At 39.9% G+C, this 536,434-nt stretch overlaps 2 protein-coding genes across 9 annotated transcripts; both read right to left on the bottom strand.

The window, feature by feature from the left end:
• Positions 1 to 65,744: 65,744 nt before the first annotated feature.
• Positions 65,745 to 185,822, bottom strand: PTN (pleiotrophin). 3 transcript variants are annotated; one of them, XM_067469255.1, is made up of 6 exons: positions 185,479 to 185,822; positions 135,860 to 135,897; positions 92,820 to 92,929; positions 88,372 to 88,545; positions 85,743 to 85,904; positions 65,745 to 66,577 (listed from the first exon to the last, which is right to left on the bottom strand). In XM_067469255.1, the coding sequence occupies exons 3-6, from the start codon at positions 92,926 to 92,928 to the stop codon at positions 66,525 to 66,527; spliced, it is 498 nt and encodes a 165-aa protein (XP_067325356.1). In that variant the 5' UTR covers position 92,929; positions 135,860 to 135,897; positions 185,479 to 185,822; the 3' UTR covers positions 65,745 to 66,524. The 3 variants fall into 3 exon arrangements, with proteins under 3 accessions (XP_067325356.1, XP_067325355.1, XP_067325357.1); XM_067469254.1 differs by lacking the exon at positions 135,860 to 135,897 and having other exon boundaries at positions 185,479 to 185,820; XM_067469256.1 differs by lacking the exons at positions 135,860 to 135,897; positions 185,479 to 185,822 and adding an exon at positions 135,767 to 135,785.
• A 39,422-nt stretch (positions 185,823 to 225,244) lies between these two features.
• On the bottom strand, positions 225,245 to 528,866 carry DGKI (diacylglycerol kinase iota). 6 transcript variants are annotated; one of them, XM_060776823.2, is made up of 34 exons: positions 528,387 to 528,866; positions 389,736 to 389,844; positions 380,766 to 380,861; positions 377,709 to 377,783; positions 373,626 to 373,682; positions 371,573 to 371,638; positions 365,469 to 365,540; positions 364,590 to 364,706; positions 360,520 to 360,594; positions 359,218 to 359,313; positions 357,854 to 357,936; positions 354,958 to 355,018; positions 352,246 to 352,359; positions 351,676 to 351,813; positions 346,563 to 346,641; positions 342,993 to 343,048; positions 341,444 to 341,506; positions 338,989 to 339,062; positions 337,836 to 337,947; positions 336,878 to 337,077; positions 323,626 to 323,688; positions 305,174 to 305,274; positions 295,782 to 295,861; positions 293,730 to 293,774; positions 283,701 to 283,770; positions 283,076 to 283,116; positions 279,635 to 279,762; positions 278,310 to 278,435; positions 259,581 to 259,606; positions 244,197 to 244,234; positions 240,181 to 240,301; positions 235,688 to 235,724; positions 234,944 to 235,043; positions 225,245 to 232,505 (listed from the first exon to the last, which is right to left on the bottom strand). In XM_060776823.2, exons 1-34 carry the CDS (start codon positions 528,599 to 528,601, stop codon positions 232,389 to 232,391), a joined length of 3,051 nt encoding a protein of 1,016 aa, XP_060632806.2. In that variant the 5' UTR covers positions 528,602 to 528,866; the 3' UTR covers positions 225,245 to 232,388. The 6 variants fall into 6 exon arrangements, 5 of the variants coding, with proteins under 5 accessions (XP_060632806.2, XP_067325351.1, XP_067325353.1 ...); XM_067469250.1 differs by having other exon boundaries at positions 364,605 to 364,706; positions 528,387 to 528,837; XM_067469252.1 differs by lacking the exon at positions 528,387 to 528,866 and adding an exon at positions 438,284 to 438,700.
• Positions 528,867 to 536,434: the final 7,568 nt, after the last annotated feature.

Here is a 536,434-nt window from a genome sequence, read left to right as displayed (position 1 = left end):
GTAAATTCAACATTTGATTTTGTGGAAAAAATAACCTACGGGGTGTAAATATGTTCTGCTCATGGTTTTCAAGAAATTCCACAGATAAAAAAGAAAAAAAATGCATTAGATGGAATTTTATATGGCAATACAGCTAATAATTAATCACTTCCCACAGACTTACCATTAAAATGCTGCCCCTCCCCGCACAAGTGCACATACACATGGCCATTTTTGAATACTGGAAAGCAGGGGGTGCATACAAGTGTCTACATCTAACCTTCTAGCCAAACAGGAAATGATCATATCATCCACTAAGGTTTGCCAGAGTTTTTTGGAAGTCGCTGTGGACAATGTGTGAATACAAGGCAAGAGCTACATGGAAATATTCATTTTCTTCTCAGCAGGGAGACACTGTGGAAATTTTTTGTCCTCTCTTGCAGGGATGACAGGGTTTGATATTAAAATCTTTATGCAGTGTCCACAGTTGCTAGAGAGGAAAGGATTTTTACCACAAAAAAATGTATTGTTATGAACTATCCCTATGTAATTTGAAGTATTTTAGGATGATTTGAGCTGTGCCTAATGAGCCCAGTAAAATAGACACAACTTGCAACTGCTGTAAAGAGTCCAGATGATGTAGGAGCAGAAGTGCTCCTTCCAGCTGTTATTCCTGCACAAGTTTCCAGGAAGCTTTAGAGTGAGCCCAGTATTTTGGAGATGTGGACACTACTGACACATCAAGCAGATTCACCTCCATGTCACTGGCTAGAGTAGACATGGGCAAACTTTGACCCTCCAGGGGTTTTGGACTTCAATTCTCACAATTTCTAACAACCAGTGGGCTGTTAGGAATTGTGGGAGTTGAAGTTCAAAACACCTGGAGGGCTGAAGTTTCCCCATGCCTGGACTAGAGGCAGCTGTTGTGACCTTATCAGTATTGATGACACCATAAAGTCTCTGTGTGGCAGCTGCTTTTGGGTAAACAGTGGCTGTGTTGGTGTCAATCCTAATGCACATTCAGCCTACCTGTCCATCTGGATAGCAAAAGGCTCTATGAATGCTCCATACTGCATACAGGGAGCTCTATAACACGGTACTCTAAATGATTTTGTTAGGAGTAGATGCAAACCTGGTCCTGAGGTGGTAAGACTCATTCTCTTTCAAAAGACCTATTTATTTATTTATTTATTTATTTATTTATTTAGAAGTTTTATATACCGGTCTTCTCACCTCCAAGGAGGGACTCAGGCCAGTTCACAACATGTGTTCATATACAATAATATACAAAAACAACACAGTGCATCATCATTACACATTAAAATATAAGTACAATAGAAACATTATCATCACATTATACAAGCCAAGTCGTCAATACAGTCACAGTCACAGTTCATCCTCCTCCTTCCATGTGGACAAAGGTTATTGACTCAATCCTCAAATGCCACATTCCAAAGCCAGGTTTTTGTTAGTTTCCTGAAGGTCTGAAGGGAGGGAGCAGTTCTAATCTCTAGTGGGAGGGAGTTCCAAAGCCGAGGAGCCACCACTGAGAAGGCCCTGTCCCTCGTTCCCACCAAACACGATTGTGAAGGTGGTAGGACCGAGAGCAGGGCCCCTCCAGAAGATCTTAAAAACCTTGATGGTTCATAGGGGAGAATCCATTCGGACACCTACACCTGGTAGAGTTGGATACTTAAAACGCTTTAGATCAGTGGTTCCCAACCCATGGTCTCTTGACCACCAGTGGTCTGTAAGAATGAAAATATGGTCTGTGGCCTCATCATTACTACACAATTGCCTTGAAACCACATGGCAACAAGTGCGACTGGTCTCACAAAACACTCATATAGGGCAAGGATAATGGGGGTGTCAGGAGGGGAGAGGCTGGCTACCCATGAAAGATTACTACTACCACATCAGTTCTAGATTATTTAATATAGTTTTCGGTGGGCGAGCAGATGACAACTACTGGGTGGCATATGTTCTGTGCCTGAAACTAGAGCTGCTGTCGTCTATCCAATGCAGTTTTCTCAATCGGTACCCCAAATAACCAAACTGAATCTAAAGTTGACCAAAAACGTATTTGTAACCCTTTTGGTACTAACGTTGGAGAGTGGTCCCTGGTCAAAGTGGTTCCTGGTCAAGTAGTTCCTGGTTTTAAAAAAGGTTGGGAACCACTGCTTTAGATCATCACGCATCAATACCATTGATATAAAAAGTGTCCTAGTGAGTATCTACATTTTCATATGTGCTCCCACCCACTCATTCATTGCTTCTTTTGGGATGAACCAGTATAAGTAAAAAAATTCTCATGTCATCAGAAAGCACTGCAGAGAGGGATGAATGTATTACTTTTATCCTAGCACCACATTGTTCTGTTTTATTTCACATTTCTTGCAACAGGTTCTTCATTGTTCACTCACTCATTTAAAAAAAAACGCAAAAGGTCACAGAATAAATTGGAGGAAAGCAGAGCTTTTGGGCAGACAGAATCTGGTAATTGGGTTTTAAGACCTCGCTTTAAAATGTTTAATGTGATATTCATTTTGATTGAATTAAACAGCCTAAGCTACAAATCACTTCCTTGAAGAAATGCAACAAATGTGTGCTCTCAGAGGTCATTTGACTCAGCTAGTATGCACAACCAAGACCTTCTGCAACATGTTTCCAAACTATTTTAGCTCCCTTAAAATCTCTGAGAGGCATTTCGTTTGAACTGAACACAACAAATTTGTATCAAATTCCCCTTTAGATGACAGCTAGAGAAAAGTCTAATGCTAGGGGATGTGTCAGGCTTTTCCTGGCCTAAGTAGTTAGCCTTGGGAGTGGAGTGAAGAAGTTACTGAAATGCCTCTGGCTGGTTCTGAAAGAAAGGAACTGGGAGAAGAAGCTGCAAGACAGAAGAACAGGTGCAGGTGCCTTCACTGTAAGAGTATGAAGGACGGCGGACAAGAAATTGTGTTACAAGAAATTGTGTTACAAATGTCTCTTGGTGGAAGCCAAGAGACATTTAGAGGGAACTGGAAGATGAGCCTTCTACTAAGAGGGAAAGCTGGGTAAGCTGTCAAGGTAAAGAGAGAGGTGTAGGGTGGCTGATTTTTGGCAATGCAGTGAGCTTTTTGGATCCAAAGATTCTGTATCCACAGATTCGGTATCCATAGATTCAACCAGCATTAACCTGGAAAATATCACCTCAAAATCCCAACAACAAGCTTTTTTTTTCTACATCCTTGTATAGAATGAGACTTGAACATCCTTGGATTGCTATCCACAGGTCCTGGAGCCAAATCTCAGCAGCTACCAAGCATCCACTGTACCTTCTCTTTATTGTTTGAATTTTGTTTGCTCCTGGGTTCCTCATCTGGTGGCAACTATCTGAATCCTACCAAAGTCTTTATCCCAAAATCAGCATTCTGCATCTTATTCTACAACTACTTTCATGGGTAAATTGTCCAACAGTCCATCAGGTTACTTTAAATAAAAACTGTTTTCACAATGTGAGTGACACTATATTTGTTTAAAAGGTAATACAAGCTGCAGAATTTAATATACTTCTTCACATGGAGGTTTTGATTTCTATGAAAGACGGTCCAAGGGCAGAGATAGTCCCCTACCTTTGTTTCCTTTTTCCACATGAGAAATAAACTGCCATTTTATGGGATCCCAGGCTTTGTAGTCTCATGAGGTTTTTAGAATTCTCTGTCAGAGAGTTCTGGTACATTCCCAAACTCTGAGTCCTGGGATCCTATGAGATAACAACCATAGCAGTTAAAGTGGAATTAAAGAATTGTAATGATGCAGTAACTGGGGAGAAATGAGCCCCAAAAGTGAGCAACTCAAGTTCTTCAGATTATAACCTGCAACTCCAAGAATTCCTCACTGTATCTTATTCTGACAATGGGTTATGGGAGTTTTAGGTGAAAAATATCTGGAAAGATGTAGTTTCCAACTTCTACTGTGCATTCTCATATCTCTTTTATTGTGTTTTGACTGGTGCTCCATACATATATTAATTTTCTCAAATTTTAGGTTCTCCCTATAACTTATGCCTTCTTTTTCTATTTTTTGCCCATGGAATGTCCATGTTTTGGTGTCAGTTAGCACACTGCAAAGGGCAGTCCGATCCTAGAAAGAGAACTATTAAGCCCCAGCCATCCCACAAAAATGTTCACCAGGATATTTATTTGAGTGAAAAAAGAGCAACTTGAAATCACTCTTAAAGTTTAATTGGATTTTATGCAAGTTTTCTGATACAAGGAGTGATGTTTGATGTAAGGATTAACTATTAGTGAATTCTATTTGCAACGTCCTTTGAAGACACTGTGAAATACTGCCTTGAGAGGCTCCCTGGTTAGCAAGAAACAGTGCTTTATTATTAATGTTTGGAGAGAATTTTTTTTATAAACACTCTCAATAAATGAGCTGAATTGGACTAACAGTAAACGTGGTTTTAAGACTGTTGTCCTTCACCTATGAGTGCAAAGAAAAAATTGCACGCACACACATACACACATGGAGTACAACATTCTCCTTCTAGTTATTACTTAGAAAGCCATGGTGATATTTTGTGATCCACTCATCCTCTCCTAGTTTTTGACCAAGAGTTCTTCACCTCTTGCCTTTCAGAAGTTTTAAATCTCAGCTTCCAAAACCTTAATGGTTGAATCATGTTGCTACAACTCCTGGTAGCTGAGATCTGAAACATCTAAAGAATCAAGGGTTATTAATACTGCTCTACACAGATGCCTGGAGTCAATTATGTCCTCTTGTTCCAGCAGCATCAAACACTTACTGAGTTTACTATCTGAACTGTATTATATGGAATTGGGGAACCAAGGTATTGAATTTTCATGAAGAATTCAATAGATGGAAGATCAAAATGGCAAACAATCCTCTCTGTTCATCCTGCCGGGCTAAGACATTTTACAAGGTTTATATAACAGATACAGAGACATTCCTTGGCACACAGTTTTTGGAAAGTACAGTATGACCCCTTATCTACAGATTCAATATCCATGGTTTACTTACCCATGCTCCAAAAAATATTAACCCCAGAAGGGTGTATCTACATCATATAATTAATGCAGTTTGACCCCACTTCAAGTGTCATGGCTCAATGCTATGGAATCATGGGAGTTGTAATTTTACAGTCTATAGCCTTCATTGCCAAAAAAGTGGTGGTGACCAAATTACGATTTCTATAATTCCATAGCACTGAGCCATAGCAGTTAAAGTGGTTTCAAACTGCATTAATTATATGATGTAGATGCAGCATAGTTTTCCTATGCAATTCTATTAGCAATAGAATCATTTCCAGCCCAAGTAAAATACTTAGAGTTCACTATTATCCACAGTTGTAGTTACCCACAGGAGATCTTAGAATGTATCCCCATGTATACAGGAGTCCTACTGCATACTCTGAAGTGGTTTTAAAGATGGCTGACATCAATGAAGGCAAATGAAGCACATCTTTCTGGGGCATTGACCTCCCCCTCAAATACCTCACTTTAAATCAAATATAGCATACAAGAAAGTAGTCACCAAATCTTGCTTTTCTCATCGTACAGTTAGTTTTAGTAAATAAACAGAAAACTCCCAGTAAGGTACAATGAGGAGAATCTTGCCATTGACCCATGACAACCATCTTTCTTGTTCAGGTGAGATATACAGTGAAATATGGCAGGTGGCTCATCATCACTCATGGCAAGTCTAACCTGAGCTGGGGATGTTATTTGCAGTGCTAATGCAGTCTGACAGTCCTTTCACATTAGCTCCTCTCCATCACTCTGCATTACCATTTGAGTTAGCTAATATACTATGAAAGTCACTTTCCAATAATATTACTGCTCCTGAATACTAACCTGAAATGATATGAGGCATACAAAAGAGAGGGACTGCTAATCTGATTGGATTGCTTAATATGACAGGCCCCTTAAGGGAAAATATCTGGCAGCCTATAGTTTCAGTGTATAGTTTCACCCATTCCTTTTGCATCCTGGTCACAACTGACAAAAATAATGGACATGAAATGATCAAATTCTACATTTAGATGCTCTTTTCTTTCCATCTTGCCATGAGCAAAAAGCTGACTCACTGATTAACTTTCCATTATTCTCGAAACTGCTCTTGTTTTGAAATAGGATTCCCTGGTTTAAGTCCCAAAACTAAAGTTTGGAAATTTCAGTTTTGATTTATATATCCCAAAATCTCTCAGTCAGAATGTTAATATCCATGATTACTGGAGGATCCTAATCAAAACTGGAATTTTTCCAAGTACTGAGCATTAAACATCTGCCAATGGGATTTTGGAGTTTCAGAACCTGAAATTAAGTTTTTCTAAGGACCTTCTCCCACACAATTCATAAGCGCCTAGGGACTTGCCTTGCCGTGTAAGAAGATGGAAGTAAATCCTCCCCCATTGGACCATACATATCTCAACATTTTTAAGCATTTGAAATCACATTCTTTCCCATCACACACTAAGAGCCTGTCTCTTCTCATTCTGTCAGATAGGTTGTGCATGTGATGCTTTAAAAAAAAATCCAAGAAAGCACATTAAAATGAAATTACATTTTCGCACAGAAAAGAGTAAACATAATTCCGGGAGCGTGTTTCTCAGTAGCAAGTTCTCAGTTCACCAGAATTTTTTCTTAAAGGAAGATGGATACCATGTGCCTTATTCTTTTTTGCTGCAAAACTGCTCTGTACCTTCAAAAGGTATAGCACCAAGAAAGGAGAAGAAGAGCCATGCAGGTCCTTTCCTTCCCTGCTGCTGGCTACAGTGGTAATGGCAGGGGACAGTATACAGGAAGAGAAAAAAGGTACCAACTGGAGATCACCCATAAGTACATGTCATTCTGACGACAAAGACAGGAACACATCAGGAACTCATAATTAAAGGTTATTTCCCGATCCTATGACAAAGAAAAGAGTGATGATGCACTCCAAAGATTCAATTCGTTAGCGTGTTCTTCTGCACCACTCTTCCAAGCGAGAAGGAGACTTCTGGGAATGTGCAGAGTGCAAAGCTATTTGCCAGCCCAAATAACTTCACTGAAATTGAATGTAATCTTTAGATTATTCAACCTCAATCTAAACAGTCAATATAATATATTCAGTTACTTAGATACCCAAAGTCCACTTTCACACACTGCCAGTTCCTTTCACCCCTCAGTTCCTTCCTGTGAATTTGCCAGAAACATTGACTTGTCACAATGAGCATTGATCCATACAACAGAGTTCTGCTTCACACAATCCACATTTTCCCTATGAAGTCCCAGCTGGAAATCAATTAAGTAACAACCAGGAGAGTGCTAAGAAGGACCATCAGTGGTAAAAACTCATTACGCTCACAGGATGTTACATTGAAACCTCTCACAGTAGACAACCACCAATTGCTTCAAAAGCAGCTATCTGCATTGGCAATAAAAGTATTTTGTTTGAGGAAGAACCGATGGGGGCCACCTATCTCCTTGGTCTTCTAATCACTTCCTCAGCCATAAACACATTTATTGTGGCTGTGGCCCAGTAGTCCCATGCACAGCACTGTAAATTTGTATATTAAATCTACCTTTAAATAAAAAACAATCCCATTTTGCCATATTTTAATAGGTAATTTTTATTGATGCCAAAAGCTAGAGACACTAGCTTGTTTTGGCCTGGTCAGGATCAACCAGTACTTGAAGCAGGAACTTCTCTGCAAAACATTAATTAAATATAGGTTCAAGCATTCCCCCATTCTCCACAAAATTATTATTATGTGCCATCATGTTAGCTTCAACTTATGCTTCCCTGTGAAGAGTTCCTCTTTTTAATCTTTTTGCTCTGGTCTTGTGAAATTAGGGTCATGGCTTTAAAAAAAATCATTTCCCATAGCTATAATTTTTCAAAAAATACTCTTGTGTGCCCATTTCTGGAAGGGTTCAACAGTTTACATTTTACATACAGTTGTATACTGAGGGTGAATGTAGAATGCAATTTGATACCAATTTAATTGCTCTGGCTCAATGCTAATAAATCACATGGGTTATAGTTTGGGGTGATACCAATACTCTTTGGCAGAGAAGCCTCAAGTCTTTGTAAAAATACCATCACCATGATCCCACAGCATTGAGCCAGGGCAGTTAAAGTGGTAATGGAGTACTGTATATTGGTTCTACAATGTAGATGCACTCCTCGTTATCTCTTTTATATACCAGAGTGCTGATAGCCACTGTTCTGTTGTACAAAATATATTCCTCCCATCAACATTTGTTTTGCTGCACAAGGCATCAGAACAGATAAGCATTTGACCCATACAATATTTCTTTTCCACTATTTTCATGAGCTCATACCTATGCTAGGCATTCTGCCTAATGATCAAGCCAGTTAAAACAGAAAGCCTGGTGCAGAATAAAATATGAAATGGAGTAACACTGCAGATGATGAAAAATAAATAACCTTGCAACACACATTGCTAAACCAGCCATGCAAATTAGTCACTGAAATCAATAACCCAGGAATATTAGGAATATTTATGAGAAAGTTTTACAAGAACTTTGTAACTGGGTATGGTTTGCTGACCATACCCAGTTAAGTTATGTTCTGACCGCTCTTTTTATTGTCCCCCACCCCCAGCAATCCACCTGCAACAATATCACATTAAATAGTTAACAATATCACTATGTAATTTTGTGTAACCCCAAATTTGGCTGTAACAGCCTCCTCACTCTGATAGTCTCTCCTGGCATTTCGCCTGCATCTATGGCAAGCATCCTCATTCTAGAACATGGCCATATAGCCGGAAAAACCTACAGTGATTCCAGCCATGAAAGCCTTCAACAATGCATTGCTCAATTTGTTGTTGTTAATGGCTACCGAGTCAACTTCAACTTATGGAAACCCTATGAATAAGAGACTCCAAGGTTACCCTATTCATCAATAGCCCTGTCCATTTCCTAAAGGTCCTAAAGGTCCTTGAAAGGGTCTATACACCTGGAATGTGGTCTTTCTCTTTTTTATTGTCCACCAAGCATTATCAACTCTTTTAATAGATCATGGCATATCATGATAGGTTCAAAATATGATATCCAGTTTGATCATTTGTGTTTCAGTTGTGTTTCACATTTTAACTGCCCATATCCTCATTTCTGTAACGTGTGGTATATAGCTCTCTTCTCCAGCACATTTCAAATGAGTTGGTTCTCTTCTGGTTGATTTGTGTAGCATCCAGTTTTCACAATCATACACAGAAATCTTTGAAATATGATCCCCCAGCAAAAAAACAAACACATTGGTATCCTTAATGTTTGAAGTGCTCTCTTCTGGCAACCCACACAACATGTTGCACCTGTCATGTGGAAATATTTATTGTACCTACACTGAGAAGTGCCATTTTCATTACTCCTGCATGCCAAAAAAAAATCCTGCTATTATTAATAGTATCATCCCACACTCCCACTGTGCTTCTGGCTGCCCTTGGCACAGTATGTTTAGGGAGAACTTTATAAGCAGTTGTTCAGTTTATGTCTTCTCTCTCAGCAGTAACAGTCTGCAACAGCTCAAGGGAACTTAACATGGGTTGTCATTGTGCTCTGTGAATGTGTCCTGACTGGTGGAGAGACGTGGGCACATCTTCCCCCAAACTTGGATTGATAACCCACTCATATTAATCATTTTTGACATAAGATTTGTTACATTTTTAGTGGATATACACATCTCAAAATACCCCCACTGACTTAGACTGATGTTGTGCTTCTCTGGATTTTATTTCAGAGCAATATATATATATATATATATATATATATATATATATATATATGGGGCCACACCTACACTGCAATTATGATGCAGATTGAACTGCATTATATGTTCAGTGTAAACTTATAGAATGCAGTTTGATTGCATTGAACTGGATTATATGAATCTACACTGACCATATAATGCAATTCAATATGCATTATAATGGCAGTGTGCTGGCCCAAATTTGCATGAAATTGGTGTATAAAACATCAGTTTCATGCAAATTTGGAGGGCCAAAACCCTGCCTTTTTTGCAAGGGGCTGTCCAGGCACCCACCCATGCCAAGCCAGGGTCAGCATGGGTGGGCTCAGCAATCTGACCCCTTCCCCTCTCTCCCTTTCTTGACTTTGAAATGTTTCTAAAAACCACCTTACCAAGCCTGGAGGTTTCTAAGGGCTCCACTTTGGGTCTAAATGACATGATGGAATTCTGGAGAAGGAAAGGAGAATTTCCCTGTCAAGAGATCTGTGCATCATTTAGATGTGACATGGAGCTTTTAGAAGCCTCCAGGCTTGTTAGGGACACTTTTTTACTGTCTTAAAGTCAGGAAAAGAAGTGAGTGAGAGGAGGATGGCACTGCCATCCCTCCTCCACCAGCTGCCTGAGCCCATGGAGGCAGGATCACTGTGGAAACTGCTCCTGAGATCACGGATGGCAATCTTTTGGGAAAAGGATGACCTTTGAAATAATAACCTTTTGAAAAACCAGAATCTCCAAAGTCTTTTGGAAGCATGACCTTTTGGAGATTAATTGGCATTCATACCATTTGGAATAATAATAATCTTTTTGTAAAGTATGATCTTCCTGAAAAAAGCTAAAAACTCATTTGAGTGAATCTTCTCTTTAGTGGTAAATATCAGCTAGTATTCATGAAAGGCAAATTAGTTTTCTCAGTTGTTAGACTGATATACCTGGTTATCTCTTTGAAGTGGAAAGATCAAAGATTATGCATTGCACAAAATATATAGCAGATCTTCAGAAATGTTATTTCAGTTGCCCAAAAATCTACTTTCCCATAAAATATATTTGGTTTAAAATCATGTTCTCAAGAGACAAAAATAAGTAGTCCTCATTAAAAATAACATAGTCGGTTTACTTTCAGACTTCATTTATTCAGCATACAAGTACATTGCTTATCAGTTGAAAGTTTAAACAGTAAGTTCTCTAAGGCATTCTGTTGCAGTCTCTTCTCTGTCTTATGTCTAATGCATAACAAACACTGATTATACAAAACAATGCACAACACAACATTGACTATATAATAAAATGCAATTGCATACTGAATTGACTGATCTCTGAACTGTACTGACTTCTAAAATGGAGTCTCAGTATGAATAGTCCCAGATCTGGTCACATGATCTGCAGTTCCTCCCACAATTATATACATAAAAATAACTAGTATAGGAAGCCGGTAGAAAGTTGTTATTTCCCACACAATTTCAGGAGGACTCTCCACAAGCCCCACACCTCCAAAGATGCTGATCTCACTCAAAAGTCTGGATCTTTGAAAGTGTGATTTTAACCCAGAATAAACACAGATTTCCAGGTATATTCCGGGTTAATGTGCATTGTCATGAGGCATCATTTGGACATCTCATGTTCATGTGCCTCCTATATTGCATTTTAGTGCAGTGTAGATGGGTCTAAGACTCAGTAATGTACTCATGTGAAAATGTCTGCAGTTTTAATCTTCTGTCCTTTTTATTTTCAGTGATTTTAAAATGTTCCAGGTTTTTCAGCTCCTCCCATTTTCTCCCTTTGTTTTCAGCCATTTGCAGTTGCTACCAACTGAAGTATTAAAGTAGTTTGCACAGGTAACTCACCAAATGGGAAATGAAATGGGAACTTTCTCCTTCTAGTAAGTTCAGGTAAAAGTGTACTGTTGCAGCCTCTCCTTGTTTGTGTGCACTTCTTTATTAATAACTTTCGTCATTATGACCACACTTTGTTTTTGGTTGACTAATTCTGGTTTTCGTCTGTGAAATATTGGAGGACATGACAAACTCACCCAGTGAGACTGATGAAGAACTACCTTACCCTTGGGTGAAGTAAAGCATATTTTTCTGGCAACAGAATGCTAGGAACTGTGCACTGTAGTGAATCTTGTCATTCTGCTTTCCAGGTGGTCCTTACTATGAGTGGTGCTCTAAAGAACAAGGCTCGCCAGAGTTGATCATGCCCAAATGCCCTGCATCTAAGGGAAATTTTTCAGATACGCATTTCTGTGTATTTGCCTCTATGAGAATCCAAAATACTGTTCTCTACTAGGCATAACCATGCTATGTCTTCTTATCCAAGCAATAAGGAAGCCATGTGGCAACATGATGAGAAATCAAGAGTGGCCACTGTGGGACAGGCCTGCACATCTTGTGGCCCACAGGCCAAATACAGCCTGCAAAGAGCTTCCCTGCAGCCCATGGGTGGGACTTCACCTTTGACAGGCAGCCCTTTGCCTGCCTGCCTGACCAGGCATATGGCTTGTGAAGAGGTGGGGCTTCCCCTTTGCCAGTCACTGTGGGCCACTCCTCCCTCCTTCCCTTTCTGGTCAGGGAGACACTTAGAGAGGAGGAGTGGCCTGCCAAATTTTTAAAATTTGGCCCTTCACAAGAGATGATTTGTGCAAGCCTGCTATGGAGTGAAATCGTGGCAGTAGCAGCATTTTTCTTCTTCCTCAGGCAGCAAGAGAACCTCCGCCACCATTGGCTTCATTGTAATATGATAGTTTGAATCTTAATTCAGCATTCTGACCACTGAACCATAGCAGCTTTCAATCCAAGCCTTCATCTTTCACACCATCAAACTATTCCACAACTGTATGCAGATGTAAAGTTAGCGCTCATGAGACCTAAAATTGGGGACGAGACATCAACATGAAAACCCAGCTTCCATGGTTCTTTTGCTTTATGCGCCTTCTTGAGCTTTAAGAACCTCATAAAATCATTAAGATGCTTGTGGGGGTCCTTTCTGTCAGTCCTAATACCACCCAATATGTTTGGTGAAAACATAGAAAGATGTGGAAATCATTTCTGAGTCTCAACTGAATCCCATCTGCGTTTTATTCTCATCAGTATTATGTATTAGCTTGTGAGACTGTTCTTCGCACACTGAAATGTATGCACTTTTAAGGCATTTTCTTAATGTGTGGTGTTTATTTACGCAATTTATCTAATTTGCACAACTTTCCCCATGACCAAAGTGGGTTTGTGTGTATTTTCCCCATAATTATGTGATTTTAAGCTAATCATATTTTAAAATATGCACACCATGTTTTCCACAATTTATTTCTCAGAAGGCCATACAAATATGTGAGGTGAGGTGAGGTGAACTGCATTGAATTCTGTAGTTCTGAATTTGGACTGCATGGATTCATCTTGTAAAAATGCAGAGAGTTTTAACCAATTTTTCTTAGTGGGCTGAAATGCAACCTTTTAGTTAGAAGTGAAAGCAATCTTCCAAAGAAGTGTTCTCTATTGAATTCCTAAAAAGTATGGGGAAGGAAAGGAAGACAGTGTCAAGATTCTGCGTATTTTTATCCATAGTCCTACTTCCGCTATGCTAATCTGCAGCAACCACCACCACACAAAAAGTCTTGTTATAACTTCATTTACTTGCCAGTCTAAAGAAAATCCATCAATTACTTTGGCAGATTGGCAGCTGCCATCACTACTTCTATTCTGTAGAATGTCCCACATTTGCATACTTTTCTGGTCCCTTTATACTACACCGCTGAACCTGGTTCTCCCTAATTCTAGTTCAAACCCACTTACCATCTACACCACATTGACGTAGTTGAAATTAACCATTAGTTTTGTGAATGAAAAATACACAAAAACCTAAATATACAGAATATTTCTTGGTCCTCATAATGAATCTCTGTAAATTTGTGCATTGTGTATTTGCGTATAAAGATGGTCCTCCATATCCACAGATTCTGCATCCATGGCTTGAAGCAAATGCAAAAAACATTCCAGAGAGCATTTTGCCATTTTAAATCAGGAACAACATTTTACTGCACCACTGTATGCAGTGGGACTTCAGATTTTTAGTATCCCTGGAAAGTCCTGGAACTAAACCCTAGGAGATACCAAGGTCCCACTCTAAATAATAAGCACTATGCAGATTTTCTTTCACATTTTGGCAAATTCTTAGAGGAGACAAAGTGTTATAAACTTGGCACTCATCCCTGCTCTCAAATAATGTTGACAGTTAATTATAAAACGAACAGGATTACTGCTCATGGGTTATTCTGCTGTGTTCATGAATTCACTCTCAATCCTCCAGGTTGAAGCACCACACTCTGTTGCCACACAGTTATATTGAAGATCCATCACATCTGACAGAGGGAAGACAATTGGTGTCCCAACAGATTAACATAAACCCCCTTTTGTTTCCAGATCAGGGAATTTCTTGATTATCGTGAGCCTCAACCTCATTAAAATATCACAAGACAGCATATTTCTGGAATTACTAACTCTCACCTCCCCACTCTCCCCCGCTTCCACCACTGCCCACCCTAAACTTGATTATCATTACTAGGAGTCATTTTCAGCAATGTAGGAGGACAGCACATTTTAGCCAGAAGCAGTTTTTCAAAGGTGAACAGTTTTATTCTAGTGCTCCTTCAAGGTAAGGGTTCAAGCCTATACCTCAGACTATCTTCAATTACAGCAAAATTGCCGCCAGAAGCGAGTGCCTCTTAGAGATATCTACAAAGCTGAACATCCACAGTTGAGCATAGTGAGAATACACAGTTGGGCATAGTGAGAATAGGGCTTTGAAAAGTTACTTTTTTGACCACAGCTCCCTGCTAGTGCAAAAAGAGGAAACCACATGGAACTTTCTATGAGGGGTATTAAATTCAAAATGGAAAAAAACCTAGGTTGTTTTTGTTATTATTTGCTGCCAAGTCAGCTTCAACTTATGGTGATCCTTTCAATAAAAGATTTCTAAAAACCATAACCATCAACAGCCCTGTTCTGGTCTTGCACACTTAGGGCTATGGCTTCATGGATTGATTCAATTCATCGATGTGATCCTTCTCTTTTCCTACTAATTTCCATGTTTTTCAGCAGCAGCATTTTTTCCTAATGAGTTGTGCCATTACATGAAACTTCTGTTTCATTATTTCTGCTTCTGGTGAGAATTCAGGCCTCAGTTGACTTTTTGGATGTCCAGGATATTCCCAAGACTCTTCCACACCATCAAATTCGACATGAGTTGGATCTTTTTTCTGACATTTTCCTTTACTGCTCAGCTTTTACAACCATATATAGAAATCAGAAATGCTATGGTTTGGGTGCTTCTGATTTTGTTATTTAATGATATACATACCTTTACACTTGAGGATGTTATCAGCTCACACCCACACACAGAATTGTTGAATAATGCAACCAAACATCATTGTTTTCCAATAGAAGTTGAATGCCAGAGGAATACTGTAACACTCAAATACTGTAGTCTTAAATAATTCAAATCAGGTACTTGTATGAATAAAGGGTCAGATATTTAAGCATTTTCTTTTCTTAGTCATTCTAGCTAAAGCAAAAATGATGCTATCCATCAGAGTGTAAGGCTGGAGCTGTGTGTTCAACCAGAGCCAACTCTACCACTGGGTGGAATGAGGCCCCATCTGGATTTTGTGTAAAATGAAATTGCAGTAAATTATTAACTGTTCAATTTCTCATCTTATTTTATTTCCAGGCAGAGGTACCTGCAGGAGTATTTATTTCAAACACGAACAGCTTTGTGTAATATTTACCTTGACTTTGTTGTTCATTTGTTCAGTCGTCTCCGACTCTTCGTGACCTCATGGACCAGCCCACACCAGAGCTCCCTGTCGGCCATCACCACCCCCAGCTCCTTCAAGGTCAGTCCAGTCACTTCAAGGATGCCATCCATCCATCTTGCCCTTGGTCGGCCCCTCTTCCTTTTTCCTTCTACTTTCCCCAGCATAATTGTCTTCTCTAGGCTTTGCTGTCTCCTCATGATGTGGCCAAAGTACTTCAACTTTGTCTCTAGTATGCTTCCCTCCAGTGAGCAGTCGGGCTTTATTTCCTGGAGGATGGACTGGTTGGATCTTCTCGCAGTCCAAGGCACTCTCAGAACTTTCCTCCAACACCTTGACTTAGGAATAGATAAGGCCTTGTGCCATTTCATGTCACTTAGCATAATAGCCTGAGTTCAACATCTTTTCCTAGTGCCAACTGACCTCACAACTTCTGAGGATGGCCGCCATACGTGCAGTTGAAACATCAGGAGAGAATTCAGGCCATACAGCCTGAAAAACTTACAGCAACCCAGTGATTCTGGCCATGAAATCCTTCGACATACATTATTTTTAATTCCTTGAATCATTCAAGCTACAGCAACAGCAACAACTCTGTTCAAACTAAACTTAGAATTCTGGATTTTTTTTTAATTGTGGTGAAGTTATACAGTTATACTGGGCCTTCTCAGTGGTGGTCCCTTGGTTTTGGTACTCCTTCTCTAGCGACATCAGATCACCCCCCCCCTCCCTACTAGCCTTCAGGAAAAGAGTCAAAACCTGGCTCTGGGAGCAGTCTTTTGAAAACTAGGGCAATCCAGTATGCCAAATATAGAATTATATGCAATTAGACTTTGGAATGGCCTTAGGCCTTGAACTCTGGATGGTGTGTTTTTAACTTTGAATGTATTTTGACCATGTCTAATATGTTTAATTTTAAACTATTTTAGGTGAATTTGTTGTTTTGAGGCACTGTGTATGTGCCATTGTAAGCTGCCTTGAGTCCTCCTGCTAGGGTAAATGAAGGCAAGGTATAAATGTGCTTAATTAATTAATTAAACACAATTGACTTCAATCCCATTGTAGGTCCTGACTAGAGTAGAACTGCTGAATTATCGGGTTTTGCCAACACAGCATTCAACTCAGCATTCAGCATTTGATTCAGTGGGTCTACTCCAGCTGCGATGAAACATTAGGATTACAGCAATTTGTTTCCATATTAATGTTTACAAATTAAGAGCCTTGCTTTTTTGATCTATACTGAGCTTTGCTTCTTAAAAAAATAAAAATAAAGGAGAAACCAAATTCAATAAATATGACTTCATTTCACATTGTTTCAAGTATTTTCTTTTAATTAATTAACACAGGCAAGCATCACTTTGACAAATATTATGCATTATTTCATTTGCTTTCTGTGTACCTCTTATTTTGAGTTATTCAAAATATCACAAATCATCAAAGACATATGTCCCCTTGGGGATCATTTGCAGTTTTGTTGGCTGAAGCAAACAATCGAACAACAAAATGAGGTACAAAAATTCATGAGAAAATCTGTTAATGAAGACACTTCCTTCACAAGAGCAGACATGCTTTCATAATAGTTGGTTGTTGAATTAATATGCATGAAAATTTACATGTATTGAAATTGTAGCTCTTTGATAGCTTTTGCTGGCTTTGCTTTCGTCTCTATTAAACAGTCATAGAGTTTGAGTTTTACATAACCAGTCCATTAATTAGCTAGCATTGCATTTCAAAATATTTTTCACAGTTTTGGCTATGTGGCCATTATCATCATCAATCAAACATATAATTTTTGCAAAGTTCAGAAAGATTTCACACCTTCACAATCACACATACAACAGACTTGTAGGGCGAGTCATTAATCCTATCTTCATGCTGATGGCAAGTAAAGCAGACTCACTGAATCGATGAGGACTTTGTAAAATATATAATAAACCCTAAACCTAGATCAAAGTATTTTGGGCTTCAGCTTCCATCATACTTCCTTCTTGGCCGTGCTGCCTAGAATTGGTGGAAACTGTAAATTAAAAACAATCACTGTATTTTATAAATGATAACTAATAATTGATATGAAGTTAATTGTATGGATGCAATTAGCATGCACATTGGAAATGTATGAATCTCCAAAATATGATGTGCTCTCTTCAAGATCGAGTCTCAACAGGCGTGAAATGGATTTCTCCATAGGAAAATGCTAATATAATAATAATAATAATAATAATAATAATAATAATAATAATCGTTATTTGTATCCACCCTATCTCCCCGAGGGGACTCAGGGCAGTTTCCAACAAAACAGGAAAACATTCCATGCCTATGAAACAAAAACCCGAGAGATAATTTAAACATAAAACAACACTAAACATTATACAACAAATTAAAATACACAATTTACATCCAATAAATACAATTGAAAAGCCAGCCTAGGTAGAGTGTCATACCAGTTCCATTTCCATTCCACTTAGTCCATACTACAGTTTTTATATCTCTTCCTTATTGTATGCTTACGAGCATAAAAAAGTTTAAGCTATTTTTTTAAAAGGAGAGTAAGAAGGGGGCCATTTTGATCTCCTTGGGGAGTGAGTTCCAAAGACAGGGGAGACCTTGGAGAAGACCCCCTCTCTCATTCCCACCAGCTGTGCTTGAGATGAGGGTGGGACCAGGAGTAGGGCCTTCTCTGCCGATTGATGGTCCCAGGCAGGCTTGTAGAAAGAGGTGCAGTTAGTTAGATAGTCTGGGTCCAAACTGCTCAGGGCTTTAAAGGTAATAACTAGCACTTTTTTATTTAAAGTTATTTAAAGGTAATAAGTAGCCCAGAAGCGAACTGGAGGTCAGTGGAGCTGCCGCAACATGGGAGGAGTTCTCTCCCTGTGTGGAGCCCCAGTTTGTAATCTGGCTGCTGATCTCTATACCAGTTGAAACTCCTGGACTATCTTCAAAAGCAGCCCCATGTAGAGTGTGTTGTAGTAATCCAAACAGGATGCAACTAAGGTGTGGACTACCATGGGCAGATCTGGTGCTTCAAGATAAGGGCACAGCTGGCGTACAAGTTTTCATTGTGCAAAGGCACTCCTGGCCACAGCCAACACCTGAGTCTCCAGAGTCAATGGTTAATCCAGGATCAACCCCAAAGTGCAAACCTGTGCCTTCAGGAGAAGTGTATCCCTATCCAGCACAGGCTGTAACCCTATACCCTGATCTGCCTCACAACTGACCAGGAGCGCCTCTGTCTTGCCAGGATTCTATTTCAATTTGTTAGCCCTCATTCAGTCCATTTCTGATGACAGGCACCAGTTTAGGGTCAGGGCAACATCCTTGGCATTTGGTGGAAAGGAGTAATAAAGTTGGGTGTCATCTGCCTAAATATGACATCTAATTCCAAAACTCTGGATAATCTCACTCAGCAGTTTCATGTAGATATTAAGCAACATAGAGGACAAGATAGAATCTTGTGGGACTCCACAAGCCACAGGCCAAGAGGATGAACAGGATTTCTCCAGCATCACCTTCTGAGTCTGGTCTTCTAGGATGGACCACTCTAAAACAATGGTCACTCTAAAACAAAGAGTCACTCTAAAACAATGCCTCCTAATCCCATCTCGGAAAGACGGCTCAGAAGGATACAGTGGTTGACAGAATCACCTACCGAAGTGGCAGGAAATTCCCCAAGAGTTATCAGGAATCCATCTGGATTAATAAGCCTTCTGGGGCAGACCTTCCCAATTGGTCGCCCAACCCTGCAGATGTTCAGAGCCCCAGTGAGTCTAAACCTGATCAGGTAGTGATTGGTCCATGACAAAGGAATTGAGGACAGTTCCTCCACTATACCATCACCCTCACCTCACCCAATACAGAAGACCAGGTCTAGTGTATGTCCAGCACTATGGGTGGGACCAGAAACTATTTGGAACAAACCTAACAAACAAATGGAACAATAGTATTTAATGCCCATAACTACTACCCAAATCCATTATAAGATTCTCTCAGCATATTTATTTAATGCTTATCATATATCATATATATTGCTTGGACTTGTGCAATTTCAAGCTACAGTAAAGCTTGTGGAGGAAAGAAACTTTCAAAGACAAAGACGAATGATGTTGTGACACATTCCTTAATAACTGCATTAGACACTGGAGCTGCTGTGGCATCTTATGATATCTTGTGACATACACCAGTAATTACAGCAATTTTGCTAAAGCTAATGAAATAAGTCTCCCAAATGAGAAGTTGACACATGTCTCTAAAACAATGAAGTGAACAGCCTATCTATAATGAAGACCAACTACAGTACTTGGATTAGAAAAAATCAGACATCCCTAAAGGGGCAAGCCAAAGCTGGAAATGTGATACAAAAACTAATGAAGCAAATACATAGCTGCTAGAGTTGTGTATTGGCCACAATATTTTATTCAGAACATAATCCACTGTTTCAGAAAATGTGGTTGTTTTTACTAGCTCAAAATCGTTCTCTTCAACCTGTATTCTAAAACAAAGATGAGATTTCGAAATTTGAATTTTGATGCTATTCATTGGGAACCACTGAAAAAGAAGAACAACTAATCATAATTGGATGAAATTTTAGTCATAAGACCTTCATGTAGAGAGAGAGAGCCCAATATATGAAGATATTGGACACGTATCTATATTGGCAGTATAATCTGGCAAGAATCAGCCTCATGCCATCCCCATGACATGTCGGCCATTCTTGCCCTCAAAGTGGAAGAAGGCCACTTAATATAGTTTTATCCTGCAGTTGGCAAGTTCAGGGAATACTACAGAAATTCTGTAAAGCTCTGAGGCAGTTCTGCCTGTAGGCGTAGTGTAAACAGGTGAGCTAGTTCTGATTCGGAACTGGACCCACTGTTCACATGGCCATCCTACTTTCTCCAGACTCTAACCATAGGCACAGTGTGATGGCACCTATTTTGGTGGTCCTGTCACCAATGTTAAAGTGAGTCATGGAGCTCCAAAGGGATCCTGACCATCTCTGGGCACTATCACTGATGTCTGCAATGGCATCCTTGCAACTCAGAGAGGGCGGGGGGATTACCCCTTCCTTTCCTCCCTTCCCTCTCAGACTTGTACAAACACTCCTGCAAATGTTAGCAACAGTGCCCAGGGATGGTCAGGAGGCCTTTAGAACATCATGAACAAGGTGACAACAGTGACAGAACCTGCAAAGTAGGGTGGCTATCTATCAAGGCTAAACCAGTGGGATGAAAGTTGGCATTGTAGCCATCCTAGTGCAAAGTACTAATTATTTATGCACCCATTGTGTCTTCCAGTCTTCGCAGTCTATCAGGTGTTACTGTTTGAAATCTTGGGCCACCAGTGATTTGAATTATGTTCAAGACTAAAGGAATCAATGTTGTGTGTTTGAATAATATGACATGTTCCACCTTTGCAGAACTCCAAGAAGCATAGGAAACTACTCAGAAATGTTTCTCATTTATCAAAAGTTGAAATCTCTTCTCTGCAGTCTACCAGAGCCCACGAGGAAGAAGTTCTAATTGTTCAAGAAACATATTTCCCCCAATGCCTTAAGGAGGAGTTGATGCCATTCTTTCATTTCCTGTTATCCCAAATTTGTTTCTCATTTTGCTAAGAGGTTCGGAAAACACAGAAAAGTTAACATCATTGCAGTTAATTATTACTAAGCAAAAGCACATCACACTCTTTAGCTAGACAGAAATATTCCCAATAGAACTGTCTTCTACCGGCAGAAGAGAATGATTTTTTAAAAACAATCATGCTCAGATCTACTGTCAGAAGGCAATTAAGGTTGTCTAGCAGCACTAAAAAGCAAACAGTGGCATAATTGATGAATCACACATTTGAAATAAACTCAGCAAGACGTGCAAAAATTCATATAATGGCCACCCTACCATTTCACAGAAGAAAACCAGAGTACATGTCACAAAGCAATATCATGTATTGTCAAGATGACAAAAGTTATTAATGATGGAGAACACATAAGCTAGGAGATGCTGCAGTAGCTTGCTTTTGCCAAAGCCTACTGGGAAGGGCAAGATCCGACCCTCTTCTTACACTGAATTAACTGAGTATGAGCTACTTTTGCCTTTTAAAGTTACTTTGAAACAAAAAAAGAAAGAATATATATATATATATATATATATATATATATATATATATATGACATTTTAAAAACATCTGGAAAAGTAGAATGGCAGGAGTTAATCAGGACTGTGACTTCCAAATCAGGCCCAAATCTCTACATCCCAAGATTTCATTTATAGACTCTTTCCAAGGTTGATAAGACTCTGGTTAATTACTCTCTGGTAGACCTCCTTCTCCCATAGAAAGTCCTGGACACCCTACCTAATGGTGCTAGACCACCAGAGCTATGTTGAAAACAACACAGTGAGATCTAGCCAACACTAGCATTTCTCATAATGGCCTAGTGCAATCCTATACTGGAAGCACTATGGAAAATCAAACTGACAGCTAAATCATACTGACTATTGCTGTTAAGAATGCTGGGGTGGAGGTAAGAATAAGAGGTACTGAAGAACTATAGTCCTAAACAAAGCTTGGAAAATCTACAGTTCCTAGAATTCCTTATTAAAAAGGAATTCCACTGGACATTCCACTAGTGAGCTGATCATTATTGTTGTGTGCCTTCATGTACTTTCCAAATTATGGTGAACTTATCATAGGGCTTTCTGGAGTTAAGAGTATGTGACTCGTTCAAGTTCACCCAATTGATTTCCCTGACCGATGGGAAATAGAGCCTTTGTCTGCAGAGTTGTTATCCAATACTCAAATAACTATGCCATAATGTCTGGTCATATCCTTATTTATTTATTTATTTATTTATTTAGAAGATTTATATACCGGCCTTCTCCACCTCGATGAGGGACTCAGGTCGGTTTACAGAGCATAACAAATACAATCATATAAAACAACAATTACAGATCAATACGTATTAAAATAGTACAACTTAGTACAATAAAAACATCATCATTACATCATTACAATATGCCAAATCGTCACTCCAGTCGTAGTCAAAACAAATTCATAGTCACAGTTCATCATGGGTCATCACAGGGAAGGTTCTAGGTTCAGTCTTCGAATGCCACCCTCCAGAGCCATGTTTTTAGCGATTTCCTGAATGTCAGGAGGGAGGGGGCAGATCTAACCTCTGGTGGGAGGGAGTTCCAAAGCCGGGGAGCCACCACAGAGAAGGCCCTGTCCCTCGTCCCCACCAACCTCGATTGTGAAGGTGGTGGAACCGAGAGCAGGGCCCCCCCAGAAGATCTTAGTAGCCTTGATGGTTCATAGGGGAGAATCCGTTCGGACAGGTAAACTGGGCCGGCGCCGTTTAGGGCTTTATAGGTCAACACCAGCACTTTGAATTGTGCCCGGAAGCTGATAGGCAGCCAGTGGAGCTGGCGTAGCAGAGGGGTCGTATGATCTCTGTACCCTGCTCCTGTTAGCAATCTGGCTGCCGCGCGTTGGACTGATTGAAGCTTCCGGGCAGTCTTCAGAGGCAACCCCACGTAGAGAGCGTTGCAGTAGTCTAAACGGGATGTAACCAGAGCGTGGACTACCGTGGCCAAGTCAGACTTCCCAAGGTACGGGCGCAGCTGGCGCACAAGTTTTAATTGTGCAAAAGCTCCCCTGACCACCGCCGAGACCTGGGGCTCCAGGCTCAGCGATGAGTCCAGGGTCACTCCCAGGCTGCGAACCTGCGCCTTCAGGGGGAGTGTAACCCCGTCCAGCACAGGCTGTAACCCTATACCCTGTTCGGCCTTTCAACTGACCAGGAGTACCTCTGTCTTGTCTGGATTTAGTTTCAATCTGTTGTCCCTCATCCAGTCCGTTACAGCGGCCAAGCACCGGTTCAGGACTTCAACAGCCTCCTTAGTAGCAGGTGGAAAGGAGTGACAGAGTTGGACATCATCTGCGTACAGATGACACCGTACCCCGAAACTCCGGATGATCTCTCCCAATGGCTTCATGTATATGTTAAACAACATAGGGGACAGTACAGAACCCTGCGGGACCCCACAGTGCAATGGCTGCGGAGTCGAGCAGGTGTCCCCTAGTGACACCATCTGGGAGCGCCCCTCGAGAAAGGACTGGAGCCACTGCAGAGCAGTACCCCCAAGACCCATTCCCGCGAGTCGTCCCAGAAGGATACCGTGATCGACGGTATCGAAGGCCGAAGAGAGGTCCAGCAGAACCAACAGGGACACACTCCCCCTGTCCAGTTCCCTGCGCAGATCATCCACTAAGGCGACCAAGGCTGTCTCCGTACCATGCCCCGGCCTAAAACCAGACTGCGCAGGATCTAGATACTCCGTGTCTACCAGGAACTCCTGGAGTTGCGAGGCCACCACATGTTCCAGGACTTTGCCCAAAAAGGGGAGATTGGATACTGGCCGATAGTTGACGAATTGAGTGGGGTCCAGTGATGGTTTTTTCAACAGCGGTTTTATAACAGCTTGTTTTAAGCTGGCTGGAATGATGCCTTCCCGAAGGGAGGCATTAACCACCACCTTTACCCACTCTGCCAAACCCCCTCTGGCTTCCTTTACCAGCCAGGATGGGCAGGGGTCTAGGATGCATGTGGTTGGCCTCGCCTCCCCAAGAATCCTGTCGACATCCTCGAGTTGAACAGATTGAAACGAATCCATCAAAATTGGACAAGCAGGTGCTCGTGTTACATCCTCAGAGTCTGCCGTTAATATAGCGTCAAAGCCCGAACGGATCAAAGCGACTTTGTCCGCAAAGTACTGAGCAAATGCTTCACAGCGCACTGCCGAGTTGTCAGGGGACCCACTCGAGGTGGGGTTCAACAGCCCTCTGACTACTCGAAACAGCTCTGCCGGACGGTTCTTTGCGGACGCAATATTGGCTGAATAGAAGGACTTTTGAGCAGCCTCTATTGCCGCGCCATATGCCCTTAAATAAAGGCATAGGCGTGTTCGGTTTGACTCGTTAGGCTTTTTCCGCCACATGCTCTCTAGCCACCTCTTCATTCGCTTCCTTGCCGCCAACTCCTCAGTGAACCAAGGAGATGGTTTAGCTCGGTTGCTTAGGAGGGGGCGCTCCGGAGCGATCGTGTCTATTGCCCTAGTCAGCTCACTATTCCAGTGAGCGACCAGAGCATCGACAGAATCACCTACCAAGGTAGCGGGAATCTCCCCAAGAGCCGTCAGGAGTCCATCAGGATCCATAAGCCTCCTGGGGCGGACCATCCTAATGGGTCCACCACCCCTGCGAAGGTTAGGAGTTGCAGCCAGTCTAAACCTGATCAGGTGGTGGTCAGTCCATGGCAAAGGGGTGATAGACAGCTCCTCCACACCGCCACTGTCTTCCCAACCCTGACAGAAAACCAAGTCAAGTGTGTGTCCAGCACAGTGGGTAGGGCCAGATATTCGTTGGGACAGCCCCATGTTTGCCATGGTAGCCATGAAGTCCTGAGCCGCTCCTGAAAGAGTGGTCTCTGCATGGACATTGAAGTCCCCCAGCACTATAAGCCGCTGGGACTCCAATGCCAGGCCCGAGACCAACCCTGCTAGCTCAGGTAGGGCATCAGAGGTGCCGCGGGGTGGTCGGTACACCAACAAAAGCCCTATCCTGTCCCGGTCTCCTAGCCTCAGGTGGACACATTCAAGCAAGGTTGATTGTAGGGTAGGGCACCTGACCAAGGAGATGGCATCTTTATAGACTACTGCAACACCGCCTCCCCGCCCTCCTGATCTCGGCTGGTGCTGCACAGAGTAGCCTGGCGGGCAAAGCTGGGTAAGGTTGACCCCTCCAGCCTCGTCCAGCCAGGTCTCTGTAATGCACGCCAGGTCTGCCTTTTCATCGGAGATTAAATCCCGAATAGTTGATGTTTTTCCTTCCCAGTTCCTCTCATTTATCTAGCCCAATATCTATTTAGTGCTCTTAACTATTCATTTTGGTTGAGGAGTGTCTCTTGTCAAGATAAAATATAGATGAATCCAAGTAATCATTCTGATGGGGAAAACAAATGACTGGAAATGAGTAGGAATACTTCACAATTTTGTTCAGTCTGCATTTTAGTAAACAGAACTGATTTGCATTTTCTCGACTAATAAATGGATCGACCTGCAATAATAATTTAATTTCTGCACTTTCCACCTTTTGGCTCAAAAATATACCAAAATACACAAAATGCATATTTTAAGATGAATTGATATGTGGGGCATATATTCAGGGTAAAATGAATACAAAATGCTTAACGAATTACATTTCATCTTGAAAAAAAATAGATTTCATCAAACTGGGAATTGAAAGAACTTGAGATTTTAGATATTCTTGTGTAGGAGAAACTGAAACAGAGACCTTTGTTCAGTTCAGAGCCTTTATTCTTTAAGTCTGGGTTTGAAACTTTCTTCCTCCATGTATATCCTGAACCAAGGTTTTCGTCTCTTTTTATGAAATTAAAATTTACCCCAAAAACCTGAGTTTGTTTAACCATGGCTCAATTTAATTACTGAACATTGAGTCCTACCAAAAATGAATCCTCCCCTGCTTTGAGGCCCCTTCCACACAGCTGAATAAAATCCCACATTATCTGCTTTGAACTGGAATATATGGCAGTGTGGACTCAGATATCCCAGTTCAAAGCAGATATTGTGAGATTTTCTGCCTTGATGTTCTGGGTTATTTGGCTGTGTGGAAGGGGCCTACATAGAGGTCTGAAAGGCAAAAGTTCAGTTCATCTCATGAGAACCTAAAAGGATTATTGACTTTCACCACCTGCTCAGAGAAGAGGATGATTCCTTTTTTGATAAGAGTTTATAGTGTGCCTTAAATAATAATAATAATAATAATAATAATAATATGTTGTTGTTGTTGTTGTTGTTGTTGTTGTTGTTTATTTGTTCAGTTGCTTCTGGCTCTTTGTGACATCATGGACCAGCCCACATCAGAGCTCCCTGTCAGCCTTGGCCACCCCCAGTTGAGCCAGTCACTTCAAGGATACCATCCATCCATCTTGCCCTTGGTCGGCCCCTCTTCCTTTTTCTTTCCATTTTCCCCAGCATCATTGTCTTCTCCAAGCTTTCCTGTCTTCTCATTAGGTGGTCAAAGTACTTCATATTTGCCTCTACTATCCCTCCCTGCAATGAGCAGTCGGGCTTTATTTCCTGGAGTATGGATTGGTTTGATCTTCTTGCGGTCCAAGGCACTCTCAGAATTTTCCTCCAGCACCACAGTTCAAAGGCGTCTATTTTCCTTAACTGAGCCTTCCTTATGGTCCAGCTCTCACATCCATAGGTTGCTATGAGGAATACCATTGCTTTAACTATGTGGATCTTCTTTGCCAGTGTGATGTCTCTTCACTATTTTATCAAGATTGGTCATTGCTCTCATCCCAAGAAGTAAATGTCTTCTGATTTCCTGGCTGCAGTCTGCATCTGCAGTAATCTTCACATCTAGAAATACAAAGTCTGTCACTGTCTCCACATTTTCTCCCTCTATTTGCCAATTATCAATCAGTCTGGCTGCCCTAATCTTGTTTTTTTATGTTTAACTGTAACCCAGCTTTTGCACCTTGGTTAGAAGGCTCCTCAGCTCCTCATGGTTTTCGGCCATCAAAGTGGTATCATCTGCATATCTAAGATAGTTAATGTTTCTTACAGTAATTTTAACTCCAGCCCTCAATTTGTTAAGCCCCACATGACAGACGATAAAATAATAACTTTATTTTTGTACCTCACCTCCATCTCCCCAAAGGGAGTCAGGGAAGTTTACATGTTTTAACTTCTATATAAAAAACCAGCCTTTTCCAAATGGTGAAAGATCTTTTTGAATATCTGAGCAGGAAAATGGCATTAGCGGCAGTTAGGGGAAACTGGGCTGCTGAGGTGGTGCTGGCATTATCCCCTGTTTGCAGAAGGATCCTTGATTTATCCATGAGTCATATTAAAATAAATACACCCCCCCCCCATTCCACCCTCAACAGATACATGAGGTTGATATATATATGGACGTATACTGTATGTACAGCATATGTCACTAAAATAATTCCACCCAGAATTCCTCTTACTTGTTTCTAATGAATTCCTTACAGTGCATTTCCAAGTGACACAAAAGCCACCAACCTGATGTTGCTAGAACAAGTGAGCTATCTCTTTGTTTTGTAAATAGTGTGTCTTCTAAGGAGTTGGTGAGAGCTAAAATAATGAAAGATAGCTCACTATACGATCAATTTGTGCATAGCAGCTGATCTAATCTTTCCAATGTGATGGTATGTTCGAAAAACCAGACTGACAGTTTGATGGGTTACCATGGAACCTGCCAGAGTGACACAAGTAAACTTGCCAACTCCTTGTTATTGATCCGGTGGAGGGAGAAAAAGGCTTGTGTTAAATGATGGAAACATATGAGAAAAAGAGAGAGGTTTGAAATAGAGACTACAGTCCTATAAATTCAGGAGACGTAAATGGGAAGCAGAATCAGGATGAACCCAAAATATATTGTTGCCTGAAGCAAAAAAGAAGGTGCTGCCCCTTCCTTCACAAAGACAGCAAATGAACTGCCTGTTGATCTTACACCTAAATCCTACTATTAGTCCTGATTCATGTAGAGCCATTGAATCAATTGGATTCAGTTATGCATTGCTTCACCAATCAACTGCAACTGGTACTAACCAACAAGATTCTAGTCAGCATCCTCCCCCAGATCTTGCTTTAGGAGCTCAAAACATGTCATAGGGCACACACAACTCTCTCCCACCAACAAAAAATAATGTGCCCTCTCCACTCCACAATGTGCCATGTGAGGCCATTGCCTTACACAGTGGTATCATTAGAGGGGTGTAGAGGGTGCATCTCAGAGCAGGTGCCACCAAATGACTTGTCTGTTTTTGTTTTGTGTGTGTGTGTGCACAGTGTTTCTATTAGATAGAACCACAAAACATTTTTTGTAAGCCCAGCTTACATATTTACCTATATACCTACAATGTATTTATTTATGACATTTTTTTCTTTTTTTATGACATTTATATTCCACCCTTCTCACCCCAAATGGTCTCGGAGCAGCTTACATGAGAGACATTATTCCATGTCCAAATAACAACCACAATTAAAAGCAATCAAACAGCAATTTTAAACAACATTAAAATAACATATGTAAACATTAGACAACTATTGTGCATAGATCCAAAGCCAAATAATCAGATAATAATATTCATAAATCCAAGGTCAATTCCAACTGTATTGCACAGATAACTATACTGTGCCAAATGCTTGCTCCCAAAGCCAAGTTTTCACTTGTTTGTGAAATGACAGAGGGAAGGGTGCAATCGAAACCCACTAAGGAGGGAGTTCCACAGGCAAGGGGGCTCCACTGAGAAGGCCCTGTCTCTCATCCTCACCAGTCGCACCTGTGAAGGTGGTGGGACCAAGACCAGGGGTTCCCTAGAGGATTTTAACCTCCATGATGGTTCATAGAGGGAGATGTGTTTGGACAGGTAAATTGGGCCAGGGCCATCCAGGGCTTTATAGGCCAAAGCCAACACTTTGAATTATGCTCGGTAGCAAACCAGCAGCCAGTGGAGCTAACACAACAGGGGAGTTGTGTGCTCCCTGTACACCACTCTCATTAGCAATCTGGCTGCCACACGTTGGACTAGTTGAAGCTTCCAAACAGTCTTGAAAGGCAACCCAGGCTAAATAATGTGCATGTGCTCCAGTCAGAGATGTATGTTATTATTATTAACTCATGACAATGATGCTCCAAATAATGTGGTGATTTCTGATAGAAGTGCACATTTTTGTTTTTGTTGCTGTCTTTTTAAAAAAAGAATAACATATTTTGTTAAATTTCCTATTTTACCTAAAATATTGTGCTATAGTCTGGTCTAGGAGGAGGTCCATGGAAGTGGTACCATAAGTTATCGCAGTGGGATACACCAACCATAGTGACACTTCTGGTCTTACTCTACCTAATGATAGGGACATCAATGAGTGGAAAGTACAAAACAAAACAAAAATAATATGAAATGTTAGGTAAGCAGACAAAAGCAGACACAGTTACACTAATACACACAAACATCTTGGCTGGAAGGATTTGATTTCCAAAAACTCAGGCCTCCAACCTGGCTGGATGAAAAGATCTGAATGTTTTGTTTGTAAGGCTACAAACTTCACGGCCTAAAGCAAAGTAGTTGGGGCAAGAGAAGAGCATGGCAGATTTCTAAAAAACACAACATTTAAACACCAGGAGGATACAGAGAGCAGGATGTTACTATCCGGAGACCCTTAAGCAGAGTAGAATTACTTTGATGCCGGTGGTGCACCACTGGTGGCAGGTGCATTCTCTTTTCTCTGCCGCCAGTGCTTTTGCGTATTTGACTTTCAGTGAAATTATAGCTGAATTACTTATTACATTCTGCACTGGTGTTGTGACCCTTTAGGTTCTGATCATTGATTCTCTTTGTATAAAAGTGTTAAATAATGCCCAGAGGTTGTTCAGGGAAAGTTATAATTCTACTGTAACTTCTAAAGGGAAATTAGAAATATCTGAGTTGCACTGCACTCACTGCTCCATTCAAAGAATGAATACCAAAATATGTGCTTTGATAAAGAGAAATTGTGCACATAATGCATAGACAACTAAAATAATGGATACACATGTATTATGTTGAGCAATGAGGGATTTGGAAGCTGCTATTTTAATTCCTTTTGAGAAGGAAGAACATGAAGAATCCTAAGGGTAGCTAATAGAGATGTGTGGTCCATTAAAAATGGTTCAAAAGTCATTACCGGACTTGGGGGGGGGGGGGGTTGCTGGCATTTCATTTCTATAGTGTTTCTAAAGGGTAGTTAGTGAAAAATTTGTTACTATAATGAGAGTAATGAAATTATTATATCACTATATTACTATAATTACTATAGAAATTACTAAATTACTATATTGCAATAACTGAGGATACATCAAGGACTCCTTTCTCCCCCATGTTTAAAGCTATTGGAGTGAAACTTGCGGCAATGGTAGAACACATTTACCACTATTAGCCCACCAAATTTCACTTATCCATGGATCTTAGGGGAATTTTCAAAGTTTTTATAAACAACTTTAACAAAACCTATAAGAGTTATCTCCTTGGATTTTCCATACCGTGACAGGAAATAATAGGGGATCACCCCCCACCCCACCCCAACTTTCAGAAATATTCATACATATACTGATTTTAGGGATTTAAAAAAAGATTTGATGTTTTGTTGTAAGCCGCCCCAAGTCTGTTGTAAACCACCCAAGTCCCTTTTGGAAGATGGGGTGGCATGCAAATAAAGTTATTATTATTATTATTATTATTATTATTATTATTATTGACAACAACTGCTATCTCATTGAATGTCTCTCATATTAACCAAAACAAACCAATATTAACCAAGTCTACATTTTAGTAGAATCCTAGAGTTGATGGGGACCTCCAAGAGCCATCAAGTCCAATCCCCTTCGTTCAGGCTGAAAGGCACCATCAAAGCTCTACTGACAGATGACCATCCAGCCTCTAAATTAATTAAAATGCTTCCTCTAAAGGATTAGCCATCCATTTAGGGATTTCTTCCCAGCCCAGCACAGAGATTTACTTACTAGAAATATCCATCAGTCCTCCTCTTTGCAGGTTCACCATTCATTGGAACTCCAGCTGACTGTTGTTACCCTGATTGGTGCTTTCTGATGCTGATGCATTCTGGGAATGTTTTGTGTGTCAGGAGAAACTTGAAAAATTGCGAGTCACTTCTGGTGTGAGAAAATTGGCCATCTGCAAGGACGTTGCCCAGGGCACGCCCGGATGTTTGATGTTTTGCCATCCATGAGGGAAGCTTCTCTTATGTCCCCACATGGGGAGCTGGAGCTGACAGAGGGAGTTCAACCTTCTCTCCTCATATTTGAACCACTGACCTATCGGTTTGCAGTTCTGCCGGAACAAGGGTTTATTCCATTGCACCACCAGAGACTTCTGGGAAATGTAGTTTAGAGAAGGGCCTTTTGAATTCTTTGGTTTAGAGCTCCTCCCTTCCCAAACTACATTTTCCAGAATTCTGTGCTGTTCCCAGCAAACACTGCTCCCTCTTTTCCCCGCTCCTAATGTCAAGAGTCCATTAATTTAGAGAAAAGGCAAGGCAAGTCACTAAGGCAGCCTTTTTGGCTTTGCTTGGCTTCCTTGTGCTGTAAAGGAAACTGACTTTGGGAACCTTTCGAGATTTGCAAAACTAAAACAAAAAAATGTATGGGGTAAGTTTCTATTCTTAAATTTTTGGTGCAGATTGCGCCTATGTATCGGATATTGCCTCGTAAGTACAAAATTTAATAAATTTGATCCGAATTATGAGATGCACACCTCTAGTAGCTAACTAGTGAAGTTGTCATGGGGTGTCTTAAAAATATAGTTTTAATTATATTTCTAACAAACATATTATACTTTTAAAGGTGATTTTCCATGTTTTGAGCAAGGCATCCAGGATGATTACTATTTTTATTGTACCTTCTTATTGTATTAATAAACCTCTTTATTGTATTTCAACAATATTGCAACCTGCATCTCATTTTCTACTTTCATATGCAAAGATCATTTACTAAACTGTGGAAGAAAAAACAAAATCTTACACACATATGTGTAAAATGAATTGTGAATTAACTGACTGTATATAATGTTCAGGATTTGTTTCCCTTTTCTGTCTATCATGGTTAGAGGGGGGGGGGGGTTTCACTCTCTTCCTCTTTCTTCTTTCTTCTATGACATTAATTTTGCTCCTGGCTTGCTGTAATTCATTATTGATACAGAGATTAAAGCCTGAGTAGATATCAAACAAAAAGGTGAAAGAACATGAACTCTGTTATTCTTACTGGCATGAAACTATTGAAGTTGCAGCAAAGTAAACTGAGCAACATGTTGTGTGCATGGAGATAATGTTCCATGTCAAAGACTCACATTGTTAGGGCACATGCCTTATATTGCAGGGTAAAAGAAGATGGATTTATCCTTCTGCTGTTTGTAAATGCATATATCAAGAATAAATCCAAAGCACATTTTATTTATTTAATTTTTTTTTCATTGCCAAATAATTCCCAAGTTCATAAATTTAGCATATTGCAGTGGTTACAGTCCTGGGGCTTGTCTACCGGAATTTAAAAAACCCAAACTTACCTAGTGTTCAAAGTCTTCCCAATGCACAGGGACATCCATTAAGTACCTTGAGTTTTTGCTCTTATCCTGGTTTTTCCTACTCAGAGCAAAATTGGCTGAGATTTTGGAGTTCTTGGAAAACTGTGGAGTACCCTAGGGCTTAGTAGCTGTTTGGGCAGCTGGATCAAATCTGTCTTTGCACAATGTTCATATGTACGGAAATTCTACTCTCAAATTTACCAGTATTCTGTGCGCATTAGGATATTTAATACAAGGCAGTGTATTAAATACAAGGCAGTGTTGTTGGGTTTTCAATTTATCAATAAGGGAGAGTTGAAATTCATGACATGAAGAATTGACATTCAGAAAATAGCTATTCACAAGTTTGTGCACCACATAAATCCTACATGAAAATATTGATTTCGGTTAACACAGCCATGTCAAGTGTTTCTTTGTAAAATTAATAGGGGTGTGCACAATGCCCCAAAACAATACAATTTTTGGTTCCATTTTCGGCTGCCCTTGTTCTGTTTACTGGGAGAATACCAAACTCAGGAGGGGGGAATGCCATTTTTGTTCTGTAAGATTCATTCCATTGGTGCCAATCGGGAAAATTTAGAAGCTTGCTTCTCTGTTATTTCAGGCCTATTGCGGTGAAACTTGCCTTAGTTGTAGGCCACATTTATGACTGCAACCAAGTTTCAGAACGTTTCACTAATCCACTGATTTTTGGAATTTTTTAGTGTACCATAACATTTTTTAAAAAAACACAAGACAGGGTTCTGGGAAATTAAGTCCCAACCAGTGTACACCAAAAGAGGGGAGGAGAATAGACAGTCAACCAGGCCTCTGATTGGCTAAAAAAGAAAGATGAGAGACAGAGAGAAAAATCTCAACTCTCATACCCTGGGAGGAAGTGCAGAGTTTCCTTCAGTGCCCACACTGTGCAAAGTGCTGCTAGGAAAGCAAGTTCCCAGCAGGGCCCCCTCTGGAGGAGACACCTAGGGAAACCTTTCCTGCCTTTCTCTCTCTTTCTCTCTCTCTTTTTCCAGCCTTATTTGCTGGGGTGGGGTGGGGTAGGGACTTCAGGAAGGGATGGAGGAGGCTCCCGGGGAAGAAGGGATGTGCCACTGCCTGGTACCCATTCTTGCTTGATTTGCAAAGCAGTCCACACTTTGTGGCCTCTGCTTCAGGGAGAGTGCTGCTCAGCCCCATCACCCCCATTACCCAAAAGATTTGGCTGCTCATGACCTGTTCTGGTCAAGGCTTTGTATGGGTTCTGCCTGGTCTGTTTGACAAATTGCAAATTGCCAAACAGAATTCTGCACACCCTTAAAATTAACGTATTAAAAGAAGGAAGGCAAGACTTTTCAAACACATACAGGAATGTGGGATTCCCTAAGCTTAGCCCTATCTCTGACTAGCTACCTTTTTGATTACTCAAAATGCTATTGTCTCAAAGCCATGTCCAATGAATTCCCAACCTGGCTGAATTGGCTGCTAACCATCCCTGGATTCAGCATGGATTCACTGAATCCAGAGCTGCTCTGTGGCAAATGTATAGCAGAATAACCTGTATAGCTGCAACTTGGCATTGCTTTTTTTCTGTAGGGAGGACTGTAACTAGTATGAAAAAAAGAAGTTGAAAATGTTAAACTGCCATTCTTCAAAACTACCGGTCGACATGGGCAATTTTTCAAGCCATTCCTTCCCAAAGTGTCCTGCTCAAAGTCAGGCATCCAAGAAATAGATGGATTGCATCTGGCCACCTCCTTTTCCTTGCTGCCACTTGTTTTTTTCCATATTTTTTCTTCTTTCTTTCTGTGTAATTATGCTAGTGGAGATATAGGATCCTGTCCAAAGAACCTAGTGATCAAAAATACTGTTTCTATAGTATATGAAAACACTGAAGTTTAGCATTCAGTAATAATAAATGTGTCCTAGTATTCCGTAGCTGACATATAATAAGAATATCTTTGCAAGAGCCAATAAACAAGTAGCATTTTTTTCATTTCAGAGCATACTGTTGATAATGTGAAATTATTCCAAATGCATAGTAGTTGACACTGCATAAAACCTCATAATTGAAGCTGAACAAAATCACCACGGCCAGGAGATGCTGGTCCATCTAAACAATTTGAATTCAAATGTCAAAACTAAAGCCTCACAACATGCAGTATAATCTTTTAAAAAATGTTCAAAATGTCGCATTCAGAAATGTTACTGTCAGATTTGGACAGTGCATCCAAATTTGACTCTTTGAGAAGACTCACTGCAGGGCTACCATGTTCTACCTGTCAGAAAACCCTTAAGAGCTTCCTGCAAATATTTAGAAACAACAGGCTGTGAAAATTAAAGTGGAAATACAGCAAGACTCTTTTGGAAATTGCTTTCTACATTTCCAGCCCATTAGCCAACAAATTGGGTAATTAATATTAATAATTGTAAAAAGAATGAATATTGATTAGGCTATTACTTTGATGAGTGCCTGAAAACCTTGCAAGAAAATTGCAATGAGCCCCTTAAGATTCTTAGAGCAAAAAATAAGCCTACGTCAGCGGCAAACTACCAAGATATTAGCAAGAAATTAATGGTGTGACTGCATTACTAACATGAACAAATGTATGGAATGCCCAGGGCAAGTTAGCAATGATTTGCCAGGAGGCAAGCATAGCCTATGTTACTTTGTCTACTATAGCATTATCTCTTGAAGGATTGCTGGAGGATCCAGTCATAGGGATTGATTAATTTTTATTTGTTATCTTAATGAAGGTTTTCAGATTTGTTTACATATCCAGGTCAAGAAGAAAAGCGTTGCACAAAAGAGCTCCCAGCTCCCAATAAACTTTAATCTCTGCTTTCATTCACAAGTTCATTAGGGCTCTGCATTGGGGCAATGGAGACAATACTCACTGTGCCAAAGCACTAGAACTTGGTTCACTGCACACATTATGATATCCTTTGCTACCCCAAATCCACCTGCTTTGCTTCCTCTGAGTTTACCTTCAACTTTCATAATTCCAAAGGGAGAAATTGATTTTTCCAGCAGCAATATATTGCTGTGAGCCCTGTTGAAATGCAAAACATTTGGAGTGCATCAACACTATAGAATCAGTACAGTTTGACACAACTTTAACTGCCATGACTCAGTGCTATGGAATGCTGGGATTTGTTGTTTGGTGAGGCATCAGAACTCCTTGGCAGAAAAGGCTAAATAACCGTGATTCCATACTATTGCACCATGGCAATTAAAGTGGAGTCAAACTGCCTTAATTCTACAGTGTAGATGCACCCCACATCACATTAATAGATAAGCTCAATTTACTTTATAAAAGACCTTTTCTTGATGGAGGCATAAAAACTTCCTTGTAATCAAGACAATTAAAATGAAATCTGAAATAAGAAACATTTTTTGAAAGTTATGGGAAAGGATACAATTTTAGAATTACGTAGTCTGTGGCATGTAGAAACATCATCCACAGTTTCCCAAAACATCTCAACCTCACAGTTTTGAAAGTTAGCTAATGCTCAAAATATACAATTTATATGAGGTGTAGCATTGAATATGCACCTTCTGGACTTTGTAAACATAATGTGGACACTTTTCATGAAGAGCTTGCAGCACTGTCACATAAATTGAAACTGAAATGCGCTGACCCAACTAATAAAACATCTGTTCTTTCCCTTTCTTTCTTTCTTTCTTTCTTTCTTTCTTTCTTTCTTTCTTTCTTCTGAGAACAATTTATACAACACAACATTAAAAGAAATAAATGTGTCAGGAAAGCCTACCCTGCTCTGTGCAGTGAGAATTACGAGATCCTATAAAAAACTATTTTATTTCCTCACAGGTGTTCATGTAGCAGAGTCCACTTTAAGAAAGATAGTGATCAGATGGTGTCAGAGAAGGGGAAAACAGAAATGTTAATGAGGAAGGCCACAATCTTTTGTTCTTTAGCCATGATCCATCTTCCACAGCTTATTCATGGAGGTACAAATCATCAGCAAACAGCTATCATCATGACCAAAGTATGTTGTCTCATATAAAGGAAAGAGAGGGTGAAAGATGAGACCATAATTATCATCAACGCCTGGATTTTCTCAGTTTCATTATACTCTAAAGCATATTATATAATAATTACAAGCAGGAACTGTCTTTGGCCTTCTGTTGTGTTTTAAACAACCAGAGGTTGCAAACTTGCCATTTTTGAAAAGTTGCTAGTAGTTTCTGCTAAAGTTTCAAGACCCAGTTAATGACCTCATTATGTGGCGGTGGCCGGTACTGGCAGCACTCCAGTTTATATAGGGGCATGGGGAATCTGGTGCCCCATGCTGTGCATCACTTGAATCCAAGTGAGGGCAATCACATGGGGGGGGGGAGCACGAGCGTACATGGTGTGCATGGCTTTTCCTCATAGATTGTATGGCAACACAGAAGCTCTCCCATGTCACCCTGCCGGCATGCACCGGCTCCTCCTTCCTTCATCTATGGAGCCGCTGCCGATTTTAGCCCTTTGTGATGAGGTGCTTAACTAGCCACCCTTATACAAGTTGAGCATTCCTCATCCAAAATGCTTGGAACCAGAAGTGTCTGGATTTCAGTTTTTTTCAGTATTTGGTATCCCAATTTTTGCATATACATACATGACATCCTATCTTAGAGTTAGAATCTAAGTGTAAACATAATTTTTTGTATATGCACCTTATGCACAAATGCTAAATGTAAGTATATAACTATCTCAGCCACACAAGTGGGCAATTTTGTTTTGAAGTATGTTGGATTTCAGCATTCCAGATAAAGGATGTTCAACCAGTATCTACAAAGCCATTTCCAATTGGCTTCCACTGTCCTATAAAACAACAGAAGTAGAATCAAGATGGCGATAAAATATGTGCGCACACCACTTCTGTTTGGGGCTGATTGTGACTTCTTTGGGGTGGAGGGAGAAAGATGTTTCACAGTCATCAGTACCAGAGGATCTGACATATCTGTCCAACTCAGAACTACATACTTGACAGAATGCTTCTGCTATCAGGAGCTACCCATTCACCAACAGACGTTCAGAGATATAAGGAGAGGGTCTTATAGACTGCTCTCCTCAGGGAGACCTGCCTGAATCCAATATTATTGTCTCTTTGATTCCTAATTAGGTCATTTCTCTTTTCCCAGGTATTTTGTGAGATATGATTGACTAGTTTAAAGCACTGATTCTAGCTGAAGTAGCATTCTCTATTATTCATTCATGATAAGAGATGGTACTAGGAAGCAAGGTAGGTTATGCTTGTTAAAAACTCTTTTATAGTATCTCTAGGTTGATTCATCATCTAACTGTGCATTCAATGTGTCTCTTCTAGTTTGACCTAACCAATAGGATTTATCTATAAGATACCTCATATCTCTTTTAAGAAAAACAAAAGCCTATGAAATGAAAATTACGAGAAGGAGAAAGGAAAGCAGTAATTTTAATCAAATAGATAATCAACATCTGGGTAATATGGATGTAAGGATACTGGCTCATTGGATAATGGCCAGCCAATGCCTGAAACAAGTGCAATATAAGCACTGAACACTTATTTCCATGTTAGCTGGGGCATATTGGCCCAGATTCAACAAATAATTTGCCAAGAACCCCAGGGCACTGCAAATATTTCACACACCTCTGCATGTCCTTCCTCTGGCAGTTGGGATTATTTTATTAACATAATCAAAGGTTGTCAAAGGCTACCAAGTTCCTATAGAGCGCTAATTGAGACAAATGGGCAGCTTGGCAAAGATTTGTTTGATGCACTGACCACTTGGAAAGGCAGAGTTACACCAGTTTACAACTCATTATTACTTCGTCTGAATGCAAGGAAGGGTTAGAATTAATTTCCAAGAAAAAGAAGATGCTTAAATGTCCCTTTTAAAATGATTAGAGGAAAACAGACTAAGAAGGGTGAGGATTACATTTTATGTTGTTGTTTTTTTCATGAAACGAATACAGTTCACACATTTCTGCAAAATAAGGATGAGGGAAATTTGCTACGTTTGCAAATAGTAAATCATGAATGATGTAGTTTAAAGGGTCTTTAGCCTTCTCTGCCAAAATGTGGTGCCTCACCAAACTACAACTCCCAGAATGCGATCCCTTTGATCATCCGGAGAGGCCCTTCTCTCACTCCCACCCTCTTTGCAGGTGTGACTTGTGGGGACGAGGGAGAGGGCCTTTTCTGTGGTGGCCCCTCAACTCTGGAACTCACTCCCCAAAGATATTAGGCAAGCCCCCTCATTGGCAGTCTTTAGGGGGAGCTTGGAAACTTGGTTGTTCCAATGTGCCTTCCCTGAATGAAAGATTAATAATTCCCTGATCTGACCAATTTTCTGCAAAATGTCCTCGGAATCACTTTATTCTACCTGTTGGGGCAATCAACCCTACACTATTCTACCCTATAAAACCCCTTTTCAGACACATTTCACTGCTGTCACACCCAGTGTTTTAAATTTTTAATCTAGTAGAATTGGCCCTGCCCACTGTGTTGGATCCTTCTGTATTAAAATGTTGTGTTTTATTGCTGATACATTATTTATAATGGTTTTGTATTGTATTGTATTTTTTTTTGTTTTATCTTATTGCTGTGTTGGTTTATTCTGATGTATGTTATTGTCGGGCTTGCCCTCTTGTAAGCTGCCCCAAGTCCCCTTGGGGAGAGGGTATAAAGTATTATATTATTATTATTATTATTATTATTATTATTATTATTCAGTTCTTGTGGGTTTTTTCGGGCTATATGGCCATGTTCTAGAGGCATTTCTCCTGACGTTTCGCCTGCATCTATGGCAAGCATCCTCAGAGGGTGAGGTCTGCTAGAGCTGGGAAAAAAGGGGGTTTATATATCTGTGGAATGACCAGGGTGAGACAAAAGGCTTTTGTAAGTTGGGCTAGGTGTGAATCTTTTCAACTGACCACCTTGATTAGCATACAATGGGCTGACTGTGCCTGGAGCAAACTCTTCTTGAAAGGTGATTAGATGTCCCTGCCTGTTTTTCTCTCTGCTGTTTTAATTTTAGAATTTTTTAATACTGGTAGCCAGACTTTGTTCATTTTCATGGTTTCTTCCTTTCTGTTGAAATTGTCCACATGTTTGTGGATTTCAATGGCTTCTCTGTGTAGTCTGACATGGTGGTTGTGAGAGTGGTCCAGCATTTTTGTGTTCTCAAATAAAATTCTGTGTCCAGGTTGGTTCATCAGGTGCTCTGCTATGGCTGATTTCTCTGGTTGGAGTAGTCTGCAGTGCCTTTCATGTTCCTGGATTCTTGTTTGGGTGCTGCGTTTGGTGGTCCCTATGTAGACTTGTCCACAGCTGCATGGTATTGCCAATGTCGAATCAGCAATTTACCGCCTCCCAGAGGAGGAAGCAGAAGAAGTACGAGCGGAAGCAACAAGGATCCTGAAAAAGGCAAAACTCCCCTCCAGTAACATTACTAGGAAAGAAAGAGAAGCCATTAGAGACCTAAATTCAGATCCTGATATCCTCATTCTGCCAGCAGACAAGGGGAATGCCACAGTCATCATGCATACAGAGCAATACAAGGAGAAGATCAGAAAACTCCTGGACCCTACTATATACAGAAAACTTAAGCAAGACCCAACTTCCAAAATAACCAGAAAAACCAACACTCTAATTAAAAACTCCTCAATCAACTTCGACATACGACAGCAGCTATGTAAATCGGAAGCCCTTCCACCCAGGCTTTATGGACTCCCCAAAATCCATAAGGACTCCACCCCACTCAGACCAATCGTGAGTGCCATTGGGTCCCCCACATATGACTTAGCCAAATTTCTTGCTGCACAGTTACAAAGCCACATTGGGCTCACAACACACTACATCAAGGACTCAGCCCACTTCATTGAAAAAATCAGCAATCTCAAGTTAAATACAAATGACAAACTGATCAGCTTCGATGTGGTGTCTCTATTTACCATGGTCCCAGTTGCAGACACCATGGCACTCATCAACCAGAGGTTCCCAGAAGACATCACGGCGCTGTTTCACCATTGCCTCACCACCAGCTATTTTCAGTGGGACAATGAATTCTACGAACAGAAAGATGGAGTAGCTATGGGGAGCCCTCTCAGCCCAGTCATAGCTAACTTCTACATGGAACAATTTGAAAAACAAGCTCTTGAAACAGCAACCAAAAAGCCCATTATATGGTTCAGATATGTGGATGACACTTTCACCATTTGGAGCCATGGAGAAGAAGAACTCAACAGGTTCCTGGAACATCTTAACAGCATCCACCCTAACATCCAGTTCACTATGGAAAAAGAAAAGGAAGGAAGACTGCCTTTTCTAGATGTCCTAGTCATCCGCAAACCAGATCAACAATTGGGTCACACCGTTTACAGAAAACACACACACACAGATAGATATCTACATAAAAACTCCAACCATCACCCAAGTCAAAAAAGAAGCACCATTAAAGCCTTGGCAGACCGTGCAAAAAGAATCTGTGAACCCCACCTCCTCCAAGATGAACTGAACCACCTCAACTGGGCTCTCCAGGCCAATGGATACTCCACCTCAGACATCAGAAGAGCTGCAAGACCAAGAACAAGCCACAAGAGTAAAGATGAAGATCCACCCAGAGGAAAAGTGTTCCTGCCATACATCAAGGGAACCACTGATCGCATAGGGAAGCTGATGAGGAAACACAACATACAAACAATCTACAAACCCACCAAGAAAATCCAACAAATGCTACGTTCAGCAAAGGACAAGAGGGATCCTCTCACCTCTGCAGGAGTCTACCGTATACCATGCAGCTGTGGACAAGTCTACATAGGGACCACCAAACGCAGCGCCCAAACAAGAATCCAGGAACATGAAAGGCACTGCAGACTACTCCAACCAGAGAAATCAGCCATAGCAGAGCACCTGATGAACCAACCTGGACACAGCATTTTATTTGAGAACACAAAAATGCTGGACCACTCTCACAACCACCATGTCAGACTACACAGAGAAGCCATTGAAATCCACAAACATGTGGACAATTTCAACAGAAAGGAAGAAACCATGAAAATGAATAAAGTCTGGCTACCAGTATTAAAAAATTCTAAAATTAAAACAGCAGAGAGAAAAACAGGCAGGGACATCTAATCACCTTTCAAGAAGAGTTTGCTCCAGGCACAGTCAGCCCATTGTATGCTAATCAAGGTGGTCAGTTGAAAAGATTCACACCTAGCCCAACTTACAAAAGCCTTTTGTCTCACCCTGGTCATTCCACAGATATATAAACCCCCTTTTTTCCCAGCTCTAGCAGACCTCACCCTCTGAGGATGCTTGCCATAGATGCAGGCGAAACATCAGGAGAAATGCCTCTAGAACATGGCCATATAGCCCGAAAAAACCCACAAGAACTGAGTGATTCCGGCCATGAAACCCTTCGACAATACATTATTATTATTATTATTATTATTATTATTATTATTATTATTAAAATGGTGCCAAACTGCATGAATTCTATACTGTAGATGTGCCAGCTGCAATGCATTGTAGTAGTCAGGTCACAAAATGACTCCATGTTACTTTCTGTTAGAGAGATCAGAGACTGATGGTGGAGATTTACTCAGGCAAAGCATGTGTTTTATCTTCATCTTTCTTCTTATGCATTTTGAGGTACATAGTGGTTTGAGCATTAGACTAGAGTTCTGAAAACCAGGGCTTGAATCTGCTGGGCCATAGAAACTAACTGGATGCAAATCAGGCTTCTCTGAACACAGCTTAAGGGTTATTCTAAATCAGAAACAACTAGCATTCCACAACAACAAAAACAACAACAACAACAACAACAGATATGAGAACACACCCAACTCAAACTCAAAATGTTTCAGATTTCTTTTTTAGAAAACCTTGTGGACATACTTATATTTTTTCTAACCCTAAACTTTCATTGTCATCCCAAATGTTCATGTTAGGCAAAATTCTGTGGGAACTAACCTTGCCCACAGCCATGAGTCTTTTTTTGGGTTTTCTTCAAGATGTTGTAGGCTGAAGTGTGAGAGTGGGCTGAGATGGGTGGATATTTATATCTCCCCAACCTTCTTTCTTGAAGTATTTGTCAAATCTTAGTTGTTAAGACCTGTTAGATTCCAAAGGGGCCTTGATAGTGTGGTTTGAAAGAAAGCAGGCATACAGTATTAAGCCAAAGGGTTTCTTTTGAAAGCCTTCCTCCTCCCTTTTGTCAGGTTGAGCATTTCATAAGAGAGTGGATAAATGGTGTGCAGGGAATAATTACTCCTCAGGGGGGAAACATATCCAAGAAAGAGAAGCAGGGCTTTGATAATTGAAAACTGAGCAAAGTGTCATTTTGGATGTCCATCTTCAAATTCTCTTCTTTCATGGTTCCATTTAGAGATATCTTCCTTTAGTTATGCTGTTGGTAAGTTTAGGGGAAAAAACCTTTTTCTAATACAAAAAAAAATGGACTTAGGTTTCATTTACAGTAAAGCTGGAGCAATTCTGAGGAGGCATTAGCCTCTTCCATTTTTCCAAAATTTAGACTCAGAAGTGAAGATGGGAGGAAAATAATGCAGAGGTGTATTCCAAGAGCTTCCATGATGTCCCCTAACCTCATAAACAAACATTTTCTAGTACAAAGCAAAACAGGACAAGATATTTGTCAGTGAAATATGGTAAAGTTCCATGGAGATACTAAAATGTGCCTCTTCTCTCTCCTTCCACTGGACTATCTTCTGTTAGGCCTCCTTCACAGTAGCTAATGAAGAGCAAAAAGTGCCTACAACCAGATGCAGAAAATATCTTTGGAGGACCTTTAGGAGATCGCAGATTATGTTTTCATCACCCTCTATCTGGCAACAGGAACATACCAAGTTGCTTCTCTGGTGCTTTCTGTACCCCTATTTCCCATCAGCTAAAAATGGCTAGAGGCACAGAAGGAAGGAAAAACTTGTGGGAAACTAGGGTATTGTGTGAGGGGTAAAATGTATCTATAATAATAATTTTAAAAATCAACAATGCAGGTAATTTTCGGTTATGCCTGTGTATGTCACTAACATGATTATAGCTTTAGATTCTAGCTTCCAGCTCTTCAACCCAGCCTTTCCCCAACTCTGGTGTCCTCCAAAACTTTTGGATTTCATGGTTCCACAACATTGGCTATATTAGCTGGATCTCATGGGATTAGCACTCCAGAACATCCTGAGGTCTTTGTACATGTTTGATGTGAGAAGGAGGACATCTCATCCCTACAGTTTGTGATAGGATACCCTACCTGTTATGATCACAAACTGCTTACAAAAATTAGGCTGGTGAAAGATGTACAAAGTCACTATTGCACCCATAAGGAAATGTCAGAAAAATGCTGGTGATTCAATCAAGGAGGAAGTTTATGAACAAAGCTCTTCAGCAGAGAAGATGGAGTGACTGCACCCACCCCCCACCCCGGTTGGCCTGAACCAAGTACAGCCTTCAAGATGCCAAAGATGGGAAAGCCTCTATACATCTGTCTATGTACAGTTGTCTGTCTGTCATAACGGCATTGAATGTTGCCGTATATGTGTTCTGTGATCTGCCCTAAATAAATAAATAAATAAATTTCTTGAAACACCATATACATATATAGAGGTCTGTGCCTATTAGCTGTCTTCACCAAGTATTTCAGATACCAAAGAGAAACAAATGAACTACAGGTAGGAAACTGCTGTTTTCTTTCCTCACACACTGTCAGTCAAAGCAGTGAAATAGGCAGAATGACAGTAGCATTAATGGAAAGAGATAGGTGAACAATGCAAAGCTAGACAATTCTGTCAAGTTGCCACATTTAGCTAGTCTATTGCTACAAGTTTCTGAAAAGGTTAATTCAAATGGGGTCTTGAGGGCAGTGATAAGAGAAGCTGCTGTGTCAAAGTTCCTTGTAATCTAAGATGTTGGCTTCTCCATCTTTCACTATTCAATCTTCTCCCCTTTATATCAAACAATGAAGGGCTGATCTCAGGAAGAAATGGACGGCTGGAAGAGAAGTTCTTTCACAGTTCCTTTTGTGTGAAGTGTTACTCCAATGTTTGCTTTGTGCAAAGGGCATGCAGAAAGAAAGTTAGGCAATTTATGGCTTTCAGATATCAGTTAGAGTTTTTCCCTGTGGGAGGAGAAATGTACACTTACCTACCAAGCATAGACAAAAGTGATGGGTAGACAGGTAGCCTCTGGTCAAATGGCCACCAGTTAAATGGCTTCTAGCAGGAAAAATAAATGGGGAATTGAGAAATAAGCAGTCACAGACCAATACCAACAGTGTCAGGAAAGTTTGGTGTGCCAAATTCAGAGGAACTGCATTCTTCAGGAAGCAGCCATTAAACTCAGTGGTAAAATGATAGGCTAGTTAAGAAAGATCAACATACATGAGCTTATTGACCTGAGGTTTAATCTCAAAGGATAGAAAAGCTGAATGTGTTAGTGCTGACAATGTACTGGATATATGCTACCATTAGCAGAGTTTGGGTATCACAACTTGTAACAATCCAAAATGTGTAATTAGTTGTTTCTCCTATAGCTTTATAATGACTTTATGAGTAGTCTTTAAGGAGGACTAACTTCACTCTTTTCTAGTGTAACTATACCTTTCAGTAACTGTTCATGTGTGTGTATGATTTCAAAGCAAACATATTGGCTCCCCCTACTATTACCACCACTTCATTGGAGTTTGCTCCTTTTTTTATAAAGCAGATGATACAGTTGACCAACTTTAGTACTGCCCCTTTGCAAATTCACACCCTCTGCCTGCTATGGGTGTAGGACAAGGGAAGGACAGCACCAACATTGAAAGATCTAGTACCTCCTCGCATGAGACTGTCTGGACCCCAGGAGTATCAAGAAAAACTCACCTTTAAATCCTACCATCTCCAGACTTAACAGATTGTGGATACGTTAGAAAGGGCCTTCTCACTAATGGAACCTAGGATCTGTAATTCTCTATATAATGTGACTTAAATGACTCCCTCACTCGCTATCTTTTTATCTAGCAAGCCAAGATATATTTTTGTCTGATGTTTTTTTTAGAACTGAAAGTTTCATGTCTTAAGGAAGGAACTTTTAAAAGAGGTGCTCCACATTTGTGGATTTGGCATTTTTAGCTTTGATTACTCATGAATTTGATTAAATTGTTCTCCTTGGGAATTTTTAGGTCCCCTACAGTCAACTTCCACCATTAGAGACATTGGAGATGCATACAGACAATGCCTCTCTAAGAATCTCTAGTTCTCTGGTTAAGATTGACCTTAAAAGTCATGCTAGGGGACCTAGAGATTCCTAGAAAGATGTTTTCTGGCCTTGATGCCCAGGAGACCTGTCCACCCCATACTGGACTCTGTTCCCCCTGCAATGGAAAGTTACTAGTTTTATTTATTTACTGTATTTTTACTCCGCTCTTTCTTAGCCCCAAAGGGCACTCTAGTTCTAGCCCTAGGACTTTATGGCATCAAAACAAGGGATAACAGAGGAGTTTAAAAAGACTTGATTGGATTACATTAATGTGTGTCCTCCAAAAATGGACTGCAACTCCCAGCATTCCTCGTCATTACTGTCTGTGACTGATAACAGTTGCTGTCCAGAAAAAACTGAAAGGCTGCGTTTTGTCCACCCCTTGAGGGAGGGAGAGACAGAAACATAGACAGAAGCCCCTTCCACATACCTCAATAAGATCCCACATTATCTGCTTTGAACTGGAATATATGGCAGTGTGGACTCAGTTCAAAGCAAATACTGAACCCAGTTCAAAGCAAATGTTGTGGGATTTTCTGCCTTGATATTCTGGGTTATATGGTTGTGTGGAAGGCCCCAGAGAGGAGGGAAGGAATTAGCAATCAAAAGGTTCATAAGACTTTTTTTAAAAGCCATGTCTCTATTTTATACATCACTTACTCTTTCTGATCCCGTACTGCAGGGAAAGATGTTGCTTGTTATTTTGATTACCCAATAATCCCACTGTATAAGATGATACTTTATAAAAAGAAAGAAGCAGAATGTAGGGATTTGCTACCTTGATCACATCATATTCACTGTTTGAAAAGGAGCCAAGCTATTTTGACTGTTGGGCATGGACTGCAGGCAGCCTATTGTTAGCTAACATTTAAGGTAAGCATGAGGTGTTCCTTTAACAGAAGGTTGGCATGAGGTAATTTCCTGCTGGTGGTGGAGCAACAAAATGTCTATTTGACCCTCAAATAAAGATGGGTAAGTCCCAAGCCTGGCCAAGTTATTTTAGTACTTGAGATTCAAAACCCTGTGGTGAAGCAACAAATGCTGCCTTACTCTCAAGTAAAGATGAAAAATACCCAAACCTGGCCAAGCTATTTAAACACCTCAGGAAGGAAATCTCAGAAATGTTTATTCCTTCCCTCGGACTGTAAATTAAATAGTTCACGCACTTTCATGACAATGCAAATCAGCAAAGTAAGTCCATTGCTGATACTTGCATTGATTTGATTGTTGGTTTGGGCTTTTATCTGCTCCACTCATCTGATGTTAACAATACAGTCATCTCAAACTCAATTTTATTTCCTTAATACTTTTCCTAACAATCTACCTGTGTCGTTAAATACCTGAAGCATCTAATTCATTTACGAATTGAAGGATTCAAATGGCAATACAAGTATTGTCAAGTTTTCATCTTTCCCCCAAAAGCTCTTGTTGAGAAATGTGAACGATAGTACTAAATCTTTCAAGCAGAGTAATGAAATTGGCAAGGTGTGGAGATGAACAAGTGCCTCACATATGAAGTTCACAGCAGAGAAAATATATGACTATTTTTTTGTTGTTGCTGTTGTGGTGGTTGTAGTTGTTTCTGAATATCTTCAAGTAATTTCAAACCTATGGTGACCCTAAGACAAACCTATTTTAGCAAAATTTGTCCAGACAAAGTTTACTTTTGTGTTCCTCTGAGGCTGAATGAGTGTGACTTACCCATGGTCATTTTAGTGTTTTCCATGGCGGAATGGAGATTTTAACCTTAGTCTCTTATGTTGAAGTTCAATATTCAAAAACTACTGTGGCTCTCAATACAATATGTAAAAGTGCTTCTACTTACAAATTAAGTGTGCATGATAAAATACACTGTTTGAGGGTACAGGAGAGAGAAGAAGAAATAAAATAAATAAGAAGACAAGGTGGTTGCAGATTTAAGAGTTGCGCTGAGTGTGTGTTTGGGGGGAAGGGAGCTTCTAATAAACAGAAAGTTTAATTGTGCATAAACATCTAGAGACTGAGTGAGATGAAAACTAACAATTACTGACTATAGGTCTGCAAGGGTTGCTAACTCTAACAGATCTGATGTGCACTGCATATGTGTGTGTGTTTCTAATTAAAGGAATTAGTTCATGAGCTGTTGAAATGAGCTGCTGTCCAGGAAAACTCATGCTGTCATGAGTGTGTTAAAGGTGCCACTGGACGCTGTTGTTTTTTCTGCAACCGACTAGCACAGCTATCCTTTGGAAGTTGTTACAAAGATCTGAATGGCTGAAGAAAATAAGCAGATTGCTAATGCAAATATAATGAGCTGGTGAAGTAAGACTAGAGGGAGGGAAAATATCTGAATAAATGTGGAAGAGTCAGGGATCTTTTAATATTTTAAGGCATGACTAAAAGAGTCCAGTTTCCACAATGGAATATGGCTCTCTCTAAAACAAGTTGAGTGCTAGGGATGCCTGCCAAGATGCCTGGAAAGCTAAGCCGTTAATTATGCTTGCAGCTGGTAGCAACAATGCAAAGCGGCCCCTCCATCATCTCATTGACAGTGCTGCTAATTTCTATTCCAGGCAGATTTGCTGTAAGGATGTGGTTCTGTTATGTTGATGCCTAGCACAAGTTCTTGGTTCCACCTGCTCAACTATTTTGGCCAGCCAAAACCCGAAGTCAGAGCCATTTGGGCTCCTTGTTCTAATGATACAGACAGCTCTCACAAAGGCGCTAACTGAATAATGAAAAACTGCCTGCACAAATAATTCATTTGCCATCTGACAAAGTACTATACAGAGATTCCCCTGCACAATGGTGCATGGCTACTTTTTTTTAAAAAAAATGGCATAAAATATCAGTGCATAGCAGAATGATAAAAGACAGAGAATTCATTATTTAAGGCCTTGTTCCAGTCTAGACCACTGCAGATCAACATGGAGTCTTGACCACTGCATATCAACATCAGCGTCCCTAGCACTCCTTTGATGGTCGTTCAGAAGCTTTTACTCATAACGTAAGGAAGATAACCTTCAGTCTTCCAGCCTAATCCATAAAAATGGTGAAGGAGTGGGATCAGATGATTTCAGGGACAGTCCTTCTCCCACCCTGTCCCATGTCATCCAGTTCACCAATTTTATGATGTGGTTCTTCAGGAACATATTATCCCATAGCCTCTCAATTCATTTTTCAGATTCAGTTATAAAATAGGCTTACAACTTATAACTGTAGCCAATTCATACATGCAACCATGTATTTGTTATTTATGGTTGTGGCACTATTTCATAACCTCCTCCCTACCTACTTTACCAGGCATCAACTGCATGGGGAGAAAGAAGAGAGGTGACTTAGTTAAGTATGATCCCTGTATCACCAGGAGATATATTCCTAAACAGTAAACCATGGAAACAGTAAGCTGTGGATAAGAGCAAACCCTACTGACTTCTGCCAAAAGTTTCCATAGAGGTGCTTTGAAGAATCCAGAAAAGTCCTGAGTCGTATACGTTCTAGAAAATTTCTAAGTGACATGACACTATGGTAACTTCCAGAAGAACATACTACAGAATTGCATTGGAGACCTAAAATTCAAGAGAATGAGATATATTTTGTCAAATCTGTGTAGGTGAGACTGTATTTGCTAGATATATAGTGATAAGTAAGCAATGCTCTGTGTTTCTTGAATTATTTATCATGGAGAACTCTACCAGTTTGCTCAACCATGGGAAATCATTCCAAACTTAACTTGTGGCTCATACTGCCAATCCAAACTGGATTCCACTGGGAGAATGACTGCATCTCATTTCCTAAAGCCCAAGAGCCCTCCAATCTTCTTATTTCTCTCTTTTTTTCATTGCTCTTCTTTTGGAGTTCATGATCTCCTTTGGCAATAAAGCAGCTGCACCATAGTAAAATTTTATTGTCAAGCTCACTGGGTTGTAAAAGTCTGTTTATTTTTGGGACTGCTATAGCAGGGCTATACACAATACGGATTTTTAAAACCAAAAACAAAACAAAATCAAAAAGATATCAAGTTGGCTCTGTGAGCTAAAACAGACCCAAGAATTGTTATTCTTCCATAATAATTTTTTCACTGTTGCCATTTCAAATGGCCAACTGCATTTAACAATGGGACATGATGCCATAGCATCCCTTTTCACACCTCAGGAAGATAAACCTATGTAAACCACATGGGTTTCATCTGAGACCTTTTTTTTTCCATTTCCAACTTCCAATAGGGTTACCAGATCTCTAGCTCTGAGTCTGCAATCTTCATATATCATCTCCAGACAGGAGACAAAGAGCAAATTCTCTAGTTTTTGGGAGTTGGTACTAAAAGCACGATGGTTAAAAATATCAACCAGAGGTCTCCGGTTTTGGCCCAGAAATTCCAGGGCATGAGATGATCCTGAACTCGCAACCCTATGAGCAGTATTACCACAGCACTTAGAAAAGTTATTAGTTAGACTAAACCAGGGGTTCTCAAACTAAGGCCAGCAGGCCAGATGTGGCTCACCAAAGTCATTTATTCGGCCCTTGGTCTAAACTTGAGACTTAGGGTCATCCTATGTCTGAAACAACATCAAGTCACACAACAACAACAACAACAACAACAACAACAACAACAACAACAACCTGAATTAACTTGACTATCTGATCAGCCAAAAGCAGGCCTAACATTTCCATTGAAATACCAGCAAGTTCGTGTTGGTTAAAATTGTACATCATTTTAAATACTGTATTGTTCTTTCATGTTTTTTGCAGTACAAATAATACTTTACTTACTTACTTAGGCAATCCCTCATTATCCAAGAAAGATTGTCCTCCAAGTTCGGTGTCCTGCCGGTGGGTCCGTAGGTGACTGTGGAGCCCTATTCTTGACCTGCATGTTCTCCTGCTGTGAGGGCATCGGTTTCCAGGTGGAAGGTGGTCCAGTCGGGGTTGGCTTGACAAGCCTTCCTCTTGGCACATTTCTCTCTTTCATCCTCCATTCATGCCTCTTCAAATTCTACAGCACTGCTGGCCACAGCTGATCTCCAGCTGGAACACACTCAAGGGCCAGGGCTTTCCAGTTCTCGGTGTCTATGCCAGCGTTTTTAAGGTTGGCTTTGAGCCCATCTTTAAATGTCTTTTCCTGTCCTCCAACATTCCATTTTCCATTCTTGAGTTTGGAGTAGAACAACTGCTTTGGGAGACAATGATTGGGCATTTGAAGAACGTGGCTAGTCCAGTGGAGTTGATGGCAGAGGACCATTGCTTCAATGCTGGTGGTATTTACTTCTTCCACTATGCTGACATTTGTCTGCCAGTCTTCCAAGAGATTTGCAGAATTTTTCAGATGCAACGCTGATGGAATTGTTCCAGGAGTTTCATGTGACGTCTCTAGATAGTCCATGTTTCACAGGCGTATAGCAGGGTTGGGAGGACAATAGCTTTCATAGAATCATAGAATCAAAGAGTTGGAAGAGACCTCATGGGCCATCCAGTCCAACCCCCTCCCAAGAAGCAGGAATATTGCATTCAAATCACCCCTGACAGATGGCCATCCAGCCTCTGTTTAAAAGCTTCCAAAGAAGGAGCCTCCACCACACTCCGGGGCAAAGAGTTCCACTGCTGAACGGCTCTCACAGTCAGGAAGTTCTTCCTTATGTTCAGATGGACATAAGGATAAACAAGCACCTTGGTATCCCTACGGATGACCCGGTCCTTAAACACTCTGTGCTTCATTCAGAAAAATGCTGCACTCGCAGAGCTCAAGAGGTGTTGTATTCAGTATCAATGTTGACTTTGGTGGAAAGGTGGCTCCCAAGGTAACAAAAATGTTCAATATGTTTTAATGTTACACTATTAAGCTGTATTTCTGGCATTACAGATGGGTTGCTGAGTGACTGCTGGAAGAGCACTTTGGTTTTCTCGATGCTCAGTGACAAATAATATATCTGCAGTGTGCATAGGAATTTGTCCATGTTTTTCTCAAGATATAGTCCCAACAATTTGAGGGACAGTGAACCAGCCCTCTGCTTTAAAAGTCTGAGGACCCCTGGGCTACACCATCCCAAATTCCACTGCTGTAGCCGTTCTGGAAGTTGTATTTCAAAAAACCAACCTCTCAAAATACTGACTTACATTTCCAAAGGACCGTAATCATTTTTAAAGGCATTGCACATTCAAACAGACAGTGTTTCCTCCAGAAACCCCAGCTGAAAAATGTACAAAAACGGTGGGAGGGAAATTCAAGGCAGGTTCATTTGAAAGCAGTTTGAAAATTCTGAAAAGAACTCCTATGCTCAGTTTCAGTGATTACTTGGGCAATCCTATGCCTGCCTAGTCAGAAACAAAGCCTAGAGTTCGGTGGGACTCATTCCCAAGGAAACATGCCATGAAATCAATGAAAAAAGTCAGGTGGGCAACCTGTAATAGAAACCGTCTCTTTTTGATTTACTGTCCATTTCATGAACTTATGATTGAATCACTGTTCCCTATCAGCTTTGGAGATAATATTTTAAGTCACAGCACCTCAATCTGTTGAATGTCCTTGCCAATAACCAGAGGTCAAATTGGATGCTTCTTTTATAACAGGTTGCATTTTGGTATGTAATCCGTGCCTTGATTATGGTTTTATTGGTTTTGTTGAATTTTATAGCATTGTTTTAATGGCTGATGCTTCGTTTAACTTTTCTCTCCCAGTGTATTATATACCGTTAATGTTTTTATTAATTCAGCAGACTGCTTTCAAAGACTTAAGTCACCAGAGCTATTCCCTTATCAAAGAAGTTGGCCCTGCAAACATTCCTCATGTATATTTGCAGAAACTAAACAAAAACATTTTCCATCATGCATTAAAGGACTAATTATGGAGAAACTGTTATGGTAAAGGTTACCGATAAACATTGGTAACCCGAATACTTTAATCGTTGACATACACTTTCCTATTCAGAGCAGTTTTTTTTTTTGTGAACCACTACACAGCATATAAGTATCTTTGATGGGCAACATCTTAGCTGGACATGCAAGGAGAAAGTGGGAGAGTTGCTTGAGGGTTTTTGGGGGGTTTTTTGGCAGGATTTCTGCTCTCAAGAATGCATGTGGCAGTACTCACAGGGTAATAGACCACTGCTTCAAAATCTTTTCTATTGCCAAAGGAAAAAAAAAACAATAGGAAGACAAGTAGGTAAAACACGCTGATGGATGGTGTGTGTGAGAAAAAGCCATCCTTTTAAATAGATAAATAAGTTGTAGGAGTATATAATGTATTTTTATACATTGATTATTTTACATTATTATATCTGTATTTGTTGTTGAATTGAGGCATCAAATGTTTACCTTTTTGTTGTTGGAATCTTTGTTGTTGAGTCGCCTAAGGGCTGAGAAAGGCTGTATACAAATACAGTAAATAAATAAATAAATAAATAAATAAATCTGCCCTGAGGCCTCCTGGGGAGATAGGACAGAATATAAACAAAAGTTTATTGTGTGGATGTTTGGATGTGGATACATACAAATAGCAGATAAGTAGATGATAGATAGAGAGATAGATAGAATAGATCACTAGTTCTCAACCTTTCTAATGCTGTGACCCCTTAATACAATTCTTCATGTTGAGCTGACCCCCAACCATAAAATTATTTTCATTGCTACTTCGTAACTGTCATTTTGCTACTGTTAGGAATAATAATATAAATATCCAATATGGAAGATGTATTTTCATTCACTGGACAACATTTAGCACAAATACCTTATATGCCCCAATTTGAATATTGCTGGAATGGGGGGTGGGGTTGATTTTGTCATTTGGAAGTTGTAGTTGCTGGGTTTTATAGTTAACCTAAAATCAAAAAGAATTCTGAACTTCATGAATGATAGAATTGAACCAGACTTGGCACATAGATCTCTCATGACCAACAAAAAATACTGGAAGGGTCTGGTGGGCATTGTTCTTGAGTTTTGGAGTTGTAGTTCACCTACATCCAGAGAGTAGTGTGGACTCAAACAATGATGGATCTGGAGTAAACTTGGCATGAATGCTCAATATGCCCAAATGTCAACACTGGTAGAGTTTGGGGAAAACATAACTTAACATTTGGGAATTGTAGTTGCTGGGATTTATAGTTCACCTATAATCAAAAAGTATTCTGAACCCCATCAATAAAAGAATTGGGCCAAACTTTCCACATACTGTGTTTTCCGATGGTCATTGGTGACCCCTCTGACAACCCTCATGACCCCCCCCCCCCCCGGGAGTACCGACCCCCAAATTGAGAAACACTGTGATAGATAGACAGATAGGTGATATGTCATACATTAATCCATACATATAGATTAATTGGGAGATAGATACAGAAAGAGATATTGAGATCCTTCCTGATAAATGGATACATGGATGGATCAATTGATACTGTTAAAGACACAGATATGGAAGTTAAAATACATCCTTTTCATATGTTACTAAAACTTCCCCTTCATCCTGGAAAGAAGTGACCTGTTAGGTGCCACAGGGTTCCGTCCTGGGCATGGTTCTGTTCAACATCTTTATTTATAATTCAGATGAAAGGCATGGTCATCAAGTTTGCAGAGGACACCAAATTGGGAGGGATAGCTAATACACCAGAAGACAGGAGCAGAATTCAAAACAATCTTAACAGATTAGAGAGATGGACCAAAACGAACAACATGAAGTTTAACAGAGACAAATCCAAGATATCGCACTTAGGCTGAAAAAATAAAATGCAAAGATGCAGAATGGGGGAAGCCTGGCTCAACAGCAGTACATGTAAAAAAGATCTTGGAGTCCTCATGGACAACAAGTTAAACATGAACCAACAATGTCATGCAGCAGCTAAAAAAGCCAATGGGATTTTAACCTCTAGAAATGGGAGTATAGTGTCTAGATCCAGGAAAGTCATGATACCCCTTTATCCTGCCTTGGTCAGACCACACTTGGAATACTGTGTCCAATTCTGGGAGCTGCAATTGAAGGGAATTGTATCTAGAGGAGGGTGACTAAAATGATCAAGTCCTATGGGAAGTGGCTTAAAGAGCTGGACATGTTTAGCCAGAAGAAAAAAAGAATGAGAGGAGACATGATATGTGAGGTGAAGTCATAAGGAGGAGAAGGCAAGCTTGTTTTCTGTTGCCCTGGAGACTAGGATGTGGAACAATAGCTTCAGACCACAGGAAAGAAGATTCCACCTGAACATTAGAAATAACTTCCTAATTGTGAGAGCTGTTCAGCAGTGAAACTCTCTGCTCCAGAGTGTGGTGGAGACTCCTTCTTTGGAGGCTGGGTTGCCATCTGTCAGGGGTGCTTTGAACGTGATTTTCCTGCTTCTTGTCAGGGGGTTGGCTTGGATGGCCAATGAGTTCTAATTCTAGGATTCTATAATTGTAATCCAGAGAAGTAATGCATACAAATGGGGTGGGGGTTACACAGGAACTACTAATTCATCCTCTCAGTCCGTACTCTGTCCATTTCTGGGCACCTCAACTCAAAAAGAATATTGACAAACTGGAATGTGTCCAGAAAAGGGCCACCAAAAATGCTAAAAGGTCTGGAAGCCAAGCTCCTATGAGGATCAGCTTAGGGAGCTGGGTATGTTTAGCCAGGAAAAAGGAAAGTGAAGAGTCATGTTTAAATATTTCAAAGAACGTCATTTTGAAGAGGGGGCAAGCTTGTTTCTTGGTGCTAACACGAGCATAATGAAATACACTGCCCCAGAAAGTGGAAAAGTCTCCTTTGTTGGTGGTTTTTAAATAGTGACTAGATGGCCATCTGTCAGGAGAGCTTTGATTGTGTATTCCTCCATGGCTGAGAATGCACAATCTGGATGGATGGCTCTTCTAATCTCTTCCAACTCTATAATTCTATGGCCTCATCTATACTGCCATATAGTCATATAATGAAATTTCAGAATGCAGTTTATATGGCAGTGCAGATGGAGCCTAAGCTCACTATTGTGGGTTTTCCCTGACCAGCAAAAGCAGCTTTTGGTTGAATGGGGGCAACGGAAACAAATTAAACCTATTTTATTCTTATAGCAATCATGCAGGTCAAGCTAAGAGCCAACTGGCCACCCAATGTTGTGCTTTGAGCTTCAGACTTGAGTGAGCGCTATCATCTTCCTCTCCTGAGTGGCAAACAATCTGTACTCTACAATGGTTATCAAGTTCCTGTTATTGGATCACCAATTTACCAACAAAGTAGAAGGGGTGGCAAGTCAGCATCATCAATCCCACCCCTGCAACCAGGGTCATTTAGCCACATTTAGGGTCATTTAGCCACATTTCCTGCTTATCAGCACTCTTTAGGGGTTATCACTTGGGACTGGTAATTGTGGCATTCATGATATGCCAGAAATGATCCATTCCAACAATGCCTCTAATTACATCAACATGGCGAGAAACACTTGGCCATAGACTTTCCACATTTAGACATATCGTAATCCTAGAATGTTTCTGTTTAGAAAATTATTGGTGTGTGTAATGGGATGTGCAAAAGCTTTAAAATCTCTCCTCTGCATTCTTCTAGGAGCCTGCAAAAAAAGATCATAAAGTAAGTTTGGGCAGTATTGGACTTTATAGAAAGCAATGTTCTCGGAACTGAGGTGAAGCATTTATTTGAAGTATATGTTTATTCTCTTCATAACTGAAGACAGTCTGGGGGCTTCTTGAGATGATATCTCACCAAGGATCGCAAAGTCAAATTCCACTTTCTCTTGGATAAGGCAGCTGGCTTACTCGCTAGTTGTCATGGCATGCAAGAGGATAATAATAGAAAATGCAGTGTTTATTTCATTGCACAGGTTGTATGTTTTCCATCTTCCCATACATCAATCTCTCCTGAATTTATGAGCTTTTCTTTCCTTGGCAGCAAAAGCTATCCAGAATTTTTACAGGACCTTGTTCTTAAGGCCAAATAGCAATAAAATAAAATATTTTAAAATATCATCCCATTTTGGCTGGTGAAAAATAATTCCTATCTGGACTACTAAGATGTCAAGTTCGGGCCAAAGGAGAGATTATAGGGGGGTTTAAAGAACACCATGTTGCTTTATCTGAAGGTTCACTGGGCCTGTTCTTAGAGCTGAAGCTGAAATTCATAGCTAACTCTCAGGAACAGACAGACTTCCCACTAAACAGAATGGCTTTTTATTCTCTTTACTGAAAAGCCAAAAGAGCTGCTTATTATTGTGAATAATAATAATAATAATAATAATAATAATAATAATAATAATAATAAACAGGAGTCCCCAGTGATGCAATGGATTAAACTCTTGTATCAGTGGGACTGCCAACCGATTTATTTATTTATTTACAGTATTTATATTCCTCTGTTCTCACCCCGCAGGGGATTCAGGGCAGATTACAATGTACATATGCAATGCCATAGACACACAGCATATATAGACAGACACATAGAGGCTATTTAACATTCCAGCTTTTTCATGAGGGTATTCTGGCCACCAGGGGAGCTGTCATTTCACCGTCCATTTCTGACACTGATGAAGTATTCCTCATTCTTTGCATGCTCGCTGGAGATTTTTATGGCATCATAAATTAGCCTCCCCGCATAAGCGGTACCTAAATTTCCTACTTGACAGATGCAACTGTCTTTCGGGCTGCAAAGGTCGACAGCAAGCTACACAAATTGGTCGGAAGCTCACTCCGACCCATTCTGGCTTTGAACTCATGACCTTTTGGTCAGTAGTGATCTTAATGCAGCTGACTCCCAGCCAGCTGCACCACAGTCCCAGTGATAAGTCATCGGTTTGATAAGTGATAAGTCAGCAGTCTAAATCTGGGAAGAGCGGGTTAAGCTCCCTCTGTCAGCTCCAGTTTCCCATGAGGGGATATGAGAGAAGCCTCCCACATGGATGGTAAATATCGAAACATCCCAGCGTCTCCTGGGCAATGTCCTTGCAGACAGCCAATTCTCTCACACCAGAAGTGGCTTGCAGTTTCTCAAGTCTTTCTTGACATGGAAAAAAACCCAAATAAATAAATAAAATTTTAAAACCATGGCAATTCTGCCCAGATCACATGCAAACCATTCTTTATCGCAGATGCTTGTGTATCTTTTTCCTTTCATCCTGGCTCCCAAGGCTGTCATGCATCACAACCAAAAGTATAAAACACTATTGATAACAGCAGCAGAGAAGTGAAAAGGACAACAGGAAAAGCAAAACTGTGAAAGTTTTCTGGGAACCTGGGAGCTTTACAGTTTAAAAACAGGGAAGTCCATAGCACAGAAGAAGTCTAGGTTAAGGCACAATTTCCTTTTAAAATTCCAACTTCCAAAATGGAAGAACTTTCCCTAGTATTCCCAGGTTGCCTCTGTGATAATTTTAAAACTGTGAAATAATAAACTTCTGCAACAGTATTAACAGAGATAGCATAACTCCAAAGAAATACCAACTGCATATATCCAAAAGCGAGAGCCATTTTTCCTGGGATTTATAGTTTGGTAGGACACCAGCTCTCTTTGGCAGAGAACATTAAAAGCCTTGTGAAAGGACAACTCTTATGATTCCATTACACAGAACCTTGGCAGATAAAGTGCTGTCACACTGCATTAATTCTACAGTATGGTTGCACCCTTCGAGCACATTCTGGATCTGTCAATGAATTAATTGATTGATCTTGAGTCAATCATTTGTCTGATCAAGCACACCTTGCAGGGTTATAAAAAGGATGAGGTATGAGGAAAATGAGTCAAATATAGAGTGTCATAGTGCTCTGACAGGGAAAAAAAGTCTTTGAACTGGACTTTCCTGAGTCTTTCCTCCTGCCTTTCCTATTCCATCATTCACAGCTTTTGGCAGCTATTGATCAGGCCACAGACAGAGACACAACAGCTCAGGACATCAACATCATACCAGAGTCTTAAATGCAGCAGTCAAACATCTTCCCTGAGACTGCACAGGGACTCTTTCTCCAGGATTCTCAGCTAGCAGGTGACAGGAAGGATAATCTGTTTCCTTGTGCAGAAAAATTTAGAAGGCATTTTGTCATTGCACTCCTGAGATATGCTCATGGGAAAAAGTTTGGCCTCCTTTCTTCAAATGTCAAGCAGCAGTTATAATCCCAACAGGATCTCTGAATCATTTCCATCTGACTAGGCATTACAGTATGACTCCCATATCCTCAGGGGACGTGCGGATTTGAAATCATAGATGGTAGTGAACCCTATTGAAATAAGTGGCTTCCAGTAGAAACATACATACCATAGAATTGCCCAGGAGGATGTAGAAAATGCTTAGAGAGAATATTTATCTAGCATTTATAGATCCTCCAGTGTGATCATGGTCAACTTTCAGTGTAAGATTACCATGGAATTGAACTAGAGAACATAAAAAAGCAAGAGCAAGGGAAATTGCAGGTGTTGGTCCCAAGAATACAGGAACCATAGTGTATACTAGTGAACTTAATATTTTTCCTTCTCCTTTCCCATATTTTATAACCAGTTCAGGTGGTAAGTCTAAGGAACAGTGTTATACTACTTACCTAAAAAGGTAAAGGTTGTCCCCTGACAGAAAGTCCAGTCATGTCTGACTCTGGGGTGTGCTCATCTCCATTTCTAAGCCGAAGAGCTGGCGTTGCCCATAGACACCTCCAAGGTCATGTGGCCAGCATGACTGCATGGAGCGCCTTCCCGCCGGAGCGGTACCTATTGATCTACTCACATTTGCATGTTTTTGAACTGCTAGGTTGGCAGAAGCTAGGGCTGACAGCGGAAGTTAACGCCGCTCCCCAGAATTGAACCTGCGACTTTTCGGTCAACAAGCTCAGCAGCTCAGTGCTTTAACCCACTGTGCCACCGGGGGCTCCTACTTACCTAGGACAATATTTATTTTCAACTTCAAATATGAATAAAAGTAATAGCAATCTCTATTGGGTGTTCTTTCATTGCCATAAACATATAGTAGAAGAAGTCTTATCTTCCTCACCTCCCATTCCTAAGAAGTAGAACTTACCTTTAGTCGAAGCTGCAACTTTGAAAGTATTTCTGTCTGATTGACTGATTGTCCAGTGCAGTATTAATGGCACGAGGGTGAGGTTATGACTCTGGATCTCAGAATTCAACCCCCAACTGAGCCATGCAATCTGACTGGTTGATCTTGAGCAAACCACACTGACTCAACCTCAGAGGAAGGCAAAGACAAACCGTCTCTGAAAAACCCTTACCAAGGAAACCTGATAACACAGCCCAACCAAAAGCATTCTTGGTGTCTTGGTTTTTAGGCCAGTTTCTATGGTTATTTGGGATGGTGATTCAGCAAATTGCATTGGATGGACAGCATCAGCTCTAGCTTTTTAAAAAAAGATATGGTTATCATGATTTTCTATGGCTAAGGTGATGACGGCTGATCTGGCCGGGGTGGTCCATGCCTTGGTCACCTCTAGACTGGATTACTGCAACGCGCTATACGTGGGGCTGCCCTTGAAAATGGCTCGGAAATTCCAGCTGGTCCAACGGGCAGCAGCCAGGATGTTAACCGGGGCTCATTACAGAGAGAGGTCAACCCTCCTGTTTAAGGAGCTCCACTGGCTGCCATTTATTTTCCGAGCCCAATTTAAGGTGCAGGTGCTTACCTACAAAGCCCTGAATGGTTTGGGACCACCCTGCCTGCGTGACCGTATCGCTGTCTACGAACCCACACGCTCACTCCGGTCATCTGGAGAGGCCCTGCTCGTGATACCGCCCGCGTCGCAAGCGCGCTTGGTGGGGACGCGAGACAGGGCCTTTTCTGTGGTAGCCCCCCAACTCTGGAACGCCCTCCCGAAAGATCTCAGACAAGCCCCTACATTGGCAGTCTTCAGGAAGGAATTGAAAACCTGGCTGTTCCGATGTGCCTTTTCAGATTAGGAACCTCCAGCACCAAATCCTAGAAGCACCTTAGTAGAACCAAGATCACTGCACACTGCACACCGCACTTATATTATAATCCCACATCCCTCCTGCCACATCAGCACTTTTAACCCTGTACCCCTACTCCGGCCGGCCCAGTTTTAATAGTGTCTTGTTGTATTGTTACTGTTATTGTTTTCCTGCTTAACTGTTTTTAATTTGCTTTGGGTATTGTATTGTTGTATTGTGTTTTTGGGGCTTCGGCCTGTGTAAGCCGCATCGAATCCTTTGGGAGATGCTAGCGGGGTACAAATAAAGTAATAATAATAATAATAATATATGGCATATGTTCTGTACCTTAAAAACTACTGCTGATAGGCAAACACTGATACTATTTTTGGAATTAGCAGATCAAATATATCAAGAAACAGGTCTAACATTTGACGCACCAAAAGGTGTGTTGGCAAGTGATAGCTTAGGTTCACATTTGGATCACCACAGGTCAGATGTGACTGGAATCTACTAGGGCTGGGCAATTCGTTTCGTTAATTCGTAATTCGTTAAAAAATTCATTAATTTTTGAATTACGAAACGATTACAAAACTTTTTTTTTAACCTGGAAGTGTTTTTAAATATCGAAACGGCAGGCGCCAAAAAATTTTGTATTTCCGTCCATTTCGGAAATACGTAAGATGGCCGCCTGCCGATGCTTGCTGAGAGGGCGAGCTTTTACTTTTCCTTGGAAGGGAGAGGGGTGAGCGAGCGGCGAGCGAAAGGGCCCGCCAGAGTGAGTGCCGGCCTTCCCTCCTTAATAATAATTTTAATTTCTCCTCCCTAGTCTACTAAATTAGTAATTAAATTTAAAAAATATTTTTAAAATATTGAAAAAAAAGGGCGCCATCTTTACAAAATGTTTTGTAAATATTTACAAAATTTCGTAAATACCGAACTTTTTTTTTGGAAAATTTTGTAATTATTTTAAATATCGAAACAAAAAAAAAACCCAATTACAAATCGATTTTAGAAACAAATTTTTGCGTTGTTACCCAGGCCTAGAATCTACACAACATCTGTCCATGTATCTCTCTTTTTCTCTCTCATCTGTAATATTTACAAGAATGCAACACAGGAGTGAACTAAAAATAGCACTAAATCCATATTGCATTCATGTTTTAACAAATGTACATAACAGCTGATGGGGAGTTCTGAAAGTTACCAGGATTTCAGCAGTCATCTATTCCTCCCCTGCTGCTGACCTGATGAAAAATGCTCCTCTGAAGCACATATGTTCTATGATAGGAGAATTCTACTTGTCAGCAATGCAAATCAGCAATTTGAAAGGCATGTTCTTTTCCTACATGGCAGGCAGTTGGACTAGGTGGCCTAACTCTATTATTCTTCCACCTCTATTATTCTATGAATTTATGAAAAGATAAAGAAGTTGTTACACTTATTCTTCCACAAATATTCTAATAGGTATCCCACGTCTATACACATACACACACATACCTGCCTTTTGCTACCCAATGATCTTGGATGAGTTAGGGACCAGAATGCATATAACACCATACTGTCAATTTTCTCTGCCTTTTTCAAGTGAAAATGTGCTTGCCAAAGAGCTTGCAGCACAATGAGAGCTTCCATATTACAGGGAAACCATCAGGGACATGTGATACTCCTCCTGAACTGCTTTCCTTGAGAAGCTGTCTCTCTGTTTTGTGTTAAATCATCTTTCCTCAGAAGTAGTGTCCAAGACTCAGTGCTCTGGGGAATTCTTGGATCTAATAGAATTGTGCCTGTGAAGCTAAAGATGATGGGATTTGTTTCTTATAGACAGAACAATGCTAGGCAAGCCAAGAGCATATCCTTTGGGGCTGTGATTTACTGAGTGGGTGACTTTCGCACTCTTTGAAACCTTTACTTGCTTGGACTGTGTAAAGTCAAAATGTCTGTGGAAGTGGCTTTTGTGAACAAAAACACATGCTGGCAGCCACTTTGATGATTTTTTTTTCATCGTCTAAGAGTAAGCACTGGCTCAATGCAACAGAGGCATTTTACGGGCCAATAGCATTCACAGGCATCAAAGGCTGTCAAATGATCCAGTGACATTGATTTATCTGCAGACCAACATGTGCAATGAGAAAACTGGAAAGCATTTCATGGAATGAAAACCTAGAATAATTTTCTCCAATCTGGACTCCTCAAGATGGACCTGCTAAATATGACGACCAAGGATGATGGGATTTGAAGGATAATGTATCTGAAGGGTAAGACACACTTTGCATTTAACATGAAGAACACTTTTTTTTGTTCCTCAAGTCAACTCGCATTTATGGCAACCCTCTCTGGGATAATGATGGCAAAATTACCTTCCTCTGCCTTCATCCAAGGCTAAGAATGTGTAACTTTCCCAAGGTCTGCCAGTGAGTTCCCATATCTGAGTGGGAATTCAAGCCCTGGTTTTTCAGAAGCCTAATCCAACATTGTACCAGTTTTCATTAGGGAGAGGCAAATCAATACCTTAGATATGGATATGTCACTTTATTGTGTTCTCATCCATATAAATTCTTTTTTACTGATTTAATTGGTGCATTTTAATATTCATACAAATGTTCACTTTTAAAAGCATTTTCAAACATGTTCCTTTGAAGAATAGCAATTTGTTTCCATTCATATCCTGCCCTTTGGCTAGTGAGCTATTCTCCACCTTGTGATCACAATAACCCTCTGATGAGATTGTAATGCCAGCACCTCCTGTACTATTATGGTGAAGATATTATAGGTTCAAAGTGTAACTACAAAGCACACTTCAAGGCAGAAACTGTTTGGCTGTAGAGAAATGGTGTATTGAGATAGTTTCAGGACATTGTTAACAATCTTTGAGAGTACTTTTGCAGCTATTTTCAAAAACCAAGGTACATTTTCTTAGAAATGTAATTCAACATTTGGCTGGAAAGACAACTTCATTGACAGTGCCATGACGAGAAAGTCTACATGTTTTCAGAAACCGTCAGAAAAACCCAGTAGCCCAGTGCTACTCAGTGGTCAGTGGATAACCACTGGTCCACAAGTCATCAGCTACTGGGAAACACTGAGGTTCAGGGGAAAAAACAGACAGTAAGGGCAATATGCTACAGTCCCTAATATGTTAGAGAAAGTAATAGGAATAGCAAAAATATTCCAAAATTTTGAAAAAGAAATAAAAAATACAGTAATGGAAAGAATCCCAAACTGACATGCTTTCATGGTTGAAGGAATTTTCTGTGTAAAGTCTCACATGGTATATTTGCACAAAAATAGCATTTTCTTTGCAAACATATTCTCTCCTGTGCAGAAAATGCTTTGTCTTCTACTAAAAGTAGCACTTTTGTGAAAACCACCATGAGCAGATTTTCTGTCCAGAATATTCTGTTTTCTGTTCAAAAATAGAACACAGGAACTTTTTGCAAAATAAGTCCCAAAGTGCAAATAGCCTTCAAAGAAACTATGCACTATTTAAAGACTTTCTCTCAGTGGGAAAAATGCGAAAGGTATTGCTTGTTGCCTTCAAGAACAATATTAGAGAAGCACACCCCTAAAAATAACATACTGTTTTGCCACAACAGACAAGCACTGATGTAGCCGACCTGAAAAAAAATGGTTTGCCTTATGTTCTTTCATGCGAGGTAGGCCTGTCTTATGTAGAACCCTGTTGTTTTGTTCTGAAATGTCAGCTGCCATCAATATTTCAGCAGAAGACACTGGAGAGGCTTTACATAAGTCAATGCAGGGCAGAGCTATTCCAGCATGCATTGTTTTAAAGGCAAAACCAATGCAATGGCAATTCCAACCAACAGGAAATAGCTATCCCAATCATGACCTTCTACTTGTAATTACTAGTTGAAATGAAAAGTCAGATGGTCTCCTGGTAGTCCAAAGGTCAAGAGTCAAGCTATTAGTCAGAAAAGGGGAACCAAATCAAGCAGGGGTATGTGCAGAAGAGATTCAGGAACTGGACCAAGTGTCTGAGCTGGCTTGGATGTTGTCCATGGAGTGGGTGAATAATATTGTTTCTAGTAGTTGTACAGCATTTGCTGCCTGCTTTATCTATGGAGTCTGGTTGTTCTATGCAAACAGCTGGGGCCATGCTAACTGAGTTGCATGTATGTCAAGCTTCCCTGCAAACACTAAGTTGAGGGCATGTTTTGTGGCCAAAGTTGTGGATTTCCATGTGGCTAAAACAAAAGTCATTCTACAGAGAGGGGAATACACAAATGCCACCTTAGGGGGCCACCTTCCCCTGGCCACTACCACCATTTCTCTACCTAGGCATTCGAAAAGGCTAAAAGCAACATGATGACAGAAATAATAAAAATAATAATAATAATAATAATTATAATAATAATAATAATAATAATAATTATTATTATTATTATTATTATTTAATTTCTCCTGGAACAGACTAAGTTCTTGCCTTTCACCACTCTACTCAGAGAAGAGGATCATTCCTCTCTTTTTTTTTACAAAAAAGGGTTATGGTACAGTTACGCATAGACCAAGTTGACCCTTGTTTGTGGGGTTGATTTTTGACTAAAATCTCTAGACACATACATGAGTATATAGAGGTCTACAGCTATTGTCAAATAGTACCGACATGGAATGACAGCAGCCTGGTAACATGTCTGACACCAAATCATGCCAACTTTAGAAATGACGTTCTATAGTTTTGGTTACAAATTTTATCATGTTATAATGCAAAGTCTTTGGTACGAAGACACTTGCAAACCGTACAATTGCCATATTTGTGTGGTTTCACTTCTGGGATGCACCACAAATACAAAAAACATGAGTGTTCACACCTCATATTAAATGGTGAATGCATTCATTTCAGCGTGTCCATATCCATGTCACTGCCATTTACTAACATGAGGCATGACAATACACTGTTACTGGAAATCATGCTGAATGAAAATATGTTCAGGAAACACATAAGAAGCATTATAGACTAGAGCCTTAAATTGTTTTATTAAAAGGTGTAAATTTCAGCCAAGTTAGTTATTTCAGTGCAGATACAATCTGGAGATAGTGACCCACACTTGCTATTAAAAAAACATAAAAAGGGGTGGGAAAATCTGTTTCACACATAGGATGGCCAAGCTGTTCAGCATCTAGACAGGTCATAATGACATCAAAGAACCTTGATAGAATACAACTTGGGAGTTCATTGTAGGTCACCAACCCTGTCCTTAGCATGCAAACCCAGGCCTTAGAAGAATGGATTTTGAGAGAAGGAATGGGGATTTGGGAATGAATCTACACTTTTTCCATTTACCAAAGCACTTGTGTTCTACATGACACTACTGCCTTTTACTGCAAACTTCTACAAAGGTTAAGAGTATATACTGAAAAAAACTAGGGCAGCCTTCCATGATCCAGCACCTTCTAAATGTGCTGTACTACAAATTCCTTTATTCATGTGTTTGTTTGCTGCATTTGTATACCACCTTTCTCCCAGAGCAGGATCCAAAGTGGATTATTCCCAGCCAACAGTCTGGGAATGGTAGGAACTGTAATCTTACCCAATTGAAGAGTGCCAAATTAGGAGAGGCTGTACTAAGAATAAAAAAATAAAAGAAGAAAGAGAGTGTATTTGCATGTTTATTTCCTCCTACTGTACAATTAAGCTATAAATAACTTCTGGATAAAATGCCTAGGTGTCAATGAAACTTGTGTTAACTGATTACATTCGAGGAAATCTCAATCCCATGCCACTTGTCATAGCTTTCTTATTCCAGTGTCTTTTCCTGTTTCTTGCCTTCTTTTTTCTTTTTCTTGGGTTCTGTTGAGACAAAAAAGACCAAGAAAAGCATTACAAGTGCATCAGAAATAGGGTTGGCTCTAGAGGATGGGAAAGTTGGCATTTACCACTCTTTTAAGACTTCCAGGAATTCCTAGGAACTATCTTTGCATAGAGTGTCCAGGAATAGGAGCAAAAGCAGGGGCTTTAGCAGTCTTTCTTTTCCCATTTTCAGGGAATTATGATGACTTTCTGGATGTGGGTAGAGCTGTGACCACTCTTTTGGATTACTCAGAATGCTTCACTTAAAGGAGCATTTGGGTGAGAAATGGTAACCACCACAAAAATATGATGAATACCAGACTGGTAGAACTTTAAAGAGCTATGATAAGCTTCACACATTTCCTCCTTCTGCCCTCTTCAAACTGACGAAAAGATCCTAAAAGCATAGAATCATAAAGTTGGAAGGGATCGCATGGGCCACTGAAATTCAGCCTTCTGCTCAATGTATGATCTCTGCCTAAAGCAGTCCCATTCTAGTTTCTTTGTAAAGCCCTCTACCTCTCTAAACAATTGGTTCAGTTGCTGGACAGCTTATATTGTCAAGATGTTCCTTCTAATTTCAATTTAAAAAATACCATCCTGTAAATTCAAAGCATTTGACCTGGTCTTATCTTTTGGGACAGCAAAGAACAAATATGCCCCCTCTCTATAACAGCCCTTAAAGCAGTGGCTCTCAACCTGTGGGTCCCCAGATGTTTTGGCCTTCAACTCCCAGAAAGCCTAACAGCTGGTAAACTGGCTGGGATTTCTGGGAGTTGTAGTCCAAAACACCTGGGGACCCACAAGTTGAAAGCCACTGCCTTAAAGTGTTAAATAGTGCCCTCAGATTCGTTTTTATCAAGCTGAACATGTCCAGCTCCGTCAACCTTTTTTCATATGTTTTATACTTCATATCTTTTATCATCCTTGGTGCCATTCAATTAACCCATATCAACTTGTCTATATTCTTTTTTAAAATGAGACCTTCTGCTTTGATTTCCTGCATTTGTGGTACCTCAGGCATTGGTAGGGCATTTCAGCCCAGCACTGGAAGAACCAGCTGCTATAGGTCTGCATGACTCCCCTTGTTTCATCCATCTCTTCTGATTACAGGAAGGAAAATGACTGTCTGAGACAGAGACACAATTGGCAAACTCCTTGTTTCTAATTCTGTTGTGCCTTTGCAGCCAGAGAGGCTGAATGGTGCCATCAATCAGAAAGACCCAACAGAATTACCAGGCACCTGAAGAGGCTGATTAGAAAGTGGAAATCCATAGTTGTGAATCATACAGGCATTCAGCTGGGCAGCTTCTTGAGTTGAGTGGGTGTTCATATTGTTCCAGTGCTTTCCACAGTGTGCAATTTGGGAAAGTGAGCAAGTGAACAAACGAGGACAGCATCAAGGCTTAGAATAGCTGGTCACCAACTAATGATTCCCACCACCACTGAAGTTCCTAGATCTGCTGCTGCTTCTTTTTACTTGCACAACTACCACTGCAAGTACATTAATGATAATTGGTTAGTGACAGGCCCATAGCCAGAATTTTGATTCGGGGGGGGGGGGGGCTGAGTCTGAGTGAAAGAGGTTCTACCCTAGCAAACCTTTTGTATCATTACCCCAATACCCCCATGCATATGGGATACATTGAGTATGGTGATCAGATCATGATAGGAATAAACATAACAGTTTAAATAATGCACCAGTATTTTTCGTGGACCACCATGAGAATTTGAGGGGGGGCTGAAGCCCCTCAAGCCCCCCCCCCCCCCCCCGGCTACATGCCTGGTTAGTGATTGTTGTCTGAAGACAAGATGATGTTATTCCCATTCCATATGCAAATATTGATTGAATTGGCAATTCCGTCTTAATTCAGCAAAATAGTTTCTTCTAACTAATGGGTTGGCAGGGAGACATACTTATGACCTTGGTTCCCATGTTGAAAGAAAGATGAGATAAAAATAAAATTAATAAAACAGAATAGTAACTTGCCAAGCTTTAGATAGGAATAAGGAGAATTAGCTAAAGTAACACTGACCCACCATATTATCTCCTAATGGACAGTGGTGCCCACAGATACAGAGCAAGAAAATAGCAGCAATGTTCGGCTTCAGCTTACTCTCTAGATACATATTCTCCAAATATCCCAGTCTTGATTAGTTGTCAGAATCTCACTTTTAAAATGTTCCAATTTCTCTCTCCTCTTCCTATTTCCCACTTTGTTTTCTGTTTATTTTAATTTTATATATTTATGGTTTTATGTTTCAGCATTGAATGTTTGCTGTATATATGTTGTGCTCCACCCTGAGTCCCCTGCAGGTTGAGAAGGGTGAAATATAAATGTTTTAAATAATAAATAATAAAAATAAATAATTGCTACAAACTGAATATAAAGTGCAAGCGTAGATGCCCTTCCCAGTAGGCTCAGTCAGAAGCAAACGGCTGCAGCCTCTCCTAGCTTGCCTATTCTTCCTCATTCATAACATTTGCCATCCTGACCATACTCTGATATTGCTTGAACATCTCTAAACTATTAGAAGGCAGGAAGATGTTTTATGCAGCAACACCCTCCACTTAAAAAAAGACCAAAAAACCTCCAAATTTTGGAACTAGTACTGAACACAACCCATTTTTGGAATAATATGAGTTAGAAAAACAAAAGCAACTCTCTCCCCTGTGTGCATTTGACACTGCCTTCCTAGCAGGCAAACGCTGCTTCTTAAAAGAAAGAACACAAAATGAAAAGAGTCGGAATGGGTTTGAAAGCAACCAGGGTGTGCGTATCAGCAGGGAGAGGGGAGGGATTGTGATTCAGGCAAAATCTTTCCTATCTCAAGAACCAGCTCTATTTGGCATGCAAGCTATTGTCTCAGGGACTCGCTTAGAGAGAAAGAAAGAGAAAGTGTGTGTGGGGGGGGGGGGGGGGAGAAAAATCCTGAAAATAGCAGGCAGCTCCTGAAGAAAGCAGGTCATGGCTCAGTGGAAAGCATGTGAAAGAATTTTATACATATGTCTCTAAACATACAAATGTTGCTAAGACACCTCTCACCTTTGCTTTCTTATTTATTGGGGAATCTTTGGGGTTTTCAGAGAATGAACTTGACTCTGGAGGTGGGTGAGAGGGCTCCCTCACCTCATGCTGCCCCCTTTTCTCTCCCCCCCCCCTCCTCAGCGGCTGACAGTGTTTACTCTTTCAGCTAAGGACAGAGTATTGAAGGGGAAAGAAGAAGAAAGAGCAACAACAGATAATGGCTACCAAGAAACACAAAGGCAGTGAAATTAGGAAACAAAATCAAAGTCAGTGAAGATGGAAAACAATACTATTGAAAGTCCAAACTGGACATTTTAGGGGCTAGACCTGTCCAAGTGAAATTCTTTTTTAAAAGAGCAAAAAACAACAATATAACCATCCATAACACATCAACACACTCACCCACAAATACATTCTCTCCAGCCTCTCATCAGACCAATATTTAGCATGCATTCAAGTAGAATTTGAGGTGAAAGTTGTCACATCTCTTGCCCCTTCTCCATGGCAGCTCTTGGTTCTGCATCACTGCTCCAGGTTTTCATCTGAATTCATTTAAAGAGTTATCTAAAGTTGTTGGTGATGATTGCGAATTCAAGACATTTCTGACCTCTGCCAACGTTAAGATGAACATGTTCTGGAGTTCCTTTTTGAAAGGTTTGTTAGGATAGGAATCACCAGGCTAAGAAGGTATGACTTGTCCAACTCACAGAGATCTGACCCTTGGTTTCAAAGAGTCCTAATCCAGTATTCAAATCACTATACCATGTTGGCTTTCTTATCTAAAGTGTTAAACCAATGGGGTGAATGGATTAAAGATTCAACACCTTGGATAGCCCATTTCAAGTGTGGGCTGGAGCCAAAACAGGATGAATTCAGTTCCTCACTGACATGGAAGCCAAATCCTGCCTCAGCTCTACTCTCTAGCAATGCTTCTGGCCAAATCAAACCCGGTAGCATTCACACAATAAATTAATCTGTGTATACTTGTTTGTTTGTTTGTTTAGTAACAGCTAATGTGGCACACTAATAGGAAGATTTATCCCAAGTCTGTTACTCGGAGCTATGCATCAATGGCCTCTTGACACTACCTGCTCTGCTTACAGGACAAGAAGTTGGAAAGGCAGCATTTCACTGAATTTCTTGAATGGAAGAGAAATGTCATGTGGGGCTCATCACCGGGAGCCTCCGGTGGCACAATGTGCTGGCAGGACTGCTGACTGATAGGTCAGTGGTTTGAATGTGGCAAGAGCGGATTGAGCTCCCTCTGTCAGCTCCAGCTTCTCATACAGACAGATGAGAGAAGCCTCCCACGAGGATGGTGAAACATCAAAAACATCCAGGTGTCCCCTGGGCAACGTCATTGCAGACAGTCAATTCTCTCACACCAGAAACAACTTGCAGTTTCTCAAGTCGTTCCTGACATGAAAAAAAAATCATTAGCCTTAGCACAGTTTGTTGCTTCATGAAAGGTTTCCTCTATCTTCCCTTGTCTGTGTAATTTTTGGGTGCCTAATCCCACAGAGAGCTCAATGTCATGGCAACAGGGAATCGGCTTCAGGTTTTAGTCTGAACTTTTTTTGATGCTAAAAAAAATCTCTCTTTTTGGTTAGAAAAATGAGAATTGATTTCAAAACTGCTCTGTCTTTATATTGTTTATATATTGCATAATATATTGTTTATACCTATAGTATACAATTCATATATAAACAACAGAGATAGTTAGACAGGTGATCAATAAAAGGAAACATAGATAGCTATAGATGATAGAGAGATAGCGATATAGATATTGTCTATATATTTTAGTAGTCTTGACTTTAAAAGACACATGCAAGCTGCAGAACCTCAAAATAAGTTCAGCATCTATATAGTTCAGACTGAAATCTGCAACAAACACCAGTCACCAGTCACCAGAGGCAGTGAAGGGGAAGTTTTGAGGTCATTCTCTGTCTTGCAAAGTCAGGCTTTATTCCTATGCTTGGTAGTTTAACATGGTATTTTATAGCCTCTGAGATGTTTTCACATGGATCATAGGACTGTGATATTAGTATATTTTTTTTTAAAAAAATCCTCCCTAGGAACTTTTTCTGAAGGGCAGTATATACTTATGTGAAATAAAGAAATAAACACATTTTGATGTTTACAGAAAATTCAACAGACAACACAAAAAACTAGGTGTAAATATCTATTTTCCCAAGGTTAAAAAGGGACTTCTTTGAATGAAGATGTTAGTGATTTGCAGAAAGCACTGCCCCCCACACACAGAGGAAGAGACACTTCATAAAACAGCAGTAAGGAATTTTATGTCATGCAGCCTGACCTCAACCCAGAGATAATTTAAAACAAGAAATGCAGCTCTGCTTTTATTATTCCACAGGTGAGAGACCTGCCTCCTAAAGTTTATTTGGCATACTTAAACAAGGAAAGGTACAGAATGAAGGAGATGAGAAGGGAGAAAGTAAACAGAACGGGGGATTTGAAGCAAGCAGAAAGAAAATGGAAGAGAAAGGGGGAAAGGATGGTATAACAGAAAAAAGGAAATAATTTACCTGTTTGAAATAGAAATAGGAATAAACATTTGTTTATACTGTATCCTTTTAAAAAATGTGATAAGCATAATAGCTTCGGGCATTTTCACTGCTGATGGGAGCTGAAAAATACCCAAACCAGAGTTGAGGTGAAATTTCTCAAAAAAATCTCCTTCCCAAGAATTTTCTCCTCTTAGGCAAACTGGCTGGGCAGTGTGGCAATCCCAGCACCCTGCCTGGCCCACACCAATTCTTCCCCATCATACGTGGAGAAGTGTTGCTGCACGGCTCCCCCCCCCCCCCAGTAGCCCCATTATTCCTAATGGAACATGAAGTGGCTACCATGGTGAGCAAGTGAGCCCTGACAGAAATGAGGCTACATTGTGTGATGGGCAGTATGGACCTCAGTTGCTCAACCGGGTCAGAAGGATCCTAGGACACTAAAAGGTTCTTCATGTGATGAGGTCCTATGTTTGTCAGTGTTGGGAAACTATGGCAGGAAGAATTCTGGACTGATAATAATATTTCCAGTTCTGGACTTAATCTGTGTAAAACACACACATAGTTGTTTTAGGTGGGAAAGGACATTTTCTACAGTAGTATTCTTTCCTGCACAGGAAATGCTACAATTAGGAGTTTATTCTGTTAAAAATGTGTGTGGTTCATTTGCATTAAAAAGCAGCAGGAAACATAATTTGCACAGGAAATTATGTTTCTGTTTAGAAGTAATATTCTCTGCATAGGAATTGCAGTTTCTTGCATGTACCGTAAGATGCTGTTTTCTGCTCAACAGAATCACATGCAAAATTTTACAAAATAAGTGCTATCAGTCTTATTTTATGAAACAAGTAGACAGAGCCAGCTTGGTGTAGTGGTTTGAGCATTGGATAAGGCACGGGCAAGAAATCACCACTCGGCCATGGAAACCCATTGGGTGGCTTTAGTCAACTCACACTTTCACAGTCTCAGAGGAAAACAAAGGCAAAAACTTCTCTGAAAAAAAATTGCCACAAAAGCCCCATCATTGGTTTGAATCCGGGGAGAGCGTGGATGAACTCCCTCTGTCAGCTCCAGCTCCTCATGTGGAGACATGAGGGAAGCCTCCCACAAGGATGATAAAAAATGCTCTCTGGAGGTCTCAGGTTCATTGCCAATAAGGTCCCCAAAGGCCTGGTGATGGGCTCCTTTCCCACCTCCTGCCTGGTGGCTGCTCAGTCAGGGAGCAGCCACCGAAGGAACACCCCCATGCAGCCCCTGCACCCTCCGGCTGAGAACAAGTGGAGGTTTATGGCAGAGGATCTACAGCAGATACAGTACTATCTAAAAGAAGAGAAGCTTCCAACAGACACTGCCAGCTATCTCAGCCGCAGCTCTTCTGCTTGAGATGCCAAGGCCACCACTTTCCAGAGCAGCCAGAACCTGCCCACCTCTGCCTCCACCACCAACTCAGTTGTGGCACTCTCCGCCCACTCCCTCAGCAACTGCAACTTACAGAGCAAGCCCTGGAGAAAGCCGGTGTCGTCCCCCCCCCCTCCCCTCGTTGAATAAGAGAGAGCTCTGCCCCTGGGGCTCTTTGATCACTAAAAAAAAAAATTGAAACATCCGGGCAATGTCCTGCAGACAGCCATTTCTCTCAGACCAGAAGTGACTTACAGCTTCTCAAGTCACTCCACTCCACACACACACACACACACACACACACACACAATTGGTTCGCCTTCATTCAGAAATGGCTTAAAACCACACAGTAACAACAAATGTGGACAGAACAGGTTTTCTGAGCCATTAACACAACTAAGACATTTTAGCAATGCAACACTTGTTGTAAAACTAAGCTCTGATTGACAAATTAGTCCAAAAGATATGTATCTAGGCAGTTTATGTTGAAATTTATAATAATAAAATTTCTCAAGCATGCCTTCTGCAGTTTTTGATGGAAGATTTACTTATTGCTGTCTATTTGTGGGTATGTAAATGTCGCTCATATATGTACAAAAGAGACTGCTCCTTTATCCAGCTGTTTGCCCATATAAAATCCCTAAATCCTTAATTGCATTTATTTCTCTGCCTTCATAATTGCTAATGAATATGATACCTGCTTGCGCACGTTTTTAATGAACTACATTAAAGTCTGAGAAGCACAGCAGTCACAGAGGAAGATAATAGGAATAAAAATAGCAGATGAAAGGTGATCTTACATCTTTTAGAAAAACAATTTTCTGATTATATTAAAGCCTTTAATGAAACCAATAAATGTTTTAAACTGCCAAGTTTTCAAGGTGCTGTATCTAAACATATTTGCATATTACCAAAACCTTAGTTTGGAAAGGGATATTGAAAGAAAGGAATAATTTTCCTTAATGATTAAATATGCTGAAAAATAAAAAAAAACAGTGCTGATTAAATCATTATGTGAAGCAAATGCTGCCTGTGATGCAGACATTCAAATTTTCTACAATTTGGATGTCTGCAACACAGAATGCTGAGCTATATGCAGTGATAGATGACCAAGTGTCCATGTCTTCCTGCTTCCCTTACCACACTGCAGTGGTTTGTGCCCACAAAAGTTTTTCCGAAAACTAGTGGTATCTCAGGAACAGGCAAGGCCTCAATATGATGTGGTCCATAATGTGGGAAACAGGAAAATTCTAAAACATTGGGGCAGTTGAACAGAAGTTGTTGTTTTGATTTAAAACCAGATTACCAGTTCAGTAATTATGTATTTGCTCAAGTCCTGCAAACTCAGGGCTGTGATTTTTTATTTCTTCCATGTCTCAAAGGAGAGGGGGAGACAGGCAGGTTAGCTCTCAATTTCTCATTCAAAGGTTTGCACCTATTGCTATGTCATATCATATCACCTTCAGTACATTGAGGGTTCCTACACAACTTGGAAACATGCTCTTCTAGGTTTCAAAATTACAGAGAAAGACTCCATGGGTAGATATGTGGAAAGTAACAAAGCTAAGGAGATGAACACAAGGTAATTTTTGAGGATGGGAGGGCAGAAGACAAGCTCTGGATTGCGTGACTGCCTACTTGTTTATGCTACATGTATAATTCTTTGAGTAATTCTAGTCACCCCATCTCAGAAAGAGAAGTGTTGATTTGGGAAAAGTTCAAAAAGGGAAAGCAAGATGACCAAGGGATTGGAAACACTGTCTGAGGAGGAAAGATGAAAGTGTGTGTGAAACTGTCAAATCTAGAAAGAAGATGAGTAAGTCAAGATACAATAGAAATGTGTATGATTATACATAATGTTCAGGAAGTAGTTAAGAGAGGTTTTGTACTCCAATCATAATCTTAAGAGCCCAGAGTTGTTTTCCAGTAGCTACATAGTGGAAGATTCAAGACAGATAAAAGGACAATGCATTTTCAACACAAATAGTGAAACTGTAGCAGCCACCGTCACAAAATGTAGTGATGGCTACTAACCTGGATAGTTTTTGGACTGTATGTATTCATTCACTCATTCACTAAACATTCTTTGTAACTTGGCCTCTTTTGAGCTCTATTACACATGGTGCCTAACAAAAACAAAATAATAAAATTCCCATCACACCTTTCGGATCACAATAGTGTAAAGAATATACTAAGGAGGCAGTAGTAAGATTTTCTAGGATTCTTCTAAAACTTGAATGACAAGGGCAAACCATCCGTTTTGGCAACAGATGTCTGAAGTATTTCACCATCAGGTGAATGAGCCAAAGAATTGTAAACAGATGGACTGGGACACATTCCAAAAAGGGGATCTGCTTCTGGTTTGACGACTGTCCATAAATGAAGTAACTAAGAGGTAATGTTGATAGAATGTGCCATCTTGTTTGCATTAGCTGGTTTGATGTGTCATAAAGGAGAAAAGAACAAACAATCAAGTTTAGGTGTATGTCTGTCACACAGAAGATGGAGGCTGTCCATAGAATTTTCTCTCTAGTGAAACACCCGGAGTTGAATATTTGTAACATGCACAAAATTGATTTGAGGGATGTCCCTGAAATTAGTCAGAAATCAGTATGGTACAATTCTAAGTGCTGGCTAGAGCAAATGCATTTCCAAGATACGTGGAAGATTTCAGTTTGCTTTGAAAATGTTTTAGTTGTAGCTGCCTCATTCACCAGCAATGAAGCAACTGCACATTGGCAATATCTGAGAATGAAATATAGTATCCCAGATTTCCATGAGCATCCCCAGGTATCACCAAGATACTATTTTATGTGCATCAGTTGCATTCACTCTTGCAGGTAAACAATAAAAAGCACACTCATTGCCCAAACCAGAAAGCTGTAGAATAGAAGATGGCCTCCCAGAGCAAACTGAGAATGATTTTCAAACCTTGGTAGAAGCTAGTTTATATGCTCCCAACCAACTATGTGCAAAGATGTCTGCTTGGCAACTTTGGGAATACACAAAACGCACTTCAAAATCCATTCCCACTCCTGCAATTCAAATTTGGGGTTGGGATAAGCACAATAGCTAAGAAAAGTTCATGGAGAGGAACCACTTGGTATGTCTTCTTTTTATTAGATTGAAGTGCAAAACTGTGGACTCTTCAGTTGGCTACATTTATTCAGACTTTCTGGGAGATTGTTTTAAAATGCGTCCTTTGGTACTACACTTCCCATGATTTGTTATTATTGGAAGTATCAAAACTGAATTAAAACCTTTAGAGGCCTTAAGCACTTAAACGATTTTGGTGTCCTCCATATCTATCTAATTCAAAATATAAACAATAATAAAATAAATTATTTTATTTTTTTGAAATGAACCAAATTTACAGAAAGATGGAAAACAATATTTTGCATACTTCCACTTTATATTTGAAAGATTTATCCTATTTTTTTTTCCAATTGCAGCTTTTTATTATGGAAGTCTCTTTTTGAGGAACCTGGTTTTGAGGAACTCGTGGTCCATGGCAAATCTGGCAATGGAAAATTCCTGTGGTGCCTCTTCTCTTGATGCCCTAAATACATGTTTATTTTGTTTAATGGTTAATATAACTCTGATGGAGCTAAAGACAGCCATAAACCATATTGTGGATTAAAGGTTGCCTATCCCTACTCCTATGGAAACTCGTTAAATAAGTAAGCTCTATTATACAAATAACTATTCAGCTGAATAACAGCCATACACAAAACGTAAAATCCTGTCACTTTCAGAATAATGTCACCATTCAGAAAAGGCAATTTCAGGTGCTCAAAGTTGAGAAAGGAAAATCTCTGCAAATAATCAATATGTACACTTTTCTCCTTCTCACCGTTTACTTGCATTTCAGAGCAGACATTTGCAGTCTCTATTTTTAAACAAGCACCTGTGTTTAGATGTGGGCTGTTTTATATTTGGGGGTTTTGTAGTTGGTCTTGATTGGCACACTGCTGTACCTTGGAGAAGGAGACTCGACAGCAAATAGCAGCATCTGGTGATAGAACACAGCACTGCAGACCACACCATTAACTTTCTTCACACTTAAGGGAGAAACCAACCCACAAGAAGAACATAAAGAGATTGCAGAGGGAAAGCCTCCCTTCCCCATTTTGTTCAATTTACAGATCATCCTTCCTCATAACAATTCAGGCAAACTCATACGGATGCTCTTCCAAAAATGATCAATGGAGGAAACCCTCTTGAGGCCCTTAGTACCAGAGGGAATATAAGCAATGCTGAAGAGTTTGTAAAAGCAAAAAAAGTGTCTTTCTCATGCTACCTGACCACTGCAATGGAATCATCCTATGGAATACAGCAGTTTGTAGTAAAAGGAAGAGCATTTACAATTTTCCACCAGAGAGCTCTAGCGTCTCACCAAAACTGCAAATACCAAGAGTTCATAGAATGCAGCCAGGGTAAGAAAGTAGGATCATAGTGCTATAACTGGGTCATGTCAAGTGTTATCTGTGGTGTTATCTGTGGTGAAACTGAAGCAAGCATGATAAGGGTTAGAAACTACCTTAGGTACATGTGTGTGCTCCCATTAGCCATCATGTGCTGATATACACTGAGGGGCAGGAGTGGAACCTGCAGCTACCCCTATCTATGTATTATTCCTACAAGGAGACTACTATCTGAAAGGGACATATTTATTTCAGTGATTTTTTCCCAGTGCAACAACTAGAGGTCTACAACCCTTTGCAAAGAAAGGATCTTCTGGAATTAATAACATTAATTTCAGATGGTGTTAATTAATTTAACCATAGCAATGACTTTCTCACTTTATAGCACATAGCTGCTTTCCAATAAATTCAAAACCACAGTTTGTTGACTCTTTGGAACGCCCTCTCTTACATAATTTAGCAAGCAGCATGAACAATGAAATGATGCTGAAGCATTCAACATATCTTCCTAATTAAGTAATTGTCTTTTAAACAAAACTTTGTCAACACATCTGCCTAAAGCTTCTCTATGTTGCATTATAATTTCAACAAATACACAAATCTGCAGATCTATCATTGGTCAGATTTTGTGCACAGAACAACATGTTATTCAATAACTTAAAAATCACTGCCTATCCTTCCTTATGGGACATTATCAGCTTTCTCTTGAGTCACTTTCGTTGTAAGTGTGAATACCTGAGAGCCAGCATGGTATAAGAGATGTAGTGTATACATCATTGATCCTCAACACTGGTTTTCAAATTGTGCTCCTGGGAAAAATGGGAGATTCTTAACATACCACCGAGGTTCCTTAAGAAGATTTATAGCACCCAACAAGCTGCCCAAAAAACTTATAGTGCAGTGCAGGATCACCTTTTGCAATAAGTATTTATCAAGACACGACAACAACCTAATAGGATCCAGGAAACAAACAGTAATAAGAAACCAAAAGCAGGAGGCTCAGAATTCAAAGGCAAACTTGGAGGCAAAGATGAGGAGATGTATGGGTGCAAAGTGGTATAGTGAAAAAAAGCTGACAGGAAGAAAATCAACTCATTTGAAATGTACTTAAGAGTCCCTTGGCTATCATGGACTTCTAAAAAGTCAAATTGAATTGGTCTTTGAGCAAAATAAGTCTGAACTCTCATGAGAAGTAGACTGAATTATGGTTGTTGTGCTTTGGACGTATCATAAGACAATGTGACTTGTTAGAAAAGATGAAAATGCTTGTTAAAGTGGAATGCAGAAGGAAAAGTGAGAGACTGAACAAGAGGGAGTTTGATTTAATCAAGGAAGTGACAACCCTGAGTTTGCATAAATCTGGACTGACTTTATGGCAAATCACAACAATGTAGAGGAGTAATCTAGAGAAATAATCATGAATACAGGAAATAATTCAGAAAGCCCTTCTTATGCATACAAGGTTCAGCTGGGAAAACTAGATATTTCTTTCTCTCTAGCAGAATTCATTGATTAATGTACAAATTAGCCAAGGTAGGTGCAGCCAATCTAAGGCCAGAGTGGCAATTATGAGTCTCCCCAGATGCTGCTGTATTGCAGTGCCAAGCACTACATGCCAATGCCTATGTTGGCTATAGCCATAAGGCATTGTACTCCAAAAACATCTGGAGGGACACATGATTTCCACTACTGATCTACAGCCAGAGGCTATTCTACTGGGAAGCAAGCATGTGCAGTTCTGTAGGTGACCACATGAGGTTGCTGTCCACTAATCACCGCTGTGATGTGCAGACCCTAAACAATAATATTGGATACAGTCTGTTCACCATGGTGCTATGGTGATTTCTTACCTCCCATATTTTTAACAACACACAGGAGTAGCTGAGAACACAAAAATGCACAATATAAACAGTAGATCCATCAGGGAAGAACTTAGGAGCAGAAAGACAGAAGCTCCATTCAGGCAGATGGGGAAAGGATGGTTTCCCACATTTTGAAGTAAGAGACGTTATGCTCAATTCCCATTTTAATGGTTGGAGGGCATATAAAACCATAGAACATAGAGTTAAAAGTTGTGTGACAGCACCACAGGGTGTGGAATATCTTCCCTGAAGATAGAAAATAATTTTCATTTATTTTTTGTCTCATTAGCCAAAGCAAGTAAATCAAAAGAAGCCCCTGGCATTTGATTAGGCTCTTCTGCTTTTCAGGTAAAAGCAGCAATTCAGGGCTCGAAGTAAGCAGCTGAGCATTGTGTTTTTTGTCTCCGGCACAGCGGTATACCTCCCAGCCTCGCCTCCCGCTATCAGTGTCTGTGCGCATAAAGCACCTGGTGCAGCTGCAAGGTTCATTAGAAGTCTCCATTAATTAGAACACATATATACACAAAACCATATTTATCTTGGGCTGACACAGGTATGCCTTGGTGGAGCAAGTCTCTCTGCGTGTGCCAGGACTCTGTTTTGCAAATTATTATTTAGATGAAGCACAGACTCGTCTAAGTGCCTATTGTTCTTACTTTGCCTCTCTTGCCACCTGTCATATCACACTGGAAGATAGTGTGGGAAGCACTCCCTGGCTTTTTTTACTTCTTTTTTTGAATATGCTGCCTGCCAGGAAGAAGAAGGGCTATATTCACACATCCACCTCCACAAAAAGGATGTTTTGCATCTATGTATGAACAGTTTCTGTACATCTGGAGGTCTCCTAAACTATATGCATACAGTTAGGAAAAGCTCCTAACTGTACTTTGGGGTACTTTGATTATGCTTTTCCTGCATGGCAGGGGGTTGGATTAGATGGCCCACATGCCATCTTCCAACTCTATTACTCTATGTTTCTATGATTCTTCACTCATTGTGTTCCGGGTCAGGGGAGAATCTATTTTCAGTGTCACATACTCAGGTTGATATAAATCTTGCACATTAAACTTCCATTCAGGCAAATAAAAACCCTTACACAACTAAAAACACTTAAGGTGAGAGATTGATTATATCCATTGGCATTATGTGGGAAATATCTGGAAATATTACTTCTCGAGCTACAATTCCTAGAGTACTCCAACTACTGTGATCTTGGGTGTCAATTTCTTCAAATGATTTGAAACTGAGGCAGTCAGATTTGTCCACTCAGCTCCAGGGATTTAACTCTTGAAAGGCAGTGCTTGAAATAATATTGACATGATTCGACATCACAGAAGAACCCATGCATGTTCCTCTCAGTAGATGTACCTCACAATGTATGGGCATGCGGGAGAGCTAATTGTGGCACAGTAGCACAGTACTTATAGTCTAACAAGTTATTTAGGCATTTTAGATAGAAGATTCCTTGATTCTCTCTCTTTTTTGGCAGGGAAAAACCCATCAACTTAAAGACTTTGCAGACAGAACACATGCAGACATGGTATCTTAAACCAGATGCATTAGGAGACAATCTCATTGTGCCTAATGACAGGGCTGGTTAGTATCTGTAAGCTCTCAAAAGATACTAACCAATAAAATGCCAGACATTATATTAAAAAGGAAATGTATGCAAACACTGCATACTAGGAAAGGTTTGTGTAAAATATGAACATTACAGGAAATTAACCCAAAATGTGTCCATTTAAAAAAAATAGGAGCAACTGTTTGCTAAATATACCTGCATTCAAAGACTGATACAAATATAGGTGGAAATGAACATTCAGCTGAAATGATAAAAAATTAATCAAAACGAAAATAGATTTGTCCATCCCAAAATTCAACAGACATCAATCAATATCTACCAGTACCTAAGGCAGTGCAGAGCCAACATGATATAGTGGTTTGGCCATTGGCTGATGACAAGGGTTCAAGTCCCTACTCAACTCATGGAAACACACTGGGTGACTTTGGAGAAATAGCACTCTCCCAATGACCCTCTGAATGTTGCCAAAGAAACCCAAAGGCATAAATGACTTGAAGGCCCACAGTAACAACAACCAGATGGAGCATATGCTGGTTCCTGGGGAAAGATATGCAAGAGAATGAAATCCTGCTCATAACACCCTGGCAGACTATGAAGTGAATTGAATCCTACTTCTGCCTTTGGTCCAATACAGGATAGCTCATCAGATATTTTTAAGAGAGAAGAAAGCAAATAATGAGAAACCTGAGAAAAGGGAATTGGGTTCCGAACCAAAAAAATGGAACAGCTTGTGAATGCATAGATACAGCGCTAAATAAAAAGCTTTTTAATTTTAAAAAAGAGAACAGCAAGGAAAGGTAACATCCTTCATATTATGAGATCATTCTAAATATAACTCAAGTGTAAATTAAGCAAACAGATTTATCAGAACATTTGTCATTCTGGTATATTAAAAGAAACAGCACCTTTTTCTCCAGGTGTGTTTTTCTGAACCTCTCAGAGTCAAATGAAGATCTTTTCCTACTCAGAAATAATATGGCATCTCCCTCCATGCCACAGGAAGAACATGGAGCACTGAACCACATGTCACTTCTAGCAAAAGAAAAGGGTCTCTACCACATTTGAAAACTGCAGATTAGTTTGGGATGGTTTGACAGCTGATCCTGAACACACAGAACTCTGCCCTGGAAGAAAGGCTAGTAGCAGGAGGAAGAAGAGGAACATCTGAGATGTGGATATTGCTCTCCCTCCAGAATTTTCCATCTGAGACAGATATATCACTCTGCAACTGGCCTTAGTTTGGAGGCTATTTTGACTCTCATGTATTAAAGGGAAACAAAAAAAAAATCCTTTGTTTCCAACAAAGACTTGTGGGTTTTGCTTATTTAAACTATCAAAAAGGCACCTTTTTAGGTAATCATTATACAGTTTACACTGAGTAAGTACAAGTACATTTTGATACCTCCAATTATATTTATGCTTACTGAATCAATTGAAATTCTTGGAATCAGATAACTGATTCATTAAAATATTTTCATTGGTTAGCAGCCACTATCACAAAAATGAAAGTGTCAGTATTACACTACCTGATCCAAATCTCTGATGCAACTACATCTAGACTGTACACCAAACCTGACAAATATTGTACAGTAGTATTTACTGATCTAGATAATCAGTGTCTACCAAGAACCCCTGGAGTTGCGAAGCCACCATATGTTCCATGACTTTGCCCAAGTGGGGAAGATTGGAAACTGGCCGATAGTTGACGAATTGAGTGGGGTCAAGTGATGGTTTTTTCAACAGCGGTTTTATAACAGCCTGTTTTAGGCTGGCTGGAATCTTGCCCTCCTGTAAGGAGGCATTAACCACCACCTTAACCCACTCTGCCAAACTCCCTCTGGCTTCTTTGATCAGTCAGGATGGGCAGGGGTCTAGGATGCATGTGGTAGGCCTCGCTTCTCCAAGGATCTTATCCACATCCTTGAGCTGAACCAATTGAAAAGAATCCATTAAAACTGGACAAGCAGGTGCTCGTGTTACAATCTCAGAGGCTGCTATTAATGTGGCGTCAAAGTCGGAATGGATCAGTGCAACTTTGTCCACAAAGAACCTAGCAAATGCTTCACAGCGATCTGCTGAGTTGTCAGGGATCTCGCTCTGAGGCGGATTTAATAGTCCTCTGACAACTCAGAACAACTCAGCCGGATGGTTCTTGGTGGATACAATATTGGCTGTAAGGAATGTTTTTTGTGCAGCCGCTATGCTTCCGTCACCGCATGCACTCTAGCTACCTATTCTTTCGCTTCATCACTGCCAGCTCCTCAGTGAACCAAGGAGCTGGTTGAGCTCAGTTACTTGAGAGGGGGCGTTCTGGAGCAATTGTGTCTATAGCCCTGGTCATCTCCCTGTCCCAGAGAGAGACCAGAGCCTCGACAGGGTCACTTATCAAGGAGGTGGGAAATTCCCCAAGAGCTGTCAGAAAACCATTTGGATCCATAAGTCTCCTGGGGCAGACCATTTTAATGGGTCCACCACACCTGCGGAGGTAGGTAGGCATAATAAGTCTAAACCTGATCAGGTGGTGGTCGGTCCATGGCAATGGAGTGATGGTCAGCTCCTCCACCCCACCACCTTCTTCCCATCCCTGGCAGAAGACCAAATCCAGCGTATATCCAGCACTGTGGGTGGGACCAGATACTAATTGGGACAAGCCCATGGTTGCCATGGCTGACATGAAGTTCTGAGCCGCTCCTGACAGAGTGGTCTCGGCATAGACATTGAAGTCCCTCAGCACAATGAGCCGTTGGGACTCCAAGGCCAGGCCTGAGACCACTCCGGCTAGCTCAGGTAGGGAGACTGTAGTGCAGTGGGGTGGTCGGTACATCAACAGAATCCCTATCCTGTTCCAGTCACCGACTCTCAGGCCGACACACTCAAATGTGGGAGACTGCGGGATGGGGCACCTGGTCAGGGGGATGGTATCCTTATAGACAATTGCGACACCCCTCTCTGCCCTCTAGATCTTGACTGGTTCTGAATGGAGTAGCCTGGTGGACAAAGCTGGGAGAGATTAAGTCCCCCCCCCCCCCAGCCAGGTCTTCGTTATACAAGCCAGTAGGCTTGGGCGGTTTTGTTCGTTAATTTCGTAATTCGTTATTAATTCATATTTAAATTAGCTTACGATCCAATATTGAGCCATGCAGGAATAGTGTGAGGAGTAAATTAGATTCGAAACAATTTTTTCAATTTATTTCGTAATTATTTTGTAATTATTTTGTAATTATTCCGTAATTATTTTGTAATTATTTTCGCATGTCTGGTGCAAGTTTTATAGTTGTTGTTTGTTTTATCACACCAACAGTCAACAACAGAAGGAGAGGGAAGCTTCAGAAGTTCCCCCTGTCCCATTTGGAGGTTTTTTTTAGCATATTGCGCAATTGCGTCCGCCATTAACGAATCGATTCGTAATTATACGAAATTTCGTATATTTCGACATTTTTAAAAGGAACATTTCGGAATTATTAAAAAAAACGAAACGCAAGGGCCCCCTAAAAACAAAACGAGTTTAGAACCAAATTTTTCCGTGGTTACCCAAGCCTACAAGCCAGGTCAACATGTTCTTCAAGGATTAGATCCTAAATAATAGATTTTTTTTTCCATTCCATTCAAACAAAGAATGATCAAAGTCACTTCTGAGAAACAGTTATAACATTTAGCTTTTAAAAAATAAGAAAGAGAAACTCTTGTCTTCAGTTTGCAGCAATCAAAGCTCAGTACTCAATAGCAGGATAGGTTAAAGGAAGCATTACTTCATACAATACAAAGAATTCATCACCAGAAGACCTAGTGATGGGCCATCAATAGGTACAAGTCATGATGGTTTTATATTGCCTCAAAGGTAGTCTCTTCCAACAATGTGATTCTAATATGAGCCCAACCCACTGCTATTTCCTGCATAGCAGTGGGTTGAACTAGGTGGCACTTGTGGTCTCTTCCAACTCTGTGATTTAAATATCAGCAGCATTGTGTCTATCAAATGATGTGAAGCACATGCCTTTTGGTATTATTATCTTCATGCTGGACTTCCTAGTTAATGGAACCATTAAGGGAACAGAATGATGGAATAAGCAAGACTTTAATCTGCTCCACTGTAATGTAGACCTTTTTATGCTGCTGGCAATTTAGATCAATTATTATCTACTTTGACTGGCAGCAAGTCATCAGACCTCCTTCTTCCCCCATTTTGCATCCATTAATGAGAGATGCTGAGAATTAAGCTATAGACCACAGAAGTCCCATGTTCTAATTAAGATCATGGTATTTTTCTGACAAGACAAGGAATTGAACATGCTTTAGAGCCATGCTAGGATAGAGCCCACAGCAATGACTTCCAAAGCAGTGTTACCTTGAGGTTTGGGTTTGGTAAGCTTTCCGCAGGGTTTTGAGATGGTGACAGTCTTCTGGCAGTCCGCATTGTGTAGGGCTCGCTTTAGATTCCCAGTTCGAGTCTTCAAGGCAGTATTTAGGTCACACTCTCCCCATGCCTGGAATTGGTATTTACATTCTGCTGCAAAGAAGAGGTGAGCATACAGCATTTTATTACCAGGAACTGAAAAAGGAGTTTAAAATAGTTACTTAACATTACAGTGGGTCCTTGGTATCTAGAGTTTGATTCCAGGATCTCTGCAAATACCAACGGCTATGGATACTCGAATCTGTTTATATACAGTGGCATACCAATGTGATGTCCCTTATATAAACTGGCGAATAAAAAGTTTTCTTTGGGATGTTATCTTAATATTTTCATGCCATGGATGGTTGAATCCATGGATACAGAATCCATTAATATGGAGAGCCAACTACACTGCAAATATCTATAATATATAATCTACAGAACCCACACAATTTACAGAATATGGGCAGAACTACACTGGCTGAGGTGCTTCAGACTGGCCCTCGAGACAATCACATCCATCCTGCAAAACCAACTGTGGCTCAGAGTTGGCATTCACATGGCCTGGCTGGGCCAAGACAATATCTGTCCTATTGGACTGTCACCTTACCTTCCATGTCAACATCACTGAACTTTGAGTGAGATCCTGGCCAACACGAGCACCTGTTTGACATCAGCAGAGGCACTAACATGACCATAAAGAATGAGAGGACCAATCTCTCCGCTTCCTTCTTAGTTACACCGGTGCCTTTGCTGATGTCAGAATAGAGTTTACGCAGTGAGCAGGAACTTGCATAGAGCTGTGAGAATGGTTACAAAAAGCAGTAGCAATGGCATCAGCACTATTTGTCCACATCAACACATGGAAAGGGTAATGGCAATGGTGCCCTATGTGGACAGCAGACAAATCAGACTTAATCCAGATGTCCACACTGACCCAAATCTGTGGGATCCTCTGTAGTCTCAAGCAAACTCCACAGTATCCCCTAACTTTGTCTGAAGTGGGACATCATTTCCCTTGATGTTCTTCCCCTACAGTCAGAATGCCATTTGGTAAAGGCTATTCCTGAAGTGTCAGACAACATGTCATTATTCCTTACCCGCTCTTAGTACATTAGTCCCTGTGAAGTATTAAAAATAATCACAACAAATGCTCTTGAAAAGACTGAAGAGCCAGACTTCGAACCTTGGTGTGAACATTTTCTCTACCCTCTTCCATGCACCATATGTTCAGTTGTTCATCTGTAAGCTACTTAAAATGTAATATTATACCAATGGTTTTTTTTCTTTTAAAGACATGGATGTGAAGCTGAATTTATTATCTGGCAATCCACTTACTAGGAATATCGTTTTCACCAGCTTTTCCCCAATGTTGTATCCCACAGTAACTAAGAGATCCATGAAGTGTAATCAGGACAGAAGACAAATGCCTGCTTTAATAGGATCACATGCTGATAACTTCAGCAAATAAAGGCAACAGAATGTTGCTTCTAATTATCATTTTACCCTTGCTGTACCTTTTAGCTCTCTCATCCTAGAGACTCCCTGTTGTTCAACATTTCCCTTTGTCCTGGAGACTTTGATGAGCTAATTAACCCACTCAGCCTGACATGACCATCTTTTTGCTTTTGCTCTGATCACTTCTTCAGCTCCTAGAGAGACTAACAGAGCTTCCAAACTTCAAAACTCACTGGGATGTTGTAATATCACTGGAAATATGACCTCAAGCCCTTGTGATCTCCTCCATCTACCATTCTGTGAAGTCAATAAGGCTTTAAGGAAGCAATCCTACATCCACTTTCCAGGGCATAAGCCATACTCAATCGAGTCAACTTGTATAGGGTTCCATTGTTTACCAAAGAAATTGATTTTAAGTAGTGTTCATGGATAGAAAGTCCATAGGGATGACAAGTTTCATTTCCCTGTATCTCTAGTTAGAGAAATTAACATCAGGGCAAGGAACACGAATGTTTTAAGCATTAAATGGCTTTTGAACCTGGACAGCCATTTCCAGCTAGTATCCCTACTCACTCTCAGCATTTCTATGTGTGTTGTGATTTTCAGGAGAAGTAGAAGAAACTGGAAAGACAGTTGGTGAGTAGTATGTTTTTTGCTCAAGGAGGATTAGGATGACTCATTGTTTTACTGTATATATACACGTATGCAAGCCTCTACATTTTTGGGTTTAACTTTTACAAATTTGATTATTCATGAACTTGGTGAATATGTTCTTTTAAGGAATATCAAACTTTTCCAGGGTGACTCCATGATCAACTTTTGCTGTAGAACCTAGAGATTCCTTGAGAAAATTGACCATAGAATCACTGACGAGAACCTAGAGATTCCTAGAAATATATTCTCTCAAGTTTTTTTTAAAAAAACTTTCTTTTATTTGTTCCACTGTCACAGGGGTCCTATGCCATGAAATCCCTCCCTCCCAAAATGGAAGGCCTAGTGTTGTCTGATTAATATTTCAGTAGTATTTGATAGTCTTCAATTGTGGGACCTAGGAAGTTAAATCATTACCAGTTACAATCCTACTTCTAAGTGAAATAGTCAACCTAGATCCTGACAACCTTACCTCCAAATTGCTTCTTCCAATTGCAAGGGATCTTACACCTCTGTGTTTTCATTGTCTGCTTACAATCAACTCCACTCCGAGTGCCCTCACGGGTCCCTAGCCCACAGTCTCCAGTAGTAGGGACACATACACTCCACTGCCATTCCCCACAGTCAGATTTCTTCAACTTCTTCTCTGGAAAGAATCACAAGAAAAATCCAGAGAACATAAAGTTATGCAGACAATGAAAAGTCCTTGATAAATGCTCTGCATGCACAAAATGTAAGGTAGTAGGGAAAGTGATCTCTTGGGGACAAAGCAGTAAATATTCATTACCTTTGTTTTACATTATAACTTTTGACAGTGAACACATTATTAGCAAAAGCAACAACAAAAACTCCTCTGCTGACAGCATAAGCCCATGAGTACTGTAAGAATAGTGACAGCTACAGTTCTTAGGATTTTGGAATCCCATTAGCCCATCTGCAAGCAAAAGAATACCATTAGTCCATTTGCAAGCAGGATGTAGAGACAACAACAGCTGTGGTGCGGTGAGATTGCCTAACAAAAACAGAGTCTAAAATATTCTCCCTGTTTTAGATTTTATCAACTCCTGGCAAAAAATTTGTAGAAAAATGAGAAGGGCAGGAAACATTTGGGTTGTACCCAGATTTAGGCATATGAATGTAAAGGGGGTGGAAGGAGGCTACTCCTCTAGCTCATTGCAAATGTTAGATGGAACATTGGGGGCCCTGTTGAACTACATTTCTGGAGATCCTTGGAAATTGGATGGAGGCATCTATTGTGATTAATGCCCTTATGCCAAAAGGAGACAGGTACTGGGTGTGTCTGTTTTCAAGTCACCTGTTGACTTATGATGACCCTATGTATTTCATATAATTATCTAGGGCAAGGAGGACTCAGAAATGGCTTTGCCAGTTCCTTCCTCTGAAATATAGCCTACGGCAGTGGTTCTCAACCTGGGGTCCCCAGATGTTTTTGGCCTTCAACTCCCAGAAATCCTAACAGCTGGTAAACTGGCTGGGATTTCTGGGAGTTGTAGGCCAAAAACATCTGGGGACCCCAGGTTGAGAACCACTGGCCTACGGCATTTGGTATTCATTGGCAGTTTCCCATCCAAGATCAGATTGGATTCTTTGCCTTAATGGAAATCCAACCATCAAATATTTGTTTCCCATTCTCATCCCCCACCCCCAAATTTTTATATTAAACTCGAGGAAAACATTTTGAGGACTTCTGAGCAAGGCATAGGTTCCCCAGCTAGTCAGGGCCCCAAACTGTTCTTTGATCATTTTTATAACTGATATATAAATATTTAGTGCTGTGTCTTTTCTACAATGGACAAGATCTTACACCAAGAAAGTAAAATGCATTACTTTACCTATGCCTTCTCCTTATCTCTGCCACTGTAAAACCACTATTGCTGCTTAACAGTGGGCAGAATTAGAAAGCCGGTTTACATGATGAAGAATGTACTCACAGATGAAAGGCACCCTCCTTTCCCCCACAATCTAGATCAGCATTATCGTCATCATCTCAACATTTCCTCACTCACTCCCTTCCTCCCTAGCAAACATGTGGTGCTTAATGACTAATGGGGTAGGAGGCTTGGTGTAATGATAATAATAAATAATAACTTTATTTTTATACCCTGCCTCCATCTTCCCGAAAGGGCTCAGGGCGGCTTACATGGGACCAAGCCCAATCAACAATGTTTAAAATATAACACATTAAAATGCATGATATTAATTTAAAACAGCACTAAAACAACACTATTACAATATATAAAACAAGCATTGAAACCAACAACAATGGTATAATTCAAGTCTCAATATGGGAGGGTGGATTGGTGCACCGTAGTTCAGAGGATAGGGCTGGTGGGTAAAGTGCACAGGTAGTGTTGCAGCCTCGAGGATAAGAGCAATAAAGTAGGGTCATTCTAGGTTTGGATGAGTTCAAAGGGATAGAAAAATGCTCCCTGAATCCCATAAAAAATGTTTTGTTGTTGTTGTGTGTCTTCAAGTCATTTTCAACTTATGATAACCCTAAGGTGACCCTATCACAGGATTTTCTGGAGTTGACCTACCCAGAATCACCAGTAGTTTTTTATTGCCAAGTGGGGAATTGAACTGTTATCTCCAGCATAGTCTAATGGCTCAAACCACTACACTATTCTGTAAGACACCCCCCAAAAATAGAAATTAATTGCTGCATTTTGCTTTGTCCATGAGCAAGAAAAGAAGAATTCTTTTTCTGGTTTCTTATTATGTTTGTTTGCTTGCTTGCACATAAAATGCATTTTGCATAAATTGCAATGCTTTTACACAAAAACATATTCTGCAGGAAATACAATGCTTTGCAAATTGCAAAGTTTTTATGTAGATACATTTTTTGTCACAAAGCCTTGAAATCTGAATAGTCAGCAAAAGAAAAATACATCTTTCCTAATCTTATCAGGTGGAAGGAAAACATTTCAGATTTTTCAATCCCCCATATAGGAAAAAAAGAGTGAAGAGTTACATTCCTGCTATAGCTGTCAGTTTCAACTTTTCTTATTCCTCCACAGCCATTTGCAATAAAACACAATATTGGCATTTTGTCACTCCAGCAAGTCTCCAGACTCTTTGTCAAAAAAGGTAATAGTTTTTCTGTATTTCATATTAAAGCATAACTCTCTTGCCATTCTTACATCTGTTGAATTTAACTCATGGGAGTAGACAGAATGAATCAACTTACGTAGCAAAACCTTTCTATTTGGATTTATGGATTTGAACTAGGCACAAAGCAAGTTTTCATGAACCTTAAAACTCCACCATACTGCCAGTCTGTTGCTCTGTGTGATTTGGCCATCCTTAAATGAGTCCAAACCAATTCAGTAGATTTTGATTCTTAGCATAGATTTTGATTCTTAGCAAACAAACATGATTCCTATTGCTGATGTCAAAACGTGGCACCTGCATGACCAGTGAAGGGAAAGGGTGATGGTGGCCATGTTGACAGAGGATTGGATCAAAATGGACTCATTCCAGCTGTCTAGACTGTTGTGAAGCCCCATGGTACTCCAGAGTTTCCTGAACACTTTGCCTGGTCAGGTTTAAGCCAGAAACCCCAGGATATTACCTGGAGGTCCTTGTGCATCTTGGAGAGAGACAGTAGTGGATCTGAGGTGAGTATCAGTTCTCTGGTTAGCATATAAGTGCTCTGTGCTATCAGTACAGGTTCTGGAAATGTCCCTGGCCCAAACATTTATGAAATTTAATCTTTCCTCAAAAACATAGCTGTTGACAGCAAATTCTAAAAATAGATATATCTTTTTCAAAGGACCTTTGGGATAATTTCCTCAGGTCAGCAGCAGTACATTATGTATGAAGATCTATAGATCGCATAATTCCAATGTATTGTGCTCATCCTAACAATTATGACAGATTTCAAAGGAAACTCCCTCTTCCATGAATTCTGATGCCTGAGATGTTATGGTGGCCATATTGAACATTTAAATTAATTAAACTGAAAGGATTTCCAAATATATTTTCCTCCTATAAATTTAGGAGTGACTATAATTGGTAGGGCAATAATGGACCAAGCCTGGATTCTGGAGGTATATTGGCTTATCTCATGATAATTTTTTCTAATGGCATCCAGTGCAGTGAAGATATTTTACCTGTAAAAATTCTGTTTTGGGTCTTTCTTGATATCGTTGGAGAGAGTGTCTGATGCAGTGATTATAATCTATTAGATGTTAACTATCAAATCTATCTGTAATTAACACCTGTTGAGTTTTAATGAACTTATTCCCAGATAGGTATACATAAAAGCAGCTATTCCCTTGAAGGCTTAAATTTTATATTATACCTGTGTGGCACATTGTCTTTTAACAACGTTGAACTCTTATGCCAGGTTGAACTCTTGTTTGGGTGGCATATCAATAGTCATGCCTGACTGTAAAGTGGGGAAGAAGGAATTACAGCCTCTGTCCTGTGTGTGGTTCTCTGAGGGCTTTTGTTTTCCCTCAGACTCCCCCTCCTCCACCAGGTTCTCCCTGAACCCCAAATGCCCCCTTTTGCTCCCAAATGGTGAGAAGCCATTCCTGGAGTTCTCCAATTGCTACCTCATCACATCCACTTTAAATCTGGTTTCTGCCTCCTGCAGAATCCTGGGGTTTGTAGTTTAGTGAGGCTATTAAAGGCTCCTCCCTAAATTACAAACCCCAGAATTCTGCAGGAGGCAGTAACTGGATTTAAAGTGGATCCATTCTCTAGTGTGACAAAGTAGCCAAAGTCGTGTAACACAATACACAAAACTGGTTACAAATGGCCGAAAACAGAAATTACAACTTCTGTTTCGTTGTAAATAAGGATATTTTTCAGGTGTAGAAAGGCCATGGAAAGAGAAGTAAGTCTTTTTCAGTCTTTATAAATGTCTTGTAATAGAATTAATAGCACTGTTACCTGGTTTTTCTTTTTTGCCAGCCTCAGTAGTGCTCACAGCTGCGAGCAGGAAAATAAATGCGAAGAGGACAGCTGTAAATATCTGACACCGTTCTTGCTGTTTCTGCATTCTGGGAAATAACAAGTAAAAAGGAAGAAAAAAAAAACAGCTAACATGAAATTTCACCTAAGCTTAAGAAGTGTTAGAGCACCTAGCTACAGATCAGTGTAAACAGACCAAATGATGTTAATGCACTAGAAGATCAAACCTTTTAGCAAACTGCAGAATCAGCTCATTAAGGGAGCCTCTTGTAATTCTATAAAAAGGCACTGGTAATCCAGATATATGAGGCTCCATTACCATTTCTGTTATAAAAACCATGTCTGGGTTAGAAAACCCCATTATAACACTGGTATTATATTCATCAGCCTTCCACATTTGTATCATTACCCACTCCACACAACAAATATGCATATGCTATCCATAGAGGTAGGGTAATAATTCTCAAAATCCCCAACCACCTACGCTGGGGAGAATCTTGGGCTTGTAGTCCAACACATGCAAAAGCACCCCTGTTTTTTATGTTTAATTGCATAGTTATTATTAATTGTCATCCATTTGACTTGGACTCATGGTGACCCCATTAATTTCATGAGCTTTTCCCATCAAGGAGTACTCAGACATGGTTTATGATTTTCTTCATCTGCAATATAGTCTGTACCATCTGGTATTCTTTGACAGTCTCCCCTCCAAGTTAAAGCCAGAGCTAAGCTTATTTAGCATCAAAACCAAAGAGGATCTGGGGCCTTCGAAGTATTTAAGCCTTTGGTTGGAATATTAGTAGGTTCACAAGTGTCAACATCATTGACAAAGGGGTGTATTAATCAATATCAACAAACTAAGCAGATTCCACTGGGCATCAAGCAAAAACGCTTTTAAAACAATCAATCTGATAAGTCTTGGTATGCACTGCAGTTTAATTCCAGGGCTGTGGATAGTGAGGACGGCTGAATCTGTGGAAACAGAATCCATAGAAACAGCGGGCTGTATTGTCAAAGGCTTTCACTGCCAGAATCACGAAGGGGTTATGTGGTTTCTGGGCTGTATGGCCGTGTTCTACCAACATTTTCTCCTGACATTTCACCTGCATCTGTGGGTGGCATCTTCAGAGGATCCTTCTTTTGTATGATTCTCTGAAGATGTCAGCCATAGATGCAGGCAAAAATCACAAGAAAATGCTGCTTGAACACAGCCATACAGCCTGGAAACGACACGACACCCCAGAGGGCTGTGTCACTATAAAATGAAAACAGTTATAAATAATATGGAGATCTCACAAATAAAAAAAACTACCCCTAGAAACAAAGTATAAAGTGGTGAGAGATTATGAGGATATGTAGGTAACAATAAGAGCCTATTTATTCTTTGGAAAAAAAAACCTAACTTGATTAGGAAGATGATACATTTGATAAAATAAATTCCTTCACATTCTGTTCTGCATTAACATATATTTTGTGTGCAAACCTGATCTAAAGATTTCCCACATTATTTGCTTATATGAATTATTTATATGCTTCTATTCCATATCAAACATTCAAAGTTATTTTCATTTTTTAAAAATTCATATAAACAGCAGAATAAAAAAAACAAAATATCTTAAACAGTTGCTCAGAGAAACAAAGCAAACACAAATTAAATTAGAACAAGTAGGAAGATCCAGGGCTGAGATCAGCCATAAAAAAACTTTTAAGAATTAACTTCACCAGTAATAAAAGTAGTAAAAGTGAGAGTCCATCCTATCCCTACCTAGGGAAGATATTATCTAGGGAAAATATACATAAACGTGGTGCTGCCTTCTAATAAGTCTCCACCTGCTTATTCTGTGAGTATTGTACCCAATGTTATGTTGGAGGAAACACAAGAGATGATTTTATTTTTGTTGCAGTTGCACAACTACTAGTTGCACAACTACTAATGAGGACAACTACTGCAAGTGAAACCTGACTTAATGAAATTGTAATGGGTTATTCAATTCCTGTGGAATGGTTTATGGAATACCTTGTGGGATAGCTTACGTAACCATTTCTGTACCACCTGGTGTAACGGTTTTGTAGAATGCCTTGTATAAGGAGGATCAGAGTTTGGGATCTGAAAAATGTGGAAAGATTTTTAAAAATAGGATCCAAGAATGTATCTACACTGGCTGGTAAATCTGGAAGTGGCCATACGCATCCTATGGAGCTCACTGCAATGGTGAGTTGGCATCCACATGTTCCAGGTTGTGGAGACTACATCAGCTCTGATAGATTGTTGCTTTAATATCTGTGTCACTGCTACCACTGCCAGACAGTGGCAGAGGTCCATGTTAACCTCCCTTCTTTCTTTATAGTTATGTGGGCATCTCTGCTAATGTCAGAACAAGATGCCCATGAAGCTCACACAGTGCTCTGCAGTCATCCAGGAGCAGCAATGGCAGTGACACAGACATGGTCCATCTCCTTTTCTGTGTGCTGATAAACACCAGGAAAAGATGGTAGTTATGGTGTCCTGTGTGGACAGTGGATGAGTCCAAATTAGAGCAGATACAGCTGTTTACCCTTCTCCAAGCCATGGGATACTGTGGAGCACATTCCTTGCAGCACATTCCTTGACCATGCCTGAAGCAGAGCAAAGCCGGTTAAACCTGGTATAACCCATGATACTTAATGGAAGTTCAGGAACACCATGAAGACAGCCTAGATCCAACTCAAGGTGCGTTTAGGTTTTTTATGTTGACATGTGAAAGATCCTGCATCACAGAGGTAACTACAATTTCATAGCAATCCTCCCATCTTCCAATTCAACTCCATAACCTGACCTTAAAAGTCATGCTGAGATACGAGCTTTGTGATGCTGAAAGGTGGGACACTGAAGGATGCCACATTCATCCCATAGACATATCATCCTTCAGCACCTGCTCAACAGCACTATAAAACTCCCTCCTTCAATATGACTGCCTGCATTTCAAGGTGGGCATTTGTGGTCATGGCAATGGTGTTACAATCATCAACATGAATACCAAACAGTTATGAGGTCACAAGCCTAGTTTGCAACATCCTGAGTAACAGACACGTGCTGGGTTTTATTTCAGCAGTAGAGGATTTGTGCCACTGCAGACAAAAGTGGAGATGAATATATATCATGAGACTGGGATGGGATTTTTCTTCTCCAAAACAAATCTAATGCTTTAGGCAGGATGAAACAGAAAACTGACTTTCATAGCCTTTATTTTTACACAATAAAAAAGCAGCCCTCAGTTTGGAAAACCGAGGGTTTTAAGTTCATATTGAAAGAAAAGTGAAAGGACTCTGTCTCTAATCTGACAAGAGAAGAAACAATTCTCACCATGAAATGTGTCTGAAAATGTCATTTGGCACTTTTAAGAGCCTCCTGCTGGTAGCCATCTTGCTGCAAAGTCACATAATTGCTATTGATGTGCACAACTGGGTAGGGAAGCCCCATTTTGGGGAGAATAAAGCACTCACTTGTTCAGAATCTATTTTTAATGAATACAAATGAAGCACCTGGTTGTAACCAAGTTTATTGTGTGGCTGAAATGTGACAACTGCAGTCATGTGTGGCAGAGGGGAAGGGGAAGGGAGGAGGAGGAGGAATAAGAAGGAGAAGATACATTTAAATTATACAAATTTATCCACCTAATTCAACTATTAATAAAATTAAAACCAGCTAAAATATAGCCATTAAACAAAAAAGAACAAATAGCCCATATCTTATATTGTGCCTTCTGCCAAGCAGTCATATTTAAAAGACCTGCTGAAACAGACAAATAAAAAATCTTCACCTGCTAGACAACAATAGCAAGAAATGTGCCAGTCTAGCTTCTCTAAAAAGGGAGTTCCAGGCCTTGGGGCCACTACTGAGAAGGTCCTGTCCTATGTACTTTCAGTTGTAGCTGTGAGGTGACAGAGAGAAGGGACTACATAGAACATATCAGCTACCCACAGAGTCCTTCAGATATCTTAGACCTGAGCTGTTTATGGCTGTGAAGATGTAATCATATCACCAACCAGTGACTGCCAATACATTGAACTTATGTGTGTGAAATGGTAGAGGCCTATGCTGGACGGGGTTACACTCTCCCTGAAGGCACAGGTTCGCAGCTTGGGTGTGATCCTGGACTCATTGCCTAGCCTGGAATCTCAGGTTTCAGTGGTGACCAGAGGGGCATTTGCATAGTTAAAACTTGTGCGCCAGCTGTGCCCATACCTTGGGAAGCCTGACTTGGCCATGGTAGTCCACACTATGGTTACATCCTGTATAGACTACAACAATGCATTCTATGTGGGGTTGCCTTTGAAGATTGTCCAGAAGCTTCAATTGGTCCAATGGACAGCAGTCAGATTGCTAACAGGAGCGGTGCTCAGGAAGCATACAACGCCTCTGCTGTGCCAGCTCCATTGGCTGCCAGTCTGCTACTGGGCACAATTCAAAGTGCTGGCTTTAGCCTATAAAGCCCTAAATGGTTCTGCCCCAACTTACCTGTTTGAACAGATCTCTCCTTATGAACCTTCCAAGACTTTAAGATCATCTGGGGAGGCCCTGCTCTCAATCCCGCCTTCGTCACAAGTATGGCTGGTGGAAACAAGAGACAGGGCCTTCTCAGTGGCTATGGAATGCCCTCCCTAGGGATATCAGATTGCCCCCCTCCCTTTTAACATTCCAGAAAAGTGTCAAGACTTGGCTTTTTGAGCAGGCGTTTGCAAACACAGTGTAACAGACATAGGAAAATGGAATGGTTGGACAATGTGATTGGACAATGTATTAACAAGGAGACCCTAATGATATATGTTTTATTGACTATGTTATGGTTTCATATTAACTTAATGTTTTCAATTGTATTGTAACTGTATTTTATGGTCTTCGTAATGACTGTAAACCGCCCCGAGTTGCCTGTGGGTTGAGAGGGATGGTATATAAATGTAGTAAATAAATAAATAAAAAATAAGATGGTATAAAGAGAAAAATAAAATATAACTGGAAGTTTTAGGTAAGATTAAAGAAAAGGAAAGAATAAGAGAATCATAATTCAAAAAGAGGGAAAATACAACAAAGATTGTATGATTTACAACTGAAATATGAATTATTAATTGCAAATGAGGTAGAAAAGAAATTATGTACAGACATAACTTTTTGAAAGCACAAATAAACCAGGGAAATTGTTAGTGTGGCAATTGAAGAAGAGTATGAAACAATAACAAATTGTTAAAATAAGAAATAAGGCAGAAACAATTATGGATATCAAGATTATTCACAAGATTTTCGAGGATTATTACAAGAATTTATACCCAAAACTCTCATATTGATCCTAAGAAGATAGCGCAATAGCTGGATGAATTGAAGTATACAAAGTTATCAGAAGAAATGAACTCAGAATTAGACAGAGCATTCATGATGGAGGAATTAGGCTGGGCTACTGATAAAACTAAATTAAATACAGTTCCTGGTCCAGATGGGTTTTCAGCCAAGTATTATGGGGAATATAAAGAAGAATTGGCTCCAAATCTGTTATCAGGAATGAATAAAGTGCTGCAGAAAGGTAAGATTCTGGACTCTTGAGTGGAGGCAAATATAGGGCTTATTGTAAACAAGATAGAGATTTGGAACAAGTGAAGAACTATTACCTATCTCGCTATTAAATTGTGATTATAAATTATTTGCAGAAATCCTTGCAAACAGATTAAAAAGAATTCTGGCTAAAATTATAGATGATGATTAAGTAAGCTTCCTCCCAGGGAGACAGTTAAATCAGAATGTAAGAATGATATTAAATATAATAGAGGTAGCCGAGAGCTCATATTGTTATTTATTGATGCTGAGAAAGTGTTTGACAATATTTGTTGGGAGTTTATGGAAAAAGTATTGATTCAATACGGGGTGGGCCAAGAATTTAGAAATGCAGTGGGTGCAATCTATTCTAACCAAAATGCGAAACTAAGGATAAGTGGCCAACTGACAAACTGGATAGAAATACAAAAAGGAACAAGACAAGGTGCCCACTTTCTCCCCTCTTATTTATATGTTAGAAGTACTAAATATCAAGATTAGGTACGGGAAGGCCAAGACAGAGAAAAACTTTGGCAACCATTTTGTAAGGTCGGCCATATTTAAAATATGGGAAAAATATAAGTGAAAACTATATGAAAAAACACCAATGTGGCTTTCCCCATTCAAAGCCTCCCAAAGAAGGATATTAGGATGGCCAAACTACAAAGATATACTGAGAAAAGAAGAAGGGGAAATAACTTAAAAATCTTTCAGAAAACAATACCTATAAACTGGAGAGCCAATAAGCAAAGAAGATCACAAGGAAAGTTAAGTAGTTAGGAATATGGATAACTAATAAAAAATAATCTTTTTCAAGACAATTATGGGAAGGCATAAAAGTAGATCAAATATGAACTGGGAAGATGGCAAAAAATCCAATTATCCTGGTTGGGAAGAATATAATCACTAAAAATTGTCATTTTACCAAAAAAAATCTGTTTTTATTTCAAAATTTACAAATTATCAAGGGAGTGAAGGTCTTTGATAAATGGAGAAAGGATTTGGTCAAATTTATATGGAACAGAAAAAAAAAAGCTATAATGCGTATAGAGATCTAATAAATACCAAAGACAGAGGAAGAGTATCTTAAATATTACTATGAAGCTGCAGGCTTTAGTTGGTTAAAGGACAGGATAAAGTTAGGAAATCATGCTTGACTCAGAGGGGTATAATTTAAGATTCTGCTGACAGGCCTATTTATGGTATGGAAAGGATAAGGCTAACAAAGATTTTAATAAGCATCTGATTAGAATGAATGCAAGATCTGGGTAACCTGCATGCTGTCAGAAGTGTTAATGACCAAGAATTAGCTATTTCACATTCTCTTCCAAATATTCTTCTGGTAGAATGGAAAGCTAGCAATTCAGAAGACAATTAAACCCTTCTGTGCTTGCTGAGTAGAAGGAAACAATCTGTCAAAATTAAATGCATTTCGTGGGAGAACACAGTAGTTCCAGAAAACAGGAGACATGATAGAAATTGGTCTTTCTAGAAATTCATTCAAAAATCATACATGCTGAACTCTGCATGGAAATATGATTATTTTTATTTTATGTTCATACTGATGTGCATGAGAAATCTGCAGAAAAATATGCTTGTTTTTTCCCTGTATGTGCAAATTTAAGTTTGATATATGATGTAAAAGTCTAAAGAAAATAGGTAGTTCAAGTGAGTATCTTAACTACCTATTTTCTTTAGACTTTTACATCATATATCAAAATGATCAAGGGAACAGTTAAGTTACTGCAATGTTAGAAATTTGCAGCTGCTTACTTATTTGGGGTATCATTGCTCTCTCATTCTGCTCCCCCTTCCTGCTCCACTCCTCCTCCAATGGTATAGAATGATATGAAATGTGAGGAAATAGTTATTGGGTTCATTACTGTTGTGCTGTTATTGTTGGGGATGGAAAGCAGCACTCATGGAATTTTCTGACAAACGACTAGCTTTTGGTACTGTAAAGGTAGGACGCCATTTGTTGTTCTGCCTTGGGCAGCAAAACGGAGCTGGCCTAAGGCAGTGGCTAGCTAGTGGACTGGCTGACATGCCCCATTTTGGTCTGATCTGATTTAACTTGAATGTTCAGTGAAGCATATGTTTCCCATAAGAGACAATATTTGGACCCGTGAATATAACTCATCCTCGTGATAATGCATAAAGCATCAGATTAAATTAAGTGTTGATATGCCTTGTGGGGAACACTGTGACCAAGCAAGCCAGAAACTGGAGTTATTTTGAGGAAGCCACATCCAACAAAATGTGAGTCATACAAATATGTGTGAAATTTGGTAATGATGCTTTCTCATTTGTTAAAATTAAAAATGTGGAGATGTAAACATGGGGGATGGAACACAGATCTTCATCTGCTCCAAGTAGGAAGGAAAAAATGGAGGCTACAGATATGGAATGCAGATGCCTAAGAATCTAGTGTAAATCCCAATAATTTCTATCATGTATAACCTAAAGCTAAATCAGTCTGGATCCCACCCTTTGATTTTATGTCATGGTCTGTAAGAGGGGTGGAGCAATTTTGTTGAGGTCAGGACCCACATTCCCACCAGAACTGTATTTTTCTGTGGGTTTTTTTCATTTCTTTTTTTAAAAATCGCACAAAAAAAAACCAATAAAAATCACACCCTTCAAAAACTCCATTAAATATCATTAAACAAGAGAAAAGTAATAGGATATTATTGTTGTTATTGTTGTTGTTGTTTATTTATACTCCGTTTTTTTCTCCATAAGGACATTCAAAGTGGCTTACATTAAAAGCATTTGAATACAATTTAAAATCTATAACAGTTTTCCTCTCCCCAAGAAATGGGGAGAGAAAAAACATTTGTCTGCCTCACACGAGGCAGGGAGGAGTTCTGGAGGAACCCTCCAGAACATCTGGGGGCGTGGCCTTCTAGCACAGGCCAGGCCCTCCCAGGCTCATTCCGTGCCTGGAAGTTGGGGAGAGAGGTTGCAGAGAAGAGTGAAGACAAGAAGTCTGAAGAGGTTCAGCAAAGAAGAGAAGAAAAGAGGTTAAGGGGATAAGAAGAGCATCTACAGGTCTGTACAGGGGTCCTGGGGGAGGGAGGCTTCACCCACCCACCCCCCTCCCGGACTAAGGCTGGGCCCTTCAGGGCCCTTCACAGAGGCCTTGGTTATGGCAAACAAGGGCACATGTGGCCAGGGGCCTGGAGCTGGGCGGCTTGGCAGGCGGCTAGCTGGCCATCGACATTCCCTGGCGCATGGTCACCATGGCCTAGGATTGGGCCCGGCCTCGAGCTACCTGAGGGTTCTGGCAATAGGGTTCGTGTTGAATTGGCATCCGTCACTGCCGGGGCCCGCAGCGTCAATTTTGGTTGCCGTCCGGGCCGTTGATGGAGGCCATTGTGGGAGATGGGGCGGCTGCCATTTTAGGATAGGCCCAGTTTCGTTTGCCACATGGGGCAAAATGAAAGTGAAAGGTATTTCAATTACTTTATTTTGGGCCGGATGCGTGTTATATGTAGTAGGTATGATGTTAAATATACAACGTTACACAGGTAATAGGGGAGTTATACCCTTGGCTACAGAGGTTGCTGGCCTAAGGTCGATAGTTCTTATTCGGGAGCGGAGCGAGCTTCCGATGTTAGCCACAGCTCCCAAAAAAAATGGATCAGGGAGAGAGCTCCTGCTGTTAGATCCAGCTTCTGATACCAACATATATATTATTTTAAATAGGATCAGAGGGGGAGCTCCTGCTGTTTGATCCAGCTTCTGATAGCAAAAAAAAATGGAGCAGGGAGAGAGCTCCTGCTGCTAGATCCAGCTTCTGATACACCCCAAATAATATTATTATTTTAAATAGGATCAGAGGGGGAGCTCCTGCTGTTTGATCCAGCTTCTGATACCACAAAAAATTATAATAATTAAATAGGATCGGAGGGGGAGCTCCTGCTGTTTGATCCAGCTTCTGATACCAAAAAAAAAAATTAAATAGGATCAGAGGGGGAGCTCCTGCTGTTTGATCCAGCTTCTGATACCAATATATATATATATATTATTTTAAATAGGATCAGAGGGGGAGCTCCTGCTGTTAGATCCAGCTTCTGATACCCAATAAATAAATAAATAATATTATTATTTTAAATAGGATCAGAGGGGGAGCTCCTGCTGTTTGATCCAGCTTCTGATACCAAAAAAAAAATTATAATAATTAAATAGGATCGGAGGGGGAGCTCCTGCTGTTTGATCCAGCTTCTGATACCAAAAAAAAAAATTAAATAGGATCAGAGGGGGAGCTCTTGCTGTTTGATCCAGCTTCTGATACCAATATATATATATATATATATTATTTTAAATAGGATCAGAGGGGGAGCTCCTGCTGTTTGATCCAGCTTCTGATACCAATATATATATATATATATATATATTATTTTAAATAGGATCAGAGGGGGAGCTCCTGCTGTTAGATCCAGCTTCTGATACCCAATAAATAAATAAATAATATTATTATTTTAAATAGGATCAGAGGGGGAGCTCCTGCTGTTTGATCCAGCTTCGGATAGCAAAAAAAAAAAAAAAAAAAGGTTAAAGAGAGAGAGAGATAAGAAAGAATTATGTCTGAAAGAGAGCTCCTGCGGTTAGTTCCAGCTTCTGCTAAAATAATAGAAAAATGAATAAAATTATATATATATATATATATATATATATATATATATAAAACAGGGATGCCTTTGCGATATGCAAATCTGAGCAGATCAATAGCCCCCATTCGTCAGCGACAGTTCATCAGGCGGAACACATGTGCATAGGGCTTGCTTAAGACGAATCAGGTTCATAGTCGGTTTACTAATGATATGGGGTCATGGGGCGATTTCAAGTAGAAGTGAGCTTCTGAGGTTAGCTCCAGCTGGAACTGATGACATTTGAGAGGGAACCAGCATTCTTTGCTATATTTGACGGAGCGACATCAATTTTTCTTTCAGGACGGTGCCAAAGAGGAACATAGGCAGCCCCTAAGGGAAAGGAGCCGGCCAAGAAGGGGCCGGCGAAACGCCCCCCCCCCCCCTCCTTAATGGCCAGAATGGATAAGTTGAGAGGGAGAGGGGTTTGCCAGTAAGGGAGCCTGGCTCGACGGGCTATTAATAAGCTAATCTTTAAGAGTTTGCTTTCTCCCATGTCTGCACAGAGTCTGCTAAGAAAGCTGGGACCCAAAAAGGAGAGCGGGCCATCCAGCCACAGTCCGACCAGGCCCCGGCGGTCCCCCAGCCTCAACCAGTTATTGTTGAGGTATAGCCTGCGAAGACAGCGGCATCATCGGCCTCCATACCAGCTGATCCAGTCAGGGCATCTCCTTCGGTGGCACCGGCGGGGTCAGAGTCGGCGGCAGCGAGACAACCTTCTATACAAACCGTCGTCATGGATGGGCCGTCAACATCCGCAGGTAATAACACCACACTGGTCTGGCCATGGGGCCTGAGCCAGGCGCAAAACACTACACCTACTCTCCTGAGTTCGGCCCTGGTTACAACAGGAACTTCAGTCGCTAAGGCTGGTCCTCAATTTCCTTCGGTTGCCCCTATAACCTTAGAAATGGCCAGGACGGGGGATGACAACCAGTATTGGGGAACAGATAAATGGGTTTTACCGATAGTTCCCACAGCAGCCTCAGCCTCTTTGGGGGCTCATTTGTCGCAAAAGACCATAGACAAGATACTCAGAAATGAGTATGTGGATTTATTTTCATTGTACTTTAGAGAGTTGGATAAGAAGGAAAAGGAGGATTTAGACGAAGAACGTAAAGAGAGGCTAAAGAAAAGGCGGGTTGAACAAAATTGGGAAAATTGGATAGCTTGTTACACCATATATGCATCCCTGCTAGTTGAAGCTCATCCTTACAGGGCCAAGGCCTTGTTTAAATATCAAAATATAATATATGGGGCATATGTCAACTACACTGGTCAGGCGTGGCTGGTTTACGATAGTCGCTTTCGTTCTGAGGCCGCCACGATGCCTAACAAGAGATGGGACCTCATTGACAGTCAATTGTGGATGGAAGTAATGAATACAACCAGAGCAGTCTCTGGTGAGAAGGCTGATAGCGGCCACACTATACAGAACGATACGGGGAGTCAGCCCTTTTGGCAGGGAGTCCCAGCACAACAGCCGCAAAGACAGAAGAGTATGTGCTGGGAATACGCGGCCCAGGGAGCTTGCGCCCGCGAAGACTGTAAATATCAGCACGCCTGTACAATATGCCAGGGTAACCACGCAACCAATAGTTGTTACAAGGGAAAACCCACAAGAATTGGGCCAAGAGGCGCTCAGTTCAATAGTAAAAACCCAGGACAGGTGAATGTTCAAAGGGGGCCCCAGCCCAATCAAGGCGGGTCCGCTTAGTTGCTGGCCGGAAAGATAGCCTTACAGAGCTGCAGCAAATTACTTGCTTCGCGGCTTTAGGAGGGTTTTCAGATCCCTGCCCGTGGGCCACGTTCCCCCCCCCCCACCTTTTGTAGCATCCAATTTAAAAATCGGTTATAGGCCTAGAAGCTGGGGTCATGAAAAAGATATATAAGGAGATTAAGGAAGGCAAGGTTTTGGGCTTTGGTGCGTTAATAGGGCCACAGTACGGTCGTTAACGCTCGGGACTTAAGCAACTATGGCCCAGCCTGTGCACATCATATTATGAACAGGTTTTATATCATGCGGCGGCGTGGACTGCATGTTTTGCAGCTACGCGTGAGTGAATTGGTGACATTAGCCAATAACGATACCTCACACCGCGCACTTTTGGTTTCCGACTTCAAAGTTTTTCAAGATAGTGTGGAAATCAGAATTAGAACTTCCAAAACAGACCAGAAGTTACGTACGGTCCGTTTCAGCCTAGTTATCATTATCGTCACAGGCCACGCAGGGCTGGCACATAGAAGAAGGGTCCTGGTCTGCGGACAGTTATGTCTTCTGGGCAGTGAGAGAGGCCCACAAGACTGCCTATGGCCAGCACTTGGGTCTCTCTTCCATGGCAACGGTGGAACGGAGAGGCACGAGAAGCCTGCGTTGGGACGGTTTGTGCCCTTTGTTGTTTGATGCCGGGAGTGGTTTTCCTCCTGATGTGTTGGTTATCCACCTCGGTGGTAACGATTTGGGCCTGTTAACAGGCAAAGCCCTCTTTTTGCAAGCACGGGCGGACATTTGAAGGATTTGGTGGTCATGGCCCAGGGTGCACGTCGTTTGGTCTGCTATCATACCTCGTCGCAAGTGCAGAGGCGACGTGGGAAGGCTTGAGGAAGCCAGAAAACGAGTGACTCAGGCCATGTGATTATCATACCTCGTCGCAAGTGCAGAGGCGACGTGGGAAGGCTTGAGGAAGCCAGAAAACGAGTGACTCAGGCCATGTGATTATCATACCTCGTCGCAAGTGCAGAGGCGACATGGGAAGGCTTGAGAGAGCTATGAAACGAGTGACTCGGGACATGTGATTGTTCTGATCCATCAGAGGGGTCGTTACATTGAGCACCCAAACATCACTCGTGACGACGAGAGGTTGTAGCGGGGTGTTGGAATACATCTTTCGGAATTGGGCAACCAACGATTTCGGTTAGATTTACAGGAAGGTATTTTAGGGGTGTTAGAGGAATTGGTGGGGGATGGGGGCGAAATGGACATTTGCCCCCAATCCGTGGCGTAAATAGATAGGGAAATTCCTTTAGTCGGTGTGCACCTAGGGCACCCCTTTAAGGGGTGAAAGGCCCTTAAGTTAAACACTCACCTACAGTTTAAAGGGGTGAGGTGTAGTTAATGGCCTTTAATGGGAAGGAGTCTCGATACAAGAGCTCTGGAAGAGACTCCTCATTCCTTTCCCTTGATGGGGATACGGTTTGATTACCGAAACCCAGGTGCTTCGCCCGGAAATTGTTATTATCGGGTAGTGATACTACCTGGGTTAGGTGACACCAGTTCCTTACACCCTTGAGTTAAGTTAAGAACTTAAATAGGTAACGTTAAATAAAAGTTGCCCAATTTGAATCCAAAGCATTGGTGTTGTGTCTTTTATTCTCGCGTGTTTCTTCGTGGGTTGGCAGACAACAGTTTTCCTCTCCCCAAGAAATGGGGAGAGAAAAAACATTTGTCTGCCTCACACGAGGCAGGGAGGAGTTCTGGAGGAACCCTCCAGAACATCTGGGGGCGTGGCCTTCTAGCACAGGCCAGGCCCTCCCAGGCTCATTCCGTGCCTGGAAGTTGGCCCACCACTCCCGCCCATTAACAGTATATCTTGTGGTTGCCTGCGGAACCGGGTAGGAATTTTTTCCTCTTCTTGTTTTATAGGGGTTTTTTTTTTTTGCCTACCCTATACTGTTTAGGGGCTAGATAGAGGAAGTGGGCTACGCTTTAAATAGGCCAGACGTAAATAGATAGGGAAATTCCTTTAGTCGGTGTGCACCTAGGGCACCCCTTTAAGGGGTGAAAGGCCCTTAAGTTAAACACTCACCTACAGTTTAAAGGGGTGAGGTGTAGTTAATGGCCTTTAATGGGAAGGAGTCTCGATACAAGAGCTCTGGAAGAGACTCCTCATTCCTTTCCCTTGATGGGGATACGGTTTGATTACCGAAACCCAGGTGCTTCGCCCGGAAATTGTTATTATCGGGTAGTGATACTACCTGGGTTAGGTGACACCAGTTCCTTACACCCTTGAGTTAAGTTAAGAACTTAAATAGGTAACGTTAAATAAAAGTTGCCCAATTTGAATCCAAAGCATTGGTGTTGTGTCTTTTATTCTCGCGTGTTTCTTCGTGGGTTGGCAGACAAATATACAATCATTAAAAATAATTAAATATCATCGGTATTTTTAAAAATCAGTTAAAATCCTTAAACACATATTCAAAACTAAAAACCACAGCAGCCCCTGACTTGATCTTAAAAACCACAGCAGTCCCTGACTTGATCTTAAAAACCTTCTTCTTTAAAAGCCTGACTGAATAAAAAGGAATGTAGTGGCAAATAAAATTAAAATAATGCTTTGTATCCATTTATTGATTGTTTTGGTTCCACCTAGGAGCCATCATAATGTGGTGGTTTGACTGTTGGGCTATGACTCTGGATACCACTGTTTGAATCCCAACCAACTACCGTAAGTGACCTTGGACAGGTTACACTCTTCCCAGCTTCATATGGCAAACCTCTTCTGAACCATGATGCATATTGTTGTATTCAATGTGCTGCTGACAATGTAAATTTAGTCTACAATGGATGCACTGAAATTAATGGAATTTATCAGTCCCAATTAACCACACTGATTTTAATGAGTCTAGGTAGTACAAACGTCAGATTTAGTGCAGAGATGGAAACTGTGCAATCCTTCAAATATTGCTGGACTGAAATTGCCAGCATTCCTCACCATTGCCTATGCATACTGACAGCTGAAATCTAACAATATCTTAAGAGCTGCATAGTTCTAATCTTAATTTGACTAATTGGAAGAGGAAAATCTCCAGGATCCCAGACAAGGGATCTTCCATCAGAGATTGTAGAGTTTGACCTTGGAAATTTCTCTTTGCAAAGTGTGTGCTCTACAATTGAGGAATGGTCCTTCCCACTCCCCAAGTCATCCAGTTCTAGAGTCTTGGAAAGGATGACTCATCTGCTACATTACATTTTTCAGTCTTGACTGGCTTAATTAGTTCCTGCTGTGATTCAGAAGTGTCATGACCCTGGTTAAAATATCGGTGTTTTATTCTGTTCCTGTTTCTGGAATAGATGAGCTTGATGCTAATTCATGACTGAATAATCTAATATAGGGGCCCAAGCCAAAGCTATTCAACATGCTATTGATAAATTTCACTTTAGATGTACAATCAATGGAAAATAATGTGCGAAGTTCAGATGCAATATTAGAAAAATATTAATGGCCCAAAGCAGGGTGGAGCTCATGCAGTAAATGCATTGATCTGCACTTAATATGAACCAGTTTTGTTCACATTGCCCATACGAATAAATGAATTATATTTTGTTTTTCTCATTTCTTAGAATTCTGCAATGCAGTTATCAGATCAAAAAAATTAAAGTGCACGCATGTGTCTAGGGAACGTTGCCCATAAAATGCAGACTTGGAAAATAATCCAGATTCTTTCTCATTGCCAACTTTCCATTTTTGTTCCTCAGTTGCTGAAAATTGATTCTAAGGTGGGAGAGTAGTTTGCATTCAGTTAATCCAGCAGGGGAATGGGGAAAATTGGGTGGGGGGGGGGGGGAATCCTGTCCTTCCCAGTAGGCTCTCACCAAAGCAAACTGCTGCAGCCTTTCCTAGCTTGGATGCATTCTTCATCTATCTATACACATAATAAAAGTGAAAAATGTGTATGTGTATGTGGCGGAGGCATCCATTTAGACAGACAGCCTCCTGCCTCCAAAAAGAGGCTATAGTTCCAAGTGCTGAGAAGCCTCCAAAGGCACTCCCTCAACTGACATTACAGGTTATAGTGAGTGCTGTGAACATGTAGCCCAGATGCTGCCAATGTCCTCCCAAACACTACGGCCCATCACCCAAGGAATACTTTCATTCTGGGAGAATTTCTTCCTAGATTTAATGGGTTTCCTCCACCAGAGGCAGGCATCCCAGGGTTCCTTGTATGGAATCTGCATGACCCCACCCACTAGCTCTCCCTTAACCCTATCCTACCGTTTCCTATGGCACACAGTAAACACAGAGGAATTGATCAGCAACTGAACAGATTGGAGTAGTTTGGGGAACTGAGGCCAACTGCAAATACTGGCAGGATTTGAGGGTGATTGCCCTTGGCATATGGGAGTTGTAGTTCACCCTTATCTAGAGAGCACTGAACCCAGCTGATGATAGATCTGGACCAAACTTGGCACACACACCCAACATGGAAAACTGTGCATATAGGCCTGGTTTGGGGAGGATTGACCCACGAGCCTGGGAATTGTAGTTCACCCACATCTCTATATATTTTCTAATGGCAGCATTAATAAAAAAAACAAAATCACATTCTGGCTTTTTCCTAATAAATAGTGTTACTAATTAACTAAATGATATGACCTAACACCCCAAAACAAACAATGCCTTTTTCAAATAACCCAGACACTGCTGGGTACCCAAGCTAGTCATTAATAGATCTTGCTATTTTGACCACCCTTTTATATTGCATGACCATACGTGGAATGTTGAAGGGTATAATACTTGAATGAATATACATTAAAATCAAAGTTTTTCTGAGCAATATGTCAGGCTCATCCATGACTCCAGAGAGAGATCTTTCCTATCAGTGAGCTAGGGCAAAATCAAAGTTTTCCTGAGCCAAAAGAAGAAATACTGGGTGTAAAGACCAGTAGTCTAACTTCATTCAAGGCTGCATCTTTTGTTCAGGGCTATATAAGGCATGAGGCGGCCTTGAAAGGAAGAGGCAAATAAGCTTTGGCAAATGCACCAGAAATCCAGATAAATGGAGCAGGGGATTCAGAACCATTTAAACGGGCGAATGGAGCTCACAAGACAGTTAAATATAAGAAGCAGGGAATAAAATGAGAAGGACCAGCAGTTAATAAGAGTTCAACAGTTGGAGCTAAAAAGTGTGAGACACATAATGAGAAAAAAAGAGGCAGCTTTCAGGCAAGTGCACTGTAGCAAGTTTCTTCTCCAGAGGAGCGTGAGGGACAGGCATTACTGAGATGTAATGGTTCATTTCACCATTGATCCCTAGAGGGAAAAAGGAAATAAAAGAAAGGGGAAATAAGAATGAGGTGATCAGCAGAAGTTTTTTGAGTTAGCTGAGTTTATGAGCTGGTTTGTAATAAGAACCTAGGATCACTTCAGACAGAACAGAGATGCTTTTCTTTTTCTAAAACATTGCATGTATATCCTCCTTGTCCTATAAGGAGCTCAGAATGACAAACATGGAGTCGCTCCCATGAGTGTTGGCCTGGGACCAGGGAAATACACATTCAAAACATTCAGAATCACAACCTCTGAGGATGCTTGCCATATGATGCAGGCGAAACATCAGGAGAGAATGCCTCTAGAACATGGCCATATAGCCCAAAAAACCTAAAGCAACCCAACATTCAGAATTTTTCATCATATCACAGAAAGACATGACTCCCTAGAAAAAAAAATACTAGTAGAGATAATATCATAGTAATTCACTGTTCTCTATTGCTCACAGTGGGATACCTGTTCAGAACTGTCCTTGGTACTGAATTACAGGGGATGCCCGAAACACATAAATCAGTGGTTCTCAACCTTCCTAATGCCATGACCCCTTAATACAGTTCCTTATGTTGTGGTGACCACTAACTATAACATTATTTTTATGCTACCCCACAACTGTAATTTAGCTATATTTAGCTAAATTATATATATATTGATATGCAGTATGTATTTTCATTCACTGGACCAAATTTGGCACAATACCTGATACGCCCAAATTTGAATACTGGTGTGGTTGGGGAAGGGGGATTGATGTTGCCATTTGGGAATTGTAGTTGCTGGAATTTGTAGTTCACTTACAATCAAAGAGCATTCTGAATGCCACCAATGGTGAAATTGACAACTTGGCACATAGAACTCCCATGACCAACAGTAAATACTGGAAGGGTTTGGTGGGCATTGGCCCTGAGTTTTGGAGTTGTAGTTCACCTACATCCAGAAAGCACTGTGGACCCAAACAATGATGGATATGGACCAAACTTGGAACAAATACAATATGCCCAAATATGAACACTGGTGGAGTTTGGGGAAAATAGACCTTGACATTTGGAAGTTGTAATTGCTGGGATTTATAGCTCACCTACAAACAAAGAGCATTCTGAACCCCACCAATGATAGACTTGGGCCAAACTTCCCACACAAAACCCCCAATGACTAACAGAAAATACTGTGTTTTCAGATGGTCTTTGGCGACCCCTCTACACCCCCTTACGACACCCCCCCCCCCCCGGGGTCCCAACTCCCAGGCTGAGAAACACTGACATAAATGTATGTTGAGGAATTAATCTTGTTGGACTATATTTTATCTGCTGTGCTGTACATTTTGAGATATCCTGTCTTCTAGATTTTTGTCAATGCAATCATATGGAGAATTATTATTAATAACAATTTAAAATAATTGCAATTATTGATTTGTTGATGTTGCTATTGTTGTTATTCCTACATCCAGTATTCAGCAAAAATGGACGAGTCCTTTATTTAGTGTCTGTACATTTGCCTCTGAGTTGTTCAATTTTTATTGTTTATTCACTCCTTTCTACACTATTTTTTCACAAAGATTCTCCTCCTTGGGGCCCTTTGGAGAACAGCAACTGCCAACAAGTAAATACCAAATATAATTGATATTCAATTCGATTTTCCATGCTACAATCCTTTAAAAATTGAATACAGACATCAGCTCCGAGAATGGAACTCCAAAAAATGTCTAACAATGCTGACTATTTCTGTTCTGTTATCTCTCCCTCCCTCCCTCCCTCCCTCCCCCCTGCTCTCTCTCTATATATATGAAAAGGGGCAAACTACTTGAGAAGAAATAGTAAGAAGAAATGCATATTGCAAAAAAAAGCTCTCTCATTTTCACTTAAACTAGACAATCACTAAGTGGGTGCTTGTACCCGGGATTGCGGTGCAGCTGGCTGAGTGTCAGCTGCATTAAGATCACTCTGACCAAAGGTCATGAGTTCGAAGCCATCCCCGGGTTGGAGTGGGCTTCCAACCAATTGTGTAGCCTGTTGTCAACCTTTGCAACCCGAAAGACAGTTGCATCTGTCAAGTAGGAAAATTAGGTACCACCTTGTGTGGGGAGGCTAAATTAACTAATTTATGAGGCCATAAAAAAGACTCCAGCAAAGCACTCCAGCAAAAACATGCGGGGAATGCGGAAGTACTTCATCAGTGTCGCAGATGGACGATGAAAGCAACAGCTCCCCTGGCGGCCAGAAAAAGTTAAATAGCCTCTGTGTATGTCTGTATACATTGTATGTCAAATTGGCATTGAATGTTTGCCATATATGTGTACACTGTAATCCACCCTGAGTCCCCTGCGGGGTGAGAAGGGCAGAATATAAATACTGTAAATAAATAAATAAATAAACAACTGGAGGTGTTTTAAAAGGAACTCTCTGCTCTTTTATGGTGATGATAGTGGTGATGATGATGACTATCAGAAATGAAAGTCCCGAAACCTTCTTCCCGCATACCTTCTGGAGGAGGTGGTTCAAAGGTGTGCCAGTAGAGCAGTGGTTCTCAACCTTTTTTGACCAGGGACCATTTTGACCAGGGACCACTCTCCAACGTTAGTACCAAAAGGATTATGAATTGTTTTTTGGTCAGCTTTAGATTTGGTTTGGTTATTTTGGGTGCTGAATCAGAACACTGCATTTCAGAAAATTGCCATGGGGTGAGTCTTCTCCACCTTGGCCTGGGAAGCCTCATAAAGCCAAGAAAGTGCTGGCGAAGGCAACATACTGGCAACTCCTTCCTTCCTTCTCTCCCTCTCCTCCTCTCTCACTCTCCTCCAACCGTGGGACACACTCCCAGAACTAATTTTCCCCGCATGTCTCACAGCCCTTATTTTAGGTCTCGCGGTCCACAGATTGGGAACCACTGCACTAGAGGCTTATAGTGGTCATAATTTGAGATTCAACTGCATACCTTTCAACTGTCCTGAATTACCAGGAGCTGTCTCAATTAATCATCCTTTTTCTACTTTTCCAATGCTCTTTAAAAGTCTAAGTATCTCTCTGTATTCTACCCAATTTCCTCCTTTTTCACCAGCTTGCTTCATTCGCTGCAAACTGAGTACAAATGAGAAAGTATTTTGCATTCAGTTAACTCAGCAGAATGGAGAAGAAAGCGGGGTGGAGTTCTGCCTTTTCCAGTAGGATCAGGCAAAAACAAACTGCTGCAGCTTCTCTTAATTTATATGTTCTTCCTCGATAATTACTTTTGCCATGTTGCCCATATTCTGACTGGCTTGACCATGTTGGAGACTATGCAGCCGCTCTTTTGGATTATTCTGAGAATTGTAAACCAAAAAAAGTCACTTTTTATAGATATATAAGAGAACTGTTTGAGAGGAGCTTTCAGAGCAATGTTTGCTGCCCTGATCTTGATGCCATCATTCAGAGATTGCTGCACTGGTCAATTCTGATTAGTGGCTACACATTAGTAGAAATTCCTCTGTTGTCTACCAAAGTTCATAGAACCCCATCATTATTTGTTTTTAGTTAAATTCTTCCCAAAAAAATCTTTTTAAAAAAAATTCCAGGGGCCTCAGTGGCACAGTGGCTTAAACCGCTATGGTGCAAACCCTGCTGTCCAGAAGGTTAATAGGTTGAATCCATGGAGCAGGGTGAGCCCCCATTGTTAGTTCCAGCTTCTGCCAACCTAGCAGTTTGAAAACATCAAATATGAGTAAATCAATAGATACCACTTCGGTAAGGAAGGTAACGGCACTCCATGCAGTCATGCCAGCAACATGACCTAGGAGGCGTGTACAGACAACGCTGGCTCTTCAGGTTAGAAATGGAGATAAGCACCCCCTTCCGAGAGTCAGATTCGACTAGACTTAATGACAAGGGGAAACCTTTAACTTTACTTTATATCAGATTGTTAGGAAATTTAAGTACATGCAATAAATCAAGAAGAAATTTATAAAGAACAAAGATATATATATATATATATATATATATATATATATATATATATATATATTTGTTCTTTATAAATTTCTTCTTGATATATAGAGTATCTGAAAGGAAAAATCATACCAAAGCAGTATATAATCATCTCAGGTTCATAATGTTATACTTAGTGTTTTCATTTTTGGAGTCATACACACACACACACATCACACATACACATACCAGAATAATTGTCAGCCAAATATCAACATGGGAAAACATCTGGTAAATTCCTACTTGGATCTACACACAAGTATTTTGGACTTTAATTGTAGTTAATTTTATGATGTTTTACCGTGTAGTGTTGTTGTTAGAGGATGATAAATTTTATATGTATTGATTTTATGTGTTTGCATTTGAGGTGGATTATTGAATGGCATTAGAGTGTGCCATATGTTAGCTGCTATGAGTCCCTCAATGAGGGAGAGAGGACGGGATATAAAACAAAGTAAAATAAATAAATACACCATTAATTTCAGAGTCAGATATGCAATACTATAATACTGTATAAGGTATATATGAAACATGAATGAATATTGTGTTTTGACTGGGGTCCTATCTCCAAGATATTTCGCTATGTATATGAATATATTCAAAATTGAATCCTGCCCCCCACATCAAATCTGAAACTGCAAACATTTCTGGGCCAAAGCATTTTGTAAAAGGTTAATGCAATAATTTAAATGTTGTGTTTGCATAATCTGTGATTTGATCCATTGCTTTCACAATTATATAACCAGTGACTATTACATCCGTAGCTTCTGCTAAATGGATTGACAATTCACATCATATTGAACAATAAAATTCCTCCAACTTTCTTTGCTGAGGTTCATAAAGTCCTGGGTCCAATCCTGTCACTGAAGATTCTGCACTCAATGGCGTGATAAATTTTATTCAGGTGAATGAATACAAAAAAAAAAAAATACAAAACCAATGGAAAATTCACTTTGGTTGCTGCAGAGTCCTTAATATACAGCTGTGCATTGATTTTTGAGAGTTTTCTATTTTGTTTTATCAATAGCTAGTGCACTGGAGAACAGCAACTTTCATATATAGATATAGATATACACACACATAAATACACACATACAGAGAAAGAAGGAGGTAGAAAGGAAAATAAACCCTATCCTCTAGTCTCACTGCTCTGTTGTATCAGTGGGTTTTTGTTACAACAGTTTGAACTATGATCACATTGAGGCAAATAGGCGACTTACTCACTTGCCCTTTAAAAGGATTAAAACATTCCTAGGGTGAAACTTTTGTCCTTCACAACTTCAATAAGACTGAAAAGAAAACCTTATGGGAATGTAGGATCATTTGTTGTGTGGGTTCAGGAGATTTCATCCTTATTTTGATCCTAAGGTAATGGTTCTCATCCTGTGGGTCCCCAGGTGTTTTTGGCGCACAGTTCCCAGAAATCCCAGCCAGTTTACCAGCTATTTCTGGGAGTTGAAGGCAAAACATCTGGAGACCCGCAGGTTGAGAACCACTGCCCTAAGGGGACCCTAAGGTAAACCTATTATGGGGTTTTCGAGGGTTGACTGTGACCTGCCCAAGATCACTCAGTGGGTTTCCATGATAGAATGGTTTCCAGAGTGTTAGGGTGCATCTACACTATGGAATTAATATAATTTGAACATTTTGGCTCAATGCTATGGAATCAAGGGAGTCGAAGTTCACCCCAGAAAGAGTGTTGGTGCTTCATCAAACTAGAAATCCCAGCTTTTTTATTATTATTTTGTAAACTCTCAGGTACACAGCCAGCCCTTTGAATCCATGGATTCAACCTTCCATGTCCTGAAAATATTCAACCACCACTCCATTCCAACAATCAAATCTTGATTTAATAATTTTACAAAAGGGACACCATTTTACTATGCCATTGTATATAACTGGACTTTAGTATCCACAGGGAATCCTGCTATCAAACCCCTGTATTTAGCAAAGGCCCACTGTACTACGGGAAATGAAAGTCTATTTTTTGTTTAGTTCCTTAATTCATGCCTTCTATATCTTTTAGCCATTTGCTTGATTCACTTGTAAATGCACAAAACTATTTAAAAGCTGAATGCTTACGACCTTTCACCTCTGCCCTCTATTAATCTTTCCAAAAATATACAAATAATTCTCTTTCATGGAGAAAATTGCTTCCTTCTTCAAAAATTAAAAAAAAATCAGAAAAACTATCAGAGCTAGAAGGAATAAAAGAATTGTCAAGAAATGAAAAAGATTAATTCATCCAAAACAAATGTATTGTTCCAAATTACTTTTGTTTTTCACTCATGATGTGATTGCAATGACAAAAGAATAGAACTGGCTGTTTAAGAACTTTCTGTCTAAGTAATTAATTTCATCCCCACAGCCCCTTCACTAAAGAAGTGAACCTCTACAAAAGACCTTTCCTTTCCTGTAAGAAGTAAAAAAATCATTTGCAATAATGCATGCCATGCTGTGCTTTGGTAATGCTCTCCTGTGTTAGGCATATTTTTAAAGTTCTTGATTGTTCTCATTCATGTGCAAAGAGTGATTCCAAACAGGAGTGCCTGATCCATGGCTTCATCAATGGGATATCAAACCAGAGAGTCTGCCATACATTTGAACTGGGGCTTGGTTTTTTTTTTGGGGGGGGGGGGAATTGATTCTTCACATGCCCCACTTGTAAAATAGAAATAATAGAAACTTTAGAAGTGAAATGCTGTCATTTTTTAAAAAAAATACATCAAAAACTGACACAGAAGCCTAGATATGTTAGAATACTGGGTGGGATAGTAAACCTACATGAATTGCAAGCCTCTGACATTTTCAGCAGTTGAGGGTAAACCTTTTCCCCTGCTGGTTTGCTATGAGTTTTTCGGGCTGTATAGTCATATTCCGGCAGCATTTTCACATAAGGTTTTGCCTGTATCTATGGCTGGCATCTTCGAATTATAATTCCCTATGTCTCTTTCATTCTACCTGGCTTTTAATATAAGTAGACATTTTTATGGACTCGGTTAATGAATCGGCTCTTTATGCCTGCTTCAGATAAAGAAATTCTCTCCTGATTTATGTGTGTGAGAGAGAGGTTTGGGAGACTTGTCTAAACTAATAAACATCCCATGCTCACACTCAATCCAGCATTGACAGTCTTCACAATGCACAGAAGCTTTTGATAAGCATCCAGAGTATTTGGCCATAACACAACTTCATCCACACTAAGGACCTCATCACATAAAAGAGGAGGGAACTGTCTTCTTTTGTTTCCTACTGTCAAGGACCCATGCATTTCCAAGTTCAGGGATGGCAGCCAACCCACGTCCTTTCCCCACCTTTCTCACTTCTTCCCAGCTTCTCTCTGGCTTCTGTTGTTGTGAGTTGGGTAGTATCCAACTCATGAAAATAAAAATCTTCATTTCATTTCCCTTTGCTGTGCAATGGAATTCTATGGGCAACCACTGGAAGTAGCCTTGCATCATGTGATGGCTTCCATGGGACTCTGTTTAGGCAGCATAGAGAAACAGGAAGAAGATGGAGAAGGCTTCATCTGATGAGTTCCTAAAACAAGTCAAGGGACACTCCACAGTTTGCAGTAAACTCTTGAGTATCATTGAGCTGTGCAGCTGTCTGGACAACAGGTTTGGGGCCATTGTAGCCCAATCAGTTGTTCACACACCACACTCACTCCTTCCCTATGCTGACTGGCCATATATTTTATGTCCCATTTCTTAAAATATGTGAAGATTCCTATCTGGCTTTGCATAGTAGTAGCAGTTCTGACTAGTTACATATAGTTTGACACTAATCAGTATTAGGTCTGTAAATCACTATTTGCACATTTCATTAATTTTTATGGGTTTTCTGTCTTTACAAGTGTGCTGCTTTATACTTTACCTTTAGCATCTAAGAGCAGAGATTAGCTATGACATAATATCAAAATAAATCAATTACATTAAAAGGGCATAGGAGCCCGGGTGGAGCTGTAGCCTTTGAGTAACTTGGCCTATTATGATGGCAATATGTTATTCTCTGCAGAGATTAGTCCTCTGTTTAAAGGTGCCCTTGATTCAAAAGGCTACGCAGCCTTTGTTACTCCCTCTAAACAAATACCATCATGAAAACTCTGTCTCCATATGTTCACCTTAGGGCCATCATAAGTCATAAATAACTTGAAAGCACACAACAACAACACAGCAGCCAATGTTAAGCTCAGGGGAAAAAATCTGAGGGAGTTATGAGACTGCTCATCTACAATTACCTCCTGGACCACAGACTGAGCAGATACATATGTCACTTGGTCACTGATTCCCATCCCCACCACAATGAGACCTACTTCATTTTCTATATAAATGACAATATAAATTATCCATAAATTTACATCTCTATCCCTCCTGTGAGGATTGTGTGCTCCAGTGGAGCAAGGGGCTATGGTGATAGTAACACTGCTGCTTTTAATCTCTCCAGATTTGCACCTTAGTGAAACTACAGTAGAAGATATATACAATTCATTAGAAGTCCTGTACAATAGACAATATTGCCTATATTCAAATAAAGTCTGGGACAATCTCCTTTTTATAGGTCATTCTAAAACTGAGTACATAAAATAGAAATAATCAATCTAAGCAGGGACTTCTAAAATTCAATGATTATAAAGCCATCTATTCTATTTTTAAAAAAGCACTGTCCTCCCTTTCTTTCTTTCTTTCTTTCCGCCTCCTCCTCTTTCTTCTGGGGAATAGCCATATAATTGGGAGTTCTGTCAGCCCATAATTACGTGCTGACATGCTGTACTGTCTTTTTTTCAATATGAAGAAACTGTCAAGTAGAGAAAGTAGTCTCTTGGCAACAAATTCACATAGAGGTCATGTCAACCAATAACCATTTGCTACCTTCCACAGACCTTCCATTATTTCAACAAGTCCATTTGGTCCAATTCCAGATCAAGATCTTTTGGAACTTCTATTCAAGGGGCTCTCCTATTCTGAAGATGTACAAACTCCATCAGTTAGGGTTTCTGCCCAGCTGAGAATTGGCATTCCTAAATTCAACTCAAATCATGAAAAAAATAATTTTAGCACTGATGGAACAAAGGGAGCTTGTTTAAATTCACAATACTGAGAAATAAAAGTACAAAATATATCCTGTTTAGTCATCCACAGAGCATTTGTGGTGTGCTGACACTCTGCTCCAGATAAATTTGGAAATCATGTACTGAAGGCTTTTCTAGAGCCAATAATAATAGAAATCTAATAAAAGCTTGCTGCCTTCTATACATTCTAGCAAGGTGTTTAAAATCTAAATCAAGATATATTATTAGGTAGCTAGCAGGTGTATGCATGTTCTCCATGTTCATCATTTAACCAACATACTTATGTATACGTTTAGAAATTTCAGTAAAAAATCAACCACCCAAAATTGTGTTGACTTATCTACCTTAACCCTTAACAAAAAGGGAACATTTCTTTTCTCTTAATAGAGTTAGGGATGTGCAGATATCCATTTTGCTTCAGGAAGTTCTGGAAGTTTGGCTAATTCAGCATTTGGAACAGCCGAAATGGATTGGGGAGATCCACCCAAAGCCTAACCGAATGGGGGCTGAGCCGCTCTAGCAGAACTCTACCTTCTTTCTCTTCCTTTTCTTCTTCGATTAATGGGGAGGGGGGTTTCTCCTTTCCTTCCATTTCTCTTTACTTCTTTAAAAGACAAAGGTGAGCACTTCCCAGGCTCCTTCACAAAGGCCCATCCCTGGCAGATGGGCCTTTATAAGCTTGTTTCTAATTCATTTTTAGGCATATCAGGAGGAAACTTTCTTCCTTTGTAGGCCACATGTATGGCTGCAAAGTAGCTGCCAACTTTCTGAACATTTCACCGATCCACTAATTTGGGGGAATTTTAAAAAAGGTTTTACCATAGCTACAAGAGGGTTATGGGAATTATAGTTGCTGCTGCTGTGTCCATTCTTAGCCAATCGGAGATCGCATGATCTCCGATTTTTCTCTCTGTTTCTCAAGTTCCTTTCTCAGCTAATCAGCGCTGGTTATGTCCATTCTCTGGTCGGCTGAGAATGGACACAAGCAGCACTGATCTCCGATTGGCTAAGAATGGACACAAGCAGCAGCAACTATAATTCCCATAACCCTCTTGTAGCTATGGTAAAACCTTTTTTTAAATTCCCCTAAATTAGTGGATTGGTGAAATGTTCTGAAAGTTGGCAGCTATTTTGCAGTCATACATGTGGCCTACAAAGGAAGAAGGTTTCCTCCTGATATGCCTAAAAATGACTGAGAAACAAGCTTATAAAGTTCCACCATTGTCTCCAATAGGAAAATGGCACACCACTCCCTATTTCGGCAATGGCTCAGAAAACAAAATGGAAGGGGAACCGAAAACAGATCCGAAAACAGTAAGGTTTTGGGATATTACACACATCCCTAAGTAGAGCAGCAAAGGGCAAGAGTTTAGTCCATCCCAGAAGAACCTAAAAGAAGCACGGATCCCCTGTACTCTCTATGTCTTCTGACCTTTTTGCTTCTTTTGGTTTTTTTTACGTCTGATGTGTTTGGAAACAGGAGGAAGTATTTAAAAGCACATGGGATGTGATCTGCCAGATTCACTCATGTCATTTCAGTTCAGTGACGAGGAGCAATGGCTGTTCCTACAGGCAGTCTTCTGGTGAGCATTGAAACTCCAATTCTTATCCCAAGTCCTTCTGTATGAGCCTGGACCTTTTTTTAAAAAAATCACTAGAAGAAATTGTGCAATTGAAAGATATAACCACTGTGCTATATCTGTATTTTCTCCCTTGGTAATATGCTGTGCTTTCACAATAGAACTATTTTTTGTACCCACTGCTGTCACTTCAAAGGTTAGCAATCATTACTATCAACTTTATATTTATTCCCTATAAATGTTCTTTTTACCTTGGTGCTCAAAAGTATTATTTTAAAATGGATACTTACATTCTTTTTATGTATTTGAAATCTAATATATACAGTCTTTATATTGGAAATCATTAGTAATAGAATTAAAATGAGTTCCTCCCTTGAACTGTAAAGTTCTTCCATTTTTAAAAGAAACTTTCAATTTTTAAAAATGCAATCATTGTGAAGCTATCTTTATTTAGAATGAAACACCACACTTGTTTTTAACTTTGCAATTATAATCCATTTCTTATGCTTTACAAAACTGGGGTGTTCATGCATTAGTTGATCTATCAGAGAAAAAGGGGGAGATGTGTGATAAAGGAGGCATATAACAACACGTGCCAGAGACCGCCATGACGTGTTTCTCACATGAGCCATGACAGGTGCTGCTGACTGCTGGACTGACCACAGGCTAATCCGATCCACGATGGCTATCAAGATTGCCCCCAAGCACAGACTCCAAGGAAGAAAGACAAGATGCAAAATGAACACCCAAGCCCTTCAGGAGCCCTGAAAATGAGCCCTTCTCCAAACAGCACTCAAGGACCATCTACCCGTAGAACTCCCCAAAAATGTTGAGGAATACTGGAACAAACTGAAGACCTCCATCATCACAGCCTGCGAAGAAACTATTGGATATCAAACCAAGAAACATCAAGATTGGTTTGACGAAAATGACGAGATCCAACAGCTAATTGACAAGAAAAGGAAAGCCTTCCAAACATGGCAGAGAGACATCAACTGTGCTGCTAAGAAAAAGATCTACACCAGTGCAAAAGCTGAGGTCCAAAGAAGAACAAGAGAACTCAAGAACATCTGATGGACAAAGAAGGCTAAAGAAATCCAACACCTGACAGATGCCCATGATGCTCAGGGATTTTTCAAAGTCACAAAGGTTATCTATGGACCAAGAAACCATGGCACACAGCCTCTATGCTCATCAGATGGAACCAAACTCCTGAAGGACCAAAAATCAATTGCACTACGTTGGAAACAACACTACCAAAGCCTCCTCAATCGCAGCTCCAATGTGGCCGAAGAGGTTCTCTCACAAATCCCGCAACAACAAACCAGGGATAAGCTTGCAGCACTGCCTAGTTTGGAAGAAGTCAGCAATGCCATCAACCAACAAAAAAATAACAAAGCCAGAAGACCTGATGGGATCCCTGCTGAAATCTTTAAAGAGGGAGGACCTGAGCTCACACAACAACTCCACCAGCTCATAGAAAAAGTGTGGGTGCCCGAGAAAATCCCAGCAGATTTCAAGGATGCCACCATCATCACCCTCTTCAAAAAAGGGGAAAGAACAGACTGCAGAAACTATCGAGGTATCTCCCTTCTAACCTCTGCTGGGAAAATCCTCACAAGAATCCTTGCAAACCGCCTTCTGCCCCTCTCAGAAGACACCCTCCCAGAATCCCAGAACGGCTTCCGCCCCTCCAGAGGAACAGTGGACATGATCTTCACTGCACGACAGCTGCAAGAAAAATTCAGGGAACAAAATCAACCTCTGTACATGGCATTCATTGACCTTGCAAAGGCATTCGACACAGTGAATCGCAGTGCTCTCTGGACCATCCTCCAAAAAATCAGGTGCCCTGACAAATCTGTGAACATTCTGCGGCTCCTCCATGATGGCAACAGTCTTGAACAGCAATGGCTCCCAAAGTGACCCATTTAAGGTGGAATCAGGTGTCAAACAGAGATGTGTTATTGCCCCAACCTTATTTTCCATCTTCATCACTATGATACTTCATCTTGTTGATGGGAAGCTTCCCACTGGAGTGGAAATCATCTATCAGACAGATGGCAAGCTGTTTAACCTCAACAGACTGAAAGTCAAAACCAAGGTTACAAGAACATCTGTTATAGAACCCCAGTATGCTGATGACAATGTCGTCTGTGCACATTCAGAAGATATACAAGCCACTCTAAACACCTTTGCAGAAGCATACGAGAAGCTCGGCCTGTCATTGAACATCAAGAAAACCAAAGTGCTGTTCCAGCAGTCACCAGTCCATCCCTCTCCAATGCCAGAGATACAGCTTAATGGTGTATTATTAAAAAATGTTGACCATTTCCTTGGCAGCCACCTCTCCACCAAAGTCAACATTGACACTGAAATACAACACCGCCTGAGCTCTGCGAGTGCAGCATTTTTCTGAATGAAGCAGAGAGTGTTTGAGGACCGGACATCCGTAGGGATACCAAGGTGCTTGTTTATAAAGTTATTGTCCTCCCAACCCTGCTATACGCCTGTGAGACGTGGACTGTCTACAGACGTCACATGCAACTCCTGGAATGATTCCATCAGCGCTGCCTCCAGAAAGTCCTGCCAATTTCTTGGGAATACAGGCTGACAAATGTCAGCGTGGTAGAAGAAGCAAAGACCACCAGCATTGAAGCGATGGTCCTCTGCCATCAGCTCCGCTGGACCAGTCACGTTGTCTGGATGCCCGACCACTGTCTCCCAAAGCAGTTGCTCTACTCTGAACTCAAGAACAGAAAACGGAATGTTGAAGGACAGGAAAAGAGACTTAAAGATGGGCTCAAAACCAACCTTTAAAACTCTGGCATAGACACTGAGAACTGGGAAGCCCTGGCCCTTGACCGCTCCAGCTGGAGGTCAGCTGTGACCAGCAGTGATGCAGAATTTGAAGAGGCACAAATGGAGGGCGAAAGAGAGAAATGTGCCAAGAGGAAGGCGCGTCAAGCTAACCACGACCAAGACCACCTTCCACCTGGAAACCAATGCCCTCACTGCGGGAGAAGATGCAGATCAAGAATAGGGCTCCACAGTCACCTACGGATCCACCAGAACACTGATCCTGGAAGACTATCCTACTCGGCCAATGAGGAATCGCCTAAGTAAGTAATATAACTACAGTCTAACATTAGAATTCAATACACACCTGCTTGCTATTTATGTAAGTCCCTGCTTACATGGATTTGCTGTTGCTGTCATATGAAAGCTACCAGCCACCACTGCCTTCTCTTCTCTTTGGTCCCATCTACATTGCCATATAATGCAGTTCAAGTCAGTTAAACTGTATTGTGAAACTGCATCATATGGAAGTGTAAATGGGTCCATTGGCTTGATCCACACTACTGTATCATATTGGTCTTCACTGACCATATAATGCAGTTCAGCTGCATTATATGGCAGTGTAGATCCAGTCTTTGATGTACTCCAAGGTTAGGAAGCACTTCTGCACTTAACACACACATCAGTCCAAGGTAAAATAGCAAGCAGTTTTTTTTGAAGAACATATAACAAATAATTCATCAAAATAGTATCAGAAACCAAAGTCCAATAATCCAAACAAAACAAGATATATGAGTAGCATCCAAAAGCCATAAATACAAGAGCAGAATAAATCCAAAACATATAATTCATGTCAGTCCTCAGCACTTGGAAACAGGAACAAACAGGAGAACATGGCACTAGAAAATCCCTTGACTGGACAGGAGTTTTATCCTCAGTTTCCAACGTTGCTTCCACTGACCAAAGATTCAGTTGGCCTAGCTAATATGGAGAAAAAAATGTGCCTTTTCCCTTGGGATTTGACCTTCGGACTTTTTCATGTGAAAGTCTGTGTTGATGAAACATAAATCTTCTATCTAATTGCTCATTAATCTGACCACTTGGACTTTCACTATCATCCTCTTCTGTTGGAATGGGCCCTTCAGCCAGAGACCACTCACTTTCAGTCTCTAAAATCTCTAGCTGTTCCTGCTGACTTGCCTGCAGACTTGCAGACCGAGAATCCCTAGTGTCAACAGGCTGACTAACAGGACCAAGAATCCTTTATGTCAACAGGTTGACCAACAGGCCCAGAAACCCCAGAATCCCCAGAGATATCAGGTGCAGGCACAATCAAAGGCTGAACTACAACAGTCTTTCCCTCCTCTCCCTTTCTTTTCTATGTCTTTGTCTAGTTACTTTGTAAACCTCCTAGCAGAGCTTTTCTCCCTCCCTCTCTCTTTTATTGTGTCTCTTTGGGGATCATAATCATAACTGAAATTGTCAGAGCAATAATTGTCTGCAAAGTAGGAATGAAAAATACAGTAAATAAGAAATACATACTCTGTTTTCCCATAGTCCCTATTGCATTTACTGACACCTGGCAGTGTAGATGGAGTGCTCTTACCACCTGGTGTGACCAGATGGGCTGTCTTGATAGGGTTGCATCAAGGTTTTGTCATACAGGGAAAACCTGCAATCGCTTGGCATTGTTTTCCAGCAGTGACAATCCAAGGCTTATGCCAACTACCTGCGCCTAGAGAACATGACTGATGTTTGCCATCATTTTGTGCTTTTCAGTTTGGCATATCCTGCCCACATTACCCTAAAGAATATGGCAAAATAGTGTCATTGAACATGGCAGATTGAAGATATATTGCCCATTCAACCAAATCATGTTAAGAATCCACTGTGAGTATACTATACATTACACATTTAAGGACATCAACTGCTAAATTCCAGATCTGGGGTTCCATTTTTTAAAAACAAATGCATTTCGTTGTAAATTAATTCTCGCTTGTTAGGAGTTGCTGTGATCAATTCTTTAAAGCTACTTCTCTCTAACACCATTTACAGCTAAAGAAAACAACTCTAATTCATACAACATAGTTTTCAAGTTCTAGTAGAAATCACAAAGCCACGATGTACGGTTCAAATGCTTACCCAATACAGCAGAGTCACTACAGGTTGAGTATCCCTTGACTGAAAAGCTTAGTAGTGGAAATGTTTTGGATTTGAAAAAAATATTTTGGAATACCTGAGATATCTTGGAGATGGAATCTGAATCAAAACATGAAATTCATGTGTGTTTCATATATACCTTAAGTATGTAGCCTGACAGTACTTTTATATACAATAATTTTAATAATGTTGAGCATGAAACAAATTTTACGTAACTTGAACCATCAGAAAGCAAAAGGTATTACTATCTCCACCATCAGGCATGTAGCCGGGGGGGGGGGGGGCTACAAGCTGCGGGGGGGGGGGGCTTAAAGGGCTTCAGCCCCCCCCCCCGAAATTCTCAGGGTGGTCCGCAAGAAGGCCTTACTGGTACATTATTTAAACTGTTATGTTTATTCATACCATTATCTGATCGCCATGCTCAATATATCCCATATGTATGGGGGTACTGGGATAACAATAAAAAAGGTTTGCTAGGGTAGATTTTCAGCCCTCCCTGAACCAAACTCAGCCCCCCCCCCCCCCCCCCCCCCGAATCAAAATCCTGGCTACGGGCCGGTCCACCATATAGACAATTTGTGATTTTGGAGTACAGTATTTCAAATTTCTGGATAAGGGATGCTCGATCTGTACAACCTGCATAGTTTGCAACTTTTATGGTGAAACAATTATTTAATTTAGACCAGTATTCAAAAATGTTATTTGAAAATACTAGATTTTCTCCAGCAATGAGGCCTTCAAAACAAGTTATGTAGTGATTCAGTTTAAATATAAAATACAAGATATTCTGCTAACTCAGTTTTATTGATTTCAAAGAAAGAATGCTTTTTTCCTCCTGTGTCCAATACAAAGAGCAAACTTTGCCCATGATAAGGTCTCAATTTTTTCAGTGACAATATATAGAGTTGGGCTTTTCCATGTGCTGAACAAGCCTCCATAAAGCAGACTGATACTTCAAATTAACTATTTAAGAATTAAACCATGATTATTCTTAAAGGCAGTCATCCTTTTGTAGTTCTTTATTGCCATCTGCGGCAGGATCCTCAACCAGTGAAAATAAAGCCGAATGATTTCCATCAAGTGTTGGTTGTCCTGTAGATTGCCAATATTTTCTTACAATATGATGGTTACTGTCAAGGCCAGAGATGGTAACAAGCAGAAACAAAATAATTTTCAGCTGTTGTGAACCGTAACAATGGCTTCCATCCACATAAATGCAAAAGAATAAAATCATGTTAATTGGATATTAGAGGAATCCCTATCCACAACAAACAATTAAGAAGGACAAAACCAGATGGCAAAAAAGGACATGAGCATAAATATGATTCTGGTGGAGTTTAGCCAATGCTAGGACACTACCAGAAATGAAGCTATCTTTTCCATAAACCATCTGCTATTTGTCTGAAAGCAGAAAAAGAGTATGTGGCTGGGACAAGACAGGTGCCAATTCCAGTCCCTGCTGAGACATGAAGTTCCTTAAGTGATCTTGGATATGCCATTCTCCATCATAGCCTAACTTATTTCACAGGGTTCTTTTAAAGAAAAAGAATCAAAAGGAGAGTTATGTAGGCTACTTTTACTTAACTGTAGGTAACTGATGTAAAACAAATACATTCAGCCCTTCTATGGGCCCATCCAGACAGTACCTTTATTGCAGTATCTACCGCAATAAAGGAGGGGCTGTCCAGACCCATTATCTAATTAATTTCCTACAAACCAGGGTTTTCCTGGTTTGTAGCAAATTAATTAGATAATGGGTTTATTCCACACCTTCTTGGAAGGCACATGATAAAGCCACTTTTTCTAGTTCTGGACTGCAGAACACTGCAGTCCAGATAGTATTCCCACAGTTTATCAGTGAAATAAGCCCGGTAAACTGTGGGAATACCCACCCCTTCCCTTTTCTAAGGGGTCTGGGGGCTTGGGGGGAGGGGCAGAGCCTCTAGACATATTCTCGAGAGAATGTCTGGACACCCACCCAAGAGACTGTGTGCTTTCTGGGGTGGGGGTAGACAGCCTCCCAGAAACATCATCATTTTTTAAACGTGGATGCTTCTGGTATAAAAGATTGTCTGGATCTGCCCTTTGTTACTTGGATTAGGAGCACAATCTTTAACCTAAGTGTACATCTCTTTAGGTGTGACTCTATGGTCAATGCCTAGCAGAGGTTGAGCATAGAGTAGCACTGGAGGCTAGAGTTTCCCAGAGAGATCATATCCATCAAATCTTCAAGCAATCACATTTGCAAACCATCACAGAACAAAATAATGTATATTCTTCTTATTTTATTTTATTGCAAAAATGGCTGACATTCATGCCTCCCTAACAAAAAGTGTGATTTTATCTGATAGGTTAGCGACTAGACAACTGTCAAAAAAATAGAATTGGCTAAAAATGGAACCTACTCTTTTAGCATGTAGATTTAAAGCCTAATACTAGATTGTCCCGAGTCAACCAACAGGTTAAAAAACAGCATGCCACAAAAGCAGTAGCAGTGGTCAAAAGGGCTGACCAGGGATCAAAATATAGCTATGATTTAGATCTCTCAAAACAGTGGAACATTCAAAACCAAAAATGTGGAATACTTGTATTAAGATCAAATAGATAGAATTTTCTCTATTTATGAGGGAAAAAATTGAGGGAAGCATTTCATGTATTGAAATTAGGGAAAGCATCCTCCAGCAGAGAAGAAATTCTCCAATTGCTCATCACAGATTTGATTCACACTTTGTTTCCCCAAGAGGATTTTTTGTCCTGCTTATTTGTTACTGCCACAAGTAGCAATAGCGGTGTTTACATGGGCAGGTCACTATTTTGCACATTCTAGTGTTCCAAACATCAGCTCAAATATTAGCTCAAATATTCCAAACTGTGGGAAGGGGAGATTCAGATATCATGCTGGAATGCAATCTTTTTGTAAGGGGGTGGGGAGAGAAACCTCCCTCTCCTCCAACAGTGGGACACACTCCCAGCACCAATTTCCCCCTCATGTCTCAGAGCCCTTATTTTAGGTCTCATGGCCCACAGGTTGGGAACCACTGCACTAGAGGCTTATAGTGGTCATAATTTGTGATTCAATTGCATACCTTTCAACTGTCCTGAATTACCAGGAGCTGTCTCAATTAATCATTAGGGTTGGGCGGTTTTGTTCGTTAATTTCGTAATTCGTTATTAATTCGTATTTAAATTAGCTTACGATCTGATATTGAGCCATGCAGGAGTAATTAAAAATCGAAACGATTTTTTTCAATTTGTTTCGTAATTGTTTCGGAATCGTTTCGTAATTGTTTTGAAATCGTTTCGTAATTGTTTCGTAATTGTTTCCATTTTTTCATAAGGGGGCGGGGAGAGAAACCTCAGTATTTTTTCTCCCAAAAACATTGCAAGAGATATTGGTTGAACTCTGTTCAAAACTGTGGAAGCACAGTCACTCATCTCTACTGGTTTTCCACTCTCTTTTGAAGAATTGTGCTCTTTGGCTGAGACTCACAGGAGAAGTGACAGGAGTCTGATTTAAGTAAGGGTATTTGAGGCAAAGTCTCAGCAAGCCAGGTCATAAAAGGTAAAGTCCCAGTAAGCAGGGTCACACGAGGTAAAGTCGGGTTCTGGAAGATGTAAGATTTGGATCAATGTTTCGTATACAGTCATGGTCACAGAAAATACTCACTGAGCTCTACTGTGTGTTCTTTTCCCCTATTCTCATACCCTCCAACATTTCACAGATTAAAATAGGGACACGTGTGTCCACGTAAAATCACAGTATGAAACACAGTAATAGAATCATAAAGTTGGAAGGGATCTCATGGGCCATTGGGTCCAACTCCATGCTTGATGCAGGATCTCCAGCTAAAGCATCTCCAGCAGGTGGCTGCCCAGCCTCTTTTAAAGATGTCCAGAGACTAGACTGTCTAGGTAATGAGTTCCATTGCTCAATCATTTTACTGTGAAGACTGATCTGTACTTTGAACTCAATTTGCAGCACGAGAAGTATGCAGAGAACAAGGGAGAAGGAAAAAGGAGGAGAGAGAAACTGGGATTCTTTAAAAGCAGCTGAAGAAGTGGGGAAACCAGGACAGTTGAAGAGTATATATTCCAGTCAAAAGAGGTATGTTGTGTCTTCAGGATGCCTGGTTATGCCTGAAGCACTAAGGTCTGTTTTGCATTTGATTTCATCTCCCTAAGAACAAGTCTCATTCCTTAAATTAGTCTTTAAATATCATCAGTTCCTGGCTTTATAGGCTGAGGAGATGGAGAGATTGCTGAGGGATTCTCTAAGCCCACAGATAATGAAATTATTACTTCTTCTGGCTGGGATGTTATGGAACGACGTCTCGTCTTCAGCTGTCCTATGGCATCTCAATGGCACAGTTTCAGGGTACCTTTATTTTCAGAGCTGACATCTAACCTGCCAAGCTGATGTTTGCAGGAGAAAATCTCGGGAGAACAAGTATTTTGCATTGCTTTTATCTGCTGTCACTGTGTCTTTTATAAAATGTTTAAGTGTTTATTCTCTTCCTAGGCTTCTTTGAATATCTGTTGTAAGCTGCTTGAGCATTTTGTGTTTTTAATTACTAGCAAAAAATACTCAGCTTGCCTTGGGTTGGAGTAACTCTTCATTTGATAGACCAGTGGGATCCACTGCTCTATACCAAAGCCTTTGGAATTAGACAGCTGTCATTGATGAAGACATTGTGTCCACCCTGTAACTGTGATGGGAAATAACAGGAGGGATTTTAGTACTGCTGCTTAGCTTTTCTTTTCTCAAACTTTTTAGAATGGGGTGAAGCTCATTCTTCCACAACAGGGATTATTTTGTTTAAACTTTGATTATACAATCAGCTCTCTGTGTTTGCTCAAGTTAAGGGCACAGGACTCCTGTAAAAATGGAAAACTATAAATAAATCCACTGGGGTCTTTTTTAACCTGAGGGGCATCTTTCTGCGAATCTCTAGGTCATCAGACATGACTCTATGCCCAACTTTCAGCAGAAGCATAACATAGAATTGCCCAGAGAGCTTTAAAAATGCCTTTCAAGGTCAAAAGCTTGCCACAGAGTTGCACTGAAAGACCCAAGGATTCCTAGAGAAAACATATTAATCAAATTCACAAATGATCCAATCTACTGATCCTATAAATATGAAGGGTACACCGTATACATCTGTCGAGTATATAGGTGCATTTGCTCACAAATGCTTTATGACCCTATGAGATATATCTCAAGTACCTGGTTAAGTTTCTTTTAGGTACCGAGATATAGATAGATAGATAGATAGATAGATAGATAGATAGATAGACAGATTTCTTAAAATCTTTGTCCTAGCCTTGGTGTGTTTTTTATCCCATTTGTATTGTTTTAAACAAATTCAGACAAACACATTCAATCAAACAATCTTTAGATTTCATTCTAAATATTGTTTAGAGTTCATTAAATTTTGAATGTTCTCAAGTCTGCTAATTTCTTCTTTGATAATGAATTTTGACTACACAAGCATTTTGCTGTTTTTCAGAAATAGAGAGAATTAAGATGTACATAGCATTTGTAACACCATGTTTCTCATTTTTCTCTCTTTTTTGTGTTTCATGTTTCTTAGATTGAAATCAGAGGTATGTATGAAATATGAAAAACTGTGGAGGTGGGGAAGATGAAATGGAGAATCCTGGAAGAAGACATGGATGGCTGGCACATTGAACTGGGGAACTCTGTACTGTAACATGTTGTTACAGACCCTGTTTCTATTTAATAGAATTATGATCAAAGAGTAAGCCAAATTACTAAGACAAAATATTTGGTCAATATTATCAAGAGATTGGGGGCCTATGATAAGTAAGGGAATAAATTTCAGAAATGCTTCAGGAATCACGAAGGGAGTCAAAAAGATCCTTATAGGAAATTTTACATTTTAAAAATGGTACTTTTGTACTTGGTTACCTGAGGCTACAGGAGAGGGACAGCCAGATGGGGTAGTGTAGAAGGAATAAAGTCAGACATACACAGTCCAAATATATGTGTTTATATGTGTCTTCAAGTCATCTATTCATCTATGGAAACCCCATGGATTTCATATGGTCTTCTTAGGCAAGGAACTCTGGATGTTTAAATAACTCAGGATTTGCAACAGCTCCTGTGAATAGGGCGTTTTCTTTATTTCTGATGTTTGAAGGACTCCTTGTGGAATCAGAAAGATTTCTCATTTTGCTGTAAGTTCAAGCCACCTCCAAAACACCAATCTCCTCTTCTTTCCAATATACTTTTCATTGAAATATATGGCAACATAGAAATACTGCATCTATATATTTTTCTTTTGCTTGCATAAAGTATCACTTTTCAAGAATATGATAATTCTAACCGAGTAAAATAGAGTTTATGAAAGTGTATGTTTAAAACATCAGGGTTAGGAATTAAGAAGGGATGTTATATAGCATTGGAATACCTTAATAGAGTGAAGTCTTAGGCATCCCATGCTATGTTTTAAAGCTGGAACAGTTTGGTTTTTGAGAGCAGTTGAAACAAAAATAGAGGAAACCTGTTTCCACAGAGTGTAGAAGGAGTGTTGGGCACTGTTCATCCTGAGTCTTAGCTATTTACTAGGGCTGGGCAATTCGTTTCGTTAATTCGTAATTCGTTAAAAAATTCGTTAATTTTTGAATTACGAAACGATTACAAAACTTTTTTTTTAACCTGGAAGTGTTTTTAAATATCGAAACGGCAGGCGCCAAAAAATTTTGTATTTCCGTCCATTTCGGAAATACGTAAGATGGCCGCCTGCCGATGCTTGCTGAGAGGGCGAGCTTTTACTTTTCCTTGGAAGGGAGAGAGGCGAACTTGGGGATATGATTGGGAATATGGGTAATGCAGCTTTATGTAAATGTTCTAATGTGTTCCAATTGTGAAGAGGGTTCTTAATACATTTAGCTGATTTGTTAAATCTCCCTTCAAATCTTTATGTCCAAAAGCCAGGAAATCATGGTAGCTAGTGAGAGGAAGCCACAGGGAGGAGGGAGCAAGCTTGTTTTCTGCGAGCGGCGAGCGAGAGGGGCGAGTGAGCGGCGAGCGAAAGGGCCCGCCAGAGTGAGTGCCTGCCTTCCCTCCTTAATAATAATTTTAATTTCTCCTCCCTATTCTACTAAATTAATAATTAAATTTAAAAAATATTTAAAAATATTGAAAAAAAAGGGCGCCATCTTTACAAAATGTTTTGTAAATATTTACGAAATTTCGTAAATACCGAACTTTTTTTTTGGAAAATTTTGTAATTATTTTAAATATCGAAACAAAAAAAAAACCCCCAATTACAAATCGATTTTAAAAACAAATTTTTGCGTTGTTACCCAGGCCTACTATTTACCCCTCATTCAGGAAGAAATGCTCATAGTATATGTATATGCAAAAGGGAGATCTGAATTGGCACCAACACCTCTTGATGTCTATAGGCAGAACAGTTGTTATAAGAAAAGAAGGTACACTATCAGAGATAATAAGCAAACTCCACTGGGTTTTTAGTTTAGCAATCTCACATTTGTTAATTTTATTCTCATGGTAAAAGAAATAAATATTTAAATCAGCAATTTCCCCATTGCACTATTTTGAGGACTCTTTTTAATGTGAGATTTGTAATCACATACCTTCATGTTGTTTCCAACCCATGACCTAAGGCCATTGGGTTGGAAACTTTATCACCTTAGGGTTTCCATAGGTTGGAAATATGGGGATTTCTTGACAAGATTTATTCAAGGGGGAGGGGGATTGCCATTGTCTTCCTAAAGTTGGGGGCCCTTCTACACAGACCCTAAAATGCAGAAGAAACCAGGATAAAAGATGGGGTGGCTAAATGACGCTTGCCAAAATTGTGCATTTGATTGCATTAACGGCCAAAAACACATGTTAAAAAAGGTGCCCTTAAACCCCGATTTTTGCTGGAAAATGCACATATATTTGCATGACTATATATCCCTGCACTCAAAGAAAACACATTACTTTGTTCCTATACACTGGTGTGGACTGCTCCAGCGCATGTCTGCATTTGACAATCTCAAAACAGCTGATGAAGGCTATAAACAAATGGAGCCATGGGCACACAGGTGGCTAAATGGAAGCACAATTGGAAAGCAGTTCTCATGAGAAATTCCTATATTCATTCCTTTTTTCTGATGTTCATTAAACAGAGCTTGAATTTATATAGTGGGTACCAGTATGGCAGGCAAATGGCCCCAAAGAGAAACAGGGTATATGAGGGGGAAAAGTAAAGGCAGCAAGTGGGTAAGAAGAGAAAATGACAAGAAATCTGCTTGTGTGAATATTCAGGTATTCACACCAGCACTTAAGAGGTCCAGCACATATCAGAGGGTCAATTAAAAAAATTCAAAGTAAACTTCCAGCAGATGTCCCCCGGCCATCTTGCGGATTTCTTAAATCTGTTATAAATGAACATGTCAGGATGGTGGGAGGAGCATTCACCAGGAGTAACAACTCTGTCTTTGGATTTGTTGTCAGGTACCATGATTTTTTGCCCCACTTATTTGTCCCAGATTATGAGGCTGTCAGGAAGTGCACTGAGACTGTGAAACTTGCCTAAGGCTGGGCTGTGAATTTCCATTGTCTCTGTGTCTTTTGCTTTGCAAAAAGGAAAGACCATTGTTGAATGCAGAGATTTTTTAAATAAATAACTGAAATGTTTATGGGGAAAATGATTTCTCCTTGCCTGATTCTCATGCTGGATGCAAGCATTCCCATAGAGACTGATAGACTCTTGATAACCATCTCTTAACAAGTATGAATATATATATATATATATATATATATATATATATATATATATATGTCTCTCTGGTCCCATTGCCAAATTGCTCTTATTGTCAAGTAGTTATTTCTAATATTGAAGACTCTTTGGAGGATGTTAACTGATTATGGAGCACATGTATTGCTATCCTTTGTTAAGATGCAACATGGAAAGGATATAAATAAAATACATTATATATAAAATCAGAAAAAAATAAAGAGAACAAAAGAGAGATTGAACCAGAGAGGGAGAAGAAGAAGATTTAAAAAAATTGTTGTATTTGCCTTCAATGATATAGAAAACTAAAGCTTTAATCTGCTTTAGTTTTCTATATCATTGAAGGCAAATACTACAACCTTTTTGCCTTTAAAGAGCTACCTGCAACTAATCCACTATCGGAGCCTAGTCTGTGCTAATTGCTGATCTGGCAAAACAAGAGACAACAGGCCATTTTAAATTGTGTGGCTTGATATTGAGCAGGATGGGATGACAGCCAAGAAATCAGGACATCTGGTAATTCAGCTATCATAAAGAAGTCCTTGGGGACTGGGAAAGAGTCTTAATTGAACAAGAAGCCCTTCTATTTTTGCATTAACCTATTATTATATTCACTGAGAAGGCCTGATTTGTTCAATTCTCTCCTTCCTACTCTCCAGGCACAATTTCATCATCCTAAATTATCCACAAAACTGACAATAATACAAAACTTCTTTTTCAAGTGGCACACCAATACATAAAGAATAAATGGGTGAGAGCAATAGTTTAATGAGTGAGTGGGAACTTTGTGCTCTGTAATTTTACTGGAAGAGAGGATCAAGGAAGTAGGAAGTCACTGTCTTGCATTCATTTAAAAATATTTATTTCAGTATTGCATTTTCATCATTTCTGTTATAAAGTTGAGAGAAATTAAAAAAATCATACCTTCCCCTAGGGCTAGAATAAGCTTACGTGTCTTTGAGAGTCCCACCTACATTTACTGTTGAGGTATACACAAATCTCAAAATATAAAGTACACAAAAATTTTCATAATGTTCCTCAGCAAGGAGACTTTTTTCATTCATTTGCTTGTTTTAATTTTAGTCATATATTACTTTGATTAAATTCCACTCTCATTGTGTGGAATTTGATGCACTGGTGTCATCACTGTGTTATGAAAAAGGGCTTCCATTCTCGCCCACCATTATCCTTAGAACCTTTGCCTCTTCATCACTTTATCAGCCATTTTATGGTAGTTTGAAACCATTTTCAAGTCAAGAGCAACCACAATAAGAACTAATAATATCTACACAACCTAATATTTCAGGGGAAAGAAATGGTAAAACTACCTCTGATTGTTCTTTGCTTAATAAAACTCTATGAAATCAATGCAGTCATCATAAGCTGACAGTAGCTTGAAGGCACAAACCCACATGCAATACCTGAATGGGGGCAGCCAAGGGGACAATGGGAGATAGATCTGTAAGGGAAGAGAAATCAGTCATCAAAATTGTGGCTGGAAATGTGAAACTACATGTCCTTAAATAACTAAACAACTTCAGCAGATTTACATAGTCACAGTTTATGCAGATCGCTGAATGTGAAGAGTGCATGCCATGAGCGCAGAGATTACAAAATTAAAACTCTGGCCACTTAACCATTAATTGGTCTTGGGTAACCCTATATATCAGAATGCAAATTATTCTTTCTTATACAGGCTTGTCAGTTGTTCTTTATTATAACAGATATCCCTCATTTGAAGGCTGGACAGCTTGTCCCTTTGAGACTAGCAGCTGGTCATTATTATAAGGAATTTCCCATATTTGAGGTTTGGAAAGCTTTTCCTGTTGCATAAACTGAAAAAGATGTCTCAAAATACAGTATTTTGATGCCCTTCATCAAAACAGAAATGTTGACATCATAGTCCCCGGTGGCACGAGGGTTAAACCCTTGTGCCGGCAGGACTACTGACCAACAGATCAGCGGTTTGAATCCAGGGAGAACAGGTTGAACTCCCTCTGTCAGCTCCAGCCCCCCATGTAGGCACATGACAGAAACCTCCCACAAGGATGGTAAAACATCAAAGCATCCGGGCATCTCCCGGGCAATGTCCTTGCAGACAGCCAATTCTCTCACACAAGAAGCAACTTGCAGTTTCTCAAGTCAATCCTGACACCAAAAACACTTATGAATGTGGAAAATAATATTACTCACCATGGCATTATCTTTCCACAGTGATGGGATTTTGTGCTCCCATGAAGCAAGAGGCTATATTGATGGCAACAGTGCTATTGGTAAGCACCTTTTTAGACAAACTTTTGCTGACATGGGAGCAAACTATATGTGCCAAACAGCAGCAGTAGTGGAGAGTGACACTGGCAGAAGATTTCTCAGAGACAACAGTCGTAGAACAATATCTAAGACTTGTTAGTACAATGCACAAGGTGGAATGGTAAATCTCCTTTTGAAGATGTTTCAACATGAACACTCCATGATGAGACAATCCAAAATGAAACAAGAAATAGTGCCAGAAGATAAAATTACCAGATCGAATGGAACACAACAAGCCTGCTGAGTACAGCAGAGTGCAACTACTGAAGCACTGTGGATAATGATGCAAATGGAACAAGGCAACAATATATTGTTGAAATGCTCATAGGTGAAAAGATATTCTGAAACTACACAACACATATTATATGGACATGGAATATGAGAAACATGAATTAGGGAGTTTTAGTCATAATAAAACAAGCAATGGAAGTGATGAAGGTTGAAATACTTGGGATAAGTAAGCTAAAATGGACAGGATCTAAGAAGATATGGGGTGACATTAATAGTAAGGAAAATGTAGCAGCAGCAGTGAAAGGATATACTGCAGTCTAACCAAATCATATCAATAAGAAATCAGGGAAAACCCATCAATATTCGTATAAATCAAGTTTATGCTCCAACTGCAGAAACATAAGTGGAAACAGAAACAGAAGCAGAAGAAGAAATGGAAAGATTCTGTTCTGGAGTCCAGAAGGACATTGATCATAAAGCAAAGTAATTAATCATAGGTAACTAGAATGCAAGTAGGAAACAAAGCAAAATTAAAAATTGCAAAGAAATTTGGCCCAGGATCCAGAAAGGAAATAGGAAACCAACTGACTGACTTTGCAAGTCTAACAGTTTGTGAATTATAAACACATCAGTTAAACATCCAAAGAGGCAACTCTATACATGGATTTCACTTGATGGTATATACAGAAATCAAACTGACAAAATAATCAGAAGAAGAAATAGAGAAACTCAATTTTTTTCTGGAAAAAAAAAAACAAGACCAGGAGAAGATTATGGCACAGACTATGAACTTATAATAGCATTAGGGACAAATGAATCACCAGGAGCAAAGGGCATAACCATTGAACTGCATCAAGCTACAGAGACAGAATCTGGCCTTGTTCTAACATAATCTGTAAACATATACAGAAAAAGAAATAATAGCCCGGACTGGAAATATAACAAAAAAAAAAACCCCTACAGATGATTAACATAAAATGAAGACATTGAAATAGTTCAAAATTTGCCATACCATGATTCAGTCATTAATCAGATTGCAATCAAGAAATAAAAAGAAGACTAATACTTGGAAGGGTAGCTATTAGGCCTGGGTAACAACGCAAAAATTTGTTTCTAAAATCGATTTGTAATTGGGGTTTTTTTTTTGTTTCGATATTTAAAATAATTACAAAATTTTCCCAAAAAAAAGTTCGGTATTTATGAAATTTCGTAAATATTTACAAAACATTTTGTAAAGATGGCGCCCTTTTTTTTTCAATATTTTTAAAATATTTTTTAAATTTAATTATTAATTTAGTAGAATAGGGAGGAGAAATTAAAATTATTATTAAGGAGGGAAGGCAGGCACTCACTCTGGCGGGCCCTCTCGCTCGCCGCTCGCTCGCCCCTCTCGCTCGCCGCTCGCCCGCCCCTCTCGCTCGCCGCTCGCTCGCTCGCCCACCCCTCTCGCTCGCCGCTCACTCGCCCCTCTCGCTCACCCTCTCGCTCGCTTGCTCAGCCGGCGCCGAGAGAGGAGAGCTCCCAGCAAGCATCGGCAGGCGGCCATCTTACGTATTTCCGAAATGGACGGAAATACAAAAAATTTTGGCGCCTGCCGTTTTGATATTTAAAAACACTTCCAGGTTAAAAAAAAAGTTTTGTAATCGTTTCGTAATTCAAAAATTAACGAATTTTTTAACGAATTACGAATTAACGAAACGAATTGACCAGCCCTAGTAGCTATGAAAGAACTAGACTATATTCTGAAATGCAATATAATTTAATACTAAAGTTAGCATTGCCATGCTATTGCATTCCTAATTTCTATGTATGGTTGTAAAAGTTGCTCAGTGAAGATAACTGGTTTAAAGTGCTCTTGAGCAGGCAAGTGCCTATGTGGCAAATGTAAAGTGCGCTTGAGGACATGTAGTTTACTTGAACTGTTCATTCTAGACATTGAGGACCAATCAAGGAAGCCAAAGCAGTAAGTTGAAGTAGAGAACCATTCTTTATGAGACAACATCTAACCCTGTCTTTATTTTTATACTCCTTTCCTTTAAAAGAGGCACAAAACGGCACCTTCTGGAATGTATGCCAGAAGAGCGGGAGAGTATTTCTGCAGGTAATTAACTTCGGCTGCTAATCATATCAGCCAAAGATGATGAGCAAATTAAAACTTCAGCTGAGCAGTTAGTAGGGAGCTTTACTCCGGAGTCCCAGAGCAGCAGAGCTGGTTACTGAGAAGCTCTGATCTGTGAATCAGAGCAATGGAAAGAGATCAGTCCTATGTTCCCCCTGGAATTCAGGAGCTGGCTGTAGATCTGGATTGACAACATGCAAACTCCAAAATGAGGAGTTGTGTGTATAATTGGGGATAGCTATGCTCCATCTGTTAGCAATAGACCCAGAATGTAAAATCTAATTCCAAACAGAAGCAGGAGTAAGAAGCTAGATGTAGTGTTTTACTACTAGTTATTTTCTTTCTTGGCACCAGAGATATAACTGTATTACAAGTATAATTACATTTAACTATGCAATATTTTAAAAAGGAGATATCCTCATCCTGTTTGTGTGTATCGAGCATTTAAGTTGTCTTTATTACCTTTACCATCGGAAAAGTATGTCTTCATTAAATAGGAGAGGAGGGATAGCAAATGGTTCAAGATCTGGCTTAAAGTGAAGCCTGTGGTCCTAATAGTAGGGTTGTAACTGTAAATATTGCTAGTTACTTCTGTAAAAGACACTTCTCAAACTCTAGTTCTCAACTTAAAATAACTACCTGTTTAGTAGATGCAGCTGTAAATAAAAATCAAACGTATCTTGGGCAGGGGGGGACAAGCAATCAATCCACCCACTGCCCAGCAGTGTAAAGATGTTAATGTTCAGCTGGACACTACTTTAACAAGGATAAAATGGCTGTGACGAAGGGGGAAAGACTCTCTTATCCCACCTCAGTATTACTATTAAGTGACCAACTGTATTAACATTGTTAATGACCGATGTATTTGGTAGATTCGCCGCCACCACCTCAAATAATGTCTGAGGAAAACATGAGTGTGAATGTGAAATTGGTAAAGTTTGTTCAAGCCTTTGGTTCTTCTGTAACGACTGCTTCCCTTGCTGATCTTTACTAATGGAGTGAAGATGGGAGAGGCAAACAAATTGTGATTGAGTCATATCTTTCTTGTTGTAACTAAACATTTACATTGGTTGGAAGGCCACTGAAGAAATGGCTGTACACATTTAACATAAAAGAAGTGAAATGTGTGGCGCCTGCTATGAGATCTGTGATACATACTGTCCTATGTTTTCTTCTCCCCCAACTATTTATGGATTCCTCTCTCCTTCACAAGTCAGGCTTGTAAGAAGATTTCTGCCAAAACAAATTCTGATGATTAAGCTAACGACATCATAAGGCTCAAGGCTTATACTCCTTCCCCCATTTACTATTCCAGAAATAGCTCAGAAAAATTAATTTAGAGTTAAGCTTGATATGCAAAAGGATAGTAGGAAAAGAGGTGGGAAAGAATTTCACTTCCACTTTTTCTTGAAGACGTGACCATATTGTTGTTGTATGAAAGCACCGTACAGAAAATGGGTAGAATATGTCCATGCCATGAAAGATAGCATTTTACAAACTTGACTACTTTATATACACATGTGTAAGTCTAGAAATGTTTCAACAAAAATCGACCTAATAAACCTGGATCAACTAAACCTGGGCCAATGTACATACTGTACTCTTATCAAACTTAGAAAAAAGTGGCCAAAGGCAAGAGTTTTAGTCCATCCCAGAAGAATCTTTTAAAAGCACTGATCTTTCTCTACCCTCCACTATGACATTGTTTGGGGCATTTTTGAATGCTTGGGAATAAAAATGGCAGCAGTGACTAAGAGTTGCTGTCTGTCTGATGGGTCATTAGTCCCGTCCTCAGTTCACAGAATGACCCCTGACATATGCAAGTGCCATGTCAAAATCCATAGTTTTGGGCCCAAAATCTGCCATTGATTATGGACTTAATCAGACAGATGGCAGGATAGCAGGGGAAAGTGGGGGAAAACATTGGGGAGAATGGGGATACATCTTACTCTGATTTCTCCCAGGGAAGTCCATCTTCTGGAATAGCCAGCCATTCTATGTCCTTTCCCTGTCTTCTGCCCACTTCCCCCCACTTCCCCCTGCTTTCTTGACAGATTTCCACAGGTGGCTACCAGAAGTGGTGTGCTTCATGGGATGGCCTCCATTGGACTGTGTTTTAACAGCATGCTTATTTATTTGTTGTGTCAGGGCAACCAGTCAATTGTATTACATTTCTAACAGAACAAAACAAACAAACAAACAAAATACAAAATTTGCAAGTTTGGTAGTTGAAACAGCATTCTAAAATGGAGGAAAACTTATACATGAGTAAGTTTAATATTTTAATATTTATTTAAGTGTATGTTGTGTTTTAAGGCATCAGATTGTTGCCTGTATGTGAAGCCACCTTGAGTCCCCTTCGGGGTGAGAAAGGTGGGGCAGAAATGTCATAAATAAATAAGTGCCAGCAACCCAACTTTTTCTCCAATATTTCAGACACTGGAAAGGTTATATTACAAATATAGTACAATTGCCATATCCATGGGGGATATGCTTCAACATACACACACCTGTGGATACCTGAAAACATGGATAATAGTGAATCTTTTATTTTAACTATACTTGGGCAAGGAGCATTTAAGGAGAGGAGGGATATCTTTTGGAATGGGATAAATTAATCCCTGGCTAAGAGAGTCATACTGTACAATGGAGTACTTTGTGGCTGTGTTCTATGGCAGCCTGTTCAGCTTGTGATTGTGTCTGATGTTTATGTTGATGTTCATAATGGGAATGGGGATGATGTTCCGGTTGCTGGGCCAGGGTCTGTTGGCACTGGGGATGAGGGATTGCTTGGTCCTGAGCTAAGATCAGAAGAGAGGCCTGAGCTATCTTAGGAAGATTTACAAGGCTACATACCTGAGAGTGGCTGCTTCTGTATGTGTCCAGCCCTTTGTTCTCCATTTCATGTTGCATTTCACTGAACAGGCAGTGCCCAAGTTACCAATAAAATAGGTTCTGTAGGTCTGTGTTAAATATTGATTTGTATGTAAGTCAGAACAGGTACATTTTAAGTGTAACTCCAGATATCTCTCTCTCTCTCTCTCTGTGTGTGTGTGTGTGTGTGTGTCTCATTTTGGGTAGCATAGGGAAGTATTAACACGACTGTGTGTTTGTTTTGCTGCCTGTCCCCTGTTCAGAAGATTTCACTTTACTTTCTGTTCCTGTGATATTGGATTTCGAAAAAAAATCTTTCTTGTGGGAAACAAGGATTGGTGATAAAGCTTCAGTTGAGATACCTTTTCTCCATGAGAACTCTTACAAGAGTGAATCTCCCTTCCAAGCAGTAGATTTCCCTCACTTCCTGTTGTTTTGCCCCATAACTATGGGTTGCTTGTAAGTCGAATGTTTGTAACTCGAAGTCTGCCTGTAATTGTCTTACTGAGGCAGAATAATTCTACTCCTCACCTGAAGTGACCAAGCTCAGCTTCTATTTTTAATCACCTGCCTCTTAACTGCTTTCCTGTTCGAAGATACTGAAGACTCATAATTTCTCCACCCTGTAACAGGGAAAGAGTGGGTGGATTTCCTAGCCCTGTCTCTTTCATTGTATGTCTAACAACTAAGTCCCTCTTCCTGCAGTAAAATAACATTCTAGTATAGAAGGAGCACTCTGCTTATATAGGACAGTTGTGTGATTTAGAGCCCCTGCGATAACAGTTATCCTGCTTCAGGTATTTAAGACCAAAGCATGGAGGTGGAACAGTTAGAGAATACATACCCATTCTCTCACCTTGACACTTGGAAATGGCACTCATGGGGGATGCCTACCAGAAATTGTTTCATCATGTGTTCCTGAATGAGCAGGAAGCACTTGTGCTTGTACATATGAGGCAGAAATGTTTGCCTATCTCCTGCTCTATCCCCTGTCCCATGAATTGAAAAGAAAGAACAATAGAGTCCTCAGGAACCCACCTGAGGATAAAGGGAAACCTTTCAGCCAATATAGGGAACACTAGAAAATATTCCTGGACAACAGAATTGTCATTTTGATATTTTAAAAATTCTCTAGAACTACAACAAATACTACAACCTCTGCATGCATTCGCTCCATCTCAAAGAACCCATAGTCAGGCATATGCTAAGAAGAAGATGAAAAAAAGGTTAACCCCCCCCCCCTCCCTTTCACTTTCTTGCTTTCTCGCTCTGGTGCAGCAAGGACCATTAAAGATATCCAGCAAACAGCCATTTCCTTGTAGCTATTGGCCCCTGCTTGGATAATGCCACAATGAATCAGTGTTATATACACATTGCAGGACATTGTTTTCCCTCCAGTGTGCTGTCCCCTGCTGCCCTGCTCTTCTACAGCTCACTTTCAATTCCATCATAAGGCATCCTCTCGTTGCCAGAAGACGTTTTGTCTTCCAGTCACCAAATGCAGGGAAAGGGTGAATCAACATTACAGTGTGCTTTGTAGAATAGGTAAATTATGCATGTAATGCCAGCTCCCAGTTGGCCATAACCAGCAGTGTCACCTGAATAAAGTAATCTTTAGCTCTTTAAACATGTTTGACATATGGAATCCTTGTCTCTGGCAGGATCAGCTCTGGGTTCGCAAAGTTTGAATACACAAAAACTGTAGACATATGGTCTCTGTGTACTGAGTAGCTCAGTAAATGTTTGGTGAGATGATACCATAGAGTTGAATATTCCTCATCCAAAATGTTTTGGACTAAAAGTGTTTTGGATTTTGGATCCCCCTCCCCCCCCCCCGGGTTTTTGGAATCCCTGTATTTCCATATAGGTCCATAATGGCATGTATTGGAAATGGAACCCAAGTATAAACATAAAAATAATTTATGTTCCATACATACCTTAGATACACAGATTGAAGGTAATTTTATACACAATATTTTTGAATAATTTTGTGCATGAAAAAAAGTTTATGTACATTGAACATTCAAAAATGAAGGTGTTATTATGGTGCCTTCATATATATGCATTTTAAATAATTAATTCAATATCCAATTTTTACTGCATAAAATAAAATTTTTTGCAAAGGACAAGTTTTTGTTGTTTATTTAAAATATTTATCAATTGGTTTTCTGACCACTAGGGGTCTCAAAACAATACACAATTTAAAACAATACAGCAACACAGTAAAATCACTATAGAATAGCAACAAAAGAAAAGTTATTATTTAAATAATAAAATAAGCTATATTAAAAACTACCTAAGTTTGGCAAAAAGAATGCAGTTTCTACTGCTTATCTGAAACACAGATCTAATTCTAACTTCCCTCAGGAGAGATGTTTGTAACTCAGAGCCCATCCAGACAATACCTTTATTCCAGAAGCTCCCGCATCAAACAGGAGGGTGGCCAGATGCCGTTCCCTGTAAATTTGGAAGCAATAACTACAAATGGCAAAAAACTCAAAATTATCCCAGTTCTGAGCCGAAAATCCGCATCTTTGAATGTCTGTATGTCTCTGCACTCCGAAGTCACAGGATTGTTTTATCTGGGTTTGTTCCTGGGTTTTAGATATATGTTCCTAAAAAGAAGGTGGCAGTTGAGTAGAATGAAGAAGCTTTGTTTGTGTGCCAGAAACTTCAAGAAATGTGTTGTCAGGACAAAGTTGTGGCCCCCTTATCAATGTTGTACATCTTTTCACAATAAGAGCTATCAGGAACACGCATGTATAACCCAGGAACAACGCCCTCTCTACATAGATGACCCTACAGCTTAAATAACTCAGGAACAGAACTTATACAATGATGCGCATCTTTGCATCTTGTTTTTTTAAAAAAAAAATTCCGGCAGATGTCCTGTGGTGGCCATCTTGGGTTCCTCTAAATCTCTCAACAAAGCATCAAATCTGGACAATGGAGGTAGAAATCTCAGAGCCAAAATGTCTGTATATGGACTTCTTCTGAAGTCCCAGGGGATTTGCTTCTGTTTCAAAACCGTGATATAGTGCTGTCTGTAAGTGCCCTGAGCAGGGGTTAGCCCTTTTTAGTACTTTGATGGGAGAATTCTAACAAATACCAGGTGCTGTAGGCAATATTTCAAAGGAAGAATTGACAAAACCACTTCTCACCATGGTGGAGTCTATCATGGCTCCGTTTTGTTCCCCATTATGTTTAATATATACATGGGAGAGGTCATCCTGTGTTTTGGAGTGCAGTGTCATCCACGGTATCCTTCTGGAACGTCTTGCGGGGATGGGTCTCGGGGGCACTGTTTTACAGCGGCTTCGGTCATTCCTGGAGGGTCAGTCCCAGAAGGTGTTATTGGGGGACACCTGTTCAACCTCACAACCCTTGTCGTGTGGGGTTCCTCAGGGCTCTATACTGTCCCCCATGCTGTTTAATATCTACATGAAGCCGCTGGGTGAGATCATCCGGAGTTTCGGGGTACAGTGTCATCTGTACGCAGATGATGCCCAACTCTGTCACTCCTTTCCACCTGCTACTAAGGAGGCTGTCGAGGTCCTGAACCGGTGCCTGGCCGCTGTAACGGTCTGGATGAGGGCGAACAAATTGAAATTGAATCCAGACAAGACAGAGGTACTCCTGGTCAGTCGCAAGGCCGAACAGGGTATAGGGTTACAGCCTGTGCTGGATGGGGTCGCACTCCCCTTGAAGGCGCAGGTTCGCAGCTTGGGTGTGATCCTGGATTCATCGCTGAGCCTGGAGCCCCAGGTCTTGGCGGTGACCAGGGGAGCATTTGCACAGCTTAGGCTCATGCGCCAGCTGTGCCCGTATCTTGGGAAGTCTGACTTGGCCATGGTAGTCCACGCTGTGGTTACATCCCGTTTAGACTACTGCAACGCTCTCTACGTGGGGTTGCCCTTGAAGACGGCTCGGAAGCTCCAATTGGTCCAACGTGCGGCAGCCATGATACTAACAGGAGCAGGGCGCAGGGAGCATACAACCCCCCTGCTGTACCAGCTCCACTGGCTGTCGATCTGCTACCGGGCTCAATTCAAGGTGCTGGCATTGGCCTATAAAGCCCTAAACGGTTCCGGCCCAAGATACCTAACTCACCGCCTCTCGGCCTATGAGCCCACGAGGACTTTGAGATCTTCCGGGGAGGCCCTGCTCTCGATCCCACCTTCGTCACAGGCACGGCTGGCGGGGACGAGAGATAGGGCCTTCTCGGTGGTGGCTCCTCGGCTGTGGAACACCCTTCCCGCAGACATCAGGCTAGCCCCCTCCCTGTTGATATTCCGCAGGAAGCGAAAGACCTGGTTGTTTGAGAAGGCATTTGAATACTAGTGCAATGACGGGTAACTCGACCATAGGAATGGAACAACGGAAATGGTATTGGATTGTGAACTTGACGATGGGACGACTCGGAATGGCTTGTAGTTATATTGATGTTTTTGATGTGATGTTTTGATAATGATGTACTATGGATTATTTTTTGTATGTTGTATTTTGCACCTGTTTTTTATGTTGTACACTGCAATGAGTTGCCATTAGGCTGAGAATTGCGGTATATAAGCGAAGTAATAAATAAATAAATAAATAAATAAATAAATAAATAAATATGCAGAGGAGACCCAACTTTATTATTCCTTTCCACATAAAACCCAGGAAGCAATCCTCACCCTAAACCAATCTGTCATTAGTAAAGGACTGGGTGAGGACACACAAATTGAAACCGAATTCAAACTAGATAGGGGTGCTCCTGGTCAGTTGGAAGGCAAATCAGGGAATGAGGATTCAGCCTGTGATGGATGGGTTACACTCCCATGAAGACACTGGTTCACAGTTTTGGGGTCCTCCTGGACTCAGCATTGAACCTGGAGGCTCAGCTAACTGCAGTGACCAGGAGTACCTTTGCACATTTAGAACTTGTGCACCAACTGCACCTGTACCTCGAGATGCTGGGATACATGCATTAGTTACATCCTGTCTAGATTAGTGCCTTTGAAGAGTGTTAAAAAAAACTCTGTTGGTTCAAAGAGATGCTGTCAAGTTGCTCACAGGGGCTGGCTATAGGTAGTGGACAACCCCACTCTTGCAGCAGCTCCACAGGTTGTCACTTTGTTTCTGGGCACAATTCAAAGTGTTGGTTATGACTGTTAAAGCTATATACAGCTCAGGTCCAGGCAATTGGGCTGACTGCATCTCCCTATATGAATCTGACTGGGCCCTGCCTCAATTGCAAGTTCGGTTGGTGGGAACAAGAGAGTGGGCTTCTTGATTCTGGGACCCTCTTCTTCCCAGGGAAGCCAATGGCCTTCTGGTGGCAGGCTGAGATCTTTTTCAGGCAGACTTTTAAAGAAGGAAGTTTTTAAGATCAAGTCAGGGGTGCTGTGGTTTTAAGGCTTTTACTTTTTATTCTTTAATACTGTTAAATGTTTAATTCTCTTTAAATGTTTGTATATTTTAGGTCTTAAATTATATTGTATTGGTTTTATTGCAAGTTGTTTGAGCCACCATTTTAGAGAGATAATGTGGTATACAAAGGAGGAGGAGGAACATTCATTGCTTAAGAAACCCCCGTGAAAACCATAAATCAACAAGAGACTTGACCCACCATCCACACACGCACAAGCCAGAGAGAGAAGAGGTGCCACACTGTAGCTAATGATCAACACCAATCTTCTCAAGCTTAAACCAACACAGAAAATGAGGACATACCCTCCAGCATTTCAGAAATGAAAACCAGGAAATACAATGTCAGAGTGTGGTCAAGAAAATAAAAAAATTATGGAAAATTATACATAGCTAGGAGGAACTACAGCAATTTGCCTTGCTGGAGCCTACAGAGAAGGGCAATATCCCCCCCCCCCCTCCTCCGTACCATGCTTTTACAGTTTGTAATCAGTTTGCAGCAACTAAAGCAAGCTGAGGATAACAGGAACAATGGGAGGAGACAAAAAAAATGGAATTTAAAACAGCAGTTGAAAAAGTGGAACAGCAAAGGATTAATCAGGACTACCTCTGCCTACTCAGGAGAGGTGGAGGATTAGCAAGTGATATGGCCTAAAAGCATCTTTGAATAACCACAGTCACATGACCAGTTTTCAGCCAAATTGGATGGAAAACTTGCTATTTTCAGCACATAAGTGAAGGAATACTTAGGGAGCTGGACTGTTGACACTTTTCCAAGAGGTAAGACTGAATGGGAAGATGAGAAATGAGAAGTAATTCCTTTTTATGATGCGAGGTGCTTGGGGTGTATGAGAACAATTCCAGAGAAGAGGTCATTGACTCTGGGAAACAAGATGTCATTTTAAGAAGCAAGCATTCCCACATCTATGACAAAAATATGTTCTTTTTCACCATGTGCCTGACCTCTTAAATCCAGGGTTCCTCTAAAACAGCCTCTGGTGCAGTTCTTAATGCACAGGAAATACCCTGTGGAAAATAAGCTCCATAAAATGCCTGAGGCTAGTTCTGATTAGAAAATATTTTACCAACTTTGTGAAAGCTTGTGTCTTTGGTTGCAAAGGTAATCAGGTGATTTTTGCTGTAGATATTCCTGTAAACAATCTATTTCTCCAGTTTTGCTCATGTGTGCCTCATTCATCAAATCTCCCCCCTAGCAATTAGTATATTCCCTAACTCTGCACGGGCAACAAATAATTCAGATACTTCTATTCTTTGGCCCCTTCCTCACAGTTGAATAAAATCCACATTGAACTGGATTATATGGTAGTGTGGATGCCGATAATCCAGTTCAAAGCAGATATTGTGGATTATCTGCCTTGATATACTGTGTTATATGGTTGTGTGGAAGGGCCCTTTGAAGGCTTTTTTGTTTACTTAGGAAAGAATGAACAAACACACAAACTTTACTTAAAATTAAATAAATACAACTTTGATTTCCTAGAGAAGGGAAAATGAAATGGGGTCACTTCCTAATGAGTGCATTACAAACGCCTATACATACATGCACATGTGCATGCATACACAGAACTAACCACCAGCAAAATTAAAGTCTGGGGAATGAATGAACCATAAGTGCCTTTTACAAAATGGGAATGAGTGCAAGAAAAAGAGAAAGCACAAAAATTGAAATCACGTCATGCTATGTCACACAATAGACTTGTAATTAAACACTTCTCTCTTCTATCTACAGTGAACGAAGATGAAAGTGAATGTTCACAGATATTTTAATTACATTATATCTCACATCTAAAGCACAGAAGCTTGAGAAGACCTCCAAAACTATATATTTCCCATATGCATTTGTCTTCTTACAAGCAGCAACTGCTAACCTTTTCAGTTGGCTATTTCTTACATGTAGCACAGACACAACTGCAGTCAATGCCATTTTGTACAAAACGCCTCTCCAACTCTGCAGAACACAGGCCCAACTATGGGCTTCTTTAAGTTGAGCTGCTTATGTTATCTGTGCTGGAACCAAACTGAACTTGTTCACATCGCTCCATCTCTATTACTCTTCACTGAGAGAAGCAGGACTCCTTAGCAATGCTGATGAATAATTCTCCATTACATGTGAACACACTTGAGAGTGCATCCACAGAAACATGGCGCATGGCGACACAAATGAATCACCACTCTATTAAGTCACCAAATGTAATCCTGACAGAGATGGCAAGAGCTTACACTCTCTCACACTGATCTCGTCCCTACTTTGTCTCCTCCCTCCCTCTTTGCTTTGATTCCTTTGACAGCCAATTTCTTGGAGAGTTACTCTAAGTTCCATTGTGCCGCCTCTAATGGAATTCAAAGCTTTAATTCAGAAAGTGGCCACTCTTGACCTCTGAACCCACTGCCACCCAGTCCGCCACCCCCTTCTATCTCCGTCACCATGGAAATGAATACTGGGCTTACAAAAATGGGAGCAAGCGAAGTCTAAAGCTTTTCACAAACTCCAGAGAGAAAGATGAATGAAACTCATTCATCACCGAGTGAGAGACCTCGAGAGAGAAATGCTACGGGAAAAGCCGGCCATAAGCAAAGGCAATGGAAAAGAGAGAACAGTGAGAAAGGATGACTTCATGCAGGAAGTTATGTGATTTGGAAAACAAAAGCAAAAGGAGATCAGAGAGTATATAGACTACTATTTTTAAAACAAGCATTTCATTTAACAGCCAGTAAAGATGGTGCTTTAATTTCCTCAACAAAAGCATGTTATCTTGGAGGAGGAGCAGGAAATAAGGGGGTGTTCAGAGCATTAATTCAATTAAGCATTTGGGATGCTCACATCATTTAAGGAAAACTGAGAGATTGAGGGAAGATGAAGTCTGGCTCTGGAACTCTTTTCATGTACACCCAACTAGTTATGAAGCCCTTTTGTTTTAAAGTGGGGAATGGGGTAAAAATGAAATAATGGAATTTGATTTGTGTGTGTGTGTGTGTGTGTGTGTGTCAGGAACAACTTGAGAAAATGCAAGTTGCTTCTGGTGTGAGAGAACTGGCCGTCTGCAAGGACATTGCCCAGGGGATGCCTGAATGTTTTGATGTTTTACCATCCTTGTGGGAGGCTTCCCTCATGTCCCTGCATGGGGAGCTGGAGCTGACAGAGGGAGCTCATCAGCTCTCTCCCAGATTCTAACCTCCGACCTGTCGGTCTTCAGTCCTGCCAGCACAAGGGTTAACCCAATGCACCACAGGGGGATCCATTGATGAAAATGTATTACAGTCAGTCCACCATTTTCATGAGTGAAAGTGGGAAATATGAAAATAAAGAAAAATAATGAATGCTATTTTTCAACCAAGAGAACGCTTTTCTAGGAATCTCTAGGTCCTCCAGAGAATTTTCATGGCCAGCTTCTGGCAGAACCCAATCATACAATTGCATTGAAGGACACACAGAAGTTGTCTCGTCACGTAATAAAATATATAGTGTTCACTATTTTTACACCCATGTATGCTTAACCACAAAACGTGGGGTGATGAATGTAGATAAAATATTTATGAAACATTTATGAAAAATTAAAAATTTGTCTCAGGGTAAATTCACACCAAACCTTTCAATTGCCTGGCTAATTAAAGTGGACTTGAAGGAAATCTTCCAGTCACATAAAAATACTTTGATTGGAGCTGCTAAACAAAGCTGCTCTATTTGCCTGAAGAACATGGGGGGTGCCAGCACTTGTGTTTGGACTGTGCAAGACTGGCCAGGTCACCTTCAGAACTTTCAAAGGCCATGATTTGGCAGTACCAGTTAATTCTCTGTTGCCTCACGTTTTCAGCTGCCTTTGATTTGTCCTAATAAATCTTTCTGCCTTCCACCTTTCCCCTCTGTCTTTGAGTTAGTACAAGCTGAATTCAAAGTGCACAAGTAGTTTATATTCAATAACTCCGCAGAGAAGGAAAGAGAATCGTGCCCTTCCCAGGAGCATCAGGCAAAGGTAAATTGCTGTAGCATCTCCTAACTTGGTATGTTCCTCCTTATTTATACATTTTGCTATCCTGACCACACTGATATTGCTTGGCCAATGACTGCATGCATTCTGGTTTTCATCTGTGTAATATTGAGAGCAGGCATGTAATTGAGTGGGGAAGGGGGCTTCTCGGGGTGGTCTGCGAGAAGGCCTTACTGGTACATTATTTAAACTGTTATGTTTATTCATTCATATCATGATCTGATCACCATGCTCAATATATCCCATATGCATGGGGGTATTGGGATAACAATACAAAAGGTTTGCTAGGGTAGATCCTCACCTCCCCCCCCCCAAATCAAAATCACCCCCCACCCCCGAATCAAAACCCAGGCTACCGGCCTGGTTGAGATGGTATATGATTCATTGATATCCTCCTCTATAAGGCAAGTACAAAAACTGGCACCATTTCATACAAAGGGGATATTGGAGTAAGTTTTTGGGAGGAACTCTCAGTGTGTGTGTGTGTGTGTGTGTTGACCAAATTCAAAGAACACTTCAGGTAATGCCGATTGTGATTTAAGTATCATCAATGAAGGGCCTCCTGATGGCGCAGCTAGTTAACCCACTAAGCTGCTGAACTTGCTGACCAAAACGTTGGTGGTTCAAATCTAGGGAGCAAGGTGAGCTCCCGCTGTTAGACCCAGCTTCTGCCAATCTAGCAGTTTGAAAACATGCAAATGACGATGTCATTATTGGGGGGGGGGGGGGGTAGGGGAACATGACATTCTAGCCTAATTTCCATAGAAGAAACCTGTTTAATGATAAGCTCTCTATTACAAATATTTTTCCTCACATTTGAATTTAGAAATTGGGAAGCCTCTTCAGACACTCTCACACACTGCTAGAATATGTAAGGATTTACCCCAGCATAAAGCTGTGAGGACAGTGAAAAAATGTGATGCCATAGGAGAACTCTGTGGATTTCATGGACTGCCAAAAAGACAAATAATTTTTTCCAAGCACATGTCAAGCCTGAACACACCCTAGAAACCAAAATGGTCAAGTTAGAAGTTTTGAACTTTGGCGATATCATGAGAAAATATGCACCATTAGAATAGTGCTTGGTAAGATAGAGAGCAGTAGCAAAAGAGGAGGACTACATTGCAGATGAATTGGAAAGATTTGCCCATGGAAGCCATGTCCTCAAGTCTGCAAATCTTTAGCAGGGATATCAATTACAGGATGTAATGGAGATCTCCCATGTGTCGGTTGAAGTCATAGGTTGAAATCTTGATAACAATTAGCAACAATACCACAAGGCAATTAGGGTTTTGCTACACACAGAATTGCTAGTGTTAGCACAAACCAGTCCTTGAGGTTTCCTGCCATTGACAAAAGACTACTCTCAAAATTGAAGGCTCTTCCTAAGCAGAGACACTAATGGACTCTCCATACTCATTCATTTTAAATAGGAATTATGTTCCAAATGAGGATGTATATCTTGAAAAATCTTCCCCCTACACTCACTTGCACCATGGACACTTAGAACATTGTATAATTTTCACCCACAAAGTCCTTCACATCTTCCTTTTTTTGTAATACTTGTTAGCCAGATAATTGGATTGTGCTGGGTTGAAGAACAAACTTTTTTTCTGTGCCTGATAGACCATCTTAAGAAGCTTTTAGACAGAATGCTGTGAATGGAATCTGGACTAGTATTGTCACCACTACATGATATATTTATTTTTAAAAAATCCACAAATCCTTCCAAAAGTTAACTGGATAATTAGAAATTGTTAGGATCTCATAATACTGGCATTTTTAGATTGAGGAGATGGTGGAACTTGGTTAGTACTTAATTGAACTTAATAAAATATGGCATAAATAAACATAAATTATTCAATGTATTTTTACTCACTAATAAGTTTGACGGAATATAATGGGACCTCCTGGCTAGTACAAATATTAAAATTAGAACTGCCTCTACTTTCCTTTTCCTTGGGGCCTGATTTGTCAATTTGCATTTGACTCTGATTTATTTCTGTGCTGCTCATTGAATCATAGAGTCATAGAGTTAGAAGAGACCACAAGGGATATCCAGTCAAACCCCCTGCCATGCAGGAAAAGTACAAATAAAGCATCCCCAACAGATGGCTATCCAGCCTCTGCTTGAAAACCTCCCATTTCATACTCCATGGAAACCAAACATGGCCATATTTTTTGTCATATAAGTGCATTCATTGGACAGTACTGTAGCCACTTCAGAGGGGAAACCTTGACAGATTTTGAATGAAAATATCCAGGGCTTTCTATCCAAGCTACCATTACAGTTTCCTGTAACATGTTTAAAGTTTGCAAATGCATGCTCCTGTTCTGCATTGTAGCAGCTTCTGTAATATATGTCTGCTACTAATGGAATAAACATCCCATTAGTGTTATATGCAGGAGTAACTCAGCCTTGTACCTGAGCATGTCTTTTGTCAACTATTTTAGAGGTTGGTATTCCATTCATCCCTCCACACCAACAAAAGCCCCTTCCCAGCTTAGCCTAGAGACACTGCAGCCAGTGGTGAGCTTAGGATTGGTGATACTCAGCGTGATAACTCATGGTGTCACCTCTCCTCCAGGAGAGACCTGGACATAGTTCCAGTTGGAGTTATTTCCAGTGGGGTGTGGCTGGCGTAGCATGCAGCCCACCCCTAGAGCCCATTCTGAGCTTGACACTGACCCATCCTTCTACTCACTTAATAATTATATGGTTGCCTCTGGGAAGTGTTTCCTCTCTATGTTCTTGTGGGTGGGGGATCACCTAGCCCAACGGTTCTCAACCTGTGGGTCCCCAGGTGTTTTGGCCTACAACTCCCAGAAATCCCAGCCAGTTTACCAGCTGTTAGGATTTCTGGGAATTGAAGACCAAAACATCTGGGTACCCACAGGTTGAGAAGCACTGACATAGCCCATACTGTTTTCAAAGGGCAGATTGGGATTGTGGGTTTTAAATAGGCCATCATATGGAAAACAGCGATGGGTTGACATTTTGGTGTACACCTAAGGCACCTCTTTCTGATGTAGGTCAAGGTGTGGGCGAACGGAAATGGCCATTAATGGCTTTAATAAATATTACTGAGTTGGGTCAGAATTCCCTGATCCACCTCCCTGGAAACAGTACAGTTTATTACATCCAGGGACCCAGATGTTTTGGCCAAGTTAGCTGAGGAGTAGGTCTTAGATAGCCACTGCCTCAGCTTAATCCACACCAAGTTCCTACCCCCTTTTAGAAATGTTTGCAAGTCACAAGCGGTTAAATAGATAACATTAATAAAAGTTGCTCATAGTTAAACCCATATTGCTGTGTGGTCTTGTTATTTTGGGGGTTAGATGGTAATATAAACTATGCACTTTGGCACTTAAGTGTTTCATGGTTGTCCTGTGGTGTGATCCACATGCAGTGTAATGCAGTAATGATTATTTCTGCAGAGTAAATGAAATTATTTTCTTAAATTAAGCTGAAGAGCTGAAGCAGCCTCTGATAAATGTAGAAGTTTGGTATTCTGGAACTTAAACACAGCATCAGTGGTTCTCTCAGTAATGTGAAAACAATATCCCTGTCACATCGGCATAAAGTCAATAAACTGTGCAAATGTGTGGCAGATAAGAGGAAAAGGTATTGAACACAATTCAATTTCTGTTATAATTTTAGCACCTGGTTACCATGAATAGTTTTATAATAACAAGCAATGTAAAAAAAAAACTGTAATAGATGTCAGGTCTGACTGAAGGCTAAGATTAAAAGAGCACTTGTTTGAGAAATTTACTCATGTGATACTTATGAGGCACAGAGCCAAGCTAGAAATTAGTAAGGAAGTGCTCTGGAACATATGGATAAAGATGTACCATTTTTGATATTTTATATAACTTTTGAGAAGAGAAGGTGGGTTAAAAATAAAGTATTATCATTATTTCATATGTTTTTAATTTTTTTTAATTTTTTTACATTGTGCACTATGTGTTTTTATCTCATTTTTTTTGGAAACCACCTTGCATCCTATTCTGGAAGACAAGTGGAATGTAAATTAGATTAAAAAAATAAAGAACATTTTACATTTAAAATCATTTTCACAAATCATTTCTTCTGGAAAAATTTATAATTCAGTTCTTTGTTTACTTAATATTCTACTTTAAACACAATATAACTTTTGGATTTCAGTCATGAAAACAACTGATAACTAGTCGCTATTGTCCTTTCTTGCATCCTGAAAGGCTTGAGTATCTCACTAGTCTGGTAGATATTGTAAATCTTCCCTTTCTGCCCAGTTTTTAGCAAAATTGTTTTGAATTAAAAATACATAATAGAACTCCAGACTACATTACGTATTAATTTTGAATTCCTAGTTTAATGAAATTCATATTTATTAAATCTGAATAAAAATTGAATGTTGAACTTCTATATTTTATTTATTTTACTCTCCGTTTGTCTACCTGCACCTTCAAGTTTGCCTATTGATTTGCATCAATCCTATGAATATCATAGGGTTTCCTAAGGTAAGAAATGCTGAGAAATTTTGTTTTGTTTTGCTTTTTACATATAAGTGGTTGCTTTCTGCATACATGAAGAAATGCAAGCTTTGCCCAGGATAAATCCCAAACTGAAAATTCTCATTGATCCATTTTTCTTCTCAGCAGTTTCTGAAAATTTGAAAAACATGTTTTTTTTTACAACTTTTTAAATATTTGTGAAAATTCTTTCTGTCTTTATTTGTCATCCCATTGTCTATCTAGCCCAGTAGTTTTAGCTCTGATTGGTAGTGGTTCTCCAGTGTTTCAGGTAGGATTTTTCCTTGTTATTCTCTGAAATTTTCCCAGCCAGAAGTAACCAGGCCTAGCCCTACTAAGCTTCCAAATTTAGATGTGTTCTGATGTGCTCAGTGTGGTGTGATGGTCCTAGTTGGATTACGCCAGATGAGATGTTAAAACTTCCCTCCCAAAGTATTGCAGATCTAACTAAAATTCACCCACCCTACCTAGCATTGATATTTCTATTTTTAAAGAAAAGTAGTTGTCAGCTATGTGGTTAGAGTAATATCCAGTTCTGAGTCCTCGGCTAAACCTTCACAGTGGAGATGTTGGAATCAATGACTTCAGAATAACTTTAACACAAGTCAGGGATAAAATGTTACAAAGATTAAGCCCCAGAAACCTATCCTGAAGGTTTTCAAATAGCATCTTAATTCAGTCAAGAAACCTGCACATACCTCCTCAAAAGCAGAAAGCGTGTTGAAAAAACCCTACAGTATGAATATATACCAGAATGTATGCAGGCAAAGAACGTCCCCATATAAAGAAGAAATTGGATATCCAGGCCAAATGACAATAATAGAAAGGAGCAACTTTGGCAGGCAAGATGTAAATTAGAGATTTAAAAGAGGCCTAGGAGCAAATTTGAAGAACGAAGAGACAAATGCATGCTGACAAGCCATAAGGATTTCTTTAAGTACATCAGATCTAGGATGCCTAGTGGGAAAATTGGTGGACGTAGAAGAAAACTAAGCTATGGAAGGGACAATCAGATAGAATAAAGAGATTGTCCAGAATCTAAATGATTTATTTAAAGCAGCTCTATATTTATTTAATATGTGACTAGCTTTTGATATTACATATAGATGAAAAAGCAAAAAAAAGGTGGTCACATTCAATAGCAGTGAAGACTTGATAAAATTTTAAATTTCATATTGGCTTTGTTTAGTGCTTCTATCAAGCAAATTGGACAAATTTCAAATATATATATTTTCAACATCGTGATCAGTGTGTGTGTTTGTGTGTGTGTGCCTTCAAATCACCTTGTAATTTACACCAGCTCCATTAATTTCATAAGGTTTTCTTAGGGAAGGAGTACTCAGAGTGGGTTTTGCCAGTTCCTTCCTCTGAAATATACCTTACAGCACATGAAATATAGCCTACCATCTCCCATCCAAGGGTGACCTGGCATCTTTAAGTTGTCTAGGTTTGTAATAATCCCTAGCAAAGGTAAATTATTATTATTAAAGAAGTAAGAACTAACGGTGAATAGATCTGATAGCTTCCATTTCTCCCTCTCATTTTTCTCAATAAATTCCCTCTCTACATCAGTTTGCAACTGCTAAGAAGTCCACCAGAAGCATAAATTAGACTGAGTTCCTATATTGTGTTTACATAATGTAAAGTAACAATCATGTAAGTACATTTTAGTCAAACTACATCACTCTTCTGCTGGATACAAGCATTGTGCAGCACATTGCATATCTCCCTGTGTGCTTTCTTATTGTCCTATTGCAAAATAGCAAAGACATGATGGCTCTGGTGAATCAAGCAGTAGATTCTAACTAGTTGCACAAAGCAAGGCAAAGTATTTCAAATGAAAATAATCTATGCTTTATAGATAACAAAAAAGCCTTTGATTGTGTCAATCATGTAAAACTCTGGTCGCTGTTAAAGAAATGAGTGTGCCACAGGTTGTCCTGATGCATAACCTGCACTCTGGATAAGACGTTACTGTGAAGATACAATTGGAGAAATTGAATGGTGCCAGTTGCCAAAAGGTTTCATTAAAGCTGCATTTTTGTCTTGTTTGACTTGTGCCCTGATCATATCATTAAAAACAGGAAGACCTAGGCATGAAAATTGGATGCAGAAATAACAAGAACTGAAGATATGTAGATGACACCATACTATTAGTAGAAAATGACAAATACTTGGAACAATTACTGAAAAAACTCAGAGAAGCAAGTGCAAAAATGGGTTTACAAGTGATCATTAAGAAAGCAAAAATAATGACCACAGATTATTTACATCACTTTAAAGGAATGAAGACACTGAAATAGTTCAAGATTTTCTAGGCTTTGCCTGCTGTTGGTCAGAATGGAATTTTCAGTCAAGAAATCAGAATAAGATGTATCTACACAGGCAGTATAATTCAGGGCAAGTGAGAATCAGCCTTGTGGCGTCCACATGATACATGGGCCCTTCTTGCCCCCAATGAGAACAAAGCTGTTTAACGCAGTTCTGGCCAACATTAGTCAAAGTCGAAATTCAGAGGAGTTCCACATTTTGAGAAGTACCCTTGCACCATGGAAGATGCATGGGGTGGCTCATGGCACCCCCCAAGTCCTCCCTTCTTCCCTCGTCATACAGTGGAGACGAGACAGAGCTACACCCTTTCCCTCCCATCAAATGGCAGAAAGGGCAACAATGTGTAGTGAGCACTGCCCCACCACCCTTAATGCCATCACATGGCAAAAAGAGGAGGAAAGTGCAGTTAGCTGCATCAGTGCTATCCAAACAACAATTTCCTGTAGTGGAGGAGAAAGCACCTTTCAGCACTTCCCCTCCTCTTTGGAAGGAATGTGGGAGGGGTCTGCCATGTGTCATCATGTGATGGCGCACAGCAGTCCCCACACAAAAATGCTCCATGCAAAGAGGACCTTGACCTAGGCAGAAAAAAGGGCTGTCTATAGCTCTAATGACCCTTGGGCATGGTTAATATGGGAGGGGAATTTGGCAATTCTTTTTGCAGCCCATCTTTTGGCTCTGTTATTTAGGTAACATCAAAGATTCATGTTCCCTTTTAGATGGCTTCATTATTAGTACCAAAGAGTAGAAAACACTAACTGATTCATTGCCCTATGACCATGGCACATTGACTCAGCTCCAAAGCCTGCATTATGAGAGAGGTCGGGGGAGACACCTCCTAACCATGCTTTCAGAAGAAAGGAGATAATAAATCTAATCCACTCTTTTAAAGCTTTATATACAGAGAAACCTCACAATGGCAAAGAGCAGATTTAGTAAAAATTACTAATAGAGAACATTTAGTAGAAAGAGCAAATCCATCTAACTAACAGAAAACTGTTCTGATTGCAGTGTTACTCAGTGAATATTACAAGAATTTAGGTTAGAATGTAATGTTTTCTTTCTCTGGTCCATTCTGTCTCTTTTATAATAAGCTTGAATGTTTATGGAGTAGAGTACGATCTTTATATTCCAAAACACACACACACACATACCCACTCACACATGCCACCACCACCCCACGAACACCTGAAACTGTAAATAATAGCGAAACCTATACAGTATTTTTATTATACTTGGGCTGGAAGAATACCACAGAATCACACTGGCACACCTAGAGAGAACCACAATAATTAAGGAAGTATATTTTTGGCGCATAGATAAGTGAAACAATGGATAAGAGGGGGTACTGTACTCCACAGGTAAGGGGATCATACTATAAAGAAAATTATAAATTCCTGATAAATAACAAAAGACTATAAGTGTTGGAGCTCAGCCTGTTATTGTGTTCCAAGATCAGGGTGCTTTGATTGTGGGAAGTGATGTCAATTAGTTTCAAGATGACAATGGTTTGGTCAGTGATACTGATGCAGAGAATAACCAGAAGATCCCTGTTCAAAGTGTAGTTTCCCATGAGAATGTCCCTGAGGGGCGTGGGGATGATGGTGTGCTTTCTGAATTGTTACCAGAGAGTTCCCATGATAGGGAACATGAAAACAGCTCGGCATCTGGCCCAGCTGCAGGAATTAATGAGGAAATAGATACTGAGCAAATAGAGAGACGCAAGGAGATTAGTCAAAACAGGAGAGCCGAACAATGGCTTCAGTGGTCTGCCAGGTTCCGAGGAAAAAAAGATAAGAAATTCTCAATTTCTGAATGCTAGAGACTTAGCTAATGAGGAGTTAAAAGTCCCAAGTACAAGATATGTAGTCAGATAAAGCATCGTTTGGAATCAAGACAAGTTCTCGTTCTTGTTCATGGAAGTTTTGCTTGGGAAATTCATGTTTTAAGTTCCTTTGTTTCATTGTTTTGATTCTTGGATTTCATGCTTCTATATTCATGCCTTGGGTTCATGTTTCCTGATTTTTTGCATTATCTTTGGGAGGTTTTGACTTTGTTTTTATGGACTTTGCTGGGCTATCACTCTGGACTACTTTGTTCCTGCTTTTCTTCCTACCTAATTGGATTTACCTATTTCTTTAAAGTGTTTTTTACTGTACTGCTTTTTAATTATCTACAATAAAATGATTGTTTTCCATCCAACATTGTGCTCTTTAAAGTCAGAGGGCTTTTCCTGTCCTGGAGTGCAACAACAAGTGTCTGAAACAGTAAAGTGATTTTGTCTGTCCTGAATATTATACAACCGTCTCAATCTGACAGGGCAGATTAATCTCTGCTGTCCAATTCTTTCAGCTGCTTATAAAATGTCCCAGACTCTATCTACATAGGCCTGAAAATCTGGAAGTAATTGGGATAAAAGGGGGTGTCCAGAAAATGCAGACCCCTCATGCACATTGGAGCTCACATTTAGCCTGATACAGCTCATTTAAAAAAACTCTCTGCAAAATCAGCAATAAAATATGCTGCAGCTGAGCAGTGTATGGTCACTGCAAAGCAGGAATTTGGGAACAACCGGTGAAGTGCTTGTGGAAGCAGCACAACCACTGCAATACAGGATCTGAATATGACATTCTCAGAAAGGTAACAAACACCTTTCTCCTGAGAGGGAATCACTTTCCTTTTTTGTTTCCTCTTACCTTGATTGCCATCACTGATTCTCACCCAATGAGTTGCTTCTGCTCAAAGGGAAAAGATTTTTTAACTGTTGGATTGAGGGGAATTTTGTGAAATCCGCATGAGCTTCTTTATAGTTTTTGAGTGCCTGTGGAAACTCTCTGGAGTGGAACTGGATCTCTTTAATCCACATTCTAATCTGGATTAAGTGGCTGTGTATAAGCAGCCCCAGTTTCTTTCTCCTGCTGCTGCTGCTGCTTTCCATGTCCTTGGGTTATTTCCACTACTACAAAATGACTTCAAAATGTTGATATAGGTTGTACACATTTAACAACAAAAAAGGAGAGAAGAAAGAAAGGTATGTAATCGAGGCCATCCCAGTAAACTGAGGCAAATGCAAACTATTGTACTAGCTTCTATGTTCTTCTTCATTAACCTGTATAATCTTGCCACAATCAGGTGGCTGTATGTATCCCAGTTTCCATCTGTGAAATGTTGGGGGGCATGGCCATGCAACCAAGGTTACATAAAACAAATCATTCACTCCATTACGTCACAGTATATCAATCTGACCAGAGAGTGTGGTAATCGATCAATCAGATAAACAACAAAGTACAATGTGTGCTGAATTTGTCACATAGCCAGGGCCTAATCTTGGTCATATGAACTGTTCCTGACAATGTCCTAATAATATCAGGTTATTAATAGTGCAATCAAATGCATGTTTAGGAAGCCTCTTTGAATTCAATGAGACTGACTCACAAGTTATTTAGTACTACAGTCTAAACTGGTCTGAAATTCTGTGCAGAATTTTACAAGGTGTCCCATGCCTGAGCAGAATATCAAATGATTTGGATCAGCATATAAATCTAGTACTAGCTTAGCATCAAAATTAACAATAACTCCTTAGAAATTCATAATTTCTATCTAACAACCTGTTTCATGTTCACTCCATATGTACCCACAGCACAGTTATTTTCTGCTTCCATAAGCAGAAAGAACTACCCTAACTTACAGGAATTAACCAACTGCATAAAGCATCAAGGGATATTCTTAACTGCCCAAAGCATGTTGTGTTCCAGGCAAACACCAGCCTAACTTCTCTTCAGATTAATGGTCCCAATAGTTAAGTGTAGCTAGACAAGGTAGTCAAATTTGGATAATTAGGAAGTGTAGTGGCAGGGCACATGGTTCATATGCTAATAGTTTTGTGTGCACTATATTTATTTCTCTGTATGCATAATTGAACTTCCTTGATGAGATGTGTGGAAGACAGACAACAAGATGTAGCTCTACACAGCAGCCAAGAAATGAGATTAGATCTCTACATAATCAAAAGGCATGGGAACTCTCAGATATAGCCTCCCTTCTCCTCCATTCTCCACCTTTGTTTTGTCCAGCAAATTCATACTAATCTGTCATCCCAACTTTCAGATTTAAAATGTCCCACAGTCCCTTTTCCTCCTCCCACTTTCCTTCTCAGTTTACTTCAATTGCTGCAAACCAAATTCAAAGTACAAAAATAATTTGTACTCGGTTTACTCAGCAATGGGAGAGGAGAGGAGGAAGAGAATCTTGTCCTTCCCAGTTGGTTGAGGCAAAAAGCAAACTCCTGCATCCTCTTGTATGTTCTTGATCATTGAGACCTTTTTGCTTTCTTGGCCACATTCCGATGCTATTTGGCCATATGTTGTGGGTTTCATCTGTAAAATATTGGAGGAAATGCAAACAGCCAAGTGAGCAACTCTGGCCTCCCATGCACTTTACATCTCCACCTTAACTTTCTATTATTCCTCAGTCCACCATGGTCTCTCCAAGAAGCCTTGGGGTAATTCCAGACAGGGCTCAAATTCATGTCAAGTGGGTTTAAGAAACCTCCTTTGGCATAGGTTTAAGTCCCCACATCTATCCAAAATCTGGGCTTTTCTGGTGGGGTGTCCCCATGCCATCCTTGTAACTTCCAGAATGACATGGGGCCACCCCCCCCGAAGCCTAAAGAGGTCTCCTGACACAAATAAATGATGTGCCAGAAGGTGGGGGACATGAGCAAAATTGCTTCTACCCCTCCTCCACCCAACCCTGCCTCCTGCCACATCATTTCAACACACCAGGAGGCCTGCTGTAGCAGTGTGATGGTAGCCTGGTAAGTTTTTACTTTTAAGGCAAGACTGGGGGTGGGGTGGGGTTCTCTGGGTCATGGAGCCCCAAAAAAACTGAGAGGGCTGTGGGGACTGACCCCCAGAACCACCCGGGAATCAGTCTTTCAGGGAAGTCTTTCAGGAAAGCCTGGGTCTAATGGGGTATTTAATTAATTTAGAGTTTTTAATTAATACTCTTGTACTGGAGGCACTGTTTGGATGCCTCTGGTAAAAGTCCAACAGATCCCACATTTTGGGGCCTGTCTGAAAGGGCTCTTAGCTGTCTACAACATGGCTCATATCAAGTCATCATTTCCTTTAAAAAGGCAGTTAAACCTATTTTCCTTCAATCTTTCAGGTGGGATTTTATTGCTCACATCAGCATAGTGGTGTATATTCAGCTACATCACAAAAATTATGCAGGTTGTGATTTCAGAGCTGTTTGGAATGCACAACACTGGAAACAAGATTTAAAAGATAACACATGATACACAGTGGCATTTTCTCACAACATTCTCCCTCATAAGTCATCATGTAAAGTTCCATGCTGACATAAGAAGGGGAGGGTGATAAGGAAATAGACTTGAAATGAACAATGAAGGAACGGAAAACTTAGACAATGAGTAAAGCTGTCAGAGATGATAAAGCTCCACATCCAGCAAAAAGGGGGCATTAAAAGCAAATAGTACATGAAGGGTGTGAATTCCTAATAGTATACCCTTCAGCATTTCACAGATGAAAATTAGGAGAGTCATGATATAATATATAAATAAATATATAAATAAAACTTTATTTATACCTGGCCACCATCTCCCCTAAGGACTTGGGGTAGCTCACAAAAAGCACACAATAACTCTGCAACAAAACAGCATACATTTAAATAAACAACATTATGTTTGCATAAAAACAACATACAAGAGATCTAAAGTTATCAATGAGGCAAGAACACAGAAGTTAGGCGAGGTTGCAGAAGTTTGCTATTGCTTCAATCACTGCTGAATTAACTGAATGAAAACTATTTCTGTACTTTGAACTCAGTTTGAAGCATGAAGCAAACCAGGATGAACGGGGAGGGGGGGGGGGAGAGAAAAGGTGAGAAAATATAGGACATCTTAAAAGCTGATGGAAATGTGGGAGGACAGAGAATTAATTGGGATTCTTCCTGTCAGCTCAGAACAATTGTAGGATATGTGACAGAGGTACATAGTGCAAGCAAGAGGAACATTTGGAGAAGGAAATCTGGAGAGGAAAGGTGAACTGAGACTGGATAAAATGTCAAGAATATAAATGGCACATTACAACAGTGTGTGGAAAGTGACATTTCAAACTGATCCATCTGGTCTCCCTCACAGTATAATGTTCACTCCAAATCACTGGAGTTGGAAACAGAATTATCCAGAGTGTTGATGCCTTATTCCCAAATCTCTTATAGACTGAACAACACCTCTCATCCAGAATTCTGAAATCTGAAATACTTTGTCCACATGGATGACTAAGGCTGAATCTACACAGCCCTTTAATGCAGAGCAGGAAATGGATTAGCCTGAAGTATCCAAATGAAACCTCAAGATAACCCAATTTAATCCAGAGTAAACCTGGAAATCCAGGTTTTCTCCAAGTTAAGCAAATACCTTGGAAGATGTGGACCTTCCAGGAAAGATGGGGTCTTGGCCAGTCATCTGGCCTGGAGAAGCAATATAGAAGCAGCCTAAGATTGTGATGTTTTAGTTTTCTGGTAGTGCAATTTGTTTCATGCTCAAAATTATTATTAATAATAATTAGTTTGTTTCATGCTCAAAATTATTATTAAAAATAAAATGGCATTCAGGCTATGTTTATAAGTTGTATATGAAACATAAATTAATTTTGTGTTTAGATTTGGGCCCCACCTCCACCTTATCTCATTATGTATGCATATACAATAACAAGTTTTGAAAATCCAGGAAAAATCCAAACTCCAAAACACTTCTGGTCCCAAGCAATTTGGATAAGGGATACCCACTCTCTAGTTCTTTTACTTATGAGTTTTCTGGAAGTATTTCCAGCATGCATTTAACCACATCTTTTCATCTTAAAGCCTTAATGGAATGCACATTCAGAAACGCACACCATTGACCAATCCATGTATTAAAATCCAGTAATTAGAGCTTCATGGAAATTCTACCTGCCCCACAAGTTTCCCACAAAGAGGCCAGTAGTATATGAGATAGCAGTGTACAGCCAGTCTTATCAGCAGTCCACTTGGGTTTCCACACTTTTCTTAAAATGGCCCTTCAGCAAAACTAGCTCTGAGCTTGGAAAATTGCTTTTAAACAGGAATCGTTACTCATGCCCATTGCAATTGGAAGAGGTAACTTGTTACAGGTTTTTGTTTTGTTTTGTTTTAATTAACTCGGCACCCTGGTTGTTTTATTGTTTCTCATTTTGTCATTTATGCTAGCTTGGTTTCTGGGAAAAAATGTCACCTAAAACACACACAGAGTTGGAAACTACCTTAAAATCCTCCCAAATGTATTTTTCCCTCCTCCCCAAAATATGACTAAAACTAACACAGAGATATTAGTGTAAGGTGTTGCATCAAAAATATTATTAACTGTGATTGCATTGTTTTCAAAAGAAAAATGGTTACCTTGCAAAGAATAACTTTCTAGGCAAAGTTATCACATCTGCTAAGACAGTGACAAAGCTCCTGCATCAAGACAGACATGGCATACAATAACACTCAAGTAGAACTACACTGTATCTCCCCACTTGCAAGTGTCACCTTGCTTCTCTGCCTCCCATAGTCATTTAGTGAACATTGGAGAGAGAGGGCAGTGGACAAGGATCTAGCTATCTTCCTATAGTGAGATGAGCACATGTGATAAAGTAGAAGGTTGCCTTAGACCCCCAGGAGACCTTGATGGGCCACATTCTATTGCTGCACTTATTTCTGGAAACAAAGGCATTCCATTTTTGCCACAACCCCCATTACAAAAAAAATCTCCATTTTTGAGCTCTTTTAATCTTTTTTTAGACCAAGCAGAGAAATTTTGTAACAACAAAAGGTGAGTAGAATTCACTTATTTTCTTTCTGCTTTGTAAAAAGCCCTTCCTGGGTCTAAATTTGCTCCTTGAGAGCCAAAATGTGTTGGAAATGCCCTCCACACTCCCAAATATTTTTGAAAACCTCTGAAACATTTTTGTTTGACCCCCTCGGGGAAGCCTGGGGACTTTTAAGCATAGTGGAAATGCTCCTCCCCAAACGCGAGAAGGATAGATTAGAGCAAAAATAAAATTATCCCAGAAAAGGGGTGGGGCTCTGTGTCCGCCAAAACAGTCTTAGAGGCTGCATGGGATCAATGGTCCACACTTTCCCCACTTGTGCCCTATAGCTAAATGCACAATAGTAAAATTGTCATTTGGAACCCATATCCGACCCCTACAAAGTATAGGGGGATGCTCTCTAGCTGTGGAGACATAACTCAATGCTTTTTTTCTTTTTTTTCTTTTTTTTCTTTTTTTTTTTTTTTGGTATTCCACTCATCACTAAATAGACAAGGAGAAGGGCCTCCACAGAAAAAAGAAGGCCTTCAATAATACATTGAAAAACTAAGGGTTTTGGGGGTTCATTCCATGAGTGAGGTATTGATTCCTCCCTCCACCATTAAAAGTCCAAATTGACCAGGCATAATTAACCAGGCCTACTTATGTCACACAAATAAGTTGCCAGCCAGTGTTCTCAAATTCTGAACTGCAAACCATGTCCTATGTCGAGCAGATAATTTAGGGATAAATGGAAACAGATAGATAACACAAATAAATGGATAGCCCATTTTGAAATGTACATCCATTTTAGTACTGTCTGAGTACAGTACTAAATAACAATAACAGCAACTCTTATATGAAATGCGATCAAAGATACATCCTGTGATCGGATGCTTTGTGTCATCATACAGGTAGAACCAAAAAAGTGAAGAGCAAGATATTACTGTAACTTAAATTGTCCTTTCTGCTAGGTATATGGTAGATGGGTTATCCCTGTAATTTCATTTTAATGATAAAAAATGCTCAAGCCAGAGCTAAGCACTTAAAGGCTCATCTGTCTCAATGGGAGAAAGAAGTATCGGCTTAAATCTCTGCCAGTAAAATTAATGGGATTTAAGACATCTTCCAACATTTCTTTAATAGCATCCAAGCCAGAGAAGCATAGCTCCTCCCTTTGACAATCGGAAATGCTGGACAGCTTATGTGGATCTATACTATGCTGAAGTTGTGAAGGGTAACGGAGAGCTGAAGAGCTAGCCTATCACATATAAGAGCCTCACAGAAACTGTGTGGTCATCCATAGAAATTACTTTTTCTCACTATTATCCATCTCCTTTTACTAAGCAAGGACACATCACTTGGCTACAGGCTATATAGGCTATTGATTCATAAGATAAAAGAAAAAGAGGAATCATCCTTCAAAAGACAGAAATTAGCCATAATTTAGATAAGTTTTCCAAATCTCAAGTTCTTCCACCTTTTTCTTCCCCAGACTGGCATATTATTTCGACTATGACTTCCATGATCCCAATCAACAAGGACAAACTCATAGATTACATATTGAGGAAGGCTGCTTTGTATGGTGCATCCACATTCTGAATAAATGAATATATGTTTACATTACATGCTTGAAGCTAGCTGATTTAGATGGAGGTTCAAGTGTCTACCAATGGTATTACCTTTCCACAGTGACAGGACTTCGTGTTCTTGTGAGGCAAGAAGTTATGCTTATGGAAATAAATATATTGCACCCAAAACTATTAGCATATGAACCATGTACCTTGCCACTCAGCTACTACACTTCCTAATTATCCAAATTTGCCTATCTTCCTTAATTTATTCCAGGTTTCTTTGAACAAAGGTTTGACTGTCTAGCCACACTCAACTATTGTGATCATTAATCTGAAGAGAAGTAAGGCTGATGCTTACCTGGAACACAATATGCTTTGGGCAGTTAAGAATATCTCTTGATGCTTTAAGCAGCTGGTTAATTCCTGTAAGTTAAGGTAGTTCTTTCCACTTATGGAAGCAGAAAATAATTGTACTGTGGATGTATATGGAGTGAACATGAACAGGTTGTTAGATAGTACTTAAGAATCTCTAGTAGGGTCTCCCATATCAGGCAAGCTTTTACTGCAGAATTAAAAGATATGGACCACATTTCTGATGGATAGAATCAGTTCAGGGAGCCACAGCCCTGGGTTTATAGGACCTGAGTAAAGTTGTTGATGGTAGGAAGGTCTCTCATGTATAGGGTCACCATATATTAAAGAAAACTTGATATCAGTTAACAACATCAATAAAGTGTACTTACATGTTGAATTGTGGTGAAGACTGCATGAGTGGCATGTGTGCGTATTCTACATACAGAACATGCTCCAAGACGTCTGCAGGGAAATGATGCTAAGAATTGGAATAGCAAGGCAATAAAAACCTTGAACACTAGGTAACATGCACACATTGGCGAGAGAGGGAAACTGAAGCAGGATTTTTATTTTTAGTTAACCTTGCTTTTGTTCCTACTTCAGGCTCAGCTGTACTCAGACATGTTGTTAATGGCTGTGAGCAAGAAGCTCTCACACAAAACAAACACTGTTGTGACCTCTGGGAACAAAGCAATCCAAACAACTAAGCCAGGTGACTACTGGGAGACAATCAGGGCATCTCAGAGGTTTTCCTTTGGTAAGTATAAGGGCTTTTAGCCTGAGGACAAATGGAACTTGCCCTCCCCCCCACTCTTGAGTCAAAACAAACAATAAAAAACAAAACCCTCATGTCACCAGGTTGTAGTGACTATGATGCAGACTGAAAGACTCAAAAGGTAGCAGAATATGAACAGATCTCTTTTGATTGGTTAATAAGTGCCAGCCAACAGACATTTTCAGTATTCACAGATCGACATTTCAGTGCTCTGAAGACCCCTTATCCCCTAACTTCAAAGTTATGCTTCTTCAGAAGAATTTTGAAGATAGCGTTGTAGCCAGAGCAAGATAGAGAGGGAGCTTTGCTATCTGAATATACTTTCTGAAATACTTAGAAAGAAATTGAGGTTTACAATATCCTCTGGAAACATTTTCAAATGAACACTGTTTTAAGAACCAGTAAGAAGGAAGGTGGCTCCAAGCTAACAAAACAGTAGGCAGTTGATTGATTCCTTACAGATTGCCCATGGAAGTTTTTTTTTGTTCTTATTACTAACTACATTATAATGGAAATAAAGATAGTGAAAGATCACTGATAAGCACATAATTTTGCAAGTTTTGATAAGAATCATCTGAGTCTAAAAGAAGATCAAAATGATCTTCCAATTCATTTGTAACACTATTTATTGGCTTCCATCAAAATCCCTGTTTATAGTAGGCATACTATTACCTACACAGTACACCCATAGCCACTCGGTCACAATCCGCCTGATGTTTGAGTAATCAGAGTAAAAGAGGTAATGGTCAAAGTTTTGGACTAGAAAACATGGCTCCCAAAGTTCTTTGTGCATGTCACTAACAGGTTCTCAGCCAATATATGCAGTATAACTATTATCACGATTGTTCACAAGGTTTTGCATTTGTCAAATGTTTCTAGGTTTCAGTCAGCAAATAGAAATCAATAGTAAAATTAACCAAAAATTTGTCAAGACTCAGGCACTGATACCAGCCCATCCACCAGGAGTAATGCTAGATATCCACCTGCATGCTGCAAAGAGTAACTTGTTTATCTTTCTGTTCATATACAAAAGCTCACTGAATTGGCATGTCAAATGTATTTTATTTTACTCTTTACTGCACTTGACAACAGTGTTTTATTTTAAAGGACCAGGATAGATAGTGTGGAGAGATTTTTTGATACAGTAGAGTCTCGCTTATCCAACATAAACGGACTGGCAGAATGTTGGATAAGCAAAAATGTTGGATAATAAGGATGGATTAAGCGAAAGCCTATTAAACGTCAAATTATGTTATGATTTTACAAATTAAGCACCAAAGCATCATGTTTTACAACAAATCAACAGAAAAAACAGTTCAATACATGGTAACATGTAGTAATTACTGTATTTACGAATTTAACACCAAAACATCGCAATGTATTGAAACAGCTGTGGATCCGGGTGGGAGGCAGACTGCATTGGATAATATAGAACATTGGGTAAGTGAAGGTTAGATAAGCAAGACTCTACTATACTCAATAGCTGTCCAGGATTTTCCTACCTGGAAATGCTAGTACCTACACCTACAACCTTTCTGTACACAACCATGTGCTCTGTGGCCTTTCCCTCGTAATGAAGAGTGAGCAGAAACACGCTATTCTAACAGTTTCAAAAATGATGCTTCATAATAGAATTGTGCATTTGGGGTAAACCCTGACCCATTTCATCTCCCAGCTTTCAGTGGGGGGCCCAATCCATTTTTGGGAGCCTCCCAAAATCGGGAGGGCAGATATTTGTTTTTCTATTGACCCATTATGGGGGGGGGGGTCCCTTTCCCAGGCTCCCTTTTCCAGTGGACACTTTAAGGAGGCTTCTTCTTACCTGCTGTTTCTACTGTAGAGGAGGTGCTCAGCTGCAGGCCTTGGCAGGCACAGGCACTGTGGGCCTGCAAGCCACACACACACACTTTCCAAGGAAAGTGCATGTGTGGCATGCAGGGACACCTGTGCCTGCCAGGGCCTGCAGCCAAGCGCCTCTTACTCTGTAATGCCAAAAAGCAGGCTAGGAGCAAGGACCCATCCTGCCTGCTTTCGTGTCAAGCTGATTTTCATAGTGGGAGGGACTTTCCTGTGCTCCCACAAAAATGAAGGAAATGGGAGAATCGAATTCCGTGCACAATTCTACTAGATAAGCTAAAACCTTTCTGCAAAGATCATACTTCTGTTTGTAGTATATTACTTGCCTATGGTCAGCTCACACCTTTCACAAGTAAGCCTGTCCTTTCAAAAGAATCCATGGTTGTTGGAGAATTCTAGGAGCTCTAGATAAAGAAATAAATTTCCGAAGTTCTGGAATATGTTGTGTACCGAGGCATAGACTTTTGAAGTGAAAAATAGTACATGAAACGGGTCCAGTATATATTTTTGCCCTCCACACTAAATGAAAAAATCCATTCTGTATATTTTATAGAACTATCCAATTAACTCATTCTATTTTCATCATCAAAAATCCACCCTTTTTAGGGTTGTCAGGTCACATTGGGTCCTGAGGTATCCAGGCAAAAAGCAGAAATAAGCTGAGACCTCCTTAAGTATTATCCATTAAGTATCAACCACAGTTGCTCACACCTTGTCTTTTAAATATGGGGTTGGGGAGGGGAGAAAAATAAGATTCTCCATTTTAAATTTAAGACTTTTACTTAAGAAAACCACTGTGTTATATTAATTTGGGCATCAGAACATGACTCTGGAAGCCAGGGCTCAAATGCCCACCAACCATGGAAACCCACTAAGTGACTTCAGGTAAATCGGACTCTCTCACCTTCAGAAGGCGGCAAATACAAAGGCACTTTTGAAAAAATCTGGCCAAGAAAACCGTGTGATACGTTCAACTTGGAGATGCCATAACTTGAAGGCACACAACAATAACAAAGAGGCTATTCTTAAGGAGGTTATTTACTCTAGGCTATTTGCCATGATGTAAAATGACTAGAAGGGAAAGAGGTAGTTAAGTAAGTACTTGGAGTCCTAGACAGCATTCGGCTGGGACTGTGAAATCATCATGGAAACATGGGGTGCTTCCAGACAACAGCAAGTTGTGGATTTTAATCAGGGGCAAAAAATTCTGGGACTTTAGAAGAGGTCCACTTACAGACCTGTTGATCCCAGGATTTCTGCCTCCATCATCCACACTTGCTGCTTCATTGCAGGATTTAGAGGCTTCCAAGATGGCTGCCATGGGACATCTGTGATGTGAATCACTGTATAAGTTCCATTCCTGGGGTATATAAGCTGCAGGGCCATATGTGCAGACAGGGTGTTGTTCCTGGGATATACATGTCTGTCTCCAATTGCTTTTATTGTTAAAAGATGTATAACATTGACTAGGGGGGCACAACTTATGTTATGTCTGTTTTGTTGATCTGTCTTGTTGATTGTTAACTGTTGTGGATTGATGCTGTTGATCCTGTTTGTTGCATTGTTATGTTTTAATTGCACTGACACTGTTTGATAATTGTACCATGTAAACCACATTGAGTCGCCTGTTAAGGGCTGAAAAATGTGGTATAGAAATAAAGCAAATAATAATAATAATAATAATAATAATAATAATAATAATAATAACTTTGCCCTGGCCAGAGGAAAATGTGCCCTCCACACATTTCATGAAGTTTCTGGCACACAAACAAAGTTTTCACATTCTACTCAACTGTCAACTTTTTTTTAGGAACCGAGTAATCAGGAACTAACATCTAAAACCCAGGAACAAACCTAGATTAAAAAGAATTACATGATTTACGAGGGCAGGGACATACAGACATTCAAACATGTGGATTTTCGGCTCAGGATGGGGATATTCCCACACCTGAAAATCTTGCAATTTTTTGCCATTTGTAGTGATTGTTTCCACATGTACAGGGAATGGCCTCTGGACAACCTCCTGTTTGCTGCGGAAGCTCCTGGGATAAAACTACTTCTGGACAGGCCCTAGGTCTACATGGATGTATAATACTTTGATTTTTCATAAACAAATACTTTTAAAAAGTAGTAATTGCTTGGTATCTGTTCATACCCTCTTTCTATAGCAAGGAGGATAAAAAGTCAAGAGGTGGTGTGAATTGTGCTTATTAAACTTTGACAGTGTTAATGAACTGTTAAGAACTGTTCCTTGAAAGCCAGAAGGCATCTGAGGAGGAGGTGGGAAGAGAGACATCAATCACTCATGTCACTTGAACTTCTCACACCACCCCCACATTGTTTTCAAAGACCCACTGCAACACAGAAGTGCGGTTTTCAAGGGCAGCAATGCGTCACAAAACAAAACCATCCCAGAATCAATGTATTGATTTTTATCATCAAAGTACCATTTCTACAAAGTACCATTTCTACCAAGTAAACTGCAACACAAAGCAAGAGCAGTTTCAAAGTTTTATTGTCACAAAATGAAGTCAAACACCACAGTTCATGGCAACTATAGATTTCAATTCCATAGAGTCTTCCTTTTCTTTTTCCTCTTCAAAAATCACCCAAAGCTGTCTTAGCAAGCATCGAGATCACAGCTGCAATTATACCAGCCTGCAGCACAATTACAAATGTCAACTATACATTGTGTGTGCAGCCAACCACATGGAACTGTGTAAACTGCACGTGTTGGATGTGCATCCACCATGCAGTGTGGCCTAAGTAATTGCACTAAATTTGGATACAACAATTGTAAAAATAGGAAAGGAGAGGACAGCATACACAAAACTAAACTCCATATCAAGACAAGTGACAGGAAATGGGACAAAAGGAAATGTGAGTTGGAAAATACATTTAAAGATGGTTTGAGATTTCATCTGGATTGCATCTTTCTCATTAGGCTCTATGTTTTGGAGTATCATATCTGCAAGCGAAAAGGACAATACCCTCAAAAGTGACAGTTGATCTCTCATAATTTAAAATTAAAATTAATTTTAAATTACCTTCCAAACATATGAAATTCTATTTAGAAACTATTTTCACTATTCATCAGGAGAAGGAGACATCAATAAGCAAAGAATGCTCTCCTGCTTTTGTGGTCAGGTGTCAAAGGTTGCATATGGGAATGGAGGTATGTCAACCAGTTCTGGGCAGGGTTGGGAGTGCTCCTGGATCCGTCTCTCCAAATGTCAGCCCAGGTAAATGAGATGATCAGGGGTGCTTACTGTGTGAACAAGCCTGGAAACATTTGCTGAAAGACAGTGCATAAAGACCTATAATAAATTAGAAATATATTAATATATTAATGTGGCAGTGCACCTTCATCTCAGAAAATAAGATCAATAAAAGAACTTGAAAGAACAGCAGAAATTCAGTCACATAAAAACATGGCTGCATGACCAAAAGTGACAGAGACATGCTTTGATATAATCTGGAAGGTGGCTAGAAGATGACCAGAATGGAAGGTGATCATGAGACTGGTTTCAAAGCATATGCTCTTTGTGAAGAAGGAAGATATAGTCAAAGGCAATTACACAAAAGATCTGGGTCAAACTAAAGCAGGGCATTGGAGTCCCCTGAGAAATTATGTGTACGTGCTGCTGGCGAGAGTGACCTGGTTTCATATAGTTGCATATTGATTGCCATACAGGTTTGTTTTGTCTTGCTTTTGAAGGATAAAAGAGAGAGATGTAAAAAGAATTCCAGCAATTAAACGTATGCCAAAGTCAAGCTAACATTTCCCAAAAGGCATTTTTTCTCTCAGAAAGCCTGGCTGATATTTCTTTTTTCTTGTCTATCCATTTTTACCTAGGCCCCAAACGGTTCCTTTGCAGAATATTTCTTCAAGTGCGAAATAAGGTAGACAGCTGAGACATCTGATCAACACATTCAACATGGAGGTAAAGATCATGCTAGTATCAGAATTAAAAATGACAGGATTCCTTAAGTGTCCTTTTTTAATTGCAGAGTTCGACAAAATGCTTGTAATATCTGCATATAATATTATACAACATTCCTGTCTGGCAAGATTCATTAATATAGTATCTCCCCCACTACCACCACCATACACCTTTCATAATGGTTGGGAATATAGGACCCCTGAGAAAGTGAAAAAAAGCAATAGTTTTTTAAAAAAACTTAAAGAACATCTAAGAATCTCTAGGTCCTTCAAGATAGTGCTAACCATCTTCTGCTGGAAGCTAACCCCAAGGACATAGAAATTCCTAGAAAAATACTGTATTTCTTCCATTCAAAAATGCACTATTTTCTCCATATGAACACCTCTAAAAATGGGGTTCTTCCTAGAATTGCAGATAGATAGATAGATAGATAGATAGATAGATATAATATATAACTTTTTTTCTATTAGTGGTACTAAAACCAGTGTATGTTTTTCAATTTTACGATGCCACGGATTGATGATGTTGTAGAATCAAATAAATTCAATATTTTTTCTACGTGTACCTAGGTTGTCCAGCATGGCTCCATGTTCACCTTCCATAGAATCTGATCACAGAGTTACCCTGGAGGACCTAGACAGAACATTTCAATTAAACTCATAAAAGTTAAACCTGTAAAAGTGAAAGGTTGACTGTATATTGTTTAAGACACAGCATAAATATCACTTCTCTTTTTTTGTTAGGGTTACAAGCTTGATAAATGCAAAGAATGCTGTGGATGTAGCATATCTTGATTTCAGTAAGGCATTAAACAAAGTTCCTCATGATCTTCTTGCAAAAAAAACCTAGTAAAATGTGGGGTAGATGATACTTCTGTTAGGTGGATTTGTAATTGGTTAAGCGACTGAACCCAAAGTGTGCTGACCAATGGTTCCTCTTCATCCTGGAAAGAAGTGACAAGTGGAGTGCCTCAGCTTTCGGGCTTGGGCCCAGTTCTGTTAAACATCTTTATTAATGACTTGGATGAAGGTTTGGAGGGCATGCTTATCAAGTTTGCAGATGACACAAAATTTGAAGGGATAGTTAATATTCCAGAAGACAGGATCTGAATTCAAAACAACCACAACAAATTAGAAAGTTGGGCCAAAACTAACCAAATTAGTTTCAACAAGGAGAAGTGTAGGCTACTTCATTTAGGCAGAAAAAATGAAATGTGCAGATACATGGTGGGTGACACCTGGTACATCTGAAAAAGATCTTGGAGGCTTAGTGGACAACAAGTTAAACATGAGCCAACAGTGTGATGCAGCAGCTTAAAAAGCCAATGGGATTTTGGTCTGCATCAAAAGAAGTATAGTGTCTACTAGGCCTGGGCGGTTTCGTTTCGTTAATTCGTAATTCGTTAATAATTCGTTAATTTTTCCAATTACAAAACGATAACGAACCATTCTGGAGCAATTATTAAAAAAACAAATTTTTATATACGTTTTGTAAATGCTTCGTATTTCGTTATTGTATTTGTTTCGTTATTGTTCTGAGGTCGTTTCGTTATTATTTCCGCATGTCTGGGCCAGTTTTATGGTTTAATTAGTGAAAAAAAATTATAATATCACACCAACAGTCAAGAACAGAGGGAGAGGGAAGCTTCAGAAATTTTTGGAGGTTTTTTAGCGTATTTCGCGGTCGCGTCCGCCATTAACGAATCGATTCGTTATTGTTTTGGAAATCGATTCATTAATTTTTTACCACTTACGAAATTTCGTAAATATTGAACTTTTTAAAAGGAAATTTTTGTAATTATTTTAAATAACGAAACGCAAAAACCCCCAAAGAACGAATCGATTTTAGAAACAAATTTTTCCGTTGTTACCCAGGCCTAGTGTCTACATCAATGGAAGTGGAAGTAATTGTGCCTCTCTATTCTGCTTTGGTCAGACCTCACCTGTGTCCTATTCTGGGCATCAAAATTGAAGAGAGATATTGATGAGCTGGAATGTGTCCAAAGGAGAGTGACTAAAATGATCAAGAGTCTGGAGACCATGCCAAATGAGGAGCATCTTAAAGCGAAAGTTGAGAGGAAATATGATCACCATATTTAAATGTTTGATAGGCTGTCATAAGGAAGAGGAAATGAGTTTGTATTTTGCTGCCCTAGAAACTAGGAATCAGAACATTGGGTTCAATTATAGAAAGGTGATTTCACTTGAACATTAGGAAGAACTTCCTGACCGTAAGAAGAGCTATTCAATAGCCATCTGTTGGGGGTGCTTTGATTGTGCTTTTCCTACATGGCAGAGGGTTGGAATAGATGGCACATGTGGTCTCTTTTAACTCTATTATTCTATGATTCTAAAAGTAAAGAAATGCTTAAGACCAGTGATGGTTCATACAACTTTTGGTATTTTTTTCTGTGGTTGCACCTAAGAACATAATTTACTCCTCATAACTGTCCATATACAAATGTCAAAATTTAACTGCTCAACAGAAATATCAAAACGTGCAAATAATAATCTATTTATCATTTAATAACTATAATGTATCGCTTTAGGTCACATAAAGGGAACTCTAACCTTCTTTACAGATGACAGAATTTGACCCTAATTGGTTGTGATTATGGCCAGGCATCTTCCGGACCCCACAGCTGTTTCTGGGTTATGCCTTCTGGATTCAAACTGCTGCCTTTCTGTTTCCTGAATACACTTTCCATCCTCAGAAAGGTCCAGACAGAAACCCAATACTTCTCTCTCCATTTCCCCTATTTCCTCAAAGCTTTTTAATATTTATCCTTATTGATCCACCATGATTTCAAAGTGATGTTATTACCAAAGGCTAAATGGAGCTCTCTGCTCTTTCATCAAATCCACACTTAGCTGAGATCATGGAACTTGCTCCATTATCCTATTAGCCTTCAGAAGTAATCCCTGGGGCTTTCCTGCCTCCTCTTTGCTCCTCCAGAGTCTGGCAAAGGAGGAAAACAGCCTGTAGAGTCAGCCACAGATGAAAGTGGAGCAGAGGGAATTTCCCTTCAGACATCTCAAATGCAGAAATCAGCATCTCTGAGATTAGTTTTACTGATGCAGAGGTGGAAAAGAAGTCTGTTCCCATGCACTAACTCTTTTCAGTCTTGTGAGTAGAGCAGAGACAAATCTTCTATTGTTTTGCCTGGCTGTGGTTCATTACCCCAGTGGCTTACTTTCCATAATAGCACTTCTTTCATCAAGAGTTCCTAAATTGTATCTAGCACTGTGTCTAGATCTATTTCATGCCAAATGCACTTCGTATGTGATGTGAGGGAAAGGGGGAATTAGAAATGCACTGAATCTCTGTGCAGCTCCATTTTCACTGTGATTTAAAAGTTGCTGTCTTGCACATTTTTCAAACCAGTTACTGATTTTCTAATCTACTGTTGCTTTGAGGAAGCGGACAGCAAACATACATGCAAAAGTATTAAGCATGCAATTAGGCCCATGCCCATTACTTTATCATGCTGCACTGGTCATTTATGTTCCCACATGTGCTCTGTAGTACAACTTTCGCTCTAGTTCAGCTCCCATTGCACAGAATTATGCTATAGGACTACCTGGTGCAAAAATGTGCCTTGTGGTCCTCACTTTCATGTGCTTCCCCATGTTTATGCCACTGAAATCTGACAACGCTTGCATATTGTTAAGCCACATTACACACCCACCCAAACATGGATTTCTAGGCACATTATGCCCCAATTAATCAACTAAGCAAGTTTGAATTAAGGCAAGAGAGGATGAATTTTGTTGCTCTGCAGCAGGGATGTGTTTTCACAGATGCCACCCATTGCAGATAGTTTTACACTCCTTTCATGAAATGGTGCATAATAGCCCAGCTAGCACTTGGGCAATGTATGTGTTTAGAAATCACAAAATGGTTTCACAGAAAAGACCATTTGGTGATTGTGGTTTATCCTTAGTGTTGAAATATAGTGATCAAATAGATGTTATTTCCATAAAAGATAGAGATGACAAAATCACAAGCCCTCTCATATCTTGCTTGTAATTTGACTAGTAGAGTACATGTTGAGCATCCCTTCTTTAGAATTCTGAAATCCAAAATCCTCCAAAATAAAAACATGGCACTTGTAGGTGGGTAAGATGGTGACTTCTTTGCTTTCTGATGGTTCAAGGTACTTTTTCAGGCACAAAATAATTTAAAAGTATTGTGCATAAAGTGATCTTAAGACTATATATATATATATAGAGAGAGAGAGAGAGAGAGAGAGAGGGAGTAAGTATATATGAAACATCAATGAATTTTATGTTTAGACTTGGATTCCATTTCCAAGGTATCTCAAGTGTAGGTATATGCAAATAAAAATATTCCAACATATGGGGGGGGGGGGGGATCCAAACTCCAAAATTTTTGGATAAGGGACACTCAATCTAAAATGTATGTGCAGAGTATAAAATCTAATGTAGAGTACATGCTTTGTCTTGCAAGATCCAAGTTCGAATCTGTGGAATGTCTGCTTAAATCTACCAAACAGCAGGACTGAGATAGTGTTCCTCCCAAAAGGAATCTTTGCCATCTGCTTCCAGTCAATGTGGAACTTCTGTGTAAGGCAGTTTCAGAGACACGTGCCTGGCAATTTTTCCCATCTAGCAGGTCTTTCTTTTCATACTTGGAATGAATTTTCAAGTTGTTCACACCAATCATAGCCAGTGCCACAGTTGTCCACTTTTGATGTATGGAGCAGAACCAAATTTGACTGAAAATACTTAGATATAGGCAGGCTTCAGAATGGCAAGATCTTTGGTGGTTTTAACAAGAACTCCACAATCCACCGAATAAACACACTTGCCACATTCAAAAATTGAAATAAGAATATAGGTTTTTGCTTTTTTCATTTCTTTTTTATTATTATTTACCCATTAGTTGATAGTATTATATATAAAGACAATATTATCATCGGCCAGTAATCTCTACCAGTTACTTACTTAAGTATACTTAGTCCTGGTTCAACTTCCAAAAACCTGATGAAAATATCATTCCAATGGCTAGCAGAACTGACTTTCTTCCCATGCAGTTAATGCTCAATAATGTAGGTTGGGGAGAGTTGTGATGGTGGCAATACTTTCACAACTGTGATCATGAATACAGAATAGTTACACATCTGTAACTATTCCATATTCACAATTGCGAATTACAGCCTTATCAGATGCAATATTTCTGTGTCTTCTCCCACTTTCTCCATGTTGTCGAAAAAGAGTCCTGTGGAGCCCATCATATGGCAGGACTCAGTGGAACTCTGTTTTGGCAACATGGAGAAACAAAGCCCAGAGTGGCTTTGGAGAACATGAAGAGGAAACCGGGAAATAATGAGGAAAGGACATGAAGCCACATGGGGTGGGAGGCCATCTTACATGACAGGGAAAGATGGTAGGGAAAGAAAAAGGACAGTTCGCACTGCTTTCCCCTGATTTCCCCCTGCCCAGCTGATGGGGTCCTCAGTCATGATTGTGACAGTACTGCCACAATCATAATTCCCCTCTCGACCTACTTTGCTGGCACCAGCTGCAGAGGGAGAAGGAGGCCCCGTCTACCAACAATAGGCATACAGGTGAATGGTGTTTCCATTACATTTGTAGGATGTCAAACTGATAGATAATACTGACATTAGTAAGAATGCATCTAGGAAGGGGGAAATCGTGGTAAGTACTATAGACTGAAGGAAGGCACCCTTTCACATACCTGATAAACTAGCAGCTACTTTTTCTCACATGTTTTATTACTAAAGATCAAATTATAAACTGAAGCACATATTTAATGATAATAAACATGCCCCTGTCATGTTTCCCAGTAGCATTTAACTAAGGGCCTGTCCAGACAGAACCCAAAATCCAAACAATGCCTCTAGTAAAAGCAAATTAATTTGAGGCAATGCAGGACAAGCCTGCTTTATCCCGAATTAATTAGATAGCCCATTAGATCCGGGTCTTTCAGAAAGACCCAGTTCTAATGGGCTATGGGCCCTGTGGTGACAGACTCAGGGGTCCATCCACACACCCATCTCACACTTTTTGGGCTTCTGGATCCCAAAGATGCAAGATGGCACCCAGAGGCAGCCCTAGGTAATTTTTAACAGTAAGTAAACAGCATTTTGGTGGCCGCCCCCCCCCCCCCCAACAAATCAATCACTGATATATATTTTCTGTTTGTCGTGGGAGTTCTGTGTGCCATATTTGATTCAATTCCATCATTGGTGGAGTTCAGAATGCTCTTTGATTGTAGGCGAGCTATACATCCCAGTAACTACAACTCGCATATATCAAGGTCTATTTCCCCCCAAGAGCGCCTCAAGAGCGCCCTTGGGCAAAATCAACTATACTGCAAATGGTTACTTTGCGTAATGGGTTGAGCCACCCCTGATGGCACCAATCTCCTTCCCACCCACCCCCATCCCCAAACAAAGCCTTAAAAATAAAGAAACTTTACTGGGCTGCCATTAGGTCTCTCTGCAGGCTCCTGGAATGTATCAATGATGCACCAGGAAGCATTTGGGGCACAGATCACTCCTCTTTCCCCTTCCTAGCATGTCATTGGTATATTCCAGTAGCCTACAGAGAGGCCTAAAGGCAGCCCAGTAAGGATTTTTTTAAAAAAAAATTTAGGGCATTTAGAGTGGGATTTGGGGTGGCTACAATGCATTGTGAAAGTTAGCCATCTGCAATGGGAAAAACCCACAGGAAAGCCCATCCCCCCCCCCCCCCCCCCCAGGTTCGGAGCAGGTATCTTAAACTCTCTCAGAAGCAGCTTAATCTATATGAAAGCGCCCTAAGATATTAGGAAGGCTCAATATCACTGTATTATTCACTTTTAAGAACTCCTTATCAATTACTGCCACTTGCAGCAGGAGGTCATAATGTCAAACTTTGCTTTAACTAAGGGCTTATTTACACTGGCCCCAAACCCCATATTCACTGCAAATGGACTACAGACTATCTCCTCAATGCATACCAACTTGCAGTGAGTATCATGGATTTTGTTTCTCATTTAAACCTAATCAGAGGATATGCTAGAGTTTGCTAGAAACTCCCAACTATCCTGGAGCTTTGGGACAATCTGGACAGCAGGGCCAGATCTGATTCAGCTCAATCTTCTTTCCAGATAGCAATCCCACACCATCATTTGTGCTTATCACTCTTGAATGGATTATGCCTGTGCTGCTGCCACTGTTAGACATACAGAGAGCTCTGTGACTGGCTAGGGCTGATGAGCCCAGCAAAGTGGATTATTTATTATTATTATTAAACTTTATTTGTATCCCGCTATCATCTCCCAAAGGGATTCAATGCAGCTTACAACAGGCCGGAGCCCAGCACAACACAATACAACAATACAACAATACAATACATAGCAAATAAAACAGTTTAAGCAGAAAACAATGGCAATAAACAATACAACGGGACATATTAAAAAACTGAGCCGGCTGGAGTGGGGTACAGGGTTAAAAGTGCTGAAAAAGTGTCGGGGGGATATGAGATTAAAGTATAAGTGCGGTGTGTGTTGAGAGTGGTCTTGACTCTACTAAAGTGCTTCTGAGCTTTGATAGTGGGGTTCCTAATCTGAGAAGGCCCGTTGGAATAGCCAGGTTTTCAGGTTTTTTCTAAAAACCGCCAAGGTGGGGGCCTGTCTGAGATCTTTCGGGAGGGCATTCCAGAGGCGGGGGGCCACCACAGAGAAGGCCCTGTCCCGCGTCCCCACCAAACGCGCCTGCGAGGTGGGTGGGATCACGAGCAGGGCCTCTCCTGATGACCGGAGCGAGCGTGTGGGTTCGTAGACTGTGATGCGGTCTCGAAGGTAGGATGGTCCCAAACCGTTCAGGGCTTTGTAGGTAAGCACCTGCACCTTAAATTGGATGTGGTTCTGGGCCATCTGAAAAACAGCCTCAGGATATGTGCTGGATCAAATGTGCTGGATCTGGAAATGCTCTGGGACAGATTTACACCAAGCTAAACTACCCAATGTAAATGAACCCTATGTCCAGACTTTTGAAGGGGACAGGAGGCAAATATATTGGTCTTGTTCCAAATGTCCTCAGAGGCCTGCTCTCCCCTTGTAGTCATTTGTTGGAATGTAAGAATTTTATTTGCCCTTTGAGTTTTCATAAGAACTTGCAATTTAAAAAAATCTACATACATTGGTCAGGAAAAAATAAAGTTACATAATGCTCAGCACAAGAGAAGGTAAAACTGACAGAATTTCATATTTAACTAGGGCTCTGGATGTTTAAATCTTATAACTTATATAGTTTTTAATCACTGTGTATTGAATCACATTTGTGTACTAAATTAGGTACACCACCACTGTTTGTCCTGATTCATTCTTTATCTTTAACGGATACATACCAGGCAGAAATGATACACTCTTCTCCTGTTGAATTTGGCCAGTACAGATAGCTGATCATTGCATTTGTTTCATTCCTGGCAAGTTCTTACAAAGAATTTGAGATTTAAAACATCTGAAAGTGGGAAATAGCAGCAGATTTTCATTTCTAGTTTTTTCTTCTTCTCTGAATGTAGGAGCCATGTATGCATGCCCTAATTGTTGCAACCCTAATTTTAAAACATCAAACCAGATTTTAATTGAACTCTGTGATGTGCTCTGAAATCAGAGTACCAATGATGAAACAGAATCCCTGAAAAACAACATCCTGATTTGGCTGTTCAGTTCCAAGAAAGGGGGTAATACCCAGAATGCAACAATAGTGGGCAGGAAATGCATGCCAATATTTTCTTTTAACTGTTTCCAAGTGTGGGGGTTGATGAGGACTGGTTGGGGCAATTGCAGTTGCAACTGCTTCCAGACCAAATTGGACAGTTTTTGGATAAGAAAGCTTGAATCCATTATTCAAACTTCAGATATTTGATCTTTCCAGGAACCAGTCCACTTTAATTAACATGAATGCCACAGCGTGGGTGGGTAATTTGACTGGTTTTGATTGATGCTTTTCAAGAATACTACTACACAAAATCTTGAGGCTTGTTAAAGAATCCACAAAGCCAGTTGGTTCACAAAATTCTGGATAAAATCACCTTTAGTTGACTTTCTCATTCAAATCATTTTGTTCTTCCTATAATTCTTTAACTGCATGGAGACCCATGGCAGGACAAACTACATTCTGTGACTACTCTGTAATGTTTTTCATAGTATTCCAGAAGTACTCGGCCTTAAACTCCCAGATGGTCTTTACACAACAGGATGGTAACAGTAAGAAAAAAGAACAGTTCACAACTTTTTATGTAGTGTTTTCACACTGGAACCCAGGAGACTCAACTTTAGCCTTTAATATTGTTGACGTTGTTTATAACTTTTTAGCCACTCCATTCTCCCTTCCTTCATGCTATTTCCACAACTTCTGAGAAACAATATATAACTTCCTTCGTGTAACTTTCTGTTCCCAGAGCATCACCTGAAAGTACCTGCAGCTACCACCCTAAGGCTAGCAGGCCTGAAGCTAGTTAATGCCCTGGATAGGAGAGTGCTTGGAATATCCATATTAGCCATCTTGAATTCTATGGGAAAAGGGGAAGTGTGTGTGTTTGTGTGTGTGTGGAAGGGGAAGGCAAGAAAGTTTACAAATATGCTTTTGATCTCTAGTATGTATATACATACGCTCACCTGAGCTATTTCCAAGAAGCTTGAGATATGAACAGGAAAGAAAAACCTGTTACAGTAAATTTCTGGCCTTCATACCAATAATAGCATTGCACTATATAAACTTTCTTGTCAAGTTAGATTCAGAAGTAGAACCAAAGAAGCAGAACATTATGATTTAACATTGCTACACCAGAAAAACTCATTCTGAGTCCAATACTCTGTAAGCATGTTGTCATCAGCCTATAAATGTCAATGCATCCAGCAGAGCAGAAGGAAAAGTAACCAACACGAGCTGGTACTGATGACAGTAAGGAAAGCTCCACCCTCTGCTTAAGGCTGGGCACAAGGACATACACTCTTCCAAATTAAGAGTTGAGGAGAAACAGGTTCTTCTACACATCACTCAACTCTTTACCCTATCCAATGATACCAACAAGGCTCAAAATATACTGATTTTTGGGGGGGTTAGGTAGATTTTTAGATAGATCTTTAGATTTCTTTTGCAATGTTCTCATAACAAACAGACAGAAGAGAGAAAGAACTAAAGAAGGGTACTTACATTCCTGCCTCATGTGACTCCTTTTGAGTTGATACAAACCAGTACTTCTAGTAGGTGTACTATCCTAATACAAATTGAGTAAATTTTATTCCAATGTTTGGAACTAATGTTTTCAATTTTGGTATAGCCATTTTGCATATATATACATAATGAAGTATCTTGGAGACTAGATGTGCATATAAATACAAAAATAATTTACATTTCATTGTACCATATAGACATAGCAGTAAAGTAATTTGATATAATATATTGTTAACAATGTTGCATATGAAACAAAGGTTGTGTATGTTGAACTATCAAAAACTATCTGTCATCCATGTGGACAATTTCAGATTTTGGAGGATTTTAGGATTCCAGATAAGGAACGCTCAAACCATATTCAGTTTTCCTCAAATGAAGAATGAATTGCATGCTATATGGCATTCAGAGCTTTGCAAGTCTTTTTTTTTTTCGGAGGATGCCAACCACTCCCATCATTAGACAGAAGAGCACCATTCAAAAAACACATCTTCAAGTAACTCAAAGTGTCTTTCACTCGATCAACTTCCTCCACCCATGAAAACCTTTTAAGCTAAAATAGTATCACAAAAGAAAAATCAACCTGGCGTTAACTTAGCATCTCTGCCCAACTTTCTCATTTTTGGTTGGGGTGGAGATGGATGGTAGGAGGGCTAGTAAATGCCAGACTTTAATAAGCCAAACCAATGTGTACTTACTTTGAGTAGCAAGAAAATCTCCCGTCTCTGTCCAACTATCTTCTGCTCTCAGCGATGAGTCCTGAGCTTTGGTGCACCTTGGCTCTGTGAGAGAGGTGGTTTGCCACTTCTTTTTTCTTGCCCTCCTTGAAACGATGGACTCTTTTCCTCCCACACTGAGCTTTGGATCTTCCTCTACTCCTTCTCAATGCACCTGCTCTTCCCTTTGAATTTTCTCACCAAGAATGTTTATAGTCAAGGCAGAGAATCTGATCCTTGCTTTTGACTATAGAGAAAGCAGGCAGCGAGAGAGTGAGTGAAAGAGAGAGCCAGCCAGTGAGAGAAAAGAAAGGGAGGGAGGGGAGAAAGAGCACGGTTCACTCATGTGATCTGACTGGGAAGCTTATCAAAAGCAGGTCACTCAAGGGGCAGTCTCTCCCACCAAGACCCAAGGCAAAGCAGGAAAGGGGGAGGAATGGAAGAGGAACTCTCTGTCTTCTTCTTTTTCCAGGCAGTACTATGGAAAAGTAAAATTCAGCAGCTAAATAAACAAACAACTTGAGATTCTGCATGCATCCAATCAGCTACTGAACTTTTTTTTGTCAATGAATACCTACTATCACCTTTCACAAACAGCGACCTAATGGCAGATTTGCCACTCTGAGAAGTATTTCTAGCATTTCAGAGAGTGATCATGGTTAATACCTATCTTTTGCCATGTTTGTATTAACTTGTTAACTTTGTGTGCCCGGTTTTTTCTTTGGACACTTGAAATAAAATTTCTAAAGGCTCAGTGGACAGTTGAAATTCCTACAATGCTAAAAGTTTGGAGACTGAAATAATGTTTTCGTGGGTGAATGAGAAATTTTTATTTGGAGAGCAATGTCTTCATCCCTGCATTTGCTACACTTTTGTTCTCAAGCCATATTGAAACTCAAAATGTCTCTTTCTCAACAGCTAATTTGCATGTATTTTGCCAAAGCCTCTTCCCACCAGTCTCAGATCAAGACTGTCTATTCAGGTAAACACTATAACAGCTGAGGAACCCTACCAAAAACATCACAAAGTTCACAATGGTGCTCAAAATCCATTAGTGCTCACAATACATCCAGTGCTCACAATGCATCTGTTGCATCAAAATATTAACAATGGGGGGAAAGCTCTTTAGTTAGACTCTGAGAACCAAGAGAATCTTATTGGGATAGAAAACAGATGCATTTCTCTTCAGCCAAATTTTGAGCCCAATTTCACTCTGTTGCATTCTTTATTATGTGCTGAAGAAAATAATACAGTCCAATTTTACTGCTGTATTTTTTGTTCAACAGGATTCTGACCATAATTTCTTCTTTGCCCTCTTTACCACATCTCTGCTTCCACTAGAGGTGTAAATATACTGGGAGTGTGCGATTCATTAAAAAAAATCCCATTTCTGGTCCCGTTTTCTGCCCTTCTCCCATTTATTGGGAAAATCCCAAATTCGGGAGTGAGGAAATAATGTTTCCTGATTAGTCATCCAAAAGTTCTGTTTTCACTCTGGGAATATTTGGCTGCCCTCACCCACCCCATTTCTGGGGATTTTGCTGTCAATTCGACCAAATTCCCCAATATGGAACAGCAACCTGATATCATGCAGACCCCTAAAATAAATGCACACGTATTTTCCTTTTCATGACAAGAAAGGGTACCTCAACAAATTGAAAAATATTTGTTGTTGTGTGTCCTCAAACCATTTCTGACTTACGGGAGTTTGTTTGGCTAAGAACATGTGATTTGCTCAGTTACCTAGTGGGTTTTCATGACTGAGAGGAGATTCAAAAGCTGGCCACTAGAGTCATAGTCCTATGGTCAAACCTCTACACTATGCTGACTCTTTTGAAACACATATCTCTTTTGAAACTGACCATATCTTCATGATATGGTCAGTTGGTCACCACTTCTGGAATCTAAAGTTCCTGTGCCTTTAATGGTTTTATAGAAAAGGGAATTTCAGAAGGTGTTGCTTATGACAAGCAGTAGGTGCTAAAATTATCTCCTAGCACAACCATTAAAGGTAGAGGAGCATCTCCAGTTTTCCTTCTGTCAACTTTAAAAAAGATCATAATTTGGGACTTTTGGTGAAAAAGCAAACATTTGTTATGACTCTTTTAGTTTTTTATATAGAAAATAGTTTTGTACAGAAAATGGCATATTGTATGCAAAAGACATTGTCTTCTGTAGGAAAGCCAAGTTTGGCACAAAAACCCAAGATATTTAGCCAACTAATGTTTCACAGAATGCCCTGGAAAAGAAAATATCATTTGAAAATGTGCAAAACCTTTCATAAATTTATCCAATTAGAATTGCCAGACTGAAAAGTAGAGATGGCTCCGACACTTTTAATGATGTGTAATGAAGGGCGTTTCAGCAGGTGTTGCTTATCGCACAATCAGGTAAAAGCAACACCTGCTGAAATTTCCTCTTCTATACTAAAGGTATAGAAGCCCTCTTCAGTTCTGACTGTGGCAAACCTACACCCAAGCAAGATAACATTTTTCTTTGAAAATATCATTTCTTGTGTGGAGGATTTTTTTTTTCATGTCAGGGGCAACTTGAGAAACTGCAAGTCGCTTCTGGTGTGAGAGAATTGGCCATCTGCAAGAACACTGCCCCAGGGATGCCCGGATGTTCCAATTTTTTACCATCCTTGTGGGAGGCTTCTTTCATGGGGAGGAGCTGACAGAGGGAGCTCATCCACACTCTCCCCAGATTCGATTCTACCGGCACAAGGGTTTAACCCACTGTGCCACCAGGGGCTCCTGTGTGGCAGAATGAAATAAGTGAATATTTCCATCCCAATCTTCTACACTCATCTTTCATGTCATATGATACTATTTCATCTACTCATTTGGCTACTTCTTTGGCTCTGTTCCTAGCAATGTGGGATGAAAAAAATTAAAATAGAAAAATATGAAGTAGTAGGAGCTGGAAGGCTGAAAGATGAAAGCCTCCAGCCAGAGATGCCTCATCCTTTTATGGACTAGGAAGGCAACAAACTTCAGTTTCTAGATGAACAACTGCACTGAGAATGGCAGCCAACTTCCTCCCCATCCCTATTTGGCCACTGTGTTAAATTCCTTATGATTCAGAAATTGTTTCTCTAGATTCCAAGAGTACAGGAACTTGGCTCCCAATGGAGTAGTTGTTTTAAATATTTATGTTATATTTGTAAATAGGGTTTTATTGCTGACTGTTTTAGATCAGATTGCTATAAGGAATTTTTTGAGTTTTAATCTGTTTTAATTTTTACTTTGTATGTTCTTATTGTATTGTTAGTGGCTTTGAGTCTCGCCTTGCTGCAGGAGAAAAGTGGGGCTAAAATTGACTCAGATAAATAAATAAATAAATTTGATTTCAGCCAACTTTGTGTTATTTGTCCAGGTTGGGAAGGATGGTCACTGATGGGCAAATTATTCCAAGCTGCCACGTTGTAGTACATTTTGATGGTGGGTTGGGAAATATACACTTTTTAAAAATTACACTGGGGGAAGGGGCATTTGGGGACTTTGAATTGTCCAGAGGTCTTCAAGGATACAAAAAGGGGCCACTTGCTGCCTATGGGTTGAAGGCTGCCCATTTGTGTTCTCGTATGCTTATTAGGCTTCTGCATTTGGGATAAACCTTGACCCATTTCATGCCCCGGCTTTTGTTGGGGGCCCCAATCCATTTTTGAGAGCCTCCCGAAATCAGGAGGGCAGATATATGTTTTCACTCTGGGGTGCTGAAAGATCGATTTTCTATTGGCCCATTATGGGGGTGGGGACTTCCTAGGATCCCCTTTCCATCCTTTTCAGCAGTTAAGTTGTTTCACACTAGAGGACAGGTGCTAAGCTGCAGGCAGGTGCATGCTTTAAGGAGGCTTCTTACCTATTTCTACTCTAGAGGAGAGGTGCTCAGCTGCAGGCAGGCATGCACATTTTTTCTCCTGGGCCTGTACACCACACGCATGCTCTTTCCAAGGCAAGGAGGCAAGTCCTGTTTCTTACTCTAGAGGAGGCACTTGACTACAGGTAGACATATGCACTTTCTGGGCCTGAATGCCACACATGCACTCTTTCTAAGGCATGGAGTGCCACATGCTCATGAAAAGCAGGTGAGGAGCTGGGATCATCTCCCACCTGCTTTCGTATCGAGCTGATTTTTATAGCGGAAGGGGCCTTCTGTTACATGCTCTCGAAGATAACAAAAGTAATGAAAGAACAGATGTACCGAAGGAAAATAGTTCCGTGAACAACTCTAATGCTTATCTCCACACTGATTTAGGGTGCCACATGGAATTTGGAACAGTACTATTGTAACTTTCATGCTCTACAAAACCTCAAAAATATCTGGTACCAGAAAGCTCCATGAAGCGAAGTTATGTCAAGCAGGTTTCACCTGCAGTTGTCCCCTTCCAACACATTGGTTCCCTTGTGGGAGGAAAACAAAGAAAATAGCAAAGCAAAGTGCCCAAATCTAAGTCTGTCTTCAGATGCTCCTCCAATGCACATGATTCTCTACTATAGTGAGGCAATAGCCATGTTTGAAATTGATAGCTATCTTGATATTTGGAAGGTCAAGGAGGTTAAGTTGGTCATCTTCTGAGCCTTCATTGTATTCTATCCTTTTTCTTCAGGATTAAACTTGTAAAAGCCCTGTACTATATACAATCTACAACTACAGCTTGTGTATCCTTTATCCAGAAATCCAAAATACTTCACAATTGTCTACATTGGTGCCACCCTTGCTTTCTGATGGCTCAGTGTATACAAACTTTGTTTCATGCACAAAATTATTAAAAATATTGTGTATAAAATTACCTTCAGGCTCTGCATGTGTCTATATGAAACATAAATATGAAAAGAAAATCCAAAATCTAAAACACTTCTAGTTCAAACTATTTCAAATAAGGGATACTTAATCTGTACTGACCTTTCTGTATGGTCCTTTTTTCGAAACACCATTTCAGTCTTACACTAATTATTTTTCTAATTATGGGTGGTCTGCAATCTATCAAGATACTTTTTTCCTATTTAAATCAAAATACTTGGCTTTGCAAGTTGGCAGAAGTAGCACCTCATATTAATCTCAAATAGTAGCATAGTAACGGATGCTGTTGAGAGGCCTTGCTATATTCTCTGGAGAGAATCTTGTGCAGTTTGGTATCATGAAGAATGTCAATGGAAAGGGATTTATTGAAACCCAATGTATACAGTATATTCCTCTTAATATGGAACCTGTGTGGTAAATTATTATTGTCATTTGAACTTCCCAGGTTGCCTTTTAAAAATATGGACTACAATCCTGTTGATGCCAAACTTGATGTTTAGACATTGCACAAGAAATATATAAAGGTAAAACACTCTGACCCTGACCGTATTCAGATCCCAGGGTTGCAATTTATAAGGAGCTGGGAGAATGACCTAATCCCCATCCCAGCTGCAGCCAGGTACCTGATCCCCAAAACTGCCCAATTCCTAGGGCTTGAAAACTACGTTCTGGGATGGGAGCTGTGCAACTGTATATGTAAAACATTAAGTGTGGATGTTCTGATGCAGAAGTTCAACCAATGTTACAATGTGTGCAGTATTTTAGGGAATAGTCTGTTGCTTAATGGTAAAGCACAACCATGCATGCCAAAGCCTCCATTCCATAATCCCAAAAAGATTTTTTTAAAAAAACAGGGTTCCTCTGGATCCATGGAATCTGGTTTCAAAGGCTACAGATCCATGGTTTCCAGTGACTGTAGTTTGCTGTATTTGTAAATGGCAGTGAAATGAACACATTGAAGTGTGTGATTGTCGGTGGGTTTTCTGTATGCATGGCAGGAACAGAACCAAACCCCACTCTAACAGGAAGCAAGCAGCCTCTGTCTGAGGCCTAATTCAAAAGAGGGAAGTTTCTGGAAGTATTGCATTTCCAGTTATTTTCCGTTTTATTTTACTTGCACATTTCCACATTTGAGGCCAAACTCTTTCTCAAAATATCACAGATTTTCCTCCCTCCTTTGTATTCTTCCTCCTCCTACTGATCAGATGTCACATATATCCTCATGCAACATTTCAGAAAATGATTTTCAACTATTTCCATTGAGCTTTCTTTATTATTCAGCAGTTATAATCATTTAATAATATTATACTAATCAAACCTTAGGAGCATTTTGTTTTTCTGCAAACATTCCTCTTTCCTTCACTAAATCTCTGTTGAATCTGGGACCTGGAAACAATAGCTGTGTTTAATGGTGATAGCCAACACAGCTAGTTCTAGGATAATACAAACAGACAGCCAAGTAGGGATAAATTTTATTCGACAAAAAACTGGATCAATTTAAATTATCCCGGGAAGTAGGAATGGAAAGTCCTTGGTAATGTTTGGAGTTCCCAAGAAATAATGTGAGATGACAGAGCCATAATGTGGATTTCCAAAATAAAATTGGTTTGTGCAGGGGGAAAAACTGACTTTCAAAGCCTTTTTTCTCATCTGAAGGGCCTCAGATTCTGGCCTTGTTGACATGGCCAAAGGATAGTGGACTCGCTTACTAAATGTTGCAGGGAGTCCAATGACGAATGGCTCAATTCACAGCCAACTGCTGCATCACACCATTAATGCAGGTCAGTAGAACACAGGATTTATTCTGGAGCTTCTTAAAAGCTCTAGAGTTATCCTGGGGTTTTGGAGGTGTGGAGAACTGAATCAAGCTGGATTCAGCCTAATCCACTGCCCACACCTCCCACAGAATCACTGCCACATCACTGCCTGCAACCAGTTCCCTTCCAGAGGCTTCCTGGTGAGGTGGCAGTTCTGCTGATATGCCCTTGGCCTGGCTGGCCAGATGAATGGCTCCAGGGATGCCTTTGGGCTACAATGGACAAGCTCCAAAGCATTTGAAACCAGATTAATCTGGTCAGTGTACACACAAACTTAGTTAAATGGCTATCTATTAAAATAAGTAATATTGGACTATTAGTTTCGCCAAGTAAATGACTGTATCCTATGGACCTGCATACCATAGACATTCCTTTCTTCCATAACTGTCTACATTATAGATATAATATGAAAATGCTGTATTAGTTTGGATAGCAACAATTTGACACAACCAGATCCACAGTGACAGAAATCTGCCTGGGCTACATTTTGTAAACCACATGTTTCAAAAGCCTGTAATGCCTGGTCCATATTTGTCAATATGTGGTCCTCTAAATGTTGAATCACAATTCACATCATCCCTCAGCCTGTGGCTGAAGGGAGCTGCTATCCACACAACAACTAGGAGGTAAATCCCAGGAAAGAAAAATAAAATGCATATAGTAGTACAGGCAAACAAAATATGCATAGGGGCCTCTGGCAGTGTATATAGTAGCAAATGGTTTGTGTACAGACTTTCAGAGATATATGACATTCTGTTTTCATCAGCAAATTCCTGAAAGCAACCAGTAGATCTTGGGAGTATTGCAAAAAAGAACTTGAATCCCAAATTAGCTTATAAAAGAATAAACAACTTTTCAAAGTCAGTTCCCCTACCCAAAGCTGTATTTATAATGTGTGGAGTTGCAAAGTAGGGTGCCAAATGGCCAGGGGGAAAGATCAAGACTCCTTGTGGTGCAACTAATAGCTGTTTAACTAACAGAAATCGGTTTGCTTTGCAGAGTTTTCTAAACTCTTTAAAGTCCTTTGAATTCCATCAAAAATAGACATATTTAGGTAATTCTGGCAAGAATGAATAAGCATTTACCCTTCCTGCAATTAATTCAGAGAATTCTTAAACAGAGAAAGAAGCAAAAAAGGGAAAATTACAGCCTAGCAATATTCCGTTCTGAGTCATCTAACATGGGACAATCTTCGAGATAAATTTCCACCATCTGGCTTATTATAGGTGGTAATGATGGCAAATGGGGAGTCTCCTCCTTTGTCCCACACTTTTGGTTCTTCCAACACTTTCATCTCATGTAAGACAAAGTAGGGTCTTTTTCATATCATCAATATTATCTGTCCCGTGGTTACAGAAATGTTGCTGAATGTAGTTTCATTTCCCCTGAAACCAAAAGCTGTGATTCTCAACTTAAAACAGAAGTCTGGACCACCCAGAGAAGTTCTCTTCTTTTACGCAAAAGCTTCTCATCCTTCCACTTTAGCATTTTATCCTGACACAGGAAAATCCAAAAATAAACACTGGTGTAAATCCAGTTACTAGCTTTCAATTTGAAGAGACCCACTGGATCCATAGAAAATTAATAAATCAAAGTCTCTATAGTTTGAATGGTTCAGTCATACTCTCCAACCTTTTACAGATGAAAGGTGGAGTGTGCATGGCCAAGCAACATCAGAGCATGATCAAGGTGGCAATATGATTTAAGAAGGAAGAACACAAAATGAGAAGTTTCAGCAGTTTTCTTTTGCCTGCACCTTCTTAGAAAGACAAGCTTTTCCTCTCCTTTCTTCTGACTAAGTAAATTCGGTGTCAACAGATTTTCCACTATGAATTCTATATATAGCTATTGAAGTAAAATGAGGACAATGGAGAAAGTGGAGTAAGGAGAAACTGGGACATTTTAAAGCAACTGAAAAATGGGATGACAGAGGATTCATCAGGATTATCCATACCAAAGGACAGTTTGGGGGGTATGGTTCAGTGGTTCTTCACTACTGGGAATGAGGCCATTGCATTAAAACAGATATAAAAATACTAACATTTGCCCAAAGCATTACTGTTTTCTGTGTGGGTAAAACTCCTTCCTTCAAACATACTAGAGTTATTACAAAAGAATACCCCCCCTCCCCCCAAAATCATGGTAAATGTTTTAGTAAATGCACATGTATGAAACTTACATCAATGTGAAGGGGAAATCTTCAAGTTTTTTTTCCACACTCAAAGATGTCCAATATGCCACCAGTCACGCAGCACACATCTAAATGGTAGTCCAGCTCCTGCCACATACATTGCAACACGTTGCGGTCAATGGCACTTACAGCTCCAGTGATTTGTCTCTTTAGCATATTGATGGTCACTGGCAGAGGTGGCAAATACACCACCTCTTTAACATAACCCCACAAGAAAAAGTCGAAGGGAGTTAGCTCAGGGGAACAAGGGGGCTAAGGGAGAAGATTTCTCATTCTGTGTTGCACAACCGATCCAACAATGTTGTAGGTTTTTGTTCAGTTAGTCATGGACTAAGAGCCCCCGGTGGCGCAGTGGGTTAAAGCACTGAGCTGCTGAGCTTGTTGATCAAAAGTTCGCAGGTTCGATTCCGGGGAGCGGCGTGAGCTTCCGCTGTCAGCCCTAGCTTCTGCCAACATAGCAGTTCGAAAACATGCAAATGTGAGTAGATCAATAGGTACTACTCCGGCGGGAAGGTAACGGTGCTCCATGCAGTCATGCCGGCCACATGACCTTGGAGGTGTCTATGGACAACGCTGGCTCTTCAGCTTAGAAATGGAGATGAGCACCACACCCCAGAGTCAGACATGACTGGACTTAATGTCAGGGGACTACCTTTACCTTTACCTTAGTCATGGACTGCACAGTGAAAATGGGTGGTGTGCCATCCTGTTCACAGACAAACATGTGGGAGTCTCCCATCTGTTGCAGCATTAAACCGCTGCTCGTACATGTCCAGGTATGACCTCCCGGTAACACTGGTTTCCACAAAAAAGAACAGTTTTCCTCTCCCCAAGAAATGGGGAGAGAAAAAACATTTGTCTGCCTCACACGAGGCAGGGAGGAGTTCTGGAGGAACCCTCCAGAACATCCGGGGGCGTGGCCTGCTAGCACAGGCCAGGCCCTCCCAGGCTCATTCCGCGCCTGGAAGTTGGGGAGAGAGGTTGCAGAGAAGAGCGGAGACAAGAAGTCTGAAGAGGTTCAGCAAAGAAGAGAAGAAAAGAGGTTAAGGGGATAAGAAGAGCATCTACAGGTCTGTACAGGGGTCCTGGGGGAGGGAGGCTTCACCCACCCACCCCCCCTCCCGGACGAAGGCTGGGCCCTTCAGGGCCCTTCACAGAGGCCTTGGTTATGGCAAACAAGGGCACATGTGGCCAGGGGCCTGGAGCTGGGCGGCTTGGCAGGCGGCTAGCTCGCAGCGTCAATTTTGGGCACCGTCCAGGCCGTTGATGGAGGCCATTGTGGGAGATGGGGCGGCCGCCATTTTAGGATAGGCCCAATTTCGTTTGCCACATGGGGCAAAATGAAAGTGAAAGTTATTTCAATTACTTTATTTTGGGCCGGATGCGTGTTATATGTAGTAGGTATGATGTTAAATATACACAGGTAATAGGGGAGTTATACCCTTGGCTACAGAGGTTGCTGACCTAAGGTCGATAGTTCTTATTTGGGAGCAGAGCGAGCTCCCGATGTTAGCCACAGCTCCCAAAAAATGGATCAGGGAGAGAGCTCCTGCTGTTAGATCCAGCTTTTGATACCAAAAAAAAATGGATCAGGGAGAGAGCTCCTGCTGTTAGATCCAGCTTCTGATACCAAAAAATTAAAATAAAATAAAATAAAAATTATTAGTTTAAATAGGATCAGAGGGGGAGCTCCTGCTGTTTGATCCAGCTTCTGATACAAAAAAAATGGATCAGGGAGAGAGCTCCTGCTGTTAGATCCAGCTTTTGATACCAAATAAAATAAAATAAAAATTATTATTTTAAATAGGATCAGAGGGGGAGCTCCTGCTGTTTGATCCAGCTTCTGATACCAAAAATAATAATAATAAAATAAAATAAAAATTATTATTTTAAATAGGATCAGAGGGGGAGCTCCTGCTGTTTGATCCAGCTTCTGATACCAAAATAAATAAATAAATAAATAAATATTATTATTTTAAATAGGATCAGAGAGGGAGCTCCTGCTGTTTGGTCCAGCTTCTGATACAAAAAAAAATGGATCAGGGAGAGAGCTCCTGCTGTTAGATCCAGCTTTTGATACCAAATAAAATAAAATAAAAATTATTATTTTAAATAGGATCAGAGGGGGAGCTCCTGCTGTTTGATCCAGCTTCTGATACCAAAAATAATAATAATAAAATAAAATAAAAATTATTATTTTAAATAGGATCAGAGGGGGAGCTCCTGCTGTTTGATCCAGCTTCTGATACCAAAATAAATAAATAAATAAATAAATATTATTATTTTAAATAGGATCAGAGGGGGAGCTCCTGCTGTTAGATCCAGCTTCTGATACCAAAAAATAAAAATTATTATTTTAAATAGGATCAGAGGGGGAGCTCCTGCTGTTTAATCCAGCTTCTGATACCAAAAAAAAAAATGGATCAGGGAGAGAGCTCCTGCTGTTAGATCCAGCAATGAAGTCAAATGGGAAGGGATCAATAAGCCCTGTCACGGGCCCTGGCCATAAGTATTGCAAGCTCCCGATGGGAGCCTTAACTTATGTGACCTCCCAATGGTACAGTCTTTGCCAGTTGCTACAGGTGAGCTCCCTTGGTTAGCCCCAAATTAGGTTGGCCTTACAGTCGGCCTGTATACTCAAAAAGGAAAATGACTAGAGCAATAAGCCCAGTGGCAGGCCTGGGTTGGTATAGGGGGGCGAGCTCCCGCGGTTAGCCTCTACTTATGTAAACCTTATAGTGGGACTAATTGCAAATGTGAGTAGATCAATAGGCCCCAACGATAGGCTCTGGCTACTGGGGTGCGGGTGAGCTCCGGTTGTCAGCCCCAACTTGTGATAACCTCACAGCAAGACTCAATGCAAATGGGAGTAGATCAATAGGCCCAATGGTAGGCTCCGGCTACTTGGGTGCGGGGCGAGCTCCTGATGTCAGCTCCAACTTGTGATAACCTTACAGCAAGACTCAATGCAAACGTGTTGCCCTATATGTTTAGATATATATAAGGGACAAAGTCTTCGTCAATTTGTTATACTGGCGCTATATACTTATTGACACAGTCACTGGTTATTTTTCTTTCAGGATGGCGCCGAAGAAGAATGTGGGCGGCCCTAAAGTATTACAGGGCCAAGGCCTTGTTTAAATATCAAAATATAATATATGGGGCATATGTCAACTACACTGGTCAGGCGTGGCTTGTTTACGATAGCCGCTTTCGTTCTGAGGCTGCCATGATGCCTAACAAGCGATGGGACCTCATCGACAGTCAATTGTGGATGGAGGTAATGAATACAACCAGAGCAGTTTCTGGTGAGAAGGCCGATAGCGGCCATACTATACAAAACACTAAAGAGAGTCAGCCCTTTCGACAGGGAGGCCCAGCACAACAGCTGCAAAGACAAAAGGGTATGTGCTGGGAATACGCGGCCCAGGGGGCTTGCGCCCGCGAGGACTGTAATTATCAGTATGGGGCATATGTCAACTACACTGGTCAGGCGTGGCTGGTTTACGATAGTCGCTTTCGTTCTGAGGCCGCCACGATGCCTAACAAGAGATGGGACCTCATTGACAGTCAATTGTGGATGGAAGTAATGAATACAACCAGAGCAGTCTCTGGTGAGAAGGCTGATAGCGGCCACACTATACAGAACGATACGGGGAGTCAGCCCTTTTGGCAGGGAGTCCCAGCACAACAGCCGCAAAGACAGAAGAGTATGTGCTGGGAATATGCGGCCCAGGGAGCTTGCGCCCGCGAAGACTGTAAATATCAGCACGCCTGTACAATATGCCAGGGTAACCACGCAACCAATAGTTGTTACAAGGGAAAACCCACAAGAATTGGGCCAAGAGGCGCTCAGTTCAATAGTAAAAACCCAGGACAGGTGAATGTTCAAAGGGGGCCCCAGCCCAATCAAGGCGGGTCCGCTTAGTTGCTGGCCGGAAAGATAGCCTTACAGAGCTGCAGCAAATTACTTGCTTCGCGGCTTTAGGAGGGTTTTCAGATCCCGGCCCGTGGGCCACGTTCCCCCCCCCCCAACTTTTGTAGCATCCAATTTAAAAATCGGTTATAGGCCTAGAAGCTGGGGTCATGAAAAAGATAGATAAGGAGATTAAGGAAGGCAGGGTTTTGGGCTTTGGTGCGTTAATAGGGCCACAGTACGGTCGTTAACGCTCGGGACTTAAGCAACTATGGCCCAGCCTGTGCACATCATATTATGAACAGGTTTTATATCATGCGGCGGCGTGGACTGCATGTTTTGCAACTACACGTGAGTGAATTGGTGACATTAGCCAATAACGATACCTCACACCGCGCACTTTTGGTTTCCGACTTCAAAGTTTTTCAAGATAGTGTGGAAATAAGAATTAGAACTTCCAAAACAGACCAGAAGTTACGTACGGTCAGTTTCAGCCTAGTTATCATTATCGTCACAGGCCACGCAGGGCTGGCACATAGAAGAAGGGTCCTGGTCTGCGGACAGTTATGTCTTCTGGGCAGTGAGAGAGGCCCACAAGACTGCCTATGGCCAGCACTTGGGTCTCTCTTCCACAGCAACGGTGGAACGGAGAGGCACGAGAAGCCTGCGTTGGGACGGTTTGTGCCCTTTGTTGTTTGATGCCGGGAGTGGTTCTCCTCCTGATGTGTTGGTTATCCACCTCGGTGGTAACGATTTGGGCCTGTTAACAGGCAAAGCCCTCTTTTTGCAAGCACGGGCGGACATTCGAAGGATTTGGTGGTCATGGCCCAGGGTGCACGTCGTTTGGTCTGCTATCATACCTCGTCGCAAGTGCAGAGGCGACGTGGGAAGGCTTGAGGAAGCCAGAAAACGAGTGACTCAGGCCATGTGATTATCATACCTCGTCGCAAGTGCAGAGGCGACATGGGAAGGCTTGAGGAAGCCAGAAAACGAGTGACTCAGGCCATGTGATTATCATACCTCGTCGCAAGTGCAGAGGCGACGTGGGAAGGCTTGAGGAAGCCAGAAAACGAGTGACTCAGGCCATGTGATTATCATACCTCGTCGCAAGTGCAGAGGCGACATGGGAAGGCTTGAGAGAGCCATGAAACGAGTGACTCGGGACATGTGATTGTTCTGATCCATCAGAGGGGTCGTTACATTGAGCACCCAAACAGCACTCGTGACGACGAGAGGTTGTATCGGGGTTTTGGAGTACATCTTTCGGAATTGGGCAACCAACGGTTTCGGCTAGATTTACAGGAAGGTATTTTAGGGGTGTTGGAGGAATTGGTGGGGGATGGGGGCGAAATGGACATTTGCCCCCAATCCGTGGCGTAAATAGATAGGGAAATTCCTTTAGTCGGTGTGCACCTAGGGCACCCCTTTAAGGGGTGAAAGGCCCTTAAGTTAAACACTCACCTACAGTTTAAAGGGGTGAGGTGTAGTTAATGGCCTTTAATGGGAAGGAGTCTCGATACAAGAGCTCTGAAAGAGACTCCTCATTCCTTTCCCTTGATGGTGATACGGTTTGATTACCGAAACCCAGGTGCTTCGCCCGGAAATTGTTATTACGGGTAGTGATACTACCTGGGTTAGGTTACACCAGTTCCTTACACCCTTGAGTTAAGTTAAGAACTTAAATAGGTAACGTTAAATAAAAGTTGCCCAATTTGAATCCAAAGCATTGGTGTTGTGTCTTTTATTCTCGTGTGTTTCTTCGTGGGTTGGCAGACAAAAGCCATACACCTTCATGCAAGAGAGGGCACAAAACATTCACTTTCATTGAATCACACTGATTCATTTAAACTAGCATTTTGCTGATATGAACTATTTTAATATGTGGCAAAAGTATGATAGCTGAGAGGCTATGCTGGTTGCACACTGTGGGTCAGAATTCATGAAGGGAAGATGTGCATGAGACATCGCAGTGAGTCAAGGATGCAGCTGCAAAGGAGGGAGGGAGGAGGGGGTATACAGCTCACATGTCCTACCCTCCCGGAGCCCTGGCTCCACCACTGTCAGAAAGCAGGTGGGGAAAAGCAGGAGAAGGGGGGAATCCCGTTCCTGCTGCTCTGTTCCCACTAGGGCATTGTAAAAACTTTCCCCGGCCGCCAGCATACTTTCCGCCCTTCGAAGAAAGCAGCCCCAGCAGCTGGGAACAATCCAAGCAGACTTCTCTTCATTAATTCTGATATGCATCATACAACCAATGTTGGGTCCCAGCTATCATACTTTTGTCTAATATGTTATAATCTCATTTTATGTCCTTTAATATTTGTGTTTTAATTGTTTTATGCATGATATATGTTTTTTTTAACTGTGTAATCCCCCCCCCCCCAAAAAAAAGGCTTGAGGACAGGCAATTAAGATATTGTGGTTGTTGTTGAGTTGTAGCACCCAGAAACAGACACAGTATTTCAGATGTCTGGCTAAAGTAGAATGGAGTGGTACTATTATTTCCCTCTATCTAGACACTATGATACTACTATTGATGCAGTTTAGAATTGCATTGCTTTTTTTAGCTGCCACATCACACTCCTTTGCTTAGGTTTTGATCCTTACCCTCAGGGTTTGCTTCAAGCACTTCAATTTCCTATGGATTATATATAAAGAAGAAAGATGTTTTTAAAATGAAAAAAGAAAACTGTGGTGATAAAAACTTACAGAAGTCAAAACTTACTTTGAAACAGACTGAGAAAACAACCTGCAGAGGATAATGAAAAAGGAAGGCAGAATACGACAGACAGAAGCGATGACTGGAAATCTCCATAGACAAAAAGACTTGGAGTTGCCTGAAGCAATTCACTCAAGCTGGATCTATGCTATCCTATATCCCAGAATACAATCCCAGATCACCTGTTTTGAACTGGATTATATGAGTCCACACTGCCAGACAATCTCATGTAAGATGATAATCTGGGATCCTGAGATACAGAGCAGTGTAGATCCAGCCTGTGTATAGAGTTCCAGAAGGATAATACTTTGAAAAATGAACCACAATAAGCTGGTCTCAAATCTAGAATTACTTTTGAGGTATCATAGAATCATAGAATCATAGAATCATAGAATCAAAGAGTTGGAAGAGACCTCATGGGCCATCCAGTCCAACCCCCTGCCAAGAAGCAGGAATATTGCATTCAAATCACCCCTGACAAATGGCCATCCAGCCTCTGTTTAAAAGCTTCCAAAGAAGGAGCCTCCACCACATTCCGGGGCAGAGAGTTCCACTGCTGAACGGCTCTCACAGTCAGGAAGTTCTTCCTCATGTTCAGATGGAATCTCCTCTCTTGTAGTTTGAAGCCATTGTTCCGCGTCCTAGTCTCCAAGGAAGCAGAAAACAAGCTTGCTCCCTCCTCCCTGTGGCTTCCTCTCACATATTTATACATGGCTATCATATCTCCTCTCAGCCTTCTCTTCTTCAGGCTAAACATGCCCAGTTCCCTAAGCCGCTCCTCATAGGGCTTGTTCTCCAGACCCTTGATCATTTTAGTCGCCCTCCTCTGGACACATTCCAGCTTGTCCATATCTCTCTTGAATTGTGGTGCCCAGAATTGGACACAATATTCCAGGTGTGGTCTAACCAGAGCAGAATAGAGGGGTAGCATTACTTCCTTAGATCTAGACACTATGCCCCTCTTGATGCAGGCCAAAATCCCATTGGCTTTTTTTGCCGCCACGTCACTTTGTTGGCTCATGTTTAACTTGTTGTCCACGAGGACTCCAAGATCTTTTTCACACGTACTGCTCTCGAGCCAGGCGTCACCCATTCTGTATCTTTGCATTTCGTTTTTTCTGCCAAAGTGGAGTATCTTGCATTTGTCACTGTTGAACTTCATTTTGTTAGTTTTGGCCCATCTCTCTAATCTGTCAAGATCGTTTTGAATTCTGCTCCTGTCCTCTGGACTATTGGCTATCCCTCCCAATTTGGTGTCGTCTGCAAACTTGATGATCATGCCTTCTAGCCCTTCATCTAAGTCATTAATAAAGATGTTGAACAGGACCGGGCCCAGGACGGAACCCTGCGGCACTCCACTTGTCACTTCTTTCCAAGATGAAGAGGAAGCATTAGTGAGCACTCTCTGTGTTCGTCCACTTAACCAATTCCAGATCCACCTCACCGTAGTTTTGCCTAGCCCACATTGGACTAGTTTCCTTGCCAGAAGGTCATGGGGGACCTTGTCGAAGGCCTTACTGAAATCCAGGTACGCTACATCCACGGCATTCCCTGCATCTACCCAGCTTGTAGCTCTATCGAAGAAAGAGATCAGATTAGTCTGACATGACTTGTTTTTGATAAATCCATGTTGACTATTAGCGATGACTGCTTTTGTTTCTAAGTGTTTGCAGACCACTTCCTTAACGATCTTTTCCAGAATCTTGCCCGGTATCGACGTGAGGCTGACCGGACGGTAGTTGTTTGGGTCATCCTTTTTTCCCTTCTTGAAGATTGGGACCACATTGGCCCTCCTCCAATCTGCTGGAACTTCTCCTGTTCTCCAAGAACTCTCGAAGATGGTTGCCAATGGTTCCGAAATGACTTCCGCTAGTTCCTTCAATACTCTGGGGTGTAGTTGATCTGGCCCTGGGGACTTGAACTCATTAAGAGCGGCCAGGTATTCCTGAACGACTTCTTTCCCAATTTGGGGTTGGATGTCCTCCAAACCCTCATCCACTCCATCTTGCTGAGGTTGAAGACTCTCTTTTTGTGAGAAGACCGAGGCAAAGAAGGCATTAAGTAGTTCTGCCTTTTCCCTATCCCCTGTCAGCATTGCCCCATCTTCTCCTCGAAGAGGTCCTATCGCCTCCTTGTTTTTCCTTTTTCTACTGACATAAGAATAGAAGCCCTTTTTATTGTTTTTAATGTCCCTGGCAAGTCTGAGCTCGTTTTTTGCTTTAGCCTTGCGGACCTTTTCCCTACAGGTGTTGGCTATTTGTTTGAATTCTTCTTTGGTGATTTCTCCCTTTTTCCACTTCTTGTGCATGTCTCTTTTGTGTCTTAGCACAGTTAGAAGTTCTTTGGACATCCATTCTGGCTTCTTTGCACTTGTCCTATTTTTTCTCTTTGTTGGCACAGTTTGCAATTGCGCCTTGAGTATTTCACTCTTGAGAAATTCCCATCCATCCGTAACTCCCTTGTCTTTTAGTATCTGTGTCCACGGAATGCTGCTCAGCGTTTCCTTCATTTTTTGGAAATCAGCTCTCCTAAAGTCCAAAATGCGGGTTTGACTTGTCTTAGTTTCGGCCTTCCTTTGTACCTCAAATTGCAGGAGCACATGGTCACTTGCCCCTAAGGATCCTACCACTTCGACCGCATCGATCAGGTCCTCCGCATTTGTTAAGATGAGATCAAGAGTAGTCAATCCCCTTGTTGCTTCTTCTACCTTCTGGACCATGAAATTGTCTGCAAGGCAAGCGAGAAATTTGTTGGACCTTGTACTCTTGGCCGAGTTTGTTTTCCAGCAAATATCGGGATAGTTGAAATCGCCCATGACTACTACATCTCTTCTCTGTGCCTGTTTGGTCAACTGTTGGCAGAAGACTTCATCAAGTTCTTCCTCCTGGCTTGGGGGTCTGTAGTAGACGCCTACAACGACATCTTTTTGAGTCCCAGTTCCCTTGATTCTTATCCAGATGATTTCAAGCTGGTATCAGTACCTGACAGTATCTTCATTAAGAAGCTGGTATCAGTACCTGACAGTATATGAGGGAAATAGGTGACATCTCCATCTGAGATCACTTGCAGGAAGGGGGTGGAAACATCAGATTGCTTCACCCTGATAGGCAAGGGAACAGACCTCTGTTACTCACAAAGACTGCTGCCCAGAAAAGCAAAATTGGGAGGCACTACTTAGCTATGTAAATGGCTAGTCTAGAATTTAATATAGTTCTACCTTATTGAAATGATTTCTGTTTTTAATCTGGAAATTGTTTTATATGGCACATTATCCTATGATCCTGTGATAAAGGGCAAGATACATTATTTAATTAATTAATTGGCTTTAATTAACTAATGAATTAAAACAATTTACCTCTCCCAGGTTGAAAATTCGCACACAGATCCTAGAGTTCATCTTGCTCAAGAACTACCATGAGTGGCATGACTGAGACCTGGGAACTTTGGCACTAGCTGCAGTTGTTTGGGTAACAACTCAGCCCCTGGATGCCCTCCCTCCTCCCTCTCTTTCCTTCCCTTTTTCTTTCTTTCCATCCTTCTTTCCCCCATCCTTCTTTTCTTCCTCCCTTTCTTTCTGTCTTCCTTTTTCCTTTCCTTCCCTCTTTCTTTCTTGCCCTCCTTCTTTCCTCACTTCCTTGCTTCCTTCTTTCTTGAACTCCTTCTTCCCCCCTCACTCTCCTTTCATTCTTTCCTCCCCTCCTCTCTTTCCTTCCCCTTGTCTTTCCTTCCATCCTTCTTTCCATCCTTCCTTCTTTTCTTCCTTCCTTCCTTTCCTCCTTCCCTCTTTTTTTCTTGCCTTCCTTCTTTCCTAGCTTTCTTCTTTCTTGTACTTATTCTTTCTTCCCTTCCTCCCTTATCTTTCTTTTGCATTACAAACAAGATATGTGTAGTGTGCATAGGAATTTATTCATGTCATTTTTCAATTAGTTTACACAAACATTCTCCATCCATCTGCCACTGGCTCAACCCATCTGTCCAATTTTAAAATACAGTGTGGCGCATGTGTCCAAACATTTCTTGGGGCTCCACAATAAACTTTTCCTTCAAAAAGGGCTCTGTGGCTGTAAAAGTTTGGGAACTCCTGCCATCGGTCATTATAAAGGGCAAAAAAGAATGAAACAAGGCTATGCCAGGCTATGAAAATCTTGCTGATTCTAACAAAAAGAGTTATTTCTCACAAAGTAGACTATCAGCAGATCAACTTGTCTAGATCCTATTACTTTGCTCCATATGGCCTAGACATATCAATTTCTTTCTTTCATCCTTTCCAACCTTCAGCTCTAGTCACAAATCTGAACTATGAGGGAAAGAGTAATACAATTCCAGGAAAACAAAAAGGAGTGAAAAGGGAGGGAGAACATGTGAGCACTCTAAAGATTTCTTTTCACCTTCTGCTCCACTGTTGCTTTCAAAGCTATTGAGTTGCTAAATATCAGCACTGAGTGCCCACAGCTGCCACCTCATCTACTATGATCAGTTTGCCATTAGTAATGCTGAATTATTTAACAGAAATATTGAATAGTGGTGTTCTGTTACCTTTCAGTCTACATTATGCCTGGCCCAAGACGAGAAAAGACAAGATATGTCTTTCAAGAAACAAGCCACTCTGCATTTTGAGGAATATGTTATGTGCATGTTTACTGGTGGCGAGAATGCATGAAGGTTTAAACAGAATACAACATACAGCCACAGTAATTATTATTTTTTAAAAAACCCTATGAACAAGCTTTTTAGATATATAAACTACCAAAATTACACAACTATATACTGTCCACTACAGCTAAACTACAACTGAATGAGTATTTTTTTAAAAAACCAAAGAAAGGCACACACAGAAGTACTACAAATTTCCCACTCTAATAGTAGTTATCCCTAATTGATCTACTTCCTTGAAATAATATTGTAATTATACTTCTACTTTTGGCAACACTACTATTTCATAAATCATGCAGTTGATTGATGCCCATCATTGTTGTGAAGCAGGCCCCAATATTTCCTAAAATTTCTCAAGATTTCTCCTCATTCAGGATAGTCAATTTGTCCATCTCAGCCATTTCAAATATCCTCTTCAGTCACACTCCATGTGTTGAGATAACTGGAGACACCTTGTGGGAACAGGAGAGAGCCTTCTTGGTTGCTGCTTCCAGACTCTGGAACTCCCTTCCTAGGGTGCTTCTACACAGCGCATTATCCCAAGAGCATGCGCATTTGAAAACACTGATGTTCCAGGGTCCCTATCCACACACACCTCAAAAGTGCATGCTTGCTGGGGTGGGTGTCCAGATGTTCTCACAGAATTATTTGGGAGAACACCCAAACACTCCACAAAAGACCCCAAAATCATTGTAAAAAAAACAAAAGAATTTACCCGGCCTCCATTAGAAGGCTGCCAGTGCTCTTGGTGTGTCATTTGTATGTGTCAGGAGAGCTCCAACAGCCCTCTAATGGAGGCTAGATAAGTTCTTCCACTTTTTTACAGTGATTTTGGGGTCTTTTGGGGAAGGGTTGGTATTCTCAGAGTTTTCTGGGCTAATTTAGCCCAGAAAATCATGGTAATACTGTCTGGACTGCAGACAGAATTACTGTCTGGACTGCAGTCCAGACACCAGAAGTAGTGTGGTTATCCCTCACCTTCCAAGAAGGCATGGAATAAACCCATTAAATTAATTTGGGTTTGTCTAGGATGTCATCTGGACAGTCCCATTTTTAATTGCGGTAATTCCCTCATTAAAGGGGCTATCTGGATGCACCCCTAGGTAGGCTTGGCTGACAATTTTCTTCTTATCCTTCTGTAGGCAGGTGAATATATATATATATATATATATATATATATATATATATATATATATTGTTTTGGCAGGAAGAATCACTTCTCACAGAAAAAAATCTTTAAAAATGTGCTGTATTGTTTGTGTTTGTTACTCTTCTATTTTAGACATGTTTAAATTGTGTTTAATTCTATTGATAGTTTCACGATAGTATATGAGCAGGAAGAAATAATAGTTGAGGAAAGTATGATAATTTGGATCATCCTTCCTGTTATGATATGAACAGGAAGGAATATTGGTTGAGGAAAGTACAATGTTGTGGATCCATCTTCTGTATTTCCACAACTGAAGAAAATAATTTCTTCATCTCAGGAAAGTGTTGGCTGAGCCTCATTCAGTATTGTGTGATTTTTCCCTACCTCCATGCTACTCACTGGTTTTATATTTTGGAAGAAATTGAGCGAAGGATGAAGTTAAATGTAGGCTAGCTAATAAATATTAAGAAACCATAAAAATAAGGGGCATGACATTCCTCAGAATCAACTATTTGCTACAAGGTCTAGAATAGTAGACCTTCCTGATGTTGGGTGAATTCCCTTTTGCTCAGTTCAGAATTGAATTCTGATCCTGTCCTCTGGAGTATTAGCTATCCCTCCTAATTTGGTGTTCAGTCGCTTAATCAATTATAGAGCCACCTAATAGTAGTATTGCCTAGCCCACATTTGACTAGTTTGCAATATTGATGGGACAATAATTGCTGAAAACCTTCTCAAGAGAATTGACTGACCCAAATGGAATACGCAGTGACAAAAATGTGCTTGATTAAATGATCTATTTGTAAATTGTACAACAGTGATAGTTACATTATGTAAAAAGCTATTAACAATGAAGAAAGTTTGTTCATGTGCTTATAAAGTAGCTGTGTCTAGTTCTGTAATTTTCAACAATCAGCCAAAGTTGCATTGGTGGAAGAGAATATCATTAAAGGACATTATGCATGTACAAAACAGATGGCTTTAAGTGCCTGGTCTATGGGGTGGTGATTATGCATCATCAGAATTTCATTTAACACTCCAAGCCAAAGGAGAAATTAGAGAATTTGAAGATGGACACATTTGTAGGCTTCCCCTTCCTCAGCTATTTTTTGCTTTCAGCAAATGTGCTGAGAAATCAAGATGGGACTTTGGTCTGCATCAGGGGCACACATTAGATTAAGGTTTTGAAGCTGTTTTCTATATAAAATAAAAGTGGCTACTTTTTTAAAAGAAGGAGAAAAGGAATGTGGCAAACATTCATTTTCAATGTAAAAGCTGCTAGCATGTCTGCTGAGACAAAAGATGCTATTTACAAGGTAGCATCTTTTCTGCAGCACTCTCTTGAACTCAATTAGCGTCAGATTTTGGACCCTTTCACACAGCCCTAAATCCCAGAATATCAAGGCAAGAAATCCCACATTATCTGAGTGTGGACTCAGGACTCGTCCAGACAGCCCTGTTATTGCGGAAACTTCTGCAATAAAAAGGGGGCTGTCCAGATGATGTTCTGGCCAATTCACAATTAATTCGGCACAAACTGGAAAACTCCTTGTTTGTGCTGAATTAATTAGATAGTGGATTTATTCTATGCCTTCTTGGAAGGTGTGGGATAAATCCACTATTTCCAGTGTCTGGACTACAATCCAGACACCATTCCCACAGTTTACTGGGCTAAATAAAACCGGTAAACTGTGGGAATCCCACCACCCACCCCCATATATATATATATATATATATATATATATATATATATATATATAAACATTTATATTCCACCATTCTCAACCTGAAGGGGACTCAGGCTGGAGCACAACATATAAATGGCACACATTCAATGCCAAAACACACATACAAAAACATTAAAATCACTTATCTTGATGTTAAAATCCTCTAGTTAAAACTGTCTCAACAACCATATCAAATTTGGTTGGCATACTAAAATGACACACCAGAAGAGTGAGGGGGGAGGGTCGCTCCTCTCTCCCATTCTCCTGTTGCGTCATTTTTATGTGCCAGAAGAGCTTCAGGAAGACTCTAATGAAGGGTGGGAAAGTTTATTTCACTTTTTAAAGTGGTTTGGGGTCTTTGGGGGAGAGGGTAGGGTCCCCAGATATTCTGCTGGGTCAGACCTGGCAGAACATCTGGACACCCACCCCAGAAAGCATGCACTTTCCAGAGCAGATGTAGACAGTCTCCCATAAACATCTGCATTTTTAACGTGAATGCTTGTGGGATAAAAGGCTGTCTGGACCCGCCCTCAAATAACTCAGTTCAAAGCAGATATTGTGGGATTTTCTGCCTTGATATTCTGGGATATAGGGCTGTGTGGAAGGGCCCTTCCACATTTGTAGGTTTAACTTTTGTGGATTATCTGCAGATTATCTGTTGATTTGATTGATATGTACTCTCTTAGAATCTCTAGGGTCCCTTCTACACTGTCCTTGTATCCCAGGATCCGATCCCAGGCTATCTGCTTTGAAATGGATTATATGAGTCTTCACTGCCATATAACCTGGAATAATAAGATAATCTGGGATCAGGTCCTGGGATATAAGGACATTGTAGAAGGAACCAAGGTCCTTCAAGGCAACTCTATGGCCAATTTCTTTTGGAGGTCAACCATAGAGTGAAGCAGAAAGACCTCAAGATTCCTGGAGAGAATGCCTCTGTGGATCCTCCAGGGAAATTCTGTGGTCAACATCTACTAGAAGTTGATTATAAAGTCACCTGGAGGACCTAGAGATTCCTACAGAAGCATTTTGTCATATTAAAAAAATGCACATTTTATGTGGTTCTATGTCCCTAACCCCTCAAAAAGCGGGAGGGGGTAACTGTAAATGTGTTTTAAGTTTTGTCTCCTTCTGGGTTGACTGTGCTTGATTGTGACAAGATAACTTTGGTGCATTTCAATGTTATGTTCATAGATGTTTTTCTGCTCTTTCCTTGGAATAGAATTTCCACTCAAAGTTAGAAAGAAGCCACAAATGCAGACATGAACAGGTGAGCTGATTGGGATGCCTAGAGGACCTGCTTCATCAGCCATTAAGCCAAGCACCATCTGCATAGGTCACCATGCCCTTAGCATCCAGGCTTGTTTCAAATGAACTTTAACCACACACATCTACTTACATTGAAAACATTCCAAATAAGTCTGGTTTTTTGTTTCCTGCAGCCATTCAGTTTACTCCGGCTCTTGAGTAACACTGTGGTCGCTTTCTAGCCCCACCAGCATCTCTCAGCCTATTTTTCACAAGTGAGACCACAACAATAAAACTTCATAAAATGAAGGATCCAATAAGCTGACATAAATTATACATAAATTCTACTATTGTCAAAAAGATTTGGCAACGACAATGACAAAACACTTGTGTTCCAGAACTACTGCACAATGCCTTCAGGCAGAGTAATATTTAACAATAAAAATTCCTGGTATTAATTTTGTCTGAATGTTTTGTCATTGTTCATCTCAGTGGCTCTTTCCTATGGAAGAAATGTTTATTGGCTTTCTGGAAAAAAGACTGTTTATCAGTTTGCATACAACACTTTTTCAGAGGACCTCAGGATTGCATTAGGTCTCTGGAGACTGGGGTGCATTTACACCACTGGTTCTCAACTTGTGGGTCCCCAGATGTTTTGGCCTTCAACTCCCGGAAATCCTAACAGCTGGTAAACTGGCTAGGATTTCTGGGAATTGTAGGCCAAAACACCTGGGGACCCATACATTGTGAACCATTGATCTACACTGTAGAATTAATGCAGAGCCTGAGTGATCTTGGGCAAGTGACACTCTACTTATGGGGAAGCAATAACAAACCTCGTCTGAATAAATCTTGCCAAGGAAACACTATGATAAGGTTGCTATAAGTCTGAGTCCACTTGAAGTTACATGACAACATTGTAAGGTTGCAGTCTCAGTACATTGCAAATGTGTGTATGTTTTCTTTGTAAATACCAACTAAGCTCCTTTATGGGACCTGTTGCTACCATTTTGTAATGATGATCAATCTCCAAATCCATCCCCTAAAGCAGGGGTCTTCAAACTAAGGCCCGGGGGCCGGATACAGCCCTCCAAGGTCATTTACCCGGCCCTCACTCAAGATCAACCTAAGTCTGAAATGACTTGAAAGCACACAACAACAACAACAACAACAACAACAACAACAATCCTATTTTATCATCCAAAAGCGGGCCCACATTTCCCATTGAAATACTAGGAAGTTTATATTTGTTAAAATTGTTCTTCATTTTAATTATTGTATTGGTTTTTTAAGGTTTTTTTTTTTTTGCACTATAAATAAGATATGTGCAGTGTGCATAGGAATTCATTCGTGTTTTTTCAAATTATAGTCCGTCCCTCCAACAGTTTGAGGGACTGTAACCTGGCCCTCTGTTCAAAAAGTTTGAGGACCCCTGCCCTAAAGCCTACCTTAAAAATGAGTCAATGAGTTGTTCTGTACTGTTCCCTCCTATCAGTGAGCTGTGACGTGAAAGCAGAAGCCAGGGACACCCCTGCATGGTTGCAATGGCTCATCACACTGTGGCTCATTCCTAGGAGTTAATCCTTCATCACCCCACTCACCAATGGCACAGAACACTTTCACTCACTATAGCTGCCTGGCTTTTAAGGCAGGTTTTTGGGATATCTCCCGTTGTGGCAATGGTGCTGCAATCAGGTGAATGCAAAATAGTTATGAGGTTGTACATTTAGCGTATGACATCATAACTGCATCATAACAGGATTTCAGCATATATTTTTTTAAAAAAATAAAGTTTTGAGATAGGGCAATTTCTTCTCTGATTTTGCAAACAGTATGAAAGTTAATATTCAAGAACAGACAAACAAAACTCCTCTGTGAGTTTATAAAAGACATAATTTGTTTACAGAAGTCATTATCAAACAATACAAAATAGACAAGATGCTTAATGAAATAGGTTTAAAGAGGGATTAGACTCATTCTTGTAGGATGGATCATCAACAGATTTTAGATGTGATAATAGGTGTGATAACCTAATCTTAGGATATGAATTGTATTGTGCTTCCAATGTTTTGTTAGGATGGGTGTATTGTTGTATTTGGGCATTGAATGTTTGCCTTTTATGTTTGGAATCCACCCTGAGTCCCTTTTGGGAGATAGAGCAGAATATAAATAAATTATTATTATTATTATTATTATTATTATTATTATTATTATTTTGGGGCATCAGGTCCTATCAACCCATGACATTTGCTTTGTTTCCCAAGGTTCAAGCATTTTGCAGTCAAACAACATCTGGGGGAGTCACACATTCATTATTTCTGTCGTTGACCCTTCAAGGGCAAGAGGTCACTATAAACAAAAATATGATACAATAATATAAACCATAATAATGTTTTTCATCTATATGCTATAGTCATAGAACCTTCAATGTACAAACAAAACTTGTTGGCCAGACCAGCAGGCAAATTAAACTCCGCATAATCGAACACAAGAGCAAAATCGGGAATCAGGCCGATGACTCAAGCTTGTATAAACATTTTAATGTCATGAACCATAGTCCTGAATCATTTCAAATCTTAGTTTTAGAGGTAGTTACATCCTGCTTAAACATAATTTTATGCACTAAACTACAACAATGTGAAGCCTTCTGGACTTTTACTCTTCAAACTGTTCATCCTAAGGGTCTAAATGGTTCTATTTCATTTCAATGTTTCCTGTGAGCCCATGCATTCCTCTTTTAAGTTTAAACAGGTTATGATATCCCACCCACAGGTTATCCATATGGCTGGGATATAGTCACAGGTTATCCATATGGCTGGGATATAGCCACACCAATATTCATACCGAGCCCCTTTAAATTTCTCTCTACATAGAGTAATTTCTCCCTGCTTCTCCTGGGCTTGCCATGGAATCAAACTAGTAGCTGAGCACCCTTGTAGGAGAACTTATGTGAGTATTCATGTTCCTGTCTTTGATGCTTCTGCTACACTTTGTCCTGTACTAGCCACTTATATGTATTCCCTGTAGGTCCACCTCATAGTTGATACTAATATATCAATTCCACTCAAAGAACTCTCTACCTTGGAAAATTGTCTATTCTATGATTTCTGTACCTTCACAAACTACCACCTGAGGAAGACTCTGCACAGTTGAAAACAGTTGTTGTTTATAAACTTCGGGTTTAAAAAGGACTTACAAACTTTGATTCATTGGATTGGATTTACAACCTGTGATTTACATAGTCCTCCATGTGGAACATGAGCTTTGTATGATATTGGACTCACAAACCTTGATTATTAGAAAGATGTCTTCTTTGAGTATGTTTGTTTGTAATGCATTGATCATATTTCTTTGGATTCTGCTTTAGGAATCATCTGACTTTCTCATATAAGAAAGATTTTGGTTAAGAGACTTGTATTTTGAGTCATTGTTGAGTATACTTCGAACTTTGACAAGCTTTGTTTCTACATTGAATGTTCTATGACTATAGCATATATATGAAAAACATTATTATGGTTTATATTATTGTATTATATTTTTGTTTATAATGATTTCTTGCCCTTGTACTTCAGGGAATCCTTTCTCTGTATCATTGATCCTTCAAGCTCAGATACAAAATACCTTTCATTCGTGGGATCCTTCTACACTGCCATATAAAATCCAGATTATCTACTTTGAACTGGATTATATGGCAGTGTAGATTTATATAATCCAGTTCAAAGCAAATAATGTAGAATATCTGCTTTGATAATCTGGATTATATGGCAGTGTAGAAATGGCCCTAGATGCTGAGGAAACAACCAGGCCTTCTGCCTGTGAGCTTCCCAGAGACTTAGTTTGGAAACTTTTCTTTTTTGGACTACAACTTCCAAGGACACTTCCAGACTGCATCAAAATATGGGTTTAAAAACTGTGACAAAAATCCTGAAATCTGACAGCAAATCAACACACAGACCTGTCAGTCCTGGGAAATGGTTAGGGTTGTCCTCACACCCTCCTTTGAAGTGGATCAAGATGGAGGGGGGTGAGGGACATCCAACATTTTTTTTAAAAAAAAAATATCCCTGACTTGCACTGGATTTCATATTTGCACATGCGGAGATCCCAATATACACACATGCAGATTTCTTATATCTCTCCACTGAACTTTTAATTCAAGCTCAGGTTTTAAGCACATCTTTTAAACATGTGCTTTTCAGCTGTTAATCCAATTCCACCCATACTTTCCCCAAACATTGTTTAGCCACCCCAACCCCTTTTATACCGCTTACTTCCAGATTTTACTGCATGTGTAGAAGGGCCCTAAATCCTCATACCCCCTATCACCACAGACTCTGCAGACTAGGGAATTCTGGGATCTACAATCAAAAGAATCTTAGACCCCTTCTACATTGCTGTATAAAATCCAGATTATCTGCTTTGCTAATCTGGATTATATGGAAGCGTAGAAGGGGCCTTAGAGTAGAAGAAATCTTCTCCAAGATCTTCTGGGGGCCATAGATATTGTGCTTCAGTTTTCTAAAGGCACATAGCCAGATATTATTCAGCCATCCTCTGCTATTCATCCACCGCTTACATGGTCATGGATTATGGTGAACTGGAGGGAGGAATTAAGTTGTGAGGAAGTTGTGGATGTTATATGCCATAAGAAAAGAATTCTGACCTCTCCAATGATTAAAAAAAGACATACATGGGTATAAACTGGATTTATGTTTTCATATGTCACCAGCAGCAGGATGCCCGTCAGTCATGTTTTTAAGAAGCATTTCCATGTGTAAACTCTAACCACAGAACAGCATCACAGTAAGGTGACCTTGAGGATAACAGAACTCTAGAGTAAGGGATTTTTAATGCTCGGTGCACATTTCACATTAGGCACACCGTTCTTTTGATGCTTGAATGTGTATGTTTTGAAATGTAACACTTTTTGACTGATGAATATGGGACTGCTCCCAAGAGTGGTTAGAGTTATACCTTTTAACATTTCTCCTGAAGAGGATGCATACGGGGAAAAAAACATTTGTAATAACCAATCTTCTCTTCCAAGGTCTGAAACCATTTTCAACTGTTAAAATTTTGAATTGCTTCAAGATATATCTACCTCCTCTTGATATTCATTTAATGACTCAGTAAATTACTGGCAGATTTTAATTGGAAAAACATTACCACAGTAGGGAAATGTATTAGTGTGCAAGATTAATGTCACCACCCAAAGCAAATCTTCTTTTGGTTAAAATGCAGAGAGGATGCAAATTGATCTGGCAGGTTGGTTGGGCATCCGTTGCAAGGCATTGTGAAGCCATAGCTCAGTAGTTGTGATGTCCTACATTGAAGAGGCTTCCTTGGATTAGGAAGAGGAGAACCAAGACAACAATCTTCAGCTGGAGCTGGAAGAGACTGGCTCTCCTTCCCAGGGACTGGCAGAAACAGACCCAGGACCATCTCCTGAATATTACAAATTAGACACCAACCTGCTTGTATCATAGACTGAAATGTTGTAAAAGGACACAAAATGAACGGAATCACCTGAAAAGGAAAAAAACCCTGAAGCAATTAAGCCAGGTGTGCTGATTTATAGCTCGTTGTAAATTTACTCAGCCACGATAATTCCTTTGTAGCAAACTGCTTCAAAACTCTCCTTGTGGCTTTCAAGCATTCCAGTAACATAAACATTCCCAGCAAAGCCTTTAGAAAGACAGTTTAATCATGCAAGGAAAGGGAGCAGGTAAAATGACAAAGGGAAGTCAGACACAGCAAATAAGACACTACCTCTGAGGATGCTTGCCATAGATGCAGGCGAAACGTCAGGAGAGAATGCCTCTAGACCATGGCCATACAGCCCGAAAAAACCTACAACAACCCAAAAGGGCTGAAAGTGAGAAGGATATTCTGTGTCTCGGATGCATCTATATTATAGAACTAACTGTACCTGCCATGCGTTGCTGTGGCCAACCTCCCTCTTTCTATCCTTCTTTCTTTCTCTCCTTCCTTCCCTTCCTCCCTCTTACCTTCCCTTTTTTCTTTTCTTCTCTCCTTCCTTCCTTCTCTACCTCTTTCCTTCCTTCCCCTCCTTTTCTTTCTCTCCTTTCTTCCTTCTTTACCTATTCTTGGACTGCAACTCCCAGCAGCCCTCCTGATTGATCTACCTACCTACTATCTATCTCTATCTAATCTGCATATCTTATTTATCTGGAGGATTGCTGGGAGTTGCACTCCAGGAATAGGAGATGGGAAATATGTATGGATTGGGATGCTCCCAAAGAAATCCAAGAAGAAGCAAGCTTGCAACTTGGAAGCAGTGCATTTGGAGCATCCTCCTCCCCTAAAGGCCATGGTCAGGGCCGTAGCCAGAAATATTTTTGGGGAGGGTTGAAAATTTCAGGGGGGGGGGAGTTTTGAAAATTTCAGGGGAGGTTTGAAATTTCGGGGGGGGGGGGAGTTGAAACCTGCCTCTTAGTTCACACTGAAGCAAAGAGCACAGCAGGGGGCATAGGAGCCTTCAATAGCCTGCAGCTCCACCCCGTCAATCACCTCCACCAAGTCTGGCCTCCTTAATGAGAGCATTCAACACTCCCCCCCCCCCCAACTTGGTTGCTTCACTACATCGGCTATTGCTGCAAGTAAAGGTAGTGTGAATAAATTGTCAATATTTGCTTGAGATAGTGCTTGCAGTTCTGGAGGGACTCTTAATTTTTTGTGTCTCATAGACTTAGCATGGGGATTTGGTTAACCAGTTAAAATTCATGAGTAAACCAGGTTTATTTTTTTCAACCTGAAAATTTTCGGGGTAGGTTTGAACCCCTAACCCCCTCTCCCCTCGCTACAGGCCTGGCCATGGCCTAGAGCTAGCAGCTGTCATTTTCATGCATGTGCTTTAACCCATGATGAAGCGGGTTGAAGAAACCACTTTATTGTGGGTTTAAGTTCATTCATCTGAACAAAAATTTGGGCTTTCCCAGTTGGGGGCTCAATTCCAGAAAGCCTTAACATTTTAAAAATCCTTACCGGGTTGCCATGAGGCTGCTCTAGCAGCCCTACTGGTATGTAAAAATGACATGCCAGGAGGGGGGGGGGGGTAGAAGAAATCCCCCTGTCTCCTGGCGCATCCTTTCTACTCAGCAGGAGGGACACTGGAACAGTCTCATGGCAACCTAATAAGGTTTTTAAAATTTTTCAAGGCTTTTGGCGGGGAGGGGGGGGGTTGAAAGGGGGTGAGCACTATTTTGCATCTTTTGGCTCCAGGAGCCCAAAAGGTGTGAGGTGGGTGTGTGGACTAACCCCCCAGGAGCACCTGGAGATCAGTCCCCACAGGGCCCTTGCCCCATAACACCAAGCCATTCTGGAAGACCTGAGTCTAATGGGGTATCTAATTAATTTGGGACAAAGCAGGGTTTTCCTGCTTTGTCCCAAACTAATCCTCTTTTACCGGAGGCACCATGTGGACTCCTCAGGTCCGACGGGGCACGCATTTTGGGCCCTGTCCGGAAGGGCCCTAAGGCTTCTTTTACACAGACCTTAAATTCTGGAAGAAAGTGGAATAAAAGGGAGAAGAATGCCTAGATGATGTGAACTGAAAATGCATGCTGGATTGTGGGATGACATGAAAAGCATGTGATATTAAAAAATCACTTAAAATCCATGATTGGGCGAATTATGTGCTGCTATAGAGTACTATATATCCATCCACTAAAAAAAACAAAAACCTGAAAGTGTGATACGCTGGTGTAGACTGCTTCAGCGCTTATCCTCTTTAATAATCCCTAAACAGCTGGTGAGGGGTGTAAGCAGATGGAGTCAAATAGAAGCAGGAGAGGAAAGCAATTCCCCTGAGAACTCTCTCCAGCCATTCCTTAGTTCTCATATTTCTGAAATTATCAGAGCTTGAATTTACACAGTGGGCACCAGCATGGCAGACAAGTGACCCCAAAGTGAAATGGGATTCAAGAAAAGGAGCATAAAGGCATCAGGGGTGTGAGGAGAAACGATCACAGGAAATCTGCTTCTGTGCACTTTGTGCACATCAATGCTTATGAGGTGCAGAACATCTTGGAGTGTCAATAAGAAAAAATTAAAAGAAAGCTTCTGGTGAATGACCTGTACCTTTTGCGGTTCCCTTTAACCTGCATTATAAAAAAAATCTGGACACAGTGAGTCCATTTACCAGGATGAATGACTTCGTGTGAAGATTCTCCTTAAGATACTGGGGTTTTTAACCCCATTTTCTTACTCTGGAGAAAGCACTTGTCTGGAAGGGCCCTCGGTTATTCCAGGGGTTCTCTGTCTTTCTGTGGCTAGCCTCTGAAGCACAACCAACTACTGCCTGGCTGAAACACATTTTCACTGAATGGCTGTGGGGAAAGGAATCTGGTCAGGCTGCAGCAAGGAGGAGGACCACTTATGATTTGTGGATCTTTCTTTGTCAGTGAGATGCAAGGTCCTAGGTTCTATTTCTACAGCTTAGGGATCAAGCGGATGTTATGCATACCGGAAACCAAAGGAAAAATTAAGAGAGGATTTTGGCTGCTTGGTTATAAAGACATCTCTCCCTTTTCTTTGCTTCTGCATTTCTTCTAAACTTCAGTTCTGGATTAAAAGACAGCCTTGCTCTCCCTCCCACTCTGCATGGCCACCCTCTGCCAGCTGGCAGCTTCTTGTTGCACAACTCAGGAAGACTGCACACTAGGGTCAGATGGCCTGAATGAGCTTTTTGTAATACTATTGCAACTCTTAGAACAGATGTGGAATTGAATGATATGATATCTAGGAGTACTAAAATCCTGGTGGATGTTCAAAAAAATAATCACCAAAGTGTATTTTCCTGTTGTCATTTTGAGCTGGTATCTATGCTCTGCTTAATTATTGCCCCTTATGTGTTGCTATCAAAGTGAAATTCATTATATTGAGGGGACTCAAGAGTGGATTACAGGCACATATATCGCAAATATTCAAACATTACAGGTTGAGGAATTCATTGTCAAATCCCAAATACTCTAAAATCTAATCTTGCCTACCTGGATGGCTGAGATAATTACACCTTTGCTGGTTGAGTGTACTCAAACTTTGTTTCATGCATAACATTTTTGCAAATATTGTGCATATAAATTCCCTTCAGGTATAGAAGGTGAGGGCCAGAGTCGGACACGACTAGACTTAATCTTAGGGGAAACCTTTATCTTTTCATAGAATGTGTATATGAAATATACATGAAGTTTGTGTCCCATCTCCAAGATCTCCCATTAAGTACATTATGTCCAACATGAATGCAAATACTGGCATTACAAAATCCAGGGGCTTGGTCCCAAGCATTTCAGGAAAAAGATACTCATCTGTACCAAGAAGGAAAAATAAAAGATATTTGTGCCAAATTGTTGTTGCTTATTCATTCAGTCGCTTCCGACTCTTCATGACCTCATGGACCAGCCCACGCCAGAGCTCCCTGTTGGCCGTCACCACCCCCAGTTCCTTCTCAGTCAAGCCAGTCACTTCAAGGATACCATCCATCCATCTTGCCCTTGGTCAGCCCCTCTTCTTTTTCCTTCCATTTTCCCCAGCATCACTGTCTTCTCTAAGCTCTCCTGTCTTCTCATTATGTAGCCAAAATGCTTAATCTTTGCCTCTAATATCATTCCCTCCAATGAGTAGTCAGGCTTTATTTCCTGAAGTATGGACTGGTTGGATCTTCTTGCAGTACAAAGCACTCTCAGAATTTTCCTCCAATCCCACAGTTCAAAAGTGTCTATCTTCCTTAGCTCAGCTTTCCTTATGGTCCACCTCTCACATTTATAGGTTACTACAGAGAATGCCATTGCTTTTACTATGCGGATCTTCATTTCCAGAGCAATGTATCTACTCTTCACCAAATTGGTCTGTACTAATGTACATATGCATACACACTGAGAAAACAGGAAACACAAGTATTAATTGAAGCAGAAACATTCTTCTTGCCGTTGTTGTTATGACTGTGTTAAAGAGACTATATACTGCTGTCCAGTGCTAATGGTTAAGGCTGACTTCAAGGCCCCGGTATCCATTCTCTCTGCATTGGGACTTTTACTGAACCCTCAGTCCTTTGGTAATTGCATGCTCCATTCTGAATGCACAATGAACTCCATGATAATCCTAGTGAAAACAGCTCAGAGGCAAAGCCTTCTAATTAATAGGATGGATGAACAATGCTTTGGTAAACTATATTCTTCACAGTGAGTAATAAAACAGTGGGTCAGACACATAAATCTGGCTTCCATTATCGATAGTCAAATGCTCCCTCCAAGTCAGTTGTAATGACAGCCTAATAAAATGCTATTGGGCCCCCTATAAAATTGTCCTTTTGGTAACATAGCATTGATATCTATAAGTTATATGCGCCTGCATTAGAAATTGTACCCATAATATAATACTTTTAATGCCATTCAAGGCAGTAAATTCAGTGCAGCAGCTGAATAGCCCAGGCAGCAAATAATCACACCAAACAGCAAAGCCAGACAAATAAAATACAGCTGTGTTCTGCTGTTACTTGTGCAGCAAAAAGCACAGAGATGAATTGGAGATAAAATGTAAACCTGAAATTTAAATGAGAGGGATTGATTACAATGTCCAAACTTAAACTGTTTCTGTTCCCCAAATTATATTTTGCCATCAGCATCTGTAGCTTCATTGGCCATATCTGGGAGATCATGAATTTCTAAGTGAAACTGGACTGGTACAGACCAGTTTGAATCATGTCCAAAGCAGGTCAGTTCAGTCTGTTTTGGATACAAATTGGGCTGCAGTGCTTCCATGCAATTCAAATCTATTTGGACTAGTTTAAGCCAGTAGAAAACTAGATGAGGTAAATGTAATGTCACCATGTAAGAAAATGCCGCAGTGGAAATATTTATTGATTTATTTCATATCAAAAGTATTGCATAAATTAGTTTAAAACTGTTAAAAATAGGAGTGCAGGCGGCTAAATATCTTTTGACCAAAATGGGCAACAGCAATGGCATTGTCTGTAGCCTCCAACAATTCTTCCTCTGTACATGAGGCAGGGCATAATGGACAAGCATACAGATGCAGAGTTGTCTGTTTTGCTCCACAGTCACACAAGGTGTGGGATTCTTTTAGGTAGTGCCATTTTGCCAGGTTGTCTTTTGATCTGCCCACTCCACTTCTGAGTCTGTTCAGGGACCTCCAAGTTGCCCATTCTTGGTTTGCCCCTGGAGGGAAGACCCTCATCGGGGGCCATCCAGTTGGGATTTCCTGGTTTAGCTGCCCAGAGGGATACCCTTGCTGTTGCTGGGGGGACGCCAAGAGGAGTGGTAGTTCTCATAATGCTTTTCCTTGATTTAAGTCTACTGGGAGGAGGCTGGTAGCCATGTAGTGGATGGCTTTCATGGTGTTCAACCTTATTTCTCTCACATTTAGCAGCAACTTCCTGTCATACATCAGGAGGGGCAATGTCAGCTAGTTTGAAGAGTTTTATCAACAGGTTTAGGTTTAAGACATCCTGTGATTATTCTGCATGTTTCGTTCAATGCTATGTTCACCTGCTTTGCATGGGCAGACTTATGCCAAACAGGGCAGGCATACACGGCAGTTGAGTAAGAAAAGGCCAGGGCTGATGTTCTTATTCATTTTGGGTCTGCACCCCATGTGCTGCCAGTAAGTTTCAGAAGGATGTTATTGCATGCAGCTACTTTGTGCTTGGTGTTCAAGCAGTGATTCCTATATGCTAGTGTTCGATCTAAGGTGACACCAAGATATTTAGGATGGAAATAATGTTCAAGCTCTTGACCTTCCCAGGTGACTTTCAATTTCCTGTTGGCTTCATGGTTGCGTAGGTGTAATGCACACACTTGTGCCTTGGCAGAGTCAGGCTTCAGGTGGTTATCTTTGAAGTAGCTGGAGAGATCTTTCAAGGCATTAGTAAGTTGGATTTCAACTGTTTCAAAGTCTTTAGCTTGTATTGTTAGACTAAGGTCATCAGCATATATAAAGCTCTTTGTTTATGGTTTACCCCAAGGCAGCGTTCTTGCACCAACCTTGTTTAATATCTTTAGTAATGATCAGCCACAACCGCCACTCACAAAGAGCAGTGGGAATAGAGGGAATAGCAAAAAAGAAACTGGAATTTGCATAGTGACTGTTGTAGCTTTGGCTCAAGCATCTCGCCAAGTCATACCAGTCAATGCACCTAGAAGAAGGTAGGTTTATTAAACTTTACATACTGCTATACCTCCCTTTAAAAAGCAGTTGTAACTCCTGGCATCAGATGGGTGGCCATCGGTACAAAAACTTAGTTCTATTGCTGCAAATTGATTTCAAAGCACATTTTTTAAATAAACAAAAAACACCCAGGTCTGTCAGCTGGGAAGAAGAAGAGAAGGGATGGAATCTTGCCTTTCCCAATATACTCAGACAAAAGCAAGTAACTGCAGCCTATCCTACCACCTCATCACACTCTTTTTTTTTTTTGGCCCCTTGCCATGCTGGGGCTCCTCTACAACAACAGATCTAGATGCACCTCACCGATGATGCAGCCTGAGGCCTTGCCCCATCTGTGGGTCAAGTGGCGAGGAAGTGTTGCATTCTAGCTTCCTTGCCACCATGTTAAGAATTTGTCTATTGGGTAGCTTTGACGGTTTTCAGGCTTTATTTATTTATTTATTTGAAACTTTTATATCCCAATCTTCTCACCTCCGTAGAAGGACTCAGACTGGCTTACAGCAAAGATTCAATGCTACTAGTACAAACTAAAACATCAAACAACAATACAAGATTAAAATACATATAGAAAAAATACATATAAGCCAAATTGCCAAGATAAAATCATGTTCAACTGAGTCCGCATATGTGGTCACTTACTTTGCTCTTTAACCAGTCTCAGCCATTATTCTGGGAATGCTTTGTTCCATAGCCAGGACTTCACTAGCCTCCTGAAGGGCAAGAGGGAGGGAGCAGATCTGATCTCACTCAGGAGAGAGTGCCATAGCCGAGGGGCCACCACAGAGAAGACCCTGTCTCCCGTCCCCACCAGATGTGCTTGCGAAGGTGGTGGGACCAAGAGCAGGGCCTCTCCAGAAGTCTTAGCATCCTTGATGGTTCATAGGAGAGAATACGTTCAGACAGGTAAACTGGGCCAGAACAGTATAGGGATTTAGGAAGTTCTTCCCCTGCTTTCATCTGATAGGTGAAGGCGGGAAGATGCGCAACTTTGCTGCGAAGCACCACACATGCCTTCTATTTCACCGATGTTTGCCATTAAAACAGCACAATAGAGAGGGGAGGGTCATCAGTATAATGAGGTCTCTTGTTTGTGTGTTCTTCCTCACTGATAACTTTTCTCACTTGGATCACACCTCGATATCACTTGGCCAATATTTTCTAGTTCTAAACTGAAATATTGGAGGGTGTGTGCTTTGGACCCCATAGGTAATAGCCCCCAAATAAGTCCTGGAATTCTTTGTGTTTTAATCTGCCTTTCAATAAGGTTCTGGACTGTGTACTTATCTGGTTTAACAGCTGCATGTTGCTCTGTTTGGTAACCTGGTTTGCTGAATAGCTATTCTGGGCTACATGCGCTTTTCTTATTCAGATTTTAAACTGTAGTGGCAAGTTTCCCTTTTTGAAATGTTTCTATGAATTTCCTTGGGAGGATACAAGAAATAAATGAACATTTGGTCCTTTGTATACCTGAAATAGCTGGGCCCAAAGGCTGAATCCGACCCCTTGAGGTTACCTGTTCAGTTTGCCAGCTTCTTCTTCAGGCCTTGTTCCCTTTTGCAAGTATAGAGGGGAGGTTGTATGTGTGGGGGAATGCATCTGTGCGAAAGATGCTTGTAAACAGTGACTTTCTGGCCAACCATGTTGCTGTTAAGCCGCTCTCAGAATGCCCAAGTGGCAATCAGGCAGAAAGACAATATGTCCTAATGAGCAAAATGGCCTCCTGTTTCCATCTGCTTCCATTATGTGAATCATCTTTTTTTTTTCAACTTGAAAACAATGTGGGACAAACAGGTTGTTAGGTGGTTTATGCAATATTGAACATTATATTATTTTGAGAATCAACTTCACAAAATCCTTAGGAAGAATACTAATCTTTCCTTGTTCTTCTTCCTTTGAGATGCTCCTTGAAATACCACGGAATAAAGAGACTGAATATTGATATGTTCTGATCTCATACCTATGTCATGTTTATTGCTTTTTAAAAACTAGCACCCTGCCCTTGGGTCCAAGGCTGTGTGACTGTGAACTGATTCAAAGGATTTCCATTAAGTCATAACATTTCTAATATGGATGTTAAACAAGGTGTAAGTTTGTTTTGGAAGACCTTTTCTTCAGTCTCTGGGAGGAAAACATTTATGCACTAGGCCAGCTAAGCAGAAGGGCAACTCAGGGCCAGACTAGGAAGTTCTTTCTAGTTCCATATATGATCCAAAGCAGAAAAGATTATGATCCAAACCAGATATTGAAGTATAAAGTGAGCTCAAGTCAGGATGTGGTGAAGTACTACAAACTGGGATAATTTAAGTCTAGATGCACCCACAATTTTCAACAGTGTTTATTTTCTGCTTCTTTGTTTAAATTTTTATCTGACAGGTGCATTTTAATCTTGATCTTCTTTTTGATCTCTGTCTAAATGGATATTTTCATGTGTTATTGGTACACATCATTACAAGGAGACTTTAGTGTCAACAATTACTTTAGCAAGCTGGTGGGAGAAATTATAATACTTATTTTCCCTGGCTGCAAAATATCTGTTTGTGCAGTATCTGATGTTTTTGATGGATCAGGTCCATTTGGATAATACAGGCTGATAATCTCTTATCCAGAATTAAGAAATCCAAAATACTCCAAAATTCAAAATTTGTCCAAAAGAGTGGGTGAGATGGAGACATTTTTGCTTTCTCTTGGTTCAATGTGCCTGAACTTTGTTTCATGCCCAACACTATTAAAAAATATTGTATAAAAATGCCTTCAAGGTAGGTGTATTGTATTTAAAAATAAATGAACTTTGTGTTTAGGTTTCAGTCTCATCTTCAAGATATCTCATTATGTACAGCTATGCAAATAAAAGTATTCCACATTCCGGGGAGAAAATTGGAAATCCAGAGCATTTCTATCCCAAGCATTTCTGAGAAGAAATACTCAACCTGTAATCAAACATGCAGTTTTGTATAAGATAGAAGACAAAGCACTTTAAATTAATTCTTGTCATTATATGCTTTTGATCTGAACATTTTATGGCAAACCTATCATGGGGTTTTGTTGACCAGATTTATTTGGGGGCGGTCTGCCATTGCCAACATCTAAGTCTTACTGCATCTGATTTACCCAAGGTCACTCAATAGATTTCAAATGCAGAGAAGGTCTCCTGGTCATTCTTAACTCAAACCACCACACCAGGTTAAAATTGTATTAGAGATTAAAGTAAAAAAAAAAGTTTGCTGGTGTTCTAGAATCACTCAGAAGTAGGTATGTTCAGTAGTGCTTCTCAGCCGATACTCGTATCCAATAATGAAATACACAACATCAAAGATGACTCTTTTTTTCAAAAGAGAATCACATTTATTGTGATTTATTGATAACAGGAAATATTTTTGTCCCGATTTTACCATAGAATGGGACAGTCATTTTACAATGGAACCAAAATGCAACAAAGACAATCCAGGAGTAGCCACATTTCACATCATCAGGTCCTGATCAGGCCAGATTCTTTAGATGGCTGAACTCTAGATTCTACCAATCTGGGAAGTATATTGTCTCTATATATGCATTCTTATTTAAATGCACCGATTTTGTAAAAACAAACCAAAACAAATACATTATTAAACTTAATTCACATTGTTTATATTTAAGTTGAGTGGGTTTCCAGCCCCACACAAGAATACGGAGCACTGCTCAGGGCCAACACCATAAGTGGCATATGTCTTTTCAGCAACCCTGCACAGACTTTACTTTTTGCTCATTTTTGTTTGATGCTTTGAATTTAGCTATGCATGCTAGAGAATAACACACATGTAAAGCATGAAGACTGTGAGTACCGGTGGAAGGGTGTTACTATCTTTTTAAAAATATACCAGTGTTTACTCTTTGCCACTGTGTGTGTGTTTTAAAAAAGAAATGTCACAAAAATCATGCATGCACCTTTCAATCCTGGCAAGGTGCATACACTTGGGCACACATAGTATTGAAATGAGCTTGAGTAATGAGAAGTAAGTGGAAGAAGGGAGGATGGCTTAAGTGCACAGATAGCTCTTTTATCTCAAGACAAGGTCATTATGAAGATTCCACCATAGGCTTAAAGTCCAACTGAAAATGCCACTGTTCACATCTCTTTGGGAATCATGGCAAATGCTCCATGAGTCCATGACCTATTTCCCAGAAGCAAAGGATTCAGTCTCGCACCCATACATTCTGTTATAATTGGCATCTCCAGTGTCAAGCTATATGCTATTTCCACTGTCAAGAGGCAGCATACCTCTATATATCAGTGAAATGAAGGGTGGGGTTACTAGTTTCCAGCACACAACTGGATGAACACTGTGTGAAAAGAATGCTAGACTAGATTGGTTTTTGGTCTGATCCTGCAGCATTCTTCTTACATTCTGTCTTTAGCTATAAACAGATGTTTCAGGAACAGCCACCAACACTAGGAGCTAAAAGTATTGCCTGCACAGTAATGTCTAAGTAAATTAAAATGCTTGATATTACATTTGCATGTTATGCATTCCCTTAAAATGCTAATAATGTATCAGAGCATAGAAAAAAAAACCCATGATCCAACAATCTGATGGATTATGTAATCATATTATGGACTTCCAGGCCTCAGAAAATGCTAACGATGTATTGGAGTGCAGGAAGACAAATTCATAATCTTACAAAGTGTGATGATATCATAGAACATCTTTTACTTTATTACACATTACCTGAAAGGGCATATACACTTCCTGTAATGTCTACTTTCAACCCCCATACAAGATATAAAATATGTGGAAACTTACAATCACACACTAAAGCTCTTTAGTGTTCCTCTTATAACTACCACCCAGGTTTGCTAAGCAGCATCACACACTACCCCAAATGTACAAAGGCACCTTCATCATATACAAAGCTACTTGGAACATACTCAATCATCACTTACTGGCGTTCTCTCGGTCTTGCGCACACACTGCACACATACTTACGCACACTAGCCTCCTTTTGCATTGGTCTCTATCTGATCCTAAATAGAATGAGGAATGCCGAAATCAGATCATACTAATCATTTTGTGCAAGTTCACATATGGCATGCAACTCTAAATTGAAACTGGACAGTCACAGAATAACTGCATAACTGCCAGGTCATTTCTATGGACTGAAGATTCGTCCTACAAGCTTCACAGACTATATGTGTGTTCCATGTTAATTGTATGATATAATTGCCTTCTGCATGGTAACACTGTCACATGTGAAGAGTTTTTCATTGATGGTGAAGAAAAATAATGAGCTGGATCCAAATTGTGTCTTCTTATTTTTATCTGCTGTGAAGTTAGATTCAACTTCTGGTGGCCCTATGAATGAGCAGTCTTCAGAACCCTTAGTTATTGACAGCCCTGTTTAGGTCTCATAAACTCAGATCCATGGTTTGTTAAAAAAACAACAACACAACAATGAATCAACCCATTTGTAATGTGGCAATTCCTCTATTACTATTGGCTTCAGTCACACTCATAATGAAAGGAATAACAGTCTAGTCCAGCATACTGCTCATACGTACAACAACTAAACAGTTATGCATGGAAAGGCCTGAAGCAGAACAGAAATACAGCTACAGTCTTCCATGTATGGTTTCCAGCTATAAGTAGCCATTTATAACACTCCATCTTCCATTAATAAATATAAATCACTTCTAACACCATTTAGATTTGCAGCCATGAAACCTACTGAGTAGTGAATTGTAGGGATCCAGAGAATCTTCAAAAAAACGTTCTCATCCTTAGTGGGGAAAAAGGCGTGTTGCCTAATAAATTCAACAGTGCCACCAGGTTAGTCATGGCTAACTCATGCATAATTGATTTCAGTGACTCTGAAGCACAATCAATTAAAACTTAACCCACATCCAATGTATTGGCTATCTGACTCTAAACAGAAATATAAAGCAAGTTGGGGCACCAAATATTAAGAAAAGGTCTTATAGCAGGATTGGAGATGGATCTTCCAATGTAGATAGTTCACATGCATGTGGAATAAAATGGCTGCTTATTGGTGGATCCACAAGATGCATTTTACAGTCCAACCTGTAAAATGTATGGAAATCTTAGAAATGTCACTTTTTACTACCACCAAGAAAAGTGGGGGTTACAGTATAAAGAAATGAATATAGTTAAAACCTGAGGACTCAGGACATACATTTTATATAGTCCCAAGCACCTCAAAAACTGAAACTACTTGGTAAATCAAGGTACAATTCCCATGGAAATGGAAATATTCCATTTGGAGCAAAGAAAACCCAAAAGTGTCTCAGCAGATAAAGACTGGAGCATGCAGAAAATCTAAAAGTAGACTCTCAGCATGGCATCTTTTTTCTAATAATGGATGCATACAGGTAGTCCTGTTACTTGTTTTTCACTGTAGACATAGACATGAGACATATGGTCACATATCCATGACCTGAAGAAACACCCCATACTGTTGGTACACTGCTTTAGTATTATAACCAGGTGTTTAGGAAGCAGTCCTAGAATGTAAATGAGATGCATTTCAGCTTTTTCACAACTGTTTTCCCTATGGGTTGCACCACATGCTCTGATACTTCAATATAGAGATCAAATATGCTCAGTCGATGAACTGAAACCCCAATCAAAAACAAAACTAAAATATTTACAATGAATCACAGGATTGGGAAAATATAAACAGCCAAGTGAGAACAAGCATGATGTAGTAAACAGCATATTTACTTGAACTAGAAGAATCAGTGTGGAAGCCCTGTTTGGCCCTAGTTGACTTTAAGCCATATATACCTCACATTTGGACTGGGGATAACCTGGGGAAAATCTTCTCCAAGCTCTGTGGAAGATATTTGATAGTCAGAAATGGTGACCTGCTATTGCTCCAAGGAAAGGCATGGAACGTTTCTATTTCTACTGTGAAACTTTGATCAGAGCCACTTTTCCTACTACTCCAATGAATGGTCCCTGTGCTTACTTGCAAGCATGGAAGCTTTAACTGAATGGTCACCAAATTGACTTTTTGTATTGTATTGCTATTTGACTTCACTGTTTCCCTGGTTTTTATTGCCCCTTTACATACAGGTTCTTTTTGGGCCAACAAAGTATAAAGCTCCAGGCGTTAGACACAGTGGGCTTCACTCCCTAAAACTGTGCTACCATAAATTTGATATCTGGATGGTGACAGTTACCCTCCATGCTGGCACACATTCAATTAATAATCTTCAAAGAGGCAGACATGTTTACATGAACATTGTAATAATTTGCCTTTTGACAAGCAAATATATCCACCCAGTGCTTTAACCCCAAATGACTTGCTTCAGTGGGAATGGAGACAGAATATATTACCGAAACTGTACGTTGGGATGATCTCTGGCTTTCTTGAGATAGACTATAAAAATACAGTCTTGGGCTCATGTCCTTCCTCTTTAATGAAAAATAAAAATCAGATTCAGATAGCCTAGGCTGTCTGTCAGCTATTTTTGGAGCATAATGGCTGCTCTAAGTAGCACACAGGTGATGTGCCGCTTGCCAACCGCTGACACGTATCTTTTGGAAAATGCCTCAAAATACCTTGAATATTAAAAAGCACAATTAAATGCCCATTTCTTGTCCATCTTCTGTCCCGGACGTTATTACTGTCACAGAATGGCTGCCCCTGACTGAGCTCCCAGTGGGGGAAAGTGCAGGCTCCATGTGGTAGATGGTGGCTTTTAGAAAGGAACCATTCACTATATTTTAAGACTTGCTACATATTCAGTCCTATCATTCTAAGACTCGCTTCATAATCTGTCACCAGGGGAGAGAAAACATAGTACCAGGTGATCCTAATGTGATCATAGTATTCTGAGTTGACTATATGGACTGAAAGTTATGCCAAGAAAAGCTAGGGTCAAGCTGGCAATATGCTTATGGGGAACCAAATTCACAGAAATATAGAAGGCAACCACTTTAACGTAACAGCAGTGCCAGGTTATTTATAATTTTCTACACAAAGCTAGGGAAAGTTCTTTTCTACTATAATTCTTAATATTCCTCAGCCAATATGGCTGAGGATTATGTGTTTTGAAGTCAAAAAGTAATATTTTCAAGGTGTGTTTCCATTGTAATTGAAAGATATCAGGATACAGATGTGACGAAACATGTAATCAATGTTTCTCATGCTCGGTATATCGGGCACATTTTGTTCATGCTTCCTTTTGTTGACATACTGAAAAGTGCTACTGCTTAATGGGTAAATAAGATTGTACTACTGAAATTGTTTCCTAGAATTATCCCAGAAAATGAGAAAGGATTACCCCTGTTGAAACTGAACCATCTTGAGATTTTGCACCTCTGTATGAGAGGGGGAAAAGATCAGTGTTTTTCCTTGTCAACAACAAAAATAGGGGAAAAAATCTTAAATTGTAAAGCAAAATCTGTTGGTTTTGTGCTATTAACTTTAATTCAAAAATGCTAGAGAATATTAAAAAAACATTCCAGAGTGCAAAAAAATAAATTAAAATGCACAAAATTAATCAAACAAAGAGAAAATGATCATGTTTTCTGTTCTGCACCACAAGAAAATAAGCAAATATTTACATCCCTTGATGTAACTGTGATCCTTTGCAGCAGATCATCTTGACTTTGTTCTAGAAGTGTTTATTTCATTGGCTTTTCTCGGGCAAAAAACTGGGGGGGGGGGGGGGCGCAAAAGAACCTAATGATTTGAAAAAGAACCTAGAATAAGCAACGGGAGAGTAACAGATGCATGTCATTTCATATCATAATTTTTGGGATAAATTCCATACTTCTCATGAATGAAACCACTTCCCAATTCAGCAGATCATATGTGCCATCCAGTGGGATTCTAGATGAAATCCTAAACACAGTTATTAGTGAGCATTCAATAAATTTGGACAAAATAACTATAATAAGCATTTCACTGTCAATGTATTTTTAATTACAGTTGGCCCTCCATATCCATGGATTTTGCACCCATGAATTTAACCAACCATAACCTTGAACATCCACAGCCTTGAACCAAATCCCAGCAAATACTACGGACCCACTGTATGTTTTATTTTGGCCCAGGGGAAGCCTTTTTAACAAGAAGTGAAATTTGTTTTGGGTAGAATGTGATGGAATATTGGGAGGAGGGGCTGTGGGTGTGTTGATTGTCCCTCAAAACTAGATAAAACCAATGAGCTACTATTTCCCTATCCCTCTTATATACCAAAAAAGTCAATATCCACCAGCAGACATTTTTAGTTTAGCCTCAAGTGGCTTTCAAAATGAAAGGAGAAAAGCCAAAGACTAAGTTCTTTGACCAAATGCAAAACATTGTGTGTATTAATAATGTTATTCTAGTCTGTGAAAGCCTCAAGTTTATCTCAAATACCCAAAAGTAAGTTACTTCAAGATAAACATTATAACTAAACATAGTCTGTTGTGCTGAACAAAGAAACAACTTACACATCTTGCTAGAATGGTCACTGAAAGGATTATGATGAGCATAGTTTCTTGAATGAATTTAACACATCCATGAATTGTCTCCATTTTTTATGAAAAGCAAAACTTGAAACAAATTTGTGGAGCACCTCCTCGGACCCAACATCTGAGACATTTGGTGGGAGGCCAGGAGAAGTTGAATAAGAAGAGCACACGTTGTGAGAGAAGTTTAAACATATCTCTTCCAACTGGCCTTTCGATGGACTACCAACATCCAATTGTACTCAAAAATCCATATGAAACCCATTCCCTCTTTTTACGATTGCTTCTGCATCAGCTCTGCTATATATCTGAATAAGACAGAGTTGAAATATGTTCAAAAGGGGAAACATCTGTGAATATCATATCCTGGGAGAATAAAAGTGAGAATTTGCTATATGAAAGTATCATTTTGCTAAGGGCATCCAGAGCTCTCCTCAAAATGCTGACGCCATCTTTAGCAGCTATGAAGATTTAGTACAGAGATAAATAGACACCACTTTACTGATGTGTCACTGTGGAGACTGAAATAGGAAGAATATGGAACACAAGATCGAAGGAAAAGGCAGCTAGGGCTAACAACGGGAACACAAGAGTTTCTTGGCAAGGATTTGCAAGGAAAGGGATGTTTGGCTTGATGTTGAATATTCATCTTATTTTTCTTTCTTCCTCCACACCTTTGTGTTGTTATTGTTCAAATAAATTCTACAGAGGAACACAGGAAATGTTCATGCTACTTGCTGAGAGCAATAAAGATAAATGTTCTTGGTCCATGGATTCCACGGACCTTTGTGTGTCCTCCTTTATCCCCACAGGTTAACACATGGGAACACGAGAATCTCGTGGCAAGTCTCCGTAGCCCTTAGAAACTGGTGGCTTCTTCTCGGGTGTTTTTCACGAGAGCGAGAGACGTGTCGGTTCCATTTGCTTCTTCCTTTCATGATGCCCAAGTGTGTCTTGGGTTCAGCCTTGTTATCTCTTAGATTATTCTCTCACAAATCCACAATTATCACACTGCAGTCTCTAGGTCTTCATGGGGAACCACTTGATAGTTCTGTCTGCTCTCCAGATAGGAAGCTAGATCTGGGTCTCCTGCTTGCTGGGCCCTGTCTTGAGGTGTCTTACCCTATGTCAATAAGACAAAGAAAGAGAGAGAAATGGGATCAGCAAGGCAGTAAAAGAACACAGAGTAGCTTCAAAATAAAACAAATGTTTTGTGAGATTAGTCTTTTTCTGGTAATTTGCAGTGGAGGGGGGTGACATGAGCATCAAACCTATAGTAATATTCAGCATAGTTCTATTAACAATAATGGATGTTGTTGCAGCTGTAGAAAAGTTGAGTGATCACCATACACATCTGCCCAGCTACCTGTATATTGTTAAGCTTTATGAAGATGAAGATCTATTTTAAAATGTAATTCTGTGCACAAGGCATATCCGAAAGGCTGCTTACTCTCATATGAGACTGCTTAAAATCAAAGATCACCAATGGATGTCCTGTTATATATCTACCTTATGGAGCTAGGCCTATGAGTATACAAGAGGGTTTTTTTCTGTAGCAGCACCCCAACTGTGGAACTCTTGCTAAGAGGACTTCCCAGCCCCTGCGCAGCTGGTGCTGGGTAGGAGATTTGCCTCCTCCCTTGGAGAAGAGGCTAGAAAGTAGATCTGGCCGGATCTAGTTTCCAGAGGGAAAAACTTGTGCTTCTTGAGTGGAAACCCTCATCTGGGAGTCTTAGGGCCCAGCTGAGGGCGTACACAAATGGCCTGAAACAGGAGACCCTGACCTCAATTTCCTTGGGGCAGAGTTATTTCATTGCATCTCTCCGCAGAGGTCATCCTGGACTACTTTACCCAGAGACATGGTGTTGTCACCCAATATCAGCCATGGGATAGGTTGGGCAGGAACGCTACCTCAGCTTTAGCCCTCACCAAATTATTGTCTCATTTTAGGTTAGTAAAGGTTCATGTGGTTAAGATTTAATTAGGTAACATTTAATAAAGTTGCCCTTAGTTTACTCCATATATTGTGTCTGTGTCTCTTCTTTTGGGGGTTGGAAGGCAAAAGGAAGTCAGGCCAGTTTGATCCCTTCTGAGTTTCTGGTTCGACAGAAATGTTTTGTGCTTCATTGGTTCTTAAAATAAATTATCTTTTGGGGTTGTTTTTTTTTTTTAACTGTTTAAAAAAATTAAAAAGAGGAAGTGGAGTGCTTTTAGTTAGTTCTGAAGTTTTTAAACTGTGGAACCTAGTGAATTAAGTAATGATAAATAAAGACCTTGAATAAAAAAGAAATAATATTTGCAAATGTGTGTGTCCCTTCAAGTTGCCTGTTAACTTACAATGACACCATGAATTTAATAGGTTTTCTTAAACAAGGGGTATTCAAAGGTGGATTTCCCAGTTTCTTCATTCGAAACATAGCCTATAACATCAGGTATTTGTTGGCAGCCACTCATCCAAGTATTAACCAATACTAAATGTGTTTAGCTTCCAAATTCAGATGGGATCTGGTGCCTTTACAGCAGTTAGGCCACTCAAAAAGAGACAATAAAATTGTTAGGTCACTGGCAAGACCCTAGGGCAGGCCCATAGCCAGGATTTTGATTCGGGAGGGGGGCTGAGTTTGATTTGGAGGGGGGGCTGAGTCTGAGTGAAAGAGGGTCTACCTTAGCAAACCTTTTGTATCGTTACTCCAATACCCCCATGCATATGGGATATATTGAGCATGGTGATCAGATCATGATATGAATAAACATAACAGTTTAAATAATGTACCAGTAAGGCCTACTTGCAGGCCACCATGAGAATTTGGGGGGGGGGGGGGCTGAAGCTCCTCAGCCCCTCCCTCCCCCCCGGCTACATGCCTGCCCTAGGGATTCTTTCTAGCTACCTAGAAAGTGCTGCAGATGTCATTTCCCAATGCTTCTGCTGCCAGTGCTTTGGGAATTATTCAATTGGGGTTCTGCTAGGATAACTATCATGATAGAGCTCCCTATTCATAGTTAGAATAAGAATGCAGGGTCCAGTGTGGTATCTGATATGCTTCCAAAGATTTTTCATTATTCTGTAGACATTTTCTAGTTGGGGTGATGCTAGGATAACTACCATGATAGAGCTCCCTATTCCCTATTCATAGGTACAGTAAGAATGCAAGGTCCAGTGTGGTATTTGATATGCTTCTAAATATCTTTCATTGATCTCTAGACATTTTCTAGATATTTCTGCATGATTTACTTTATTCTGGGGTGAATAAATCTTCATTACAATTGGGGTCTCTATAATCGTCGTTTTGCTTATCCACAATTCCCCCCATGAATTTGGAGATCGCATTTTTTTTATTGCCTTGACAACTGCTTAAAACTATCATGGGACTGCCAATGTAAAAGGCAGAAAATACATAAATAAAAGCAATGGAAGATATGTTCAAACAAATATAGTTCATCTCCAGGTGAAAAATAAGTAAGAGTGGGGACTCCCAATACGACTTTAAGCAGCTAGTTCAGCTGCATATTGGTTTTGCTTGCCCACAACTTTGTTGAAAGGAGTTTGTTTGGTTTTGTTACCTTGGAATCTGTTTTCCTCAGTGACGCTCCTGCTTCAACCAAGAGCTGGCAGATACCTCGGTGGCGCTGGCATGCTGCCTTGTGAAGTGCCGTCTCACCCCTGTGTGTTCAACAGAGAAAACTATCAATAAGAACTGTCTTATTGCAATTAATTAAATTCACCAAGACATAATTTTAGGACTGCTCACGCAGGCACTTTTTTTTGTTTTAGCCTCTGACTCCTCAGAGCATCAACAGACAATTTTAATGGTGTTCAGAGATTTCAGTCTCCTCACCCCTGCAATTACCATACTACAAGCAACATACTGAATGTTAAGTTGTCATCTAGACTCGAACTCCATTATCAACCGGCCACAAAAATGCTTTTTTTTCCTGTCCATCTGAATGAATTCTATTGCTGGGCAAAAATTGGTGAGCTTCCTCTTCTGTCTTTAGATTACTTCCCACAGTGCTGAACCCAAATAATGAGGTATTTTTTATGCCAACTGGATGTCTTAGTAGACTTTTTTTGGGAAGGGACTATATCATGTTTTAAGCCATGATTTTATCAAAGTTTTAAAATACTGGGAATGGTTGAGATGGATCACAAGGGCCTTTCGGGGATCTCACATAATCCACATGTCATAAAATATTATATGATACTGATTTTAATTTCATTTAATTTTAATTGAAAAAAGACAAATGAACAAAACTACAAATGAGGTGAAAAGAATCAAGTGACAAAGACATGAAGGCAGGACTTACGTTTCACTATCTGTCATATCCAGCAATTCAGAAGGGCCTGTCAAAGAAGACAAGGTAAGTCACATCCATGTAAGAATGATTCCAGTAAAGAGGCACCATGAAAATTAATGCTTCTTACTCAATCTAATAAAATAAATGCCTAACCCATACCCTTTACTTGCCTGAATTGACAGCAATTGTCACTATTAGTCCCACCTTTTCAGTTGATTTTAAAATGTCCCAGTTTCAAAGCAATTATGTTTATTATTTAATTGGATTGTGTTATGTTTGTCTGGTTTAGGTGTATGTTTTGAGGGATTTTTTTTTTTTTTTTTGCTGAAACCAAAAAAAAACATTTTTTAGTGTTCCAGTTTCACTTCTGTCCTCATACTTTCCCTTGTTGTCTTCATTTTTCTTTAAATGCCACAATATGAATTCAGAGTTTGAGTGTGGTTTGTATTCAGTTAACTTACTATAAGTGAGAAGTGGATCATCTACACGAGTACCTAAATCAGGAGCTGGTCTGAAGCCTTGCTATTGAGGCATTTTTTTTTAGATGGGTGGGGAGGGATGTCTAATTCCTTTTATTGTTGTTGTTGTCTTAAATTTGTATTGTTTACCCCACTCCCACCCTCCACCCTGTACAATTTATACAAAAAACCTCAGAAATTACATTGGAAATATCAGTCTAGTCTCAGTTTTTCCACTCCACATCTTAATACATTATCTATATAATTCCTAACTGGATCCCACATGTTCTTAATTATTATAACATTTTCTATTTTGTCTATATTGTTCAATTTACAATTTGTTATTTCCACATCTACTGAGGCATTTACACTTGCCGCAATGGTGGGAGCAAAGTCCTGACCGCCAAGTAGGTCTGAGCCATTTCCACTCCCTGGATGCCCTTTTGCGTTGTTTATCTTGTGTGTTGTTTATTGCCATAGTGGTGGCCCATAGAGCTCCTTGCCCTTGCCAGGCACCATTGCCAATATCAGCAAAGACACTTGCACAACTTGGAGAGAGGAGAGGGGAAAGCAGGGGAATGGAATTCGCTTATCGTCATACCAGTGTGAATCTTGCCACTTTTATAGAAAATTGAGTTTGGTGGGAGGATTCAACTGGGATTTCAACTCTGTTGATTCAGCATCTTGATTACCATGATTTCTTGTTCTTGCTCTAAAAGTTTCTTCAATTGTAGCAATGGACATGTACTACCTATAGCCTTATAAAATAAAGTCAAGACAAGATGCAGTAATATGGAAAGGAAAGCAAATGGGGAAGAGAGTTAATGAAGAGTTACAAGCCCTGGAAGAGCTAGAGAGACTGGGTCTCCCTAGGGCCTAGAGGAAGGGAAACTGGTTTATTAATCTTAGATATAAAATAATTGGTGTGTATAGCTATGGCCTCAACAAAATATCTGCTATCTGAGACCTCCTCACTGGATAAAGCATTCTGCACCATGGTTTTAATAATAAGCTGTATGGATGGGGTAGGATCCTGATCTATCTGGTAGTAACTTTCTACATTTTGCAATTGCCTTATTTGAATATATGTACTTCTCCAGAACTATCTCGTGCTCATTAACAATCTTCCTCCTTTCTGATATTTTTTTTTAAACCAATCCCTCATTTTATGGAAGCAACCATTCCAAAATCTCCTCTGGCATAGGACAAAAGCCACATAGATGTAGGAGAGGCTGGAACTGGGAAAGCTAATGGCATTGCCATCCTGCCACAGCAGGAAGCTGGCTCCTTTACCCAAGGACAAGAAGCAAAAACAAGAAAGGGGGACCAAGGCACAGAGACAGAGAGTGCCAACCAGCCCAAGAGAAATCCGGAAAGGAAATGCTTGAGTGAGGTTTCTATCAAGGAAAACAGCAGGGAGGGGGAGGGAAACAAAAACAAAACAAGAGCAAGAGAGAGAAAGAGGAATGTGCAGGGAAGTGAATACATAAATAAAAGGCGCTGGGAAATACAGAGAGAATAGAGTGGGTGGGGGATCACAACTGAAAAGAGTAAAAAGTGGAAAGCGTTGGGGAGGCTGGCCCCGTGGGGACCTCTGTCCATTCTTAATGCCTGTAATCATTGGTCTGTCTCAAATTATTGACTCTTCTCCCCTCTTCTCTGGCTTTTAGCTACACAAAACACACTCTCTGGTGGTATCCCAGAAAGCAAAGCAGCTTGAGTGTCTGTGATGGCCTTTGTGTGTAAGGCAAGTGGGGAGGGTGATGTTAGAAGTTATGCTGTCACTGCTTTCCTGAGCTCAAAACAAGGCAAAAGAGAAATTTTGGTAAGCAAACAGTGTGTGTCCCAATTTTGGTAAGCAAGCAGTGTGAGTATGTGTGTGTCTTCAATTTGCTTGTTGACTTATAGTGACCCTATGAATTTTGTACAGTTTTATTAGGCAAGGAATACTCCCAGGTGATTTCGCCACTTCCCTCCTCTGAAATATAGCCTACAGCACCGTACAGCCCACTCAAGTACTAACCAGTGTTGTCCCTGCTTAGCTTCCAAGATCAGATGGTATGTAGTGCCTTTAGGTATTTAGGCAAACAACAGAGTACTAATGATTGCAATCTCCTGATTCCCAACTCCCTCCCCACTTCAGTGTGCATAATACAAAGCCCTTCCTTTCAATCAAGGCTAATGCATTTACTCAGAGTCTTCCTGCATCCATTCAAAACTGTGGGTTGGAGGAGTATAATAAGAGAGGGGAGTAATCTATTACGTAGTTCACCATTAGTTTGGAGATCCCACTGCAGTGTCACCAAATGTAAAGAATTATTATTTTAAAACAACTTAAGTGTTTGGAAGCCGCAGAGACTTCGCCCCAATACACAATATTCTGAGGTAACCTTAGTGTAGAAACTGGCAACCACCCAAATTAAAAGGAGTTTTCATTTCTTGCATGACCGGAGGTTTAATTAAGCTTGAATGTGTTGGATTCACACTCAGGGCTCTGAACACCGAGGTAAATAACAATGAGATTCTTTTAAATTGTTGCTGCCACCAATCTGGAAACTCTGTTTCCCTATCTTGTTAAGAATATTTCTTTATATAGAGGCACACTGAGACTGTTGTTGAACAAAGAACAAAGTTGTTTATTTGTGTGAACTTCAACAATACAGGCACTTTAGTGTAACGGTTGCAAAAAAGAGATGAAGCTTTTGGATACTTTGAAAACAGTTCAGTGCTTAGTTCCAAAAACAACTCTTCACTCCCTCAGGAAATTAGCAGACTTCCCTCTGACTAAAATTCCTGAAACTCCAGACAGTCCTTTCCCCTGAATCTGTCTATTCCCTATACTAGCCATTCTACCTGATAGCTAACAATCTTCTCTAACTAACCACTTTTGCTTCTCTAACTTCTCTTCTCCTAACCCTCTCAAAACCCAACTTTCTTCTTCAACCCTGAGACCCTGACTAAACTCACCAACTCCCAGAACCAGACTAAACTATCAGATTTTTAAAACGCACCCTTTCAGGCAATTTTTTTTCCTGCACTCCAACTAAGCTCCACCCACTTTCTCCCAGCCAATCACAAAGGTTCTCCACATTTCCCTCCAGGCTGCTCCTAAGCTCCGTCTCCACTAAGAAATGAGTACTCTAAGATGGCTGCCTCCTTGCACCATCTCACAAAATAGCTGCCGAAATACCTGGGCCCACTTCCTGAGCTTTTCCCTGGCCTAAAAGGTAGGCAATTCATCACAAGGGACTATAATCCCATTCATATAGTTTATGGTCACACAATTTTACTAATGAGTTACTGTTTTTCTCTATGATGGAAAGAATAGTACCTAATGAATTTGGCAGATGCTAAAGGGAGACAATCTTATTTTATCTATATTTTAAACAGTTCAAGATGACCCCAAATCAATGCAGAACATACCAGAGAATTGAAGAGACCCATAGGCCTTTGAGTCCAATCCTCATCTCAATGCAGGAATTCCAGTTATAACATCTTCAACAGATAGCCACCTAACTCGTTTTATAGACACTCTCTGATAAACTCTTATATCCCCACCCCATAAAGTACTCACCCATAAAGAACTCACCTACTAATGAGGTGAGTACTCTAACAACTTCATCATATGGAGCTAAAATTGGTGACATACGCCTCTAGCCCTGGACACCCAAGGAGCTGGCCATCTCCCACCAGATGATGATGTGCTGGCTCCATGGGTGAAGGAGAGCGGAATCGGTGAGCTGCTGCTATCGCAGCAACATGGCAGTCTTCTCTTCTTGCTGTTGACTTAAATGGGGCAAGCTGCATGTTCCATATATGCACTATGCTTCCCCAATGGGATCGGTTGCCCGAGAAGCCTGACAATGTGGGGCAGGGAGCAGTGGCTTCCCCACGCCCTGCAGTGAAGGGGAGCAACATGAGATGCTTTTGGAGGCCGTGTGACAAGGTGCTGAAGAAACCATTTTGAATGTCCTTTCTAAATAAATCATAGCTCAGTCACCTTTATGCTACACAAGCTTGAAAAGCTAACATCAGGTCACTTACCATGATCTAGAATGTACTTCACAATCTCCCCATGCCCAGTTTTGGCAGCATGATGAAGTAAAGAACAGTGGTCAGGCCCCTGGATTAACAGATTAGCTCCCTTTGTACAGCATTCTATAAACTGAAAAAAATACATAAAGTATAGGCAAAACAATGTTAATTAAGGGTAGCCATAAACAAGTTCACCTGGTAACACACAGTAATATGTATGTGCCAATGGTGCCAACTGTGGATCCCATTGGCTAGTACATGCCAATTGGGTATTTTTAAACTTGTTTGCTGGCACTGATAATTTTTTTCTTTAAAGAAGGTTATGTCTTCTTAGTAAAGCCAAGATCAAGTATAAATGTCCTACCAATCAATCAATTGGTTTAGTTCATAGTACACAGCCATATAACCCAGAATATTAAGGTAGAAAATCCCCATAATATCTGCTTTGAAGTGGATTATCTGAGTCCACACTGCCATATATTCCAATTCAAAGCAGAAAATGTAGGATTTTATTCAGCTGTGAGTTCCTCCTTACCAAACTACTTTACACAATATTCAGGATTGGGGGTAAATTGGCTATTTATGGGGCAATGCACCACCTTTGTTTATAATGGGCTTGGTCCCCATGTAAGCTGCCCTGAGTTTCTTCAGGGAGATGGAGGTAGGATATAAGAATAAAGTTATGATTATTATTGTTATATTGTTGTTGTTGTTGTTGTTGTTGTTGTTGTTGTTGTTGTTGTTACTACTACTACTACTACTACTATTATTTGAAACACAACAAGATAAGTCCACAGCAGACACTCTGCTGGCTATTGTATTGGTTCACATGTCGGACACTTCCCAAATGTTTAGGACTGAGTGATGTATTGGCGAATAATGCATGCAGATCCCAGTAAGGTGGCCTTTTGCAGCTGGCAGATGGTAATTTTGTCAGCGCCAATTGTGTTTAAGTGCAGGCCCAGGTCATTAGGCACTGCACCCAGTGTGCCGATCACCACTGGGACTACCTTGAGTGTCTCGTGCCAAAGTCTTTGCAGTTCAATCTTTAAATTCTCATATCGTGTCAGTTTTATTATTATTATTATTATTATTATTATGTTTCTTAAAGAGGATATTAATAATTTCATTTCTTTGAGCTGTACTTTTTGATTAATATGTTAATTTTAATACATTAATTGTTCCACCAGTTTCTATCTATTCTATTCTATTCTATTCTATTCTATTCTATTCTATTCTTCCCTTTCCACTAAAAATATATATAGAAAGTTCCTTATTTTATTGAAGCTTAAAGCCAAATTGATTTCATCCAAACTGCATGTGTTTTATTATTCAAGATATTTTCCCCACTTTTATATTGCCTGTATCTAAATTTAGAAACTATTTAACCTTCTAAATCTGTTTAATCTTTTTCAGTTATTTATTGTTTGAAGTTTATTTGATTGTAAACTACCCTGAGTTAGGGTACCCGATAAAGAGGTCAGGATTTTTTAAAGGTAAATTACCAAAGATGTCTTTTGATTTATTGGGCAATGTGGAGATAGTTAATTCATGGACATATAAAAATGGAGAGGCAGAAGGTAATACATGGTATGAGCTTCACATTCATGTACACATGTCACAAACAAGATGCTGGCCAAGAAGAAGAAAGTCAGTGTTCACATATTTACACCAGCTATGACATCCCCATGGTGCCACAAACACACTTTCAAACTGGATAGAAAGAACAGATCAGTTGATCAGAGAGGGAAATGTGCTACCACCATCTGCAAAACAGGATTGGCAGGAAGAATTGTATGTATCCAAAGATGGCCCTGGTAACACATCATATGCTCCACAGAAATCATTCTGTAAGCATTACATGAACTGGTCCTAATTAAGAGATAAGAATTGCTCCCAGGAACAACTACTGTTTTAAACTCCGACAGTGAAGAAAGTGCCAAATGCACATAAAATATGAGACATAAAATCAAATCCAGAATGGAAGTGAACATTTGACTCAAGAAAAAATGGTCTGAAGTGGGCCTTTTGAAAAACAAATGATTCAATTACAGTACAGTTGGATAATTACAGAATCAAATGAAGGGAGCCTCCCCTTTTCTACCCTAGCAGTCAGAAGAGATATAGGATAGTCATGGTATTCCAGGAACTGCCTTAATATCTGAACTGAATTCACATCAAATACCGAAACTGCAATGAAGTGCAAAATGGAACTGAGACTAATGTACTGTGAAACTGGTTATACATCAGATCATGAGATGATAGACTATGTTGCCTTTTGCTTACTCTGATAGCTGGTTGAATATATACTGAGCAATCCATTTGGCGTGTTTGGAAGCTGCAGTATTGCTAAGATTATTATCTGGGGTAGCTGTAGCTGTTTACTATTTTAACTATGAGTAATTTGTCAACTTGTGCAGTATCTTGACAAACCAAGAACATAGCAGAGAAGCTCTAAGAATAACAAACATCTTATTGCAAAAGGCCTTGTAGGCAATTCTTTATTTCAAATCCATATTAATGCCTATGGCTCTCTATTTTATTGGCAAGGAATCCAATCAAGACATTATTGTATTTTCAACGCAATGTACTCTTGTGTTCTAGATAATTGGAATTTGATAATGCCTCTTTATCATAGCACATTTACCTATTTTAATTTTAAATCTGAAGAATGACAAATCACCTTGGCCTCAGTTCAGCATGTTTGAGAGGCTCGAGGTTCCACTTCTGTAAAATGCTGTTCTGTAAAATACTGTTAATCCACAATAGGACTGGACATTATGATGATATCACTATGTGCTGACATTGGTGGTTCATGTTTCATTCAAAGTGGTGGTTTTGATCATCTATGGCTTAGGACTAGTGTACTTGTGGAAGTGTCCTAGAAAGCATCCCACCATTAACGTACATGAGGTTTCCTTGTGGGTGTGCTCACAATCTGTGGGGGGCAAATAGCTAACAGATCACCCCTTACAGGATTACTTGGCACCACTATATGTTTTTTTTTTTGACATCAAACAAAGTCCTTTTCATGTTTTTAAACTAGATGAGAACCATGTTCAACACAGCTGACATCTGGTTAGGGACATACACAAAGTCCACCTGTCTGTATTTTTTGTCATTGCAGAGTTCTCTACTTCCATCCTTTGCAATGATCAAAGTCCCTCCCACCAGGACTCTTTATGTCACTGCAATGGGTACCGACAATGGCAATTTCCAATGCTAGTGGAGAACAGAAGGGATGAAAGAAGGATTTGGATATGTTCCTATTGCTGGATACAGAGCAATGGCATTCTCCACTGAGACCTCTGGAGAATCTCAGCATATCTTGGCAGAAGATGTCCTTAATTGGCATGTTCCTTCTCAGATTCCCAGCTCGTGAAACTCCAAGAGCCACCAAATTGCTATTGGCGAAGAGATCACAAGAGCATAGCAGTTTCTGGAGCAAGTTATGGGGGCCTAAGACATAAGACTTCATCACGCGGGGGACTTCCCCCCCCCCCCCGGTGCCATTTCACCAGCCTCCCTGATGAATGACAGGCATGAGGGGCCACTCTGTCATCTCACACACAACTTCATCTTGGCAATGCTTCCTCCATCACACGGGGGAAGCATCACTGACGTGGTGCAGATCCAATGAAGCCCGCTAAACACAGGCAGGGTCCTGTGTTTGAAGTGAAGCTTCACGTCACAACCTCCAGTTGGGGGCAAAGCCACTGTTTCTCATGGAGAAGAGTCTTAGGATTCTAAAAAAAAGCCCCATGTAATGAAGTGGTAAGTTCCACCTACAAAGCTCTTGCAATATCTTGGCCACAGTTTTCATAATTTTTGTGGCTTTTTGCTTATTTCATTCCCTAACCATACAGACCCAAACTACAGTAATGATGTACTAAACTATCTTAAGCAATATAAAGATAACATAGTAATTTACTTAATAAACAAATATTATTAAATGGAAATCGAGAGAGAAATTGAGTGGGAAAGCAAACAGATACGTAAGACAGAGTAATTAGACTTTTACTTACTTTTAAAAAATCACCAGCTATTACTGACTGTAAAAGTGCTGAAAAGGGGAAAAAGAGGAGGGTTATTGTTAGCAGTAAATACTTTTGTGAATTGTTTCAATGTCCTAAACAAGTCCCCAAATTATTTGCAAAAGAATTGAAACAAACAAATATATAAAAATATTTTCATTACAAACCATGTGCATTACAAATGCATCGTAAATATCATAAATACCAATAAATACCAAAACTAGTCATTATTTGTACACATCTACTCATTTTGCTTTGCTGTAAGAAAAAAGTTTTTTTGATACATGTCAACAAAAATGTTTTCCTTGTTGTAAAGTTGTTTTCCACCCACCCACCCCAAATGATTTATACATTCTCCTTTCAAAGTGGCTCTACATACATTGCAGCAAGAAACCCCAAAGATATTTTCTCTACCCTACATTAAATTGGTATCCCATTTAGAGTTATAGGGCAGTATTAAAGGTTCCAAAGATTCTGTGGTTTTCCATGAATCACTCTATTTAGCTCCCAGAGTTATCAAGCATGACTCTATGATCAATTTGTGTTCAAGTCCAAAACTTTTAAAATTGAATCTGTCTCCAGAAATATTTTTTTCTGGTTCACAATGCCATTTTAAAAAAAAGATCTAATATTAATTAAAATTCCTTCTAGGGGCATAAAAACTATTTACACCAGGTTTAGTAGCACCTTTAAGTTAAAAACAACATTTCTTTTCTCTCTCTCTTTTTCTTTGCCTCAAATGTTCTGGAGTTGTGTCTACTCCAGGCCAGATTAAGCCCAGGAGATGGCTTTTTAAAAAAGGAAGTCAAACAGGGAGGGCTAAAAAAGTAATCTTCCCCAAGCCTACAATGGCTGAGGAAGATCCCAAAAACAGTGAAATACCTCTGTGCCCCTTAGAAGGTGCTTGGGGGCAAAAAGAGTTTTTGATCCTTTTGCAGGAGCAGATAGTGGTCTGTTGAAATGGTAGAGTGCTCCTTGGCTGAGATATTAGCCAACCCAACTTAAAGCATTTATATATTGCCTTCTAGCCCAACAAGGCTCTTGGGATAATGGATTGCGAGTAGAGAATAATTATTCAGAAGAACAGTTACTACTTAAAAAACAAAACATAGAAGTCAGTGAGAATTCAAACTGTTAATGTGCTCGATCTTCATAATTAAAATGTAAATTAACAATATGCACAATACAATGAATGGAATAGGATATAGAATTGATGGTTGGATTTGAGAGGTTAGGATAAAGCAACCCTACACCAACTGGACAAGAACAAAAAGGCACAACAAACTGGCAGAAATGTATCTCTCTTCAATGCTAGGTTGGCACCTCCATGGCAAAAATTCCACAAGGACCTCATTAGGAGTAACACTACAAAGATGTGCAAATACAAGAGACAGAACTAAAAAACTGAAAAAAGATGTAACAAAACTTAACAAATGTGTTTCACACTGCGCCCCTAAAAAATTCCTGTGTACCTATATCTAAAAAAGGGTTTTCTTGCATCAGTGTTTTTTATAACATGGAGACAATTTCTCATTTTATCATGTGTGCAGCACAACACATATTACACATCAGTGAAGTTTCATAAGAGACAAAAAAAACTACTGCATTACCTAAGGCAGACTTTGCACCAATAGAAATATGGTTCTGAAATGTGCCTAAAAGCTATTTTAATTTAAATGCAAGCACTGCTAGATGATTAAAGTATAAAAACACAGGAAAGTGAAATGAATAAGAAAATGCAAGACAAGTTAAAAGATGGAGAATTTTTTCATCTGTGCCTCTCACTCTGCAGTTCCATTAATTTACACCAAACAATTCATCCACATCCATTCCTATCAACCAGATCATCTTTCATTGTGCCCTGTTGTTTCATGCTTGTCATTCAACTTTTTAACAAATCAAACCTGCATTAAATTTAAGGGCCAGTCAGTCATCCCATACAAGACCCTGTTTGATCTTGAAGAGTAAGCAAGACTCACCCTGGTTACAACTCATATTCACAAAGTCGGCCAGGAATGGACTGGCAGAATGGGTTAAAGTGCTGGTGAATGCCTTCTTGACCCAAGGCATAATGCCAATTAAATTCAAGGAGGCAGTAGTAAGATCCTTATTAAAGAAACCAGCACTGGACCCAACTCTATTTAATAACTACAGGCCAGTTTCAAATTTCCCCTTCCTGAGCAAGATTCTAGAGAAGGCGGTAGCCTCACAACTCCAAAGTTTCTTGTATAAAACTGATTATCTAGATCCATTCCAATCTGGTTTCAGGCCTGGTTACAGAACTGAGGTGCCATTGGTCACCTTGGGGGATGATCTCCAAAGAGAACTGGACAGGAGCAGCGTGTCCCTGTTGGTTCTCCTGGACATCTCAATGGCTTAGATACCATCAACCATAGTATCCTTCTGGGCCATCTCTCTGGGATGGGGGTTGGGGGCACTGTTTTGCAGTAGCTCTGGTCCTTCCTGGAGGGAACGGACCCAGATGGTGGAGCTGGGGGACTCCTGTTCGACTCCCTGACTTGTCGCCTGTGGAGTCCCACAGAGTTCAATTCTGTCCCCATGCTATTTAACATTTACATGAAACTGTTGGGAGGGCTCATCAAGAGTTTTGGAGTTCAGTGTCAAATTTATGCAGATGATGCCCAACTCTATTACTCTTTTTACCAAAAGCCAAGGATGCCATCCTGATTCTGAACTGGTGTCTGTCATCAGTAATAGACAGGATGAGAGTTAACAAGCTGAAATTAAATCCAGACAAGACAGAGGTACTCCTGGTCAGTCGCAAGGTAGAACAGGATATAGGGTTACAGCCTGTGCTGGACAGAGTTTCACTCCCTCTGAAGGCACAAGTTCACAGTTTGGGGGTGATCCTAGATTCGTCACATTCCCTAGAACCTCAGGTGTCAGCAGTGACCAGGAGCAACTTTGCACATTTACAACTTGTACACCAGCTGCACCCATACCTTGAGATGCCTGACCTGGCCTTAGTCACATCCCATTTGGACTACTGCAGTACTCTTTATGTGGCGCTGCCTTTGAGGATAGTTCAGAAGCTACAATTAGTCCAGAGGTCAGCAGCCAGGTTATTAACTGGAGCACCGTACTGTGAGAAGATGACTCCTATGTTGCGACAGCTCCACTGGCTGCTGGTCTACTTCCAAGCTAAATACAAAGTCCTGGTAATTACCTATTAAGCCCTAAACAGTTCGTGTCCAGGCTATTTGTCTAATTGCATCTCCCTATACAAACCATCCCGGGCACTGCGGTCTGCAGAGGAGGCCCTCCTCTCGATCCCACCTCTGTCACAAGCATGGCTGGTGGGGACAAGAGAGGGGGTCTTCTCCGTGATTGCTCACCACCTCTGGAACTCCCATCCAAAAGAAATAAAAACAGCCCCCACCCTCCTCTCTTTCAAAAAGCTACTAAAAACCCTTCCCCATTTGCACTTTGGCATATGGGGAAGTGGAGGATTAAAGCGCTTTACTAATACCATTGAAAAGCAAGCTGTCCTATCTGTACTTTGTGGCCATTATGGTACACTTAAGAACAACTAACAGCCAAATGCTTGCCTAATTTGTACTCTAGATGTTTTATTATTGACCATGCTTTTAAATGTACTTGTTTAGTGATTAGTTGTTCTATGTTTTTATTTTGATATTTAATTTCATTTGATTAGTACAATGCTGTTATTATTCCTTATTATGTTTATTGTGGTAATGTTTTGGTATATGCTGGGTATTGAATATTTGTCTTTGTATGTGTAAACTGCCCTGAATCCCCTGGGAGAGACAGGGCAGTCTAAAAATAAAGTTTATTATTAAAATCTATTTTGTTATAGGCTATATTTCAGAGGATGAAACTGGCCAAACCACTTCTGAGTGTTCTTTACCTTTGAAAACGGTATGAAGTCCATGGGCTCACCATAAGTAAACAGGTGACTTAAAGGCACATGTACACATAGTACATATGTGTTCAAAAGAAGAAAAGACACCCATTTAAAATGTGAGAGGTATTTAGGAATAATTGCAAATTTCCTCATATGTCAAGAGAAACTGTCTTGACACATAGAGACACACTATTTGGATGGGGGTTCCTGGCAAGATTTATAGAGGCTTTGCTATTGCTCTCTTCTAAGTCTGCAAGATAACTAATTCCAATTAATTAAACTGGGAGCAATTTAGACCGCAGCAGGGGCACACAGTTTGAAGGAGGGAGAAAACCTTTTCCATGGTTTCTCAACCCCTCTACCACCCCCACTATGTTTTCTCCTGGCAGCATTCATGTCTACTCCTAAAATGCCATAAGAAACAGCTGGAATGGTCCAGAGAGTAATGTCTATCAGGAGGAAGAGGTCAACCCTCCCCCCACTCCACACATGCTAGACTTTAAATGGCCATACCACCCCTCAAGGAATATCAAGGCAAGCATGTGGTAACATATAAAGCACCTTCTGCAGTCATGTCTTATTTGTCCTTGAATCTATTGACCCAAACTGTTCTGAAGGTTAAGTAAACCCTAATTCACAGTTAGAGAATCAGCCCAATACAGTTAAACAAGTTACTGAAATGATGCTCAGATATTTTCATATTGTAATTTTTCTTGGCTCTACGCAAATTATTTTTTTTCTGATAGAAGCAATTTCAACATTTCCTTTCTTCATTGACATCAACCAGATCTGTCCATCTTGTCATTGACTGTGGCAGGAATCAGCAATCTGGTTGTTCCACACATTTTAGATTCCCAAATATTCATATGACTCCTGATCATTATTCATATTTGATGGTGTAAAATATCAAGAGGACCGCAGTGTCCCCACTCTATTTCAGCCACTTAATTCTGTTTGGAAGTCGCTACACAGTCAGCAAATGAGATGAAAAGTCTGGATGCCCAATCAGATGAAAAGATAACATGCGGAAAAGAGAGCAGCAGGAAAGAGGAGGGGAAAAATCAAGCAAGTAGCATGAAGACTCACATCTCAACCTTATATACATATTTGTAACCAGTGTTGGAAGTGGAAAACGGTTTTTAAAAACTCACAGCAATGAACATAAAATGAGACAAGTCGTTTTGGCTTGGCTCATCTGTAGGGGGGAAGAAATTGGCTGACACTATCAATGTGCAATTATGGTCCAAAGAACACCTTAAAAATGTATTTATTCACAGGATGACAAGTGTCACTGCTGCAGGATACACAACATGAATTATGCACGGGTTTTAGCATGCCATAAAGTGTCTGAAAGCCTTGAATATGTCGCAAAGCATTATTCCATTCAATAAACACTGCCATCCAATAATTGTTTTCCTGACTTTTTCTGAGATGAGCATTGGAGGCAAAATGTTGAAATTCTTTATAGCTCTCTGTGTGGATATGTAGATTTTTTTTCTTGAAAAAAGCTGGGAGAAATGCAACTCAGAAAGGTGTAAAGAAGTGAATATCCTAGGCTTCTATCCAGATAACTGGCAAAACCCGCTGAGCTGGCATCATCATGCATTCCCCTGGGCTGGATTGGCTGGCACATCAATAGTCCTCCATTCTCCTGTTTGGTAGATGCCAGAGGATAAAAGTAGTAACCTGCTTTCTATGTATCTTTAAACCTTTGTGCTCTTTGCTGAGGTTGCCAGCAAAAAACTGTCCATTAGGTAAATTTTGCACAATTGGCACTGTGAAGAAACATGATTTCTTTCATGAATATTGGGACACTGGAAACCAATGCTGGATGGAAATAATAACTCCTGCTCACTGTAGATTATACCAAGCTAGTACCCTAGTAATGTTTTGTGAAGTGTACTTTTTTGTGGGAGGGTTATAACTTGAACTGCTAGATATGAAAAACTGCATTCAAGGTTAGTTATTTGCTGATTATAAGCCTAATCATAGGTTTCCTTTCTTATTACTCACTTTGTTATCTGGTCAATTCCATAAAGACACCCCAAAAAGCACGGAATTGAACTCTTTGTGGTATTGCAGAGGGTCCATTTCTCAGTGACAAAGTTTTGATCTTGGTTCTTCTTGGTTTGGTATGAAAGTTTTAAAATGATTCTATTTGTTGTTACATTCTAGCTCTACTACAGACAGATAGATGGGAAATATGTTTTACAAAGGTTCATGTCATAGATATGCTCCAATCCGGGTGCATATTAATCAGGAGTTTAATATGTATATAATATTTTAATATGCATATAATATGGATATTTATATTGTGTTAGTGGATACATTTTCTTTCAAAACTTAGCATTTCCTTTAACAGAAATGTCTTAGCCTACAGCTGCCCTCAGAATAAAGCATCTTCCTACCCCTAAAATGGCTAAATCCCATGGTTCCTCCCTGTTGGGCTCCTCTCCTACAAATGCACTTTTATCCCTATCTCACTTAGGGTTTTAACTTTTTAACATTTTACCTCATACATTTGGCCCGCCCTCTGTGTCTGATTTTACTATGCTATTTTATATTGTTGATTTTGTTATTTCATATTTTGTTGTGATGTATTTTGTTATTGTGTGTTTATTATGTTGTATTATTTTGGGCTTGGCCTCATTGAAGCCACCCCGAGTCCCCTTTGGGGAGATGGTGGAGGGTTATAAATAAAGTGTATTATTATTATTATTATTATTATTATTATTATTATTATTATTACTATTACTATTATTATAAATGCTACACAGACACACACACATATACTTGAGTGTGTGTATGTGTATGTATGTGTGTGTGTGTATTCTAATCCACACAGTAATTGGGGAGGTGAGACATCCCCCAAAAGGTTGGGTGGTGTGTACACAAGAGTATGCATGCTTTTCAGTACCAACTCCCTTATGAGTTTCTGGCAGACAGTTATGACTGCACTCCTTTGAATGGCCTTTATTTCCTAAAATCAGGACTAATTTAAGAATATTTTAATTGTGCATGAAAAATTCAATTTTATTTTAAATTTTCACTGAAATGTCCTACAATGAGAAATATCTTGTGGTGGTTGTTTTGCTATGTCAATGTTACTTTTTTTATTAAAGTCAAGAGCACATGCGAGTACATTTTGCATTCCTAGAAAGCACAAGATGCAGAACTAATCTAAAGAAAGGGAGCTACAAAATGGAGTCCATGACATGCGGGTGTGGAGAAGAGCAAACCACAGACCGCCTACCACAATGCAACCTGATTCCTGCCACATGCACAATGGAGGACTTTCTCACAGCAACACCAGAGACACTCCAAGTGGCCAGCTTCTGGTCAAAGGACATTTAGCATAATGCCAAATTGTTTTTACTTGTTTTAAAATGCATTTTAACTGTACTCTCAACACGCTTCTGACACGATAAATAAATAACTTGTATCAAGGCAAAAGGAAGAGGGGCCGACCAAGGGCAAGATGGATGGATGGCATCCTTGAAGTGACTGGACTGACCTTGAGGGAGCTGGGGGTGGTGACGGCCAACAGGGAGCTCTGGCGTGGGCTGGTCCATGAGATCACGAAGAGTCAGAGACGACTGAACGAATGAACAACAACAACAACATCACTATTACATCCATTTATGTAAGTGGTTGTGTTGAGTTCATATTTTTATGGTATCAATTTCTACAAGATTAAATAGCTGCAGTTTTAAAAAAAATGTTCAGGCATAGGCTGAGCATCCCTTATTTGAAATTCTAAAATGAGAAACATTCCAAAATCCAAACGTGACCACATGGGTAGCTGAGATAGTGACACCTTTGATTTCTGATGGTTCGATGTATACAAACTTTATTTCATGCACAAAACTATTTTAAAATATTTTGTATACAGTTATGTTCAGGCTATGTGCTTTGCATTTAGATTAGGCACCCATCTCCAAGATACCTCATTAGCAAATATTTAAAAATCTAAAAAGAATGAAATACAGAAGACTTCAGATCCCAGGTATTTCAGATAACAGATGTGCAATTTGTACCCATTTGTAGAAATATGAAACACAGCTCTTTGTGGAATCTGTTAAGCTCTGAAAGAGATATAAATTCTAGTTTGCTGGCTTTATTTTTTCTTGTGGGGAGGGGGTGGCTCCTCTATATGATACAGCATCCCAAATATGCCTGTGATCATAAGACAGCATCACAAAGCACTGGAAAGAAATTATCATTCAATACTCATAGCTAGGGTATTGACCTCATTCATCCCGCCTTAAATTACATATTTCGCCATGTAGGAGACTCAGACCATAAGCCATAACCAATTGTCTTCCCCATTTATCTATTCCCACCATTTCCCCCTGGGCAAGCAACACTTCACTCACCTGTACTGAGTACCACACATTTCACAGGGCAGGCCCTGCTTAAAGAGAGAGGTTGACACTTGTTTTTTGTCAGCCAATGCCTGCGGGGATTGAAGTCAATGCAATGGGTTTATCTTCAATCTTTTTCCTTTTTCTTTTTTTCAGTGAATTCTGACAATTGGATGTTGCAACCCAAATTCAAGTCATGTCTCTTCTGACTGCCAAAGTAAGTCCCAGTCAGGGCTATGCACTTGACTGATACAAATTGCAAGGAAAAGGACTTGCATTGTAAAGTACACTGCTAAGTGATTCACTGGCATTGATTTGATATGAAAAAAACAACTTTTGCCATCCTCACTCATGCAGAAGAATTTTATAGCACCTTTGAGATGGAGAGAAAGACATTGGTAGCATAAGATTTCATAGTCTCAAGTCTATTTCATTAGATGCATGGGGTGCTGAAGCAGACAAGTCTATGAAGGCTTACGCTAACAACTCCTTTATCTCAGTCTTAAAAGTGTTACAAGACCCTTTTGTGTACTGATCCAAACTAAGACAACTGCTATGTCTTTAAATCCACATACACAGTATAGCACTTTTACAAAATATTTATATTTACAGGAGCTCATGATAATAGATACTGGACAACACTTAGTGTATAAATGGATAGGCAACTCCACAGAACTCCCTACAAGATATCCAGAACACAATTTAAAAATATTAGTATTTTGTGTACCAAAGGTTTTAATTCAAATTATGTTGCTATGTATGGGGAATACATTGTTATGAATGCAATGGTAGCTGATTGGGGAAAGATATGGAAAGAATTGGTAACTGTTATTTAAGATTTGTAGATAGTGGGTATGTCTTTCAGAAACCACCATACTGTGCATTCAGAAAATTACAGCAGGAGCAGTGCAAGACATTTCTTTATTACTATTATTTTTCATTTAAAGCAAAACAGATGACACTCTTTTCTGTTCAAGCTACCTTTCAGCATCTGCTAGCTGAGGTGATCACCCACTCTGTCTAACAATAAGGCTGCCCCTGAATGCCAGGTTCAGTTCCTGGTTTTACTTTAGCAATTCTATCATAGAGGTTTTTTGGCAAGATTTCTTCAGCAGAATTTCCCATTGTCTTCCTCTCACTTGAGAGAATGAGACTTGCCCAAGGTCATCTACTGGGTTTCTATGATCAAGCAGGGATTCAAATCCTGATCTCCCAAAGGCCTAGGCAAGACCTACATTGAGCACTTGAGCCATTGTGGGTTTGGATCAGTCCTGGGGGAGAGCTACTCATTGCAGCTTTCCCTCCAAGTTAAGGTAACTCAGGGGAAAATTCAACTCCTAAAGGCAGTCAGGTTTATCCTAGATAAGACCCTGTCCAGAAAAGTTGGAGCTAGTTTCAAGCAGAATTGGCTGCAGTTGTCTGGGATCAGGCAGCCCAGGGACATGGAATGGCTGTCCTCTCCTACCCCTGGTCACTGCGTTGCTGCTGGCTACAGCAGTGAGACAGCCATCTACCTGACCCTGGAGGGTTCTTCTTCCTACCAGATTATCATGAAGAAGTAAAGGGGGGGGGGGTTCACTCTCCCTCTTTCCAGCCTCGTTTATGCATCACAGGACCCAGTAGTAGGAAGGTGTACCCCCAGAATCATGTGTGGGCAGCAGCAATATGGAGGAGGGATGGTGTAGTGAATCTTACACAGTAGGTTGGAAAGGAAGCCTCGATAACAGTATGGCAATCTTCCATTTTGGGAGTGTATGCCAGGGAAGCAGCCATCTTGAGTGAGGATAGATAGAAGATAGGAGGAGTTTGAGGTCTCCTGGAATTGGCTAGAGCAAGTGGGAGGAGCCAAGTCTTAGGAGGAAAAAGATTTCAGCTTCTGGGAGAGTTGAGAACTGGGAGCTGGTGGGTGAAGAAGTGTTTTTGAAACTGGGTTTTCAGGGAGAGAGTGTCTGGGTGACAGGGTTGATTAGCTGACAGGAAATAGGTCAGGCAGCTACATGATTTCTTGTGGGAGCTTGCACAAGAGATTAGCTCTCTAGACTGAGTTAGTTAGCAGGAAGAACTCTGGGAAGAGTTAGCTGATAACTCAGGGGACTATCTAGGATAGGTTAGTCAGAAACTCATTACTATTTCTCTGAAGTAGAGTGAGGGATTTTTGTTACTAGCAACTAGATCTGTTTGATTAGCTCTGACTGTAACTAAGTGAAGAAACTCATTCTAGCAACCATCAAGCTATAGAACTTTTGTAACAAGTCAAGCGTTTTTTGCCTCTCAGAAGTAGTTAGTTGTCTGTTTTTATAAACTAATCTTTTTCTATTTAACTTTCAAAAAGGTCTCTATTGTTCCTCAATCTATCATTAATCCTTTGTGATAACTCCAGTAACTTTAACACCCTGATATTACAGAAATGCCTCCTATCCAAACAGTCATTCTGGGAGCTAGGGGAAGAACAGTGTTGGCAGAAGGAGAAAAAGTTTACCTCAGAAACTCATTTTAAAAATCCTAAGGCAACTTGGGTTGGTGGCAGCTTTAAACCAAAAGAAGACTAAACGACAAGCAGTGTTCATTCTACCATACATATCTATCTACATCTCGCTACCAAATTGGAGGCACAGGGGTAGGATTTTTGAAGAAAAAGTGAATCTTTGGCGAAAGAACCATCCTGCCCAGACATATTATCAATAAGCGTCCAGCCTCATGTCACTGGTTGTGATATTTTCATTCATACTAGTGTCCAGTAGTGTGAATTTACATACATTCCTTTATAGTAGTGTCCAGGGGCATGATATTTGGTGATATATTATATAGTAGATCCATTATAGATGGCAATTGTAGTCCTACATATCTGCACTCAACTGTTTTCTTGGATGTCAGATCCACATTACCTGTCAATGTAGAACCGCCTCAGACAAATGACAGCACTACGATGCCTTTTTCTGATCTTATCTTATTAATATTTTGATTCAGTTTGTGACAGCTGCTGGTAGAGAACCTAACCCACATATGAATTAGACATAATTGGAAATGGAACCAAAAGTTGAGTGAGAATGGACATGACAAACTTGGGTAAAATTACACATTTGTTGCGTGCTTTCGTCCTCCAAGAATGGACCTTCACTATTCACACTGGAAATTATATCAGGGGGAGAAGGTAGTTCTAGCTCCTCCTGACATAAGTTCCCGAAGTAGTATGATTGCAACCTGAAATTTAAAGCCTAATTCGGAATCTTTTGGAGTAGATTCAACCATACCTCTTTTGTAGTAGATTCAACCATAAAGCTTTCCAGTGACATCTCACTAGCCCTGCTTATTAGTAAGTAGATGACTGGTGGGCCTTGGATCTGATCCTCTTGTTTCAAGAAATCCCCCTGCTCCGATCTGACATCATCAACATCACTTTATGTGAAGTTTACCATTCTGTTTGCAACAGAGAAACCTCAGCCAGCTAAAGAACCGAAGAGAAAATTGAATGTATTGGGTAAAACAACTACTTTGTGTTGCTTTGCAATCTTAGAGTGATGCAACATGAGATCAACTACGTATTATTTGAAAATGTTAGGGACAATCAAGAGACATGTAGTCATGGGACAGGGACTGGGCCCCTGCCTAAGAATTCAGCACCATGAATTAATTTCTCCCCTAGATATACTCTTAGGTGAAGGTCTGTGCATGTTTCTGTAAATAAAAATGAAATTTCAGTTATAAAGTAAAATGATTTGCATTATCCCTTGTCAACATAAAATGGAAATGTAATGCTATTTGGAAATAGCTCTGCACAGGGTCCAGTCCTGTGCAAGGACACATTCTTTCTGCATGCAAACACAATCGCTAAAATATAAGTACTAAAGATTCAGTGCCTGATGCTTCATAAAAGCCAACCAGGAATGAGAAATCTTCATTCTTGCTCTGGTAATATGTTTTCTCAACCAGCTATTTCACTGTCATTAAACAGAAGCTTTTAATGTCCTTGGTATGATAGGTGAAGAGTGCTTGCGGCTTTGGTTCTCCATTTCAAAGTAAGCTCATAAATGCTTTTATAGTTCTGCAGTGGTTAGGGATATTGATCAAACTGTAGAGCCATTTCTTGGTCACAGAGGCACAGGTGGTAAATGGAACATGAGAGGAATTTATATAAAGGAGGAAAACAATGGAAGCAGAAAGAAAAGCTAGCCAGCAGGGGCTGATATTCAAAATTAAAATGAAGAGAATCCATAAGAAAATACTCATATGCTGTATGACACTCATTAATACTTAACATAACAGAGCAATAAGATAACATAAGGAAAATCTATAAGCTCTACTTTATAGTCCATTGACATGAAGGTTGATACTGGTATCCCAAGCAGCCTATTAAAGAGTAATATTTCATCCCAACTGTGGGGATAAGCAATGATGGAGTCAAGTTTCTGCAAGGATCAAGTGAAATAATCTTATCATTCAGATGTGATGGTATAGAAGAGAATAGGATACATTCTCCTGACATTGCAAAATTACGTATAACAGGCTTAAAGGACAATTTTGTTCTTTTGACAGCTGGAAAACCAAGTAATTCGGCATACAAATCGGGGGGGGGGGGGGGGCGGGGGTAGGTACATGGAGTCAAAATGTACGGATTGCCCTACTCAAATAAGAATTCTGCTCCATATGACATTTCTATCCTGTCCCTAAATATCTAGCACTGTAAAGACTGAGACATTGAAAATAATTCACAAATAGTATTTCTACATATGAACGTTCATTGTCAACTTGTTTTCAAGTTGTTTCTGGCTTATGGTGATCCATAAGTGAGACTTTCATGGTGGTTTCTTGCCAATATTTGTATTTGTATATTGTATTTGTATGTTTATTGTGGCATTGAATTATTGTCAGTTTGGAAGCCACTCTGAGTCCCCTTTGGGGTTGAGATAGAGTGGGGTAAAACTACAATAAATAAATAAATTAAATTAAATAATTTTAAAAAGGAAATTTGTCCTTGCCTTCTTCTGAGGCTGAGAGAGTATGACTTGACCAAGTTTATCCAGTGGGTTTCCATAGTTGAGTGGGGTTTCAATCCCATCTCCAGAGTCAGAGCGCAATACTCAAACTACTCTACTGCACTGCTCTCTTTGTCTTCCTTTTCTTTCAAAGCCTAAATTCTATTTCTAAATGTTCACCTCAAGTCATGGTTCACCACAATGCTAGAAATTTCAATAATGAACGAACAAAACATGGAGAGAAACAGAACTCTTACTGGGAGATGCCTATCTCCTCCACCACTACCACCCATCTCTGCATCCCAGATGCAAGGGACCGTATCGCATTAGGAAATACTCCGTTTTTTATTACGAACGGGTCCCATCACATGACACTTGCCCATCTCGTCACTATTCTGTCAGAATCCATCTGCAAAGCTTCACAGAAATGGATTATTTGGAGCAGAATTTGAATTGTGTTACTATGGATTCTTCCATTGCTGAAACACTGTTTTTGTGTGTGATAGAAAAATCTGTAAGCATCCCATTAGCAATTATATGACTTGTCATCTGTGGGCAGAGTCTCATGACCACAGACTTTTCATGGGGGAAGTGACTGCCACCATGAAACGTCAAAGAGGAAAAATCTCCAGGATTACTGAAATCACTAATTGCCATTTTACCTCATTTTAAAAAATGTTTTTACCTAAATCTGTGCAAGTTATTCCCTTTATTGCATCTGTATGTGTAACAGAATGTTAATTTTTTGAAGAACTTTAATTAGTAGTAGTTCAGGACTTTGACACGACATCACCACAAAATCTTAGAGAAAAAACTTTTTTAAAGGTCTAGTAATACAAAAACGATCTCACAGTATATTTGCATAAAGGATCCAAATCAAATCCTAGGCCTTTGTGTTAAATATTATCTTAATTGCTTAGCTCATTTTCCTGAAAGTCAGTAGCATGAGACTCAGTCCCCTTCTATACTGCCATGAAATCTAGATTATCAAATAATCCACATTATCTGTTTTGAACTGGGTGATATGAGTCTACACTGCCATAAAATCTAGTTCAAAGTAGATACTCTGGATTTTATATAGTAGTGTAGATGGGGCCTCAGTGGGTTTTATTTTTGAATAAACATGCATTTGCTGTCTCTGCCCGAGTCACAAAAAATTGATAGGAATTCTTGGAAAGCTGCTGATTAACTAAGACGTATTTTCCTAAAACAGCATGCTGCAGATTACTGCAGCTGTTGAGTACCAGATGTAGTTCATCATTCATGAGAGTGTTGGGTTAGACAATGTAAGAACAGACACAACTAGGTTACATATTTCATTCTTCTATTTATGATGATGCACCATGATCACCATTGTTTTCCCCCTGCCCCAGAAGTTTTCATGTCGGAGAAAAGTTAAAGTCTCATTTTATTTTATATTTATGTATATATTTTAACCACTATCTTTTGTCCTGCTAACCAAGGTTATGCACCTTATGACTCCAAATGTTGTCACTGTAAAGTCTCATAATTCCTAGCTAAGATAGGACTTGATTATATTAAGTGATAATTTGTTTCTGACCTTGTTTGCATTTGGACATGGGATTCATATTGTGTTTTTAAATAAAGATCATGTGAAATGCACTGTTTTTATGTGTGATTGGCAAACAGTAAGCATTCCATCCCTTGTGCATTGGACACAATTCCCCATTTACGTGCACTTTCCAAATACACACATTTTTTTCTTTATACATGCTTAACACAATTGCCTTCATCAAACTGCATTGCAGTCATCGGAAATGTATATTTTCTTAGGCAAGATATGCTTTGTTCTGTTGCCTGTCTCAAGAGGTGCAAAATAGATATTTTCACAGAAGAAATGTGACCCAAGTGAATTTCTTTTCCATATTTAAATCTCATCTTTTTCAATTTGCCCAAACAAAATTCATAGTTTATTGGGTTAGATTTATAATAGGAGTGAAGCACAGGCACGATGGTGAACAACCGAACTGAACAAATATATATTTGAATGGAATCATAGAGAAAATATATAGGTCTGCATATAAGATGCTTCTTTTGTCTCTCTAAAATCTGAGCTTTGTAACTATGCTTTCCACAGTTCATTTCTCCCACCTCTTTTTACCAGATAAAGAATAATAAATTGGATTCTTACCTTGATCTTCTGAAGAAACAGGAGATCTGAAAGCAAAGAGTAAAGAACTATCAGACTTACTGTTCATTTTGTTCTGGTTTTGTTCAATGATGAAAAAAACAAAACAAATAGACTTGAATGTGCTTGTTGGAATTTCTGAAGGGGAATTTTGTAGAGGAGCATTCAAATCATGCCAAAACTTCCATGGATTTCGTGATGATGAGCTTTAGTTGTTAATAAACCTAACCCCCAATTTCACAGTCACTTCTGGGTTTACATACAATTGAACTTTGTAGAACAAAGGCCACTGTGGCTGCTGTGATTTGGAGAAGTGTTTTTTGTATATTTTTATGGACAAGTCGATCTCATATATGGGTTGAGGGCAGGTTTTGAGGCCAAAATTATGGATTTCAATATGATCTATGAGTAAGTTGACTCTGCACCCTCTCATTTTCCTGCCCTGGCATTCAAAAAGGCAAGAAATGGCACTCTGGTAGAGAGTGCAGAAGAAATTTGTGCTTATTTTAGGTTCTTCTATGATGTACTATAGGAGGCCCTGGTGGCACAGTGGGCTAAACTGTCGAGCTGCTGAACTTGCTGACCAAAAGGTCAGCAGTTCAAATCCGGGGAAAGGGGTCAGTTCCCGTTGCTAACCCCAGCTTCTGACAACCTAGCAGTTTGAAAACATGCAAATGTGAGTAGATCAATAGGTACTGCTCTGGCAGGAAGGTAACGGCGCTCTAGGCAGTCATGCTGGCCACATGACCTTGGAGATGTCTATGGACAATGCCAGCTCTTCAGCTTAGAAAAGTAGATGAGCACCAATGACCAGAGTCAGGCACAACTAGACATAATGTCAGGGGAAAACCTTTACCTTATGGTGCAGTAAGCAAGTGGTTCCCAACCTGTGGGTCCCCAGGTGTTTTGGCCTACAACTCCCAGAAATCTCAAACAGTTTACCAGCAGTTAGGATTTCTGGGAGTTGAAGGCCAGAACATCTGGGGACCCACAGGTTGAGAACCACTACACTAAGCTATTCATTTTGCCACTCTGCCCTGAGAAGGGGATGGCTCCTTTTTTGATAAGAGTTAGGGTATAGTACTTACACTGACCCATGAATAAGTTGACCCAGGTTTTGAGGGTTGATTTTTTTAGGTAAAATTTCTAGCATTATAAATGAGTATATAGAAGGAGTTCAAATGTTTTATCGTCAGCCAGCTAGTTCAAATGGTGGTGTTTTAAAGTTACTATCTAATTTGAAAAATAAAAATGCATGTTCTGCCTCTAGAGCCCTTCAACAGTAGAATATTTGACTTAGAAAAAAGAATAGGTTTCCTGAATCCTCCCAAACCAAAATGAATTTATATTGATCTCTCACTTTGAGCATTTTAAAAACATTTCTTTACATAGTGAGGGTCCTGGGAATGAAACATTAACCTTTGGGACACTTAACATCGCCCTGGATTGATAATGGCATGAAGAAAAGGTGTGAGAAGGTATATAGCAACTTATGTCATTGAATTAGCATCAGCTAACCTTTTGCAGTATATTTTCTTCCCCCCTTTTTGCCACCAAATTAATAAAGGTAGCCTAGGCATAAGTCTGCTCTGCTTGGGGAGGGGGGGGGGTGTCTAGGGACAGCTCATCCTCCCTTGCAAGTAATTTTGCATTCAGTAGCAAAAATATTCATCTCCTATACAGTGGGTCCTTGGTGTCTACTTGAGTTGCACTCCAGAATGCTCAAAGAGACCCAAATCTGTGGATGCTTTGTGTGTGTGTGTATGTCAGGTGTGACTTGAGAAACTGCATGTTTCTGTGGATGCTGAAGTCCCATGATGTACAATAACAAACAAAATGGTATCCTTTATATAAAATGGCAAAATCATTGGGGGGGTTTCTGCAAGAAATGAACACTGTTGTCTATATGCAACCAAAACCACTGAATTATTTTCAAAGCCAAGAAATAATTTTCTGGACCTAGGCAAGTCACACAATAATAAACTGGCTCCTGCCTTCTGCCCTGCAGAAAACCTGGGAATCAATGGGTTGTGATCCCCATCTCCTTCTAAAGTCTTTCAATCCCATCATGCAGTTGAAAAGTCAGCCTCTAGCTTCATCTATCTCAGGGCAGAGTGGGAAACTAACAAAATAATTGCTTTTGTGGATCAGGCCAAAGGTGACACGATAACCTAGAAGTCCATCAAGTTTGACATTTTAGCAGCTGCTGTTGGGGAGAGGGAGAGGAAGATTGCATGAGGGACATCAACAAAAACAGGGGAAATATTTGTCCAGCAATGCTCATTCATCACTTGCATGCAGAATATCCCAGAATGTCAGTCCCTAGCCTATCCAAGCAAAATCATCAGGCAATAGATGACTGAAAATATATTCTGGGGAGACTCTGGGGAAAATAACAGACAATACTGGCATGGAGGAATTAAACTGTCCCACCTGGCATATAGCACCTTCCTATGTATGGAAGAATGCACACTCTGGAAATCTGTGAACCATTGGTCTTTTCCCAAATGACTCTAGGGTAGTAGTACAAGGCCATTAAAATTAGAACAGAAATGACCAGAAAGTCATCTGAAATTTCACAACCAGATTTAGAGGAAAACCATGCCACACAGAGGCACAATCCTTCAATTTGAGTAAGTGGGTTAAATATATGGAGAAATGATTTGCTCTAGGGGGGTAAAACCATTCTGAGGTCAATTGGGTCCAAAGCTGTATGGCTCCTACTCCAGTTTTAGGCAATAAAAATCCACCCTTTCTCCCTGTACTTGCTGCTCTCATAGCCCACCTTTAAAGGGACTATTTTCTGTGGATGGGTGGATGGGCATCAATCAACCAAGATTAATATGCTGATATCTGCCAAGCTTCTGCTGCCATTCCTTCTGGTCTGCTGCCTACACCTTCCTACAGTTCAGCACCCCCTGTAGTCATCCAGTGGTTAGACAGGAAGTTTGCTACTGACATTTCAAATTGCTGAAATTCAGAAAGGAACAGCAAGCAATTATACACTTTGCTGTGACAAGACATCCTTTTCTTTAGCATCTTTTAAAAACACTTCTCAGCAACCCATCTATCACAGTTTGACACATAAAAGTAATTAGCTCTAAATCTGAAAAGACTAAAAGTAGCAGGGGAGAAAATCAGCTGCTATTAAAACTGCTACTAAGAAAATTATAATATTTACTGTCTTGCTATTATGGTGACCACCTGTGAGGCTAAGCAAAAACTTGGAAGTAATTTGTTGCTGAGAGATTTCAAACTGCAAAAGTGAAAAAAGGTCTAAATATCCAAGAGAGGATCACCTTTCATATCATCCTATCTCAAGCATTAAGGTCACCACATTATCTCTGGGCCTTCTCTGAAGGACACGTTTTGTCTTCCAAATGGAGGCTCTTTTCATTAGTGACAACTTGATTTTGGAGGTCAACCCAACAGGATGTTTGCCAAGTTTGCCAACACTATCCTTTTCAGCATCAGGTCAAATATGTTTTATTTCTTCAAACAAATTACATAAATAAGGCATATGAAGATACATAGATACAAACAGGTGTTCTTTAACTCTTTTAAGACTATCGGTTTTACAGTAATATATTTGTATCTGTTTTAGTATACTGAATAATTTTTATGAAGATTACCCCGAAGTCCACTGTAGGGTGTAGGCACACTGTACACATTTTTGAAGTATAAAAATAACAAAATCATATTAAAGAAAACTGTGGGTGGCATAAAGCCCAGTGACCATGGAAGTCTTTTTGCCTTCCACAGAGAGACTGGGGTTTCTGCCTTTCAATTTTTGTCCTTCTGGCCTATTAAATTTCTCCCTGTTCAATGCAACGGTTCAATGTAGTTCCATTACACTCGATAAAGGGAGATTTAAGAGACCGCAGAGGCAATCCACTCCCCTCAGGGTAAGAAAAGGTATTCCATTGTATGGATGGAAACCCTTGATTATTTTGCCCTTGAGTCAAAGATAAATTACTGTAGTTTTCTCCCTGCTATGGTAGATTACAAATATTTCTTTTCTGGCCTTTTGTATTGGTTGTGGACTCCCCACACATTTTCTGTACACACACATACACACAAACATTCTAGCACAGTAAACACTATATAAAGAAGCCAAGTGTTGCTCTGTACAGAAAAATCCTCCAAACACTCAGTGTAAGGGAAATACAACACAAAAATATTCTTTTTTTCTCAGGAATCCTTTGGGATGTTCAAGCCTGTTGAAAATTATGTGAAAGCCTTGCTACTCTATTATTCTTTCCGACAGGTTTTCTTTACTGTCAGAGAAAACCATTTTTTTTACCAGGAAAGAAGTAATACAGAATATTTTTCCATTGTGGATATTGCAACAAAATAGCATGTGTGGCTGGATCGGCTGCCAGTATAAGCTGTTAGGCCCGTGCTATCTCAAAATTTAAAAAGTTTTCTTAAGCTAGGAAATATCTTTCTCGTGGTCATGCAAAACAAGTGAATCAAAGAGTTTAGAAACCTTCAGAGAAGAATGTAGAGGTTTGTAAAGCTTTTTTTTTCTCACTGTGGGTTTTATGACCATTGGCAGCCTGCCTCCAATTCCAGTTCAGGCTATTTTAGCCAATGTCTTTCCACACAGTTCAGTGCTATCAACCCATGGTAGTTTTACACGGTCTTTTAGCAGTCTCTACCAAGGAATGCTGGTGCTTCAGCAAACTGCAAAGCCTGGGGTTCCATAGCATTGGGATAGGGCAGTTAAAGTAGTGCCAAATTGCATTAATATTACAGTAGGGTATATCTACCTTGACTGCTTAATTTGAATTCAGCTTTTTTTTTTTAAAGTAGTGTTTAAATGAACAAGGGAAACACATGCAGGTATGGGAATGTGAGGCCTTAAACTAAGATCAGCAAAATCAGAGAATACTCTGAATAGGGAATTGGGGTGTAAAATGAATCCTCTACAGCCATGATACTAGAGATACTACATATGCCAGGTCAGGGCCGGTCTCTCTAGTGCAGTGTTTCTCAACCTGTGGGTCCTCAGATGTTTTGGCTTTCAACTCCCAGAAATCCTAACAGCTGGTAAACTAGGTTGTTGTAGGTTTTTTCAGGTTATATGGCCATGTTCTAGAGGCACTCTCTTCTGACGTTTCGCCTGCATCTATGGCAAGCATCCTCAGAGGTTGTGAGGTCTGTTGGAACTAGGAAGATTGGGTTTATATATCTGTGAAATGACCAGGGTGGGACAAAGAAATCTTGTCTGTTGGAGCTAGGTGTAAATGTTTCAACTGAACTGGCTGGGATTTATGGGAGTTGTAGGCCAAAACACCTGGGGACCCACAGGTTGAGAATCACTACTCTAGTGCATAAGTACACCTAGGCTTCGGCCTTGTCCCAGAACTTTATGTGTGATCAGGTGCATGTTCAATTCATTTCCACTTCTGCCACGTTCATCCTGAATTATTTGGTCACTGTGAATGTGCCCCAGGTCTCAAAATGAGAACCTTACATTCTAGATTTGGTAGCACTCAGGTGAGTTCCTAGAGACCTATTCTTTTAAAGGCCCACTGACTATCAATCTGACCAAAACAGCTCCCACACCAAAACAAATAATTAACTAACCAGACCTTTCCAATGGTTTTTTTAATATATATATATATATATATATATATATATATCCTTTTATTTGGCAGGAGGTGGGCTGGGTGAGGAAGAAAAGAATGCATTTGCATTGAAGAAAACAAGGGAAGAGATTTGCAGTATAGAGCTCAGACTATGGGATTTGAGGCTTCATGGAAATTCAACTAACCTCCTCCAGGCACATTCTAAGCAAAATTCCTGCAACTGGGTACATTATTCATAAAGACAAAAGGCTCTAGAGAACAGGCAGGCTGAAGTGAAGTAGCTATTTTTACCAATAGACCTGTAACTGAAGCCCTCTAACATTCAGAGTATTTTAAAGCAAAGCCTTTAAGAATTTAAAGTGTCAAATAACAATACTTTTATAGTACCTCCGTGGAGTTTTATGGCCTTTCTCTTCTTTACAGATCAAGTGAAGCATTTTACACATATTGGCTACCTTCCTCTGAAAGAGTATCTTCTACCAGTTAGCTGGCCAACAAAAGAAGTCCTGAACCTATTCCCTTCTCTTTTGTTCTCATGAGTTCACTTGTACTTCAACTGTTCTGAAAGATATTTCAATCTTTAAAAGAGAATTGTTTTCTCAGGATACATATGGACAGCACCTTTCTTAAGAGAGGCAGGAGTGATTTGAGAGTGATTTCACATTTAATTACTACTTATGCACACACATTTCTTTTATTCCACTCATTCTCCTGTTGAAAATAATATCTGTTAGTCTCTGAAACAAAAGAAAACTGCACAATCTGTAAAAACATTGTTCTGTTTTTGCAAACTACTTTAAATTTTACAAAATGACAATGATCATATTTGGGAACCTCTACACTGACCACTTACTGAGCCTGCTTGGGGAGATAGGGTGGGTTACAAATAAAGTTTATTTATTTATTTACTGCAGAACGGGCCCATATCAGCTCCATAGTAGGCAAATGCAACACTGAGCTGATTCAGAGCAATATAGGGCAAGGCCATCATAATGTAGACTTGACCTATATTGAACAAAGTCAGAGGATGCTCCAAATTCTGGCCCAGAATTTTAAAAATCTCCCTGTGTAAACAATTGGGACAGTTCCAAGATGTTACTGGCTGCAACTGTTTTCACTGCTATCCTGTGTTCTCTGGACTTAGGTGGCCTTAGGATACAGGATGGCACTTACCATCCCCTCCCATCTCTTGCCAATACATAAGGCCCACAAGTCAGTCATCACACCCTCCCTAAAGACATTAGACTAGCACCCAAGTTGGCAGTCTTTAGGAAGAACGTGAAGACCTGGCTATTCCGATGTGCCTTTCCAGAATAGGATAACCCCCAGCACTATGTCCCAGAAGCACTTGATTAGAGTTAAGACTCTCTGCACATTGCACTTGCCCAGAATTCCAACATACCACCATCACATCCAGCACTTTTTAACCTGTACCCATCATTGGCCTGGCCCTGGTTTTAAATGTGTAATAGTGTAATGTTTTGTCATTGCTTATGTTTTAATTTTGCTTTGTGTTGTATTGTTATTGTTTGCTGCTGTTGTGTTGAGGCCTTGGCCTTTGTAAGCCTCATCGAGTCCTTCGGGAGATGCTAGCGAGATACAAATAAAGTTTAATAATAATAATAATAATAATAATAATAAAATTATTATTAATAATAATGCAATGATACCAGCAAGGACAACAGAGTGATCAAGGATGAGAAGAAGGGGAGATGCCTCCATCTCTTCCCCCTCTCTTGTCTTCCTAGCCCTCTGACAGGCATCCCTGTAGGTGAAGGCCAATCAATAGGACCCATGCCACAGCCAGAAACCACTGCAACATGGATGATGAGTGGAGAAGGTAAGGGTAGCCATCCTCTGGTACCGAACTGTGTTAAGGGTCACTAGGTGGTCACGGCTCCTTTCTGCCTCATTCTAGGATTGCAGTTCTCACCACTTTAGTCAGTCAGGCCAATAATAAAGAATGCACCAGTTGTAGGCCAACAACATCTGGAATAGAGATGTAATCCTGGTCTGAGCAAAATTCATATTTTTAATACAAAAAAGGCATTTCCATGCATTAAAAAGCATAGCTCATGCAGAAAATAATACTTTTGTAAAAAAAATGTTCTTTTCTATGCAGAAAATTATGCTTCCATTGCAAAAAGAACTTGGTGCAAATTTTGCACAGAGTTGTTCACAAGCTGCAAAGACTCTCCTCAGTCCAGAATTCTCTTCATCGTGGTATCCCAAAACTAAAGAATACTTTTAAAGCATTTTCAATTTTTTAAAATATTCTTCCCTAATCTTCAGAATATGTGAAGATGGTGGCTGAGATCCCTGATAATGAAGTGTATCCATGGGTTTGACATCCATAGATTCAACCAATCACAGTTCAAAAATACAAGTATCCATGATAAATGCTGAACCTCTCTTTTTGAATCCATGAAGTGTGATGTAATTAGTAGTAGAAAAACCAGATGTTTGTGACCAAAAATTAAGTCTGCAACATTAGCTATGGTAGCTTAGCCTCATGGGAGCTGTAGGACTAAACCAGGTTGCCTATCACCTGCTCTAAACTGCAAATTGAAGGCAAAATTAAAAGACTCCTCTTATTCCAATTTAGATCTTTTTAAGGTGCACATTAGTGGATCCTGTTCTATGATAATGGGCAAGGTTTGTGAGTCCTGGTGAACATATTCAGTAGCAACAGCTGGTTATTGGGAACCTAGGTGTCAGCTTCTTGATTACAGGTAGGAAAACTACAATTCTCCAGATTTTGCTCAACTGCAATTCCTAGCATTCATTACCATTATGTTATGCTAGTTAATGGTGGGAGTTGTAGGCCAACAATATCTAGACAGCTATGCCTTTCCTAGGTTGCCTGACACAGGCTGGAGCAAATGGTGGGGATACCACCTATGGGCACTAGGCTTGACTTGCTTAATTTCTCTCAGTTGAGCATCTAAAACAGCAGTAATAAACTAATAACTCATGGATCATGGAGTATTTGTTTATAGGATATGAAAATTCAACAACAGACTGATGTGGAATCTTAAAAAGAAAATATAGTAGTTCTATTGTTTCTTCTCCCACCCTTTTTGGTTTGCCATTGATTCAGTATTTTCTTTTGGCCATTACCTTTTTCTTATCTCATTAAGTTTTATTTTTCTGCACGAAGTTTCAGCCAAGTTATAAAACTTACTCTACACGCAAGTATCCTTAATGTTCTATTGCCACCTAGAGGAGGTCTTATGAAACTATAGCCAATGATGAGGAAAACAATTAGATGCAAATAATAGACTTCAGAAAAGTGTTAAGTTTTTTAAAAACTATGTGTTCTAGAAGCCCAGAACTACTATGACTTACTGCCATATTAACAGAGAGATTCAAGAAATTGTGATCCAAAAGTACAGGCAGTCCCTGAGTTACAAATGACTCATAGTTAAGAACAGGGAAGAGACAGCAGAAAGTTAGATAAATTTACACCTACGAAGGGAAATTCACGCCTGAAAGAGTTATTATGGGGAAAAGATGTCTCCACTGAAGCTTTCTCAACAATCCTTTCTCAAAATTTTTCAAAATCCAATCATCACAAGGACAGAAAGTGAGGTGAAATCTTCTGAACAAGGACACAGACAGCAAAACAAACCCCATAGGGGTATTAACCCTTCCCTATGCTATCCAAAACTTGAAAAGATATATTTTGGCTGGGGTTACACTTAAAGATTCTACCTTTTCCAACATACATATAAATTCAACCTAAGAACAAACCTACAGAATCCATCTTGTTTGTAATTTGGGGGCTGCCTGTAGTGTAAACACTGAATTTTCCAAGCTCTGGAATTAGGTATAAATAAGCAAAACACACACTATATTGAATTCTGCTGCAGGAAAATTACAAAGAATACATTTATTATAGTCCAAACCTAAGCATGTTCTGGATGAATCATCAAACCGTTTATATTAAAAGCTTCATCTGTACTCTTTGATTCTGAATTGCTAATGGGAGGGGGAACTAAGCATACATAGGTGTTCTGTTTCTCTCACACAAAAAGCTTCTCTAAATGTTAAAAGCAGGAAAGCATAGGGTGAATGAGGTTAGGCTGAACTCCTCCTGCTGTTGTGTTAGTTTTCTACATAGATGATAACCCCTTTCTCCCTAGGAATGAAAAAAGGAAACTTGCAGTCTTCAGCTTGATGTAAGATGGCCTAAGGAAATCTTAACCATCTGTGATGAATTTATCAACTGGCTTTCAGATTGATCCAGGTGAATACACATTGAGATGTATCAACATGCTGCATGCCAGTGAATTTGTTTTCAGTTGCTGATTATAACTCCATGGGTTTCTGCAACCAGAAAATCAGAAAGTGAGAATGCACAAGTACAGATGGCTAGGTTTCCTACTTTATCCCCTATTTCAAGGCTAAGTCCCATTTACAGATTAAGAACTTGAAGTTACTGATGTACAATTAGCAGTTGGGCAGCAGACTATGTAGGCAATGGCATGCAGGTTACCTGGTCACGGTCTTATCCATTAGAGTCAATTGTGTTTTATTTAAATTACTGTAATTATTTTGAAATAAAAATGTGTTTTGTTTTCTGATTGCAATTTATTTTCAGCTCATGGTGACCCTAAAGCAAACCTTTTGTATCATTACCCCAATACCCCCATGCATATGGGATATATTGAGCATGGTGATCAGATCATGATATGAATAAATATAACAGTTGAAATAATGTACCAGTAAGGCCTTCTCACGGACCACCATGAGAATTTCGGGGGAGGCTGAAGTCCCTCAAGCCCCCCCCCCCCCCCCTCGGCTACATGCCTGTCTATACCTAAACATTATTGAATGAAAATTATGTGGAAATGTCTTTTTTGGTGATGGATTTCCTCTTTTCACAGAGATGCAAAGTAGCCATCCTACCTAAGAAACAATAGCATTGATAAAGTGTGTCTTGTTGCACTGATAACTGAGAATAATTTTAAATCACAAAGTTTACTCAAGAATGAGAGGCTCTCCTTTCAAAGTATTCAAGAAATTAATTTCAATTTCAGGTACTTTTTTGTGTAATCCTTCCTTTTCCCTGAAGCCATGGCTACTCCATCTAGAATGTACTTTTAAAAAAATTGTTTATTTATTGAAATATACATATATTTGTAGGCGTTTGCTGCATACAGTGCAATATTTTCCAGCTATTCATGTTCCATAATCATTTCTCAGTTAATGTCTTTTCTTTAAGAGATCACAGTCTTCTATTTGAATAGTACATATACAATCATCATGTGCTCTAAATTAGTATCCACTTCCTCCTTGTCCTATGTACATTTTTAGTTGAATTTTACATTGAGATGCTGAATCACTTGTTACCATTCATTAACTAAGTTCTCTAATACTTCTCATCTCAAAGGTAAAATTATTTTGTCAATTATTAGCAAATCTGTAATGTAATTTTCCCATTCTTCTTGGGCAAGGGTCCTCAAACTAAGGCCCGGGGGCCGGATATGGCCCTCCAAGGTCATTTACCTGGCCCTCGCTCAGGGTCAACCTAAGTCTGAAACGACTCGAAAGCGCACAACAATAATAACAACAATCCTATCTCATCAGCCAAAGGCAGGCCCACACTTCCCATTGAAATACTAATAAGTTTATATTTGTTTAAATTGTTGTGCATTTTAATTATTGTATTGTTTTTAAGTGGGTTTTTTGCACTACAAATAAGATATGTGCAGTGTGCATAGGAATTCATTCTTTTTTAAAAAAAATCATAATCTGGCCCTCCAACAGTTTGAGGGACTGTGACCTGGCCCTCTGTTTAAAAAGTTTGAGGACCCCTGTTCTAGGGGGTGGGTACCACTGAGGTTTTGCAATATCTAGCATATACTATTTGGGCTGCCACTGTCATACAAAACAATGTTTCTTCTGAATTTCCTTTCTAGTTCTTCATCTAGCATGTTCAAAAGTTACATTTATGGCGTTTGTTTTGAAGTTTGTGTTTAACATTTTTTCGAGATATACCTGAATCTGTTCCCAGTAGTTTTTTACTTTGTTGCATGTCCACCACATGTGGTAAAATGTGCCTTTTTCTTTCCAAAATTTCCAACATTTGTTCGTGAAATTATAGAATGTACTTTTTTAACATGCTGTTCAACAAGGACATTATTTTTAGTTGAAATATTTACACATGTGTAAAATAGAGTTTGAACAATTTCCCAAGCCTATGCATTGGCTTTAAATATATATTTTATCCAAATGAATATTTTGAACTAATATTTTCTTCAAATTATATCAGGAGAAAAGGAAACAGAAAAGAGTAAGGTAGAAGGTTGGATGGAATAAGGAAAGGAAAGATGGAAGGAACAGGATTCCTTAAAAAAAACACTTCTCCTGTAGTCAAGGCAATGAACTTGGCCAGAAAGGAAGGGAGAAAATGTATATCCTTGGGAACAAGCAATAGGATACAGAAAAGGCATGTTTATTCTATCAATATATTTTGAAATCTAAAAGTGTTCAAATTCTTTTTGAAAACATTTTAAATTTCACATTCAGAACCCTGAGGTTTGTGTGGGAAGCGACACCCCTTTTGTAGGAAACATGATTCTCATTTATTTCTTATGTAAATCAAACTAAACAGGAAAAAGACCTATTCTGCTAATCCATGGGTTCACTTGGAAAGTTTACTAAAAACAGAAATATCATTAGAAAGAAATTAATTTGCATTTCAAAATCATTAAAATATATCTCATGTCCTATGTAAGTGTTATTAACATTTCTATTTTGTTGCTTGACTTTTTAAGTTAAATATATATATTTTAAAAAAATGAATAAAATTTTGGGGAAAAAATTCTATTCTTATTAGTTACCAAATATACTTGAAGATAAGCTGAGTTTTTCAGCCCTTTTTTCAGCTGAAAAAGTCTTCGTCGGCTCTGAGCCATTGCTTGCAGTATATGATGAATTTCTCTCTCCTCCCTTAACATTCTTAACAGGCTGGAGTTGCTCATTTTGGACACTTATTTTTCTAAGAGTAGAAGGGACTGTTTTGAAAAGGGAAAGAGGGGGGAGAGTGATTGCTAGTCAGAAAGAAGAAAAAGATGAGTGGGAGGGGAAGAAAAAGAGATACTCTTGAAATCTATAAGATCTGTTATTGTTGTTGTTGTTAATTAAATGGAGGGAAGGGAATGTTGTTCTTCCTTGGGCAAATTCATGCCCCAAAGCTTGTAAATAATATATAGATTTCCCCCCTAGAAATCTTTGCAAGCCATGTTATATGTATACGTATATCTATATGCATATTAATCATATATATGCATTTCCCCTGAAACCTTTTGTAAGCCCGATTTCTGTCTATCTAAATCTATTAACTTTATATGTGCATTTTTGTTCCTTGGAAGTGATCACTGACCTTTGCAAGCCCTGTAGATCTCTAAATATGTTTCTATATATGCATGTTTCTCCCTGGGCTTATACTCGAGTCAATAAGTTTTCCCAGTTTTTTGTGGCAAAATTAGGCACCTCGGTTTACATTCAGGTCGGCTTATACCCAAGTATATATGGTAGTTACCTGCATCAACACACAGGTAAAACTCACAGATTCAATTATTGTGCTCTAGTGGAACAATAGGATACAGAGCATTATCTTTTTTTCTTCTTTTTTTTCTTTTTTTGTAGTCTATGCATCAATTGCTATTTGTCATGATGGTCAATATATTTCTTCCTGCACTACTGCAATATGCATCTTAATACCTAGGAAATGCGTATTATGGAGCTTTTGGGAGTCACTAAGGAAGAAGGGTGCTGGAGAAAAAGAGTGATTGTGGCTCTTATGGTCTCCCTGATTGGCAATACTGGATGAGATTTTAAAATTGGAATTACAGCAAAACAGCAAAAGCTGTTAGCCAATCAAGCACATTCACAATGTTTCTAGAAATAAGTCCCAGAGAAAGGGCTAAGAACTTGGATGTTCAGATACTTCATTTCAGAGACGGCTTTGAGGGAGGGAAGCGGGTTGGCTGGCAAGCAGGGCAAAGAGGGGAGGGGAGGCAGAGCTAGTCAACAGCGAGCTTGTTTGGGAGATGCCAATTTGTAAGCTCTTGGCAGGTGGGTGCAATTCTGTGTGTCACTACCTGCCAGAACAATTTGTCAGCAGGGCAAAATTCCTCCGTGATGCATCAGGTGCAAAGATGCTACAAAAACATAATTAAGAGTTTCCCTTTCCAAGGTTGAGAGAAAGGGGAAAGAGCAATCTTGTTTCCACCCTAGGGAATTTGAATTATACAATTATTCACTCAAAACGGGAACAGAAGAGTGGGGGCAAGCCAGCCTTTCAGAGTCGCAGCATGTTGTATTTTCACCATGTATGGATAGGGCCAGAAAAATGTTTTTCTCATCAGAAGCAGCAGCTTTTATTCCAATTCTTTTTGAGTCTGTCCCCCACAGCAAGGGGCTACCGGGGAAACAGGTGCCAAGCTTTTGTCAGAGAAATCTTCCATTTGCATAGGAATCTGAGAAAATGTCTGTTGGAAGTGTTTCATACCTTGGTTTTGTCACTTATTGTTTTCTTGGGACAGCAGGGGAACATGATGAAATAGAGTACAGCACAGAGTTCTGAAATGTTTCTTTTGGATTACTATATCCAGAATCCCGAAGAAGAAGTGTCCACTTGCCATGCTAACAAACAACTTGGAGAATGGTAGTGTGTGTGTGTGTGTGTGTGTGTGTGTATATATATATATATATATATATATATATATATATATCTCACCCCCCAAATCCTGGTGCAACTTTTATCAAAAGTAGGGCAAGGGGCTTGGTTGACTTTTATTGTTGTTACTGTGCGCCTTCAAATCATTTCCTACTTATGGCAAATCTATCATGTGGTTTTCCTTGCTAAGAGTTGTCCAAAGAGGGTTTACCTTCTCCTTCTGCAGCTGAGAAAGTATTAGTTATTATTTATTTATTTTTATGGAAATTTCTATGCCATCATTCTCCAGGACAGACCCAAGACAGCTCACATCATATTTAAAATATAGATACAAATAGTTAAAAACCGGAGCTAAACAAGTATTAGAGGTTCAATAATCCTTTAAAACTTTTGGGATTATTGAACATCAAAAGTTAAAATCAATCTAAAAGTAATGTATTACTTGCCCAAGATCACACAGCGAGTTTCTGTGACTGAGTGGGAATTTGAATCCTGGCCTCCACAGAGTTGTAATCAAACATTCAAATGGCTATATCACATGGTCTCTCTTTGCAAAAGTTGCATTGCTAGGTGATGCACACATTAGCCTGCCTCCTGCTTTCGACAGCGAAGTACAAAACCTCACTCTATACCTATAACTTGTACAAAATAGTGTCCATCCGCATCACCATACTGGCACACTGCAAAATGAGATGGCAAAGAATTCAGCAAGTAGCAAAGGAACCATATGGCTGCTCACTGCTAGCCAAACCTCTTCATATATTCCCCATGGTTCAAAAACACTGGTGAGAAGTAGAGCAAATTAAAAGTGAGATATTCTGATTGCTGAAACTGACTTGGTTGGATTTCCAGCACACAAACATATACACAAAAATAATCCCTAGATTCTCAATCTTGCCAGAAATGTGTAAGTCAGAAAAACTCTTATTTATTCAAGATCAAAATGTTCATCATCATCTAAATGTGACTTTTACAAAAATTGACCAGGTTCTTAAGGTAACAAAACCTCACAAATTTAACCACTTAGGGGCTGGTACAACCTTTTTCCTGGAAACATTTAGTCCACCAAACAAATTAATCTGTCCATTAGGCACTGGCTGGCAGAGAATTGGGCAAAGCTCAGCCCATCAGATGATTTTGGACTGTAATTCTCACCCTTTCTTAGCACTGTGTGGCTGAATAGTTGGAAGTTGCATCGACTATACTTGGACAGTCCTTGGACTAAACATCTAACTAGGATCAGGGAGGACTTGTTTAAGATCCTCACTTATCCCCAAAGTGGAATTTTTCCAGCCAAACTCATTTCACAGAGTTGGAGGGAGAAATTAGCCTGCCACCCTGAGTTCATTAAATATAGTCATATTAAATATAAATGTTATCATGCGTGAAATAAGCACAATTTCCTGGGTTCCTGGCATCTTTACCATATGTACAAAAACCAAAAAAAGCAAGATAATTTAGGGCGAGGATTAAATAATCTTTTTTTACTCTGTGTTCTCAAATTGATTTTTTTTGGTCCACTGATCACTAACTATTTTTTTAACCTGCAATGCTTAGGGAGGTAAACATGAGCAAAACTCAAACTCTTAAAAAAGTCCTTCAATTTCCTTTTCAAACTATGTTATAATTCATTTTCAAAGCAGATTGTAAACAGATTGTAAACATTTTTACCTATAAAGAAATGCTTGTGCACATGTTTCTGCCATTGACAAATGCATATTTGGATTCATTTTTAAAATCGAGTTTTCATATGCAGTTTTGTCTAAAATCGTAATCAAATATAGTGTTTGGAGGTGAATTAAATGGAACACACATTCACAAATATATGAATGTGTGATCATAAATTGAATTTATGATATAGAATATGGATAAATCTGCTGGAAATGCACTAAAGCTGTTTTTCCCCGCACCCCTAGAATGACCTACTCTCTTTCTAAGTTCATTACAAAACCTGAGGTGAAATCTACTATTATTCAAGTTTCTATGGAATGCTGTCAGGATCAGCACATCATGAACACTAAAGATCAGTGACAAGCAAAAAAAAGTCATTTCTTTTTGGATTTGTCCTTTTCATTTTCTTTTCACTGTAACTAGAGTCACTTGTGGCCTCAGGCTAGAATTTGAAAGCACTGCAGTATCGATTGGTGACTCAGGTGCTCCATATTGCCCCCAGACAGGTGACTTGGAGCTGTGATCTGCTCTACACATACCATCCAAGAAAGGTCATGATCGACCAGTGAGTGCTTCAAAGGCAAAAACTTCCAAGATACATAGACAACATTGACATTCAGCAAATGTAGCCACCTCTTTGTTGAATATATGAACTTTGCTCCAGTTTGTCAACTCTGGGTGCCAATTGGCTAAAATAAGCAACATAAGGAACTGACCAGGTCAATTTGTCTCCTGAGTACAGCACACTGTACAATTTTGATGGACCATGGCTTTGAACCTCAGTTGTTCTCTCTCTCTCAATCGCCCATCAAACTATGGTCCCTGCCCTTTAGTCGTAACTTAGCTACACTGGCCTCAGCTAAGATTTTTGCTTCAACTCCAAGTGAGTTAACATGAACTAAGGCCACATATTTATTTATGCTTCTTATTTTAATTGTATTTGAAGTTTACAAGATGTGGTATATGTTATTCCAATCACAGCTTGCATTGTGTCTGTGTTACATTTTAGTTTGGTCCATGTCTGGGACTTCGGGCCTGTCTACGCTTGCAAAAAACCCACTCACCCTGAATAGAAGGCTAGCTATCTTCATGACAAATAGTGACTTCTGGTGAGTATCAGAGGCTTGTTTTGTTGTTGTTGTTGCTGTTGTTGTTTTGCTTTAAATAGACTTTTCCACTTGGGGCAAAGTCAGGGGATACCCTGGAATGTGCTGGAAACTCCAGCATATTCTATGGCTTCAATGTAGTCAGGGCAGTAGGGTCAAGTCAGATTTGGCAAGATACACTGTTCAGGATGGACACTGGTACCATCACCCTTTGTCTGTACTCATTAGAACAGGAAAGGGGGGAGCAAATAGTGGCTCTGTCAACATCTGCCACTAGCTGGCTATGAAGCTCCATTTAAGCTCCTGGCAATCATGAATACTTCTGGCGATGTCAGCATAAAAGAGCTAAGATACAAGCCATCTCAACTGGATGGATGTGCTCTTGGGCGATCTATACAAGGCCCAGATTTTGCATAAACATGCCAGATTCATGGCTGCTCCAGGCATGTTTACACTAGGCTAAACTGCTCAGTGTAGATGAGCCTTCTAAAGAGCTATTGCCATTCATTTTAGATGCTAATCTAGATAGAGCAAATATCTAGCAAGATATAATGCCAAATTCTACATTTAATTATCCTACACTCAATCTCTGCTTTGCAGTTACAAGGACTTATTTATTTTTATTTATTTATTTCCTATATTTATACCCTGCCCTTCTCCCCCTCCCCCCCCCCCCGAGGGGGGACTCAGGACAGACTAACAAAAGCATCATACGATGCTAGCATAATAAAAACAACCACAGTACAATCAAAATATTAAAAATTAAAACAACAATTAAAAAAATAAAGACACATCCGTTAAAATCAAAATCCAAAAACCAGTCCATTGCCATAAGTTGTGTGATCTTCTTCCACTTGCTGCTCACTGATCAAACACTTGGTCCCATAACAGGTCTTGATTTTCCTTCTAAAAGACAAAAGGGAGGTGGCCAATCTGATATCTCTAGGGAGGGCGTTCCATAGGTGGGGGGGGGGCATTGCTGAGAAGGCTCTGTTTCTCGTCCCCATCAACCGTGTTTGCAATAGTGGTGGGATAGAGAGCAGGGCCTCTCCTGAAGATCTTAAACTTCGTGATGGTTCTTGGCAGGAGATACGTTCGGACAGGTAGTCTGGGCCAGAACCGTTTAGGGCTTTAAAGGTTAAAACCAGCACTTTGAATTGTGCTCAGAAGCTGATCGGTAACCAGTGGAGTTGGTGTAACAAAGGAGTTGTATGTTCCCTGTACGTCACTCCGGTGAGCAACCTGGCTGCCGACTCTTGGGATAGTTGAAGCTTCTGGGCAGTCTTCAAAGGCAGCCCCATGTAGAGTGCATTGCAGTAGTCTATTTGGGATGTAACAAGAGCATGGACCACCATTGCCAAGTCAGACTTTCCAGACTTTTCTTGCAGCTGGCGCACAAGTTTTAATCGTGCAAAAGCTCTCCCAGCTACTGCCGAGACCTGGGGTTCCAGGCTCAGCGATGACTTAGCATGGACTGGATTACTAAACATTTTAAAGAGATCTCTACAAGACACAAAAAATACAAGATAGATCAAAAAAGGTGGTGAGGGAAAGCAGAAAATGTAATAGACCAGAACAGTGAATCAAAAATGCATTATAAAAGAGCAGGTAAAATTGCCTTTGGTGATGGTAGCAATGCAGGATCAAGCAGAGAAATGCAGAGGGGTCTTACTGCAGCATGTGCGTCTGGCTGGCCTCCTTTTGTTTTTCAGGTACCTCGTAGTGTGGGGATATCTTCCCTAGACCACTGTCACTCAACATGCGCTTTCGAACCGCAGGGTTCCATCGATCTGATATTCTAAGGAAAAGATTTTCATAAGAGAAACACCATTAATTCCAGGAGATGTCTTGCTATTATGTGCACCTGATTAACCCTTTATTCCATGTGTTAGGAGTTGCATGAGAACAAGAGTCTTGTGTTCATATGCTACTTCTGTTTCTGACACCAGTTCTTGGGCCTTTCATACATGTAGCACAATGACGCTGCTATAATTTCACTAATAGTCACGGATGCATCCTAAGGAATCCAGGAATTTGTAAAGCAGGAAGATGATATAGTTCTTTGATTGAGAATTCTAAATCTTCTTTCCTGAACTGCAAACAACAGAATTCCATATGATGTTTCCAAGGCATGCAAAGTGAAACAATACCATTGAAACTGTGTCATGTGAAATGGCCCCTGGATTACTTTTTGCTACTCCATGGATGTCATGTAAGAAAACTTGCCTTAGGTGTGCTGGATGGGTTTTTTTTTCTAGCAAACCAGCACAACCAGGGCAATAAAGTGGCAATAGGAAAGATGACTAGGCCAAAATATTAGATTTGATGTGGCTGACTGGGATGGTTTTGAATCGTATTTTAATATTTTGATAAATGTTTTTTAGTGTTTATGTATTGTATGTGGATTTGTGTCCCGGCATTGAATGTGTGCCATGTATATGCTGTGCTCCGCCCTGAGTCCCCTTCGGGGTGAGAAGGGCGGAATATAAATGTTTTAAATAAATAAATTTAGAAGCCACGAGGTTGGACGAATGCTGTCTTAAAGGACACCATCTCTGCCACAGCTAACCAGTTATAAACCTTTTTTGTCAGGGGTTTTGAACATAGAACCTTGGAAACTAAGTCTTGAATTGTCATTGTTTAAGGACTGCAAGTCACTAGAAATAATTTTGTCCCTCTTTTTTTGCTTGGAGAATAGCATGGGGATGGTTGATAGGTACAGCTTTAAAAAAAAACTGTGGGGGGTATGCTTGTGGAGGCCACAGGCTATATTTCCCCACTCCTCAGCTTTAGAGAAATTAGAAAATATGCAAGTAGAAATTAGAAATTAGAAAATGTATGCATGATTACATTTGTGTGACCATGGTTTTGCTTTGCTCTTCATATTCACCTGCCATTTAGAGCAATCCCAATGAATGAGAGGGTGGGGATGACATTGTGCCAGTTACTGCAGAATTTTAACATTGCAAATCTCAGCCTTGAGAAGAGAGTCATTACCCAGAGGCCTGCTCTACTACTAGATCAGGCATTCCTGGCGGTGTCCCTGCTGGTTGAGTTGCCACCAGCTCTGGGTCCAGGATAAAAATCTCGTCCTGCGAAATTTCCGTCACAAAGTGCAAATGTTCCTGCAGCAACATGAAAGTGACAAGGAAAAATAAAACCAATCATCAGATGTGAAAATAAGCAGTCATAAGTCATTGCCATCAAAAGAATTATACTGTGCATGTCCATTCCTGACCCTTATTCTCAGATCATTGCTTCTAAAATTGCAGGCTTAGGGATCAAACTCAGTCATATGAATAGCAGTTTTCAATCAGATAATCTTCAGACATTGTTCGACTTCAGGTCCCAAAATCCCTAGTCATTGACTATGCCGACTAGATCTTCTAGGACAGTGATGGGCAACCTTTTGAGCTTGGTGTGTCAAAATTTGCCAAAAACCTGAGCATAACTTGGGTGGGGTGTCAACTTCGAGGAAAAAAAACATAATTTTGCAATATTTATAGTTTAAATAAGAAAAATGCATATTCCATGCTGAGTTATGGAGTGAACAATGCTCAAACGTGCAGATGTTAAATTTGTAGAGCCTTTTACAAATTTAAGGATGGAATTAGATTGGCTCTTATAAGGTGTACTTCTCTGTATGCGGCCGCATGTGGCCGCGTGTCATCAAAAATAGCCATGCGTGTCAGTGCTGACGCATGTCATAGGTTCACCATCACGGTTCTAGGAGATGGTTCAGTAACAATGGACTGTTTTGAGACCCAACGTGCTAAATAAATTTTTCAAACCTGGTGCTTACCAAATGTATTAGAACACCATTCGCATTATGTCCCAGGACCAAGAATTATACATATTCCAGTCTGATACATCTGGAAGGAACCTGTTTTGAAAAGCTGCTGTAGATTTACAGCAGTTTTTCAAATCTGGGCAGAAAAAATGTGAGCCATTATCAATGTGACAGAAAACAATTAAAAATCTAGCCTTTGCCTACTCCTTGTTCATAGATAACAAAAAAGACTATTGAGAGTGAGATGGAATATTCTTAAGGGTCCATCTCACTCTGTTCTTTTTTCATCTTGCAGACAGTATAGGATAATAAAAACAAGGACAAATAGGCTGAGATATAGCTTTTATCCCAGAGCTGTGACTGTTTTGAACTCTATGGTTTCACACTTATATGGCATTAGGAGTGTGCAATAGTCATTAGAATGTAGAAGGATGGGTGTTTTGCTTTGTAACTCTATCTATACAATGTGTTGGGGAAGGCATTCAATTTCATTGCACAATTACAATGACAATACAATGATTCTATATTCTATATAACCATGCATAGGTGCTGAAACATCACACAAATGAGTCAATTTTAGGGAAGACCATAGACATTGTTTGGTTTTCTCCAGCACTTAGCAGAAACTGGACCTTGTGTGTGATAATGGATCACTATTATGAGCTGGGTGGTTTTGTTGGGAAATTAATGAATCCGTTGAATAACGTGTTGGGACAAGAACATTAGAGATAATCTTTCACTAGGATAGCTTAGACTCTTTGGCTTAGTTGCCATCTGTAAAATGAGATGGGCAACCACAAAGTCATTGTGAGAATAAGAGGTTTCTAAAAAAAAATATCTCACAATGCTGCAATGCTTCCTTGCACACTGTATTCAATGAGTCTTACTTCCAAGCATATGTGCATAAGATGAAGTTGAAAATAGGTTGAAAAATACATGCTGGAGGTTTGACTGGATGACTGTTGACCTAATACAGCAGGCTTTTCTTAACATTCCCACAAATGTTTAAACATACACTTATGCAGTACATTGTAACTGCATAGCCCTACATTAGATTTGAACAACAACAACAATAAAAACCAAACCAAACGCATTCTATGTTTGCAAAACTTTCTATAAGCATCCAACAAACAAAAACTACTCCATTTTTTTTACAAATGTTGTTATCCCTTCAGTTTGATGTACTTTTAAAGCTTGGTGGATATTTTCTACAGTCTTGTAGTATTATCATAATTTCCAGAGTTATCTTATCTCATGCACAGAGGATTAGGGTTTTAGGAGGACAGTAAACAGCCAGAGAAGATAAACTCTGAGATTTTCCTTTTCTAAAAAATGCAGCAGTCCTAGGCACAAGGAGATAAGCTAAAAAGGAGCAAGAAGTTGTGCTATTAGACTTCAAACTTGCTTAAGCCAGAAGGGCAGAGTCTATCTGTTGACTGACTATGGTTCTCTTGTGCCAATTTAGAGGTTTTTTTAAAGAAAAATTATACTCTACTGATCAAATTAAAATCATGCTTAGAATGGAGAAAATGCCTTGGATTTTGATATGTTTTTATTTGAGGTTTTTGTACTTAATAATGGGCTCACATTGTAATCTAATTACACACAATATTAAATTAATATTCTGGATTTTAGAGTATTTTTATTTTTAGTCAAGACTAAGCACACATGCTTGGACCCAAAGTGGGGAGATGGAGAAGTTTAAAAGTTCTCCTCATCTGTTTTTAATCAGAAGAGAGAGAGAAATAATACATCACTGTCAATAGAAATTTTCTTTTCATACCTTATTCAGGTTAGAGAGGGATTTTTAGACTACGAAATATATGGAGGGCGGTCAACCTGCTCCACTCACATTGCTCCAAATCTGGATCATATCCACATCTGTACTTTTGAGCAAAAAGGGGGTCACCTTAAACTGCATAATGTATTTTAAATATCTTGTGTGGTTTTATCCTCTGAATTTCAAAGTCCTGAAGTCTTTTCAAATTGAGACTTGACCTGCATGTACTGCACACTATAGTGGTAATTCAGCACTTCATGAGGCATCACAGAAAAGCTAAGAGATAGGCAGGATGATGGACATCATCAGCTCCACTTGTATGAAGCTACAGTGAGCAGAACATAAACTGATAAAATAGCAAATAGCTTAAACCTTGTGATTGTTCTTAAATTGTCAAATACATTGATGGACCTAATCTTGCACAATTCATATCATCAGACGGGGGAGGGGAGCACCCCATGATAATATGCTTGAAACTGGTGGGTTATTTTTCTTCTCTTCGTGGTCTTGAATGGACTGTACCAACGCCGTATCTATGACTGAGAGTGACCTTCTGATCACATTTTCAAATAATTTTTCAGCTAACTCTTTCTTTCAAATTGGGTGCTTTGTGACCATTACACTACACAGTTATAGCACTATTACTCCTTCAACCACCATGGATCCATTCTACAGAATGCTGGGGTTTGTGGTTTACAGAACACTATGTGGAATTCTCATCCAGCGAGCTCTAGTGCCTTGCCAAACTACATACCCCAAAGAATGCAGTCCTTTGGAGACCCTGGAAGGAACAGATATGACCCATGGACAACACAATTCTCACTCTTACTATAACGGTTCCAAAAGAAAAGCAACAAAAATATAATACCTGAGATCTGTCGATGCGGTAAAAGCGATCAGCAGAAGTTGCTGAAAGTAAAGAAGAAAAAATGTAATTGAAGACAAAATCTGAAAAATTGCTATATTTTCCTTATCCATGTTAAGCTATAAAGCTAATAACAACAATTTTGTTTTTGCTGTGTGCTTCAAAGTTTTTTTTCTGACACATGGGGATGACCTTCTTAGGGCACCTTCTTGACAAAACTTGTTCAGGGAGATTAAACCTTCACCTTCTTCTGAGGCCAAGAGAGTGAGATTTGAAGGGTATGCTGTTGATTTCCATAATATGAATCCTGGCCTCCAGGGTTGGATTCCAAATGTTCACCATCCCTTTCCAAACATACTAAGAATTGGCTACTGGATTCTACTCTTTCTCTTCTGAAATCAAACTTACCTATTACATTTTAACCAAAGGGCAAAATCATGAGAATTTCTTTTAAAATTCTCTGCATTTGGGATTTTTTAATGGTTTTTTAGAACAAGTGTTTTTCAGAAAACACAACATTCTGTGTATAAGGAATATTTGTATCCAAGTCAAGCCCTCTACTGAAATCAGACTTGTTCTTGAGTAAGCATGCACAGGATTGTGTCTTTTTGCCACCATTTACACTTACCATCTAGGAAGCACCATCTAGGGGAAAGTCTTTGGACCGAAGATACTCTTGGGAAAGTGCTTTCCTGGTCCTGAATGGGACAGGAGAAGAAAATAGGACAGGGAAGAGACAATTTAAAAGTTGTCAGAACTGATGTTACAATGCATACTCTGCTATCAAGGTAAATGGCATCTTATAGAGAGTAAATAAAAGGCTACAAAGCCCTTGAATTCTCAAGTAAAAAAGTGGAGAAACATCAGAAGGAAGGAACAATATAGAAATTATGTGTATTTAAAACATGTTTACAGTGGGAAGTGGGTATTCAGGAGCTATCACAGGCCACTCAGAAGGAGAGAGGTGGCACCAGGTACATGTTCAGCAGATTAGTTCATTAAATATAGTGTTTAGAATGAAAAGTAGCCTATTTACTTATGTTCCCTTGCCCTGCATATTGGTTTCACTCAGTTCATACCCAGAGGAACAACTATCATGTTAGCTCTCTTCTCGCTTATCTCTCTAATGCCCAACTATGCATCTTAGGCACAGAACAGCATTTCTGTATCTGAATGTATTCCCACAATGCGGTAATGCTGATGCATAATTCAGCAGTATTTGTGTAGAATTGCAGATAATATCAAATAACTCCATATTTCAGAATAATTTCTTTTTCCATCTCAAAAAATGGTAAGAGAACAGTATTAACTCGTGGACTGCCTAAGAGCTATTGAAGCCTAGTGCCAAGTTTAAATAAACAGCCATAGTATATCACAGATATTGTAAGATACCATTCCAATTACCTGGAGGTATCTTACAATAAAGTCATAGGCTAGTCCAAGGCATTTTGCTGTACTTACTTACTTACTTACTTAGGCGATCCCTCGTTGGACGAGTAAGATGGTCTTCCATTATGGATTTCCCTGTGGGTCCATATGTGGCTGTGGAGCCCTATTCTTGCTCTGCATCTTCTTCCGCAGTGAGGGCATTGGTTTCCAGGTGGAAGGCGGTCCCGGTCGGGGTTGGCTTGACGCGCCTTCCTCCTGGCACGTTTCTCTCTTTCACCCTCCACTCGTGCCTCCTCAAATTCTGCAGCACTGCTGGTCACAGCTGACCTCCAGCTGGAGCGCTCAAGGGCCAGGGCTTCCCAGTTCTCAGTGTCTATGCCAGAGTTTTTAAGGTTGGCTTTGAGCCCATCTTTAAATCTCTTTTCCTGTCCACCAACGTTTCGTTTTCCGTTCTTAAGTTTGGAGTAGAGCAACTGCTTTGGGAGACGGTGGTCAGGCATCCGGACAACGTGGCCGGCCCAGCGGAGTTTATGTTGGAGGACCATCGCTTCAATGCTGGTGGTCTTTGCTTCTTCCAGCACACTGACGTTTGTCCGCTTGTCTTCCCAGGAGATTTGCAGGATTTTCTGGAGGCAGCGCTGATGGAATCGTTCCAGGAGTTGCATGTGACGTCTGTAGACAGTCCACGACTCACAGGCATATAGCAGGGTTGGGAGGACAATAGCTTTATAGACAAGCACCTTGGTCTCCCTACGGATGTCCCGGTCCTCAAACACCTCAAACATTTTGCTGTAGCAAGTACTAGAAGGTATATGTGTGCACTAGCTACATGGGTCAAACAGTAATGAACTATTAACCAGAGTTGGATAGCAGGCCCCTTAGCTTCTTATGCAGAGATGGCCACGTTTCAGTCTGTTGGCATATTACCAAAGGGATGGGAAAACTTCTCTGAAATTTTAGAATATCACTGTGATCAACTGTAAACCCACAAATGGAGATTATGTGGCCCATTGTGGAGGCTTTGATGCACACAGCATCAGAGCCTCCACAAGCCTTGCTATTTAGGTGCATACACCTCCTTTTGAAAAAAACCCCCTGATTTTCACAACTAGGCTTCTGTTAATTTTCTGTTTCAAAAACAGGGGTGTGGTGGCTAACAAAGTGTGGGAGATTGGCACTCCCAGATCATCTGCAGTCATCCTGTTTTCCTGCTTCTTGCCAGGGGGTTGGACTGGATGGCCATGAGGTCTTTTCCAACTCCATGATTCTATTATATTTCTTGGACTAAATAGTACTGAGTTTGCTCAACCAATAGTATAATCAGTATAAAGCAACCTCATGATCAATGGAGATACCTCATGTCCCCATATCACATAACCTCAAAGGGAAAAAGGTTTCAGTGAAAACATTCCACATCTTCAACCATGAGTGATGGGCATGTATTTTGTCTCCTAGTATCAAATGAAAAAACCTCCCTTAGTGCAAAACAAAATCACTGAGCAAGCCAAGCATTTGTTAGCTTCCTCCATTCATTTTCACTGATTTCCACATACTTTATGCCAGATTAAACATCTATCAGACATGCTATGTGGTGATGGATTACCATTCTTCTATCTCCCCAACTGCAAAGCACAGTTTGTCCCAATGCCAGGCAAATTTTCATTATTCTGTGCAAGTGCTACTGTCATTTAGGGGAAATGCAAATTGTGCTTCTCTCTGAATTGATGAGCGATTCCAAATCTTCCATATTATAAGTGGCCTTAACTGTGAGATTATACAAACTGTAGTTTAAAATATTGGGAGGACACAATGTTTCCCATCCATGGGCTGAGAAGTATTATTAAACCACATGAGAAAACTACACAAAAGACAAAACAACACATACTGAATTGGTTACTGATGTCAATACCTCTCAAATTGCTTCAATGACTTCATTAGAGATACTCAAAATTAATCAAAATTGTTGGTTTTTAATAGCAAACTGTAGAATACATGCATTTTATGTATGTAGAATAATGAGCGAGAAAGATTACAAAAAGTAGAGCAGTGGTTTTATCTAGAATTTTGTTTTTTAAAAATGAACAGCAACTAATACTGCCCACTAGAGACACTGACTCAGCTAGCCATAAAGTGGGCAATGAATTGTGCTATGGCCAAAAATATGCAACTGAAGAGCAAACACCATCTGGATTGTGGCAAACTGCAAAAACTACTATGTTCCTGGCTCAGGCAGGTTTGCTGTGTATATAGCAAGGCAGTGCTCTGCACTGCCTCCCTAGGCATATTTTGGCATTTTTAAAAGAATTAATTAGGTTTTAATCCACCTCTAATTTCTCTTGAGCAGGTTGATAGTCATTAATTTTGTACACAATTTTTCTATGTGAAAAACTCAGTTTCTTCTTACGAGCTGCCTCTCTCTGGACTTGACCTAAACCATACATTCAAATTCTAATATTTGAATCTCATGGTTGTTTTTTGTGAAAAAGATATCACAAAATCATAGAATCACAGAATAATAGAGTTGAAAGAGACCACATGGGCCATCTAGTCCAACCCCCTGCCATTTAGGAAAGCACAATCAAAGTATCACCGACAGATGGCCATCCGGCCTCTGCTTAAAAGTTTCCAAGAAAGGACCTTCCACCACATTCCAAGGTAGAGTTCCACTGTTGAACAGCTCATATGGTCCAGAAGTTCCTCCTAATGTTCAGATGGAATCACCTTTCCTGTAGTTTGAACCCATTACTTCAAGTCCTAGTCTCCAGGATAGCAGAAAAAATATCCTTTCACATATTTGTACACGGCTATCATGTCTCCTCTGGACCTTCTCTTCTGCAGGATAAACATATCCCATTCTTTAAGACACTCCACATAGGGCACAACCTCCAGACCTGTGATCATTTTAGTTGCCCCCCTCATGACAAGTTCCAGCTTGTTGATATCTCTTTTAAATTGTGGTGTCCAGAACTGGACACAGAATTCCTAGTGAGGTCTAACCAAAGCAAAATAGAGGGGCGCCATGACTTCCCTCCATCTAAGCACAGTACTCCTTTTGATGCAGCTCAAAATCCCATTGGCTTTTTTAGCTGCCACATCACATTGTTTGGCTCATGTTCAGCTTGTTGTCCACTGAGTCTCCAAGATCTTTTTCACATGGACTGTTATTGAACATCCTGTATCTGTTTGTTTCATTGTTTTCTGCCTAAGTGTAGTACTTACATTTGTCATTGTTGGAATTCATTTTGTTATTTTTGGCCCAGCTCTCTAATATGTTAAGGTATTTTTGAATTCTCATCCTGTCCTCTGAAGTATTAGCTATCCCTCCTAATTTGGTGTCATCTGCAAACTTTGATCAGCATGACCTCTAAACCTTCATCCTAGTCATTAATATCAAAAGAATAATTTATTCTTCCCTCATGGATAATGAAAGAAAATTATGCTTCTGATAATCTTTTCATGCAAACAACCATGAGATTCAAATATATGGTTGTTTCAAAAATAAACATTTACGTATTAATTTCAGTCAAACAGTCCTGAATCCACCATCTACACTACAATCAGAGAAAATGTTTTTTGAATTAAAACTGCCAGAATCCTCCAACAGCATTAGCAAATGGCCATACTTGGAGAGAAGTTCTAAGAGGTTTTTACCACATTGTGAATAAAAATCAGGCAAAGAATAGCACCTCAGAAATATTATTATGCTATCTGTTTATTCCTAAATACTGTCCCTAAAGGCTTACATCATTTGAATGTAAGGGATTTAGATGTCTTTATTTGCAAACGCTCAAGTACATTATTCTCGTTATTCTCATTTCTATGGCAAATAACTCTAATGAGTAGCAATATCCAGAAGGAGGCTATGGAGAAACAAGGAGGAGTTATCAGCACACTTGAACAAATCCAATTTGTAAAAGTACAAAATGTTTCGGAAGAGAAATATGAAGGGAAATCTACTTCATCAAAATAGATTTCTCTATTCCCAGTGATGGCTCAACACACTCTGAAGTCACACAATGATGAGTGCTTGTAGCTAATCTCAAAAACAATCATGAGATAAAATGTAGTAGACAGCATGACACTGAAGAGGAGCACTCCCACTGCAACATATTGTTGCCTCTTTCATATCATGATCCTCACTACTAGGTTTGTGCATGGATTCGGTTTAGTTAGTTCTCTTCAGCCAATCCGGCTTGTTTGGATGGACATAATAGTAAGGGCTCAGCCATCATGGTTTTTTTCATCCATAACAGGGCCACACATAGCTGATCACAGCTGCTCCTCCCCTATTTAGCACCATGTGGCACATGGAGAGGCTACCTCATGCTATTCACACAGCGTTTCCCTGTGAGCCCAGCCTGTTGGTCCAATCAGATTGGAACAATATCATGACATGTCTTACACACTGCTTCTTTAACCCCATTGCTCAAACCCAGACTCCCTTGAAAGGAAGGCAGAAAAGGGTCTCAGGAGGAGTGCTTCCTTAAGCCCATTTTTCAAACCCAGACTCCCTTGTAAGGAACAAAGGAAAGGATCCCAGGAATGGAAAGGTGAGCCTCATAGGTTCCCCATTCCTGCTAATGGGCTGGATCTTCCCAGATTTTTCAGCTGGCAAGCAGAAAATAGTTTTTCCATTAGTCAATTTTCAGGAGGATGTGGGTACCTATTGAAATTCAGATACCAAAAACAGATTGTCCTCCAGTTGAATTGCAAAGCCTAAATACCGCCACAATCACTATAGACATCAGAACATAGAAACATGACCTGTTCAACCATAGTGTGGTGAAGACTTGTTCTCTGGAGATTTCTGAACAGATTCTGGATGGCAATCTTCAGGAGTGCTTTGGTTGTATATTCTTGCATGGCAGACTGGTGGTGAACTGGATGGCCCTTATGGTCTCTTTACTTTTACTTTAAATTTGTTTCTATTCTACCTTTCTCCCCATATAAGAAAGTGGCTAATAGCAACATGACACAATGCAAATTAAAAACAAGACAAATGCATAGCATAAAAATCAAATCTTCAGTGTCATGAAGCATAAAAATTATACAATACAATAAATATACAATTAAAACTACAGTTAACAACTTCACTGCTCTTCCAACTCCACAATTCTTTTATTCTATATTTATATAAATGTGACTCCCAGAATCATAGAATAATACAGTTGGAAGAGACTACATGGGCCATCTAGTCTAACCCCGTGCCATGAAGGAAAAGCACAATCAAAAGACACAAAGCAGAATCCCTCAAGGAAATAATCAAAATTACTGAAGGATTCTAGAAGTTGCAATTCAAAAGATCAAGTATCCCAGACCGTGATTAAAGTGGATTTCTCCTTTAATCTAAAGGCAAATATGAACTTTTCATCCATCTAAGTAGCACAATGTGCTACTTATATGGATCTATGATAGAAGCATTAGACAATAACCTATGATAGAATCATTAGACAATGTGCCACATGGTATAGGAATCTGGGACATCAGACTCTCCTAAAGAAAACCTCAAAGCCTGAAAATCCAAGAAACCAAACTGATTTATTCTGCAATAAATCCAGCCTCTTCGGGTATTTTTCAATCTTTCAACTGAATTGGAGAATGGAATGCAGTTGGCACTCAGGCAACCAAAAAAGTTAAATGTTTGAAAATACTGCTTTTGGTAAAAGAAACCAGAATGTAGCCATTATGGTTGGGATAGGACTGGAGAGATACAGGCTCAGAGCGGGTGGATCTATACTGTAGAATTAATGCAATTTGACACTGCATTAGCTGTCATGGCTAAATGCTATGGAATAATGGGAATTGTTTGGTTGGTTGGTTTTTTTCATGTCAGGAGCGATTAGAGAAACTACATGTTGCTTCTGGTGTGAGAAAATTTGCTGTCTGCCCAGGGAATGCCTGGATGTTTTGATGTTTTATCAATCTTGTGTGAGGCTTTTCTCATGTCCCCACGTGGGAAGCTGGAGCTGACAGAGGGAGCTCATCCACACTCTCCCTGGATTCGAACCTGCAACCTGTCGGTCTTCAGTCCTGCCGGCACAAGGGTTTAACCCACTGCACCACTGGCAGTGGGTTGTTTGATGTTGTTGGTGAGTGTTTGGTGAGACACTAGCAGTCTTTGGCAAAGAAGGCTGAAGTCCTAGGTTATGAAGCTCACTTGGTGGTTTTAGGCCACTTGTAGCCTAGCCTATCTCAAAAACCTATTCATAGAATAAAAATAGGATGGAGGCTCATGAATATTTCTTTGAGATCCTTGGAGAAAAAGCAGGATAAAAATGTTACAAGCAACAACAACTTCGATGGAGGTGGTATAACAAGATGGATTAAATAAATATGACTTGTAAGCCTAGAGAGGGTAAACTGACACTGGCGAGCCACTACTTGAAGTAAGAATATGTTTGTTTTCCCTGTGTATCTTGTTCAGGAAGTACAACACTGCAGCTGAAACATAGAGAAGCAGATCTAGCATGAGAATAAATTTCTATGTGTTAGAGCGACTATACTTTTAAAAAAGAAAGCCGCAAACAATGACATCTGCAAACAAGGCTCTCATTTGCAGCTGGGTTCACAGAAATGCTTTCTGCTGACTCCTTCTCTTCCAAATTCCAGGGAAACCCAAGAGAGAAATGTGCTTTGTTTATAAAGTGCAAAAGTGCCCCAGACACCTTGTTAGTGAGGCATGAAGATGATTCTATTTACTAAATGGCAAGGATGCTGTCACCAGTCTACTCTTTTCTTCTGTTCAATTATTTATACTAAATTGGTCACAAGGCAATGTCACTGGGATGGGGGGGGGGGGCAAATTAAACTCAGCAAGATATTTTTTGGGGAAAGACACTTGAAGAATATATAAGTATGCAAGCAATGTAAGAGAACCAATAACACACAAAATAGGAGTTTCACACAAAATGAAACACCATAAAGTATGGATGGGATGTGAAAGTCTTCAATTAGGCTTAGTTACAGAAGTGTTTGGGTAATTAACTAAAATACAGCGGCAACAACTGAAAAAGCTGACAATCCAAGGGGAAGACAGATATGAAAATAAGAAACATTGCCAGTTCCAAGTGTAGTTTCACAATAATGCAAGCTTGATGCCACTGTAATTGTCATAACTCTGGCCATGGAAACTTGGGATCTGGAGTTTGATGAATGTTTGCATTGCTCTGTTCTAGGGGTGTAGCCACACTGCACAATTATAACAGTTTTGAAATCATTTTAGTACCATGGCTCAATGGTATAAAGAATTATGTGGTTTGTAGTTTATTGTGGAACCAGAGTTCTCTAACAGAGAACGCTAAATATATCACTAAGCTACAAATCCAAGAATTCTATAGCATTGAACTATGGCAATTAAAATAGTGTCAAATGGGTGTAATTTTGCAGATGCTGTCATGGGATTATACTAGACCTGTCAAGCAGAAAATTATAGATATTTCATCAAACTATAAATCTGAAGAGTCACAGGTTGAAACCAAGATACTTAGCATTACCTCTAACTGTATACTTCAGATATACCTGGGATGTTGAACTACAGCTCCCAAATGTAACCATGTTGGCTGCTGATTTCTTGAATTCTCATTTAGAGTAACCTGTTAAAAGCCTGGACACAACGGTCTAGATCCTACATTGCAGCATAGCTTGATCCAAGACATTTATATTCTTCCAAATTCCTTGGAAGTTGTCAGTCCCTAGACAAAACCATCATTGCATTTACTGATGGACAACAGAGAGGATAGAGAAGGGAGGTAATTCAGATTATGAAACAGCATCTGAATTTAGCTTAGGACAAAGAAATGAGGATGTACAGAGGGATGGTACCTCCCCATTTTTCTCCCTTCCCAGGAACCTAGAGTAGCTGTATCTTTATAGTCTGAATTGCCTGTCCCAATATCCCCTTTGACACTCATTTGAGAGGCTGGGGAGGATTGGGATGGAATCCAAGGGCAAAAGAATAGCCCCCTGTGCCCTGTGACCCATATAAAAAGAGACATATGAGAATTTACACATGCCGATGTTGCAAACAGGATGCTAACCAATCTCAGTTTACATTCCTGATATGAACTCTTATTCCCCATGAGAAATTCACACTGAAAAGTGAAAAGAAACTAAGTTCTTGTGGGCTTTTTCGGGCTATAGGGTCATGAAAAGAAACTGTTTGAAAAAGGAAATGCCCACAACAGCTTTATATTTGATCAGAATTTTTCTGACTAACTTTAAATGTTATTTATGGGGAGGGGAGGAGTTTGACATGGTAGAGAGCAGATACAGAATGTACATAAAAGTGATAACAAGAGAATACTCCTGAAACAAAATTTTAAAATGCAGCTTCATGTATTAGATGTGATGAGATTAAAAATGCATGCTGGAGGACAAATGTTCAGAAACAGCCATCCACAGTGCTGATGCAGACTGGAAGTGCTACAGGGGGTTGTGTGCACTGAACTATAAATGCTATATAAAACAGAATCTAAGGAAGCTTTGTCTTCTCCCAGCACTCATGCTGATTACAGCATCATCTTTGTCTCACATAAACGAAGAGACAGGCTTAGTTCTCCATCAACACAGTGTCTTTTTTCTTACTTACACTCTTTCAAGCACCAGCCCTACCACTAGGCCGAGTAAAATGGTCACCATAGGCAGCAGAATTGGCATTTCACAAAGAGAAACACACAGTTTACAATTTAAATTATTAAAGTAGCATTTTAGATTTGGTGTCCTGGGCAACAAATTAATCTGGGTGCTTTGTACCTCATTTTAAGGGAAGACATGTCTTGAGTTGGCCTTTCGGGTGGATTTTTGGGTATAGTTAATGAGAAACTTTGCCAAAGTCAAGTGATGTTACCAATGCCAAAATTCATTACATAATTATATCAGTTTCTTATCCCTTTAAGAGCCATGCTTCCCATTCTTTGAATTTAAGGTGCAGGTTCTTACCTACAAAGCCCTGAACGGTTTGGGACCGTTTAAGTAATATTTACTAAATTGCTATAATGCTAAACTTTGCAATGAATTGGTATTGCTTACCACAAACCTTGAGTAACTGGCTCATTTTAAAAATTGGTTTTTTTTATTAATTTGGGGGGAAAGGTAGATATGAAAGAACATATATAAGTAAGGTATCCCTTCATAAAAATCCATAGGTTTATTGAGCCAATTGTGTCAAGCTAGAGTCTCCTTTTAAGTAAAAGAAATGCCACATAAACAAATAATGAGAAACCTTCCTATGTTTCTCTCCTATAAGGGAAAGAGGCAAGAGATGCTTTACCTGGTAGTGAACTCTTTGCGTATTTGAAGAGACTGACTGCAAATCCTGTAGGGAAAAAGTACATCCGAAACAATGAGTAATCCAAAATCTGTTAACAATGAGTACTTCAAACAATGATTAATCATCTCCATGCTAAACTTTCCTGCTGTTATATCTAGCACCAACCTTTTTAAAAAAAGAAATATCAAAGGTAAAAAAGTAATGGTAAAGATTTTTCTCTTGACATTAAGTCTAGTCGTGTCTGACTCTTAGTGGTAGTGCTCATCTCAATTTCTAAGCCAAAGAGCCAGCATTGTCCATAGATGCCTCCAAGGTCATGTGGCTGGCATGACTGCATTGAGTGCCATTACCATCCCGCCAGAGCCATATCTAGTGATTTACTTACATTTGCATGTTTTCAAACTGCTAGGTTGGCATATGCCGGAGCTAACAGCAGGAGCTCACCCTGCTCTGTGGATTTGAACTGCTGACCTTTTGATCAGCACGTTCAGCAGCTCAGCAGTGAAGGTATGCTTCAGTCAATTCCATGCAAGAACTATGGGGCACATACAGGCTTGTAGCCAGGATTTCGTTTTGGGGGGGCTGTTTTTTTCAGGGGGGGTTTCGGGGGGGACTGAGTTTCGGGGGGGGGGGGCTGAGTCTGAGTGAAAGAGGGCCTACCCTAGCAAAGCTTTTGTATCGTTACCCCAATACCCCCATGCATATGGGATATATTGAGTATGGTGATCAGATCATGATATGAATAAACATAACAGTTTAAATAATGCACCAGTAAGGCCTTTTCGCGAACCACCATGAGAATTTCGGGGGGGGGGGGCTGAAGCCCCTGAAGCCCCCCCCCCCCCCCCCCCCCGGCTACATGCCTGGGCACATAGATGCAGGGGTTGCTAATGGCTACAATGCCAGAAGGGAAGTTAATCATCTCTGGGTTTTAGTCTGAACTTTAAAGGATCTCTCCTTTAAAGTCTAAGCCCCAATTAGGTTCAGTATCTTTAACAAGACTTTTAAAGTTTAGTCTAAAACCCAGACCAGAATCGCCAGCCCACTGATATTGGGATTTCCATGACAGAGATGACTGGGACATAAGTCATCAAAAAAGTGAGCCAATATTTTCCTACTGGTTCTAAAAGAATAGCCTGGCAAACAAAGGCAATGTTTGATTTCTGAAATGAACAATGCTGGGACACAAAAATGGCCTGAGGGTGATTAAGAGCCATGTGGGCATTTTCATCCTGCTCCAGTTCCAGCTTGAAGCTGGTGGTGTCACACAGCAATGAGATCATTTATTTCATTTATTTATAAAACAATGGGACTCAAAGCAGCTAAAAATGTATTTAAAATTAAGCAAGCTAAAAACAAATGGTAAAATAACAGTATAAATATATGATTTTTTAAAATGACACAATTTATAAATTAAAACATAAAGTATTAAAAATATTAGAACACACTAAAAAAAACTTCTATACAAAATCAAACCCTTTAAAATATTAAAATAGCACTGTACACCATTAAATGCCAAACCCTCATCAATTTGTAAAATCTTGGCAGTGCAAAAATGTTTTGCTTGGTTGCTAGAAGAACAAACAGAGCCATTTTGGCCTGTCCAATATCTGAGAGCAGCCAAAAGAGACTTGCTCTTGTTCCCACCAAATGAGCCCGAGAAGATGATAGGATAGAGGGAAGGCATTCTCTGGATGTTCTTACAGCTCTGATAGGCTCATACATTAAGTTATGATCCTTCAAATAATCTTATAAGTTAAAAAAATCAGCACTTTGAATTGTGCCCAGAAAAGGCATCTATTGGATCTATTGCAACAAGGGAATTTGTACTGCGTGCTGTAACCAGCCCCAATTAACCATTTGGCTGCAGTTCTGAAATATGTGCTCTTTCTGCATAATGTCCATAGCACCAAGCAACATAAGGTTAGCACAGAGATCACAGGGGGGAAAGAGACACCCAAACTGATTATGTCCAAAAATAAACCCTAACGATATGTCTCCTCTGTGAAGACATTCCTGTGTGCTTAATCTACATCTTTTGCAGCAACTCACCTCCTCCAGGCGATCAACATAAATGCGGCAAGTCTCCAAGTCACAGTCTCCTCGGACAACTATAATTCCCAAAGGAATGGCTACAGGAATAATAAAAAATACATACATTGAATTAAGAATAAATAAAACAAAGTAAAAGATTCACATTCCTAGATAATTTCAGTTAATTCGAGACATTGAACAGCACATAATGTGTATCTTCAGATGTGAGTTACATTGAGTTCAGGAAGACTTAATTCGAGGTACAGATACACAGGCTTATAGCCCCACCGTCATTCATATAAAGGTATCAAAATTGATTTGGCAATCACCCAGAAAGGTGATGGAGTACCTTTCAATTGATATCTTCAAAAAGAGCTACTTGCTGGAAATGCTTTAGCTGGAGATCCTGCATTGAAGGATCTCCAGCTAAAGGAGATCCTGCCGGACTCAATAGGGTCCTTCCAACTCTATAATTTCATAAGACATTCGGATTTTCTGACTAACAACATTATATAATATAGATATTTGAGCAATATCAATAAATAGTGGTGAGACATATTGCAATAACACCATCTATTTTTAATCACTTCAGATGGCTTTTTATTTTCAAGATGTTCCAGCATTAACTATGATGCTGATGGACAAATGAGCTCAATTACCATATGAAGAAATTAGCAATATTAACCAATAGCTGTTATATGACATTTGTTATACATAGTCCAGATGCATACAATATATAGAGAGAGATTATAAACAACAATAGTAATGACTTCTTCCCAGTTGTGTTATGCTAAAGCAATGCTACATCACTGTAACAAAGTCCTGGATCAATGCAATCCAAAATTACTTAGAATCAAACTTGCTAGTCCATTTCATCCCAGAATTCTGTTTTATTCATTCTCTGTATTTGCATCCTGCCTTCTTACTAACATGGTACAGGGCTGGAATGGACTAACAAGACTATTTCTTTAAAATACATTCAATTCTGAAATGTAAATTATTTTCCACTTCTGATCTCTTAATAAAAAAGTGTATTGTCAAATATTTCTTGATAGCGTGAACATTGTTTATTTATTTATTTATTTATTTATTTAAAACATTTGTATTCCACCCTTCTCACCCTGAAGGGGACTCAAGGCAGAGCACAACATACAAATGGCAAACATTCAATGCTGGGACATGAATTCATTATATGCATACATAAACATTAAAAACATTTGTCTCAACATTAAAACACATTGTTTGTGTGTCTTCAAGTTGATTCTCAACTATGGCCATCCTAAGGCAAACCTATCACAGGGCTTTCTTGGCAAAATTTGCTCAGAGGGTATATGCCATTGCCTCCCTTGGAGACTGAGAGAGTGTGACTTGCCCAATGTCACCCGGTGAGTTTCATATCTGAGCCGAGATTCAGACTCTGATCTCAAATGTCATATTCCAATGCTGAAAACACTATACAATGCTGTTACTCTAGATAGGGTTACTAGGTGTCCTATTTAACATATATTCTTATATATATGGCAATTTCATTCATTCTATATGAAAAGAAAAGCTTCCTAAATGTGAAACAGGACTCTGTGTGTGCGTATGTGTGTGTGTGTAGGCAGTTGCCAAGTTACAAACATCTGACTTACAAATAACTCATAGTTAAGAAAGGAGGTGGGAAAGCAGGAAGTGAGAGAAATGTATCCCTAGGAAGGAAAATTCACCCCTGAAGAGTTATCATGGGGGAAAGGTGTCTCCCCTGAAGCTTTATCCCCAATCCTTGTCACCACAACAAGCCAATTTTTTCAAAATCACAGGGACAGAAAGTGAGATGAAATCTTCTAAACAGGAGAAGCAAAACAATCACCACAGCTAACCCTTCCTCATGCTATGCAAGGCTGTTATATCTATCTATCTATCTATCTATCTATCTATCTATCTAGAGTTTCATTTTAAAAATATACCTATTCCACATTACAAAATAAACCTACAGAACTTATCTTGGTCGTAACTTGGGGACTGCCTGTATATATGAATGCAATGATATGTTAATTTTATAGAAAATACATGATTAGCTGAAGAGGAATAAATACTTTCATTTGGAATTGAAGTAGAACATGAACTTCTAAATGGCTATTTTCTTAACATCAACTCTACATATTATAAATTTATTTACTGCTGTTTTGAAAACTTTGCAGCTGTCTCTAGATCACTGTACAATCATTAGTTAATGTATCAACCACATTTTTATCTCAGCAATCAAAACTGGATCAAGTTTTGTCAACTATTATTTACATGTGCTGATACAGTGATGGAGAAAAAAGGAAAGAAAAAGAAATGGTTCTGCATAATTCATACCCTATTCTTCTGCCAAGACAATTTAGGTGACATATGCTCAGAACAGTACATACAAATATTAGACTAAAACAAGATAACAAAGAAATATAAAAAGAATTTTGTCACAATATGGCATATCATTAAATGCTATGACAGAATGTTTTGGGGGAATTGTTTAGTTCTTAAGTGTAACATAGAAAGACCTAAAATGTTAATTAAGGGTCTGCAAGGAGCCATTGCCTTCACCTATCTGACTCATATTGCTACTCAGTGTGAGTCATCCTCATCTTCATCTTCATTTCTATCTTGTGTTTCTCCCCATAGGAACTCATTTGAAGATAGACCCCCCTCTTTATTTGTGCCACTTGTACTTTGGGGCACAGTATTTAATTTTTTTAAAAAAAAATCCTATTAGCTTTAAAAGCTTCAGAGCTTTCCAAACATTTCTAACGTATCTTTTCAATTATCTTAGATACAGTCAGTTCTCCGGCTTCATGGAGGCTAGAGACAGAGAGCCCCTGTGAAAGTGGAAAAACCATGAATAAAAAACTTCCTTACAGGAATCTCTAGATTTTTCAATGCAACTCAACTTTGGCCAGAACAGATATAGAGGACAGAGGGCTAGTTTTGGTTTGCCTGCATAACAGAACTTTTGCCCTCAAGGAATCAACTGCTATCACAAAACTAAAATGCGATATCAATTCCATTTCAACTCAACTTGGTTTACATGACTAGAAAAGTAATGTCAAGCATGAAAAGATCATTTCTGTAATGCTGCTTCAATTTCATTTGAACCAGAATAAGAAGACACCATAAGGCAGAGAGCAATAAGGAAAACTTCTTTAATTTACTTCTAGAATGAAATCAAATCTGCTAGTTCCCTATTCTTTTTGGCATTGCAAATCGGTCTTGCAACTCTTCTGATATCTGTGGTGGAGTATCCATTCACCTGTTTAGAATCACCGAAACTGGGCTTTACAGGCCAATGAATACTCCACCACAGACATCAGAAGAGCTGAAAGACCAAGAACTCTGGCGGAAAAAAAAGCCAATGAGATTTTGGTCTGCATCAATCGGAGCAGTGTCTAGATCTAGGGAAGTAATGCTACCCCTCTATTCTGCTTTGGTTAGACCACACCTGGAATATTGTGTCCAATTCCGGGCACCACAATTCAAGAGAGATATTGACAAGCTGGAATGTGTCCAGAGGGTCTGGAGAACAAGCCCTATGAGGAGCGGCTTAAGGAGCTATGCATGTTTAGCCTGGAGAAGAGAAGGCTGAGAGGAGATATGATAGCCATGTATAAATATGTGAGAGGAAGCCACAGGGAGGAGGGAGCTTGTTTTCTGCTTCCTTGGAGACTAGGACGCAGAACAATGGCTTCAAACTACAAGAGAGGAGATTCCATCTGAACATGAGGAAGAACTTCCTGACTGTGAGAGCCGTTCAGCAGTGGAACTCTCTGCCCCGGAGTGTGGTGGAGGTTCCTTCTTTGGAAAATTTTAAACAGAGGCCATCTGTCAGGGGTGATCTGAATGCAATATTCCTGCTTCTTGGCAGGGGGTTGGACTGGATGGCCCATGAGGTCTCTTCCAACTCTTTGATTCTATGATTCTATGATTCTATGATTCTATGAACAAGCCATGAGAGTTCAACAACTGGGAAATATTACGTTTTTGGATTACAACCTACTAAATCCCTCTGCTAGCATAACAGAGGTGTGTATAGTAATCTTGGATCAGAATTAGTTTGTTATTGTGTGCCTTCATGCCATTTCTGACTGCCTTTGCCTTCCTTTGGAGCTGAGAGGCTAAGATTTATTATTATTATTATTATAACTTTATTTGTACCCCGCTAGCATCTCCCAAGGGATTCGATGCGGCTTACAACGGGCCGAAGCCCACACAATACAACAATACAACAATACAGTATCATCCCATGGGTATCCATAGAAGAGTTGTGGTTCGAACTCTGGTCTTCAAAGAGGTGATCCAATCCTCAAACCACTATATCTCATTGGCTCTTTCCAAATTCGGAGGGAAGAGAGCTCCAATGTTCTTTTGAATTATTTACATTTTTTGTAAAATTAACAAATGGCCAACAGGAATCTATTTTTCATGTGGGGAGGAAAACCTGATGTATTTGAAGGAAGACTGGATACAACTCAAGAATAAGAAGATGTGATCAAATAAAAAAGGAAGTGGAAATTCTCAATACTTCCAGATACTTTTTCTCTTCTGGTAGCGTCCACAATGAAGGAAACTGGATTAGATTACTTCTCATGTGCTATGTACATATGCATACATGTACCTCTTGTATGAAGACTGTACCATTCTGCAATCTAAATGCAGATTTTGATGAGTGTTTAATGAAATACTGCCATTATCTATTTAAAAGAGTAAAGAAAGTAACCAAAATGTAGAAGAATCTTCTAAAACCAGTATGACACTATTTAATTACTAAAAAAAATGTTGCAGAAATGAGTTGTCTACCTCCAGAGAGCCAAGATTAATCTTTTCTGAACAGTGTGTATGACAACTTCTTAGATGCAGCAGAAAAAAAATTCAATTTTAGATGAGGCCACTGATAGAATCAAATTGGTATTTCAAGCAAACAAGAGCAGCAGCATTTATTTACTCGGTGTCTGGATGATCCAGGTTATTATGCTGGTGTCGGAGTATTTGATGCTTCATCATGAAGACATGTCTCAGGCAAAAATCTTAATAACTTTTCTGCAGCACTCCCAAAGTGATAATAAAATGGCTCATTCTTAAACTGGTTCCCATGTTTTGATTTCTGTCATTTTATTGTTTACTGGGTGGGAGAGGTAAAGAGGAGCATTAGAAAAGGGTCATACCTATTAGGGAGGACCATTTTGCTGCCTGAGGCAAATAATAACATAGGTCTCATGCCTCTCCTGGACATACAGACTCTTTAAATGGTACGTTTTCACACCTTTCAATGTTACAGATTGGAAGGAACCTATATCTCTACAAATCAGTTTGGTAGCTCAAGATAGGCCATAAGGTACACATAACTGAACTGCCTAACTTCCTTTTGTTGTCTAAAATAATATATGTGTACTAGATGATGCCATTGGAAAATGAGATTAACAGGAAGTCTTTTATATATATATATATATATATATATTAATGGTTTTGTATGGATTTTATAATGTTGTTCTAATTGTTTTTAATTGTATACTATGGACTGTTATGGCATCAAATTGCTGCCAATTTGTAAGCCACCTTGAGTCGCCTTTAGGCTGAGAAATATGAGATAGAAATATCATAAATAAATAAATATATGGCTTACCTTGAGTTACAAAACTACAAGTGGGGAAAAGTATGATAGCTGGGACCCTATGCTGGTTGCACAATGCAGGTCTGAATTAATGAGAGGAACACATACACAAGATAGCACAGCGAGTGAGAGACACAGCTGTGTCAGAGTCGTGGGAACATTGTTCACCAGAAAGGGGGAGAGGAGACATTTCTATCCCATTTATCATCTTTGTAAGCTGTTGTTTATCATTTAACAGTAAATAACTCTAACATTTATTCACTTGCCTTAAGCACTATGCTTGGCTGTCTGTTGTCCCTCCCCTTTCTGATCCATGTTGCACACATCTTCCCTTCCTTAATTCTGACCCGTGTTGCACCAGTAGCGTTGCTTAGGGTCCCAGCTATCATACTTTTACCCTAGAAGTGCATCTACAATGTAGAATTATTGTAGTTTGGAATCATGGGAGTTTTAGTTTTACAAGGTCTTTAGCCTTCTCTGCCAAAGAATGGTGATGTTCCACCAAACTACAAATAGCAGGAGACTTCTCCTACATCCCCAGTTTGTGCCATCCACATTATTTGTTGTGCTGTACATAATGGTAGAGCCAGCATTGTGACTCTTTTATCTGGGAACCAATTCAATGCCTGTTAAGTAGAAGGAAGACGTCTATACTGAATTGGTCCTGGACATTCAGATTAATCATTGTTTACTGTGTGAGGAAAGAACACTTGTACATTCTGTCCCTTCAGCATGGCTGCAAGGAAATTGAAAGCTTGACTTCATTTCTTTTTAGTAAATTGCAACTTAACTTTACACATGAACTGGGTTGATCTTAAATATTATTTGTTGACAGAAGCCATATGTCACATTAGCCACAGTGTGTTGGGTCGTGATGAGACAGTACTCAGATGTAAATTTAGCATAATGCTGTAATTGGTGGCTCATTTGCTATTTTTTTAGGAGTTGATGTGTTTCACATAATAAAGGCAAAGTTAGAATAATTTAAAGAAGAGTTTGTGGAGGTGGGAGGAAATGAAAGATGCCTTTTCCTTATATATTCCAACAAATAGCTCCATAAAATGCTGACAAATCCATCACAAAGAATTTAAAATATCTAGCAGAAACCTTACTCAATGCTGGGAAAGGAGCATGAGTAAGCAGTGAAAAGTTATGGAGGGCTAGGTATATATAGGTAGCAGATGGATGTCTAAAGAAAATAACCATACTTCTACAGAAAGATAAGCAAACCAATTAGAAGATTTGCCATCCAGTAATTACCAGGGAATCCTGTATTATTAAAAGGAAGCGGCAGCTTACTTACATAACAAATGCCTCCCTTGTAAATGAGCATGAATAATGAGGCAGATGCCTGAATAAGGCTCTATTATACTGTTATCACAAGCAGCTGAATCCTGTGTTGATTAATGGCACAGCATAAGTCGCTAAGAAAAGCAACTTCATTTTAAAGTGTTGTCACCAACACTTTTGCAGGCTTGGCTAACCACTTCCACTGACTTCTGTATCATTAATTGAATGTGACACGTAATTATTGCAATATTTTTTTCTCCAGAAATTAGATATGCAGTTGGATGGCAAGGGTTTGAAGACTGAGAAGGTCTTAATCCAAGATTCAAGTGAAATGAAACTGAATGTTCTCAATGACTATAAGGATATTGGCATTATTCTGTCAATACTTATATTACAGTTAAATCAGAATATGTAGGTCCACATTCTGTCTTGCAAACTAACCTGAAAGCTCAAGAAAGGTGGCAGTAATATCCATATTGTTAAGCCCATGCAATTGGGACTTTCCAAGCCAAAGGGTTTTAAAAAGACGGATAAACAATTTTTGGTTGTCACAGCAGATGTTTTCCATTAGACCTATTCATCACATCACCTGCTACAATTTGAATCTTTGTAAACTTGTTATACTGTTGTAGTTGACACATTTTCCTACATCATTACATAAAACATATATAATGTAGAGAGGTATATATGAGGATTGATGCATTTTTGTTTAATGTAAGATACAGTTATTATGCTTCAGTTCAGAGTTCAGATTTTAAACTTCATCAGGCTTAAGATACAAATATTGCAGGGCCACAGTGGTGCAGCAGGTTTAACTGCTAGCTGCAGGAAAATCTGCTCACTGGAAAATTAGTAGTTCAAAGCCGCGAGTCAGGATGAGCTCCCAACTGTCAGTCCTAGCTTCTGCCAACCTAGCAGTTCGAAAGCATGCAATGTGAGTACATCAATAGGTACCACCTCGGTGGGTAGATAAAAGGGCACCCCATGCTGACATGTAGGCATGCTGGCAAAACATGGTTGAAGATGTCTATGGATAACAGATTCATCAGCATGAAAAAATGCAACAAGTGCACCTCCCCATGGCTAGAGTTGAGCATTGCCTCAAGAAGCCGGAGGTGAAAACATTCTTTAAAAACCCATTTGATTCATTTCTCAGTGTTTCTTCTCTCTTCCTCTAATAATGGGGTGGACAATCAACAAAGTGATAGGTGGCATTTTTGCTTCTTGTACCCATTCCAAGGCCACACAGCTGCTTCCAATACAACCAGAAGTGATGTGACACCTTTTTCAAATTGTTTGTTTGTTTTGTTTATATAGAAATAAAATGCTTATTCATTTGGGGACCACAAATGGTTTCCTGGTCTCCATGGGATGCCCTTTTACCAACCGTGCTTTAACACAATTTCTCTACCTGAGAAGAAAGTGTCTCACACTACCCTCTGACCAGCACATGAAAGTGAATAGCTACTGACTCCATACTTTTGACTTAAAGATATAGGACTTAAACCTGGTTTAATGTGCATGTAAGACCTGGGTATCCTACATATGTCTTGGTCTTGTAAATGTGCTTTTGTCTATTACTCTTGAGCTTGAATGTCTTCTAGGGATATAATTCTTTGCTAACTTTGTCTTCAAGAAAGCAACAAGTGATTTGAACAAGATTCCTCCCACTGTGCAGTCTTTGAAAACTATTTGGAGTTCAAGATTTATTCTGCCCACAATGGGCATATGGCACATTTACTTGGAAACAGTATTTTTTGCAGAAGTAATAGCATTTTAGTGTTGAAATTAATATTTCCCACAGAAATACTATACACTCCAGAAAAGATATTTTTCAACAATTTTTCAAATATTTTCTGCTAATAAGACATGAAGAACAACTCTACAAACATTATACAGATATGAAATTTAGGCAATCATCAAAGAAAACTTCCACTAGAAAATAACGTTTAAAAAATGAAAGGAAAGACATGGCATCTCTTTCAAAACGACTCTTGCTAGCACCTTGCCCAATTTTGAAACACAATGAACTACAGCGTGAAAGTTTAGAAGTAGATGTGGTAAAAAGAAAAGGCCCGTTTACAGTCTGTTTCACTTATCATTTCTTTCCAATTTTATTTGTCCTGGACTTGGGGATTTATTTTTCTTTCAATCTCAGATTTGGTTCATCTCAGCACTGATCTTTTCCCCCAAAAATGTTTGCATAAAAATATACATGCATCTGCAAAAATGTATGTTTCTCCTAATCCATTTTATGCAATTTTACTAATGTATTTTATAAGCATTTTCCTAATACAATGCATTCAAGTGTTTTTTTCACTGCTCTATATATTTTATAAGCACATCCTTCTAATATGCTCTCTTTTATGTTAGAGAGCTCCATTATAAAAATATGTGGATTCCTTATCAAGGAGACGATTATATACATTCAGGAAAAAAGTGAAAGAACTTATATCAAATTACTTTTTCTGAAAGAAAGAAATAGAAAATTTACATGCTTCCCGAAGCTTTTCCTTGTCATAGTGCAATCCTTCATAATCTTGTAAACCAATTCTATTCACTCTGATCCGTAGGCGTTCTGGGATGGCGTGGGGACTACAAAGAAAAACAAGGTATCTGTTAGAAAATAATGCCAGCTCAAAGCTAGTACAGTCACAAAAAAGAGATCATTAGATTTTCCTGGAATGAGCAGGAATAAGAAAAATGGAACAGAACCTTTATCATAATAATCCCCATATGCTGACCTGACCATCTCAAAATGAAAGCTTTATGCAACCATGAACATCTCCTTTGGATTTACTTGGTTGTTGGAGACTGCAGGGATAGTAAGAACTTTTAGTGAAATGTCAATAACATAGGTTATATTTTTACCAGAGCCTCAAAATGCTTCTGCCTACCAACTGGAATTTCTGACAGAGAGTTTCCATGGTCACCCTGCCATCTGAAATAAGGAAAATGTTGCCACAATTTCTAATGTTCTCCCCAAGAAGTTTGGAGATATAGCTATGGGCTGGTCACCTATAAAGCATAATATATTACGTAACCATCAACCCTTGGAGAGCCTACAGGTCATTCTGAAGCAGCACATATTGTCTATACTCATGTACAAGTTGACCTCGTGAATAAGTCAAAGGCAGGCATTATGAATTTTATACAACCTGTGGGTAAGTTGAGGATCCCTTCACAAAGATTGTGAGTGTCACCTTGGGATGCCAGCTACTTCTGGCCACTGCTATAGGCATTTGAAAAGGCCTTAAGTGGCACCATAGAAGAGAGAATACAGGGGTCAATGTTTCGTTTAGGTTCTCCCGAAATATACTAAGCTCTTGTTTCTTTTTAAGGCAAACAGCAAGAGCTTAATACATCTTGGGCCCTTTTTCTTAAAAGAAAGAAAGAAAGAAAAAGGTGTAGGGCTTACATTGACTAGTGGATTAAGTCGACCCAAGTTTTTGGGGTTGATTTTTTTGACTGAAAATGCTAGATTTATACAGAAATATATAAGGTAGTTTAAAAATGAAGGCAAAACTCTCACTCTCAGATTTTTCACCTATCCTTCAAACTTGGAGAATGGAGAGGGCAGACCCTGAGACTTTATATCTTCACTCAAAACAAGTGCCTCATATTTCCATTGAACCTTTTCTACTGAAGTTTATTGAGAAGGCAATTAACAAATATTTTCAAAGAAGTTTGTTTTATATCTTTGGCTGGTTGCTAGAAACAAATCTATCACCTCTGAACAGATTTCTTTAAAAAAAACCAGAAAGAACTAGAGCGAATGAACTCCCCGTTAAAGCAGCTCCTTCAGACACGACTGTTTCATCTTAGAAATGACAAGAAGGATGAACTCGAGCAGCAGGTTAAGACTGTAAGCAGAGGAAAGTATCTACCATTACAAGCTTTTTGGTAGGAGGAATATAACATACTTTGAGGTTTAGACAGTAGGACAGAATTTTAAAATAATTATTAAAAGCACATTCCCAGCTTAAATAGCCATGTTCACCTCCCACCCTGTATTCCAGGTAGACAATAAATCACCAGTTGTAAATAGCAACAGTGGCAGCTGTGTTGTCCTCTGACATCAAAAGCTCGATACATCCAAGGTAAGCTGCCATGATTTGTCTAGAGACACAGCTGCACACATATCTTCCATGCAGCTTCAGGGGACAGCTGTCTACCTCAAGTGCCATTTGGACATCACTTCTGACTCAATAAATCTACCTGCTGTTTTTGTAGGTAGACTCGAGAACTGAAAACACAGGGGATGGAAGAGAGAGCAGCTGATGAATAACAGCACACCTTGTGCAAACTGACTTGTCCTACTTTTTTACACAGTGTGTATTTATTTAACATTCAAAAAGCATTTGACTTAGAAAAAAGGATCAATGCAGGAGGGGGCATCAACACTCTCTAAAGTTTGAAATAAAATAAGATGCTCTGAAATTAAATATTGGCCCGGCTTTTTAAAAAGGTTTATGGGTTACTTTTTCATTTTCTTTATTATGACCTATATTATGAATTTACACTTTCTTGTTACTAGATAGGACAAAAAAACCTCCATAACTATCCTACCCATGTATTCTTTTTTTTAAAGTGTCTGTTTGAAACAGAAACACATATATACATGCATACACATTTGTATATTTATAGCAAGAAGCAGGTAACTATGCAGTTTATGTCGAAGAATACAAGCCTTTTGTGGCTGAAGAGAGGGAACAAATTCCAGCAATGTTTTGGTGAACCATCTGAAAGACTGACAGTTTTGAAAGCAAACAGGTAAACAACAAAGCAAGAAAGGAGAATGTCACCCCATGTTACACAAGTAGCATCTCTCTCTTTTTTAAAAGAAAAATATCCCTGGTGATGCTAAGTAAAGTTGACAAAGTTGATATGAGCTTTAAAAAGGCAGGCAGATAGTGAGTAATGATTTTGCTCTAAGAGAAAACTTCCATAATCTCTCAAACACGAATCTAAATTTATTCTCTCTCACTCACACATACACACACACACACACACACACACACACATTTTATTATTCTGTTTTATTTGCTTGTAGATTACATCTTACTGTCCAAATAATGTTATTGTATTTTAACATGGAGTGAGAATCTGGTCTTATTGCTTTGAACACCATGATAAAGATATCAAAAATAAATAATCAACTGAACAAAGATGAGAAGGGAGGACAGGGAAGTTTCTCCATATACTGTAAGTAAAGGGCTACATAATTTAGGAGTTTTATGCATACGTGAGTCAACACAGTGAGTAAAATGTGCCTTAAATGGGGAATTTTGCTCTATCCAAAGTTCTCGGGAGTGTTGTTTTTTTACCAAAGTAGATCCTAGTCCACGGATTGCTTCATCAATTGAAGTGCCACCTTTTTCTTTGATACCTACTATTGTTTCAACAACCCTCCCGCAACCAGCAATCTTAATGGTCAGTCATGCCATTTTCTATGATATCCCATTACAAAATCATTGCCTTGAAGGTGTGTCGCAATGTCAATCCATGGCTACTGAGTATACTCTGTTGTCACTAGGTTGCTTTGGTGTTTTCCTCAGTCTTAAATTCCCCACCCTCCACAATTTTGTGTATTTCTGCAAACCTAACGTTGCCTTCAAGCCTTCTTTTGTGTATGGAAAGTGCTGTTTTATCTAGGTTGTCTAGATTTCCAACTGTGGCTGGTTTGTAGACACACAGATAGACTAAAATCCCATATAATATGCAAAGGATAAATCCAAGCATGGCCAGACATTCTTCTGGTTTCAAAAAAATAACATTAAACAGTGCATGATGATCCTGAAAGTGATTTAAAAGATGAACCATAACTCTGGGAAGTCTATGGATCCTATAAGAATGGAAAGCTACCACCACCAACCATCTCCCCAAGGGGACTCAGGGCGGCTTACAAGGGACAAGCCCAAAAATTACAAATAAAACACAACAGATTCAAAACATCAGATATAAAGATATAAAAACAATCACAATTTTAAACAACAACAAAACAATAAGGCTGAAATAAAGAACATAGCTGAGGTACAGGCTCAAAGGATACAATACATTCTGAAGGGAGCGCAAGAGAAGTGCAAAAATCAAGTAGGGAGTGCTGGAAATAGTCATCAAAAGTTTTGAGATAGACAATAAGAGGACCGTCCTAAAGTGCTGAACTCAAAGTAGGGACAGGAAAATTACTGGTGGACTGCTTAATCAAAAGCACACCGGGACATCCAGGTTTTTAGTTGTCTCCGGAAAGAGGACAAAGTGGGAGTCTGTCTGATCTCCCTAGGGAAGGAGTTCATGATGAGACAAATGTTCTCCAGGTTTGTGCTTTACACACCACACCCTTGGTGTAGACAACCATGTACACTCCTGGATGTTGGTGATCAAATGAGCAATGTTATCAGAAAAAGATTTCATTTGTGTTATTTTTGTACTTATATGCTCCCTGCAGGAGAAACACAAGCCCAGACCCAAAAAAAGGCATTTTGTTTACATCAACAGAAGAATGCTACAGCTAAATATTTGTCCCTGAGTTTCTGCTTCATTGCCTCCTAAGGAACATCTCTACAGCGAAAATGATTCTCACTTAGGCAGCAATAATGATATTGAACACTGCAGGAATCCCAGTCTGCCTACAAAGAACTATGCTAAATGGTTGAATTTTCAGAGAACGGGAATGATCGATTTTCAGCTGTTCGTTCTTTTTCCTCAATAACCTTCTGCACAGCACAAACCCCAGATGCATGTTTTCTGGCCATCAGCAATGGAATGAAACTTAGACACATAATGAGTAGAATGAAACTTAGACACATAACTGAACACAAGCAAAGTTGATACTCTAAACATTCTCCCTAAGCACATTTTTATCCATCCTCTTTTCATTTATCTAAGTCAGTGTTAGAGAATTAGAGTTGGGAACGGATTCCTTGCCAATGCAGTAAATCCGTCTGTTTCAAAACCTCTAATGAAATGCAGTCCATAACCTGCTGAGGCACTGCTATTACAGATTATGCCACTGTAAATGTTCTTCTAAATATTTACTGAAATTTTTCACAACAATACAGATTGTGCATATAGCTGCTTTCAACTAGTTCAAAATTCTGCAGCAAGACTTCCGAACAGCACCAGTTTAATTATCCCTTCACTAGCTCCCGATCAATTTCTAAACACAATGCAAAGTGCTGGTTATGATCTATAAAGCCCTGCATGACTGGATCCAGGCTTTCAGAAATAGAACATTCTGCCATATACTGCCTTCCAGACACACTTCCTTTTTTATCCTTTGGTAGGCTGATCAGAGTTTTGCCTGTAGAATAAAAGAGGGATATAAAAATCTTTTAAAAATCTCTATTGCTGTAATTTGAATGTATTGTTTCAAATTACCAATAAGGGCCAGGGACAAGTTGGCCCTTTTCCAAATGGCTATCAGTGGACATCTCCCCCTCAATGGATTGTCACATTGTGGTCAGAGGACTTGCATGTTCCAATGAACCTGCTGGTGTAACCACCAGAGTCATGTATTCCCAAGAGGGGCCACAGAGGAGGATCCAGACTAAGCACAATCTGAAGATCCAAAGAACTCAACAGCAGAGCAGGCAGAAGACAACATGGTACATGTTACAATGGCTGTAAAGGCGGAAGAAGGCTGCAACAGATGAGAAGCCACCGCTGTCGTGTTAACCGTGCCATTGGTTGAGAATCTCATTCTGTGAGGACTGTATGTTGATCAGCTGTGCACTGACCTCCACACATTAAAAAAAACTCACACAGAGATGTCTTCCAAGAAAAATAATACAAAAGGAAAAGTCCCATGGCAATCAGCGAGTGGTGAAAGGAGCAGGACTGTGAAATCTTGAAGTCCCTAATCACAGACCGGCACATGGATGATGGATATGGATTCAGACATTCTACCTCAAGGTCCAAGTCAGTTGAGTAGTCTGGCAGCGGTATCCACAGTCTTTTTTAGGATCTACTCTGCTCTCCACGCACAGTGTGAGGAGGCTAGAAAAGGTGCCCTAAACATAGTCTGCCTCTCTGATCCCTGACTGGACTGCCGCATCCAGAAAGGTCACCATATTGCAACCAAAAAAGAAAGATGAACTTTGGGACATGGAACGTATAGATGACAAAAGGGAAAAATGCGTAAAGAGGAAGGTGCATCAAGCCAACGCTGACCGGGACCACATTCCAACTGGAAATTGATGTCCTCACTGTGGAAGAATATGTGGGTCAAAGACATCTCCACAGTCATCCATGGACCCACCACCAAGACCCTACACTTAGGAGGCCATCCTACTCAGGTACAAGTGATTGCCGATGGTGATCAGTGGAACCAATGATGGTGGAGCAGGCAGTGGTAGGAAGCCCTCATTGTATTGAGGTTAAAGTTAATGCCACAGTTAGTCTAATCAGTCACATATATGCCCCAAGGAAGGAAGGATCCATTTGAAGCAACTGTTTATACCCATTGTACCAGAAGATGACGAGGAAGACCACAATGCTCTTGAACTCCCTCTCCTCTTATCTGAAGCTGTCAGTAGCAAGTCAACATAACCTAAATGTACTTTGTCTTAGGGACCAAGTTCCTTCTTCTGCCCTTTGGGTCACAAGGCTGATAAAAAGTGATGATAGGAAGAAACATATTAGTGAGAGTGTCAAGCTTGGAAAAGTTACATTTTTGGGTTACAGTTCCCAGTGGCCATGAAGGTTGTTCCAGGACTTATAACCTCCCAAAAGTAGCTTTTACAAGCACTGACTGTTCAATTATATAGGCCTGCCAGAAAAACTCATGGCATTTAGTTTTGGCTATGCCTACAGTGACAAGCAAAAAGAAAATGAGAGCATCCATGCCAACAGTTGACCCCAAAGCACTGATCTGACATCAAAAAATATCTGTCACCATAGATGGTTGATTCAACTGGAAGAGAACTTTTAATTAAAACACACCCTTACTCTCCTTCCAATTATTTACAAGTCCTGTGAACCATATCTTATCCTCTGTGCCTGTACATGAAAATACAGAAAAATCCACTCACAGATTTCTGACAGATTTAAAAATAAATGCAGGGAGGAGGGCAAAGAGACCCATACATCACACTGTTGAATTTAGAACATCGCTATTATAATTCACTGAGAAATCTGTCTACTTTATTTTAAAAAATCTCACAAAATTAAACTTCAGAAAATATGAAACCCCCTTGGGGCATGTTTACTGTGACAGATTAATGAATTACCTATCTCCTGAAGAAGAAATAAACATGCAAAACTAATTAAATGCCATGCCTTTAGAACAATGGGGAGAAGGGAAATAGCAGACACAAAAGAAAAATAATTAACCTTGCTGCTGAGATTTCATTGTCAAAGCTCAGAAGTGATACACATTAAAGCTGAGGCTTTCTTTGACAACACTTTACTCATTCAAAATATAAAGAGATGCCATCATAGAACAGAAAAGTGGTGTGTGGGACCCTACAGACCAGTAGATTTGATATGTTTGAAAGTGTCAGGATACAGCGAGTATCTGAGGAGAGCAGAAAGTCAACAAAGTTTAGCAAACCATCCTTGACTTTTTTTTTTGAAGGCTGTGGGGGAGATGGTTATTTGTTTTTGGCTGTGTACTCTCTCTGATGGCATATGCAATCATATCAGTAAGAGTTCAACAGGAATTCCACTAGCAGGCAAGGCAACAAGCATTTTGTGTGAGTGTTTAGCAGGGAAGTTTTGAGGGGAAGACCTACAATTTCATTTCAATGCCTGCCTATCTAAGACTACTTAACATGGATAAGGAGGGAGCTGCTGCTGTCCCTGGCACCAGCTGTGGTGTGTTTGTTCTTGTCAGAGGGTATGATTAGCTACATCTGCAGCAATTGCAAGTTGGTGGCCCTGTTGAAAAAGAAGGTTCAGCAAGTTAGAATCCATGTATTTATTCTCCAGCATATTAGGATGCATGAGGTTTTCTCGGACAGAGTGGAGCCTGTTCTGGATGAAGAACATATGGCGGATGTATCTGAGAGAGAAGCTAGTTCCCAAATGCAGGAGGAATCAATTTGAAGCTCTCTTCCTTATCAGAGATGATGAAGAACAGGAACGGAGCAACATGTACAGATGACCTTGGGAAATTCAGCACATGGACTAGCCCCTCACTAAAATGTCATGGAGGATCTTGTCAAAGGCCTAACTGAAATCACAATGTGCTACACTCACAGTATCCCCTGTCTCCACCAAGCTTGTAACTCATGAGGTGATGGTAGGGGACTTCCTACTAAGAAGAACAGGAGTTATTTGTGGGCCTGACAGGAAAACATGATAGGTGTGCTTCATGATATAACAGAGAGGCTGAAAGGACTCATTGAGCCTACTGACTTACACCATTGTTTTCATCTACGTAAGAATCAATGACACTGTAAGGCTGACTTCAGGATATCATAAGGGATTATGAAGCTCTAGCATAGAGGATGCAATAGGGAAATGCAACAGAGAATAGGTCAACAGGTGGCATAGAGATATGTGACTACGCTAAATGAATCTCCACGGCCAGATTAACAACAAGGGTACTAAAAGAACTGGCAGAGGTGGTTCCCTTGGACTGTTCAACATCTTTATTAATAACTTAGATGAAGGTTCAGAGGGTGTGCTTATCACGTTTGCAGATGACATCAAATTAGGAGGGATAGCTAATACTCCAGACGACAGGATCAGAATTCAAAATTACCTCAATGGATTAGAGAGCTGGGTCAAAACTAACAAAATGAATGTCAATAAGTACAAATGTAACTTAGGTTGAAAAAATGAAACGCAGAGATACAGAATGGGTGATGCCTGGCTCAACAGCAGTACATGTGAAAAAGATCTTGGAGTCTTAATGGACAACAAGTTTTGGAGTTTTGGGCTGCATCAAAAGGAACATAGAGTCTAAATCAAGGGAAGTCATCTATTCTGCTTTGGTTAGGCCTCATCTGGAATACTGTGTTCAATTCTGGGCACCACAATTTAAAAGGGACATTGACAAGCTGTAATGTGTCCAGAGCTGGGAGACTAAAATGATCAAAGGACTGAAGACCATGCCCTATGAGGAGCATCTTAAAGAGCTGGGTATGTTTAGCCTGTAGGAGAGAAGGTTGACAGGAGACATGTTCGCCATCTTTAAATATTTGAAAGGATATCATAAGCAAGAGGGAGCAGGCTTGTTTCCTGCTGCCCTAGAAAGTAGGACTCAGAGTTCAAATTACAGGAAAGGAGATTCCTCCTGAACATTAGGAAAAATTCCTGACCATGAGAGATGTTCAATAGTAAAATTCTCTGCCTTGGAGTGTAGTGGAAGCTCCTTCCTTAGAGTAGTGGTTCTCAGTCTAGGGTTCCCAGATGTTTTTGGCTTACAACTCCCAGAAATTCCAGCCAGTTTGCCAGCTGTTAGGATTTCTGGGACTTGAAGGCCAAAAACATCTGGGGACCCCAGGTTGAGAACCACAGCCTTAGAATCTTTTAAACAGAGTCTGGATGGCCATTTGTTGGGGGTGCTTTGATTGTGCTTTTCTTGCATGGCAGAGAATTGGACAAGATGGCCCATGTGGTCTCTTTCAAATCTGTATTGTTGAAGGCTTTCAAATGTGGTCTCTTTCAAATCTATTACTTTTTGATTCCATAATTCTACGTAATCTCAGAATCAGGTCCAATCATTTCTGAGAATTCCTGGAGAACAGAATATGTCCAAGCAGATAGAAGGAAGTCAAATGTTGCCCCACTCTTCAAACAGCAGGTAAGGGAGAGGACCCAAACAATTACTGTCCATTCAGGCTGGTATCGATATCAGACTGAAAGCACTTAGGAAGGAATGCCATGATCACTAAAAGTCACTGTGAGTTTCTCAAAAACAAGTCTCATTCTTTGATAATGTTACAAGCTTGGTAGAGAAAGTGGATGCTGTGGGTATAACAGCACCGGGATTGTGGCGCAGTACCGGGATTGTGGCACAGCTGGCTGAGTGTCAGCTGCATTAAGATCACTCTGACCAAAAGGTCATGAGTTCGAAGCCAGTCCAGGTTGGAGTGGGTTTCCAACCAATTGTGTGTAGCCTATTGTTGACCTTTGCAACCCGAAAGACAGTTGCATCTGTCAAGTAGGAAAATAAGGTACCACCTTAAAGTGTGGGGAGGCTAAATTAACTGATTTATGAGACCATAAAGAAGACTCCAGCAAAGCATTCCAGCAGGGAAGCATGTGGGAATGCGGAAGTGTTTCATCAGCATCACAGATGGAAGATTAAAGTGACAGCTTCCTTGGTGGCCAGAAAAAGTTAAATAGCCTCTGTGTATGTCTGTATATGTTGTATGTTAAAATTGGCATTGAATGTTTGCCATATATGTGTACACTGTAATCTGCCCTGAGTCCCCTGCGGGGTGAGAAGGGCAGAATATAAAAGCTGTAAATAAATAAATAAATATTTTGATTTCAGTAAGTCCTTTGACAAGATCCCCCTTGGTTTTCTTGCAAACAAGCTAATGTAATGTAGGCTAGACAATGCTACTGTAAGTCAGATTTGTAATTGATTGACCAACCAAACTCAAAGGTGCTCACCAATGGTAAATGATATTCTCTTAAAATTAGGGGAGCTTCTAAGCATATTTCAGCCCAGGAATGTGTTTTCCAAACAATAGCTGAGATAGCACTCTTTTCCTGTATAAAAACTTCCTTCAGGCCCTCCTGCCCTTTCTTCTGACTTGGCAGTCAAATTTTTGAAGAGGAAGTAATATTTTTGTGTCTGTTGAACTGCCTGAATTCAAAAACCCTGGGAGAGCTACTGCAAATCCCCAGAGTTCCCCCAAGAGATTCCCTGGCAGATCTCTAGTGAATAATATTGAGTTCAGCAATGTAGTAAAGCATTATGTTTTGGGGAGATGGGGCATTCCCATGAATAGTTAATACTGGCTATTTCAGAAATGAATGTCAAATCTCTTTCTTGTGCCATCCTTTTGTGATGTCAATCACATTAAAATCTCCATTTCCCATAGCACTCTATAGGACTAGATACAACCCAATACTGCCTCCCAACCCAAACGTAAATATAAGAAAATATGTGTTTGATCATTGTTTTATTATGAAACAGCACCACAAGGTAGTTTACAATTTCTTGTGAGCATAGTAAGGCTCTTTATGTGTGGTCATATGAATTAGATTACTTTTGTCTTTTAGCAGCCAAATCTTAACAAAAATCAGCACACAACCATTTAGTCCATAGGTAAATAGTTTTATATGATTTGTGTGCTTTCCGTGCCAACTTGAAATGCCAGCATACTTTCAGATTCATCCCTGCCAATTAATGATACGGAACAGTGGCCAAATTTATAGTCTTCGCTGTCCAAAATCTAAGGCTAATTCCATAAGCAGAGTTTTGACATTTGAAGATTATTTACTACAATTCTTCTTCCTTAGAACTGAATCTGCCATTTTGTTCCAATGGGGTTTGAGAAACAAAACACATTGCCAAGCTAAAGTACAGAATTTGAATCTCTTAAGCAATGAGCATTTCGAATCCAATTTCTGTCATGCAGCTTGGGTTTGTGCTTTAATTTATCACACTAACTAATTGTCGGTCATTGTGCAGCTGCCTGATTAATCTACTTTTTTTCAGATACAAAATATATTTAACTAATAAATTAGGTTACGTCCCTTGCAAAAAAGAAAATTTATTTATTATTTATTTATTTATTAGATGCACTTATTGACCGCCATTCTCAGCCCTTACGGGCGACTCATGGCGGTGTACAGTACACATAAAAAGACAGTTACAGAGGCCAGTATCAACAACATATGACTATACAACAAATACAAACTACATAAAAATCCGCTTCGTCTCTTAGTAGAATCATAGCCAGTCTCATTTTCCTTATACCATTCCAGTTCTCATTACCGTAATGTTGTTGCTTAGCACTTAATTAAATGCCCTCTCGAACAGCCAGGTCTTAAGGCTTTTTCGAAAGGACATGAGGGAGGGCGCCTGTCTGATGTGTGCCGGGAGAGTGTTCCACAGCCGGGGGGCCACCACCGAGAAGGCCCTCTCCCTCGTCCCCGCCAGCCGTGCCTGTGATGCAGGCGGGATCGAGAGAAGGGCCTCCCCAGACGATCTCAAGGTCCTCGTGGGCTCGTAGGCCAAGATGCGGTCAGAAAGATATTTTGGGCCGGAACCGTTTAGGGCTTTGTAGGCCAAGACCAGCACCTTGAATTGGGTCCGGTAGCAAATCGGCAGCCAGTGAAGCTGGGACAACAAGGGCGTTGTGTGCTCCCTGCTACCCGCTCCAGTTAGTAACATGGCTGCCGCACGCTGGACCAGCTGAAGCTTCCGGGCCGTCTTCAAGGGCAGCCCCACGTAGAGAGCGTTGCAGTAATCCAGGCGGGATGTGACAAGAGCGTGTACCACCGTGGCCAAGTCAGACTTCCCGAGATACGGGCGCAGCTGGCGCACGAGCCTAAGCTGTGCAAATGCTCCCCTGGTCACCGCTGAAACCTGGGGATCCAGGCTCAACGATGAGTCCAGGGTCACACCCAAGCTGCGAACCTGCGCCTTCAAGGGGAGTGCGACCCCGTCCAGCACAGGCTGTAACTGTTGTGGTTCAGCACCAACTTGATGGGAATGATGGGAATGGGAGTGAGGAGCCTGCAGATGGGATTGAGAATAGTGCAGATGTGGGCTCTCAGCTTTCTTCCCATGAATTTAGAGACAGGCAAGTTAGAGGCAGGCCTGTGTCTTCAATGTCTTCACAAGATCGGAATGTGGGTGATAAGACAGTTGCTGGGAAGCAAGGTCAGACGGTCGGTGGGATGCAAGGCCGCGCAGGACAGGTGGTGCGAAGGAGTGCGCGGCTGGCAGAGAAGTGTTGACCTCATCTGTGGGAAAACTGCTCGTTAAGGCTTGTTTGATGTTTGCTGTTTTGCTGTGAAACATATAAGTAATCTGCCTGGACAGAGATCCTGTGTTAGTTCAACGTTGCAATTTGGCTTGCAGTAGCCCAGTTCGGGGCTAGGGATTTAGCAACGGCCTGCTTCGTGTAACCTTAAGCTGCTTCCTGGTTTGGGGCTTCTTGTTTTGCTTCATGTCTTCTGCTTAAACTTCCAAGGAATATATTGGACTTTTTACTTTGTAACCACTGAATGTTTTACTGCTTTTACTTTGATTGTTTCAATAAACTTTTTACTTTTCAAGATTGGCTGGTTTTGTCAGAGAAAGCAAGGTGAATCTATTCTGAGACACAACAGTAACCCTATATCCCGTTCGGCCTTGCGACTGACCAGGAGTACCTCTGTCTTGTCTGGATTTAGTTTCAGTTTGTTTGCCCTCATCCAGACCGTTACAGCGGCCAGGCACCAGTTCAGGACCTCGACAGCCTCCTTAGTAGCAGGTGGGAAGGAGTGACAGAGTTGGACATCATCTGCGTACAGATGACACCGCACCCCGAAACTCCGGATGATCTCACCCAGCGGCTTCATGTAGATGTTAAACAGCATGGGGGACAGTATGGAACCCTGTGGCACCCCACAAGTCAAAGGTTGTGGTGCGGAACAGGAGTCCCCCAATGACACCTTCTGGGTGCGACCCTCCAGAAATGACCGGAGCCACCGCAAAGCAATGCCTCCAAGACCCATTTCCGCAAGGCGCCCCAGAAGGATACCGTGGTCGACGGTATCGAAGGCCGCTGAGAGGTCCAGGAGCACCAACAGGGACACACTCCCCCTGTCTAGCTCCCGGCGCAGATCATCCACTAAGGCGACCAAGACCGTCTCGGTACCATGCCCCGGTCTGAAACCAGACTGTGCCGGATCCAGATAATCCGTGTCTCTCAAGAATACCTGGAGTTGTGAGGCCACCACGCTTTCCATGACTTTGCCCAAAAAGGGGAGATTGGAAACAGGCCGAAAGTTGTCCAATTTAGTGGGGTCCAGTGATGGCTTCTTCAACAGCGGCTTTATAATAGCCTGTTTTAGGCTCGCTGGAATCTTGCCTTCCCGAAGGGAGGCATTCACCACCACTGTTACCCACTCGGCCAATCCCCCTCTGGCCTCTCTCAGAAGCCAGGATGGGCAGGGGTCTAGGATGGACGTGGTGGGCCTCATTCCTCCAAGTATCTTGTCCACATCCTCGGGTTTCACAAACTGAAAAGAATCCAACAAAATAGGACAAGCAGGTGCTCTCGTTACATCCACAGAGTCTGCATCTAACGCAGCGTCCAGCCCAGAACGGATCAAGGCGACTTTGTCTGCGAAGAACCGAGCAAATGCTTCACAGCGCGCGACCGAATTGTCAGGGCTCCCACCTGCAGAGGCGGGAGTTAAAAGACCTCTGACAATCCGAAACAGCTCCGCCGGACGGTTCTTTGCAGACGCAATAGTGGCCGCAAAGAAAGTTTTCTTTGCGGTCTTTATTGCCGCGGCATATGCCCTAAGAAAGGACACAAACCGTGCTCGGTTTGACTCGCTCGGTTCCGAACGGTTCCGAAAAGAAAAGAAAATCCAAAATGCATTGACCCAAAATGTATTGAAAATGTTCAAGAAACCAAACAAGGAGGGCAAGTGGTTCAGAAATCAGCTCCAGAGCTAGCTGTATTGTGAAGTAAAATGGGACTGTCACTTGGGGAAGTAAATGTCAGCTGGAAGCAAACACTATATTTCTTCAGTCACATTTAGCAGTGCAGGATATAGAAGGGAACATCAGAGAACTAATAACCCTTATACAATGCCATATAGACTATTTAGGCAAAGTAGTGTGGACTGAGCATTCTTGATCTGGAATTCTGAAATCTGAAATACTCCAATTTTGAATTTTGAAATACTCCAATTTTGAAATTCAAAATTGTGGCTGTGTAGCTGAGGTAGAGACACCTTTGTTCTCTGATCATTCATAATACACAAACTTTATTTCATGTACAAAGTTATTTAAACATTGACCACAATTACCTTCAGGGTATGTTTCTAAGGTGTTATGAAATGCAAATGAATTCCATGTTTAGAATTGGGTCCTATTTCAATGATATCTTTTTATGTGTGTATATGCAGATACAGGTATTCAAAAAAAATTCAAAAATCCAAAACACTTCGGGCTCCAAACATTTCAGATAAGAGATACTCTTCTGGCTCCAAATATTTTAGATAAGGGATACTCAACCTATACACATTTCAATCTAAAAAATCTATAAAACTAAGTTTGGAATCTAGAATTATAAAGTGGCATGTCTATTCTTTTTGCATATGATTCACATATTCTGCTACCTCTCCATACAGGTAGCAGAATCCTCATATCACCAGTAACAAAAACAGATAGATAGATGGATAGATAGATAGTAGAGAGAGAGAGAGAGAGAGAGAGAGAGAGAGAGAGAGATGGATAGATGGATGGATGGATGGATGGATAGAGATAGACAGGAGCCCCCAGTGGCGTAGTGGGTTAAACCACTGAGCTGCTGAATTTGCTGACCGAAGGTTGGCAGTTCAAATCTGGGGAGCGGGTTGAGCTCTCGTTGTTAGCCCCAGCTTCTGCCAATCTAACAGTTTGAAAACATGTGAGTAGATCAATAGGTACCAATCTTGCGGGAATGTAACAGCACTTCATGCAGTCACGTTGGCCACATGACCTTGGAAGTGTCTACAGACAATGCCAGCTCTTCAGCACCACACCTCAGAGTTGGACACAAAGAGGCTTAATGTCAAGGGAAAACCTTAACCATACACACACACACACACACACACACACACACACACACTCTGTTAGAGGCAGCCAGTGGGCAAGGGTACTCAGCAGTGTAGTTCAAAATATCTGAACAGACACACATGTACCACCCCTGCTATGCCATCACCAGTATATATCTGAAGTGAGCATAGTTCTTCACAAAAGTACACAGCCGTGCTCTGAGCATAATGAAAGAGATAGCAGATATATAATAGGAAAAACAACTCATCTGGATCAGGAGACCAGGCTGAAGCAATAGGAGTAAAGAGAAGAAAAGCAAGACATGTCCAAGAAGAAAAGTAAGCCAAGGTTTTCAGTGGAAGGATAGATAGCAATGCCTGTGTTCCAGCTTTAACTTGGCATTTATCAGTCCCTTCTGGATGTATTACAGATATCAAATTTGTTGAGTTTTATAGTAGCAGATCCACATATTTTATTCACATAGTCAAAATGACTTATCTTCTCCTGATTGCAATTATTTTCATAAAGAAAAATGTGATCAATCAGAGACAATATATGCTTGAAATGTTCATGCAATTGTTACATCAACACATGCAATGACTGGTCTACAAGCACTTGAGATGAGACAACAACGTTGGGATTCTTGTTCAATTAGGTTTAATTTTCTACTTTAATGTTCCTGCAATTTTAATTTAGAAAAGTACATTGCCTACAAGGGGGAGGTCATATTCAAGTGTATTCTAAGTGTGTAACCTGGAGTTCTGCTCTGCTGTACTTTTAAGAAAGGAAACAAGGGCCTCAGTATGATGAGCACAAGCATAATTGGAAAACATAAAGGAGGCTCTAAACCAGAAGTGTTGAAATTTTGGGCCTCTATATATTTTGGACTTCAATTTTCAGAAGCCCCAGGCAACATGAGTAATGGTAAAGGACTGTAAGTGTTGTAGCCCTAGCTTTCTGAAATGTGAATGATTCATTACACCTAATCTAAACTAATACAATTCACTGGGCTTTTGTAACACCTTAGAGGCTAACTGAGAGAATGAAATTGGTAGAATAAGTTTTTGCAGACAATGGGCATCTTTTTGTTGTTCATTCGTTCAGTCGTCTCCGACTCTCTGTGACCTCATGGACCAGTCCACGCCAGATCTCCCTGTCGGCCGTCACCACCCCCAGCTCCTTCAAGGTCAGTCCAGTCACTTCAAGGATGCCCTCCATCCATCTTGCCCTTGGTCGGCCCCTCTTCCTTTTGCCTTCCACTTTCCCCAGCATAATTGTCTTCTCTAGGCTTTGCTGTCTCCTCATGATGTGGCCAAAGTACTTCAACTTTGTGTCTAGTATCCTTCCCTCCAGTGAGCAGCCGGGCTTTATTTCCTGGAGGATGGACTGGTTGGATCTTCTCGCAGTCCAAGGCACTCTCAGAACTTTTTACACAGAGCATTTTTGCCCTGTTTTGCCACTTTTAATTGTGGCAAGGACGGAGCCTGCTATGTGCCATCACACAATCCACAGCAGGCTTCACCCACATTCCTCCCAAAGTGGAGGAGATGCGGTGAAAGGAGTTTCCTGCACTTCCCTCCCCTTTTTGCCATGTGATGGTAAAAAGGGCAGTAGGGCAACATGCGTTTGCTGCCCTTTCTGCCATCTGATGAAGGAAAGGAAAGGGTGCTGTGTGAAGAGGTCAAGTCTACATCCTCAGATGAATCATTTAAACTGCATCTAAACTGAGTAGATTATTCTAGCTATATTTCTGTCCCAGAGCAGCCCTGAATACAGCACATTCCTGCTGAATCTACAGCCAGTGTCCAAACAGTTCAGTTAGGGCAAAATCGGTATGAGGTAGAAAAACTGGAATACTCTCTGGGAATGGCTGGGAATAATGGAGACAGCCAGTGCTGAGTTCAATGCAGGGATTCCTGTCAGTGTAGACAAGCATTACTCCATGAAATCTTATGTTGGCAACTTTTTTTCTCCAAGGTGCTACACAATCCTTTTGCATATTGAAATTCCAGACCAACATGGCTATATCTTTGAATACTTCACGGTATGCTTCTCTGAACTCTTTGGAGAAACATGGGATGCATTCTTATACTGAGTCAGATTGTTGCTTCAGCACTGTCAAAACTGAAGGGCAACATTATCGAAGATTTCAGGCACTATTTTTGTCTAATCTCTTTAGAGATGCCAAAGCCAAGAACCTGGAACATTTTGTATGCAAAACCTGTGCTCTATCATGTGGCTACAAAGCATTCCCAAGCCTACACTCCTTCCTGAATTTAAACATATCTTTCAGAAGGTTGAGAAGAAATGAAGTTTAGTTCCATTTCCATTTTTGGAAACTTGATTTTGATGTACACATCAGTTTTCACAGTGCAGAATACTAACTAAGAACTTTACCACATGGGTAAATTTACTAGTTGTATGACACTTTCACCAGAGTTTGGGGATCCCATCAAACTGGATCCCATCAAATGATGCAGAGCTACTTCCAGTGTCCCCAAAATGTGGTGACAGTGTTGTAAAAGGAAACAACAAGAACGGGGGGGGGGGGGCTTCACATGTTCTCATTGCCTACAACAGAGTGAGCGTGGGGGGAAGCTGGGCAGCCATGATTTCCCCCATGTAGGTGTCACTGTGGGCAATGTAGGGAAACAGATTCCCCCGCTGCACAACAGATTCACCACACTGCCTGGTGAATCTCCCCACAGTTTGCATTGTTCATGAATTCTTTTTACTGAGATATTGTTTTTAAAAAGTTATCCAAAAGTGAAAAAAAGAAAGAAAAGCAGACCAGATGACCTATACTGCCTAAACAGTAAAACTGTGTCCTGATACCTTGTTAATTAATTAGGGGAGGAGTGGCACATCCAAAAGGGTTGAAGGAGATCCCGACAGCTAAGCCACAAGCCATGCATGCTCTGAAAGCCAACATATTCTGAATTTTGTCAATCTCTGATCCATCAGTTTCACTTTTGGTCTCTCCTAAATCTGACAGGTGGGTTTATGTCTTGGTCCTTAGTCCACCAGCTTACCAACAGATTCTACCCTAGTTCAGTGGATTGGGAAAGGGCAGTCCTAACAACATATGACCTTTCCCAATTACGATACCCATTTTAGGCCTGTGTTACTTCATTGCCAGTCACATTTGAGCTTGGATCCATGCATTTCATGATAATGGGGGATTAGTACTGCATACACCATGCAGAGGAGGAAGAGGTAGAGTTGAGGAAACCAGAGGGTGTTTAAAAGTAGGGAAAGAAAAGGCAAGTACTTACACAGTGAAGGTATCAGGGGGAGCTGAGACTCTCCTCAGGTCAGCCGGGGGCACTTTATGGATGCTATTGGCAGCGCGAAAAGAGCAGCCAGGAGAGGGGTCAGCACAACAGCATGGACAAACAAGGAAAAAAAGAAAGAAAGAAAAACAAGAAGGAAAGAAAGAAGAAAGAGAGAGAAGACACACAATAACATTTAAACAGAAACAAAAGGAAGGCATCACATATAGGCTAAATGGAGATGTGTGCTAAGCTCCAGGACAAAACACCCCTTAACAGAAAAGCCAATGGCAGCTACCAGCAAGCATGATGGAACAAGATGGCACCTTGTAAAGTGGCATGATAGGAGTTTTCAGAAAAAGAGGCCAAGGGTTGGGTATATTATCTGGGTTGCAAGAAATGCTCAGAGCATTCTATCTGGAAAGTATCAGAGCTGCAAACATCTTGTGGAGAAACAGCTTGTAAATTTCCTTATCCTATGAGCTAACAGGTGTAAGGCACTCATAAAGAGAGTACATCCAGTTCAAAGTAGGAGCTCCGATGGCTCCTAAAGCCTTAGTGAGGAGGAGCTATTGCAATAGCTGCTGCTTCCTCCTTTGCTGCTACCATACCACATTTTTATTTTTCTTCTGCTATTGCTGCTACCTGTCTCTTCTCTTGCTTCTTTATCCATCCACCATCATATTATATGCCTGGTGCCACTGCCAACCACTGTACCCATTTCCAACCCTGCTCGTCTAGCCACACATTTACTCATTTACTTAACACATTTAGTCATTTAGTCAAAGAGACAATGGCAGAGAGTTACTGAGCACCCTCCTGGGATGGAGGAGCCCCTCGGCAATCCAGCCACTCGATGCAGCGTGTTCGCGCATCATTTTGCAGGTAAAGTTGCTCGGATAGGCAACTAATACTAATAATTGTCTGAATAAACAGAACTTTTAACCTACCAAATAAGATAATTTTATGCCAAATTAAATTTTACATAATACATTCTATGTCCCTAAACATAATTTCTACCCCTCCCCTGCTGTAAAAATTAACCTAGGAAATGAGGTTTTTCCACAGCTTGAAATTTATGCAAATTTCCCCTGTAAACCAAAATTGCAGGGATACTATGATAATCAGAAAGGAAGAGAGGAGCTATATATACTGCCTTGAGTATGTTGCTGGATAGTTGGGTTATAATTTTAAAGTAATAAACAAATATTTATAAACACATACACATGGACCCATATCTACCTGCCCATAGTTCCTGCATTGGTGTGGAAGGTTAAAGAGAAACAAGCTTTCATTCCTATGTCATGTTCTTGCTGGAAAGGAGGCAATATCTTGCTCACTCCAAATGTCAAATCACAACACCACCAGCTTTTAATTACTACCCTGCCACTACATGTTGGAAGAAGCTCATTTTGTGATCCTTGATTTGTGAAAAAGCTATGTAATTTTTGGCAGGGTGTGGTAAAGGCATCAATGTTTGATAGCCAAAATCCTGATCAGTGAGATAATGTTATTAGATTATTCAGCAGAATGTGAACTGTTGCAAAGTGTTGTAAGGTGTTGACATCTTCAGATTTCTTCATCAGGCAAGATGTAAGTAAGGTAGTCTGAGAAAGATAGCTGTAAGTTCTATCAAGGTCTGATAAAAATGCAACAATTCTGAAAACACAAAGATATGTCCTAGTTTTGCCATATTTGATAAAATCCTGATTTGTTATATTTCCTGAAAAAGTAAGAAATATTTGTAGTAATGTCAACATTTCTAATTCATACATCATTTTAATGCAAATAGAAAATGTATGGGGAGAATAACCATGTTAGATTAGATGTGCCTCCTGCTCCTTCCTGCTCCAATTAACACTGACTAACATTCAACATATATAGCCAGAAAGTCATTTAAGACTGATTACGTATAACAGGACTAACTGTCTCATGGAACCAGACCTTCCATTAGAGCAATGGTTCCCAATATGGAGCACATACCCCACAGGAGGACAATTTGATTTTTAAGGGGGACAATTCGAGAATGGGTTATTAACAGTGATTTTTTTTTGCATTTCTTAAGATTTTAGGGGCTTCATATAAAGTATATAAATATATATGGTGACATATAAACATTTTTAACATTAGAATCAGAATGTATAGTGGCGGGGGGGGGGGGGAGTATTTAGTCAGATACCAATTGTACAAGTTCTCCCACTTAAAAAGAGAGGCCTGTAATTGACATCAACTATGAAAGACAACATGAGAAAATACATCCAGAAAATCACATTGTCTAATTTTTAACTAATGTATTTGCAAGTTATGTTGGAAAATAAGTATTTGGTCCATAACAAAAGTTAATCTCAATATTTTGTTATATATCCTTTATTGGCAATGACAGAGGTCAAATGTTTTCTGTAAGTCCTCACAAGGTTGACACACACTGTTGCTGGTATGTTGGCCCATTCCTCCATTCAGATCTCCTCAAGAGCAGTGATGTTTTGGGGCTGTCACTGGGCAACACGGACTTTCAATTCCCTCCAAAGGTTTTCTATAGGGTTGAGATCTGGAGACTGGCTAGGCCACTCCAGGACCTTGAAATGCTTCTTATGAAGCCACTCCTTTGTTGCCCTGGCAGTGTGCTTGGGATCAATGTCATGCTGAAAGACCCAGCCACGTTTCATCTTCAGTGCCCTTGCTGATAGAAGGAGGTTTGCACTCAAACTCTCATGATACATGGCCCCATTCATTCTTTCATGTATACAGATCAGTCACCCTGGTCCCTTTGCAGAGAAATAGCCCCAAAGCATGATGTTGCCACCCGCATGCTTCACAGTAGGTGTGGTGTTCTTTGGATGTAACTCAGCATTCTTTTTTTCCTCCAAACATGACAAAGAGTTGTGTTTCTGTGAAACAGTTCTACTCTGGTTAAGCAGGGGAACACGTCTGGCACTGGAGGATCTGAGTCCCTGGCGGAATCAGTGTGTTACTGATGGTAGCCTTTGTTACGTTGGTCCCAGCTCTCTGCAGGTCATTCACTAGGTTCTCCCGTGTGGTTCTGGGAATTTTGCTCACCGTTCTTGTGATCATTTTAACCCCATGGGGTGAGATCTTGCATGGAGCCCCAGATCAAGGGAGATTATCAGTGGTCTTGTATCTCTTCCATTTTCTAATTATTGCTCCCACAGTTGATTTCTTCACACCAAGGTGCTTGCCTATTGAAGATTTAGTCTTCCCGGTCTGGTGCAGGGCAACAATTTTGTTTCTGGTGTTCTTCGATAGCCCTTTGGCCTTCACCATAGTGGAGTTTGGAGTGTGACTGCTTCAGTCCCACTCCTCTCAGTGTCCTTTTAACATTACAATGAAACTAACATTACAAAATACATAACACGTATTTTTGTTCTGCATATGAATGTAGTCAGAAATGGGTGGGAAAAAAATCCAAAACACAATTATTACTTTCATTGATTAGTCAATATTATTGTATGAAAAAATAAATAAAAAAAGATTATCAGCCACAAGAAAATGAACGTGAAGTGACAGGATATTCTCACATATTCTCACAAATACAAGCAATAAAGTTGCACATTTCCTGAATTTGTTGCAGATTACTCAAATCAATTCGTTATTTTATTTTTCTCCTTCATGGGTGCCATATTCATTGGAAGCTTATTTAGACAAAATTATATGAGTTGAATAAGAGTTCACTTGAATAAGAGTTTGGTTTTTGAACTATTAAATATATGTCGAGGGGGGGGGGCATCAGGATTTTAGAGATGCTTAGATGGGGCATGGTCAAAAGATAGGTTGGGAACCACTGCATTACACTGAGGCAGTTGCTTCAGGTAGCAAATGTTAGAAAGAGCCTTCAAGCCATTCCTCCTGGATTGTACATAGCTATTCTTCTCCCCTGAAGTTGTGTGTCACCTCCTTGATGCACTCACTGCCATCTCAGAAGTAAGAAAGCTTATGCCAGTATATCAGTCTGGTTTTCAAGATACTCAAAGATCCTTTGTTGGTTGTGTTGCAACAGATTAACATGGCTGCCCATGTCAGTTCAGCTCATTTTTGCAGGTAGAGGGATAGAGACACTTTTGTCTCAGGCAGAAAAAGGTTGTAGACTATGTTTTGGGCTCATGTTAAACTCTCCAAAACCGCACAGTAGAAGCAGAAAAGATATTTCACATATGATTCTCTTCTTTGTGGTGTTTTGCAAGATGGCCTTTGAGGCTTCATGTCATCAGCCACCCATGGAAGATATCTGAGTCTAAAGCTGAGCCCAGAGAAAGTAATGATTCCAGTGAGTCCATACCAAGTTACTGTGCAAAATTTAAATGATCTTTCCAGCGTTCTGAAGCTGTTTGGCAATAAGATTCAGTACCTTAAATAACTTAAGGGTACATTCATCATCCCACTGCTACCAGTTGCCATTGCCCAGTTGATGGAAAAGCAGAACTGGATCAGAGCTTGGAAGAGCTGGACTGGCCATGTTGGCCCCTCAGCTTATTCAACTTAGCCAATAACTCCAAAGCATTTGTGATTTTTTTCAGTTAACTTGCCAATGTTTCTTGGATTCAAGTAACAATTCAAAAAAAAAATGTTTGCAGCTCCACTTTTCTGAATTTTTTTTTTTTTTTTTTTTGGCCCAAATCAAAAATTGGAAATACACATTGCACATTGCCAGGGATGATGCCCCTCAACTGGCTACATATTCCACAATTCAAACAATGCCTTTGGACCTGAAAGTGACTGTTGGGAAACTGCAGGACAATTATATAGCTCTTTTCTCTTCAAAGTGACATTCAGATTACATATCAGACCTGGTTCTCCAATCTGCCAGCACTGCAGTATTGTCACTATCTTGCCAATTTCCCTCTCTTTCGTTTATCAGGAGGGTGTCTCCCCCCAACTCCCATCCTTGCTGTCTGTTAGAGATTCTGGAACTGAAGTTTAGCAGGCAATTCTGTTAATGATGCATGAGGTAGAGTGAAATATAGCCCATTCTTCTACAGCAAAATTGACTCTTTCAGATTAACTTCAGCAAAACAGGCATGACTCAGAAGACAAATGGACAAAAGATAAGAGCCATAAACAAGCATGATATCTTTGTGCTCACATTTGTACCTTCTATTTCAGCCTCCCCTCCACCTTCCAGCCTCCCCCACCCCCAAGAATCAAACAATGCTGACACAGTGGTAATGCTTAAACTTTTATCCTGAGTGCTACTTTACTTGCCACCTCTGAAACAGTTCCCTACCATTTCCATTTAAATACTTGTAAATCCAGTTTTTACAAGAAAAAGGCATATTGCCTTCAATGTTGGTTATTGAGAGACAACAGGCATCCTGACTTTTTGTGATAGCCCCATTAAGCTATATTTTTAGATGGCCTTGGTTTATCCAATGTACAAGTGCTGCCTAATAACCTCCAATTGTCGCCATGTTAGTGGAACAACCAATCCAGTCTCCAGTTTAGTCAACTCCCAAGATGCTTAGCTCTATCTCTAAAATGGACTCTATGTTTTGTGGAAAGTTCAGATTACAAACTGGAGAAGATTTGCCACCTCAATGAGATGGGAATCACATTGACTTCATATTAAATAGAATTCATTTAAATAGACTTCATATTAAAGTTGCCATATGACCAAAAAAGCCAGGTGTTTTTTTTTCAGATTCTAGATATTCTACCTAGTACCATTTTTTATTTCTTATTTGGTTCGGATTCTAAATAAACACAGGCTCCAACAAATAGTTATTGGAGTCTATATTTGGCAAGAGCCTACTACGATCTACTTTCTTACAAAGAAAAATATGTGGTATACATCTAATAAATAAATATGTATCACAGCATCTTGGAGATGTTGATGGACCCTTTCAAGATAAATGTTCCAATTCAAGTCTACTCTATTTGCAAAACATAAAGGTGAATTCTTACAGAAGTACTAGAATGCAAGGAGTACCAGAGTACAGAAAAAAAACAACAGAAGAACCAAGACACGTGAATAGATATATATTCAAAGCTTTACCAGAAATGGTAATATCCCCCATACACACACACCAACACACACACATACATACACACACACACAATTTTCTTTCGCCCAAACATCTTGAGAACTGAACTGGGTGATCCCAAAAAGAAAAGAGGAAATGATAGAAGAGAGGATGGATTTGATGGACAGACAAATAGACAATTGTTAAAGTAAGGTAGATGATTGAGATGGATCTCAGATATCCAGTAACATAGTTTCAAATAAGGAATGAAGACCTTTCTCTTACTTTCTCCTATATGGCCTTTTCAATTTTTTACTCAAATGTGCATGTGTGTGTCTGTGTATACATACCTTCAAATTGTCAACTTATTGTGACCTCATAATTTTATAGGTTATTCTTAGGCAAGGAATACTCAGAGGTGATTTTGTCAAATCCTTCCTCTGAGCCTACTACACGTGACCTGGTATTCATTTGCAGTACTAACCAGAGCCAACCATGCTGAGCTTCCAAGCTCAGACAGAATCTGGAGCATTTAAGTGACCCAGCCATGTTAAACGACTCTTGCTAGTTCCTTCAAGACATTCTTAACTTTTAATTGCAATAAAATTAAATATTTCCTCTGTATTTATGAAGGAAACCACATTTTAACTTTCCCCTGTGATTCCTGCCGTTTGCCCTTGCTTTGTTCTAATTTTTCCCTATTAATAAGATGATAATGCTTACATGATTTCCTGTACTATTCTCACTGATGGGTGTATCCCCATTGCCCCCGACCACACAAAAAAACTAGTGGCAAAAAGTAAAATAAAATCTAATTCTTGTCTCATCACCACTATCATCATCCTAAACGTCAAAGTGTTTGTTCCCACAAAAAATGCAAACGTATGTTTGACTGAAAAGCAGTAACTGGCCCAAAGAAATGCTATAAGCCAAGGATCAGAAAACAATGGTCCATGACCTATGCACAATACCCAAAGTCCATTCTGGGGTCCTCCTACATGGTATGGGGTGGATTCTGTTGTGTTTTGCCCTATCCCACTACAGTTTTAGGCAGGGAGTCCTTTTCTTCAAATTTTGAAGGAACTTTCAGATTACCTCCTGACTGGAAGGAGTATTCATTGGTTTAAAGCAGTGTTTCTCAAACTGTGCTCCTCCATGTGTTTTGAACTTCAGCTCTCCAAAATCCCAGCTGGATTACCAGCTGTTAGGAATTGTGGGAACTGAAGTTCAATACATATGGAGAAGCAGAGTTTGAGAAACACAGATTTAAAGAAACTGGAGATATTTTTTAAAGCATGGCAGAATTGCCACCCTTTGAGAATGCAGAAAAGAATTTGAATTTTAAAAAATCAAGAAAGTAAAACAAGGTGGAGGGTATGTAGGAGGCACAATGCGGATGTTATATTCCATGGTACTTAATGAGTTATTATTAAATGGACTACAGGTAGTTGCCCACACTTGATGTAAATATTGTGACTAAGAAAGGAATTTAACTTAGACCTCCTTGTTTCAATTTAACTGTTAAACTGACCTGTCTCTCTCAGGTCAATCCCTCATTAATAAATAGTGTCAGGGGTAAAACATACAAGTAGAAAGACATTCCAACAATTAATGGCATTTATTTGCACAATATGAAAAAAGTACACATTTTATTTCATTTGCATAACACTCAAATTCTACTACGACAATTTAGGAAACTATAACATGAGAACCCTATCCATGTTCCATGTCCCATATTACAAAAAGTCCCATATTGCAACTTTTCTCAACACAGGGAGTCATGTCACCTGTGTGCTAACAAATTTCTGCTTCCTTACAATCTCAAACCATTCAATGTCACCATCAATGAAAATATCAGTGACTCCAAGAATCTTTACACAAAGGAATGATGCAATTTTTTCCAGAACAGGAAAGGGTTGCCACAAAATTTAGTATAAAGAACACTCCATGCATACATTTCCTCCCTACATTCAGTATATCCCTTGAATACATTTCCTCTCTACATTCAGTATATCTCCCACAATATCATGGAGACTGTGGCCAATGCTATTCATTCAGGACTTTGCAGAGTTCTGGGATATATCCATGTGCAAAGAAGAGTTTATGTTCAACTACTATAGTCCGACAAGGCAAAGAAAAGAAGTAAAGCCAGTAAGTTTTCATGTTTCTTAAATATATTTTAAATGTTGACAGTGCCAATTAAAGAAACATCCTGCAAATATTATTCCAAATTTTTAAACTAATTTGCTTTAGCTATGATCACTTATCTTTCATATTAGCGTCTTACAAAGATTTGAAGATGAACTTTGAAGAGAATGTTTGCAGAAGGAAAACATTTCATACAAATATTGTAGATGATAGAAAATAATTCTCAAATTCATATTGCTTAGGGTCAGTGCCTATCATCATCTCATATCTTGTGCCAACAAAGAAAACCCCCATCCAACCCAAAAGTAGGAACACCTTAAGTTAATTTAGCTCACAGTGTGTGTGCATAAGAAGCATTGGACTCAGTGAAGGCTCTTTGTGATAAAAGTAAGGCATCTGGGACGTGCTTTGGGTATAAAGTGAACAGTGATAAAACAAAATTGCTGACTAAAAGTTTAACCCCAGAAGGGGATAAGGTAATAAATGCTCTTTCCAATTCTGAAGTTTAAAAGAGATTAAATATTTGGAAGCTATAGCCATAAAGAATAGCAGTTTATTATTTCAAAATAGCTGTGAAAAGGTTTGGAAAGAAATTAAAAGCATATTTTAAAAAATGAGAAAAGTTAAATTTATGCCTTTTGGGTAGAATAGCAGTAATTAAAGCAAATATTTTGCCAAGGCTTTGATTCCTGATTCAAACAATTCCAATTATAAGAAATTGAATACTTTTTTTGTGCAGTGACAGAAAGAGTTTTCTAAATTTGTTTGGCAAGTAAAGAAGCCCAGAATAAAATTCAACACAAAAGGGTGGTTTAGGACTTCAAAATATTATGTTGCATTGCAAGGCCTGTTATTTATGTGACTGAATGAATAACTTTTGCTAAGAAATGAGAAACTGTTGGAACTTGAAGCTTGAAGTTTGGTTGGCATGGTTTTCTTTGGTATGATAAAGCCAAGGTACAAGCTGGATTTAAAAATAATTGTATTAAAAAGGTACTTTAGCAAGTTTGGTATAAATACATTTAGTTTTTCTCCAATGATATTACTTTACTTCACTGCAGGAACCTTTTTAAAAAATAAAAGTAAGAATTAGTTAAAAATCGAAATATTATGATTATGTTTTGTATTTAGCACAAGATCATGGGGAGTCCAAGTCAAGTAGAGGAGAAATAATTCAAGTGAAAGTTCTAGGCACATTGGCACTAATTGAGAAGGGTGAAACAGACTGGAAGATGATTGCAATTAATGTCGAAGATCCTGACGCTGCTAATTTTAACAAGGGAGAGATGCTTTTTAAGAAGGATATAGATCTTAATTGGTTTACATACCTACAATTCAAAAAGAGATTTAATTAAGAAAACTCTAGTTGAATAGGCTAGAGAAAAACATTATAATTCTATAAACATGAAGATTATGTAATTTTAAAAATACATAAATGCCTTTTGAAATGAAGGGACAGATGATAAACCTCCAAAACAGTATATAATAAGGTGGCCCAAAGTTTTGAGCATCATGTGCAAAGGTTTGTATGCACAAAATATCAACTAAAACTTAAATTTTACTTGTGCAATAATTTAAAGTAAGATATGTACAATATGATGCATAAATGGTATTTAACTCTAAATAGGTTTTTAGACATCTACAAAAGCGTCAAATCAATACTGGGATTGCCAGGGTAAGGAAATATGATTTTGTACAGATGAGATGGATGTGCAAGAAGGCAAACAGTTATGGATCTAATTAAAGGTAGATTTAGAGAATTTTGTTTGGTATTGTTTATAAAGAATTGGATAGTAAATATAGACTTCTTCTTCAGTATATGATAACAGATATAGGAATATTACTTTCCCAAACTTGGAAATGGATTGAAGCATTGATGATGAAAGAATGGGTCTTTGAAATTGAAGATTTTGCTCTGATTACCAACTTTATGTGGATTTTAAAAAACAAATTGGCTGAAGGCTTCCGCTGCATTCATCAACAGAGACTATTTGAGGAGGGTAACATATGGGAGGTGAATGAAATGTGACACAGAGCCTTCAAATAGTGGAACTCCCTCCTTCAGAGGCCCAATTCCCCCACACAAGTGCAGTTTTGAACACGGCTCCTTCAGTTTTTTCCCTACACACAATATCCCTATTCCATCTCGTGACCTTCTCTTTTAGTTCTCATTATACCTTATCATATTTTTGCCATTGTTATTGGTGTCATTACTGTTAGTTTTTTTTAAAAAAAAATCATATTGTGTGCAGTCTTTTGAGGGGCTTTAGAGTAAAAAGCAGGATACTTCTTCTTACAGTAATAATGCATGTACAAAATGCAAACAAATGCAAAGCCATTACAGTAAACCTGGAACAAACAGTTTAAGCTCACATAATGAACTGAATAACATAACATATGGCCAGTCTTGTCGTTAGGCAGAGCGAGAAAACTGCCTGGGGTGATAAATACTGGAGACCAAATGCTCTGCCTCCTCCAATTATTCCTCATAAGCCCCTATGCCTTGTTATTCCAAGAACTATCTGATTTGAGTCCGTTTGTTTTCAGCCTCTTTTTTTGGTTTGGGGAAGGGGATTGTTTTTGAAGCTACCTGTCAGAACCAGAGATGTAAGTTTTTCCTAAAGTTAGGATTGTCCATGCCATCATACATCCAGTTTCTTAGTACAGTTATGAAAGCTAGACTGTTGATAGGAAGAAAATCACCTTGTTTGAAATTTGGTGCTAAAGAAGTGCTCTGTAGATACAAAGGGCTGCTAAAATGGGTTCAAGAGCAAATCAAGCTCGAACCTTTCCTAGATGACTAAACAGAGACTATTGTACTTTGGCCATATCATGAGAAGACATGACTCACTAGAAAAGACAATAATGCTTGGCAAGATAGAAGACAGTAGGGAAAGAGGGAGACTATTACAAATGGATAAATCAAGAAAGCTACAGTCCTGATTAAGGCAGGTCAGGGGTATCTCATTCAAAGGATAGTCATCACTTAAAGTTGATTTGAGAGCAGTTAAAAACAACAACAATAATTTAAATTAGTTTCTTTCATACAGCACAAACAGAGAAAAGAATAAATAGCTGCCAGTGTTATTGTAGAGAGAGCAAGTGGTTTGGGCATTGGGCTAGAGTTCAAATCCCTGCTTGGCCATGGAAACCTGCTTAGTGACCTTGGGCAAGTTCTACTTTTTCAGCCTCAGAGGGAGGCAAAGGCTAATTTCCTCTGAATAAATATTGCCAACTTGAACACACACAACACTGATACTATAATAAATTATTGTAGATCTCAGAATTTTGAGTCTGGAGAATAACAAGAATCATATCAGGAGACTTTATTAAATACTAGGAATCTCATATATGGTGATAGCAAAACAGTATGTTGCCTTTATTTTGCAAACTTGTTTTAAGGAGGGAAATATAACTTCTGTTAGAAGACTGGGCAGGCATGAGGAAAAGTCTGTATCTTGTATGTTCAGAACAGAACTATGGCAAATTGTAAAACATTTTGTTTCAAGCTCAAAAGGATAGCAAAACAAATTTGATTTTATTAATTATTGGGTCATAATTACACATGGCACCCTTTCACAGCATGGGACATTTCAGATCCTTTTGACTATAATTCTCATTATCTCCAGATTATGGAAGGAAGGAATTGTAGTCCAACCGATCAGTTGGCACCAAGTTTTGTGATGCACCACTGTTCTAGCAAGACTGTTCTGGCTCACCTGGTATGTGAGGCACACATTTTGTGTAAACCTACACATTACTTACCCTGAAGCTCTTTATAGCAGCGCAGGAAACCAATCTGAATTCTCCCAACCCAACTTCAGTCTATAGCATAGGTAAGTATCATATTGATTTACCTTACAAGGTCATTCTACAAATTACCAAAGATAAGGAATGTGAAATACACCAAACACTAAGCCAGAGTTCCAAGTATTACCAGTTTAAAGCTTCTAATCTTTAAGCTGATTGATGATAGTGTGAATGAAAGATAAACATCATTCCAACAAAAAGCACAAGTGGACTGAAGGACAAAGTTCTAAAGACATCAGTGTATGGAGGAAAGAAACTGTTGGATTTAGTGATGCAATGGTGTGAAAGTTACTGAATAACCAAGGTGTATTCTCATGCCCCGAGAATATTTTGGGAAAAATGCCAAAAAGCATTTGGGGGATATGGGCTAACATATCCATTTGATCTATCTTACTCTTAAAGTGAGGGACCTGAAAAAAAATGAAATTATTTGCTAAGATCTCTGTGTGAAAATATGTTGTAGTTCATTCAAACATGTTCCACATCAAAATCTAAGTACATAGGTGTTCCTTAATAGAATATTTTATTTATCATGTCAGAAGCAAATTGAGGGTACAGTTGTAAAGTATTTAAAAAACATACAAAGTTAAAAACTTGGCATTATACTAAATGTCCTTTGACCTGTAGCTGGTCACTTGGAGTACCTCTGGTGTTGCTATAAGAAAGTCCTCCATTTCTTAATAGAATAAAAGATGGCATAGCCAAATCACATCCCCAGTTACCCAGAAATGTATTGCATTGTATGCCTATATTATATTGTTGCTGATGAAAGAATGCCAAAAGAGACCCTGTTACTGTGGTACAAGTGTTTTTACATGCTGAGCGAGAACAACAGTGAGGTGTCCTTTGAAAGGAGGAAGTGTTAGGGTGCTTCTCAGTTCAATAGGGATGGAATTATGGGATCTTCTTAATCAATTGATAGAGAATATGCAAACATCCCAAATGTTGTTGTACTACAACTCCTACCATCCCTGATCATTGTCAATGCTAGTGAATGATGATAAAGGGTTTTCTTGCTGTATACCTTCAAGTTATTTTTGACTTATGGTAGGGCTTTCTTGGCAAGATTTATTCAGAAGGGGTTTGCCTTTTGCTTTCCACTGAGGCTGAAAGTGTGAGCTGCCCAAGGTCACCCAGTGAGTTTCAATGGCTGAGTGTAAATTCAAACTCCAGAGTCCTAGTCCAACACTCAAACCTCAACACCACACTGCTCTCAGTAATAATGAGACAGCCCCATATTCTTCATTCCTGCCCTAATTCACAATTATCTTTACTGATCTGTCATCTTAACCTGTCCCAAAACATATAAATGATCAACTCACTCATTGAGTAAAGGCATGGATGTCCTCCTCTTGCTTTTCTGCACCATATTGGCCTGATTCCTCAGGGAGATCCGAATGAGGGAGGGAGCCAAGCGGCAAGGCTCCCCATCCACTTGCATGGGGATAGACTTGTAAGTCAAGAGCGTTACCTCCCGGCATTGATGCAATCTTTCCCCATGACCTCCCACTTGAAGAGCAGCCTGATCAAGACAGGAATATAAGAAAATGAACTTACAGATAACAATGGGTGGGAAATTTGCATTTATGTGCAAATGTATCCAGTTCAGAGATCCCAAACTAAATGTCATGTATCAAAACACACAGAGCTTGAAAGCTTTGCATTTCCAACTATCCCAATTTTGTTTGCAAAAATAAAATGCAAAAATATGCATTTTTGAAAAAAATGCACACAAAATTTTGTGCTGAGCAATTTTCTGTGCCTCATGACAAACATACCAAAATACTTTTAATATAGTGCATAAATAAAAATATGCATAGGTTGATAAATATACATAAAATGGTTTCACTTGATGGGGGAAGGGCAAGGAAAATATATATAGTTAAAATGTATCCCCAAAATTGAATTCATAGAAAACATTCAAAGAAAAAATAGTATTATTTAAAGAAATGTAACAAAAGCATGAATGTGTGCAAATTTTATGAAGACTGCAAAAAATAATTAACAATTCAAAAAAAATGGTACAGAGTAAATTTAACAGTAGAAAAATGAGAATCTCAGTGAAACTGACCCCAGTCTACTTTGTTTTCAGATATAAGAGGATGGTTGCCAATTACTCCCATTGTTTCATCAAAATGAAAGCCCAGTAAATCTAGCAGTTGAATACAAACTACAAATTGTAGTTCCCTAGGTAATTATTTATTGTTGTTTCTTCACATATCACCAAATTCTTAATCTGACAGAGTTTGCCTGAAGGAATGAGTCTATAAAAATACTTACCAAGGAAGCCATGGTGAACCCTATAACCTCAATGTAACCATCATCATGCCGCTGAGGTTCAAATTCTCTGTGGTCTCCTGGATTGCCCCAGGGCATTGTGCCAGCACAATACCTATATAAGGAGGGAGTGCAAAGATTAAGCGTCCCTTATCCAAAATGCTTGGAACCAGAGATGTTTTGTAATTTAGATTATTTCAGATTTTGAAATACCTGTTTTTAAATATACATGCACAATGAGAAGTACTTAAACTAAGATTGAACTAATGATCCGTCGAGTCATTAGCTACAAAATAACTCCTCACTTTGATGCCTACATATGTTTTTCACACAATAACAACAACAACAACATTTTTTTTTATTTGTAACCCACCCTCTCTCCCCAAAGGGACTCAGGGGAGTTTCCAAAAATAAAACATAAAATTGGCAAACATTCAATGCCATCAAACCAACATTAATACGTAGATTTTTATATAGAGTTTAAACAAAATAAAAGACATTAGCTGGTAATATGTATCAAACAGTCAAGCATCATGGAACATACATAGTTCTGAAACAACATTCCAGCACCCTTCCTTTATTCCAGAGAGGTTTAATTTATAGATGGGATGGTCAGTTTATTACACTGTGGATGGGTGTCTCATGAATTTACTCGGCTACTAGCTTAATGACTCTAAACTGAGAAAGTGGGAAACAGAGAACCCTTCATCCTTTAGAGATCATGCCCCACATGGCAAAGTTCAGAACTCTTCCATACATATTGGGGTACAACAATGAGGACAATCTTTGTTGTAGATGACTCTTTGTCAAAGAGACCATTTTAGCTATTGTATTTGATAAAAAGAATGCATTTCCTGTGGAGTGGAAGGATTGGCATTTCAGTCTTATATATGAAAAGTCAATCTCTGCCTATATTTAACCTTATATAGAGAAAAGACAAAATAGAACACACCGATGGTATACATAACTACCAGAACATGCAACTGTATAGCATCTAATACTACTGCCCATATTTAAAAACAAATATACAGGTGAGAAAACCAATGTAGTGGTGCAATAATGGCCCAAACAAATACAATTTTGTCATTTTGAATTATGCAGAAATGTCTTTTGAGAAGGTTAGAATGCACATAAGGTAGATCCTGAACATCCTTACCTGGGAATATTTAAAAACACTATACACTGAAATTTCAACTCCTGAATCTTTGAGGTCAGGTCTGTGCCATCACACTGCCAAAGAGAAGGAGAAGGGGAAGAATGAAAGCTGGTACAAAGTTTTTCCTATAATAACAAATGTGTGTATCTGTGCACCTTTCTCTAGCACAGCCTTTTCATCGTGAGAACTAGATACTTAATATTTAGGATACGTACAACAAGATCCCATGGTTATGCATCTCATCATTATTTAATATTTGAAACTGATTGTTTAATGTTGATTATTGAAAGAACCAAGCTTTACTTGGTTTCAGAATTACTATCAAACCCCAGTATGATTTCTTTGTGCCAATTTTATGTTCAGCTGACACCAACTTTGTCTGAATTCAAACCCTTTAGTTGCCCTTCTGCTTTGCTATTTCCCTCGGCTCTCTCTTCTCTCACATCCCAAATATTTTTCTTCTTTGATGGTTTTTCTCTCCTTCATACCACCTGCACTTATTCAGACTTTCACACATCCAGCTTTCTTCCCTACCTGTACAAGAAATCCAAGAATGCTCTCTCCCTTTCTCTCTCTCTCACACACTACATTTCAATTTTCTAAATCTTGGCAGCCACATCTGCATATTATTTGGTCATTGTACAAATCACATCACAGGTCACGAAAGGGTTGGCACATGCACACACAGAGACTTCACATTTCCTGCTCAGAAGCTTTTTAATCAAGGAACTATGAAAACTGGGTTTTCTTAGCCCATTTGAAAGAAATAAGGAGTTCACAACTCACAGCCCAAGATGTCGTGTGCCCTCCCTTCCTTAACAATTTTACTTCAAACACATTTTTTCTGCACACTCCTCTCATGCCTTTTGCCAGCATGACCACTGCAGTGTGGGGATTAATGGGTCATTATACAATTATACATCTGTAAGATTCAAAATGTTACATGAATCATAGCTGTGGTTTCACTCATTGCTAAACACTTTGTTCTTGCAGAACAGTTAAATAGTGTATTAACTCTGAGTTTCATTTTAAATCTCTGCCTCTGCAAGGGGAGAGACATGTGTCCCACTTCAATTGCCATGGTAGCATCTTGTGGAATCCTGCTGTTTCCAGTTTGGTGAGGTACTAAAGCTGTCTACCTCTCCTAAATGCCTTTCCCAAAACTACAAATCCCAAGATTTCATAGGATAGAATAATGGGTCTTAATGTGAAAGCATAGCATAGTAATCTTGTAATGTGCAAAAGGTTGGAAATTACAGATGTCCAGATTTCACAGTCTTAGAGGTATGATGGAGGCATGCCTTTTTATTATTATAGTTTTACCATCATTGACCACATCATCTACTTACAGTCTGCAGTATGACTTTGAGCTACAACATGATTCTGAGTCACTAGACTGCTGGCAGATACCATGTTCAAGTGTATGACAAGGAAACTTTAAGGTTCAGTCCAAATGCTTGAAACAGAGTACTTTTAGTACTGAAAAACATATGTGTTTTACTGACTCCCACAGTAACCAAGGTCCAGCATATTCATATTCCGGAGGCATTGTTTAAACGGCTCAGGAGTGCCTCCATTCTGCTAGGATTGACTGCCTTTCACTTCCTCCATGCAGATCCTGCCACTCCTCGCTGGTCATGGAGCCCCAGCTGAGCTCCTGGTCATCATGGGAACCCTTGCTGATGTCAGAACAGGGCACCCAGACATCCAACAAGAAAGATGGTGGGGGGAATTCTCCTCCTTGTTGGCCATGTGGACACTTCATTCTGATATCAGCAGAGATGGCCATGATGACCACAAGATCAGTCAGAGCCCGTCTGGCTAGGAGCAGCAGCAACAACAATACAGGCATGTGCCATTCCCTTTCCATGAGCTTATGAACACAGTGACAGAGTGACATTACCAGCGTCCATTCTGGACAGCAGATAGGACCTGATCCCACAGGAGGATACTCCATAATTTCTAGAAAACCCCTTTAAAGCTAGTTTAAAGAGAAAACAACTGCAATATAGCTAGGAAGCCACTGCATGTAATGGATACATCCAGGAGTCCAATTGCTATGAGTACAGGGTTTGTTGCCAGGGGAGACAAGTTCTCAGATTTCCTAGACCCCAGTGCAAAACTCTAACCACTGTATCACACTGACTTTGGTTCGATCCGCATTTGTTTTTAGCCCTATGCAGTAATGTTATGCAAACGCCTTCAATTTAGAAGGATTGTTTAGTCTAAACTTGAAGGCATGGGTGCCTTGTTCTCTGTTAAAGCTGACAAAAGAAAAACCCCAGGTTTGGATCAGCATGAATAAAAAATATCCCCCAATATTCAAACCAAGTAAGTCAAATGAAAAGTAAACACATGCAGTTTGCTAGTAAACACAAGCAATTTGCTAGGCATGTACTTACCAACATATGTATTATTATTTTTTTTAGAAAAATAGTTCCTTTCTTATACTTACCACAACTTTCACATGTTTGGATAAATCTCTGGAACTTCTCTGAAGGAAATCTGAAAAGGCTGCCTAAATTATACAGGAAAGGGGAAAAGAAATGAGATATTAATAATTTCATCTAGGTTTCCTTTAAGTTGCTTCTAGGATTTGGACTGAAAACAAATTTTGGTTAAGTGAATTTGTTCCATAGATAACATCCACACTTCAGTGCAATAATAAGTAGCACTCAGATTAATATGAATAGATTTTCTCTAGAACTGTGGTTTGCAACCTTCCTGATGCTGTGACCTTTTAATACAGTTCCTCATGTTGTGGTTAACCCCCAAACATCAAATAATCCGGGCATCCCCTGGGCAATGTCCTTGCAGAAGGCCAATTCTCTCACACCAGAAGCGACTTGCAGTTTCTCAAGTCGCTCCTGACACGACAAAAAAAATCAATTTTTGTTGCTACTTCATAACTGTAATTTTGCTACTGTTATGAATAATAATGTAAATATCTGGTATGCAAGATGTATTTTCATTCACTGAACCAAATTTGGCACAAATATCCAATATGTGCAAATTTGAATGTTGGTGGGGTTGGCGGATTGATTTTGCCATTTGGAGTTGTAGTTGCTGGGATTTGTAGTTAAACTACAATCAAAGAGCATTCTGAACTCCACCAACAATGTAATTGAAACACTTTTGGCATACAGAACTCCCATGACCAACAGAATATACGGGAAGGGTTTGTTGGGCATTGACCTTGAGTTTTGGAGTTGTAGTTCACCTACATCCATAGACCACTGTGGATTCAAACAGTGGTGGATCTGGATTAAACTTGGCATGAATACTCAATATTCCCAAATGTGAAAACTGGTGGAGTTTGAGGAAAATAGAGCTTGACATTTGGTAGTTGTAGTTGCTGGGATTTATAGTTCACCTACATTCAAAGAGCATTCTGAACCCCACCAATGATAGAATTTGACCAAACTTCCCACAGAGAACCCCCATGACCAACAGAAAATACTGTGTTTTCCAATGGTCTCTGATGACCCCTCTGACAACCCTTCGGAACCCTCCTAGAGGTCCAGATCCCCAGGTTGAGAAAAACTCCTCTAGAATAAGTTTCATCACCACTTACAGAAACAGTACAGAGATTACCTGCAAATGCTGTTAACTGTTCCCAATTCCCAAAAGTCTCTCAAATGTGAAGAACTAAAGACAGCAGCAAGGGAAATGAGTCCAAAACTAAGGATGGATAAATCAACATATCTGATTTTCAATAAACATAATAGTTGAAGAAATTTGCTGAACTGTTCATTTCTTCAAATATTAAGTTCATTTTGGCTTGTGTGCACCCCACCTTGCAAACACATCATTTATTTAAAAGCTGACATGAGAATTTGGAAGCAGTTTTGGTAACTTTTCATTATATTTTCAGTTTGGACTTTTCCTAGTATTCACAAAAATGATGATTTTCAGGATTTAAAGCAAGGAAAGGAAAAATGAACATCTTTCTTCACACAAGCAAGTAAAAAGACACATGGGGAATATAATACATTTCGACTCACCCCTGCATAAAACATTTTATTTCGAAAGCGGCTGTTAAATTTTTCTGGATTTGCTTCTGTGATAAACAAGAAAAAAGCAGAACAGATAAAGTATTTACTAATTCAATTCAATATTGTCTTATCATTTCTTCTTCAGTTTCTACTTTTCCTTCTGCAAATAATTGAATTTCTTGCCATTTTCAGCGCTGATTAAATGAGAAGTCTTCAAAGAAATACGGTGCTATTATTACTTGCTGGTGGGGGGGAAATGCACAAAATTCTTCTATAAACCATTGTGTTCAAAGTGGTGACATGAGTTGGTCTTGCCAAGATTTTTTAATTTAGGCAAATTCCTATATCACAGTTATTTATGATTAAAGAATGAAGCACCACTCCATGAGGGAAAACACCTCCCTACTGACTTCCAGGAAGGAAGAGAGAGAAATAATTAATAGTTCTACCTCATGAACTAAATATATTATTGAAGCATGAAGCTTTGTGGGCAAAAGAGAATTTCCTAGCACATATGATTAATAGAGAAGCTGGTGGAACACTATGCATTTGACGGTCTTGAATAGGTCAATAAATATGGTACCTGATGGTAGAAATAAGACATTCCTTCTGACAGTTCACTATTAATTCATTTTTGGGAGACAATGTGCAAGACAACATTAACAGATAAAGTATTACACAACTAATTTAAGAAAAGTAAATGGAAAGAAAATACGGAGGTACAGAATGGCAGAATGGAGGGATTCCGAATCTGTGCTTTTGCTCCTTTGAGACCTAACAGTGAGTTCTGGATTGTACAGACTGCTTTAGAAAGATATATAAATTTAAAAGCTGTCTCTGTTGGTGTATTTTTTATTGCAAAGAAACACAAGTTTGGAAACCAAACTTTTGAGGAACAGGTTAGGAATCTGGACATGTTTAGTTTGGAGAAAAGGGATATGATAGCCATGTTTAAATATTTGAAAGAATGTTACATTGAGGAGGAGTGAGCTTGTTTTCTGCTGCTCTGGAGCCTAGGACACAGAGCAATGGATTCAAATTGCAGGAAAAAAGATTCTACTTAAACATTATTAAGAACTTCCTGATGGTAAAAGCTGTGCAGCAGTGTACTATGCTGCTTCAGAGTGTGGTGGAGTCTTTCTCTGGAGAAGTGGTTCTCAACCTGTGGGTCCCCAGATGTTTTGACCTACAAGTCCCAGAAATCTTAACAGCTGGTAAACCAACTGGGATTTATGGGAGTTATAGGCCAAATACCTGGAGATCCACAGGTTGAGAACCACTGCTCTGAAGGTTTTAAAGCAGGGGCTGGGTGGCCATCCATTGGGGGTGCTTTGATTGTGTTTTCCTGCATGGAAAAGGGTTGGGCTGGATGGCCATTGGGGTATCTTCCAACTCAATGATTCTACATCTTGGCATCACTCAAAGAAACAGAATGAGATATCTTGTGTATATTATAACAACATACTTCTATAAAAGCTTGTTCTTCGATCTTTGCAGTGAGTTTTGGATATGCCACTTCTTTACTACACTTGATCTTACCCCTCGGTTCCATACCTGTTACAATAACCTGTGTTTTAAAATGTGATTTTAAACTGTCTTCTACTTTTAAATAACTGCTACACTGGGGAGTTGTCTTTCCCCTCCCAGGGTACTTGTGCCCTGCTTTGTGCTGATCAGTGACCGTAATAATGTTTTGTACTTGTACTTCTTTATTATTTTGCATAACACAATAAAAAGAATGTCTGGTCAAACTGGCTGCAAGATTCTGGCAACTATTGTCCAAAAAAAGAATTTTTCTTAGCCCTTCATGTTGTAATAAGAAGTCAGGATATGAAAGCAGACTCTCAGAATTCTTCACTATGTCATGTGTCAAAACGCATGTTTTGTTTTAAATATGAAGGAGGTGATGGAGAGAGGGAAGGCATTAATAAAGAAACACAGATGCTTCTTAAAATATTTCTGGCCAAATTCGTCACATATAATATACATCTTTCTTTTGCCAAAGTGTTTTTCCCTCCTCAGTTTTTTAAAACTCAAAGTGGCATCTCTGGAATAACATCCATTCATTCTTTATAAAGTGCTTTGACTTCATTATTAAGTAATGTCTCTACTAAGTGAGAAAGTCAGCCTAGGTCCTCATCCATACTGTATAGTCAAAGACAAATTTGGTGTGCATCTCAGCACATGCTCATAAAGAAATGACTGCGCTCCTGTCATCACTTCATTCCTTTGCCCTTCCATGGCCCTTCATTATTATTCTTGCTGCTTGCAGTCATCTTAAACATGTTAAAATATGCATTGGCTCTTTCCATCAGGCATTTGGATCTTTATTTAGCCTGGCATTAGGATGCTCTTTTTTAAAAGAAGAGGAAGAAACCTTTTTACATGACTCTGTGATAATATGAAAATGAGGATAAGTAAGGTTGCCATTCAAAACCCATTGTGATAAATCAGCCAGATGCCAAACAAGGCAAACCAAACCACAACCCGGGTGTCATCAGTGTGTTTTCGCTGCATGTGGGCATACATTTGGATGATTGTTCATTAGCACTTGGCTGGGTAGTCCTGCCAGTAATTCATCGACCAGAAGGAGATAGGGGGATTCTGTCCACAAGAACAAAACCAAATAGCACTAGTAGATGCCTCTGTGGGGGTGACTGGTGAGGATAAACTTGCTCCTGAAATATTCACACATGTTCTCTGTCTTCAGAAATACCTGCCTCATGTACTTCCAATAAGGTGAATAAATTCAGGCAAAAATATTCCAGCTTTGCTCTGTTTTCTAGAAATTATTTTTTCTTTAGTTAAATTGCTTCTTCTTTCCACAGCACAGAAGAAAAATTGCCAATTATTTCTGGCAGCAAGCTGGTTTCCTTCACACTGCGCAAAAGGCAGAAATTTCTTTTCTGAAACTTTTCCCATAACTGTAACAACATATGAGGGGAAAAATTTCCATCTGCTAATATCTTTCTGTCATGCAGATACTAAGGGCATGTGTCGATGTCAGAAAAGAGTTGGCTATCTTTTGGGATGTCAACCTAAAAAAGGCAGAGATTGATCCATTCAGATGCTTTTCACAAGAAGACACAGCTCAGAGGTAGCAACACACATACCCAGTGGCAATTAGGGGCTTTTCTACTGGTGGTGTCTGGAGTCCATTCTGGTTTTTAGTCTGAATTTCAAAGAAACTATCAAAGATGCTGCTGTCTATCCACAAAATAGGTTCAGCACTTCAGATAGGTCTTATAAGATTTGGACTAAAATCTAAAATGGATTCACTATCCCATTAAAATGGGTACCCTAGTAATTATTGCACAGCCCCTTTCCAAAGAGAATTCCGGCATAGCCCTTTTCTCCCTCATTCTTATATGAGATTCTCAAGGATGTAAATAGTTTCCAACTCATTTGTATCCCATACTGTGATGCAGAAAATCTCAGTTGAGATTTTGGATCTGCTTTTCAGGGAATAAAGATCTACAGACCAGCTTTTTGGTAAGTGTTCACCAGTTCATCTTCACTTTATCAAATCATTTTCCTGGTTCTGTGGCCACAGAGAAACAGAAACATTGGTTCTCTTACCTCGAGATTCATGGAATTCCAGAGTGACGTGAGCATCAAATCCAAGGCTGAAGTAATTATTGAAAACACTGAGAGGAAGCTGCAATACAAGGCAAAAGAAAAATGTTGTGCAAGAAAGAAGTTAGACGTGAACACTGCTGAGATACACTTGTTCAATATGCTTATCGATATATATGAGCCAGCATGGTGTAATGGTTTGAGAGTTGGACTATCTCTGGAGACCAGGCTTCAATTCCTGTTTGGCCCCAGAAACCCACTGTGTGACTTTGAGCAAATCAGACTTTCTCAGTCCCAGGAAAACCAATAATAGACTTTCCTTAGGGTTGCCATAAGTTATAAAAAAAACTGCAAAGCACACAGTGCTTAAGAAAATATTCAGCTTGACATCACTTTAACAGTGATGGCTCAATGTTATGGAATTCTAGAAGTTATAATTTACTGAGACATCAATCCCCTTTTGTTAGTAAAGCCAAAGGCCTTGTAAAACTGTAACTCCAGTGATTCAATGGCTTTAAGCCATGGCAGATGAAGTGATGTTAAACTGTATAATTTTACAAAGTAAATGCAACCTAAAACTGCAAGTAAACTCATATACCTCTCCTGGGTGCTTTATCGTCCTGTTTTTAACAACATAAACATTGCTATAGGTTTAAAGCACCACTGTATTTTAACCTGGGTTTTGATCTGGATTGTGGACTCTGCACTGACTATTTTATTCCAGTGTTATAAAAGATAAAGCTATGAGATTAACATTATCTGTAGTTTGATCTGAAATGAATTGGAAAGAAGAGCAGAATCATCCATCAGCATAATACAAATATATCACCAAGCATTTACACATTTCTTCTGATTGTATTTACTTTTAATTTTTTATAACTGGATCTGATTAATATAGAGCAGTTTGACTCCCCAAATTATTAATTATATAACATTTTATGATATGGTAACAATGACTCTGTGAAACACAGCAAACTACGCCTTTTGTTTTACATTCACCTTTGTTATAAATCCCCTCTGGAATGCTGTCTAGATGCACCCAAGACCGATGTCTCAATTTCCATGCTCTCCTCACAATGGTCTGGGAGAGGGAAGGGAAATTGTTCAAAAATGTACATCAGAGTATTTCCTGCTCCCATTGATGAGATCAGGGTTATCTATGGAAAAGGATCTGGCACCCATGTCTCAAGTCATCTTCACCTATTGAAATAGTTATCACCCACAACTATCCATTGTGTACACTGGACACACCCTATTGTGCCCACAAGAACTAACCCATTTAGTCCATTACATACTTTTTTGCATATTGCCACACTGCATTCCTTTGTAAAGCATCTTTCTCTGAAGTGGATCATTAAGGATTAACACCTCTTTCATACTCACAGCCAGAACTCAACATACAGCAGAGTATGTTGTGGTTTATTAGTCTATACGGAAGCTACCCAGCAGTCTTCCCAGCTCCAGCCCTTAAGTTGAGTCACACAGAGTAGAAGGAAAAATAAATTTTACTCTTGAGTAATCAAATATGCAGCTTTACAAAAAAAACACCAGCCTTGGAAATATACTTAGTCCATTTCAGCAACATAACTTACAAAATCCAATGCATTAAATTCATGCATTATCTGCTTCTTCCTTGGAAAATAGTCAGCAATTCTTGTAATGTAGTCCCATCCAATCTCTAATCATACCCCCTTCTGAATACACCAAGACAAACCTCTCCTGATATACTCTAATCAGGGAGTGGCTCACACTTAATTGCTTAAGTGTCCAGGTGTTCTTCCTCAACACACACCCATACAGGAGATGATCCTTGTCAAAACTTAATATACAAATCCATATCCTGCAACAGAGTATCATGTGAGTACCCTCCTATTTTGTAAAACACCTTAATATTTTCACAGAATATTCATCTTTAACATTATAATTTTCAGACATTTATAGCCACATTTCATTCCTTTGATTGAGATACCACTGAGCAAAAACCTGTATCTCCTAAGGAGAACAAATTCTCAAGTGCATAGCTTTGTAAGTATCTTAAATGTGTTGTAACACATGGTGTTTAATTGATATGTTCAACAAATGTTGTTGTAATAACAAGCATTAAGACTTAGCAAGTTTCTTTAAGTGTATTCTAGTATATGATATTCAGTATGTATGTAATTGTAGCAAAATTTTGATTTATACAATAATTTCAGCCCACCAGAAGAAGGCCTGAAGTAAGGCCAAAACCGGTCGTGATCATAAGCTACTCAACATAAGAAGATACAACATTGATATTATTTTAAAGAGACTGTACAAAAATTTACACAATATTGTTCGATATCACTGTGAAATTGAACAGTACAACATGTCTATATAACTGCATGCTGAATTCTATTATTGTTTACCTTCTGTATAAGTGGTATTTTTGTTTGTGTGTACATATTCAGGAACCCATTTATATTATACTGAGAATAAATACCTCTGCTTTTGTCTTCAAACCCGCCTGTGTCTGATTTGACCTTCTGGCTTAGCTAGGTATGCTGGGCTTTGGAACCTGTGGTTTTGCAGTTGATGAAATCACTCAACATGATGACGATTGTGATGATGGTGTTTGTTGTTGTTGTTGTTAAAACACACCAATGTGAAAGCAACACAAAATCATTTGGCAGAGACAGAAACCAAGGCTTCAGAAAATGAAAAAGGCTAGCTGCCAAATTAATATCAAGGAAATTGCCAAGTGATATTTTCAGGAGGGGGGGTTGTCGTAATGAATCTATTTAAATCCAAATTAGGGATATTCAAAAGAGACTTTACAGAGTTAACACATTCAATAAATATTATTTCAGAACTTGTTATAAAAACAACTGAAGGATTAGGCTTCTTTATTGGCTCCTGAACAGATGGTAAAAAACTTTGTTCTACTGAGATTTTATGGATTCATGCTGGTCTCTGATATTAGAAGTCTCCCCCAATTTATAGCAAAACACACACACACACATATATATATGTATATGTATGTATGTATGTGTGTGTGTGTGTATATATATATATAATCAGAATTCTTTGAAAATGTCCCTTTTCAATATTTTTATGTTTCTGTTGCTCAACACCTTGAACACCTCCATACTGAGTGGAAAGCTCAGTATGGAAGTTTTAAACTGACAAATTTTTAAATGTTACATTTTGATTGTTTTTAACTGTTTTAATGGTTGTTTTAATTATGATCGTTTAATTGATGTTTGGCATCTAATGGCTGCCTGTTGTAAAGTTGCCCTGAATCCCCCCTTGGGGATGAGGAGGACAGGGTACAAATGCTTGAAATAAATAAATAATAAATAAAGCAGACTGAGGACTTTATGAAGCAGCTATTCCACTATTTCACATTATTGTTGATAGTTGATACATTGATTGTGGGATTAGGTGCTATTATCAGATTTTACCTGGAACAGGAGGGAGAGAAACTGGAAGCTGAATGCAAACATTTGAAATGCTGGTTTGTCTGCCTTGCCTGATAAAGTCCTGATAAACATAAAGTGCTGGTAGTTACCTTTAAAGGCCTAAGTGGTTTGGGTCCCGACTACCTGACAAGCTGCTCTCCTCATATGAACCTGCCCAGACGCTGCAGTCATCAGGGCTAGCCCTCCTCTCAATCCACCCACATCTCAAACCTGGTCGGTGGGGACAAGAGAGAGGGCCTTTTCTGCAATTCCCCCCCCCCCCCCACACACACACACACACACCTCTAGATCTCCCCCCTGAAGGAGATGAGAATGGCCCCATCACTATCCTCCTTTAGGAAACAAATAAAAACCTTGCTATGCACCCAGGTATATGAAGCTGCGAATGTTTAAAAATCCAGCCTTATGAAACAAGGAAGGGAATATGGAGATGGCTTTTAATCTGGTTTTAATGATATTGTGTAATTTGCTTTATTGCTCTCTATATAATTATTTGCATGGTTGAATGTTTTATATTGCTTAGCTGTATTGTTTAATCTATTATTCTATTTTATGACATGTAATGTTTGCCTTTTATGTTGTGAGCTGCCCAGAGTCCCCATAGGGAGATAGGGCGGGTTTTACTTACTTACTTACTTACTTATTTACTTACTTACTAAAAATCATCCCAAAACAACTAAGTCAGTATTATATGCTGAATATAAATTACCTAAAATACTAAATACAGTTGAATATATAGATAAATGATGCAATATCCAAACTGACATAAGCATTTATGCCATTCAACTAACTGGAGACATTTTCTGTTGCTGCACATCGGTTGGATATAGCTGTATTCAGAAATAATACATATAACTTTAAAATGAATCAATAAATTAATTAAGGTTACAATGTATCTTGGAAGTATGTGCTCTATACAATTAGCTATGATATTTCCCTAAGGGTTAATTCATATCAATTTCTCTATCATGCCAAATTTAGAAATACTGTTTCTGATTCGGTTAGCAGCACCCTTTGGCATAATATATGCAGCCACTGTTAAATTCATTGAGAAGTTTCATCCTTTTGATATTACATCTTTTGAATAACTTAATTCAACTAATGGGTAAATGTTGTTTCTTGCTCACTGGCTGCCTCCAGTTCATGTACAGGGTTAGTCAAAATGCATAGGCCAATAAGCCATTCAATTGAATGGCTTATTGGCCTATGCATTTTGACTAACCCTGTACTTTTAGAAAGAATAAACTGCACACATTGTTGTTTTGCTGCTGCTCTTATGTGCTTTCAACTCAACCACACCTTATGTTAACCCCAGAGTTTATTCAGAGGAGGTTTGGCATTACCTTCCTCTAAGGACGAGAAAGTGTGACTCACCCAATGTGACCCAGAAGGTTTCCAAGTCAGAATGGGTATCTAAACCCTGGCCTCCTGGGTCCCAGGCCAACATCCAAACCACTACACCATGCTGACTCAACTGGAAAACTACTAGGACAATAAAACAATGGATTGATTAACTTATTTTATAACCTGTACCATGAAATTAGCCAACTAAACAGAAGCTAGTGAAAAATAAATTGCATAGGTCTTCTCCAACTAGAATAATTCATCCTCCCATCCTGTAAAATTGCTAGTCTCTTCCCAAAAGTTTGTTCCAATAAAGGATATCCGATGCTAACCTTCCGTGCTCCATCTTCAAGTTCATCTTGGGGCAAATCAGGGTTTCTCTCCACATGAAGGTTCCAGCGATCCAACTGGACAATGGTTCCATCTTCCACATGGCAGAGGATTTTTGCAACAGGTTCATCTGTATATCCCTGAAGTGGGGGAAGAACAATAGCCAGGAGTCAATAATTGATATCCATTTGTGTAAGTGCAACAGTGCAAAGACCTGACCAGAACAGACAGCATCATTATTCAAATATTGATCATGGTCTCCATTAATGAAACCACTTTTCAAGATGTACAAAAATACAATTCCACAAAATTAAAAAATGCAGCACTATGGAATAATAGGCCCAAGTCTTTAAAAAAAAAACATTGAAAAGCTTGATTAGGAGCAAAGAAAAAGGCTAATGTTTGCATTTTGCACACACTGAGAAAATGCAAACTACTAGTATTTGATTCTCTAGAATGGTTACTGTAGGAGTTGTAGTCCAAAGCATCTGGAGAACCAAAGACCCCTTCACTGCAATTAGTTAGAAAGGCCAGGCATCTAATGGGTCTCTCCAAACATAGTATGTGCTTACCCCTCCCCAGTTGAGGGTGCGAGCAAGGTCATTCCCAGTACCAAGTGGAAGAACAGCAACAGGAGGTTGAGGATTCAGCTGCAACTCATCCAAGATGGAAAGGATCCAGCCCACCTAAACACCAGGAAAGGAAATGAGAGGGCATCAAATACACACAGAGCAAAAGCTGCTGAGATTAGCCTCTTAACATGCTAGGTCTGTAGATCCCAAATGTTGATCTTCCAGATACATTGGATTTCACCTCCCAGAATTCCAAACTGTTGGTCAAGATGACTGGGCCTTCTGTGAATTGAGGTCCAAAACAACTAGAGAACCAAAGTTTGAGAACAACTTATTCTAAACCATGCCTTTATTGTTCTTAGTTCCTTGTTTGTAGAACGGCTAGCAATATTTGTGGAAGTTGTGGTCCAAACAGGTTTGGACAGAGTTTGGGGAAGATAAAACAAAGTGGAGAACCTTGCACACAGCCTTGGGTTACCACTATGACAGGCTGGATGTTAATAATACATTACATTTAAAATCCTCCTCCTTCCCCTTCTCCACACCATCACCCCAATTATGTCACAGTCCCAATCCAAATCATTTTTTTTCTGTCCTGGGAATAGAGAAATATGAATCTAGGAGTTCTAATGGTAGAAAACTTTGCCCTTCACTATGACTTAGTGAAGACAAAATGGAGCTTTCCTATACTTTATATGAAGTATATTATTATGAAATACTGTTGCAAAATGGATTTCACTTCCCATTGCTCTTTACAATTAGTGTTAGGATACCTTCTGATCTCAAAGGCAGAGTAAAACAACATAGGATGGAGAGGGCAACTAACAGACCTCCATTTATGCCTGGTCTTCCCCCAAACCCTCAAAAAGTAACACTGAGCAGTGCCACTGGCAAATCTTTCACTTTCTGTTTCATTTCAATAATGTAAAGTAATATCTGGTCTCATTGAATATTCACTGAATCCATTTGAGCAAGATTTTCATTTCTAGATTTTAATGGCTTTTAGAAGAACGAGACATTCATTTGCTTCAAACATAACCTCAGCAAAGATAAGTCATATGTCACTCATATTAATGAGAGGGTGCTGCCCCCATTGGCTCAAAATGAGAAATGTAAAGGAAAAGAAGATGGAAACAACAAAGCTAAACTCATTATTATTTTTTTATTATAGATGGACTCTGGCCAATATAAATGTCTCCCACTCAACCAAAAATAGGAACAGGAGCAGTGGTCATACATATCATTCCAAGGCACATATACATTTGTTACTTTATTTCTTTACTACAGGAATGGACAATAAGGTCACCTTGTGACTAGAATCATAGAATCATAGAGTTGGAAGCGACCTTGTGGGCCATCCAGTCCAACCCCCTGCCAAGAAGAAGGGAAATTGCATTCAAAGGCTACACCATGACATCATTCTTGTACGAATGAGCCATTACCACAAAATGTAACAATACACTCCCATGGTGGTTATTCCAATAGACTTTTGGGGAAATAATTACAGGAAAGGCTTTTAAATAGTATGTTGTACTATCTTTTTAATTGATATGTTTAAATAGATCTAATTCTGTAGACAGATCAATTATACTTTAACAATAACTTTTGGTTAAAAATATTCTAATCTGTATTTTTTTTTCCATTTGTATAAGATGCCTAGATCCATCATCATCATATCATAAACAACTTTTGTACCATCTTGCACCTCTCCAATGCAAACCTCTGCAATGGTAACATATATTCCACCAATACTCAGCTGTACAGTCATCAAGTAGAGAGAAGTTAAGTGATGGGAAGACATATGACCACCTGATGACTACTTATATACTTAGCTATATACCACCTCATGTATAAGTGAAGGATAGGTTCTGAGAACAAAATTATGGATTTTAATATGACCCATGAACATATCATGCCATCTCAAGGGGTTAGCTATGCCTGGCTGCTGACACCACCATTTCCCTGCTCAGACAATCAAAAAGCCAAAAGCGGCACCATGGCAAAGAGAGGAGAGGGGTTCTGCGTGTCTATTAGGTTATCCCAGGATGAACTAAGATCTTGCCATTCACCACTCTGTTTTGAGAAGGGGGTAGTTCCTTCAATTATCCCTCCTCAGTTTGCCAATCTAGCCCACCCCTGATCTATTGTGCTGCTCATGAATCACATATGGGTCTGTAACAAAAGATCTACAATGCATGACTTGGTTATGGATTGTGTGGGTGAGGGGGGTCAGTCTAGTCTGTTTATGGATACCTAGCTAGATGGAGTTGTTCTCCCAGCTGTGTCCATCCAGATACTTGGTTCAGCATTAACCTAGATTGGGTGGGAGAGAGTTGCTATTATCCATAAGCATCCCAGCTCCCTCACAAAAAAATTTATGCACTCTGGCATAAACTTGTATCTTGCATTGGGTTGGATGGAACAGGAATGTTGCCACCTACCCTTATGCCAAGCTGTTTCCCTGCCTGAGTTGACTATATTGATACCAAAAATGGTGCTGAAAAATGGTGCAGAAGTTTGGATCTGATGTTTCTCATTATCCAAGCTGAGCTTCTCCTGATGGAGTAAAGCAGCTCATGTATTCTTGGATACCATAATCACCTGGGACTGTCAAAGTACATTGTAAGTCTAAAACATCAGGCAGGACATATTTTGGATCTAGTTTTTGCTGTCAGACAGATGAAAGAGTTAATACAAATAGAAAGGACTTACCGTTCCATCCCCACCACAGGCCAAGATTCGCAAATTTGGCATTTTTCTGTACAGTTCAAGTCTATTGGGGGAAAGGTATTACATTTTTAAAAACATATTGCAAAGTATATTATAAAAAGAACTTATTGGATGAAATAATCTTTCTTCTGACAGGCTTACCCAGCCAGTGTTTAAACGAATTTTTTTGGGGGGGCTATATGGCCATGGTCTAGAGGCATTCTCTCCTAACGTTTCGCCTGCATCTATGGCAAGCATCCTCCTCACTACCTCTGAGGATGCTTGCCATAGATGCAGGTGAAATGTCAGGAGAGAATACCTCTAGACCATGGTCATATAGCCTGAAAAAACCTACAACAACCCAGGCAAGGAAGTGTTGCAAAAAGCTTACTTGCCCACCATGGTACGGGAATCAACTTTTGGGTAGCTTTGACTGAGCTACCAGCAGTTTTCAGCCTTTCCCCCATAAGATTGTTTCTCCTATCTGATGGGGGGAAAGGACAGGGCATCAACACACCTTGTCCTGATGTCCCCATCTGATGGGGAAAAGAGGAAGGCAGATTACCACATGCGTCTTGCATTTCACTGGAGATTGTTGGTGAAACGGAATGAAATGGGGAGGGGAGCGATCAGTATGATTTATCAGTATGATTTATCAGTATGATGAGGTCCATACAGTATCAATCAATTCAACTTAGTTTGTGACAGCCACAAAAAGAAAGATTCTAGAGTATAACAGCTACTTTCAAAATAAGTATTCTACAATTAAACAGAAAATAACACTTTCAAACTGCAAAATGCATCACCACATCACTGGATGTAGCAAATGATTCTGTACACAGAGAGTGATTGCAGTCTATATTTATTTTTCTATGTAGCTTGACCCTTGAACATCTTTGACCATCCTTTGCATTAAAGTAGTGTTTTGGCTTTAATCAAGATGAAAGCCAAAACAGACCTGAGCTAGTCAGGTGTTTACAAAATCCATAGAGAAAATGGTGCTGAGTGGAATTTTTGTGGAATCCCTCTCTCACAGATACAATTTCTTGCTTAAATTACTATATATCTGAGAAACATTGCACTTATGCTAACAGGCTTCAGTATTACTTTGGTAAATCAAAAGTAGATAGGTTCTTCAAACATGATGTATAACTATGAAGAATATAGACCCTACCTGCCTCCTAGTGACTACCAAACTAGTAATAATAAAGCCCCAGGGAATGCTAACAGAGTTCTTTTCTCATTTCAATATTACAATATTGTCTGATACAATATTGTCTGATAGGTCTTTCTTTTAAAAGGAGAGTCTACCTATAAACTATAAAAATAAACTATTCCTCGTGTTATTTCACAAATAAGCTGCAGAAAAAACTATATTACTTGTATTGCTCTATGAAGCTTGGAAAGACATCTGTCAATTATTGCCTTGGCAATGCCAATCTTGCTTATCACTTTTGTTCATGCATCTTTAAATAAAGTACAGAATAGTCAACAACTGATATTGTTAGGTATGGTTAAGAGACAATCTAGCAACAGTCCAAGAGCACCATCTTGTGGCACTGGAAAATAAGCTCAGGGCTGTTTACGATACAATGAAGTTCTAAAAATTGAAGCTCTCAAATAGCTACATAGAAGCCCATGCAATACTGGGGCCATGGAGAGTGTAGAAAGGAGAGTTAAACCTTCTGCTATAGTCTTGGCAATAAAAATATCTCTGAATATGGTGTTTGCTTTTGCATTTCAACAAAAGCCTCCACCACTTGCACCAACAGAAGTGTTTCTCTTGAAATGTAGCATCAAAGGGATGTGCTGGCATTGTTGTTTCTGTTTTGTTTTTGCAGTATCTTGTCATGGAGAGAATGAGCCAGAGGCAGCTGGTGACTCCAGCATTATGAGTCAGAGAAAATACCCTCCGCTTAGAGACAGATATGCCACAGCTGCTTTGGGTTGTACAGCAATCATCAAAGTGCTGTTATGTGCCTTCAAGCCTACTTTGATCTATGGTGAACCAATTGTAAGATTTCCCTAGCAAGGTTAATTTAGAAGAACTGTCCCATTGCCTAAGGTTGAGAGACTACAACTTGCTCATGCAGTTGGGTTCCATGGCTGAGCAAGGATTCAAATCCAAGATCCAAAGAAACCAAGGCTAACACTCAAACCACTACACCATGCTGGCTACAAGTTACTCAGGCACTAAACAAAGCTTTGTCACCAGGACAGCTCCCATGAAACCTGGAGCAGCAGTGGCAGAGGTACTATAAATCCAAAGAGCTGCCATGAAAACAAAAGTTCAGTTCCCTGGTTGGTAATTCCAGGGCTGTCAGCTGCTTCTGGAATAAGCTAACACACACATCCACTGCTCACTCTTCAAAATCTCATAGATGATCACAAAAACCATGCATGTGAATTCCATGACACAAATAATACAGTCTTTAGGTCTGTGGTGAGGAACCTGTGACCCTCCCAATATTGTGGAACTACATTTCTCATAATTCCAGGCCACTGACCACAAAGGCTAAGAATGTTAAAAATTAGGGTTCAGTAATATCTGAAGGAACCACAGTTTTCTCCCACCACGTTAGGAAATGAGAACTAAGATTAAGAGATTGACACGTGTTGCCAACTCAAGCCATAACTGCACCTGAATGTCCAAATACAGATATATGGTTGGGATGTTGCAACTCCAGCCATTAACAAGAAGGATGGTGAGAGCTGTAGTACAACAACCTCTGGAAAGCCAAGTTTCCCACCCATATACTAAAGACAATAAACTGTGCCTTATGAAAGAAGCCATGGTGCAGGTTTTTATCTATAATGAGTGCCTCGTGTACTCATTAAAGTTTTTCCCATATGAAAATAGTGAGGAACAATCAACGGTATCAAACACCTCAGAACTTACGCATCTTTGGGTCCTTCCTGAGAGAGGTCAAAGACCTGCCGTGGATTCAAATACCACATGAACATCTGGAGAACCTTAGTGCCCTTTAAAGAGAGAAAAGGAGAACTGTTAATTTCTCCAAAGTACAATTTTGAACTGCTGTCTTACAAGGAATATCAATGAGCTTTTTTATATGCAAAAGGAATTCTTAATTCAAGCCAGTAAAAAACATTATAAATAACTGAATAACTCCAACTTAACTTATTCCAGTTGAACCAGCCGTCATAAATGTTCCCTCTTTTCCTGAAATCATTTGGTTCTAGATCCACTCTTTTGTTACTAAAACATGCAAAATTTGTTTGTTTGTTTACTATATTTATACCCCACTCTTCTCACCCCGAAGGGGACTCAAACCAGTTTACAGATTATGGAAAAATTCAATGCCACATTATACATACAAATAATAAATAAAACTAGGTTGTTGTAGGTTTTTGGGGCTGTATGGCCATGTTCTAGAGGCATTCTCTCCTGACATTTCGCCTGCATCTATGGCAAGCATCCTCAGAGGTAGTGAGGTCTGTCGGAACTAGGAAAATGGGTTTATATCCTGAGGATGCTTGCCATAGATGCAGGCAAAACGTCAGGAGAGAATGCCTCTAGAACATGGCCATATAGCCCAAAAAAACCTACAACAACCCAATGATTCCAGCCATGAAAGCCTTCGACACTACAATAAATAAAACATTTCAAATTATAAACAGTTTAAACATATAAATGCAATAAAACAGGTTAAAAACATAGCTTTCCAATCACCCTCCCCCCACAGGCCAAACATAAGCCTGCTAGTAAAAGTGATCTTCTGTGTTATTATCATGGGCTACGGTGATATAAAATGCTAGTGTAGAAGGCTACAGGATTAGGGTACAAGTGCCACATTTTTAAAACATAAGATCTTAAAATGCAGGAGTGATGAGGTTTAGATATCAATACTTAACATCCAGTTTAGAGTGGAATTCACCAACCAGGCCACAATGAATAAACCCACATAAAACTTGGGTGAACAATAGTCAAAAGAACTCTGGGATGATATCTAAGGCCAGATAGAGAGGGCCCTCAGAGGCAGCTCGGCCAGCTTAGGCCCAGAAGGACCATGCACTTGCAGCACCGGAGGCAGCGAAGGCATTGGAGGGGTGATGGAAAAGACCCTGGAACAGTTGAGACAGCCACACACTAATGAGGCATGGCTGCTGGCCTCATGGTCTCCTCGTGGGTATGCCCAGGTCTGAGCAAGGCAGCAAAGCCAGATGGTAAATACTCAGGCTCTGGGGTCTCTCCTGCAGCAGAGCCCAACAAAGCCGTCAATGCATTCACTGTATCACGTTTACCTGATTCCCTCCACTTTTTGGATTCACAAATACAAGCAGTGGCTTCATGAGAGGAGAGGAAATGGGCTTTATAACAAAAGGCCGCCCTTTGTTCTCCTGGAGGAAGAAAAAAGAGAAAAATAATCAAACAGAAGAAGCCACTCTAATTAGGCTCTAATTGCTTACCATTTAGCCAGAGGCAAATGTTAGCTGTGAAAATGAGGGGCAGAAAATCCACATCAATTTCAATGCAAAATCATTGTCTGTAAAAGAAACTACCCAGAAATGGGATGTTCAGAATAGGGTTCAGCACCTGGACTGCTTCTGTACAACCCAGAACAGCTGTAGAGGAGCTGTTTTTAAAAGTAAAGAATGGATTCACCACTCTGCAGTCCCGGAGCCACAGGCTTCCTCTGCTTTGAACAAGATCCATTTTCAAAGGAGAATGAAACATGTGGGCTCATCTCTGCCACTGGAGGGGTCCCCCTAAGGATTCCTGGAATTTAGTATACTTTTGTTTGATAACACAATTACCATTTTCTCTCTTTATAAATTAACAGTAGTGATGCACATGCAGATGCTGTTGAACTTGAACAACAAGTTAACATGGACAACAAGTTAAACATGAGCCAACAATGTCATGCGGCAGCTAAAAAAGACAATGGGATTTTGTATAGCGTATAGATTCAGGGAAGTCATTCTTCCCCTCTATTTTGCCTTGGTCATACCACAACTGGAATACTGTGTCCAATTCTGGGCACTGCAGTTGAAGGGAGATGGTGACAAACTGGAATGTGTCCAGAGGAGGGCGACTAAAATTATCAAGGATCTGGAGAACAAGCCCTATGAGGAGTGGCTTAAGGAGCTGGGTATGCTTAGCCTACAGAAGAGAAGGCTGAGAGGAGACATGATGGTCAGGTATAAATATGTGAGGGAAGTCATAGAGAGGAGGGAGCAAGCCTGTTTTCTGCTGCCCTGGAGACGAAGACATGGAACAATCGCTTCAAATTGCAGAAAGGAGATTCCACCTGAACATGAGGGAGATCTTCCTAACTGTAAGAGATGTTCAACAGTGGAACTCTCTGCCCTGGAGTGTGATGGAGGCACCTTCTTTGGAGGCTTTTAAGCAAAGGCCGGATGGCCATCTGTCAGGGTTCTGAATGTGATTTTCTTGCTTCTGGGCAGTGGGTTGGACTGGATGGCCCAAAAAGACTCTTCCAATTCTATGATTCTATTATTCTTTTTAAATAAAAGGCTGCTTGGTTAATGCAAACTAACTTAACAGCTTTAGCACTGGCAGTTGTATTTTTTTTAAAGTTTTACCTCATTGCCTCTTTTGCTGGCTTTCCTTTTAAAAGACGTCCTCTTCTTCCGCCTAGTTGAATTTTTCAACGAATTCTGTATTTATAAAAAGGGATGAAGAAGGGAAGGAGAAGAGTATTTATGAAGAACAAACTCTAAGACAAATTATTTCTATTAAGAAACACCTCTGTGACTGTGACAGTACCTCTGGAGAATGATACACCATCTGGCGCACATGCGTGAGTTGAAAAGGCATGCGTCTCATGCTTTACACTTTTACACCACCGGTTATGGAGAAAGCCACACACTGAGACCAGACAGGTACTTTCAGAACTTGGAACTTTCCAACGCTGTGAGGGAGAAGAAAACTAGATGCTCCCATAGACTCACATAACAGCACATGTTGTACCTGCCAACCCTCCCAATTCAGGTAGGAGACGCCCGTTTTCCTTCCGGGGCTCCAGTCTCCTGCCCAATCAGGTTCGTCTCCTGATGTGGAGACCACCTATACAAAAGGGTTAAGGAGAACAAGATAAAACCAGCTATGCTTCATGGGACTTGTTTGAGTTTCTTTTTAAATTCAAGGCATGAGCCAAAGCTGTGCATACTAGCATTCCTTCAATGTTAGTTAGCATACCAACTCACCCGTGACTCTCAAAACATAAAGTTGTCAATTATTACAAATTCCTCAGAGTCTATTCACACATTATCATCATAAGGGTACACCAAAAATATAGCATGTGTGTGTGGTAATCAGGGCTCTAACCTGAACTTTATAAATGTAAGACACATGCCTTGCAACTGTTTATATTCTTATCCCACCCTTCCTCCATTATAAAAAAAAATTCCTTTGCATCTTCACAACAACCCTATGATGTGGATTAAAGATGGACTATATAGACAACTCGGGATCCTGAACTATTCTAATTCTCACTGATGAACAACTACAAATGGAACCACAGTCAATACATCCTGTTTCAATTCTGCTTTCATGCCATCTCTGACTAATCTATCCTCCCATAATATCATGGAAGGGAGCAGGATGCCTTTTAGGACCAAACATCACGGCCATCATCCATGCTGATCATCTTGGCTTCCCAAGCTTGCTGCTTCCAAAAAGATTGGGTCAGAAAAAAATCGAACTTCTGATAAAATCCTGCTTAGTCCTAGTATTTTCACAATAGTTTCCTCCCCAAACCCTGTTTTTATTGGCAAGCATGTTCTAGTCCATCAGTGGAAATTGTATGGATATCATTGATCTTGATTCAGTGTTGAGGTTTTTTTATAAGGTTTGGAGGATGACTCCTCAAGGATTCTTTATCGGTGGATTCTTGCTCTGGCAGCACACTGGGTTAGAAGGTCTTTCCAGCACTATGACACTACACATCTACTCTACTTCCCATTTGAAGGATATGGCCCAGGAAAGCAGAGAACAGTGGAATTGTATTGTCGAAGGCTTTCATGGCCAGAATCACTGGGTTGTTGTAGGTTTTTCGGGCTGTATGGCCATGTTCTAGAGGTGAAACGTCAGGAGAGAATGCCTCTAGAACATGGCCATACAGCCCAAAAAAACCTACAACAACCCAACAGTGGAATTTTTCAACTCTACCTAACACTGAGTCAATAAATCCTATTTCCCCAATGATCTGAACAAGAAATGCTGTCAAGAGGATGCTGAATGCCTTTTTTTTCTATGAGAAAAAGAAATCTTAGTTCACCGAATTCCCCATTTTACTATGTACCTTGTTTTGAAAGAGTTACTTTTAAGAGCACCCTTCAGTAGATTTATGCACTATACAAATATGCTTCCAGGTGGAAATACATTTAGATATACTTAATTTTTCCAACAATAAAAGTGGTCTTGTTGGTGTTTTATAAGAAAAAAGAGGATGAAGTGTGACAACCATGAAATAGATATAGCAAAACTAAAAGCAATGCATAGCTAAAGGTGCTCTTAGTATATGCAACTTCAAAGAAAGGTTGCTTCTACTTCCTAAAGAATTATTCCTGCATGCCTAGAAAAAGCATTCCCTGACAGGATGTACAACTTCTTTTTTGTAATATCTAATGCAAATACTAGGATTCATTTGTATGGGCAAAAAGCCAGAAGTCATTCCTCGAGGTGCACATGATGTTCAGGAGCCTCCAGCCTATAGCACAAGGTAGAGCCAGTTAACTCAATCTTATCCAATGTTAGCAAAGGTTACATTAGAAGTCAGGGATTGACACACACACACACCCTCCTTTCCCCTCTCCTTTTAAGCAGATCGTGCCATGTACCTTTGCTGATATCAGCAAAGAGCCCAGTGACAGCCATAAGCTTTTCAGCACTCTGTAGCTGTTGCCACAGTGCCTAACGATAGCAAAGGTAAGGGTGTCTAGATGGCCTGGACTCTGCTCCTACTGTTGTAATCTGGGAGCAAAGCAAGTAAAATCATCCACTGAATCTCTGGACAGTACAAAACAGCAATACTCTGGACAAGCCATGGATTAAGGTACCCAATAGATCGGCCTCTAGAAGTTCATTACTAAAACACTGATTCTGTCTCCATTTTGGTTTTTTGCAGCCACACTCATTGTGCCCATGAGAACTGCATTAATTTGCTAAAGATTATACAATGTGAAGTATATAGAATCACCTGCCTGTTGAAATTGCCCATGCTGTCTTGAAGATGTCAAGCTTCTATTTCTTCTGTACCCAAAGTCACCATAGCTAAAACTAGGAACCACAAATCAATGCATTACTATGTCACATGATCAACCAGTAGCGGACCTTAGAGAAGGCATCTATTGGAGAGTACAATCCCCAAAGCCTCCAAACAAGCAATGGACACCAGGGCTACAATTGGCACTCTCCAGAACCAATGAAATATTCCAAGGCTCCACAGGAATTCCAATCATCCAACAGTAGGAATTGGCTTAGCGTGATCCAAATGAGCTAGTGAGAACTTGTAGATCAGCTTCAAAACAAGTCTTCTTTCCCAGATATTATTCTGCAGCTGCCTTTAACCCAGACTGAAATTTCCATTTACAACAACCAACACAATGTCAAAAGAACCATCCCTTGTTCTACTGTTAGGATCTGTATTCTGTTAGGAATACAGATCTTAACAGATTTAAAGAGTGATACTGAAAATTAGGAAAGGGAAATGTTTCCCAAGCCTGTTTGAAAAATATAGACAGAATCATCAGTTTGTAAGAGTTTGTTGCCAGTCTTTCCAAACTTTCACCAATTACACCATTCACACCATTTCTCTATGGATAAAAGGAAATAAATAATTGCACGATTACTTCTTACCTGGTGATTTTTATGTCAGTAGTATGGTGAATCTGCTCTGGGTTTTAATTTGACTTGTAAAAACACTATTTAAGGTGCTGAACCTTATCACCAAAAGGGGTTCAGAATTTTGATAAGTCCCTTGAAAGTTTTTTTAATGTTTGAAATAAAACTCTGTGTAGTTTTGACTGGCACACTGATATGAAAATCTCTAGGTGACAAACCACAACCAAATGGCACATAGTCTTCTGATATTCCAACAATCTCAAATAATACCATGAAAGAATCATAGGAAAGTAGGAAGTTGTTGTGCTTTAGAGATGATAAACTATTCAAAAATTGCCACAGATAGTTAAAATACAACACCTTTAAAACCTATCCAGAAATAAAAACTTCAGTTGTGGTGTGCAGTACAGTCCATTTTGACATTGCAGGTGCAAAAACTGGCCATACACCTTTTACAGGTGCCCATCCTTGCCTTGTGCTATGTCATGCAATTGATCCATCTAGCTCAGTGTGGTCAACACTGACTGTCAGTGGCTCTCCAGGAAGGCTTCTTTCTTTTCTTGTAAGGGATGAAGATATGAGGGATTGAACCATGGGCCTTTTGCATGCAAAACATGGGTCCTACCATAGTCCCTCTCCCTTTCAAAAGGAGAAACCAAAAATGCAAAATAATGGTTTCTTATAACAATTATGAGTGGAATTGGTGAAGGTTTTGTGGACCAAGTGAAGTGAAACATGCCTAACTGAAGGTGTTTAAGCCAAGCAAGGTGACCCACGGTGTCAAATACAGACATTGGCATGCAGTTACCTGAGGTTTCTTCACCTTAATGATCCAGGTGGGGGGTACAATAACAGCCGCATGAGCCCCAAGGGAACATGGCTCCTCAATGTGCTGCAGCATAAAGCAGGTGACTTTATTGTGAAACTTGAAGCCAACCAAGTGATGTCCATAAGGTGAATTCCAGAAGATAAATGTGAAAATTGAGGAAAGAGGGCAGGGAAAGAAAAACATAGATGTAATTACACGAGTCCAGTCATGCTATCACTCTGTTGCATCTTCAGGTCAAAGAGACCACTTATTTTTAACCAGTGGGAATGTGACTCCATATACAAAAGACATGCAGGTCTCATGTAAATTCTCTGTGAAATTTTTGGCCAGGCCAGAGCATTGGCATTTTGAACCAGCCCCCAATTCAGCAGAGCTGTTCATACACTCTGTTTCTGAACCACAACAGTGGTGGGAGAGGAGTACAGAGTGTCCACAGCATTCTCCCTATGCATCACAGCTAAACACCCTTTCTAAGATATTTTTCCATGCTGAGATGCACACATGTTTTTCTTCGACCTATATGCTAGTTATGTTCCAAAGACCATGTCCCATATGACAGAGAAGTAGAATAAGGCCTCTGAAATTCATGTTTTCATCATGAAGTCACCATAATTGCATGGATGTTCCACATTACAATTAATACTTCTTAATTTAATTCCTTTTTTCCCCTTTTTAATGACTGGCAATATTGCGTTTGCATTGTGACGAGGAGTTCCATTACTTCTTGCACATTATTAATGATTTTTGTTACCTTTAAAAGGATATTTGTCACAAGAAAGAAAAGAACCAGTGACTTCATAGCAGAACTATTGATATATGTTGATATTTATGTGTTACCCTTGGGCAAAAATTACCTACCGCTTGCTTACACCATGAACAGCTGATGGCCACAATCTCTTTACTGTGAAAGGAGAATTTTTGCTGAAAACCCTGTAATGACAAGAAGAGTTCAAATCTATCTATCAAAAACCACATCCATCCAACCCCACTACAAAGTGTATAAAGTGTCTAAAGTTGTTCATTTGATTTGTCTAGAATGATACTCTTCAGATGAATCAAGTTATAATAAAGTGAATTAAATATCACAAATGACAGTTATGGAGATATAAGAATCATTAATTCTATTTTTTGTTCCTTTAATTCGAAGTGTGAAGACATAAAATGAGTGGACATTAGATTTTGAAGGACATTAAGGGCCCTTCCACCTAGCCATATAACCCAGAATATCAAGGCAGATGAGCCATGATATCTGCTTTGAACCGGATTATCTGAGTCCACACAGCCATATAATCCAGTTCAATGTGGATCTCTCAAGAACATCTAAAGAATTCTGGTTATAATGTGTTGTCGAAAGTTTTCATGGCCAGAATCACTGGGTTGCTGTGAGTTTTCCAGGCTGTAAGGCCATGTTCCAGAAGCATCCTAGTTATACTTAGTAGTAACTGCATGAAAACAGTTAAAGCATCAGACATTTAAAATAGTCCTCCTTTCCTTTTTTACTAAAATTCTCGGAATTCCCCAATTATCCTAGGCATTGAATATGGTAGTTGGGGGATTCAGAGTGTTATAGTCCAAAAATAAATTTTCCAAGCTATAAAGTCTTTGAGAAAGATATAATGTTATAGCTTGGATTGTCTCCCATACAAAAAAAACCCCTCTGCAACCTTTAATTTTCCCATATTTGAAACTGAAATATTTTTAATTTGTCTTTCAAGTCAATTTTGATTAAATTTTGATATACAGTACACAACAAGGGCTATATAACAATGGCTTGTGGAACAAATAGGGCAAAATGATTTTGTTCCAAGTATAATTATTTTCTTTATCATTGCCATTATCATATCTACAGCACCAGTATCCACAACTTAATTTATCTATGACTGAGAAAATGTGCTAGGCATTTTCTAGGTTCTTATAGAATCAAAGGGTTGGAAGAGACCTCATGGGCCATCCGGTCCAACCCCCTGCCAAGAAGCAGGAACATTGCATTCAAATCACCCCTGAAAGATGGCCATCCAGCCTCTGTTTAAAAGCTTCCAAAGAAGGAGTCTCCACCACACTCCGGGTCAGAGAGTTCCACTGCTGAACAGCTCTCACAATCATGTGCAACTCGATGCTCTTATTGGACCAGAAAAAACTAATTTCAATAGGGTTCACTAACATTCAGTCTCACATATCCATGTGAAGTCTGGGAACATATCTGCAGATATGAGGTCATACTATATTGGACCAGAGTCCTGATGAATGTATATACACACACACCCCAATATAATCCCATGTCTTCTTTTCTTCTGAGCCTTAGTCAGTGAAACATAAAAGGAAAGTAAAATATAAAATTAATCCAAGTAGACAAGATTAATGGTAACTCATTCTTAGCCTGGATCGTGTCATAATATTAACCCCTAACAAGTTTGTCTGGCAGTTCCATAGGCATTAATCAAGTCCATGTTATTCACGTCTACTAAAATATTCAGCTATTCCAATTACAGCCACAGATGTGACTGATGACCTTTTGACAACACTGAAAGCTTCCAGTTTTATAGGCAGTCGAAAACCTTTTTCATTGCTTTCATCTGGCTGCTATTTCATATTTCTTCAAAGAAAGAAGTTGAAGGGATGAAAAGCAGTAAAGAGGAACATTGGCTGTGGAGAAGACTGCCCTGATGTATGAGGTCTCTTCATTATTATGATGATGGTATTTTTGATCCTTTATTTCCTAAAGAGGTGAATCCTTCTGCTGTGTCAAATTATACCTGAGAAAATACATAGTCTGTGATAACAACCAAAACATGACTTGTTGGGTTATATATTGACAACTGCTTCTAACTGCTTTCCTAGTGAAGGGAGCTCCCTACTCAACTACCAGCTTCTACAGATGTAGAATGTACCTATGCCTCTCTCTTTCCATCAGCATGTGCATCATGGGTTTCCTCCCCTTGATTTATATGCTGGTTTCTCCACAAGGAATCTCAACAGACATTACACCATGGTCTATCTGAATAGCGGGGCAATGTCTCTGCAGATGGTCAATTCTCTCATGCCAGAAGCAACTTGCAGTTTCTCAAGTCGCTTCTGACATGATAAAAACAATCTGAATAGATGGATTTACATGGTATAACAGGCATATACAGAACATGTGTTTTATTTTAAAGGTAAACTGCAGTTTTTTTCCCACTTCTGCTACCACATCACTAACATTCAGTTGAAACAAAAGTCTATTGTGGGCTCATGTGAGTTTAGAGGCTTCCAATGAAGTCCCTCCCCAAATATATTTCCAAGCTCTGGTATTTCGGCTGGAACCAGGGAACATTATACAATATAGCCCCTGATTCTATTACATATGTTTTTGTCACAAGTATTTTCTCCTCTTCAACACTGTTCTTGGAGCAATAAACATCAGAGAGTATTACATATGAGTCTTGGAACTAGGGACAGGCTTTGAACTGGCCAGTGTGTCCCCTATGTTCTTTGTGCCATTGCATCTACACCGTAGAATTAATCTAGTTTGACACCACTTTAATTTCCATATTATGAGACCCTGGGATTTGTAATCTGTGGAGAGGCACCAGCATTCTTTGGTAGATGTAAAACTACAGCCCTCATAATTTGCTAGCAGTAAAGCAGAGCAGTTAAATCTGTGTCAGATGAGATTGATTCTAGAGTATAGTATAGATGTAGTCTCAGAAGTTGATAAGTCCACAGATCTCAGCTGCACAATGAAGGCAATGTTGTCTGTCAGTAATATTTATATGGGAATACAGTAAAATGTGTTGAACTGCTAACATATCTTGAATGGTGCTACAAATATATGAGATTTTCTGAAAAGATTCAATCACCTGTTCATCACTATAGCCTTCAAAAGTTCCAGATACTTTATTTTCCAAGCTGTTTTCATGGTATCAACATAGTATAGAGCAGGCATAAGCAAACTTCGGCCCTCTCCAGGTGTTTTGGACTTCAACTCCCAGAAATCCCAGCCAGCTTACCAGCTGTTAGGAATTGTGGGAATTGAAGTCCATAACACCTGGGGGGTCGAATTTTGAACATGCCTGGTATAGAGATTAAAACTTAAGTCACCAAATTGATTGCTGAAAGTGTTTGTAGATACTTACATATCTACAAACTAAGTCATACACGCTGAGATGTTTCTTGGTTACTCTTTGCAAAATAGAAATGGTAGGAATTTGGTACCATGACCCCAATGAAGTTTTGGTGGATCCCTGGAGCATGTACAAACTTCATTTTCTCTAGTTGTCCTGACTTTAATTGGAAGTAATTGTTATTGAACTCAGAATCTCATATTCACAGAAGCTCTCTGAAATCCCTCTACCAATTGTCCTCTATACCTGAAGTCATCAAACCCTATCTGATATTAACAAACACCTGTATATTATATAATACGTAATAGGAAGGTGAAGGGCTGAGCTTCAAAAACTACATGAACTATTTAATTGGTTCGTGTTGAAAGATAAGATGTTCGTAAGTTTTTCCTCTAAAAAAATGTGAGATGAAGGCAGTGAATGAGAGAGATTGTAAAATTATCTAGCTTCACAGAAAAGTAATAATTCAAAACAAGCGGAGTGAATTGGATGACGTGAGAGGAAAAGATGCTCCTTGGAGATAATTGAGCTCTTATTCTTCTCCACAGTTCTTGCAAATTGATTGTTCAGATTTGCTAAACCAAGAACTGGCACTACGATGAATATTAAAAGATGAGATGGACGTATAAGCAGTTTTGAAAAATGTAGAATTAATAATGTTTTTGAATATCTTGTCACTCAACTGCTTTCGGGCAGGAAGGCTTTAAGATTTTGCAATCTTAAAATAGATACGACTGGTAATCTTGAAGTGTGTCATATTTGGAATGATTGGGCCATGAAGTACATCTCTGTCTTGCTATTGTGTTGCTGGATCCTACGTGTCCTTCACCAAAGGCATACGAAATGAACTGGGCAAAAGGACTTCTGGACCTATAGACTAAGACTCCGTTGACTGGCCTTTTCCTAACACTGATGCAAAAACTTGCCCAGGTTAAGTTGCATGAGTCATAGAAAAAAATAAGGCTCCTTCCATTTCCCATAGAGATACCAAATGGGCTCCTACTTCCATACTGGTGATAGGATAAGATTTCCTGACCTGCCTGAGCACATCAGGCTGGTTTAGGATGTTTAGTTTAGCCCTCTTAGAAACACCTGTCCTTAAAGGAAAATAAATGGCCACTAACATGGAAAAACCACTGCCATCTAGAATTTGCTGCTTGAGAGATTAATTCCCTCATTCTGGTAAAAGATGGAGTCTTAGCTAAATTGATTGGGGGGGGGGGGGGGTTGTGTATCTAAGGATGAGTCTACACAGGCAAGAAAACTGAGGCTCGCCTTGAGGTCACATCTGGCTGTTCTGATAATATTTGTTGACTTTCAGTGAATATTGGTTTTACAGGGTTAAACCAGCTTTACCTCACTGTGGGCAAAGTCAGAGGATACTGCATAGTTTGCAGGAAACTCCAGAGTATCCCGTAGCTTTGTGATAATGGGATCTTGCATGAACTCTCTGCTTTCCAGATGGAATAGTGGAGTCATCACTTTTCCTTGAATTCAACAGCACGGAAAAGGGGAATAGATCATGCCCCTTACTTTTTCCCAGTTCCAAAGATGCCACTGCTGATGTCAGAATGAGGTAGTGGCAAGGAAATAATGGAACTCTGTATATGGCTAGGAGCAGTGGCAGGAACACAGAGTGTGAGGTAATTTTCCAATAGGACCACTGAAATATGACCTTATCAGATGGGGTACTTTTTGGTGGCCTACACCAGTTCAATTTACTTTTTGTGATGAAGCCCATCAGCTCTCAACCCATGATGTAGAGCAGTGGTTCTCAACCCGTGAGTCCCAAGATATTTTGGCCTTCAACTCCCAGAAATCCTAACAGTTGGTCATTCATTCATTCGTGTCAGGAGCTATTTGAGAAAAATGCAAGTCATTTCTAGTGTGAGAAAAACCACTGATGTAGATGACTTCCAATGGGCTCCATAACAAAAGGTAAGGTAAACCAGCATATGCCACCATGGCGGTAACACAGAAGGCTTCCCGTGTTACATAGAGATCAATGCGGTGGACGCTTCTCCCCATGAAATGAGGTAGAGGGTGATGTTGGGTGTGTAGCAATGGGTTCCCTCTGCTGGCCACCACCACATTTGCTTCAATGCATGGCAATTCCGGTGGCCAATATAATGAGGTCCTTAGTCCACCTAGACCATGTGGACACCAATGTGGCATTGCTGCAGATTAAGCAGAGTATATGTAGTGCCTCTGGGTCCAGATAATAGGTTGTACCTATCACAGGCTTTTCTTGGCAAGATTCATTGAGAAGAGGTTTGCCACTACCTAGAGAGTGTAAATTGCTCAAAGTCACCCAGTGGATTTCATGGCTAAGAGGTGATTCAAATCCTGGTCTCCAGAATCATAATCCAGTACTCAAACCACTGCGCACGCACACACACACAAACACACAAGTTCAATAAAATCAACATTCAAAAGAATCAAAAGATGGAATAGAGCAAAATCATGGAATAACATAAGAAAGGACTGGGGCAAAGGGAGTCTTATCCTTGAAGAGAACTAATAAGTTCTCAGTAGAAAAGTCGAAACTCCCGGTGGCACAATGAGTCAAACCCTTGTGTTGGCATGACTGCTGTCTGGCAGGTCAGTGGTTTGAACCCAGGGAGAATGGGTTGAGCTCCCTCTGTCAGCTCCAGCTTCCCATGCGGGGACATGAAAGAAGCCTCCCACAAGGATGGTAAAACATCAAACATCCGGGCATCCCCTGGGCAACGTCCTTGCAGATGGCCAATTCTCTCACACCAGAATCAACTTGCAGTTTCTCCTGACACACACACAAAAGTAGAAGAGTCAAATGAAATAGAAAACATTCAAAACTTCAAATGCAGAGGATCTTAGTCTTACCTTTCCACATTGCTTACACTTCCCCTCCTGTCGCCGCCTGTGTACCCAGTGATGTCTAACAAAATTCTGCAGAGGCAAGCAAAGATTAAAAAAAAATAATTAAAAGACAAAAAGAGGCCTACAGGAAACATTAAGCATTTGCATCCCAAATCACTTTTAATATGCCATAATAAAAAGAGCCTTGGAATTGCTGAAAGGCAATCATAAAAGAAAAGGTAAAGATAGTCAGCTGTTCTGAAGTATACAGACAGTTCCCAAGCTATGAACAAGATGGGTTCTGTAGGTTTGTTCTTTAGTTGAACTTATAGGTAAGTTGGAAAACAAGTACATTTGTTGAGTACAACTATATAAAAATGTCCATAAAAGACTCAACAAATGTGTGTGTGTGTGTGTGTGCGTGCGTGTGTGTGCGTGCGTGTGTGTGCATGCTTTGGATAGCATAGGGAAGCATTAACAACCCTGTGGTGTTTGTTTTGCTGTCTGTGCCCCATTCAGAAGATTTCACCTCACTTAGAACAGGGATATTTTGAGAAACTTTGATGTTTGGAATTCAGACTGCAATACTACTTGGTTTTGTGTTCATGGACAATATCTATACTGCATGATTTCCCAATTATTTGTGTTGTTCTCTGAATTTTTTGCTTTATTCTTCTTCAACCAAAGGCCTCCCAGACAGGTTGTTATGGTTTCCTGTACCTAAAGCTATTGATGTGTATATTAGCTGTGGACATCAGGTTGGTGAAGAATGTCCTAAGCTCCCTTTGCTATATATTTACTCCTGCTCATATTCTTGTTAGACAGGCTTCTTTGAATCCAAATGGGTTTATTTCTCCCTCTCTTTTCTCTACTTCCTCTTCTTCACTTGTTCCAACCTTTCTCTCTGTAACAGCTAAATTCTCTTTCTTGGCCCTACACAACTTTTCATACTTCCTGTGGGCATGGTTTTACTTGATCTATGCAGCATATTATAATAGGAATAAAGTCATGGCAGACTGAGCTGTAACATTTTGGCTTGCAAGTAATAAATCACATTTTTGAGGGGGGGAAACAGTTTGCCTTTCCCAATTCTTCTAATATTAGATAGCTTTAGTATATTTATGAACTGAAGTTTTGTCTCTTTTGTAAGAAGTCTATACTACTTTGTGCAGTCTCTTATTTTGTAGCATGACCAGCATGCCCATGTTGCAAATATGCATAGATGTGTGTATGTGCACGCGCAGAGGCCTTCAAGTCACTTGTTGACTTATGGAAACTTCACAAATTTCATAGGGTTTTCTTAGCCACATAATACTCAGAGGCAGTTTTGCCAATTCCTCTCTTTGAAATATAGACTACAGCACCTGGTATTCCTTGGTAGTCTCTCATTCAAGTCCTAACCTTGCCGTCTCTGCTTACCTTCCAAAACCAGATGGGATCTAGTGACTTTAGGGTTTTTAGCCCCAATTGTATAGGGCATCCGGTGAATGACAACCAGATGACATTTCTCTCTTATTCTGAACCATAAGAAGGAGTACCTTAAAATAGCACTTAAGGAGATCTAGAATAGCAAACTGAAAGAACTCAACATTCAAATGGTCCCAAAATTCTCCACTATGGAGAAAGATATTGTATAATAATTCTTTCCAAATCTCTCTCCTACTCCACGCCACCCACCTTTCCCGGTCTCTCTGTGGATGAGATCTTACAAGACTGTATAAAGTTTTGCCCCCTCCCCTCCTATAGAACTCACCTGTTCCCTGCAGAAATCTCTGAAACAGGTATTTTATTTATTTATCTATTTACCTTATTTATATCCCACCTTTCTCTACCCCAAGGAGTACTCAAGGCGGCTTACAATCGCACCTCCACGGTGCCTTAAAAACATACCACATAAGTTAAAACATAAGTTAAACATTAAAACATAATAAGCATTATAAAAATACATTTCAATGAATCACATCATCCAGAGTCGTAGTCTAAAGGGCAATCCCCTTTCTCTAATTTACAACTGTGCTGTTATACACAATGCACAAATGTCCATAAAAGACTCAACAAATATTCATAAACCACTCACCTCTCTTGGAGATCTAGAACTTCCTTCTCTGAAAGTTGGCTTACATCGGAAGTTTATCTGTCAGGTAGAAAGAGTACAAAGAAACAAAACTGGAGGCCTAGAAGTAGCAAATGAAGTTCTAGCATAGCAAAAGTCCAAGCACCAAAAACTAACAAGACTATGACAATTCTGCAAACTCATAGCTCATCACTAGACATCCCATTCTCCACAAAGAAATTTAAACCTGTCACAGTAGTACGAATAAGTCATAATATTATAAAGAAAACCTGGAAATATTGCCTAGAGCTCCCAAAAAGCAACTTTACTGAGTTTTTATTATTGTTGTGTGTCTTCAAGTAATTTCAGAATTATGGTGAACCTTTCATGAGGTTTTCCAGGGTAAGAATGTATGACTTGCCCAAAATCACCAAGTAGGTTTCCATGGCCAAGTAGGGAATCAAACTCTGTTCTTCACAGTTGTAGGCCAACAGTTAAAACACTACACCACTGTGGCTTTGATTATGAAGTATAAAAACAAAATATCTAAAAATCAGCATTAGGGATGCTTTAAAAGAGGGGCAGAAATACTAGTTAACAAATCACTTCCATCAGCTAACTAGTTGGTTTTCAGATGTGCACCTATATGCTCAGAATTCAAAGACTCTTAACCAGACGGTTGCCTAAAAGCATATTTATTTATCTGTGTGAAAAGAATACGATTCTTTCAGTGACTTATTAAGATTCAGAATATTGCTGGAAATCATTGCAAAAGCACACTTGTGATGCAAGTAGCATAGAAGATAATAAAGCTTCTTATGTGTTAAGTGTCTTCTATTGTCATTTTAATAACATTGCATATCTTGCATGATATTCAAGCCAGAATCTGGCATTATGAGAAAATTGGGAGAGGGAGCCCTTTATCACACTCGTTGCGGTAATACAAGAGGGGGAGTGGGTTCTGAAATAGTTGATAACATCTTCCAGCGCAATTGCATCGGCTGTCCATATTCCTTATGGCTACATAATCAGAAATAATATTAAGAGGGGTGAACCTGAGATGTTTACACACACAGTTACTTTATGAGCATGAGTCAGTTTTTACATAGTTGTTACTTTTCCTATTAAAGACAAAACCATGGACAATTATATCTAGGAAGGACTAAGAAAGTAAAGCTCCTGCTTTTGAAGGGCTACAACCAATCAATGTTGACAATACTTAGGGTACAATGAAGAACAAATGCAGTTTGATACCTCTTTTACCATCATGGCTCAATACTATAGGAGTTGTAGTTTGGTGAGGCAGCAGCACTCTTTCGCATAGCAAGCTAAAGAGTTTGTTAAATTGCAGTTCCCATAATTCCATAACATTGAGTCACGACAGTTAAAGTGGCATAAAGTCTACGGCGTAGATATACTTTGAGGGCCTTCCACATAACCATATAATCCAGAACACCAAGGCAGAAAATCCCACAATATCTGCTTTGAACTGGATTATCAGAGTCCACACTGCCATATATCCCAGTTCAAAGCAGAAAATTTTATGTGGGATTTTATTCAGCTGTGTGGAAGGGACCTTAGAGGCACCAATGGTCTGGCTGGGTATAAAGACGCCTCTTGGGTCCCATATTGTTCTGATATGAAGTGGGTGATATCCCAGGCTCTGGCTTTAAGTGCAAGTTGAGGCTCAAGTAAATTATAGATACTCTGGACCTTTTTTCCTGAAGAATCCATATTATTTTTCCCCACCGTATGATGTTTAAGCTGCCTGAAATTCTGTCATTAAGCTTTTGACCTTTCTGCTGATTGTGCCAAGATATTAAAGCAACCTCAATTGGAACTGCATTGTTTAAAATGCATCCTACCAAGACTTCAGGCACTGAGCCAGGCAATGGCTTAGTCCCTTCCACAGTACAAATGTTGATTTGAATGCTGGATTAACCTTGAGAGTTTTTTCCTTTATAAACTGACTAACCTGGCTTTTCCAGAGACTTTCAATCCATCTAAATGAGGCACTCCGAAGGATGCCATCAATAACAGACTTGTAGGAGAAAATCAGTACTGTCAAGAAGAAAACCAAACCTTTTTAAATGTCCTTGCCTTGCTAGAATAAAATAAAGCCTTTCTCCCACTTCATTACTTTTTTAAAGAAACCATTTGTATTTTCACTATACCTATATCCATACTCACCAGCTTGGAATATCATTTCATTCAGCAGAAAAAATTAGCTCTTGACTGCAGGGATTTATGTCATAATAAATATGTTAATATTTAAAGTGCCATACGGTTCTGTGTTTCACTGAAATGCAAATATCCTGCTAGGTTAATGGAATTGCTCACTGGATGGCTTTCCTACATTGGTATGGATCTATTCTTTCCTGGACTACTTGAACAGAAAAAGAGTTATGTGGGGATCTAAATATGGCCCTATTCTAATTTTAACCTGCAAAGTTTTCTATACAACATAGTATACTCTTTCTCTCACGCAAAAAGGAATCTCATCATGACAAAATCCCTGTCTCCCCCCCCCCCCCCCCGCTTCCCGCAACATGTCACAGATGAAAACTAGGATACATGTAGCCCAACAACAACAGAATGTGGTCAAAATGACACTGTTATTAATGAGGAAGAATGAACAGGCTAGGAGAGGATGCAGCAGTTTGCTTTTGCCTGAGTCTCTTGGGAAGATTTTGTCCCTATTCTTCTCTTCCTCTGTCAACTACTTCACCAGTTTTAATTTAGTTCACAGCAAATGAATTATTATTATTATTTCTTTATTTATAGTCCACCCTATCTCCCCAATGAGACTCATGGCAGCTTAAAGCAAACACTTTGGCAAACATTCAATGCCAAAAGTACAAGTAACAAGCCAAACCAGCTTAAATAAACAATACATAATACATTCACACTTTTAACACATTAGATCCTTAAAAACTTTTAAATTTGACTAAAATGATTGGGACTAAGGGGTATACAGCAGATTAACGAAGGTAGACATTGAACAAAACAAGGTGAAGCATATTAAGTGACAATAAAGAGAGATAGTGGGAGGAGGAGAGTGAAATTGTGAACATTAAAAGCAACTTAAAAGGAGGAAGCTTGGAGGGTATATGACAGTCTTTAGTACAATGTTTTTCTTTGCAATAAATATGGCTTGGCTGCTCTCACATATGGATTTGTCACAATTCCTTGTCGTATTTATTTCTTCTTGTTGGTTATGATACACAGTTACTATGTTGGAAAGACTAGGCGGTGGAGCGACAGACTGAAATGTCTCATATATTGTATCACTATGTGATCCCACAGCCTCATTTTCAGTTCCAACTGGGATTAGCAATTTAATTTGTGTGTGCACATGTGCCTTTGTGTTGCCTGTCAACTTATGGTTACTCCAATGTCTTCCTAGGCAAGGAATATTCAGAGGTGGTTTCACCAGCTCTTTTGCTGGAAATACAGATTGGATGACCATCTGTCAGAGGTGCTTTGAATGTGATTTCCCTGCTTTGTGGCAGGAGTTTGGACTGAATAGATGGCCCACGAGGTCTCTTCCAACTATATGATTCCAACATCTGATATTTGTTGGTGGTCTCCTATCCAAGTACTAACCAGGGCTAATACTGCTTAGCTGTCAAGATCAGATGGGAGCTAGTTTCTTTTGGATAGTTACAACATAGCAATTTAAGCCCTTTTATTCCTGCTGTTCTAACTTTGTTATTGTTTATGTAACCAAAACAGAACCATGTTGCAAAGGGAAGCTCAGAATAGCCCACTGGATGTACCAGCTTGGTATTTGCTGTTATCAAGAAGCCCTTTAATAATAATAATGAAAACTATTCATTGTTGTTGTTGACATTAATGCCTCCAGTGTTTCCATCCAGAGACACTTTGAATGTCATCCATGTGCAGACAAGAAGTCTGAAGAACATAGTCACTCATTCACATTTCAAACCATCTTCGAATTCCCACAATAAATCCAAGGAAAGATTTGGAAGAGGGAGTAAGGTATGTGACAAGAGGGTTACATGATAAAGGAGAAACCTTGACTCTCCATGACATTTGAAAAAATGTTCATCACTATAAATATTCCAGTAGATGGCATCATCTTACCTTTTCTAGCTGTTCCATGCAGGCATTGTGGACTACAATTTTACAAGCAGCACATTTTCTTCGAAGAGCTGATTTCTGAAATATTATTTAAAAGATACTATATGAACAGGGAATTTCTTGGACTTGTAGGTTTTTTTCTCATAGGGACTTATTACTGTGAATGCCAGAGTTTCTACCTCAGATAGCAAAAGAGCAAATAAAAGTCTTTGTCTGCCTGTTTTTAAAATAGAAAAGCTTATATCCTGCCTTTCCAACTATATAGTCTCACATAAAAGTAGCAAAAAAGTAATGAAGAGACAATTTAACTGCTAGGTAATCCTGGCTTTTGTTCTTTGGGAAGGTACTAGATTTCTCCTGCTGAAAAGCCTTTATAACCCTTCCTAATCTGAAAATCCCGGAGTTGCTTAGGATTCAGCATGGTAAATAAAATGGAATCATTGTGCTACAATTGTGTTGTGCCAATGGCCTCTAACACTGAGCCTAAAGAAATGCAGGCTGAATTTGTAGTATGTTACAGATATGGCATTAGCAATTAAAATATTTCTTTAGGAAATAAAGAGGTCATAATAACTTATGATTCATAATAGTGTTACACTTTCTGTGTTACAAGTTTTTTTTTCATGTCCAAAGCAACTTGAGAAGCTGCTTCTGATGTGAGAGAATTGGCCGTCTGCAAGGTAACATTTACCCATTATTTTCCTTCAATATATAATTACTTCAAAATTCATAGTGTTTGCAGTAATGGTTACTTTGGTGGAGGGCAGGATTCATAAGTAGCCACACAATGATTTAAACCAGTAATTCTTAACCTTCCTAATGCCATGACCCCTTAATACAGTTCCTCATGTTGGGTTGAACCTCAGCCATAAAATTGTTTTTGTTGCTACTTCATAACTGTAATTTTGCTACTGTTATGAATCAGAATATAAATATCTGATATGAAGGATGTATTTTCATTCACTGGACCAAAGTTGGCACAAATACCTGATTTGATACACCCAAATTTGAATACTGGTGGGGTTGGGGGGTTGAGAAATACTGATTTAAACATTGTGCTTGATTGTGTATTAATTGAGTTTTTACATTTTCTTTTATGCATATGATTATCTTACATGATACATTATGTACTGTCTATTTATCAGATCGATACATGTCACCCTTTCCCTTTTCAAAGAATCTTATATATTCATGTACGTCTAGAAATTTTAGTCAAAAAATCAACCCAAAAATGTGGGTGGACTTACCCAGTGTACTACTCTTTAATTCTTATCGGGCTACATGGAAAGAGCCTCCTCAAAGACTGAGTAAATACAGTTGGGTGTCCCTTGGGCAACGTTTCTTGCAAAAGGTTAATCTTTCCCATCCAAAAGCATTGCTTTACCTCCACAAATGGATGAACACCAAAGGTCTTTATCAAGACCATTGCTAACAGTTATGTCTATTCATACAGAAGGCTTGCCACTTGCTATGGAAGAGCTACTAGCCAAAATGTCTGAGGACATTTTGTATGACATTTTATGGATACAGGAAACACAGAGAGAAATCACAAATTTTGTCCATTTTTGGTCTAAAATTATTTAGCTGCTTGTGCTTCCTTTATTTTATCAGTTTTATAATTTATGCAATACTTTTGACATGAAATAAATAAAATAAATAAATAATCATATTAAAAATGAGCCATCACCTTCTCTGAGAAAAGTGGCAAAAGGTGAAAGCTTGGCCCATCCTAGGATAACCCAAAAGAATCACTTATCCACTCTACTTTCTCAATCACAATGTGATTTCTGGCCACTGAAGGTGGAGGAAAAATAGCAGCTGGCCCACTGAAGTAATGCTGGCACTTTCCCCTCTCCATTGAATGACTCTAAGTTCATCCATACATCATATCAAAATCTATAATAGTGGTTCAAAAACCTCCACTTGTACATGAGGTTGACTTATATATGAGTATATATAGTAGTTTACCAAGCTCTTATCCAAAATAACTTTCTAAGCTCCTTTGGTGGACACTCAATTGTTGTCATACTTCAACTCCTCAACAAGTAATGAGTTCTAGGAACTGTAATCCATCAACAACCGAGCACTCAACTCAGCAGTACTGTAAGGCTAGAAGCAGTGGCTCTTTAATTTCCCACACTTCCCAAAGACTAAAGCCCTGTAAAAAAGTAAAGCATTGCTAGATCCACAAGCAAAAAATTAGTTATGTGATTTTTTTGAGCTCTATGTTGTCAAATTTATTTTATCACTTATTGCAAACATAAACTGAAGCATCCCACCCATGGCATGTAGCCAATCATTACTCAGTTAACTGTGAGCAGAAGCTGCTATTTAGCAAAACTCACCCCCCCCCCCCCATTTCAAGATTAAGCTGCAGGATTGCATAGTGGCACTGGGGGGATGGAGGGAATTAATATATTTTTTTATGTCCTGTCTTTGTGTCAGTGCCAAATTGAAGGTGATTTACAATGCAGATTAAAACAATTAAATAAATTTTCCAATAAAAGCAGCATGTTTTTTTAAAAAAACTACATTGCAAAAGCATTCAAAAATTAACAACAAGGAAAAAGTACAGCTGCCTTGATTACAGCAAAGCTGGTGTTTCTGCAAATTGCAAAGAATCAATGACCAGAGGTTGTATTAAGAGAGGGAAAACTCTCTTAACCCAATGTACAGTGCTTTCCAAGTTGATATTATCATAATGTAAACAATCCCATTCATATACTGTAAATGTTTTGCCAAGAAATGGTAAATTTCACATAACAGGCTTTCTGTACGTACAGTTAGCTCTATATTCACTGGGGTTAGTGACAGAGGACCTCCATGAAAGTGAAACATGGAAAATAACACAGGATCAATGTTTAATATTATCTTTGTTCCTGTCTGGAAATGTTTAATGCACCACACTTTGGTGGAAAATGCATTATAAATAAACATTGGTAGTAGTGGTGATAGTGGTTGTTGCTGTTATATTTTGTTGTCACTCTTCTGCCAAAATTTTCATTATACATAGATATGAGCATGGGAGAGGTACAGAAATTATGAAAACATAACACTCACGGAAAACTTGACTTGGCAACTTTCCTCCCCAAGGTAACACAAGTCCCCAGAAACATTTGTCTCCAACCAGAGATGCTCACCATTCACTGCATTTTCCTGCAAAAAAAAAGTGTCCGCATACATTATCTCTTAAAGATCAGCATTCTGTTCAAAATTGGTACTGTTTCTAACATGAAGTTCCACAGTATAATTGTAAATATGTTTATTGAAATTATGGTCCAGATTCTCTCCACTCTGATGGCTTTTGGTTCTCTGTTCATTTACATGTGAGTAAGGCACACTGAGCCTTACTTCTAATTTCTGAGCCCTTCTTATATCCGAGTTTCATCTAATGAAGTGGGTTACAGTCTACCCAAGCTCATGTTATGTTACATTCATTAGGGCTAAATCTAATTATTACTCCCAACTAGAATATTCATGTATTGAATTTATGCTTTGTCTTTCTCCCAAAAGCGGATTCAAGGTGGCTTACAATAGTTTAGAAAGATGCAGCTAAAAAGATTACAAAGAATTAAATATCAAAATTGCTAATAACATAATTAAAGTCAATTTTACAAAATAAAAACTCAGTTTCAATAATTATAACAACAACAACAACAACAACAACTTTATTTTTGTATCCCACCATCATCTCCCCAAAGAGACTCGGGGTGGCTTACATGGGTACCAAACCAAATCAAACACAGATTAAAAATGTAACACAATAAAATTACAGATATAAACATCAAAAAACATAAACCATCAAATTATTTCTTAAAATACAACACTTATAAATACACTAGTTTCGTAATTGAAATCCTATCTAAATAAAAATGTCTCCACATGCCAATAGAAAAAAAGCAGGGAGAGGGCCAACTGGTCACCCCATGGAAGAGAGATCCACAATCTGAAAGAAGTTGCAGAGAAGGTTCGCTCCTGAGTGTTCACTAAGGACTTCATCAGACTCTGGCTTTCCCCCATTTCTACACATTTTAAAGACATTTTAAATAATGAGTCCCACGGAGCCCATCAAACAATGCCAGAGTATTTCCTGTCGGTTCTTGTGGGACTCAGTTTCTGAAGTGTGTAGAAACTGAGGTTTTTAGAGTCTGGGAGTAATCATCCCGCAAAGCTCATTTGCATAGAAATGACTAAAGGCATTGGTTTTAAAGTGAGATGGAAACTGTCAGGGAAATCTACATTTTAGAGGGTTTTAGTGATGTGAAAGTGTGAGTATTCTAGAGGGTAGTCTGCTACAGTTCCTTGAGATGGTGTGGGTCCCACTGAAAGAAGTGTTTTAAAAGGGTGTCTTAACTCTGCTTCAGTGGAAGGCTTTTGAGGGCAAACGACTACAGGAAAAGTGGTGCCTTAAGAAAGATGCCTCAACTCTGCTTCAGTGGAAGATTCTTGAGTGTAAACAACCCCAAAGAAGGGGCCTTAACTCTGCTTTGGTGGAAGGGACTTGAGTGTAAATGACCCCAAAGAAAGTGATGCCTTAAGGAAGGTGCCTAAACTCTACATCAGGGAAAGTGGTGCCCTAAGAATGGTGCCTTAACTCTGCTTTGGTGGAAGGGACTTGAGTGCAAATGACTTCAGAGAAAGTGGTGCCTTTTCGGAGGGCTACTTTATAGTTATGGGCAGCAGGAATGATCTAGGATAGCAAAATGTGTATTGAACAAAACCCATAGGCCACAAGATTTGCACCACTCACATAGGATTTTGATCTGATCTGGCAAAGCACTTGTTCTCTTGAATAATTCAATATTATTCTTGGATTCAATTATACATGTACATCAGTAACCATGACATTCATGGACCTTTGTGCATACTTCTGGTTGCCCAACACAACATCCTATAAGGCTCAAATAGTTTTGTTGGTTGCTATGCTCAAATGGTCAGAAAATGTCTACCAACTCATTGCACTGTAACTGACAAAGATATCCATAAAATATGCCTGATAGAATTTGGCTGATAGGATCACATTCTCACTTCAGAGAACATGGAACTCACAATTTAGAAAAAAATATACAAGAAAAGAACAATTTGTATGCAAGCTTTCACAGCTTTGCAGACCCAAAAGGAAGATTAGAAAGCATGGAATACTTTTATCATATCTAAACTATGAATACAAATTCAAAGTCATAGGTTGACAGCATTTGCCAAAGGCATTATATGGTACTGTTCTGAGATGTGTTATGAAGTTTGCTAATGGTCAAAAATACTTAAGAGAGTTGGTTCTCAAAACCAACTCTGTTAAGATGGCAACTCCAGCAAATTAATGCCTTCATAAAGACCATGTCATTTCATAAGCAAAGATAGGGCACCTGGTGATTCCAATGTTCATGGGGCAGTGAATAAACTCAGATTGTCTAAATTTTTAATGATCTATGTAAGGCACTAACAACAACAACAACAACAACAACAACAACTTTATTTATATTCTACCCTATCTCCCCTGGGGGACTCAGGGCAGATTCCAACAAACAGAAAGGCAAACATTCAATGCCTCAATAACGGTAAATAAAAATATAAAAGCCCAAGAAAATCCCACATAAAGAGCAACTTAAAAACAACAACTATAATTTAAATCAAACATCTCCTATATTAAGTGAAAATATGAGCTCTTTACCTCTATCTGTTGGGTTTTGCATTAAAAAGTGTAGATTATTTCAAAGCCTCTTAGCACAAAATATATATTTTGCACAAAACACTATATTTTGCAAACAATATTCATAAATATTTGATCTAAAATGCTAAAATACAATGTAAAAACAGTCTTCTAATTTTTAACTCTAATTGCTGAGATGTTTGTTCTTGAATGAGAGAACAACATATGTGACAATTTATGTTTCTATTCCTGAGGGTCAAAAGTAGGGATGATGGGTTGAGATTAACCTCAGGGGACAACAGTTCTTCCTATGACATCCACTGAGTGCCTGTCATGTGGATCTGTCCAAGGTCCTGAAATGCTTCCATGCAAACCTTGAGTAGGACAAAACAAGAAGATAGAGACGAATAGCATGTGGACCAAATATTGGAAATCTAATTTTTTTAGACTACAATCCTAGATTCCTCCAGCTGGCATGGCAAGTACAATACAGTTTCAGAAGGATCTTGATCTAACTCCAACTTAATTTGAAAGAAACAATGAACAACATGATGCTTTAAACCAAGGGAGTCCAGAACTGTGGTATGATGGAAAATGCATTGACTATGTCTGACATTTTGGCTTCTCTGCTGAAAAATTCACAAATCAAATTCTTGCTTTAGAACCAGATGGTGTCCAACAGCAGACAGCTTACAGATCACCTGCACTGTCAACATTTTCTTTTTTTGTCTAGCTTCTCATTTTCAATCTCCCTGACAGTTTAAATGTAATGAAACAGAAAACACTTCTCCTTTCACCATGGAAATCAGTCATGAAAAAATCAATGCCAAAGGAGTATTGCAATAAACAAAATAAGAAAAGGAAAAGAAAAGAAAAGAAAAATGTGGGTTTTTAAAGAAAGACATTTTAAGAAAAAAAAATCTGTCCACATTCCTGTTCCCATAATGAAAATAAAGGAAATAGCAAAACAGGGCTTTGCTACTCACATAATGCCACAGGTTAACTAGACTTGGAAAACTTTTTTTTCGAGTACAGAATCTTCCAGTTAGCATACTGGCTAGGGTGTTTTGGAATTTCTAGAGCACAGAAATAACTTTTCCAAGTTATTTTCCAAGTATTATTGGCTAGACTCCTGTTGGGGCACTACACTGACACAACTACATCAACACATATGGCAGTATCACAGGGACATGAATGCCATATGCCAATTGGTCTACTTAAGATGGAACTACAAATTGAATGTAACCCAACATGTCCTGTCATAGTCCTCCCTTGAAACATGCCCTGTGAGGAGCTGCTTAGAGAGCTCATTTGGAGAGAGAAAACGTTGAGAAGTGACACAATAACAATCTTTATATATTTGAAAACCTATATAATCTCTACTGTTCCAGAGGGTAGACATAGAGCAATAGACTCAACGATTGCAAAAGAAATTCTACCTAAACATTAGAAATAACTTCCCAATAATAACAATTGTTTGGCAGTAGAATATGCTGCTGCCTCAGAGTGTGGTGGAGTCTCTCCATATTACTAACATGGAGGGTTTAAAACAGAAGCTGGATGGTCATCTGCAGGGAGTACTTTGATTATGTATTCCTGCATGGTAGGAGGTTGGATTGGATAGCTCTTAAGGCAGTGTTTCTCAACCTGTGGGTCCGGTCCCCAGATGTTTTGGTCTTCAACTCCCAGAAATCGTAACAGCTGGTAAACTGGCTGGGATTTCTGGGAGTTGTAAATCACAACACCTGGGGATCCACAGGTTGAGAACCACTGCCTTAGGGTCTCTTTCAATGCTATGACTCTATGATTCCATTAAGGAAATACCAGATTGCAAGTCTGAACTCTGCAAGGGCCCAGCTATTGGAGGAATAATGAAATGCGGGCACTGGCCCACACATAAATCAGAGTTCTGGCCTCCCAATAAAAATGTCCTTCACATTTCTAGCAATAACCTAAAACATCAGCTTAGCATTTAGAAATATAGTTTAGGCACTCAAAGACAAGCAGCAGGCAAAGGTACCAAGGGAATGCTTGCATCATTCATCTACAAAATCTAGGCGTATTTTTTTTCAAAGTCTCATTCTCTGGAATGTTAGCAATATGGCGACTGGAGGAAAACTTCATTAAAAGGGCAAGATTCTCATGGTGAGAATGCCCCTACTTTGCCCCCACCTTTTTTTCCTTTGGCTACATCCTTGTGAATCTGTAATAGGTTAGTAGGGCCAGGCACAAAATCCAAAACCATAAAGGTTTTGCTGTTGTTGTTGTTGTTGTTGTTTTGTTTTCCAAAACAAATAGAGATGAAATAAATAAAATATTATTACAGCAAAGCTGATAATAGCAAAAAAAAAAAAACCCTGATTTTTAAACATTTATCTTTTTTAACCATCCTCTCTGGCTCAGAAATCATATGCATAATATATATGCTTTCTTGCTTTTTAAATTTAATACTCATTGATGGATCCCAGGTGGAAGCAGAACAGGAGGTCATACAAGAAAGATAATTAGCTCAAGCCTGCCCTACATTAGCTTGCTCTTGTATGTAGGGCATATGGGATCAATGTTTCCATTTTTAAATCTAAACCATTTATCTAAAAAAGTAATAATAATCTAGAACCATAGGACTATTCAGAGGTTGCTTCCATATATATATAAAATGCACCTTAGGGAACAGAATTGACCCTTTCATGATACTTTGTCCCCTGAAGATGTCTATTTCAAATCTTCTGGCTAGTATGCAAAAATCACAGGGCAAAATGTTTGCCATTCTGATTTCTAGCTCATCTTTTGCCAAAGGAACTTATGGTAGTATGCATGGTTCTCTTCCCCACTGTAACATAACAACTCTGTGCAGTGTAATGTAGATTAGGTAACAAGATGGTCCCAACCCCCCTGTCAGACAATTGGGAATCTGAACTCAGGTCTCCTTAGCATTACTCCAACTCTCTAATCAAGTGGTTCTCAATCTGTAGGTCCCCAGATGTTTTGGCCTTCAACTTCCAGAAATCCTAACAGCTGGTAAACCGGCTGGGATTTCTGGGAGTTGTAGGCCAAAACACCTGGGGAATCCACAGGTTGAGAACCACTGTTAATCATTTCACTACACTGGTTTTTGTAGCATTAATCAATTTAACACCACTTTAACTGTCATGGCTCAATGCTATGTATGATGGCATGCCTGAGCCTCTGGGAAAACTATAGTGTCTGGCTTTACTCGGGGGCTATCTGTAGACCTTCTGTTAAGATTAAGACCCTTAGTACTTTAGAGGCACTTTAGGCAAGGTAAAAAGACAACCAAAATGTGTTCATTGCAAACAAGATGAATAAAGGGTTAACTTCACTTGGGACTATCATAAGGTAACTTAATACAATACATTACAAAAGGAGCCTTTGCTGACTGCAATCATCTCTTTGGAATCTTCTGCCTCTGTTGCAAAACGATGGTTATAAACTGTCCTAATCTTCTTTCTTGTGAAGCATAATCTAGTCATAAGCTTCTGTTGTCCTTTGGACTGAGGATGTAAAATACTGCTGAATTCAGGTGCTAAGGATGCCTGTTTGAATTGCTTGGGTTTAGGATTACCAGACAATCCTAAGCCTAAATCACAGTAGTTCTGCTATAGAAAAGGGGAGGAGTCCAACAAGAGAGTTCAATACAGGGAAATGGAATAGACCAACTAAAGCTGGCATCTGGGGGGGATTTTAAGCTCCACCCAAAATTAATACAAATACACTATTAGGAAAATCTATGAATAGGGGGAACTAAAGCAGAGGAGAGGAAAAGGCAGAGCCAAAACTTCACATTATGGAATCATAGAAGCTGTAGATTGGTGAGGCGTCAGCACTCTTTAGCAGATAAGGTGAAAGACCTTGTGAACCTACAACTTCCAGGAGTCCATAGCATTGAGCCATGGCAATTAAAATGATGTTAAACTGCATTAATTCTACAGCACAGATGCACCCTTAGTGAGAAGTGGCAAAATGGGAGATGGGTCCAGCAGTTATGATCCCACTTTCTATGTCTCACATTTAATGTATGCATGTCTAAAAATTATTGGTTTTACAGGAACAACTAATTGTTCCTAGTGGACAAAGGGATTTGTTTTCCAGTACTTTGAAGTATTCTAGGATAAACATAGGGATATAGGGAGAGTCTTTCTAGACTGAAAAGGATCATTTGAAGGGGTAGCAGTTATAACACTATGAAAGTTCTGTTCAGTATTATGTGGATCACAAAACATTCTGAATCCCACCTTTTCTTTTACCTGGTAGTAAAACTTGACTAAATAATTTCAAGTACCTACTTTGCAAAAAAATATTGAACTGAATTCTATTGCAGTTCTAGATAAAGCAGAGTACTATTAAAATAATGATATCTGGATAAGAGTTGAGTCATTGCTCAGCAATTAAATGAAGTTAGGCCCCTTCTACACTACTATATAATGTGGATTCAGAATGTAGTTTAACTGCATTGAACTGGATTATATGAATCCACACTGCCATATAATGCAATTCAGTGCAGTTAGACTGCATTCTGGAGCTGGATTATATGGCAGTGTAGATGGGGCCTTAGGTCTACTCTCATTGGAGCTTTCATAAAATTCACACCATTTAGATTTAAAAGAGCTGAAAGAGAGGTGGGGGGAAATGTGTTTTCCACATGTTGTTACCTCATTCTGATTTTTTTAAAAAAAAAATTAAAATAATGTGGAGACCATCTGCTTTCTTTCCCTGCTATTATATCCCTGTCACAGTTCACATACTTTCTTTATGACTTCCAAACTTAGATTGCTAAAGATAAAAATGGCCTATTTCTACAACCCATTTGGGAAGACAGCTAGTTTCTCTTCTCATCTGTGTCCTTGAAAAGGTGATGGAGCTGGATACTTATAAATTACACCACTATTCCCCAGAGAAAAACCCAAATAAGGATGTGTTGCCAAGTTGCCTGTGGTTCTCCAAGTGTCCATTACAGATTCATAGGCCATGGCAGGCATAATGCAAGGTGCTATTTGTATCCAGGAGAAATCTAAATTTGTATCTAGTCTCTGACTGCTTTACGATCAACAAAGAGTGACCTCTCAGCAATGATGTCCATGCATTAATAGGAAAACATTCTTCTTTCTGTAGCATGATGCAGCCCATGCCAGAGCTGGAAAACATAGAAAGGCCCTCTTGGTTAAATGTCATGCTAAAGACACCCTGGAGTTGTAGTCTACACAGCCCTATGTGCTATAAGAAGAAAAGCCCATTGTTGCTTTCATGAGTGTGTTGTTTTAAGAACATAAAAGCACCCCTGCTTTAGCCTGTTTGGGGACTGTCATTCCCACAATCCCCAGCATTGGTAGCCGATGCAGGAGTCAGCCAGGTGCTTCTAGAATGCTCCAAAGCAGAACATAATGAAAATAACTATTTTCCCCATAACCACTAATAGGTAAATGTAAATATTTTCCCCTGACATTAAGTCCAGTCACGCCCAACTCTGGGAGTTGGTGCTCATCTCCATTTGTAAGGTGAAGAGCCGGCGTTGTCCGTAAACACCTGCAAGGTCATGTGGTTAACATGACTGCATGGAGCGCTGTTACCTTCCCGACAGAGCGGTACCTGTTGATCTACTCACATTTCAAGTTTTCAAACTGCTAGGTTGGCAGAAGCTGGGGCTAACAGCAGGAGCTCACCCCACTCCCTAGATTCAAACTGGCAACCTTTTAATCAGCAAGTTCAGCAGCTCAGCGGCTTAACCCACTGCACCAAAGGGACTCATAATATCCAATGGCATATTCACTGGGCCCATATTAGTTTACAGTGACATTATAGACCTTATTGGTAAACTGCCTCCCACACACAATCAAATAAACCAAGATAATGAATGCTTGTATCTAATATTGTGGCATCTGGTGCAGTTTGTTCTTGACAACTTTGTGTTAAAAAAATTTTTGCTTAGAAGAAAGAAATCCTAAATACACCTCATGGCATTTCAGAGGGGAAGTCCCAAGTGCATCTGTTTTAAAAGGGCTCAAATGCTTGGTCTTAACTATTGTAGAGATAAGTCTTAAAAGATAGTGAAATATCAGAAAAGAAGAGGTGAATAAGAATAAGCAAAACAGGTTAATTATCATTCCATTTTAGATGAATAATGGTATATATAATAATACTGTTTTCATAACACCCGTTATAAAGTCATTACATATATCCAAATTATATAAACAGAATTACTGTCTTTGGCTGGACATCCATGCAATTTGGTAGGAAATAATCACTCATTCACATATCAGCAGCACCCCCGCCCCTTTCCTAGTTATTCTAATTCCACCCATGTTGTTATCTCCATCCATGACTTAATATTCCTATCTAGAATTGAAAAGAGAGAAAGAACCACCTACAGTCCATTCTAGCGCCATTCTTGACTCCTTCACTGGTCCATTCGTGATGGCGTTATTGAGGTTTTGAACAGGGGCCAAATGTTGAAGGCCAGATCTGGAGATGGCTTTCCTGAAAAAGATGATTAAAGAAATCTAAAATATCTGTAGACTCATATTAATTTCCTTTATTAATCTGTATGCAGAAAGTTCCTCAGTTTAATCAGTCTTTATCTCACAAACAGCAGGCTCTCTTAAATAGAAATGGCTACACATAGTCACTTGGAAGACATCCATATAGTACTAAGTGGGTCTTATTTCTCAGGAAATGACAAGCATTGCTATCCAAGATATTTTAAGAAGTATTTTGCTTTGTCCATGTTACTTCAAGTGAGGTTCAGGGCTATGTCAAACTGTGTATCATATCCTCTGGATTATTTTCTGCAAAGCCATTCAGGTCATAGATAAGAACACAAATGTGTTGAACATGTTGAGAAGTGCCCTCAGAAAATGGATACAGGGGATTGTCCCTTCACAGTGTCATGATAGTTTATCCATTTATCTAATTGATCAAATAGGATAAATTGTCATGACACAGTGAAAGAGTGTGCAAGAAGTTGAGATGCCTGCCAGGTGAAATGTCAGGAAAGAATGCTTCTGGAACATGGCCATACAGCCTGAAAAACTTACAACAACTCAGTTGAACAACAGCAATAACAAAACAGCAAGCAGTGACGGCCTGGACACCAGTGTTTTAAATATAACCATTATTTTTACAGTTACTATTCACTACAATACATTCAAAAATACTAAAATAGAAAACAATGAACAATTAACATAAGTGTGCTCTCTGTCTCTCTCTGTCTCTTTCACACACTAAAAGTGTGTGTGAGTACAAATATATACGACCTCCTCTCCCCCACCCCACACACAAAGATATCTCTATACCTCCCCAATTCTTTGGTTAGAATAGGAAGCTAGCTAATCCTGAATATAAGTCATGCCGCTTCATGTTCAATGGGGATAAATGTGACTTCCTAGAAATGTCAAAAATGCTATTGCAGAAGCATTACCGAAAAGCAGTTCCAACAAACTAGGAGAGAGTGCCAGGGCAGTAATTTCAGCCTCTCCTGGAAGCTCAGCATGTTCACTTTATAAAACCCTGTAACCATCCAGTTTACAATGCATGGATGTGCATGTTCATCCAAGGTGTCCATGCATTGTGTTTTACAAATGAGAGGCCTTGGTTTGAAGGATTGTGTCATCCAAGTATAGTTTAAAAATAAACATAGTGAGGAAGGACAGAGGACTTCCTGTTTGCACATGGATAATACATTGTTATGGTCTTTCCACTGTTGCTGAATCCTAGTTATATTTTCTTTCTTTGTTTTTCAGTTTCCCATAATTATTTCTAAATTTGGATCTATACAAATAAATTATCATGTGTGATACATATGTATAGATATTTGGCTGGCTACCTATCTCTCTCTCCTCTCTCCATCCATCTCTTTCTCTCTGGTGATGTTTAAGTGGCCAGTGTACTTACATCTGTTAATTCTTCTTTTTCCTTCAGTACACATAACAGCAAACCTAAAAGCACTTTTCCAAGCTGAATTCCCAATGAGGATAATATATATAGCCTACTATCCACTGTTTAAATGTGACAATAAATCTAACTACATTTGACAGACATTTCAGTAAAAGCAGTGTTGTCTTGCTCGCTGTAATAATGAATGTTGTAGACCAATCATTATGCTGTAGTTGTAAGTAACTGGAAATCTTTTTTTCAAAGCTCTAGAAATACACTTACCAAAAGAGGGCAGTCAGAGCTAATTCATACTTTATGAAGTGTCTCTGAAATATGCAACTAAATGTCAATGTGAGAGGATCTAAAAAGAGTGAAGCAGCAGCAAATTCAGTGAGCAAGGTTTTCAGAAACTCTAATTTGCTCTATTCCTGGAAGATTCTGTATGTATACAGTACTAATGTTCCTATGTAACAGCACAACATGTAATAATAATTAAGACCATATGGCATCATACACACATACACAACATCTGGTAGAGTGCCTAAGATAAAAACAGAGGTGGGAGTGGGAAAATCCTATACAATGCTTTCAGGTCCAGGAGGTAAATGGAATAGAATTAGCTAAAATACATTTAGTTAGTGGAAAAGGCATGATTATCATGAAGAATTTGATTCATTCCAATGGTCACATATGAAGTTGCATGGATTTCAATCTTTCAGGTTCCATTAACCTCAATGGGATTTACTTCTGAGCAGATATGTGGATAGATTGTCTGAGGGCTCATCTACACCAGGTAGTTTAGTCAGGAATAAATCTGCCCCAGGTGGATTTGTGCCAAATCCAGGTCTAGGAACACATCATTCTGCTGGAACATCACCTCCTCCACATCATTGCCTTTGAATTGTGCTCGGTAGCAGATCAGCAGCCAGTGGAGCTGGCATAACAGAGGGGTTGTATGCTCTATGTTTGCCGCTCTGGTGAGTAACCTGGCTGCTGACCGTTGGACTAGTTGGAGCTTCCGGCAGTCTTCAAAGGCAACAACGTAGAGTGCACTGCTATTCAGGATGTAATAAGAGCGTGGACCCCCATGGCCAGGACAGACTTCTCAAGGTGCAGGCACAACTGGCACACAAGTTTTAGTTGTGCAAAAACTCCCCTAGCCACCACTGAGACCTGGGGTTCCAGGCTCAGTGATGAGTCTAAGATCACTCCCAAGCTGCGAACCTGTGTCTTCTGGGGGAGTGTAACGCCATTCAGCACAGGCTGTACCCTGTGCCCTGTTTGGTCTTGCGACTCACCAGGAGGACCTCTGTCTTGTCTGGATTCAGTCTCATCCAGACAGTCACTGCTGCCAAGCACTGGTTCAGGACCTGAACAGCCCCCTTATTTGTATTTGCCCATAGCTTATTGGGGACAATACCATATACAAACACAATTGGAAGTTGTCTGCATGAGGAATGCTGATTGTGAATCTCATGCCACATGTTTTAGGGAAGCAAACTTAAGCAATACCTCTGTTACTGCAACAGTAGCCAATACAACAGGTGCAAATAACAAGAACTTTGTTCCAGCTGCAAGTCATGCACCTTCCTATTCAAACAGCAAAATATGACCGAGTAAATTTGTTTCCAAGATATTTTTCTTCTTAACAACATTCCAACAATGCAATAGTTACTGCAAGAATAGGTCAGACTATGCTAAAGGGCATCTGTCTTTTTAAATAGAAATATTAATCAAAATTGGCACTTTCTTGGAATACTCCCATCAGTCTCACAAAATTGGAAAATGCCTCTTTTAACATTGTTGCCTTCTGTAACAAATCTTTTCATCATCTAAATATCTTTTTCCTGAACACTGTTATTTTAACACTGTGTGCGTGTGCAAGTACACATGCATGTAGATAGCTTTATCAACCAACTAATTATAAAATGAAAACTAATCAGACCTTTTAGAAAGAGGTTGCATGAAAACATATTACATACCATATTTCTTCTAATCTAAGACATTGTTGTTTGTAAGACACACACCAAATTTAGTATCAAAAACAGACAGTTCCCTAAGTCATGAACAAGATAGGTTCTGTAGATTTGTTCTTAAGTTGAATTTGTTTGTAAGTCAGAACAGGTACATTTTTAAGCGTAACTCCAGCCACACACACACATCTATATATGGCTTAAAGATAGATGATAGATAGATAGAGATAGATTTGGATAGCAAAGGGAAGGATTAACACCCTGTGGTGTTTGTTTTTCTGTCTATGCTCCTATTCAGAAGCTATCACCTCACTTTCTGTCTCCATGATAATTGGATTTTGAAAAATGTGGCTCATTGTGGGAGCAAGGATTGGTAATAAAGCTTCAGTGGAGACACCTTTTCCCATGATAATTCTTCCCCAAGATAATTTCCCTTCCGAGGGTTAGATCTCTCTAACTTCCTGTTGTCTCATCCCCATTCTTAACTATGAGTCATTTGTAAGTCGGATGTTTATAACTCAGGGACTATCTGTGTGTACGTGTGTATAGGTGTAGATGTGTGTGTGTGTGTGCAAGATACACCACATTTTATAGATGTTTATATGGGGGGAAGTGAATCTTCGAATTGAAGAAACCCTGTAGTAACCAGGTGACATATTATTTTAAAAAAACTATGGCTCAAGTTTGGCTTTTGTAGTGTCTAAGCCAAGGACATATGTCCCTATACATAAAATCTTGAATTCTAGCAACAGCATCCAGATTATGAATAACAGAAGGGGGAAAATGCATTATTAATACATTCAGAAGAACAACAAAAATGATAAACTTTGCAGCTAGCACTCTACACAAAGCCATTGTTAGACAAAGTACTGTGGAGAAGTTATTTGCTATAACTTACTCCGAGGTGAATCCTGAAATGGATTTCACTGCTATGAGAAAATTAAAAAGAACTGTATTGGATCAAACCAAGGGCCCTAAATCTCCTAACATTCAGCTTAAGGGAATGACCCAGAATTTCTTCCTTTTACACTGCCCTATATCACAGGATCGCATCCCATATTATATGCTTTGAACTGGATTATATGAGTCTACACTGCCAGATAATCTGGCATAAGGAGATAATCTGGGATGAGATTCTGGGATATAGGGCAGTGTAGATCCAGCCTATCTCATCCTTTTTGTAAAAAGTCCCTGACATTATTACTAGGTGCCAAACTGCCTAGACAGGAAGTCTTGAACAATAACTGTCAGCGAGCCATCACCAGCTTATAATGTCAACATGCCTGATGCCTGGCTACAGATGGTCCCATAACAGTCCCTGGATAGAATTTCAAATTGGGATTATAAATGAGGAAATGTCCTGTAACAAAACCTCAGTGTTGGTCCAGATCCTCTAACAATAAAATAACCTTAATCCCTTTAAGAGGTTGTTTGGCTACGTCTCTCACAAAGAATCTTTCTTAGTTCTGGCATGTAGATATTTACAGCCCAGCAGGGTACAATGCTTAGCTACTATGTGAACTTTTAAAATGTTAATTTGAATGTAAGGATCCCTAGCTAAGATATTGGCTGTATACTAGCTGCAGCAAGGAGGAAGACCCTTCAAAAGAAGATGTCTAAGAACAAAGGTTTGGTATATACACCCAATGCATCAGAGTTAATGTGGCATATAATTATTGTCAGATATAAGTTGTTCTTTCCAGTGACTCCTTTGACTGCTACTTAGTTACAAAAGCAGTTTAGGAGGTTGTCATAAGAACTGCTAATTAGGAAACAGACTGACAAAAATAGCACACATGAAACAGAGTCAGTTTTCCCATAAGTGGCTCTCAATTCAAAATCTCACCAGGAATGAAAGGAGACAGAGCACATATATATGTATATATCAAACAAACACATTGATTGTAAATTAACTGGTTCCAGGTAGCTGCCTTTTCAAACTCAGAATTCACTTGCTGCTAGAGAATGGCAAATTATGTCGGATAAGCAAAAATCCATTCTTTGTGATCACCAAAAAAAAAAAAAAGGAGAATTGAATTACATATCCGTACAACCACATCACATTGAGAAATGTCCCTGTTGCAGGACACTTCAGCTTCTTTTGAAGCATGGAGAGGCACTGAGCTCACCACATGAGTTAAACTACTTCCAACCATCATGCATAGCCCTCCACGATTGAAAAGAAGCAGAAGTGTCCTGAAAGGCAATCGGCCTCATCACATTAAGAAATTTTCCCCTCATAAGACACTTCAGCCTTTTTTCAGCCATGGAGAGATAAAGAACTTATCAATAGAGGTGTCTAGGATGGAGCAGATCTGAGTAACTTTATCTGCAAAGAACCTTGCAAATTCTTCACAACCTGGCCCCTTCCACTTGAGTTGCAACTGCAACTCCTATAATCTCCATTGGACATGGTCATGGGGATCATGGGGTAAGCAGTCCAAGATGTCTAGAGGGCACCAAGCCAGACAAGGCAGTTGTGTGGAGACCTCGCTAGGCAGACTACACTCTGGAGCTGGGGAGAGGAGACTCTGGCTCTACACCTACAGTTCATACACCTGAGAAACCAAGAAGAAAAATTAAAACTATCCAGTCTTTGAAATCAAAACCAAACATCGGGATCTATTGGCCTTAATTTTCTTCATGTTATGGTACAAATTACCCAAGACACAATCTATTGCATAAAGAATACACTGTTGATGTGAGAAGAAGATGGGTGTGTGGTATCTTTAAAAACCTATGCAGTGTCTTACTCAATCCGCTCAATTCAGGCATTCAGTAACCCTCATTCATACACACACACACACACAATTAGCTAACAGCATTAATCTCATTAAATTATCCCCTGGGGATTAACATTATCCATCTGAAAAAGGATGTAGTCTTACTTCCTTAGTATCACCCACATTTAATGAACTACAATGGTTACTCATTATTTGCATTTTGCTTTATTATTCAAGCTAGATAAATTTGCATGTTTTTACTGCCTCAATATTGCACAACAAAGAAGAAAAAGCATTATACGTTAAGACCTTTCTAGCCCTAAATTAGGGATGGAGGATTCTTGGTTTTTCAAATATCATTAGAATTCAATCTCAGGCTCCTCACTATTGACAACATTTGAATGGAATTCCTGAAATGCCAGCATTTTAAGTCAGTGGCAGATCTAGTTGTCTCCAAATTTGCAAAAATGGGAGGCAACTTCGTCAAGATATAACAAATAAGTTTTAAGATGCACATTACTGTTTAAATTTTGATTTTCCGAATTTTGATTTTCTGTCTCTATTGCCTCTTTATTTTTTGTTACCATCACTGTCAGTGAGTTGCCAGTCACTAGCTGGGTGACTAATTTTTGTATACCAAATTCTCTCCCGGATTACGGATAGCATGGTTTAACAATGGTTATATTGATTTAAATGTTTTTAAATAGTTTGATGTATTTTATAATTCTATTTGAAATATTCATTCTGATTGTATGTTGTTTTTTAATGGCATCGAATAGTTGCCTATGTGCAAAGCCACCTTGAGTCCCCTTCGGGGTTGGGAAATGCTGTAAATAAATAGATCCATTTATTGGAGGGAGATAAGCAAGGTGTCAGATGGTGGTATATGAAGTAACCACAGGTACCCCTCCGACAAAGATTAAGTGTATATCACTAGGTTAGCAGAGAGGTCATAAAATGTAATGTAATGTACAAAATGCTTTTAAAGTAAAAGTGAGTTTCAGCTATTGTCATTCTAAGTTCTTCTCTCCATGAGCCAATTTCACCCATCAAGCCCTAGCCAAAATCCCACCCAGCTATTGCAAATAGTGAAGCCAATCGAGGAATAGAGACTGTCATTCAGCTATATATAAATGTTTAATAGCTGATAGCGAGCAAAGGAAAACAGAGCTATTTGTAGTGCAACTTATTGTTCAATTCAATGTGTATTATACATTTATATTTCAAAGCCATTTTTATGCCTGACACTCCAAATCCATAAAGAATCCTATTCTTCTTGTGGCTTAAACTAGATGTATAATGTGGAAAAGAGACAAAGTCTTTGGATATTGAAAACAAACTTGCAGAGAATCTAAAAATAGTATTATAAGCTTTTTAAAATTCCTTCAGGCCGATTTCTGAAAAGTTTTGATTTCTGAAAGAAGACCATAAAATATTTCCAGGCCAAAATGAATTGGGCTATTTTTATTGCTTCAAATGTCAACATCCCGAGACTGACCCTTTTCCACATCACATCCATTGGATGTTGCCGGTCCTTTTTGATTTTTAAGTGAAACCGGAAATGTTGCTTCAAAAGGCCTTCTCTGCCTCACCAAACGAGAAATCCCAGGATTCCATAGCACTGAACCACGGCAGTTAAAGGAGTGTCCAACTGCATAAATTTTACAATTTAGATGCACCCTAGCTCCCGAAACAAATTATTTTAGCCCCAGTAATTTCTTCTTGTTTTTCATGTTGTTTGTGGTTGATTGGTTTAGACACAACAGAGAAAAGCAAATGATTTCATAATTCCACAAAACACCTGATTTTTTTAATGAAAAATAAAAATATAATGTGGCCCTCCTGATCACTTTTTAAAGACTATGTTTTTAAAAACAACAACAACAATTAGCATTAGCCACACTTATTTTCTTTTTAACTTGTGGTTTTCTTTGTGAAAGATAAAGAATGAGACAATCATCTACCACCTGTAGCAAAGAAAAAAAGAACTTAGGGAAGAGGGGTATACATTTGTTTAAATAGATTAGATCAGTGGCTTTCAGCTTGTGTGTCCCCAGATGTTTTGGCTTTCAAATCCCAAAAATCCTAACAGATGGTAAACTGGCTGAGATTTCTGGGAGCTGTAGGCCACAACATCTGGGACCCACAGGTCGAGAACCACTGGATTAGATTCTTCCCTACCTGCGTTTCAGACATTGGTATTCTACTAATGGCCTTACCTTTCTCATTTAAAATTCTCCCTCCCCCATCCCACAAGTAGCAATCCAAAACCATCTGATCACTTATTTCATGGATATCATTAACGTAAATGAACAGACATTACATTCCAATATTTCTTTAAAAAAAAATCTTTCCTGAGTATCATGTCCCCCGATATTTGCATTTGTAGCTTTCTTGGCTTTAAAAAACACTTATAAAATTATCCTTATGGTTTCTGTAACAGAATATTTCAACCTCATCACCCTAATTCAGCCCATTTTCACCAGTTTCCATTAGCATACCTCTGTATGTAAAGTATCTAACTCTGAAGTCTTGTAGTAACAGGGATTGCATCCTATGGTTAGATCAGAATCTCTTGGAAATCCTCTTCCAAAACTGGAACAAAGCTCTAATCTTGGAGATGATCCACATCAGATCTCCACAACCATATAATCTCATATCCCCTCTTCATCCTGTCTCAGACTCATGCCCTTATAAGAGATGGGAAGAGAGCATATTGGGATTCTGGAAGAGGCCGACTACCTAAGGATCTGAATTTGCAAAGATGTTAATCCTTCCACTCTTCCACCCCACTATCTCCAACAAGGATAGCTCAAGCAATTTTGTAGCAAATCAAGTTATTTCCTTACTATGGGAAGTGATAGTAAGGAAGTGGTTGAAAACCCAGCGTTTGGGTAAGCTGCTTTTTGAAACACAATTCACAGAATCCCACAACATTGGCTCAGAGATTCTATCAACTGGACTGCATCAAAACACAAAATACACTCTTCTGGGCTCTCCACACTCTCTTCTGCTCTTCTATCAGGAATTAAATGGGGCACCGGCATTACAATCTTGAATTATACTGACTTCAAGATTAGGATTGTTTTGCTTACCAGAGGTATCTACTATTAAAGTCACATCTCAGTGTGTTCCTTTGATGTGGTGGTTTCTTAACAAGCCTCTGCATGGTTGCATTTGGAAATCCCTTTGGTACTGTGTAAGTAAAACTCAACAAGAAAAGGTACAGAGCAATCTGAGTAGCTTGGCAATATAACATGTCCAGTTTATATCCATTTCAGTGAATCCAGCAACAACGTTCTTTTCAGCGTTCTTCTCCTGCTCTTGCATTTCAGTCAAGATGGGCAAGGCAATCATTTCCCAAAGATCATTACCTTGGGGATCCCTCTGGACTTTAACAGGATGATCGGAATAGCCCAACCTGGGTTAACCCTATAAAATATGTATTTTTATTAGTTAGCAGTGAGAGGTCTTTGTTATGTAGTGAATACAAAACATAAATGAATTTGTTATTAAAACTTGGGACCTATCTCAAAGACATCTCATTATATATGCAAGTATCTAAAATCCTTCCCAAAAAAAACCCAAGCATTTTGGATATGGAATGCTCAACTTGTATTTATGTGGGGATGCAGACAATCCTGGATGCATTTTGTAGACGTTTAAAAGTTTGTTTATTGGATTTTTATACCATCCCTCAGGCCAAAACTCACCTCCCAGAGCAACTAACAGAGAAAAATTTGGTATAAATACTAATCCAAAAACAAAGAAAAGAAAATACACACCCCAGTGGGGGTTTCTTAGCCATAAGTGAATGGAAGTTGCTGCTTTTTCTATTTCTGATGGATTCAATGATGACAGTTGCTAGCAGGGAAAAACAATTGCTAACAGCTAAAGTTGGACGCAGGCATTTTGAGGACATAGACCAGTCAATGTTGACAGTCACATTTACGTATCTGTCATCATTCACTGGTGCACGTCTGCAAAATATGGTAACATAAAAATTATCTAAGGCCAAATTTCATTTGTGAGTGGGCATCTCCCAGAAGTTATTCATTGATCATATGCCCCCTGAGCAATCAGTACTGAGTTTCAGATTGCAATACTAAGCACAGTTTGTCTCTTTGAAAGGAGGTCACTAGGGGCTTATGGCAATTTGTAACATTCGTTTACAGTACAGAGGAAACCATTTAAATACACCAATAGAGAGTTTAATGCACTGCCTAGCATCGGTTCTCTAGGCAAAGACCACTTGCAGATGCCACTTGTGCTGTCGCACAGTGGGCCTGTACATCAGACTGTAGACAGGACATAAACGGGACACCGGGGCTGCCTCAGATTAAAGGCCTTTGGATTTCCTTAAAACACAGTCTCTAGAATACTTAAAGGTTCAACAAAGTTCTTTATTAATGAAAACAAACAGGTACTTTAAGGCTTTCTTAACAGTCTATTGGCTCTTTCAATCTTGTCCACAGGGAACAGGCACTATCTTCTTAACTGTAACTTATGGGGAAATCCTTAACTTCTAATCTGGGCAGTCTGTCTTTGCCTCTGTTGGCGTGGAGCCCCTACACCCGGTACCAACTGCTTCTGGCTTCCACGAGAGACCCTTACCAAGCAGAGCTTTGTAGACTTCCAGGGGGAAAGAACTCAGGTTTCCATGATGGCTGAATGAAGTCCTTCAGCAAAGGAGCTGTAAGGCTGTACAATCCTCGGCCAAGCTACAGGACCTTTCTCCCTGGCCAAGCTGTGGGCTGTATAACCCGGGCCAAGCTGTAGAAGATGAAGCTTTCTACAGGAGCTCTTGGTATTATGTCCTGCATGGAAAGCTTCTCTGTGTGGACTGGCCCAAAATGGCTCCTATTCCCTCTAAAACTCAAAAAGGGGTGGGACCAGGGAACCTAACTATGATTGACAGGTGGCTTGCCCTATGATTGCAGCCAAAAGAAGCCACCTATCTGCAGAGTCCCTGAAACTTAGGACTGCAACAAACATTCAATGCAAAGCAAACAAAATTTGAGCTCCTGGTACAGCTGTACCTGCACACCACTGGTTCATTCAGACCTCAAATGTCTGCTCCCTCTTATCTACTTTATTCCCTGGGCGGGGGGGGGGGGGGGGTGGTGGTCAATAAAACCATTTGTTCTTAAACTTAGGAAGAAGGCAGACCTCTCAGAAACTCACTGACTTTTGTCATCTGTTCAGAACCATTCATAGAATAATAGAACCATAGAGTTGGAAGAGACCTCGTGGGCCATCCAGTCCAACCTCCTGCCAAGAAGCAGGAAAATTGCATTCAAAACACCCCCAACAGATGGCCATCCAGCCTCTGTTTAAAAGCTTCCAAAGAAGGAGCCTCCACCACACTCCGGGGCAGAAATGTGGGATTGCTCAGGTTGGATTTACACTGCCCTATATCCTGGGATCTGATCCCAGATTATCTGCCTTGAACTAGATTGTATGAGTCTACACTGCCAAAGAATCTGGGCTAAGCAGATAATCTGGTATATAGGGCAGTGTATATCCAGCCTCAGCAGTTGGATGCATGACGTAGTCTCTGCTAAATATCTCCAATTCCAGTCAGGCTTACATAGGAAGAGATGCTCTTTTAGATACCTTGGTTCTAAGCTATGTATAGCTACCTAAATGCAAACCAAAATCTTGAAATGAATTGAGAAAAAACAGGAAGTCAATGCAATTGGTTTGAGACATATTGTCCTCTAAAGCAAATGGCAAACAACTGTACTGTGCTGTCAATGTAGCTTCAGTTTTGAAGAGTAGCCCTCATGCCACACCATTACAGTCGTCTAACTGAAAGGTCATTATGGTATGAGTTGCTGTGGCTGATTTTCTCTGCCTTGGAAAGGAGGGCAGAGAAAACTGGGAAAAGGAAAAGTCTCCTGGCCATAGTGTCCACCTGGCCTTCCAACAGTGATGTTGGGTCAGCTTCAAAATTCCTGCTTTTTCCTGCTATGGATTTTTGTATTTCATATCAGGTGTGCGCCAGACAGTCTTAGTAGAAGACACTTTCAAACAGAATACCATCTTCCAACAACCATTCAAATACAGGACTGCCGTGTGTAAATTAACATACGTGGTTTTCAAGGAAAAACACTTCATGCTTGCTATGACGTAATCCCTTTAAGAAGACAAAAAATGTACTCTCACATCCCACCTATTGAATAATTGTATTGTATGATGAGGGGAACTGATGTCTCCGGGTCCTAGATGACACTCTAAGTCAACCTGATGACAGATAAATTAAGCAGTCAAGAGGAGAAGGAAAACATTTGCAAACAAGCAAGGCTTTCTGTTTTTCACAAATGCTTATAATCAGGACATGTTTGTTAAACCTCGATTCACAGAAATACGACCCCACTGTTGCCACTCAAAAGCTGCTAAAGACATTAAACTGTCACCCACTAAATGTATTGGACTCTATAGGCTTATCCTTTTCATTAGGTAGCAAAATGTCTAGGGTTGGGGCCACTTCTATTTATTTATTTATTTATTTATTTATTTATTTATTTACAGTATTTATATTCTGCCCTTCTCGCCCCGCAGGAGACTCAGGATGGATTACAATGCACATATATTTGGCAAACATTCAGTGCCATTTAGACATACAACATATAGACATAGAGGCAATTAAACATTCCTGCATCTCCAGCTTCATGAGGGTATGCTTGGTTCCGGCCACGGGGGAGCTGCCGCTTCACCGTCCTTTATTGAATTACTTCCTCATTCTTCTGCACACTGCTGGAAGGTTTTATGGAGTTGTAAATTAGTCTCCCCGCATAAAGCATTACCTACATTTCCTACTTGGCAGATGCATAGGTTGACAACAAGCTAGACTATTAATGCTCATGAGCTTACTTTGATCTGGGCTAGCTTTGAACTCATGTCCTCTCAGTCAGTAGTGATTTAATTTAGCTGGCTACTAACTAGCTGCGCCACAGCCTGGTATTGCCAATATAAGCAACCAAAAATAGCCTCAAAAATATCCAAAGTGGTAGTGCTGTCAATCCATTTTTCCCACACCTGTGCTTCAAAACAATCCTTTTTTCCCATATAATTTTTGTTGCAAGGCAAAAACCAAATCTCTGAACACTCTAAATCTGACACAATTCATTCTAGCACACTACTTAACCTGTGTGCCCATTGCATTTCAATAAAGTTTTGGTTTAGAAATGACTATTCTTCCACACAACAGAATATCCTGCCATTTGCAAAGAAGAGGCTGTTTTAGAAAAACATGATCAAAACTGACATAGAATAATGTGCACGTGCTTGAGATCAATTTCATCTAGGTCTGTAGCAAAAAAAGAAAAAAAACATTTTCCCCTCAATTCCAGAAAGCCTAACATTCCCTGACCCAATACCACCATAAGTCTCATCCATATCTGAGAGCTCTCCACCGAAACCAGTTGCTATGACAACTGCAGCCACTACTGTGGTAACTTCACCTTATTAGGAGAGACATTGAAGACTTTCCACAAAAGTTGCCCTAAAAGTATAGGAAGATAATGAGGATGCAAGGAAGCTTAGTGGCTTGGAGTTAGCCCAATGGGCCATCTAGACTAGCAATGTTTTTGACAAACGGTTGCTCTCCAAGGTTCCAGGCAGACGTTTTCCACCGGTCTAATTATTGGAGAGATGGGTAGGATGTTCAGTAGAATCCAGCCATGAAAGTTTCCTTGTACCTGATATTTTGTGTTGCATTTTGGAATGCCAAAAGTTTCCTCCTGATATGCTTTCTAATTACACACTGTCCATACTGCGATGTAGCAAAATCAATACTCCAGAATGGGTCACATTATTCGGATGTGAGCCAGAAATAGGCAAGACCAGCTCACTTTTTTCTCCTTTTCCATCCTTGCGATATCTCTTTCTTTTGAAGTGTACTGAGACCAGAGTCTGATATATTGAGATCCCAGACTTTCTGGTTTGGCAGGAATTTTTCATCTTCCAGCCTGACTTTCCTCTTCCATCTGAATTTAGATATAATCCTCACCCATAGCTTTAGAAAAGACCTGTTTCTGATAGAGAGGAAAACTGGTATAACTTGTTTTCTTCTTTGCAGAAATTATTGAGACACCAACATTTTGAACTTTTTGTGTGAGAGTAACTATAGGGCAGGCAAGGCAAATTTGGGCCCTCCAGGTGTTTTGGACTTCAACTCCCACAATTCCTCAACTCCCACAATTCCTAAAAGCCGTCTGTAAGGAATAGTGGGAGTTGAAGTCCAAAACACTTGGAGGGGCCACATTTGCCCATACATGCTATAGGGTCTATACTGATGAGTATTTCAAAACTCTCAACTATGCCAACTGCCTTTCTCTTTCTCCTTTTCCCTCTGCCACCTCACGTCATGGACTGCTTTACAGAGACCAGAACCTGAATATGACTGTTAAATATTTTTATAAGCTATTAATTATTAAAAATACAATTTGTCCTTCACATTTATGGGTTTTACTTTTGAATATTTGATTTACTCGGGGATTTGATTAATATGTTCTCTCTAGGAATTTCTACATCCTCCAGCATGACTTGTGTGGGAAGGCCAAGAGCAGGCATGGCCAAAGTCTGACCTGGGGACCAATTGTGGCCTTGTTCAAATTTCCACCGGCCCTCTCTCCAGGCCTCCCTCTCTCTCTCCTTTGCTTCTTTTCTCCTTTCTTTCTTCCCTTCCTTGAATCCTTTCCTCTCTTCCTTCTTTCCTTCTGAAACAACTTGAACAACCATCCTAATTTACTTGACTCTCTCGTCAGCCAAAAGCAGGTTCATACTTCCCATTGAAAGACTGGTACATTTACATTGGTTAAAAATGTTTTATATATTGTATCATTCTTTCAATTGTTTGCATTACAAATAAGACATATGGAGTGTGCAAATATAGTGTGACCCCCAACAGGCTGAGGGACAATGAAATGACCTTCATCTTAAAAAGTTTGGCCACCTCTGGCCTAGAGATTCCCAGAGAGCTCATTTCTCTAGGCATTTGTAGATCTTCCAGTGTGATTCTAGGGTCAGCTTCTTATAGAAATTGACCAGAGACACATTGGAGGACCTAGAGCAGCATTTCTCAACCTGGGTGTTGGGACCACTGGGGGGGGGGGGTCACAAGAAGGTGTCAGGGAGGTCGCCAAAGACCATCAGAAGACACAATATTTTCTGTTGGTCATTGGGGTTCTTACAATACAATAAGCCTTTATTGGCATAACATGGCAGAGAGTATAAAACATAGTACACGTAATAAAAAAAGGGCTTCTCGTTTGCTACACATTCAGTTTGCAGACTTCATTCAGGAATCTTGCCACTGAAAGGCAGCAGCTAAAGTCCTGGCAATTTAAAAGCAAAATCACTTTGTCAGAATTGCTGCGGTTCTTCAGTGAATCTATAGCTTGTGTTAGCAGGCTGGATCTTAGCTCCTGGTAGAGTGGACAGTGCAGGAGAATATGCGGTATGGAGTCTAGCTGTCCTGTGCTGCAGGGGCAGACCCTCTTGTCGCTCGGGAGGCCATTGAGTCTTCCTCTATGGAGCGGCGATGGCATGATTTTAAATCTAGCCAGCATGTAGGCTCTTCTGTAAGAGGGGTTGGTGAGCTCTGTGATGTAAAAGGCTGGATTTCCCTGTGTGTATGGAATTGCCAAGTTAATAGGTGAGCAGGATTTGTTTGCCAAGCTCAACAATTGGTTGTAGTCCCTTTCTAGCAGCCTCCTTTTGATGAGGGTAGAAATCTCGGAAAAAGATAGTAAAGTCAGGGAATCGCTGTCGTAGCCCAATTCCCTGATCTTTGCTAGGACAGTTGAGCACCATTTGGAGTGGTGGAGTTCACTCAAGGTGAGTTGAGTCAGAGAGTCGCTGGGACTTTGATAGTGTATAGATAGCCAAAATTTAATGACGATTAGCCAGATAGTAGCCTCAATAGAATATTGCCCAGATTCAAGACAAAGAACTGCATACGGGACACAGTTGGGGGCACCATATAGTTTGTGGAGGAATTTCGAATTAAAAGATCTGATGGCGCTGTTATTGGGGGTTAACCAGATGGGTGCTCCATAGAGAAGTTGTGACATCATCTTTGCTTTGAAGACTTGCAGAGCTAGGGGGATATATTGATTACTCCTGGAGTGGAAGAACCTCCTGGTCGCACTGCCACTCGATTTGGCCCGGGCCAGTGTATATTTTAAGTGGGTGGACCATGACAAGTTGTTGCTAAACCAGAGACCTAGGTATTTGAAATGTTTTACTTGCTCAATATAATGGCCCATACTCTGGTTTCTCTTCAGATCGTATAAATCTTTCATTGGGGTTCTGTTTGGGAAGTTTGGCCCAATTCTATCAGTAGGGTTCATAATGCTCTTTGATTGTAGGTGAACTATAAATCCCAGCAACTACAACTCCCAAATGTCAAGGTCTATTTTCTCCAAACCCCACCAGTGTTCACACTGGGTCATATTTAGTCTTTGTGCCAAGTTTGGTCCAGATCCATCACTGTTTGAGTTCACAATGCTCTCTGGATGTAGGTGAACTACAACTCCAAAACTGAAGGTCAATGCCCACCAAACCCTTCCAGTATTTTCTGTTGGTCATGGGAGTTATGTGTGCCAAGATTGGTTTAATTCCTTCAATGGTTGAGTTCAGAATGCTCTTTGATTGTAGGTGAACTATAAATCCCAGCTACTACAAAACCCAAATCAAAACCGTAGAAAAATTACAGTTATGAAGTAGCAACAAAAATATTTTTATGGTTAGGGGTCACCACAACATGAGGAACTGTATTAAGGGGTTGCAGTATTAGGAGGGTTGAGAACCATGAACCTAGAGAGACCTAAAGAGGTGTTCGGACAGGTAAAAATAACTGTTTTTCTATATTGATGAGTGTCCTGTGTCCTTAACCCCTATGAAAGTGAATGGCTACTGCAATTATATCGTACCTCGTGCTATAAGATCTCTGGAGAGCTTATATTAAAATCTCTTTCACCAATGCAATATATAACACAATAAAAATTTAAACAATATGAATAATTTAAACACTCTACAGACTTATTAAACAATTGAATCATTTAAAAGGTTTAAGTGTATTATGTATATTGATTTGGATGAAATCATTAAATGCCCAAGGCTTTTATAAAAAACGTTGTTTTAACTCAACATCAGAATGAAACCAGTGTTGAAGCCAATCAAACTGTCAAGGGCACATAAACCTTAAAATTGATATGCTATTACATTGAAGACCTTCCCACAATCCTTCATGCAGGATATTGCTCACATTGGCATGACATGGATGTGGAAATCATTGGGGGTAGGCATCTGTCCATACCTTCCAACATTTCACAGATATATTTATCATATCAGAAGTGAATTGAGGGTGCAGTTGTAATGTATTTAAAAACACAAACAAGGTTAAAAACTTGGCATTATATTATATGTCCTTTGACCAGTAGCTGGCTCTGCATCTCGTGGTGCCAGAGCGCAGTCTGTTCAGTGCCTTCCAAGTCACTCAGTCTTCTGTGTGCCCAGGAGGAGCCTCTCATTTGGTATCAGCCATGAATTGAGGTTCCAGGTTTTAGCCTGCCATTTTTAGACTCTCACTTGCTGGGGTGTTCCTGCAAGTATCTCTGTACAATGTCTACAAAAAATGTTGACCAAAGGATGCCAGGATGTGTTATGATCCTGCAGGAAGGTTTCTCTCATGTCCCCCATTTCAGAGGAAACTAACACTTATGTAACCAAGCAACATTAGAATGTGATAAAAATGGAAAAAATCAGTAAGGAAAAATGTTCAAGTTGCTGAAGAGTTTACTTTTGGTTGAACCTACTGGGAAGAGCAGGACTATCCCTCCTCCTGCCCTTTTCCCTCTGCTGAGTAAATTGGATGGAAAATATATTTGTGATATGAGCTAAATTTGCAGCACCTGAAGTAGGCTGAGGACAAAGTGGTGAAGGGGAGGAGAGAGAAACTGGGGCATCTTAATAGCAGCTGGAAAAGTGGAATGATAGAGAATTAATTGGGACTGTTCCTGCCAAATTGGGACAGTTGTAGGGCACACATCAAGCTGATAAATATGGGCAGCTCTAGGCCACAGGTTATCTAGAGCATTGTTCATACAACTCCTCTCATATGTTTACTGGATATATTGGGTTAGCCTTGTTCTCAATGACTCATCCATTAGACATTTCTCTCTTGCAGTTATGTATAAGGCATTAATGAGAAGCCTCACTGTTTCAAGGTACTAGCTCATCCCTACAGAGAAAAGAATTAATTTTTCTGCCCCTTGTTGCTGTAAGACATGAGATAACTGCATGATGGAAAACTTTGGAAGGTTTACTTGTGTGGGTGTAATAGATGGAGACTGAACTATTGCCCTGGCAGAGAAATTAACTAGGAAATCCTGAGATTTACAGAGGATAACTAGCAGTGGCACATTTGAATCATTCCGGTATCATTTCATTAATAGTGTGACCAGGTTGAACTTCCCATATGGACTGTCAGCAAGCAGAATGAACTTTACATTAAACCCATTTCGGTAGCAAACCCTAGTAATGAATTTCACAGGAACTGAGCCCACCTAATTTGCGTATAGAGAGTAATGAATTTCTATGCCTGTTGCTTTTGAATATTTGATTTTTGTTCAATGTTATTACAGGCTTCTTCCACATTTTGATGCCTCGCTCTTTCAATGCCTGAAAATTACAGACACGATTGACTAACTTCAAACTTTCTTACTAGGTCTCCTTGTCTATAAGGCTCACTTTGGACTCCTTGTGTGTACATACATGGTCCCAAAGCTTGCCTACAGAAAGAGCAGACCCTCCCCCTCCGCAAATCCACATGCAAAAGCTCTTTTAACTTTATCCCACATTCAAAAGCATATAGAGTATGTTATTTATGGGTTTTTTTTTTCCAATAGGTAAAATATATCTGCAAGCTAAAATAAGCTGGTTTCCACTTTTGGTTGATTACACTCTTGGACAGTGCTCCAGTTCCTAGTCTGGCAGACAAAAACGGACTTCCTATAATGTTACTTTTTTATATGAAATTTAAAAACATATGCAATTGTAGAACTTTTTTCTCATTGTCTTGTGGTGAGATAAATGATTAATGCCAACTTTTAATGGGCATTACTAATCTTAAACAATTGGAAGTCCTCGGCTACAAGAATTTTAGCACACATGAATGAGCCTTCCAAACATAAGACCCTCTTGTGTTGACTCTGAGCGTAGCCAGAGTTTACTAAGCCAGAGAAAATGAGAGCATTGCTTCTCTAAATAAACATTCAGACATCCAAACAGTGTTACGCCCCAGACCTGGAAACACCTATGACCACAGCACCACACAAGAGTCCAAAGTACAAGCAAACAATTTACTGTAAAAACACATAAAAATCAGGAATAAAGAAAGATGTATAATCCAAAAAAAGATTTCGCAATAGGTGATAACTAAACAGTAATCCAAATGTCTCATACAGATCCAAAGGTAACACAGTCATGGAATAGCCAAAAATCCCAAGTACTGCGTAAAAGGTATACTTAGTAAAACTTGAACAGAAATACAAAAACAAGAACACAGAAAACTTCCAGGATACTTAAATCCAAAGGCTTGACTTGAAACAAGAACCAGAGAACTTGGGCCTAGCTTCTCACTCGAATGATATGTTGCCTGAACTAACCCTTTATTCCTTTTCCCATGAATTCACTCTACAACTTTCCCACATAATCGTTCTGACCAGTGCTACACATTTTCTGCTCTGATCTGTAAACGAAGACTTTTGTTGATCTACATACATAGCTACAGGTGTTTTTCCCTGGGAGCCTTTTGTATCACTTAATTCTTCGCTCAACTCCTTATCTAATGTTGCGGTTTCTGGATCATCTGACTGACCTTGAAGCCCTCCACTTTCTGAGTCAGGTCTCTCCCAGAGAGAACCATCATTTCCCTGACTTTAATTTTCATCACTTTGTGTCCCATGAAATCTCACAGGAAATCCCAAATTCCTCTCTAAATCATCGGTGAAACCATCAGCCTCAGGCTGTACGACAAAAAAAAAACCCCGAAATCTTCTGTCAGTCCTCACATTTCTTGCATAACACAAAGTAATACTTCTATTTGTTGTGTACACAATTCCTTGCTAACATTTCCTGCTCTTTTTCTTTGAATATTTAGATTCTTTCTAAAGGCTCAATTGAAGTTTAAGTTTCTATATTGCTAGAGATTTAGGGGATGAAGAAAAAATCATTTGGATGCAAAATTCTTATTTGGGAAACCAGTGCCCTCATCATGTCCCTCCACAGCTATAACCCTTGTGGAAAGGACTGACATCTCAACCCTACTGTATATCTCAAGTGAAACACTGAGCTGGAATGAGCTCATATCCGAGTAGGAAGGCAAACAGACAACAAACAATAAACTTGGCCAAACAACCTACCAAGTTCCAGCACTTCTTTCAGTCAAACCTATTCACTGCACTGGTAGAGATAGATGAAATGTATTTATTTGAAGCATATGTATTTTATAAAACTTCAGAGTTACACAGACAAGTAATATTTAACATGTACATATAAGTAATATATTATCTAACGTATAAGCAAGATTTAATGTAATCCTTATCTGAGATCTATGTGACAAGCACAGAATTTATTTGCTTGTTGATTAGGTTTTTATCAGGGTTTGACATTGAATGTGACCACAACGTCTTAATTCCTGTTTTATGCAAACACTCCTACAGTAATTAAGGAGGGGCACCTGCCCATCCATTAATTTTGCCAAGATCTTATACTACAGCAGTGGTCCTCAAGGAACATTCCACTTGTTGTACTCTGCAAACAACAAGACAACATGCCAGATGTAATGAATGTCGCAACCATCTAGACAGCTGAAGGGCCACTGAATTTCCACCTCTTTTTTCCCTAGAGATGCCACATGTCCCATCTAGACAGCTGTGCCAGTCTGTCAAAATGTAGAGTTCGAGAGGAGAACAAAGAGCTCAGTGAAAAGTAAATGTGTATGTTTAAATTGATTGCAAATGTACACTGGTAACATCCTCTCAAGGAATATTTAAATTTTAGAGGTAATCAGTAGAAGACACTCCACATACCAAAAATGTGATTAAATTATAAATAACACAAGAGAGAATTCAGATTCTACAGCATTACCCTACTTTGTCTCTCTTGAATTATCACCATCTTTAATAGAACTGGGAAATGCTCTATCCAGAGTACATAAATGGAGATGTACTAGTTAAATATGTATTTTAAGCATGCCCTAAAACCCATGCTTTGGTCTATATATCAAAGGCATCATTCACAATGTCAGGTTGTACTATAAAATGCACCTGAAGGAGAAGGATTCCTTTGTCTCATACTTGCAAAATGTTAAATTAATTTCCATGCAGAAATACACACAGCTGGCTGTGTTATTTGGGAGCTTATTTTGATTAACCTGACAAAGAATGTTGGTGTTTGCGTGCATTTTTAATTGAATGCTTTAATATGTGTAATTTTGTGAATTTGAATACAATCTTCTTGCCAAAATTCATTTCACGCTAATTAGAAATGAAATTCATCTTATGATAATTAAATATTAACTTGCATTATTTTAATCGTTGTCATTCTGAGGGTTTAAAACAGAAGAATTGTGGGTTTTCCCCCATTTGGGTGAGAATTCATTCCTCCGGCACATCGCTGATATTCTGTCTAATATTTTAAGAGGGGAGAGTTAATACAATCAGTCAAATTTTGGCACAAAGTTCCCCGAGTAGGCAAAATGGGACTGACATTATGTGCTCAGCAACAACTCCTTCCAAAACAGACTAGATATCAACATCTGCTTCCTGTGACTGGCATTTGATTAGGCCAACATATTGTTTTCTGTCTCTGAAGCTAAAAGCAAAATTATTTATCCTCACTTTCAGGGTGAATCAGTGGCAGAATTGGGATTAAACCCAAAGCCTTTGCAACACCCACTGCATTATATTGCAGGCAGCTTGGGCTGTATTCCTGTGCACACTCATCTCAGAATAATACTTCCTGAGCATAAATGAGACATGTAATAAGACCCCATATCCACAGAGGTTACATTCCTGACTGGACCATGGTTACCTGAAACCACTGATATGATTCCATCATACCACAAAGGTACATTGAAGGGCCTAGCAAATTCCTAGAGAAGATACCTTTTTAGGAATTTCATAGTTCCTCCAGTAAAACTCTTATTATAACTTCCAGGAAAAATATACCACAGAATTACCATTTTTTCCTGGGGAAAGGAAAGTGAAATCATGGTTATGGGTTCCACAGTTATGGGGTCTTACTGTACTTTTTAAGCAAAAATTAGATACCTATCAAAACTGGAAGAGGTAGTTAACACATTGAAAGATAAAAACAAATTTTAAGTAAATTTTGATAAACTAGAAAATTGGACTGAAACTAATACAATAAAATTCAGTGGAGACAAAGGCAAAATTCTACATTTGAGCCACCAAAACCAAATACAGTGGGAGATAGTTGTTTTAGCAGCAGTACTTGTGAAAGAGTCCTTGGATTATAAAGGATCATAAGATGAACCGGTAGTGTTATGTTGCAGTAAAGGAGGCCAATGATATTCTAACCTGAATTAATAGAACCATAGTTTTCAAGACAACGAAGAAACAACCCCACTCTGATCTTCACTAGACAGTTCTCAGGTCTGGGTACCTCAGTTTAGGAAGGATATAGACAAGTTGAAGAAGGTTCAGAGATGAGATGTTGAGGACAAAACATGAAGAGAAGTAAGCACATAGTTGTGCGTGTTCAGAACACTGGGTGTGGAATGATTGCACTCTTTAAATATCGAAAAAGTTGTCACAGAGGAGAGGGGGTAGGGGTTTTTTTTCTCTAGTACCTTAGAGAAAAACATTAGGACCAGGTCTAATGTTTTATGTTACAGGAGGGTAGATTACAAGCACACATTAGAATTAATGTCTAGATAGTAGGAGCTGTTCAACAATTAAACAATATCATGAGATGTAGTGAAGTCTCTTTTTCTGAATATCTTCAAAAAAAAGTTAGGCACTAGACAGCTCACCTGCTGGAGATGCTCCAGCTGGATTTTTTGTACTGAGCAGGGAAGGGGTAAGACAAAACTTATTATTCTGCAATTTTTTTCTCAACCCAGATTTAGGATGTCAAAAAAGCTAAGATATTTTTGTTATTATCATTGGTTGGTTACTATATATTGTTTTTCTGCCTGAAGAAATGTTAGGAGATTTTCTGTCTCACCTTTGGCCACTGCACACCTTGACTTGGTGGTGGGCCATTTGCTACTCTGCTTCAAACAGCAAAATGTTTTAGACCAGCCTAGAGGTAAAGAAGAATGGTACTCTTCAAGGATATTTCCAGTACATCAGATTATTATACCTCAGCTCAGGTATTTTGGACCAAATTGCATTTTCTAGTGTCTGATTTAATAAATGGATTGGCTTAGATTCAGAAGGATGTACAAACACAACAACCTCGTTAGTTAAATTCCAAAACTGTGCAAAGTGAGTAATAACTTGGATGCAAGCCGAACCCAGGAATCATCTAAAATGCAGTGTTTTCCATTAAAGCTGACACCACAACCACTGCATAAGACTTGAATCCATCACTGGAAAAGTTACTTTGGAAATTCTGCGACGTGTAATTCAAAAAAGGCAATGCTATAGAATCCTGGGATTTGCAGTTTTACAAGATCTTCAACCTTCTCTGTCAAAGCATGTTGGCATCTCACCAAACTACAACCTCCATGGTTCAACAGCACTGAACCATGGCAGTTAAAGTGATGTCAAACTACATTAATTCTGCAATACAGATAACACTCAGTTTCTCATATTCCTGGTTTAAATGTATAAATAGGCTCTCTGTCTCAAATACAACACATTATTCATGTATCTCTCAGAGAGAAGAATTTTTCATCCTGTTTTAAAGAAGCTGTAGTTACTACCACTGTTGAAAAAGCCCTCCCTGAATCCCCTGGATCTGACTAACTACAGACCAGTATCTAACCTTCCTTTTTTGGGCAAGGTGATTGAAAAGGCAGTTGCCCTCCAACTTCATATTGCAAACCGGCTTCAGAGCAGGATATGGAGTTGAGACTGCTATGGTTGCCTTAGTTGATGATCTTCTCAACACCAACAGGGAGAGTGAATCTCTGTTGGTGCTTCTAGACCTCTCAGTGGCTTTTGATACCATCAATCATTGTATTTATTTATTTATTTATTTATTTCATCTACTTATACCCCGCCCTTCTCACCCCGGGGGGGACTCAGGGCGGCTTACAGGGAAGGCACAATTAGATGCCCAAATCACACAACAAACAATACAAAATATAACAATTCAACAATTAAAATAAAACATCAATACCTAATAAAATCATAAAAACAATCTCAGCGATGAGTCCAGGATCACTCCCAAGCTGCGAACCTGTGTCTTCAGGGGGAGTGTAACCCCGTCTAACACAGGCTGTAACCCTATACCCTGTTCGGCCTTCCGATTGACCAGTAGGACCTCTGTCTTGTCTGGATTCAATTTCAATTTGTTAGCTCTCATCCAGTCCGATACAGCTGCTAAACACCGGTTCAAGGTCTGGACAGCCTCCTTGGTGACAGGTGAGGAGTGACAGATTTGGACGTCATCTGCATAGAGATAGCATCTTAGTCCAAAACTCCGAATGATCTCTCCCAGCGGCTTCATGTATTCTTCTAGAACACAGTTGCAGTGGTTCCAGTCGTACCTCTCAGATGGTGATGCTTGGGGATAGCTGCTCCTCAAAAAAGTAGCTGTTATGTGGAATCCCACAATATACCATTCTATCCTCATTCTTTTTATTTACATGAAACCACTGGGGGAAATCATACGAAGGCATGGGGCAGGGTGTTATCATAACTGATGATACCCAAATACTTTTCTCCATGCCTTCAAAAACAGCCTCAGCTACCGATAGTCTGTGTCCTCTGAATGAATGCCAGAGGATCTCTTCATTGGCTGCCCTAAGACTGTAGAATGACCTACCAGAAGAGCTCTAATAGCTAAATGAGCTCTCAGAATTTAAAACATATCTGAAGACCTATCTCTTCCGGCAGGTCTACCCAATCAATTTTAACTATGAATTTTAAACTTGTGTCTTGTGTTCACTATATTTCAATCTTTGTTTTGTGTGTGAGTGTGTGTGTGTGTATGCCATAGAAATACATTTTAATATGTATATTTTATACAATATTTAAAATTATGTTTTTTAAACAATGTTATAATCAACCTTGGGCCGTGAGCCGAGGAGGGTAAGAAATAAAATGATTGTTATTGCTATTGTTGTTGTTCTTATTTTTATAGAAGAAAATATTACTTTTCTAATCCATCTTCCTTTTTATCTTCAGCATGATGTGGATTGCCAACTGATCAACATTCCCTTGGACTTCTAGTTCCTAGCAAAGTGTGTAATTCCTCTGTCATCTGTGGGACCATAAATGGATTTAATGAGAAGGAAATATCTTTTAAGGACACACTGAGCGAAAAGCAATAGAGGAAGAACTCAGAACGGCCTGCTGTCTGCTCCACTTTCACTTCTTCACTCTAAAATTTTGGTTGTGATCCATATTTCAGCACACAATGATGTTAAGAGGAACATTGTGTGTGAGAGAACATTGTGTCAGTGCCCTGTAGTATTCAGATGTTATTTTGAAAAATAGTTTAAAGGATAACCATTTAGCTTCTGGAAATTGTAGCCTATGTTTTCAAACGTAAACATATCAGTAGATAATTCTGTTTTTGTTCCTTGAATTTTAAGTAAAACCAGTTTTTTTTAGAATTAACTTTCAAAGCTCCACCTTGGACTACTGTAACCTTCCTATTATTTCAAAAAAAAAAAAAACCAAGTATATGCCACAATCCCATACATTTTTAGAAGACCCTCTTCTCATTTCAAGTAGATTTCTGGTTTTATATTCCTTCCTCCTTCACTCAACAAAATTACCAAGACCAATTGCAAAATCCTAGCTAGGTTTTTAAAAATGTTTTTTTCCAGAAAAGATTGTTTCCAGACAGCCCTCTGCAGGGAGCATATAATCTTGTCAAAAATGTATTTCAGGGTTGTCAGCCTGTACTCTATAATCAATTTTGGTATTTGCTTACAAATTCATGGTAACATTTTTTTTCATAGCACAAGGAATAGTTCCCTATTTGTGATTGATTGTACAATGATACAAAAAGACTTGTTGTTTTATTCACATACCACAAAATCAGTTTTTTTTTCTTTTAAATTTTCATTGCTGTTATTCCATAAGCTTTTAAATGCTAACATCACCTGGTCTTATCACATAACCGCCAACATTACACAGAGGAAAACCAGAATGTATGTGGCCCACGTAGCATCAGAATGCGATGAGGATGTCAAAAAGTTAGGACATTGGTTCCCAACTTGTGGTCCGTGGACCATCAGTGGTCCACAAGAACTAAAATATAGTCCACGGCCTCGCCGTTACTACTACAGATAATAACACAGCCCAACCAAAAAAATGTTGTTGTTTTTTTGTTGTCTTTGTTTTTAGACCTGTTCCTGGGGTTATTTGAGATGCTGATTCAGAAAATTGCATTAGATAGACCACATCAACTCTAGATTATTAAATATGGTTTTCTGAGGTCAAGCAGATGGCAGTTTCTCAACTCACTCTTGACACGGAAAAAAAGATGGCGACTATTGGATGGCATATATGCTGTATTGGAAACTAGAGCTGATGTAGCCTATTCAATGCAATTTTCTGAAATTTATTCCTCCTCGCCTTCTCTTCTCAAAAATAAGTTAAGTGAGTGCAAACTAAGTAGGTACTTGAACTCAGTTTGCAGCGGTAATGACAAAAAGGGAAAAGTGTGAGAAGCAGACTAAAACCAGGTCATTTTAACAACAACTGAAAAAGTGGGCTGCCAAAGGATTACATGAAATTGACCCTGCCAAACTGGGATGGTTGTGGAGATTAAACAAGAACACAGACTTTGGGTGCATCCAGACCAATTAAAAATTCTTCTTCCTGTTCTTTCTGAATTCATTTTGGAGATATATATATATATATATATATATATGATTTATCCCATATTTTCTGTTACTTCCTGGTACAGTCAGACTTTTTATAACAGCTCCTCACTCAGATTGGTTTATTTTAATCTACAATAAAAACTGAAAAGGTAAGAACAAAATCTGGAACTTCTCAATCAAGTTATACTCCTTGTATTCAAGTGATGACTCTCCCTGCCATATCTTTGCAAAAATCAGGATATGTTTTTTTGGTGGTAGAGAATGCAGATGTGGAACATTACGCCCCAGTTTAGAACCTGTGTGGTCTGTGTTTCAGTGTGATACGCGAGAGTCCTACTTGGCCAGACTAAAGACCTCTATAAATGTTAACAGCATGCCTTTGGGAAGATTATAAGAAAAGTGTCAACTATTGTAAGATATTAGGGGCCCCGGTGGCGCAGTGGGTTAAAGCACTGAGCTGCTGAGCTTGTTGATCGAAAGGTCGCAGGTTCGATTCCGGGGAGCGGCGTGAGCTTCCGCTGTCAGCCCTAGCTTCTGCCAACCTAGCAGTTCGAAAACATGCAAATGTGAGTAGATCAATAGGTACCGCTCCGGCGGGAAGGTAACGGCGCTCCATGCAGTCATGCCGGCCACATGACCTTGGAGGTGTCTACGGACAATGCTGGCTCTTTGGCTTAGAAATGGAGATGAGCACCACACCCCAGAGTCAGACATGACTGGACTTAATGTCAGGGGACTACCTACCTTTACCTATTGTAAGATATTAGTTTAAGTTATGTCTGGGTTTGCCTAAGGTGAGACCCTGAAAGATCAAGGAAAAGAGGAAAATGCATGGGCTTGCGCAATAAATGGCTGGGAATTGGCCAAAAGCTCTCAGGAAAAATTCTGGATAAATGTTGCCATTACACTTTTTTGTAGTAGGAAGGGCAGTCAAAAATGTTTGATGAAATGTTAATATCTGTATAGTAAGACCCTCCCATATCTGTGGTCTCACTTATCTACTTTGCAATTGGAGAGTGAGCAAAAGGAAAACTGCTACCATTGTGAACTCCTTGCCGAGGACCAAGGCTCTTGGGTGCTACTTGAAATCCAAAGTATGCATCTCCCTCTGAATTGTTGCCCCTGGACTATGTCTACTACCTTTAGCAGAACTAAGGCATGGTCTTTTCAAAGGAGACAAGATTCCCTGCAAGAGAAAACTCATGGCCAAGCTTAAGAAAACTTCTTCACAAACTATAGAAACCTTGTACTCATAAAGTTGCAGCCTTAGTTCTACTACAAGCTCAAAGAAATAATTCCAAATATGTAGTTTTCCTGTATATTAACACGTTCTCTACAAATAACCACTAGATACTTTTTTTTCTTTTTAGATTGTACATCAATTTAAGAGAGAGATTGCTTTTAGGCAAGACAGGAAGTAGTATATGTGAACCATTAGTTCACTGTAACACAACAATAGGGAGAATGTAATGACTCTTATAAAGTGGACTTTCCACACGCAGCTTTTAAACATAGCTGTTTTTAAAATAATATTTTTGCCTTTAAGTAACATCTCATTGATTAATTGCAGGGATACCTTTTACTGAAACAAAGAGTTTTTAAAAATTTATTTATTTACCCTATCTATACCCTAGATAGGGTAAATAAATATTTACCCTATCTAGCTGGGTAAATATATTTACCCTAGATAGGGTAAATATACCTAGATAGGGAAGGTAAAAGGAAGAGGGGAAGACCAAGGGCAAGATGGATGGATGGCATCCTTGAAGTGACTGGACTGACCTTGAAGGAACTTGGGGTATTGACAGCCGACAGGGAGCTCTGGCGTGGGCTGGTCCATGAGGTCACGAAGAGTCGGAGACGACTGAACAAATGAACAACATCTATACCCTACCTTTCTCTACCCCAAAGGGGACTCAAGGCAGCTTACTTATGGCAATTATTCACTGCCTTAAACACATACAACATTAAGCTTAAAATCAATTGAATTAAAATGAATACATGTTAAAAATTTAAAAGTTACATTCAATATTAAAATCACACCATCCAAAACTCATAGTCTGAGGTCGTTCCATAGTCATTGCACATATTCCAATAATATTATATTATTGCACTGCTTCTCCAAAGGCCTGGTCCCAGGAACAGGTTTTTACTCTCCTTCTGAAGGTTAGGAGGGAGGGGTTCGATCTTATGTTGCTAGGGAGGGAGTTCCACAGCCAAGGGGCCACCACTGAGAAGGCCTTGTCTCTCATCCCCACCAGTCACGCTTGCGAAAAAAGGGGGACCGAGAGCAGGGCCTCCCCAGAAGATCTTAATCTCCCAGGTGGTTCGGGGTTAAAGGTTTAAAAAATGAAATATCACCACTCTAACCAACACCATCCTTTGCTACATTAAAACAAAACAATAATAATATCTATTTTTCTCTGTTGGTTGGTTTCTAAATGTTACCAGATAAATGAAGGATATCTAAAATAGGGCTGTCTTTAGGGTGTTCCCATGGAAATAAGAAACAATCTCCTTGAGAGAAGCAACTTTAATGACTGGGTGCTTAACATCGGATGAAAGAGAAAGAAAGAGAGAGAATGACATAAATTACAAGTTATTTGATGATATATCATGAGCTCTGCATTTGGGGAAGAAATAAAATGCCCATGAAGCAGCTTTGCATTTCAGAAAACAGGTCCTGCTGGGTCAAAACGGAGGAGAATAGCAAATTTATTTTTATCTCAGGCAATACTACATTTCCAATTCTACAATTTTTATATAAAGCAAAGCTGCTTTTTCTAAACAAGCAAGCAAAACAGTTATTTGGCCAAAATCTGTTCTGTGAATATTGTTATGTATTCCACATTTTCCACAATCAGCATCAGTGCTACAGGATTTTTGCTTTCACACAAGAAAATACTGAAGACTTCTAATGCCCTTGTAAGATATCCTATGGTGTGCAAATATACAATTTTTTCCTGTCAAGAGTGACTTGAGAAACTCCAAGCCGCTTCTGGTGTGAGAGAACTGACCATCTGCAAGGATGTTGCCCAGGAGACACCTTGATGTTTTACCATCTTGTGGGAGGCTTCTCTCATGCCCCCGCATGAGAAGCTGGAACTGACAGAAGGGAGCTCACCCCACTCCCCAGATTCAAACCACCAACCTTTTAGTTAGCAGTCCTGCTGGGACAAGGGTTTAACCCATTGCACCACCAGACAAACAAACAAATTTCCATTCTAGACAGCAACTTGTTATACTTCCCAAATCTTGACTTATGCAGATTCTCTAAATCTTCAAGTTGTAAGTAAGTATTACAAGAATTAGCCCTTCTTTGAACATGCATAAACAAATATTCCTATAGCAATTATTCTTCAAACTGTCTTACTCAAAATAGCAGAACCTCCACTCTGCAAAAACTTCAGAGTTTACATTTCTATAGCTCCTGAACATTCATTTTTCCTCTTCCGAAGGGATTCTATATGTATGAAACTTCACAGTGTGCAGACATGATAAATCAAAGTGAGGAAAGATGTCTACGTGGGACCTCCCTCCCATCTTCAAAAGCAGGAGTTAGCTTCCAAATCCTAAATGAGTTTCTTTTCAGTGGCAGTCCCCTGCCGGACCAAAGATGTACTTGGTGAGCTCTGCTAAAGGGAACAGAAGTTCAAAGACTCCTGGCATGTCAATTTCCAAGTGATAAAAATAAGAAATCAGTGCTTCCCTACCCCAGGTAGACTCATTTCAGACATATCAGACGAGGACTGGATTCAGCCTGTGCTTTAAAGATTATAAAAAGAGGTCTTTATTGTGTAAATTAGCGTTTCTCACTCTCAACCGGGGGGGGGGGGTCGGGACCTCTGGGGGGGGGTCACAAGGGGGTTTCAGAGGGGTTGATGGTCTTAGGAACCCCTTTGGCAGAGAAGGCTGAAGATCTCTCCACCTTCCTCTTCCTTTTTGGAAACAGATGGTGAATCCTCCCACCAAAAACCCTCCTCCTGCTTTCTTGATATAGGTGAACTAACACCAATCCCTTCCAGTATTTTCTGTTCGCCACAGGAGTCTGTGTGTCAAGATTGGTTCAATTCCATCATTGGTGGGGTTCAGAATGCTCTTTGATTGTAGGTGAACTATAAATCCCAGCAACTACAACTCCGAAATGTGAAGGTCTATTTTCCTCAAACCCCACCAGTATTCACATTTGGGCATATTGAGTATTTGTGCCAAGTTTGGTCTGGATCGATCATTGTTTGAGTCCACAGTGCTCTCTGGATGTAGGTGAACTACCACTCCAAAACTCAAGGTCAGTGCCCACCAAACCCTTCCAGTATTTTCTGTTGGTCATGGGAGTTCTGTGTGCCAAGTTTGGCTCAATTCCATCATTGCTGGAATTCAAAGTGCTCTTTGATTGTAGGTGAACTATAAATCTCAGCAACTACAACTCCCAAATGACAAAATCAACCTGCCCAACCCCACCAGAATTCAAATTTGGGATATTTGTGCAAAATCTGGTTTAGTGAATGAAAATACATTCTGCATATCAAATATTTACATTACGGTTTATAACAGTAGCAAAATTAGAGTTATGAAGTAACAACAAAAATAATTTTATGGTTGGGGTTAAACCCAACATGAGGGGTCATGGCATTGGAAAAGTTAAGGACCACTGGTAAAAATCATTTTTTTAAAAAAAATCTATGGATTGCTTGTAAAGAAATGGTTGTGCCACAATATTTAATGATCCTGCTAAGAAACACAGAGAAAAAGAATGCACATGAATGTTGAAAGGTAATATATAAAGCACAGGCTGAATCCAGGTGACTTGAAGGCACACACACATGAACACACACTGCAGTCAGTAAACTCATTTGAATGATTCTGAGGAACAACCATACATCTTTCTAGTCATCTATGCTTGCCATAGATGCAGGAGAAACGTCAGGAGAAAAATTGCCTCCAGAACATGGCCATATAGCCCGGAAAATCCTACAACAACCCATCTTTCTGGTCGCCACCTAAAAGGGAGAATTTGAAAGCAAAGTGAGATACCATACATTGTTGAGGCATGTAGACTGAAGACTACATTTGCAAACTCAATACTTATTTTAAATATTACACTAAGGAAAGTTCAAAATTATTTCAGTCTCTGAAATCATTCTGTTCTTTTCCTTTTAAAAATGTTACATGTACTACTGGGGGTATAAGAATACAACTATAATTCCACAAAACCAATCTTGGATGGCTTCAGTCATACTCAGAGCCAATTATTTGTAGCTTCTGGACATGGTAGCACCGGGTGGTAAGAGAGAGCACCAAGCATTTAAATCCTTTGGCAGGTTTCTATTAGTGAATAGAAAATCCACACCTTAGAAAGCTGTATTAAAAATCACATTCTAGGGGAAATGTGCACAAAAGCATGCACCACTTCCGACTCAGGAAGGGAAGAAAGTCTCATAACCCAGTAAAGAAAAGACAGGGTGAGGATGCCAGTAAAACTCTGGATATGCAATGAGAAGGAGACTAAAGTTATATCCTAATATTTGCATTAATATCCCCTAACCTCACTGCAATTCCCTCCAAATTAGCTCTTTGCAGATGTCATCCATTAATGTCTCTTTATTGCTCACTGAATTATTCAAGGTCACACATTTGTCAGAGGGATCCCATTTCTAGCAGCTTATACATAGTTCATAAGCAATTAATAGATGGTTTTAATAAAGGTTTAACCAGTTGTAATACATAGTTCAAGCCCTTGTTGATCAGATGATTATCAGACTTTATTTCCACTTTAAGTGCTTTCTTTTGGTACCATTGTAATAAATATTAGAACATTATTTCAATGTTATTGAACACCAGATGCTGGACTATTCATGACACAGATGTATTTGTGAAGTTTGCTCCATGTTCAAGGGGGAAAGTGCTTTGGCAGAATGCTCTCACTGGGTCGTTCCTATATTATTATTTATTTATTTACTTCATTTATATACTGCTTTTCTCAGCCCTTGGGTGACTCAAAGTGGTTAACAATAGCAAAATTCAATGCTCAACATCATAAGAACAGTTAAAAACAATTAAAACAATGGCATAATAAACAATCAATTAAACATCAATATAACATCTCATTAGATCTCATAGATAGAATCAAGATCCAATCTCATCATCCATTGTTCCATATTCCTATATCCATTACACTGCCTATTCAAATGCCTGCTCAAACAACCAGGTCTTCACTTTCCTCCTAAATGCTAATAGGGGGGGGGGGGGGGCGATCTAATTTCTGTATGTATGGTCCTCCACAGGTTTAGACAGAAGCTTACTTTGTAGATCAGGGGTGAGTAAACCTCTGCCTCCAGATGCTTTTGCATACAACTCCCATAGTTCCTTATCATTGGCCATGTTGGTTGGGTTTTGTATGACTGATATCCAAAACATCTAAAAGGTCAAGAATTCTCTACCCAATTTAGAGTGACACCACAATAGACTTGTGTTTCTTCTTTGGTTTTAACATTAAGAGGTGAGGAAACACCCAACAGTAAAGTATCAAAATGGCATACAAGCAGAGGCGGCCCTAGGTAATTTTCAACGGTAAGCAAACAGTATTTTGCACACACACACACACTCCCAACCAATCACTGATATATATTTTCTGTTCGTCGTAGGAGTTCTGTGTGCCATATTTGGTTCAATTCCATCATTGGTGGAGTTCAGAATGCTCTTTAATTGTAGGTGAACTATACATCCCAGTAACTATAACTTGCATATGTCAAGGTCTATTTTTCCCCAATAGCGCCTCAAGAGCGCCCCTGGGCAAAATCAACTATACTGCAAATGCTTACTTCGCATAATGGGTTGAGCCGCCCCTGCATACAAGGGACACTTTGGAAGAACTAACAGGTGTCCAAAAAGATCACCTGCCATCAGCTTCTTTTCACTGTTATACTCACAGCTTGGAAGCCAGTATAGTCTAATTCCTTATGTACCAATGAACACAAGTCATATCAGAAAGTCCACATTGCACAAAGGGTTTTGTGTGAGTATAACTTATGATTTCCAGTGCATGTTTGTGTCAGTGGTTGAGTTTAGAGTTTTTCTTCGGCAAGTATCATGGTCTTCCCTTGAGAGTTTCTCTTCCTCAGAAGATAAATCAGATGTACTGCAGTCGGAGCAGACACCTAATAGTCAGCTCCAGGAGTCCTCCTCTAGTTCAGGGAAAGGGGCAGTAAAAGTTTGCTTCCAACAATTTGATGGAAGAAAACTCCCTACCCATTCAACTCACATTCCAGCTAGCATTTTAATAGCTTGTTTCACATCTCTGTGTATGTGGCCTTTTACTACATCAGCATGAAAGGTTCTGTACCAGAAACGAAAGTTTTCACCTCTCCTGGGGGCTCTTTCCATCTCCTCTTCTGAACTGAATTAGAGTTGGACTTGGCTGACTACTAAACATCTTCTCAGGGTGCAGTACATCTACTTCATCTTCTGAGGAAGATGAACTCTGAAGGGGAGGTATGCCAGCTGTTTTTCCATTGCCTTCTTCTGGAGTAGAGCCTACAGCATTTGGCTTTCTTTGGCAAATCCTCATCCAAGACCTGATCCTGCTTAGTTTCTAACATCAGATGGCATCTGATGCCACCTAGCTATTCAGCGTGTCTGCATTTGTATGTTTGTGTGTCTCCATCTCTCTTTCTCTCACTCTCTTTATACATATTGGCATATAAATAATCTATAACAAGCATATGTTTGCAAATACATTTATGTGTAATCATCAGAAAGACATAATTGGCTCCAGATCCCTCTTCAGTCATGGAAAACCTCCATTTGTCTCTGTGTTGTTTCACTGACAGGTACAATTGTTTTCATTGATGGAGCCACCCCCACATCTGGGCATGAACAAGATTGGCTCAGACCTTCACAAGGGCTACTTGGCAGCTGTTTTCATACCTGGTTTAATGCAGTGCAAAGCCAGTACACCAACAAAAGAGCATATCCACCTGCACAAACGATCTTGTGTTGGGGAATTGCTCCAGAGATCTAGACACCTTAATTTGCCCTTGTGAGATATCTCTGAGATGGCTTTCCAATCAAATTCCTCCAGGCATCTTCACAGATTTTAAAACAGACAGCAGAGAGAAGGAGGAAAGGTACAGAATTCAGGCAGGAAAAAAACAACTGAGGAAGAGGGCTAAATATCTCATTCTTCCTGCCTATTTTCCATCCATTTTCTCCTCAAAACAGATTTTATTAGCAATATTAGCAGGCTCTATTACATGAATCTATATATTTGATTTGCCAATAGTTGACAACAGATGTAACATTTGTGGTTTATACGTTTTGCTCTTAAGAAAAACACTAAGGTGTTACAGGTAGACAGAAGTTTGCTGGAAGTCTCTGGAAAAAGCCATGAGCATAAATATTTGCAAGCATTCCTTGGGGAAATACTCCTTTAAGGGTCATAGCATCCAAACAGGGACAATTCAAAAACAAGAGTTACAATTCTCCAAAGATGCAATTTGTGTTTTGTTATTTACATTAAGCAGCAATGGAAATGACCCTTAAAAGCTCCAGATGAACCTTGGCTTCATGGGGTGAGCAATTATTATTATTATTATTATTATTATTATTAATAATAATAATTTATTTTATTTACAGTATTTATATACCGCTTTTCTCACCCCAGGGGGACTCAAAGTGGTTTACACATAGATAATCGCAAAAATTCGATGCCTTATAATTAAAATTGTAAAATTAGGCAATTGGTCCCCTTCTTTGGTTTAGTGTTTTCACAATAAGTTCAGGAATGAACCCCCTAAAAATATAGGAGCTATAGTTTATAGTTTATAGCGGGGGCCCGAGGGCCAGATACGGCCCTCTAGGGTCATTTACCTGGCCCTCGTTCAGGGTCAACCTAAATCTAAAACAACTTAAAAGCACACAACAACAACAACAACAATCCCATCTCATCAGCCAAAAGCAGACACACACTTTCCATTGAAATACTAAAAAGTTTATATTTGTTAAAATTGTTCTTCAATTTAATTATTGCATTGTTTTTAAGTGGGGGGGGGGTTGCACTACAAATAAGATGTGTGCAGTATGCAAAGGAATTCATTCATGCTTTTTTCAAATTACAATCCGGCCCTCCAACAGTTTGAGGGACTGTGACCTGGCCCTCTGTTTAAAAAGTTTGAGGACCCCTGGTTTATAGATTTGCCAAAACTCAGCATTTTGAACACTGTTTTGGCCTTTTGGATTATTTGGCCTTGGACAATCAGTTATATATGAGCATTGACATTCCTCCAGTGTATTAATTCTTGTTCAGATAGATAAATCACAACAGTGTACTGTATACAAGTCAAGCTCGTTTTTTTTTTTTAAGTATTTGAGATGTATTAGTTTTGCCTTCTTTGAGTTTTTCATTTTTTTTTTCATTCAGTCACAGCTCTAATTTCAACCCAAAGCACAAGAGAATTCATTGCCTAGGGTTTCCAAGTTCTCTCATGGCTATTGTTTGAGAACAGACATCAAGTTAGCAATTTTCCAATCATCAGGAGCAGCTGCTGTTTGTCAGGATATATCACATTGCCTCATCAGAACTTCAGCTATTTCACACTTTATTCTCTGTGGAAGCTTCACATAAAGATCACCCAGTCCTATTGATTTACTGCCTCTGAACATTTCAGGTTACCCTGTAAGACATTTCCAAATCTTCTAAAATCCTTCATTACAAGAACATAGAAGAGAAAAACAACATGAGCAGTAACCAAGTTCAACAGCCAGGGATTATGCACATTCACAGGTCAACATTTATGGATAACTAGTGATTTGTAAAAAGCACCTTTTTCCAATAATGACGGGAAAGCTACATTATTCTACAAGCACAACGTTAAAAAGAATAACTTTTTTGCTTTTGCAGTGCCAATGCAACCTTTTATTTATTTTTAAATAAATGTTTGAGGAGGAACATTACATTTATTTATTTAGTTATTCATTTGTTTACTTAATATAAAGACTCAACATGGTTCATTGACTACTGCCAACTAACATGCATGCTATGAGTGGTACTCTTGAACAGCACTAAATTGAGGATGCAGTAGATGGAATAAAAATCCATGCTGCATCAGTTCACAGCAGCTTGCAGCATTTAGATTTTTAATGTAGTTAAAAACAACAGTCAGAATCCCACTGGGGCCTTACAGCTGTGGGAATTACAATTGGGAAGCTCTGTAATCTCTGAAAACAATAGGGAATCACTGTTACATTACTTTGTAGGGCAGTGGTTCTCAACTTGTGGGTCCCCAGATGTTTTGGCATTCAACTCCCAGAAATCCTAACAGCTGGTAAACTAGCTGGGATTTCTGAGAGTTATAGGCCAAAATCACTGGGGACCCACAGGTTGAGAACCACTGTTGTCGGGGGACTGGCAAAGTAAATGAAGCACATTGGGATCAATGAACAACACTATGCAATATGCATCAGAATTGGTGTGTATTGGTCCTTTTGTGCATCAATAAATTCTGACATGCATTAGGACATGATTGCTGATGACTTGTTATGCATCTTCTCAATTCACTGAGAGGGTTTCTTCATGTTTCTGCTACATTGTTAAGCATATATAAAGTTACCTAACAGACCATGATAGATTCCCAGTGTGTCACTTACTTTTGAAAAATGGCAATGGTAAGTAATTTTGGAAACTGGATTAACACTTTAATTAATTACTTTCAAAAGTAACTTCTTCTACTCTGTTGCAAATACTCCCAAACTGTCTAGTTCCAAGGCAAGAGGGTCCTTCTCCCTAACCACGTAGTTTACCACTGGATGTGCAAATCTGAGATTAGTAGGGCCAGGCCCGTAGCCAGGATTTCGTTTCAGGGGGGCTGAATTTATTTCAGGGGGGGTTTCGGGGGGGGGGGTGAGTGAGTCTGAGTGAAAGAGGGTCTACCCTAGCAAACCTTTTGTATCATTACCCCAATACCCCCATGCATATGGGATATATTGAGTATGGTGATCAGATCATGATATGAATAAACATAACAGTTTAAGTAATGCACCAGTAAGGCCTTTTCGCAAACCACCATGAGAATTGGGGGGGGGGGGGCTGGAGCCCCCCCCCCCCCCTGGCTACATGCCTGAGTAGGGCTATGTTTATCCTTTATGTCTTACCCGGTTGCAATGATACTGTTTCAGTATGGTGCAAATTCAAGGTAGAGGCTTGAATCTGTGGTACAGATTTACAACTGAGACTGGATTTGGCCTGAAACAATGAGCAGTCAGTATGCATTATTTTACTCTTTAAAATCAACAGCATGAGTAACTGCATGAATCTTTCCTAAGGGCTGATGCCGCAAGCTGACCTTGTTTTCAATCAGAATATGAAACACAAAGTTGCCTACATTGTTTTCATTCTTCTAATGAAGAAAAAAACTGGCGCAGTGATTTGACTGCTGAATTTCAATTAGAGAGACCTGAATTCAAATCCCTATAAATTAAAGCATTTATAAGGATTTGAATAACTAGAATGCTCAATATCTCTTAACATAAATAGATATTTCAGGGCTTTAGTGTGCATAAAACTGGGGTTCAAGTATGCCCTAACCTTTCTGCAGAGGGATCAGAATACAAATCAAAATAAATAAACTCAAAAAGGCATCTTCATTAAACAAGGATTTAACCCTAAGCTCTTGTCTTTAAAAATTATCCCTTATAACACAACAAATAATGGTATTAGCACTTTGTATCCCAGTCTTTTAAAAACTGTTTCACAAACAAGAACTCTTCCAATGATTTTATAGAACTATTGCAAGTGTCCAAAATATAAATTGGCATGTGTTTGTTTTCTTTAAATCAAGGTTTGACTCTGCATTATTTATGTTGCACGCAGCCAAAATCCACCTTCTCAAGAGATGTGTGATAGCCATCATAAAATGACAAAGAGGGGAATTAAGAATTCTCTGAAAATGAAGTCCTTGTCATATTAAATGAATGGAAATGTATTTTACACAAATCATATTCATTTTCACAGCTGCAAGCTAGAAACAAATTTATGTGTTAAAATAAATAGGCTGATGACTATACATCACCTTGGCTGTCTCTGGCAGAGAGCTCAGTGTAGAAATATTATGAATAAATAGGCAAGCAAACAAAACAGAGAGCAATTCAACAGTGGATTTTTTATTATTCCTGAAAATCACATCTTAGACTTAACCACAAAATGCAATACAACTTTTTCACTAAAGAAAATACATCCATGAGGCAGAAGGATAACAAGTTGAGGTGTGCAATTCAGCCAAAAGTCATGCCGTTTCGGGGTCCATTTTCACCTAACCCCTCATTCTGTTTACTGGGAAATTACACGAATTGGGAGAGGTGCTGCCGTTTTCATTCGGCAAAGATTCGGCCCTTTGGCTACAATGGGAAACTTTTAATGGTTTGATCTTCAGTGATTTTAAGACCTATCTGCATGAAGCCTACCTCACTTTTAGACTCCATGTACAACTGCAGGCCTTCCAAGTTTCAAAACAATTCACCAATCTACTGATTTTTTAGAATTATATTAAGTTTTAACCATAAAATTTTTTTTTTAAAAAAAATAAGACAAACCATAAGAGGGGGTTCTAGAAATTGTAGTTGCTGATTGTGTCCATTCTCAGCCAATCAGAGCATGGATACAACCAAGCTTTTTATTAGCTGAGAAACAGAGAGAAAGTAAAAACTTCAACTCCCATCATATTCCAAGAGGAACTCAGAGATTTTTCAATGCCCAGCCCATGCAAATGCTGCTGGGAAAGCAAGTTCCCAGCAAGGACCTCTCTGGAGGAGGAGCCTAGGAAACTTTCCAAAAAAGAAATGGACTGATGCTGCAGCTGCCGGGGAGGGGAAAAAGATTATGTAATAATTCCATATTCTCCAGAAGCTCAGTGGCTCATGTGCTTCATGTATATGGCAGTAGCCAATAAAATCCAGTAGCCAATAAAATCCATTAGCCAATAAAATCCATCTCTGTTAATCCATTTTGCCAAGTTTTTCAGTTCCCTCCTACTCATTCTGTTTTCTGAAATTATATGAATTGGACCACTGAATATTACAACTCATTTTCATTCAAACAGATTTGGCCCCAAGCCTAATAACAAATCAAATTTGATACCTAGAAATCACAAGATGGTAGAGCTATAAGGGATCTTACAGGCCATCCCATGCAAACACATGCCAGAGCAGGAAATCCACAGCTGAAGATACTTGATGGATGACCATCCCTTAAAAACCTCCAATGAAAAGATCTCATCATCAGTCAAAGAAACCATTGCCACTAACTTAGAAATGTCAGATGAAATGGCTATTAAATGGAGGGACTAGTCTAAAAGAAGAGCCAGGATGAAAGCAGGAGCCCCCATAGATCCCCTGAAGAGCTGTTGATTGTAATTCCACTAACAATATCACTCTCATTTTATTTAGCACTAGTTTTCTGTATTGTCACTAATTTTCTTCTCAAAGGAAGCAATGAGTAATTTCAGTAATCTTCTTCCCACTGTGAGAAAAATGTCATAGGAGCTCAGGGCACAACCAGCTGCTGAAAACAAATGAAGCCTTTGCCTCTAGCTGAAATGATGCCCTAATCGAGGCCACTGGGAGTCCAGCAGTTCCAATGACTCTGTGAAGGAGCTGAAACAAACCACTCCTGGGTTGTTGTAGGTTTTTTCGGGCTATATGGCCATGTTCTAAAGGCATTCTCTCCTGATGTTTCACCTGCATCTATGGCAAGCATCCTCAGAGGTAGTGAGGTCTGTTGGAACTAGGAAAAGGGGTTTATATTTCTGTGGAATGACCAGGGTGGGACAAAGGACTCTTGACTGCTGGAGCTAGGTGTGAATGTTTCAACTGACCACCTTGATTAGCATTTGATGGCCTGGCTGTTGTTTGGTGTGGCTTGTTAGTGCCTGGAGCAATCTTTTCGACAGTACAAACCACTCCTGGTTGTGATGAAGGAGTTGTACCAGGGTTCCATAAGCAAAACTATTAACGCTATATTTGGCCATGTGGGATTTTGGCCTGCAACATAGTAGAATATGATTCACAAAAGGAGTCTACCACTAAGCAATAACCAAAATGTTATTGCACACAACTCCAAAACATGGAAATAAATTATGTAAGTATAAAACCATGACATGCAAAACCCAAGGTCATAAAAATACTAATCAACATAAAAACACTGACAGAAACCAAAATTGCACACAAAGGTATGAGAAAGAAAGTTACACAAACAATATCAAAAAATGTTCCATGTGTGAATGTGTTGCAAAATGCTAAACTAACAGAAACGACAAAACTGTACTGAAAAAAATGATATAGCTAGATATTGATGAAGTAAGATAAATGTCCAGGAATGGGTTGAACTTGTACAAATTGCATACTTTCAGCCCCAGAAATCCCCATGATAGGTTCACCTTAGGTCACCATAAATTCGAAATGACTTGACAATACACAGCATGACAGCAACTGAGATGGCGTGAGTGGCGCCACCTGTGTATAGAACTGTTAGTTGTATGATTTAAACTGTTGTTTCATGCTTAATCCTGCCATTTTTACCCTGCTTATGTATAGTTGTATGGATTGGTTGCTTGTAGCTGTCAATCAGTACTGTTTGGCTCCACCTCTTCCTGCAGGAGGGGAGAGCTTCCTTTTTTCTTTTCATTCTGCCATCAGAGTTCATACCACATGGACGTGAGTAAAATACTTGATTCTAAAGGCCCCTGATTTAAGTTACTTCTTAGCACCAGTTCTGAGGATTTTTACCCTTGGGACTCATGCTTTATGTCCAGATTGTCATGGACAACATTGAGGAATCCCAAGCGCCTTCAAGCCGGTTCTTTTGGCACCAGAGGAAGATCCTGAGTCTTCAAAACATAGGCCATCTGAACTGGGGTTGTGGTTTGCTCCAGCATTCACAGCCATTGAGGAAAGAGGAAACTTGGTGAGGCTTCTCAGCTTCAAACCCCTTGGACCCAGGACTAATTGAGACTGTAATGTATGTTTTCCTTCACCCCTCTAAAGTTTTCCAGCTCATTGCTTTGAAGAAATGACTTTGTGATAAATAAAACTTATTTTGAGATATTTACAGCATTTTGGGTTTTTGGGAGTTCCAGTTTCCTATAGGAGGGCAAGAGGCAATCCCCTGGGGAAAAGATGCCATGTCCATCCCTCCTTTATTGAGAATAATAGCCCCCAGGCGCGACGGCACAGCAACTGAGTTGTGATAGGATCAGCAAAGGCTTATTTTGAACTCCAAACACCAGCCACCAAACTTCTGGATTGTTTTTGTATTTTTCTTTGTTTTCAGAATTGTGGCAAGGAGTGAAAAATGTTAAACTTCCCCCTTTCATAATGCCATTGTCCAAAGGTAGATCAGGCTTTCTAGGTGTTTGTACAAACACAGCAGCCCAACCCGCATATGAACTGAATTTACACAATTCTTTAAGCGACTTACTGAAAAGGGAAAGAACTTTATAGAACATCTCTGAGGGAAAAGGGGGGTTTCTATTTCTATAGTTCTCTAATATTTCTCCCTCAATTGCACCCTAAAAATTGGAAAAGACTTTTCATTTTGCTTTCTTAAAAGCATAGTATTCAGTACTTTTATACCTTTTACTCATTCATTAGATATAAAAGGTAACTCTGAGCAATATGACCAACATAGAGGAGCTATTACAATTTAGCACATTTTTCTTTTCTGAAATTCTTGGAAAGAGGTCTGTCAGGGTGATGCATTACAGACCTCTTGTACCTGCGACACACAAGATGGCCAATATTATGACTGTTCTCAAAACAGAAGGAGCTTGATTTCTCCTAATAGTTCTTTCTTTAAAATAACAAGAGTGTTTTGTTACTTCCTCAAAGCTTTTGCCAAAACTCCTAGTAAATGGTAGACAGAGACATCCTACATGTTTTCAGGATGCAAGGCAGAAACACAAAAGAGAAAAACAAGATATAATTTTGTCATGCAGTGATGATTTTTAGGCTTTTCCTGCTTTTATTTTTAGGTTATGATTTCATTTTATTGCTAAAACCTTTGAAGAATTATGATTTCCAATGGAAACAGAGTGTTACTTATTGAAAAAAATTGGACACCCAGAGAAGTATTCTCTCAGGCAATAAAAATAGCAGGGTTATAATACAAGATTTTCCCACTTTTGCATGGTCCTGAATCCTTGACCCCAATGAAAGTGGGGGGCCTACTATTTTCCAACGTTTTAGCAAGTATGTCTGGAATCTCAAACAGAGAATGACCAAGTATTTTGTTTTCCTAAGCCACAGAACATTTTAACTATTATAAAATTCATTTTTAAAGCATATCTATTTTGCCCTTCTCACCCCGAAGAGGACTCAGGGTGGAGGGCAACATATATATGGCAAACATTCAATGCCAGAATAAAACAAACTATAAATATACACAAACATTAAAATCAGTTGTATCCGCTTTAAAATGAAATTGTTAAAACCATCTCAAACCAGTCATACCAGATTACTCCCTGTTTTACCTTATTGCACTGTCTCAATTGGCCACAGCCAATTTTTTACCATCTTTCTGAAGTACAGGAGGGAGGGGGCCAATTTAATCTCACCAGGAACGGAGTTCCATAGCCGAGAGGCAATCACTGAGAAGGCCATCTCTCTCATCCCCACCAATTGTACCTGTGATGGTGGCGGGATTGAGAGCAGCCCCCCCCCCCCCAAATGTTCTTAGTCTCTGCAGTGGTTCATAGAGGGAGATGGTTTGGACAGGTAAACTGGGCCGGGGCCGTTTAAGGCTTTATAGGCCAAAGCCAGCACTTTGAAATGTGCTTGGTAGCAAACTGGCAGCCAGTGAAGGTGGCACAACGTGGGAGTTGTATGCTCCCTGTATGCCACCCCAGTTATTAACCTGACTGCCTCTCATTGGACTATTTGAAGCTCCCAAACAGTCTTCAAAGGCAACCCCACGTACAGTGCGTTGCAGTTATCTAACTTGGATGTAATGTAAATGTGGACCACAATGGCCAAGTCTGACTTCCCAATTTCTTCTGAAGCTTCAGTGCGGTATTGGTTACTCTAAAGTGTACCCATTTGTACAACACATTTAGAAAAGTACAATTGACTCAGTTTAGAAATCATATATGCATATGAGTGTGTGCCTTATTCATTTCAACATCAAGTATTTTAACAAGTGTGGATGGGTGTTTGTTTATTTCAGTAAATGACTACATGACTGTGATTTGTTATGACAGTTACAAATAAAGGGATTTCCTTTATGGAACCCAAAAAGAAAAATTAACTAGCTTACAAGAGCCAGCATGATGTGGTTTTGAGTGTTAAACTATAACTCCGGGGACCAGGGTTTGACTCCCCAGTTGGTCATGAAATCCACTCAGTGACAATTGGACAGGTAACATACCCTTTGCCTCAAAGGATGGTATAATGGAAAATCTCCTCTGAAAAAAAATCTTGCCAAAGAAATCCCATGGCATGGTTGCCTTGGGGTCACTATAAGTCAGAAATAACATGAAGACACACAGCAACAATAACAAAAATCCTCTATATTTTTACAGGTGATGGAGCCCAACAAGCTCATCACAATGTGAGGGGGCATCTCCTTGCACCTGGATTGGATAACTAATATCCCGGCACAAATATGAACAGAAGTGAACCCTACAACCAGGAAGGGGAAAAATCTGCAGGTATTGCTCGGTTTTTGCTTCTTTTGAACACAAACAGCCCTTTTTGCAGAGTGTTTGTTCAAGCTAAGCCTGAACAAGAATGGTGGTCTTTGTTATGTGGAAAGCTTTTGCTTTCTATTTACCAAAGGAGAGTTGCTAAGTTTTCTGAATGAATTCTGAATGTGTAGTGCCTTTCTTTCCCATATTTTCTTGGTACTCTTTTCTCTCACCTCTCCTCTTTCAAACAGTACATAATGAAAAGTGGAAGGAGATCTCTTCAAGGTCTTTGGAAGGAAAAGCAAACAATAAAGAAGAGGCAAACAACATAAGACTAACACAACAAAAATGAAGAAGCACATGCAAGCTAGTGTTAATACACATGCCAAACTCTCTGTTTCGCCTAAATATTCTGAAATATTTCTTTTTTTCAGCTGTTGGATTCCTTGAGATAACATTTTTTTTCAATTGTGGATTATCACTGTGAAGAATTTTTGAAGGGCTGTGTTTAGAAATCTGTAGATAGGGTTGTTTTCAGCATCCTTTCCATGTGTCTTTTTCTAACCTTACTCATTCTATTTCATTGAACAGGTGAGTGAGAAATGGGATTTTCCAAAATATATGCATCTTTTGCCTCTATTGGGAACCAGAAGTGGGTAAAGCCAGAGCTAAAAATGGGTACAGTCTGAAGCAGTAAAATACTGCATAGTTTGTTCTGTTTGCATGCCACATTTTTTTCCTCCTGCTCGTAAAACGGGGTACAGCAAAAGGTGGCTAATCTGAAAGCTTCATATACCAGAACACCATATTCTAGGCCCCTCATTTTAAGGATATAGACAAATTTTAGCAGGTTCCAACGTGGCATTTAGCATAATGCCAAGTTTTTTTTAAACTTTGTGTTTTTAAATGCATTTTAACTGTACCCTCAATTCGCTTCTGAGAAATAAATAAATAGCAGACTCAGAGAACATAATACGGGATAGAGAACAAAATATATGAGGAAACATTGAAGGCAATATACATGATCAGCTTGGTGAAGAGACAAATGAAGGATAACAAAACCACACTCTTTAAATACCATAAGGGTGTCATAGAAAGGAAGAGGCAAGTTTGTTCTTTGCTTCTCCTGAGGGTATGATCAGGACTAATGGCTTGAAACTACAGGAGGATAGATTTATATCTAGCGGGGACGAGAGACAGGGCCTTCTCAGTAGTGGGCCCCCGGCTGTGGAACGCCCTTCCTACAGACATTAGATCGGGCCCCTGCTTATTGGCATTCCGGAAGAGAGTGAAGACCTGGCTCTTCGAACAGGCTTTTAACTAAACAGTGCAATTGATTGTTTACTGGAATATGGATTAATGGACAACGAGATCGGATGCTGATTCTATTGATGAGACGTGATGGATTGTTGTTTTGCTGTATTGTTGCATTGATGTTTTTGATGTTAATTAATTAATACTACTGTTTTAAATGACTAATGATTTTGTACTGTGTTGCTGATACTGGTTGTTAACCGCTCTGAATATTAAATATAATTTAAGAGCATTTCAACAATGGAACCAATTCCTTGGAGAAGTAGTGAGGTCTCTTTCTTTGGACATCTTTGCAACCTGATGGGGATGTTTTAGCTGGAGATCTTACACTAAGCAAATGACTTCATGGCCCATGAGAAACATTCCAGCTCTATGATCTGAGGTTCTAGGTGGTTAGGCTGTAGGTTGCTAATGGTCTGAAGACCACTGTTTTCCTATCCCAACTGTAAAATGTTGCAACAGATCATAAATAATTTGTGGGCTGGGCTGGTAGCACAGCTGGTTAATCAGCTGCTATAAATCACTGCTGACCAAAAGGTGGCAAGTTCGAGGCCCAAGTTGGGGTTGAGCTCCTGATTGTTAATAGCTGTTTTAAAAATAGCTGTTAAAAATAGCCCAGCTTACTATTCACCTAAGCAGTTCGAAAACAGCTGTGCTGTGAGTAGAGAAATTACGGACTGCTTAAAGCGGGGAGGTTAATTTATGATATCATAAAAATTGTGAAGAGCAAGGAAGAAATACTATGATCAAAAGGCTCAGCGCCACAGTGGATGAAGCTACAGCTCCCCCTGTGGCCAAATCGAGCAACCTCCAGGATCCGAAGTGGAAGAACTGATGAATGGCCTCTCTCTGTCTGTATGTCTTGTATGTAAAAAAAACGGCATTGAATGTTTGCCGTGTATGTGTACATTGTGATCCGCCCTGAGTCCCCTTCAGGGTGAGAAGGGCGGAATATACTGTAAATAAATAAATAAACAAATAAATTGATTATGCTATGACCTTTTTCCTACAGAATCACTGAGATAAGTTGCTATCTAAATATTATATTTGCAACCAGGAAAAGGAGAATAACACAACACTGGGATGGAAAATGTTGTGGCATCCATGTTTCATATTTCAGCATGCTTCACTCTTATGATTTTTTTCAGACTATAGCATATAGTAACAAATATGACAGGCACTTTATTCATATCTCATTGTAAAAGTGGTAGAACGGAATTAGGAAAATCAAAAACAGTTGCATTGCGGTCAGGCCCTCTAACTCTTGAATTCTTATTGAGATCTGACATCATTTCTAAGAGTTTCTTCTATTAATAAGTCTAAAGGAACTGACTGAAAGAGATAGGGAGAAGCAGTTGAAAAGATAAATTTGCAAATCTTTAAAGAGATGATCACAAGAGGAATATTAGGCATTTTGTTAAGGTCAACTTAAACAGATATGTTTTAGCTGATTTTACTGAAGGGAAATATCTATGCCTAAACCCAGAAAAATAGTGTTATAGGAGTTATGAGAAATATGCAGCATCCTATCCTGCTCTGTTAATTGACTGTGGGTACAACCGTCATAACAATGCAAACCTTGTTCTCCTTTTTGAATTTTCATATCCCATTTGAAAGACTAATGAAAAACTGTGAATATTAACAATTAACCTCTCCTTTCTAAGTTGGGGAGGAAATATAGAGGTCTCTGAGACATTGAGGTCAAAACCAGTTCTTAAAGAAGCAGTGACTTCTGACTTCCATGTCCGTGGGGAAATGAATCTTTTCTAGTGTTCAGCTTCAATTTTAAACAAGCTACCCAAGAGCCTCACACCTGCTTCCAAAGTAGGTTCAGCACCTTGTACAGCTGCTTTGAAATTTATACTGAAACCCAAAGCAGATTCACTGCCACGTAGAAATGGAAGCCAGCAGCCAGACAGTTTGAAAGTATTATTAATTTAGAAATTATTCCTTTTTTAATTTTGTAGAACATACATGATAATGATTCTCATTCAGTGCAGTCCTGTTATTTCTTTCCAAAATAAGACATGCCTGGATGTAGTTTAATACTTCTGTTAAGACTGCCACAAGTATCTCTTGTTTTCCAAGTAATTATCTTTATTTTAAAGTATTGGCTTCTATGCAAAAATGTCAGTACCACAGTGGGTAGCCATGCCAGTAGGTTCTATTGCCACAATTTACTCTGCTTAGAACACAATGGATGTCCTTTTCTTAGGATAGCAGTGTGTCCTATATTTTTAATTATTTTGGCAACCATACAAGTCATTAAGTAGAGTGAAAAATGAAAAGAAGACACAAAGATCACAGATTTATACATACCAACCATCCAAAGAGCTTGACATGGCAAATTTGCAGTCGCTCGGCTTCTTTCCATGTTTGTGAAAAAAATTCAAGCACCCTGCATTCATATCTTGCAAACAGGGATTTTAAAAAATCAAAAGTGTTCCTACAAAGGTTAGCTTTGTAATGGATGGAGTGCCCCTCCTGTTTGCAAACTGAGCGAACCTCTTGTTTGCCTGCTTTACCCTTCAGTTAACCCCTCAGACTGAACTAGCAAGCATGACATAAACAAGAGGAAAAACTAGTGACCACAACAACTCTCCCAAGTCATCAAAAAGAGCATCCAAGGCCAGCCTTTGGAAGAAATGGCATGCAAGCTGATCAGGGGCAAAGGAGGATTCCCTTTAAATGATGCATGTCCAGCCAGTGAGTGCTCCATGTATATGTGTGTCAGTCACAATCCTTCCCTTGGAAAGTAGATTAAAGTAGCAGATGGTAGTGATGGAACCTGAGCCGCTGTTAAAAGAAAAACTTAGCCATAGATATCTATTGTTTCCATCTCCCAGCAGCAAAAAAGAAAGCATCCATGTGATAAATGCCTGTCACAATTAGTTCTGACTGACTTGGTGACATCTCCCTTTCCTTATCTCTCCAATCCCTTTAACTCTACTAATTATATTAAAATGACTATCCCGCTTGATTATTGTTAAGACAATTCGTTGCACAAAATTAAGCTGAAAACCTAAACAATGCTAAATTAAAATATTTCTTACCCAAAAAAGTGACAATAGGAGCAGAGAGACAAATAAAATAAAGTCTATTTTAAAACCCCACAAAAAAGGATGCTAGCCTCAACTTTGTTACTCCTTTTGTGAAACAATTCCAAGCTTCAGGTGAAACCGAGTGGCTAAAATTGCTTTTGAGTCACTGCTGAGAAAGTTTCGTCACAAGCCCCAATTGCCTGTTACCAAGAAACTCAACTATGATGGGTTTTGTATTTTCCTTGGCAGCAACCTTGTCTTTTGTTCTTGGGAAATCTGCATGAACAAGGGTTTAACGACACTGTAAAGCAAGATATCCCTAAATGCACATGTTACTCTACTTGCCTTGCCTAGAACTCATATTGGCTAACAGATTCAACACCTGACAAATCTACCCTCAATCAAATCAGCTAAAGGGGGCACCATCCCATCCAGCTCAGGCAGCAAAGTCTTGACTGGCCTCCATCCAACTGAAAGATGGGAAGATCCCGTGAAAAAAGGGAAGCATGCTTTCTTGCCATCTGAGGATGTGGACAGGATTCTTGGAGAGATGAGAGTCACCACGTGTCCTCTAGACCCTTGCTCTTCCTGGCTCATAAACAGGCCAGAAAGGGACTGGTGAAGTGGATCAGGGAAGTAATAAATGCCTCTCTATATGAGGGCAGGGTCCACACAAGCTTAAAGGAGGCTGCCGTAAATCCACTTCTTTATAAATCTTCCTTAGTCCCCTCTGTACTGGTCAACTACAGACCAGTCTCCAATCTTCCATTTTTAGGCAAGGTTCTGGAGCATGTAGTGGCTTTGCAACTCCAAGGGTTGGATGAAGCAGATTATCTAGATCCATTTCAGTCTGGTTACAGGCCTGGTTATGGGACAGAAGCAGCTTTGGTTGCCTTACTGGATTACCTACACAGAGAATTTGATGGGGGGAGTGTGCTCCGGTTGGTACTACTGGACCTTTCAGCAGCTTTCGATACCATTGACCATAGTATCTTTCTGGGTTGCCCTTCTGGGATGGGGCTTAGAGGTACTGCTCTTCAGTGGCTCTGTTCCTTCCTGGAGGGATGTTCTCAGAAGGCTGGGGGACTTCTGTTCAACTCCTTGGCCATTGACCTCTGGGGTCCCTCAGGGCTCTGTGATGTCTCCCATTCTGATCAACATATATGTAAAACCACTGGGAAAGGTTATCCAGAGTTTTGGAGTTCAGCGCCATTTATATGCAGATGACACCCAACTCTATAACTTCATTTCAGCTAATTCCAAGAAACGGTTCCTGTGCTAAACTAGTGTCTGGCAGCTGTAACAGACTGGCTGAGGGCAAACAAATTGAAGCTTAATCCAGACAAGTCAGAGATGTGCCTAGTCAGTCATAAGACAGATCTGGGAATAGGGAGTCAGCCTGTATTAGATGGAATTACACTCCCCCTGAAAACACAGCTTCGTAGTTTGGGAGTACTCCTGAATTCAGCTTTGAATCTGGAAGCCCAGGTATCAGCATGGCCAGGAGTGCTTTTGCACAGTTAAATCTAGTGTGCCAACTGTGCCCATTCCTGGAGAAGTCAGATCTAGACACGGTGGTACTTGCCTTGGTTACATCTAAGTAACTGTAATGCGCTCTACATGAAACTGCCTTTGAAAAGTGCTTTGAAACTTTAATTGCTCCAAATAGCATCAGCCAGATTGCTAACTGTGGCTGGCTACAGGGAGCATACAACTCCTCTGTTGCAACAACTCCATTGGCTGCCAACATGTTTCTGGGAATAATTCATAGTGCTGGTATTGACCTACAAAGCCATATATGGCTCTGGACCAGGTTATCTGAAGGACCGCATCTCTTTTACAAACCTAAGAGACATCTATGATCTACTGGGGAGGGCCTTCTCTCAGTCCCATCCCCATTCAAGCACGCTTGGTGGGAACATGGGAGAGGGCCTTTTCGATGGCTGCTCCAGGCTGTGGAACACCCTCCCAAGAGAAACCTACCGCAAGCAGGTCAAGTCCTTCCTCTGACAAAAGGCTTTTGGGGAAGGGGAAGGAGAGGCTCTGGCAAGATTGGGTGGCATTTGGGGAGATGTGAGTTTTAAAGGCCATTTTAATGTATTTGCTATATTTTAATTCTGTTTTACCACACTTATTATTTAAATAATTTTTTAACTTTTGTATTGCTCTTTTTAAACGGTTTAGTGTGGATAGATGTTAGCCGTCTTGAGGATATAAATAAAGATAATAATAATAATAATAATAATAATAATAATAATAATTAGTGGCTGTTCCCAGGTGCTAGAATGTCCTTCCTAGAGAAGCCAGTCAGGTCCCATCCATGCTGACCTTCTGTCAACAGGCCTTTGGGAACTGAGTGGCTACAAAGTACTGAACACACCATTTAAAATAATGTTTTAAAACACAGCACTGAAAGAAATAAGAACAGCCACCTGATCAAAAGCTCTTTACACAAGTCTATTTAATTGCCAGATGTCTGTCTAACTGGAAAGGTCTGTTTGCAGAAAGGACCACAACACAAAGGGCTATGGATTTGCCATGCATTGTGGCAGATCCATGGGGTCCTGGAGGGAGCGTGGAGAACCCATCTCTCCACATCCCACATTGCCCGACTTATTTGGACTCCCCCAACCCACAGGGGGAAGTGTCACCACCTGGCTTCAACCCCATTGCTCCAAAGGCAACATGGGAAGCCTCCTGTGTTGCCGCCATGGCGGCATATACTGCTTGCTCTCCCCTTTCAGTATGGAGCCCGACTGGAAGCCCATGTGCATTGTCTAATGGGCTCAATATCAAAAGTGGAGAGGAAGTGGCACACGATGGGCAGATCAGCCCATCTGATGAGTTTGAAAGAGAACAGAAAGGGGGACAGCTTAGATTCACTCACTAAAGAGTTTCATAGCCTGGGAGAAAGCACCATGGACTCATCTACACGGATCCAAAAATGCATAATCACAGTGCATTGTTTTCTGGCTTTCCCCATGAGATTCTGACACTTCCAGTAGGTATCGTGGAGCAAACCAAGTTAACTGCCCCTTATTTCTTTCTGGTCACATGCTATCAGCATGGGGTGCCCACAACAGCCAGGAACTCTGAGAGAGCTCTATAGCCATCTGGCAGCTGTGACAGCAACACTGATAGTAAGGCGATGGTCTGTCTAGCAGGGGCAATGCAATCTTAAAACAGTTGAATTAACTGGACTCTGACCTCCCACCATAGGTTTGGGATTAACCGGCCAGTGTAGATAGATAACATCCAAGAAAGCCTTTATTCACATCCCCACAAAACATGCTTCTAAAAGTGCAGAGATCAAAAGAAAACCTTTCCTCTCAGTACTTGAAGCATATGGGAGAATACATATTTCAAATAGCCTTTGGCCCCAATTGTGTATGGCTCTACCATAGTATTTAATTGTGCCTGGGAACAGAATAATTGGGACAAAATGTAGTAGCTAAGCTAAATGAAGCTAACGACCGGACAGCACTGAGAATATATTATTCAAATATTGAAAATCCTGCAGTGCATCTCAATTATTTTCCAGGGAGGCTGAAATGAAGTGCTATAGTCTGAAATCTGTACAGCCCAAGGAAGGGCAACTGTAAGGGGTGCCAGGACCATTGCTTACTCTGCACTTGCAAAGGGTTGTGAAGGCTAATTATCTCTTATTCAAAGTGCTTGGTGCCAGAAGTGTTCTGTATTGTGGGTTTTGTCTGCTTTTAGAAAGGCCATGAAGACACTTGGTTTCAAACTGATCTTGGAAAATGTTCACATAGTTATTTCTTAATCATTTTAAAGGTTTCACCACTTACTTTGTTTTTAATGATGATGTTTAAAAATGTATAACTTGTTTTTAATTTTGTTATTAGTGATGAGTCATTTTAAAGAGTAAAGGTGGAATTGAAATGTAAAAATAATAGTAATGGTTCTACCGTGGACCCTTTATAGGTGCTAGAGTTTAGGATGCATGAGCCACCATGGATACACACCTGTGGCTGCTCAAGGCTCATAATATGCATTGGTAGTAATATCGTATCTCTCATATAAAATGAGAAAATCAAGGTTTGGTTTTTTAAATGTTTTTGGAATGTTTTCAGGTCATGGGTGGTTGAAACTGTGGACACAGACTCCATGGATACAGAGGGCTGATAGTTTATAATAGTAGTGAAGCTGTATTTCCTATAGTTAACCTCAATCAAGTTGGCTACAAATTCAAGGTGCAGGTCATGATCTATAAAGCCTTAAACGGTTCGGGCCCCACCTATCTCCATGATCGCATCTCCTTCTATGAACCGGCACGAGCTCTAAGATCTTCCAGGGGGGCCCTCCTCTCAGTCCCACTACCGTCTCAAGTGCAGTTGGTGGGGAAGAGAGAGAGAGCCTTCTTAGTGGTGCCCCCCGTCTCCGGAACGCCCTTCCAAAGGAAATAAGGCAGGCTCCATCCCTCCCCTCCTTTCATAAGAACTTGAAGACCTGATGGTTTCAACAAGCCTTTGAAAATGACCAGTTCTAACTCAGCCCTACACATTCTCGAATACAGCCTTGTTCTTCCTACCAATTACCCAGATTCTTTCCTCTAATTGGCCCCAGAATGAACAGCCACAGACCTGTACCTAATATTATTGTTGCCTGCCATAGCATTGCACTTAATTCCCGGGGCCCCTAGAATTTTTGGGCTTGCACAAATCTTGGCCTGGCCTTTTAAATTTTTAATTGCCTTGAACAGGCAGGATTACTTTTAATATATGTGTGTTATAGCGACAATTTTATGCTTATATTTTGTTTTGTTACTCTTATGATTATGTTGTTTTTTACTTTGTATGTTTTGTGATGTTACCTGGGAACCACTCTGAGTCCACTTGGGGAGATGGAGCAGTATATAAATAAATAAATAAATAAATAAATAAATAATAATTATAATAATAATAATTATTATTATTATTATTAGGCTGGCAAACAACTTCTGAATACTGAAATCTTTGCACACAGCGCATTACACAATGAGGTGTATTCCAGGCATGGGCATACTGTAAATATCCAGAATGGACAAAGATACTGAGTTAGTGTATTGTCGAAGGCTTTCATGGCTGGAATCACTGGGTTGTTGAAGGTTTTTCGGGCTATATGGCCATATTCTAGAAGCATTCTCTCCTGACATTTTGCCTGCATCTATGGCAGACATTCTCAGAGGTTGTGAGGTCACAACATCAGAGGATGTCTGCCATAGATGAAGGAGATAATGCTTCTAGAACATGGCCATATAGCCCAAAAAACCTACAACAATTCATACTGAGTTAGCCTTAAGCATATAACTACATTTCTAAGTATTGCAGACCTCTGGACATCCAGGTTCAGGACTGAATTCTGAGAACTTTGATAGTGTGAACCTGAGCCTTCAATGACACTGCAACTCCATCCAGTACATGTTTGATCCTTTTTTCCTTCTCTGTCTTTCAACTCACCAGAACACCTCTGCATTACTTGACTTTTGCTTTAATGTGTTTCCTGTCAACCAGCCTCTTAGTGACGCCAAACCCTGATTTAGCGGTAGAACAGTTTCCTTGGAATTAGAAAAGAGAGAGAGCGGGATGCCAGCAGCTTTCTGCCAGCAGCAATTGCCTAAACTCCAAACATCATTTCAGAGCAGCTTGATACATCAAGAACTGTGGGGGAGAAAAGCTGGAAACCTGAAAGGTAACAGCAAAACAATAGCCAGGGAGGCAAAGAGGAAACTTGAAGAACCATCTTCAGAATGCACCCCACCAGGAAATATTCGAATCACTATTTTAAAAAAAGGTTCCTGCAAACTCCATATATTTCCTGTGGCTCCTCCATGATGACATGATAGCAACAGTCTTGGACAGCAATGGCTCCCAAGGTGACTAATTTAAGGTGGAATCAGGTGTCAAACAGGGATGTGTTATTGCCCCAACTTTATTTTCCATCTTCATCGCTATGATACTTCATCTTGTTGATGGGAAGCTTCCCACCGGAGTGGAAATCATCTATCGGACAGATAGCAAGCTATTTAACCTCAGCAGACTGAAAGCCAAAACCAAGGTTACAACAACATCTGTTATAGAACTCCAGTATGCTGATGACAACGTCGTCTATGCGCATTCAGAAGAAGACCTACAAGCCACTCTAAACACTTTCACAGAAGCATACGAGAAGCTTGGCCTGTCATTGAACATCAAGAAAACCAAACTGCTCTTCCAGCAGTCACCAGCCAATCCCTCTCCAATGCCAGGGATACAGCTTAATGATGTAACATTAGAAAATGTTGACCATTTCCACTATCTTGGCAACCACCTCTCCACAAAAGTCAACATTGAGACTGTAATACAACACCGCCTGAGCTCTGTGAGTGCATCATTTTACTGAATGAAGCAAAGAGTGTTTGAGGACCGGGACATCCGTAGGGATACCAAGGTGCTTGTTTATGAAGCTATTGTCCTCCCAGCCCTGCTATACACCTGTGAAACGTGGACTGTCTACAGATGTCACATGCAACTCCTGGAAGGATTCCATCAGCACTACCTCCAGAAAATCATGCAAATCTCTTGGGTAGACAAGCGGACAAATGTCAACGTGCTGGAAGAAGCAAAGACCACCAGCATTGAAGCGATGGTCCTCCGCCATCAACTCCGCTGGACAGGCCACGTTGTCCAGATGCCGGACCACCATCTCCCAAAGCAGTTGCTCTACTCCGAACTCAAGAACGGAAAATGGAATGTTGGAGGACAGGAAAAGAGATTTAAAGATTTTAATATTTGTATGTATGTGTTTTCTCCTGTATAATTTCTGCAATGTAAATCGCCTGGAGCATCTCGGATGAAGGGCGATTAATAAGTAATTAAAGATGATGATGATGATGATGATGATGATGATGATGAGATGAAAGATGGGCTCAAAGCCAACCTTAAAAACTCTGGCATAGACACTGAGAACTGGAAGCCCTGGCCCTTGAGCACTCCAGTTGGAGGTCAGCGGTGACCAGCAGTGCTGTAGAATTTGAAGAGGCACAAATTGAGGGCAAAAGAGAGAAATGTGCCAAGAGGAAGGCACATCAAGCCAACCCCGACCAGGACCACCTTCCACCTGGAAACCAATGCCCTCACTGCGGGAGAAGATGCAAATCAAGAATAGGGCTCCACAGTCATCAATACACTGATCTTGGAAGACTATCTTGCTCGGACAATGATGGATTGCCTGAGTAAGTAAAAGTAATATTGGAAAGATATCATAGCTATTACATGGAAAGATGCTTGCCAGTCTAGTGCATCCAAAAGAAGCACCCTCCCTCTGCCTGATTCCTGGCATCTCCCTCTGCCCAGTTCCCAGCATATAATGAAATCTGAACACGCCTTTGCTCACAAATAAATAAAGCACTGAAACCTGATTTTAAAAAATGCTGCATGAAATTTGAAACCAGAAGAATGGGTTTTGTAGCTGTTGTTGCAGGCTTTCTGAATGGAAAGCTGAAATCGGACAGAGAAGGAGCCAGAGCTGAAAGGCGATATCTCCTGATTGCTTTTCATAATCAAGATAAATGATAGAGATTTCAAGCCAAAGGGAGGAAATTAAATCTGGAGAAAGTCACAGCGACATTGCTCTGGAATTGTTTAAATTAGTAATCGGGATTGGCAATCAACAAAGGCGTCACTGGAGGGAGGGAAAGGCAATTTGCTTTGTCTTCTCTTCCAGATTTTCTTCCCTTTGTCTCCCTAACCTCTTTGCCACATGCGCACACATGCTGGCACACAAATACGCTCAAGCACACACTCCTCCTCTGAGCACCTGCTTCCCTTAGCTTGGCTCATATTGTTATTAGCTTCATGGATAATTGATAGCTGAGCCAGTCCAGCCAATGCTAAAAAAAGAATGACAGGGAGGGTAGACACGCGCACTTACTATAAATAGAGGCAAAACATGAGTAGCTTATTCTAGCTTTCCCTTGGGTCCTAATGCAAGCTGTTTTCTGACAGCCACTATGGATGCAAAGCAGAGTGAGATCTACATGCCACCTGATAATTCTACTGGAGGTTGAGAGTTTACATTTTTTATTGATGAACCTAAAAATATCTTCAGCCCTTAAATTTTAAGGTTATCTTTGCAGGTGCATTTGAGGGCTTTACATTTTTCAGAGCACAAATAGGATTCATCACTTTGGAGTGGAAGGTCTTCTAATTTAATGCCTCTGAACTTTTCATGTCTGGAAGAATATCCCTGGCAGATGTCAGGGCTCAGTGTGAGGAATTTGGGGGTGCGTTAATTTAAACCACAGTGTCTTTTAGCCAGAGAGCTCCAAATACTTAGATATACCTGCAATCTATTTGAATGTAAACAACTCCCATTTTGTTAGACACACATCAATAATAATCCAGAATTGTTGGCTGATACTTTCCTGACAATAACTATTGAAAAGGAGGTGATCTTTTAATACTAATAGATCTGTTTATATTTTTGAATAAGGTAAGCTCAAAGCTTGTAATGGTGACATCCTTTCAGCAGAGAAAGGGGGAGCCCCCAGTGGCACAGTGGGTGAATCCCTTGTGCCGACAGGACTGAAGACTGACAGGTCGCAGGTTCAAATCCATGGAGAGCACAGATGAGCTCCCTCTGTCAGCTCCAGCTCCCAATGTGGGGACATGAGAAGCCTCCCACAAGGATGGTAAAACATCAAAACATCCGGGTGTCCCCTGGGCAATGTCCTTGCAGACGGCCAGTTCTCTCACTCCAGCACTGACTTGCAATTTCTCATGTCACTCCTGACATGAAAAAAAAAAAGAAGTGGAGAAATGAAAAAACAGGGATGCATTTGTGTGTGTATCGGTCAGAGAGATATGGAGCCCCCAGTGGCACAATGGGTTAAACCCTTATGCCAACAGGACTGAAGACCGACAGGTCAGAGGTTCGAGTCTGGGGAGAGCGCAAATGAGCTCCCTCTGTCAGCTCCAGCTCCCCATGCGGGGACATGAGAGAAGCCTCCCACAAGGATGATAAAATGTCAAAACATCTAGGTGTCTCCTGGGCAACATCCTTGCAGATGGCCAATTCTCTCACACCAGAAGCGACTTGCAGTTTCTCAAGTCGTCCTGACACCAGAAAAAAAGTCAGAGAGATTGAGAGAGAGAGGAGTATTTCAACATCTTATACATCTGAAGTGAACTTTTCCATAATCCCCCATATCCAGATTCATTATGGGGCAATATGCGAGAGTAAACTATACTAGACTGAGTCACTCTTCTTTCCAGTTTAGATAAGGAACTATGAAACCAATATTCTGTGCAGCCTCTTTATGGTGAATTGAGTGAGTAAGGGCCCTTCCACACAGCACTATATCCCAGAATATCAAGGGAGGAAATTCCACATTATCTGTGTATGGACTCAGATAACCCAGTTCAAAGCAGATATTGTGGGATTTTCTGCCCTGATATTCTGGGATATAGGGCTGTGTGGAAGGGCCCTTAGACCAACCTCCTACATAAGACTGGGTGTTTATTTGATTTACTGTGTGCCTTCAAGTTATTTGTCGTCTATGATTGCCCTTAGATGAACCTAATACATTGCTTACTTGGGAAGGTTTGTTCAGAGGGAGCTTGCCTTTGCCTTCCTCTGCATCTGAGCATGACTTGCCCAAGATCACTCAGTGGGTTTCCATGGCTGGACATGGAATCAAAGCCTGGTTTCCAGAGTCAGAATCCAATGTTCAAATCACTACATAATTCTCCATAAGATTAAGAAGAAACATGAACTTAATAAAGAACTAGTTTTCTTGGATCTGAAATATCTTGAAGCATGGCCATGGCACAGCTAGAAGGCCCCTCTCATCCCCACTTCATAGAGGGCTACAACCCCTGTTCTCAATCCATGCACCACCATTGTCTTTGAACATCTTCACAGTCAAGTCAGTTTGCTTTTAGGAGTGTAATCCCATTTTGAAATATATCACACAAAGATGTCTCAGGTAAGGCCTTCTTCCCATTTCTGCATCTCAGTATGTGAAGTCTGTTTTTTTCATCAAAAAATATGTTACTGCTTTTCTCAGTGAAAGCTTTAGGGCAAAAAGCTTCCCCTGACAGGTCTGCTGAGAATCAAGCGGCTTTACTCACAGTGATTCTTTTCTATGAAGTAGCCTGTTGCTGGTTCATTTCATAGGAAGAGCTACACCCAGCAGGGAAAACAAGACAAGATATTCTTTTATTGTTATATTCCTCCAGTTTATGTTTTGTTATGAGTTTTCCCAGTGGTTTGGAACAGTAAATAATTGCTGGCTGACTAACCAAATGTCTCTGATTATTCATTTCTTCCCACAATACCATACCTTTGGCCTCTAAGCAACATTTGCAATGCTTCCTTCCTACACCAAGAACCCCAATTTGTTTCTAATCCTTTATATTCCCAACTAGCAATACTTCAACTCTATTACTATAAACAATTATGTATTTAAAAATAATCATGTAAAAAATCAAGTGATTATCTGCATTATGTAGTTCAATTAATCCTATGTGGTGCTATTTAGTTTGAAGGGGACACAACTGAGGTGATCAGGCCTCACAGTTTATGCTATCCAATAAATCCTCTGTCGTCTCACTTTTTTCAATTGCAGACAAAATGTCCCAATTTCTGTCTCTTTCTCCCATTTTTGCTCTCGGTCTTTATTTTCCTTCAGTTGCTGAAAACTGAGGTCAAATTGTCAAGGTAAACTGCATTCAAAGTACAAGATGAGCACTTTTATTGCTCCCATGGTACTGTTTTCATGATGTTATGTCTCATTGGAGGGAAGGATAGTGGAGGCAAAGATGAAGTACTTTGGACACATCATGAGAAGAAAGGAAAGCTTAGAGAAGACAATGATGCTGGGGAAAATGGAAGGAAAAAGGAAGAGGGGCCGATCAAGGGCAAGATGGATGGATGGATGGCATCCTTTAAGTGACTTGCTTGACCTTGAAGGAGCTGGGGGTGGTGACGGCCGACAGGGAGCTCTGGCGTGGGCTGGTCCATGAAGTCACGAAGAGTCGGAAATGACTGAATGAATGAACAACAAAGTTTTATTATGATATGTTTCTATTTGGTTTTGTTTTGTTTTTATTTTACTCCATTATGTTTTAACTCTGTGCTCTCTGGGCTTGTCCTTTGGTAAGCCACCCCAAGTCCCTTCAGGGAGATGGCGGTAGGGTGTAAAAATAAAGTTGTTGTTGTTGTTGTTGTTGTTGTTGTTGTTGTTATTAAAAGTACAAAAGTGAACTGCATGCAAAAATAGTTTGCAGTCAATTAACTTATCAGGAGGAGAGGTACGGCAGAATCTTGCCCTTCCCAGTAGTCTCAGGCAACAGTAAACTGCTGTGGCCCCTCCTAGTCTGTGTGCCTTTTTTCATTAACAAATGGTGCCCTCCTGCCCATAGTCCATGAAATATTGGAGGGCATTGGGAAGCTGGCTGAAGTCTCAGGGAACGATTGCATTTTGCCATGTCTCCAAGTAGTAGTTCCCTCCAGTACCTCCCAATGTGGGTAGCACCGGGGGAAACTAAAATTGATTATTATCTGTGAGGCATTAAATTCATCCCCTCCTGTTCTCATCTGTCATCACAGTGATCTAGCTTAAAAGTGTTTGTATGTGAATTGCACTTGTATGATGACAGTGCACCCAAAATAAGAGGAGACTGGGAAGAAAGCCAAGGAATGCATGCAGCACAATATGATTTCCTGTTTTTAGGCCCTAGCATTACTCACATAGGGCATGAAAAAAAAACCCTCTAAAAGCTAGAAGTCTTGCGCTCTCGCTCTCTCTCTCTTTCCCAAGCTCCAACAACTGTGCTGTGCCTAGGAAAACTCCCTGTATTGTGTATGTTCTTGATAAGGCCATCAGAGATATAAGGAATGGAAATCACAGCAACCCCTGCAATTCCTACATTAATTGTCCTCTCAAAACTGATTTCCCCCTGACATTGGTTTGCCATATTGACTGGTTACCCGGATTTTGCCAATTCCCCTTCTTCATATTTCTTCAAGTACTCATGCCAGAAGATGTCTTGGGCCACCTTTCAACCACTGCCTGTCTTACTGAAAGGACCCCTCAGATAATAGGATATTTTACTCTGGTAACCATGAAGGAAATATAGTCTGTTATCAAGAAATGGGAGGGGATGCTTGAGATGAAAGGGTCAAGTCATTTGGAACAGGCAGCTAGCAAAGAGAGGGAAACATTGGAGAAATCTGGGATCTGGGAACCAACATTGCTTCTTGCATTATAAGGAGGGCACTACGTGATCACAGAATCATAGAATCTTAGATTTATAGAGTTGGAAGAGACTTCGTAAGCCATCCAGTCCAACCCCTGCCAAAAAGCAGGAAAATAGCATCCAAAGCACCCCCAACAGATGGCCATCCAGCCTCTGTTTAAAAGCCTCCAAAGAAGGAGTCTCCACCCACATTCTGGGGCAGAGAGTTCCACTGCTGAACTACTCTCACAGTTAGATGCTGGATAGCATTACTCTGGGAAAGCTCATAGCTGCTGTTATCATTGTTGCTCTAGGTGTCCCACTGTTGAAGCCCAAAAATAAATGCCTGCATTTATATTAGAAGAGTTTATGTGCGCCAGATCCTGAGGGCACAACTTTTGAAAAAGAAGCGATGGCTTTTAGTAGGTTACATGCTAAGGCCAAGATCCCATATGGCCCAGAACAAAACAATATTTCCACTGCTGGAACCATGCTATGCTCCAGTTTAGCTGTGCAGTTCCAGACTCACATTCATTTGGTGGATGGTAAAGAGTGAGAAGGGAGAAGGGTATGAAAAGTGCCCAACTATGTACCCATTGCCAGAAGTAGAACCATGTAATCATCCACCAAGAGTGACCATAATCCTCCAGAAGTCTCCAAAGATTATGTCATTAGTTTGTATCAGGATACGGGGACTTAGCCAGAACCTTCTCTAATCAGATTAATTGGTAGTGGAGGAGCTGAAGCAGTTAAATGATGAGTCAGACAGTAGTCATTGTGAAGAGTGGAAAAGAACATTAACATTCATGCTGACCAAGAAACGGACATACATAGGCATAAATTGGCCTTATGTCTATATATATATTACTAAAAGCATTCCAACCTCGGCATGTCAGTAGTGCAGTGTGGCAAGTTTTTAAAGTCTAGTGCAATGTTAGACTGCATCAACAGAAACATGATCTGGTGCAGATCATGAATTATGTCATGGTAACTACCATTCTATTATGCTCTGGCCAAGCTTTACCCAAAATATTGTGTCCATTTTGAGGCAACAGAGTTTAAAAGGGATATTGGGAAATTTAAGCACAGTTCAGAAAGAATATCTGTGCCCAGAGGATAGTGAGAAAAGATAGTGAGGCAATTTAAACTATGCCTAATCAGAGAAAGGTTTGAAGGAGTTTTGTATGCCTAGCCTTCACAAGAGACAGTTAAGAGGTGACATAATTGCCATTTTCAAATACTGTCACATAGATATGGGAGGAAATTTGTTTTTAGTTGCTCTGGAGAATATGACCCAGTCCATCAGGTTCCAATGACAAGAAAAGATATTTAGAATACACATTAGGGAGAATTTTTCAGGTTTGTCTGATGAGGGAACTGTATGTTTGTGTTTCAGTGGATGTTTTAAACAGACCCCAAAGGTCCGCTCACTTACCTCATCAAATGGAGGTCGAGAAGCATCTTCTCGACACTTCTTGGCACTGCCAGCACAGAGTCTGTTTGGAGCCTCTCAGATGACGCAGGGCTCCGTTGGGCTCTCTGCCAGTAGTGTGCTAGCAGCACCAAGACATGGATCCCTGAGGAGTCAGTTGTACACCTGACTCCTTATAGAAGAAGCCAGGGAGGATGTGGAGAAACATCATATGGGAGGCCAACCATGGTAAGAGGATGAAGCAGTACACTTCCCCATGGTTTCTCCTGCTGTCCCCTGGCTTCTTGGCCTGCATGTGATAAGGTCCTTAGTGTGCTGTGAATTTCCTTCATTGGCACAGAGTTGTTCTAAGGTGTTCTCTCTGATAATACCTTCTGGATCGAGCTCTATTGGAGCTAACTTGGGCATATGAGAAAGAATAAACTATCAATATACTCATGTAAAAGTTTTGAAAGTTAGTTCAACCCAAAAAAATCTGGGTTGACTTATTCACGGGCCAATATGAATACCATACCTCAACTCTTATCAAAAGAGAAACTATCCCCTTCTCTAAGTAGACTGGTGAAAGGGAAGAGTTTAGTCCTGGGGGAACCTAAAAGAAGCACTGACACCAACCCCCTTACTCTCTCCGCAACCGGCACTTTTCCCTCCCCACAGAATGAGCCTCAACTTAGTCATGGATCATATCAAAATCCATAATTTTGGCTCCAAAAATCTACCCTCGACTTATACATGAGGTTGACTTATATACCAATATATATGGTAGTTTCATCTTATTCCTTGATCACTCCCCTAAAATAAAAATAATCATTTGAAAATGGAGAGCTTCAACTACACACAGAAGTTATCCACACATTCCATGACCTTGACAAATAAGGAAGTCTGGTATTTATTATTTATTTATTTAGAGCTTTTATAACCCAGTCTTCTCGACCTCCAAAGAGGGACTCAGGCCGGCTAACAACAGGAAATTCATACACAAATAGGATAAAACATAATAACATCGTAATACATTAATACATTAAAATACATTAAAATACAGATCAAATAATTACACAAAGCCAATGATAGACATTGCAGACATTGACTGTCCTCTTCCAATTTTCCAGGTGAAAAAAACAATGACAGAAAGGAGTTAACTTCTCCTTGTATGTTCTAATTAGCCCTCTCTTGTACACCTGAGCAGGGCTTCTATGATTCTATGACTGTGTGATTCATTCATCACTTAGATAAAACCACTCTGGAAATCTCCGACTGCTCTTCTGAACGTATACTGCATTTTGATTAAATTTGGATGAAACTTAATTATATCTATCTACTTCAGTTGCCTATTCTATTTTGTGAAACTCTCAGACAAAGACATCTAGGGAGGCCAAAGTATAACAAAAGAATTCAGCTTTCTGAATACTCTAGATGCTAGAGGCAAGCAGGGATGAAAGAAAGGGGAAAATTAAACTAGAATTTGTTTTCCACAAGTGAAGCCAATGTATCTCAGAATGAAAGCATTAAATATTTAATGCTTTAAAAACCAACATTATTATTTCCTTCAAACAAAAATATCAGTTCTATATATGCAAGCAATCCTGGATTGTTTCCAGGCAGAACGAATGGGTTTATTTACTGTCAGCCATACTAATAAGCAGTAACCGAAAGCCCATTAAAGTCCAGACGTTGCAGGTTCATCTTACAGGATAGTGGAGCAGAGAGATAAGAGAGCTAATGCTTGACCTTCTTCGTCTTTGTTTAATCCTCTTACGGGAGGTGATTTGAGGCAAAATTTAAAAGAACAGAAATAGGTGAGTAGCTGTGAGCCAAGGTTCATGGTATCAGATTGGCTTTGGGGCATTCGTGTAAAAGCAAAAAACAAAAGAGATCTTTATTTGTGTCCCAGTTCAGTCTAACTCCATTCAAGGTGTCACAGAACAGGTTATCAAGCAGCTCTGAGGTTGGTCAGCGGTTCAGAAAATCCTAGCCTATTGCATTTTTGGACATCAATTTACAGAAAATCAGATTCCACTACATGAAGATAAATGTTGTCACCTGCTAGTATTAATATGTGTCTGTCTTAAAAGCACAGGAAAAGGAGCCAGTAAAAAAGGAAAGGTGGGAATTCTAAGCATAGGGATGTTCATCAAGGCCTTCACCTGTGTACAGGCTTCTTTGAAATGAATGGATAGGAAATTTAGCCCATAGAGCCAATTACAGTTGGTGATTTTTATGTCAGTAGGACAGGGATTCGACCCAGGCTTTTAGGTGCATTACGCTGTCAAATTAATGGAGTTTGACACCTCTTAAGTGTCATAGCTCAATGCTAAAGAATCATGAAAGTTGAAGTTTGGTGAGACACCCAAACTCTTTGGCAGAAAAGACTAAAGACCTTGTAAAACTACAGTTCCCATGATGTCACAGCACTGAGCCATGGAGTTAAATTGGTGTCTAACTGCATTGATTCTACAGTGTAGATGCACACTTAGGAAGAGATCATATTAGTGTTATAGAATGGAGGCTTTTGTCTCTCTATCATCTAGTTTGCTCCTTCAGAAATCTGGAAAATATAGTTTAGGGAAGCCAGGACCTTTCTAGCTGAGAATTCCAAAGGCCCTGCCCTAAACTACATTTCCCAGAATCCTGTAGGAACAAACTGGGCAATTAGGAGACAAAAGCCTCCATTCTATAATGGTAATGTATCCTTAGTCTAATCTTTAAATGATCCATCCAAACTTCTAAACCTGTTCCAGGGGTAGGATTAAGCCCCTTGATTTTGTTGCTTTCAACTTTTGACAACCTTAACACAAACCTATCGTGAGTTTTTCTTGGCAGCATTTGCTCAAAAGGAGATTTGTCTTTGCCTCCTTCTGAAGCAGAAAGAGTGTGTTTCCATGGCTCAGCATGGATTTGAATCCTGATCTCAAAAATCCAAGTCCAGTGCTCACCACGCTGGCTTTCAAAAATACCTTGGATAGCTCCTTAAGCGGTCAGTCTGAAACTCAGGGAAGACTTGCGCAATGGCTGCTGTCTGAGGATATAGCTTTCCTTGTCTCCTTGTTCCTGCTGGGTTCATTACAATGCTGTTCATGAACCAAATGAATTGCCAAGGGGGAGCAGGATCACAAATAGTAAAGAAAGCAACAAAAGAGCTCCAATATGATTGTGAGAGGCAATTGTCTCCAGGTTTAAGTTGCATCTGAGGTAGATTTAATGCAGTTTAACATCACTTTAATTGTCATGGCTCTATGCTAGTGGAATCATGGGAGTTGTAATTTTACAAGTTCTTGAACCTTCACTGCCTAAGCATGCTGGATGCCTCACCAAACTACAAATTCCAGGAACTCATAGCATTGAGTCATGACAGTTAAAGTAGTGTTATATTAATTCTATGGTGCAAATGCACCCTTAGTCTCAACGTTAAATAAACTAACCAAAATGTTGCACACAATCACCCAAAATTGGTTCAGGGCCTTGTTTATCTCCTTTAAAATTTGCATTAAAACCAGAGTAAATCCACTGCACCACAGAAAAATGAAGCTATCGGGTGCCTCTGAACATGAAATGACACCCTAACAATTCATTTTCACATACTTTGTTATAGTCAAAGTTAAATGCAACTCTGTGGTATCCCTTTAAACTCCACACCAATGGGTATACAATAGCAAAGGAAGAATGTTTTTCCCACTATTCAAGGACTTTCTTTCCCACTGACTTAAATGCATAGGATTATATTTATGTTAAATGAGAGTAAACAACAAGAACAAGGAAACTGCTCACTTAAATACCCCAAAGTTAAGATTAGAGAAGGTGCCACTCCACTCAACACAAAAAAAAAAAAACGTGGAGGCTGCACTAAAACTCTGGTTATTTTCCATGCTGTGCTGATCTCGACAATAAAATATATTTAATCTCCTTTGTCCTTCTCTCGCCCTCAGAAGAGAAATATGACTAAGTCATTAGGCTTTCATAATTTCATTTTTAAATATCAGTTTAGAAAATGAAGTGGCTCATTTCAGCAAAAAGTGTGGGGTGGAGTTTTAATGCAACGATGTATAGGAATGGAATGACTCCTGTTTGAAGCGCTCTGAGATCTGAGCAGTTGAACTGAAGTGGGTGTGTTGGAGAGGAGCGTTGACAGGAATATGCATCGGTTCCATTATTGGTATGACAGTAGCATCTGAAAAAAATCTCAGTGAAAGATGAAGGCTCACCTTTTTGCTAAATAAAGCAATGCAGGCTTGCTATGCAGGAAACAAAAAGTACAGAACCAAGGTTGGGAGGCTTTGAATTGCCTTCGCTACTGACATGAACAGAAGGTAGCATGGTCACGCATTCTACTTTCAAAACAGTCCTCTATTTCAAAGATCCTCCAGTCCAAGTTTGGTTTAAAAATAAGAAAACTTTGAAAAGTTAAGGGCTTTTGCACTACAACTCTCAGTGGTCATGGTGATTCAAGGATTGTCGGAAATAAAATAGACAAAGTTATCTTTTGAAACTCTAATGCATAACCATACAAAACATTGCTCGTCCTCTCAACCTCCAAGACATTACAATTTGAAGTGCAAGATGAGTGTTCACATATGTATTGTCGAAGGCTTTCATGGCCGGAATCACTGGGTTGTTGAAGGTTTTTCGGGCTGTTCACAGCCTCTGAGGATGCTTGCCACAGATGCAGGCAAAACGTCAGGAGAGAATGCTTCTAGAACATATCCATACAGCCCAAATATCCTTCAACAATCCCAGTGATCACATAGTTCTGCTAACAGCCTTTACCCTGATTATGAAATGTATTGCCTTTACTTTTAAATTGCAGGAATTATTTTCAGTTGTACATCTCTACATAATTTGGCATATGCAATTTTTATGCAATTCTTCAGAGACAGAGATGGAGCATAATCTGAGGACAGGCTCTTGGTGCTTGAGCTAGCTAGCCTCAGATTAGAGATTTATATTGAGATTAGCCTGAACCAATAGCTCTCCAGACAAAATGAGTCCAATTTCAGGCAAGGAAGAAAGGCACAGCGAAGGGCAGGGTCCTCAAACTTTTTAAACAGAGGGCCAGGTCAACAGTTTCAAACTGTTGGAGGGCTGGATTATTATTTGAAAAAAACATGAATGAATTCTTATACATACTGCACATATCTTATTATAGTGCAAAAAACACTTAAAACAATACAATAATTAAAATGAAGAAGAATTTTACCAAACATAACCTTATTAGTATTTCAATGGGATGAGATAGGCTGATGAGATAGGGTTGTTGTTGTTGTTGTTGTTGTTGTTGTATGCTTTCAAGTAGTTTCAGACTTTGTTGACCCTGAGCAAGGACCGGGTAAATGACCTTGGAAGGCCGTATCTGGCCCTTGGGCCTTAGTTTGTGGACACCTTGCAAAGGGAAACCCAGCAGGTTTCCACAGGTAATTGACACAAAAGGATATATACAGAGATGTGCTGGTCAAACAGCACAGCAAAATGTCTACCTTCTGGGATTAGGTAGATCCACCAGACTGTTCCATACCAACAGCAGGCTTGATCCTTATCAAGAACAGAACAAGGCTTATTCAGGTTTAGAAATAGATCAAATGGTTGGGAGTAGTGAGAACAGTGAGATTGCCACAAAACTTATTTGGGCCAGGATGCCTTTACCTGTTAGGTTCTCACGAAAAGCAGTCCAAGGCACGTCAACAATGATCTCTGAGGAAAATCATGGGATTTAGGTAAAGGACAACACAAGGGACTAAATACATATTCTGAAAGTAAACTGAAAAGAAATAAGAAGGAAATCCCTTAGTGACCTTGGGAATATTCCACACAAAACCATTTCTATGGTGCATCTGAGGAACTACTGGCTCTCTAATTATTGGAGGATTCTATGGCCAGCCCAAATGGTCTATGAATAGAGAAGGTGGGATCTGGAGCCCAAACCCCATGGATTCCCTGAAAAAGTCAGCTGCATTCTGAAAATGCTTCAAAGATGAGTAGGAAAATGATCTCAACTTCACTAGACTGACTGATGCACTGGCTTCTGCCCATTTGTTCTAAGACCCCCACTACTGAGGGTTAGGCAGGAAGCTGCCCAAAATACTGCCTTTCTATAGAAGTATTTGGCATCTATATATAAAAAAACATGTAGTGTAGCCATTGCAATATGTTCCTGTGGTAGGAAACCAGAGAAAATACTCAGGATGTTCTTGTATAATTTTTAAAATCCTTACACTTTTTATTTGGTTCAGAAAATCTATCTGGGATAGAAAAGGAGATAAAAGATAAAAGAAGATTACTTAAATTTCAATAGAAAAGCTGGTTCTTATATGTGGATGTAAACCATCCTGAGGCAGGAGCCTCATAGATGCCTCTTTACCAGACAAAAGAAAACAAAGGAATAACAAATGTTTGGAAGAAGGGACAGTGACCTCTGCAGGCAGGAAGGAAACCAAAAGGGTTGAGTACATATAAAAGAAACAAACAGAGATAGAAAACAAAAGGGCAAGCTTGGTCTCTAGAATTTGCTCACTAATCATTGCATAAAAGGGTTGCTGCTTCCAACACTTTCCTGCTTTGCTGCCATACTGTTATGGAACATCCTCCTCAAAGATGCATCACTTGACACCTACACTGTTCCCCTTTGATCATGTAATTGTTCATCCTTTATCAACATTCTTTGAGTGATTTTTTTTAATACTCTTACTATTTAAGTTTTCCTAAAGCTGGTATTTGTTGGTTTGTTTTTGTTTTTTGTTTATGCCAGAGCCCAGGAACACAACACAGGATTCAAGGTGGCTTGTAACATACATGCTATCTCACAAGCCTTTTTTTTTTTTTTTACCTTTCATGAATAATCAAAATTGTACCTAGTGGTCATAAACGATCATTATTTATTTTCTTGCTTGTTTCATTTATGTCGAACAGCCTGCCATATATTTTTGGATCACAAAATTTCCTAGGGTTTGAATCTGGAACTCCCAAGTACTGGCAAAATACCTTATACCAGACCTAGACTCTTGGGCCACATCTAGTCCAGTAGCATTTCCTTTGCCTGCAAAAAGCTCTTAAAGGTCTCACTGAATCTGTCACATCACCTTCTACCTACATAATCATTCTAACAATCTAAACCTGATAATTTCTGTATGCAAAAGCACATGGTCTACCCTTTCAGTTATGGTATTTTCTTGTCAACTATCATTTTCACTGTTTTATTGCTCATTTTGGATTATGATCAAGACCACCTTGGGCAACAACAGAGAAGGCAAATTTACTTTAGAAGTTTGGAGAGAAGCCACAACCACAACTAGTCAACCCACTCACCTACCCCACAATAAATCCACCAGTCTTGAAGATAGGTAACAGCATCTCCTTCCAATAATGAAGCACATTCAAGCCCAAAACTCAGGAAAGGTTGATTCTGTTTTCATTCATGTTGGGGTATGTGTTAAACAAGCTGACTCCTCATTTGCCTCTCCCCAAATCCCCAACTAAACTGAGCCAGTTGCCATAGGAACCCTAATCTTTATCTGCTTTGCTTGCTAAGTGATCTAGCATCAATGCCATCCTCTCTCATCCTTCTTTTGCATTCCCCTCTATTTCTAACCCCCTTCCTCCCCCAGGAATGGAATACAGCAGTTTACCTCCATTTCCTTCTATGCCCTCCCTTCCCGCCATCCCCTTTTCTTTCCCTCTATGGAAATTATCACATCTATAAGACTCAGATCTCTCACCAGCCAAGGCTGCGCAATGAAGTAGGTTCAATTTGTGTGCAGCAAGGGTTTCACCGACGTGGAAAGGGGTGATGGGTCAGATGAGAACAGAGAAGGTGGGCTGTTTAGAAACCAAACAGCATAGCAGCAGAAGACGTGCACAGTTTCTCTGAGTATGTAGTCCCATTTCCAGGTAAAGGCAGCCAGTCACTTTCTATCACTGTTGCCCCTGAGCACTGTATTCAGGTTTTGCCTTGTCCAAAACATAAATGTAAAATTAGCTGTTATTTTATTTTAAAGAGAGAGAGGAGAGGAGAGCAATGAAGCATAATTTAGAATAAAAACTATTAGAGGGTAAGGCAAGGGAAATAAACATCAAGACATGCTAAAAAGTCACAAGAAAAGTGTGTAATGCTACAGACACTGGCAAGTCATAAGCCTTTTTTACCTTTCACAAGTCACCAAAACTGCACTTGGTAGTCATAAACTATCATTATTTATTTGCTTGTGTGCTTGCTTGTTTCATTTATGCCAAGGTTGGGAATCATTCAGCTGGTCATATATTTTTGATGACTGGAATCACTGAGTTCCTGAGAGTTTTCTGGACTGTATGGCCATGTTCCAGAAGCATTCTCTCCTGACATTTCACCCACATATATCGCATATATCAGAGTTCTTTCTCCCACCCTGGACATTCCACAGATAAATAAACCTCAGTTACCTAGTTTCCAACAGACCCTTCAGCCTCTGAGGATGCCTGCTATAGATGTGGGTGAAACATCAAGAGATAATGCTTCTGGATCATTACCATATAGCCCAGAAAATTCTCAGCAACCCATATATTTTTGGATTGCAAAATCTTCTAGGTTCTGAATCTGGATCTCCTAAGTCCTAGTAAAATATTTCCACAAACTGAAGCCCCAGTTAGCATTGCCAATGGTGAGCAATGCTGTGAGTTGTAGTTTAAGAACATCTGGAAAAACAAATGATTTCTTCCTCTGGTACCATGAACTTCTCAAAGAAGTTCATGCTACCAAACATCATTCCTTCTTCCATCACCTATAAGTCAGTTCCAGCTGAAAGCTGTTGGTTGGGCCAGTGTGGTACAATGGTTTGACTGTTTGCCTAGAACAGGGGTCAGGAACCTTCGGCCCTCCAGGTGTGGTGGACTTCAACTCCCACAATTCCTTGAGGCTCGGCATTCGCCCCAAAGGCTTACCTTGGCCTCAAGGAATTGTGAGAGTTGAAGTCCACCACACCTGGAGGGCCGAAGGTTCCCCATGCCTGGCCTAGAAGTTCAGGAGATCAGCATATACATTCCTAATCAGAATGGAAACACACTGGATGACCTTGAGCATGTCACTCTTTCTCAGCCTTACAGGAAAGCAATAGCAAACTCCTCCGAATAAATCTTTCTAAGAAAATCTTATGACAAGGTCACCACAAGTTGGAGTAGACTGGCACACAATAACCACCAACAGCATCTGACTGGAAAGGTTCATGGAAAAGTGTAGCTTTGACCTGGATTTCACATGTCCTACTACAATACTTTCACAACCAGATAACATTGCCTACGGCGGTAAAAATGAGACTGTCCAATGGCAAACATATAAAATACTCATAATCAAAGTACATTTAAGCTGTAATGCAAATATGTCAAAGCTCTTCATCACTTTGATGATCTCTTGTTGACAATTACCACCGAAGTGAAAATAAAACATTGTTTCAGCAATAATTGATCAATGTACAAACACACTTCATTAGCTCATACAAACCTGATGTAAGGAAATACGCATATGCACGGAAAGCAATAAAATGTTATTGTAAGACTGAGGCTGGAAGACTGTAGCTGAAAATATCCCATTTCCATCTAAAATTTGGTACTAGCAAGTTCCTTTTGAAAATGTTGGCATCTGCTTCACTGTTTGCCCTTATATTTTACAGTATCTTAAATGTTTTGATTGCTATGCAAGTCTTTTATAGACAAGGACCCTTGCAGTACTCAGACTAGCATATGAAAAAGAAACAGTTATGTAAAGCTGTTGTCTTGTTCCTTATAGCTAGCACCATACACACATTTTCATCCTTGTTGCAAAAGGGGACTTTGAGCCTCAGCTCACACAATCTGTCTGGTAGTTTATGAAACTGAGTTAGATGCCAGTCAAGAATGTGAAGGATATATATGTTGGCAGAGCGAAACCCAAGAACAATGGCCAAATCTGATCCTAGAAACAAAGCTAAAACCAAGGGACATTAACCAGAGTCCCTTAGTGCACCCATCAGACCCAGCAGTGTGTGATATGCCAAGAACACCAGACAAGGAAACCAAGCCTAGTCTGTTGGACACAATCCTAATTCTCTAGGCAGTCAAATGGACATGGAAACAAATTAATCACAAAGTATAGAGAGATGACTGATGAAAAAACAGTCTGAAGTAAGGATAAACAATAACGTCCCCTCCAGATATTGTTATAGTTTCATTCCCATCACCTCCTGCCAGCCAGCTAATTGAGATGTTACGTAGTTGGCCATAAGATCCCCATTCTTGACCTACAAACATACACCAGATGGTGACCAGAGAAGCGTGGATTTTGTATATCTGGATTTCTTTAAGTGTGGATTTTGGATGCAAAACCGGCTTGGAATTCCCATGAGATCTAGTATCAAGTCCTGCTACATCAAAACAACAAACAGAATGAAGTAAAGAATGAGAACAAACAGATAAGATGGAGGCTGTGAAGAGATGTGAGCACTTTACCTATCCGTAAACATCCCAGAAGATGGAAGGCCAAAACAGAAAATAACAAAGCCAGCTTCCAGAATTATATTGCAGTTAGATATTAAACCTATAAATAGCAACATTGCTTTAATTTTTTTTCAAGGCACACGTCACATTCATAACTACAATTAAGAGTACCAACAGAGCTCCTAAATGCATAATTATTCACATTGTTTTTCTTCCCACTAGATTTTGAAATGTAAACAACTGATTACAATTAATGCACACTTTAAGATGTTATTCATATCTTCTATTTAATATACAAATCTTCAACTGTTCTTGTGTTTCTTTGTCATAACAGAAGCACAGCTATTATTTCATGCCGTAACTCAGATGTCCCCATTAGATTTCCTGCCACATTCTTTTGAAAAATCTCTTCTTGAAATCTTGCCCAAACAAAGAGCACGGAAATAAGTTCCAACACTTTGGTGCATTCAAACAAGCAGACGTTTTACACAATCGGATACAATATCTGATACATTAAAGGTGACAAAATACATGACCTCACAACTCTGAGGATGCCTGCCATAGATGCAGGTGAAATGTCAGGAGAGAATGCTTCTAGAACATGGCTATATAGCCCAAAGAACCTACAACAACCTTATTTACTACATTTCATTACATGGATCTCAGCAGCCTAAAGCTGAGACATAGCCTAGTGGTGCTATGGGTGTTCAGTCCTCAGAACCTTTTGTTAGCATTGTGCTGTCGCACGTTGGGCCTGTGCATATGACTGTAGACAGGACATAAATTCTGTGTGCCCAACGGGATGTCGGGGATGCCTCAGATTAAAGGCCCTTGGACCTCCCCAAAACAAAGTTCTGTAGAGGCTTAAAGTAAGTCCAACAAAGTTCTTTATTGATGAAAACAAAACAGGTATTTTAAAGCTTTCTTAATAGTCTATTGTCTCTTGCAATCTTGTTCACTGGGAACAGGCATTATCTTCATAACTGTATACTAACTAATGGGGAAATCCTTAACTTCTAATCTAGGCAGTCTGTACTTGCCTCTGTTGGCGTGGAGCCCCTGCACCCGGAACCAACTGCGTCTGGCTTCCGCGAGCGACCCTTACCAAGCAGAGCTTTGTAGACTTCCAGGGGAAAAGAAGGAGTTCAGGTTACTGTGATGACTGGCTGAAGTCCCTCAGCAGCTGTAAGGCTGTATGATCCTCAGCCAAGCTGTGGACTGTATAACCCTGGCCAAGCTGTAGGCTGTATATCTCCCCGGCCAAACCATGAAGCTGTATGTCTCCTGGCCAAGCCGTAGGGCTATATAATCCCGGCCAAGCTGTAGAAGACAAAGCTTTCTACAGGAGCTCTTCGTTTTATGTCCTGTGCAAAAGGCTCCTCTGTGAGAACTGACTCAAAAGGGCACCTATTCCCTCCAAAACTCAAAAAGGGACGGGACCAGGGAACCTAACGATAATTGACAGGTGGCTTGCCCTATGATTGCAGCCAAAAGAAGCCACCTATCTGCAGAGTCCCTGAAACTTAGGAGTGCAACAAACATTCAATGCAAAGCAAACAAAATTGGAGCTCCTGGTGCAGTTGTACCAGCACAAGCATACCATTTTAGCATCAAAATGCATTTAAAGTTGCAAAAGTGATCCTGGCTTTCAGAAAGAAATTAACATCATGGCTTTGGGACCAGGCCTTCGTACAGTAGATGTTTATAGAGTTTAAAGGACATGGACTAGAATGACAATACTAGTGTATTGAATATAAGAACATGGAACAACGGATTATGAGATTGGATCTTGATTCTACCTATGAGACGCTAATGATATGTTATAGTTATGTTTAACTGATTGTTCATTATATCATTGTTTTTAACTGTTTTTAAACTCTTTTTATGATGTTGAGCTGAGAAAAGAGGTATATAAATGAAGTAAATAAATAAATAATAAATAAATGATAAAGAAAAACACACAAGCTCAAAGAGAGTACACCAGTTTCCCATTGTTTATTCACAGGGAAGAGAAAGACCCTCTTTTCTCCTTCTATCATGTTAATTGGATGCAAACTACTTTTGCGCCTTGAACTTGGTTTGCAGCAACTGAAAACCAAGTTCAGTGAAGACTCCCAGTGGTGCAATGGGTTAAACCCTTGTGCCGGCAGGACTGCTGACCGATAGGTCAGTGGTTCGAATCTGGGGAGAGCTGGTTGAGCTCCCTCTTTTAGCTCCAGCTCCCCATGTGGGGATATGAGAGAAGACTCCCACAGGATGGTAAAATATCAAACATCTGGGCATCCCCTGGGCAACATCCTTGCAAACAGCCAATTATCTCACACCAGAAGCAACTTGAAGGTTCTCAAGTCACTCCTGACACAAAAAAAGCAACCTAAATAAGTCAAGGATGAATGGGAAAAGTAGAAAGAGGAGAGATAAACCAGGACATTTTAAAGACACCTGAAAAAGAGGAATGACAAAAGATTAACTGGGATTGTACCTCACAAATTGTGATAGTTGGGAGATACGCTTTAGGTATGTAAGGGCTTATAGGCTAAACAATATCAGCCCCTGGAACAGATACACAACATGGAGTATCTTAATTGGCCAGAACTGGCATAAATTCCAGCACCTTCTTGATTTGAGTCATTGACGTGCTGGCTGATACCCAAACAAGGGATGAGCAGGCTCAAACCCAGCACCTCAATCCATGGGTGATACCAGATGAGAGACTCCCCCTGGGCACACAGAAGACTGGGCGACTTGGAAGGCACTGAACAGACTGCACTCTGGCACCACGAGATGCAGAGCCAATCTTAAGAAATGGGGCTACAAAGTTGAATCCACGACATGCGAGTGTGGAGAAGAGCAAACCACTGACCACCTGCTGCAATGCAACCTGAGCCCTGCCACATGCACGATGGAGGACCTTCTTGAGGCAACACTAGAGGCACTCCAAGTGGCCAGATACTGGTCAAAGGACATTTAATCAGCTACCAAGCTTGCAAAATTTGTGTTTTGTTTTTTTATCTGTTTGTTTTGTTCTGTTAGAAATGTAATACAACATTCTGGTTGCGGATGACACGATAAATAAATAAATAACCAGCACCTTGTCAAAAAAGTAGAAAGATTTGCCTGTTACATTTTAGATTCCAGAAGCTAGTCCCAGAGACTTCATGAAGTACATACAGCCAAGATTTGGATTTGGGTGCAGCCACACATAAATCTAGCCTCTCCACATATGTAATTGAATACTTGTTTCATTTCACTTTGCTTTTTAAACTGTTATTAAACTATTTTAATTCAGTGCTTGCATTTTTGTTTTTGTAGTAACTTCTTCAAATGGTTTTTAAAGTGCTGATGCTATAACTCACTGGGTTTTATCTTAAATTTGTGTAAATTCATGTAAACCACTTTGGGCGCTTCATTGGGAGAAATGGGGGATACTACATAAAGAATTGAATTGTTTACTTGACAGAAAATTGAAGAAGTAGAAACTATCTTGTATTTGATACAGAAAGACATCTCCACCTGCCCCTACGTTATCCAACTCCTCTTTGTTTAGCGATATTGGTCAAGCAGAGTGCAGCATAGCCAGTGTAATGTGAGAACTCTACAATAAAATGATCTTGTGAGATCAAAATAAAGGCATATATTTGTTTCAGGAAATCCACCTTGGGATATGAAAGGAGATAGACAAAGTCTGCCCCCCCCCCCCAAATTTCAATAGAAGAGCCCCTAACAATGTAGGCCATCCTAAGGCAGGAGTCTCATGGATGCTTCCTTCCCAAAAAGAGACAAAGGGAAGAATGACCGTAACCTCTACAGGCATGAAGGAAGCAAAGAGGCTTGAGTACAAAGATAAAAGAAAGAAGCAAGTGAACCAAAAGGGCGGGCGTGCTCTCCAGAATTCTATTTTACTAATCACGTTATACTAGCATTGGTGCCACTGTGCTTCCAACGTTTTGGTCCTCTGAGACTTTTTTCTTTTCATCACAAAATTTGAAATCCCAAACTACAAGGACTTCAGACAAGAAATGCTCCAGATTCCTTAAAATGTGTATGAAATGTTTCAATTTTGTGAACTAAGAATTGATTTATTCCCAAATCGCCTTGATATTCTTTGATCCAAGGCATATTCCTTTCTGAAACACTGCAAATAAGTACATTCATAAATAAATAAACAAAACATGGAGCTATTTATTTCTACTATCTCCCCTGGGAACTTCCACCCCCACAACTTCTGCTCTATAGTTGTTCAAACTGAACACATATGAGAGAACTTCCACAGCTTTCACCTAAGTCCTGTCTTATAAAATGTCTTTGGACTGAGAGCAAGGATTGAGAAGGATTCATCGTTGCTGCTAAATGCTGTCAAGTCAGCATTGACTTATGGTAATTCTATTAATGAGAGTTCTCCACAACACCCTGTTAGCAACGGCTCTACTCAGGTCTTGCAAACTCGGGGCTATGGCTGCCTTGATTTAATCTATTCATCTGGAATGTGGGCCTCCTCTTTTTCTACTGTTTTCTACTTTCCCAAACATTATTGTACAATAGTCTTATGACTTCATCACATGGGTTTTCTTACCTGTTGTAGGATGCTTCCAGCATAGTTCAGGAATGAAACCAACCTGATTCTATCACACAACACACAGTTATAACGGAGCAAGGAGAACACAAGAGGTTCCCTGTGTTCTGGCTGCCAGCAATGGGGACAACATGGAGGAATCCAGATAGCAACACTTTCTCCCTTATGATAGGGAAGGCAGCAATGCAGGGCACAGAAAGATGGATTCCCCTTCTGTCTCACAGATTCACTGCAATGCAGATTTAAATGTGGGTATGTTCAAGAAGCCCTCAGCAGTGCAGTGGGTTAAACCACCGAGTTGATAAACTTGCTTATTGAAAGGTCACCGGTTCAAATCCAGGCAGTAGGGTGAGCTCCCACTGTTAGCCCCAGCTTCTGCCAACCTAGCAATTCTAAAACATGCAAATGTGAGTAGATTAATAGGTACCACTCCAGAGGGAAGGTAACAGTGCTCCATGCAGTCATGCTGGACACATGACCTTGGACAATGCCAGCTCTTCGGCTAAGAAATGGAGATGAGCACCAACCCCCAGAGTCGGACAGGACTGGACTTAATATCAGGGGAAAAACTTTACTTTTACCTATATTCAAGAATATTGTTATTTTTCCTAAAGATATGGATTATTCTAAAGACAGCATATGTTTTGGGTCTCTAAAACATTAGCCAATAGATTTAACCTTTCCAGATCATAATTCAATGGTCCTAACTCTTAAGAAGAAAAAGACAGTTCAAGTAGAAAATGGATGATATTTTTTGCATGAAAATGTCATAGAAAATGGTAAAAAAGAAATTGAAATAACTTCTAGAAGACATTCTGAATATTAGGATTGTTTGTATATGAGTAAGTATTTAAAAGGGGATGTATTGTTTAGCAGAATTTCAAACATAAAGAAAGGAGGCAAGAGAAAATGTAATTGATATTGGATGAGATAAAAACATTGGATGAGACTAAAACCTAGCCCTCAAATAAAATCAAACTAACACAATGGAATAGTAGAGCACTAACACGCACATACGCTAGCAGCAAGCCTCCTCCCAGCTAACACAGGGCTCTTCCACACAGCACTATATCCCAGAATATCAAGGCAGACAATCCCACAATATCTGCTTTGAGCTGGGTTATCTGAGTCCTCACTGAGAAAATGTGGAATTTTGTGCCTTGATATTCTGGGATATAGGGCTGTGTGGAAGGGCCCTCTGATAACCCATTTCAAAGCAGATATTGTGGGATTTTCTGCCTTGATATTCTGGGATATAGGGCTGTGTAGAAGGGCCCACAAACATCCTTGCCCCAACAGAAACAACAGTCTTAATCCAACAAATTATCCCAAAAGACTCTATGTGGCTGGGGATGTATAACCCAATATGCTTTCTCTTCTACCACAACCACACAAAACGCCACTATTGGGCTTTTCTGTTAGCCAAGCTCCTGTTTGCTGAGCTCTAGGGACTTTGGGCCCTTCCACAGAGCCCATATCCCAGAATATCAAGGCACAAAATCTCACAATATCAGTTTTATTTATTATTTATTTACTCTCAGGGTGGCTTATGGCTGGCAGCAATTTAATGCACCCACATACAAAACATAGTAAAATACAACAATTACATAATAAGTAAAAACATTAAGTTAAATCAAAAATCCATTTAAAATCATATTAACTGGTTGGCCATATCTAAATCCAAATTCTGCAACCAACGATTCAGTCCAAAGCTTGTCCATAGTCTGTTCTCCATAATGTTGTCATCATTGGGTTGTTGTAGGTTTTCCGGGCTATATGGCCATGTTCTAGAAGCATTCTCTCCTGACATTTCACCTGCATCTATAGCAAGCATCCATTGCCATAGATGCAGGCGAAACATCAGGAGAGAATGCTTCTAGAACATGGCCATATAGCCTGAAAAACCTACAACAACCCAGTGATTCCAGCCATGAAAGCCTTCAACAATACATTGTCATCATTGTCAGCCTGCTACCCGAATGCCTGGTCCCACAACCAAGTTTTCAACTTCTTCCTGAAGGAAAGGAGGGATGCAGTTGACCTAATTTCACTGAGGAGCGTGTTGAACTGGGTTATCTGAGTCCACATTCAGATAATGGGGGATTGTCTACCTTGATATTCTGGAATACAGGGCTGTGTGGAAGGGCCCTGAGGCTGCAAGGAAACCTACAAGAGTCTCCTCAGAGCAAAATCCAGTACCTTATAGTATTTCTAAGGCCTAAGAAGAACTGAAATCCAGGCATTGTGCTTAGGGTTGTACTGTCACACAAGGTTTTATAACTTTCAAAAGAATAATTTTTCACTGCAAATTTGTTCCTTCCCTTACATATAATGTCTTTTAGAGCCTGCTCCTACAGCGAGGAGCACGTCCCAAAGATTTCTACAAAGCTTTCTCCATAACAGCTTTCAAGTGGATTTCATTCGAAGAATAGCGGAGCTTTTCATACACAATTCTTTTCTCCAATTCTTTGCTCCTTTATCAAAAGCCTCTGCAAATTATTATAACGGAATATTTTTTTTATTTGAAATGTAAGAAATAGTTATGTATGGGCATCTCTAAATAAATGGAAGTTTGATTATGTCTCACAGTAATGGCCTTTGCCGGTTTTATCATCTAATGTGGTTATTAGCCACCAACAGTAAGTTACCGCTGATTTTGTAATATGCAAACGAGCCCCGAGACAGCAGCTCTTCTGTTCCGCCCCCTCATTATGCCATCAGCTCTTTCAATGACTCAGACTTCTCTTACATCTTTACTCCTCTGGTTCATTACCTCCAACACAATTATATTACATCCTAACACATTCTAATGCACAACCTATACATTTATATCCACATGCCTTCTGCCTCTAGTCATTTTCCTTATACTGCATCCTGACCCAACACTTCCCACATTTGCTTCGTTGGATTCCAAGTTCTGAAAGTAGTCCTAAAACTGAGTTTTCCATTCACCCTGCAGCATGCTGCTCAGTTCATCCCTCCACTTGGCCCACACTGTGCATGCATACAGAAAGAAAGAAAGAAAGAGCGAGAGATTGATGTGTGGGACCTCTTCTCTGCAGTGTAATCCCACACGGCATTTGTAGGGATAGTGTGGGGGCTGAATGTGACATTTCCCCACACATGCAGCACTTTTCTAGCCCTGGCAGTTGGAAAGAAGGCAGCTCCCATTACTTTAGGGTTCTCTCCTTTCCAGGAACATCATGCCAACCCTACAGAGTGTTCTATTTTTGTTTTTTTTCCCTCCTGGAACACAGTTGCCGTATATTGTCAGGATCAATAGGGTAAGCAGGATGTTCCCTCCAAAAGTCCATGCTTCAAACTTTAGTTCTTCAACAGACACAGGCACACGTGCACACTGCAACATACACAGAGTGACATTCTTCAACAGCTATGGTGATTTCATGGCAAGATGGCTATGAGTTTTGAATTGTATTTTGGTGCATGGAATATAAGCTATCTCATTAAGCCCTATGAAGGAAGCAAAGAGAGACATCTATTCCTTCTTAATATTATTCATCCTTGCATCACCTTAATATTTGTAGGAAAGATGTACAGCATTTTGCTTGTAAGCGGAAGGACATGTGTAACTATGTTCTGTATCTGTGATCTTCAGTTTTGCATTGTTTTTATCTTTGCATTTAGCGTTGCTTGTTTTATATGTTGTGTGTATTGGACAGATGATGAGAAAGGGAAAAAGAGAAAATAGAATGCACAGGCATTACTTTAACATGAGACCAGAAAATAAAATGCTGGTGTCTGTTCAACATAATCTACAATTTTCTGAACTTGTACAATTTTGCAGAGTACATTCCTATGGACATCAAGGTTAAAAAAAACCAAAAATCCAAAATACGGACAATTGCAGATTTTCCCATTATGCGTGAGGGTATTTTCATAGGCAAGGAATATTCAGAGATTGTTTTGGCATTTTCTTCCTCTGATATATAGCTTACACAATGGTATTCACTGGCAGTCCCCCATCCAAGTACTAAGTAGGTCTTACCCTGCTTAGATTTTAAGATCACATAGGACTTTGTGCACTTGGGGTACTTACACAATGGCAAAGATATCTGAAGTCATGAAGCAAGCTGGATTCAAGGTGTGCCTTATATGTTATAATTGAACTGAAGAAAAATATTACTCTGAAGCATTAAATTGAAACACTGTCCTGTCCAAAATGCTTGGTTAAGTTTCCACAGCAATTCATATATGGACAAACATCTATTAGATGCCACAGAAGTCAAATCAGAATTGTAGAAGTCAGATAACAACTCCCTCATTCTTACATCACTGGGGTATTAAGGTGAAGAAAGAAACTGATGGAGTTCTGGCTCGAGTATTTTAAAAATCTTCAATCACAGCACACAGTACACTCATATAAATTGGAAGGATGCAAATGATCGTTCATTTTATTTAGGAATGTTTACAATTATTTAAATATATATTAAAGTACTGTAAATATTTTTTCCTTTTTATTAAATGTAATGCCTCTGAAAGCATAACATTACTATCACGTGCCATTTTGACATTCTCATTGGCCTAGCATTTCATCCACATGCTTATTCCAACACCTACCTCTGAGAATATCACTGAACACTAAAGTTATGGTGGTCTATCTCATCGTATTCTCTATTTCTATGTATAGTTGTGAAAGATGGACTGTGAAAACAGCAGATAGGAAGGAGGAAAGTTAGCTGAAGAAGAGTCTTATGAAAAACACGGACAGCTTAGAAGACAAATAAATAATAGACATGGGTAATCCATGGTTCTAAAGTACTTACAAAACTAGAGGGGGCTGGTGCTTTGCTTCTACAGTGCTGCTAAAGTTCTGGTGGTGAACATTTCAGAACTCTAACAAAACTTTCAAATTTTCATTATAAATGGCAGTTCCTAATCGGTTCTGTCATAAAAATCGCCAATAACGAAATAATAATGAAAATTTTGAAAGTTTTGTAAGAGTTCTGAAATTTTCACCACCGGAACTTTAGCAACACTGTAGTAGCAAAGTACTAGCACCCCCTAGTTTTGTAAGTACTTTCGAACCACTAGAACCATGGATTGCCTAATAAATAGATCCTAGAACAAATCATGCCTGAATTCTTCCTAGAAGCCATGATGACTAAACTTAAAACTATTGTACTTTAGCCGTATCACGAGATGACATGACTCACTGGAAAAGATGATAATGCCTGGAAAAGTGCAGGGCAGTAGGAAAGGAGGAAGACCGAATTCCAAATGGAGAGACTCAACCAAGGAAGCAACAGACCTGAGTCTATAAGACCTGAGAAAAGCTATTGAGAATAGGATAACTGGGGGTTTCTCATTCATAAGGTTGCCAAAAGTCAAAGTTGACTTGAGGTATGTAAAAGCAAAAGCTATTTGAAGTTCTCTCAATATAGAGCATTCTGCTAGTCTAGGAGCAATGGCAAATACATGTGCTCTTCACTCTTTGGAGTTAGCTTAGACTTTCATTACAATCGAAAATTATCTTAGTTTTAAGGAAAATATGTCTTCAGTGCCATTCCAATTCCTAAATCCATTCAATTAGTCCAATCTAAGCAAGTGATTATTGTGAGAGACTAGCCTCCTGTATCTCCAGACTGAACATTGTTTGGACTTCAACCCTTAACGTCTTACATAGTGATTTGTTTCATATTATGCACAGGTTTGCATCTTTCTGCTTTCATGGGTAGTTTCTTTCTTACATGGAAAATAAAACAGTCATTAATGGAGTCCATGATGTCCTGTGCTTTCTGCCTAACCAAAAGGAGTCTTGAGAAGCAAGCTCATTGCCCCTCACTAATTGCTTCCATTGAGAAATTCTTGCCAAGCAGTAAAGGACAGTTTAACTATACATTTCCGGACTAGATAGAACAAACAAGTCCCTGCTGCAAGACCATCTGGAGTAAGTTGTTGATATAGGAAGCAAATCATGATTGCAAGCCTTTCCAATTCTAAGAGTTCAACATGATCTTTCTCGGAATATTTAAATTGTGTGGGCATACTTGATAAACATATTTGAAGCAATCTATTCAGTGACCAAATCTGTAGGAAACTGGCAACAGTAGTGACTTAGAATAAAATACCTAAAGTCCTAGTGTTAAAATGGATTTCCCCATAATGCAACCCTGAGTGTCTCCAAAAAATGTATGAAGAAGTGTTTTAATTGTATTTCATTAGAGGCTCAGTGTTTGGAATTCCTGTGATAGGAGTTGTCTCGTGCATAGGAACATAACAATTCTATAGCAGTGGCCCTCAACCTTTGGAGGGACTTCAGTTTTCAAGTCTCTCCACTATCCATATCTGCTATGGAGCTGAAACCCCAAATATCTGGAGGCTAAAGGCTGAGAATCATTGTTTTAGTGCATCAGTGAGTAACTGTAAGGCTAGGGGGCTGCACAGGTCAGAGAACCTGAGGGGCACAGTTTGCACCTGACATACACCTCAGCAAAAAATAAGAAGCATTTTCTACCCAATGCCTCAAACATCCTTTAAGGCAGTGTTTCTCAACTGCCCTAAAGGAGGGCCACGTGGGAGTATCAGAGGGGTCACCAAAGACCATCAGAAAACACAGTATTTTCTGTTGGTCATGGAAGTTCTGTGTGGGAAGTTTGGCCCAATTCTGTCGGTGGTGGGGTTCAGAATGATCTTTGATTGTAGGTGAACTATAAATCCTAGAACTCCCAAATGTCAAGTCTATTTTCTGGCAACTCCACAAGTGTTTACATTTGGGCATATTGAGTATTTGTGCCAAGTTTGGTCCAGATCCATCATTGTTTGAGTCCATCCACAGTGCTCTCTAGATGTAGGTGAACTACAACTCCAAAACTCAAGGTCAAGGCCCACCAAACCCTTCCAGTATTTCCTGTGGGTCAAGGGAGTTATGTGTGCCAAGTTTGGTTCAATTCCATCGTTGGTGGAGTTCAAAATGGTATTTGATTGTAGGTTAACTAGAAATTTCAACAAGTACAATTTCCAAATGACAAAACCAATCCCCCCCCCCCCCATCCTAGCCCCACCAGTATTCAAATTTGAGTGTATTGGATATTTACATTACGATTGATAACAGTAGCAAAATTACATTTATGAAGTAGCAACGAAAAAATGTTTATGGTTGGGGGTCACCACAACATGAGGAACTGTATTAAGGGGTCGTGGCATTAGGAAGGATGAGAAACCCTGACCTAGAGAAAAAAATATCACCAAAGGAAATTCAGTAAAAGAGGTAAGCCTGCACATTGACTTTCAGCTTCTTGGGGGAAAACACTGCAAATCACAATGCAACAATCCCTTAAGCACTTTTCTTTCTTCTGGATATATAAAACCATACTTCTCACTTGGAAGAACAGGTTCTGCCATACAATATTTTGATGATCAACAACAGTCCAGAAAGCAAGAACAGCATCAGGAAGTTGCTCAGGATCCTAGTCCATATGGCCTAGCAGTAAACAGAGCTGATGCTACCTCTCTCACCATACAGTCTGTGGGTGATCAGTGATCTGATTCCAAAAGCTGATCAGCACAAATCTGTTCAGATGGAAGCTGTGCAAGAATGTCAGTGGGATTCTCAGGACAGTAGAGTCCTCTAATAGCCATGAACACCAACTATGTTTTATATTAGCATCCACAAAAACATTTTGTCACAGTTATTTAACAATGATGGCCCCAGTGAGGAACATAGGTAGATTCTATTTGATGTACATAAATATCATAGGATCAGTATGTCAATAACTGAAACAATTCACATACATTCATGGATCCCAGTGCAAAGTGCATTGTGCATACCCAAGTCTTTTTGATATCAGTAGGACTTACAGGTAGTTTACGCCATTTAGTTCAACAGGTCAGAGACCACATACAAACAAACACATTCCACAGTACAGCATTCTGAATTCAGAAAAATTTCCCACCATTTTCTGTTCCAAGGATGTTTGCCTTTCCATCGGTCCAGCATACCAGGAACCTTGACAGTCCCCATAGCTGGGTGCCCATTTCCTTCCATCTGCTTCTGAGGCATTTTTCTCTGGTTCTAGTTGTCCACAAGTACACTGAAGCTTCTGAAATGTCCATGGATTTATTAACGCAACATGCTCTGGAATGCTCCAAGACCTTCCTCCTGCTAGCCAAGTACAGTTTGAGAGTACAGAAAGGATGATTGGAAAGAAGACTCATATGGAAAAAGTTGGTTGTTGTTGTTTAAATAAACTTCCTTTCTTGGATTCTATATATAGGTTCAATGTGAGTAAGAAACATCCTTTATTAGAAGCTACTTAAACATGAGTTTGAAAATCATTGTGGCCGTTTGCTTTGTCCCCTTCCACACAGCTGTATAAAATCCACATTGAACTGTATTGTATGGCAGTGTGGACTCAGATAACTCAGTTCAAAGCAGATATTGTGGATTATCTGCCTTGATATTCTGGGTTATATGGTTTACGGAAGGGCTCTTAGTTACCCAAACAGGAGGTAAGAAGGAAATATTTGCTTACAGATATTTTTAGACCTTGGTATGTTAGACTGGCTTGGATCAGTGCAGAAAGCTGTAGGATAAGCCTAGACACTAATAAGTTTAATGAGATTGCATTAAAAAAAGCCTTTTTAAAAAAGACTGCTCCTTAAAGGACTGTTCAGAACTTAACTCACATAAATAGCACAATTAGACATGTCTGTTGTGGGTAACATCACACTTTTAATGCTATGATGGCAGCTCTAATCTATGCTTTTTTGGAAGGGTGAGACTTGTGTAGCCCCTATATGTTGAACTGGAAACCCAACATTCCTCACCACTTGATATGCTAACTAGAGCCCCATTTATACTATCATACAAAATTCAGGTTATTTGCTTTGAAGTGGATTATATGAACGGTAGACTCAGAGCTCTTCCACATAACCATATAACACAGAATAACACAGAATAACACAGAATATCAAGGCAGATAATCCACAACATCTTCTTTAAACTTGGTTATCTGAGTCCGCACTGCCATATAATCAAGTTCAATGTAGATTTTATACAACTGTGTGGAAGGGTCCTCAGATAATCCAGTTCAAAGCAGATAATGTGGATTATCTGCTTTGATAATATGAATTCTATGGCAGTGTAGAAGGGAATCTAGGACTGATGTAAGTTGTAGTCTAGTAACATCTAAAAAGCAATAAAATTCCAACCTGGATCTTTAAATTTTCTCTTTCCTAGCCAACCAATTATCTGTATTTATGCATGGCACAGGGTTGAATTGGATAGCACTTGTGGCCTCTTCCAGCACTGTATTTTGATGTTGCTTACAGCTGTCTGGCAGGCAACTCATGAATGACCAGAAGTCAAGTGCAGGCTTATCAGTCTATTGAACATTGTGGCGTTATACTAAGCACTAAGTGAGCAACAGGAGCTGAACTGGTGGAAAGAGAACAAGAGTAAAATGAACCAGCATTTTAGAGGTCTAGCATTGGAAAACAAGGGCCAAGGCAATGATAAGGCACAGCTCAATTTCCAATCTGAACAGAAGAACCCATGAGGAGTGACTTTCCTCTCCTTGTTCCCTCCATGAACAAAAAAAGCTATATCTAAGGATATAGCAAAGATCAGTTGGAATTTGAGACATTTTATTGTAGTCGCAGGCAAGTTGGTGCCCTCCACGTCTTTTGGATTCCAGTTCTCATCAGTCTCAGCCAGCATAGTGGACATGCAAAAATTATGTAAATTATAGTCCACATGGAACAGAGACTGTCTGATTCACTGTAACATTCCTGATGCAGCATAAAATTGGTATTCAGATCTCAGTCTTATGAGTTCAGTACAAAAGACAAAGCAAAGCCAAACATACACACAATTCATAATACCCACAAGTTATGAGATATTCTACAATCCAGCACAAAAGAAACTCACCCACCAAACAAGACCATTTGTGGTCTTTATACTCAGGCCCAGTTCACACAGGAAACCTAAGAAAAATTAACATCGACTTTTTCAGCTTTTGATTGGGATATTGCTGCATATTGCAAGAATTTCCAGCACACATTTTTGTTTAGATCTTGTTCAGAGCCTGGAAAAGTTATTCATTTGGTAACTATTCTGGGAGTTTTGATCCAGAAAAAAGTATTCCCAAACTCTGGTATTCAGAAATACACAAAGCAGTTGCTCTTATTGTTTTGTTCTTTTCATTTTTAGGTAGCCCAAGAGAACAAGAAGCCTGGTGGGATGTACGGGCTCTTTTTAAAGACCATCCATTTAAAGGCACATGTGATCAAGATCAACCTTAACAAAGTTCTGTTGAGTCTATTTAAATAGGAACCAGGAGGAGAAAAGTAGGGCTGACCCAAGATATTTTTATACCTGAGTCAGAAAATTACCACAGAGTCATCCTGGAGAACTTAGGCATCGAGTCACCTTGGAGAACCTAGGATAATTCAAGGAATTTCCAAGTTTCTCCAAGCCAACTCTAACGACCTTGTTACATGGCCACCAGAATTGCCCTATGTTATCGAGGGTGTAGGGAACCTGGAGCTCCATGCCCCACATGGCCCGGCTCCTGTTCCAGCTGATTCCATAAGAGGAAGCAAGGACCATACAGTTCCCACCATTGCTTCTATTGACAACATAGGAAGCCTCCTGTGTTGCCAAGGTGTCAACATGTGCTGGCCCCACCCTACATAACCTATGGAGCTGTGTCAGGATCATTTTATTGGAACTGGTGGGCTCCATGGGTGATGTAGAGTAGAGCTGGTGTATGCCACTTAAATCTGACCTTGTGATGAGGTTGAAAGCCTCCTTCTACACTGCCATGTAATCCAGATTATCAAAGTAGATAATCCACATTATCTGCTTTGAACTGGATTATATGATTCTACACTGCCATATAATCCAATTCAAAACAGATAATCTGGATTTTATATGTAGAAGGGGCCTATGATGATAACTTCTGGCAGAAGTCATTCATTTCAACAGGGCTCACTATTATCCATAGTGTGCTGTTTCCACAGTAAATTAAGGAACATATTCCCCACGAAACTGGGGTCATTCTGTATTTAGTTATAGTCTGTATCCAAAGCATCCTCTTTCTGTTTGCTAATTAAAGGTACAATACAGTAAGTGGTCCTCACTGGAATGAACAGAGCAAATTTCCTATTGAATCCTCATTGAGACTGTTTTTCCTCCATACTTGCTTCCTTTGATGGCACTCAGAGCCTGATGCCTGAGGCAGACAGTCTACCTTGCCTCATTTCACAACTGCCTCTTGCAAGGAGACAGGCATCTCTGCTGGAATGGACACAATTCACACCTGAGCTTTTATCATTACTAGTTTTCATCACTCAGCCTTTACCAGGGTAATTTTTGCAGCCAGAAAAGAGAGGAAGTGAGGCTAATTGAGTTGCGTACCATTCATATGGGAATTGAAGGCTCAGCTGGAAACAGAAGTGGCTTATTCAAGAAACACAGTTACATTCTTCTCCAGAGAGCAGCAGTTCCCTGTCATGGCGCTCACCCATCCGAACTATTCAATAAGGAAAAATCCACATCTGTGAATCTTCCAACTGGGAATTTGGACATGTAGCAATTCGCTTTTTCTTTTGTTGCCTTCCTAAGAATTAGAGACGAATAGCAATACGTGTAGACAAATAATCTTTATGGCTCAGTTATGTATAAATTGTTAAACTGGAATATTTAATTCAGTTTTGGGCACTACAGTTCAAAAAGAATATTGGCAACCTAAATATGTCCAAAAGAAAACCAAGCCCTATCAGAAACAATGTACAGAACTTAATACGTTTAGCTTAAGGAAGAGAAATGAGAGATGATATTCTTCTTCAGGTGATATTATAGCCATCTTTAAATATGTGAAGGGATATCATGTGAAAGATCAGATAAACCTGTTTCCTGCAGCTCCTGGGATTAGAACACAAACTTGATTTCCATACGTATCTGAAAAGCATTAAAACTCACACTGAAGTAGCTGAATAGATCAGCAGCAAAAAAGTAGTCATGGATTTCCCACCTCCTTTAAAGCTAAGCATCATTTATCCAGAAATCCCAAGAACTCCAAAACCCAAACTTACTTACTTACTTACTTACTTAGGCGATCCCTCGTTGGACGAGTAAGATGGTCTTCCATTATGGATTTCCCTGTGGGTCCGAATGTGGCTGTGGAGCCCTATTCTTGCTCTGCATCTTCTTCCGCAGTGAGGGCATTGGTTTCCAGGTGGAAGGAGTTCCCGGTCGGGGTTGGCTTGACGCGCCTTCCTCCTGGCACGTTTCTCTCTTTCACCCTCCACTCGTGCCTCCTCGAATTCTGCAGCACTGCTGGTCACAGCTGTCCTCCAGCTGGAGCGCTCAAGGGCCAGGGCTTCCCAGTTCTCAGTGTCTATGCCAGAGTTTTTAAGGTTGGCTTTCAGCCCATCTTTAAATCTCTTTTCCTGTCCACCAACGTTCCGTTTTCCGTTCTTAAGTTCGGAGTAGAGCAACTGCTTTGGGAGACGGTGGTCAGGCATCCGGACAACGTGGCCGGCCCAGCGGAGTTGATGTTGGAGGACCATTGCTTCAATGCTGGTGGTCTTTGCTTCTTCCAGCACACTGACGTTTGTCCGCTTGTCTTCCCAGGAGATTTGCAGGATTTTCCGGAGGCAGCGCTGATGGAATCGTTCCAGGAGTTGCATATGACGTCTGTAGACTATCCATGTCTCACAGGCATATAGCAGGGTTGGGAGGACAATGGCTTTATAGACAAGCACCTTGGTCTCCCTACGGATGTCCCGGTCCTCAAACACTCTCTGCTTCATTCTGGAAAATGCTGCACTTGCAGAGCTCAGGCGGTGTTGTATTTCGGCGTCGATGTTGACTTTGGTGGAGAGGTGGCTGCCAAGGTAGCGGAAATGGTCCACATTTTCTAATGTTACGCCATTAAGCTGTATTACTGGCATTGGAGAGGGATTGGCTGGCGACTGCTGGAACAGCACCTTGGTTTTCTCAATGTTCAGTGACAGGCCGAGCTTCTCGTATGCTTCTGCGAAGGTGTTTAGAGTGGCTTGTAGATCTTCTTCTGAATGCGCACAGACGACATTGTCATCAGCATACTGGAGTTCTATAACAGATGTTGTTGTAACCTTGGTTTTGGCTTTCAGTCTGCTGAGGTTGAATAGCTTGCCATCTGTCCGATAGATTATTTCCACTCCGGTGGGAAGCTTCCCATCAACAAGGTGAAGTATCATAGCGATGAAGATGGAGAATAGAGTTGGGGCGATAACACATCCCTGTTTGACACCGGATTCCACCTTAAATGGGTCACTTTGGGAGCCACTGCTGTCCAAAACTGTTGCCATCATGTCATCATGGAGGAGCCGCAGGATGTTCACAAATTTGTTAGGGCACCCGATTTTGTGGAGGATGGTCCAGAGAGCGCTGCGATTCACTGTGTCAAATGCCTTTGCAAGGTCGATGAATGCCATGTACAGGGGTTGGTTTTGTTCCCTGCATTTTTCTTGGAGTTGTCGTGCAGTGAAGATCATGTCCACGGTTCCTCTGGAGGGGCGGAAGCCGTTCTGGGATTCTGGGAGGGTGTCTTCTGAGAGGGGCAGAAGGCGGTTTGCAAGGATTCTTGCGAGGATTTTCCCAGTGTCCACATGAATAACTGAGATAGTGACACCTTTTCTTTCTGATGCTTTGTTTCATTTGCAACATCACTGAAAACAATGAATAAACTTACCTTCATGCTATGAGTACAATATGCATGTAAAACTTAAATGAATTTTGTATTTAAAGTTGGGTCTCATCATGAAGATGTCTCATTATGTACATATATGAAAACACATGTATTCTAAAATCTGGGGAAGGGGGGGGGATCCCAAATCTAAAACATGCATTGTTCCAAGCATTTTAAGAAAAGGGATTCTCAACTTATATGAGCAACAGCATGGCATTAAACCACCATCCTGAAAACCTTGCAATCTGCTAGCATAAGAGTAATGCTTTGAAAGCCTGTGACCCAGCTGTAGCTGGCTGGTACTTATTTTCTTTCTCATCTTGAGCTGGCCCATCAACCACTTTTATGGATGCAGCTGTCCCAAGTTCATCAAGTCCTCTAGTACCGGAGCTGACCTTAATCATTTTCTTTCACCTTGAATAAGTGCCTTATCTGCTACAATGGGCCTTCCACTTCACTGGTCAAGCGACAATTCCTATGTCATGGTTTTCCATCCTGACCATCCTCCTAATACATCCCCACAGACAGATAGACAACTTCAAACCTTCCTGTCAAAAACTACAGACATTTCAGAAATTTTTCCATTCAGCATTTTTTTTTGTTCCCAAACAGCTCTCAAAAACTGAAAGCTGACTCACCCTCTTAGGCAATGTATTTTGTGACTCATTTCTTTTAACACTTTGGTTTCTGTGCCTCATTGTGTCCAATAGCGACTTCACTCCATTCACTAGTACAGAGAGAAGGAGGGAAGATGGCACAGGACAAAAGCACAAATCTCTTTAAAATCAAAGCCAAACAGTGGTAACTTGGTTCTGGACCTAAGAACAATATATTTTCCAGTAATTCTGATAGGGGAATGTTGTTTTCTTTTCTACCTTAGCTGGAAGACAAGCAAAAAAAGAAGGCAAGATATAGAAATGCCACATAGACCCTTAGGAGGTTTGCAATTTGAGATTCCAAACCCCTATGAAAAAAGCATTAGTGACTCATTTCTGAAATTAAGAATTCTAGGACTCTAAACTGCTTGGGTCTTGTATTTCTGCCCTAGAAACAACACATAAGCATTAGGGGTATGCAATGCAACAAAAACCTGTGCTGTTTTTGGTGTCTGATTTTAGGCTGCCCCCCTGTTCCATTTTTAGGGAGCTTCCCGAATTCAGGATGAGTTTCTGTTTTCATGACAAAAAAAATGTTCCACTGCAGCCAATGGGGAAACTTTAGAGGTTATTTTCTTTGTCATTTTTAGACCCATCAGCATGAAACTCATCTCATTTGTAGGACACATTTACTTCTGCAAGCCTGCCAACTTTCAGAACACTGTACCAATCCACTATTTTTAAAAAAGTTTTTACCATAACATATTTTTTTAAAACCATGAGTCCCAAGTGCAGGCCACAAGAGGGGAGGAGAATGGACACACGGTCAGTGAGGTCTCTATTTGGCTGAAAAAGAATTTGAGAAATATACAGAAAGAAAAACCTCAACTCCCATCATGCTCCTCCAATACTTGCATAGTACAAAGTGCTGCTGGGAAAGTGAGTTCCCATTTGCCTTCCCAAAGGCGGGGAGGCCTTTGGGAAGGGATGGAGGAGACTGATGGGTAAGAAAGTAAAGGAGGAGGAGCACCTTTCCTGATTAGCGAAGCTGCTCTGCCCACACATTGCAGCATCTGCCATAAGTAGAGTGCTGCTTGCTCAGCCCAATTGGTTACTATTAGCCCCCATTAGCCAAAAAGATCCAGGTACTGTGATCTGTTCCAGCTAAGGCTTTGGCTGCTCCCCACCTGGCTCTTTTTCATGGATTTGGCAGCTGAACCCTCCGAACCATCCAGAGCCTGTTTTCACAACTGGAAATGTGCACAGCCTTAAGAGGCAGCATAGCCATTGGGAAATGATATTATTTGAAGATGCATTCAATTGTTCTGCACTGGTTAATATCAATACTGGACCACCATACACTGCAGCCTCCAAGCAGAGTATCTTTGTAGGTTTCATTTTTTCCTCCATGCTGTAAGCAGTCTTTGCAAGTCATATGAAAATAAATCACTCTCCTTCATTAATGACAGGATGCCTCCACAAAATTATGCTCAGATGCTTTGATGTGGCTCAGATGTTGCAATGGATTCTCACAGGCTATGGCAGTAGAATGCTCTAAGTATTGTCCCATTATCGGACTATGACTACACCTACACTGTAGAATTAATGTAATTTGCATCACATTAATAACCTTGGCTCAATGCCATGGAATCATGAGTTTTGTAATTGCAGAGAAGGCTAAAGACCTTGTAAAACCAGAACACCCTTGATTCCACAACATTAAGCCAAGGCCAAACTGCATTCGTTGTACAGTGTAGATGCATCCTGACTTCATCTTCCTCTGTTTCTACACTCTTCAGAGATGGAGCCCATCAAACAACATCAACTCCACTCCTCTGCCTGTGCATAGAAACATCTAAAATGGGTATTTTTCTTGGAATGGGAAGTGGTGGTTTTCTCTGAATACACTCCATTTTATGAAGTACCCCTCCATGATCCCTTCTTGTTATCTCACCCCATTCTTAACTATGAGTCATTTGGAAGTTGGATTTTTATAATTGTGCTGGTCTACTTGACATGGGAGGAGACATCGCCAGACTCTGTGATGGGAAATTAAGCTAGCAACAGGAGGAAGTGATCCTGTAAGATGGGGTTGAGTAAATTCTCTGTCGTATTTGAAGATGGAAAACCAGAATGCCAGTATAGTGGTATAGTACAATATAGTAATATATAATACTAATATTGTGCTCTGCTAATAATTATAATACATTGTATGTATATATAATATTGTTCATAATATTGTAAAACAATATAATACTAATACAATATAATATAATAATTATATATTTTATATTACATGTAATTTTACTAATAATATTGCAGAATAGTGGTATAGTACAATATATTAATATATAACATTAATATAAATATATAATATTATTATTTTGCTATTTTAATAATATAATATATGGTATGTACATATAACTTGTATGCCACTCTGAGCCACTCTGAGTGAGAAGGGTAGGATATAAATGTCGTAAATAAATAAATAAATCTAGCAAGCATGGCCAGTGGCCATCCTGGCTGGTGGATTCTGGGTGTTATAGTCCAAAAAAACCCTATTTCAAGATCTATGCCTGGTCGTGTGATTTGTCAAGCCCATACACTACACTGTTCTTCCAATTGAACAAACTTGGGACAATTTCCAGTTCCTAGTATTATTTGCGATTTTTTTGGAACCGAGGAAAATAGAGCTTTAAAATAACCCACACATTTCCAACACCAGCCCAAGATGCTGAATGTAATGTTACGAGCCACACTGTCTTGTAGATAAAAAGCAAGGAATGCTCTATTCTCTTCCATCAGTCCAGAGTGAGGCAGCCCTAATGGTAGGGCCAGCACTGGACTGATGGAGGAGAATGAATCATTCATTGCTTTTTATCTACATGCCAGCTTTGAAAAGCAGAAAAAAGACATTATCCACTTTGCTGCCATTGCATTTTAGTGCCAGGTAATGGGAGAGAGGCTTGTGGCATTTCCTGCCTCATGGGCCAAAATAACTTGGCTGGCTTTAGGTACATCATGACTTGGATATAGGGCTGAGATCTGGCATTTGCTGCATCCAAATGACTTGAGCTGGACTTGATTTGGAGAATAATTTAAAGCAATGGCATAAGCAAGAGAACCAGTGTGGCAAAATGACTTGAGTTTTAGACTATAGACACTGGAGATCACATTGGGTACGTCACACTTTTTCAGTCTCAGCAAAAGACAAATCTTGCCAAGAAAACCCCATGATAGGATCAACTTAGGATGTCCAAAAATCAGGGGGGGAAATGCGAAGGCACATAATAATGACATAAGCATCCCAGATAAATTTGTACTACACATATAAAAGGATATGTGGGAAATTACATATTTGCTTCGGTTTTCAGTGACAGGCCCCTATTTCGTATAATGGGTAGTTCTGCCACAAGTCTAAGGAAAGACTCACTTTGAGTGACAGAAGAACAGCAATATTTATAGGAAAAGAATATATACGTTCATTCTGAATGAGATGGAGGGTGTGCGGAAAACATGGCAAACTGGAGAACCATGAGTCAGTCATTCCGTCTATGTGCGGCTTTTCTTTGTCATGTTGGCTAGTGGAAAACCTCAAGGAATGTTTTTTAAGAGACAATAATATTATTCTGCAGCACTTCCATTTGTTGTTCATTTTCTTTGCCTTTAATTCAGTGTTTCTCAACTTTCCTAATGCCGCAACCCCTTAACACAGTTCCTCATGTTGTGGTGACTCCCAACCATACAATTATTTTCATTTCCATTTCATAACTGTACTTTTGCTACTGTTATGAATTGTAATGTAAATATCCAATATGCGGGATGTATTTTGGTTTGGTGGACACTGACGTTGAGTTTTGCAGTTGTAGCTTACCCACATCCAGAGAGCACTGTGGACTCAAACAATGATGGATTGGACCAAACTTGGTACAAATACTCAATATGCCCAAATGTGAACACTGGTGGAGTTTGGGGGAAAATAGACTTGACATTTGGGAGTTGTAGTTGCTGGGATTTATAGTTCACCTACAATCAAAGAGCATTCTGAACCCCTGTGAAGTCATGGCTTTGCCTTTTCCTCTCCTCTGCATTAGTTCCTCCTGTTCAGGTTATCCCAATACTGTATATGTCTTCCTTTGTATTAGTTTTTGGGTGGAGCATAAAAAACCCCTAGAGGCCAGTTGGTCTATTCTATTTGCCTATATAGAGCTCTTTTGCTGGACTCCTCTTTTTCTGCAGCAGAGTTACAGTTATTAGAGGCTTGGGCATTGTCTGGTAATCCTAAACCCAAGCAATCCAAAACAGGCACCCTTAGCATCTGCATTCATCAGTATTCTTATACTAGTAGTCCCAGAGACAACAGAAGCTTTTGACCAGCTTAAGCTTGATAAGAAAGAAGATTAAGCAGCAACTTGTAAACCATCGTTTGCACCAGGGGCAGAAGACTCCAGAGAGATGACTACAGTCAGCAAAACCTTGTTTTGTAATATATTGTTTTAAATTACCTTATAATAGTCCCAGGTGGGGTTAACCCTTTATTCATCTTGTTTTCAGTAAACTCATTTGGTTATCTTTTCACCTTCCCTGAAGTGCCTCTGTGTTCAAGGGTCTTAATCTTAACAGAAGGTTACAGATACCCCCGAGTAAAGCCAGACACTGTAGTTTTCCCAAAGGCTCTGGCGTGCCATCACAACCCCACTAATGATAGAACTGGGCCAAACTTCCCACAGAACCCCCATGAGCAACAGAAAATACTGTGTTTCCTGGTGGTCTTTGGTGACCCCTCTAACACCTTCCTCACAACCCCCCCCCCCCCCCAGGAGTCCTAGCCTCCAGGTTAAGAAACACTGCTTTAATTCTTCTTTAAAGCCATGCCTTTTCATCAAACCAGGATCCTTATTTTGATTTTTGATTATTTTTTCTAATTTCTTGGTCAAGGAAAGAAAGGTCATCCATTCCAGCTGCTTATTTCCCCTCTTGAGCTCTCTGTTAGTCTCTCCTCATGATCTCAATATTGTTCCCACAGCAACCAATTGTGATGTCATAAATAGGATTATAACTCTGAGGTGGAAGCCTAAGTAGAATTAGCTTCTGTTTATTGTATTTCTTTCTTGGGACCAGAGCAGCTGTCACAGTGGATCAACAACTGTCCCATCAACAGCTATATCAGGCCGTAAGCAGTGGACAATATGCCCATGAGTGGCAATCTGGGTTGTTTTTAAGAAAAACAAGTAATACACAAAACTAGCACACAAGTGATTCAATTGTGTAAAGCTACATTCATCAGGGAGAAATTATGTCCTTCTTATTTCTGTGAGCAAAAAAATTACACCCCAAAGCATATCAATTCATGCATGCTCTGAATGTTCAAATTCCATAAAATAGGGAGGGCTTCTGCACATTACAAATGCAGTTAAAATCATTGTGACACTTCCTTTTTAGATTAAAGAAATCTCCAGGAATAAGAATGTAGTGAGTTGGACTTCTGCCATTAGGCAGATGCGTTTTGAAGTCCTTGTTATCATCATGGCCAAGCATTGACAGCCATCCAGTGGCATCAAAGAATTAACTGGTATTAATGATCTTGTTGGATTTGCATTTGCTTTGCAGTCAGAGGCTGGAATACAGATATAGACTAAGAACCAACTGGGAGAGTTTTTTTCTTCTTCTGTGTCACTAACTTTGGTGTATAGTTCTCATAGTTATTGGGTTGTGGGGAGGATAGGTCATGCTTACACATGTTGATCATCTTTATTTACATCTTCACTACAGAATCATAGAATCAAAGAATCATAGAGTTGGAAGAGACCTCATGGACCATCCAGTCCAACCCCCTGCCTAGAAGCAACCTTGGGAGCCTACTTTCTATTGGACTCAACTTGGAGACAATGCACTACTCAAGGGTTCCTCATGTGTCCAGCAATTGGAATTTGATCTGACTGCCAGCCAAGGGATAAACCTGTTTGGAAGCCCAGACCCCTTCTACACAACTGTATAAAATCCAGATTATCTGCTTTGAACTGGATTATATAGCAGTGTAGACTCCGATAATCCAGTTCAAAGCAGATAATCTGGATTATCTGCCTTGATATTCTAGATTATATGGCAGTTCTACCATTTCTTGTGTTTCAAGAAACAGGTGGCTGGAATGTAAGGCCCCTTCCATACAGTTGTATAAAATCCACATTGATCTGGATTATATGTCAGTGTGGGCTGAGATAATCCAGTTCAAAGCAGGTATTGTGGATTATCTGCCTTGATATTCTGGGTTATATGGCTGTGTGGAGGGGCCCTAACAGCCATCAGGTGATTAATCTATATCACAGATGAAAACCAGGACACATGTAGTCCAGCAAGAACAGGGTGTGGTCAAGATATAGAAGAACACACAAAGTAGCGGAGGATGCAGTAATTTGCTGTAGCCTGAGATTACTAGGAAGAGGATAATTCTATTCCTCCCCTCTTTCTCTTCTCCCTCCTTTTCCATAAGTTGATAGAGTACAAATTGCCAGACTTTTATACTGGGAACTCAGTTGGCAACACTTGAAGTAAGCTTAGGACAAAGGGAATAAATGAAAAGAGGAAACACAAATTGGGCCACTTTAAAATCAGATGGACAATGCTTAATTGGGACAGTTGGAGGATACAGACCAACCTTAACATTAGATCTTCTCTGTTGTTACACCCCAGTTTTAGAATACCCATTCTCTGGAAGACTGGCTGATGCTAGTACTGGTATCATTCTGATGCCAAGTCAAGTCATGGCATTTTATTAAAGCATTCTTGGCCTAATGGGTTTCACTGCATATTTTATATGATTGATATATTTAGATGGTTCTAACTAGTTTTAAATTAACCAGTTGCAAGTAATAAAAGATGTATTATTATTATTATGTCTATTTATATCCCACTTTTTCTCTCCATAAGGAGACTCAAAGCCGCTAACATTAAAAACATTACAATACAATTTAAAATATACAAATATTAAAACAGTATTAAACATCATTAATATTTAAAGCAATTCAGATTAAATCCATTAAAAAACCTATAAAACCACAGTAAATAACAAGAAATTAGTGTTCTTGTTATTTACTGCCCTAATTTGATTTTGCTGTGTGCCATCCCAAGATGTTTGATGTATATTTGTATATATTCGGTATATTTGTATATAACAAAAAAAATTGAATACACAGAGCTGGGTGACTCCCTCAGACAGCAGATTGGGGGGATTATTTTAAAAGGGCAGCAAATGTTTAATAATTTAATTTGTTGGTAGTTTCTACTACCAAGGACAGAGAGAGGTGCTTGTGGGATTCCCTGCTCATGAGCCAAAATATCTTGGCTGGCTTTGGTTCATGTACAGCTTGACTTGGATGAATGCATTCTGGATGCCATTTACTCCTCCCTGTGCCATTTCAGGCAATCAAATGGCATGGGATAGTCGTGGTGGGCCACTGCCAGGTGAGTGATCCAAGATCTACTTCAGATTAGCTCCCCATATGATGCAGGCAGCTACAGTGCCAAAGATTACCAGTTCTGTCCTCGACAATTCCTAATGCTAATGCATTACCATCCTATATTAAGAAAACAAAAATAATGCCCACAGCTGATTTACATGACTTTGAAGTAGGAGACAAAGACACTGAAACAGGGAAATATTTCCTGTGCTGTGACTCAATCATTAACGAAAATGGAGACTGTTGTTAAGAAACCAGAATATGACAAAGACTTGGAAAAGCAACCATGAAACAGAACTAGATGAGGTCCTCAGGTGTAAACATATCTCTTTAAATATCAAAGTCACACTCATCCAGGTCATAGTATTCCCAATTTCTATGCAAGGTTGTGAAAGTTGGACAGTGAAGCAAACAGGAAGAAAATTAACCTATTTGAAATGTGGAACTGGAGGAGAGTTCTATGGCTATATGAACAGTTGAAGGACAAATAGGTTTTAGAGCAAATCAAGCCCAAATTCTTGCTAGAAGCAAACATGCTTATACTGAAACTGTAGTATTTTGGACATGTCATAAGAAGAAAAACGACTCAGTGAAATGCAAAAAGAAAAGACTCTACAGGAGTTTTGATTCATAGAGTTGCAAGATACAACAAGAGCCACTCAGTTCAAAACCCTGCCACACAGGAATAAAAGCATTTCTGACAGATAGACATTCAGGCTTCATTTAAAAACCTCCAAAGGAGACTTCACCACATTCCATGGTAGAAATCCCACTTTTACCATGGGAGTTTTCCCCCCCGAATGTTTAGGTAGAATTTTTTTTTGGAGTAATTTGAGCAGCAGGAAAAAGCTTGCTCCATCCTAAATATGGCATCCTTTGAAATAGTTAAGCATCTCTATCGTGTCCTTCTTTTCTCCTAGCTAAACCTACCTAGGTTACTCAGCTGTTCCTCGTAGGGCTTGGCTCCCAGACCTTTGATCATTTTAGTTGCCCTTCTCTGGACAGGTTCCAGCTTGTCAATATCCTTCTTGAATTGTGATATGCAGAAGTAGACACATTCCTTTAGGTGAGATCTGACCAAAGAAGAATAGAATAGTACTACTATTTTCCTCTAGTCACTAGACTAAATAATGATAGAATTTAAATTTTCATTTGCTTTTTAAACTGTTGCATTCAATCAAGGAAGGTATAGCCTTCAGTTTGCAAGACCTCGGGTCTGGTAGTTGGTGACAACAAATCTTGGATGTTTCCCATCACCACAAATAAGTTTGATAGCAAATAACAGCAACAGTGTTGTTGAGAAGGATAGCAATACAATATGATGTTCCTTGAGCTGGACACATTTCAGGATGATTTATTAATATTTGTCTTACTTAGGCAATCCCTCGTAGCCCGAGGGTTATTGTCCTCCAAGTCTGGTGTCTTGGCGGTGGGTTCGTAGGTGGCTGTGAAGCCCTATTCTTGATCTGCATGTTCTCCTTCAGTGAGGACATCTGTTTCCAGGTGGAAGGCAATCCCAGTCAAGGTTGGCACATTTCTTCCTTTCACCCTTCATTCGTGCCTCTTCAAATTCTGCAGCACTACTAGCAACAGTTGGCTTTAAGTCCATCTTTAAATCTCTTTTCCTGTCCACCAACTTTACATTTCCCAATTTTGAGTTGTGAGTATAGTAACTGGTTTGGGAGATGGTGATCAGGCATTCGGACAATGTGGACAGTCCAGTGGAGTTGATGGCGTAGAAGCATTGCTTCAATGCCAGTGGTCTTTGTTTCTTTCAGCACACTGACATTTGTCCGCCCGTCTTCCCAAAAGAGTTGTAAGATTTTTTGGAGGTAATGCTGATGGAATCGTTCCAGGAATTGAGTGTGATGTCTGTAGACAGTCCACGTTTCTCAGGCTGGGAGGACAATGGCTTCATATCCTCTCACACTCTCGGCTTCATTTGGAAAAATGCTGCATGCACAGAGCTCAGGCAGTGTTTTATTTCAGTGTCAATGTTGACTTTTGTGGAGAGGTGGCTGCCAAGGTAGTGGAAATTGTCAACATTTTCTAATGTTGCACCATTAAGCTATATTTCTGGCATTGCAGAGGGATTGGCTGGTGACTGCTGGAAGAGCACCATGGTTTTCTTGATGTTCAATGAGAGGCCGAGCTTCTCACATGCTTCTGCAAAGGTGTTTAGAGTGACTTGCTTGTCTTGCTCATCACAAGTCTAGAAAAAAATTCCTAACACACTAAAATCAACTTTGTAATTAATTGTGGCTGGGGAAGCAGGATAGACAGAAACAATTTACAACAATATATATTTACTCCTTAGATAGGAAGCAAATGTTCACAGACTTGTGGCTTAACCAGCTAGGTCATCACAAAAGCTCGACACTTGTTATAACTAATGACATTAAAGCTCAGAACATTAAAAACTCCTTCCATAGAAAAGCAAAAGATCGGTGCCTCTGCACTTTTTATGCTCCACGGCATTTGTTCCAACAGATTTAATGCCCATTTTTTATGCAGCCACAGTGAATCTTCCAAGACTGCACATAACAAATGTCTCGCAACTGGATAGGAAATAAACTGTTCCGTCTTGTCATTTCAGTTGGCCAAGCTCACTTTAACATTGACTTAACCTATAAAATAGGTCTGTAAATAATAAATAGAAGGGACCACTGAAGATGTCAGAGAAAAGAACCAGGTAATGCCAACTCCATAGTCCACATGCTGAATCTGATCCAACAACAGATCTTAGAAAAGTTACTTTCTGGACTACAATTTTCCAGCCAATGGTGAATGAGAACTGGGATAACTATAATTCACCAAAGTGACTTTTCCAAAGTCAGCTCAACAGTTGAATATTGCTTCTACAATAGTGATAGGGTAATGTTTCCTATACAACTGAAGCAGCAGGATAGTTTAGAGAAGAGATTAGGACTGCATTGTCCTCCCAGGACCAAAAAGGGGATCAGGGAAAGTGATATTGCTATGTTTTGTTCTGCTCTGTGCCATGTCAACTCAGACCTCAAACCATCTGGGACAGAACTGCCAACTTAGCATACAGTGCGAGTAGATCAATAGGTACCACCTTGGCAGGAAGGTAAAAGGGTGCCCCATGCAGACATGCAGAGGCAGCCCTAGGTAATTTTCAATGGTAAGCAAACAGTATTTTGGCAACCCCCCCTCCCCCCCAACCAATCACTGATATATATTTTCTGTTCGTCGTGGGAGTTCTGTGTGCCATATTTGGTTCAATTCCATCATTGGTAGAGTTCAGAATGCTCTTTGATTGTAGGTAAACTATACATCCCAGTAACTGCAACTCACATATGTCAAGGTCTATTTTCCCCCAAGAGCACTTCAAGTGCCCCTGGGCAAAATCAACTATACTGCAAATGCTTACTTTGCATAATGGGTTGAGCCGCCCCTGCAGACATGCCAACAAAAAGATTAGAAATGTCTTCAGACAGCAAGCTACTTCGGCATGGAAAATGGAACAAGAGCATCTTCCCATGGTTGGAGTTGAGCATTGCCTCCAGATGCCAGAAATGAAAAAGGGGAAGGCCTTTACCTTATCTGTGTATCATATGTCATTGTTTGTGTAAAAGTTGAATGTTTGCCTTATATGTATACTGTAATCTGCTCTGAGTCCCTCCCAGGAGATAAAGCAGAATATAAATAAAGTGCATTATTAGGAAGCAGAGGGAATTGTTTTCTTACCGTAGCATTTCATTCCTTTTTTTTTAAAAGCAAATAATATATTCACCCCATCATATGTGATGTACTTTGTCCATTTCTACACAAATCCTCCACTTTCCAAGCTACCACATGGGCAAGTAAATTCTCTACCCATTCCATATTCTTTTCTTACATTAAAAATAAGAGAAACTTCACACTTATTTGATATGTGCACATAGATAAGTAATCTAAAAATTGAAGTCCAATTAAATAGACATTACTTCTTCCAGAGCATTGAAGAAGACCATCCCTGGCATTTACAATTATTTGGGGGAAAGCATAAGTAACACATTTTATCAGAATTGGAACATCTCGGGTATTAAAAAGGGGGAAAATATAGCTACAGTAAACTGGTTATATATCAAAATTCCTGAAAAATAAATTATTTTTTAAAGTACCAGAAAACTTTCATGTTACAGGAGATCCAGTGGCGTAATGTGTTAAACCCTTGGTCAGCAATCCTTGTGCCAGCAGGACTGCTGACCAAAAGGTTGGCAGTTTGAATTCAGGGAGCAGAGTGAGCTCCCATCTGTCAGCTCCAGCTTCCCATGCGGGGACATAAGAGAAGCCTCCCACAGGATGGTAAAACATCCAGGCATCCCCTGGGCAGCGTCCTTGCAGATGGCCAATTCTCTTACTCCAGAAGTGCCTTGCAGTTTCTCAAGTTGCTCCTGACACGAAAAAAGAACTTTCATGTAAGAGAATTAATGGTGAGAAAAGGAGCATCAAGGCAGATTGCAAGATTGCCCACAAGAATGGCCACTCTTTAACATCACTACAAAGATCGAAACAGGAGAACCTGACAGTTTCCAAGTCACCTTAAAATAAGCACCTTTAGCCATTTCTGTGTAAATTGGGAGCTCTGAAAGATGATTCCTCCTCGATTTCAACAATCTACACACGTTAAAAACATTTTAAAAACAGGGAACTACCGGAAGAACTATTGATGGGCTCCATAGGACTCCATCTTTAAAATGTTTTAAAGTGTGTAGAAACTGGGGGAACCCTGTGTCTGTTGAGGTCCAAGGAGATGCTTGGTTTTTTCTAAATAGATGAGACAAATAAGTCAGGTCAGTTCCTACTGGGAGGAAAGTTCTCCACTAAAAGAGCACAGGGGGTTCAAAAACATGATGAAATTGCTCCACCTCTTCAAAAAGGACTCGGGGGCAAATATGGGAACCTTAAATTTCTAAAATTAGACCTGGTGCAGGCATGTAGCTGGGGGGGGGGGCCTTGAGGGGCTTCAGCCCCCCCCCCCAAAAAAATTCTCAGAGTGGTCCGCGAGAACCGCCTTACTGGTATATTATGTAAACTGCTATGTTTATTCATATAATGATCTGATCACCATGCTCAATATATCCCATATGCATGGGGATATTGGGATAACGATACAAAAGGTTTGCTAGGGTAGATCCTCAGCCCCCCCCCCCCCCCCCGCCCCTGAAATCAAAATCCTGGCTACGGGGCTGGATTTTATCCCAAACCCGGTTTAGAGAATCTAGGAGGGATTGTATAATATATACAACTCTTTTCTCAAATAGTTCCAGCAGAAGGAGAAGAGATGGGGAGATCAGACATACCATTTTCCACTGTTGCCCTCTAGTGTCTGCTGCCCAAGGAACTCATCCCATTCTGCCTAGTAAGAGCGTGGACTGTAACCAAAACAATAAGCTTATTTGCAGAGTGACTGACTGGCCTGAAATATGCTGCTCCACTTTGGTCAGCTTGAAATGAAGCATGTAACATGGAAACCAGAGAACCAGTGTGGTTTAGCATACTGGCCTAGGGTTCCTGGGGACCAGGGTTCAAAACCTTGTTCAGTCATGGAAGCCCACTGGGTCACCTCGAACAAGTCACACGTTCTTAACCACAGAGGAAGGGCAATGGCAATAACCCAGAAAAACCTGTGGTAAGTTCGTTTTAGGGTGACCATAAGTGGGAAAGAACTTGAGGGCAAAAACAACACATCACAATAATCAGGTAAACAGATTTGCCTTATCTTGCCTTCTCAAGAATGTGACCAATTTGACCAACAGCCTGTCTGGGGAATATTTTTTTTCCTGTAAGCTTGCTGGACTCCGACACATTTTCTCAATGAATTTGTTCCATTTACAACACAATAGAATGCATAATTACCAATTTTCTTGATTGTCTGGGCTCCATGGATATGTAAATTGAACTTTTCTGGTATCACACTTGAAGAGGAATAATTTGAAACCCGACATGCCCCCTCCCCTCCCCCCGGCCAAAAAAATGCAGAGGAAAAACTTGTGAAATCATGAGAAGAGCTTTCAAGACTAGGATTAATTTTAATAAAGGAGGAATGTGATGTAAAGAAAGAAATTCTCATTTGTTCCATACTTTGATCACAGAAATATTTCAGCATATTATTATATATATTTTTCTCTAGTCTCGATCATTAGTGTGCACTAATGATTTTGTTTTCAATGGCTTTCTGTTGTTCTTCCTCTGCCAAACCCCAAATGGGAGACTATAAGACAGCTTTGGGAGGACATCCTGTATCGTACTTATAAGAGATGGAAGATCCCATTTCCCATTACATCTTGCAAAACCAGAAAAACCCCGCAATGATTGCAACCGCAAACAAATCTTGCCCAGAAAACACAGCAATTTGGTTCCCTTAGGATCACCACAAGTCAGAAACTACTTGAAGGCACATTAAAACAAATCCAGCAAGTGCAAAAGTATTATTTGGCTCTATTTCAGAAAGCAAAATGTACTAGGATTGAAAACTCCCTGTTATCAGCATGCAACAGAATATTTACTGTGTAACAAAGCTAATGGGGAAAATATGCATTCTAATTTTATTTATTTATTTGCCCCATCATCTATATGGAGAACAAATACTAAAACACAACCCTGATGTAAAACTTCTCAGTTTTATGAGTAATGTCCAAGTCAACCCTGTATGTTTACTTTGCATTATCACATCTACATGGAAATTTATATAAAATGTTCTTGATTAATCCAAGCCAGAACAATTTAGACAAAGGATGCAGAACTTGGAAAAGTGAGGTTTTGTATGACACTGTCCAGAATCTTCCAGCCAGCATGGCCATCTAACATGGTTGCGAACTTCTAAAAGCTATAGTCCCAAAAAGTAATTCCCTAAAAGCACTGTTTGATTATTCTGTTCTTTTCTGAACATATTCCAGTCCATATGGGAGTGTCCACACATACACACAATCATAAAGCAAACCTATTTCTCACACAGTTTATTATTATCTTAGACTAGAGGGTAGAGGCATTGGAAAGAATCTGGCTGTCTCTCCATAGGACACTTCTAGTCAAAACAAGAAAATCTGGATGCTATATTTTTTCAATTTGCCGAAGTAGCATGCTGTTCTTCTGCTAGATTAGTACCTCAAGATTAATGAAAACCAAGGAGCAAAAGAGAAGCACTATGAGAAAGAAAGAACATCAAACAATGATCTCTAGTGTGCCAAACTGAAGCTGAAAGCAGAAAAATAGACAGGATACTTGGGTTTGTGATGGGAAACGGGTTGTTTCTTTCTTTTTTTCTAGGCTTTCTCCTTCTGGGGCTATTTGCATAAGCAATGCTAACATCTGTCTTCCTATTCTAACTATCTGAAATTCAAGTATAAAAGCTGCATTATCTAGAAAGCATATTAATGGGGTATAAAACTAGGTCTTCTTTTTCTCTTGTATCAACAGCACCACACTTCTGGGGCTACATTCTAGGTGGCCAACTTTTAAATATTGAGCTTCCTTAGAGCTTCCTTCTCTTTTAGACTCATCTTCTGTTCTTAACTCCTTAATATGCAAAAAGTATACATATAAACATATAGTTTAGAAAATATTTTTCCCAGTATTTGATAAAGAACATCTCATTCTCCTTTATTCAAAATACAGTGTTCCCTCACTTATTGCAGATGTTCTGTTCCAGGTCCACCCGCGATAAGTAAAAATCCGTGAAGTAGGAAATATTAATTTTAATATTTATACATTATTTTAGCATCATGTATAAATATTAAAATTAATATAGCATCCCTACTTTATGGATTTAATTACCCGCACTTCTTTTCCAACCTCTGGAACCACACAGGCAGCAGCAGGCCAGTGAGCCAGGCCTTCCTCGCCATGCCTCAGGTCACCACACTTATTTATTTATTTATTTATTTACTTCGCTTATATACCGCAATTCTCAGCCTGACGGCGACTCATTACGGTGCACTTCTGGGGTTCATGGAGGCCAGGCATGTAGGCCTTCCCTGCCGCACCTCAGGACCTCAGAAGTGCAGCAGCCTGAGGTGCAAGAGGGAAGGCCTGTCTCCCTGGCCTCTGTGGACACCTGAAGTGCAGCGCCCACTGGAGATCCCGGCAGAGTGGCAGCCTGAGTCATGGCAGGGAAGGCCTGCCTGCTGCTGCCTACATGGCTCTGGAGGCTCTGCCGGGGTCTGCGGAGGCACTCTCGAGATGGGCCAGGAGAAGGAGCGGCCACACAAGGGCTCCAGGTTGCAGGAGGGCAAGCAGAGCTGGTGAAGTTCTGCCCGCACACCAGCCTCTAACTATGGTCTGTTGTAATGTACATAAATATTTTATATTTTATATTAATATTTACAAAAAAAACGCGAAACAGCGAGTCCGCGTAAAGAGAACCATGAAGTAGCGAGGGAACACTGTATAAGGAAATGAATTTTCCAAATACAGTGATATTCACCAAGTTAATTGCTCTTCAAGAAAGATTGGAAAAATTCATAGAGAAAAAAGCTGTCAATTATATCTGCTCACATTAACTATATTTTTCCTATGTTTTATAGAGACAGCTTGGCATAGTGGTTTGAGCATTGCACTATGACCTGGAGATCAGGGCTCAAATCTCTGATCAGCCATGAAAGCCACTGAGTGACTTTGGGCAAGTCACGCTCTCTCAGCCTCTGAGGAAGACAATGGAAAACTTCTGAGCAAATCTTGCAAAGAAAACCCTATGACAAGGTTGCATCTATCAGAAACAACTTGAAGCTGCACAACAAGAAATAATTTTGAATACCAGTTGCTAGGAAATACCAGAAGAGGAGGGCTATTTCTCTTCATTTCCCACTGAGGCACTAGCCATCTAGATAGCCACCATAAATTGTAGAATAGATAATCCTTTGGACTATGTTCAAGCAAAATATTCCATTTCCATCCACAATGTTTTAGGAACATTGGGTAAATCAAGTAGATTATATTGAAAGTCCAATTTCTGAATCCATTTCCAATAAAGCTTACCATCTATGGCACTGAGGACACGCTGGTTGGTGGCCAACAATATCACAATATGAAAGTTCTTAACCTATTCGATCTTTGGTGCCAATTCACATAAAGAACTGGCAGTATAATTATGATATCTGAAGGGATGTTATGAGTCATTTCTTGCACAGTCATCTTCCTTCCTGTTAGAAAAACCCCTGAAGAAGTGAGGCAATTCCCTGGTGATCCCTCTAAATGTTACTGTTTAAGACTTGGTCCTTTTCCAGGGTAGTACCATGCAGAGAGTTTGAGAGAGCTGCCCTCAAGGTCCTGTTTACACCCACCTTTATTTGTTATTGTTCATCTGTCCCAAAGTTTGAAATGTTACTTTCTTTCACCTCTAAAATGTCGAGATATCAGTTGGACAAGGTAAAGGAACATGAAGCCAAGTAAGGCTGTAATAATGGTAAGTTGGCAAGCCTATAACATATCAGGGAATAGGGATGGAAAAGAAGAAATTGCACACATTATACAGTACTTGTCAAGACACAAAGAAAGGAAGAGGCCTCACATATACCAAATGAGGATTCCTTATCTCAAATTAAAGAGCTCGACATTTTTAGTGGCTTAAAGAGCTGGACATGTTTAGACTGAAGAAGAGAAGGCTGAGAGGAGAAATGATGGCCATGTATAAATATGTGAGAGGAAGTCATAAGGAGGAGGGAGCAAGCTTGTTTTCTGCTGCCCTGGAGACTAGGTCATGAGTTCGAAGCCAGCCTGGGCTGGAGTGGGTGTCCAGCCATTGTGTAGCCCGTTGTCGACCTTTGCAACCCGAAAGACAGTTGCATCTGTCAAGTAGGAAAATAAGGTACCACCTTGTGTGGGAGGCTAAATTTAACTAATTTATGAGGCCATAAAGAAAGAAGACTCCGGGGAATGTGGAATGCGGAAGAACTTCATCAATGTCGTTGATGGACGATGAAAAGCAGCAGCTCCCCTGGCGGCCAGAAAAAAAGTTAAATAGCCTTTGTCTGTTAAATGTTGTTTGTCAAACTTGCATTGAATGTTTGCCATATATGTATTTACTGTAATCCGCCCTGAGTCCCCTGCGGGGTGAGAAGGGCGGAATATAAGAACTGTAAATAAATAAATAAATAAATATCAGGAGTGCTTTGGATGTGATTTTCCTGCTTCTTGGCAGGGGATTGGTCTGGATGGCCCACGAGGTCTCTTCTAACTCTATGATTCTATGATTCTATGAAATGCTTGGACCAAAGGTATTTTGGAATTTGGATCTTTTTTTAATACTGGAATATTTGCACAGACATAACTTGGAGATTGGACCCAAGTTCAAACTCAAAAATTATGTTTCACACTCTATGCACACAGTCCAAATGTAATTTTACACACAATCTTTTTAATAAATACCATGTGTTTTTGATAAATATTGTGTGTAAAATTACTTTCAGGCTAAGTGCATAGGATGCATGTGAAACATAAACGTGTGTAAAATGAAACACATATTGTGTATATTGAACAATCAGAAAGGAAAGGTGTCACTATCTCAGCCATCCATGTGGATGGTTTGGGAGTATTTCAGATTCAGAATTCCAGATAAGGGGCGTTTCATCTATATTCTTAAATTTAAATTTGGACTTTGATAGCCCAAGACACAAGCAATTTGTATTTTAAAATGGAGTCACACATTGGATCACACCTATACTGCAGAATTGATACAGTTTGACACCGCTTTAACTGCCATGGCTCAGTGAGGCACCAGTAGCCTTTGGCACAGAACCCCCGAAGGGAGACTCAGAGAAGCTTACAAATGGCACTCATTAGGTGTCACAAAGACAATAGCAATAAAATCACAATTAAAACATTAACTAAACAATAACTTAAAACATTCAATTAATACCAAGACCAAATCCACATCCACATCCAAAGTCATGGTCTGAAATCTGTCTGTTGTCAATCAAGGAAATCGTATATATTATTAATGCTGCACCTGCTATTTGAATGCCTGGTCCCATCACCATGATTTAAGCTTTTTTTTCTACAGGACAAGAGGGAAGGGGCCAACATGATTTCTGCAGGGAGCGTGTTCCATAGGCAGAGGACCACCACAGAGAAGGCCATGTCTCTTTCCCACCAGTCACACTTGCGAGGGTGGTGGGATCGAGAGCAGGGCCTCCCCTGACGATCTTAAACTCCAAGGTTGCTCTTAGGGGGAGATACATTCGGAAAAGTAAGCTGGATCGGAAGTGTGTAGGGCTTTATAGGCCAAAGCCAGCATTTTGAATTGTGCCCGGTAGAAGGCTTGCAGCCAGTAGAGCTGATGTAATGGCGGGTGGTATGCTCCCTGTACGCTGCTCCAGTGAGCAATCTGGCTGTTGCCTGTTGAACTAATTAAAGCTTTTGAACAGTCTTCGAAGGCAACCCCATGTAGAGCATATTGCAGTAATCTGTACGGGATGTAACAAGGTTAGAGACCTTGAAAACTACAAGTCCCACTATTTCATAGCATCGAGCCATAGCCATTAAGTTAGCACCAAACTGCATGAATTTTGCAGTGTAGATGCACCCCTGGGGCCACTTCAGCTCTTCCAGAACACATCCTTCAAGTTTCAAATGATTCCCTGTGGAACTGGTTCCCCTCAGTTTATACTGCAAATCCAGAGAAACAACTACAAAGCAATCCAAGACTAACCTCTACTAGATTATGAACAAGTGGTCTGCTTTCCCTTTTCTTTTGATGCAGAAGGTGCCGGAATGCAAGATAAAATGAGAAGAATTGCTGTACCTTACATCAAATGTTACATGCCAGGGGCCTAAGAATTCCCAGCTTATTTTCTCAATTTATTGAAATGAATCTATTAGTCTAAGCAGTAAGCACTGTGAGCTTGTTTAAGTCCTTTCCCAGGAGGTTGCTCCATCCCAGGGGAGCCCAAGTGTCAGGAGCATTAAAGGAACCTTGGCATATCTTGTTTTATAGCTGGAACATCTGAAGACAAAAACTGTCATATTTTAGTAAGGCTGAAATTGCACTGCCTAAAGTTGCATTTTCAAACTCTACTTAAGTCTTCTCCATAGTAGCACAATATTGGGAAGGAACGGTTTTCAATAAAGCCAAATAGATGAGGAGGGAAACAGTTGACCTTTTCCCAGCTCTCCACTTTTGCCCTTTAGCTCCAGAGCAGCATCCCCATCCATTCTCATTCCCTTGTTGCTTTACCAACAACCAAGTTCAGCAAGTACCTATGCACAGATGACCAAATTTCAGCAGTAATTCTAGTATTCTCCCATCATTTCTGTACCTAAAATAGATTATACAAACTCTTAAATATACCACAAAAGCGTATTACTCTATTTGGAATTAATCCTTTGGGGTGAAAAACCCTCATTATCTACTTGTTTTATTATTATGCACTTATCACTGTTTCACTGTCAGTGAATATCTAAAAGTTGACATGCTCTATTGTGCTTTTGTGTGTTTAAAGACTGCACAGAAGAGATACTGTGCCATGATCTCACTGCCTGTCATTGATCTCGCCCTTTATTTATATTGCTGTACATAATTAAGGCTTCCATGTAGTAAATCCTGCTCATTGTTTACAGCTGTTGACATGAAAAATTGCTGAAGCTGTTTCATAAGTGGCCAAACATTTCTATCAAAGCAAATACGCTACTTGGTGTGTGACAGACTGTAAAAAGCCAAACAAACGCAAAGTCACACCTGTATAATAAGGATATGGAGCTAAAATACATACAGGGTGGATTTATATTTTCCATCATGACCCTGTGCATACCCTTAGAACACTATCTGAGGTCTAAACACCTGGTCCAAGATAAGCTTGGATTTGATAACACTATGTAAAATATGGAGCCCCCAGTGGCACAGTGGGTTAAACCATTGAGCTGATGAACTTGCTGACCGAAAAGTTGGAGGTTCAAATCCTGGAAGCAGGGTGAGCTCCTACTGTTAGCCCCAGCTTTTGCCAATCTAGCAGTTAAAAACATGCAAATTTGAGTAGATCAATAGGTACCACTCCTGTGGGAAGGTAATGGCTTAGAAATGAAGACAAGCACCACCCCCCAGAGTCCGACAGAACTAGACTTAATGTCAAAGGGAAACTTTTACTTTTACCAATGTAATAAAATTTGAAAAAAAATTCTGTTCCTGATATGAAAGCATTACTTGCTGTTTAATTGTGCAGTACTTACTTTGAAACCACTTGTTGCACTCCATAAACTTTGTGTTTGTGGCAGAGAGTAGTACTATTATTTCATTAGGTCTAAGCACTTTGTTTGTAATTTTCCTTAATGAAAATATGCTGTTTTTAACTTGTCAATGTACAAATCGCAACAGAGTTTTTGCAGTTGAATAAACCTTTTGCATGTTTTTATGATAGGACCAATTAGAAAATGGGAGCCCCCAGTGGTGCAGTGGATTAAACCATTGAGCTGCTGAGCTTGATGACCAAAAGGTCACAGGTTCGAATCCTGGGAATGGTATGAGTTTCCACTTTCAGCCCCAGCTTCTGCCAACCTAGCAATTTGAAAACATGCAACTGTGAGAAGATCAATAGGGAAGGTAACTGCGCTCCATGTAGTCATGCCAGCCACATGACCTTGGAGGTGTCTATGGACAACACCAGCTCTTCGGCTTAGAAAGGGAGATGAGCACCAATCCCCAGAGTTGGACACAATTGCACTAAATGTCAGGGGAAAACATTTACCTTTACTAACGAGATAATGTCATTTATAACTCAGGAACAAAAATCATGTTACATAGTGTAATAGGAGTGAAATATTTGGTTGTGTCCTTGTCATCTATGGAATGTTCTCTCAAATACTCCTAGTATTATCTTTGAAAGTCAAATTTAAGACATCTGTCTGCTCCCAGATGGGATGTGACTGGCCAGTCTTTAAATATCACTGCGATGGCAAATGATTATTCTTATTACTTGTTAATCGGTGGGGAGATATCATTTATATTGCTTTTATATTTTAATTGGTCTTAGGTGTGTGCATGCCCTATTTTTAAGAAAAAGACAGCATTGTTTAGCATCTCCATATTATCCAAGGATGAACACAGATCATTAGGTTTTAAAAGAGGAGACAAACTTTTCAGTTCAAGAAGGGAAGATGTGCATTTGGAAAGAAAAGGAAGAGGTAGAGGAATTAGGAGAAAGTTGTCAAAAGCTTTCACGGCCAGAATCACAGGGTTGTTGTATGGTTTCCAGGCTGTTCTACCAAATTATCTTCTGAAGATGCCATCTGCAGATGAAGGTGAAACATCAGTAGAAAATGCTGCTAAAACAAGTCCAGAAACCACAGAACACCCTAAGAGAGAGCTGTTAGAAAATATTGTCAGTCCTTAATATTTTCAGGTTTAACTTTCGCCAATTTGATTATTTGTGGATTTCCTTAATATGTTCTCTCTAGAAACCTTTTAGTCCTCCAGGAATTTCTATAGCCAACTTTGATGTGAAATTTGAGATTAAAGACCTAGAGATTCAAAAGAGGATTAATCTCGAGAAAGATATTGCAATGTTTTTACATTTCCACTTTCTTGGCAACTTGCACCTTTATCCTCCATGAAAGTGAAGGATCTACTGTATTACCAGTTAATACAAAAAGATCCTAATGGCCATCAGAAACATCTAGTGACAGAAAGCAGTACTGCTCATCTACAGGAAGGGGCAAGTTACAACTACTGACACCTACTGACAACATTTAGTATTTTAGTCCTAGACCTAAGAAAGGTATTATGCATTACCGAGAAGAGGCTGGAATACCCATAGCAATTTCCTCCCTGATGCATGGCAGGAAAAGATATAACAAAACTGGGTTGTTGTGGGTTTTTCAGACTATATGGCCATGTTCTAGAAGCATTCTCTTCTGACGTTTTACCTGCATCTATGGCAGGCATCCTCAGAGGTTATGATGTCCTCACAACCTCTGAGGATCAGGCCCGTAGCCAGGATTTTGATTCGGGGGGGGGGGGCTGAGTTAGATTGGGGGGGCTGAGTCTGAGTGAAGGAGGGTCTACCCTAGCAAACCTTTTGTATCATTACCCCAATACCCCCATGCATATGGGATATATTGAGTATGATGATCACATCATGATATGAATAAACATAACAGTTTAAATAATGCACCAGTAAGGCCTTCGCATGGACCACCATGAGAATTCGGGGTGGGGCTGAAGCCCCTCAGCCCCCCCCCCCCCCCCCCCCAGCTACATGCCTGCTAAGGATGCCTGCCATAGATGCAGGTGAAATGTCAGAAGAGAATGCTTCTAGAACATGGCCATATAGCCCAAAAAACCTACAACAACCCAGTGATTCTGGCCATATAAGTCTTCAACAATACATATAACAAAACATTTAACCAAGGGCATTGGATAAATAAGACCTACTTGTAGAATTCTACATGATTTGTAGTAAGAATCTCCTCTTCCAAATTAGGCTACTGACATTTTTGTCTTGGAACAAAATGAGAAGATCTAGGAATGATTCAGTTTAGTTCTGTTTTGTTCAAAGTAAGTTACTTAGCCCAAAATTCTTCAGTTATAAATGTATGGTTTTGCAATATTCAGAGAAAATGCAAAGAAATAAATCAGACAGTTCAGGCATGAATAAATTGGTCAGTCTCTGGATTCTGGCAAGACCAAAAGAGATTCCCACATATCTGAAATTTGTTCAAAATATGGTAAATATTGAGTGGCATGTCAGCCTCACTCTCCCTGCCCTACATCAATACTACCACTGGCAGAGGAAATGAGCTGTGTGATAACATTGCATCATTGGGGTATCTAGAGAAAAATTGAGATGGGAAAGTCATTTCCCAGACTAAATGTACAGCGAGCTGAGAAGAGCTTTTAGCAGTGTGCATTGACGGAAGGGTAACACTCAAAGCAATGATCTCTAGTGTGAGAATAAGTGTTATAAATACATAAGTGCCCTGATTTTCATCTGGGAAATGATGAAGAGCATGACATTGCTGGCTGGACTTTATTAGCCTTAAGAATTCATTGGACAAGCAAACAGCAAGCAAAGAGAAGAGAGACCAAAGTGGTGAGGAATGGTGGTTCCCATGGTCACTGACAGGCCTTTGGACAATTTCACTTAGCTGGAGGATGGATAAGTGTTTTTAGAAACTAACTTTTGCAATTTAACTCTGTTCTGTTCAAGGCTACAAAATATACCTGAGATGCCATTGCACTGTGAAGTAGGTTTTTCTTTCTTTTCACTTTTGGTAGGGTCTCTAATTTATCGTGCATGCTTATGCCAGTTTAATTCAACATAACATCATATACTGAGAAGAAGGATTAATGCATATCAGTCCCCAGAATAAGGAGGGGTATGATACAGATGCAGAGCTAGATAGAAGCCACTGCCCAACAGGTGAATAGGATTTCCCTAATCCGATCAAATCTAACAGAAAATCTGTTTTTGGCTACCCTTCTTTTTTCTGAGTGAAAAACAGGAAAGCTCTTTAGTGGATTAGATTCTCTTCATTGAACTGGTTTTTCTCTGGCATCTTTCTTAGATTTGATTTAACAGGATGAAAATAGGCAGCTTGGAGCCTGTGCTTTTTCTTCTTCTTGAATTCTCTCAATCCTGCAGGTCTGCCTTAATATACTATAGTTATGAAGATCATATTGTTTTAATTTGAAAAGCTGCAGAAAACCCTAAACCAGTTGTTCCCAACCTTTTTTTGACCAGGGACCACTTGACCAGAAACCACTTTGATCAGGGACCACTCTCCAACATTAGTACTGAAAGGGTTACAAATCAGTTGTTGGTCAACTTTAGATTTGGTTTGGTATTTGGGGTGCTGATTCAGAAAATTGCATTAGATAGACCACATCAGCTCTAGTTTCTGATACAGAACATATGCCATCCAATAGTCACAATCTGCTCACCCACAGCATATTTAATAATCTAGAGCTGATGTGGTAATAGTAATGTTTTGTGGGTAAGCTGCCTCTCCCCTCCTGACATCCCCATTGACTTGGCAATATAAGAGGATTTCATGAGACCAGTCACTCTCGTTGCCCTGTGGTTTTGAGGCAACAGTGTAGTAATGGTAAGGCTGTGGATTATATTTTCATTCTTGTGGACCACAGGTTGGGAACCACTGCCCTAAACAGACTCCTGCCTATGGCATATCTCATTTAACCCCTTTCATTCTGGAAGCAACATATATGTGTTGGGGTGGTGAGTTCATGCAACAGTTTTTAAAAGTTATTTTTTTGGACTACAGCTTCCAGAACACCCAGCTAATATAGTCACTGACTATTTTTGTTGTGGGTCTCTGGGATGTATGTATGACTTTTCCAGAAAAAAAGTAATGAAATCCATCAAATGAGGCGGTACCACAAGAAAACAGAAACAGTAAGAGATGAGGTCAGAAGCTGGAATCACATTTTCTCTAATAGAATTATCTGTTGGATGGAGTACATCGTATTCTTTCTTGGGTCCACTCCAGTCCTTAATGGACTCAGCACCACAAAAATTGGTACAAACATTTTATAGCAAGTAAGCTTAGCAAGTTGGGCCAAAAACTGAATCGATAGAGGATTAATTCTCTCCTTTTTTATGGCTCAAAAGGTCCTAAGCACCCATTTGGAAAAGTACCACCTACTTCTGTGCAAAATGCTTCTGTGACGTAGATGGATATGATACAAAGTATAATTACCCAAATAATGTGTCACAGTTACCAGCCAGATGCCACTCTGAAACAGAATAAGCTAAATATATATGAATTTAGGGGGATTTTGATTTCCTTTGCTTATAATTTGGGAATTATTTTAGCTCATAAAGCAGGGGGTTGGACTGGATAGCCCATTAAGTCTCTTCCAACTCTTTGATTCTATGATTCTATGATTCTAATTAATTATTTTATTGTAGTTATTTTCAAAATAAAATAACCTTCTAGAGCAGTGGTTCTCAACCTGTGGGTCCCCAGGTATTTGGTCTACAACTCCCAGCCCATTTACCAGCTGTTAGGGTTTCTGAGATTTGATGGCCAAAACATCTGGGGACCCACAGGTTGAGAACCACCGCTCTAGACCATCCTTCACCACAACAAATTCCAGAATAATGTGTGTGAAGTGTGCTTTCAAGTCGCCTGTCAACTTACGGTGATCCCATCAATTTTATAGGGTTTTCTTAACCAATGAATACTGAGAGGTGTTTTTTTTTTCTGTTCCATTCTCTGAAATATAGCCTACAGTAGCTGGGATTCATTGATGGTCTTAGATCTAAGTGCTGACCAGAGCTGACCCTGTTTAGCTTCCAAGATCAGGCAAGTTCTGGTGTCAACCAAAGATAAAGTAAAGTAAGATAATGTGGATAGCATCCTGTGAGTTACAACAGCATTAGTTCAATTTTGCAGGTTCTTTCTTCTCATGCTTTCCTTCAAACTTCTCAATATATGCTGGTATTCACATGGACTTTCTGGTTACATGTAACATCTGTGATTGATATTCTAGGTCAGGCATGGGCAAACTTTGGCGCTCCAAGTTTTCCACAACTTCAACTTCCTACCGGCTGTTAGGAACTGTGGGAGTTGAAGTCCTAAACACCTGGAGGGTCTAAGCTTGCCCATGCATGTTTTACTGAACTTTAAATAAACCTACTTTTCTCCAGCATTGCAAAGAGCTCTGTTCAAGCTATTCCAGTTTATTAATCATCTGCCCTTTAACTAAACAACTACATATATATTGTATATTGGCAATATGTATGTCTTTTTGAGATGATGAGAGGAGTATTAGATAACTTACTATTTAAAATACAAAAGATTCCACTAAATACTAGAAGTAATGGGTATTTTCTTTGGTGTTCTTTGGGAGAAAAGAAAATAACTGTTTCTTTCAAATAATTGGTGAAGTCTATATATTAAATAGTAATTCTAGCATAAGTCAATGTGATGTAGTGATGTTAGTGTTGGACTAGGATTTTGGGAGACCCAGGTTTAGATCCCTATTCATTCATGGATACCCATGGATACCACAAGAGGCAGAGCCAAGCTTAAGAAATGGGACTACCAAGTGGAGTCCACGACATGCAAATGTGGACAAGAGCATTTGCATAGAAAAGAAAAGATTGGTGGGGAGGGGGATCTTTAAAAAAGAACCTTTCATTTGTATAGAAAAGAAACTCCTATGCATTTAATATATGTATTTTATTGTATTGCTTTCCAGAATTTGACTGCTGGCTCTCCTGGCTGCAGATTCTGGGAGACCTGGTCCAGCAAAGTCAGAGTTCTAAGGTCTCTTGCTACTGTCATTTGAATCTGGGCCAGTCTGCGCCTCAAGATGTTTCTTCAGGAAAGGCATTTGTCTTTCAGCCTCTCTGCCATCTTGTTAATGACCTCATGCCATCTGAGTGTTCCCTGTACCTCTGAAGTCATTTCAGTTAGATAAAGCCAATTCGATTAGAGCCTGACTGTACGGGAGGAGGTTAAATGATTGCATTCTCAGGACTAATATGTGGAAAATCGAATGCTCCTGAGGAGACTGGAATGGTCTCTGTGAGCACTCAGTTCTTCACGCTCTGTTCTTGACCATGCCTGATACACAAGTATAAAAATAAAATGACAATACAGCAACTGATGAGAGAACATAAATACATTTTCATACAGGTACAATCAATATCAATTCTGAGGAAAATAACCTTCCGGGATTCTCAAACACCTGTCTGTTATTGCTTTGTAGCCTCCATCGAACAAAAATGTTCCAATGATGAGAGCCAGCATGGTGAAATGGTTTGAACATTGGACTACAACTCTGGAGATCAGTGTTCAAATTCCCAATTAGCCATGGAAACCCACTGGGTGACCTTGGAAAAATCATACTTTCTCAGTCTCAAAATCGTTTCTGTTGTGAGAGAATTGGCTGTCTGCAGGGACGTTGCCCAGGGGACACACAGATGTTTGATGTTTACCATCCTTGTGGGAGGCTTCTCTCATGTTCCCGCATGGGGAACTGGAGCAAACAAAGGGAGCTCAACCCACTCTCCCTGGATTTGAACCGCTGACCTGTCAGTCAGCAGTCCTGCCGGCACAAGGGTTTAACCCATTGCGCCACCGGAGTCTCACACCAGAAGTGACTTACAGTCTCTCATGTCGCTCCTGATACAAAAAAATAAGTCTCAAAGTTCATTTGTAGAAAGACAGGATATAAATGTAACAAACAGATAATAAACAATTATCTCAATCCTAATAGCCTCATCTATAGGAGATCTATAAATCAATGGAGCTTCCCTACATTTTGGTTCACTGTCCAAAGGATTCAGTGGATCTACTGTAATCGAGATCATCCAATAGGATTCATACTGATATGTAAATCTGTTAGCACTACCACTAGGCAGAGGGATGCAAATTATTCAAACTATGCCCCATTGAATTTAGAGGACTTACTCTAAGTAAAAGAAACATTAGTGTTAGTAACTTCTACATTTTACTGCCTGGTAGAAGCAGAAACGTTAATAGCGTTTTATTTCTGAGATGCCAAAAACCATGGCTGGCCTTGAATGCTATTATTTTTTTTCCATCACACCTTTTCTCCAGGGATTTGCACATGTATTTTCATATGTAAATATTTGGAAAGTCTGTAGCTTTTGTTTAGCGATGTGACTAGTAAGTGACTGATTTAAGAGTGGCCATTCCCAGTTGCTGAACAATACATATGGCTCTGAGAATAACATACAGAATAACTCCAATATCCATAGAGGATACATACCCAGACTTTGTGAAGTTATATTAAACCATGGATAATACCAAACTCTATTGAAATGAAGATCTTTTGCCCTAAGAATAACATAGATCCACGTGAGAGGAACTAGAACATGCTTAAGAGAGGACATATGTTGTCAGATGTGTTAAATGGAATTGCAGGTACCAGTCCCATAAAGACAGTATAGCTAAATTTTCAGTCGTCTCAGATACATATTGCAATGCTGTTGGTGGAGAGCAATTATACAAGTACAAAGACCCACTGAATATTCATTGTATAAAGGCCAAAATCTTTGTATCTAGTTTTCTCTTTTCTATCTGCCTTTCTAAGAACCATTTTCCTAACAGGACTTACTAGTGAATTCCAAAATGCCCCAAAAAGCATTTGAAAAATTGCAAAAATGGCTAAATCTGGGACCACAAGAATACCTGGGTATACAGGTGGCTAATGAAAGTGTACTAATTGAACTAATACACTGAACATTTGATCAAGTGGGATTTTTTAAATTTCTTTTCACATTTCATTATCATTTAATAGCCCTTCCAATCTGACACAGTAACCAAGTGAATATTGTTGTGGGGATGAGGAGTAGTGTTACAGACTCCCCGTCTTCATTTGGGTGGATGTCTTTTAATATGTAAGAGAGCAAACTTCTTTATGTTTTTTTTCTATATAGGAGAACATTAGCTTGATCCTCACTGCGTAATGGCTGGACTTCACTGAATTCATAGTAATTCATAGTAAGGAAGATAGATGCCAGTCAGTTAATGAAATGTAAGCACTGTAGCAATAATGGTTCACAATCAGCACAGAACCTCAATAATGGCTACCAAAGAGTTACTATCAATCAAGGTCTGATACCATCAACATACCTATCAACATTGCCTATCTAAAATGCCACATATAGGTACAGCCCAACCAAAGTCTAAGTGAAGTTGCCGCTTCAAGCTGATGATTCTGATTATTGCAAATAAGCAAGAAATAACTCATTATTCAAAGTATTTGTTTTGTTGCCAACAGGAAGAAGTGATGCTTATGGGATTTTCTCCTTCAAGTTTAAAATAATGTATTTGCCCTTGAGTCCTCTGCACTGACATAGATGGAGGTAAGATCATCACTGCATTATTACTGGACTGCCTGACTTATCTTACAAGGTTGTCAATCGGATAAACATTTGGGTTCCACCTCAGAAAAGTCTATGGCACACCTTGCTCTTTCTTTTCCTGAGATGCCTTTAGATATGTTAGGTTTCATAAAACCCAAAGAGGGCACAAATTTGCATAGAATTTACATATGCATAAGCAGTTGTCAACCAGACCTACCAATAAATAAATAAATAAATAAATAAATAAAATATTCCCGCTTTTCATTGAGAATGGTTCCCTCCCACATTTACAATTTTGCTTCTAGGCTTTGCCTTTGTTCTGATTCATCTTCATTGTAGGCAAAACATTGGTATAATCCATGGGTGGCCAACTTTGCCAAGGCTGTGGAGCCCAGTTTTCTGAAGGTTGCATAGACTACCCCATGGAATTTGGTCTTCCGAGCAATTTTATTATAATTTTTTTCTCTGGGAGTTACCATAAAATTGCATTGGAGAACATGTCAAAGTCCTAAAGATGATACCTCACTAGGAACCCCTAGGTCCTCCATGACGACTGTATGGAATGCTGGGATTTGAAGTCATGTTATTTAATGGTGTTCAGTCATATCTTGAGTTTCAAGTAACCACAGCCTAGCCAGGAAGCTATTACCCATGGAAATAAGGGTCTTACTGTATTTGATTTCAGGTTTGTTACTGATTTCTTGTCCCTTTTTTGTGTCAGTAGATGTCATCTGCCAAAAGCTTAAAAGATTTTTACTTTTGTATGCAGGAAATATTCTGAAATAAACACAATCTAATATCAGACAGAAATGTGTGTTTGAAGTCCATTGGGGATTCCTATTTTATGACTTGCTGAGGTCTGAAATGGCAGGGCTCAGCAAGTCATAATAATCTCTGGACTAAGACATTTTGCTTTCTCGGAGAGTGATGCAGAGTGTCCCTCATTCACACAAACCCGGCCAAGTTGGCACATGAAGCAAATAATCCCATGAACACCACTCCCACGCCCTGGCAATAAAAATAAAACAATCAATGGAGTAAAAAATTGATTTGCTGCCATTTCATGACACCTCAGTATCTGTTCCCTGAGGAAGTCACTGAATTCTGCCTCTAATGGTAGGGTTGTGAGTGGGGGAATCCTTCAAATCCAATTGATTCCCATCATAAAAGCAATATTTCCTGTTGATGTCCTGCTTGATGCCTGGAATAGGAAACTGACCTGAGCTGTTAATGTAATGCTGCCTAAATATCAAACACTGCTTAGAAGAAAGAAGGCAGTTCTATGCTTTTCTGATTGTTGGAATGACATTTAGAGTGCAAATGGCAGAAAAATGATAATGAATTTGAACAATCATAATTTGGAGAAGAAAAGGGAATCATGCTTCCATCCAGATGTTACTGGACTACCGCTCTGAGAATTCCCCACCATTGACTGTGCTGGCAAAGACTGCTGGCAGTTGCAATCCAACATCTGGTGGGCCGCATGAATCCTATCTGCTGTCGTGTTTCAGCTCTCTTATTCTTCATGTTAACTCATCTAAACTAATTCCATTTGCCCTTGGATAATTGTTTTAAAAGCCGCATTGTGTTTAAGGTTCTTAGAGATTCTGACTTTTCTAAATTTGTCTGAAAGCATTATTTCCCTCTGGCCACAAGTCAGATTTATGGGCAGTCATGTTAGATAACCTCTACACTGACAGCTCTTTAATAGAAGGCAGAGAATTTAAAGCTGTGGTTGCTGCAACTAAATTTCACTTTGGATCTCCAGCAGCAGCAATAGTTTGTGACCAATAGAGTCTTAGCTCACATTGCTAATACTTCCTCCTCCTGGAACATGAAGTGTGGATTTCAAAACAAAAGAAATTATACAGTTAGAACCAATAATGCAGAAGAAAAAGCAGGAAGCAAATTTGCTTGTGTTACATATGCCATAAGTAAAGGTAAAGTTTTCCCCTGGCATTAAGTCTAGTCGTGTCCGATTCAGGGGGTGGCACTCATTTTCATTTCTAAGCCAAAGAACCAGCATTGTCCATAGACACCTCCAAGGTCATATGGCCAGCATGACTGCAGAAGCAGTACCTATTGATCTACTCACATTTTGCATGTTTTCAAACTGCTAGGTTGGCAAAAGCTGGGGCTAATAGCGGGAGCTCATTCCACTCCCCAAATTCAAACCTCCAACCTTTCAGTCAGCAAGTTCAGCAGCTCAGCAGTTTAACCTGCTGCACAACCAGGAAATTTGGCTTCTCTTAGAACTGAACCTTTAGCTGAGTGCAAGATTTTAATTTTGTTTTAGCATAGAGGTCACACAGCCCTAACTAGCATACTGTGACAGTTGAATCTTGACTATTGGATTTTAGTAGCACAGAGGTGTTGTAAACTTAATAGGTTTATTTAACAAGCCTTCCTGGAACTCTCCAGGAAGGCTCTTAATGCAAGCATCCTGCATTCAGTGAACAGAATCTGAAAGTCACTGCAATTACATCTGATTTCAATGCTGGCAACATATCGCATGCTTTATTACAACCAATGACAGCTAGGAAAGTTTGAGGGATACAGGACAAACTATGTGGCATCTACAGTTCCAAAAGAAAAGAATGGCTGATGGAGGCTTTGGAGGAATATAAAAGATCTTCTTGTGTGTGTCTCATCCCAACATCTGCTGCTCTAGATCAGTCTTCTAAGTATACAAAAATTGTTTTTTATATTTTTTCATGGGAGAAGAAGAAATTGGAGGGTGGGCAAGAATTTGAGAAGCCAGACTGTACTTGACCATGACCAATTTAACTCAGGGTAAACTGTAGAATTAATGCAGTTTGACATCATTTAAGTGCCATGACTCAATTCTCTAGAATCACAGGAGTTTCAGTTTTGCAAGGTCTTTAGCCTTCTCTGCCGAAGCATGCTGGTGACTCGCCAAATTACAAATCCCAGTATCCCATAGCACTCAGGCATGACAGTTAAAGAAATGCCAAACTACATCAATTCCACAGTGTAGATGAATTCCTCTGCGCCTGGCGGTCATATGCACCACCCAGCTCATATCTTGACTATAATTATAACACTGCAAAGGGAGACGGAGGGAAGCAAAGAAATGCAAACCTGTCATGAAATTCCAGCTACTTTGCAAACATCCATTTAGCATAGACTCAATACAATGTAAGATTGCTAGCAACACAATACATTTAATTGATTTGAGTCCACCAGGCACAACACACCTTTTGCTTCAATGGAAAGAGTCTACGAAGCACTTTCTAAATCACATGCTTTGATTGTCTTTCACTACACATCTAGACTATCTGCCTCTTTAATGCTTGCAATGCAGGGATACACTGGGGGATTCATTACTCAGATTATGTGCTGTGCTACATTGGCTCAAACAGCATAATTGTTTGCATCCAAACTATACTATTTAGCAAGTTTAGAATACCGTCCCTCTGGGATGAGGGAGCCACAGAAGGGACTATTACTTTACAGCAAACCATCAGCAGATTTAATTGAGTAAAGAAATGTTTCAAAACATGCCTGGTCCACAATCTATTGGGGTAGTTCTGAATTCACAGGTAGTAATTCACTATGATTTCATTTAAAATGCAATAAAAACACATGTGTGGCAGCTGGTATATCGATACTGCATAGGATTAGCTCTTTGACTTCCCTGGTTTCCATCCTATATAACTGAAGGGCTCTCACACTGCTGTAACTGTGCAGACTAGATACAGCCCAGCCAGGCACTAGAAACAGAAAACAATGAGATGCCGAACCACATTTTTGATACCCTTTTACTACCATGCCCTATAAAACAAAAGAAAACCCTTTAGTCTCTCAGCCAATATCCACACAGCAAGGCAGACCTGCACAGATTGGTGTGACACACATATAAACAAATAAGCAATAAGTCTGATTATACCAAGAGGAATGTCTGACTCGTTATATGCTTTGCTTTTCTAATCACACATTGCCTAACCCTGGACTAAGCTCTTATTGTATTGTCGAAGGCTTTCATGGCCGGAATCACTGGGTTGTTGTAAGTTTTTCGGGCTGTATGGCTATGTTCTAGAAGCATTATTTTCTGATGTCTCGCCTGCATCTGTGGCAGGCATCCTCAGAGGTTGCGAGGTCTGTTGGAAACTAGGAAAATTGGGATTATATATCTGTGGCCAAGTGAAACATTCACACCTACCTCCAACAGATAAGAGTTCTTTCTCCCACCCTGGGCACTCCACAGATATATAAACCTCATTTTCCTAGTTTCCAACAGACCTCACAACCTCTGAGGATGCCTGCCATAGATGCAGGCGAAACGTCAGGAGAGAATGCTTCTAGAACATGGCCATACAGCCCAAAAAGCTTACAACAACCCAGCAGACTTTTATCATTTGGCATTTACAGCCTGGGATATATCACTGAACAATGCTCAAGGAATTGTCACTCTATCCTAGGTCCACACTAGATATGAATAAATGATTTTTGCATTAACTTTCAGGGTTTTTAAAAATGCAGATTGGGGGCAAAGGAGGTGGGGAAAGTTTGCAATGAAAAAACATTTTTTTCAACAATGTAACTGTTCTTGTTGTGTATCCAAGTCTTTTCTAACTTATGGCAAGCCTAGACCAAACCTGTCATGGGCTTTCTTGGCAAAAATTATTCAGAGGGGGTTTGCTATTGCCTCTCTCTGAGGCTGAGGGAGTGTGAGACTCCGTGACTGAGCAGGGATTTGAACTCTGGTCTCCAGTCTTTGTCCAGTGCAAAAATAACGGCAACATGACGGTTCAAACCACTACACCACACAGTTCTCAATAGCTTGGAGGCATCAGATCTCATTGGATTTTGGAAGCTAAATAGGGTAATATTTTGATGAGAGGCCAGTAAATACTAGGCACTGTAGTCTATATTGCAGAAGAAGGAACTGGCAAAACCACCTCTGAGTATTTGTTGCTGGAGAAAACCCTATGAAATTAATGAGGTCACCATAAGTTGATGGGCAACTTGAAGGCACAGCCACACTCAGAGATAGCTGGTTTTCATGTATTTTTGGCGCTGAATTTTAAAAAACAATACAAACGTTGGAAATAGCAAACTTCCAAGTCTCCACTAACTGTTTGTATAATGGTTAACCTATATTGTATGTACATTTTGGTTTGCCAGTTTGACTGTACCTCTTTGGTGTGGGAGGGACTTCAGACATAGGACTGCATTTTGTATTTAGTTTGCATCAGATCTCAATGGAGGTAGGATGCAGTTTGTCTCTTTTCAGACTTCAGTGAGAAATCTTTCGGATGTCTTTTATCAGGCTGAAAAATGCGGTATAGAAATAAAGCAAATAAATAAATAAAATAAATACACAGTTTGGACTATATCTATATGCTTAGACATTGGACTGTGGATTAGTATGCTGAATATATACAATAAGTTTGTTAGTAAACCTGAGATGTTATTTTCAAAGAAGACTACTTTGTTTTTGGCTCTTGAGTGTATATTTTAACTACGAGGTTTTAAGGGAGAGTAGATGGGCAACTGCAAATTCTACTTCAAAGAAACAACCATCCCCTGCTAACCAAATATTTTTTGTAGTAGCGTGTCTTTATCCTTGGCGGTTTAAAGACATGGTTCTTCAGTTAAACAACTGAATTACCTGTGTGCCATTACATTAATGCTTATGAATATCACATGATCAACGGATTGACTTCTAACAAAGCCATGCTTTTCTTGACTAGCAGTGTACAAAAGGTGGTCTCCACATGTTCATGGAGATTCACATGTTCCAAACAGATGTGAAAGCATTTTTACTTTTTTTCAATAAGGTAATAATGCACTTTTTTCCAATAGATTGTGGAATTTCCAATAACAAATGTTGTTGCACACTTTGACAAAGAAGGCTAAGGACTTTGTAAAACAGCATCCTTGATGGCATGCAAGGATAGTAGGCTGATTTGGGATGGGACACTAGAAATGGAACCTATCTACCAGTGCTAAATTCTATTTCTTGGCCATTCCCTTCCTCACAGCCTTTCCCCATTTCCCATTAATTACTGAGTTTATTAAGCTCTATGACACAAATCTGAGCTATTGTCAGGGGGAGGTGCGTTCTCTTAACACATACCTATAAATATGGATGAGTTAGATGTTAAGCAGTATGTGTTAGATGTTAGAACAGAACACGTACAAACAATGGCACCCCTAGGCTAACCATCCGAAAGTTATCAAGGTCCATTGAGTAACCACTATTATGCTGTTCCATAGGTACCTTTTGCTGACAACTCCAAATTGAGCTTCCTGAACATTATAGTTATTTACATTTGTAAAGGCATCACAGCATTCACCTTTTTAAAGCAGCGGCTGTTTAAAAAAATGAATAAAATGAAAAGAGATTTGTGGGAGGAATTTCAACTTAGCGCTAGTGCTTTTGGGAGAAGAAAAAGTGTTCAGATCTAGGTATCTGCTGAGACTCTTTGCTAGAAGTGCAACAAAGGGTAAATTCCTTGCGGGATAGAAGAGTTTCAAAGGAACTCAGAAGTGGAAATCAAAAGGCTCAGGAAACTATTTATTTTTTCCCCCTTTGCACACTGGCAAGTCAAACAGAATTAATGATATACCTTAGGAAATTGTTATTTAAAGGTAATTGTGCTTGCCTACTTTGTCTTAAGGCATAGAATTTGCTGCATGCCCACACACCAGAAAGACAAATAATTTCTGCCTTTAATCCCTTTCACTGTATGTGTGTATGTGTGTAGGTAAAACACTCATACATCCATAAATATATGTTTCAAATCTTGCCCTTTCCATTTCTGTGTATGCGCATGTATGGTCATCTGAAGACATTTTGTTCTCTGAGAAAAATGGTACTAAGATTTATAGTACCTACAGGCAACCATATTATTTTAGCATCTGACGAAGAAAAATCACCTGAACTGTCAGGAAAAATACAATAATAACAAATAAATAACTTACTGTCATAAATGGCCACACTCTGCCTAATGGCAGCATCAGTGTGTGTGCTCTGTGGATTAGAAGGATATAATTTTCCAAGCTATTCCTAATTACAGTTTTCGAAGAAGTTTGAACTGGATCAAAAGATGTATGGTTTTGAACATAATAAATCAGAATTTGAAATATGATCGTGTAAGATGGTGAATAGGTAATTGCTAAAATGTACAAGCTTCTGTTGAAATTTGAAATGGAAGAACAGGGTAAAGACATATGATAAAATGGGCTAAGAATTTTGTTTACAATATTCAAATGGACCAATGAGAACATACAAGGCCAATGGGATTGAAATGTTCCTTATGTTATGATCTCAAAGAGAATTTTTCTGAAATGATAACAATGGCATACATCACCAGCAAAATTGTCTAGAATGTACAAAGAGGTTTCCAAGTTGGTGAAAATGTGAGTATCAAGAAGGGTTGTTTTAATTTATGTGGTGGATTGAAATGCATACATTGTAGAAGGCTTTCATGGCCGGAACCACTGGGTTGCTATGAGTTTTTTAGACTGTATGACCATGTTCCAGTAGCATTATCTCCTGACATTTTACCTGCATCTGTGGCTGGCATCTTCAGAAGAACCTCTAAAGATGCCATCCACAGATGCCGGCGAAACGTCAGAAGAGAATGCTACTGGAACATGGCCATACAGCTCAAAAAACTCACAGCAACCCATTGCATACATTGATGCAGAGGATTTTGAAGATGAAAATTTAACTATAACCAGAATTATTTCTTTTGGGACTGATGGATGTGCGGATAGAGAAGATCTATGGGAGGCTACTGTAATACATTATCATAGCAGTCAGGTTGTTATATACACAAAGACAGACGAATCCCTATTTCCCAATTATTGAGAAGTGATTGGCAAAATTGACAATTTAGCAAAAATTTATGAATTATCATGTCTGATTAGAGAAAAGTCATTAAAAACCTATCTTAAACCATGGAAATCTCTTATGGATTTCTTTTCAGATAAAAGATAAGGACTTAACAATGATCGGGGAGAGTGCGGATGAGCTCCCTCTATCAGCTCCAGCTCCCCATGTGGGGACATGAGAGAAGCCACCCACAAGGATGGTAAAACATCAAAAACATCCAGCCATCCCCTGGGCAACGTCCTTGCAGACAGCCAATTCTCTCACACCAGAAGCGACTTGCAGTTTCTCAAGTTGCTCCTGACATGACCAAAAAAACTTAGCAATGAAGAGAAAGGATTTGTTAAGGAAAGAAGAGAACTGGTGTTAATGTTGGATAAGGAGGCATGAACAGTTATGTATCTATCAATAACTTGTGAGAGGAAAACTATATCTCACAGAATGTTTCAGTAGCCTTGGGTCATTAATGATAGTTTCCATTGCTTTATATATGAAGAGGAGATGTTCGCTTCATATTATGAGGGGTTCAAAGTATTTTAAAACCCTAAATTTTTTGGTTTTTGATAATTGTTAAAATCATTGTATGCCAATGGAATTCCAATCTGAAGTTGGAATTGTGCTTCTGAACTTGGAGGTGTCATATAGCTATTGTGGCTAATTGAACCTCCAAGCTGAGGGTAAGTATGTCTTGAAACAGCAACTACTATGCTAGAGGAGTTTGGGAAAGTCTACTATTTTCATACAACAAATAAGCATGGTGAACTAGACACAGAATAAAAGAGTTGAACTGCAACTGTCAAATTACCCAGACAGAAATGTTGCAGAAAACTAGTTTATACAAACATAAAATGCAGAATGTTCTGGAAACCACTTTTCATGTTAACTATTAAAAGTGGGGTGGAGAAAGTAGTCGCCCTGGGGATTTTGTTGAGTGGCAGTTCCCATCGATTTTCACCAACATGTTCAATCAGGAGGAATTGTAAGAACTGCAACCCATTAGCATCTGGAAGGCCTCACATTCCTTCATATCAGCTTTAAAATGTCAAAGGGGAGATTTTTAATGTAATTGCTATGAAAGAAAATTCAATAAAATATATGGAGCAGACCATATCCACCATCCCTATTAATGTGAAAACCAAGTTGTCCAAGATTCACTGTAGAATCCACTTGCAGAATGCTTCGGCTGCCGCTAGACTGCTAGAAGAAAGTCTGATGTCAACTGTGTTGTCGAAAGCTTTCATGGCCGGAATCACTGGGTTGCTGTGAGTTTTCTGGACTGTATTGCCATGTTCCAGAAACATTTGTGCCTGATATTTCACCCACATCGATGGAAGGCATCCTCAGATCTCAACCTTCCATGGATGTGGGTGAAACATCAGGTGAGAAAGCTTCTGGAACATGACCATACAGCCCAAAAAACTCACAGCAACCTGGTGTTAACTTTTATGTTTTAGAATCACAGAGGGAAGGAGAGAAGAAGCAAAATAAGGAAGGCAAGGCAAGGCAGGGAGTTACAGTAGAAACAATTCTACAGGATAAGCATTGGTTTTTCATTGCTTACTAAGGTCAGTGGAGAATGAATCACTCCGGGTTTTGCACTCATCAGCTAAGCTGTCATCTCTTGTTTACAAAGTCAAAAGAGATGGCCCATGCACATACACCAAGCCAAGTAGTCCACTGGTGGCTACTTTTCAGAAAGCAGCTGATCTCTCTGCAATGCTTTTAAAGCAGGCTGCTTAAAAATCATCACCACATGTAAATGTGTGGTTTGCAAATCCTCTCCTTATCTTCAAGCACATAACAGAAGCTTACTAGAATGCCTGATTTTCCCCAAATTTTAAAACATCCTTTTTAGGCTCAACATCCTTTTTCCTGGATTTTTTTTATATCAGGAGTATCTTGAAAAACTACAAGTCACTTCTGGTGTGAGAGAATTGGCCATCTTCAAGGACATTGCCCTGGGGTTGTCCAGATGTTTTACCATTCTCTGGGAGGCTTCTCTCATGTCCCTGCATGAGAAGCTGGAGCTAACAGATGAGAGCTCACCCCGCTCTCCAGATTCAAGTCGTCAACCTTTTGGTCAGCAGTACTGACAGCACAAGGGTTTAACCCATTGTGCCACTGGAGGTTCCAGGAATGAGAACTTAATGAGTTGAAAGATAAGAGGGATGCTGTAAGACTCAACACACTGCATTTTGCTAGCCTTGTCTATGCAAGTAGGTTTCTCCTCCTTATTCTCTTCAATCAATGCAGAAAAATAGGCTTTGTAATCATGCAGAGTTTACCAGGATTGGAAACTACATAATGGTAGGAAAAAAAACATTCAGATGAAAACTAGAAGTAATTTATCTAAATCAGTTTCAGAGCTTGGTACTTAAGCATGTGTGCATTTTTTACTAATAGCAAAACAACTACCATATACTACACAGTTTGGGTATTAAATGTTTTTTTTAATAGTTTTTGAGTTTTTATTTCTTCATCATCCTCCTCTACTCTCCAATATTAACTAAGACTTATTTATATGCTATTGGATTTTGATCTACTTGTGTTTGGTTATTATATATTCATTACACTCTTCTCTAATGTATCATCATCTCTGTGACTCTTCCTAAAATGAAGCTATGCTAAGGAAAAAAACCCAAAGTTACTCAAGAGCTCTTCGTCTTGTCTTGAGCTCCTCTCTGTTAATGTTGACTGTGTGGATGAACAGAAATTGCCAAGGGGTTGGTTTGCCTTTTTCAAAATAAATGATTGCTTCTTCATAGAAGGCTTGACTGTCACAGAGCATTGGCACCTGCGGCTCTTGCCATAGCTTTCATATATGACTCATGTGAAACAGATAGAGCCTTACTACAAAACAAAGACCTAGACAGTCTTATAATGAAGTTGGAATTTATTTAATTCCTCAAGAAGACTGGGGCAGGATGTCATTGGGGCTGAATTCATCTGACTTCTGATTTAAACCTCCAGATGTCAAAAATGTGGCCATGCAATAGGTAAAGATAAAGGTTTTCCCCTGTCATTAAGTCTAGTTGTGTCCGAATCTGGGGGTTGGTGCTCATCTCCATTTTTAAGCCAAAGAGCCAGCATTGTTCATAGACACCTCCAAGGTCATGTGGCCAGCATGACTGCATGGAGCATCGTTCCCTTCCTGCCAGAGTGGTGCCTACTGATCTACTCACATATTGCATGTTTTTGAACTGATAGGTTTGGCAGTAGCTAGAGCTAACTGTGGGAGCTCACCCTGCTCCCTGGATTTGAACCACCAACCTTTCAGTCAGCAAGTTCAGCAGCTCAGCAATTCAACCCACTGCACCATGAGGAGCTCCTCGGCCATGCAATACATAGCCAATAATTTGGCATCAGCACTTGCATAATTATCTACTGGAATGCTGGACTGATGCAATGCCACATTATTGAGTAGACGTTTTAAGCTGTGAACAAATGACTACTAAAAACATGGTACTCCATGGAAATATGTCATCCACACCTTCCTTATCTCCCATTCCCACTCACATTAAAGTTTTATTTATTTATTTATTTATTTATTTATTTCCAATATTTATATCCTGCCGTTCTCAACCCTGCGGCTTACAAACCAGCCACAATTTGAAGCCTCACTATTATACAAATATAAGCACAAATAGCAGCAGTTTAAAACACTAAACAGTGGGTTAATTTTCTCTCTTTCTCAATTCAAGCATTAGAAGTCAGTGATAGCTTTGCTTCCTGGCAATCGGGCAGGTGCTTCTGAATTCCCTCCTGCATAATCTTGAATCTTTTAACCACAAACTAGACCTTTTTAACCCAGCACCATCTTTTCTAAAGTGCCATCTTCTTGGAGAGGGATTGTAAACAAGATTGGGCTCCCTTTTAAGTGCGAGTCGAATTGATGGGGAGGAGAAGAAGGGAGAGAAAACAGCAGACAGTGATGGTGCTACCCTCATTTTAATCCCCATCATTGCTAGTAACATTATTCTGGCAGTGTAACTCCCACATCCTGCTGTCACTGTGCTACCTACACATACATACTGGAATAACAAATTGGCTCTACTGTGAAATATTAACTCTTTCACAACTGCCACTTGTACGACGTGATCCCAATAACAGAAACCACACACATATGATCCTCTAAAAATCAGACTCGCTCATATATTTGCTATATTGACATAGATATCTAACACATAAATCCTTTCATTAAAGAACGCATGTAAGAGCACGCATTCCTTTGCTGCATTAATCTAAATGCCAGCATGGATGCATCAACTGTCTCTTTTTCACTGGTCTGTAAAAAAAAAAGAAGAAGAAGAATGGGATATTTGGGGCAGCAGCTGTTCTCTTGCTGTATCTGCGCGTAATGACCTGACACAGAAACACACATTACGCACTACAAACCCAGGTCTGGCTACACTGATTTTAACCATGAGATTAACTCTCAGTCTAAGCATGCTTAGCAGATAGACGCTGTTAAAGGAGAACGAGGAAAGAAAAACTGTCAGGTTTCCTTTTTAACTAACCATTTCAGCTAACCAAAAGAGCTACAAGAGATCTGAAAGCTGTGTTGTCAAAGGCTTTCATGGCTGGAATCACTGGGTTGCTGTGAGTTTTCCGGGCTGTATGGCAATGTTCCAGAAGCATTATCTCCTGATGTTTTGCCTGCATCTATGGCAGACATCCTCAGAGGTTGTAAGATCTATTAGAAACTAGGAAAGGGGTTTATATATCTGTGGAAAGACCAGGGTGGGAGAAAGTACTCTTGTCTGTTTGGGGCAGGTGTGAATGTTGTAATTGGCCACCTTGATTAGCACTGAATGGTCTTGCAGCTTCAAGGTCTGGCTGCTTACTCCTGGGGGAGTCCTTTGTTGGGAGGTGATTAACTGGCCCTGATTGTTTCTTGTCTGGAATTCCCCTGAAAGCTTACTTTAAAATATCATCTCCCCATGTAAGCCACCCTGAGTCCCTTCGGAGAGATGGTGGTGGGATACAAAAATTAAGTTGTTGTTATTATTATTATTGCTGTTGTTATTATTGCTATTATTATTATTATTATTATTATTATTATTATTATTATTATTTGAAACACAACAAGATGAGTCCATAGCAGACAAGATCACTCTGCTGGTTGTTGTATTGAATCACACGTCAGACACTTCCCAAGTATCTAGGATTGTGTGATGTATCGGCAAATTATGCACACATATCTCAGTAAGGTGGCCATTTGCAGCTGGCAGATGGTAATTTTGTCGGCGCCGATTGTGTTTAAGTGCAGGCCAAGGTCACCACTGGAACCACCTTGACTGGCTTGGGCCAGAGTCTTTGCAGCTAATCATAAGTAATAATTTCTTTCTGGCCTTGAATGCATAATCAGTAAACTATAGACAGAGAGTCATCATAGTATAGTGGTTTGAAAATCAGACCGTTAATCTGAAGTTTCAAATCTCCACTCAATCCACGGGGTGATTTTGAGCAATTTACACTCTCTCATCCTCAGAGGAGACAAAGGCAACCCCACAGAAAAAACCTTGCCTAGTAAAACCATAAGATGGATTTGGATGTGCCTTGAAGGCATACAGGACATAGATATGGACTTCTTGTGAATATGAAGCTAGATAGAAGTTATTATATGGGGAGCCAAAATACTCTAAAGTGGGCATTGGCAAACTTGGGCCCTCCAGGTGTTTTGGACTTCAATGCCCACACTTCCTAACAGCCTCAGGCCCTTTCCTTTTCCCCCTCAGCCGCTTAAGCGGCTGAGCGGGAAAAGGAAGGGGCCTGAGGCTGTTAGGAAGTGTGGGAGTTGAAGCCCAAAACACCTGGAGGGCCCAAGTTTTCCCATGCTTATTCTAAGGCACCAAACCTTGTCTGATCTTACAAGCTAAGCAGAGTCACCCCAGGTTAAGACCTGGATGGGAGGAAACAAATAAATACCAGTTGTGATTGGCTATATTTCAGTGGAAGGAAGTGATATAACCACTTCTGGGTTTGTCTTTTCTAAGAAAAACATGTGAACTCCATGCAGTTGCCATAATTTGACACTTTGAAGGCATACACACACACACAAAGTATAGTGTATTTATTAGAATATTATTATTCTAATAGATTATTATTATTATTAATAATAATAATAATAATAGTTTATTTCTTCAGTTATGAACCAGACAGAGGTGAAACATTACTATCCTGAGGGTAAGAGCTGAAGAAGAGTTATGAGGTTGTTGAGGAAGCCACTTGGGCTGCATCTACACTGTAGAATCAATGTTTGACACACTTTTACCTGCTGTGGCTCAATGCTATGGATTCCTGGAGTTTGTAGTTTGGTGAGGCACCAAGCACTCTTCGACAGAGAAGGCACAATGGGATTTTGGCTTCAGAAATATCCTATAGTATAGTTTCTAGATCCAGGGAAGTCACTCCATCCCTGCATTCTGCCTTGGTCAGACGACACCTGGAGTAACACTGTGTCCAATTCTGGGCACCACAATTGAAGGGAGATGTTGACAAGCTGGAATGTGTCCAGAGGAGGGCAACTAAAATGTTCAAGGGTCTGGAGACCAAGCCCTATGAGGAGCAGCTTAAAGAGCTAGGCATGTTTAGCCTGCAGAAGAGAAGGTTAAGAGGAGACATGATGACCATGTATAAATATATAAGGGGAAGTCATTGGGATCAGGCTTGTTTTCTGCTGCCCTGGACTCTAGGATGTGGAACAATGGCTTCAAACTACAGGAAAGGAGATTCCATCTGAACATTAGAAAGAACTCCCTAACTGTGAGCTAGATAGAAGCTATTATATGGGGAGCCAAGGGTGTGCAGTAGAAGAACTCTCTACCCCGAGTGTGGTGGAGGCTCCTTCTTTGGAGGCCTTGAAACAGAGGCTGAATGGCCATCTGTCGGGGGTGCTTTGAATGTGATTTTTCCTGATTCTTGGCAGGGGGTTGGACTGGATGGCCCACAAGGTCTCTTCCAACTCTTTGATTCTATGAAATGACAACTCCCATGATTCCATAGCATTGAGCCACAGCAGTTCGAGCACTGTCAGATGGGTGTAGATGCACCCCTAACCTGCTTGAAGTAACCCAAAGATGTTGCTAACTTCCCCGGCACTCCAAGTAATCCCTACCAGAGTCACAGTACAAAGAAGACTTGATGCAATTTAGCCAGAAATCGAAGCTTGTTCTCTGAGTGGGGGGGGGGGGGGGGGAGCTTGAGAGGATGCACATAGTTGGAGGAGTCACACAATTCCCTTTGCATGTGGGTCAAAGCACACCAGAAGAAAACACACGCATACACACACCTAACACACACATCAAGGACCTGGATGGGAAACAGCAGAGGAATGTCAAGTGCTGCAGGCTCTCTATCAGATGACAGAATTGGCCAAACCACTCTGGGCTGTATGGCCATATTCCAGAAGCATTTTCTCCTGACATTTTGCCTGCATCTATGGCAGGCATTCTCAGATGTTGTGAGGTGTTCCTTGCCTATGAGTGTTCCTTCTGAGTGTTCCTTGGCTATGAAAACCTTATGCAATCCATAAATGGATAGGCAACTTGAACACATCCATAAACATAGGCTAGGATCCTCTCTTCAGCTATGAACAGGGCAAAGGGGAAAGAAGCTCTATCTTGACGGAGAGTGATTTTGGAGCAGGCATGGGCAAGCTTGGGCCCTCCAGGTGTTTTGGACTCCAACTCCCACAATTCCTAACATCCAGTGATGGAATTGAATCAAACTTGGCACACAGAACTCCCGTGAGCAACAGAAAATACTGGAAGGGTTTGATGGGCATTGACCTTGAGTTTTGGAGTTGTAGTTCACCTACATCCAGAGAGCTCTGTGGACTTAAACACTGATAGATATTGACCAAACTTGGTACAAAAACTCAATATGTCCAAATGTGTACACTGGTGTAGTTTGGGAAAAATAGACCTTGAAATTTGGGAGTTATCGTTGCTGGGATTTATAGTTCACCTACAATCAAAGAACATTCTGAACTCCACCAATGATGGAATTGAACCAATTTTGGCACACAGAACTCCCATGACCAACAGAAAATACTGGAAGGGTTTGATGGGCATTGACCTTGAGTTTTGGAGTGTTGGTTCACCTACATCCAGAGAGCAGGAGGAGGGCTTTTAGTGGGAGGATTCACCATCTGTTTCCAAAAAGGAAGAGAAGGATAGGAGGAGAGATCTTCAGCCTTCTCTGCCAAAGGGGTTCCTAAGACCATCAGAAATATGTGTTTTCTGATGGTCTTTGGTGACCCCTCTGAAACCCTCCTTGCGATCCCCAGGTTGAGAAACACTGCATTAGTAAAAGTGTAGCAATGGCCTCATCTTATTTTGAGGCATCCCAGAGGTTGTTAGGGAATGGTGGGAGTTGGAATCCAAGACTCCTGGAGGGTCCAAGCTTGCCCATACCTGCTTTAGAATATTTTGGCTTTCTATATAAGCAATTGAGGGGGAAAAGGAAATGACCAGAAGCTGTTAGGAATGATGGGAGTTGGGGTCCAAAACACTTGGAGGGTCCAAGCTTTCCCATACCGGCTTTAGAAAATGTTGGCTTCCCATATAAGCTGCTGAGAGGGAAAAGGAAGGGGCCTGAAGCTGTTAGGAATGTTGGGAGTTGGAGTCTAAAATACCTGGAGGGTCCAAGCTTGCCAATACCTGCTTTGGGGTAATTTGGCTCCCCATATAAACAGCTGAGGGGGGAAAGGAAAGTGCCTGAAGCTATTAAGAATAGTGGGAGTTGGAGTACAAAACACCTGGAGGCCTCAAATTTGCCCATACCTGCTTTAGAATATTTTGCCTCTCCATATAAGTGGCTGAGAGGGAAAGGAAAAGGCCTGGGGCTGTTAGGAATGGTGGGAGTTGGAGTCCAAAACACCCGGAGGGCTCAAATTCGCCCATACCTGCTTTAGAACATTGATGCTTCCCATATAAGTTGCTGAGGGGGGAAAGGAAGGGGCCTGAAGCTGTTAGGAATGGTGGGAGTTGGAGTCCAAAACACCTGGTGGGTCCAACTTTGCCCATACCTACTTTAGAGTATTTTGGTTCTCCATATAAGTGGCTGAGGGGGGAAAGGAAGGGGCCTGAGTCTGTTAGGAATGGTGGGAGCTGGAGTCCAAAACTTCTGGAGGGCCCAAATTTGCCCAGAGGAAGAAAGTGGCCAAACCACGTCTGACTCTTCTTGAGTGGGTCCTGGTTAAGCCCTGGATGGGAGGCAGCCCTTTAGGGAGAGCTGTAGGCTCCAATTCCGAGATGGGAAGTGGCCAAACCAAGTTGGGACTGCTATGCAATGCCTATCCGCCTTCACCCACCTGTAGGACACCTGCTTCCTGAAGGTTAAACTCTTCAGCTTCTCTTCCAGGGACTCTTCCTTCTGCCCGGGCGGCGGGGGAAGGGGCTGCTGCTGTGGCGGCGGCTGCTCCTGGGTCTCCGTGGCCGTGGGCTCCCCTCCGCCTTCGGCCCCCCGGCAAGAGGCGCCCCCGGCAGCCCCTTTCTCCTCCTGGCCGGCGGACGGAGGCGGGTTCATGGCGGTGCTGAAGGGACAGCGACCCAAGGGGAGGGCGCTGCGGGGAACGGGAAGGCAGGCGCCGGAGGAGGAGGGAGGGAGAGGCCAGGAGAGGAGGAGCAGGAGGAGGAGGAGTGGGGCGCCTTCTCTCCCGGGCGCGCCAGGGGTCCCGGCAAAGGCGAAGGCGAATGGCAGGCGGCGCCTTCCCGCAGCAGCAGCAGCAGCATCCCTCGGCGGCGGGCGCACTGGCTGCAGAGGGGCATTGTGGGAAACTCCCTGCCTGCCGCCTCCGCGGCGGCCAATCAGCGCCGCCCTCCCGCCTCGCCGAGGCTGCTCCTCCTGGCCACGCCTCTTTTGACAGGGGGGGGCAGGCAAGGAAGGAGGGAGGAGGGAGCAGAGGCAGGAGGCGCACCTGGGTCCATCTCATCATCCATAAGAACAATACACTTAATTTATTTATTATTTAAAATAATAAAATTATTATTATATATAATGTTAGATAGATATATTATAATAATGTATTATATATAAAACACAAAGAATAAGAATAATACACTTTATTTATTATTGTTTATAAAAGAATCTATATAAATAAAAATATAATGTTCGTTTGTGGGATTAACAGAACTCAAAAGCCAGTGGGCCAATTGACACCAAATTTGGACAGCATACACCTAACAAGCCAATGTATATCCTTCACTCAAACATTTTTGATTTTGTAATTTGGGAGTTGTAGTTGCTGGGATTTAAAGTTCACCTACAATCAAAGAGCATTCCGAACTCCACCAATGATGGAATTGAACCAAACATGGCATACAGGACTTCCATGACCAACAGAACACACTGGAATGGTTTGGTGGGCATTGACCTTGAGTTTGGGAATTGTAGTTCACCCACATCCAGAGAGCACTGTGGACTCAAACAATGATGGCTCTGGACCAAACTTGGCACGAATATTCCATGTGCCCAAATATGAACACAGATGGAGTTTAAGGGAAATAGACCTTGACATTTGGGAGTTGTAGTTGCTGGGATTTATAGTCCACCTACAATCAAAGAGCATTCTGAACTCCACCAATGATGGAATTGAACCAAACATGGCATACAGGACTTCCATGACCAACAGAACACACTGGAATGGTTTGGTGGGCATTGACCTTGAGTTTGGGAATTGTAGTTCACCTACATCCAGAGAGCACTGTGGACTCAAACAATGACGGATCTGGACCAAACTTGGCACGAATATTCCATGTGCCCAAATATGAACACAGATGGAGTTTGGAGGAAATAGACCTTGACATTTGGGATTTGTAGTTACTGGGATTTATAGTTCACTACAATTAAAGAGCATTCTGAAACCCACAAACGACAGAAATGGGGCAAACTTCCCACACAGAACCCCCATGACCAACAGAAAATACTTAAGGCCATCCAGTCCAACTCTCTTCAACAGGGCAAAAAAATGTAATCAGAGCCCTCCTGACAAAGAGCCATTCAATCATAAATACAGATAGATAGATAGATAGATAGATAGATAGATATGATTCTCTCTCACACACACAGATATAGTATCACAGATTTGAAAGAGACCCTTAAAGAAGGACTATGATATGTTGCATATTCCAGAGTAGGCAAACCAGACACTCTCCACATCAACGCTGACAAAGAAACAACAAGAAATACTGTTTACTCACAAGCAGAAAGGAATTATATATATTAGAAACCAACACTTTCTCATTACTTTATTTTCCACATCACCAGACTGGGCCACAGCGACACGTGGCAGGGGACAGCTAGTCCAGTTATAAACAGGTTTGAAGTAGTTTCGCTGTGCAGATAACACAGGGCATCTTTCTTATAATCAACAGCAAACTGAGTTTGCTTTTAACAATCCAAAGTTTCATGGTGCCTCTCTGTGTCCTAAAACATGGAGTCTGAGCTCTGAGCGGTCCCAGATCTGATTCTTTGGTCTGCAGCCTCTCGCACAACCTCAAGAAACATAGAGTAAAGAGAAAGCTGCATACCAAAATATACATATACAATATGGCAAGCAAACAGAATCATATACAAACAAATTACTAGTGGAGACTTGAAGAAGGTTGTTATTTCCAACATTTACATCCCGTCCCATCTCCCCAAAGGGACTTGGGGCGGCTCACAATATTAAAAAATGATGTATACAGTAACCGACACAAAATAAATCTACCCTGGGCATGGGCAAACTTCGGTCTTCCTTCGAGGTGTAACAATATTACTTGCTACATAATAAAGATTTTAATATCCACCTAGAAACTATGCCCCATAAGATACATTTATCATAGGCTTTTTTACTTATTAAAGTGAACATAGTATGATCCCGTGGTCCTGATAACCACAGGGGCCAAAGAAACAGGAAATCTGCCTCCAAGCTCAATTGAGGTACTCTATCCTTGGGAAGAGGACTCTAATCTCAGATCTTTTCCATAAACCCAACTACAGCAAAATTTTCCATGATGTCAAAACATCTTCGGTGAGTGAAGAAGTCAATAAAGCTTAAAGAGGTCTATCATGATAAAAGCACGGACATTGCTTCCCTCCAGGTGACTTTCTATCACTGTGGTATATAGTATCCTAACCTACTGCATCTGCACATGGTTTGGTAGCTGCACAGTGGCAGATAGAAAGGGGCTCCAAAGGGTCACCACTTCTGCACAGTGGATCATTGGTTGCCTTCTCCCCTCTTTAGAAGAACATTATAGGTCCTGCAGCCTTAAAAAAGCTCAGAGCATTCTTGGGGATCCATCTCACCCAGCATATTCATTTTTGAATTATTACCATCTGACAATGGCAAGTTCAAACAGAATGAGAGAGAGCTTTTAACCTAGAGCTCTTGCTATGATGAATCCCATGGTTTTGCACTGATGTGGCATTGGGAGCTGTGCAGTAGTGGTGGGAGTGTGGAGGGGTGGGTGTGTTTTTTTGTGTTGTGTGCTGGGGAAAGCATTTAATTCTGTTGTACAATGTACAATGATAATAACATTATTCTATTTTGGACTTCAACTCCACAATTCCTAATGGCCGGTAGGCTGTTAGGAATTGTGGGAGTTGAAATCCAAAACACCTGGAGGGCCATGCTTGATCTACACTGTAAAAATAATGCACTCCAACTGCCATGGTTCAATGCAATTGGATCATAGGAGCTTTATAAGATCTTAAGACTTCTCTGTCAAAATGGTCTGCTTTTATCTTCCCCTCAGTGGGCTTCAGTGGCTGACTTGGGATTCAAACCCTTTTCTCCAGAGTTTTGAGTTGCATCAACACTATGGAATTAATGCACTTTGACACCACTGGAACTGGCATGGCTCAATGTGAAGGGATCCTGAGAGTTTGTAATTTGACAAGGATTTTAGCCTTTTCTGTAAAAGAGAAATGTAGCCTCACCAAATGACGAATCCCATGGTTCCATAAAATTGAGCCATGACAGTTAAAGTTGTTTCAAACTGCATTAATTCACATAAAAAGTTTACAAAAATTCTGTTTCTTTTTTGTCATAAATTGAGGTCAAATACACATACATTAAGTGGGGGGACAGAGATCTTGTTAGATCATTCCATGGCTCGTGGCAACTTCTGAAAAAGTGGGAAGGGGAATTAAAGATCATAGGAGTGAAAGCACCAAGGATAGGAACTCACTGAACATTATGCCAGTTGGAATGGGTTTGGTCAGAGCTTCAGAAGTTCATTTCTTGAACTATAATGCCAGAATCCCACTTCCAGCATGACTATTGATCATATAACAGCTTTAGGCAAAGGCCATGCTGGTTGAAAATTTCTTGGAGTTGTGCTCCAAAAAAAAAGTAACTTTCCCAGATATTGAAATACCAAACAATGGTTGGCTTGGCAGCTGTTTCTGGGCACAGTATTTTTCCAAGTGTTTTGAACTTTGTGTTTCTACTGCAGATTTGTGTTCCTAAAAATCTTACGGTGGTACAAGGTACCTTGCTGCAATTAACTTACCTTTTGATAAATCATTCTTGACAATTGCCATCCATCCCTTCATTGATTCCACTAATGCATATAGTCATGATGGAGAATTAACTTACTAGGGTGAGCAATTAATTGTAGGGCAAAGATAATTACAAGTGATAACATACTAACAGTGGAACATGCTGCTTTGAAGTGTGGTGGAGTCACCGTCTCTGGAGGTTTTAAACAAAGACTGGAAGGCCATCTGTAAGGAGTGCTTTGATTATGTGTTCCTGCGTGATAGAATGAGGTTTGTTTATTTATTTATTTACAGTATTTATATTCCGCCCTTCTCACCCTGAAGGAGACTCAGGGCGGATCACAATGCACACATACATAGCAAACATTTATTGCTGTTTTCTAGACATACATATAGACAGATAAATGTATTTTTGGCATTTCTACATCAGTGCCTGGAGGTTGTGCTCAATTCCAGCCACAGGGAGGTGCTGTCACTTCATCCATTATGACGCTGAGTCTTTTTTATCGTATTTCCTCCTTGCTCTTTGACCGCTGGCATTTGTATGGTGTAGCAAAATACCTACCCGCTTTAAGCGGTCCCTAATTTCTCAACTCACAGCTCAGCTGTTTTCGAACTGCTTAGGTGGACAATAAGCTAGGCTTAACAATTGGGTGCTCAGTCTGACTTGGGCTTTGAACCTGTCACCTTCTGGTCGGTAGTGATCTATTGCAGCTGGTGTTTAACCAGCTGTGCTATAGGCCAGCCCTTGTTGAACTAGATGGCCCTTGTGACTCGATAATGATGGTGATAGTATTCATTTGAATCCTGGCAATACATTGAGCTACATGGAGAAAGAGAATGAGTGCAATAAACTAGAATGGTATTGTTTATCTTTGTACGTTACCTCTTCTTTTTCCATTTCCAGAATGACTGTAAAATAAAATCCATGGCAAGCATGCATTGCTACAATAAAATATCTAAAACAGCACTAGTTAAATTGCAGACTACAAGATAAAAGTGGTAATAAAATAATTAATTGAAATTCCAGGAAGCATTGCCTTAAATCACAGTAGCAATGAACCAGGAGAACTGCTCTGGAAAAATGAGCTCCAAACATAGAGTTCCACCAAAAGAGACGTCTTTTTTCTGGTATTGCATCTTGTCCTTCATTAGGAGATAATTAGATTAGGCATTTCTTCAGTTCTGCCAAACACTGCCAAAAACAGAGGTTGAAAATGCTGACCCAAACCATAGTGACTAAAGTAGACCTATTTAATAAATGGGATTTACCTATGTGTTGTCACACCATACAGCAGTTGATGTAATAGATCTCCTCTGGTTAGGACTCGCCAGTAGGATTCAAGTCATAAAATTGCAACAGCAAAAACAGCAGAGAGGAAACAGGCAGGGACATCTAATTACCTTTCAAGAAGAGTTTGCTCCAGGCACAGTCAGCCCATTGTATGCTAATCAAGGTGGTCAGCTGAAATATTCACACCTAGCTCAACTGACAAAAGTCCTTTGTCTCACCCTGGTCATTCCACAGATATATAAACCCCTTTTTCCCAGTTCCAACAGACCTCACCTCTGAGGATGCTTGCCATAGATGCAGGCGAAACGTCAGGAGAAATGCCTCTAGAACATGGCCATATAGCCCGAAAAAACCCACAAGAACCTAGTGATTCCAGCCATGAAAGCCTTCAACAATACATTGATTCTAGTCATTGTTGCGCTCGTCGATGTGAAATTTAGTTTAACGCTGCTGCAGATGGTTCTTCTTTTACTCTGCTGTCATTCTTCTCCATTCTGATAGTTCCCATTTTGTAGCATTCACTGCCTGGCAAATCATTATGCATACGAGGAAGGATTTAAATATTTTAAGTAAAGAAAGGGAGAGAACATGGCGAAGAGAAAAGCACAGCAGTGGTGCTGCAATGGGAAATGCCTTCCAGAAGAGGAAAGCAAACAAATATGGAATGGTTTGACCACTGGACTACAACTCTGGAGACGAGTTTGAATACCTGCTTGATGTATTGTCGAAGGCTTTCATGTCTGGAATCACTAGGTTCTTGTGGGTTTTTTCGGGCTATAGGGCCATGTTCTAGAGGCATTTCTCCTGACGTTTCGCCTGCATCTATGGCAAGCATCCTCAGAGGTAGGGAGGTCTGTTGGAATTAGGACAATGGGTTTATATATCTGTGGAATGGCTGGGGTGGGGCAAAGAGCTTTTCTCTGCTGGAGCTAGGTGTTAGCTTGAAAGTCACACAACTATAGCTATAATCTGTTATAGGGTATAGTTTAGCTAGCAAAAACAACAGTCTTCTAGCACCTGAAAGGTGTAGGCTGCAGGTGGCCCCATACCCTGCTTCTGTGGATTATTATTATTATTATTAATATTATTATTATTATTTACCTGTGACAAATAACTGGTGGGATCACAAGCTTGAAAAGGTTGCAGAAAATGAACACATCAAACTACTCTGGGATTTCCAGATTCAGACAGAGAGTTTTGGAGCACAATACTCCTGATAACACGATTGTGTTAAAAAAACCAGGTATGGAGCGTCGATGCTGCAGTCCCAGGTGACAGCAGGATTGAAGAGAAACAACTGGAAAAACTTACACAACATGAAGATTTAAAGATAGAACTGCAAAGACTCTGTCACAAGCCAGTGGTCCCAGTGGTGATTGGCACACTGGGTGCAGTGCCTAAAGACCTTGGCCTGCACTTAAACACAATCAGTGCTGACAAAATTACCATCTGTCAGCTGCAAAAGGCCACCCTACTCGAATCTGCACATATTATTCGCCGATACATCACACAGTCCTAGACACTTGGGAATCTTGTTTGTTGTGTACTGATCTTGTTGTGTTAATAATTATTATTATTATAATTAGAATTATTATTGGTGTGTGTGTGTGTGTGTGTATAAACTTTATTTCTCTACCGCCCTCTCTCCCCAAGGGAACTCGGGGTAGTTTACACATAAGAAGGCAGACATTCAACACCCAAGTGAGCACAAAAACACATCAAAAACATATCAAAATACACAAAAGAGACTTGTGCGCCAGCTGCGACCGTACCTCGAGAAGGCTGATCTGGCCGGGGTGGTCCATGCCTTGGTCACCTCTAGAATGGATTACTGCAATGCGCTCTACGTGGGGCTGCCCTTGAAGACGGCTCGGAAACTCCAACTGGTCCAGCGGGCAACAGCCAGGATGCTAACTGGGGCTCATTACAGAGAGAGGTCAACCCTTCTGTTTAAGGAGCTCCACTGGCTGCCATTTATTTTCCGAGCCCAATTCAAGGTGCAGGTGCTTACCTACAAAGCCCTGAACAGTTTGGGACCACCCTACCTGCGTGACCGCATCTCCACCTACGAACCCACACGCTCGCTCCGGTCATCTGGGGAGGCCCTGCTCGTGATCCCATCCACGTCGCAAGCGCGCCTGGTGGGGACACGAGACAGGGCCTTTTCTGTGGCAGCCCCCCGACTTTGGAATGCCCTTCCAAAAGATCTTCGCCAGGCCCCTACTTTAGCAGCTTTCAGAAAGAACCTAAAAACTTGGCTGTTCCGATGTGCCTTCTAGGAATCCCCACCCAAGTCCTAGAAGCACTTTAGCATAATTAACATTACTGCACACCGTACTATTTTATTCCCATGCTCCTCCTACCACTCTAGCACTTTCAACCCTGTACCCCACTGCGCTGGCCGGCCCAGTTTTAAAGTGTCATGATGTATTGTTATTGTCGTTATTGCTTGCTTAACTTATTGATTTGCTATGTTTTCTACTGTTGTGTTTGTTTTACTGTATTGTGTTTTGAGGCTTCGGCCTGTGTAAGCCGCATCGAGTCCTCCGGGAGATGCTAGCGGGGTACAAATAAAG

Source organism: Anolis sagrei, chromosome 5, assembly GCF_037176765.1.
Source record: "Anolis sagrei isolate rAnoSag1 chromosome 5, rAnoSag1.mat, whole genome shotgun sequence".
NCBI lineage: Eukaryota > Metazoa > Chordata > Lepidosauria > Squamata > Dactyloidae > Anolis > Anolis sagrei.
Note: the sequence above shows the minus strand (reverse complement) of the source record. Positions and strands in the feature narration are given on the sequence as shown.

Excerpts from the sequence above, each read along its gene's own strand:
- PTN (XM_067469255.1), bottom strand. The coding sequence starts at position 92,928 with ATGCAGAAACAGCAAGAACGGTGTCAGATATTTACAGCTGTCCTCTTC. Across the intron at positions 88,546-92,819 it reads TGGCAAAAAAGAAAAACCAG|AGAAGAAGTTGAAGAAATCT; the intron begins GTAACAGTGCTA and ends GATTCTTTCCAG. Across the intron at positions 66,578-85,742 it reads TACCAAACCCAAACCTCAAG|AACCCAAGAAAAAGAAAAAA; the intron begins GTAACACTGCTT and ends TTGTCTCAACAG.
- DGKI (XM_060776823.2), bottom strand. The coding sequence starts at position 528,601 with ATGAACCCGCCTCCGTCCGCCGGCCAGGAGGAGAAAGGGGCTGCCGGG. Across the intron at positions 360,595-364,589 it reads TTAAGGTGAAGAAACCTCAG|AATTCGTTGAAAAATTCAAC; the intron begins GTAACTGCATGC and ends TTATAAATACAG. Across the intron at positions 295,862-305,173 it reads GGAAAAGCTTCGGGAAGCAT|CCATTCCTTTGGGAATTATA; the intron begins GTAAATTTTCTA and ends TTATTCCTGTAG.